This window comes from Gavia stellata, chromosome 2, assembly GCF_030936135.1.
Source record: "Gavia stellata isolate bGavSte3 chromosome 2, bGavSte3.hap2, whole genome shotgun sequence".
NCBI classification, from domain to species: Eukaryota; Metazoa; Chordata; class Aves; order Gaviiformes; family Gaviidae; genus Gavia; species Gavia stellata.
This window is the reverse complement of record NC_082595.1, coordinates 26577778-27022327: the sequence shown is the minus strand read 5'-3', so window position 1 is coordinate 27022327 and position 444550 is coordinate 26577778. Positions and strand designations below refer to the sequence as shown.

Here is a 444550-nt window from a genome sequence, read left to right as displayed (position 1 = left end):
AGCCCCAAACCAATCAGCCTGATTGATAATATTTTTCTTTCAAAGTGCACTTTTCCTGAAAGCAGTCTGTGTGTGCAACTGAATTGGATGCACATGCCCACAACCTTGAGCCTGAAAGACACTCCGGTAAAGCAAATGAGCTCTAACCTACTGGCTTAGGTTATTCCCTGTCTAATCTAGCACATCAAGAGACATTCCCAGCTGTCCAGAGGCTAATATACCCTACAGGGTGTCATAAAAGGAAGTGCGAAATATGACCTCAGGAATCTGTTATTCTTCACATATACTAAGCACTAGAAAACATGGTTTTTTCACTGTGTGAAAAGCAAGTCTCCTGTTGCTGACAAACCTATGTGAAAATCTGTACTCGTAATAATTTCTGGCAGGGATATAAATTACCAAGAATAGAGTTCGAAAATTTTGTGTTGATGGGAGTAACATTACTATTTGGGGAAGTGAAAAGATTATTTGCTGTTACAACTAACTTATGGAAAAAACTTCAAAAAATAAAGCTATTTTAATGGCACTGATCCAAATCCATGTTTGTATTTATGTAAACAATAGTCTTTTCCTCTTAACTTTGCTCCTAAGTGCAAGGATACAGTAGCATGTTTTCATTTGTAGCCTTCCTGTTCCCTTCAGTACCTACAGTATGTATATTACTATACTAAATGAAATAATAGATCATCTAACAAAGATCACTATGTGCAATACTGTATTTAGTGTTTCTATTTCAATTTTTTTAGAATGTTAATTTATATGAAAATAAAAGGAATAATAATGAAATAACTGCCTTCTCTCTTCACTGTCAGGCTATGCTGTAGTTTGCTAGCAACCATTTGCTCCCTAAGTACCACATTGCATTCAGGCTCCTGGGATCAAGGAAATACCTTTGTGAAGGGATTGGTGGAAACAGGGCTTCTCTTTCCTTGCCTTTTGGAAGCACAGTGACAGTAATTCCCAGTTATGTGGATATATTACCTTTTCCCCAGGTGGTGGTATCGAGGAGCTTCAGAGTCCTTTACCCAATCAGACCATGTATCACTCACTTCTCTGGCTTGTGCATGCCTTCCAGTAGTGCTTTTGGCTCAGGTTTGTAACCTGTTCCTACTAACACTGCCTATGTAACAGTCTTAAGAAATTGCTATTAGGACAAAACCAAATTGCTATTAGGGCAAAAACATGCATTAAAAAGTATTATCTGCATATTATAATGTCTTTTTATATATATATATATATGTATGTTTTATATCATTAAAGTGTTGTCCAGCAACCTTGTAGGACTGTCACATACATACATGCTACCCTTTTCACTGGATCTGCAGCACGGATGCTAAAAGTTACTTGCAAACCTCTCTCTCTGAAGAACAGTGTCAAAGGCTGACTGCAGCTGGTGGTACCATATGATGATCTTAAGATACAAGCTGCTACACACATTTTCCTCTTTCATTTTACTCAGGCCCAACCGATTTGGCTGAACATGCCTCTCTTTTATATAGCTTCTTTCCAGCCTGTTTTCAAACTTCCGTACAAAGTAAAGTAGCCCACTATGTGCAGGACCAAAGTTGACCCACAGTACTCCCAGCGTGGATTCCCAGCATGAGTTTCACCACTGCTCTTTTTTTAGGTGGCACACTCAGTTTTTTACAGAATTCTGGACTAATGTTCTTTTGTTTGTTTGTTTGGGTGTGTTTTAAAGGAGTCAAACACCCCATTGGTCCCCTCTCCCTTCGTTTACTGCAACATCAAGCATACTACACTTTGAGTTGGCTGTAGTCCTACAAGAGTTCTCACAGACAAAATTCTGAGCCTGTGTTGATCACCAACACCGCATATCACTCACCATTACTTAAACAAATGCAGCAGCTAAATAAGGACTTTCATACCTGAGCAGCAGATGTGACTTACTGAGAATAATAGTCTGGTTTTTTATTAGGAGCTAAGAAGATTCATGTTTTGCTTGCAAATTAAAGCCTTTCAGAAGCATGGTACTGTGTTACGTGTCATGACACAGTAGTGGTTAGCTTTTTTTGTAGCACCTTTCATCATGTCAAAGCACTTCCAAAACTTTGTTAAGTGTTAACCAACAGTGGCAGTGGGAATACAATTAGTGACATGTTCCACAGACCAATGTTTTTTCTTGCCCAATTTTTCAGTGATCAGCTTAAGAAGTTGGAAGCAGTTATTAATTTCATTGGCAGAAGATACAGCAAGTCTTTGCATTGCAATTATTTTGTTGCATACTCCAGGTTAATAAGCAAAGCCGAGTTTGTGCCAAGTCCGTTATATCAGTTACTTAAGTCACACCAATTTTAAACTGGTATGGACAGAATAAGTGAAAACTGATGGAGCTGAGTTTTTCTGAAGATAGTGTGAACAGGTCAGCAAAGGAAGGAGACAGAAAACCATGCCCCACACCATTCAGGTCTGCCACCCATCAAGCAAATGGGATTCACGTTTACAGAACAGGTTTTCCAAGCCATCCCCTCGCTTATGACAGACCCATCTGTACCTGTGCTGTACCTGACATTCATCCAACCTGCTTGTAAAGGCATCCAATGGTAAGTCCATTGCCTCAAAAAGATGGTGTCTTTCTGGAGATAAAGGGTCCCCGTTGAGTCAGCACTGTTTTCTCATTTACTCCCAGCTGCAGCTCAAATTTAAGCTCTTAGAAACTTCATTTGTTACTCATCCGAAATGGGGGCCTTGCCAACACGGCAGTTCCATGGTGGCAGAGCTTAACATTTACCTGTCACCTGTTACCTTCATCTGTCCTGCAACACCACTCTACTTTAAGAAATACTGGATCTATCTGACCGAAAGCTTTTTTCATCTGCCCCGAGAGACTTGCCTGGCTCTTGGATTGCTTCCACAAGGGGGAGTTTTTCGGATCACAGCATATGCCTCCGGTAAGGTGGTTCAGCAGTCGGGTGGCAAGAGGCTGGAGAGCTGGAGCCGGAGTCTAGGCTGTTCCACGAACAGTAGCGGTTCAGATGGGGGCTGGACAATCAAACTACCTGCAAAGCAGGAGAGTGGCTAAGAGACAGGTGGAAATGAGAGAGGGGCGTTGGAGGAGATGGCTGCCTGAGCTCCTTTTGAGCCAACTGACAGAGGCGTTTGCGAGTTCTGAGCAGAGGGCCCTGACCACGCTTAGGTAGCTAAAGCACAGCAAAAGAGTAATTCGCAAAACCAACAGCTACTAAAAAAAAGAAGAAAGTCCCCAAACCCATTAAATTGTTGAACTGTGCGAGGATTTGGGCAAGAGATGGGGCAGGGAAGAGAGCAAAGGGCTCCTGCAGGTGTCAGTTATAGTGCCATAAAGGACATAGCCCTCCCTTGCTAGCTGTGGTCTAGGTGCTCCTGCTTCTTTCAAGACCCATGGCAGGCATCTCTTCTGGTCACATAGAGGCTCATTCCTCAGTGTGAGAACTCCTTTTCCTCACTGAAGTTTTCCTTCAAAATTATTTTGCAGCTATCTTTTCTCTGGGTTGGAAAGAAAAAAATGAAAACCCAAAACACTGCCCTACCTTTGGAGAGACACACGGTGTACTCATTCAAGAGCTGATAGCAACCATTAAAGCTCATCTATATCTTAAGATACAATTCTTTTTTTTCCACTATGAGTAGTTTGGTGCCTGTTACATAAGGATCTAGCTATATTTTAAGCAAAACCACTTAGGTCAGGGTAATAGTTACTTCTCTTACCGCAAATGATGCCAGCAGTTCAGTCAGTGGTGAAACTTTGGTTGTCTTGTTGTCAGTTAACCAAAAAACCAGAATTTGTGCATGCAGAATCAACTCCAGAATCTATAATTAGTGCAATTTGGTTTTCCCTCTTGCCTTGCAGGTACTTTTCAGGGGCGGGGGGGGGACAAGGGAAGAAGTAGCTAGGTTTTCCCAAGCTGTCAGGGTGAGCCATCGTTTACCTCTATCTGGTAGGGTCAAAAGGAAGCCAGAGAATGTACTGATTAGAGAGCAGTTGGACACAAGGTGTTGAAGCAAAGCCTGTACACCTGGATGCCATATAACCCTAGAGTAGCTTTATTATTTAATCTATAATTTAATAGTAGACCTATAAAATAATTACATTATACTTAAAGCATTTCTTCATTTTTTGTTTTCATTTATAAAACAAGAATTAAATACAGTTTTAACCATTACAAGCTCAACTCAGTTTTTACATAAACACAGCTCCTGGAAGGAGCTTTAAGCTGCAGCATATTCATATTGCAAACTGGTGAAAAAACCCAGGCAGGGCATAGCTTAAAGATAAAGATTCTTGCACATTTTTCTTAACTGAAGTTACTAGGGTGCTTTTCTCTCTCTAGTCCAAAATGACTGACTTTCAGTTCATTGCTTCCAAGTGGAGACTCAGATCCCTGGAGTCTTAGCAGACTATAGCTATTGCCACCTTCCCCCCGCCCCCAACGCTTTCAAGCCTAGACTCAATGGTGCCCATTCGGTGGCTGGCACAACGCTGGCAGCGCAGCAGCAACAGCCTCTAAAGCAATCCCTGTGCGAGGAGTCTCCCTGTGCACTTCTGACATGCTGAAAGATCACAGCAGAAAAGCCATGGCAGTTCGCGTCACAGGGCTAACAGACCTGACCAACCTCATCCTGCCTGTGCCAATCCCCGTAAACCGCTTGGTGAGCTCTCGTGGAGCTCAGTCCTGAAAGCCTCTTAGAGCAGCCTGTCTCACACACTAGAGACCTGTGGCACTGAACGCCTGGCTGGTGAGAGCGCTAAACACATTAACCCCTTAAAGTGGCTGCACGTGAAGAGGGCTGGCAGGAAAGGGCTTCCACAGCAAGCTGGTTTCACTAGATGCAGATGCTGAGCTGTGAGACATGCATCAGGGAGTCGGCGTGTCATTTTTAATTTGTAAGCTTCAGACAACTGAGCACGCACGGGCTTTGGTTTGGGGGAAGGGGCTGGTTTGTTTTCAGACATAGGATTTTAATGCAGCTGGGACTAATACAGATCAGAATTGGAACAAACGGGATATACAGGACATGCTAAACTCCATCAGCTGAATAACAACATCATAGTATAATTTAAAATGAACTGCAAGTGTTCACTAACACTGATTATGTAGGACTCAAAATCTGAGTGGACCACCAGTACTGTGACAATTACAACTTACTCTCTCCCTACTCCTACATCTGTGGCCCATTCCAGCAGCACTGACTGATGGGTTTGTCCTTTAACACTAGCACATTAACATGGTTTCCAATCATGGGAGAGACACCACTCCCAAAACCTGATGACACTGATGCAGCTTTTGTATTCAGTCCAGCAATGACCAAATTTTATCCTTTGTGCAACAGTGCTTTTATATCTTAAGTGAAACATCGTTCCCTTAAGTGTTCTCAGCTTCTCTCCCACCATCCTCCCACCTTCCCCGGTCTGAGCAGGCATAAACATAAGGTCATAAATGGATGTTGTCCTTTTTGGAGTAAGAAACACACACATATCTAACACACAAAAACCTACCGAAAGCCTAGTTAAACCATGTCCATTTTAAGCCAGGCAGCTGACCTAGCAACCGAGTCTCTTACTCAACACATTTTAATCTTTGGCATATTCTGCCACAAGAAAAATATACATGGCTAGGTCTATAATACTTTAAACAGCTGTTTACTATAGCTAGGTTACAAAATAAACACTGCTGCAGGGACCACGTGTTCAATATACTCTAACCACAACAGCATCAGAACCCACCCTCAGTCTGCTCTGTGGTCATGGTGGCTGACCCAGCGCCTTGCCCTCTCCCCCTCGCTTCTTATCTGCCGTTCAGTCAAGAAGCCCAGAACCGTCTGTCATCGCACAATTAAAGTTGTCTTAAGGAGATGAGCCTCATCAGACAGTCTCACTTGCTTTTGGCATGCTACTCCTCGTTCGTGCTCCCTCATCTGCGTGCCCTAGTCCTGGGCAGCACCCCAGCACTTCCAGGTGGGAGCGGCAAGCTCCGGACCAAAGCACGGGGAAGGTGTTCTCGTCTTGTGGAGGGGACTGGAGTGTAGGGCAGAGGGCTTTACTCCACACAGTGGAAACATTTAATACTGGATTCAGCCAACTGGTCACTTAGATGATCAGTCCCAACTTCTGGGAGCCTGCTCCACTCCAGAAGATTCATCTGCCAGATATATTGGAAATACAATGAAATTTTATGGTGAAGTGCCTAACACAGCCCACTAAAAAGCTTTATTCCAGTAGGCAATTGACAAGGAGCCTTTCCTTGCTGGAGAGTTGCCTCCTGAAAGAAAACAAAACACACAAAAAAGGAAAAGAAGAAAAAAACCCAGCAAAATAGACAGTCTGCTCAGTGGGAGAGGCAGCAGTAAATCTGATGGGGGCAACACCAAGTAGTAGCTACACGCCTGCTCTCACAGTTTGCCTGAGTTGTTAAGATTCACAGACATGCACCGGCACTGCTTGACCTTCTGAATTTTCTTGAGTCGGAAAGGCGGGTCCAGCTCAGGGCACTCCAGCTGCACGGTCGAAGAGGTGACCTTGTGTGGCTTGCAGAAAGCACAGGACTGGAAGGATTCCTCCTCCTTCTTCACGTGCCGTGGTATGTAGAAGGAGTTGCACTGCCCATAGCAAAAGCGGTTGATGATGGTGCGGCTTATGCAGCCCTCCTCGCTGACAGTCTGCCGCAGGGGCTGCGTCTTGCACCAGTCGCTCTTGAGGTACTTCCTTTCGGTGACGACGAGGGCCTCCTGGCTGGAGGCCAGCACCTCCTTGTTCAGCTGCTGCCTCCGCTCCGAGTGGTTGCTGCTGCTGTCTTTGTAAGGGGAGGGAATGGCGCCTGCAGGACGGTTTTTCCTGGTGTCTGTTACTCGAACCAGCGCTGCCATCAGAAAAACGGACAAGGCAAATTTCCAAATCATCCTGCAATGGCAACACAAGTAGCTGTTAGGAGAGACACGTTTTCAAACCACAGAACTGTAATGGAGTTGAACTTTATGCATGCTTTTAGAAGATCTTACCGCCTTTGTAAGCCCACCACTTTTCCTAGGAGATTAGCTCTGCTCTAGGGTGATTATTTATCATGAAGAGGCCAGGCCCTGTGGAAAGTCACATCGCTCCCCCCACCCCGCCAAGCTCTCCGGCTGCTCGCTTTCCCCCATAGGGACACTGCTGCTTTGATCGCTGAAGCAGTGATTTTACAGAAGCTTCAGCCAGAAAGGTTTCCTCCTTCTCTGTGCAATCCTGGGCCAAACAGCTGGGCAAACTCCTGGCTAGGGAAGGCTCAGGAGACTCCTGCCAATACTGTGACAGCTGATTTGGGGATGGCAGGGGAGAGGGGAAGTGAATACCAGGTTACACAAGGTGAACTCCCATCCGCCTCTCCAGCTCCCGCGTCTCTGCCCAGCCTCGTTCCACACAGAAGTAGTGAGAGGTGTCCAAAAGCGTATTTTTATTATTTTAAATTGCTTCTGAAGTTTCTTGGGGCTTTTATGGCACTTACAAGCTTGCATTTGTTGTCTTTGTGGGAGGCCGAAAACTTGATGGATTTATTCTTGCAGTAAGAGGAAATGCTTAAACACAACTTTGAGGACTACATTGCTGCAACGCCTCTTAGGCAAATGGTTTAAGAAGGTTTGTAAACAGGAGAGAATTCAATATTTATTTTAGATGTTAAGGAATAGGGTAGAGCATAAGCCAGTTGTTAAGTTAAAATAGTCAGCCAGTTGGCAAAAATATTTTTTCCTACGGTTGTCTATTAGGATTTCTTGTTCTGTGGAGCATCTCTTACCAACTCTTGGATTTTCATCAACCACTTGTCCAATTCACTTTAGTAATGTGACTCGATGCACTTCCAGGATATCAGAGTAGACGTACTAAATTTCCTCATAAAGTCAATGCTCACCAGTGATCTGTCACAACTCATTTGACTGTTCCTTTCACGTCATTCTCCCTGGGAAGGGAGAACAGAGGCTCTCTAAGGTGCCAGAAGTGAGTGCAGCCTAGAAGTTTCCCATTCGGAGGCAAGGACGCTTCAAGTCTTTCTAAAAGTGCTCTGCTCACCTTTGTTCTTATCAGGCTGTATTTTTATAATAGTGTACAGATGAAAGACTCATCCACCTCTTCCCAGTAAAGCTTCAAATCCTTCCAAGTAACTTTTTTTTTTTTCCTTTAGAGTGATGCCAAGACAAAAAAATACCATCACACTGATAAATATAGATATGTCTAACACTATAGACACTTGAGATGGTGCATAGGTACCCCTAACATGAAAACATGCCATTTTTCATACAAAGACTCCAATAGATCAAAAAAGTGTTTGCGTCAAAGGTGCAAGAGAAGACAACAGCGATAACAACTACTTCTCACCTAACAAAGCAGACCTAACGTATTTAACCCCTATGGAGATAAAGAGAAGGAACTACTGTAGCAGACTAGATGAGATAACATCCCTTTAGCTGATTTTCTAAGTTTACGAGATCTCAGTGTCAGACTTTGACCAAATTTCTAAGGGGAGACGTTTGAAGCGCTGGAGGAAAGGAAAAGTGCTAATCCTATAGCTGTGAGCGGAGGATGTTCTGATGCAGAGTTAAATTTCACCAGATGATTGTGTGCTTGAAACAGAACCACCCTTAAATGGAAACCATCATTTCTAAAACCCAAATAAGCTCATTCATCTGCAACCATGCCAGCTGTCCACTGACACCCATTGTAGCCATGGGTACTTTAAATCAGTGGCCTATTTTCACAATGCTTAGCATTCAGCACACAAGTCCAGAAGTTTTGTCCAGAGTCTTTAAATGAAGCAAGACTAGACTTGGCTTTGCTCGCAGGTATTGTCGCCAAGACCATTGGATGTCAACCCACACAGCCAGGCCAAAACCTAATCAGGTAATTAGTTTCAGTTGAATATAGTGTTCCACGCTTCCTTTCAAACTGTTCTCATGTTATTCTGCACTGATGGCTGCATTTCAGTAGTAGATAAAACAACTGATCCCCACTGCTTTGTGTTTTATATAGAAAGGGGAGGAAAAAAAACAGGAGTTACAAGCCTACATCTTCTAGAAAAAGACAGAGGTGAGCTCTCCACAAGATGCCTTATGCCAACGCTCCTCAGGCATACTCCTCTACTCTTCTCTTGAAACGCAAGCCCACAAAGTAATTGTGATAACTCTACTGTCCTTCAGAGAGGAAGTTTGGTCCTTTTCAGCAGGGATATCACCTCTCCAGTCTCATTTCTCTGATCCTGGATGGGAAGAGCACGGTACAGGTCCAGAGGCACATCAGAAGGAGAGACGTGCTCTTTCCCCCACCCCTTCCTCTTTTCTTTGGGAAACCCTGTCTCACCGCACCCACCCTTTTTCATCACAAAATGCAAGATGAAACTGTTTCCCTTTCATGTCAAGGATGGGGTCAAGTAGAAATCCTGTGTAGGAACTCAGGAAAGCTGACAACTCAAAGTCTGCAATATAGAGAAATATTATAGTAACTTTCTAATTACTGAACTAGCTTTATGTAGGCATGGAGAGCCATTCAACAGAGTAAGTAGGATTTATTCAGTAAGTCGACGTTTATAACTAATAAAGCATTATTAATCAAAGCCACTATTGTAAGGTTATAAACCAAACGCTGCAGTACATGTTAACAAGTACTCTACAGACAGTAGGAATGCACCACCTATTTCTGTCATTGATGCTTATCAAACCTGGATCTTAAAATGTTTACATAATAGAATAATAACCTATTTTACACTAGCAGGTCAAATGTGCATCCTGTCAGATTGTGGAATTTCTAATCACAGGGTTGCCCCTTACTAGCCTGCAAATCACCCCTTTCTAAGCCCTGGCACACAAACCCCCTATTCAAGTAAGTAAGGGTGCAAACAAGGTCACCTGGTGCCAGCAACATGCCAGGGACTACATATATTTTCCGTACTCACTGAGAAACCTCAGTATTCTCAACGATCATTTTGGTAAACCCAGCCTGAAGGCAAAGCAACATGGTGAATGCTGTCTGTCTGCAGGCAGAGCGGGATGAGAAGAAACACAAAACGTACTGGAGAAGAATCTGGCTGCTGGCAAGAACAGGGCAGTTCTGTCCTACTTAGACGTCACAAAATTGAACAGCATCTGGCTGAGACCAAGCAAGTGAGAACTGCCTCAAGAGACCAACGCCTCTAAAACTTGCACAAATGCCAGCCTGGGCCCACCATTCCCGCTGCAGTGGGGCTCCCCATGGCAGAGCCAATGGAAGCTCCTGTGTGGCACTTTTCAGCTCCTTCAAGCGTTGTTGCCAGCTGCTGCCCGTCCCCCCCACCCCTTTTCTCCAGTGCATGAGCTGGTGCAGAAAATAACTTAACCTTAGACTAGACACCAAACAAGGCCTAGCTGCATTTACATTTCACATGCTAAGTTTTTATCTCTTTGAGATAAGGAAATCAGCATCATGTATGAGTTCATAAACTCATCGAACCCGTCATGCTGGAGCTGGGCTATCAGGTACCCAGGAGTGTAAAATATCCTTGGCCAAGGAAGCAAGAATGCCAAGATCCAGCTCTGTAATCCGGAGAGGTCAGGGCACTCAGCTGGGAGGGGAAGACCCAGGATCACTGTGTCTGCCCTTAGCTTTATTTCTTCTTTGTATCCAATTACTGCGTAACATAAAATATCTACCAAGGCAGGCTCCCTCTTGCATACCGACCTTCTGGCCCTATAACTCATGCATTCTTGAAAGCAATCCAGCTCCGGAGCGGGACAGGCAGTAGTATAACCCCCAAAATAGCCTACAGTTTTGTGGTTAGGGCACTTCTCTGGGAATTGGAGTATTGGATTTGACCTCAGAATTCCAGTGCATCATTTTTGGAGAAGTCCCCCAATGCAGAAGTGTGTGCTACGGTCTGAAAGACAGGGCAGGAGGTAACGGCAGTGCCCACCTGTGCTGGGTGACTGCTCCACCATTTCCTCTGGTTTTCAAAGGCATGACCAGTTTCTCAGCTCAGGATGCAGTTTCTGACTAGGAATTCCTGTTTCATAGATCAGCCTACTTGAGGGTTGCAGGTGGACAGAAAGAGAGAGGGATATAACTGGAAAATCGCTGTGACATTTTATGTTAGCTGCTCGGGAAATGAGCAGGTGTGAGACCCATTTGTTTGGTTTAGCATGCAACACCTACAAAGCACTCGGCATTATCAGCATTCCTGGAAGCATCCAACTCTCTGATACACATATGACACACAGTCACCTCCTCTTCACCAGGCCTTCCTGTGAGGGGTTCAGAAAAAAAGCCACAGCCAATGGTTTAAAAAAAAAACTCTGCAAAACCTGTCTTGCCATGGAGCTTGAGAGCCTACCTGTTTAGCTTAGTATCAGGGTGCATTCAGCCTGTAAATACACATGGAAGAAGATTTAGTACTATAAACCTATCCTACAGCCATCAAAAGCACCATAAGAGCCAATGACTGCGAGGATGATAAACAAATTCAGAGATACTTTACTTTTTGAAAAATTTGAATTTAATTAACAGCTGAAGAGTTTGCCTTGGAAAATGGTTTCTCTTCAACTACCAGAAAGAGGCAGGCATTATAGACTAGATTAAATCAGGTACAGTTCTGTGGCATGGTACATACACAGTCACATTTGACCACCTGCATCACTCTTTTCCAGTTTCCATCCTGCAAAATTCAGAGACATGAGAGCTCTCCTTTGGGATCTGCTATTCAGCTGACTATGGGAATCCCTGTTACCAAAAAGTGTTCTACTCCCCACTTACTTTCATATTAGATCTAGTCAAAAAAGAATCTGAATAAACCAGCCATATGTATATTAATGTAAGAACACGGTGTACATGGTCATTTCTCAGCATTTAAGATGGGACACAAGAAGTGTTCCTTGAAGACGAGCCAGGCAATAACTTTTCAAAGAACTAAAACTTGGCTTTAGCAACAGATGTGGGAAGCCAGGAAATATCAGATTCTCTACCCAAGAGCCAAAAATGCTATTTATTTAATTTATTAATGATTAGGCATGATTCTAATAGTACAGTGTTTGCATAAAGACTATACAGATCAGGCACCTTTGTGCAAGGGAGGCATTTGGTGCTAACTTCTCCCTTTTAAGTGTCCTTTGGAAACTGTTGCTCCTGTGTCTCAACAACATCAGCAATAACTGAACACTGTACTGTATCTTCTTTTGGCAGAGCCATGGGCCTCTTAGTAAATCATTCCATCATTAACAGATTCTCATTACTAAATTGCCAAGAGTGAGACCAGCCACAACAACAAAACATGTAGGAGGCAGGGGGGGCGGGGGGCACCAAACTTTAAAAAAACTTCAGAAGACTCAGTACTGCACTGGAATGTGTTTTTCAGATATTCAGATACAAAATCTTTGCATTTTAGCAGTAAAGAAGAGTTACCATGTACTAGGAATACTAAGCATCATTTTTTAAAACCACTGCACGCAACACCAAAGGGAATAATTGTTTAAAAAACAGTAATTAATGCCATTACAAGCAGAAGTTTTTCCATTCTTGCCCTCTAAGAACCTTCTATAGTGATTTGAGAGAAAGCTATTTCATTGCATCACAGCCCTAGCAGTAGGTGGTAGAGGGAGAAAACATTTCTTTCAGACAATAAACTCCTTGTAACCTCACAGGCTGGCTTCAATGGAGATCCTTACTCCTCTCCATCCTTTCCTCTCCATCCCACCAAGGAGATCCATCCTTCTCTCTCCTTTGCACCAACACCCCTCCTCCAGAGAGGCCCATGCAAGCCCATGGGGAATACCACAAAGCTTTGAAGGAAACAGGAAAGGTCTGCCTGCAGGCTGGACGCCTCAGGAACTGTATTGTCCTGTCCAGACTCTTGTTCTGTTTTTGAAAGGGGAAGGTGGCATTGGCTTTCACCAATGCCAGCCCACGTTCCTCAGCAGCGGACAGCATTTCCCCCGTAATGCCAGCACTTAGAGGTTTTCCTTGTGAAGACAGTTCCTGAAGACACTGAATTTAAAATATTGAAAAATAGAGTACATCATCAACAAAACCAAAGTACACAGAACAAAGAGACTGGTGGGGACAGCCTGTGCTAAGAAAAAACTAGCTGAAAGCAACTCAGAGGATGTTGCTTCCTACTCATTTCAGCTCTGACTATAAATTTTCTACAACCAAGAGCTTTATCTTGAATTTTCCCTGAAGAGGCTGGGAGTTTAGAAAAATTCCTCATCCTTGCACAAAAATATGAGGAATCAAGGACTCGACCAATTGCTCCTGCATATTAAGCGATGTGCAATGTGTCAGATATGCTATTTTTAGGACAGGAGCAATTATGAAGAAAACTTGAAGGTAAACTCACCCTTGGCACTAAACCTAACCAGCTCGAATGTTGGGTTTTTCCTTCACATTTTGTCCTCTATCTTTCTTATCCACCCCTTACTGCCTCCAGACATTCATGTTTATAACCATTGAATCACTCCTTCTTTCAGGAACTTCAGACAAGCTCATTTGAAACAGGTTTGAATGCAGCTGCTCACTTCATCAGAGTTAAGAGATCACATTACTCCAATGCTCCTCTTTGCACTGACATCCTGCCAGGAAGTATATTGATTTAGATATTCTATTACCGATCTATGGTATCAGGCTTTCCACAAGCTGAATCCTTCTTATCTTGCATAGCTTCTAAACCTATGCTTCACTTTATTTTTTTAAGTAGTATTAGTATTGGAGAAATTGAGAGAAGTTTCTCATTTTTCAAAGCCAGAACAAGGAGTTTGTGAGAAGAGTCATTGAAGATTTCATTAGCTGAGATATCAGTTTTTATCTATTATATCCAAGATATGAACTAGAGTTCCAGAAGACTGGACAGAGGGGAGGGGAGGGGAAAAAAAAAAGTGTTGGTGAAGCCAGCCCTGGTATTTTTCTTTGATACATTCACTAACGCTTATATCCATGGTAAATACCAATGCTTCCCAAAAACCGCATACACATATAATAAATGCAGTTAGTAAGGCAATCACTCAACTAGAAGAAAATAGTGAAGGAAACCATGCTCCAAGTTGTTTTTGTTTTTAAGGCTAAATGTTAGCCAGGTAATACAGTGGAGCAAGACACTATCAATCAACTTCATACTGCCCTGTATTTATCAGTAGCAAAGATTTGGTTCCACAACAGTGTCAACATTCATCATTTTAACACAGGAAAAGTAAAATAAAGAGGAGGAAGAAAAGCTGCAAGAAATGTAAAAGCTAAGTCATCCTACAGTAGCTCTGGTAATGCAGCAATGCTGTTTTTAGGGGCACGTGAATAGACAGAACTCAGATTGAATACTAACAGGTAACTGGACAAAGGCTTTTTGGAATATTGTTATGATTAAAACGGCTAAATTTTGCTGCAATTTCAGCTTCAGGAACTTGTGGTTTTAGAGCCAACCACAGACAAATGTCTGCCTGGTGAGCACATGTGAATTGTCCCAAGCAGAGTGAGATGTCCTACTCAGAAGTGTCTGGGTAGTCATCAGTACTGGCAGCACATGCAACACGGGAAAAAAGGGGGAGTGGGAGGAGGGAAAAACCCACAAAATAAAACCAGATTTCTGCTTGCCGTCCATGAGGTTGATTTTCTTTCTCCCAACCTGGTTTTGGAGAATGCTACAGTCAGAGGGTGGGAGGAATAAATGAAAGAAAACTCCCTGGATACAAGGAGAATAGGTTTTTGGAAAGGACTGAAAGTTAGTTCTCCTATGAATCTAAAAAATGTCTCTGCAAGAGTGAACCAGGTTGCAAAGATACTTGTTCTCCCTCTCAGTGTTCCTTAGCTTTTCAGCATGAGATAAAGAGCCCCAAATAGGCAAGTCAGTGCTGTTTGCACATGAACATTTTGTCCAGCAAGCAATAATAGCCTACATTTAACTTTATTCTTCTGTGCAGAAGGCAGCTGGTACACTCCCATTTGGCAGGGTTTCATTCAGGAGAAAACAGCAGACTTCTGCCCTTGGGAAACTAAAAACGAAATCAGAAGGGAAGCAGTGGCTTGAGCAAATGTCTTCATTTGTGACCATCCCTCAGCCTGTTGGAAAGGAGGACAGTCAACACAAGAATGGGGAAAGTTCAGCATTTAAATACAATAGCTCATTTCATTGCTTCCTCACTGGAGAATCAATACTACAAAAGACTATTTTGCAATGAGTAGTCTCCATTATATTTTTGTTGTTTGCATTACAACAGAACATAGAAATCTCATCCAAGACCAGTGCCTGACTAAGCAACACAACTTCAAATGTTTGTAGACTAACTTGGTGAGCAACATATGGTGGGACCAGAACTGAGCACAGAGGGGAAGTGAGTTACTGGAGGTCAGAAATTAACTGAGAATGGACAGTTTCCAATGTCTTTCAATTGCACCGCATGGCACCAATGCTCTTCTTTTTGCTGATCAATCCAGATTTTTTACCCTTAGGCAAGCTTTTCTTTAAAAACATTATACTTTTGTATATGAAAATGGTTCTGTATGAAAATTTCCAATATAGTTAGCTAAGTTTTGATAGAACAGAGATGGAGTTAGGAGCTTTATTGCTTTGTAGCTTCAAACAATGCACTACTTCCAGAGCACATGGCTCATTTTCTAGCTCACAAAAAGGGAGAAGGCCATTAGTCTTCAATATATGTGCATTACTGTACTTGCATCATTCCCAGAAGAGGGCATTTGGATGAGATCTGTTCTAGAAGAAAAGAGGCCTGTACATTAACGCATCACAAAAGTGCTCAAAATAATTTCTGCTTGCTTCTCTTAATGGTCAGAAAAATGCAATTACTTCTAAAAATCAATAGGTGGCATGTATATGAGAAACACTAGATTAATCAACAGAGAAGTAGCATTTAAATTTTCCAGATTTTCTGGTGGATTCAGATACTTGTATTCTTTCTGGCTCTCTATTCAAGAAGCTATCCTCAGTTACTACATTATGACTCTTAAGTAGTCATGTTCCTGTTTGAAAAATCTAAGATGTTATTTATTGTTTGGTGCTTATATTATGAATTTTTGTAAGCCAATATCCTACTTATAGAGCTGAAACACAGATGGTTCAAATAAGAATTGCTCTTATCTCAATATCCTACAGGCTAGCCTTTCTATTAGGTAGTATGCAACTTCCCATGCAGACAAAATTTCAGCTATGTATCCCACTATTTTCCAATGTGCCACCTGCAAGAATCATTGCAGCTACATTTTCATAAAGTTGTCCCAAAAATGGCATAGATTTATTGCTTCAAGGGTTTTTCATTTACATTTATCTCTGCTTAAATCTGACTGACAAAGCATCAGTCCTCCTGACTAAGACTTACAGAAGTTCCAGGGACAGACTGCAGACCTACGCTAATGAACAAATAAAACAAGCATTAAGCCAATTCAGCCTGTTAGTCACAACCAAGTCTATGCCACGCAAACATATAACCAAGCACCTTACCAGAATGATTAGTTTCACAGAAGAACATTTTTCTTCTCAGTGAGGCTAAATCTAGGGAATCCTCTCATCCTTTTTGCCTTTTCTTTGGTTAATAAGCAACATGCAACTGCACATCTGACAGTCCCTCACAATTACATTTTTTAATCCACTGACCAAATTTCAATCAAGTTGGACAGCAAGGCAGTTTTGAAACTCCTATTGCATTACACTAAGCATGTTTTCTCCTAGGGTATACACAAAGGCACGAGAAGTATTTCAGGGAAGGGGAAGGGAGGGGACAAGTCAAGGATACCACAGTTTGGTACCACAGGAGGCGTGAGTAGTAAAGAGGACGTTTAGGGTTACTGTGGTGGACTGGCACACCTCACACATCCATAGAAAGTCAGAGTTCATGAGCTCTAATGTTCACGTGTAATACAAGACACCTTGAAACAACAGTGGGTCACCTCAAAGTTTTTAATACATTTTCTTGCTCAGGGTGTAAGCTGGCCCAACAGCTAAGAAAAACTTATTTGCACTACGTGCAGACAGAAGCCAAGCAGTAACGAGTCACTGCTGCACATCATGCACAGTATTACCCTTGGGTTGATCCTGTAATATTTCGTATCTCCTTTTGTTCACAAACTTACTTGCAGAGTTACAAGATGTTTTCTTCTTTCCCTAAGAACACCAGGCTTCTGCTTGGCTTACTTTTGCTGTTACTTTTTGTGGATTAACTAATGGTCCATCAGAATTCCCATTTAATTACTTTTGTTTCAAATGTTTAACTCAGTTGTGGGCTTTGCTGTGAAAGGAAGCCTATTCACTCAAGATCTCTTAGGAGAAAATTCAGGTATGCAACTGAAATGCAAGTCAAACCTGTGAGAGCTGAGAAGCACAGCAACTGCATGCTCTGATGGTTGTTTGCATATGTGCATTTGCAAGCCTATAAACAAAGATGACATTTGGAGTTCAAAACCTTCAGAGTTAATGGCTTCTCGACTACCCTAGTACATTAATCAACAGATGTCTTGATGCAAGTTTAGTTTGGAACTATTCTGACCCTTATTTTCAAGCTGATTTGTAAGGTAACAAAAGGAATTTTCATTTATTTCACTACATGTCTATTGATATTTCCAAATTGACAGTAATGTTTATGACTGTCATAGTTGTCAGCTGGACCAAAATAAATCACAGAAGCTGATGCTCAACAACTGTCAAAAGTACAGAACTTACAAAGTGCTATAAAGTCAGGAATACAAATAAAATTGTAATTAGATATGCAATATCAACATAAACATTGCTAAATACCTAAAAATTTCAGTATCACTTTCTAGATACATTGGAAAATGTATAGCACACAGAATGAATGGACAAACTACAGTTTACTCACTATTATTGGCAGTGTGTGTCACTTCATTAAAAGATGAATTTTCAGTGAAATGCTGCAGGATGACCTGTACCACAGGAAATTTCACATCCAAATACTGGAAACTTACCCTGTCCCTCCCACTTCACACTGATGGCAACACGTGGCTGTCCCACATCTATGTTCTTGTGGCTTTGATTCATGCTCTGCTCAGTGATTCTCTCTCCGTCATTGCCCAAAGAATGTAAATATTTGTTCTGTCTGAATTCTGGTTTACAGACTTGGCCCATTATTGAATATGAAGGCTGTAATTCAATCACAGAAGGATCTGTTGCCATGCATAAACTCTGATTTTATGTTTTATGACTTAGGCTTTGCAGAGCCTACTCTTCCTACTCACCTCCCCCTCTCCTTGCCCATGACTGAATTATAGTTCTGTCTCTAATTGAAGCCTAGTATTATTCTATTTCTTTTCTGCTGAGAGGAAGACCAGAGCTATCATTCTGAATACACACCAAGCCACAGGAGCCTGGATGAGGTACTCTAATGACAGGTCCTCCTACACAGCACATTTGCAGTCTTTCTGCTAACTAATTTGATTTCCTTTGTCTAGACCAACATAATACAGCAAGTTATGCTCATTTAAAGGAGGATCGTTAGCCTTTCAGTTCACTCCAAATGAGGAAGAAAGAAGAGTCAATAGAGAGGAATCCGGGGGAGACTGACTTTGTCCTTGACTACACCATTGCTTATGTTTTCACTTGACCAAGACTTTGTCTCCAGGAGAACCCGAGACAGCACTATCATCAGAGGAGAGACTATAATCAAAATCAGATATCGTTGGTATGTGCATGGCAAGGCAGTGGCAGTTACACAGAAGGGTTCTGTCTACGATGCACTGCAGTCAGCAGCTTTCTTCCTGGCAATCACTTGGCATTTACTGTTCACAGCTCCTGACATCCTCAGAGGGCTGAACAAACATGTAATTAAAAACACACACAAGCTGGTTTCTTCAGACTCCCTTCATAGAACGAAAGGAGATTCAGTAGTGTGCCACTGGACTAGTAAATCAGAGGCAAAGCTAGTAATGGGAGTTAAAGAAGTAACTCCTCACTATTTGGAAGGCAAAACCTTCATTCAGCAGTTTTGACACTGATTGAAACTGTGGAGCTGAACAGAGTCTCAGAGCTGAGCTGTCAGTCAATTAGAGGACTTGGGAAATGGAGTGATGCGTGATAAACAGATGGAACCAACTTGGATTTGAAAGTTCAGCCTTTTGAGTCAGGTGGGCAGATCCAGTTTTAATACTCAGAAAGAAAAGTGACAAGGAATCACACATCATTTAGGTGGAGTGGAATGAGTCCACAAGTTTCTTAATAATGGCAGGGAAGATCTTCCCCTACGACAGAAGAAGAAGAAGAAGAAGGGAGGAAGGCTACAGAGGCAATCACCAACCTCTTCTGCTCACAGACCCACAGAAAAGTGCCAGAGCTCCCTTTCTGTAGGTAATTTCAGGATCCTTTCTAGCCTTGCAACCTCAGTTGCGTTTATCATTTCGCAGCGTCGAAGAGGGGAAGGATTCCAACTTTGGGACTTACTGTCTCAGGGATTTTTTTTTTTGTCTGATAGTGACTGGGGACCCTCTTTATGTAAACACAACCGGAAGATAAACAGCACCTAGAGGCTCTTTATTAACTTAATGTGACCTTGGTTTTTTACAGTGTTTGGCCAGAAGCCATTCATACTGTGTCACCACAGTTAAGGTTTGAATATTTTTCCATTTCTCACGCTTTCAAGCTCAGTAGAAGTAGAAATAAGTAAAAGGAAATCTACAGATTCTTCTCTTTGTCTCTTTCAGAAAGCTATTCTAAGAAAGGTCAGGGGGGTATCTCGGAAAGAGTTAGCCATATCTAGCTATAAATTTCAGTGTGAGATGGCAAGCCCCATTTCTCTTTCAGGTCTATTCAAGGCCTCTTCCCCAGCTCTAACTTAGGGAGCACTTCCTTGAATCTAGAGGAGAGAGATGACACTTCTGGTAATCTTTGATGACCTCATGTTACTACATAGAAGGACAAAGATACTGAGACTCCATTTCGTGTCAGTGCTTGATTAGATTGAGTGTAATTAATTGTCCGAGTGAAGTGGCCAAGACAGCTTCCCTATTGACATGACTACAATGTTAGACACTAGCTAACATTTCCGTATGTGACCAGTTAATGCAAGACTGATTGTGAAGAGGAGGAACAAGTGATCAGAAAGCTTGCTCAGTCAGGGTTTGGGTTATTTTTTTTTTCTCTTACTGCAAAGTAGTCAGAGAACCTGTTGTGCATTACAGTTTACACCATTTTACTAATCCTACCACTTAGTGCTGTTGCAAGCATTTATATACATCTTGCTGAAGCAGTAAGGGAGAACAATCAGCTGAAGGGTTTGGCAAACTACTTGTAATGGTTCCCCCAGCACCAACGCAGCTTTGTGTGAACCATTACAAGTAGTTTAAACTTGTATATACCACCCTATAAACCATGCAGTTGGCTCAGCAAACAAATGCCATCTGCACCACTTGTTAAGGCCCATCGCAGCTGATTAGACCAAATAAGATCATCCCAAGAAAAATGCTTTGATCCATAGGTTTGCTCTGGTTCCTAGTGAGTAATCATACACACAATTCACATACTCATTTATGAGTGATTTAAACCACAGGTACAATCAACATTATGCACCCATGAACATGTCTCTTTCTAGACTTTTTCCTGTATCTTGGCTACATGACTTTTTATAGAAGTTATGTGTAATATGGGATTAAGAGGACTGGAATCTCAAATAAGGCTAGATGGAAAATATTTTCTGACACTATGAGAATTAGACATACTGAATGCCTCATCTCCAAATTGGAGAAAAAATAAAGTCCTGACCATTGCCCTATGTTTTCACTTCAGATCAGCTGAACTATTAGATTCTGAATTCTTCTTTATTCTCTTTTTGAAGGAGAAGGTGAAGTGAGCAAAAACTGGTTTTAAGATACTTTCAGTGTAAAATTATTAAACCCTCAAAAGCGAAGAAGCCATTTCACAGGGTTAACATGAAACACCTTTTTGTCTTAGTCATGGGAAAGCCCTAAAAAATACACATAAATTGAACTAGGACCTTCAGGTGTTTTCAGTCTATCATGCTGATGTCTCTTCCTGCGAAAAAGCAACTTTGAAAAAAGAGGTTTGATCAACACTTCACCTCAAAACTTTTATCCCCACTGTGTGGAAAGACAAAAAAAAAGTTTCAACTCTGAACCCCTGGGGTCAGCTACCACAATTCGTGCAGCATGATGGTCCTCAATGGGTCAAGGATAACCAGAGACCCATGGGATTTTTTATGCTTGTATTTTCAAAGGAGGCTCAGTAAAGAATTTGGCTTAGCAAAACAAGGCTACGTTTCCTCTCTTCCTTTACTTAGTTTCAAACAACAGCTTCTGCTTTGAGTGATTATTTCAGCTTCCATAATTTTTCTCCAGCACAAAATTGTAGAGAAGCTCCAAACAGATCAGACCAGTCATTTGGGCAGCATAAGAACATGGGCGTCAAACACAAATGGAATAGGAATTAGGAAAAACACTACCAAAAATGCACCTAGAAGAGACAAAGCTACAAGTAGCTCACCTGTCTGAAAATCTGCTAACTTGGCAACGCCCATTTTTCTTAGAGGACCCTAAGAAGCTCCTAATTAGCACAAAGACTGAGGAATACTAACTGCCACTTGGCAAAAATCTGCTCATTAAAAACACAGGGCACATTTGTGGTTTTTTTTCTTCCTTCCTGCCCCCAAAATCAAACACTTGTTTTACAATATGAATGACATAAAAGGCTACAATTTCAAATCTACCTATTTGTTATAAGGCTGAAGGGGAGGACCTTTAAGCTTATCTAAAAAGAAAAAAAGGAATGAGAATTAAATCATTAAACTGTATGGTTTAAGCAGAATATGCAATGGCGCTGCAGACTTGAACAGGAAAGGAAGCAAGAGTCACATTTGAATTAATAGAAACAGACCTAAGAAGGCAAGCTGCTGAGTGGATTTACAGCATAACCGTACAGAAGACTTAAAGAGCTCATCTAGATACCATGGTTTTAACAAGGTCCTCTCTATGATTATTCTCCACTCCCCTCAAAAAAAATATTGTTTAAAGCTGCTTGCCAAATCCATGGCAAAGCATCTAACAGAAACCAGAGATGAGATTTAGAGACACTTTAGAAATAGGTGACAGGGACATACATGTCACTTGAATCAATGTGAGCAATCCAGAAAACTCCTGTTCCCACACCTACAAAGCCTCCAGTGTCATTTTGGACTGCGTTTATACACTGGTGCCTCTGTAGGGTGCCCAGACGTACAACTGGGTAGGTGGTAATGCCATCCGCTGCCATTCACACAGAGGCAGACAAAGCTTGGGACCACTCAGCAGCTCCCCGCTTTGTCACGTGTGTTTCACATACACCCAACCAACACCACTGAGTGGAAAATGAACAGCATTAACTACTACCATTCATCCAAAAATTTAGCCAATGGGGCACGCTACTTATCTTTCCCATAACCAGCTTAGCATCAAGATCTTCCCCATTTATGAACATAAGCTTAGAGTTTCAGTACCCACATGAGCTGGAGATAATTCCATTCGCATTCCCCACACTGCAGAAAAAAACCCTAAAAACTGCAGAAAAGGGTAGTGGGAAAACAGAAAGCACAAAGAGGCATTACCCATACTTTCTGTTAAAGCTGGGTTATTAGGTAGGGAATAACCATAAAATTCCTGGTCCTAAAGGGAATTGTAATACCATACCCAACATTATTTTTCTGTGATTAGGCTTTGTGATGTGGAAGGTGAGGTCCTGATTTAAGGCCCCTGAATTTTATCATCCTCCCCAACACATTAAGAAGGTAATTTGTTCTAGGTTTTTGAATCCAAACGAAAATAATCACAGAGCGAAAGAATTAAAACTTATGCCTTTTTCTCCCCATTTTACTTTCTGATAAGAATACTGCAGGATGTGGGTTCAAATATATATTCCAGTTACATATACTCACTGTAGAATAGTGCAATTCCACTTTCAGGTAAAGTATTGGCACGGAGAAAACCCTCTACCTGACCTTGAGAAATAACTAAAACAGCAATTAATGTCAGCTGGATATATTTCTAATTGCAACCCATGCCCCTCTGAGATAAAGCTTAAATCACCGCATGCTGTCACCCAGTCCAGCGTGCAGTTTGATTCATTTAAACTGTGAGCCATAGTCCCCCTGCTCCTGGCCCCCACCAGCACCACCTTTCATCCGCCCAGCACACAAGCGTGCGTGCACACTCTGACACACGCACACTCCTCAGCCACTCTGTGCCAGTACTAACAACCATGCAGCCACACAGTCAGCAAGACGAGTTTGCTGATCCAGCCGAAAAGGTATTTTTTTTGTTTGTCCAGCCGGCTTTCCAGCTGCCGGCAGGATCAGTAGCGCCGCTGGGGCCCCCGTGCCAGTGCTGGGCTGCTCTGCCCTGCCAGTGCCAGCCTACAGGCAGGCTGCCTTCAACCAGCTGAGAAGCCACACCCTGATACTCCTTCCAAACTGGGGCCTGGGAACGCTGTCACCCAACTTACCTGTTTCAGGGTGGAGGAAGCTAACGTAACTGGGAGGGTGTGGCTGATAAAGGTGGCGTTGACTGACAGAACTGCATGCTTTTGCTTCCTATATGAGACGCGTGGTCCTTATATCTAATTGGCTTGGTGTTAGGACTACAGTCTGTACCACAGCAGTGGGAGGAAACAAAATAATAATAATAATAATAGTAGTAATAATAATAATAATACGAAGAAGAAGAAGAAGAAGAAGAAGAAGAAGAAGAAGAATAGAATGTGATACGTAGTACCATTTCAGATGCCCAAGGGCATCCAAGATGTTTGTATAGGTTGGCACATCAAAGACAGACCCTATGGGAGATGCACACTCCTCCACAGTGGCCGCTGAAAGCCAGGTGAGAGATGTGGGGTATTCAAACAGGCACCAGGCACATCTGCGGAGGCAACCAACTCTCTGCCAGACCCTCGTTCTGCTCTAAAGACACAAGGACTCTATTTTTGCAAGTGTCTTACACATTACAGCTCTTACTTATGACTAGATTGCCAAAAGAGGCATGCACCATTTATCTCAAGTCCTCAATGGATATGGGGTACTTAAAAAGAGGATCTTTTATCTTATCTTGAAAATGTGCTCTGCAACTGTAGTGCAAAACTAAATATTAAACATGGAAAAAGAAGCATGAAAATGTACTCTAACTGCTGCATCCTACTGTCTGACTTTTGAGTGTCTTGCCTCGTAAGTGCAACGGTTTCTTCCACCAAGGCGTTGGGACTTTAAGTGATTAAACACAACCACTGGTTAGACTGTATAGGAATAATCTACGCGATACATAAAGCACGAATGCCTTCTGCTTCACTCTTTCTCTATTAGTCATATGCCCCCTTCGCCCTCCCTGCCCTAACACCTACCCTTGCTGGATTCTCCACACCTGATCCAGAATCTAGCACTGAAGATTGCGGCAAGGTGGTTCTTCTTCCTTTGTGTGAAGATGCTACGTACCCATGCAATTAATGCATTGCAAAATTAAGCAAACCTGAATTTAAGGACAAACAAACAAACAAGTAATGTGGTTTGGTGAAAGAAGTTGGAGGAAATAGCTTTCCGTTCTCTTTTCAGGTAACAGATAAGCCAAAAATGCACATGAGACAGAACCAATCTGCTGGTTTATAACCTCAAAAAAAAATCTATCAGAAGTTATAACACAATTTGAATGCAAATATTTGTCCAACCTCCCTTTCAGAACAGAGCGTCAGAACCGTAACAAAAGTTGGTCACTTGTTCTGGCTATTGAACTCACATGGATTTTTGCCCTCATTAGGCAAAAGCGTAAGTTGTGCATACACATGACAAGGTAAGAAATGGAATGATGCTAATACATGAACAAGAAAAACAGGAGACAAGTTTTCAGGAGCATTCATTCAGCAGAAGGCTGAAATAGCATCTGACCAGTCAGGGTCTAAAGTGAAGCCTTCAATACAAAGAGCACCAGCTTGTATCTCTGCCACCCAGTCAAAGGGTACAAACAGCACAGTGACTAGCCATGCAAAGGGCACAGGCTTACGCGCAGAACCTGTGCATTAAGCTTCTCCCTTGTTACTGAACAAAGGCATCTTCATTCTCCAAAAGCCCAGATGATTTTGAGTACCATGTGGGCTGATGTTCTCCAGTTAACTACAGCTGCATACATGTATAAATATAACATACTTAATGGTCAAGAGACAGGACTAAGTTCTCATACAGGTATGAGCTTACACCATTTGACTAATTAGGACTCTGATTAACAGTGGACAGCTTTAAACTAACACCATAGAAGTTAAGCAAACACTTAACTGGCTTCCTGTATTCAGGTCCAAAAGGCTGTTGAAGCTACCAGACCTTAGGAAAAAAGCGTGATAACGTACCCTGCACACCAGCAAGTCAAAAACATCAGGGAACACACCCTTGTAATTAAAATTAAGAGATGGAAATTGTATCAAGGTTGGAGCAGATGGCATTTAAACAGGGAAAGCTGTCTGCCATCTCAAATGTATAGCTCTTATTTTTAATCAACTGCCTCAAGTAATATTTATTCCTCTAAAAGGAAGCCTTAGGCTGTGTACTTCACTGACAGCTTTTTGTTAAGTCAGCTTCCATACACCCCCCTCCCCCATGTTGTATTGTTTCTATGTGCATTGATGTCTCTCACAATGGTCGTCACAGTAACCTGTCTGTCCCAACATGTCCCACAGTAGGACAAGAGACTCCTCAGCATCTGGAAATTTAAAAAAATCCAAAAGCAGAAGCTAACGCAACTTACAGGCAGATCTCAAAAAAACCCCAACCCATCAGATCTATGCCCACCACACTTTGTTAATCGTACGCTGAGAACATTAAGGACAAATCAAGGTTCTATTTTTGGACTTGAAAACATGGTTGCACAAACACAGAATGGAAAGCAGCAGCTTATGAGCCAGTTCTGGGCACCACACTTCAGGAAAGCCATGAAGGTTTCTAGAGGGGAGGCAAGGAAGAAAAAAAAGAACATTTATATACATAGAAACTATAACTCAATGTGGCAAGATTGCAGAAATCAGGGATCTTTAATACAAAGAAGCAAAGACCAGAGGAGTGATGTTAATAGCTTTCAAATGCATAAAAGGCTATTGCAAAGAGTGAAACAATATGTCTTTACTCTTCATGGATGCAAATGCAATAATGTCAGCAAATAAAATTTCAGACAATATTCCTATTAGCAAGCACCATGATACAGATATTGAGGCATTGGAATTGATTTGCCTAAGTTTGTAGACTCATCATCAGAATTATTAAGGAGAAAGTGATGCCAAAGGAAAAAAAAAATCACATCTACCGTGGACTACGTTAGATAAAATGGATCCTAATAAGCAGGAGATGAGCCAGGTGATTCCTCAAAGTCCCTTTAATTCCCTTTTAAGTAAATAGACATATATTTTATATAGAACAACTATTGTCCTCCAAAGAACCATCTTTTTAATAGTTTTTTGCCTAGTTTTCGGTCATCTCTCTTCTTTTCTTACCTTCCAAGGCTTTTAAGTTTTGTGCTACCTAGCACAGAAAGACATAACCATTCTTTTTGCAGTACAGCTGAAGGTATGCTTGCTATGGGGTCACTAAACCGCTACTCAAAGCCAGCCTTATGTTTAACAGGCTGCCATCTGCTCACTGTGAACCTATGAGGTTTATAACACAGATACTATCGGATACTTTCAGAATTGAAGAGTCAGTCTGATGTCCTTTGCTGTAGGCAGAATACATAACATTTGTTTAATGCTCCTCTGTTGGCAAAAGAGGCCAAGACTCAAGATTCTGCAGAATGTCTTGGGTTTTCCAAAATATAAGTTATTTAGAGGAAACATTGCCTAGATTATTTATTGAAGAAGATGAACGTCATTTATAAATCATTAGAAAATAAGTTAGGTTCCTAAAGCACATTTAAATACCCATAAAACACACACACACATCATTTTCCACATAAGGCTAATTTGGGCACGGTTTTAAACTGTCTTTGAGGCCCGATTTCAAGGTAGAGAAGTCAAAACTGCTAAATGAGCCAGTGTGGGTAGATGATATCATGCCAATACCGTGCCATATCATGCTTTTTCCTCCCAGACCCTTCGGATCCAGAGTGACAGACACATTGAACTAGAAGGCGGGTGACAGCGCTGCTGCACCCACCAGCCGATGGAGCAACCAAGGTCCACAACCAGCAACTGAATGGGGCAGCTGAGTGGCTTCTCATCCAGGGGCCTCAGGACAGCAGAACAGGCCCAGGAACAACCACATCCTCGAAGATCTGAGGTAAACTGCAGAGGTTTGCACAGACCAAAACATCTGTATTGTCCTCGTGACAGCAAACACCCAAATTCCTCTCTATTCGTAATACCTCTAATTAACAGGTGTGGAATAGTTTGTCAACGGCTGTCATCGCAAAGCTATGGTATTTGTCCTACAAGCACAGCAATACCCTGTGAAGATGTACCCACTGTCCAACCCTCCCTTTCCCACAAAGCGCAACAAATAAGTAAACAAAATTGCCCTCAAACAGAAGCTGAACACATGCTGGAATAAAATTCCAGTTTCGCATCTGCCTCTTTTATCCTCCCAAAATTGAGATAAGTTTTGAAATTTTATTTAGTTACTGTTGCTAATTCCCTAAAATTAGCCTACGGAGTAAACGCATCTCCTCAACATTTTCCCTATGAGGAACTGCTCCCCTACCTAGATATAGTCTAATATTTCTGATTACATTAAAGAGGTGGGCTGATATTGCAGTGTGTCATTTCCTAAAAGCCAGGAAAGAGTCATTCACCTAAGAGCAGCTTACAACACCAATTCTGGTTATTTGTTTACCCTTATTTACTCTTATTATTGTTTATGTACTGTTATTTAGTAACTATTATACAATTCCTATTAGTGCTGCTATGCCTGAGAGAAGCCAGTTGCTCTGGTATGTTTTTTAAATCAATGCAATATTTATACTCTCTTGTAACCCAATGCAAAGCAATGATCAACCAGATATGCATAAGTTCAGATTCTAATAAAAAGTACATCACTCATTGTCAAGGAATTACCATAGGATTGAAACAAAAGGAAAGTTTAAGACAGAATCCTGAAACAGATTAGTACAGCAGAGGAGGAGAAGAAGCTGCAAGGCTTCACGCACTAGGCAATACTGCAATGTTTTCTATCAACAAGAAGCCCCACACATCTTTTCACTGTGTCCAGTAAGCTCAGGGAGAAAAAAATAAGGAGGGAGGGAGGATTCTCTGCATATATGTATTTAAAAATTATTTCAGAGGATTTATCTGACAAATACTGACTTCATTAAAATTAATAGAAAAAAATAATATTTTAATTCAATGGAGCCAATAATTTTACTCTGTGGGAATATCAGTACAGAATCCTTGAGGCTTAAAACATACAGACATTCAGACCAGGCAAGGATCTATCTTCAGGTAGACTCACTGATATTTCACACAGTTCAGAGGGGGCAAAAAAGTACTGCCATTAAAAATACTTGATCAGTTTGAATTAATCAGAAAATGCTTACAGATGAATTATTAGGACAGTTGACAGATGAAAGAAACCAACCACACCAAAAATGTTTACCAGGAAGTAATTTAAAACAATAGATTAACAACATTTATGTTCTTGGAATATCTTGTCATTCCAATACAAATTATTTTTCATTTCTACTTATGACCATGCTGCTTCTTTAGTTATTTTGCATATTTTAAATTGTATTTTACTTTTAATTAATTAAACTTCATCTGGCTATAAAGGGAAAAAAAGGATGAGGAAAGAGAAAAGTCCACGGTCATCTGTTTTCTGCCTAGTGTAACACACCAAATAAATCTAGCCTAGTTAGTCCTAAACTAGGTCACAGGAGCCCTTGGTTTTACACGAGCACCAGTATCTGAACAGGTTCTATAAACTATGGCTCAAAAGATATGCCCCAAAAATGTCTGTAAGGCTGTAAGGCTGTAAGAGTTTCCCTCTTTTTAAAGTTGTCCAGGCCAGCAAAATTCTATAAGCCAACGATAACCTTAACTTTTCTGCTTTCTGCTTTTTCTTGCTTTTGTGATTTAGCAGAGCTGCCCAGTAGGCTCACATGGGACATCCAAGAATGGTTCAGTCTCCCATTACATGCCTTTCTAAGAAGTTTGAGCCTACAACTCAATTAAGTATCAACACACCACAGTTAATTAGCTCCTACTGTTCTGTTTTTTCACAACCTTAGGTATCAGGATCTAGTAAGAACTTAATGGAAGACCATTGTGGCTGAAACATTGAGGTAAGGGAAGAGGGAGAAAGAGCAATAATACAACTTTTTTCTGGGGGAAAATGTAAAGAAATGACGACTTTTTCATTGTATGACTGTCATATACTCTAAAGGAAGAAATATGGAAGTGTAATTGGAATCACCTCATACCCTGTTGATTTACACTCCTGGCTTGAACCAAATTAAAATCTTATTAAGGTTTACTTCAGAGATACCAGACCTTCTGAAGTCATCAGGTTCAGTTTCAGCCATGGTGACAAATAACTGTTTTTCTGAAGCTAGTGGTAACTTTCCCACAATGTGTGCATTAATTGTAGGCTTCATAACACAAGTGTCTTGTTTGGTACAGTTTCCTGGCTGGAAGGACCTAGTTTCTGCCAGTTGGCTGTACCAAGCAAATCATTTAAGCAAAGAAGGGCTGATCCTAATCTCTCCTCATGCAATGCTAATACAGTATCAATAAAGAATTCAGTATCTGTGTTGCTTTGTGTGCACAGCTCCCAACTGAACTTTGGACTTGTAAAATTGGTTGTTATACAGGACTTCCTCATCTTGAAGTAAAATCATGTTCAGTGATCCTCAAAAGTATCTGGAAATCCCAACGGCCTCTGAAAGGCTCACCAGCTCTGAACTGTGACATTCTGGCCACTGGCACCAGGGGCCATTCCCTATGTAAGGGTTTGACAGTGGATGGGAGGGGGTAAAATATGTCTAGCTGTACTTTGGATCTAATTACATCCTCTTATAGCTCCAAGGATTTTGTCACGTTTAGTTCCAGAGTGTAACCTAACCTATGCATTCAACCCTCGTAGTGATCCTCCCCAGCCTTCAGTTGCATCTTTTTCCTTACAGAGGGGAAAATCTCAGCAGATCCATCCAGAGATGGGACCATTAAGAAGCATTTTGCAGCATTTCTCAATCTTTATTCCACCTTTTTTCCCCAGCACTTCCGTGGGAGCATCCACTCATGAGAGGCAGGGTTTTGGAAACACTCATTTCTTCAGTATCATCTGAAGTTTACTAATTCCCCACCTCGGCACACTGATTTGTATAAACTGTAAGCCTAATCCCCAAACTCTCCCTATCGACAGCACAAAGAATGCAGGTGTCTGCCTCACCTATGGGAATTCTTGATGCGGTTCGCCTAATTTTTATGTTCTTGAATAGTCCTTATGGTGATGCCTCTACTGAATTATTTAGGTTGCTCAGTCCCACATTCAAGAGCAGCTGCTTTGGAAAATCAGGGCTTGCACTTCTGTAACACTTTGCAGCTTGGTTCACACAGCACTTCAATTTGTTTGGAAGCCACCTAGGCAGGTTACCACAAAACAGATTACCTTAGCTATTACTCTCCTGCTTCTCTACAAGGCTGATCAAGTCCAGACTCTGTCAGCTTAATCTAGCTTTGCAGCTTCACATACTGAGCAAGGACCCTGCAAAATTCTTAGTCTTTGTAATGCTGAGCAAAGGAAAGTCTAAGCACTCTAAGGTATAGATTTAAGGTGAACTGCCCAACACGAAACAAAAGGTTTGTGGCTGCATGTTCCCAAACTAGCACTCTAGACATTGTTATTTGTAGAATTCATTCGACCTTCATAATAGGCCAGTCTTCTGCATAGTGAAAATAGGTGGAAGGAAAGAAGGCAAGGGCTACTTTTACTGTCCACGTAACTGAACAGTGCCAGAGGGGCCAGATACATTTAGATTCTCCTTAAATTAGTCAGAGACCATGCTGAAATATCTAGAATAAAAGCAAAAGGCTCCTTTCATTAGCTTATGCATGTGTCAAGGTTTTATTGCAAGTCATATATATATGTGCAAGGTTGGGCTAACAGGCATATTTTAAGTAAAGGGTAAACTGATATGAGACGGTGACCCAGACAGAGTGGCAATGTCACAGCGGCTCTTGATTCGTGATTTCTTTTTTATGGGGCAAAATAACATAATCCTACGAGCAAAAACAGTGAAAGAAAAAATGGCTAAATACTTAACCTTTCTCTCCCCATACCCCCAGCACGTCCCAGAGAGCAGCCCAATAAACAGGAGCAAGCAAAAGCTACAAATGCACAACCCTTCTCTTTGCAGGCACATTGCTGTCTTAAGCGCAGATTCAAAAACATGCCAACATTTGTCTTTCTCCCTTTTTCCCTGTGCATTCCTTCCGCAGACCTCTAACTACAACTTTGTATCAGGGAAATAGTTGCATGCCACCAGATGATTTGAAGAGAGACTGCTGTCTCAACATAGCACGAAGATGACTAAATAGTGACAAAGTAAATCACCCCTCAAAGATAAGTCAATGGTGTATAAGTAATTTTATCTGTCAAGAGTTATCGTGCAATGAATACTTGCAAATGTTACACAACATAATATCTACTAGCAGTTAGATGCAAGTTCCCTCACATATGCTAACCAAGGAAGCCTATGGAGGAATAGATCCCATTTGACTTCTTGATGAAAAGCCTTAACAACAGCAAGTTGTATGTATAAACTCCTAGAAAAGGATTATATCCTACGAGATTGTTAGCTTACAGCTAGCTATCTTACAGTAACGATGCACTTTTAAAGTATTTCTTAGGAAATGCATTAAATTTCCATTTTAAAATATTTAAAAAAAACAGTGAATGAGTGAGAGGAATAGTTTATAATGAATAAACTAATCCTAAAGGTGCTTAAAGAAGCCAAAACACTTGTTGAACACCCCCTCCCAACTCTGAAGCCATAAACAGTTTGGAATTTAACTTGTAGTTAAAGCTGACAGACCACTGAAAAGCTTAACTCACTTTTTACTTCTGTCACCATTTGCATTTTTCTTTTTTTTCAGCTACATAAAAGCCTTAATCTGTTTGGATTTTCTTCTTGAATATACTTTTCAAGTTCTCATGTATATTTCTAGCATGGCATGATATCTGTCCTATAAACTCTGTGAAAACATAGCTTATGATGTTTAAAACATTCTATTTAATTAAAAGAAATTAAGAGTCCTCCTAAAATTTTGAAGCAGCAGTTGTATATTCTGAAATCCAGGCTGTAAGTATACATGCCTTAAATTTTCCTAACTTCTTGAATAAATAGATCCTCTGAGGTTTCCTGGATAAGATATATTTTCGATTACATAGGCTATCCAAAGAATGTTTTTGCCACTCTGCAATTAGAGCTGAAAGTGCATTTATCTTGCTATAAATAAGGTGACTCTTAAAGAATGAAGTTCAGAAGTGTTAATGTCAACTCTTTAATGGACATATCTTTGATAGGGCAACTCCATATCTCAAAGTACCTAGGCTAGTTTTACTCAAATTTGAAATTAATTCTGACTTTTATAATGTATGCAAGTCAGAAAAGCTGATGAAATAATTCCAGAACTAAATTATATGAGTTTTATCATAAAACCTCCATATTTACATAGCTGTTTTGAAAGTTACCATTTAAATATGACGTTAATTCAGAACTACCCCCAAAATCATACAGAGTGAAATGTATAACTGAAATGTTCCAGAACAATCTATGTATGGAATAATTCAGTTCATCAGAAGCAAATCCTCTCTCCCCTGCTTCACACCACTCTACGCTGCTTCGAAAGAGAAAAGTACAAGGGCAATTAGCTGTTATTGTCTCTTTCTTTTACTACAGTAAAAATATATTTTACAGCCATAGATGACCTTGTGCAAACCATAAACAAAAGCTTTGGATGTCCCAGGTTAGAAATGTTAAATAATGAAGAGAGCAGAGCAATACACAATGGCAGAAATTCCCACTATATAGAAGGCATGGTTAACAGTGCCTTTTTTTTAAAGTATAAAAATATTTTTGCATTGTCTTGAAGTAATACACTGTTCTGTTCCTCTGTGCAGGAATTAATTTAATCCAGTGTGTGCAAATCTGCATTGAATTCACATCCTGATAGGCTTTGCGGTAAAGCAAAACATCACAATTTTTTGCATCTGCACATAAGGTCATGGCTACCTCTTTTATATACTATTCGCATTTGCTTACATACACATCTATCACACTGTAATAAGCAGTTTGTAATACAAGCATTTTAGCCTTTAATACATTTTTTTTTAAAGTGTTCAATGACTGTAACAGTTTTTATAACCTGTCAAGCCACCCATAAGGTTCTGCTCAAACAATGACAGCATTATACAGTCACAGAATCACAGAATGGTTTGGGTTGGAAGGGACCTTTAAAGATCATCCAGTCCAAACCCTCTGCCAGGGGCAGGGACATCTTTCAATAGATCAGGTTGCTCAAAGCCCTGTCCAACCTGACCTTGAACACTTCCAGTGATGGGACATAGCTTCTCTGGGCAACCTGTTCCAGTGCCTCACCACCCCTATTAGCCCATGTCATTTTTCAGAAAATTTGGGAATGCTGGTCTTTGGGCTGTCTCTTAGATAGCAACCTTATTCAAAGATCTTCCACACTTAGCAACTGAGCCTGTCTATCTAGACTACTAAGGGCACCCAGTACTAACACGGTTTTCAAGACACCATGCAAGGAGTCTGCACCTAAGAACACTGTGAGCTAGAGGACATACAGTGTTTTGAACACTTACGTCAACATTTACAGCACAATTTCCCATAGATGTTGAGTGTACCATTTTAGACATGCCAGGTGTCACAAAGAAAGTCTGTAACAGAATTAAGACACAACCTAGCAGCTATCAGCAGAGCCAATAGCAAGATGATCCCTTCAGCACAAGTTTAGAACTATGCCCAGCTAAAGTGACACCATAGCCATAGCCATAGGCAGCATAACAAAGCAGGAATACTCAGTGGACCATTAATACTTTTAAGAGACTATTAGATTTTGCCACCTCAAAGAAATTGGTTGTGCAATGAAAGCAAAAGGCCGTCACAGAAGCTTTAGGAAAGGTTTACAATTAGCAAGCAGGCAGTACTTATTTAAAAACAAAACTGAAGCATGACTCTCACCCCAAAAATTCCACCAGCATTGCTATCAGACTAACTGCTATTTATATTAGCAGTTAGTATCATGCATCTAGAAGTTCAAAAGTTATAATGCATTTGATGCCCTAATTAAGGCATCAACCATAATCATGGTAAAATAAGCCAGTTTTCGAATGTGGTTAGCATTTTAAAGGAAAAATAAGTATCTTGGGGAAAAAAATCTCATTTGGGGCACTTCATAACCAAAGTCTCTTAAATTACAGTTCACTTTTATTGAAAAAATAAGCCTCTCTCTAACTAATACAAATCCAACCATTCATATTCTAATACGACAAAAAAACCCTGATTTTTTTATGAATTATTTTGTGTTGTCCTGTAAACAGTAAGGATAAATCTAAACCCATGATAAATACACTGAAAAATGCATTTCAATACTGTCAACAAAAACACCTAAATTTCAGCGTGGGGGAAAAAAAAAACCCAAGCAGCACTGCATTAGCACCTCAAGCTCCCTATATTTTACACATTCAGAAAAAGTAACAGCTTAAGTCAATCACGTTTGACTGCTATACAGTTATTTATATGAGTAAATGAAGCTGGCGTCCAAGTGGGGAGATGAACTGGCAACTTGCCGCAGCCTTGAGTTACAATTTGTATATAATGGAGCAAACGTCAAGTACTCCGATTGTAGCCTATCTATGTGGATGAAGCTAAGCAGAAGAGTTCAAATAGGCAACATTTTGTTTTAATTAATGATAAAGTAAGATAGAGATTTCTTCAACTTGTAGGTGAAGTTGCCCAGGACAGATCTGCAGAAGAACTCAGCTCCACCATGACCTGAACCCTGGACTGCCAGTGGAGTTAGATACACAACGGTCTCCCTTGAGACAGGAATCCCTTGGTATGGACTTTTCACCCATGTGTTTGCAGTTCCACTGTCTGAATGGACCAGCTAAAACCAAAGTGAAAATTCCCATCATTGTTGGCAGTCTCAGAGACTCCACAACATGCTGGACCGTATTATGGCCATGGTTACAATAGAGAGGCATGGACCATAATGAAAGGGTAACTCGGTTGGCTGGGAAAGGTCATTTCCAGTGATTCCACAGACCTTTAAAGATCATTTTGGGTGGGAGAGGAACGCCAAGAGAAATCAGATTATCTCTCCTGAGCACAAGTGTGTTGAAAAGGATGAAAAAGATTTCTTCAGATTTGAATATCTTGAAGCAGATTAACTGCTCACATTCACATCTTATATGAACAGGAGAAGAAATGGGTATTTTGGGGTGACTTCATTCCTACCAATTCCCAACACATGGTGGGAATAGTCCACTGGCCTTTTCTGGTGTTCAGAAGTACACAGTGAGTAGCTTCCCACTTTTGCAAGATATCTGCCATTTTGGAGGTGATAAAAACATTTGCGATAGTAGCTTCTGTATCGCATTGTGATTATGCATTCCCCTGTACTCTCAATATTTAAAAAAAAAAATTTCCTGCGTGCATTTCGTAGCAAAATTACTTCTTTCTATTTTACTGAGTTGTAAGCAGCTTTTGTGTCCATGTAAAAATGACCTCTTAACATGTACTTAGGAATGGAAAGTCGTCCCTGTGGCCTTTTCTTTCTCCAGAATTCACTCTCTAGTTGAAACATTGGCCAAGGCACAAATAAACAAACATTAGTAAATACGACACTTGACTGCCATTGCTTCTCAACAGTAGAGCCTGCCAATACCAGACATGGATCCAGAGATATTGCTGGGTTTGCCTCTTCCAGAATAACTTTTCCAAGGAGCTACACCCTCGTCTAGCTTGCTCAGATTCTGAAAATCACTGTTTATGACTGTGGCTATAATAGTTGACCTAACCAGAAGTGCCAGGAATCAAACCACAGACTTTGGAAAGCAACAGGATCCATAAGCTGCAGACTCCTTATTTTGAGAGTCTATGGTATGAGAGTCCCAATCCTAAGCCACATGAGGTGGCTATGCCAGGATAATAGTTCAGATTCCGCAAATCACATCCATATTGTTAAGTCTTTCAATGTCTGGCATAGTTTTAAATGGACAACAAATCTGTTTGTCGGATAAAGTCTGAACTGCTAAATAAATAGTGATAAATTTCCTAATACTACTGGGCAGAGTGTTCCTGCAAGTACAACGTGTGTTTATCAGTTTCCCACTGAGCTAGCGTTGACTTTCAAATTTCCTTTAATCCTATTATAGTAAACATAGTACAGCTCTCTGGCAAACAAGAGTAACATTCTTCCTGTAATATCATATCCTTCTTTTAAAGAAACCTTAGAGATGTCCAGAAAAGAACTAGGCTCAACTTGGAATGTCACAATAAACTTGTTTCCAAAGAAACTTAAGTTATATAAAATATTAGATTTTAAACTGAAAAAACCAAGACTTTTTATAAAGAGAAGATTGACAATTTCTGGTAGGCACTCAAAATAGTGTTCGCATGTATCGTACTTTTGAAGTCAGCTATTGAAACACCAACATAAAAATATTTTTCTAGTTGGAAGCAGTCTACCTGAGTTGAAGGATAAAGCAACTGGCCTTTTGGGTGTAGAATTCAGAAAATAGTAAACTGTAGCTTGTGAAGGAGCTTTTTCAGTGCTCCTTCAAGAAGAAAGAGCATCAAGTGCAGACGACTTAAAAAAAAGCGGATAAAGAAAACCAAATGGGTTTTATTATGGTATAATTTGTATTTAAAGCTTCTCTTCATTTGGGAGGAATTTATGGTAGACAAAGGTAGGATTTGTCTTACAGTTTGAAAAAAAGAGAACAAAAGAATAACCTAGATTGAACTGTTGAATAACTTCGTGTAAGTGACTGAAGGGACTTCGGGAACCTGAGAGCAAGACAGTTTCAGATGGCAGAAACTAGCTCAATTTCCACTGTGTGCGTTTGTCTCACTTGTTTAAGGGTTCCCATAGAAAAAGGGTCATTACATATAACAAAAATAGCATACAATGGTGCTATTTTCACATAATTTCTGTGATATTTGAATAAAACTATGAATTTTCCCAATAATCAGTTTATGTGACTTTTGAATCTTCAGCTTCAGATATCCACAAGAAGTCACAAGTTCTGGGCTATGACTTTACTTAGGGATCAGCTTCAGTAAGAAATAGAAATATTAAAGAGGCAGATCAAAAGTCTTTCCCTGCCTACACAGAATCCAAGGTACTTACAATTTGTTTCAGTTTGTAAGTATTCCCTCTTAAGAATATCTGTGCGAAAGCTGTTCTCACTGAAGTATCAGGCAAAGTTTCCATGGGCTTCATTAATGAAGAATATAGACCAAAGTCAACAAACATGCTTAGTATAAAGTCATTGTGTGTAGCAATCTGAAAGGTGTCAGCCAGAGAACAAATTAAATTGAAATACAAGCGATAGCCATCTCTCTCTTTATTAGGAGACTTTACTGGATGTATCCATTAAGTCATGCAACGTGTTCACATATTCCCCGTCTTCTCTGCCTGTCAACCTCCTCTTGTTCCTTGCAAAGGGCACTGAGCTCCAAATTATGTTGACGGAACAGGAACTGACAAATGAAAGATGGATCATAACAAAAAAAGATGCCTAGAGCAAGGATGTCTGACATCTGAGAGCTGGGATGTTTTCATTTTGGATAGAAGCTCTGACCCACTATTTACACCCCTATCCCAAGCTCTCCCACGTATTTTTAAATGACAACATTGCAGATGTTATCTGTATGGAGACTGGCCAGATTTATGGGCAGGATCCCGCTTAACTCTAAGCCAAGCTAGTGTTTTGGCCTCACTGGAAATGAGATTAGGTCTGAGATTTGCACCAGGAAAAAACCTGCGGTTTCATGCCAGAAATGGTCATGCAGAATTTTTACAATGCTGCTTATTTTTTCTGTTAGCACTACTGTAGAATATCAGGCTATTTAGCATTATCATCATAGCACTTAAGCAGAGTAAGAGGATAGACTAGACATGGCAGGAATCCACAACAAAACTGCACACAAGTGAAGAAGGGCAGCTTGTAGCACCAGCTCAATACAGTTTTCCAACTCTACCAAGTGTTTGTACAAGACAAGGTCAACAACGCATTCTGCATGAGTTGTACAAATGCTGTTTCCAAGTTTTAAGAGAAGTTAAAAATTCAGGCAACTTTTAAGATTTATTGCTGTTAAATCCACAGTCTGATGTTGTATTTGTGTATTGCCCATCACACTCAATAAAAACTGGTTCCAAAATGAAATTTGGAGGGTAAATAATACATTTTCCTTTCCCAGTATACTTTACTTCTCCCACTTCCTTAACACAAAATAGGCAGAAATGAAATCTTTGTGAGATTTCTTGTATTTGAATGTATCACAGTTTTAATTTCCTCGTAGTTTCATTACAAATTATGGTTTCTTAAAATACTCACTTCCTAAACAATAATGACTTCAAAACTGTCTGGAAGGAGAGATAAATTTACCTTTTTCTTTCTGTAAAGAAGCTTGTAGTAAAGACAGTAGCATGCATATTTCTATATACAACGTACGTTTACAGCATAACTAATTCTGTATGTCAGTGTAGTCTCTATGAAAAACTGACCTTAGTAAATCCCCCATAGTTTTATGACTAAACTAAAATATACCGCTATAACTCTCACAGATATTATGTAGACAGCAACAACAGAAAAAAATTACACAGAATCTCATAGATAAGCACGGTTATGCCCAGAAATGTGAAAAGTAGATGCTATAAGATGGCTTTTTGACAAAGACAGGTTACAACTGAAGTTGCCATGGTTGTATCACACCAGATATCGTAAGATAGATTGCCCTCTGTTCTAACATCAGATTCTTATGGTCTGTTTCCCTTTCTGAAACAGGCTTCAAAAATCTTCTTTAAAAAATGGTAATAAATGGCTTAATGCACTGAGAACAAGAAACACCATCATTTCAAGTGATATATCCATAATCTACACAACTCATGTTAAAATCTACACTTCATCCCACAGAGCGGCTATGCATTGGAATAAGGTTTGGAGTAGACAACCTCAAGCAATAGAAATACAGTCATCCAAGAAGGAAAAGCTCTCTTCTTTTTCAGTTCCTACTGTTCCGAATAGCACAACATTTTCTGTCATCCAGAAGCAGTCAGTGATCCAGAACAAGGAGGATCTTTGTGTCATTCATGCTATACACACGCAACTCTATGATTTCCATCATGATCCCGTGAAAATGTGTGTAAAACTGAAGAGTCGGTAAAAAGCCCAATTTTGCAGCAATGACGACCGTCTTCTGTTACTGAGTAAGAAGGATCTGATCCTAATTGCTCCAATAATATATTTTCTAGTTAGAAATGCTTTCATACAAAAGATAACCGTTTATAATTAACAGAATCGTTTTTCTATTTAAAAGCATTTTCCCCAAAGAAGCAAACTAAAGAAGAACACGAAACTGTAAAAAGCCAGCCAAATCACCAAATAACAGAGAATGGAAAAGTTTTCTGCTTTAGAGCGAAAATTGCAGAAAAAAGTGTTTTAACATGTTTTAATCAGAAGCTTCAAGTTTTAAGTGGCTGTTTCCAAACATCTCCCTGGGCATCGCACATTCCCACCTGCCTGGGGCAACTGGACTCCAGGACCACAGCATGTTTCCCATCATGTGCTGGGACCCAGGAACTGCCACCACAGATGGCACCTTCTCCAAAGTGATACTTCTGGGGCCTTGTGGGAAATGCAGTCAGCGACGATGCTACACCCAGGGAACACAGCGCAGCATTTCTAAACGTGTTTTTAAGTTTCAAGTCAACATTTCTCACCACTCCCAAATGCAATGAGGAACATAAACACAGCCTGGTGAACCTTTATACGCAGAAGGGCTACAGCCAGTGACAGGCAAACAACCATGAGGAAGCACCAGTTGTCCTTTCCTAAACGCAACTGCTGTGTTCACATTCAGCAGACAAGCACAAGGCTGCATTATCCAAAGATCCCACTCAAAAAGTAGTCCACTATCACATGCCAGACTATGAAAAAAAATACTTGCCATCTTCATTTAGAAATGAAGAGATCTCAGTGTGTGCATATACGAGTAGGGCAGACACAGTTTGTTGCAGGGTTGTGCTCTCCTGCTGAGCCTGGAGTTTCTTGGTAACACATGTGTGGGCAATGGTGCAAGAAGCAGGGACTAGCTCACACCCCTGGGAAAGATGGTTAGCATTGGCTTCAAACTACCCAGTGCATCAGTACTAGTCTGCTGCAAACGGACCAGGTCTATGTTACCAGCTAGCACAGCCCAACAGCAATGGACATACAGAGTAAAACATTTAAGCGCAGAAGACGCTATATGCATTTTATAGGGTCTTACTTCAGGATAGCTCTGGTCTGGTCCCACAGACTGAATTTCCAGCAATGACTCAAGCACATCTTCTTGTTTGGATTCATCCTAAAGGAATCCAGCTGGCCCACCATGAGGTATACGGAGGTGGACAGTAAGCGGGAACAACGGGAAGACTGGCATCAAAAGTACACTCCTAACATGAACCACAACACTAACATAAATGCACAACCACACCCACAAGCATCTGTGAGAGTGAAATGAAAGACCTTTTTGTGCTGCTCTTGAAGAGACTCTTCGGATGTCAGTAAATCTGCACAGTGACCTGAACTGCTCAATTCTTGCTCAGTGATGTGAACTGCTCATTGAAATAATTCTAACTCAAGCATCAGAAACTGGTAAATTCCAATTTACCAGCTCCAAATTGGAATTTACCAGTTTCTGATGTTTGAGTTAGAATTATTTCAATGTGAATTTAGTTGTAGTGTATAGAACTATGAAACTGAGCAGCTGGAATTTCCCAGTTACCAAATTTATCAAGCAAAAGCACAGCAGGACTGAACTATTTGTTACAAAAGAGGATGATCCGCATCTATGTGATTTACACTTTCGTAAGCATTGACAAATGGTGACTGAAACCAAGCATTTTCCAATTTATCAATATAATTCAGCTGGCAATTCAGATATTAATTCTTACCCTCACCTGATACTATGGAAAGAAACAAAAATCTCCAGAGTTTAAGTCTTCAACTTCTCATGCTTTTGTTCTATTCCACATTGAAAGTCATGTTTCATGACAGCACAGTCTATTTGAAAGATAAACAAAAAGCAAGTAGGTCAGCTAAACCAATCAGCTCAAAATCTCGGGTTAATGGCATTTATTTTTGTAGCACCCTTTCAGAGGTCTTACTGATGCTTTTCACTGACACATTTTTCACTTACTTATCATGCTGCAATGGAAGGCTGAGCAAACCTCTCTGCTATCAGATGCACCTCCTCCCCGTGCACAAGAGCTTTGCACGAACAGCGGGCTGCAAGAGAGGCGAGAAGGCAAAATTCTACCCGCTAGGTTTCTCACTCATCCTGCAACAGAGATTTTGGAAATTGGTCTGCTCTCTTCAGCTGCACAGGAATCACACACAAATGTTTAGAATTTAGGACTTCACTGCATGTCTTGGATGATGGCAGCTCATGAGGACCATGCAAGGAAAGTGAGAGAGGTCCCTTGCTCGGAGCCTGAATACTGAGACAGAACCCTCACGTCCTTGCTCTCAGTAATAAGCAGATGGCTGTTCCCTACTTCTATTCAATTATTTTCTTGGGCGTTTCTTTAAAATCTTAGGGTATTATTATTCTTCTTTAACTTTTGGAAAGAAATGAGGAAAGGCCGGCCTGAGAACTAAGCACCAAGTTTAGCAAGCGAAGCATCTGCATTAAAATAGATGAGGCATTCTAAGCAAATATTTCAGGCGGTGTGTACTTCTTGGAGTTCAAGCAACAAACTAATCCCCTAAGGGAACACAGTATCTGTATTGTATTGGCACCGGTGGGAAGACAAGACTCTGACGTGATGTTGATTTCTCCCTGGTTTAGCAAGAAATAGCCTTGAAGCGGCCTGATAACCAGCTTGCTAATTGGGGCTCTGCACAGACCTTGCTTGGTCTTGCACCTGCTGCTTCGTGATTCTTGGGAGGACTGTGGGATTCTTAACCTGGGGCTTTTCCTTCGGGAATCTCTGTCACGGTCATTTGTCAGGCTGAAGTTCACCTGATTCGGCTCATTGGGCTTTCATTCAGTTTCTTTCTCCTCTTTCGGAGAAAAAAAGAGGTTTAACTTGTTATGAGCTGTTAATTTTGTCCTCAAAAATCCACCGAAAGTTATACAACCACTTTCACAATAGCGTGCTAAAAATAAGAGCTGTTCAGCCAAATGCCACTGCAATTTTTTATAAGACCTGTGACTCCAATTCTGCAAGACCTGTGAAAGTGCAAATACTTCCTTAGCTGGAGCAGAAAGTCAAGCCGGAGCTCCTTGTGAGACAGACATGGGTTTGTATTATTAGAATCCTCATTTGCAAGGGAAAAACCCTGTATGGATACACATATATATATTTCCGACCCATGACTTAAAGTAAGGCTATGCGTTCTTGGAGCTGATCCCTCGTGGGGTTTCATAATCACAAACCATCATTAACCCAAAGCAAAGAAAGGAAGGTACAAAGGGGCACGGGTTTCAAGCACGAGATTTTTTTTTCCCTTTTTTTCACTTGGGCGGGAGCGTGGAGACGCGATGCGCGACGCTTCAAACCCAAAGGGATTTCGCCATTCAGGTAACTTCCGAGGGCGCTCGGAGGAAAGCACCGAGACCCAGACGCTGCCGGGAGCCGGCTCCGGCTGATTCAGTTCCGCGCCCCCGGAAACGCCCCACGGGCGGGCAGCGCGGGCGCGGGACGCGCTGCTCCCCGCGGAGACGTTGCGCTGCCGCCGCCAGCGCTCGCGCCGGCGGGGATCCCCGCGCGGGGACGGGCCGGGCGGGCGCCCGCGAGGGGTGCGGCGCGGCGGGGCTGCGGCGGGCGGAGGCGCTGCGGGGCGGCCCCGCGCTGTCACCGGCACCGCGCCCGCGGGCCCTGCGCGCCGCACCGCACCGCTGCCTCGCGAAAGGGCGGTAAGCGTAAGAGGGCAGGGGAGGAGGAGGAGGAGGAAGGCGGCAAGGCGGCCGCAAGAGCAGCGGTGCCGGACCAGGACGCCGGCCGGCCCCCGGCCGCCCCATACCTGCAGGGAGGCGGGGAAGGGTCTGCAGCGCGCTCCGTCCTGCCAGCTATAGATCCCAAGGGGTGATGCAGCGGGGTCGCGGTCGTCGCCCGGTCCTGCTGCTGCCGCTGCTGCCGCTGCTGCCGGTGGCGGTGGTGCGAAGCCCTCGCTGGTTGCAGATGCCCATAGGCGCTTAGTGGCGGAGAGCGGTGCGGGGAGAGAGCGAGGCGGCTTCGCCGGGTCCCGGCGGCGGAGGGGAGCTCGGCGCTGACTCCGCGCAGCCACTGCCCGGGGAGAGGATCAAGCCCCAGCTTTCGATTGGCTCCGGTGGCCAAACAGCTCACACCAGCCTGCCCGCCCGCCCGCCCGCCCGCCCGCTGCCTCCCCGCCCGCCTCCCCTCCGCCGCCCCACACGGTCGGCTGGCCTGCGGCTCCGCTCCTCCCTGCCAGCCTCCAGCCTCGCAACCTGGTGGGCAGATCTAACCCCCTTTCTTGCCCACCCACCCCCCCCCCCCGCCCCGCCGGCTTTTCCCTAAGACGACGTCCAGTCCCGAGCCTTTTGTTTATGCAGGGACATTCTCACCCTGGCTCTGACAAAACACGCTCCTTCCCTTCTTCGCATCTTCCTCCTTTGGCTGAAGGACCTGCAACTTTAAGCATTCATGACGTTTCGTGTCACGCTCAATATTCAGACACGTTTGTTCTCCCAACATTTTAAAAAATATCCCAGGCTGGTAAAATTAAAAGCATGCAGCACCTGATCACCTGAGGGCTGAATCTGAGGTAGGACAAAGCATTCTTTGCTGAGTTTAGTTTGCTTTTCTTACACTGTTTGGGTTCCTAGCCCTGTCCTGGTTAACTGCACGTCAAATCATGGCATGCACAGAAAATAAAATCAGGATGCTAAGCCTCCTCTTCCTGATTCTAGGGTTATTCAATCACAGCGGCTGTGACTGTCATTCCTTGGTGCATCTTTGATGTTGGTATTCTTTCCGTTCAGGATGACTTCAGTGGCCTCTGGAAAAGGATTCTCCCTCCTGCAGATGTGCTGTAGTCTTCAGTCAAATCTTAGACCTGTCTTCTGGGCAAAATGGCAATCCTTTGGCTTCAGTATGACCCTCTGTTTAAACAAGAATACAGTTGAACCAGATAAATAGGCCCTTTGGGTTTTCTCAGCACAGGAAGATGTTGTAATATTTCCAGTAAATATGTTGGCAAAATTGCTTATTAAAATTAGGGAGAACAAAATGATCAGTTATAACAGCTGCACTCTTAATTAATGCAATGACCTGCATTTAACTGATGCTGTTGAATTAAGTAGCATCTATGCCTGTTGGTACATCAGGTACCATTAAAAGTCACCATTTATCCAAATTTGGCAGACTGTAGCATTTGAAACAGAGAATGGAGCTGCAGAGATACCTTTGCATGACAGCAGCATGTACATTTTTAAATGGTAACCTCTATTACATTTTTAATTGATTCTGTATTTAATTTTTTTCCCCCCCACAAAATTGCATGCTATATTTCAATCTCTAGAAAGCATGCATACTTTTGTCTCTTTGGGGCATACAGGACTAGTTAAAAAAATGTTTTTGTTTATTTTTTTTTGTTCAAGCAAAAGTCAGAAAAATAAAAATAGAAATATTGAGAAATATATAAAACCAGACATATTTAGAAATATCCATACTTGGAGTATAATCCATCCCTCATTTTAAAAGCTTTATTAGCAAAAACATCACTCAGTGAATTCAGTGGAGCTACACCTCTGGAACACAAGAGTAACTAAAAAAATCCTGTTTCTTTTTCATTATATATTTTTCCTTCACATACTGCCTGTTTATTTTTCCCTGGAATGAATGAAATTACTAGCTGAGAGATCAAGCTATGTTTCTAGCCGTGGCCCAACAGGCACAGCAGCCACTGCACCTCCATCACCCCCCCACCCCGACACCTCTACAGCAGGCGTATTTCTTCCTGCACGCTCCTGATCCAAATGACCGGCTGATTGTCTTTCAGTATTTCCTAAGTCAGAAGGTGGTCCCTTCCTTCACCCTGACTTTTTCCTGGGAAGAATGCTTGCTCTTGCATCATACTCCATTTTCAAGCCCTTTTTTCAGCCTCCCATTTTTCTCCCTTGACAGAAGGATAGCTGTGTCAGCGGAAGGGGTATGGCCCTCCAGCTGAGTAGATGTTGAAGCAAACACCATGGCAGGCTGTTCCCTTAGGCCTCCTAGCTACTAGTTTTCAACCGTATTATCTTATTATAGCTACACAAATTTTATCTCCTGCTTTGTGTTATTTTGGGGAAAAGCTCTGAACTCACTACAGAAGTTTTCCTGTCATAAATTCTTTGTGCTTCTTAAAACCCAAGAACTTTCTGCAGTACAGATGACTTGGACTTCATAAGATTTTGTACTTCCAGAGCTGCTACTTCCCATTAGCCATTCTCAACATTGTGTTTGTTTCCTTCTGTGTTAGTTTGGATCCTTTATAGCGCTGATTACGTTTCCCTCTAGTCTTGTTCAATTTAATAGCTTTTAACCTGTCCGTTTTATTTATGTCTGCTTAAGTGCTTATTTAATCTTTTCCCTTATAACTATAATGACCTTCCACAGGTTACTATAATCCTAGAAGGTATGTGGGGAATTTGAAGATTTAAAAGTCGTTTGACTTCATAAATAATTTTTATTTTCTCATTACATGCTTTATTTTTAAAACAGGAATGTTACATTTTCTGTTTGAGCAATGTTTGGTTTTCACACATATTCCTTCTACATATCTAGTAGTTAAGGCCAACTGAGACATTTTGGATTCAAAAAACCTTCTTTTTTTTACAATTTGGTTAATGAGAATTGCAAAGAGTGTTGATCTGACATAGAAAATATATAGCATGTTTAGTCTTTGCTCTGATCTACAACCAGAATTTCATGCTATTAAAAATACTCCAGTTAGGTGTGCAGGTTTCGTTTTGATTTTTAAAGCTAAAATAGTTATATGCTGCAAATAGCAGTTACCTAGCAATATCAATATAAAGCACATTCATATTGATATTATTGCATCTTTCCTCCAGTGTGAGTGCCTGACTTCTGTTGTATGCTGTAAACTAACAGACTAACCTTTTAACATCTCCTGCCAATTACAAAGCCCATAATTCAGCAAGCTGTTGAAACATATACCTACTTTTAATCTACAGATTTCATGACTACATTCTATTTCTGATGTGGCCACACTTCAGGAATGACTGTAATCTGTGTCTTTTGTCTCACACTGAGACGAAACACAAACAACTGGTGCCCGCCTCCTTCACAGCGAGGACCATATCTTTGTCACTGCCATTACAGAAACTCTCTTCTGCCTTGCAGCCCTGAACACAGAGCGTGGCTTGATCTGTGAACACATCTGGCAGGAGTGCCTGGAGACCACGAAGGGCTGTAGCACAGCCCCAGAGCCAAAGGTGGCCTGAGAGGTGGTACAGTCCATCACATACCCCTACCTCATTCCTGTCCTGAGGCATGATCCACAGAGTTTGATAAGATGGAAAAGAAGAAACCTGAGAGCTCTGGTGATTCCATTATACAAATTTTCCTTGCTTGTAAATTGACATACCTACACTGAATGAACAAACTGATCATTTGCGTCAGGTTAGGCACATACCCTGCTCTCTCAGGCCCTGACTAAGCAGCCAAGCTCTGTAGCCAGGAGCTGGGCTCAATACTCTCCTGGGAGATCAGTGTTCCGAGAAACCTGACTGTCTGAGGGCTGGCATATGTTTCTGATCCAGGCATAAGGGGCAACCCCACAAACTGCTTTCACTGCCTTGCATCCCCTTTGGTTCTGTGTGGTTCCTGCCTCTTGACTAACCTGCCTTATCTCGTTCTAGTCCTAAGTCATCTTTATCCAAGACTTTTAGGACAAGCTCTTTGATTTCCTGACCTTGCTCTTGATTTGATCTTTGATTTGGGGTAGCCTTGATTTCTCTCTTTTCCTGAGCGTACTTTCTGTCTGGAGCCTTGGGCTGGTCTGTCCTTGGTGACCGACTCCTGGTCTTGAGTTTCCTCAGTCTCGGTGGCTGGACCCACCCCAGCTATAGTCACTTTGCGCAAATATTCCACTTGTGGCTCCTTAATAACTCCCGTTTAAAGCCACCTTGCTTGAATGGTAATTATAAAACATGATATCCCTCTGCTGACGCAGAGCGTTTGGCACATAGCTTATCTGCGCGATTATTCAGCCACCTATGGAAGAGGTCATAGTGGCAATATTGGGTCGTGGCTTAGGAGAAGCTGCAAGAATGCAGGAGAATGTTGCGTACCCTTAAGATTAAACACACTTGTCAAGATCTTCAAAGGCTCATACTGCTTTCAGAGACAATTAGGCAACTAAATACCTTTGGACATAGTGCACCTGTTTTTTAATTTGGAGTTCTTTCTAGCATTGTGGATTCAAGCCAGAAAAGCACTCTAAGCAGCGGTAATTTGGATCCTGTTTTTTCAGTACTTTATCTCTGCTATGAAGAACAACTCTAAAATATGTCTGTACCTGAGACAGGTCAACATCCCATCCTGGGACATGAGTAAATACTCATCCAAGTCCCAATAATGAACTTCATTAACATGGATAAAACTCTTCATGTCAAAAATGCCATCTTTGCATTTCACAGCAAACATGAATGAAACTTTCTCAGACTTGCCTGATTCTGACTTCAAATGTAAATTACTTTGTGTGCTCCTCAGAAGGAAAAGAAAGTGTTAGCACCTTTCTCTACCTTTATCTTCTTTCACTTCATTCCCAGTAAAATTTCATTTGAGACAAGCTCTATCCAGATGCCCTGAGCCCATTTGTATGCTCCAGGAACTTGGGCTTTAAGTATTTGAAAGTAGCGTCTCCTTTGTGTGTTTTCTTGGAGGAAATGATTGCTCCTCACACATCTACCTTTGAAAACTCTCCAGAAGGCTCACAAGTTCAGTTTCACAGATTAAAAAAGATGAGTCCACACAGGGCCTGAAATGAACTTCTCCTTCACTGAATTTTTTTTCCAGCCTGGGGATGATTCCTACTTAGTCTGGTGAAGGCTTAATAATACATGCTGCTATACTGGTTTTGAGGAGATTGTGGTAAGAAAAGAGGTAACTACTGAAAAAACAGAAAAAAGCAGAGGGAAGGAGGGTGTGAAATGTTAATGCTGTCATTCCTTTTTAAGACAGAATGGGTCTGTAGATATTCACTGGTCCTTTCTCAGGATGTGGTAGCCCAAAGCATGCTTCTCAACACTATTTTTAAAGCTGTGTTTGTTAAGTCATGAACCCTTTACAAAACCCTTGAATTCTCAAAAATATTTTGAGGAACCTGAGCCACCCAGAACCCTTTGAAAATTGCTCATCTAAAGTGAAAGCAGTGATCTTATATGCCAAAGCATTATACATGTCCAGGCCTATATCTTCTGTTTCATACACTCTGTTACATGGATCTGGATTTTTGCTTGGAACTTCTTTCAATGACAATTAAAAGAATAAACTATTGTTAAGCTATCTGAGGTTTGTCATTCCCCTTCTCTAAACTAACCTTAGACACTCCATTTTTACCCTGTTTTGATGATGCGTTAGTGGTTTTAGGGCAGATGATGGTGCCTAAATCCAAGATGAATTGAATGAATGAGGAGACCAGTTAACCTCCACTCGATCTCTGTTTTCTCTGGTTAGATTGAGAGACTACCTAGCCGAAGAAGAAAGATGAGCACCAGAGAGCAGAAGTCCATTTGGGATGAGTTCTCTTCCTTCTTCACTGTCATGAGGGGCTGTGGGGACATCTGGATCTCCAGGGAACGTCACTAAATAGGACCAGATAACCTCAAAATATTAGAGCCAGACCAGCTCTGTCATGTATGATTCACTTGCCATATAACAACTAATAAAGGCAATATGTGTGGAACCAGGAAGGCAGCCAATATAGCTTCTTCCAAGAACTGTGAGTAATTAACTGGGTCCCTGGTTAATTTCTTTCATGAAAATGTGTTGAGTGAGATTCTTACAAGTGGTGCTCTTTGTGTGACGTCTCCCTCTACTCCCAAACAGCACAAGTTCATGCAATTGGAAAGGAAGAAAAAGTAAAATACAAAGTTTCAAAATCTTGGGGGTATTTTTTCTACAGCTGCATCAGCTAACTTTTCCTTACTCCTCCTAAGTTCCTAATCTCCAGGTGGTTTTCCTCTCAAAACCTGGTCTATAACCCAGCCATAGATACCGTATCCCTGTATAACGTGATCCAGCTTCTTGCCTTAGCTCGAGGTGTTTCAAATCTCTGGTGTTTCAGAGGAAAAATTGTTCAAAACTTCCTTAGGATGAAAGAAGACTAATTAGTTGCAGCATGTCCCAAAGGAGAAAAAACTCACCCAAAGCACCATGTTGTCCTTGTTTGTGGACCTCACATCACAGCAGTTAAGGAGAAGAGGAAAAGACAATTCTCAGCCTGCTAAGTCACTGTTACATCTCTTGAGGAAAGCTCCAGCTCTTTTGCTCTGTGTATTTCAGGCTTTCCCCTATTACTGCTCTTGAGGCAGCCCATTGCTGTCCATGACTAAGACCATGTCTCCTTCGAACTTAACAAGTGTTTTCTTCCTCGCTACGACAGAGCGAGCAGGCTGTGGGAGATGTTTGAGTTGCCCAAAGCAAACAGAGCCCACCCCCGCCCCAAGCAGCAGAGGATGCTCCAAGCAAACAAATAAAATGATGGATGGTTCCTTCTGACAGCAGGGCAGATTTTAAGTGACAAGAATCTTGCCAGGGATACATTGAGGACAGAATGCATATGATAACAATTTAACATGTACTGTACACAAGGGAAAAGTATATTAATATCACATGGTGCAATTGAATTAGATATTTTAATTAAACCTAAATTTGTCTCACTGATAGTGACTGGCAGTGGATGTTTTGCGAAATACACAAGCATTTCACTGAAATCATTGGTTTAAACAAAAGGATGCTATCCTCTTTCAGTATTTCAAACATATTGTGAATATGTCAGCTAAGTGTTACGGAGAAATAATATTAAGCTGCTACTGAATGAGGTAATGATATGACAGAGCACAGAATATCCTGTAACATAGCATTTGCCACATATGACTGTCCCTGCAAGTCCTGTTCTTTAGGAAGCCTCGTAAAAACATAATGTCCAGTCTACAGTCCCTTATGTTATTTTCTTAAGATGCTTTTTTCATAACCCTAGGAAATAGAGATGGGATCAGGGACCAGGAAAACTGAATGACAACATTTGTATCACTATGAAAACATTAACAGGTATTGCATGAACTAGAAAGGGACTGAGATTTGGCCAAAACAAGTGGAATCTATGATTTGTTGGGAATCTAGGAATATTTCCACCTTTTTTAAAATGAAATGTACCAGTTTGAATAGCACCAGCTTGTTTTTATTGCGTAATTTGACTCTGTGGATTGAATTATTTTTGCCAAGTTTTGTCAATCTGCCTGGCCTGTTTTATACAATTTATGCACAGTTAATACATCATTCATCAACTCCATGTAAGTGATGGGATTTTTTTTCCTTCTCTCTGCTCCTAATGTCACATAATAATGTCTGCCCACTTCTGAATAAATTATCCAGCTAAACTTTGAGATATATATGTGTCTTAAGTAATATAGCATTTTGTTTCTTCATTGGTTCAGTTCCTTCTTTTTTTGTTATTAGTTAATAACAGATCTTTGTCAGCTGTGGGTGGATTCACTATAAAGAGCTTTCTGTCAAATAACAAAATTACCCCAAATACTGTGTGATATGCAATGAAAACGATGTATATATACTGAGAATATTTACACACAGTGAATTTAAGAAAAAAAGAAATAAAGAAATGAAGATTTGTCTTTTCCTCTTCTTGGAGAGGCTAGAAATTTCTTGAATTTGAGCTGGCTATTTGTACCCAAAGGTACAAATAGAAGGGTCAAACTGATAAGAGAGCAGAACTACCAAATAAGATGCATCTCAAGAGCAACTTTGGCATCTGAACAGCTCTGTCACAAATGATAGGAGCAAGGCGTGCCGTCTTCCCACTCTGGGCCAGGGGGCTGAGGGAGCCTGGTCAGTGGCCGCAGTTCTGCTGCCCCGACTTCTATGAGGACTGCTCGCTGCTCACCTCCCACCTCATGGGAGGCTGAGCTGGAACCCGAATTAATGCGTATCTCTGTCCATTCTCAAAAAGCAACTAACCTTTATGAATATTCAAGCAAATTATTTAGGGAGTTTCTTGGTGATGGACTGGGATTATTGCCAGAGTATTCAACATCCAAGGGTGGGGTGCTTCAGACAGCTATACCTAACAACTAGTAAATATTCAGTTTATAGATAATGAGATGTCTTAGTATTCACGTAAATGCATAGTGAATGCACAAGTCTAAGTGCATCAGTAAATCCATTTTGATATCAATAATGCGTAAAATATGCTATATATTTTAATTCATGTTAAATTATGCAGGGTCAAGAAGGGAATTGTCCATACAGACCACAAAGCAGTCAAGACAGTGCAGGAATGTTTATTATTTTAAAGGGTCTGCAGGTGTCATGAGTGCTTGAGACTACATTTGGAAAAGCATCATCCTTTCTCCAAGGGACATATTTGATTACAACCAGGTATTTATAAAACCTCCAGCTCCAAAGTACTTGAGGATCTTCAGCAAGTTAAAAATGACAGTACTGCTGTGGGTACTTATCTCTTGTTTCATGCCATGTTATATAGGATCTGAATAATCCAGTTTTCTCTATATGACAGTAAGCCTGGGTAGGAATAAGGAGGAATTTTCATGCTAAAGAAACAAGATTAGACTGCTAAAATCATGCTAGAAACAAGAAGGCAAGACCCCCTATAATTATCTTTCTTCAAGTCCTAGATCTGTATTTTCGTTGATCAACCTTATGAGTCTTCTTGTTGAGAAGGGGTGTGGGTGTGATAGACAGGTACACTTCATACTATTGGCTCCTATTAAGCCAACTTACATAATTAGAAAAAACCAGGCAAACTTCTGAATATATAAGCACATCTTCAGGTCTGCTTTCGACACCATCACTGTCTGCTTAGATGTTACATAAGAAGACAGGCTTAGTGCCATTCCCTCTAATCATTAGGAAATTCAGAAACAAGCTTCTGGGCCTAAGTGTTCAGAGATAAGGGTTAGGACTTCTGCAGCTCCTGAGGTGCTGCAGGTAACACACAGTGGCAATATTACTTCATGTAATGAAGCGCTATGTACATGAAGTACTATATACTTCATTCAGGGGCCCTGGCCATCTGCAGTGGAAAAATGCACTGCAGACGAGCAGAACTTCACAGTGTAGCTACAGCAAGGTGACTTGCACATGTGTCTCCTCATTCTCCCAAGTAATATACTTTTATAAATCGAGGGTCTGTTGAGTGGAATAACCTGGAACTGGAGTGGTCAGGATGGGATGAAAACATAAGGAAAAGTCTGAGAAAGCTCTGGTGACAGGATGATTTGACAGTTACAAAGTTACATTGAAAGAAGAGATGGAGCAGCAATAGGTAAAAGGGGCAGCATACCACCTAGAAACATGATGTGTAAAATAGAAGGGGCCATTGGAATTCTCTGATGTATCATGTCACTTTCCTCTGAATATTCATTGCACTGGTGCAAAGTACTCAGATAATATTTTTAGGACCTTAAATAATTTTGATTTTACTTATGCACTTTTTCATATTCTGGTTAAGTAATGAAGTTTTATTCAAGCAAACATCTGTGGATGCCACACTTCAATCTGAATGTGCAAGTATTTGCACTGGATGTGTTAGACTACCCATCCACTCGGGTAGCATAAAAAATACCGGGTAACCATTGTAATAAGAATATCAAATATAAAAAATATGAATGGTCTCAAGTATATTTGCAGTAAATTCTTTTAATGAAAATACTGCTGAATGGCTCTAAATACTGACCAAATCTGATGAGCTTATGATTTGCAAGTGGATATTGAATAAGTAGGGAAAGAAAAAGTCCTAGAGCAAATTGTTTTCTGTAGCTGTTTTTTGCAGCTTAACCTCTTCTCCAGTTCTTTGAACATATCTATAGGTTTGGTTCATAAGTCACATTTCTACTACCAAAAAAAAAAAAAAAAGGGGATGCAATATATTATTTTATCTATAAGAATCTAAGAACATAGTTTAAAATAACCCATTATCAGAATTTATCTAAAGCTTGGCTCGGGTTTTCCCTTGGGTATGAGACTATTGCACCAAGTTTTATGTGCATACTCAGAAAGAGAAGACATGAGGCATAAGGCTTGAAATGAAGTACCTTACTTTTCATTGATTTATTGCTTCCCAAGGGGAATCTGACGAATCTTGCTAATTTTGGTTTCAAATCCGTAGTTCTAGTTAAGCAGAGGATGATCTTTTTTACAAGAGAAACCAGTCTAGATTCAAAAGTTTGCAGTGAAGGAGAATCTAATAAGTCACTCCCTGCCTATGCAATTCTCATACCCCTTATTTCTAATCTGTATATTTCAAAATACAGCTTTCTGATACTGGATCTTGTTATGCCTTTGTCTGCTGGATTAAAGAGTTCTCAAAGCATTCCTGAAGCAGTTTCCTGAACGCTTTCCAATTTTTCAAAATCCTTTTGAAGGTGTGGATACTGGGGCTGGACACGCTATTCCAGCTGACAGTTGAGTTTCATTACCTTGAAATAAGGATTAACTGGGTAGTCAAAACTACATAACTTGGTGTAGTGACATTTCACCTTTGGTGACCTGGGTTTAAATTTGTGTTTGGTCAGCAATGGAAATTGTTTTGCTAATCTTATCCTAGCCCCTTCTGACGTTTTTCCGTATCAAAAAAGGATCGCTTTCATTGGCACAATTTTCATTCCCGACTAAGGACAGGCCTAGCGCTGGGATGGCTGAATAACAGGTTTGAATGGCAAGGACACACTGACAGAGCTGTATCTGTCCCGGGCGCACACCGTTGGCTCCCGTGCTCCCAGGCACAAACATGTTCTGAACAAATGCTGTGTGTACATGAACTGCAGCCGCACACTTTCCCCTGCTCTGACCTCAGGCACAGCCAGCACAGCCCCTAGCAGGATCCTTTCTCCCCTTTGCTTGGTGGTCCTGCCTGAACAACAGAGAAGGAAGCAATTTTCTTTACAGCCTTAGAATGAAATGATATTTCACAGCTGCAAAATTATATAAAGACTTGAGGCTTACAAGCTGAGCAACAGGAAGCAACCCAATTTTAAAACCACTTTTGCACTGTAGAATATTGCCAAGCAATATGCAATGAAGAGAGTGAGATGTTTCCAAATGCTTTTTCTTCAATAAGGTAAAAAACCTATGAGCACATACCAAGTATTTAGGCAGTGATGTCTTCCAGACTATGAAGAGATAGAAAGGTAGGTCAGGAAGGAGAGAGACACAAAGAAACCCTATCTTGAAATAAATGTAGTTGGTGCAAATTAGTATAATGTAGTGGTACCTATATGGGGGTTTAGATAGACTCATTGATATTTAAATACATATGCATTAGCATATGCATAGCTGTATTCCTGATACAGAGCTTTTTAATTGACATAAAAACATATTTCACTAGATGCTTAAGTTAAGACATAGCTGTTGGGATTCATCTGACCTGACTTTACCTTCTAAAAAACTAGTTATCTACTTTAAACTAGTCACCTAGGTCCCCTTTTATGACTGGCAGAGAGAGAAAAATATCTCTAGAGAGTTATTGATGCCATAGCCTTACACATGTCTTCAGAAGAAATGATTTGGCCTATGAAAATGCTGCTTTCTCTCCACTGAGTACCAAAAAAGCTAGAGAAGTCCTTTCTATTTGATGCCTAAGTTTTAGGAAACTGAAGTTAGGTAGTTGTGGTGGATCCCTCCACCCATGCAGATTAGAAATGTATATGGATATTAATGGCTACACTCCAAGTGTTTAATCAAAGCAACAAATAACCATCAGCTGCTTTGTAGCACATTTTTAATACAGTGGTGCCCAGTTTTGTGAAGAAAATAGGATGAGGAATTGTTAGAAGACATGTATGAGAGCCCTGAAAGAATATCTATGTTAATTGCAAGAGCTGTTGGTGTACCTGATGTTCATAAGATGTGGTACTCATACTCCATCAGGGATGTCAAGGAAGAGGGAGTTAATACAATCATAAATTTATTAGTGAAGGGTAAATGACCTTTTCATTTTTTTGTGTCAAAAAGTCCTGTAGCACATAGAATAGCCTAGCCAAACTCCTGTTTGGAAAGTTATGATATGCCAGCTCCATCTGGCTTACAGTTTCAGTAAGAAAAATAATTTGTTTGCTGAGGTGTTCATGCTCTTTGGTAGCAGAAGACATGTGTCTCACCTAAATAACCCTGTAAATTCTGTCATGGTACTCTTGAACTGAGCAAAATACATGAATTGTTAGTCAAAATCAGAGGTAATGGCAGGCCTGGGCAAGTTGCTTTGGCAGGATACTACCATGGAAGAGAGAGGGAGGAAAAAAACAGACCCTGCCTATGCTAGAGGTCTAACCTGGATGTTTCTACTGCTTTGCTGAAGAAAGAGCGGGGATGTGGGAAGCTGTCATGGTCCTGGGCTGGAAGCAGCCCAGTTGGGCTCAGTTTTCCCGTCCCCCTGGAAGCATCAGGAGCAGCAAGCCTGAACCGTTAATGCTTTCCCTTGGCTCCTTCTTCATCCCTCTTATGTTCCTGCCCACTCTTCCTCTCCTGTCTGTGACAGGAATGCCTGGATCTCATCCTGCTCCACTAGCCTTGGAGCAGCAAAAATCAGCTTTGCTTGCACAACTGAGATCTCACAAGCCATCTCTGGTCATTAAACCCTGACAGTCTTGAATTGTTCAGGCACCACATGGAGAGGTAAACATTTGACATGGGGAGCTCTATAGAAGAGGTTGAAATATTCTTGTATGCAGAAAAGTTTTTATTTCAAATTGATGCACTTTTCACCGGAATGGCAACTTCTTTGGCTGTCCAGATGACCTGTAATTTCCACTAGTCAGTTCTAAAACCTCAAACAAAATGGTGTTTTGAGTCAAAAGATCAATTAATATAAAATACATTTATAATTTTGTGTTTTGTTATAAATGGTAATTTCATTGCTTTCTAAAACAATAACAGAACATTTTAAGTAGATACATCATTCTGTTTCAAAGTTTCTATTTTTTCCCAAATCTGTTCAAAACTTCCTGGAGAAAACACAAGATTATTCTTCAAGCAGAAACATTCCTCAACAACATTTTCTTTTAAAAAGCTCTTGATGAGATGTATTTGGATTTCTGACCAGCTATTGCCTTAAATCATTTCATCACTGAGTACAGTAAAAAGGAGCCTCTCTTGGTGGAAAAGTAATAACATCCAAGCAGCCTGATCTGGAAGAGTATTAGTGGTAGCAGAGATCTGCAAAGCTTTCATTTCGTTAGCAGAAGATCTTCAAAGATTGTGAAGTAGAAATGTTTCCTGCTTCAGAAGGAGTAAAGGTAAAAAAAAACCTTATAATTCAGATTCAAGGAGGGGTATGAGTGAATTGCTTACTTTCTTGCCAAATAAGATGTAATAGGAGATAAGGGTTCTCAGGACTGGAATAGATACCAAGAGGGTGGTCAAACACTGGAACAGGCTCCCTAGAGAAGTGGTCAATGCCCCAAGCCTGTCAGTGTTTAAGAGGCATTTGGACAATGCCATTAACAACATGCTTTAACTTTTGGTCAGCCCTGAATTGATCAGGCAGTTGGACTAGATGATCTCTTCCAACTGAGGTATTCTATTCTGTTCTGCTCTGTTCTGTTCTATCCCATTCTATTCTGTTCAGTGAACTAAGCAAAACAGTACATAAAGCACCTTTGAACTTTGGTTCAGGGGGTTCAACAGTTTCATATATATGAAGAATTGTCACAATTACAAAAACGACAGTGTAATGAACTTTATATATGTATGCTCACCATTCAAAATGCACTGTACTTTTCAAAATTCTCATCTGTATGCAGTAGATTTTCAGAAGCCATAACTGTTACCTTATTGTCAGCTGCCATTTAAGGCAATAGTAAAAATCCCCTAGTTGGAAGCAGAACGAGGGCAATGCTGAGCACATCTGGGAATACCACCTGCGCTGTGACAACAGTGTAAGTGATAATTCGCCACACCCCAAAAGGAAGTATTTTGTGATTTCCCCATGTATTATTAGTATGTAATTAGTTGAGCAGAGGATGGGAGTTTAGGTGCCCACATGGACAAGTGCAAAGGCATGCTAACAGAGTGAAAGAGAAAGAGGGAAGATGGACTATCGATAAAATCTTTCAAGGATCTCGGCATCATCAGGTATTGATGATCTACCTTAGATGCCTAAAGATAGAACCTGTGTACCTGCACGGTCACAGCACAGGGGCTCTCTCCATAGTTTAGACTCCTTATTTACTAATTTGAGTAGGGTGCTGGAAGGCAAAGAAGGTAACCAGTCTTTTAAGAATTTGACTTCAGTTCTCCAATGTACAAACTGGAAAGTCCATGTGCAATGAATCCTTTGAGTGTACCCTAGTTACAAATCAGTGTGGCATACTAAAATAAACAGGGCTTTTTCACTCCATCTAGAGCCAGACAGGCTTGGTTTTCAGTTTAATAGACTTATTGAAGAAAAAAACTATATAGGAAATGGATGCATTTCCATCGCAAAACTAATTAAATCTACAGTTTTGGCTTTACTCCATCTAGTGGTAACCGGGCAGAAATTCTCCTCCCTGCTGTGCAGAAGCAACAACGTGCAAGCTATGTTTGAAAGTTCGTGTTGGATGTGCTTGGCATTGTTTGGGCATGGTTGTAGCCAGTGGAGCGCAGAAGTTGATGAATGGGCTTTGATGTGTTCACCACTGACACAACATGGTTCCTATTACACCACACCACCTTTGGTACGGGAGCCTGGTACGGGAATTATTAGAGAGAAGGCAGGAGGAGAAAGCGCCCAATGTGAATGTAAGCAACGGTCTGCTGAATGCGTGTAAACAAGGAGTGTTATGTTAGAAAGGTTTGAAAGAAATGCATTCGTAGCTTCTGCTAAAGATTTCTTAGGCAACAGAAATCTAACAGGGAAGGGACAGATTCATTCATAGTCAAATGTGTCCTAGAGTCCTCAGTCAAAAATCTTGGATCAAATCTTGTTTTCCTGGTGTGCTGGAAGCAGACTAGTTCTGTACAAAGCCTTCTAGGCATTCATGCAGCAGTCCTTGCTCTAAATTACTTTTTCTTTGATGCTTTACCTGAGCTTGCAACCCTTGAGTTTCCATGTGAGTTTCCAAATAGGACAGAAAGCTCAGAAAGGTAAGGCATATCTCTGGCTGCATCCAGGTCTGCACTCAGAAGCAAAGGATCCTCTCCCAGCATATCAGTTCTCACATTAACCTTCTTTAACACAGGGTTGGATTTTGTGTTGGATTTAGGTACACTAAATGGTCTTTGCAAAATGTATCCAAATCCAATACAAATGCAACACCTGAATTTTAGGAATGTTCAAATACCATTGTAATCTGTAAGCTTTAATTAAAGTTTAAAAATTGATTATATATGTGTGTGCATGCACACACACAGACACACATATATACACACTATGTATATTACTATCCGTATACATATACATAATGTAGTTGTTTCTTAGAGATCTTAGCAAAGGATCTGGGTGTCATTCTGCTGTATTTTGTATAATGGACAGTTACAAAGCAATCCTTCTGAGATTTTTGGATGAAGGCAAATATAGGAAGCCATTTTATATGACCCCTCTATTAATCAGGGTAAGAAAAAACTTCTAAATATAGTGAGATAATTCCTATAAAGCATCACTGAATCATGCCTCTGTTTTCATTCAAATCATATACTAATTAGTAAGTGATGATCTGGTTTAGAAGAAAGAACATATTGTTTTCGTACACTGTGCTTTGTGTACTGTTTGGGCTAAATTAAGACAAATAGCCAGGACAATATTTTGCTTTGATATCAGTAAATATTGGCATCAAGAAACCATTGCCCCATTATTTTTAATGGGAAGAATTCAGTCTAAACCTTTTTTTCATCAAGTTAAGGAGGTGATGTCATATGGTAAAGGCTGGATATTCAAAATAAATCACTAACAAGTCATTTTGGCTGAGCAGTATGTGTATCAGATATGCAATTGAACATGTCTGGAAGAAAATGCATTATTGTCATAAGACTTAGGAGTCAGAGCCTGATGAGTTTGTATATCTTGCAAACAGTTACACAAGTAACCAGACATTTCCTGCACGTCTCAACATTTTTCAGGGAATGTCCTAGACTTTATAGCAAATAACCTTGGATTACACACTTAGACCCTGATTCAGCACCCACTGCTGAGTGTTTCTCTCTCTTCCTGTAGAGCCCGGCACAACGTGCTTGTCAAATGCATGTTGTAAAATCCATTGCAACATCCAAAGTGAGTGACTGAGCACTATGCACTAGTGTGTTCCAGAGCTGCATTCCCGGTGACACAGCAGCAGCTAATAATTACAGGCCGCCTTCTGTACTTCCCTTGGTCTCTGATCCTGAGTGTCCCAAATGATTTAGAGCCCAGGGAGCTGGACCCGGCCATCACCCAGAGGCAGCTCCGGTCCCCCATAGCAAGTCATATATGTATAGGTGTCTGGTTATACTGGCTATAGGTGTCCGGCTATAGGTGTCCTGTTCCGAGGCAGATATCCTGGAGGATGAGTTAAGCTCCCCATGGGGAGCGTGTGGGAAATTTAAGTGCCTCATAGGCACTTAGGTGTGTGATATCCAAAGGTTCTGAGGGTAATTACGAAAGCTCCTGCTAATTTGATCTGCCGTAAATCCTAAAAGGCTTTATCAATGGGAGGTATCTAAAAATAAGCTCCTTACTCTTTCTCACACATGACCTATGATTTTTTCCCCTAATTTCACTACCTAGCCATATGAATTGACAGAAAACCGAGTATCAGTAGACAAATTAGACCTTTTCCTGATGACAACATAGCAGAGCTCCTTCCAGAAGAGGAGCTATGCCAGTATAAGCTTGGTTTATGTAAGACTCAATATTTGCAGTAGGGTTACTGTGGATCTACTCTGCAGAAAATCAGAGCAGATGTGTAGTGTCTGTGTGGAAATAGGAGCCTTCCTTTCTAATCGACCCTGCAGTGATACCTCAGGCATGGATGAGACCCCAGGCAGGGCATTTCTCATGCTATAAAGTCTGGAAATGGGTGAATATTTTCACAATCAAAGTGAGGCTGGGGTAAAAAATAAAAATAAAAAAAAAAAAGCTGGCATGTGTCCAGCAAGCTCTGGTTTTCATTTCACCTGAACTGTTTAGAATTTTTACAACTGAAAATTGCTTCTTTCCATCTGTGAAACATTTGCTTCTTGGAAAAGATGCACAAAGCCAAGACATGAAAGGCATTTGAAATAAATAAATAAACTAATGCATTCTTTGGAGAATCCATGCTGTTTCCCTACTGCTCCCCATTTTCTTATGAAGACCTCTCCACAGATGGAGGGCAGCCGCGGTCTCCTCAGCAGTAACGAGGGATGGAAAATAATTCCAGTAAGTAAATTACAGTAGCTCATATGTCTGCAGTCTTAATAAGTTCTGTTTCTAAAGCGTAGGCCACAAATGAGTTTAGTGAGGGGAGGGCATCTTTCACATATATGCATTCATGTTACAATTTCCAAAGAATAGCTTACCCAATATGATTAGCTGTGGATAGGACTGCCTGATATAAACATTTTGGGCAGGAATGGCATGGAGGATGTCAAGCGAGGCTGCAGCACCCACTTCAGGGACGATTCAGATCTGTGCTCCTGCTGACACTAAATTAGCTGAAGACTGAATATTTTACTATGGCTCGGTGGAGACAGAGATACAACAACACATTTCTCTGGTCTCTCTATCACAGAATCACAGAATCACTAAGGTTGGAAAAGACCTGTAAGATCATCAAGTCCAATAACCTATAGGTTAGGTCTATAACCTCCCAGAGTTTACAAGTACCCAGTAACATGAATAAAATTGCAATGGTGGCTTATAGTCAGATTCAGACCTCCCCCCCCTGCTCTATGACTGCTATCAGCATCCCTCTTCGAAAGGCATCACACAAAAACTTACCCAGAAACATTTCTGAACTGAAACTGTGTCAGGTAATTGAGGAATTTTCCGCTGCCCTTTGATCTGAAATGATTGCAGTAAAGCAGAGAGAAGGATCTGCAAGAAAGGACAGCAGTGAGGGCAGATACTCGCTGGGAAAGAATCGAAGCCTTTCCATTGACCTCGGCTGAACACTGCTGGCTCATGCCGGCTGCAAGCCTTACCCTAAATTTTTCTCCCTAGAAAGGAGTTACCAAGTGTCCTTCCACATGCTCTTGGTAGTGACAAAGATCAGTTGGTGACAGCTATAAAATTCTGCCTGCCCAGACATAGGGATCTGTGTGGACTAAGGGTTTTGCTGGATTTGGATTCAGAAAGCAAATGTTGCATTAGCAGGCAATAGAAAAAGTTCTTGAGCTGTCCTCTCTTAAAGTGATTAATTATTCAATGGGACTAAAGTGATTAATTATTTAATGCAACTTTCCTTAATTGTTTCTTAGCAGCTCTGAAATAGTGGAAGGAGTTATTTTGGAAAATTGTACACTGTTCTACTAACTGTCAGATACGTTGATTTGCAGCTAGATGGTGGCACCAGCCTCTATGGTCCACCAAATTGGAGACCGCATTTCCTTCATGATTTGTATTGCTGGAGCTACAGTTGGGTTGTATTTGAAGAATGCAGGAGAGGAGCCAGGTCTGGTAAGGACCCGAGGAATCCACTTCTTATTCACGTTGAAAGCTTGGCTGGTTATGAAGAGCACACAGAAGATTTGCTCCCTCCTCTGTAACTACTCTGGAAAACAGAAAGCTTTTGAAGGTCATACACTGCTGTTAAAATAGACTCAAGAGTAAATCTGTTGTTCTAAAATCTTTCCTCAGCTCGCGGGTATTTTGGATACATACACTATCATGCTTTGAGCAAAAAAAGAAGAGAAAAACCATAAAGGCCATGCATTTGATCCCAGGCCTGGCGAGGCGGTGTGCTGTAGATGAGTTTGCAAACTTCAGTTCTATCACTCTGCAATAGTCAGAGCTATCAGGCTCTCCTTAATGTGTTACACAAAGGGGCTGCAGCACACAAAGCCTGGAACACATCAGTTTACAGATCCCAAGAGGGTCCTGTGGAGTCTATTACTTTGATGAAGTGGTATTTAAAATTGCATTACCCAGCAGTTGTTTAACCCTCCAGATGTTGCCCCTGTGGAGTGTTTAATACGACGTGAAGTGCTGGTAGGCTAGGCCATAACCTCATGTCATCTTTTCAGCAGGTCACATCAGGTCTTACGATCTTCTACTAAATCAATACAGGATGACCTGACATAGTGATTTTCCTCCTTTGCTGTTCTTTTTTCCAATAGCGAGTAGAAGAACGGAAAGGAAAAAAAAAATTCCAAAAGAATAGGAGAAAGGCAAGAGATCTGAAAGCAAACAAACTCTAAGAAACTTTTGTTCAGCCAGGGTCGGCTTTTTTGCCGGTTTGCGCTCGCAGCCCAGATAAAGCAGCCTGGTGCTGCCATCTGCTGTTGCTCCTGCTTTCCACGTTGCCCACCTTTTTGAAGGCACCAGCAAGGAGCAACTAAAAAGAAATCAGCAAATAATTCTAAAGGGAAATAGGAAAAGAGCCTATAACAAAAAAGTCCTACTTAACCTATAATTTCTGGCAGCATTTTTGAATCTTTGTACAAGACACTAGTAGTAATTCCTGTGGTCACCAAAAAGATGAGGTATGACTGCGAGTTCAGTTAATTTTCTTTCCTTACGATCAAGACAACTTTTAGAAACATTTAGTCAGAAATCTCATATGACTTACAGGTCAAGGGCTTGATGCTCCACAGTGTTTTTCATGGTTTAGATATCTGGTGCCACAGGTATTTGTTTTACAGAGCTGGCTTCCAAAGTCAATTAAAACCAATGGACAGACTTGCTTTGATTAGCTCAGCGCGCTTGTTACATCAGCTCTGCAAAGAGGAAACTTTCTGTCTGTAAGGCTGGATGCTCTCTAAAGACTGTCTGGGGCTGCAGACTGGGCATCAGCAGCTTTTAAGAACGTGAACCAAATCCCTGCATTCACCAGAAGGAATTCAGTTGGCATGTGACTCGCCTCATCACCCACCGTTATCCTGCCTGGTACCTAGCTGGGCTGTGGCTCTGCCAGCATCTGCATTAAAACACAGTCCTGCCAGGTTTTCTGTTTTGGAGGGAGAGATGGAAATGAGGAGTGAACTTTTTTTTTGTTTCATTTTAGCACAAACAGATTTGAACTTTTATAAACTAAGGGCATTGACATACATGTTGAAAAACAAAAACATTTTATCATTATTACACAAAACTCTATTCTTCCCCCTCCACTTTTTTATTTTTGTGTGAAAACCTATTTGCACTTTTCAGCCAAATCTTTACCAAAGATTTCAACAGGGCCAAGATTTCAGCCCTTGTTGGCCAGTGTCAGCACAAATGTGATGGCTGTTACTATGATTACATCTATGAAGAACTGGTGCTTGGAGAAAATAACAGTTTACTGGCATCTCTTTTAGTTCAGTTTTTGAGATTCAAGTATCAAGGATGTAGACATGTATTGAACTCACTGTGCCAGCACAAATAATCTCTTGACACATGACTGCAGCCACAGAAATCAATGCCAGCATAGCTCTATCAAATTTGAAAGAATTGACCACTTCCTCTCACTGTTTGAAAACACTGCGTAGGAATGTAAAGCAGATACTACACCACGTGACAGCTCAGGAATGGATGTCCTCTTGACAAATGTGTTTTCCATCATCTGGCTTCACCTTCTGCTATTCTAATCAAGTCCTACGGAGTGAAATCTTCAGCTTGCAATTACTTCTAGCATCTCCTTGCCTGATACTATTAGGAGCAGTAAAGCAGCATTTAGTGTCACTGCAGGTTCTTTAGTGTAATCAGCAAAGCTGGAGCTTGGGATCTTAACCAGAGTTGTGCTGTAATTTCCAGCTCTGAGGAATGCTCCTTCTTACCTTTGCACGTCCATCTCCTCCACCACTTACCTCTTCCAAAAATGCAAGGCTTTGGGAGTCCTTTGGCAGCAAGAAGCATGGGCATCTTTGCATCCTTTCAGGATGAAGGAGCTAGACTCAAAAGAAGCATGTGTGTGCATGTGTGTGCATGTGTGTGCTTAAGTGAAAAGAATTAAGCAAGCTAAATGAGCAGACCTGTGCTTACAGAGTGACAGACCTCATGCTGCAGGTGTGGTTAGTGCCAGTGGGACAGAATGGGCTCCCATCCTGGGAACTGCCCAGTGTTGATGGGCAACCACCACTCCAGTTCTGAGACTGAAAACGCGCTGCCAAAGACTCAGTACACTCAGACCCAAGCTTAGAAATGCTACTAATACACTTACACCTCATTTTAGTCTCTCCCCACTCCTCACTTCCCTCCTGTTCTTCTTGTTGAGACGAAGTATCAACAGTTAATGTAGGCACTCGGTGTGATGCAACATGTAAAGTGAATTGACAATAATATAAATCTGAAATGCAGATACGTGGAGATATATTTAAAGAGAGAAAACTTCTTCAATATATTTGAGTTGCAACTGGTACATGAGTGCGTGGGGAAGAAATACTATTTTTAACTCATCTTACCAGACTCCCAGTCCTGGAGCCAGCTGTGCTGGCAACAGGACAGTAAATGTCCTGGGGCTGGAGGTTGTGCTCATGTCTCTTGGGACCACCCGGGAAATAAAAATCACTGTTATTGTGATGGTGAGGATGTAATTCGTGTTATTTGCTTGGTAACATTTACGTGTCCTTGATCAGTACTTTGCAGGGGAGAGAGGGCACACGTAGGGAGCAGGCAGTTGTAGGGTATATGGCAACTGTAGGCCAAATAAGCGTTCGCCTTTTCAGGCCAGGCATACTCCAATAGCCAAAGCAATCAGAAACAGGTGATCTGACCTTTTAAAATCAATAACATCATTGTCCCCATGTCTTCCGGGGGACAAAGAGTATAACAGATTTTGCTGGATCATATTGCACAGTTCAGTTTACCTTTTGGTATCAAGATCTTATTTAAATGGTGTATATATATATGTATCAATTAAAGAGAATTCAGTTATTACTTTACCAAACTTTGGTCTCATCTGACCTGGTAATTCCCATTCTAAGACCTGAATTTTTGGTATAATTCTTGTCAGATATCATTTTCTGAACATAAAAGCTTCAAAAAGTTTGAACTGCTATTGCCACTGTCCTGTATCCAATAGGAAAAATGTATTTTTACTGCACAGGAAAATGACTTGTTTCATGCTTCTCACATATTATCTTTATTAAACATTTGGACAGATATGCATTCATTTATTATATAAATAATCTATTGCTTCATAGATTGCAAATGCTGGTTGAAAATTCATGAGAGCAGCCTTTTCTGTGAACTTTCTGTATTTGTAAGTTCAGTCACTGCAATAAATCCTGAGACTATTGCCTGCTTAGCAACATTTTGCACTGTACCCCAATGGCTAAAACAGGGAAGCTGGGAGCTCTACATCTGAATATTTCAAAACCTCTGAACAGCTTGATTAGAGTTTGATTATCTTCTTAAATAATGCAAGTTGTTCTGAAGAGAACTTATAATCGCAATTATCTGATAGTCAAATCCTTGGTGGCTAACATACAAAACTCCACTACTGCTAATAGAGGTTTCATTCGAGCAAATCTTATTGCAGCATTTTGTAGTCGCTAGAAAAAAAGTGTTCTTTGTGCGTGCTGTAGTTCAGAGCTGTAAGGTCTTTGTGAATGGTTACTCTCAAAGCACTACAGAAGTTCCCCGGTTCAAGGTGGCTCCTGGCTCCTCGGAAAAATGAATGTGGGGTTCCAGCCTGGGAGGAGAGAAATAAGTGAAAAAGGAGCATCCTTGGGCTAGGCAGGATGGGTCTGCCTAGTGCAGCTCTGCAGCCAAGACCAGTCAGTGCTAAGCTGGTTCAGGAGAAGGAAGAAAGGTGAGTGCTGACCCCAGTAAACACAATGAGCATCCATGAATCCAAATTCTCGATCACAGTAAAAGTTCCTCCAGCCCTATTTGTCAGCGCAAAAGGATTTTCAGATTTTAAAACCAGGAGTCGCCATGTGGTCACCTAACCACATAATTTAGGACACAGAACATCCTTGAATTTGACCCAGTTCAAACTTGCGTACATCCTTTAGATTAAAAAAAACCAACAACATCTATTCTTGATGTAAAAATTACTAATGGTAGAAAAGCCACAATAACCTATTGCAATCCACGCCAGTAGCTAAGTATTTCCCTGGTGAAATGCATAGCCTTTTCCTCCTGCACATTTGTCCAGCTCCAGCCACCAGATCTTTTTATATCTTTATTTGCTAGATCAGAATAGCATTAGTCCTGAAGTAAATACTTACCGTCTGTAACCAGAACTCCTTTAACCTTTTCTTGATACACTTAAAAGACTGCATACCTACAGCTTCTACCAGAAGGTGCTTTCCAGTCTTTTGATTGCTCTCAGAGCTGTTGCCTGCACCCTCTTTGGTTTTCAGGCAGTCTTTAGGAGTGCCTGAAGCAAACACAGTGCTTCAGAGCTCAACACATGTGCGGAGGAAACAAGGCCTCCCTGCCAAAATGCCTCTTCCCAGGGGGCACATTAGTTTTTGACCAGTTTTACTCCTGGAGTTCATGTCCAGCTGATGCCCTAGATGCAACTTGGCGTGTCCTGTTTAAGCTCACTGCTCCCCAGCGGATGGTGCTCCCGACAGCACGCGTAGCCCCTATGCTGACTCTGTCTCTGACTTCACTTTTTCCCACTGGATAGATTATTATTGCTCAGTCACCTGCTATCAAAGGACCAAGCACTTCCAACTTTTTCTTCTAGAGTTCCTTTAATCCTCATTATATGTGATAACCCTAATCTTTGTAACATCTGCCAATGTTTTAAGTGATGATTTTATTCTCTCACCAGCCCTTAATGCTACCTCTGTTACTAATAGTAAAATTAGTACTGTATTTTTGCACTATCACTATCAGAAAGCAAGCTGCTCACTGCTGAACTGTTCAGCTGCAGAAATGTTAGCTAGTATCATCGTTATTCTGTGCCGCTTCATTTCCCTGAAGTCATACATTATTATTCACTTCATGTCTAAGACATTATATAGAGTTACTATGCTGCATTTTCAGCTCAGAGAGGTCTCTCTCAAGTGATGTAAGTAAGGTTGGCAAGTAGAAGTCATTTTCTCTGTTTCTATCATGCTTTTCAGGTGGGAGTGCCAAAGTTATTTATTAATTGATCAGCTCCATGCACTAATTGAAATAATATATTCTACATGTACTAATTGAAATAACATATTTTACTTAGGTGAAATGAAAGCCACAACAAAGATAAATAAAAGTTTCACAAGAATTTAGTGACAGGCCATGAAGATGACCCTGGGAGAACCAGGGAAACAACTTTCTGGTGCCTTGCTTTATTCATAAAGGCAAATTCGCTCTCTTTCTTTCTGAAACTGGTTCATACTTAATCTTGGCTCTACATGTCAACTCCACCTCTTTTCCCTCTTTCAAGTGCTGACCATCTTTTCATATGTTTGATAAGTCTCTATTAAACAATTCCCATTAGAGTGCCAAAAAAGACACATGTATCATGTTGGAAAAAATCTCATGGCTCTTCTTCCACATGGCATTTGCAAAAATAACCAGCTACAAATAAGCAGGGATGCATATTTTCCATGATTCATACTGCAGAACCCACCATAGACTGTGGGACTGTTGTACAGAATCTGAGCTTTCACTGAAAAAAACGTTACCAGGCGGTCTGATGGCGAGGGAAGCCTTCCCAAACAGGAACTGAACATGAATCAAGTCAGGATGACTCAGATTGTTTTTGTGATTCTACAGAGAGACAATCTGAGATAATAGTTGGGTTGTGTGAACTATTGCTATAATTTATTACAATAAAAATTCAAAATACAATGACTTATATTACTGTTGTGAGGTTTTGGTTTTTTTACTGTGTATACCAAGAACACTGTAATATTTCTAGCCCCTCCATGTGAATAAACATATAGAAAAATATTTATAAAATTTCTCTGTATGCTTTGTAGACAATATACAAAGTTCCATCCTAACAAACATAGCAACATCCATTTTGTAGGCTCAGTGAAGTACATTCTGAGAAGAAGACAGTACTGTCACAGCAGGACTGAGTTATGGAGGTAGGTAGCCAGTCTTAGGACACCAAGGCACTTTAATACAATTGTTACATGTTGAAGCTTGAAGCTTATGACAGAACAACATTCCCTTTCCAGATGGTGAAAAAAAGAAAGACTGGGAAAAATAAGCCCAAGCCTTTGCTTAAATATATATCTCTCTCTCTCTGATTTGTGCTGCTTTTGATACAAAGAAAGAAGGAAATAAACCCAGGCTATTTCTGTTTCACAAAATAGAATAACTGCCCAGGTGTTGTAGCTAGTGTAGTGTAGGCAGCACAAAGTATCAGTACAGCTAAAGGACATCTCTGATGTTTGTGTATTGTACAGGCAGGTTAAGTAAACGGTTTTATTTTAACCAACCAGATCCCATGACTCAAGGTGAGAAAAATTCTTCTTTAGTGCTGTACTCCATCCTTTGCCAGAAAGCTGTTCCCAATCAAAACTATATTTATCCATTATTTACCAGTTTAGTCAACAGAGGACAAGTTGTTCTGAAAATATTTGCTTAAATCAGCCAGCCAGGCAGCAAGAAGGGTAAGGAGAGGAAAGAAAAAACATAACAGAAACACGTCTAAAATTCCAGGGAAAACCTTCCTGTTGACTTTATCAGGATTTGGCCAAGATCTGCAGTCAACAGATGAGAATGATGGCTATTAAAATAAGGGGAAGAGACTAGAGACTCTAAAGAAGGAAGAGGCAGAGGCAGGAAAGTAGTGGGAACTTCCTAAATTCCTATTACAAAGGGCAAAATGGAGGTCCAGCTGCAAACAAGGAATGGAACAAAAACTGAGAAAGTAGAGTAAAAGATGTGCGACCATTGATTTTAATGGATAGAGATGTCAGGCATTGGCCTTGTCTGCAGATTTTCCTGAATGGGTGCTAGAGCCACAGGCTGGATTCACTATGGCCGGATATTGAAATAGCTGGAAAATTTGAAGAGATTATTCATGTCTGAAGATGATCACATCTGGGTAATAGTAAAGGGGAAGATTTATCTTTCATTTTAAATGAAGTTCAGTTTGAAAATGATTGGGGAATTTTTGTTACAAAATTATATTTTGGGTTCTCCCTCTGAGAGAATATTTTCGTTTGTAATTTTTACCCTGACAAAATGATTTCAGTAGAGCACAATGAGTGCAGTAGGTATGTATCAGTAATGACCATGAAAGGACAAACACTGCACAGCAAGCCTTATAGGATTCAGGAAGGACAGAGTCTAAGTTTAACCACAAAGAAATCTAAAAATGTTAAGAAATATATCTGAAATGAAGTGACTAGCAAATCCTCCAAAAATCAGTCCTTGCGGGTAGAGTAAATGCGGAAGGCATATTGTCTTCTTAATCCATAACAAACTGACACATCTTTTAGAGAACAAACTGCAATTCTTTCTAAACTACGAAGCCTTGAAGGGAGACCAGGCATGGATTTACCAGACAGGGAAAAGGTCCTCTAGCTGCTTTCCTCTTGCCCCAGCCAGACCTCCTTGCGCCGCGCCCTTGACTGTTTTTTAAATAAGAACATCCAAATATGTAGCTAGTAGAGAGATGGGTGAATGACCAATAGATGGGTAGATAAAGGCCGCTTAGTTTTTTTCTCCCACAGTTTTCTGGTTTGTGATGCAGTAGCTTTATTTTCCTTATCATGTCTCCCCACTGATGATCTGTCCTTCTTGAGTCAGCTTCCAGTGCAGTGAATGCTTTCCATTTTTAATTTACCATACATAGGTAATTATAACTTTCCCTGTGGACGCGGGCAAAGAGCTTGCAGTCTTGACAACCACATTATAAATGATGGAAGCACATGCTGTCAATGCTCCAGCTAGTAGAAGAACACGGGTCTCCAAACCTTTTTGGGGTTTACAACATAAGACAACCTTGTTACCCCAGTCTTACAGACATGAATCAGGACAGAGATGACTCATCACAATAAATATCTGTTACATGGCCCAGATCTAATTTTTCATGGCCACCCCTTCCCTGCAGCACATTCAGGTACCAGTGTCCTTGTGAGTTGCAGCATCCTCCTCACTTCTGAGTGTTTGCCCATGTCGTGGTGTGCCTCCTCCAAGGCCCCCACACAGCTACGAATGCCCTTCTCAGGCTCAGGCCCCTCCACGCACATGGGCACCATGGTCCAATTTTCCAGGTGAGCAGTGTATTGGTCTTTCCGCCCTCTATGTACATACGAAGGGGCTCTTTGAACAAAACCAAGGAATAATCTTGCCAGAAGTTCTCCAAATTCTTGGGGAATGCAACATGGAGACCCTGACTGACAAAAGCCATCTTCGATGATGGACAAACTGTCACAAAGTTGTCCCTTTTCCTAGCGTGGAACCGAATTTGCTAGCACGCTACACCATCACCTCCCAGGCAGTAAAAGACCCATATAGGATTGCACGAAAAGTCACATAAAGACCAAGGGGAAAGAGTGGTTGGTAGCAATTTCCCAAATAGTTACACTTCAAACCCATCAACCTGTAAGAGTCACAGTAGTGTTCAAAACTCCAGCAGCTCCCTCAATGTGATCAGATCTTCCTTTCTCCATCAGCAGCTGAGCCAGGTTTTGAGCCAGCAATGTTTCCACACAAAACAGTAGTAGTAACAGCAGTAGTAGGAGAAGAAATAATAATAATAATAATAATAATAATAATGATGATGATGATAATAATAATAATAATAATAATAATAATAATAATAATAATGCTTGCCCCTCCCCACCACTGCTGCACATGGAAGGCTTTGTAAAACAGTTTTCCAGCAGAGCTGTGCCAGTTGCACACACAGTGGGCAGATGCAGAGCGCATCTGTTTCAAAGGGCGTGCCATCAGCAGCCAAGGCACTGCCACATAAAATGCCAGTGTACGAAAAGGCACCAGAAGACTTGCTGTAGGATCCTGTGGGGTGGGAACATTGTCCCTCCTGTGACCAGAGACAGGACCGCCCAGCCTGCGCGACAGCAGTAAGCGACGTGCAGCCTCCATCCTACTGTTCCTGCTTGCTGCTCCATACACACTGTGCCACACAAGCGTGCTCATTCACCTCTACAAATATCAGGTAGCCACTGGCTAATATGGGCTCTTTTCTTTTCTTGATGATGAGTGTTTTTACGTTCCCAAAGAGGAATACAGTGTCCCACCGTACATTTTCAATTGTCTTGTCTGTTTCTATAAAGCTGGGAGGATGAACCAACAAAAATCACCTGGGATGATGAAGGGTTTTGATGAAGGTCTCCCAAAACCCAGCTTTGAACTGTTTATTAATGCCTAAACAGATGCCTATACAAGCCAGCTAGGAGCAAGCCAGAAGCAGGCATGTTTCCCTGCTCTGAGAGGTGTCCTCTCTCTCAGCTGAACGCAGCACTGCTCAGCAAGGACGCAGCACTGCTCAGCAAGGATGCAGCCCCAGATGCGGTGCTGGTGTGGATGGCAGCAGGGCATGGTCACGTTTCTTAGCCCCAGCTGCATCACGTGAGCTGAAGCCCAGCCGCCAGCTCAGCTCAGAGCTATCCTGCACCGTGACAGCCCTCCTCGCTGCCCTGGGAAGCCAGCGCTGCTCCAAGCTGCGGAAAAACCACGACCAGACCCCGTGTTTTCGATTTCTACTGCCTGCCCAGCCACATCATCAGACTGCCTCATTTCTGGCAAATGATGCAGACATCAGTGAACTCTCCAGATATTAAAAGACTGTCTTCAGCCTGCTATGCCACCTCTGAATGTGACCCCCCACCTAGACTGCAGCCCTTCAAGTTATCCTTCATTTGTTTGTTGGTGTGCTCCCTTAGATCTGCAGATCGCTTTGATTATTTGAACATCTGGAAGTTGTCACATGCTTTTTTTGACCGTGACCATCTGAAATATTACCCAGCAGGACTTGGGGAGAGACACAGTAAGGAAACAAAAACATCCTACTCATAAGAACATGTGGCAGGAATTATCAAATGACACCATCCCAAAGCGGAGTGCTATATATCCAAGCAAAGACAAACTTTCTATCCATCCCCTAAAGCCAGGACAATTGCTTTCCATAACATCCAGTCCGGACATAAAAAAAAAATTACATACAAATACTAATATATTTTTCATTAAACATTATGTTATGAAAGTTGCCTGTCTATTACTAATGGAAAAAAAAGCATTTCTTTCATCCTCTGAGTTTCAAAGCTGAAGAGTAGCTCCCCACGTACATGATTCTCCATAGAAAATCCTCCCCAAAATGGTTCAGCATCTGAGGTCATTAGGGTGCATACCCCTGGTTTGCCTGTTGTCCTCACAGACAGAGTCCAGGTTCTTTGGTAAAGCTGGAATAGGATATGCAAAAAAATGATATGGAAGAGGTTGAAATACAGAGTCAGAGTTTTTCAGCAATCCCATCACACGGACTAGGGGCTCTGGAGAAGAGGGGAAAGGCAGCCCAAAATCAATGCAAATGAAACCCATGTATTTGCAGCACCCACAAAATGTAATATAACTATGCAAGTGGAGCCCCATGAAATCCAAGCATAATTTTTAGATTTGGTTTCTCATTATCACCAGCATACAGACAGCAAGTGAAGTGTAGAGAGCCGTAAAGACTGTACCGTTGCAGTCTGGCAGTGGTTAACCAGTGATATTTTAGCCTTCAACAGGAGGTTCTCCCTAAACCCAGAACTAGACAGGTGTGCATTTCCTTCTGGCCAGCCTGTTTGCTTACAGACCATAGGACCGAAATCCCATTGCCCAGGATGCAATCAGGGGAACAACTGGGAGCAGTGCTCCCCTGCACGACTTGAAAGCCCACCTTCCCCGTGGGCAGCCTGCTGGAAGGAGGCTCTCTGCTGGCGTTTCCTCCCAGGGACGTGCCCAGGCTTCCCCAGGGAACTTGCAGTCAAATCTGTAGCAGTATTTCTTCCACCTCTCCTCAGCCTCCAAATGTCTCCAGAGTCAAATCGGACCTTGATGTACTTACTGGCTTTGATCCGTGGCTGCCATTGTTTCGTCTTCATTTGGGGCTACTTTTATATTCAGTGGCACTGCACTCTGATTTTTCATTGTTTAAATCAGTGCCCATAGCAACTGAAGTCAATTCAAGACAAACCAAATGCATCTTGATACAATCCCAACAACCTAGAAGGAATTCCTTGTAGTGCAGCGACATTGGTTCCTGGGAACCAACTTAACAGAGACACTTTCCTCTGGTGTAACCTAGCAAAAATATTCCATGTTCTTTTTATTGGGCTATGAAGAAAGGTGGGTTTTTTAATGACTACTGCCGTGCCTCTGTTTTAGCTGATGACCACGTGATCAGTAAAATACGCGTTGGTCTCATCAACTTTTAATGAGGGAATGCAGCTCGATATCAACCTCGGCACGTAGATGATCCCCTACTCACCACGTGCACTTAATTTCCAACTCCCGCGCTCCTGTTTACCTCAACCTGCATTTTCTCTTCGGGAACCCACTTTCACCAGGAAAAAGAGCTGCAAGGGGAAAGGGGAAGGACAGGGAGCGTGTGTGTGAGAAGGGGCAGGATCCGGCCTTCGGCTCGGGCAGCGCAAGGCGGGCGGCAGCCGCCTCCCAGCCCAGCGGCTGCAGCCCGGGGGCCCGGGCCCGTCCCCCCCCGCCACGGGGCGCGCAGCCGGGCGCTGCCCACTCGGGACAGGCGGGCTCCTGCCCTCCCTGGCGGAAACAACACCTTTGCGCCGTGTGGGCAGCGTGGGCGCCCGGCCGGGCGCGGTTCCTGCGCGCACCCACGAGGTGTCACTCCTGCCACGCCGCCCGCGCCGCGGGACCGCCGCGCCGCGCTCCGGGAACCGCCTCGGCCCCGGCCCCGGTCCCGGCCCCGGCCCCGGCCCCGGCCCTCCTCCCCGCCCGAGCTCCAGCAAGGGCAGCGCTCCCCACTCCCGACGGCTTGGGGCTCAGGCTTTAAAGGGCGTCTGTACTACACGCATCTGGCAGTTTTTTCGGTTGCTAATGTTGGAAGCAAAACTTGCAGTTGCTGCCCAGCGACTTTTAACATCACCGTAGCTGAGGGTTTAGAGGAGGAAAATAAAGTTGGATTTATTTGTTTCCTACGAGTATCGGTTCTCGGCGCATAAATCAGAAAGACTCAGCCAAGAAAAAAAAAATCAAATAGAAAGAAGGAGCATACGATCACTTCAGAACTATTGGGTGGGGGGGGAGGAAAAAACAAACTTTTGATCACACCGAACTAGTTTGCTTTACTATGGTAAAGAAAATTGGTTTGACTTGCTTCCTTTGTTTCTGATTTTATGCTCTATTTAGATTTCTCAAATAATGAGCTATAATGAATAACAAAAAAGTCCCATCCAGTAAATTTCTATAATGAATATTTTTCATATTCAGCATTACACAAGTCAAAGTAAGTAGTACCATTCAGACTACACATTTTTCCTTAGCTGAATTAAAATTTTGGCAGTATTGTACCAGATCAGCGCTGATACACTAGCCATGCTGGTGCTACCATGTCAGTACCAATAAAACAGAAAGTAAGAGTATCCAGGAGAGAGACCTGTTAAAAGAAGCCATTTCTGCACTACATGAAGGACCGATGCTGACTGCTGCAGACAGCTTTTCACTGGCAGAGCAAGAAGCAGGCAACTGCCGCTGCTGCTGCATGCACAAGACCACGAGGCCTCAGTAATGAGGAGTAATGAGCTCCGTCCTGGTGCAGGAGCTTTCAGGAACTGGAAAAGGATGCGGCAACATTAGACTTCTTCACCACGTTGGGCATGGAAAACCTTTTTCTTCTTTCTCGTCTTCTTTTTTTTGCACAATGCAATTGGGGCAGCACATTCAAAATCTTTATTCAAATGAAAAATAAAAGCAGCGGGCTCTATGTGGTTTGAAGGGTATGTAGATCAAAGTCCTCCTGTCTTCCCAATTCTCAGCCTTTTATCACCCAGTTCTGACCCCCAGGTCAGGCAGTGCCACCAAACACACTTGTGTCCTCTGGCCTCTCGCTCCTCTTCTGCTTACTCCTGATTCTTTGCTGGTCACAGCATTAAACATGCAGAGTAGGAGGTCGGCAGCCATCTGTGAGTGCTCTCAGGATACAGAAACTAAGTGATAGCCATAATGAGAGGTGGGTGGTGGGCCTTGATGTCACTATCCCAGCTGGTATTTTTATGCTCTTTTTTACTTTTATCACTCCTTCCTCTCTCTCTCTCTCTCTCCTATTCCTAGAGGTCTTCTGGCCTCCAAACCCTTGGTTTTTTCCTTCTCATTAAAAGACACAAGGTGATCAAAGCCACTCTCCCTAGTCTGTGCTGTTGGTGGAAAGAGGTCGCCTTCAAAAGCTTTCTAGAGACAAAGGCGCATTCCCAGCACATGGTGTTGTCTGGGGCAGGAGGAATGGCAGGAGGAGTCTAAACCATTTTTAAAAAAAAACCCAACCCCATCCTACTGTACCAAAAAGGTACCACAACTGACATCCAGCTAGTAAGCACAATCGTACCTGCTGAGCAAAGTGTAACTATGCTTTAAAGTCAGTCTTACAGGTTTCACATCTCTGATTTCAGTGGAAGTACACTGTGAGTTTGGGGCAGGAAGAAACAGTGGGAGATGCCAACAGAGGCACTGAAAGGTCAGCAGATGCTCAACACTCCTTGCAGATGGGAATCCTGAAATGCAGTTTTAACATGGCAATGGGATTTGAGCAGAGAGTAGAGGTCAATTTGTTTGTTGTTCCACTCAGCTCTGACTAACAGCAGAAGAAATAGCTAAAATTCAGATCTTCCATGGGCTTTTTGGGTTTTTATTTTTTGGTTTTTGGTTTTGTTATTTTTTCCCGGTAAAATATCTGAATGTCGGTAATACGCGAGTATACAGAAAAAGTAGGTGATATGGGTTTGTATGACAGGAATTGCACTGGAAAGAAGCCCTTTGGAACAAAATGAAACTCTGACATTTCATGTTCTCATTACAGGAAGAAAATAAAGACAGAAGTGCAAATCCCGCCCTGCACACAAACGCACCGGTGGGAGAGCAGCTGCAGTTACTCCCTCATGCCTGGGGTTTCCAACAGTGACAGAAGAGGATGAGGAAAACGATTGAGAAGGAAAGCAAGAGAAGAGAGATTAGGCAAGGCCTTGCTAGTCAGGGACCCAGCAAGGCTGCTGAAATACTTCAGGTGGGGTGAAGGAAGGAGAAATGGAGCAACCCAAACTGATTTAGGAATTACAAACTTAACTGTTCCCTAAAACTGACTTTCTGGAAACCAATTCCCTCATTCAGCATGATTTAATTGTCTGCACTGTATCTTCAGCAGTTTGCTGCTAGTGTCTCCTTCTAAAACACCAGAACACTTAAAATAAAGTCTGTCCATTGATGAAATTCCACATTTATGCCCCCTCCCCAAAAAACTTTATCTGTTTTAGGTACAACATGAGCTTCCATAGGCCCCTTCACTGGCTTCATTGGAGCTGCCTCCTAGACCAGTATGGATCAAGATTTAGAAATATTTCCTAGTCTTGGGCTTTAATCTTCCTTCCTGCCTCCCACAGACACTTTCTTTGACACAAGACAGAAATGCTCCGCATCGCTCTGTGGACCCCCTCACCTCGCTGTTACCATGAAAGAAACTCAAGCTCCCAATTTATTATGAATTGCAATGCCTGAAGTGAATGATATGAGTACCTGCCCTCTTCCTTCCCCCAGCCCCGGGGAACCAGGGGAGTCACACACCTTCCTTTTGCCTGTCTCCGTTCAATGCAGCGACATCTCCCCACCAGGAGAGGATGGATGTCGCTGCATGTAAGGGCACCCCTGCACAGGCACCCTCCTCCCAAGAACATCTCCCTAGGCCTCTCCTCCACCAGCCTGGAGCTCTGCTGGTGGTTCCTCAGCTGCCTCTCACCATCCCTGCCAGTGGTCTGCCTGGCCCCTGTAAGCCTGCCCTGATCACATATGGCATTTATAGGCTGTTTACCAACATTAGCCTGGGCATTGGGGCTACGTTTATTTGGGAGGGAAGAAAGGAAAGGTCAGATGCTCCGGGTCTCCATTCCTGTTTTGGCAGGTTCATGCTCCTGCACAGACATCCAGATGGGCCAGGGGGTCCCGGTGAGGTGCGGGAGCCTGACTTTACGGAGAGACTTGGAGAATACTTTAAACAAAGGTGGTAACATTACTAACAGCCACTCTGTGGCCTGTTGCCATACCATGGCATGCCAGACCAGCTTTTGAACCCATACCTTAGCCCCACTGCCAGTCAAAGTAAAGATTTTATGAAGAGAGGGGCTGATGCACAGAGGAGCTTAGGGAAGCACCTTAGGTGTTTAAAAATGCCATGTGGTTATGTCTGAATCCCCACCAACCTCTCAAAGAGAGGGGAGTTTGGGACAGCAGTGCCTGGAGGAGGAATGGAGAGCTGGTAGGAGCAGGGGGGGGGGGAAGGGGAAAGGCAGGCATCTGGGAACAGGACGGTTCCCTGAGATCAGGCCACAGTCAGAGGCAGATTCTGCATCTGCATCAGCCCCAGCCCTAGTGCTGGCCTGCCTTTCCTTTAATGCTCTCTTTTTTTTTTTTCCTTGTAATTTATTTCAATTCCAAGAAAGATAAAACAGAGGAGGTAAGCGTAAAGAGCATTAGTGGGCACCCTAGGAACATGCGGGAGGGATCAATGGAGCGAGGATCAGAGGAACAAAGGAAAAGAACCATAAAAGATGGAGAATCCTAAAAAAGACATTATTGAGGGGGAGTGGGAGGGAAGAAAGAGAGTCTAAAAGAAAAGACGAGTCGTATAAAGAACAGTGCATCAGAAGAGATGAACTCAAAAAAGGTCGTAGATTTCAGGTTATACATTCGTCTCAGCAAAAAGGTAGAAAAATAAGTTACATTAAATATGCCATTGCCACACATCTTTTTAAAAGGAAAGGGGGAAAGGAATAAAGAGGTGGATAGAAAAGGTATATGAATAACGAAATGCCTCATTTATGTGATACACATGCAGAAGAAGTAGCCAGAGGGAGGGCGGTAAATAGTATCTCTTTTGAAAGCTGACATCTGTGATGAATCTAATGGGAGATTTCAAAATCTAGTCAAATCAAAAAAAAAGAGGCAATGAAGGTGAATGCAGCAGAATATACTTGGGGAGTGAAGAAAAAGTACAATAAATATTGTGCAAATGCCACTAACAAGGTAACATTTACAGTCGTGTCTTAATATTTACTGTCCATGTCCACACTTGTAAATAAGGGCTATCATCTACCATTTGAGCAGGTTCTCAGAGTTTATTGTCATGGCAATTTCTCTTAACAATTTACAGATACACATCCCTTACGGCAAATCGTGATGATGGCACCCACTGTCATTCATGCGTTTGTGTTAAAGAATCAGGCCAGCAGATTCCTCACTGTCATCCACACGTAAAGATATCCACAGGTAAAATTGGACTACAAGTGTTTCACAGGTTAGAAACGAAAAAGAAAAGTGACCTTGGGAAAAGAGAAAGATGATCTGAAAAACGAGGGTGCTACTCAATGGACAACTGATGATGCCTCAATGACCCAAGAAGAGTCAGCTACACACAAAGGGGAACAAACATCTATGTTTTACTGCAAAGGACCTAGGCAGCACTGTGCCACATAAGCTGCACAGTTCAGTAGTGTCCATCTACTGCAAAAAGGGCAAGTTCTGTGTACAGACAGAAGTACAACAGTAATCCTCTTCCCTCGTCCTGTAAAACCTGAGTGGAAACCCTGCAGCCTGCTCTAGGTACTGTCCTCCAAGAAAGCTGTAACACCCCCTAGCCCGGAGGAGAGCAATGAAGTCACTCAGCACTTCAGAAAACACAAGTAAGAAAACCGAAGAAGGCTGTAATGTTGCAATGTCTATTTATGTATTTGAGCAGAAAGGCAGGGAACATTTTATTGTAGTGATTGTAGCAGCCTGGTCAAAAATAAAGGGATAAATTGAGGCAAAGAAGATTTAGTTTAGATATTAGGAAAAAAACTTCGTAGTGGCAGAGATAATGACTGTCTGGAGAGACTCTGAAGCCCTCAAGCCGATGTCTGTACAAACAAAACCCATTTATTTGTACACATGTCACTTGAGGACTCCACAGTCCGGAACAGCTCGAGGAGGGGGAGCTCAGCCTCAAAGAGATCGTCCTCTCTTCCACTCTGCCTCTTTGATATTGGGACTTCAGCGTATCTTCAACTCACAGGAGACAAAAGCATGAATCTGTTCAGCACAGTCAGATCAAAAGGCAGATTGGTATGATTCACAACCACTTAGTAACTTGCTTAAATAAATTGTGGACACAGAATATGTTCAAAGGAATTGTTGATAATTTCCCTTTAACATCTTGGGATTAAAACCTTATTTTATATAGGTCCCTATAGCTATTAACTTTCTTTAGCAAAATTCCTGTGTTGTATGCAACTAAGTTAATAAGTCCAGTGTTAGTTCTATGCACAACATCTCTAGCTAGAAGGGACATTAAAAATATGGTAATTTTAAAATTTAAATTCAAACAGCTGTTAATCACTTGGCATAAAGATAAATAATTGGAAGAGCACCAAATAAATCACTGGTCATTCTCAACTCCTCATTCCAGTTACTTAAAGAAAACAGCCTTCCTTCACTTTAGTTGTCTGCTTTGGCTTTTTTTTTTTTTTTTTAAATAAATAAACATCCTAAATGCATTCTATAGGTCTTGTTTTCTGGAACTGTTTTTTGCCCTCGTATTTGTTATTTCTTGGGGGACTATCTGATGTTTATGTCTCATGATTTCAAACAATATTAGGGGTGCAATCTGACAAAAGCAATTCTAGATATTCGGTATTAATTGCTTTCCAGCTGAAAAAATGTCACTGTTGGGTTTTAAAAGGAGAGCCACAGTTGATCTTGCCTGATTTTTTGGGTTTTAATTCCAACTCTGCACAGCTGTGGCCAAGTCTGGCAATCCACTAGCTGCATACAGCCTCTCTTGCTCTTGATTACTCAGTTCCCCAGTTCTCCTCCCTTGTTGGTTCTGTTCTGGTCACCACAAATAATTCCTATTTCTTACTACTGTATTCACCTTCAGCTCATTAATTTTTGGCCAGTCTCGACTACTGTTTCAGCTCAGCATTTTGCAATTTCTCTCATCACTGTTTAAGGCCTTTTTTTTCCCTATTCGGTTTTGTAGGATTGAAGGACAGTTTTTAATTGCACCTTACAGAAGAATAGGAGAATATTTTGTTGTTGTCAGGTAGGTTCCAGGGAAGCTCCCGTCTCTCCCACCGGCCATTTTCCTTCTGAGGCTGGTCTGAGAGCACAAAACCATCTCGAGGGTGCAGCAGCACCAGCAAACACTTCTTTCCCCTGTAGGCTTAAGAGCTGTTTTATGCACAAGGATGCTTGAGGAAAGAGACCGTCTGATGAATCCCAACTCTCAGATGGAAGTTCCCAGCTCCAAGTGGTTATTTTAATGAGTATTACAATTAATATCCCCCAATGGAGGGTGTTTTCAGCTTGCTGGGCACAGCCAGAGACAAGAAATGCAGTCCCTTCAGATTGGGTTTCTCTCTTTGCCTGTTTTTCCACAGCAGAGTCATGGCCTCACTGGAATTCCTAACGGGTATATCATTATGTAACCAAAGTCATATTTCAGCTGTATGGTGGTTGTACAAACATTCCTTAATCTGAGTTAATCTTAATTCTTGGAACCCTTTAAAAATCAGCTGGTTGTAGGATAGATTTTGTTTGGGCCAAATTCAGTGATGTGTAACAGTGGAGATGGATCACTTGAAACTAAGCTCAAATGAAACCTTAATACAGCTCCCTGACTACTTTGAAATCCTTATTAGCAATGCATATTTTTACTTTACAAACATTGTGTTAAATCCTGTGCAAATACAGGAAAAGACAGCCATTCAATAGACACTTCATATTTATTGAAAGGAAAGAACTAGAATAAGTACAAAATGGGTTGAGGAACACAAATGCTCCACATCTTTTCATCGGCCAGTTGGTGTTGCAAAGTGATTTGGGAAAAAAATATTTCTTAGGGTAAAGTTGCATGAAATACCTAATGCATGAATTTGAAACATTAGTTATTTGAAGGGAGTGATTCTTCAAAGAGACAGTGGTATCTAATTAGTTAACTCCTAAGGCAAAGCAGGCAATATACCAGCTGATGCAATTGGTGGCAGCAGGAGTTTGGAAATAAATACCTCTATTTGGCACTGAGAAGTGAAACAGAGCTCAAATTTCTGTGGATTGCTTGGCCCCAAGTTCATGCCTCAGAGCTCATATTTCTGTGGTAAAGGAAAATTAAATCTCAGAGTTTAAGATCTGGGGTTCATTCTGGCTATTTATTAAAATTCATCTGGCCTCCCTAGACTGTGAATATTTTGAGGTGACCTAGATGGAGCTCTTGATAAAATCAAGCTCTCATGGGGCATTTCCAGTGTTTTCTGATAAAAGCTTAATAGAACTGTGCTAACAAAAACTGAGACACTTTAAAGCAGTGATTATCATCCTAGCTAGAAACCAGAAGTGCAGTGGCGTGTGAAAACAAAGAACAAACAAAAACCCCAAACCTCCAGAAACCCCAGCTAAGCAAAACCTGAGGAACAGCCATTCGTGGTGATTTGTAATGCATTTTGTCCTGGGTTCATTCAGACTACCTCTTTAGAGATGCTGCAGTCACGGCTATGGCTGCACCAGGCTACTGACAGAGCCAGTGGAGAAGCGAGCACTCCCTGCAGAAGGCAGCTCAGCTCCCTTCTGCCCACAGCTGCTCTGTGCAGGAGCCCTGTCCCTAGCGGCAACAACTCAGGTAGGTATCCGATGTTAAATGAGATGACTCTAGCATTAATGTATTCAAATTTATTATCTGATTGTGTCTATGACTGTCCCACTTTGGGGGTTGGGGTGGGGAAGGTGTGCATTTTTACATTTGGTAGTCCCTTTGAAACAAGATTCCGGTTTCTCAATATCAGACCAAAGGCAGTATGACAGATGGTACTAGAGTTGGCTGTCCTGAGTCTATCCTGTGCATTGCTAAAAAGGCTTGTTTGTCCTATGCACCCTACGATGCCCTGGAGGTATCAGCATTTTGTCGCTTGACTTCGTTCCCATCATCACTTTTCTACTCAGAGATTCTGCCTACTATCCTCACGTCATCTCTCAGTCACAAGTGCTGTTTCTTAGGCCAAGCAGAGATTTCTGGTGCCAGATCAGTTTAGCTTCAGAAGCTCCATATCTGCTGTCTCATGGGCAACATCTACCTGCTCTCATAAACCTGTCAATAGGTCTCTGTGTGAGTAACCTCAGCAGTAGACATACAACAGCACACCTGAATAGAGCCCTTGAATTAAAATGACAGCCTCCTGTGTTACTACCCAGGGTTTGCTCTACCAAACAGTATACTTAGCACTCCCAAACCACAACCTTTTCAGCTGAAAATGTTGCATCGTATCACAAGTGACAGCAAGCAGAAAGAAATACTACCCTTCCTATTTAGCAAGTATACACCTGTGTTCTCAGCTAGCTTTCTTCACATCCGTTCCTAAGGAAATGCAGTTCAGTCGATCCAGTCTTGGGTAGCGACTGAATCGCTGTGCAGGCTGCACTATTACAGGACGGGTCTAGCTTAAAGAAAGGTTTGCTTATGTGATGATGAGCAAGCTGGAAAGGTCTCTGCTGCTAGCTTGATAAAAAGAAAATAAAAAGTAAATGATTATCAATAAAGTGTGTTTGATTAGGTGTCACTGAGAGAAAGAAAATGCCATTTCATGTCACTTTTTAGAAAGCACAAGGTGTGTAACTTTTGGGGATGATTTTGCTCTTGACTAATCTTCAGATTCAATATTAAAATCTCAAACTTCCCAAAGGAAAGAGATTCTGCATCTTTTAATGAAAGATAAAACAACAATATAAACATACACAAATTTACAGAGAAAGGATCAACTTTAATACATCTGGAGTAAAAGGTGTTCTTTTTTAAATATGGTATAAAAATAAATGCAAGAAACATTAACAGAGAATATACAGACAACAGACAAAGACACAGGCTTTCTTTCTCAATGTGAATACATCAGTGAAATGAAACCTTCTGTGCTAATTTATTGTGCAATAAATGTGATGCCATATGTATATTTATTAATATATGCATTTTTTACATTTCTTCCAGTTTTTGATTGACGTATTTTTTTAATAAACTGTGCCTAGCAGAAGCTTTTTTTTCACTGTACTTGAGCTTGCAGAAAATAAAAAGACACAGATCCAGCTTGATATGAAGGAGGAAGTGAGCAGACAGTTTTCGAAATGGAGGCATCGAAAGGCTAGAGAGTCCCTCGGAGTCTGTAATGCCTTAGTATACACAAAAGAAAACAAGTCAGGTCCTTGCTCATGCAACATCTTGTTCTACTGTCCTCTGAGTCAGGCAATCAGTGAGCTACAAAGTATGTATAATGATTTGAGTCTGCTTCCATGCTACAAGGTGATCCTTTTAGTAGGACTGCACTAGACTGGTTAACCTCTTTGATGTGAGCGATTTCCCCTGAGGAAAAGATAAAAACAAAAAACAAAAACAGAAAACAGAGGCATGATCACTGCAGACCTGTTCATCAGCAACCACTTAGTGTTGCCACATCACTGTCAAATAACTAGGGGCACCAACTGGAGTCTGTCAAATCTTAAACCACAGGAAGCCCTTACGCTTAAACACCTGCACTGCCAGCCAGCCAGATTGTTTCACAGAATAAGCCAGCAAATGTAAAGGCCATTATTGAATGAGATTGGTTTTGGCTGAGGAGAAACTAATGCTGAGGTTTTTGCTGTCAGTCATACCCAGAACTTCAAGAAGGCTACTGCAAGCGAGAGTGCCCTGTGCGACAGAGATGAATGTGCAAACTGCGGTACCTATGTCACAGAAGACAAAAAGCTACTTTAAAGTTAAGGTAAGAAAGTAACAGGCAGATTGCTTATAGGCAGGAAAGTAGCTTTTTCATGAATGCAGCTATCGGTTTGCTGAGACCATATTTACTATTTATAAGGAACATTGGTCAGGTATATTACATGTGACTGCATAACACTGCTTTGAAGGTGTTTGGACTTCCACACTGTTATTTTCCTCATCATTCCTCCTGTTGCAAGGATGCCGTTTCAGTTTTTTAGCAAGTTCTTTTAATAAGGTATAACGACTGTCCCACGAGAGTTAGGTCTACAGAGTGAAGAGGATGGTGTAGGGTATGTCACCATGGTATATTTCAGGCAGATTTGAGCTTTATCTGAGCCAGACAAAAGCCATGAAACCACATAACAGGAATTAGCTCTCCTAAGGCCACATAAAAGGAGTTCTCTCTCCTAGGGCCATCCTACCGTGGCTCTGATCCAACAGAGGCAGAGCTGGCACAGCAAGCTTACAACACTCCTCAAAATACCAGAGGCATACCCTGGTAATGTAACACAAAGAGATCATAAAACATTCAATAGAAAGTGGCTCTGTCTAACTCTCCAGTTAGATAGTTAATACTTACATTTATTGTATTGTTCATTTTAAGTGCACAACTCAGAAAAATCAAACTGATTTCAAGGAGACTACAGTAAGAAATACTGTAACTATGGAGAGATGCTACATTTTCTGCACTAAATGGTAAATGAACTTATTCTGCCATATCAATGAGTTAAGTCATCTGCTGTATTATAACTCAGTGGAATTACACAATTTAATATCTATTGTCATTATCAATTAAATTTACGCTCACAGGGATCTGCAAGTTGGTTTCGAGCATTTGCTCAAATGCAATATATCAGAGTGGACCTTCACAAAAGGAAGAATAACTATTTTATTCTTTGTGCTCTGAAATACAAGTTGAACAAATCAGGATTAATATTTCCCCTACAATACAATTTTGAAGGGAACTCGTGATCTGCAATGTTGGGTTAGACTGCTCATCCACCAGGTTCACCCTATCACCTGACAGTATTCATACTCGCTTCTTCAAAAGACGGCAAGTGTCCTTCCTGGCACGCTCTCTTCCCTGGGGGTAGCTTTAACTCTGCCATGTTCTACCTACATTAAATTCACAGCTCCTTGACACTTGTTAAGCCTTAAATTATGTTTTCTTCTGATGTAACAGGCAAGCTGTTATAGTAAGACATCTTTTCTTTTTAAATAGTCAGAAAAGTCTCAACAGCTATGTGGCACTGGAATACAATTTAAAACAGCATGTCCAAAATTAAGTGTTTTGTTAGACGATTCATGATTGTCAGCCTTGGACATAATCTAGGAAAATATTGAGCATACGCTTATCTTTGCCTTTGATGAAGTTATTTGTGCTTAATTTTACAGGTCTACACACCTGGCTGCTTTCTGTAAATACGTGTGAGTTCCCTTTAGTACTGAACAGCAGAAACCAGTTAATTAAAACAATTAAACCAGGAGCTCTCTATTAGTTATTAAAACAATTTGCTCAATACCACACTGGAAAGCCACGCAAGCTCTTGTTGTGGGATAAGAGCTGTGAAACAATTTTTTATTCTAATCTGCAACAATTGATTGTTTAGGAGTTGTAAATTCCCTGGAATTTACATAGGTGAACCATAACCAAATTCTAGCATCTCAGGAATGAATTGTGATATCACATAAACTAGGAAGTTTTGACCTAAAAGCAGGACAAAATCTAGTTGTTAGTTAGTTGATCTGACTTGTATAATCTCATTGTACATATTATTTGAATTTTCCCTTACAGACACAGTGAGCTGTCATGACAAAATTTTTCTGTATTCTACATCACTTGCTCCCTGGATATTGCTGGTCTTTGGATGCTTTTTCTCCTAAGCCCTACAGTGATCAGGACTTCTCTGGATGGTCCTCTCCTCCCCTCACCTCCCCTCCCTGCCTCAGAGAATATTACACTTCTTAAAGATATAAAGTCTTCATCTGAACAACAATAGTGTATGCTCTTTTTCCAGGTATTAGTAGTTCTAATTTAAGTTATAGCTGGAAAAGTGACAACTTAGAAGATACACCCTCCTTAAGAGATCTTCTTCCATGTTTATTCTGAATCATACTTAGTTTGCTGATTGGGAAAATAAGCTTTTACTACACAGAATCCATAGCAGCCTCAAATACAGAATTGCCCCACCTTCTTATTCAGATCTGCAGGGATTTATTATTTTCCAGTTTAGAGAATATTTCTTTCAAACTCTGTTCCAGAGCATACTTTTACTTTAGCTCTGTACAGTAGGGTTTCGTCATTATCACTTCTAGGAGATTTCCAGATTTACTCAATTTACAGACTGATGTAAGGATCATCCCTTGTGGGTCATAATTTAAGAGCTGAGCCCAGCTATTTCTTTCAAATACAATGTTAATAGCATTTCCATAAGTCAAATTTTGATTTGGGAAACTACATCTAACAGGCCAGTTTTGAGAGGTGTAGCATATGAGTCATCACACAAAGGAAAATATTTCCTGTGCTACTAAGATTAAAGAACAGTTGGAAAAAAAGTGGGAAGAAGTAGTTGATGTTTGTCCAAAGAATGAAAAGCAGACCTTTAATACTTTCAATATATTCTTGCCATCAACATTTAGAAGTATATGGCCAAATTCTAAACACGATTAGGATTTTCGGCTATATTGGTGCACTTCAGACATGTGAATTGAAACTATTTACTAATAATACAGAAGCCAAAATGAAACCCCCACACATACCTTGACAAGGGAGTCGGAGTGTGAGGAGGCAGCACAGCAGTTGGAGTGAGCAAATACATCTAAGAATACAAAATCAATTGGCCTCAGTGTTCATGTCCCTACCTTAGTGTATTAACTAACATAGAGTTGTCCTTCCAACTGTACTTTTAGAGAATTTAGGGGGAAAATTACAAAACCATGGGCAAATTTATGAGCTGCTAAATATAAATGTGCTGACTGACGTCTTTATGCAGTGTGACACTAACACCTCAAATAATCAGGCAAACAAGTCAGCAGCAACCTCAGTACATATGTGGCTTTTAAGAAATCAATAGGAAATTTATATAGGGGCCAGAGCTGACATGTATGGTAGAGGAAGATCAAGCCTTTTCCTTTTAGAAGACTAATTCTCTTCCTTTCTGCTAAGCAACCTCAATGGCTCCTTTTTCATGTTTCTTTATTGCCAGCGCAGATGCTACTCCCCAGGACCAATACTGGTAGAGCTAGAAATGAGAATTCCATGCATCTGACCAGGTGTAATAGAGAAACAGTGTGAACCCCACTGTGAGCAAAATGGGATGCAGAGAGAGAATCGACCCTCCTTGCTCTCACTGTTCCCCATCTGGTCATGTGTGACACACCTGCAGCACGCCGGCAACTCGGCCGGAATCGGCAGGGAAAGCTCCCAAGTGACATCGCAGTGCCGGTATATAAACAGCCCCCGACAGAGCACATCTGGAAAGGCACAGGAGCAGAAACAGTCAGTCCCTTGCCAAGAATAGGCAGCCCTTGCTCCTCTAGCACAGGGGAATTGCTTTAGCACCACTCAGGGGGTCAGGATTCTGCTTCAGTTTCCACAGCAGCACGGGACACTGCTCTCAGCCACCCGTGCAGGTGTATTTCTCTTTCAGACATGTGAGGAAGGGGAGGAGGTTAGCATTAACTGAATTTGGGGCACGAGTTGTCAGCACAGCTGCAGCGCTAAGTGGTTGCATGTGCAGGAAAATCCTTCTGCCTATCGCGGGGATTTGCATGCCTCTGTTCATTTCTCATTGGGGCCGTACCGTTTCCTGGAGTGGTCCGTAGATGGGAGGCAGCAGCTGAGTGACTGTGTTCCTATTCTGGCTCGCTCCAAATCAGGTGACACTCCCGATTTCTTTCTCCTTCCCCACTGATCATTACGTTTACTGATGAGCTGCTCTCATTTGTGATTAACCTACAAACTGTTGCCAGATGGGGTAGTTTGAAGCGGAATAACTATCTGAAGTGTGGGGTAACACATAAGATTTTCCAAGGCACCAATACACTAGACAAATATTTTTAGTATGTGTCCTAAGCCTGACCGCTCTCAGGTTTCTATACCTCTCTGCAGTTCTCATTCCTGCAAATAGCTTAAGACACAGGTAAATGTTTGTCAGCTGGGAAATGGCAGACACTGGCTTAAGACCTGAAATGGTACGCACTGGCTCTTCACTTAGAAGAACCCCTCAGCTCCGCTCTTCCATCACTGAGCACAACAAGCCATCTCTTTCCTGAAAAGGAAAAAGCCCTAATTTCTGCAACTATTTATTATTTTTATTATTGTTTTGTATTTGTCAAACAAGAAGCTTTGTGATTCTTTCTGGCTGCTATTTTTTTGTTTTAAGTTTTAGGAATAACCTGTAAGTAAATTTCAAAAGTATAATCGGGATTTCTTCCATGACTGTGCATTGAACATGAGATCCCACAGCTGATACTGCACTGAACCTCATTCATAATGCTATGCTCAAGAAAAACATAGCCCTTGGTGGGATTTCAGGGCTTGGTGTACTTCTGGTCTGGCACAGTAGAGCTATTGTGTACATAACAAGTTTTACCTGTTCATACAGAAAAATTTCTTGATGAACAATTTAAATTAATGTATTATCAATAAAAGGACAGATTTTAACATGGCAAGACCTTACACTGGTTTAAGCATCTAGAAAGTCTATCCCTCACTTATAAGAACTGAAGAAGTTATTTTTAAGAGTTTTAATTTCCCTCTCTAGACCATAATTTGCTATGTCATGTTAAGTGAGATTGGACTGAGCCACTGTGAAAATGTGCTGTGTTCAATGGTCTTCACACTTCTCGTCTCATGCATGAAATGGTGTAATGTTACTGGTTTGGAGGGGAAAAACATCAAAGGACACTGGTAAGTAAGTTCTTCCAGCTAAGTGGGAGAAGACAGCTGGAAAGGGTGTGGGTAATGTAAGAGATAATGGTTTTAAATTCAAGGGTTTTTAAATGGTGTCCAGTTTATGAAGTTATGAGTGAAGATAATTATCATCTGATGGCTCTCTGGTTTAGTATACGAACTGAGTGTGGTCTGTTTTGTTCTGACTGTGTTTCCAAAAAACATCACAAATTTGCAACAAGCACATTTTTTTTGCCTTCTCTACAATTGGGCAGCAACAGATAAAACTCCAACACTGACAGTGGTGCCTGAAACCATGCCACCAACAAGTGATGATGGAGTATCTCCCCCCAGGCAGCTCTGAGGAGAGAGACTGCACCTTCTTGCCCTGCTAACTTGGTTCCTGATGAGACAAAAAAATTTGCATGGGGTGGAAATGAAATTAGCCCACTCCACTGTAAATGAGATCCCTTCGTTTCAGGCTTCCAGACTGGTGATCACAGCTAAGCACAGCGCTGGCACTCACAAAGGTGTCTTGCTCAGACTACCAGCCTGCCACTGTCACAAACCCTACGTGCACATGAGAAATTAAAGACTAACGTCGTCCTTTAAGGACCTCTTTGTTTCCATCAACATTATCAGCGCATATTCACCTGTTTTTTTTCTCTGCAATGTAGATGGTAGTACTTGAAGTAGAGGAAGTTGGCCGATTTTTGTTTTGTTTTATTTTGTTTTTTTTAAATATGGATTTTTTTCCCCCATGTAAATTCCTCAAAAGAATTTCAATTTTTAAATGCCTCAGAAACAGCTGATTTCCCCCTCTCTACTACTGTGGCACGCAATGAGATCTTCCTGCTCCCCGACTTAGACCTTTAGCTTCCCTACTCACCATCTTGGGAAGCTGCAGGTGACTGGACCTTAATTATTCCCAAAGAGAAACCCGAGGGGCTGTGCTGGCCAAGGGGGAAGCTCAGAGCACACTGTCACCACCACCCCCCGTGCCTCCAAGTCAGAGCTCTGACACTTGTGGTTGCCAGCGTTATTTCAAGGCAATGCACTTACTCAGTGGCATCACTCCAGTAGTGCTGAAGTGTATGTGCACTGTATTTCCACACAATACCTGGGACAGTGAATAAGTGAGGCAAACCAAGAACAGCTGTGCTTACTAGTCAGAGGCAAACTATAAAGTGTTTAGTAATAAATATTACATATAGCAAATGCCAGTTTGCTATTACTTTATCTATATTGTACATGAATGCAGACCTGTTTCTAACACTATTCATATTGTCTGTTGTGGACTGCCAAAGGCATTAGCAATTTTGTGCTATAAAATCTACAGAGCAAGCTAAATAGCCAATGTTTTTAAGCTGAGCATTTAGGGCTTTCATAAAGTGCACCAACTTATTGAAAGTTTTCTGGAAAGAAAACTCTCCAATATCAAAGAAACACAGAGCTGAGCCTAGGGCTTTTTTGTGTGTATAGCTCCATTTTTATTTTGTCTCCATCAGACTAGAATAACGACTCAATATATTAGGTTATTTCCACTTAATTCAAGGAATAGTACAGAGGGATCGCCCTTACAAATATTCTAAACTTCGTAGTTTAACAAATGTTCCTATAGCAAGTAAAACCCACTTTCATTCATCACTGATCAGGAGCCTCTTGCAGTCTCCGTCTTAACAAATCAGGTTATGAATTACAAGGTCATCTTCTCAGGTTCAGTCCCTAGACACAACCAAGGTTACTGGGTTTTTTAAACACTTCAAATGGAAAAAACTGAGGTTTAATTTAGTTCAGTACAAACCCACTTCAATATATGAGAAAAAACCCAGTGAAAATTAGTCTAAATTTTCTAAACCATTAGAGGAGAAGAGAAACTGTAATTTTCATCTTACTAAATCATTCAGAGATGACAGCATTTATCCAGGCTGTAGAAGACCTGCTTCACACCTATTTTCTGTATTAATCAGAAGAACAGATCTATACCACAGTCCCTCACCTCACAGTTGAACAAGTTAATCAGTACACTGTAGGATGTTCTGAGAAACATTTCCCTCATCTCTGCTGGTTGGAACCACTGTACCAAGGTAGATAATTACATAATATAAAGTCATCATAACCGAGAACAAGAACGGAAGAACAAGGATGTCTGGTGGCAAGGGGTCCTGGGGCAGTGGGTAATGTGAATTCAGTCATCCTGGGGAAAAGGTTTGCACTTGAGCATCCTGACATTCTGTGGATTAATTTGAAGCCTCAGAGTTGCTGATCTAATAGAGAATATAGATCTAGCAGTGGCATGTTTTACTTTCATACCTGACCCGACTTGACAGACTCCACCCGGATTCACAGGTAGTAGTTTGAGGAAAAGCAAAACCACAGTTTTTATTTTATAGCTTGCTCTGTGAAAAAAGAATCGCCCTCTTGTACTGAAGAAGTACTAATGCTTCACATCCAGAAATCCTTATTCCCATTTCTAGCTCACAGCTGGTTTATTGGGCCTGCCTTGCATCTCTGGCATCCTGCTATTCTGGTACTTCTGCCCTGAGATTAGCACGACGAAAATCGGGCACGCCTGCAGGGCATAATGCTCCAGTGTTTGTGCACAGAACTGCTGGTTTATCAGTACCGCTGCTCCGACAGGGATTATCGGAGAGTCATTTTAGTGCCTCCCAGTCTGTCTTCACTTCCTTCATTTTTGTGCTGTGTTCTCCTCACATCTGTCTGCAGCTTGCTATTTCTCTCCTTATAGCCACCCATTTACATACTCTTTACCATAACCAGTTCCTGATCTGTGGGCTGTTTAAACTCCCATGAATGAACGTAGTTATTGCAGCTTGCCAGGCACTGTGACTGGGGAAAAGCCTGGCTCTCAGAGGTCCCAGATGTACTATACTACCCACTCTCTACACTCTCTTTTGTCAACATAGGCTCTTTTATTAACAGGGAACTTCCTACGGAATTATCATGTAATTATCATGTATAATGTTATCATGTACAATGTTGTTTTATAGATCAACCTGCTTAGACAACACACAAATCACACTGCAACATGCTATGGCAACACCACCATGCAAAATACAGGGGTTTTTGTTTCAAACATTGGGATAGTTTCCTTTGTGGCTGTTTATTTACTTTTTAGTGTCCTTTACTGACTTTGTCCCATTGAATCCAAATTTCTTCCTGATTACAGTGGATTCAAAGCATATTACAGGAAGCCTTTACCTATAAGAAAGTAGTTAAAGAATTACAGTTTTGTTTTAACGTGTGAGATAGTCCCACAGCCTCACAAAACTTTGTTCTTTCACTGTGTTTGTTTCTTTTTTTGATTACTAGAAACTCTATATATATATATATTAAATACTTGAGGAAATACTCTTGAGCCTCATTGTATGGGAGGCAGTTTCTGAGAACTGCTTCTCCTTCCCTAGAAACTAAAAAACAAAAACCATGATCTTTGCTCAAAGCTCTCATATTTTTCATTTCAACACACACAGATCCACTAACCAGGTCACAGAAAAAGCCACGGATGCACACGCACACACAGCAGCGTCACCTGCACAATTCAACAGACAATGCAGACAAACTTGAGTATAATCCAAGATCTTTCTACCTCTTTTCATAACAGGTTAGTGCTCGCCCTCAGTGTTGGTGTACAGTTTTTATGGCATGGGAAAATAGGGATGTTTCTGCCCTACAAAAATAAATGCGTTGAATGCTTTAGTTTGAACTTTCACAATGTTAAAAAAAAATCCAAAGAAACCGGATAAGCAAAAGAATCCCATATATCAGGAAATCAGTGGATCTTTTGGCAGGTGGCAAGAGAATGCCCACAGCAAATATACCAGCCTTCATTTTTTTACCTTGGTGAAATATCTTTTGAAAATTATATATTTAAAAAAAATAATCAGTTCTTGTAGTCCATTATCAAAATGAAATCCCAATCAAACCCTTGCGCATCATCAGCGTGAATTCTTTGGTCCTGAAGAAGCTGTGCTAGACATTAAGGAAGATGGGAAATTATTATTGTTTATTTTTCCCTGTGCCCAATTAAAAAAAAAAAAGGGACAAACTCTTTTTTAGTAAAATAAAAAGAAGACAGGAAGGAAATCCAATGTATTCAAACCGTGTCAGACTCAGTATTTTGGGAGGCACCAGAAAAAGGAACAACATCAAGCAGGTTTTCACAGATTCTTTACTACAATTTAGAAAAAGAAAAGAAAAAAAAAAAAAGAGTGAATAATTTCATGCTTCCTAATGCAAAAAGCATGGCTCCCAAAGGTCCATTCCTCTGTGTATGACTACTGAGGTCAGTGGGAAAGGGGCTAGGGAGGAGGGGTTGTAATGAAAGCACATGATAAAGATGTCATTCCTGGGAAAATTCACAAACTGTGATAAATACACTTTTAATTGTCAGGTTAGAGAAGCAAAAAGGGCAAGTAGGGATCGGTGAGGGGGAGGGGAGAAGGATGTCCCATCAGGTTTACTAGTCTTCCGAGGCAACAAACTTACCACATTGCGTGTGAATTTCTCAAAAGATGTTCGACGATCCAGTGTGTTTTCCAACTTAAATTTAAAATTAAAAAAAAAAAAGAAACAAAAGAAAAAGGAGGGGGAAAAGAAAAGCAAGAAAAAATGGAGTAGAAAAGAAGGATCGATGAAACAATGGACTGCAAAACAAAGTTTGTATAAATCAGGAAGCGAACACAGGTATGAAGCTGTAATGGGACTCTGCAAAACAGGGGATGGGCAAAGCAGGAATAGTATTCGACAAAAATCATTTTTCATGGGGATCAAACTGGTTTGATTTAAAAGAAAAACTGAAAATAAAAAGAAATAATGAAGTGCACATCTTGTGTTAATGAACTGACATTCACAAACTTAAGGACTTCACACGGACAGTTGTAGCTTTCTGGTATTTTCAACATCTCTCTCTATATTGGATCTTCAGAAATCAATGTTTGAACAAAAAACAAAATCACACAGTACTTTCATATAATTTTAGGTTGTCATTATAAACAATAGAATGCTATGGTGTTAATAACTACCTCATTCCGGTAACGATCGGGGCCCTGATTTTGCAGGCACAGGGCTCCCAGCTGATTCTAGGAGATCACTATTTAAAGACCACTAATAAAATTATTTATCATTATGGAAATCTGCATTGCACAAGCTGCCCCACATACTCCGGGCTGTGTCTATTCAGAACTTACTCCATAATCTGGACGTTTCTAAGCAAATATTACATACCAAGACATGAGCGTCTTTTTGCAGAAGTGTGACATGATCAGTCTTTCAAGTCAGATTCCTAGCCTACTCAAAAGTATTCATGTAATAATAGGGAAAGCAACAGAATTAGGAAGCCCCTATATTTATAGCTGAAATTAGAAGTTATTCATACAAATAAGGTTGTTTCTAAACACATTCTGTAGCTTTTATAGGTGGAATAAAGAGAACAACAATTATTACATAAGCAAACTTGCAAACATGAAAGACTATTCTTCTGGGATTTTATTTTATTTTTTTTAATGTATTTGTAAAGCACTTTGCAATTTAAGGTGCTTCATAACAGAGAAAACAGTACAACATGGGATGTAAAAATAAAAATAAGTTTTGCTAGATTAACTTATTGAAACATGCCCGCATGCAGGATATATACACATATATGTATATTGAACTCCTGTGTGTATGTGACCCTCCAAACACGCCAAGCTGGTCACCTACCAGATATCCAGTTGCACTGGCACAGGGGAGAGAAGACTGAGTATTGTTGCAAACATAACCACCGCTTTGCACAGTGGCAAGACAAAGGCAAGATGGACCAATACCTTTTTCTTGGCCTGTAGCAGCTCCTGGTAGGCACTGGATCGTATAAAACGAGGATAAGAATCACTTTTCATCAGTTTGTAAATGTGCTCCTGAAAGGGAAATAAGGAGCTGTTACTCCTATAAAAGAAGATATAAGTAAAACAGGAGGCAGTTGCATATGTTTTCGTTGTGGAATGTATACCAGCTAGCACTATTTTGAAGAGGAAGTCTTACAGGGTAGCAGGTCGCAGTTCTGAAGCTAAGGCAGAGTTGCTCTCTACTCTTAAAGCAGAAATCCCACCTATTTGTTATGTATAAAGAACACAACACTCTTCTTAAATTTATAGTCCCTATTTCCAATATGGAATTATTTTTCTAAGACTTTACAACTGAGTCCTAGCTTAAGGCCCAGTTTCAAACCTCCCTTACATTAGTCAGATTAGCTAAGTGACTAAATCAGGAGTTGTGGATCCTTCCTCATCAGATTTTCTGAACTAGTTTCTGGAGATGCTTTTCTGACTTCATAGGCTGGAAAAAGGTACTAGGTTTCTAATTCAGCACTACAAGGCCTTAAATTAGGGAGGATATCCCCTGGCTACTCTTGAAATATAAAAAGAAAAATACATATGGAAATGGAAAAACAGTTCCAGGCTAATCTAATTTCCAAGATATTTATTCTTCAGAGACATATGAAAATTTGGAAACCCTTATCCAGAAAACAAATGACACAGGCAGATTATAGAGGTTTTCTTTTTGGAGCATTCTCATGTCTATAAAATATGAAGACCTAAAAATCTATGATGCAAGACACTTTATAATTCTGGTTCTAGTTGTAATGGTAGGAAAGGGATTTGTAGAAAAAGAAATCACAGTAGGAAATACTCTGACAAAAAATATTTTTAAAAAATCCACTGAATTGTGTTAGCTATTTTTGTTTTATTTTTCACTCAAACCCTACCTTTTACTATAGGAAGCTTGTAGCACAGCAATCAGGAAACAGCAAAAAACTGTAAAGTAAATACTGTTTGTCAGCTTGGTACTGCATGAAATTAGTGAATAGGAAAAAAACCCCCACTTTGCTTGAAAATTATGGCAAGGTAAAATTAAAGCGGATTTTTAATTTTTGTTGTATTAGAAACTCTAGGGAATGATTCTAAGTGCCTTTCATTGTATTTCTCGCACTAAGCAGAGAAATTCTGGTGTATACTCAGAACTTAGGTTGGTTTATTTGGGGAGTTTTTATTCCACTCAGTTTCTATGAAAGCAGCCAATACAGCCAACAGAGAGCAGAAAGGACTCTGCTCCTGTTGTACATATCAATGGTGATGGGCAGAAAAATGTTATTTCTGTGCAAAACCCAACCCTGTACAAGCAAGAATAAATTAGGCTGTATTAGTATTGTTAATATACACATTAGTCAGGAATTAAGGCTGGATGTCATTTAGCACAATAGGTCTATTTTTACTTATGTATCGCTCTCCTTTGACATGGAGTTCTGTGGTGCCATCTTTCAAGTCCAGAAATGCTTTTCAAAACACTTTTAACCACAATTAAATGACTTGCCAACTGCCAGAATGACTTGTAAGTGGTCTCTTTCCCAACTGGCAAGCCATAAAGAGCTTGTTGCAGAGGCAGAGCCCTATTCCTGACAAAACTTCCACTTCAGGTGGGGCACTCTGTAAAGGTCCTACAGCTTCAAGTCAGAACACAGCAGGTACTGTCTGCCCCCTTTTCCCAGAGAAATGGAGGCCTCCAGGTTCAAGCTGTATGCTGATCTGGATCAAACAACCAGAGGTCTGACAGGAGGAAAAGTCCTGCTTGCATAAAGACTGAATACTCCATGTCTTTCATAAATGAAGGAAAAAAAAGAGAAGAGAGATCTGGAAGTAAAATGGTGTTGAAATTTTACACCTATTTTAAAAAAAAAAAAGGATACTGGCAAGGAATTTAATTGTCCTTTACTGACTCAAGTGCAAAGACATATTTTTTTAAATCTTTAATCTTGCTAGATTGTTTATTTGTGTAACTTATGCCTTTGCTATACACTGCATTCCTAAATCTCCAGGGGGTCAGCAGATGCAAGCAAAAACTGTACTTCAAAACAGTGGGTATGATATAGTCTCTAATGAAAACTTTATTCTTGCATCATAGGCTACTATTCTCATAACAGCAAAATGAAAAGGTGGTAGAATTATTCCCCCTTCTATTTAGGGCAGAGGCACTTCACAAAAAGTAGAAAGCCCTAATTCAATTCCCTTCTCTCCTTTGTGGGACTTGCAGCAGCATCTTCTGACTCCCAAGATGATGACCTAATAATCAAGCTGTAGGAAATCCTGCAGGGATATGATCTCAATCTCTCCTTTTGATACCATTTCACTTTGCATTAATAATTAAATTTTCATCACTGGGCTGCTGATGAAAAAGGGAGGATGGTACCGGTTCTACTACTTTTACTGTGAATCCAATTCTTTTCCAATGCTTTTCTCAGAAGTCTGCAAAGATGAAATATTAAGTCACATGAAGTGACTTTTTATTTAATGTAAAAGCACTTGTTTTTTCTTCTGAGGAAAACTGAGATTTGTATTTTACCATTTTGGTTTTTTAACTTTTACTTCCAATCTCAAAAATATAAGTATTTTCACAAATCTAGCTCCAGTCAAAAGTATCTTTTGATGATGGTATTCAAATTGTGACTAAATCAGGCCACCAAAAGCCAAATAAGACATCTACAGACTATTTCTTACTGCTGTAATACTGATTATTGAAGAGCAGATCTTTAGGATCTTTGCCCAATGTTCTGTAGATAGTAGTTTAATAAGGTATAGAATATACACCATCTGTGAAATATGATACTTCTGCACAAGCTGTTACAAAATGTTATTTCTCACATGGGTCATATTCTTTTCATGATGGGAACCTATGACTCCTACAAATGATAACAACACTTTTGGACATGCACTGAGAGAACAGACATTGAGCCTGTATCAAGGGAAGTCTTTCAGAGAGAGATCTTGAGAACTAGAAATCAATGTGTGCGCGGGGGAAGCTTTTCTCTGAATGTAACTGAATAAGAAAATTAAGAAAACAGGAACATGAAAATATAATTTTCACTGCACTATATGCTTTGCTCTATTTGAAGTCCACTTGAAGACTCTATACGAGGCACAGATGTTTCATGAAGAGTATTAGCAATTCATAGGCCTCATGAAAGAAAGAATGTTACACATTTGCATTGCCAAAATGGCATTTTAGGAAACAGAGTATTACCATTTAATTCCCAAATATATCTTATTTTTTGTATATAGATTTCACTAGCCAATATTCTATTTCAAATGTCCCTAAACAGGATTGCAGACTGACCTGAGCATCTTCAAATGTGTATCTTCCAGGGTCCTTTACATTCTGCGTGGTTTTGTCATAACTTTTTGAATCTAGATTGATAGCGCTGGGTGCACCTGGAGCAAGAAATTCTTGCCAGATTTCTTGGACGCGAGCAGGAACTTCACGGATAGGCCTCTTCTTCAGGTCTTCTACTGCTAACCAGAACCTATGGCATAATATAGCATCTTGACTTGCAATTCAGTATAATCGTTAATGAAGTGCTCACACTCTTCTTAGCTCTTAAAAAAATAATGAAGGAATTGAAGTTTTCATCTAAACCATGCCAAAACAAGAAAAATCTGTGATTTTATGTTGGGATCAGCATTCTGGTATACTGTCTCAGACAATCAAGCCACCTTAAAAAGCAATTATTACAAGCCTCTTCAGGAAACAGGTGGGAAATCCTTCATTACTCATGCATGGGTAACTTGCTTACTGGAAGGTTTCCATTTAACTGGAATTAAACTGAGATTTCATTTCACCTGAACCACAAGGGCTTATATTGCTTATAAACCTATTGCTTTTTGACATTCCTTCAAAAACTGATATGAACTTGTGTTCTTTTCATCTTCATGAATCTCTCTGAGTTGTGTTAAACTTTAAACTGTGTAACTGTAATTTTGTTACTATTACTCCACAAATAATGTATAAACTGGAAAAGCATTTGTTTTGCTGGCTGTACGTTAATTTCTTTCTTCAGCATTGCATTTCTATGCATATTTGTACTAAAATTACTGAATGGAAGTACCCATTCTCTCTTCTGCTGCTGAGCAAACCAACATCAGGCAGTCACATACCATGCAGGCCAGTTCAGTGTATCCTTCTCACTCAATCTGGAGCAGGATCACTAAAAAGGTCTTCTTGAGCACTTTGTGATCACAGCTAGCTAACTATAAGCTTTGAAAATCAGTTTTCATTTGCTACTATGATTGTTTTTATAATTATTTCTTCTATGGGTGTTCAGACTCTCTCACTGCACAAAATAATTCTAAATTCAACTAGGATCCCATGCTTAGATATGGTGCAGACCACTTAGTTCTCCCCCACCTCGCCCTGAGAGCTCAACTAAAGTTTGTTAAATATGCAATATATACCATCACAACTTTTCGTTATTGTTTTGACACTGTTGATCCTGTGAAACAAATAAGCTGAACCTTGAAGTAAGTTAACTGTGAAATAAGTTGGATTTTACAAGGCTGACAAATAATTTGGGTGCACCTTTAAAACGTGGTTGCACCCTGCTTACAGTGTGAAATCAAACTGAGCTCTCTCAGCTTAGTTAAACAAGGATGGGATAGGGGAGAGGAACAGTGTACTGTATTCAGACCCCCCCAAGAAAGCAAACCACCCTCAATCCAAATTCTAATACAGTTATTGCAACAACCCTTAAGAGAGGATAGTAAAGCACAGCAAAGAAAATCTTACAGTATTCCTCCTAAGACATTCTTCACTTTAGATGATTTACCTTCCAGGAAGCGATTAGTCCTTCATAGTCCTGTTTTGAAACTTCTTTGTAGCACAAATGGAAGAAGCCCGTGCTTATCACTCATAAGCCATGATGGTCAGCTTCACTCTACTGAGATGACTATTTTAGGTATTTCTGCACCCTTCGATTTCCATAGTATCTAAGCACAATCTTTCTGTCTATTGATCCCTTAAGATTCTCCAAGAGACAGAGAAGTAATATTGTCCCAGTTTTGCAAATATATTAATAATGTAATAATGTACAGTGGTTTCTCCAAGGTCACAAAGGGAGTCTGTACCAACAGAACTTCAGTTTCAAAAATTCTGGGTAGTATCACTTATCTCTATGAACTGCAATGTGAATTGAGCATAGATCTGCACAGAGCCTGGGGAGGCATCCTGAAAATCTGATGGCAATGCAGTAAGAATAGAGGCCTCATGACTCAAGTTTAAAAACTGCACAGCTCACAAACTCTAATTCAGTTCACTCTGTCAAATTTGGGCAACCTACTTTGGTTTCCTTGAGCTGCTTTCGATATTTGCATTTGAAAGTGTATATCCTGCAGTGCTATCCCCTTCAAATGCATCTTCTGGGACTGACAGATTACTCATGTGTATCGAAGTCAGGTAAGGAACAGAAAAATGAAAGGGAAGGATGTTCTTTGTAAACAGACATTTTCTCTCACCCTGCAGATATCCTAAGGATCTAGCTCAAAGCTGTCACATTTTTGTTTGTTCCATTATATCACTGCCAAACTTCTGGAAGTCACCACTAACATGCCTTAGGATGCTATTTTCTTTTGCAGGTAAACTGTTTCCATATAGTAGGTTATACACAATTATGGGGAAATAGATGGGAGATACATTTAACTTCTTTGAGGAAACATTCAGCTTCCAGCACAGAATAGGCAGGTTGTACAGACACATCCTTACAGGCTGAACACCAGCTCTTTGAGAGATTAATTTTATTTTACCCTTCTAACATTAGCATTCAAAAACCCTATTGAAAATGTGAGATGCTAAATATAGAAACTTCTTTAAAAGTGGGAAGGAAACGCTGATTTCTGCGGTATGTTATGTCTAGGGTGCCTACTTCACAGCCGACACACATTTTAACATTTTAATCTACTTACTGATCTTTCAAGAAAAAATGCCTGCCCTGCTCCCACAGAGAGTTAAAGTCAAATATGCAAAGTTAGGAAATGCCAAAAATAAGCCTGCCACCTCTTGCATTTTCAAAAATAACTTTTCCGAATATCCCATAGCAACCAATAGCACAGATGGAGCTGAAATGGTGTCTGCAAGACCTCAGCACAGGGCCTCAAATCAAAAGAGCTCCCTGTCCCCTTTTACAGCTCTCTGCCTCGTAAGCTGTGACCAGAGCAAGGGAAGAGCCCTTGCACACACGCAGTGTGCAACAGTAAATATGTGCAAGGGCAGGAGAGGGGAGAGGCGGAACCCAACTGCATTTTACGGACAATGATATACACAGACTTAGTGCTACTGCATGGGTAGAGCTCAGGCTCTCTGCCCTTGGATGAAACTCTATCTCCTGTTGGTGGAGGTTTGCTTTTGCCATGGAGACCCTTCTCTAGAAGATACTCAGTACTGTTTGAACACAGACCTGGGTGTAAACCTTGCTACTGTCTCTGTCCCAGCATTTGGGCTGCCACACGCGGGGTCACACGCCAGACGTATAGCTGAGTGAGAGTGTATAGCATATGATAGCCGTACATCCAGCCACATGACATGGTAAGACATATGTTGCAAAACATCTGGGGATTATGTCCTCCAGCTGGATTACTTTTAAAATGAGGATGGCCTTGCCAGATAAATAGCGCAGCTGCAACACAGCTTCTGTCCCGTTAACTGACCTAAATGTCCGATGCAGCCACCAGCAGATCCCAAACCAAGCTAATCACTTAAATTTAGCACGTAGGAACACAGAGGGAGAGAAAGGCTGCAGTAATTCTCCACAAAATGTGTGAGGTTTAGGCAGGTGTGGAGACGGTGAAGTGGGAATTATGTGGGCTTTGCACCCAGTGCATGTGCCACAGCAGGTGGGAGGACAGACCTTTCAGCGTTCTCAGCAAAAGCAAACAAAAACCTTAACAAACTCCATTGAGAAAATCAGCTGACACTTTTCTAGGGGCAGGAGACTACTCTCTGATTCCTAGAGTCCACCTTCTTGCCAAGTACAACTTCAGGCTCAAGACATAGTAGTGCTGAAGGTCCTCAATAAAATGACAGAGAAAACCATTAAATCTTGCAACTAGTTCCTTCTCATCTAATCTGCAGAAATGGCAACATTGCTGAGACTTGGAGTTTAAGCTTGAGTCTGAATGAGAAATAAAGCACAGGCAATTTCAGCCTTGAGGATTAAGTTTTGGTCAAGTTATTAGCACCCAAAACAGGGTCTCATAATCAAGAGTGTGAAGGATAAACATTACCAGGGTCCATACTATGTGGGAAAGTGTCATTACCAACACTTACTTCTGTTCAGACTTGCAGGACAGACATCAAGGACAGTTAATCAATCTGCATACTTTGTAACTTTTGGAACTTGAGGGCCAGGCTAACGAGGACGTGGACGAAAGTCCATCTGCGGGGCTGCCTAGGGCGAGACAGCCTGCCCCACGCATCACAACCACCTCTACCAAGGCAAAAAGGAGGGTGGTTGTTGTAGGTGATTCCCTCCTGAGGGGAACGGAGGGCCCAATATGCCGGCCTGACCCGACCCACAGGGAAGTCTGCTGCCTCCCTGGGGCCCGGGTGAGAGAGGTCACAAGGAAACTCCCCAGTCTGGTACGGCCCACCGATTACTACCCGCTGGTAGTTTTGCAGGTTGGCAGCGAGGAGATTGAGCAAAGAAGCGTGAAAGGGATGAAGAAGGACTTTAAGGCGCTGGGGAGACTGATTGACGGATCGGGTGCGCAGGTGGTGTTTTCTGCAATCCCTTCAGTGGCGGGGAGGAACACTGAAAGGAATAAGAAAGCAAACATGGTCAACGCGTGGCTCAGAGACTGGTGCCACCAGAGGAATTTTGGATTCTTTGACCATGGGGTGGTCTCCGTGGCACCGGGCCTGCTGAGTGCAGATGGTGTTCAGCTGCCCCCAAGGGGGAAAAGAATCCTTGCCCGTAAGTTGGCAAACCTCATCAGGAGGGCTTTAAACTAGACTCGAAGGGGGAAGGGGATGAAGCCAGGCTACCCAGAGGTGAGCCTAGGGGTGACGTGCCATTGTCGGGGGCAAGACCGATAGCCCAGCTCAAGTGCATCTACTCCAATGCACGCAGCATGGGCGGCAAACAGGAGGAGCTGGAAGCCATCGTGTGGCGGGGCAGCTATGACGTGGTCGCCATCACAGAAACATGGTGGGATGACTCGCATGGCTGGAGTGCTGCGATGGAGGGCTATAAGCTCTTCAGGAGGGATAGGCAAGGAAGGAGAGGCGGTGGGGTGGCTCTGTACGTCAAGGAGTGCTTTGATTGTATAGAGCTGGATGATTGTCACGATGGGGTTGAATGCTTATGGCCAAGGATGAGGGGGAAGGCCAACAAGGCAGATATCCTGCTGGGGGTCTGTTATAGACCACCCGACCAGGGCGTAGAAGCTGATGAAGCGTTCTACAAGCGACTGGCAGAAGTCTCACAGTCGCAAGCCCTTGCTCTTGTGGGGGACTTCAACTTACCGGATGTCTGCTGGAAGTACAACACAGCTAAGAGGAAACAGTCCCGGAGGTTCCTCGGGTGTGTGGAAGATAACTTCCTGACGCAGCTGGTAAGCGAGCCTACAAGGGAAGGTGCCCTGCTTGACCTGCTGTTTACGAACAGAGAGGGTCTGGTGGGAGAAGTGAAGGTCGGAGGCCGTCTTGGGCTTAGCGACCATGAAATGATAGAGTTTGCAATTTTTAGCCAAGTAAGGAGGCGGGTGAGCAATACCGCTACCATGGACTTGCGGAGGGCAGACTTTGCCCTGTTCAGGACACTGGTCGGGAGGGTCCCTTGGGAGACGGTCCTGAAGGGCAAAGGGGCCCAGGAAGGCTGGACCTTCTTCAAGAAGGAAATCTTGAAGGCGCAGGAGCAGGCAGTGCCCCTGTGCCGTAAGAAGAGCCGGCGGGGAAGACGGCCGGCCTGGCTGAACAAGGAGCTTATGCTGAGGCTCGGGGAAAAAAAGAGAACTTACCACCTCTGGAAAAAGGGGAAGGCAAGTGAAGAAGAATACAAGGACCTCGTTAGGTCACGCAGAGAGGGAATTAGGAAGGCGAAAGCCCAGCTAGAGCTCAACCTGGCCACGGTCGTGAGGGACAACAAAAAAAGCTTCTATAAATACATTAACAACAAAAAGGGGGCCAAGGAGGATCTCCATCCTCTACTGGATGCGGCGGGGAACATTGTCACGAAGGATGAGGAAAAGGCTGAGGTACTTAATGCCTTCTTCGCCTCAGTCTTTAACAGCCACACCAGGTATCCTCAGGGTATCCGTCCCCCTGAGCTGGATGACAGGGATGGAGAGCAAAATAGGCTCCCCATGATCCAGGAGGAAGCAGTTAACGACCTGCTATGCCACCTGGACACTCATAAGTCTATGGGGCCTGATGGCATCCACCCAAGGGTGCTGAGGGAGCTGGCGGAGGAGCTTGCCAAGCCGCTCTCCATCATTTATCAACAGTCCTGGTCAACGGGGGAGGTCCCGGATGACTGGAGGCTTGCCAACGTGACGCCCATCTACAAGAAGGGTCGGAAGGAGGATCCGGGGAACTACAGGCCTGTCAGCCTGACCTCGGTGCCGGGGAAGGTTATGGAGAGGCTCATCTTGAGGGCGCTCACGGGACACGTGCAGGATACCCAAGGGATCAGGCCAAGCCAGCACGGGTTCATGAAAGGCAGGTCCTGCTTGACCAACCTGATCTCCTTCTATGACCAGGTGACCCGCCTAGTGGATGAGGGGAAGGCTGTGGATGTTGTCTACCTGGACTTCAGCAAAGCCTTTGACACTGTTCCCCACAGTATTCTCCTAGAGAAGCTGGCGGCCCGTGGTTTAGACAGGTGCACTCTTTGCTGGGTAAAAAACTGGCTGGATGGCCGAGCCCAGAGAGTTGTAGTGAATGGGGTGAAATCCAGCTGGCGGCCGGTCACAAGCGGAGTCCCCCAGGGCTCAGTTTTGGGACCGGTCTTGTTTAATGTCTTCATTGATGATCTGGATGAGGGGATAGAGTGCACCCTCAGCAAGTTTGCAGACGACACCAAGTTGGGAGGGAGTGTTGATCTGCTCGAGGGTAGGAAGGCTCTGCAGAGGGATCTGGACAGGCTGGATCGATGGGCTGAGGCCAACCGGATGAAGTTCAATAAGGCCAAGTGCCGGGTTCTACACTTTGGCCACAACAACCCCAGGCAACGCTACAGGCTTGGGGATGAGTGGCTGGAAAGCTCCCCCGCAGAAAAGGACCTGGGGGTGTTGATCGACACCCGGCTGAATATGAGCCAGCAGTGTGCCCAGGTGGCCAAGAAGGCCAACGGCATCCTGGCTTGTATCAGAAATGGTGTGGCCAGCAGGAGCAGGGAGGTAATCATGCCTCTGTACTCGGCTCTGGTGAGGCCGCACCTCGACTACTGTGTTCAGTTTTGGGCCCCTCACTACAAGAAAGACATTGAGGTGCTGGAGCGTGTCCAGAGAAGGGCGACGAAGCTGGTGAGGGGTCTGGAACACAAGTCTTATGAGGAGCGGCTGAGGGAGCTGGGGTTGTTTAGCCTGGAGAAGAGGAGGCTGAGGGGAGACCTTATCGCTCTCTACAACTACCTGAAGGGGGGTTGCAGAGAGGTGGGTGTTGGTCTCTTCACCCAAGTGACTAGTGACAGGACTAGAGGAAATGGCCTCAAGTTGCGCCAGGGGAGGTTCCGGCTAGATATTAGGAAAAAGTTCTTTACCGAGAGAGTAGTGAAACATTGGAATAGGCTGCCCAGGGAGGTGGTAGAGTCACCCTCCCTGGAGGTATTCAAGGAGCGTGTGGATGTGGCATTGTGGGATGTAGCTTGATGGACATGGTGCTGTGTGGTGTTGGGTGGGTTGGTTTTTGGTGTGTTGTGCCTTGTTGTTGTTGTGTGGTGGTTGGCTTGCGTGGGTTGTTTGTGTGGTTTTTTTGTTTGTTTGTTTGTTTTGTTTTGTTTTTGTTTTTTTTGTTTTTGTTTTTTTTTTCTTTTTCAGGTTGGACTTGATGATCTTGCAGGTCTTTTCCAACCGTAGTGATTCTGTGATTCTGTGATTCTGTAACATGCAGAACTCTCCCCTCCACTATCAGTGAAGACAGAAATGTCTCGCATTTAAAGTAGTCAAGAGTGGCGATCAGTAATAAAGAGCAAAAAAGTGAAACAGGCTGGATTAAAATGAAAACTTAACCTCTTGCACCATTCTCCCTCTTCTCTAGTAAAAGCACTGTTATGGTGTTATTAAAAGAATAACCAGAACCCCTGAAGTAAGTTAGACATAAAATTAAGCACTATGACCAAAACAATTTGTAGACAACACTGCAAATTTTTAGTATTGTATACGTGGGGTTTTATTTATTTTTTCTACAGGATGTAATTGAGGCCTCTATCTCCAGTACAGGACATTTCTACAACAACTTAAATGGATGAGTCCAAAAACAACTCAAAAAATCTCAGCTTGCAGGGGGATGGTCAGAGAAAATTTATTGAGAGAAAACATGTAAATCTAGCTAACCCCTCAGTTCCTCTCTTCTTTTTCTGGACAACCAGAGCTCAAAGCCCCTTTTCCCTATTTACTCACACATTATGAAAGCTAATAAATGAGGATCAAAGGAAGGGGAAAGGGGTCCAGCAGCTTTTCCTTCTGTGCATCATGGAAGATGTCCTGTCGCCACTCGCCCTTCACTAACCTAGGAGGCTTTTGCAGTCTTAGCACTGCCTTGGAGATCACACCTACTGCAATACTGCATAATGACTTGGACAGGCTTTCAGATTGGCAGGCCTGAAACCATTTAGATCTTTACAGGCTGCAATTCCTACAAAACAACCGCTTGGGAGCAAACGTACGGTCAGCATATGAATATTAACTTCCCAAAGAATTCTGCAGCACTACAGACAAAGGAAGGATATGGAGAGGAATCGGGATTTTCTAGAGATGAAAGAAACTAGGTCTCTAGGTGCCACATCACAGTAAGATTCATTTCACTATCTCACTGTCTTTGAAAAGTCCTTTTTCAGTGCTCAGACAGCCTTGTGACCAAGCTCAGTAGTATTGGATCATGCTCAAACTTAAGTCTTGTGAATTTTAAACAATGGTCACCATTTTTGTAATAGGCAGTGGGAATTGTATAAATCTCTTATCCAAATCATATGCTACTTTAGCTATTTGTTCTGTGTACTGAGCAGCATGCAAAGTGATCCCTCCAAAAAATCTGCATGGTAACAAGAGATTACAAGTCATAGCCTGCGTTAGGTGAATGCAGAGTCCAACCCGGGTGTTAGCAAACTGCAATCACACTGTAATGAAGCTACCACACTGACAGAACTGCTCAGACACTTTTATCCCTTTGCTATGCTTTACAACACCCCTGAGACATACTATTAATCCCAATTTACTGGCAAAGAAAGAAAGCACAGAGATAACTGAGTAAGAAGGTGAAACCTGGTTGCATTCCCAATCGTTGCACAGTTCTTAAAATTAAGTCATGGCTCTTTTCCTCATCCCTGTTCTGTTTCTTAAGACAGGATCTACATCCACTAAGAATGAGATTCTCAGCCAGCTTAGACACTCTCAGTCCAAGTTAATGAAACAGTAACACTGGGACTTTTAGCTACAGAAGATAATCACACTCGAATAGAAACGGTGTATGTGGTAGACTTATCATTTCACATTTTTGGCATTTCTTTCACCGAAGCGAGGTACAAGACTTCTAATCAACTAACACTGAGTCTCTCTGTAGTGTCTTCAGTTCCCTGCTGCATCCTGTGTAGTGCGCTTGGTAGCCTGAATCCAGGGTCCCAGCTGTCTATCTCACTGTAGGTTTGATGGTGCTTGTTGTGAATTTAATCATGATTAGATCTGTTATAAAAACACCCCAGAAAAACAAATTGCCACAGTGGGGTTAACAGGTGAGCAAAGAAATTGGTGGTTTTTAAATTTAAGGTTTATTCAGCAGTAATGCTTGAAACCATCAAGCTTTTCATTTCTGTTACTGAGTTCTATAACATTTTGACTCCCATGCACAACAAGCTTTACAAATTCTTGCTTTCTAATCTGACTTTACTGTGTGAGCATAACGGTGGATTGAGAATTCATAAACATACTTCTGAGCTTGTGAGACAGTTTTCCTTCAGATAATCAACACGGAAAGCACCTTTTCAGGGCAAGTTTGATTCCCTTGCCTGATCCTTCCCGGGGACAGCCTTTAAGCTCATATTCACCTTTGCTCAGATATCATATTCCATAATGCCATTATAAGAATCGAGAGAGAGAGAGACAGAAGAGTAGATGGCATGTCAAGGAATCACCTCTGAACAAATTTCTCGAGGGAATTTTCCTGGATCAGTCACTTGCAGTTGCCTGTGGTTAGTGTTGTAAATAGGATTAGAAGAAAGAGCTAGGGATTATGCGGGTAACAGTCTAGTTGGCAAAGAGACAAACTAATCACAGAAAAGCATAGACACTGCAGCACACACTGGGCTGGATAGGTTCATGTTTAAACAGCTGCTCTGCATAAGGAATTACCAGGATGCTCTTTAAATAAAAGAATTACCTGTCCTCTTGGTATTATTCTGACTTTTAAAATTTCATTTTACCACTTGGATTTTTTGATAACAAAATATCTGTAGCTGTCACTAATGAAGTTATCAACATACGCATACAGGTCAGGCCATTTTTCCATGAGGAGAATGGCAAAAAAATCAGTTGGAAAATATCATAAGGTCTAGAGTATCTATTATACATTTCTGATGCAAAATTCAATGTTTGAATATGAACATGGTCAGCAACTTAGAGAAGTCCGTCTCCAATTATTCTGCTGACAAACTTAAATTAACAACAAGGAGGTCTGTGCAATTACTCAGTATTTATGAATCAACACCATAAAATGCCAAATGCCTCTTGTAAGATGCTACATAAATGTAATTCTAGTATGAATGGCTATGCTGCACCACTTCGGAGTGAGAACTGGCATAGAAAAAAAGTAGTTTAGGATTTTTCTGAGTTCTAGAATGTGTGCAAATAGGATTTTATACTTCTTATGCTATTGGTGAATGGGAAGTGATACAGATGACATCTGACAAGAAGGTGGAATAAAGAGAAAAATATGTTGTACATGCTTTTGTACTATGTACAGTTTGACTTATCTGTAGAAAGGCTGTTGTTAATCCCTCTGAAATAATTCTTACAGGAATATGACTTCCTTAGAACAGTGACAACAAAATATGCTATTAGCCAATGGATAGACTATCATTTTTTAAAATCAAATAATTGTTCTCCCCCACTTAGAAGTAATTCTGTGTATATACTTTAAAAAAAAATATTTAAGCTTCATACACTAGCAGCACCTTTACATTTTGAAAGTAGTGAGGAATTTGAGAGCTAGCTGTCACACTACTTCTGCTGTGTCAGATCCACAAGTACTAGAATCTTGGTGGAGATTTTCAAAAGACCAATGATCCCCAGAAACCTGACCAGCAGTGGAAGTCTCTGAATTTTACTTTTTAATCCCTTATTTATTTTTTAACAAATTTTCTTTTTTAATTTTACTGTTCTTATAATATTGGACTTAATAAAAAATACTGAACAGGCTTTGAATGGGTCAATGTTTTAAACCTGTTTAATAAAATGAGGTGAGAGAAAAGCTCTTATATGGGTAGTTTGACCAAAAGTTGGACATGAATGGGAAAATATGCTTCATGTGAGTCTCTGCTAACTATATCAATCTTTCCCTCAGCCTGAGTATGGGAGCAGGCAGCAATCTGCATAAATGGATTCTGAAAGGTAAAACACAGGAAAATTTTTGAAGGGGTCAAAAAATGAAAAGAAAGGTATCAGACAAAAAAAACCCCAAAACCAATGTATCTTACAAGCTATTAAAAAAGTCCCTCTCATTACCTTAAATTTTCTGAACTGAATTCTGACTCCAGGAATTTGAGAAACTGCTCTCTTCCCACAGGGTCTTTCAAAGCTTCATCCATGCCAAACCCCCATCGTTTCACCCTCTGCTGTCCTGGCTCTTTGCTACAGAAGAAAAAACAATAGAACTTACAATCAGCAATACTTCAGTATTCTAATACTCCATGTTCATAATTTAGACTAAGTCCTAAAGTTCAACCACAGAATTCTCACCTTCCAGATTGCTCATATCTGTGCAATGTTCACAGAGATGAGCAACCAGGCTGTTAGTACTTATGCAGGATGAAGGTAATACACATGCATTTACACAGAAGAATAAGGACTTCCAGCTAGGAAATGTTACCAGATTTTTAAAGTTGTCTTTTTTCCCCAACACTGGAACACTGGAAACTGGTTACTGTAACTTTTTACACAGATGTATTAACCCATAGCTCTTCCCATCTTACGAAACTGTAAAGCTGGAAAGACCAAAAGGATACTGCATTGCCCTTCTGCTTCAGTATTTTCCTGCAATACCTCTGTCTGAAATCTTCACGTTTCAAGAAAAGCCTGTTATACCCCCTTACTCCGAAAGAAGAAATAAAATTATATACCTTGCCTCCAGTTCCCAAAAAGTGGTGTCATCTGATATCCAAGGGTTTGAGGGATCAGGGGGTACAAGAAAAGGATCATATTCCAAATACTGCTCTGTATAAGCTAATAGACTAGAAAAACAAAAGCATCAAACATTGTCATGTCAGGAGGAGAGGAAACCTGATCAGGTTACCCCAGCTAACAAGTTACCTTGCATGAGCTGAACCATGGTAACCAGTGTGCACACACTCAGAAGTCAGCTACAAGCTCAGGCTAAAATAGGTTTGCTCAAGTGTTTTAAAAGTGGACCCCCGAAGAAGGAGCGGTGGCTCAGGTCTTATCAAGAGCTGAAATAAAATAAACTACAAACTTCTCTAATACTTCCACATAGCTTCTTTTAGGGCTCCTTTAGGCACTAATAAATTAAATCAAGCAATCTCTTCCATGCACATTTGCTTTCATAAAGGCACATGTTTTATAGCCCTATGTTTTTAATTATCATTCCTTTAAAGTCTGTTCTAAAACACTGCGTGCTATTCAGGTCATATTTATTGGCCCTACAGCTGCTGGGACTCCTTTTTTCCTCTTTTAAATACAGTTAATATTTTTATTATTTCCTAATCAAATGGCACTACTCCCAAGTTTATTGCTTTCCAAAAAAGCCCAATTTTTTTTCCAAATTTTTCAGTGTTCACGACTTGGTCTGACTCAGTTGAACACACTAAAAACTTTAGTTGTATTCTGGTAAATTACATCTTCCAGGCCCTTACTTCTGCTTTCCATGTTTCCTTTTGCCTCATAATTATTGAAAAAATATTGACAAGTGAGGACAAATATTCTTTCTTTTTATTCCTATTTATACTATATTTAGTCTGTATTCCATTTTTACTGTTCAGCAAATACAAATTCTTAACCTGTTCTCTTTATAAATATGTATTTATATGTGTTTCTATGTGGCTGCATACATACACATGTGTAAGTAGACACACATGCACAAACGTATCTGAGAGCATGAAGAACCATTTGCATTTGGCTTAATTTCCTTTACTTTTGCAGCTCAATTTTCTGCAATTTTCACTATCTCTGTATTTGATGTGTAAGCTAGGGCATTCCTTTTCTCTACTTCTTCTCTACCTAAGCTGTAGTTAGTCTTTCCGAGGGGCTTTTTGTTTTATTTGCTTTCTAGCCCCTTCCTGACAAATTTTGGTCTTATTTGGAGAAAGATCCTACTCGTGTTACATCCTCTCACCCGAAGTAAGCTCAGACTCACTTTGTTCAAGCATCATTCTCCTCGCCCAGCCAGCCCTGCCAATCAGTTCCCTTGCTTTGTCAGTGATTGCCCTTTTGAAATATCAAAACAGTAGCCCCAGACCTATTTCCATTTAGCCTCCCTGCCATTGCAAGGTGAAACTTCTGACCACTTGGTCAGAGGCTCTTTCAGTGACTCTTGGGTTTATCAGAAATGTATCGTGGAACATCCGGGCCATCGTTTATCAATAAAAGAACTTCATACCTCCCACTTCAAGGAAACTCTCAGCAGTTATTTCTATGACACCTGAGCTCCCTTGTCTCTCTTTCTTTGAAGCTATTTCATACTGACATTTTCCCAATAGTTAACAGTTTAATTGAAAAACAAGAAGATGTGACAATATACTTACCTCTCTGCAACTTTTGACATTTTTAATCTATGTCTGTCTAATTGCATTTGCCAGTGCTTAATCTGCAAGAAAGGAAGGCAAAAAGTGTTATGAGTAATTCATTGATTGACTCTATTTCCATAACTTTTTTATTAGGGCTGTAATTTAACCTTAATTTATCTTAGGGCACAGAAGAGAAATATATCTGAGTTAAAACAACATTTCACCAGTGGAGTTCTAAAATAAATGGAATTTTCCGTCAAAGAGAAAAGATCATACGGAGACAAAAAAAGGACCCAATATAACATTTTCCCTAAAGGTTCATCAACAGAAATCCAATTAGCCTTCTTTTTTCAGATTTTTGACGAGAACTACTAATTCTTCAGACTTTTACCTTCTCCCAATTCTAACAACTCAGGAAAGATTAGTGAAGCATTAACAGTAGATAAATGTGTGAACCCATACGTTCATACAGAGAGTGGTAAGTATACCCCCAAACCTCGAATCAGTATTGAAAGGAAGAGCAAGCTGTCTACTGCTAAAGGGGCTAATGGGTTTAGCTATGCAAAGAACCCACTAACTGGCCTGCTGCTAACTGCCTTTAACTGTTTAATGCAAGATACAAAAAATGTCAGGTTTTGTCTCATTATTTTTAATAGAAGTTACATACCTAAACCCATATATCCTGAAAGAAGGAAAAGTTTTACCAAACGTTTACTAGATCTGTTCTGAACATACTTCCCAGTTACGATAATTTTTGGTTTAATACCTACTTTCCTAGAAAGTTCATTTAAAAGTACATGTTTGTAGTTATTTTTCAAACCTCTTGGTGCAGTTCATCTTCTGTGGGTGGCTTAGTCTCTGGTACTGGTGTGTGGGTAGGGCTGTGACTTCGAATGTCGTTTTGTAAGCCATAGACAGACTACGCAAAAAATATGGAACAACGATAGCTGCTTTCAGACAATGCTTTCTACACATACCCATAGTAACTGTGATGTTTTAGAACATCAAGAAGTGTGCTCAAGAAGTTAGCCAAGATCATATATTTCTAAAGAAGCTGCAAATAAGCCATGCACTCAGATAAAACTGCGCTTCTATACCATGGTGTAAAATAAAGAGTCCCAAACCCCCACAATTTCATAATGCCATAGAACACAGGATCTACTTTTATTATGTCTCTCTATTAATAGCATACTAAACATGGGGGATGACACTGAAAGGCAGCTATTACTGTAAGTGGAGATGACCGGTAGGAAAAGAAGAAACACTATCCTGAAAGACAGACTATCACAATGGATTATTTGGATGACTCCCAGATTTGCAATTGCTGGTTGGTAAATTACGCTAATCTGCACCTTTCACTACCATAAATAAACTAAGCTAAAACTTTCTCTAAATTCACTTTCCTTTTTAAAACATATTTTTCCATGTGTTGACAGGAAAATATACCTCAAAGGACTACTTTAAGGTTGTAGTCAATCTTCATTATTATGATACAAAGGATTTGAAAGAAAGTATTGTTCCAATCCATCTATACATCCCTAGAGAATTTACACTGTTCATGTCTGGATACTAATTTAGATGACACTAATTTCCTCCACAATTTCTGATCATCCGTTTGGGGCATAACTGTAAACTAGAGACACTCTTTTCATTAAGACCAGCACAAGAAGAACTGCTGTTATAGTTTACATTGCATTTTTAATTTATTTTTGCTTAATTACTGACAGAAACATTTTAACATGCTGTAGTCAATCTACTACACAACATGAATAAAGCACGCAAAAATGAATTTTATTTTCATATTCTCTGTGTATTTGTCCAAAGCCTTTCTTATGTGATTGCATTTACTTAGTATTAGCAAACTTGTTAATACTAATTCACTTAAGAGCTTATGAAATAATAACATATGTTCAAGTATTTGTTCTTTGCAGCTCTAAGCAAAATTTTTTAAGAAACTATGGAATTTCATGCTATAAATTACCTGCACCACCTGCTTTTGGTATAATAACTGTACTTACCTTTCTTGTTTTATGTGGATTTCTCATTCTTGAAGATTTTTTTATATCCACTTCAGTAGTGTTTACACATCCAGGCTATTAAAAGAAAAAGAAAGGAAAGCATAAGGATAAAATCTGCAAAGGAACTCCATACTATTTTCATGGAGATACTCCTCCTCAGTTTGTAAGACTAAGAAAATAAATAACTAGAGGCATATGTAACTTGATGTCCTTCTGCAATAGTCCCTAAAACCTAAATAACATAGAGTCTAAGGAAGCATCTAAAGCACCATTTTGTCTGGCTTATTGTAAGAGAGATTCTTTTGCTATTCAGCCTTGTTTGCTGGACCCTACGATGGTTTTTAGGACAAGTTTTACTGTATATCTTTGTGCTGAAAGTACTGAATGCAATGTAGAGAGGAGCAGAAAATATCCAAATGCATATTATAAGACACACTTGCAGCACAGACAGGTACTAATTCAAATTAAATTGCTATTGGCAGTATTTGGGAATGTTGGAGTGAGACACTGAAGATCACATGCTTAGAGCTCATGACATCACGAATTTGAAATAAAACAAATTATCACGATAACAGAGACAAATCACATGTTTCTGCTTTGGTTTTGCCAAGGAAGCCATACAATGTGCATTCTAGCTATCCCTCTAAGAAGCATGGTTGACCTAATGAGACAAAATAAATAGAATTGTGCCATTGCCACCTCAGCTGTGAACCCCAGGCTCCCTTCAGGAGCATCTGATTTTGTGCCACTTATTTAAAGATTTTTTTTTTTTTTAAAGATTAAAAAAATGTGCCAAAATGGGATTTGTTTCTTCAGAAAAGAAAAAAAAAAAAAGAGGCTTCAGCAGCCTAACCAGAAGACTGACAGTCTAAACAGAATGACGCTCGACACATCTGATGTGGCCTTCAAAGATTCATTCTCACAACTCTGTAGCTTCCCAAAGGACAAAAGTCCTCTAGTTTCTCCTAATTCATCTTCCTTTGACACCTCCCTCTAAGCACGAACTCTCTGCAGAAATCTGTTCTTTACCTATTGCTGGAAACAAATAATAATAAGTGTTGTGCTCTTATGTGAGTTTTACCTATTGATTGTAGAAGGATTACATTTGCCACTAAGAGGGGGAGGTACAAAATCTGTTTTCTAGCAGGAGCAGATTTTTGGTGAAAGTAGGTTGTTCTTTTAAATGGGAGTAGCTAGATGGGGAATTTACTTGCCAGACAACCAAGCTGGACTTACTATCACACTAATGATAGAAGCTTTGTCTTTTTATCATAATGTAAAATGCTTGCTGTGGCTGTAAATCTTCACAGACAAAAATTTTAAACATTTCTTATATAGGCAGATCCAAGAAACAAATACATTTCATTAAACAGGCCAACAATACTTTGCCACTGGGAACTATTTTAAATAACAGACTGATTTTTTTCTCCAGTATAATTTTTAAATTAATAAACAAGGTTTTATTTTAAAGTAATACATTCATGTGTGTTTGATCATATTACATTTGCAGTATAAACAGTTCCTCATCACTAAGAATAAAAATAGGCACTTAGATAATATTCTCAAGACTGCATCTGACATGCCTCTTGAACTAGATTTGGGAAGGTATGCTTTGTGCTTGTGAACAAAAATGATAGTTTTTTAACTCAGAATAACTTGTAACTCTCGAAGACAATGACAGGTTGAAAAATAGAAAATTCTGCATGATGGTCAATTTAAAGGCAGAAAGCAATTTCACAGGGCAGTATACTGAGATATAAAGTTAAAAAGAAAATGCATCTATTTTAGGATTATGGCAGCAGCTGGCAGTGAAGAAGACATGGGCTTTTAACTGTATCTACAGTCCTTGAATACAGCCATTTGAATAGCAGGCTCACTTACATAAGGCACAAACTGTTGTTTGTTTAGTTTTCAGTTATGGTTTGTTAAAAGCACGTCCTCAAAATGGAGAGGGAAAAAAAAAAAGAAGGGGAAAAAAAAAGGGCATAAACCTCATCTGAAGCCTCTTATTTTGAAAGATTTCAAGTCCACCAGCAGTAAATTGGTATGAACAGATCTAGCACCTTGCCCAGGTAACTTAGACGCCAGAGCTGTGCAGATTGATGCGAGGGACACAACAAGAAATTCTGGGAGATTTTTAGGAATGAAACAAGGGCGAAGCTTTTGCTGGTTGGAAAGAGACCCAACCCCATACTGGTCTTCTACGGCATCTAGCGTATTCTTACTGACACCTCGCTGTTTGAAACCTCTCACGCTGAACTAAAGCTGCTGTGGCATACCTCAGCAGGGCCACCCAGGAGAGGCTGTGAGGGCAGAAATGGGACCAAGGTGTGACTGAAGGGAAGCCGATGGGAGAGCAGCAGCAGGCAGGTATAAGCCGGGAAGCGTCAGGAAGCTTCCGTGCAAGAGGGAAGGCAGCTAAAGGGTGTATCACTGCTCTGACCACCTGGGGTAACAATAAGAGTTTAAGACCTATCACTACCACTATACTACACCGTTCTCATAATTTGATTTAAACTTTATCTCTGGAAGTACCTAATGTAATGGGGGCCACAATTCACGTTTTCTTCTCAACGGAAGAATATTTATTAAAATGGTACTTAATATGAGATGGGATTTATTGGTTTTCTGGTGCTGCCACACTTCATCTGTTAATTTTTAGGAATAAATATCAAACATTTTTTCAACTAAAACAAACACTAAAGATTGCATTATTTGAACATTTTGCTAAAATAACTCAGAGTCTTTGTGGGAAAACCTTTGCTGGACAACATTTCATTTTATTCATATGCCCCCATTAACATAATAAGTATGTGTTTGGATACAATTACATCCAGCTGTGTTTTCTTTTTGTGTTGCTTTTTTAACTGGACTACCATAGTTCAAATAGTGAGATGCCTGTCAGAGTGCTCTGCTGCAAGATTCCCATTTAGTGTGTACTATATAATTTGCATACTAATACTGTAAATAGTTTTCAAACAGATTTCCTGGAAGACTTGAAACCTCTTCTATATGTATAAATAGAATGCTTATTTCTTTCAGGACTAATATTCTGTATGAAAACAGTTCTCCCTCCACACACACACAGGGAAGTCTTGTGACCTTGTTGAAATTATCATACAGCAAGATCATAACCAGGGTAGAATTTGTCTCTCATCTGTTTTTAAATAGCTGGCTGAAAAACTGTCATATATTCAAAGGAAACTTAGTTTCTTTTCATCAATCTGTTAGCATGCCCTTATCTCAAAGTACAAATGCCATTGTATTAATTTCCAGCAAAGGACATGTCAGTCCAGTCATCATAAATTCACTGATGAGATAAATGGATGCAGATAAATAATATAAAAAACCACATATAGAAGATTTTTTAATCCCTACTTCAATTATTGCATAATCACATTAGTATGAATTCCAAGCAGCACAACTTTCTACTGATGCTGTCTAGGAGGCTGCATAATAGGATTCTGCCAAGAAACACAGTGGAAGGAGAAGCCTCCTCTGCAAGGAGAAGAGATCCAATAACTCCAGGTCCAAGAACTTACATGCTTGGATCTGGCTACAGCCAACATTTGAAAACAACAACCACCTGAGAGTATGTTTAGTTAAAAAAAATCCACTTGATATTCACAATCTTTCCCTGATAACTGTGCCAACAGTGTATTAATTAATTAAGCCCTCATAATAATTCTAACAGTGAATTAATTTTTGACACCTGTAGCAACTCCTTGGAAGAATTCGTTGTTTACATCAAATGGGATGCTTTAGCCATGGTAGCCATTTCCATCCAAATAGTGCCGAATACCTAATATTTATAGTCTGTTTGCTGTACAGAGTTGCATACTCCAAGGGCCCTTTTTATTGCCTGGCCATATAGCCAAAATCAATTGCTATCAACACCTTTTTGTGTAAAAATCTCTTTGCTATGATGTACTTGTAATTCTAATAAGCATGAACTCCTCAACAGAAAGTAAATTAAAGTTTATAATTATGTCAGTTTAAGTTTTTTTTTAAAGAATATGGAAATTTAACTGTGAACCTACTTAAGCCAGAATAACCAGAAGTTTCCTTGTATCTGAAACAAATACACCCATATATGTGGGAGGGAATAAGCTCATGCATTGCAATAGGCTGGGAACTGTCTGTCCGTATTGCTGCTCTGTAGAAAATGATCTGAGGGAGAAGCTGAACATGAGTCAGCAGCATGTCCTTGCAGCAATGCAGACAAACCACATACCCAGCCGCATTAGCAATAGCATAGGCAGCAGGCAAAGGAAGTGGTTATTTCTTTCTACTCGGCATCACGAGGCTACATCTGGAATACCAACACTAGTTTTGGGGCCCACAAACAACACAAGAAATATATTCAAAATGGAAAAGTCCAGTGGAGGAACAGACTTTTTTCTGCTTGAAAAAGGGGAGAGCTAACTGTTGTCTTCTGCTGCCTACGGCGGGCTTGGAGAGCTAGACCTGTTCCAGAGGTGCACCATGAAAGGACAGGAGGCAGTAGTCAGAAACTGCAGTAAAGGAAATTCCAGTTAACTATAAAGAAATATTCTTCATAATAAAAGGAAGAAGTTGCTTAAGAGAGGCTGTGGAATCTCCATCCTTAGAGATTTTCAAAGCTTATTTAACCAAGGACCTGGACAATCTTATTCGACTTAGAAGTTAGCACTGCTTTGAGCAGGAGCTTGGACTAGAGGACCTCCAGAGGTCCCTCTCAGCCTACATTTCTGTGGTACAGCCTGTGATCTTCACAAACTGCAGGGACTGAATTTCAAATAATCCACCTTCCAGAACACTCCAACCAAGTATTCACGGCAGTGTGAAATTCATCACCCTGCCTTCCCCTCCCCACAACAGCAGAACGGAAAGACAAGACCAGTGTTTGCTTCCTGGCTGCTGCTTCTGGTCTCTGGCAGCCTGTGGTGTGTACTCAACCCATACAAACAAACCTAGTGATAATTTAAGGAAATGTAATTACACAGCCTCTTTCGCTAAAAACGCATAGGTGCTATTTAAAATAATTACCTCATTTCAATATGCATACCCATAAATTCAGGGTGCATTAAAGCAGTAAATATTTAGGCAGATTGATTCACATCCCTTACACAATTTCATTGCATTTCAGTGTCAATACACTATGAAATAGATCTTTTTATTTGTTTTGCAAGCATGGGCTAACTTGGTAAGTTTAATTCCAAAATACTAAATTTCATGATCTCCAGGCTTTCAAAGTTTAAACACTATAAATTTAAATCATGGACATGGATACAAACATGACAGATCTTGGCTTCCACTTGGAAAAGATAAAGTCAGACACACAAACATAAAGACAGGGCAGAGATTGAAAGCTGTCTTTTACATCATTTGTAATAGCAGATTATCACAAATATAGTAAGCTTAAAATTCGAAATTTCCTGAGTGTGGAATGTTAGCATTGCCTTCTGCAACAATCTATTCTGCTGTTTCTGTCATTGTTGCTATTTCTGCCATTTTTCTCAGAAAGGAGTCTTCTAACCCTCAGCAGTCACTATTCCTATCACTCACTTCTAAAGTAGGAAAAGGAAGCTAATTAGACAGTGAATGATAAGCAGAATACCAGAGTTCCTTTTTATTTGTAGGTTTTATATTCCAGCTTACTTGTGTAGCTATCTGAACTGTGTGTAGTTAAAAATCAAGGGGAGATTAAGGGCATGAATGGCTACAAAAAAAGAAATGAGGCAAAGAAAAAAACTCCGGTGGTACTCGGCTGAAAAAAAACAAAGGAGTTATTAGCTGGAGGAATACCCAGTTTGACTCTGGTTATGTGGGAAAGTTTATTTTCTCTCATATGAAGTCTAGCATCAAAGGAGACATTAAAATCCTATATTGAGTAAGTTGTCAGTAATGGCTAAAACTGAGGCTCTCACAGAGAAAAACACAGGCTTATACTCTCCTGCAATGCACCAATTTTTCTTTTCCCAGAGATGGAAGTTATTGGAGTGTGCAGAATCTGCTATGGCTTATAAGGAAAGGTTGAGGTTTAGGTATAGATTATTTATATATTTTGAGGTTTTACCTCATTTTACACGCTTCAGGGTCAATGAGTAAAAAGGCTTTGCAGTAGAAGAGCTGCAGTCTTAATGACATTGCTGGTGCAATAGAAAGTCTCAGAGAAACATTTCAAATGTGCTGAGTACAAGTGGTCAGCTCTTTTAACAAGATTTGGAAAAACAGCTGTTACCTTAAGGTCCAGTCAAAGGAGGGCTGCACATTTACACTGCTTTACAAATTTCAGAAAACTGTTTTCCTGGTGGTTATCTGATAGGACCTGAAAGCTGTTTAAAATGTAGCTCACTTTATAACTATTAAATCAGTCAACCTCAACTAAGTGATGAAAAAATAAACCCAGTAGCCGTAGTCGCCAGAACCTGCAAATATGTAGGCATGTGTATTGATACTGCTGCTAGGATCTCACTGCCCTCTGTTACACCACCCAAGGCAGTAAAGACAAACCAGTGATTACAAGGACTGGGCTACAGGAACTACTTCCTCTTGATTGGAAAAAAAGATTGTTACTTACAACTGAAGCACTTAATCATGGGTTTAATTTACAATCAGCTAGGTGTACCTAATCTGAAACATTCTTATGAACTTTATTAGCCTCTCCAAAAGTCTATGGCTTAATTACAATTTCCGTTCGGTTCAGCAGTTCTTTGAAAACAACTCTGAGAAATTAAGTGTGTAAGCATTGGGACTTCTCTTGACAACATCTCTAGACACAAGATCCCCAGTAAATTAGCAGATATCTGAAGAAAGAGGAAAAATATTATGATGAGTTTCATTACTGGGATACAAGTGATGGACTTTTTTTTTTTTTTAAATTTTGCAGATTATGCTCTATCACAAATGTAGCATAGCCCAATAATTACAAACTCTAAACTAAGCTGCGTGGGTATCCCAGCTGTAGGATCTAGCTACTTAATGAATATAGTCTTTGTTCCACAGCTGAAATTGATGACACCAGATAGTTTTTTCTTCCTGTATATGTAATGGCACTGTAAGTTTTACAAAAGTATCAAGAGACTATCATGTTACAGAAGGGACTAGCACCAACTTTTCTTCTCTGTGCTTGGATTTCCAAGAGTATGTATGTGTCTCATACACACTTTTTTTTTTCAATAGTATCATATTCCCTGCTTCTGCACAATTACTTTTAGCGCAATTCTCTCTCTGGAAATATGTCTTTTTGATTCAGGTGTGTGATTGACACACGAGCAGTGTGACTGGACTTTTGATACTTGCCGTTACATTACAGTGCTTTTATGGATGTCCCACTTGCATTATAGTTCTAATAAGAAGCAAACACAAAAAGAGAAATATTTGGATTACAGTCCATTATGGCAATTCGTACATAAATTGTAATAAGTATCTAAGTTTGATGATGACTTTATGTACAGCTTCTATCAAGTTTTCACCTCCCTAGAACTCCAGATAAAACTTCTCTAAAATTAGATCACAATTTTTCTAGTTTTTCCTATGGACTCTCTCTTCACTTAGAAATTAGCTCATCTGAGAAGTACAGCTATACCTTCCAATTAACACCTGTAAATCATATTTAATGATTAGGAAGCAAATCCCAAGATTATTCTCAGCATAAATTCTGTAGCAGCATGTTTCAGATTTCATTCCCAGATGCCTCATAAATTTGGCAGATAATCAGGAAAAAATTATTAAAACTTGCTTGTTCTACTAAAGCATTAGATATTTCCCCCCATTTCTTCAGTCTCTTCATTATGTATCTTGAAAGAGATGTGTTATGCTACTAAATACTATCTTTACGGAACACAAGAAAAGGCAAATAATGACAATGTATGGGTTCAGTGTGACACTGAAATAAGCCAATACAACTTGGAACTGGACTTGCATAGAATAGCCTCAAATTTGATTATATTCCTTAATATGAATCCATTTTTAAAACATTTGATACATCTGACAATATGCTGCAAATATCCCTGAAAATAGTGATCTACAGTCAAGTAATATTATGGAAACAAAGTAGTCATACACAGCTTAACTACTAAAGCCTGTCTGTATCAGCTGATAATGATGTACAACCTATTGGCTTTTAATTAAGTAAATATAGCTTTTCATTCATTCATTGAACTGGTATTTCAGGCCACAGAATTTCAATGTCATCTTATTGAACTGCTTCCTTCAAAGGAAAGGATTGTCTTAATTCATAAGAATTAATAAAAGCTTTGTTAGGATTAAGCATTCTCTTCTGTTGAAGGTTTTGGTAGAAAATCAGGCAGGCAGCATAGAATGAATTCAAATGTTCAATAAATGTCCTCATTAGCTAATTTTATTTTGACTCATTAAAGAATAGAGATAAATAATATAAAGTTCTGGACTTATTTATTAAAGTGAAATGAATGAGCAATAAACCAGGTTCTGTCATCCACTAGAAATATACTGATGCAGAAATAACAAATTCTTGATAAACTGCAGAGAAAGGCATAAGCATTTAAGCATAAAGTTAAACCCACTATATACAGCCCCATGTGAAGGACAGAAAACTTGCCATTTGGACCAATCAGTAAAATCAATCCATGCTTTATTCAAGGATTTATTTGAAGATCAGTGACTACTATCAAAATAGCAGTAGTTCCACTGTTGTTCTACAGTGGACTTAAACAAACATGGCAAGGAGTGCAATTAATGGATAAAAGTTTAAGTATGAGTTGTTTCTCTTGTTTGGACAAGACAAATGAGGTTCAAAGACCATCAGACAGAGGAGAGACATTTGATCAATTAGTTTGATCAAGCTTTAATTACGTTTGCAGCATGGGAAAACTCAGATGGTTTTCAAACTAACAGATGGGAAGTCTCACTTAGCACAAAACTTAGGATCACGTAAAGTTTCAAAAATTTTCAGCATCTTTCCAAAAAAAGGAACCTATGCTGTACCAGTTTCCTGTGTATACCTATTTGTCTTCTCAATCTAGAATTCAGATCTTTTCCCTGAGTAGTATCAGACACACAAGGAATTCCAGTGGCTGTGCAAACCAAGGACCTGCTTGGAACAGGAGAAAAAGAGATACAGAGAGATCTTCAAGAAATATAATACTAATAAATTAAACCATAAAATTAATCCATAGGAGATAGAGCGTCTTGAATCCTGACAGGGATTCTCACATACTTGCTTGTTTAAGGACAGATCTAGTGCAAAGCTGGGCTTTCACCTTAAGAGAATAGGATTTTATCATATTGTTTTAAGAAAAATTCTTTTAGTGGTCTGTGTGTCAGAGAAACACAAAATACGCAAAATGCATATGAAAAGGATGTTGAAATTTATTTTTTGAGATGTCATGTGAAACTAAACTAGAAATTGTACTAAAGAATACACTACTGCATGGACGTTATATGCCTAATTCTTTTTGAAAGTTAATTTAATTTCTAATTACTCTTAATTTAGTATTAATTTTCATTAAGGTTGTATTAATGTGATTTTTGTGTATGTGAAGATTCCAGTATTTGCAACACTGTTGCATAAGGAAACCTGTTAAATTTGTCTAGTTTGTTGCCTCTATGCTAAATACTCACAGTCATTACTGCTTTCTCCATTTTTTTCACCCCAAAACTGCTGTTTTATGGATTCCATACAGAAGAATTTAGGTTATTCACTTGAAAAGAAGTGACAACAGGAAAGTCTGACCACATGTCTCCGAAAATGTTGATGGCAAATATAGGTGACATCTAGAAATTTATTATCTGCCTTTTGACTTATGAGAAGATCCTTATGAGAAGTAGCAAATTTAATTCACACAGAAACAAAAATCAATGTACAAACATTGCACTTATTAAAAAAATTCCTTATCCTTACTACTTCAGCTTATTTTCCTAGTTGCTACCAGAACTGGGTCTTACTAAAAACCGTAACATCGTCTTATTTTTCTGTGTCTTTCCACCATCTCATCCATTAGCTATTTCACAATTTCTGACCTCTTCATAATCCTCAGTTTTAACTTGAGCACTTTCAGTTTGCTGCACTGTTGCAAGAAAACTGGCTTCTTTTTCCCCATCTGTCCCACCCTTACTCAAGTATCAGTCTAAATAACAATGCTAAATAATGTGAGTACAAATTCGTCCATAAAGGTCTTAGTTAGCAGGCTAGCTATAAGGTTTATAAATATCTGCCTCAAACAGATGAGAGAATGGTTTGTAAACATTATAACAGTTTTCTGAAAATAAAATATTGTACAAGGCTTTGTTTCATTACCAGAAGTGCAATTATCTGAGACTGCCAATTGCTGCTTTGGCTGCATTCCCTGTCTGCTGGAGAGGTAACTCCCTTGTAAGCATATACAGTGAAACAGGTACAAAAGAAGACGTGAAAATTTTGTGCGGATACATCACTAGAGAAGTTGGATGGCATGATTCAGATTCGTTTCCTGGAGATGTTTAAAAACTTTTTGAAAATATTACCATAAAGCAGACAGAAGCGTTCTCTGGCTAAACAAGAAACTGGCCCAGAAAAGCCTAAGATTTGTGGGACGCGAAGTGGGAAATGAAGGATTGCACCACCTTAGCCAAGTTAAATTAAATCTTTTGCTGAGTCTTTGAGGCTGATCTTGAAAGACAGGATGGAAAAGTCATTAAAAACATAAACGAGGAGAGGAGAGGAGAGGAAAGGACAAGGAAAAGGAAAAGGAAAAGGACAAGGAAAAGGAAAAGGAAAAGGAAAAGGAAAAGGAAAAGGAAAAGGAAAAGGAAACCTGGAACAAGTAACCACAAGTATCTGCTGCATGACCCTAGACGCCCGGTAATGTTACCTACTGGCTCAGATGCTGAGGGTCATGTTCAGACCTCATAAAATACAATTTTAAAATATAAACAGATAAAATGAGATTAATGGAGATAGAATCTCATTAAAAAAAACCTATATAGAGAAGCAAGAGGTGTGGGACATGCGACAAGGTTTAAAAAAATCTAGAGATTACTTTTTTCCTAGTTTGCTACTAGGAAACAATGACATGAAACCCCCAAATCCAGAAATCATACATATTTCTGTATTTTACATTATCATTGAATTATCTTAAACCCACACTTGCCCTTAACATTGCTGCTGTCTTTACCAGACATACCCACTCTGGATAAATTGTCTTACTGTATTAAATCACACAAATATTAGTTTTGGTTTTGGAGAAAATAAAAAGTTCTTTTCAACTTATTATAATTAAGGAGTATACAGATGACTTTCAGGAGAAAAGGATACTTCCCTCATTACCTTCTGAATTAATATGAATCTCATACCCAGCAGGCCTTTATTATGCATTTCATTTAAATTATATTAATGTGTAACTCAGGAAGAAAAGTGAATTGTTTGTTCAGCAAGACATCAGCTGTCCTTGCTCACTACCTAAAAGAGTTAATCTTACAGCAAGCCGCAGCTACTCTGTTCTGACTGTATTTGATGCGAGTTGGAGAATGTTTCAGGGGATTTACTGTTTTAGAACCTTCTTGTCCCTTTTTAACCAATGTAAGATGACGGGTTTTAAACAGAGATAATTCAGGAAAGCTATGAGTTCTTTTATAAAGACTTTAATCAGGAGCATGACATTTCTTTTCGAACAAGAGCAGCTTCTTAATTTCTTTTGCCTGGAAGGAACTGACTTCCCTGATTTAGTTTGACTTGTTACTGCTTTTTGACTAGTGCCCTGATCCTCCTAACCAATTTTCGCTCAGTTCCATAGTCTGTTATTGATAGAAGTTTCAAAATTATGAAAATTATACACTTTTTAGGCAGGTGGAAAGAAAAGGAAGTCTTTTAAGATATGTTTACTCTGCCATCAAAAAGGGAAATGCATCACAATGTCAATAATATTAATCTCAGACCTATGTTAGGTACTGGCTATACCTTAAAATAATGGCATGGACTTTAACCTGAGTCTGCTGCTCAGGATCTCAGAGGAGTTTATACAGCTCTCGCTGACACACATTTCTATGGTTTTACAGCGATTGGTATCTGAACTAGTAAGATTAAAAGTTTCTCAGGAATGTCTTTGCAGGCTGTAGTACCTACAGTTGAAGCTCAGTCATGCTCTTAGCTGCAAGCTAAGATCTTTCTACATAAAGCAGCAACTGGAATTTACAGAAATGACAGAGATTACACTCCACATTACACTAAAATACACAGCAAAATAAAAAATTACATACATAGTGAAACTGCAATTAAATAAATATTGGAATGGAAATTGACCAGTGAGATATCAAAGCTGTTCTCTTAAATGCCTCTCAAAAGAAAATTGAATAACAGGTGACTATTTGAAAAAAGTCCCCTCCAAATCCACTTTCTGTGGTTCATCTCCAAGCATCATCTCAGTCTGAAAACCTAGGAAAAAGTTGAGGGCATTAGCCAGCCAGCTGATCAAAAGTAACAGACATAATGACTTTCAAGCATTTGTCTGTCTCCCATACTATGGCATAAATCTTCTAGGGTGTCTGTAACCACCTGCAGGATCGACTTAGACTTGGGACCTATGAAATAAAGGTGCTTTTTGAGGCAAAAGCTCTTTACACATCAAACCTCGGTTCATTTCCTTTATTTTAAATTTATCAGTCACAGTGACATTTCTGACACCCAAATCATGCTCTTTTTCTGCAGCTACACTCTCCTAGTTTCACTGACATATAGCTGTTCTTTTTTCATGTCTCCCATTGCTGTAGTGCACTGCTGCACTGTCCTTTTGGACTGATGGCTCACTTCCCTCTTCTACCCTTTTCATCACCTTAAAGTATCTCTTTTTTGAAATAAAATGCAGATTTAATATTCATAGATTATATTCTATATGTAAAGGTTCTGTACCAGCACTGTGGCCAGGTAGGTAAGAAGTAAAGCAACTATGGATAAGGACACCTGCAAAAAACCCCTGGAAAATATTTATTTACTCACCTAAACAAAAAAAGCAACCAGTGAAATATTTAGTCCTCAAAATTCATTTTCCATAAAAAAAAATTAAATTGGGGTGGATTTTGAACAATATTGTCACTGCCCCTAGCCTCTGAATTTTTATCAAAAGATGAAAACCTGTACATAGAAATTATCATTAACCCCAGATTCTGATCCAAATGTTAGCTAATTTTTCCAAATTAGGTCTCCAGAGTTGCAGCAACATTTCTGTGAGTTTTTGATGGGTTTTTGGTGGGCTTGAAAAGCCATTAGAAATTGTAATTAGCTGTAGCATCACCTTCCTCTTTTCAGTCTGTTCCTCTTTTATTTTTTATTCTTTTTAATAGAAGCTTCTGGCTTTTACTGTGACAATATATTCAAAACAACGTTTTCAAAATGAGTATTTCATTAACTAGTGAGAGGAGCTGGTCAGCCAAAGTATCAACCTCTCCGTTCTTCTATTTATATCTCCTAAAGTCAGGAGCCTACATTGCTGACTGTAAGCCAGTCCTTTGCCTCTGATATTTCCTAGGTATGTCTACAGCCAGATTAAAAACATCTGCTGGACCAGGCCGATTTATCCACAGTTCAGCCAAAGCTCTTAATCAGATTCAATTTCCTCTTGTCCTGGTCCCTTTAATTCTGTCCTTATTGTCTGCCTGTATCTTAATTTGAAACTTCAACAATTCATCTTCTCTTCCAAACCTGGAAATAGCATTTCATTCCCAGATTCAAAACCCTTAGATCCATTTCTGCAGCTAATATAAAAGCTGTCTGCACCTTCAAAGTTCTCAGGTCCATAGAAACTTTCCGTGCGTACTTCATTATTATTATTATAATTACATTATACTATATATATAAAAAATACTATACATATATTATATTATACTATTCTAGTCCCATCAACATCAGATGGAAGATTGTTTTCTGTCCTCCTTCCTTATTTTATGCCAGTGACTAAACAATTATGTCCTAGCCTTCTTGTATCTAATGCCTGTGGTTTGAATCACAGAATCACAGAATCATTAAGGTTGGAAAAGACCTGTAAGATCATCAAGTCCAACCATCAACCCAACGCCACCATGCCCACTAAACCATGTCCCACAATGCCTCGTCCACACGTCCCTTGAACACCTCCAGTGATGGTGACTCCACCACCTCCCTGGGCAGCCTGTTCCAATGCTTCACCACTCTCTCAGTAAAGAACTTTTTCCTAATATCCAGCCTGAACCTCCCCTGGTGCAACCTGAGACCATTTCCTCTTGTTCTGTCGCTAGTCACTTGGGAGAAGAGACCAACACCCACCTCTCTGCCACCTCCTTTCAGGTAACTGTTGAGAGCGATAAGGTCTCCCCTCAGCCTCCTCTTCTCCAGACTGAACAACCCCAGTTCCCTCTACCTGACGTTCTAAAGCCTACCTAAAAATTCATTTCTGCTACTGCTCTTTCAATTCCACAGTCACAAATGCAAGCTGACCCTGTCCAATTTTATTTTTATTTGAAAAACTTTCTCAGGGTATTCACCTTTTCTACAGGTATCATCAATCTAACTTTACTTCCCCAAAACAATTAGTTTTAGTTAAGTATCTTTTCCCAGTGTCACTATCTATATGGAAGATATAGTCCATATTCAGTTTCATTGGTAATGATACCAAACTCTGTACACAGAAAATGAAAGCTTAATTCCAGGTAAGGGAAACAGATATAATTCTGTAGTAATGCAAAAAAGTGTGATTATTGAGTTCTCACAGTTTAATTGGAAGTCTTGACATTCTTTCTCAAAGTTTTAGCTCTTAAAGATAGTTAATTATGTAAGACCCTTCTTTTTTAATTTTGTTTCAGATGGAGTTTGACAAGCAACTCGGACAAATCTTGTTTAGACAGTGGATGACTCCCACAGCAAAAAGCCAACAATATCTAACCTTTATGTACATTAAAAATAGCTTGGAAATATGACCAGAGTGAAGTTGAAAGGCTTAGTGAGCAAAAAAGCAGATTAAAAAAAAAGATTTTTTTAAAAGTATTTTTAGCTATGCTGATAATTTTGGTGTGTGTGACTCATACCTTGGGAAACATTTGAGATGTCAAAGACAGGTATCTTCTGATTCAAGAAATCAGACACAACAAATCTGTTCACTGAAAACCCCAAACCGAGCATACACACATCTGCAGTCTTCAATAGTGGAATGATATAAACTGTGGATCCTGCAAAAAAGGGAGGCGGGCCCCAACCCCCGGCCCTACAGTCCTTTTACTTGTTCCCAGGCTACCCCAATGCTCCACAGAGGCTGACATTTATTAGTGGCCCTGCTCACAGGCAGAGCGGCCCCATCGGCACTCACCACCGGCCGGTGCACGTCCCAGAATGCTCGCTCCTGGCTGTCAAGAATCTTCCTCTCTATCTTGTCTCTCTTCTTGTCCACTCTGTCAATGTTATAGGATATTTAAAAGAAATCGTGCTAATGACAGTAATTTTAAACATAAGACGTGTCCAATCACTTTTCCCTCCCCTTCTCCATTCAAAAAGCATGCAAAACCAAAACTCCTCATCTTCAAAGGAACTTACTTTGCTTGTGCTTCAGCTTGCATAAAAATAAACTCCCATTTCCGAGCAAATGCTCGCTGTAGCCTGGCCAAACTCTCCTGAAAACACATCACAATTTTAGTGGGTTAGGTTGTAAGTTATTTACTATTTAACAGCTTTTAGCTTATGTTTCCCTCCTGCCCTCGCGCCCCCCAAGGTGTAATACCAGTCATGATATCTGTGCCAGTGTAAATGTACCTTACTTACCTGATAAAAAGTCTTGACACCAGATGGGATGGAATACTAGATCTATCTACTTTTGAATGCCCTGACTATTTTAGTTTTGAAACTCTGATGACACAGGTGGACGCAACCTTCAGCAGAACATGGGATTTCTGAAGCAGTTTTATATACTGGGTGCTGGCTGAGTAATTTTGTAATAACACAAAGAAACATTCTTGCTTTGAAAGTACCTAATACTGAAAGATAACAGCAGCACTTTACATACTGGATGATCCGCATGATAATTCCCTTCAGTCAACTATACAAATGGTTTGCATTTAACAATGTCGGCAGCCTATCAATTTATTTAAAATACAGTAATAAGAAACTATCAATATTTTGGTAGCATGGGAATCTTCCAAGACCTCCACAGCTATCCTTATTTTTAAAAAATGCAGACTATAGTTCTTCACTACTGTACAGGAAATGTATATATCCTACAGCCTAGTAATAATAATAACAACAACAGGAAGATTTGTAAAATCTTAGCAAAATTCTTTCCTCCACAGAATCACAGAATGATAGGGGTTGGAAGGGACCTCTGGAGATCATCTAGTCCAACCCCCCCGCCAGAGCAGGTTCACCTAGAGCAGATTGCACAGGAATGTGTCCAGGCGAGTTTTGAATATCTCCAGAGATGCTGAAACAGCTTCACCCTCTGTAACAGAGCTTTTCCAATCTCCCTCCAGCTTAAATGGCAGCAGTATGCAGACTCTTAACACGGTTCCTATCTTCCTCCAAAAAGACCCCAGTTACCTTCGTGCACTGCTTTTACTGAGACTAAATGAAAAATTGTCTGTAAACTTCCTAACAAAAAGTGTTGCTTTAACTGTATTTCTATTCATTGCAAATGTATCTCTATGACATACTTACTGAAAATAAACACTGCAGAGAGTGAAGAGGAGACTTTCTAGAGATCTTGTCAATACTAGCAAAGGCTCTCGTGGACCGCGTACTGGAGGTGAATTTTCTAAGGCATGTAAGTATAAAATTATGCATTCCCCACAGTGCAGTACACTGAAAAGCAAGCTTGTGCCAGAAGAAGCAATAAAGTGTGTCAGCATGGTGCTGCGGCTGGAGTATTTGGCATGTTGAGAAGCCTGGCTGACTATCCTGCTATCATGTCACAGTAGCACAGCTGGACAGCTTTCAGCGCAGAGCCACGGCTGTTCACGAATTTTATGTTGACATTTTCATGAAAAATTCAGGAACTTTTGGGGGGTTAGGGATGGAATTCGAGACATCTCTCTCCTTAGCGAGTGCCATCCTCATCAGCTAATCAAACGCCCTCTTTTTCCGGCTCTTCCAGGCCCTAATTATCTTACCTTGCCTGGGGCACAGCACAGCATTCGGGGAGTGGAAGTGCCTCTAGTCTGACCCTTTTTGCCTCTCATGTAACTGATGGGACAAGGGCTCAAGCGCCAGCATCACTTTAAAGAATGAGATTTATATTTCTACAGCTACCAAGTGCTTTTGAAAATGTTGCCAGAGATCCTTCATTCAAACCTTACATGGTGTAGAGTACAATTGCTTTCAAACACTCGTGGTGTATCTGGGATTTGTGAAGTTATTTCTGATCCTGGCATGATGATCTGAGCAGAGTAAGATTAGAGATGGACCAAAATCTCAACTTTTGCCCAGCTAGCCTTTACTACAGTCTCTCAAACAGCATTTATGACTACTGAGCACTGTCAGACCCACATGCTGGCAGAAGTGGATAACTAATAAATTTTCACACATAATGCCTATAGTTCTCATATTTAACATTATTTAACATGCTCACTAGGCCCAGCAGAGAGAGTACTTTTCCCCAGGTACTTACAGCTTCATAGTCTGCTAGCTCTAGCCTTGCTTTGTTTTGCATTGTCCGCTTGCAGAGGTAAACAGCTGGAACAGAATAAAATAACACAGAATTTGCTACTATCTCACAAACACAGCAGACCAGAAATCTAGAGGCTTCATCTCTATTTTACTGCTAGCTTTTTTTGTTTTGATTTCTCCCTCTATTCTAAAAAGCTTTAAATACGGATCAATGCTACCAGTATTCTAACTAAAATGATGGGTCAGATACAGAGATTCATTAAATAATTATAAAATCTGCTTTATGTAACAGACATCTTATACAAAATGCATGAGGTACTTGGGGTGAGGTTATTTAATGGCCAGGGAACTAGCACATTAAAGAAGAAATGTCAAAAACTGTGTGTGTATAATCATAATATGTAAGAGTTTTATCAGGAGCTGCTGCTATATTAGTCAAATAGGTTTTTAAGAACACGTATACATGGTTTTATTTATTTTTACTTTACATTTAGAAATCACAAAATTTGAGCCTAAGAAGATTTCAGCTAAAAATTAATTCCAGATAAAATTCAAGTCTCATACAGATTAGTTTGCTATAACCAATATTTAAAACAGAAAATAATGTGAGACCAAAAAAAATGAAAAAAGCGTATCATGTATTAGATATAATGAGAAAAAACATTCTTTCATTTATTGTCTAGATCCAAAATCCTTCAGCAGAGCTGTTCTGCCTCATTCAGGCAGAGCAGAATCTTAACTAATAAAATGGAATACTGACAGCTAAATACTGAAAGGACGCAGGGATGAAAATGAAAGTTAAGACTACATAAACAGCACAGTGGTTTGCATCACATTGCTTGATCCTGAATTCTTTATGCACTCCATTACCCTTGAATGAAGTACATTTCCAATAGACTTTATTTAGCAACAAATACTTCACATCAACTCTGAATACTGCACAGCTTCCCCCACCAGTAAGACAATGAGAGAAGCACAATTCCTTATTGTACAATATTTACCCACTTCATTACTTCAGATCACCTTCTCATGTGTGAGATGGAGGAATCTTTTGATCAGTGTAGGTAAGAAAACCTTAACTTATCTGTGGTCTCTAGGATCAGCAAAAAGAGCCCATATTTACTGGCTGTGGTTAGGAAAGTTCCTGCTTCGTGACTGCCAGCTTGTCCACTACAGGAACAAAGAGGAATAACTTCACACAGGAACCTAACTCTTGCAATCACTAGGAAGAAGGAAGTGCTAATCTTATATATAGCTTTGATTTTTAAGTTAGTCAAACCAATTATATTTTACAACTCCACAGAAACATTTATTTCTGACAAGTCACCTGCAAATGCATGCAAACCCACTCCAGCGGATGCTATTTCAGTGGAACTGATGACAAGCACTTCTAACAACTCCAGCTGCAGTTACAGGTGTTGCTTGATGTAAAATGGAGTTATATTTTAATGCAGTTTTTGTCTTTCCCCCCCCTCATTTTGTGTGTGCTATCTGGTCTATTTTCTTTCATACTTTTTCACTTTCCACTCCCATAAGAAGCCATAGTTTCTTTCTCTGTTCCCTGCACTCCCATGTCCCTTCTGGTTCCAAAGCAATTTCTGTGCCTAGAAAATCTACATCCATGTCACACACCAAGTATACCAGACAAACAGTTTCTATAGCTTCAGTTTCCATGCATTTTAATATTAGTATACACTTACACTACCGCATTGGCATGCATGCTGAAATGTCACAAAAAGATGAGGGGATGAGTTCTGGACCCTTAGTACTTAGCTTGCATCCACAAGCTAGATGCAGAGATTGTGAAAGAATACTGAGGAGAGAGATGGTCTTTGTCATTTAGCCCCTTTTACAGTGAAGCATTTTCCTCTCTTTTCCTTCAAAATCGGTTATTTTGTTGAACAAGAAAAAAAAGCCTTAAACCCCTTAAAAATATTAGCAATAAAATACACACTGAATAGAAATGTGTAGACAGTTCTGAGAATTCCAGGGGTCAAATTTTGTCTAGTCCAAGCAGTCTAATACCATTTGAACAGAAACAAAACAAGCTCCCTGTTCTCTGCACTTCATTAAGCCCTTGTAAAACACATTCTCACCATCCCTGTATAGGCACCTTTAGCACTTTATAGGCACTTTAGCTTAGCACTTCCTTGAGTCCCATTGTGGGTATATTTTGGGATCAGCATCTCCTGCTAACTCCAACAAAAATCATTGCTGCAGAGGTGGCTGGCTGTCCATCTTTCTGTCAGGATAGGTTTTAACAGGAAAGTATCTTCAGATCACAGAGTTCTCAACACTGGCAAAACCACCACCAGGTCACCAGGAGCAGGAGAGAGGAATTAGCTTGCTACACTATTAATCTAATACTGTGTCTAAGAAAACTCTTGTCTTCACTGTGTGACTGTACTGCAGTATCTTCCCTGCAGGGTTCTTTTAATGACCTTTTTTGCTCCAACTCCATAGCAAATAGTCCATATAAGAATGTTTTTCATTACGAGCATATCTTAGCCAAGACTCAAAAAATCATGTTCATCTCTCAGACCTTTTTTCTCTGGAATATCCAGGTCCCCTCCCTTTCAGGAGCCTAAAGGTTATAATACCTGCGGCTTGGATTCTTTATGTCAGAAATGTTTCTATGTGCCAGTGTGGATAAGGCAGAATATGCCCAAGAAAGATTTCGTTATTTGCGAAATACGACATCTACTAGTGTAGAAGAATATAGTCCTGAAGGACATTCCTACTCTTTGACTCAATTTACTGCCATTGCTATGTGCTAACAATTACAACTTTATTATAGCAGTACATGTTTGAGGATCTGTTTAAAAGTTACTTGTAGTCACACAAGAAGCTGGCAGCAGCTCAGGAACTTGAGTTCACCATTTCACACTCGTTAATTCTTTGGCTTGCCTCTAACAAAAATCACTAGCAAGCCTAAAAGCAAGAATAATGTGAAAATCACTGTCATTTTCAGCCAGAACATTTGAAGACACAGAGAAGTGAGGTTTTGTTCTTGCGACTTTTAGAGCAATGAGTTCTGAAATACGGATACTCCTGTCTTTCGCCGGTACCACTCCTTTTCTGCACCAAAACACGTGTGAAGTAACTGCATGTGTCCAGTACACCAAGGAGCTGTAACTGCCCTGAGCAGCGCATCCAGGGTCTTCACAGAGGCCCCATGCATCCAGGTGCTGTGCTTAAGCCCATCTGCTTTCCCTGGCTCCGGCTTGAGCTACATTTTAGATAGACCTCTAACCAGCCCTATAACTTACCAGTGCTGCCCTGGCTTCATGGCTTGACCTTGGACCTTCCTGGTCACTTGAGACTTTGTTGGTGAGGACATTGCTCCTGCCTGCGCTGTTGCCACCCTCAGTTCTTGCTTACCTTCCTTTGCAGAACTGCCCACTCTTGCTGCTCCCTGACAAGGGTGCCGAAAAATGCTTAACATATGGATGAATGATATGCAAGGAACAGGGTCTGATTAATAACCTCAATTTGCTAAATATGGACTGCCACATACACTCTTATTTTTAGAGCCAGTGTATTCTGATGGATTTTTGCAATCAACATAATTGCCTCCACTAAAGTGAATTATATATTAGATGCTATAGCTTGTGCTTTTAAGTGACTGATTATCATGAGAAAACAGATTTGCCAATAATTTTAAAGGCAATATTAACATGCAACATTTCATAATGAAAGATGGTCAGTGATGTTTATAAATGGACATTTGAACCACAAACCAGTACTAGAACACACTTTGGTACCTGTGCAATAAATACAGGCTACTCACTCTTGAAAATTCTGTTCAGGCGTTCACAAAATGTGAGCAACATGAGAGTTTAATGTGAGATTGCAAAGTGTTCTAGCAAGAGTTGCATGAAGAGGGTGTCTGGGTTTTCCCTCTTGCAAGTTTTTAAACTGTTACACCCAAAATAACCCATTTTCATGGTTAGCTACCTTTGTTTCCTATTCTTGACTGTTCACTTGTACTTGAGAGCTCCTAAGAAACCTCTGTAGATTTTTTTCTTTAAGTAAGATCGTAGTGATAATGACAGGTTTCATCCTAGAATCAAGAAACTGGACTGAGTACACATTATATTACACACACTTACTGAAAAAAAACAGAGCTTTCACCCAAAAGTTAAAGTGGGGAATTTAAGCTTGTTGCTAAACAGGGGCTAAATCTTCCCTCTCACCACAGCAGAGAAAAAGCCTCAGCTAATTTCAGTGGATGTACAACTGAGCCTCTGAAGACCACCTACACATCCACCACCATGTACACAAACTTGAACTCCTTACATACTTGTCCCAGTGCCAGTGGTGTTGCAGCTTGATTCCGCCCCAGATGGTGGGGTGTAACTTTCAGTGAGCATTCATTATCTCCTCTGAGGCCAGGTTTAATTTATACTCTCTTGAGTCAAAATTCTGGTTTCAGGGTCAGTGTGTACCTGCCTAGTCAGTATTTAAAGAGCAAAGAAAATCGAAAGTTCTGCAAGGTCTAAGGGTTTCAAAGTGCCCTGTGGGCAGACAGAAGGTCTCCCTCTGTATGCGAGTGCCTGCATCAGATGGAGAATTACAGGACGATCGGCACAGAACATGACTGCAGGATGGAGAAAATGAAATCAACTGTCTTATTTAAACATCAGGATTTCTAGGGCTATTTATACTATCTTTAGGTCACTTCTCTTTTACTCAATAAAAAAAATAATTTTTGCTCTTTGCAACAGCTATCAAGTTTCACTTCGTCTTAAAAAAAAGACGACAACTTCTAGGTGGACAAATGGGTCACCAGTCAGCCTCATGTATCTATAAAAGAACTACACTCTTTAGTAAATGCTAATAACATTAAGTTAGAAGGAAGACCATGATAGATTATGGGCACTAAATTGTCAAATGGTCAAGAACAACTTCTGAAACACTCCTCCCTTTTTACTCTTTGATCACACTATTTCTGTAACATTTAAGGAATGCAGTTTGATTATAGAATTAGATGGGTAGAGGACTTTCTTACATAAACCAAGGGCAAAAAACAAACCAAATTTCAAACTACTAGAGAGCTCAAGAATTAGAAAAAAGCAAATTCATCTTCAACACACAAAAGTCCCCAGATGACATTGGCCTGGGAAAGTCCTGCAGGGTGAAAAAAAGAGAGGTCACCCAAGCCACATAAACTATAGGATCAGATAAAGAATATCCTGTTGTCACATCTAATTTAAAATTGCATCCATTGAATTATTTCGTACTTCCTGATGTTATCATAATGCTTTCAATTTGCATTCCAGAATTTAACACCCTGCTTTGGCACCATAAAAAAAGCTTTATACCTCCTTTTAAGGCTCTCAGATTTATGCACTTGCTAAAAAGCTTCTAAAAGGAGGTGCAACAAATCCAAATACACTGATTTTGCACAGAAACCACTTAGGGCATGTGCAATCCAGGGCAAGGCTGAGGATGTCAGAAGACGGAGAGTATATTCTTCTGAACTGCAAAAGTCAGCTACAGGGATGGCGTCAGAAGGTGGCCATTACTTGACAAAGTGGGCAATTACTCAGTGCCCACTTGGCAAAGGGCTATCAGTGGCAAGACAGTGCATAACTACAGAAAAAAGCATTTGTTGTCATTGCTCACTTCATGGCCTGAAAGCTCTAATTTCCATATTGATAAGGAAACTGACAAACCTATTTCGTTTACTCAATATGGTAATTTGAAAGGAATTCTGAAAATTATGAGTTATGTTTATAAATCTCAGAACTTATTCTGATAAGAAATTTTATCTCTATTTATAGGGGACCTAGATAGAGATTATCAAAGCTTTTAAAGTGATGCTTTTAAAATAATGCTGCAGAAAACATGTACTTGGGTCAGTTACCTTTTCATATGCATGCATACAAATGTATTGGCTGAACACATTTTCCATGCTCCAAATATTATGGAAATAAGTTACACATTCATGGAAAGAAAAACTCAGGTTAAGTACAAAACTCTGAAGTGGTGAGCTGATTGGAAAGCATTTTCAGGAAATGCTTTCTGCTTACAGAGCCCTCGCTGCGATGGTTTGTCAATGTCAGAATTAGCAAGGATCAGAACAAAATTCAGGACGTGCTTGTTGAAGTAAGATTTTCTTTTCATCATTTATATGACAGAGACAGCTCCTAATGAGTGAATTATGTAGCTCTGCAGAGAAATATAATGGGATACAAATTCAGAGTGGAAAAAAATCTTGTAGGTCACCTCTTCCATCTTTCTGTTAATGCAAATCTCTTTCCTAAAGCTCATTTGATTCGGTTCTGTCCAGATTAAATTTCATGTGTAGCAAGCACTGGCCCCCGCCACATTTACTTGGGGGACTATTCTCCTTGATAGACTGTACTCCTCACTTAGTCCTGCCACCAATATCTTAGTCAATATATTCTGTAGATGTAGTTTCTCAAAGCAAAGACACTCACTTAAGGAGCCATAACCCAGTCTCAGCAGCAATTTAGTACATGAGTCTGGTGTAAAGAGTCTGTTTCTTACTACACCTAGAAATCCAGCAAATTTTGAGACACTTTGAGACAGGTCCTTAAAGGAGGCATCTCTATTAAGGACCTAAGAGGATTGCTCGCAGGAGTCATTGCTGACGTACTCTGGCTGACACTAGCTGTTGAAAAAATGGGAACTGGGCATCAACATTCAAGATTATAGAACTGCAGAGCTCTCCAGAAACTATTTACACTCTATTGGTAAATTTCTCCTCATTATCATGGCATAAATTTTAACAAATAAATTTTTATTCATATCTGACAATTTATATCGAAGAAAATGCTACTCTGCTACCAGTTTTGCCCTAAGCTACTGACTCATATTTATGGATTGATTTCCAGAGATGCTGAGCACATGCAGCTTTCCAGCAGAGTTCAGGTAAGCAATGGGCCTTAATATTTCTCAAACACAAATTGCTTACTAATAAGCTGATGCTAAGGGAATCCTGCCTGAGCGTTTGGGCAAAGAAAATATATAATGCATCCTCTGTACAGCTCTCCTTCTAGACACTTACTCCATGGAAAAGGGTGCAGCAAGATGAATGAGAGAGAAAATTCCTGAATTAATCAGATTTTCATAGAGGGATTTGAAGCTAGGCAAGCAAAATAAGTAGATAACAAACTCTAGAGAGAAAATTATATGAAATTTTCAATACGTGAAAAACATGATACATGATCACAGTTTACTCTTAAGCAATAAGAAGGTATCATTAGGAAGGAAGCTTTGTAAAGACAGACTTGTTAGCTGATTATCAAGAAAATTTAAAAAGGACAAACTTTTGCTTTCATAAAAATGCTGGAGACCAACAGCTATGGGACAACAACTTTCACATAGCAAAAGTAGATGGTTTCCTTATTTTACTGTAACTCAGACTGGATAACAGAGTCATGAATATTTACAGAACTGCCACAGAAGTTTACAGGCAGCACTTATCCAGACAGGGAGCTTACACTTTTAAAGGTAGCAATTAATTAAGGCTTTTTTTTTCCCTGTAAGTGCTCTAATTTCCTAGAAGATTGCCTTTACAGCACATTACTTTACCTGGAAGGCTACTAAAAACATGTACATTTTCAAAACTTGTCCTTCACTGCAGCAGAATTTAAGAATTTGCTTTGAATATATAAAAAAATGGTCTCATTTAGCATCATTTACAGATCACATGGTCATGTGCTCTTAAACTCATGTTGCAGTAAGAGTTATTTACTGTGTTCTCAGTAATCTAACAAGATTCTGCAATCCTCCATTTTTTACTCATTTGGGAGAAATGCACACACATAAAATTGCAAGGCTGAAGCAGCATCCTCTTGCAACTATATAGATGCAGTTGATTGTTGTCTTCTAGTATTAGTCCAAACCTCCTTAACACTATAAGCGATTGTGGCACTTTCAAAATTTTATTCCGTCTCTCCTTTGAACATATTTCTTTTTTCAATATGCAGTTAACTGTAAGAAAAGGTCAGTATGTCACTGACACTTTTGAGTCTAACCATCAACAAAAGCACACGAGAGAAAATGAGTAAAAGTTACTAATTCTTCTTCATATCTTATACGTCCGAAATTCTTATAAGCCTCTCATATTGTAACAGCTATGTTCATTTGTTTGCTGAGGCTTAGGCTTGAGCTTTTCAAACACAAAAATAATTGCTATTTCATTGTGAATGGAATTTTCCCCTAACCTTTCTTATTTCTTACTTATCCCATTCAAACAAGAGAACAGTAAGGAACTGAATGCCTCAAATTTGCAACAGCTGTGAGTCACTAAACCTCCAAGAGAACCTGATGGGTCCCATGAGAACTGAGGCCAAATGCATATGGAATAACAATTTCATATGTGGCATTATATTTTCCCTTTCTGAGATGCAATGGACTTAATAAGTCTCCATATTTAATTAATTCTTAATGACATGAACTGGTTTTAATCTACCAGAGAAAAATTCTGTCAGTTACAAAATTACATCTGTAAGAAAAGGGAAGATGATTACAGGTAGGTCGCATGCTCAGCCATTAGCTGCATTCATTTCCAGAGCCAGTTTTCTAAACTGAGATCCAATTCTATTTGTCACAAAACCAAATCATAATTCAGGAACATGACTTAACTCACAGGAAACGCAAAGTGATTTGAACTACACTGGCCTTAAATTATTATTATTGTTATTGTTATTATTATTAATGTGCATACTTCTTTTCATTTATAAAATCCCACTGAAACCCATGGGATTCTGCACAGAACATCATGTCCTGCATGGGTGGACTTCAAGACATACAGCATTAAAATGGGCATCTTCAACAGATGGAACCTAAGAACCTGCCTTTTTAAAAATTATTTGCAATTTGAAGCATCTCTCTTGAGATCTCTTATAGCATGATTTTAAAGAAAAAGGGAGGGATATTTTCAGCACTTTGTGAAAATTATCAGTTTCTTAGTAACCTCAGAATGATCAGATGGTCAATATTTTGATAGTTACAATCAAAACCATAGGTGACATGATTCCACTTTGACATACACTAAATAAATCCAAGCCCTTTTTTTGCCACCAAGACATAGCACTGCACTATAGCTTTATTATGGGAACAGGTCTGCAGTTTCTTGATATTTTGGAAGATTCTGTTTTCATGTCTTTTCTTCACATTTTCTTCAGATAAATGAATTTTTAATGAAAATATTTGATATTACAAGCTCACATGGAACAAGAAATTATATTTTAGAGAAGTTATTAACATATTATATGAAGATGTAAAGATTATTTGTTTCTGAGTTAGCTCTGGTAAAAACACATGCAGTTTCTCAATCTCATTTAACTTCTAGTTTAAGATTAATTATTTTCCTGGCAGTATGCTACATTCTGGACAGTAGCCCAGCTATGGGTGAGTAATGGTAAATGGTTGGGAGCAATTTTTAAATTAAAATAAAATTGTAGTGTGTTTTCAAAGACTTGTAAAATTAGCTCAATGCCAAAGAAAGTGGTTTGTTTTGTTAATAACTTTGATAAAGGAAGACTACAGAGAAAGCCTACTTCTTGCTGGCCGTGAGAGACTCCTAATGCCTGCCACAGTCATTAGTTTTAGGAGGTGCAGTTTCAAGCTTGTTCAGGACAAGTCCATGAAAATGGAAGCACTGCACAGCACCATAATATGTGACAAGTATGAAATGCATTAGGCATACCTGTAATAACCTAAATTCTATTCATTATATTTTCTAGGAAGTATCAGAACTACTGGGCAAATCTGCAGAACCTCTTTGGAGTGTATTCGAGGTGGAATTTATCCTTTAATATCCTCAAATTGTTTCAATCCTACTTTAGATTTATTTTGGATTCTTGAATATTATCTGTTTGATTTTTCTGTATTCCGCTGATGACCATTGTTTACAACAGTTATGTGATCCTTTTTGCAAGCAGCTGTATTCAGTTCTCCCCTTATCTGCCTTCTCCTTATATTCGTAGAAAGGTAGCAGAAAAAAACCCTCAGGCCACAAGGCAAATGCTAATTTCTGGGACTGGGAAGATGCTAACCTAATAAGAACACTATTGAAAAGTTGTCTTAAAAATTTTTTTCCCTGCTAATGCTCTAGCATTAGCCAACACTGGCAACATATGGCCACCTTAGGTAGATCTAGTGCCATGCTCTGACCCTGTTGCATAGGGGATCTGCGGGCAGGTTTCTTACAGGCTTGCACCTTTGGCTCATGAGTGGGAAGGAGCAATGAGATGGCAGGGTGGGACTTTCCCTTCCTTCACCCCTCTGCAACAGAAGAACTGAAATTCACCAACTGGAACGTAATTTACAGGTCTTCTATTTAAATCTCAAAAGCTCTCAAATGGGTACGTTTACTGTTCAACAAAGGCACCACCCTGCATGATGAAGAAACAGATGCCAAGTTTAATTCTGTATTTCTGGCATGCAAAAACTGGACAAATTATGTAAGAATTCTATTTACCAACTAAGGTATGTAATTCATTGCCCAAACCAGTGATCAGCTGTGACTAGAAAGTTAGCGTCTCCTAATTTACATTAAAGAATATTGATAGAAACTTTCTCAACCTGATCTCAAGTTCAGATGTGTTAAGCATATATTTATTTACTAAAATCCCCCTGGTAATGTAATACCCATTACAGCTGAACAACGCAATGTGTCTTAAAACCATAGTGAATTACTTTCTGATCTTTAACATATTAGGAGACTACATTGAAGTGCCCCTCTGAGGAAAGCAAATAACACTTTCAAGGAAAGGAAAAAACATTGTAACAAGTGGTAAATGAAGCATTTCTCCTTCAGCAACTGATTTCCTCATATGGAGTGGGTAATCACACAGGGGTGGTATGAGTTAGTCCTCCTTTATAGCTTTCAAATAACTATTTGCTGGACAACTTCAAACCTCAGTATTTTAAAGAAAGATGAATATTTTTCTCCTTCTATAGTATGAGGAAACTGTCACCGCTTTCAAACTCTACCTTGAAGGCACTCAGCTCTGCTGAGGGTCTCAGGTTGAAATTGTTTTATTTAGCAACGTATTTGAAATTAAACGTTGTCCGCTGCGGAAAAGAAGGAAGTGTCTATTGGAACCATCCATCCCCGCAGTCTTCAGCTCTCAAGGGCTGAGATTGAATCCATATTAAAGTGAACATGCATCTAAATTTCCAAAAAGCTGTAAATAGAGACTTTCAAAGTTTGAGTTTTTGAAAAGGTAAGCTATCATGTAAATGCTTAGTTACCTGAATAAGTGACCTGGTCTTCAGATGAGCTGAGTACTTACAGTCTAGATTAGAATGAACAGGAGACTGCTCATAGATAACCCATTTTCTTTAAAAATGAAGTCACTATTTGGTGTACAGAGGCACCAAATCTTGGTTATAATTTTTATGAGATTTTTTGTAATACTTTACTACCTATTATCTTCAGATTTTCCTGTCTAAGCACACATCAGTAATTACAATGTGTAATTTATTAATAAAACCCCAAGAAACAGGCAAACAAACAAGGTATTTTCTAATATAGCTCATATTAGAACCATATTAGTTTCTATAGTAAATAATTTTCCACACGGTATATATCAGAAATAAAAGATCTAAACTAGGCACATCTTTGGATCTGAATCTGAGAATAGCTATTGTACAACCATCAATAAAGCGTCTTCTGTTTCACTGAGACTTTGTCACTGTAAATAATGACACTTCCTTGAGCAAACAGAAGATGTAAATGGCAAGGTAGGTTTTGGTAAGTTTTGAGGCTTTTTTATTTTTTTCCTCAGATCAACTCCAAATCTGACTTTAAGAAACTTTCAATAAACTTTGAAAAAGGTAACAACACATTCATTTCAATATCAGCAATTCTAGCACAGGAATTACATGACATATAATTATGTTTTTAACAGTGGGATGATTAAACAAGACAGGCTGCAATGATGTGTTCATTCATATCATACATAATTTCCGAAAGAAATAGGAAAGATATCTACACTGACCATAGTCTGTGTTTTCCGGCTCCCAACAATTTGATGGCCAAAAATAGGGTGTCTATAGACAAAACAAAAAAAGTTAGGAACTCAAGTTAGACAATGCAAGAATTATACAGTCCTTGGATTGATATTGGTTTTCAGAGTCAATTTACATTTTTGGTAGATCTATTATATTGTTAACTCGACAGTTTTGAAACAGGCATCAAAACAGAAAATTACTTTAGTACGCTTGTTTATTGCACTAGTGTCAGAATGGCATTGAAAAAGAAGAACAAAATGTTCTTTTTATACATAAAGTTAAGGGAACAAAAAACACCAGGTTAGGTAGTGAGGCTGTCTTTTTCATCTTCCCTAGCAACATAACTCTCACATGTCCTGAAGAATCAGTTTTAGAAGGTGAAAAGAGAGAAGATATGTTGCGGTACATTCAGTTCTTGATTTTGGAGAGTTTTCATTAGTATATATTAATATTCACTACTCTTTCCTAGGAGACATTTGTTTAAAAATGCCACTAAACACAACCCTTTTTCACAAAGTTATCGCAGTTATTTTCATTTGTTGAAGTCTATTTTTTTTCTAGTTGTTTACCAATTGGGTTTTAAAACATGATTTTTTTTAATGGAAAGCCAATAAAAGTATCAATAACTAGCTCAAGACTATGCTTATTAAAACTGTAATAAATGTATTGTTAAAACAACTCACTTCTACCAAATAAAGAATGTAAGACCATATAGGCAGTTTTCATACAAATAACTTAATTTTTAAAACAGTAATTTTTTGTTAAAATGTAGAGGACTATAATATTTTATACATAACACATTCATATATATATACATACACACACATACAGAGGATTATATATTATTTGAACAGCTGAAATAATCTCATTAAATATGTGGACTGGTCTGAGTGCAGACACACGGGTGCTTCCTTAGGAAAAACTTCTGCTTTACTCTCTGTTTCTTATTGGTTTTTCCCAAAGATCTCCCAGCTGCAAAAATGGAAACCTCTCCTGCTGCCCACTTCCCTCAAAATTGTTTTAATGTTAATCTGGAAACCAACAGGGCTGAAGGATGACACATTCACACCTACTGTCAGGTTAAATATATATTGTGAAAAATCTCTCTCCATTGTAACAATGACCCATCAAATTTCACAGGAGTGATTTAGAACTTGCTATTTATCAAGCAACAGCAATGAGTTAAAGGGTAAAAAAGAAACTATCACAAGCTAACTTCAAAGGCTGAGACATGTTACTTGTAAGCTGTTTGGTGCTCAGTAATGGAGCAGCAATAAGTCATTCTCCTATCAATTATTCCTTCGCAGTGCCACTGAAATCAAAGTGACCAGTAAAAGCACAAATGGAATGAAGAGGAACCCCTAAACAATGAATGGCAGCACTCAGCACATCCTGGAGAAGGAAGAAGCTATAGAAGTAATTTGGCAATGACAATCACCTAAAGCATAAAGTCACCATCAGTTAAATATACAGTTTTCAAACTCGGGGAGGGAGAACAGTCCTTCCTTAGAGGCACAAAGTGTATCACAGGAGAGGCCCAAGAAGAAAAGCACAACTACCTTATTTTCCAGCTAACAGTAACTTTAACCTCGTTTACAGGTTCAAGCTGAGCTTCTGGAAAAAGTATGCAGTGAGGTTTACCAAATACATAGAAACCGAGGCAGCTCCTGAGCTGAAACTGGCTGGGGCTCAGATTTTATTTAGGGGGGAGTAGCAGTTGTGGTGAAGGATGGCTGGAGAAAGGTGCAGGGGAAGAACCCTTTCAGACGTAAAGAGACAGAGATTCTCCCAGTTGTGGGTATACTTGCTGCAAATTCCGTATTAAAACTCCCATACATACTTACAAATTACACACATACTTACAAATTACATATACTCCCACCCCAGCTGAGATTTAAAAAATAAATTCTGTCTTCTGATTTTGAGCCCATCCCATGAGGTCTTGAGCAAATCCCAAAATTGCTTTTGGCATTCATTTCACATCAGGATGCGAGGAAATACTATATATTCACAACTATATGTTTATCATGCAAGAGGAGGACTTAGTTGTTTTATACATAAATGAAAAGCTACCCCTGGCCAGCAAGAATACTGCAATAAATAGTTCTGAGAGGTTCTCAGAGAAATTATATCAATCAAGGACAAATCCGATGTTACTGTTTTCAATATTTAGTTAAAATAACACATTAAACTTTTATTGGGAATTGCACCCAATGGTGGTGGAGGGAGTGTGGGTGCTAAACAGAATATGGGAAAGGGGGCAGGATCTTCAATGTTGTGAAACATCACTTTAACTCCCTAGGAGGCAGAGGAGGCCAAGGCTTTTCCGAAGGAGGAAAAGGTGTGTCCCAATGACAGGACCTACTTCTAATGGAGGAACTCAGTTCAGACCAATGCTGAGAAGTGTGAAAATGCACCAAGGGCACTTTTTCCTTTCCAAGGCTGAGCGAAACTTTCGAGGGAACAGATAAAACAGATTTTGTTCCATTAGAGAATACCTGACCAAGACTTTGCATGTGTGTAGTACTTAGAGTGAAAGTGACTGCAGGATCAGACTGGTATTCTGCAAAGACGAGCCCAGCAGCATGAGGGCCAGCAAGCTGAGAGAACAGGCAGAGGAGGTCTCTCGGGAAAGTAAACCAAGGCACAAAGAGATGGAAGGGAGATGGCAGTTATTGAAAGAGATCATACTAAACGTCCAAGTACCTTTAGAGAGAAAGTGTAGTGACAGGCCAGTGTAACCACACTGGCAATCTCCAATCAACTAAACATGAAAAAGAGATCACGAAAAAAGCACAAATCAATGTGTATGCTACTAAGGATGAGTCTAAGCCTCCCTGCACCACCATGCCTCTGGAGATAAAAGCAGGAAAGATAAAACAGAACATGAGTTTTAATTAGCAAAGCACATAAAAAGTCATAATAAAAGGTTTCAATAATGTGTTATAAGGTAAGCCAAAAAGAAACCCCAGCAAAAGGCAAACATTACGATATGAGAAAGGGGTTCAAATAGCAGTTAGTACAGATAAGAACAGGAGATTATTAAAAGCCTTCCTTGTTTGAGTCTTCAGAAGGAGGGAGACTGTGGCCAGATAAAGGTCCTTCTGCCCAGGGAATGACATGCAGGCGTGAGCTCTCCTTGCTGATGCTCTGAACTGGGCAGGCACAAGCTGCCTCCGAACTGCAAGCCGTGACCCTGCCTGAGTGGTGCTCGGATGCGTTTAACGGGACCTGCTGAGAAGTACAGCTTATCAGCTCAAGCACTGCAACGTGGCCGGAGCTGGCCTCCGGCCAGCTGGCTCCCAGTGGGAACACAGTTCAAGTCTGCCTGCAATCAGCTCTGCGAACATGCCCAAAATTAATTTTGACATGCATATAGGACTACAGGGCAAAGTACAGGAAAAAAAACAGGAAGAGAAATATTTATATGAGGTCAGACAGTTCAGGTCAGAGGCCTGATGAAATTAAGCACAGAACGCTTAAGGAATTATGGTGTTTTCATGTGGGCAAACTGTGTTTCTTTGTAGAAAACAAAAAAGCCTCACCAAACTAAAGAACAACTCCTGGCTCCTCAGCACTGTGAGTTACATGCATGTGCAAATATTATGATGAAATTTTTGCTCTGGTACTTCTCTTTCTCTTCTATCTCTAACTCTCTATAGTATCTAGTATCCAACTGGCAAGAGTTATCAAAAGTATTGGATTATCCACATGATGTTTAAAGGGGTGCAAGTTACCTGAAGGGCAAGGTATACATGGAAAAAATATTCACTCAAATAACCTTTGAAACATGGGCAGTTATTTAAAGAAAAAAAATCACATAAGGCAGAGGAGTTTCAGAACACTACATCAAGGGAAAGATGTACCTTTTTCAGAAAAGGGGAAAAGCTGAAATTTTCTATATTCTAATCTTTCTAAATCTAGTGTCTAGATTGAACAGTTGTAATACATTATCTATTTCTGAATCCTTAAAAGCTAAAGGTTACTAATTTTTGGATTTTTCAAAAACATATTAGGTCACTGACAGTGTAAAGCCCCTACTAGATGAGAAATAAACAGTAGATGCCAGGTATTTTGACCAAGGCAAAGCCCTACATTACTTTTTTGCCAGCAAGTAAAGAATTATGGTATCACCATAAGATATGTGCTCAAAAGCAGCTACAGCTGCTGATAAAGTTGTTTTCAAAGAATAGATAAATATTATTCACTTTCAAAGCAGGAAATGGCTTTGGTAGGTGCAGAGACAAGGAAAACTCTCATAAAACCAGGCACAAAAAGTAGTGGTAAGGGACAGGATTAAGACTTAAACAGAAAGAACGTCCAAAAAAATCAAGAAAAATCTTTAAAAAACCCTAGACACTGATAATCAGAAATGTATAAAAAAATCAGTTTCTGAATAAAGGATTTTTGCAATGCTGTGATTATATGGAAAAAAAAATCCATCAACAATAAACTTGTGTGTAGTTAAAATGACCGATGTTTTCCCAAAGGTGTTTTTCACATTTTCTTGCCTAATTGTTTGGTATTAACAGTCATAAAGTTCTGGTCTTAATCTACCTCACCATGTGTCATGCACATTGGATAAACTGGAATACCCCTTGATAAACTGTAGCAATAAAAGTAAATCTCAAGCAATGTTACTCCTGGCTGAGAAAAGACCCAGGGAGAAACCTCATCACAAGGCTCCCACAATTCGGTTATTAGAATGATACATTAAGATTTTGGGGAAACGTGTATCAAGGCCCCCACATTCAGGCTGGCCCTCGAGTGCACCGGACAGCCCCTTGCCTCTCTCCGTTCTTCAGGGGCATGCTCTGAATGCATCCCCGCCACCCCAGGCTGCAGTCCTCCTCAGCCCCAGCACTTCATGGGCTCCTACCTGCGCAGAGATTTATTGTTCCAACCTCTGCAATCAGGCAAGTTAACATCGAGCTTGCACAAGGACTCAGACAGAAATCCCTGGAACCTTTGACTCCAAAAACCTGATTTTCCTACAAACGGAGTCTGTTTACTTTGTCCCTTAGATGTTACAGACCTCAAATAGTTTAATCACATAACACGTGACTATAATGTATTGGCTGAGTTTACATCTTTCCACTTCTGTTTCAAAAGTCTCCATGCAATTTCACAGTCCAGATATTTAATAATCCCTAAGAATAATTTGCTAGAGAGGTTATCCGTGAAGACTGGGGGAAGATTTGCCTTGTTCAACAAGGAAAGATTAGGAAGTAAGAAGAGTCTGATAAGAAGATCCCTGGTCTCACAGAATGAGGTCAGGAATGAGAATAGGAGGTGTGTACAAAGGAGAAAGTTGCCTGCTCTCATCTGATCTATTAAAAAACTCCCACAGCAATGCAAGGAGGCTTTGCCCACATAAATGACCTTCTCTATACCTGAACTATGCAAACAAAGCTTGGTTTAACTATTTGTTACAACTCACATATCCCGAGGACACTGTAGAAGAACTATAACATCCTTTGCAATATCACATATTCCTATAGCACAAACATTATACAATCTATGTGCCTTGTTTCATAATCTGGAAACCCTAGATAAGTGAAGATTTTCCCCAGGAGAGTTATGGACGTGGTGTAATGTGTTGTACCTGAACACTACCATTTTCAAAGAAAAGATTATAAAATATCAAGGGTTTTTTGTGAAATAAAGAAAACCTGAAGGAATTATCATACTTAAGAATTTTACTTTTCCTCAGAATGAAATGTGAAGCAGTTCATCAAGAACAAGTATTAAACAGGGAACAGTTGTCATTTTGCCATGACATCCCACTTATAGCCGGAAGGAAGGTGGGTGGTAGAATGGTTCGGGGAAAGTCAAGTACTGTTTATCAGCCCAGGCAGAAATAATGCTGCCAGTTTTTATCAGTACACTTTTAAGGCACTTTGTTTAATTGTATCTGTAATTTGAATAAGCAGCCAGTACAAGTCAGCAACTAGAGAAATAAGGCTTTCCTAGCACTGCACGTGCGATCGTAGAGCCATTTAAGCATTCAGAACAAAACAGGCTGTTACAAGGATCGTTATGCTATTGATGGAAAACTGGTTTTGCACATACAAACGCTTACTGGTTCTCTCGCATTATAGACTAACATTAGGTAAACCTAACCACAGAAATCTATAATCCTCCTGTTATTAAAGTCCTGTGAAACAAAATCCTGTAATATAGCACATATTTCGCACTAAACAAATTGGCAACAGTGGCTGCTATGCATTGTGAGCAATCCTGTGATAAAACATATAGATCTGCTTTGGCCCTAACATAAAATTAATCAATAATAATATCTGAGCTAATGAAACAGCCACTTGTAAAAATCAGTGTTGCCCATCAGCTTTTATAAAACATGATTAATTTCTATGCATTAAACTGTATTACTGAGGAGGGAAATCATTAAGCATCTTTCAGCTACCCCTTGTTGATGGTAATAAGAAAAGAATTGTTGTTTCTGAAGCTGCTCCACTCCATGAAATCTTTTAAAATCTAATTACTGGGATGGGGGAGGAATATTCAAATCACTCATAAACCTTCCTTTGCATATTACTGCTATTCTTCTCACAGGCACCAGGGAGTCTTTATAAACAGCAAAAATCAAGTCTTTGCTAAAAAATAATTATACACAATCTCAAATACCTTGCATGATGGATGGCAGAATTCATGGGCATTCAGTTTTACGTTCACTGCAGCTGACTCAAATGATCTCTTGGTAAAGGAAATGGGTAAGACCGCTGGTCTAGCACTGTCAAGCCCGTAGAGAAAGGATGCTGGCAAGTAGTGCTCCACGGTTAGCTCAGAATTATTAAAGAGGTTGAGGAAGTTGGAAACAACAAAGATTTTGGCTCTGTGACTCCTCTTTTCTAACCTGGAAAGGGGATGAGCATGTAAAGCAGTGGGGGGGAAAGTGTGTCTGAGTAGGGAGTTAAAAAAGAAAAAAGGGCACTGATAGGGCAGTCAGAAAGACACATGGATTTAAATCATTTTTCCCTGTTTGAAACCTAAACAGAACCTGTATATACTGAGCCTGAGCTGGAGAGACAATGAATTAGTCCTTGCACCTGCAGTTGCCAAAGAAAATCTGCCAAATGCTGGATAAGATAACCTGCTCCTTTTTTATTTCTAAAATCTGGCTTCCAATAAAATCCTTCCCTCAAGGCACAGTAGATGATCCAGCGAGGCTGTGGAGAGTGGCTGGAGAGCTGTGATGTTCAGCCACAGCCTCAGTATGCAGAATGGCCAGAGGCTGGCCAGGTCTGAGCCAAGAAGTAGCTAGCAAAGCAGGGCTGACTTAAAGAGATGCGGGAAGTAATGTAATTCCACCTGAGACACAAGGATCCACAACACTTCACGCTCTACACTACTCTGCAGCAAAGATATTCCAAGATCCTTACAGAGATCGCTATATATTTTTATCCCTAATTTAGGCACAGGAAAACAAGGCCAGAGAGGTCAAATGTGTTTGTCAGGAAAAGTGTTCCCAGTGGTAGAACAGGAGAAGACATCACAGGTGAAATCTTCATCTTGCCAAAATCCATCAGTTTTGCTGCTATCTTCTCCAAACTCATGCTTTCATAAGAAACTGTTCCCATTTTCACACTATTTCTCAGCTATTTATGCCTTCCGTCTTAAAAAGTTACAAAACAACAGCAGAACCTAAACTTCATCTCTGAAAGTTCATTTACGTTAAATCACGAATTAATGTCATCAAAAAATGGAAGTGTGATTATCGCTAGCCTCAACTATCCTAGGAGTTTCTTTTAAGACAAAAGATATTAGGAAACATTTTTCACTGGGAACATTGAGACACTTAGTATGCATGTCCAACTTGTAGAAGAAGTCAACATATCTTCCCCTGGGAGACTATTATAGAAGTTTACCAGCTGAGAGGGCAAGTCAGGCATTCCTCACCAGGACGGACATATTATCACTTATGTGGACACGGATGAAAAGTCTCAGTGAGTTATCCCCGGCCCCAAGAAGATCTGCTCTCTAAGGTGCACCTTGCTTTTCTTCTTTGGGTCCCTCATACCTATTTGCTCTCAGGTAGAGGAGGGTGGTTAGCAGGTATTTAGCTCCTTCTTTGGTCCCAGGCTTAAGTTACCGGGGAAAGGCAATGCAGCTGTTCAGGATGGTTCAGAAAGTATCACTATCCCTGAATTTTCTGCTTTGCCTTTTTAAGACTAATAAGAAACTTCCTCTCTGAGTAAGGCAATTAATATTTAGATCCATCCCCTTTGAATTCAATTGTTATCACAGAAAGTAACCTAATTACACCTGAGTAGGTCAAAGAATGATCCGGAATGATTTTATTTCTAAGGCCACATTATTTTAAAAAAAAGATATAAGTACTATTTTACAGCCCTCCTGACTGCAAGAGTAATAACTGAAAAAGTATAATTTTGCCTGTAAAAGGGCATTTGTACAAATGAAGCACAATCTTCACTGCTTTTAGCTATTTCTATACAACAGAAAGTTGTTTAAGACAAACTGGAAGTCATTTTACTGTCAGGAGGGAATGCGTCACCCTTTGGAAAACAAAAAATGAAGTGCATGGAGAACATTATTGTAGTGAGCCTGTTTTTTGTAGGTCAGGTCTTTGTATTGCAGACAGAGATTTCTCTGCAGGGATGGCTTCTGAACTTTTCAGTGCTGGCAGGTGCACAGCTTTCTCTTTCTATTAAAATATCCAGAAATTTGTGAAACCTGTCCAATACTCAGGGGGTCCTACTTCCAAAGCACCTGAACAACTATTCTAGTGCGAAATTCACACATCTGCATTCAAACTTTCCTCCCCATTAAGTAGTCTTCATCTTCCAACTTAACAGCTTCAGTAACAGATTTTATATTAGCCTTATTTTGGTGGGGAATGTGGAACCGTAATGTCATAAGTTTTGCTGTTACAACTCCAGTTAACAGTATGACACCACTATGAGTTTTTTCTCATGCTATACATTAACAGCTAAAATTGTATTGTTTTAACATTGTTAGCATAGGAATAGCAATGCAAAAGGTACCACAGAGCAGCAAACAACCAAAATACTGCAGATATATACTGAGCAATACTCAAGGCAATTATCTTATTTCATATGCATATGTCAAATAGGTGCCAAATCCTTAACTTATGTAAACAACTGATATAATTTTACAATCTAACCCTCACCGAAGCTTCATGTCCAAACATGTAGGCTGTAGACCTCTCTGAGGAAAGCCCATAGCAGGGTAGCTACAGTACTCTCAGTTGCTCACAGTGCAGCTAATTCTAATCTATACTTCCCTTCAGTCAAATTATCACGCTAGCAGAGGTGCTCGTTTCCCATATTTGAGACATCAGACCAGCAGCTGTGCAGAATTAAATGACCTGTACTCATATGAATAAGTCCCAGTCTCTGCAAAATGAAGTCCTCAGATATTTTGTCCTTCTGGCCGTTGCTTATGCAGAGACAAGCCAAGAACTGAAGCCTCAACCACTCCATGATTTCTTTCCACTTTTCACTTACCTCATAACCACATCAGTGCCTTTCCCTCAGCAGTAAGCCCCTTCACCCATGTGCCATCCCTCTCTTCTTTATACTAAACACTGAGGAGGATGAAGCACCATGAGAAGGAAACCTTTTCCTTCAGATCCTCTCTCCAGGATCAAAGGTAACTGTAGTTCTGGGGGAGGAGGCTTGGAGTGACTGCTCTTTGTATTACCCATACGCACATGTAATTTACTGTCCTGCTGAAGGACAGGTTTTTTGCACTGTATGACCCACAGGCTATACATATGAAAATATGATAATATTGTATGCGTGTATGCAATAATCATTCTCTTTCTTGACAGACTGTGCTGTACGTATTTAATTACAAGATTTTGGTTTAGACCAAATATTATGCACCTTTCTCTTTCTGTCCATAGAACTCAAGCCAAAATATTGATGAAAGTATTGTACAGCAATTAATCTAATACAATGTTTGAGACTACGACTGGTCTCCAATGTCTCACAGTTTTCTTCTGCATTTTAAAGACCACAATCTCAGTTTTATTTTATTCTTGATGGTTTCTTATTTAAATGATGTTTAAGACAAAGCTTAGACTTAAATATCTTGAAGACAATAGATTTTGTTCTACCAGATATTGTTTTTCTGTAAGTATTTCACACAGTTAGAACTAAGAGAGCAGGATTACCAGACTATGGTATTCATATCATCAATTTCATAGTGATAATCATCGTATCATTTCAAAGCAACAAATATCTAGGGAAGATCTTGGAGCAGCTGTTGGTGATACCTACCAGGAAGACCACTGAATAGGAACAGCAATGCAGAACACAACCACTATTGTCAAAGGTGGCACATGGCAAACAAAGTTAATTCCTTCTTTAGAATACAAAATCACATACTGTGCAATCATATTTGTTTCAAGTCAGTGGTGGTATTGCTCTGCAAACTTTTAGGCTACTATTCATTATTAGAAAAGCAACACTCCTGCTCTCCAAGCCCTTAGTTTGAAATCTAATATAATAAAATACAACTATGTTGGTATCTAAATAATATATGTGTAGGTATAGGTATACATACACATACATATACATCCTTCCATCTTGTTCTGAAGCATCTGCATGTTTGTTGTATGCAATGGGACTGACCGATCAATGTAGAAATGTGTCTGCACTTGTTTGAAGAATACACACTACTTCAGTACTACTCTGTAACCAATAAGGAAGCCCTCAGATAAGAAAGAATATAAATATTACCCTCCATTTTTTATCAGATTTCTGCTATAGGCTTAATAAGTAAAATACCTCCCCCTTTCCAAATTAAGACTATGTTAGGAATAAGAGTCAATAAGGTAATTTCATTTCCTTTACTATATTTCCAAAATACTAGATTAATTTATTTCATGAGAGAAACTTCCACACTTAGCATTATCACACTTTTTCCAGGGATCAAAATGGTGACTATCATCTTAACACTTTCCTGACTTAATTTCTAAATAAAACCTTTCTACCATTTTTTTAGTTTAAGGGCAATTGCCACCATTTACTAGGTTACATAAGAGACAAAGTATGGTTAAAATTTGCTATGAAACTTTGTGTAAAGCCTTTAATATGAGCCTGCATTTGTGCAAGTCAAGAACATATTGAAAAAACTTACCTGGAATCGATAAAAGGTGCCATCATCCTTTAGTGTTAGAACATGGTCTGAGATTGGAAAGAAATAGCCATGTGCTGCCATCAGTGTTCCCAAATGTAGAGCTTCCACTGTTTGAAGAACAAAAGAAAGATAAATTTAAAAAAATATAGAACTTCTTTTCAGCAGTTTAGTTTTCTTGTTTAGATTCACCTTATCTCCTGTAGATAAAACTTGACTCTCACTCAAAGTCCTGCCACCATGAAAGCACTGTCTTTTTCTATGTAATATAGTGATGCAACCAAAAAAACCCCTTTACTCTCCTTAACAAATGGCTATTAGATGTCCCATTTGTAGCTGCAGTTCCACTACTTACATCAGCATTAGCAGGTAGCTACTGCAATGTTCGCTCACTTGTTTTGAAGCTGAAAACAGCTATCAATTTTACCCTGATGTTGCAGCCTGCTCTTCCTCTTCAGAACGGTTTCAGATTACATGATGTTAAAATAGTTGATTCCAATTGCATGCTTTCTTCCTCACTAGCTTTATCAGAACTACGGTAAAGGATAGCGATTTCCTTAAAAGTTTCTCATTACTGGGAAAATAACAAAGGATCATAGAATCACAGAACGGTTGAGGTTGGAAGGGACCTCTGGAGGTCATCCGATCCAACCCCCCTGCTCAAGCAGGGCCACCTAGAGCAGGCTGCCCAGGACCATCTCCAGATGCCTTTTGAATATCTCCAAGGAGGGAGACTCCACAATCTCTCTGGGCAACCTGTGCCAGTGCTCAGTCACCCTCACAGTGAAAAAGTGTTTCCCAATGTTCAGAGGGAACCTCCTGTGTTTCAGTTTGTGCCCAACGACTCTGGTCCTGTCACTGGGCACCACTGAAAAGAGCCTGGCTCCGTCTTCTTTACACTCTCCCACCAGGTATTTATACACATAGATGATCTTCCACCTCAGCCTTCTCTTCTCCAGACTGAACAGCATCTTTTCTCACAGAAGAGATGCTCCAGGCCCTTAACCATCTTTGTGGCCCTCCGTTGGACCCTCTCCAGTGTGTGCATGTCTCTCTTGTAGTGAGCAGTCCAGAACTGGACACACAGAGGACGAATGAACAAAACCATAATATGTAACAGTCGGGTTTATATGTGCTCTTGTATTTTCAGTGAATCACTGTCCAGTACCAGTCTCTGAAGCCTCTCACTCAGTATTGTCATTATTTGGCTGACAAGAACATAATATTGTAGGAAGAGAACAGCATTAGTTAGAGTCATGCTCTTGTTGCAGTATCTAAGTCCTACTATCTTTTTACCATATTTCTTTACCAACCTTGTAACAAATCCAGTAGATATCCCTAAAACAGCTGCACAGCAATTTCTGCTGTAACATTAAAAATTTCCTGGCACAACCTGTTAATATCAGTCCACAACCAATGAAGCATCCTAATTTTAAAAGATGAGCCCTGGAAAAGAGTGCAAGGGTTTCCGAGATGCATGACAAAGCCACCAGTTACAGGAGCTGCTGCTAGAGAGGGCAACACTGCTGCAGGACAACATCAGGGATGAGAAAAGGAAAAAAGAACAATAAAAAGGCCATATTGCACACCTAGGGAGTAAGGGAAAGTTGGGAAAGGGGCAGAAGAAAAAGACAAAGAGAAGAAAGACAGGAACAGAGAGATCTGCCTAAAAAATGAGGGATATTTGATCTAAAATATGAATTCAGCATGAATCCAGAAAGTGTGCAGAATCAGTAAGGATGAATATTTGCACCATGGAAAACACGTTACACCACCACAACATACACAGATTCATATTCATCCTCTAAAAAGAGCTCATTTGTTCCAATTGCCTGTAATGTGGCTTTCATCAATGGCAAGCATAAATGTTGCAGCACGGATCTGTCTTGTCCTCCTTCTTTGAAATGTCACTGTTGCATCTGACCAGCAGACACAGCATCATCATGCAGAAAGAAATGCGAGTCCTGATATCTGTGTTCTTGCTAACAAACACGGAAAGAGGGATTCACTTATGCTTTGCCCATTATTATTTTGGATATGAGAAGGAAACACAGACTCATTTACTTACCCGTACTTCATCAGCATCCCAGAAAATTCACTCTTTCACCCTTTTGCTCACCTGGAGACATTCATTGGTATAGGAGATACAGGAGGTGGAGTGGGATATTTTTAAGCTAACCCAAAGCCAGCAAGCATGTGAAAGGAGCAAGAAAGGGGATCTGGCCAGTACTTAACTGAAAGCACATCACCCTACCAGTGTTTATTTGATAACCAATAAATCTTGTGATCTCTATGTTTAGCAAACAGGTTCCTGCCCCTCCAGCAGAGCCATTATCTAAGAAAATCCAACACACCCTCTCCAGCAGTGAGCTCTCTGGCCTGCTATAAAATGCCACAATCCTGTTAACAAGCCTTCTCCCAGTCGCAAGCCTACAAGAAGTCTCTCTCACAGAAGGCAGGAAGTTGCTTCGCTCCTTGTCTTGAGATGTCTGCAAATCCCCATCTGAACTTTATCCTAATTAATATAAGTCCATATATTGTTGTTATTCATTTATTTCAAACCACTAAATTCTATTAAACCTTGAATCAGAAATTTTGAGTCAACACTTTCTGTAGCGAGTCAGTTGCTGAGGTTCTTTTCATTTTGGTTCACTTCATCTACCTTTTAATTTTATTAAGCTTTTCTTTGTTCTTCACACTGAAACTTATTGTCAATCCCAAAAACTTGATTTTTGCGAGTATTATGTATCTTTGTGGAATGAGATAAAAACAAAGGAAGAAATGTGCTGACATTTTTTAGAAAAAGGATTTCTTAGATAAGGGTGACAGGGCTTGCCAGGGAGCTCTGATACCGACGAGAGAGCATGCTCTTCAGATTTAGCAGAAACTAAATAGGCTCCAGATTTGTTTCATGCTCTTCCTGGATTCTGAATTGTAATATTTTTCAAGAGTACAAGGAGCTCACATTATTCCCCTTTATCCAGCAATCTTTAGACCACATCTGGACTACTATGTCCAGTTGGGAATAACATGTCCACTCCAATACAGGAAAGACATCAACAAACTTGAGTGAGTACAGTGGAGTGTCACCAAGATGGTTGGCACTGGAGAACACACCCTGTAAGGAGAGGCTGGGGGAGCTGGGCTTGCTCAGACTGAAAAAGAGAAGGTTTTGGGGGTGCCTAGCAGCAACCTTCCAAGGCCTAAAAGGAGGTTACCAAATAAGGGAGCCAAGATCTTTCTGGAGTTGCATGGCAATTAAAATAATAATTAAAAAAAAATAGTCAATGGTAATAAATGAAACTAGGGATGGTTCTGACTTCAGCCAAGCAGCAGCAGAGGCTGCCCAGAGAGGCTGTGCAGTCTGCATCCTTGGAGGGTTTCAAGACCTGAAGGGATGAAGTCCTGGGCAACATGTTTGACCTTACAGCTGACCCTGCCTTGAGCAAGGGGTTAGACTAGAGTCCTCCTGAGGTCCCTCTCAACCTGAATTATATTACAACTCTGTGACTCTAGGTGGGTCAAGCAGAAGTGGAACAAGGAGCAGAAAAAAGGGATGGAGACAATTGGAGAAGAAATTATTTGAAAGCTCCTGCCAGAGCAGCCTATAATCCTGGCAAGGTTGCTTAACAGTAGGAGTTAAGAGCTTATATTTCTCTCACTGACCACTCAGTCATATACGCAATTATATAGTCACTACTAGTTCTTTATGCAAAAAATAGAAAGAGTGACCCAGACTTCTCCAGAAGCCAATTAAGGTTATTTAAGATCTGAATCATTCCCAATAGGTGCCTGTATCTCTTCTTCAGTTATGTATGGAGACTACAGTGGTTTTACTCTCACCTCAGGCAATCTCATTCAGCTAGGATGAATCTACACTAACTCAGTATTAAGGTATCTCTCTGTCCCTTTAGCCATTAAGAGTTAATAGGGACATACAAACTTGTCACATCTCTTCTTTATTCCTTGAGCCAATAGACAATTAATTTTCATTTTTTATGGCTATCAATCCAGCAACTTATTCCAGCACTGCATAAATATAAATGCACAAATATACCTTTTTAATATCAGCCTAAGATCCACTGTAGCTCATGCTTGGGAATGTGAGCAGTATCTGCTTTATTAAAAGAAAAAAAAAGAAAAGGAAAAAAACCACGCATGGTGTAAGAATAAATCCATTCACTTGAAAGTCTAAAATCTTCTCCATTGGTATCATCTAACAATGGGGCAACTGCATAACCAAAGCATTATCAATAATCTTTGCACAGAGATTGAATAACCTATAAATCAAATACAGCTCAAACAGGTGAACAACATCCACAAAATTGTAACCCTGCCTTACACCAGACTGGTAGGGGACTAATGCTGCTGCTCTCTGCACAGCAGCAGTAGAACTTCTGCACAGAAAGAAAAACTCAGCTCTCAGGAGGCTTCTAATCTCCAAGCAAGAAGTTGTCCAGTGTATTACAGACACAACAAAGGCAACGCTTTGATATACATCTCAGTTTGCTAAAATCAGGCTGAAAAATACTGTTAAGAAGCCATCAAAGTAGAACAGTAGGATTTAGGAAACAAGACCATGTGCTTGAAAAGAAAAATGCAGCCAGCAGCAAACTAGTTCTACATGCCTAAATAAATGCCTAGAAGTTCAATTCAGGCAGCTTCTGCATCTCCCAGCTATTCCTGCATGACAAGTTAGGGGATTTTCACTTAAAGAAGCACGTTTCATCTGGAAGAATGGCAGATGGAGATTAGGAACATCAAAAACTTCTATGAAGTGCATTAGTTAAGAAGAAAAAAGAAGCCTGAAAAAATACTTTCAAATATAAAGGTTCCTAGGTAGAAAGAGTAATGTTTATATGTATTCAGAATACAAAGCAAAAAAATACTGTTTTTTTAGATGGCAAGTGTACACAGATGCACACAGGAATGTGGTATCTACACAACTATTATTTCCCAGTCTTCAGCCACTCTGTGTAAAAATATGCAATGTAAACTGCATCCTCAGTTACACCCAGATAGCCTCACTGAGAAGGCATAACTCAAATTGCAGCCAACTGCTATACAATGAATAAAAACTGCAGCCAGAGACATCACGCAAAAAATCTGAGGGAGACAAAGCTCATGGAGGTGTAACTGGTAGAACAGAGTAAACTTCAGCTTCCTCTGTTCTTGACTGCTTGTCTTGGAGACATCAATTATCTGAACTGAGGTTCCAGGTATACTTCCTAGCATTAGATACTGCTGAAAAGTGGAACGGCATATGCAAGAAACAAATTTACCCAAATCACTGTTTTAATTTTTCATAGCTAAAAAAGGACAGTGTTGCAAGTTATAACAGCTAATGGAAAAGAAACACCTCAGGTGAAAGACAGAAATATGTCTTTATGCGCCTGTTGCATTTCAACAGGATAGGAAATATTTTATATAAATTCAAAATGTTGCTGTGCGTGTAGTTTTGATTCTTAATGTGTATGCTATTGCTGGGCTAAAAGATCAGAAAAAGCTTAAAATTTCATGGCTCGCTCTGCTGTTGAACTTTATTTAGCTGAGTGGGTGAAGTGAACAACACATGTACATAGATTGATTAGCAATCATTTTTGTGAGAAGTAATATTGCCCAGCCATCTGCTGTGCCATTACAAGGAGAGTGATCTTGATGGATTAAACGCTAGTCACTTTTAATATACTTTGTTATACAAGAGAGTCAGACATTTTCAATGCTTTGGGACAATGCAAAGCTGATGAAATCTAAAAATGAAAAATATACCCTGGCTGTTGAGTTTTCACTTTATTTTCTTTTTAAACATAGTGCCGTTTTCTCCTTACTGTAATAACTATTGTAAGGATTCATGATAGTTTGTTCATCTTAAATTGCAGGGTATGGTAGTATCTGTGGAACAAGCTGTTTCTTATGATAACATCCACAGGAGGGGATTAAAAAGGATGGATGTTCCTTGTTTTTCTTTGGAATAAACATGTTTCTGTGCTTTCAAACCCCTTAAAGGTTATGTTTTCAGTGATTAGTGTGGATTCCACTTTTCCTTATGCATCTCAGGGCTTCAGGTGATGTGGTCTCTATATTTATGTTTACTCTGGAGTCCATAAAACACTTTATAGTATCATACCATTATAGTTACAGTCTTACAACATCTAAAGTGGCTTGCAGTAATCTCTGAGGGACTGAGGAAAGGAAAATAGGGTGTTTCCCAGTTCTGCTCCACTTTAAAACAGCATTCTTCAGAGTCTGTTTTATGTTCTTTTGTACAGCTCAGTCCTGGAGAAAGATTTCCTGCAAGGAACGTGGCTTTGGGCATTTTGTGTCCTTAAGATTGCTGTATCATGTAAGTGACTGAAAAACCTAAACTTGCAAGTTTTTCATATACTTTTTGAGACAAAAATGTCAAACAAATGAAAACCTCCCTTTCCATCAGACAATAAAGTGTTTGTTATTCTGGGTGATTTGTCTAATCTAAAATCCATCACAGTACTGAAGTGCATTGTTAAGCCACATGGCTGCCTGGAAAAAGAATTAATGAGTCAGAACTTCACAAGCACACTTTCATTTTAAGTGTCGAATACCAAGACATTATCACTTACTCTCACCTCACTCCTGCTGTCATTTCATTGCCAGTGTGAACACAAGCTGCAAAGGATTAACTTTTAAGTTAACGGCATAAAATACAACCTGCTTCTCAAGCTCACACAAAGCGTAGGAGAGACTCCCTCTCTGGGCCTGACTGTGGCATTTAAAGAAGGGAAAATAAAACAACTCGAAAAGCTCTTGAACACCCACGTCACTATAAACCTCTCTCTTTTGTACCATCTGAAGGATCAAATTTGCAAAGGGAGCAGCATTCCGTGAGAGTCATTTCAGGGAGGGCAAAAGAGTCAGTGAAGGAAGAGGCACTATTTACCCAAACACAGTTAAAATGAGATTCATGCTTGATTCCAAGATACCCATCACAAACCAAGTTATTTGTCACCACAGCAGCTTACCTAAATAGTTAGGATTTTGCTTATGCTGTGTGCTAGACAGTGGCTGCTGATGCCATCAGCAGGCCAGAGGCATCGGTAGGAACATCGCTTAGCATGGAAGTGGGAAAACCTATCAGAGATGTGCCATGAATCTTCATTGGCCCAAGGAATGGTACCGTCCACCCTTACAGTCTGAGCTCATCTATAGCATAGGGCGTCACTTATACACATATCCCAAGTCTAGAGCCAATGATGTATACCTGAAATAATGACTACGTTCACAAAAACATCCAGCAAACCTGGGACAGACTACCAGTCTTGCCTTATGTGCACACAGGATGTGGGCGAATTGGGACTGACCTGAACGTCTGACATAACCCTGGAAAGATTTTATCCAGACAAGATCAACAGAAGTCAGGCTGGATATTAGGAAAAATTTCTTTACTGAGAGAGTGGTGAGACACTGGAACAGGCTGCCCAGGGAAGTGGTGGAGTCACCCTCACTGGAAGCGTTCAAGGAACGCGTGGACGAGGCATTGTGGGACATGGTTTAGTGGGCATGGTGGTGTTGGGTTGATGGTTGGACTTGATGATATTACAGGTCTTTTCCAACCATAGTGATTCTGTGATTCTATGAAGTCATGCCACCATGAAAGACTGAATGAAAGGGGAAGCTGACCTACAGTTTCTTGAAAGAAAAAAAAAAAACCAAAGCAAAAGACCTTTCTTCACTCACAGGAGAATTAAAAAGAGAAAAAGAAGAAAAAAGGAAGAAAGAAAGGACTTATCAAATGGGAGAAAAAAAGAAGTTAGTCCTTGAAAGAGAAGTTGCAACTCACTGCCAGCAATACACAAACCCTCCTCTTGAAAACTTTTCAAGTATTGTCTGTTAAATTTTTTATGTGATTGTTTCTCACTGGATTTCAGCTGATTCACACAGTAACTGTTGCTACCTCCTACTAAAGCTTGGCTTTCATTCTCTTAATAAAATTGTCTCTTGAAAGGCAGACCCCTGAGATCTCAAAATGTAATGACTTGAGGTGAGCACCATAGCTTTTGTGTTGACAAAAAAAAAAAAAAAGAGTTGCAGCTTGAGGTCTCATGAGGCAGACAAATGGGGAGTGAGGTGCTGGTATTGAGCAGTGCTATAATTTCACCTCTGAAATATTTGTTTGGTGTGTTTGTTTGGCATACTGGAAACATGCAGCTACATAGGGTGGAAGAAATCCATCCAAGCTGCAAGCACTGGGTAGACTTAACTACCAGGAAAAAAAGAACGTGGCACAATTTGGTCACTAGATAACTAGTTCGTTCAGCACGCGGTGATGAAAAGCGGACTGAATGTGTTTAAAATTGCCTTTAGTTTCCCTGTCATCTCTCTCCTCAATTTTTTAAAGTACCTACCAATATCACACCAGCAATCAGGCCTTCCAATTGTGGAATTTAGCTCTGCACCCACAAAGCCAAGTCAGCATTTATAAAACATTTCTTATAATTTCACTATTACTACTCTTGAATTTTTCTATTTGCAATTTTGCAGAAATCACAGAATTTTTGCTATTTTATTATGGATATCTCATCTCTTTAAATTGAAATGATAGAAGGGTGAAATCCAGACTCCTTTGAAGTATGGGTTTCCTGTTTTTCCCACTGGCACTTCCTCTGAAACTGCAACTTATTAGTTTGAGCTTTGATTCCCATGCTTCTTCAGGGCAAAATACAGAAAATCAAAACCTGTGTGTCTTGTCTTCCCTAATGACAGTCTGAACTTGTCTTCATAAGACGTTTCCTAACACTTCGCTCGTATGAAACTCTGTGCTAATATATAAAGTCATATGTGCACCCTTTTGAGCAAACCTGCTAAAGACAAAATAAAAAACATACTTACAAAAAAACCCATTACTGCAAATATGATACTTTTAAAAATTCTCTCAGATGAAATCTTGTTCCACAATTTCAAGCATCCATAGAAGACCCAAAATATTGGACATAGACTACTTCTACTCAGTAGTAGAATTATTATGCTGTTATTTCAGGTTTTCTTATATACTGCTTGCCAACTGCTGCTAGTACACCAGATCTCCCTACTTTCTTCTCCTCCAGTGGCTGGGTATGCAGATGTGTGATCAAATTGCTTGGCTGCAAACATTCGGTGGGGAACTATGTGATACATTCTCCACAGCACATGACACCCAAGAATTTGTGCAAGCGAGTGTCAGCCAGGAAATGTAATTTTACATCATGGTTCCCTCAGACATGGTGCCCCATACAACAGCATGCTTCCCTGGTCTCAGTACAGTGTCACTGCTTCTCCCTTTCTCTGTCACACTCAAGGCAAGGCACAGCCACCGGCCAACTCCCCTCTCGGTCAGCTGTGTTTGGACATCACAGGCACAGGAGCTGTTACAACAGCACACTCCAAGCATATGATCAACAGGCACTGCCACAGCCAGGTATATATCTGGGATGGGGTTTCAAAGGAGGAGACGCATGTTCAAGGCTTGGCAGATCCAGGGCATGTGAAAAACTGGTGTGGTTGATGCACCATTTGGATTTGTGGCCAGCAAATAGCAAGAGTGGGCACAGGCTTTTTCAGCGCACAAAGTATTTGTTCCTGAAGGAATACAGAAGATAATATTGTTGAATCAGAGGGATGTCAGCTAACGTGGAGTTTTTGAAGTTGGGTGAGGGTAAGCAATAGGTAGCACTAAACTCTTGCTATGATTACTGCTGGTTAAGATGAATCATGACACTTTTTTAGTCTCTAAGTCTGTTTTGATATCAATTGCTACTACATCAACCATTAATTTTGTATCAGTCATGCATTGCTATCATAATCACAGAACACCCACTTATGACCAGGCAGTTCAGATAATACAAAGAACATGCAGCAGCAACAGCAGCTAGAAAAATAGCTGCCTCTTTCACTGCACTCAATACAGTAAAGAAGAATACAATCTTCTTTGTAACAATTTTCATACCTCCAGCAAACTGAGAGCATAAAATGCTGAAGATAATGTATTTCTTTCAATGGAAAGAATGCTGTGCTTTTAAAGTCCAGCAGGAGTTAAGAAGCTTTATAAGTAAATCGGTGTCATTGAGACACACATCAGGGAAAAATACCATCAAGGCTCAGGCAAGGTAACTACAAAGAGTGGAGGTAGCTTTCCAGAGAGTAACATAGGAATGCGATTCCCCATGGGATCAGATACAGTTATCTGGGATGCATATATACAAAACCCCAGGCAGTTATTACAAACAGGATCACTTTTAGAGAGTGCTCTTCATCCATTATTTATAATTCATTTCTTTGACTGGCAAGTAAATATATTTCACTGTCCACATCAAAATGAAGGATGAGAGAGTAAACTGTCCAGATGTTGCCAAACTCCATTTTATGCCATCACATGTTCCTACTCTCATAACCACCACCACCCCCCACTCCAGTGCGCACTTCTTCCTGTTGCACAGGACTTACACAGGTTATTGTAGAGAACTGTCAGTTCAACTCTGCTATCAAAAATACAGAAATACTGACAGATACTAACTAGCAAAAATAGCTCAATGAAAACCCTTTCATAAGGGCTTTTTTTTTTCCACAAAAAGAGAAGAGGTCTCAGCGAATGACCTATTTCTTCTCTAGTGGCAGAATCTAAATGTAGAAGGAAGAGATAGCACTGATGACAACAGCAGCAGCAAAAAATATCAAAGGCTTTAAAATAAATTGATAAAATGAACAAAAGCATCTAGCTGGGTCAACATAATGGTCACTCTGTGTTTTAAGGCAAGTCAAATACTAAATTGCTGAACTGTTAGCCATAGTGTGCAATTTATCATTTAAATCACCCTCAGTGCTAAAGGAAAACAAGCTGGAAAATCTGTCTTCAGGTTTTAGAAAGACATCCAGGGGAAATCGGGGAAAAAAAGATGAATACAACAGATGCCCATAAAGACAACATGATAGGACCTACAATAATAAAGGGTACAATGAATGGAAATAAAGATAAATGTGACAGAAAAGGAAGATTCAGCACACCTTTTGTTGGTGGATGCAATGCCTCACAACTCTGTGAGTGTTCCTATGTGGAATTAGTGAACGCACAAGGTCATGAAAATCTGGTTAACATATTATCTTGGATTTCCAGGGGGCTCTTGGCATGATTCCCCCAAACGTTTTCTAAACGAATGAAAGAGATCTGGGATAGAAAGTAATGGAAAAAGCAATAGGTAGAAAGATGGGAATAAAGGTCAGGCACAGTAGATCAGTTGTCACACCAAAGGGGGGTAAACACTGCAGCTGTGTTTAGTAGGTCCTGAACTGTTCTCTATCATCCTAAATTATCTACAGAAGGGTGTGACTGATGATATAACAAAATTTTCTCCTATGGTGCAAGTCTCTTCCTAAGCATTTGTGACTGACCACTGCCAGAAACATCTCATGGTCCAGATGGTCTGACTACAGCTCTGTCTGTCTTATGTTCTTACTGACGTTGCTGTACCAAATACACTTAATTTCTAGTATTTTGCAGTATGCATTGGATATAAACTAATTTGCATTGCTACCTATGTTTTTTCTTGCTGTGCAGAAGTTATTTGCTTGCTAATTAAAAAAAACCCAAACAAACAACTAACCACTATTATGCTTAAATGCCCTTGGTGTGCAGAGTCTCTTTTAATATTAAATTTGAAATTGCAGTATATTTATTGGTTAATTGCTCTTCCTGGGCATAGTTTTGGCAGGTCAGAATATCTTTTAAAGGTACCATGCAGAAACTTAAACAGACCTTTTCACTCCTAATTTATTCTCAGTCATCCATCATTACTATGGTAAAAGTTATTGCGGATAGTTGAATTACCTCTGATTTATTTCTTGTAGGCATAAGTTTTCATCTGCTTCAGATAGTTCAGAGCAAATATTTGCAAAAGTTCAGTAACATGAACTTTAAACCCCTGGGAATTTACAGTTGAAACTCTCTAGATAGTTGTCTGTACATTTAACTTTATTACGCTGTTATAGTGGTGGTCACTATTACTAAAATTCATGTCAGGTTTAGCTGTAAAACTGTAAATCCCCATCCCTAATTTCCTCAAACCAGCCTACTTGAAAATATCCTCAAGTTAGGTGACAAATATATGAAGCTACCTCAAGAAAGAACAGTTTCCACTTACGTTATAAAGAAAAAAACAACCAATTGTTATTTCTCTGAAATACTTTAACCAAAACATTTAAACTTACTTTATCCCACAGTTACTATGATATGGTAGTTGCCTGTTATATTTCTGGTTTTTTATTTCATGCTAGTGATTATATTTGAAGCTGTAAATAATTCCACAATTTCAAGATGCAAATATTCCACATTTATAGTTCCTCGTAACCTTTCTAACAAGCTTTAAAGCTATTAAAAGGTTAAGTTTTCCAGTTTCTCTAAGGTATTACCTCAAAGTAGACAGTAATTAAGCAAACTTTCAAAAGTGTAATTACCTGTTATAATTTCTGCATGCCTAACTGAGCTGAATAGTCTTTTTATGTTTTTTTTTTTAATTAATTTGAGCTTCACCTTTAGTGAGAACAGTAATTTTTTAGCACCTACAAATATTAGACTCTATTGCCACTAGATATTTTGTACTTCGTGGATCCAAGTGTTCCGAAGCCAAATGAGGTCTTGCAGCTACAAAACCACAGTAGACAATGCTCTTGTCACCTATCCTGCCACACAAACAGTGAAAATCCTGAAAATTTGTGAAATTTGAGTAGGTGACTGAATGCAACCAGTGACATTAGAAGGAGAAACATTAGAGGGAGAACATCTGAATGGAGAAGAATATGTGAATTAGATCCAACCAGCAACCATAAGCAAATGAGAAACAGAGGATATTCTATGCAGTAAAATTGGGGAATGAACCATGGAGATGGAGATGGAGATGGAGAGGAGAGAATATTGAAAAATGAGAGCACGTCTAGGAAATATTAATCTGTCCAAGATGAAACAGCAAGCAATGCCCTTTGCATAGCAAACCAGAGCACCCAGCAGTTCAATTAATCTTCAGGCGTCACTATGCTCCTGTGTAAACAGCAGTATTTCTCTACACGTGCTATGGGAAAACTGAAAACCCTCTTAAGAACCATTAGTAACAAAATCAAAAGAAGGCCTTACATTAACCTTCCAGTCATCAAATACTACATACAACATGTAAATATCAAAACATTTTTGGTTACTTGATTATAAATAGTTGTAGCAGCTGTTGGCAAGATGAAATAGGATTTCAACTACTTTTATTCAATTAAGTTGTCCAGATTTAAAATCTCACTTCCACCTACTTGCACTTTCCACTACTATATAACACAGTTCTCTGGGAAACAAGGAAGCAGAAAGCTAATGAAGTCTCTAGACAATTATTTAGCTGCCTTTAATTAATTATGCCAGTATGAATTGGGAATTAGTAAATGTTCTTCATCTTAAACCTCCAAAACTTGGTATGATCCCAAAGATTCAGAAGGAGGCTGTCAAACAGTAAGACAAGCATAAAAATTCCTAGTAACTTTAGTAAAAAGGAGATCAAATTTTTTTTAGAAAAGTCATTATAATTTAATTTATGCAATTAACTAATGAACTTTATTTCTAGAAGTTATCAGAGTTCTCCCTAAGAGAGCATACCTTTTCTATGATTCTTCAGTTGTACTTTTGTCCTTAGCTAAGTAAATTAATATATTTTTTAGTGTTATTAACAAAGACAGTATGATAATAGCCTCTGACCATACTGAATAATCAAAAAGTGTCAGCTACTAGCGTGGAGAGTTTCAATGCCAGCAGAAAAGATGGGGAACAGATAACATTTTTTAATCAGCAGGATTTGGTATCCAAAGCCAGTTATTTTGAAAATCTGATGCATCAGTAGGAAGTTAATATTGGCCTTACATACATTCGCCTTACACTGAGATACTGGTTCCATTTTCCAAGCGGTAGCATCAAGGAAAAGAGATTGGTACAAGACCTGGAAGGAGATACCCAGTTTAGGAACACCAGTTCCTTAGAAGAACAACATGGAGAATTTTCAGTGAAAACTAAGGAACAAAAATTGCTCAATTTGGGATTTGATTCTAAAAACTGATTATAAAGCTTTCCAGACTTTATAAATCATTGGGGAGAAGCCAGCATCAGTTTTGAATAGCTCATCTTATATATAGCTTTATGATAAAGCTGTGTACTTCAAGGTAACTTCTTGGGTAAAGATTTCAATTGTGTCATTTAGATTTCTTATAGCCTAATTTCGTCTGTGACAGAAAGGATGAAATACATTCCTTCAATTGGTGCAACAGAGCATCTGAAGTTCTTTCCAATGAAATTACTTGAAATTAATGCTTACCAATTTTTCAGCTTCTTTTATCTGGAAATAGTAATAGTTTTAGCATTAACTTTTTGTCTGAATAGGCTTCTTTAGACTTATTTTTCTACTCAGTATTGTGTATTCTATTCAGTCTTTCTTTCTTACTCTTCACTCAATAAGATTCTATAAGACCTCAGTGAAACAAAGTCCATACTGCCTACTGAATTCTAAAGAAAATGCTGATCGTTGGTTTGTTTCAATTTTTAAAATCTAACTTGGTATCAGACACTTTTTATAAACCAGCTTTTGGATTTTAGCCTGAGATATAGCTTAAAGGCCATGTTACACCTAATCCTATTTTAAAAGGCATCAAGTTAAATCTTGTTTCTTTTGGAGTTAATGAGAAAACCTCCAGCCTTCTGCAGGGTTGGAATTTCACCTTTAATGATTAAAACAAAGGAGGAAGGAGTGGATGTCATGTGAAGGTATTACACTTACCACTGAAAAGAATTCTGAGTAGAATTTGGAGACTTTAATATTAAAGGCATGAATTATTTCTTATTGACTATAAATAGCTTTGAAGACATCACCATGGAATCAGGGCTAATATTAAGAAAAATGAAATTTAAAAACTCAGTTGAAGGTTTGTGTTTAACCAAAAGTAAGCGAACACCAACAGATTTCTGTTTATATAGGAAATGCATATGACACACAAGTTGTAGTCGAATCATAGAATGGTTTGGGTTGGAAGGGACCTTAAAGATCATCTAGTTCCAACCCTGATGCCATGGGCAAGGATACCTTCCACTAGATCAGGTTGCTCAAAGCCTAGTTAGAACCAAAAGAGATCTATTTTGATTTAGTATGCTATTGACAGTAGCAAACAGGTTAGTCACAAAAAGAGTGTTACAGAACACGTATATTTTTTCATACTAATAGCAGTAATATCATTTTATTCTTACTGTTATACAGCAAATTATGCTAGAAGGCAGCAGATTACATACTAGTGAACTTTACCCATTACTACAGTATGGACATTCATTTATAAATTAAACAGATACAATTCATTAGTACTTTATAGGTAATACAAAAGTTTATAAAATTACTTTAATGATAAATAGGATTAGGTATCTAGACTAGACCCATTTTGTACCTGGCTAATATAACCTATTATTTTGATAAACATCTTAAGATAATATCTGTCACTGTTTATTAAGAGGTTTCTAAAGGGATTTTCAGAGTTTACGATGTTGTATTATACATAAATCCTGCTACCTACAAGCACGGTGTATTAATTACTAGGATGAAGAAACATGAACTATTTTATATAGTATCTTGTAAAATAATGCCACCTTAAGGAACCAGGGAGGAGGAATTTTTAGATTTGCTTAGTATGATGAAGCAGGTTGTGACAGTTTGACCTATCTGTCCTTGTAAAGGAAGTTATTTGTTGCTGACACTATGGACTCTTTGCATCTCTACCAGTCACAAACTCCATTTCTCTTCTGCAAGTGTGAAAAACTGTTTTTAACCAGTTGCCACACTACTAAACATATCAGAAGAAATGACTGCTCCTTGAAAGGAAATTGGAAGCAAGCACTGATGTAGCCTGCCACATATCTGCAAGCAAGAGAATAGACTGGCCAGCCTAGGAACATGTTAATCACCTTCAAGAGTGACTACATGGAAATACTGTTTGGCTGCTCAAAGAGTATCAGCACATATGTAGAGTGGAAGCTCACTCCGGGTTGGCCCTGCTGCTCTCTGGGCTCTTGGGAAACACTCCTAAGACATGCAGTCTACACAGGGTAACAGATTATACCAAACTGCAAAAAGCTTCAGTGGAAAAACGTGAAATCCATTAAATCTGATTTATCCTGTCACAATTGAATTACAGGCAATACACCTCTGTTCACCATTTCCAAAATCTATCTAAAGGCTTTGAGCAAATAAAATAACCTCTGCATGTGAACATTTACCATTGCAGTCCTGAAACCTCAGCAGTGGCTAGAAGCCCACCGATTGCCACACACAGGTAAGCGTCACCCATGCTACACATAACTAAAGGAAAACTGACCCACACATTTTTATTTTGCTTGAGTATCACAACATTAATACTACTGGTACTAAAGCAGTGTCTGTAAATTTTGACATTTTCTATTCCCAAGTAGTATTTGAGTTTTACTTTCTTTCTGTTCATCTGAAATTAAAGTCATTATTCCATTTAAATGTTACAGGACCTGACAAGCTCAGATCAAATTCACCCAGTAGAAGAAAGTTAGAAAGTTGTTTACACTAGACTTGACAAAGGCTCATGAGGTTTGCCTCATTGAACAAAATGTGCCCAAGTTTCTGTTAGACATATAAAAAAAGTATCTTGGTGTTCCTAGTATGAGGGTTATGGTATGTGTGCTGGCAGTGTAAATTACTTTTATCAGCTTTTTTTTTTTTTTAGTTAAGCTGATAAATGGGATGTATTCTCCTCTTGCTGTATTTCCACAAGTTTTGATTAATACAAAGACTGCAAACATAAGCATGACCTTTCCATTCCCTTTTTTCTTCCTTTTCATTAGAGGCTCTTTTCTCCTTTAGCAAACTCTGGAAGAACCTCCCCCTTCGCTTGCAGCTGTCTGGTGCTGTCTCCCAAATGGCAATCGTGTAGAACATCTCATCTGGCTCCTGCTCTTTGCCGCTACCTTACTGCATATGCATGGGGAAAGGGGCAGAAATAACTGAGAGCTGACCAGTTTTTCAAGTATACTTTCACAAACTCAAATAAAAACCCTAATATTTTTCCTCTAACTCTTTAGAGCAAGTACTGTGTATTATCAAGGTCATTATTAATATAGCAGCTGCTGGAGAGAGATTTTATACAAAGCAAAGGAGGGAAAGGTGGAAGAAACACAAACAAATGCTGTGCTACTGAGTGCTCCCTTTTTATAGCACTGGATCAGTGACCACAGCTTACACAGTTGCTGGTAGGCATCTAGTTACAAATTAGCTGTATCAGTTAACTGAAAAGACTATTAATGGCAAGAACTGAAGTTGAAAAATCACAGGAGGGTGTCTATTTCAAGGTATGGTCTTGTTTTATAACTTACAAAGTTTGATTTAGTCATACATATTTGATTTTAGTGTAATTCTTGATGCCCAAAAGCAGTAGCAAACTCCTTCAACAGACTGCCAAAAAGAGCTGGACCAAAGCATTCTGAATGCAAAGGCTGCGCATTCTGGAGCTGGCTGCAGTACTGTGGCTCTGCTAGAGTAACCACCCAAGAATAAAGTGCCTTCAGCCAAATTCAATTGGCTTTGCAGATACGAGTAAATTAAATAAGCAACAGACAGGAGTAAAGGTACTGGTAAAGGAAGAAGGGGATAATGGCTTAACATACTGTCAACACTTAAAGGCTCTTTCTGAGCCACATAGATAGAAAATCTTCGTGGGCTAACTCAAGGATGAAATGCGTGTTTGTGAATAACACACATTTCATTATGAAAATACTTGAAAAATTACACTGGCTTCTCTCCTTAAAGAGACAACAGCGTGATTTACCATTAGCATGTTGGAACACTAGGGAATAGAGAAATCAAGTGTCTGCCCAAAGGGCATCAAAGAAATCAGTGCAAGAACCAAGTACAGAATTAGTCTCTTGGAAATTTCAGCTGACACCTTTAAATCAGCTCATTTACCCTTTTTGTTCTATTTTTTCCCCTAATGATTAAAAGGACTTCAGTCTCTAGTGTGGTCAGTCTGATACATTGCACAGCACTAATTATCACTTTAAAAAAGAAAAACACAATGTAGAAAAACAGAGTAGATTTTCCACATTAAGAGTAATTGGCACCATCAGTGAAGAGTCAGCACTTACCCTGTTACGGTCAATTCAACAAACACATGTCTAAGTGCCAAACCACAAGCCCTTACAATTCAGTGAACTCAGTTAATTGCTTCTTTTCGGGTAGAGATCAGGCTTATTTTTAGGACTGAATTAAACTTCCACATTAAAAATAACTTAAATAATTTCTGTTCCTCAAAATTTTACAGATGAGTTGTAGGCTGAAACACAAACATTTTTTAAGTACATATTGAAAAGCAAACAACACAATAGCAACTGTACATTGCGCACAGCTATTCTGGGCACAAGCTCTACTCTGCTCCACTGAAATAACTTCAAATCTGGTATAATTTAGCAGAATCCACCCATCATCTCCAATTTACTTTCTTGATCGAGATTTACTGCAGCAAGCCAAAATCTTTAAAATCTTCCACAGAAAATTATTTTCCATTTATGAAAAATGTGCAGGTTTTCTTTGACTGGCAATTTATACTTGTAACTATCTTTTACTTGAAATTGCTGTTTCCAGATAATAGCTTTACATTTACTAACACAGTGAAAGCAAATGTTGCTGCCAGACCTTCTGTTGCCTTTTGCTCTCCCACTATCCATAAAGCAGCCTTCTTCATTCCCACTTAAATGGTATTGGAGATGTATTCCCTATGCAAAACAAAGGAAAAAAATTGCACTACAAAATGTGAGGCTCTCTTCACAAGGAGCCACACAGAGAGGACAAGGGGCAATGGGTACAAGTTGCACGGGGAGAGGTTTCATCTTGATATAAGAAAGAAATTTTTTACAGTGAGAACAATCAACTACTGGAACAATCTCCCCAGGGATGTGGTGGAGTCCCCATCACTGGAGGTGGACAGGGTGCTAGGTAATCTCACCCAGGCTCCCTTTCCCAGGAAAGGTTGGACCAGATGATTTTTCGAGATCCCTTCCAACCTGGGCTGTTCTATGATTCTGTGAATCTAACTGTCTACTTACCCCTTAACTCACAATTTGCATGCCTTGCTCGCATAAGTGGTTCACAGCACTGGTAGATGAGATGTGCAAATAGCCCTTAAATTTTTCTGAACACAGTAGAATATACTCTTAAAATATGTGAACCAAGGTCTACTTTATGTTGCTCTCACAGCTATGTTGCTGATATCAGAATTAGACAGAGATGATAACTTTCAGTGCAAACACAGGCATTATTTATTTCTGCATCACAAAACTGTGTAGCTTCACAAGAGCTTTGTAACAGGACCCTATGGGCGAGTTTTGAAAGACAGCCATAGTAAAACCCTGACACACTGGTGAAAAGCGGATGGAAGATACTGGAAATCCAAATTACGGTGGCAACAGTTCACAGAAATTTAGGGCTTTCCCACAGGAAATTTTAGATTGTCTTGTCTAGAACTGGAACAAAAAGTCACACGCTTAAAAGATTTTACAAAACAGTATTTTCAGAAGTTTTGTCATGTGAACAGCTCTTGCTCTCCATCTGTCAGGTTCACTGCTATCTGGCAACTCTGAGCACTACCCAAAGGCAGCATTTAGGGTGATTGGCTTTCTGAAGATTTGCATCCAGTCAGCTCCAGATAGCTGACTTTGGACTAGGACCAACATGCATAAGACATTTTTGTCATTGTGGACAGTTTTTTCCACCCATGCAATCTGAGAGGATAAAACCCAGCTTAAATTAAATTACTGTGGTGTTCTGGTTATGTATGTTAGTAGTTTGTGTGCTTGTTTAATTTTAACTGGATATCAACATAGGGAACCACGTTTTCCATTTAGTTTAAGGTTTCTTCTATTCCAGATTTCACAACAACCAGATAATCTGAATGACAGCCTATCCCAATATTGCAGTTCTGGTTTGACAAATAAAGGTTAAGCTTCCATATCAAATAAACACAGAAAGGAAATCTTTCAGACTCTGATAAATATAGATAGGTGAGTGTTTTGTAGCTGACAACTGAGAACTACAATATCACACCTAGGTCTCTTGCAACCTCCACTTTATCTTCAAGAAGAAAACATATGACACTGTGTAAAGTTACATAAAACTGGAAGCAATTAGTGATCTCCTTCATGTAACGTATGGATAAGTTGTGAACTGGCTACTTCCAGATATTGAATTATGTATCTATAATAGTTCCTCATTATTCAAGTCACAATTTTAAACACAGTGATTTTACTTTTTACTGGAATTCCACAATGATCATACTTTCATTTTTAATATGACAGAAAAGCACATTTTTTAAATTAAAAAAATTAAAACAAAATAAAACATAAATTCCATTCCCAAAAGTCTGAAATGGAGAGAGGAAGAATAAGTATTTTTGATCATGCTCTAAAGAAGGAAGATTATCTTTCCCCTAACCAAAAGATAATAGGAATTTCCACAGAATATTTTATTTCTGCCGTTCAATGTTTTCTACTAGAAATTATTCCTTTCTGGAATATTTCAGATCATGTAACAAGATTCCTGTAAATCAGGGAAATAAATATCAGATACACACCAAACTGCGTTTCTTGCTGGCCGCAAAAGAATGCTGTGGCAGAGCTTGGAACCAAAGCTTTACTTCCACGTTCCAACCCTGCTGATCGAGCAATGAACTGTTGTTCCTCACCACACTGATTTTATTTACAGTTCATATTCCATTTAAGATGCTATAAAAGTGTCCAAACTTAAGGATAGAAATGCAGCTCTCAGTAACAGTACAAGAGCGTATTTTATTATTTCTATTTATTTTTTATATATTGAAAAATTCTGTTAAGAAAACAGCACGTGTTTATTGAACTATTTAGCATGACACTGAGTAAATTTCTCACAAAGTGGAACTTAAACTCATTTTATACTAATTAAAGCAGTTGTCATTTTCATTCTTAGCCCACATCTTGTTTCCTGGTACCTGCTCCAATAAAATGGATAAACAATATCCTCAGATTCTTAGCAGAGGTTTCTAAGGTTTGATGTTGTCTGTTTTGCTATTGAAATTATACTGGTCAAACACTGCCTGGTCACCCCCACTGCAACAGAAGACAAAGTCAGGTCCAATCATTTAAAAAGACAAACTAGAATTTTCAGACATGGAAAAAAGAGAAATTACCTGGGTCTTCTATAGATAAGTTCTTCGTTAACCATTGAACAATGTCTGAACCTAGGAACAAAACAACAGGCATTTTTAGATCAGTAAGCTTTCTCTTCCTATTCTTCAGTTCCCTAGGCCAATTAATAGTTCTACCATGTAAAAGAGATCTAAATTTTTTTTCAGTTTATTTAGAAAAAACTAGACCATTCTATATTTTTTAGTTTCTTTTTTTTAGTTTTATTTTAGCAAAGAAACGTACTGCTCACTTCTTTCTTTAGGCCAAGACATAAAATGTAATAGAAGTGCATTAAGGGTAAAATAATAGCCTGCATTTAAAAAATGGCATTACTGCAAAATTTACATAGAAACCCAAACATTTTATTAAGTTAATACTAAGCTTTCCCCACCTTCCAAATTTAGTTTACAAATGAAGCCCAGAACATGTAAATGCAACACACACTGTGATTATGCAATATATGCAGTATATGCTGCAGGCCATGCTGGAGGCTGGAGGCTTAAAAACCTCCTTGGGACTAATACATGGCATTATGAGCTTCTCTTAGGACCTGCAGTTTGGTTTCAACTTTGCCTTCTGATTTTATTAACTATCACTTCTGCTGTAGTGACTTTCAACCCATTCCGCTGGCTATCAGTAAAAGCATATTCAGTTACCTAAACATGTACTACTAATGTTTCAAACTCTGCCTCGTGGCTAAGCTCTTGACAGAATTCATTTTTCCCCTGGTGCTAAAGCTCTTTCCTTACCACTCCAGTCTCTCTTCTTCTGTATCCCTTCATTTACTGGCTACCCTTTTCCTTCTATTTAATTTCCTGTCCTTATTTTAAGTTCCCATGTTATTGCTCACCTCGTAACACCTTCGATACCAGATTCCCTGCTGTCTTTCGCATTGAGTATCCTTCCAACCCCACCTCCTAATTCCTAACCCCCTCTGCTCCTCTTGGCCATGCACTTCCTACGTGCCAAGTCACAAGCTGAAGTCAGTCTTGCTTTTCAGACTGAAAGCTACAGTTGGACTTCACCCACTGTGAGCGTGAATTACGAAATAAATTAAGAAGCCGTTCTGCAGACAAAAAGGCAAACACATTCACGATATAAACAACTTTAGTAACCAAACTGGCTAAGGGGAGAATATACTGAAACACAGAGAGGGGGGTTATGTGCATGTTCGCCATGTTTCATGACAGTGGCATCGTGCTTCCACTTCAGACAAGCAACGTAATATAGGGACATGTCACATAATACTTCCTTATAGAACCAATATTTAACTTGCTCATCCATTTCTCAGAGGACATAACAACATAATTATTTTATAAACCTTAAATTTAAAAAGATAATAAAAACCTACACAATCTACACAAATATAAAACAAGTCAAAACAATAAAATCTCACTGATAGACAATAATACATAACATTAGAATGTGAAGGATATTTCCCCCGTCACTCCTTAGATTCAGATTTCTTCCTGTACTTCCTGTAGTGCATAATTTCCTTTGGTCTTCTTAAGGCAATGAATATAATATTTTAAAAAAGCATTTCAGAGAAGAAAGAAAATGTATTTCTCCTTACTTTCTCAATATTATAGAATATAATTTTGTAGCTTTTATTTTATTACATTTAGTGAATTGCTTTGTCATGTATTTTACAAAGCCTAGTTGATTATATCATAACTTTTAATGTGTGTATGCATTACTAAATTGACTACACAGCAATGAAAACTGGGGAGATTTTACAACCATGTCCAGAGCACAGATTTTCATTACTATGTTACATGTCTAAATTTTGATAGATATTAAACTCCAGTGGCACCATTTCTCATAACATCTACAGGGAATTATTCCTTAAATGAGGCAATTTACCTTTGCATGCTGTTGGATGTATACAAAATGTTTTAGACAGATATTCCTACTTCAAAATATTCTATTTTTATGCATTTTTATAAATACAATTTCTGTCCTTTATTTATACATATGAACTTAATAAGACTGACACTGAAGGAAGAATTTTAGCTTAGTATAATATGAAACTTCATAGACTTCAATGACACAGTTCCAAGCCTAGCTATATTTTTATGTCAGCTGACTAGAGAAGTTAGTCAGCCCTAAATACTTTCCTAAATCCTCAAAGGCCAGAGACAAAACGTAATTAGAAAAACAACATGACATTTTTGAATACTGATTCTTAACTTTGGTTTCCTTCAAATCTCTCATGTAACATATGGGAAGAAATTTTCTATTCTTTTTATCTCACCTTCAAATACTTCTTTCCTCTTTACCTCTTTTGAAAACTTTCCTACAGTGACACACCATATTCCTCAGTCCTCAGCTTCTGGCATCATATTTGCATACGTGGTCTACACATCACAAGTTTTACCTCCATATGTTACACTGTCTTCTGGCTTATTATAAATAATAGTGGGCGATGGGATTCTTGACAATTGCATCATCCGATTCTGAAAGATCATTACCGCTCTATTCACATTTTACACTGAAGCCATTCCCCTAGTATCCAAAAGCCTGAACAGCAGTTTAAGCCAGCTATCACATTTGGACACTCTGATGATTCCAGCTGCATGACTTCAATGGCAAAAGCCCAGATGAATAAATATTAACATGAACACTCTCCTTCTAGTGTGAAGGCTATTCAAGTAAAACAAAGTTGCAAGTAATTTGTCGTATCACAAGTGAGAAATCTATCAGTTCATATTCCTTTGGGAGATCTTGTGGCCAACTCCAGTCCTGAAAAGAATAATAAAGGTATTATCTTGTATAGCTTGTTGTGTGTTTCTTTAGCCACTGCTTTCTTTCAGTCATTCCTGTGTCCTTTTCTAAGGTTTATTACTTACGCAAATGTGTTTCTAAAAGCAAAACCATTGCTATAATTTCTTATCTCAGGAAAAGAACAAGGCAGCAAAACAGGTGTATGCTTTACAGAAAAACAGTATTTCCTCTGAATCCTAGCTTTGAAAAGCTGGTGACCAGTAAATTCATGTCATTTTTCATACACCACACTTCACTTCTACCAGAATTATGATCCAAGAATTAAGGTGAAAAAGATTACAGACTTCATTATTTGTAAACAAGAACTAGCATTTAAAGGATAAAACCTTCAAACCTGAATCTGTCTTATTGCCAGGAATCTATCAAAAACACAAGCTAGTCAGATCATATAAATTTTATAGAAGCTACTACCTTGGTATTGGACTCTCCTGAAAAGGAAAACTTCGGCAATCCAAAATAGAAAATGTTTGCCGTGTCAGAAATATACTCAGGTTTTGTATACTGTTTAACGTGCCTGTCACTGGTAATGTGTGATAACAAAGCCCCAATAATAATATTTTCAAAGTAGATTCTCAAGCTAAGTTCTCCAAGTCTCCCTGCCTCACTTGCAGAAGTCAGCTAAAAGGCAAGCAGGCTATTAGATCTGTCAGGTGCAGAAGACTGAATTTAAACTGCCAGGTGAATTTTGAAATCCTGGAAGAACCCTCAATTGTCATGCCAATTTCTATAGCAAATAAAACTGGACAAGGCAAAGTGATTGTTTGCAATAATAAATTAAAGCTAGCACAAGCAGAAAACGTTCGAAAAGAGGTTATTTTTAGACTCAGAGCCTGAGACCCAACACTGAGATCCGTTGAATGCCAGCACCTATCCAGATAAAGGCAATAAAATTCACAAGATATTACTCAAGTCCAAAAATATGAGAGTCTTTCAATTTCTTTAAAGAAAGATGCAAAAATATGGCTACATTCATATACAAACAAAAAAGACTCAAGTGTGTTCTTCATAAAATGTACTTGCTGAAAACTCCACTAGTGATTAATTTTAAACGAAATGGTCCAAAAATAGCAGTTGCTGAAGCCATCAGAGCATCTTAAGAAAATATTTTTGAGGAAAGTGTGCTCTCTGAATTCTGCAATGCTGATTTCCAGGTCAAAGTCATAAAGGCCAGGGCAATGCTAAGTTTTACTTTCAAGAACAAAACTCTTATTTTAAACAAGTCTTTACAGAGTACATTTCAAAAAGGTGTTGATTCTGAACTATAGAAAATTTCATGGGAATTATATATTCATTTTTTGCTATGCGTAGATGCGATGATCTGATAACAAAAATATATGATAGTAGTTCTGCAAAAGAAAAATCAAAATTCGAAATGCTCTTTTTAAAAATTCAAAAACGTATTTAGCTGAAGAAGATTTTATTAATCGGAATCACAAATCATGAGACCACTGAGAAACTTAATGATTTCTTATTTCATAAGGAGACAGGTTCAATCTTGCAAAAAAATACTCTTTTACTACTAATATCTTGGTTTAGTAACTAAAATCTATTGCTTTTTTTACTTGTAGACCTCAGAGTATTTACAGATGATGAGGAGAGACAGGGACACAGGAAGCTCTCCTGTGTTACTGACACCAAGAGAGAGGGTTTTTGCTGTTGACAATCCAGCAGACACTTATTCCATCAAGACTTTTGCCATCTGAACTCTCAAAAGCGACATAACCATCGTGATGTTAGTCCTGCGCTGTGAAAGCCAGGAAACTGGGCCTGTTGGGTGGGTGCTTGTTTGCTGAAAGGCAGCAGCAGATCATCCAGGAGCTCCCTTGAGGGAGCCCCTTGGTCAGCTGGGTCACCTTCAGCGCTTCATCACCACATGGTCTTGAGGACCTGGAGAATTTTATGCAGGGCAACTCACAGTAGGGAAAACTTAATAAACATTACTCTAGAAAGTACCAGTTTTTAAATTTAAGACAACAAGACTGTTCTAAATCAGTAAGGAAAGAGCACTGCATTTCCATGGTTTCTTTTTTTTTTTTTTTTGCATTAGGAGAGGAGGGAATTGTGTCATTTTGACTTCTGTCTTCAACACCATTGCTTTGTCAAACTACTTCATGGCAATACATCAGGAAATTAAGTTTAGTTACTGATACTCACTTCAAAATTCTTGGTCATGAGTGTCTGAAAAAAATATAATGTGCAATTTCATTTCTCACCACTGATTCAGATATCGGAAACACAGAAACTGGATCAGATGAGATTGTAAAGGCCAGTAACCTACCAGGTTCTCAGCACTAGCTGTTTTCTCACAAAAATTGCTCTCTAATGGAGAGTTGGGCTCTGTGAGAAAGGGCTTTCACTGGTGAATGGGACAATATGATTTGCATTGTCCCAGAAGTTTTCACGGTCACAAACCATAGGACATGTTGTCACTTTGTTATAACAGCACAGATATTTTACAACTTCTTTTCTTTCTCTTAGGAGCATAGTTTGTGTATGAATTCTGCATGCATACATCTGAAAAAATCAAGTACCACATATTTCAGGGCAGAAAGACAGAGGGAAGAAAAGCAACGGCTATGTTATCTCTTGGTATACTTATGGAAAAACATATTTGGATCTATACCGGATTATTCAGCTTATTTTTTCCCTATGTCTATTCTAGCTGAGCAACGAGAAAGTTTGCATCACTCGATAGTGCTGTGCTCAAGAAAGGTGAAAGATAGAAGGGTGTGGGGACCCCACTCTGAGGCTGGGGTTGCAGTAGTGCTGAAGGAACAAGTAGTTATTTCCCCATAAATTATGGCTCTAGTCAGTACTAAACTGCACTGGATTTCAGTCTAACAGAAGATGTATTCAGAGGTGCCTTGATTGCCCAGTTCTTAGTTTCAGAAGTAAGCTGTTAACAAATGTTTAGATGGTAAAAAGGGGAGATAAGGGAAATGACACAAAGAAGCTGTGTAACTAAATTTGAATTTATTTCATACTAATTTAAATGCTTTCCACCTTGTATTTTTATTTAACAGTTTTCTCTTTCTTTCCTCTACTCTTTTGGATTAATGTAAGATAAAGTTCTAGGCCTAATCTGGTACAATTGTTTACCATGAGTGGCAACAGAGCTGCAACTGTGATAATTTGAATACATTGCTGATTGCACTTACATATTTAACCTACAAACCTTTACTATTTAAATGGGTTGACTTTTAAAAGAAAGACGTCAATGATCAAAGTGCAGTTTGATTAAGGAAATTTGCACTTGCTTTTTAAAATTATTGATTAAAATCAAATGCATAAACTTACTCTTTTGATTTAAAATTGGAGGTGGACCACACATTTGTTTGAGTGCCCTTACACCTCAAGGAAGCTTGTACCCAGTTGCAGATTTAAAAATTTCATCTGAATAATACTAACTGTACAGAGAATATGACATATTTTAATGAAACTACTCAAGCACAAAAGCAATTACAGTTTTCTAGTTTTAAAACAATGATGTAAGCTGCAATATACAGGTTTTTTTTCAAGTGAAGATGGAATTTGCAGAAATAAAACCCTCAAATGAATCATCCTACTGCTTTTGAGTTGAACCTTTTAATTCTATGTTGTAAGCAATCCTCAAAAATACTCAAGTCTGGAAGGGCAGAAAGGATCCGTACTTCTGGCTAGCATAAGCCTGTGAAGAACAATGTGTTGCTTGATATTGTTAAATTACTGAATCTCTGCTTCAGAGAAGAAAATTCATCGACTTTCATATTGTGAAAGAGCTAACACAGGATGTGAAAAATCTCTTCCACTTCCATACCTACGTGAAATCACTCAACAGTTCTGACCAACAAATGCCAGTAATGTTCTAGATGTTCTAATTCAACAAATTCTGCAGTCACACCCTATCTCATAACAAAGCTTCTGAACAGAAATCCAGATCATAAAGACTGAAACAGCAATTAATCATGGCTATGTATCTGTGCCCACTCTTTATCCTAAAAGTGCCAATCCACACAGGCCCCTGTCTTCTCCAGCAAAAGGAACTGCTGCTTAATTCCAGCAACATTTATCTCTAAAGCTTCTCAAAAGATATCCTCTACTTAGATCTCTTCAACAGCCACAAGTGACTGTTTGACAGATGACACTAGCTGTGCATAATTGGCAATATACCAGTAACCACAGATGGGACCCCTGTAATCCCAAGGCTGTTATAATAAGCACTAGAGTTTAGCATCTTGCTGAAGAGCATTGCTTCATGCTAAACATTTGCAAGACAAGAGGGATGCTGTTTAGAAAAACTAAGTGGTATGAAAAGCCAGCACAGCATTTCTATTCTAAAGGAATTTTTATGCTTTTCTTCAAAATTATGTAAAGCTACGTGATCTTGCTTGACTATAATAAAATATCAGTGTTCAGGTGACATAGATAAAGAAAAGTCTATTTTGTAAATTCCCCTGACAACAAAATCTCACAACTTCTTCTATGTAAAAAGTATTTGGGGGGGGAAAACCCCAGGAAATATAAGTAGAATTCTGAACACCACAAGGTCACCCTGAAGAAATTTCATTTATGAGAAATCTTCATCTCCAAATAGGCAAAAAAAAAAAACCCACTTCATTTTTAAATATTGTATGCACACTCCAAGAAAAACTTCTAAAGTCTGAGATGAGCAAGGAGCCCAGGAGGCTTATCAGTGAGACCTACTTGATTTCCTGTCCATCAGAAATCTTAAATAATGGTAAAAGAAGATTAGAAGTTAAGTGACTTCCAGTTTTCCTCATCTTTATGACCCATCCTTCTCCTCCTCTCAATCAATTCCCCTCTTCACCCTTCAAACGCATGCAAACACATTAGGGTACTATGAAGAGAGAAATAGCCAAGAATTCAGCAGCTCATTGTGTTCTCCTTTCCTCATTACCTTTGGGAAATCTCAAGCTAAATCACATCCTCCAAATAGTTTTGGATCCACCTCCAAGTGGAGAGCAGGAACCCTTCAAACACCAAGCATAACTGTGTCCATGCTCTTCCCGACACTAGTGTGTACTGTGTAAAATCAATAGGCCATGAAGCTATTCTGCAATATCAATGCCCCACCTTGTAGGTGAATGCCTGGCCACCAGCCTAAAGAACAATTTTTTCTGTCTCTCTCAGTGATGATGTAACTTCTTTATACAAAGAATGAGCAAATCCACGTGGAAGAGAACAGTCTCTACTGCTTGCTGCTGATATTCTCTAAAGCATGAGGCAACTTGGTCCAAATTTCCACTCAGGCACAAGCAGTTTCAAACATTTGAACCTGAGTGTCTCCACCTCAGTCTCTACGCATTCTGGTCGGGGCCCCTTTTAATTCCTTCTGCTGAAGCTGCAACACTTTTGTGTTAAATAAACAAAGTTTTGGAGATAACAGGAGAAAATAAATTATTAGCTACCCTGTAGGACACCCATGTGGGGAGCTGAGGACCTGGAGTCCCCTCCCTACTGCAGTGAAGGCTGGTTTATGGAAAGTAGAACAGCATCAGCAAGCGCATACTGGTGCAGCACACAGCAGCGTATGAATGCGAGAGCAGCCTCTCTCCAGAAAAGCCGAGAAGGAAATGGATATGTGACTCCTATCCCAAGTTTGTCCTCCAGTTCTTGAAATAACATGTAAAAGGGCAACAATAACATCACTGTTGCCTAACTATCTTGAACTCTCACTCTGATATTTCATCCAAGATTATTTCAGGAAAACTAACAACACATTTTTGAGGGACAAATTAGCTACTTACCGTAAATAGTTTATATGGCTGTCTTTTTAAGTCTACTAAATGTTTCACTGTATTTTGCTGACAACTTGGTATAGAAAACAGGTAGATTGATAAGCACAATTTTTTGGAGTTCACTGCTGAGGGAACACCACAAAATTTCACTGATTACCTCTTAAGTCCACCTTCTTAATGAGCAAGCAAGTTTCAGATTAACAGAAGAACAATTTATTGTTAGTTTCATAATGGAGGGCTCCTCAGGGGAAAGCATCACCAAGGCACAGGGGTTTTACCTTTATCCTATGTATTTGTATGCAATTACTGAAATGGAGCTTTTTTCAGTAATTCAGCTGTGGCTGAAATTTCTAAATGAAGGAATTTCAGAGGTCATTTGAATGGCTTCCTTTAGAGAAGTAAAAATAATAAGCCCATGCTAGGACTATACCGAGACCAGAGCTAAAGGGCTGCCAAGCAGAAAGGGTGTTGGGGTGGAGCCAGAGGGGAACAGACAACATTATTTCATGCCGTGTTTGTAGATAGGAGCAACCACTGTAAATAATTTTATACCCTTTCTTACCCATAGTAAGTGCCCATGCATAAATTGTAAAGTCATCTAATTTTATGATTTGCATAAATCTCAATTACTTTAGTTTATACCTGCTTAAAATATAAAACCAGATTATTTAATTTGGGATTTTTTTAAGAATGCATACAAATACACATTGTATCTAGCTGGAGATACTACTTACAGTCTTTCTGCAGATTTCACAATTACAATGTCTTGAAAAGAAAGCCAAGTTAGAAAAAAATATTTATCAAAGTAACAGTGGCACTATCCAAAGCAACCTTATTAACTTTCCGTAGCATTGTCATCACATACTGCAGCTTCTGCCCTCCTAGTTTTTACAAAATTGCTTATCACTATTAGTCAAATGTGTTCTTTCTCTCATACGCATATCAGTAAGTGTCTGCAAGTTGCACTTTGATAATCATTGCAACACATTAAAAACTGCCTGAAATTCTCTCTGCCACAATAAAGTTTTACTTTCTTATTTTTTTACATCAGCAGTTTGAAAATCGTGTGTAAAAACAAACAGTCTCCAAGTTCAACAAAAAGGCTTTGTGAAAGTCTTCATCGCACTATTGCTTCAAGCAATTCTGTATTTTTTTCATATTTCCACTTCAATATCTCTAAGAAATATGATATTTTCCTTCTGAAATGGTTCTTCTAATTCTTGCCATACTGCCCCCCAAAGACACCCACACACAGATGGCAATGGAAGGAAGTGAGGCAGCAATGTGATTTTTGCTAGGCACTTCACATTCATGGAGGGTTGTCACAGGGGAAAATCCTGAAGTCCTAATTCAGGGGTAACAGGAATAAATATGTAAATGATACATGATTTGACTCATGATTTTGACTCCAGGAAGAAAGTCAGTGGAGACAGTGTGCCTTACAGTTTTGACATTTGCCCAGCAACAATGTCAATGTGCTTCCTTCCTCACAAAGCATTCCTACACAATAATAGTTAATTTATACAGCTGGTTGGAAAATGGGTTTTTCCACCGTTGCTATTTCAAAAAGCTCTTTCAGTGACTCATGCTCTTACTGTTCTCTATGCTTAAGACTCTGAAAACTGATGTCCAAAAAAACCCTTTTGATCATCACAGATTTCCTGAATAACCCAAGCTATTTAATTTAGTTATTTTGACTAAAATACATCCTTCAGAAAGATTTAGTGATGCTAAGTACAACAGCATAATGTGATGCTCTGCAGAAACTCCTGATAAAAGTTGCAGGATTGGATATAAAGAACCCAGAAGTTCCCCAAGAATTTGCTCATTAGCCAGCCATTCTCACAGCTACAGAAATATCTCCAATGGGAAACTTCATCTCAATAAAAGAAATTGTGCAACGTGGCAGTTGCACAAAATGCTTATCTTCAGAGATACCACCCAGCATGGGGGCACAGGCTATAACAGAAAGCCCCAAAATCTGAATTTCATGACAAAATGCCAAGGAATTGCATAATAAAAATACTTTGTTTGGCCAAAGTAGTCATCTGGTGTTTTTTAGTGTTTTTATTTTTTAACACATAGGTCCCACTGTTCCATGGCCTCCAGCACAGACCAGCTATTTTTCAGCTAATAGCAATAAACACAAAATATAAGAAAGTTTACTGAAGCAGAGTAGAAACTTTCGTCCTTAATCCTAATATTCAAGTGTTACACCAGAAATGTCACTATGATCAGAACTTCGTTCAAGGCTTCTTTTTTTCTATTTGAAATATGAAATGTGTTAATATTCAATAGACCACAGAAAGTTCAAATGCATTTCTATTTTAGATTAAGCTGTGCTGGATGTTTTTGTGCTATTTCCTCCAGATCCATGATTATTTTAATACTGTTATGTCTCAGAGTTTACACTTCAAAGATCTGCTGCAGGGCTACATTTTCAAAAAGGAAAAGAAATGAAGTTATTCAAATTATAAGTACCTATACTTTGGAGCATTAGTCTGACTGAAAATCTAATCCCATTCAGCTTTTACCAAAATATGGGATTGTTTCAAGACTTTACTATGCTCAATTGCTTAGCATAATAAATATCACTTACATCATACCGCATGGAATGAACTGTGTAAGAAATAAAAAGAATCTTTGCTCCAACTTGATACTCCCACCAAAATCTGCATATTTTTCATTTGCAGTCTTTCATCACTATTCAGACATTATGAATTAATTTACTCTCAATGTCAATAATTGTGCTGCACAACTGTCTGAAGCAGGTATGACTGGGTCTGTTCTCAAAGCAATAAAAACCTCATGGTTCTTCTCATGGTAGTTGTTTACATATGCACCTCAAGCACTTTGTCACAATAAAGGCAAAATCTATTAGCTCTTGAGGATAATTCCCAAAGATTCATTGAAATGTAAGTTGTGCCGACAACTGAAATTCTCTAACATGATTTATCCATCAACAGAGATTTATAAAAAATTTAAATAGACATGAACTATCATTTTAATATGCAATCAACAGCTCTTGGGTTTAAAATAAACTTAATCATACCATCCATAATAAGTACTGTATTTCCATCTAAAATTGAAAATTGAAATATGGTATATGCTCATATATGTGAGTATATATGCCAGCCATTACATAAATTGTGCTCCCACCAATCACAGTAAACTTAGCAAACTGAGAAGTAAAACTTAGAGAAAATAAATCCCTCCACATTTTAGTTTACCAAGTTCACTCCTTTGCTGCTCTGTTTCCCCAGGGACATTCACATGAGCATTTGTGAACTATTAATTGCAGCCCTGTAGCTAGTATTGGCTTTTTTGTCTATAACATTTTTATAGGAATTCAAAAGCAGCCCTTCTCTTTTACAAGCAACTTGGTACCATATTAATCAAATGCATCTTAGAAGCAGAGTATTTTGCTTTCCATCAGTATCAGCTTTTGGCAATGATTGTAGAGCCATCACTAATGTCTCCATTTTAGGAATGTCTCTTGGAGCCTGGACAAAGTAACGACCTCTGCAAAAACCTCCTGTCTTCTCCTGTCACTACCCTCACATTCATTATGTCCAGAGCTACCATTTGCTACACTAATCCGCTGGCTCACGGGAAGCACTTGGAAGTTGTGAGAAAGCGGGAGAGCCATTTTCAGCCATCCATTATAAGGTACAAGAATAACAGAAAAGACATTATTCTGAACAATGCTGGACCACTAGCCCATGATGCAACCTTTGGTAGGTCACAGGGCTTGTATTTATCTCTACAGTAAAGATAATAGTTCCCCATACTGTGCTGTAGATTCTGGGGGCTAGAGAACAGAGAAGCGTTTTAAAAGGATCAACCTGTAGGTATTAGTGTAATATATAACACTACATGTCCTGGAGTCTGGATTCTATTCTTCATGTTATTTTACTGTACGTTTCAACGTTTTATTTAACTTGTATGAAAGAGCTGAGAACGGATGGTGTCTTCCTGTGAACACAGGATGGGGCTTTTATAACTTAGACTCGTGAGTACGGAAGCTCTTTGTGAGGATGAGGCTGTAGCTCATTATTTTTTTTCCTTTTTCACAAGATGCAGAGAAAAATTAAGTTCATACTGTTGCCTAGGAGGATGCAGTGACGTGAATACTACTTTTAGCACCTGTTGCGTCTTTGCTGTTTACATTGTCAGAGTACGAATAAATAGTAGCAAGATGTAAAAAGAATCTCGGTAAGGGAACACGTATACACAACCAGTCACGTACCTATCCAAACCAGTTCTAACCCTCTTCTTTCCAGCCTCTGTACACAACAATTTGTATTTTGGCCTCTCCATGTAATATTTTATCATCTGCACGTGCTATATGTAAAATTGTTGACTGCCACCATGTCTTCCTTAGCCACTGATTGCAGACTCAAGAATGGATGGTATACCCTCTCTTGGAAAAATAAAGGCAGGATCAGTAAAGAAACATACAGCAAATAGGTATCCAGTACCAGGACTGCTGTTTACTAGTGGAAGGAGAAAGCAGACACAGCTCCTCTGTTGAGGCCCTGGAGAGAATAAAGATCCGTCAGTCAGCTAAGGAGTTGTGCTGTCTAATTGCAATATGGTTCCAAGCTTGGGAGGGAGGGGGCAAGCAGAGATGTGGGAAAAATATGTTCTTGCTGAACCTTCTTACATCCTGAAAAGAGCTAAAATGAACTAATCAATAGATTAAAAAATAAAGCTAGCAGCCCTCTACTGCAACAGGAAATAAAAGACAACAAATCCCCCAAATTTAAAAATTCAAGTATTTTTCCATGAAATAATTATACTCTGTTCAATCTGGCAACAGCGATTTACACAATTCTCCTGGTACCCTACTCACAGATAAGAAACTGATGGAAAGCAGCACAGGGTACTTGCAAACAGCCTGATGATGGCAGTAGGCAGATCACTTCCCGTGGCTTGATAGCCTGGGAACAGCCACTCTTCTCTCCAAAATACAGGGGAAAGGGAGTAGTGGTAATATGACTGGTAAGAGTTTTTCTTGATGCAAAAGAGGATGGTTATAGCTCACCCAGGAGGGAAGACTTTAGTAGATTATCCCCTTCCAATTTCTGCTTCACTTTGCATGAGGCAGGTTTATACTTAGAAACTAAGTATACACGGCTGTTGTAGACCTCCTTTCTGTTACGCTAATTCTATTTGACCCTCCATAGAAATGAGCTCCTATTAAATACCAATAGACAAATAAATGCCTGCTATAGCACTGTTTTCAACAAATAATGTCCAATGGATGGGAATACAGGCTCCTGTTTACACATAACCTCCTTTTTTTCCTCATACCTGCCGTGTCACTGCTTTTACTGCTGCCAAACTGGCATTGTTGATCCCTTCCACAACTCAGCAGAGCACACTGCTGTGGGTGGCCTGGCATTCACAGCAACAATTTGCAACGGTATGAATCCTCCTCTGTAAAGTTTTTGGACTAGCATATGGTTCCACTCTTCTGCTTTGTGCCTCTTGAGAGCTCGCTAGCCTTTAGCAGCGGGTCCATCCTTAGCCTGCCTGACCCTGCTTGCATGGCGTGGTTTCCCTCGCTGTATGGCACCAGGAGATATGGTAATTTAAGGTCCAGCATTTCATCCATACACTCACAGGAGAGCAGCATCTCAGGGAAGCAGGATATTTTTTGCTAGCCACATTAACAGCTAGTAAAACATGCTGCTCAAACGAGAGATGACCAGTCAATTTGTCATGCAGCACACAAACACAGCAGCAATTTAAACCAGTCAGGAAGAGTCAGAAGACTTTGTTCATCTCAAATTCACTAGCTTTCATCTTTTATTGACTTTGCAAAGAGTATGTCTTTGACCGTCACTATTTCTGGAACACACACATTCCGCAATTTTAAGTAATTGCTGTTGAAATATATTTATATGCTACTGATTTTTCTTTCTACAAAGTGATTATTTATTAATTTAGGTGAGTATATTGAAAAAGATCTATAGATTCAACTTTAAAACTTTGATTTCCGTATTTCTTAATAGTAATGAGGCTCCCCTCCCATGTTATGCTTCTAGAAATGACTGTCACTCAAGGAAAGAAAGCAACAAGACTCCACCATTGTCAATACACCTTTAAATTTCAGTAATTTTTCCTTATCGCGTTTTTAAAATCACCATTTAGTTTGCCTTATGAGAGATGTATTTGCTAGTTAGTGTTTTCTTCTTTTTAGCAAGTGAACTAACAAAGATAGACAACTTCTTTATCAAACAAGAACATGTGTGTACTGAGAAAATAGAGGAAAATCACAGCTCTGAGCACAGGTTCTTAAGATGAAGCACCCACAAGTAACTCTTACTACATATAAAGCAAATACACACATGAAATCCTTTAGTGCTGCCTAAACTTGCTGCACTTCAATCTTAGTAAAGATGATGATCACCAAGCCAAGCATATCAGGGAAGGCAGAAGATCTGGCAGAGGCAGAAGCTACTCCACAGTTTGGCATTGCAGAGATCATTCAGTGATTTTACTATGGAAGCATCTTATACTAATTGCTATTCAAACACATTGGAACAGTGAGTTCCTCTGCTAAAGACCCTACAATCGGCATTTCTGATATGACAAGTAAACTGGATAATGAAGATTCTCCGTGTTGATCATATTCTGTGGTTGCTCAATATAGCCCCCAACTTCTCTGTTATTCTCTGAGCTTCCCCGGCCAAAAGCGCATCCTCAAAATGATGCTTCCCAAATCACAACAGAACTTGTGAGACACCAGAGTTTCTACCCTGCAGAAAATTCTGAGGCTCTCAAACTTAGTTTTGTTGTGAAGTGGAACCCCAGCAACAAACATCAAACCTTTGCACAAACTGAAAAATTCCAAAATATTTTCCTTTAATGCTATCAAAATGTTTAATTCACCAGGGGCAAAGCCTTTTTTTAGTGTAAAACAAACAGAATGTTTCATCTTCATCTTTCTGACTCATAAGACAGCTTCTAACAGAAGTATAATAATCAAACAATAAAACCAAAATGCAGTATTTCAGTACTTTCAGATAACAACGTCAAAAAAATTCTCATGAAACAGTGTGGCTGTGAAAACATTTCCCAGCAGAAAACTGATTCGCCACGTAAAGCATCAGAAAGGCTTTTAATGGATAATTCTTCTAAATTAAGTAGATGTAGAAGGCTTGAACAGAACTAAGATGGATGTGCTTCATTATGCTATGACGGTCTCATCTCTTTAACAAGACCAGAGGACAGTGCTGTAGGATCTGCTACACTGAGCACTCAGAGAAAGTCAATTGACAGTTTTAGACACAAGAGACAAAATAAAGAGAATAAAGGGCAATCTCATCTGCCTTTTTCTCTTAAGGTGTTACCTTGTCAATGATTCACTTTATCAGAATGAGTCAAAATTTTTATTGCACTGTATATCTTTTACAACATGATGCTTCCATTTTAGCCTATACTAAATTCAAAGATATTCTTATCGTGCAACATAAACACTACAACTACAGCAGTGTTAGCTCTGCTTAGCTCATATCATGCTTCTCTATTGATGATGAGTCATCTCTCCTCCTACCATGTAGTAAAGAAAACGGATGAGCCTTGAAAAGCTAACACTTTTTGAAATTTTATACAGCAAATACCATTTGGAAAATGTATTTGTAAAATCACAACTCTTGTAACCACTATATCGGTTTCCAGACAGTGAGTTATATACAGTGGGGTTAAAAACATTTGGGAACTCTCTAGAATTTAGTTTCTAAAAGATGTTGTCTTTGAAAATAAGAGTAAGATTGATCTTAGTATTTTGGCAGTTCTGACTCATATCTTTTTTAAGCTTTAATTTCAGGTATATTTTTCATTCTGGTGCTATGCTTAAAAGTAATTTCTATTTATTGAGTGTGAAATCAAAGAGAATATTATAAAAACATTCTCTGTCTTAGTTGCAATGGGAAAAGCCAAAGTAACTTCACTATAGTCACTAAAAATGTTTCAAATGTTTCAAATCAACACAGTTTCAGGAAGTGGTTGACAAAAATACTGAAATATGCCTCAAATTCTTCTCAACTATGACATATGCTGAGACTTACAGCAAACAAATTGTGAATCAAAGTTGCTTAAGAAACTTAAAGTCTATTTCTTTATTCTTTCTAAGATCAGTATGCATGCAAAATTGTACTGAAATCATAACCATCTAGAGGTATTTTACTTCAAACATAAAAAGAACTTCACTATACAGTACTGTACATCTTTATCCTTGATTGCACCTTTGCTACCCCTGACAGGTGAAATGGATATACATGGATAACAAGGCAATAACTCTTCATGTTGTTCAGGAAGATGTCCTGAACGTCTCTCAAGCAGCTTCCTGTGCTATGTGAACTGAAGCAGCTGTGCTCTGAAATGGACATCATCATGACTCTCACTGTCTATAAAGAAGCAGCATTCAGGCTGCTTTGACATGAAACACGTTTGCTTTACCAGAGGCATTAGAAATGTGATGATATTACCTCCCTTTATCAAAAAGACTTCCTTTGTTTGAGGTACAATTGATGCCTTCACAAGGAAACCTAGATGAATGCTTGTAACTGAAGTCATGTACGTAAAAACCAGGAGAACTATCTAGCAGCTGTGCTCCCTCCTCCCCGCATGCAGGGAAGCCAAGGGGGAAACGGGTCTCTGGGGCATCGGACAGGGAGTGTTGAAAACAAGTCAAAAAGAAAGAAAAGTGGGTATGTGCAAACAGGTAAGACCACAGGCTATTGAAGGACGTGCTATTTGAAGGACCTCCTGTTGTCTTGGTTTTGACTGATGCAGTCACCTGCTCCAAGCCTGATTACCTATACTTGGCACAAAGGATATGATTTGTCAGAAGAATGATCACTGATCAAAAAAGCCTTTCAGCAAGGGAAACGGGCAATGATACTCAATTTGTCCCAGAAGATGCACCGTTTAAAGCGAGTGTATCTCCTATCTAAGATATAAAACTTACAAAGTGCCCAGCAAAGAATTACAGAAAATGATCTATTTGATGTACAATTTGCACAACAGTATGTGAAAGAACTTTAGCAATGTTAACTCCCCTAGTACTACCCTGATGAAGACATGGTTCACTTTATAGCCATGGGAGTGGTGACCAGAGAGGCCAAACGGGTAGACTGCTGCCACAAAGAGAGAATGGCCAAGTCAATGATGAAAATCCAAGAGACTTAATTCCAAGCCCTGCTTATGAGCCCTAGGTTATGCTAATATGCCTTAGACAACACTAGAAAGACTGAAGGTGCTTTTCTTTTTCTTTTGTTTTTTGGTGCATTTACAAGACGAGTACTATATTCAAAACATTAAACAAATGTCATTAAAGAATGACAAGCGAATTTTCATGTCACTTCAAATGGGCAAGATTTCGTCTTAATAACTTACTGATTTTTAGAGTGCTGAACTAGCTATCGCAAGTACTTCTTTAATAATGAATCAGCCTCAGTCTATTTATAAAAGCCACGCAAGATACAGGAAACGTACAGATAAAGATCAGTGTATAACATGCTGAATTCAGGCAGGGCTTCTAAGCATAGCAGGCTTGTTCTTGATTTTATTTCATATGAAAACTCCTCATGTTATTTGCATTGGTGGCTGGGCATAAGATAAATGTTTTTTTGTTTTGGTGCATTTTTTTATTAATCTTAGAATTCTATTTGGTTTTAATCCACATTTTATCCTATGTCTTCCTTAAAGGAAAGATATTTTAAGATGCTTGTTATACTGTCCTCCTTTTAAATAGTAGCTTGAAAGTGTTTGCAAGTAAATTTGCCCATTCGCACTACAAAGCGTGAAGCAATGATATTTGTCATTACAGCCTATATATGATATCTTTTTTGCTAACTGCCATTATCTGCTAAGGCAACTTAAAAGACATTTTTCTTAACTATTGTTTACCTACCCTTCTAGAGTTAACACGTGTTGCAAATGAATATACAGTCATATTATTAGCACTCATTTAAAGTTCTGCTCTCCCATAACTCATTTTCTTCTTATAAATTTAGTACTTCGTTGTTAATAGGTACTGTCTTAAATGCTTCAGCTAAGTACTGCTTGTAGCTGCCTTGTGTAGCTAATTCTTTATTCTTTTCTCTATGCAGGTTGCCATTTTATTAACCACAATAAGACTCTCCAACGGTTTTGGTATTGCAAGATAACATTCTTCCTAGGTAACAATGCCCTTGAGCTATATATTATCTCATAGTAACACATGTTTTCTTGTGTCTTGCTGCTTAATTGTATCACTCTTTTTAAAATGTACATTTCTGGGTTTGTTTTCTTAAGGTAGCATTTTGAGTAGTAGTGTTTGACTTATTTTGATTCAAAACAGAGCCTGTGTTGACAAAATAGAACTGACTAGTTGGCGCCTACTAGTCCTCATTTTCTATATTCATTTTTAAAGACACTGATGTCAAATACTGTCCTAATCCATAAAATTTTGTTTCTGTGTGCAAAAGTTACCGTCGTTGCACTGTTTTGCTGGGTTTTTCTTTTTGTGATGTTATTTAAGCAGGTGAGGGGGAATAGAAACTGAATACTTGAGCAATGCAAAAAGCTTAACTTCAGGGTTTTGCTCTCTTTTTCTTGTGCTGTAACCATATATTACCCTAAGTATCTGCCAGATACAAAGGTCATGCAGAAAAATACAGCATGTGTATAATACTGATCACTCTTTCCTTGTACTTTAATTCCTACCACGTCCTTTCCATTTCTCAAAGTGCTAAATACACTCAGACTGCAGTATTATACAGAAACTGGTTTGCAAATAAAGGCTTATTTTGCAGTTACCTATGATCATTAAAGGACAATTTGTGCCCTTCGATGCTAGGCTTGACACTGTTAATAACCACCCTCAACTGGAAACTGTAAAGAACCTTGTAGATAAAGAGAAAACAACTGTGGAAACCCAAGGTGAACCCCCAGATCCTAGCGGGTGCACCCACATTCTGTTAGATTCCAGGCACAATTAACAAAGCCTCCAACACAGCCACAGAGGGAGTCTGTCTTTGATACAGGGGCACACAGTGCAGCGCCAGATGAGAGTAGTCTGGGGATCCCAAGCTCTGCCCTTCTGCAGCTCCACTAAGTACCCACTGCAGTGGCAGAAGGTGCAGGACTCCCATCTGCTCGAGCACAGCAGCAGCACAGGGCCTGACCCGATGACAGGGGTCGGTGGCTTTCTTCTTGGTTTTCTCTGACCTTGCTGGGTGCTCTCTCATTTGCAGTCAATTAATAGTTTCAGACTGTCTACCCATAATCATAAAAACTAGATTTGTTTTTAAGAGCTGCTGAGACACATACTTCATATATCAGTGCTGAGTATATATTTAGTGCAGTGATTTAGTTAGAGTCTGAGCAAAGAAAGATAGAGTTAAATCTGTATGGATTTTACTAAAGTTTTTCTTCCTGTAAAAGGTATTTATGTATTTTTTTGTGTATACAAATCTTTCAAATGAATCTATTCCTTCTGTTAGTATTGTAATTGCAGTGTTCATTTCACAGGAGAAAAATCAAGTATTGGAAATAGTAATGCCCAGTGAAAAAAAAAAGCACTTTTGATTTAAGGCAGAATTTGTTATTTAGGATTTCTCTGTTTCTGCCTCTTTCTTTCCAAGTCAATACTAATCACAGATGAAAAGCGTATTTTATTTTTTAAATTAGGTCAGCAAGAAGAACTTTTTCCCTCACAAAATAATAGAAAAGATAGTTCCAACAAGGTTTCCAGTACTGATCCAGATCTTTATTAGATCTGAGACACAGGGCTATAATCTCCTTTTTATTTGACATATATGTTGATTTGAGAAGTTTCAGCTGACTGAGGACATCTACTGCAAATATTACAGCTAATATATTCCAATTTTCTTTTTGCTACACATTGTTCCTGTTGATATGATTGCTGTAGCTAATGCAAAACTTAAGTACTCTTGCTTGTGATCTGTGCAGTCTCCCTTTTTCTTTCTCTTTGCTACTTTTTTGTAAATTAAATGTCCTGTTTGGATAGCTCATTATAAAAAACAGTATTTAAATTCAGTGATTCCCTTGCTAAACCACAAATGACATGTCAATTTTTAAAACAAATCATTATCCGTATCTGTACCTGGTGTCTCGTACAGAAGATCATAAACTATCATTCATTAAATGATATTTTATTTGCTCCTCTTCTTCCTAGCCTTCTACATCTCTCACTACATCTACCTGCACATCAGGAGTCCATTTTTGAGTACAGATAGTACAGACAGTTTCTATCTTGGCTTGACTAGTAATAAACTGAGCATAGAGACTCGGCAAATATTGATGGCTAAGTTTGATGGTGTGGACTGAATAGCCAGGCTCTAGAGGTGTGCCAGAAGAACATTCCACAAACACTGAATTATAGATTTTATCTCATCTTTTATAACAAAGGATCCAAGAATATTTGGTACAAAACCCTTAAACTGGGGGCCACATCTCAGAAGAACAATTATGATTTGATTTAAAATAGATGTATTATATATAGGACTAAACTGCTATTTCAGTCTCTCACTTCAATATTTATTTTGCTTTCTGTTCTGCTTTAAAAAAATAAAATTGGAAAGAAATTTCCATTTTCAAACATTTCAGCTATCAAGCAGTGACTTTGCTTTTCAGCTGAAATTAATTAGAATATTACATTTTAAAACACATGTACAAGTGTAAATGGATAACAGCATGCATGTGTTGGATTCTTTTCCAAAGCAATTTAAGGAGATATGTCATATTTACAATCTAGTAAGATTACCACAGAGAATAAAGACAATGTCTAGACACACACCTCATCCTGGATAGCCATAATTCAAATAGCCTAATTTAAAATATCAAAGCCCTTCAAAACTCACATCACTGAGAAGTTAAGACACACTTTACCTACAAAATTCTGCTTCTTCCACAAGAAGACATCACTCATTCCACATTAAATAATTTAGATTCTTTGAGGAAGGCTTTTCCTATTTTCTGATCCCTAAATGTATAATTACTGTTCCCAAATAATCCAAACAGAAACTGCTTCCAAAAACATGCAATGCCTTTGATCAAAAAGCGAATATCTTCAAGCAGTTTGGAGCCTTTAAAGTAGCACTGCCTGGTAATGTTTTTCCTTCTCGTCTTAAAAAGCTTTAATTCTGCCTTCCATCTTCACAACTCACTGCCTGTTCAGGAATCTCTTCCAATACTTTGCTGTAACTGAGAGCTCACAAGTCCCTTTCCCTTTCCTAAATTGTCAGTGGTCCTCTGTTTCTCAGTTGGGACTTTCCAGTTAGCATGGTAGCTTAAATTTATTACTCTGTCAATTTATCTTGGCTCTACTAAAATACATTTTCAAAAGGTATTTGATGTTCAGTTCTAGTATTTCTCTAAAAATGGTATACCTGTAGCCTGTTACAATAGCATGTGTTTCTTAGCTCATCAACTGCCCTGTAAGGCTTTCTTCTGCCTAACATGCAATTCCATTTTAATATAGCTGTCTCTGTATAAAGTTCTTCAGATGCTTTTTTAAATTTTACTTCTATTTTACATGCCGTCATTAATGATTAGAAATAACAGGCTTAAGCATCATCAAAAAGTGTCGTTATATCAGACTAAATCCAAAACCAATTAGGTGACTGGTTGGATTAAACATGGCACATCATCTCTCAGAATAAAAGGATGAGAGCTTTGCTAATTGAGACTAATTTACAGAACTCATTTAACCCATTGCAGAGGTAATTTATAAGCAGTGTCCTAAATCTCAGCTACGTCACATGAAATTAAATAATATATTAGACCATCCAACTCATCCATTACCTTCGTGCTGATCTGATAGAGACCAGGACAACCACTGCTGACTGGTACCTGCTAAGCAGTTCAGCAGCATACCACTGCTTGCTGAAGCTGTGCTCCCTGTCCCTTGCATGGCTGCCTGAAGGAGAAAAGAGCTATGACCAAAACACGGAGAAAGATGGATATCCCACTTGTTTTTTTTTGTTTTTTTTTTTTCTTTTTAAACATGAATAAATATATTTTTAAGACCTAGAGAAAAAAAGTGAGACAAGCTGCATTCTCCTATTTACTTTCAGCAACTGTCCTAGAAGAGTGAATTGCTACTATGACCAATTTTCCAAACATTTTCTGGAATAATAGACTCAATTAATGGCCTTTAAATGGTCCAGAGTTTGGGGACATCATGCCTGCCAGAAGTTTCCATGTAAGCATGACACAAAACGAAGATTAGCCTCCTAAGTCCTGCTTGAACAACGTGATGTTCTTTGTAACACGACGATATTTTCTATCTATGTCCAGTCCAGAGCAACCAACCCACAGCACAAGCAGAACACCTGGGGTCCATCTGCAAATGCTGACCATTGTAACTGTGTCTTTGTGGCTTGTTATTTTAGAACTTATGACAAATTGTTTAGATGATATATCAACAGTCTGAAAAGATGTAGGTAACATGCAAGGCCTAAGTATTTCTGTAAAACTGTATTTGACCCAAGGCACAGAAACAAAAGAGATGAGTCACTCCACCTCCACCTTTCATTAAGAGAGAATTCTGATTTGTTTTATTGAATGATGCCTTTATAAGTATGAAAGGACTTGATAAAATTGTTTAAAAACACCCACTTCTAGAATTCAGATAGTAGGAACACAAAAATACTACTACTCAGAAAACAAGTGAATAGACAACAAAGAAGTTCTTTTCTCTGAAGAGAAGAATTCAACTTGAAATGATTACTGATGAAAGCAATTAGAAAAATCAGGAGAGGATAAAGGGGTGGGAAGAAAAGCAGAAGGTGGAATTTATGTAAACAAACCATTAACAGGCAGGTTTGGCCCAGTGCCTTTTCTCTATTCATAACATACTCCCTGTTCTAGAATTAAAGTAGTTCAGGCAACTGCTGGGCATTTTATGATATACTTACTTTGTTTAAGATCTGCAAGCTTTTCCTTCCACAATGAGTAAGTCCAAAACTTACAAGAAGATAGTCTTGACAAAAAGATAAAGAGCCTACAGAGGTCTATAGGTCTAGAAAGTATTTCCACATTTTAGCTATCTCACAGTTGATTATAAAAGCTTAAAGGGCAAAAATTCTGGCATCAGACAAGTACATGGGGTGCTGATATCCATGAGACCCCCACATGCACATACTAATTTGGTATTTGGCTCTGAAGAGAAAGAAAAATACAACCTAATCATTAACCACCTTCTCCGTATTTTCCACAAGCCTGTAACATATTCAGAATCCAAGTTAGAAAGCTGCGCAGCAGTTTTAAATGGCTAACTCCCATGCAATGTGTGACAATTTAATGCAATATTAAAGCAAGATTTGCATGCATTGATGCCTAAATTGAGAGCCAAACAGGTATATTGAAATACCCAAAATGCATATACCTTGCTCGTGTTTGTATGTCAAAACTACATATATAGCTGTTGTAGTTCAAAAGGTTACAGACCATTCTGTAGGTCTGTAAAAATATATATATACTATTTTAAGAACAGCTTTTTTATTTTCAATGCACTTTGTTAAAATCATTCAAAAGGTAAATATTTCAGGAAGGGCTGAGGTGGTTGAATTGTCTGCTGCAAATACCCCAAGTCTGGTGTTTTCCATATGATACAATGGAACCAAATTCTCAGCAACAACTCAAACTCTTCATAGATGTTACATTAGTCTAAGAGTGAAACACTCATCAAGTACCCATCAGTCCCCACTTGTCTGCTCCTACACTCAAGCACTATCAGGCCTTATAATAAAGAGTATTATCCTACAAAATGTGTGTATGGGGAGGGAGGTTAATACTAATTTCCTTTTCCTCTTTTTTTTTTTTTTTCAATATTCTCAATGCTTTCCAATTAGTTTGACTCCACTGCCCAAGTCTGGCAATGTCTATGTCCTCCTCCTTACCAGTGAGAGAGGACCTTGTAAGCAATTTCTTTGTGCCATCTACCTGGATTCCTGAAGAGTCCTGGGTTTCTGCTCTGTTCCGGAGACACCAAACTCACCAGCCTGCACCTTCTGACTTCCCGGCACCTGCTGCAACAGCTCTGCCCATTTCCTACTGTGGTCTGCACCCTTGCTCCGTGGAGCAGTACAGGGAAGCAGCATGTACTCCCGTGATCTTCCCTAACAGGGGTAACAAATAAACCAAGAGCATCCCCACCAAGATCTTCCATCTCTATGGCAGAAAGAGACGGATGCTGTGTGGGCAGCCAAATGGCAAGGTGCACAGCAGGACGCTGGGCTTTGTGCCTTCTAAGCTGCCAACATCCTCTGGCCTCGGGGACTGATGAGTCTGCGGTGCTGGGATCATGGAAAACAGAGTAACTCCTGCCGGCTTACATGCTTGTTTTGTAACATGAAGGCTCACCCTCCAACTGCAGAGACTAGAAAGCAGATTTTTAAATAATAAACTCAATTTCTGACCTTTATTGTGAAGCTCAGGAGCAACCTGTAATAGACTCTGCCAAATGCGTGCAGCAGCGTAAGTATTTGAGCACTCTTATTTCCTGTTAACAAATTGTTCTTGATCCTATTATTCCATTTAAAATGATTTTGATAATTTGTGAAAATGAATTAGTATCTGTGGTCCATTTATTTGCATAGCGATAGATTGTCAATCACAGTAAGCTGCATGGAACTACCTTTACCTCCTGTGTGGGTGGCCTTCTATTTTAATGTACCTTACTTTTTGTCAGGAACACAGCTGGCAGGAAATTAATGTTAGAACTTCTTCAGGACTTTTTCAATGTCAAAGGGGTGGGCTTTTTGGAAAACCTGTTTGTTGCAGCTAAATTTTTTACAAAGTCTTAAGGGTCCCATTTTCAAAGTTTTCCAAAAAGAAACTTTCCATTTTTCATTCTGCTTGGAAATTTTTTATTTTATTTTTTTAAATTAAACCCTAACAGTTTTGATTCATAGAGAGCTGAGAATTTAGCTTCTTGTCCTAAGTCAGGAGGAAAATGTTTTTAGTATTTCAAATTCTTCTGGCATGGGGTATCTTGCCAGCTCTAGAAACAGCAAGAATCCTTAATAACTTTTTTGTTGTATTTCAGACAGCTAGCTCCCAACATGCAGTAACAACCAAGAAATGAAAACTCATATCTTGCTATTCTGCTTCTCTGACCATCACAAATACCCAGGATCCTTGACAAATAGAGATTTCATGCATGCAGATACACTACACAGATAAAATGGACTGCTCAGTCTGTGTCATGCTCAGTCTGTGTCATGATCAATCACTTCAATAAACACGTCCAAGGTGAAACAAACATTCAGATAGGCCCATACCAGGCAACTGCTCAGGAAAAAAGTTCCAGACAATCCAGATGCACACTAGCTCCTACTAAAGCAAAGTTAGACTGAGTGCAGCTTACTTGCAGTGAGGTGGCACCCCGCTAACGCAGAAAATTCTGATGTTATGGTGACATTTGTTATCATAAAGTCTACATATACTGTTTGATAATAGCACCATGCAAAACTGGTCTGTGGATAACTTCAGCAGGAACAGAAATACAAACAATTACAATTATTAGAATTTATTCCTTGCTGTCCTTTTGCAAAGACAAGTCTGCAGTCTTCTGATACAACTGCAATGACAAAGTCTTTTTCCTCATAGCTGGAACCAACAGAATTAGGACCTAAATCACAAGTCATCTTGTAAACCCTGCTAACTTGATTTCTTGCTTAAGGGGCATATTCTCCAGGGAATTATTTTAATGAGTTGGATTATTTTAATGGCTGGCCAACTATATTTATCTGGCTGTAAAAATGGTAGATTGAAATCTGCAAACACAACACCACTTTCTCTTTGCATGCAGTTCATTTAAATATTTCAAGTCACTTTAAACCAGCAGATTTAAAGACAATAAGATACAATTTCATGTACTAAAATGCTAAAACTGAAGCAGAAAGAAATTACATTGCTTGAAAAGTCACAAAATGAGTCAATGTTAGATGTCATTTAAGAGGAATAGGGGACTACTATCCCAGATGCATTTGTACCATCTTAAAAAGAAAAGCAAATGTATATGTTTACACTGTATTACACCCAGCAGGATACCTCTAAATAATAGATTATTTGTATTTGTACCAGCAATATTTACCACATATCTACGTTACTTCCTATACGCATGTAATATATAATCACCAGTCAACCAAAAACATGCCGCTAGACAACAGTGTACAATGCCACATAAATTAGAAAGTCGGATATTTTTCAACACATACTCCACAATGTAATTGTATTAATATCTACTGTGTCTATTTAGAAAACAATTACAGTACCTGCCTAACTGCAGCCTTATACACAGATATTCTCTGTAACCATTCTGTTCCATTCTAATTGACCGTATATTCAAGACCCAAACCTACTAACATATATTCCCAGCTTTAGGATTACATTACACTCATACAAAATCATACTTATAAATCCTAGGTACTATTGCAAAGTTTTGATTTTTGGCTAGGCAATGGATACTTTTCAGACTCAAGGGTTCTGACCTTAGAGGGTTTCTTTTGGGTTTCTTTTTTTTTTTGTCTTTACGTGGATGTTCATTTCTGGGATAGTTTCCAGAGACTATTTACCAAGCGTTATCATGAAACAGATTTCACATTGTGGTAAGACCACTACTAACACTCAACAAGGACTTCATGCTGGGACTTCATCTTCAGCTATACACTTCCTCTCCTCATTTTTAACATGAGCAGCAAATTTCCCTCCTGTCTCAGAAATCAGTGACAGCAAACATAGTAGCGACTCTTTCTTCTCAGAAAACACTTCTCTTCTGTGCACTTCAAATTGCTCTGTGAAAAAATTCCAGTGTGATTTAAACAAACAGCTTTGTTGTCATAGAAGTACCTCATAAACTGATGGAGTCAAGTAGTATACTTTGCTTGGCTTCCTAATTAAAACAATTACTTAAAATACAGGTGCCTGGAAAAATCTCACTGATCTTTATTTCACTAGTTCTAATCGTTGCTATGCAATATCAATAGTACTTCTTTCTAAGAGATTTCCAAGAGATAGCCAGGAAGAAAAACCATTTTCATAGAATATATTTCTGTATAGTCACTCTTCCTTAGACATATTCTAGTCTTGTCTTCCCACAAGGCTTTGATTATGCCCATAACAGATTTCTGGGAACCTATGTTATTAATCACTACTACAGATGCTGCTTATAACAGCTTAAAAGTTGTTTTTTTTTTTAAGCTGATATATTATGCACTGCCTCTATGGGCAGATATATATGGCATAAATATGCATGCTATGTATGTTTGTGTGTGTGTGTTGGAGGGGGGTTATTTTCCCTGTTTTCTGTAAGTACTACTCATTGTTGCTGATATAAAAACAGCATAACAAAACACAATTATTAACTCGTGTTAGGCCAGAAAAAAAATGGCAAACTACCTTAAGTGAAGCTGTGATAGATTGCAGAATTCCTGCTAATTTTAGGTTGATGTAAGACTGATTCACGGTTCCCTTTTCACCCCACATTTTCCATGAATGTTACATGTCCAGTGTCCACAGACTGGGTGTCAAGGGTGGCAAACTAGGTAAATTTTTGGCCATAGTGAAGGCAGTAGGTTTTCCCATACTCCTCTTAAAAGTACTCACACTTCAAAGGTGCAACCCCATTCCACTAAAAACACTGGCAAAATCTTACACGTGAGGAGGCTAGGAAGAAGGTGATATAGGAAAGGGAGGAAAGTATTTTCATGACAAAACAACATAGTAGGAAAAGTTAGGAACAAATTTGTATCTATGATCAACAAGCCCCAGCGCTATTTATCTGGAAACACACTGAGCTGTAAGGTCTTACACAGCATTTGGGAAACAGGGGATCATCTAATTCAAACTGTGCACTTCATGTGGACGAACAACAAATAAGACGAATGTTCCCAGCAATCTCCCATCTCACAACAAGAGAACAAGATTTTTTGCCCATCAATGCATGACTTCTAGACCTATTTCTTTTGCAAATGTCTGTGAAAACAAGCTTTTCATGTCTACTGATTTTAAGGGAACTGATATTTGTGATAACTGTTTTGCACATAGATTACTTTAAAAGACTTTTCAGTGGGTTTTCAGTATATTTCAGTTTCCATGAACAACTTTGTGAAATTGCCTCAGAATTTCTTCAATGTATTTTCTTCTTTTTACTAATGCTCCCAATGGCAATCATCACTGAATTGAAAGGTAAATGTATGGATACAAATTTTTGCTGTTTGGTTAGGAGGAAGCAATAACTTTTAAATGAGAATTTGTTGTTCTGTTTAAAATAACCAATGAAAATAATTTCACATTTTGAAAAGCTTTGAATTCTGACAGTGATATATTAGAGGCCTGATATTAACACATGCCTTAAAATGAAAATGGAGAGCATAATCATCTTGAAGCATTAAAGTTGTTGGAAACAGTTCTTCATTTCCTTCATTCACTTTTCATTTCAAGTGAATAAGAGCATTCAGCTCTTATTTGATCCCAGCCCACCACAGCTCATCACATGGCCATTCTGAGCTTCACAACTGCAATGCTGTCACTCAGCTGATTTTCCATAAAATAGAAAAGTTCTGTCAAGTTTTAAGCAGCTTAAGAGCACCCTTCTCTGGCCATAGTTACAATCCCAGGGATGTGGCCAAAACACACAGGCAAACAGAAAAAGGAGGTAAAGGTATTCAGACAGCACTCAAATATCCACTTTGGTTTTCTGAAAAGGTAAAGCATGCAAAGCACCACCCATTAATCAGTTAATTATATCGCTACTTTGAAATGACTGAATGTCCAATCTTATGGCGCCACTTAGTCAATCTCTTCGACTCATGACTCTAAAACTCATGAACATGGTATCAATAAATAAGAGCAGCAGCCTCCTCCTTAAAAATATCCACTCCCAAACAACCATGAGCATTTGAATGCAAATCAGTCACTGTGACAAAGTGATGAATGGAAACAACACACAAGAGAGATTGGTGTTTTAACTTCAAACCAACTATTCATTTGGGGATAGAGGATTATTAACTTTTTATTCTCAAAAGTTCTGCTTTGAAAAGTGAAACTGTAACGATGCCAAGTCCCTGCTCATATTTGCCCTTCTGAATGGGCACAGGAGAGGGAATAAGCCAGTTTCTGTCCTTTGTGTACTGACAGAGATCTTTTCATCAAAGAATTTTACTAAGACTGGAACCTCATCAAGGCAGTGAGCTTGCAGTTTTAACACTGAAGGCTCTGTTTGCAAATAAGAGGCTGATATGGCATAAAGAAACCAGCAGTGATTCTACTATTAAATTATACCTGTAGGAGAATGCAAGAAAAAGGGGATGAAGGAATGGAGAAAACAAGAAAGTAGGAACATGTCATCAACCCAGCACTGGAGACACTGAAGGGGGAAAAAAACACGGTCTGCAAAATCAGAGGCTTGGGAGATGGGAATCCTAGCTTCTCCCACATGGTTAATTTATTCTGGAAAAGATATCAAGAATGAAAATTCCCAAATCCTTGTATTTACCTATAATGCAACATTACTTTGCTTCAAAGGTACCAGATGATTGAGGTGCTATGCTTTTGTGGTTTTTTCTGTCAATCCAAGTAGTAGGGCTTTCTCTTTTATCTTGTATTTCAGGTAGGTAATCTCCAGTACTGAAGTGGATAAACCTATCAACTCATTTCACATGCAGCACTGAAAAGTCATCAGATACTAACGACTCATTACTCAGCTGGGAAAGATCAAAACTAATGACAGATGAAATGCTCTCTTTCTTATTATTAGTCCCCTGAGTCATCCAATTCCCACTGTACCGCTCCTTATTTTTTGCACCTGCGTCTATATAACAACCAATACTGTTGTGCAGGTAGCTTCTGTGACTCATTCCTTGGGCTCACCCACCTGTGATTTGTGGGTGAGATGAGCTACTATGACACTGCTTTCCTCTGAGGTCTCTCACTACATCTGACCAGGCTACTGAGACTGTCAGTCTGCTTTTCAGCAGGATTTTATGTTTAAACACATAAATTCTCTATTTTTACCAAGCATACTACTACTAGGGCTTAAATAAAGACTGGTAATTAATGATTATAGGAATACATATGCTATTCAAAGTGCAACATCTCATTATCTTAACAGTTTCCCAGGTAGAAGAGAAATAAGCATTTTCTGAGATCAGGAAAAATGAGGAATAAAAATGTCATATGATTGCAATAATCTTTCTAAAAAATGGGGAAATGCAATGTCTATATGGAAAGCGCACAATATCAGCTTCATATCTAGGAATAAGAAAAAACTAAAGACTTCACGTGGATTATATTTTCCTGGGAAAGGTAAATGAATCTTTTCACTTTCTCTTTAACTCAGAAGGAGGTGTTAAAAAAAACACCTTTCTACCGATCTCCTTCTCCTATTTTTGTTGGTTCAAGCTGTGACTGCTTTCCAAAATTATTGAGCCATGCATCAGAAACAGCCAGTAACAACTAGTATGAACATGCTTTCCTTGAATACTTTTTATTCTGCCTCTGCGTGTATTCTTTAACTGAACTTACATTTCTCATAGTTCTCGCCGCTCCTTCAATAAAAAGGCTAAACAGTGTCCCTCGTTCACCCTTACACACCACTCAATTGGCACATTCTCCACAGGTTTTATTCATCAACAAGCATATCCAAGTATTATACACTTTAAAGTCCTATAAAGCATCACACTGATATTCTGTAATGACCATAAGACGCCACTATATCACTACATCTGTCTTAATGAAATATCCACGTTATGATTAGCTTATCAAGCTTTCAGTACTAGTACTGACCAACCCCCATGCCCACCCCACAGAGACCCCCAAAACACACCCTCCACTATTGCAGCACTTTATCTGTAAACTCTGAATGATTCTTTCTGCTTGAAAGTGAACAGCAAAACTTTGGCATTTACTTGCTGTCTCTCCTTAGTAAAAATAAAAATGGTATTTTAGAGCTCCTTCTAATCCCTATGATTCATATGTCAGATTCCCTACATTCATCATTTCAAGCAAGTTTTTTTTATCCATTTCCAGGTCTAATGGTGAACCATGTTCCAGGCAAATTGCCTTCTTTTTATTCCTAATGCTCTAATCAGTGTTAGTAAAGAATGCACATGACAACCTTCATGCAATTATTATTGTTGACTGGAAAGATGTCTATATAAACTATCTTCTTCACTCCTCCAAAATATTTTAAAACCATGGAGACAACAACAGCAAACCCTTCTTTTGTTCATCAAAATGCCTAATCACATAGAAAGAGAAACTCTCCTGCCTAGTTTTTTCCTTGGAGCCTTTAAAGTTTCAAATCAAAGCCACAATGTATATATGATGAATAACATTATTATGACTACGCTGCAGGCATACGGGGGTCTTGCATTAATGCAGTCTAGTCAGTCATCAACCACTGTTTTAAACATGTGCCTTCCGAAAAATGAGTGCCCGACTGCGGTCATCAGCATTACCCATGGAAAGTGGCTTAGATCCATAGACAGGGATAACTAAAATTTTGGCATTAAACAGTCAAATTTCCCAAGAATGACATAGGAAACTACTTCAGTGTCATCTTCAAGCCCAGCTTTAGATGCCCAGTCGTGTAGCTATGCTTAAAGCTACTGAGAAAACTGACTCAATCCCTCTTTCAAGAAACTTCCAATTCACCTGACGTATAATCAGTTCAGAGGTAGTTCAGGCTCTGCAAGAGGATACACTTTTAGAACAATGCAATTTTTAAAACACAACCTGTAGTGCGATTTTCACACTCAAGATTATAATGTGAATGGGCATAAGCAGACTATATTGTTCTTAACAAAAATAGATTATTCCATTCTCAAAGACAGGAAGCTATTACCCGAACAATGATGGTTTACGCCATAGCGTTGCTTATATGTTTAAGCAATCAAGACTAAAGCAATACTACAATTTCCAGCAGAATTTCCTTTAACAGTGACCAGTGTAGGATCTAAAATTTAATCTAGCAAATCTGGTTTCAGCCATTAGTGTACTAGGGTACGTAGGCATATTAGTCTGTTTTTTGCAAAGCTACCCATGCAAATTAATCTATTTGTTTCATCCAGTCTGAGTCTACTTGCAAGTAAGATTGTGGGTGACAGCTTGAGGTGAACCATCACTACAAAGACCATCTGCTACAGCACATTGTATGTTCCCTCTGTTCAAAGACCTAATTGTACTTACCCTCACAAATACTAGCTGGATGAGGTAATTCAGCGAGACTCTGTAAAGGCTAGGGTCTTTCACAAAAATACCACTTTTGGATGAAATCGTAATAGGCATCCAGTATACTGCTACAGTGGCCCCAGAAGGCAGCGAGCTAGAGTCAGGATGAGTCAGTATAGAATTATGTGGAAAAAGCCACATGTAGTAGTTATTTGACTCAAATAATAAAAGAAAAAAGCTGGGCATGGAGACTAAATACCTGTTTTTGCAGCAGTGAATGATGCAGACCTTGGTGTAAAATACGCTTTGAGTGCAATGAAACCATTAGCTCATCAGACCCAACAAGCTACAGTACAGAATAATTCTGTGGTGTTTGATATTTATTCTTGCTTGTCATGACATATTAAAATACACTATAGATGTTCACCGATGCGCACAACAGGTTGCAGGTCTGCAGGCAGCACAAGGAAAAGTCAGAGTAGTCAGCTCCCAATGCTCTACGTCCACTCATTCTTTTATGCTGAATCCCATTTGGAATTAAACAAGGATGCATTTTTCCCTCTCCAATAATCGTTTATTTCTATGTCTAATAAGCCCCATCATTTCTGTTAAAGACTTTGTAATATACTAAGTTGTTCACCATAGTTATTTGCATAGAGAGATATAATTTTATATAGAGTTCTTTATCAAAAGAACTCAAATGAGTATCATTAACATCATTAATGCTAAAAAGCTAGGCAAAAATCTCTCAGCACTAAGGAATGAGGTATAGAACCAGGATAGGTGCTAACTGCTTTGGTTTTACCCCCTTGTTTTCAGAGATTTTTATCTTGGCATATACAATATATTGGAGCCCAGTCAAGGACTGGGGTTTTTTCACAATCCGTTTCACCTCCTGCTTGTAGGTGACTGGAATGCTATTATCCAAATTAATCTGCAATTCACCATCTCTAGTGAATTGACACCATAGATAAATTTGCTGCATAAAGTCAACCTGATACACTCCTAATATTTGGATACAAATATGAATAGTAATTAGCACACATCTATGGGTTTGTATTCTTTTTCATCAAATATCTTGCAAACTCATTTTAAGCATATTTTATTCAGGTAAAGACAACAAAATTATTTACTTTTGAAAGATTTCAAGAAAGAAACCGAACAAAAATGGTGTGTTTGAATTCAAGCAGCTTTCTCACAAAAATGAATGTACAAATATCAACATCAAGCAACTTATTTGCTCTCTGTGAATACATGAATTATACAACAATATAATTCATCATTTTTTCAAAATTTCTCAAGGTAAAATAATCTTTAACTTAGCATTATTTTTCTTTGTGTTTTTCTGAACTACAACAATGTGTACAGCCTATAGACAATTATCTGTATTTGAAATGTTTCTCTGTGTGGATATTTTACTTGTAAAAACATTTAAGGAATGACTCAGTAAATGAGATAATATAATCACATCATCCTATTTATTATAATCACAACATTCTATTAAAAGGTTAAATTCAGATACCATTCCCCAGGCTGATTTTGCTAATGTAGTCATCCTTAGTCAGTAATTCTGCATTAAAAATGACTGATCTTTCAACTCGTTTTTTTATTTGCTGTTTTAAGAAGCAATACTATGAAATAGAAGTAAACAAAAATAAAAATACCTCTCTTGCTTTTATAACAACATAATTATAATGCTAGCACATCATAAGACCTTATTCCTACAGACAATTTATGGACATCCTTAATTTTTACAAGTTGTTTAAAGGATTCTTACAGGACGTTTCTAACTGCTTGCAGAAACACGACTTAACTGTGTAGACCTACCATTTTGCTTCTCCCCACAAACAAACAATTGCAAAATTCCAGTTTTTATGGGACATAATCCTGGACAGATGGTTGGGTATAATACATGCTTTTATGCATAGACACAGAGAGAGAGAGAGATATGAGCATATAGACTTATATATGTATTTTTTAATTGGAGAGCATCTGCTCTTGATTTGACAATTTTCATATGGATGCTTTTGTGGGTAATAACAGTAATATAAGCTGTTATTATACACATTTTCATGATTATCATCATGATCCTTAGGCGACAACAATACTCCCATGTTTCCCAGCAATCAATAGTTTTGAGTTCAAGCGGACATTCGTTTGCTGCATATACACAAACTCCTAGCATATTAAAGGAAACCTGCTACTCTCAACACAAAGGTTTGAAGAGTTTGGATTCCATCCAGGATAGAGAACTGACAGGAAAGTAGATTAATTGAACTAAAAAGACAGTTGTGCTGTTTTGGTGGGTTTTTTAGTCATATGCAGCAAAAATTACTGCCCTGATATTTGAGGGAGAAAATCTGCAAAGGGAAAAAAAGTGAACTCTCCTATGCTTTTTCTTTTCCCCCGCAGCTGATAAAATTAATGCCTCAATACAAAAGTTGTTGTATCTGTGACTGCTATGTACTAATGTGTATATATATTCTAACACAACCTTAAAAAATATGATGTCTATTCCAGTAAAAAAAAAAAAAACATTATGGTAAACAATGTCTCCTGCTATACAAATAACCATAGTCTGTCTGATTTGAAATCCATAGCACACAAGGTAAGGCAGAGAATAACAATTAATATGGATCATTTAATAGGATGCCACGCTGTACTAACTTACAAAAGCCCATTCCTCAGAGGGTAGTTTTTGTACGAGTAGTTTCTAAAAATCATGAAGACATTTTGTTCACTCTTAAGACTCTTTCCTTCTTTGTGACAGAATTATTCACTAGCTAAAACATTCCAAAGGTCAAAAATTAAAGCATAGAATTCTTCTTGCTCTTCTGGACAGTACAAACTTCTATAAACACTTTCTATGTAAAGGTTACCTTTTCCATTACAAAAATTGCAACTATTTCCAGAGTATGGAAAAAGGAGGTTCAACCATGGCATCTATTTCAAAGGAACTCCATACTCACTGGTAGCACAAAAAGACACATTATCCACATATATAAATGCATAGATTGATATAAAATTATGTAAATAAATGAACAAATATATTATATTAGTTAATTAATAAAAGGACAGATTTTTGTGCATATGACAGTACTGACTTGGATTAGCTATAAAGTTTACAGCTGTCTTGAAAATCACCACAGACGTCTCAGTCTTAGCTTCTTGGGCACAGGCAACCAGCTACAAAAGCAGATCATAAATGTTGTAATAAATATCTACAGCCACAATTCAGTATCAGTTGCAGATCGCAGTGATGATTTTTCCCTTTGTGCTGCTGCTATGGTAGTTCTTATCTTCATGTACTGGCTTACACACTAAACTTATACTTGCCATGAAAAAAGGCTAAAAACCAGATCTGAAATGCAGAAACTCTCCAATAAAAATATTGCCATCTTCAGTTAATTGACTTTTTGTAGTAAATTAAGTATTCCCTTCACTTAATTTACAGGACAAAAACATCTCTGTATAAGTCCACTCCAATGTGAGAGAAACATCAAAATTTTTTATAATTAAAGTATTCAAAGGATAGTCAATGTCTCCTCCAGACCAGACGACTGCGATTTCCCCATAGCACTCAGTTAAAAGTGTTTTCCATTTGAGCATCCCCTTACATAACTTAGAGTGGAAACTTTAAATAGTAGGAAATTCACTTTGACTCTTACCAGAAAAGACACTGGGGATCTTGGAAAGAAAACTTTTGACTGTACGAATAGGAATCCCATTTTTCTCATCTTGCATGCGGGCTATGACGTCTTCCATCTGAACACAGAGAAAAAAAAATAAAAGAAAGAAAGAATAAAGAAATCCAGAATTATTTCCTAAAATAAATTCTCCAAGAAATCCTAGATCAATCTCTCAGAATGACAGGTCCACTCTTGCTATTTCTTTTTTAACTTATATTTTATAGTTTTATTGAACAGATTAAAAAACTGCAAGTAATTTATTTGTGGACAACAGTAAAAAAATGTATGTGCTCAAAGTCTCTTGAGAAAGAAATACCAACACAGAACAAAGAGATTTAGTTGAAGTAATTAAAAAACATTGCTGGATATAGAACTTCATGTTTTGATTGTATTACCAGTATTGTACCACATATAAAAGCAAAATAGACTCATACAGCCTTCTAGGGGACTGATACAGTTCTCAAAAAGGCTGTTCAAAACAAAAATAGAGCTTTTAAGTTCAAAGTAAAAATTCCTTATTTTCTTTTGAGAAAAGGGAAAAAAAATACAACATGATGTAATTTTGCATCCCTGGAGACAGCAGAGCCAAAAATGTAAGATTTTTGGTAGGTAATGCAGTGGGTATAAAAATCTTCAAAATCACTTTGCTGTATTTTGGTTTATATTTTTACATTAGCTCATTTTTTCCAACTTAATGTTTTAGGCTAAGTTGGCCCATACATTTTATAAATTATGCCCAAACCAAAGGTTCACTTTCATGTGAACTATGAAAAGCAAGCCCTTTTACTGGAAAATACAAAGAATGTTTAGACAGAGTCATCGGCTGACAATGCCAGTTTTTATTCTTGCACACTTCATAATTGAAGTTTATACATTAGATAAATTCCATCTTTATTTCTTTGAATATCCAACTTCTCAAAATATTCAATGATATTGTGATAAAATGAATTACAATGAATTACAACTATCCTTCCTTTTTCCTTAAATCACCAACAGACTCCATATGAAAAACTCTGTGTGACAGAGCATTTTATGTTATTTTATTAGTCAAATCTTAAAAAAAAATTCTATCTCACCTTTATCACCCCATTAGGTTCCCAAAGAATTCATTAAAAGTTTGTGGCTGGGTTGTCTTGAGAAATGAGACTAACAGACAAAATTCTATTATACGCCTTTTTTCCACAAAAGTCAGATGATCCAAATCAGCAAACAGAAAATCAGCATTAGTTGCAGCTGTGCATTAATTGGCCCAATGGGGGACTTGTATAGAGCCAGGAAAGGGAAAGGGAGCTGGGGTCAGCAGTGGTGTACATAGGAAAAAAGAACAAAAATCCTTACCAAAAATGAAAACAAAATCAATTAGTTTGACTGCTCATGAAAAACCTGTTTATACAGAGAGTGTCTGGAGGTCACATGCTCCATGTACTGATGGATCATACATTAACAACCCAAGGAACACTAATCCAGTGGTATAATCCAAAACAGAAAGTACACACAAGAAGTAGATATTGTTAGCAAGATGTGGAAGATGGAGTCTATTGCTCAGAATTAAGGAATGTACAAATGTAACAGAAGAAAAGAACAAATGTTTATTGTAATGACTTTCATCTGACATGGAATTTAAATATTTAAATACAAAAGGCTATTAATAATGTTCTGAATAAATTGTCAAGCAGACAAACTGTTGTCTATGAAATGGAATCTGTTGCTACATTTATTATCCCTATAATAAGTGAAGGCTTGTTTCAACCCCTTCTAAATTCAGTTGGTAAGCTGTCTTATTGAGCCTTTGAATGCATAAGAAGTCACACAAATTCAAGTGAATATCTTTGCTTTAAACAATAAAGTAAATTATAACCATAGGTGCATGGTCTTCTATGGAAATGAACACAAGTAAATTTAATGATAAATTCCATACATGCAGTGTAAGCTTAGAAGAATATTGCTAGAACTGCAGAGTGAATAATAATGTATGTTACACTGGGACAAAGTTTAGAAGACAATTCATACAGAAGGCAACATGATAAAGGTGTATTTGCATTATAATAAGGGTTACTACAAATGTAGGACACAATCCTGGAACATAATATTACAAGTAGTGATATGCAGTTACCTCTTCCTCAGTGTTTTCACCCTAGCCAGCTGAAAAGTCCTTGACTTAGTGTAAGCACTGCTCTGCAACAACTAAAACATCAGTGTGTTATCAACAATACTCTCATCCTAAATCCAAAACACAGTACCATACCAGCTACTAGGAAGAAAATTAACTCTATCCCAGTCGAAACCAGGACACTCAGGAATGCACACAAATGCAAACATTTAATGCCTAGTATTCCTAGTGCTGTCAGTAATCAGTCTTTTGAGGGTATATGGAATAAATTGCTAACTGACATTCACATATGCTTTTCTAAACTTGCCTCATGAACAAGATTTAATCTAAACTGTATACAACCTAACTCTGATAGGGACTGTAGCTCTGGGGGAGTTCTCTGGTTTTCATTAGCAAAGTGAGCTCTAGGATGTCTGCACTGCAAAATTACACCTTCCCCTGCACATCAAGCTCAGGTTATTGTTCCGTGTCAGGAACGAACACCCCCTGTGCAAAAGGCAGCTCACAGTCCAGACAGCATCATTGTCAACTGCCTGGTTAATTCAATGGACAAAGGTTACTGCATAAGTGAGTGGGAATGTTCTGAAACAAGATACAACACAACAGCAGAACCATAATTAGTTACAGTTGACCTGGGATTCCGTATGTTATCTGTTAGACTACAAAATTCTTATTTCTCTTATCCCTTTTTGTACAGAAATCTAAAAGGTCACTTGTGTTTTGTGGTCACCTTAAATCTTAAACATAAGAACTCAAGAAAATGAAGGGCAAATTTTAAAAGAAATGCTTCAATTAAAGATTCAAACCCGTCTAATCCAACATATGCAGGTGCACAGTTTAACTTTCAATATACGTAGTCCCTTTTTCTGTTTTAGCTGCTTTAAATTCAGCAAATGTATAGTCTCTTCCACTGAAAAACATCTCATTTAATCATATTTGGGAAGCAGCACTCAAGGCACTTCTCTGTCATTCATCAACAATGACCTAAGACAATGAAAATGGCAGAATAGTTTAATTAGAATGATAAAAGAAAATCTAATTTTGGTCAAGAAGTCTAATCTGGGAAGCACAAGCTGCTGCCTTATATAGTATTTTCCTTCCTGATGTATCATTGTTTGCTTCTGAGCCACCTGACCTGACACTCAAAAGTAAAATATAGGCTCCTTCACCTCAGAATTAGGCTTTCACAGTTCTTTTCTCATGTGCTTACCCGGCTAAACCTGACTGACTCTGATGATGCAATGGGATCTTTTTTAGCCCTAAGCCTCCTCAAAGAACTCAAAGAAAACAAATCCACAAACTGCCTCCTGATCACTCTGCAAATGAAGCTCAATGTTCTTGAGAAAAAGAAGCTGTACAAGCTCATCTTTTAGCTTTTCAGTCATCATTATACACAATTAACAGGGAAAGTGTAGCTAGAAGGAAGTTCACAGTGCAGCAAAGATCCTATGGGAGCATTTCTAAATAAATGTGTACTTCAGAAAAATGTGCCACTTGTTTACCAGTGAGGCAATTCTAACCCTGACAAAAACTCACTAACCTTCTAATGCATAGGCAACTCAGATCAAACTTACAATATTAATATTTAAAACTTCACTCGTCTCCTTGTGAAGATGATTTGCAGTCTTCATCTTGACATGTAAGGACTCTGTGAAATCTATTTCAAAGACTAACTCTGTGACAACAGTGACAATGCATCTCATATGAAGCAAAAAGAACGAAGATAGTGATACCCTGTAATAGAAAGGCTAAGGATACAGGAGCCATTGCCTAATAATGACCACCAACTCTGCTCCAAAGGCACTGGGAGCTAGGCTTGGAGACATGCATGACTTACCCCAAGGGCAGAACCCCTAGAGAATTAACAAGCCCACAAAGTCAGTAGTATCTGGCGAAGAGGAAGAGAGATTAAAATTTATCAAATGGGAATTGAAGGTGATGGTTCTCAGTTGTGTGTATTTCTAAAAGTCCATTGAAGAACTGTGCTTATTAGGCTTCTCTTCTTCTTTGATACAATCATAAGAGGTTTCTGCTATATGGGGTATGATTCATCTCTTCTATCTTTAATCATCAGTCACTACTCAAAGGTACCTGTCTTTCTCCTTTATTGACAATGGAAGTCTTGACAACAAACCAGGACTAGTGTCCTTTAGCTACTTACAGCTAGGTGAAATGAATACATCTCCTAGGAGCAGAATTTTTATGGTTCCTTAGATTTCAGTGCCATGTGGTTTGTGAAGACCCTGATCTTTAAATTTCTAAACCTAAATATGAATTTCATTACTAACCATCCACACATCTTGCAAAAATTATCCCCTTGCACCATAATTCAGCATCACTGCTTCTTAAGAAGTGGGGTTTTTTAAATAATTCAAAGACAACAAAAGTCGAAAGCTCAAAAAGTTTGTCAGTGCAGGACAAGAGTTTTTTCTTGCCTTTAAAGCAAGCCTAAATCAACTCCACATAAAGATGGTCACTAGATACAAGGATTCCAAGACTAGAAAAACAAAGCAATGATCTGGAACTAACTAAAGTTCAAGAGATAAATGGTAAAAGCTTGAAGCCTTGGCCTACTTACACATTTACAGATATCTCAATTTGATTTCTGTTACTAAAACAAATTTCAGTGGCAGGGAATTAAAAGTATACCCAGGAATACTAGAATGAAACTAAGCATAATTTTGTACTCAGTTATCGTACCTCAGAACAGGTGATTGCTCTTATGTTAATTTTGCTTTGTTAATTTTGCTAAAATCTTTCTTCTTCATTTTACCGAAATGCAGGGGTGGAATAACCCAGTGGAACTAACTACAAACCTCATCTAAACTTGTTAACAAAGTACAACAAATGACAATATGTAATAGTTTCTTACACTGCGCAGCACGTTTCCCTAGACATTTTTTCCCCTCCCTACTTAAACATGTTACAGAGTCCGAGGTCATTAGTGCAGCTGGCCAGCAGGTTGCAGGAGGCTTTCTTTAACCAGCCCCCTGTGCAGAGATGTACATGAAGCAACATGGGCTGAACAAAATCAGCCGGGTAGGAGAAAGCTGCAAGGTTCCTTACAAGGTAATGGCCATTTTTTCTGTTTTCCAACACATGCTAACTATACAGAATAGACAGATATATTCTTATCTTGCTAGTATTATACTGACAGTGAATTACCTGTAATTGCTCTTGCATTCAACGGTAGTCTTCTCTTGAAACTCCATTATACTATATATACTCTATCTCACACACTGCCAATTATACTACAAATTTTCTGTTGAGACCTCCATCAGCTAAAAAGCCTGCAATTGCAGGATGCAGAAAATTTGTAAGAAAGTATTTTGCTGTGGTTCACTAAGGCAAAAAATCATGAATGGCTAAACTACCCATCAGAGTTACACTTTAGGAGCCTCAGACTCTCTGTCTTCCCATGTGAGCTGCTCTTTGCCCGGACTACGCATGCCAACAATCACTGCAATATCCTTCTTTAATTGAATCATCACAGTGCCACATGAGAGCTGCCCAACTCAGTGAACCAGGGGGCTTCGTTCAGCTAGTCAAGCAGCATCGCAGAGAAGAAAAGAGCACAAAATACAGACGCTACAAATCCCAGGAGCACAGATACAGGCAAACTGATAAAATATTTCAGTGTTGCTCACCAAAATAAAGCAAATCATCTCAGGTCAGGAGTGCTGACAACTCTTTTTCTAAATCAAGTGTGTAGAAATGAGATGGTTTGACATCTCTGTATCAAAGATTTTAGCATTTTCCGTCTAATGCAGAATTGGGTTATTTCAACTCTTCATTCCTACTTGGGATGAAAACAAAGTTTAAAGCATACACAGGTCGAGAAAAGTACACTTAGATTTTTGACTAGAGTACAACGCTAAAAGATGGCTTAAAACATGCAAGATTAACCAAACTGTTAATGACAGTCACGCATGAACTATCTCAGCTTGCCGAAAAAAAAAGCAGTCAGTCAGGAATTCCTCCAAGTCAGCAATGTTGCTTCTCTGGCCTACCAATACAGGGAACTGCCCTAAGTACTCTCTGATGAACATTAAATTAGAGAATAACTTACTCGATGAAAAGAATAGAAGAATGACTGGTCTCATCCATTTCAGAACCTCTATTTGCCGAAGTAATTATTTGAGACCATAAAATCAAATGACAAATCAACACAAAAGTTTGCAATCGTATTAAATAGACGCAATGGAGACATTTTGAAGAGCCTAATTTACTACATATACCTATGACATTGACACCTCTGCCTCGTGTTCCTTTCCTTCTGCAGTATGAGTCACTAGTGTGAGCAAATAGTTCATACTTTGTCCTCAAACAGAATATTTGCAGAGAGCCAAAGATGTTCTGGCTTCGCATGTAGCACAAAACTCTGTATTGAAGCATTATCTGTCATCACTCTTATGTCTGCATTTGTAATTATCAATTTGTGAATTTCTAATTAAGATTCAAATTTATTTGCCCTATTTTTCCATACTGTGTCAGATACCGCAAATAGGTAATGTTCCAAATTGGTTGTACAACAAGGGTGGTACTATATATACTAGCAGCCTGTGCTTACGTTAAATGAGTGCAGGGCAAGCTTTTGTCATTTGTAAAGAATAATTTAGGCTATTTTGAATTTATTTGAAAATCGATGCCAGTTCTGTGCAATTATTATTGAGTCCTGAGTTTCTTCTAATTAGATGAACAGTCCCACTGGGCTTGTCCCTGCCATCAACACTGCATGTTCACCACTGAACTTGCATGAATACAAAACAAAACCAGCATTTCACTGAGAAAGCGCTTGTAGTTTATTACAAATCATAGGAGTAGTTCTTTTGCTTTTCATTCCTGAGCCTTGCCCAATTTAAGCAGTTATACTACATTCTGGATATCAATACCCAGAGAAGCAGAGATTCCTAGGGACAATGAATGAACATGCACTTACAGAGACACAGCTAGGCTACTATAAAAGAAGTAGTATCCACCTTTCAATAGTGCTGAACTATCTAACAATAAAGTTGATGAAAATAAATCCCTTCTTAGATATGTCATCTCAAAGGGGAAAAAAGCACAATCTTCATGTAAAGTTTACCGAAATTACACAGAATATGCAAAATCAGTTAAGTTATTGGCAGCTCCGATATTGATAACTACTGCATAGCAAAGATTTTTCTACAAAGTTACTTTACAGTGTTTTATTTGGAAGAGAGAGTATCTGAGGAAGAAATACAGTTTCAGAATTAAAAATGCTGGGAAAAAAAACAAATGGTCTGCTAAAACAAAATTTAGTTGACCTCTTCTTAATATTTTTTGGAAGAAGGATAACTAAAAAGCATACTTTGAACTCCTGTGATTAACCTGTAATCATGTGGCCTGATTGGAAGCTACAACTGTCAGTGATCCCTAGATAAAGAATGGATAAAGGTTAATCCCCATCACATAAAACTGTACAATATTGAATGGAAAATCTTGAAGATACCATATAGTACATTCTGTAGATAGTGATTTATGCCAATAAGTTATTCTCTTTTCTCCCGGGGACTGCTAATGTTGAGCTAGTGGTTTGATGCACCAACATGTCACACAATATGACTTTTTTTCTCTGCCTCATACACTGGGTAAACTGGAGATCTCCCAGTAACCTTCCATTTGTACCACCACTCTACAGTTTCACCAGATTTTTTTCTTTCTGTGCCTTCTTTGGATAAGTTGAACTGAAAACAATTAATACTGCATTTCACCAAGTGCTTCTTTATTCTAATTCACAAAAATAGTGCAAGTTAGCTTCTGTCAGTGTATTTTTTGAAGAATTCAGGATGTCAAAACTATGTCAACAAACCCGTAACACAGCATGGGCTATTACTTCCATTTCTTTCAATTAGGTTAATTTTTATCTCACCTAAGAGTCCTACATCTAAATATATAGCACATACGTCCAGTCCACTGCATGTATATGAATGCTATACGGCTGGACAGTGAACAGCAGACTGAAGTAGTTTCTAAAAAGCTACTCAACTGGTATTAGAGAAAAACCATATAACTTTGGGGGAATGTATCATACTGATTCAGCTTTGGAATCAAGAAAAGGTTACAGAAAACACTATGTGAACTATACAAAAAATCAGGTAGGTGGCAATCCCAGCTCCCTGGCCTTCATGAATATGCAATTTCAAACAACAAAAAACCTTATTAAGTAAGGACAAAGGTTGTATTTCTTAAATTAACCACCTGAAAAATAATTCAAATATTTTTTAAATTGTTTCATACTATTAATACTTCATAATTTATTTTTACTCTGGTCTTTCCAAGCCAAGAAGCATTTTCTATATTTTGGAAATGTCACAATCAGACACAGAAAATATAAAAATCTATGCGCTCATGCAAACATTACCACTTTAAATTAATGGATTTTGTGTTTAAATTCCAGATAGATTACAAAAAAAACATTTAAGTTTATTTATCTGTTTTTCTTGGAACTTAGAAATTATTCATTAGAATTAATTAGAAATACAACTTTCTCAAAGCTTGAGCGCTAGTGTTGCACAACCAAACCAGAGAAAGTTTATCCAAAGGAGTTAAAAAACACATCCAAATGGTGAAATTTCAAAACCACTGAAGTCAATGATAATTTTGGAAATTGTATCTCTGCTTTCAGTAAAATCATTATTTCCATCACAGGTGTGAAACATTGGTTAGAATGACAGAGGAAAAGGAAGCATCATTATGGGTACTTGAGAAGGAAACACAGCTTGATGAAAGAGGTCTTGTATATTAATAGAGGGATTTCTGTAAGAATATTTCATGCAGAATAAAATATAAATTTTTTAAAGGAGGTAAAACTATAAACAATATTTATTAATTTGTCCGGCCATGACTTGAGCTTCTAAACTGTGCTACACAAGACAGAAATTTTTCTTAGGCAAAATACATATTTTTAAAATATGGTCTTTCAAAGCCAAGATGTTTCCTAGGTTGTACTGATCGTTTGTGATATGATGGTCCTGACATAAAAAATGGGGTCTCCTGCATACTTCAGAAACAGACAAGCTCAACTGGAAACCCGACCTCTGAGTTCCCAAATGGACTTTTCAAAACAATATTACAAAAATGTTCAAAAGGTTTGGATTTTTTTCCAAGGAGGAACAAAAGCAAAATGTCAAAATTCAACAGAAAAAAAATAGAACAGATTCTGGTACCCTGATCAGTGTACAGGCTAAGATTTTAAAGAAGAAAACACAAGCACACATTTTTGTAGGGGATGCAAAACAAGGACTAAGTTAGCTTATACATAGCTAACTCAGATGCAAAAATGAAAGGTAGCTAATGGTTCATTTTGCCTTCACAAAAAACACTTACAAAAATATTAGCTATAGGATATAGCTGAGTCACAATATATTCATCTACCTAAAAAAGTGACATTCCTCAGGAGAATACTTACATTTACTCCAAAATATTGTCGTTTAATTCTAAAGTCCACAAAACCAGATGTTTTCTAAATTGGTACAGCTTTCTTACATCATTTGTTACTAATGGTTTTAAATCTAAATTTGTGTGGTTGGAATCTCTCTTCCTCACTTGTCAGATGACCCCAAACATTACAAAGCCACATCACAGCAGCAGATCATTTTAGAAGCAGCTATTGCCAAGCAAGGAGAAGACCTTTTAAAAAAAATGCAGTATCATCATTGTTCAAATGCTGAAGAGGGAAGAAGTAATTACAAGAAATGTTTAAAATTACATTGATAGAAATAACATTTCAGGGTAAACAATTATATGAAAATGGAATACGAATTTAGAAAATGAGCCTGTGTATACTTTGAAGTTCTCTAACCTGCTCTGGACAATAGCTGATGAGGAAGCTGACCAAAGCACAGGATTACTTCTCCATTCACAATGAAACTGCAAGGAGGAACACTTATAGAATCATAGAATAGTTTGTGTTGGAAGGGACCTCCAAAGATCACCTAGTCCAACTCCCCTGCAATGGGCAGGGACGTCTTCAACTAGATCAGGTTGCTCAGAGCCCCGTCCAACCTGAGCTTGAGTGTTCCCAGGGATGGGGCATCTAAAACCTCTCTGGGCAACCTGTTCCAATGTTTCATCAACGTATGGAGAAGATAAAGCCTAAGTAGTTTGGTGATTTCTGCATTGCTTTCTGCCCTGTGGTGGGGGAAGACTGAAGGAGGCAAGCTGGTCTTCTGCTAGTATTTAAGCATCTAGGGAACTGAGATACTGTATAAAAACTAAATTTCTAGCTCTCTTGGTCCTTTAAATTGTTCTGAGGCATTAAACTCCATTAAATACCGAAATACAACTGCTACCATCAAAACTGATTTTTACCAGTAAAGTTTAAATTATGCCCTTGTAAAAAGGTTGTTCTTAATAATTGTATTACAGTATGGTAGGCTCTCGGTATCAATTATATTTGTTAAAAAAATGGGCTGCTGATCTAATACAGTAATGTAGCATTATATGACAGATGGATTGGTTTCACAGTAGTCTGTTCACCCTCTGTTACACAACTTATTTGAAAACAAATATTTTATTTTACCTAATCTGAATAGAGAGAAACTAGACAATCATGGATATTCTGACTGTGTCAGTTCTTATAGCATGTCTAATTCACCCATTTTCACTTTAAGAACAATGTAAAAGAAAGGAAAACAAATTAATTACTGAAGTACTGATCTGCCAAGCGAACAATACAGAAAAAGAATGGATAAAGTCCACAGAAAATACAATCATGGTACATTCTATATGCAAAAAACATATCAGGAAGAGTACTGAAATAAATGAAACAGAGCATTTAAACCATTTTTCATATAAATTTAGCTACCAGCATTCCAGTAACACCAGTATGATTTCCCTCCTCATTAAAAATCTTATCATCATCTCCTTTGAGCCAGTAGAAGTTCCAGGCCTGTTCATCCTTTTATTATTTTTGAGAACATCACACACACACTAGTAATTTTCATGCTAAAAAGCAAACTTACCTCATATAGCTCTTGCTAGTAGGAATTCAGGAACTGTAGTGCAAACTATAGGTTTATGTAAGACAAGCAAAGCATACAAATATTAGCCTGCCCTTCAGTGACAAAATTAGGTGGTTTTCCATGTCAAGCAATATTTTTTCATCTCTCATTAACTATACAAATTAGTCAAGCTTCTCATCAGAACATGACAAAATATAAGGAAAACAGGTCATAGGTGTTCTTATTGAGCAAGGAGGAATAAAAAAGAAGTTCTATACACATTTTATGAAAAAAATATTGGCGGGAACCTATGTGGAAGGTAAAAGCTCTTTTTTTGCAATGGGTTTTACAGTTTTGAAATATATTTTAATTTGAATAGGAAAAAAACCCCAAAACGTGAGTATTTGCTATGAAATAAAATTATGAAAACAAATATTTCAGGTCAAACAACCTTCTGCATTTGAAAAAAGGAATTTCTGTCATCTATTACTGAAGAGTATAATTAAATAAAAGAGTAATTAAAACAACGAAAGGTATTTTGCAAAGAATGTAAAAATTGCCACCAGTTGATTTATAATTTCTCAACATTTCCAGAATTATTCCAGTACAGGATTCTAGCTATATCAGCCTGATTCTAAGATGAATTTAAAATCTTGTTCCTAAGACAGAGTAAATGTTTTTATGGTATTCACAAATTCCTGGCATTCTTCTAAAAATTGCTAAAATCATAGCAAAAGTAACTTGATTAACAGAATGTAGCCCATTGCTTCCTTTAGCAGTTATCTGGAAGAAGAGAGTCAGAAATTTGATACGGGTTTTTGATTCTACACAATGAATAGATGAAACAGGAATGAAAGTTCCTTGTTTAAAAATGAAAGCTAAGTTAGCGTAATCTTTTATCAAAGCAGGCTTTCCCAGGAGCTTTCTTAAAAGGAATGGCGCAGTAGCACCAGTCTGTCAAACTCCATCATACGTAGTTACATCATACACACACACACAGAGACTGTCTTCTTGGCTTCATCTCTTAAAATTAAAGTTACCTGATTTCCAGAAGCCCTGGCCTTCTCCATGCATTGAAAAAGGACCTGGTTTTTTCTCACTCCCACTCTACATTGCTGTATTTTCACAAGGAACCTCTACCATGTGTTGGTACAGGAGCAATTTGAAAGCCTTATTCATCAAAGTGCTTAAACAGTTGGGTAAACTTTAAGGCTGAAATTTTCTAAGAAAATTAAAGTAACTAAATATCTAGCTCACATTAAAAAACAGTGAACTGACATATCAAGAGACGGTGGGTGACATAGTGAAGAGTGTCTACGTTCCAGTGCTTTGTGAAATAGGAGCCCATTCCAATGTGACATTTCCTAGTTTATATTTTGGTTGGTTGCAGTATAATTAGCAAAAGTAGAACACATTTTGTGATATTTCCTTTCAATTGTATATAGCATTACATCAGCTCTAGCACTCTAGTCCACACACTGGACTTGTTCTGAAGGAATTAAGGAATTTAAAAACTGACTATCTCACTCAGTCCTATTTAATTTTTCTCTGTTTTTAAAAATGTGAATTTGTCTTATGAATTCATGTTATATTTTTACAGAAAATCCATCTATACTTTAATTTCCTTGGAGATGAAGAAAATAATTTCATTTTTAAAGGCTATTTTGTTATCAAAACCCTAGCTTTTGAATTCTGATGATTTAGACACTTTAAAGCAAATCAGGTCTGAATGTTCTGTACTTGTCCAATTTAGTCACAGTTTGACATTTACTGTATCTACATTTTATTTTCCTTTGCAGTCATATTCCTTTTGATTAGAAACTCTGTGTCTTTATTGTCAAGTCATGTTTGTGCCACAAAAGAAAGTAGGGCAGCACTCGTTAACAGATTTGGAATATGTGAACTCTGGAAATTGTGAACGATGGCTATAAAACCATTTGTTTAGTCTATCTGATCCACAATTAGGAAAGGAGATATTCTTTTGTTATAAACCAGTTTTGGTATTCACATATTATTTTTTATATATATATATACAATGAGATGAGAATAATATTAAAATCAGACACACTGTAATTTAGAACCAAAAACTGAAAATGGATTTGAGTGAATGAAAAATTTTAAAAAATCCAGGATTAAAGGCCACTGATTCATTTGTGCAATTATTTTTTTACTCTGGGAAAATTTAGGTAAAACACTGCATGAAAGAATTAAGTGAGAAATGGTATTTTTCAGCCAAATTTTATTTTCCCAGAAGGACAGACTCATTCTAGGTATTAGTTATGGTGGGCAGAATATATGACACAATGCACCATGGAAGTCATACAAAACTTTCTATCAGCCATAGGGTTGGACAAGACATCTCAACTCAATCTCAAATCTCTCAACTGATGTTAATTTGGTTAATTTGAAGAGTTGGAAGAGTCAGAATCTTTGTACTAGATCCAGCTGCATCAAACTGGTAGCTTGAAGGTGGGTCTTAGAAATGTTGGATCACAAGTTTCATAGAAAGTTTCTCTCAGAACAGAGAAGCTTGGTTGTAATAAAGTCATTTCTCCCTTGAAACATCCCAACTCTTTTTGAAGAGCATTTTTTCCATCACCAGTTTATGTGTTTTACCAATTTAAAGGATGGAAAGTAACAGGGTTTAACAACCAAAGCATTACTTCAGATAGTCCTGTATCTGTGCTAGAGAGCGTTTAGAAGGACCCACCTCACACTCCAAACATATTAGAGATTAATAATTGCTAGAAAAAACAGGATACTTACTGAAAAAAACGTATGTCCCTCTACAGAGGGATTACCCTGCAAGAGAGATCTACGCTAATAAATTAAAATATAATAAACAGAGGTAGTCTGCAAGCACCTACCCCTTCCAAGCAAAAAACACAGATTCCTACTTTTGGCTGAAAAGAGTAAATACATTACACAACTAGTCTTTACCCAGGCAAAATTAAGGGGCTGCAGATGACATGTACAAATACAGTAAACCATAACTCTGTTCTGAATAATTGTTTTAAACAAGGTGGGAGAAAAGTAAAATACCTAAACACATCAACAGTAATAAGATTTCTCTGGCCTTTGGAAAAAATCAGAGCAAGTTGCATTTAGCAGATGAATCACTTGACTAGAACTTCGGAATCCTTGGTTTTCTTCTCCATTTTGCCACCGACTGCCTTTGGCAAGTCCCTGTAACCTCCTATGGCTGAGAAATTCAAGACACAACTAAGGAAACCACCATTAACTAAACGACTTTCTAAATACTTTTGATGTGCTGGAGCATTGTAATGCTACATAAAATTAAAGCATTCAGATTTTCAACAGACTGGAGTTTCTTTCAGTTCCAGAAAGCTGCAGAGTCATGACATTTTTTTCCACCTTATGTCTTCTCAGAGGCATGAATCAACACCTATTGGAGTCAGTGAAGGCACTTCCTTTGATATTGTGGGAATAAATCCTAGTATCTCTAGGCACTGGGCTTCTAAATATTAACTAATTCGCGACTGTCACAGCATATCTCCTCTTTTCCTATCAAAAGCTGAACCATTTACAAAGTTCCACAAATTAAATTTAAGAGGTTGCAAGCCATTTACAAATCCACAACACTGAATCATTTCTGTATGGTCCTCCCTGACAACTAACAACATCTTGGATGTTAGATGTCTCAAATGCATTTAATATATTAAACGTGACTGATAAGTTAATTATTCTGAAGGAGCATGTTTAGAGACATATTTGTTTACTGCATGCCTCTTTGTTCCATCTTTATCTTATCACATCTTGTTGCACTACAACGTGTCTCAAGAAAAACATGAGGATGAACTCATACACTGAAGATCCATCTTCATTATCTTTTTATCTATTTTGAAACTTAAAAATGCAATCCCCTTCTGTGTGGATTTGCATTTTAGTTTATGGTCATCATATACACTCTTATCAGAATTTCTTTCTTGGTACATAATCCTACTTAAAGATAATTAGATAGAATCTTTGAGGTCCAATAATGAAAACTGCAGTTACAAAAATATTCACTGTCTCATAACATTTGGCAACACCTCCCCAAAGTCTACATCCATACTAGATTGGTCAGGTAACAGCATTGTATTCTCGAAACCTATTTTAAAATAAATCTTTATTTAAAGATTAAAGTTCCCCTTTGGACATGAGTTGTAAAAGTGGTATCTAGGGAAGTCTTCTAACATCAAGGACCTCTTTGTCAAAACTCCACATTTGATTGTTGTAACAAAAAATGACAAATTCTGACAAACACAGGCATTACCTTTCAATTATTTATTGCTCTGAAGTAGTTTCCACCATATACTGACCATGGTGCTTCTATTATTATCTCGAATATTTTATGTATCTGTTTTTATAGGAACTACTGTTGCAAGTTCAGAGTTAATATAAAAATATTCTGATCAAAGAGGCTGGAGACTCTGGAAATTCAGAGTAAATCCGCTGAAATTAGGCTGAGGACAGCAGTGACATCTAACCTAGTATAACTGGGTAAAAGTAACAAAACTATTAACTGGAATAATCTCTGAACACTATTTATCCAGCATAGGCAGTCATGGTATCAGGACATCCACAATCCACTCGGTTCAAGAAAATTGTCTTGAACTTACCAATACCTACTGTATACCTCTGGAGTCAAGCCTAATGTAAAATGAATTGAAGAGACTTTTACTCCAGGATGAAATCAGGTTCCATTTTGAGTTGGTTTTGCCCTTGGTAATGTTTGTAAACTCATTCAATACAATAGTTATTTGTATTATAGTTGAATATATATATGAATAGTTATTTCAAGCCAATATAGATATGAATATTTAGTTCAAGCCAATACAACACTAAGAAGTGAACTTAAACCTTGGCATGACTTTAGAAGTCAGTTTTAAAACATCATTGAAAGAGAAGTAAAAGATACGTGTTAAATTTTATTTAAAAGAGCAGACATGCTGCTTATTTGTCTTTCTACATTCATTAATCTTTATGGCATTCTTGGGTGACTATTCTGAAATTAATAGCAATATTAGCCAAAGTGAATCAATATCTTACTCAATTCACTGAATTTGGTACAATGTAACTAGAGGTCCATTTCTCAAATCAAATCTACCTCTTCAACAAGTAGCATTTGATAAACTACCTTTAAGGTCAATTGCAATGAACTGTAAATTATTTCTCTCTTGTGGGAAGTTTGCTTTTAACCCTTCCTGTACAACTGCCCAGTCTCTGCCCAAAAGAATGTGTTTACTACTGTTTACCAGTCCCACTTAGCACTAAATCATAGGTATGGGGGGATGGGTAGGTTTGGGACTACATGCTGGTTTCTAATTATTTTAAAGCTGGTCAAACATCTTGTACCAATAGCTTTGCTTACCTTATTTTATAGAAACAGCAGCACCATTTTTCACATATATATTCCTACAGTACTTCGACTTTGACATTCATTCCAAAGCAGCAGTCCATTCTCCATACCCAAGTAGTTGTGGACCTGTCTTGATGACGCTAATGAATGTATATCATCAGGGTTCATGAAGCACTGTGCTTTTTGGACCAGTATGAATAGGTCTTCTGCACAGACAGCATATTTGAAATTTTTGCCCCACAACAGTTCATGCTGAATTCTGCTATCTACATGCCATCAATTTTGTGCAAACTTTCCATATGGAACCAAATTGTGGCCCTACTTTCGCAGAATAGATCTTTATCCCAGTATTTTTATACAGTACAGATACATATATACATACACACACATGTACACAGACATGCATCTAAGTGTGATTTATATTCTGTATTATAAAAAAATCTTATAAAATTTGATGCAAAAGGTCTTGTTTAGGGATGTTGAAATATTGTTTTTAGACTTCTTATCAAACCATCTGCTTAACATTCTAGATTCTAAGTTATATTTATGAATTCATACAGTAATCACTGCACATTTAATTGTACCTTCCAAACAAAATACATGCTAGAAATGCCCAGACACAGAATGCTCATTAGAAAAAATTAGATCAATTTGCACCTTGTCCCAAAAGGGAGGCAGTGATGGTTTGATTTACTTTTCTTTGTTATGTCAGTTAGGCTTGCTATTCTGACAGAGCATCCCCACCATGTACCCTAAAGCGTCTGAAGGAGTTGTAACAACCAACTGGGAAGTGTGAATCAGAATTTGTTCAATAGCATACATAGCGAAATGAGTTACTACTACCAAGGAACTAGCAAGAATGACAGTTTTTAATCTCAGAATCCAGACTTTATTCTAGGGACCAAGTCATTCCAATGACTAAATATTCCAAATCAGATCATAAAACTGTAATTTCTAACCAAGAGCTTAAAATCAGCACATTGCATGTCCTTTGACAGCCCTCAAGAGCCACAGAAATTATAAAGTTAAACCGGGTGCCAACAGATAGAAGAACACGTGATAATTCCCACAGTTCGTTACTACCAAATATTATTGCCCTCAGTCCAGTAATCCTAGAATATTATTGCACCAAAACATCCCACTCATATCCACAGCAGGTTACTCTTCATACTGGTAAAGCAGAGCAATACTGTTAAATGCTAGCCAATACAACACTAACAAGTTAAATTCTAGTCAGTACAAAAGTGAACATCATCAGTGATATAATGCATAAAGAAAGAAAGTTCTGCCTTGAAAAGCCATCATGTTTTGTAGGTACAATCAGGTAAATACTTCAACTGACAAGATAAATTAATATTCAGTATTTAACAGCAGCGAGACTTTTTGCTTTACTGAACAGTTGTGATGCATATGGGCCGGCACTTTCATGTAGAAGGAGTGGGGGGAAAAAAAAGCAATAGTGAAATAGCTTAATGAAGCTCAGTAAATACATGGAAGATAAACATGCCTAAATAGGGACGCAGGCAAACTTAAAAATGACACAGAGATCACTGAAGCAGACAGAAGAATAGTTAACTTTTGCAGATGAACTGTGAATAGAAGGGAACGGATATTGAAATGAGAATATAATGTTAGAAATCACATTTGAAAAAAGCGACAGACCTTCCTTGAATTTATTTTTCCTTAAAAGCTGATCAGATCATAGAAGAAAATCTGAAAAACACTGACATTTCTCAAGAATTCTGACATTTTCATTCAGTACCATATTACTTTAAAAATAATGTTGAAGATTTCATGTGCATTATTGACATTAAAATAAAAATTAAGTGCATTTAAAGTTATATGATTTATGTAATTTCGTCTTACATTAAAACTACTATTCTTTGTTGTTTTGAGATTATATTTCCTGAAGGCATACTTCTAACATAACATTGAGAAATTTAATTATATTGAAAAATGGAATCTCTGTAGTAAAAAAAAAAATCTTTCCATCTTTTCCTGTTATTTGTCTGCAGCTTGATATATACTATTTTTTGCCTCAAAGCTTCTATTCTGTTCAGGGCATTACGACTAACTTCTAATAAACCCAAATCTAATGAACTGAGGTCCTCACAATTCCACACTGTGTAATAGTAGAGTGACAGTAGGTCTCAAAAATAATAAAAAAAACCCAAACAGATAGAGCCTTCTGTTCACTCGGTATTTCCTGCAGCATATCACAGACACATTCTCCAGCCTGTCCCTTGTGCTGCTGCGTATATGACTAGATAAACACTGCTCAGCCCTGTTTGCCTGGGTAAGTAGCCAGAAATTGCATGTTAAACATGCCAGCAATAGAATGTTGCCACCCATTGCAGCAGCAGCAGCCGCCAGAGAAGCATGTTGTGTGCACAGCATATAGGACTACACAGCATTGATACCAAATACATGGAAGTAAAACATCTAGACTGGATTCCTCTTGTTGGTGAATTGTTACTTTACCACTTGAGGTGAATTAAACACACATTTGTGCTTAAATATAAAAAGATTTAATGAACAATGCATTGGAACCAGTCCTATCACTGTAAGCAGTTCTGCAAGGAGTCTGCAAAGATGCGGCAGGAGCAGATTCCTTAGCCAGGTGTTCAGTTCATCCCCCAGCACCGGCTCTGTTTACCAGAAGTGGCCCCTGAGCGCTCCCATTCCAGGATCGATTGCTACAAGGCAATGATTGCTTCAGCATTTCTTATCTCATCAGGAAAGAAAACCACTCCCCCATAGGGAGTCCTTCTCCCACTGGCATCCCTGCTTCTAGCCAGTCTAACCTGTTCTGCAGTTGGGCCACCTTGCCCTCCGCACCACATCACTCCTTGCTCACAAATTACCACTGCTGAGAAGTTACAATGTGAATTTCTCCTTCAATCTTCAGTTTCAATTTAAGTTTAAAACTAAAGTCGGCGTTTCTGTTCCATTTCCTGAGGTATCCAATACACCTCCAAAAAGACATATTTTTTCCCTGAATTCACCACAGGAGAATGTGAGATTCTTCATGTAGCACATTATGTCTAGATAAGGGCCCAACATCTAAGCCAAAATGTTCTTCGTAGTCACATTTTTGAAATCCGTTAACACGGGGCTGAGCCCTCTCTTGCCTTACCCTGAAACCTGACGGAGGCTTCTGCACTGGGGCGGTTCTACCTCAGTCCCTCTGCAGTTCACATGTAGGCAACTGGGCCAGCACAGTACCCCAACAGCAACCTGCTTTTCCTGTGTTTTCTCTTGCATCCCTGCCAAGCGCATACATAAAGCAATGATTAGTTCTCAACCTCACTATTGCTCATCTAATGTCATCTCAGGAGTTGTCAAATCCCTGACTCCAGCACTAAAAATCAGATTAGTATAATTAATAGGTGCTTAATGTGAAGTTTACTTCAGAACTTCAGACATATAGCAAAGCTTATAGACTCAAAACATTCACAGTAGTTTTGTCACATTGACTACAAACCTAACAGCACTTAAAACATTCAACATCTCTAGATTTTTAAATTTAACTGCTAGAAGATAAATTAAAATCAACGCTAGCATTCCCTCTTCTGACTATACAGAAGACAGGAAGGATTAATATTTATGGCTAGAGAAGATGTAGTGAAGAAGAAGTGAAGGGTGGGCAAGAATGAGCAAAGTTACGGAATGGGGTCCATGCAGGAAGGGTTTAAACATCTGGACTGAAAAAGTCATAATAGAGATGACCAAATGGGGAGAAGACAGATGTGAAAGACACGGACAGGGCTTTGCTCTAGTGAAAGATGTCCATGGCACGGGGGTTGGACTAGATGATCTTTAAAGGTTCCTTCCAACCCAAACTGTTCTGTGATGCTACTGATCTTTGAAAGGCAGAAAAAGTCAATATGGGAGAATTAGTATTTCTCACGACACATGAACTAAGGATATAAAATTAAATTATATTAGGCAAAAGGCTTAAAACAAAGAAAGAAATGTATACATAAGTTGTGAGACACAGCTTCAATTTAGCTAAATAAAATTGATGGGTACTCGAGCTTCTGCAGCACATGGGAGACTTCTTAAAATTTAACTGAGCTCTACATTAGCTATACTGGGAGAAGAGCACAACATTCATCCCTCTTGCAAGAATCTCAGTCACAGTTTTTAAAGATGCATAAACAACACTATACTATTTTAAATGCATTATTCAAATTTAGGTCATGCTTCATCGTCCTTGTACCTTCAAAACTTCACTGCAAAAAGGTTGGCAGGGTGGGACTGTTTGCTTCTGAGAGTCTTGATAACCATTTAATGCCTCAGTTAGGATGTTGTGTGACAGTGGAGTGTTATATATGTTGTTTTCAGTTGTGTGTACAAAAGATACAGTTCATACATGAAGAAAGAAGAAAATGAGGTAGGAAAAAAATGAGGTAGTGGCTTTATGCTGAATTCAAATCATAATAAAGTGAATAAAAAAAAAATTTGAAACATTTTTTAAAGGAACCTACAGAGCTGCGCATGCTGACACAGAAGTGCACAGACACAAAACCGTGTTTTTAATATTTTTTTCCCAGAAGTTTGTCATATGTTCATCCTTTCCCCACCCCCATCAAAATCTCCAAGAACCAGATTATTGGGTGATCTTCAAAAGCCATTTTAAGTAACACTATTTAGTTTCAAAATGTATCATTTTATGTACATCTTTATCCAATAATTCAATTTTTAATTACTAAAATTGAAAAACTTTCTAAAATAACACATTTCATTTGCAAATCCACTGTTCATATTTTTTCCGGACATAGCAATATAATTATTTTAAGTTATTTCTGATAAAATGGGGGAAAATCATCTTTTCTTTAAACTAAGACCAGCGGGGGAGGGAAAGGATGAGCAATAGCCAAGAGAGGAAGTGGTGGACCAGGTTGGCAAGCAAAAGGTGTGGGGGTTTATTAGACACATGAGCCCTTGTAATCAACAGCACAGGACTGGAAGGAGCCCACCTCAAGCATATGCACGTAAGGATGTGCCTACAGGACAGCATTGTGGGGAAACCTCTCTTACCTTTCCTGGGAAATCAGCGTGACTTGGGTGCCTTTCTGAAGTGCCTGTACACCAACACATGCAGCAAGAGGAACAAGCAGGAGGAATCAGAGATCTCCTTGCAGTTGCAAGGCTACAGCTTACTGGGATGTTGGAGACCTGGTGAGATAGCTCACACAGCGGGAATACTGCCATGGGTGGATACAGCCTGTTTGGGAAGGACAGGCTGGAAGGAGAGGAGGAGATGTTGCCTATTAAGTGAGAGAGAGCCCTGGGAATGCGTGGAACAATACTCTGGATGGATGTGGAGCCAGTGGAGAACATATGGGTCAGGATTAGTGGGCAGACCAACGTAGGTGATGTTAAGGTGTGTCTGCTACAGACCATGTGATCCAGAAGCAGATGATGCTTTCTTCAGACAACTGGAAGAAGCCTCACATTCACAGGTGCTGGTCCTCATGGGGGCTTTAACTACCATGATATCTGCTGGAAGTCCAACACAGCAGGGCACAAAAAGTCCAGGAGGTTTCTGGGGTGCATTGATAGTAACTTCCTGAGAGAGGTGATTGACAAGCTGACAAGGGCAGGTGCCCTGTTGAATTCCACATGCTCTCAAGAAAAAACTGGTTGGGGGCAGCCTTGGCAGCAATAACCAAAAGCTGGTGGTGTTCATGGATGAACAAGGACCTCCTGGCAAAACTCAGGTGTAAAAAGGAAGCAAATAAGAGGTGGAAGCAGAGTCAGGTCACACAAGAACATGCATAGAGGGGCAGGGTTAGAAAGCCCAGCTGGAGTGAACCTGCTAAGGAACATGAAGGGCAACAAGGGTTTCTACAGGTGTATCAGAAGCAGAAGGAAGACAAGGAAAAATGTGAGCCTGCTGCTGATGGGGCAAGGGACTTGGTGGTAAAGGTCGTGGAAGAACCCAAGGTACTCAGTGCTTTCTTTGCCTCAGTTTTTACCAGAAAGGAATCCCAGAAAAAAAAAAAAAAGACTTTTTCTAATGTAAGGGTGATTGAACACTGGAACAGGTTGCTCAAGGAGCTTGTAAAGGCTCCAACCTTGGAGATACTCAAAACCTGACTGGACACAGTCCTGAGCAACCTGCTCTAGTTAAATCTATTATTTCATCACTGCTTTGAGCAGTGTGGTTGAATCAGATGATCTCCAGAGGTCTCTTCCTGACTCAAATGTTCTGTGATTTCACCAGGCATTTCATTAGACTACTACATAATAGTAATCCCACGGTTATCTGATGCACCAGCATGAAGATAGGTAAGTAGCCTGGGATTCAACGATACATCTAAAATTCCTAATTTACTGCTGCAATTTTTAGCTCACTTTTTTTTTGTTTTCACAAAATGACAAAGTCATTCAGTCCCAAAGACAACAAAGAACCACAACTGCCTTATTTATTATATTTTATAGGGAAGTAGAAAGATATTATATACAAACCAGCTTTGCCATTCAACCTTTTCTGGTGGTTCAGGAAGCTGAATGACACTCTTCCTTTTAAGCATCACATATAATACCCTTTCTTGCTAGCAGATACTTCTGAATGAAATATCTGTACACATCAAGGAATGGCAATAAAATGAGAGCTAAGGGATTAACAATGCCTGAATAGAAGCTTAGTATGCTCTGGATAAAAGCTTTTATGAAAGGTGGGCTCCAAATCCTGCAAAACGATGAGTGCCTTCATCTTTCATGGTCTCCCTGAGATGATAAAGGTGCTCAGCACTTAACTACTTGGTTTCCCTACTGACAAAATGAAGGCTTTCAAGCAACTAACAGGTGAAAGCTTCTCAGCAACTAATGAATGATTATCATTATCTTTTCATGCATAGAATGGAAAATTTATCCAGATTATTCTGTTAGTGTAATCAGCAAAAAAATACTTCATATACAAACATAAGGTATGTAGGTTTTTTGGACACTGTGCACAGACTTTTTAAAAATACTCATCTAATGAGTATTTTAAAATGTTTTGACTAAAATAGAAGGTCTTTCCAGTGGAAATATTATTTTTTCAGCCCAAATAAGCATCAAGAAACCAAAGCCAATATGAACCCAGACATAAACTATAGAAACTATGTAGTCTCAAAACTCAAGTATAATGACAAAATTTTAAAGAAAAAAAAAGAGCAGTATAATAAAAGGTCAACCTGTTTGAATGATAAAAAACAGCCAGATGATATCTGAAAAGATCTGTTGAGGCTGCTATTTTATTTCATGCATTGATGTCTTAGCTATAAAATGGGTTTCATCAGTGCATTGATACATTTATTTTTTACTGCTGGCTTTGTGCTCATCTATAACTGATCAGTTTGGATTTTTTCCTGAGAAAAACAGTTTCCCCAAGAAAAGAAAAAAATTCCCTTCCCCTCAGCCTCTTTGATTCAAAGCTGACTTATATTTAACTTCAAGTTTAATGCTGAAAAAGTGAGAGGACAACATACTAAAGGGACAGTATTCTGAGAAGCAGCATAATCTGTCAGTAAAGACACTCTCCACTACAGTTCTTGGGTCTAAGATACACTTTAACAATATTATTTAATTTTCATACGCTCTCTCATATATTTGCAAGGCAAACATAAGAATACCTGATCACCTCCTAACATGGACCTTCTCTTTCCTCACAGTAACCTTTTATGGAGAAATGATATCATGATTTTGCATATAGGCCACTAAAAAGAAAATGTAGCTATGCAAACTTATACATGCAAATACAAGCAGGCCCTGCCTGTGCTCTGCACTAACAAGAAGCCAAGTAGCCACATGAGCATGAAGGCAACAACCTGACATAGCCAGATTCACAGCTTTTTCAGCACATGATTAGGTCTGTGGTCGCTGCGTAGCCCACAGGCAGTGTGGGCACAAACTCACTCACATTCACCTACAAAGGACAATAAACCTATTAATGACTTGGTAATGGTCATGAAATAAATACAAAAAAGCAATAAATTTAATCCATGCTTCACAAGGATAGACTATAAGCCAGTCAGCCATCATTCCCTTCTTGTGCTGTCAATACTTGTGTCCATTATCTTACACTGTATGTTGAAGCAATCTGTAATTGTTGGGCCTAGGGCACACGGACCGCAAAGACTGAGACAATCAATTTAAATTCTAAAAAGTTCTGCCATAGATTAAAAGATACAGAATAAAATAAAATGTAGAAACCATCTCTGCTATTTACATTTTTCATCATTCTTTCACTCCTAACTAGACAAGAGGTATCTTCAACAACAGCCTCAATAGCTCAAGTGCCAAAAGGACATTTTTTTCATTTAATAATCCTTCTCCCAAGACATAAACACAAATGTTGCATAAAAAAAAAGATCTCCGTTTGGAAGTGATTCTAGCTGCCATCCCCATTTTCAGAAACAAAGAGCCCCAGACCATCAAACGTTCAGTAGTTTAATCAAGAGTAGGATCATGGACTTGTGGGCAAAGTTACAAAACTACAATACATTTATTTGTGAATTCTGGTTGCAGTGTTGCTGTGATTAAGCCCTTACAACCGCTTTTCAGGACTAATGAAGATCATTAGCTGTAATTAGCTGTAATGCGAATAAGTTGCTGACAGTGTAATAAGAAGTTCAGCTGCCCATGGCCATCATTCCTTTCCCATTCAAGCCATTCCATACCAAGCTGAAGACCAGGGCATTACAACAGAACATGTGAAATAAATGGCATATGAAGGATTTTCTCATTAAAGGGAAACTATTTTTTAGTTGACAATTTAGCAATATTTAGTCTGCTTTGTATTTCTGTTCCTCTTAAAGCCAACCCAGAACTTGATGGTATTATCCTTTGCTTATTCTTCATTTGCCTGTTTCTCATTTGATTTTTTGTTTGTTTGCTTGTTTATATCAACTCTTATCTGATATTCCGTGTTAAAACTCTATTTGTAAAACAGTATTTGAGGGACAAAAATATGCCCTTGAATATCTTGTTTGAAAACTACACAAGGAAGCTTTCTATGAACTCCACAGATATTATTTGTACTTTATTACTTTCTGTCCACTCTGTGAGACTTCCTTTACTGTCGTTTAAAGACACAAGATAGTGAAACTCTTCTCTGTACCTCCTTGAGTTACTGCTGCTCAAGTCTTCCACCATTTGTCCTGGCTTTGAATCTCCAAATTTTACTTTTTTTTTTCTGCATATATGGTAATACTTGCTTTTTATGCATATATTATGCTTGTAGGTTATCAGCTAAAAAGCTTATACCTGTTATTTTGAGGCTCAACCTTCAGCACATTAGGTAAGCTATACGAACAACTGACATTGTTAAATAACAATGTGAAGAATAAAATAAAACCACTAAGAAATGGTTTGCTTATAGTGCAGCACGTATTATCATGGACTTCATTTTTATTTCAGTCATAATAAAGTTATTCCCATGGCATTTAAGGGCTTATAAAATTCACGAATTCTTTTGTACTTGGAAATGTGGAAACAGAGACTCTCACCTAATGGTATGCAAATTTTTTTTGAATTTCATTTGGATTCATAAACAACTATTCAATCAATTAAGTGTAAGTGAACGAAGCAATACTTAAGAGTGATAGCAACAGAGGAATGATTGCTCACTTAGGAAGTTCCCAGAATCACAGAATGATAGGGGTTGGAAGGGACCTCTGGAGATCATCTAGTCCAACCCCCCTGCCAGAGCAGGTTCACCTACAGTAGATTCCACAGGAATGCATCCAGGTGAGTTTTGAATACCTCCACAGAAGGAGGCTCCACAACCTCTCTGGGCAGCTTGTTCCAGTGCTCTACCACCCTCAAAGTAAAGCAGTTCCTCCTCATGTTTAGATGCAACTTCCTATAACCAAGTTTGTGCCCGTTACCTCTCATCCTGTCACTGGGCACCACTGAAAAAAGACTGGCCCAATCCTCCTGGCACCCACCCCTTAAGTATTTATGAGCATTAATAAGATCCACCCCCCTCAGTCTTCTCTTCTCCAGACTAAAAAGACCCAAGTCCCTCAGCCTTTCCTCACAAGAAAGATGTCCCAGTCCCCTAATCATCTTCTTGTACCCTCTCCAGCATCTCCCTGTCCTTGAACTGAGGAGCCCAGAACTGGACACAGTACTCCAGATGCCGCCTCACCAGGGTGGAGTAGAGGGGGAGGAGAACCTCCCTCGACCTGCTTGCCACACTCTTCTTGATGCACCCCAGGATGCCATTGGCCTTCTTGGCCACAAAGGCACATTGCTGGCTCATGGTCATCCTGTTGTCCACCAGGACTCCCAGGTCCCTCTCCACAGAGCTGCTTTCTAGCAGGTCAGCCCCTAACCTGTACTGATGCGTGGCGTTATTCTGCCCCAGGTGCAGTACCCTACACTTGCCTTTGTTGAATTTCATAAGGTTCCTCTGCCCAACTCTCCAGCCTGTCCAGGTCATGCTGAATGACAGCACAGCCTGCCGGTGTGTCCGCCACTCCTCCCAGTTTTGTGTCATCAGCAAACTTGCTGAGAGCACACTCTACCCCTTCATCCAGGTCATTGATGAATACATTAAACAGGACTGGACCCAGTACCAACCCCTGGGAAACACCACTTGTTACAGACCTCCAGCTAGACTCTGTGCCACTAATCACAACCCTCGGAGCTCTATCTATCAGCCAGTTTTCAATCCACCCCACTGTCCGTCCGTCTAACCCACTCTTCCTAAGCTTGCCTATGAGGATGATGGGGGAGACGGTGTCGAAAGCCCTGCTGAATTCAAGGTAGACAACATCTGCTGCCCTCCCCTCATCTATCCATCCAGTCATGCCATCGTAGAAGGCTATCAGATTGGTCAGACATGGCTTCCCCTTGGTGAATCCATGTGGACTCACTTATGACAATGACCCGTCTTTTATTTTTTACTGAGGTGGTCTTGATGCGGGGCGTGGTCCGACTAGACCTCGACAACACCTCCAAGCTGAGAGAAGTACCATCCTCACCGTTGTCCAGTTCCCCTTGCAGAGCACTGTACCTGTTTTGCAACGGCACCTGGGAAGGTGAGGTAGTCACTGGGCAGACGCACCTGCAGCACCTGTTGCATCGGGCAGGAACATCTTCCCATTGCCTCCCATCCTGCAAGTCATCACATTCAGCCGGGCAGAGAGAGAACAGGGAGGTCTCTGTAGCAAGGGCTCTGTCTGCCCGCTGGGTTTCTACCATGGGAGGCAGGGTGCAACTCCAATCACCTATCTCCCTCCCGCACTCCCCGATGGCCCTCCACCTGCTTACTTCCTCCCTGAGCTCCATCACTAAGCGGAGGAGCTCCTCTACCTGCGCACACCTCCCACAGACGTGCTCACCACTGCCACCCAACAGCGGCAGGGCACACCCTGCAGCTCCACGCCCGGGTGGCAGCGGGCTCCCACGAGAGCTCCGCCTGGGAAGCTGCATCGGAGCTGGCGCACGCAGAGCTGAGGGATGCCACGGTCTTCTGCCGAGCGGACACCCCGGCTTCCTGCCCGAGCCGGCAGGCGGTCAGCGCCCTCCCGGCAGAACCGCCGCGCGCCGCCTGCTGTGGCGCGCCCTCTTCGCGCGCCCGGAGAGCCCGCCCCCGCCGCGGCGCTCCCCGGTGACGGTGACGGTGACGCCCCGGGTGACACCCACTCGCCGCGTGCTTGCCCCGCGGGGCTCGTTTAGACCTGCCGCCGGCGGTGCTGGCTCCGCCCACGCCGCGTCAGCAGCCCTCCCACCGGCTGCCGGTTCCGGCGCGGGCTCCCGCCTCTCCCGGCTTCGGGAAGCCCCGGAAAGAGCCCCTTGTCAGCCTTTTTCGCCTCGGTTCCCTTCCCAGGGCGGACTGACCCGCACTGGAGCTGGTCTCCTCAGCGACAGTTAAATGAGATGATCAATTCCTAACGCAATATCTAGCAATTCTTGCAAGTCTTTGATTTTGTGTTTCACAGCTATGGTGTATTAGATACATGCATAATTTCTTCTCTTGCCCAATGCAATTCAACCCTAATACCATTTAGATCTCATCTTCTTAATAGTGCCTATTCAAAAGTGTGCCACTATCTGTCTGAGCATCAACTTCGGCAATTTTTTTCTCTCTGTCCCTCTCTGCTTTTCCATCTCAGATATAAGCTACTCTCCTTTCAATCTCTATTACCCTATCTGCCTTCTAGCTGCCGGTATACATCCTTGAACCCAGCTAAGATCCCAGTGCTCTTGAGCCAAAGGAACAGCAAACACAACTCAGGTCTGCCATTCAGAATTCAGGTCATGACATTGCCAGGCTCCCACATAGTGAGCGTCTCCCATGTCATCGATTGCTCAAATGTAGATATAACTCACATCCTCAAATCAAGTACAATAATTTGTTTGTAAACTACACGTGAATATCTTCCAAGCAGCATCTTGGCAGTAATCTAGCAGTAGACAGATAGTCAAGCTGTATTCCAGCTCAGTCATTTATGATTTTGTAGTTGAGTTACATAGATTGATTTCTGCAGTTTCTTTTAGTGTCTGGAAAAAAAAAAATGCTATTATTGACAGATGATGAGCTAGCTAATGAACACTGTGGAGTCCTCACAATGCAGGATGTACTGCTTCAGAATGAGAGGGAAAAAAATATGCCTGATTAAAATAGCATAAAAACTTTGAGGGATTATGTTTATTTTTATTAGTGTAGGACTCTCTCCTAACTACAAAGAACTGTGAAAAACAGTGCCTGAGAGATGTGGGCAGGCCACATTAGTTGTGAAACTGGACTTCCGCTCAGCCTCAGAGAGAATTGCGCTGGCATAGCTGGGAGGACAAATTGTGGGGATAGGGAGTACATTAAACTAGTATTGGCGATGAATCTTCTCAGGAAACCATCATCTCAGTTCAGGCCTTGAGCTAGAAGTCTTCCATTTTCTTTGTGTTCATTCAGGCCTCTCTATAAATGCTTGAAGACATTATTGCCACTCACTTCTTCCACAACTGAACCATGCCACCAGCTTCTTCTACCCAAATTATTAAAGACACTAGCTTTAAAAGAAAGAGGAGCAGAGAAGAGAGGGAGAGGAAATGGCAAGTTGATACAGCTGGACAAAAAAATCATGCATTTAGTATCTTTCACAAAAACTGCAAATATATATTCAAAATATCTTCAGATAGTTTGTGCTCAATTACAGAAGGATCATCTCTCTTAATATGATGATATCAAAGGATTAAACAAGTAAGTGCATACGGTATTTTAAAGTCAGACTCACAAAGCCATTTAACAAATTTTACAATTTAATATTTTTCTATGCATGACATAATGCATAATCTCAGAGAAACCCATCCTTAAGATCAGAATGCAGTTACCAGGCAATGAGTTTTCATAAACTTGGATCTCAATGGAAATCTTAACTCTTATCTAGAGCTGAGAACCTGCTCTTTTTAATAATTTTCCATTTCCTGTTCCTTCCATTGAAAAAGGGTTTCTTTTTGTTTTTTTAAACTTCAGTTTTAATTTTGATTTTTTAAATTAATTCTACTGTATTTAAAACAAATTAGTAGATCCCAATATAAATATTAAATAATTTATCTGCTTTACAAACTCACAATATATATTTCCCTTAATCTAATTCAGAATTACAGAGATGGGAGAGAAGACTTTTATTTCAAGTTTAATTTTGGTTTGTAATGGTAAAATTGCATTAGGGAATTCTGAACTTTAATCAGTTACAATCACTTCATATGCCAATGGTCATTTGCAACTTTTTTGCAGCAACACAGAGTGTCTCCACAACAGAAGTGAAATACTGTGGCAAGACAAAAAGCTCTGTGAGTAATTCCACGTACTGAAAACCTGACTATTGCAAATTCTCTTTAATGATTTTTCCAAACAGACACCATCCAAATTTTAAGGAACCTGAACACTACCTCTTCTACTGCCAGATAGAGACGGACCCAGGATGCCCTGCCTTCCTCCCATTGTCTCACAAGGTGACTGCAGATACTCCAGAGCTTTAAAAGAAAAATAAGGTTGTCAATGTTGTGGCTGTAAGCATGATAAGTGCCATTGACACTGATGGAAAAAATGGTATTTCTCTTCTGACTTTATTCCAAGATTTCCAAACCATGAAAAATCACCGAGAAGCTGATTTGGCAAGTAGCTAAACTAAGAGGTGGAAACCTTCAGTGTGTAAGAATCAAAACAGCTACATAGTAGAGCTACTGCTGATGGAGACCATTTCTATTCTTTTATTATTTTATCTATTTAGAAGGTTTCCAAAAGCACATACTTTTTTCTCATGCCACCCTTTCTATACTGCTGGTGATTTTCACATCCTTATCTGTGCCAAATCAATCATTTTGATGATGCATGCACTAATACAGGGGCAGAAAGCTCAGCCAGTGACGATGGTCAGGAAAAACTGGTGGGGCAAAAATTTGCATTCCTATTCAACATTATGTCCTCAATACATAGACATTGTACAGAATGCTAGCATCTAATCCATTTAAACTATTGATTCTATCCAAGCTAGTTATTTTATGATAATAGGAGGATCCATCAGCAGAAATAAGACTAGAGGTATTATTTCACTTTCATTTGTTTGTAATTCTGAATTTTAATGGCTTTTCATTGCTTCTGTTTCTCTAACTCACCTAAAACACCCAGAACACATTTTTCTTCTATCTTAAGACTATCAGCTTTAATCTTCAATTTACTACCCGCAGGGAAAAATCTCAAAAGTAAAAGCAGATTCAGTGAGAGAGGGCTATATCTAGATATCAGTCCTTTCATAATCTACTAAAGAAAATCCAAAGCGTGGTGCCATTTGTAATTTGATGTATGATAAGCCTTTCAATGTCAAGCTCTCAAAAGAACAGGTGGTAATAGAGAACACTTTGCTATGGCTGTGAAAATAGAAACATACTAATACAACTGCTTCTTTGAATTCCCACAGCCACTACATTTACACGGTAGCAAGCATTTTACTAGTACACTTGCATTTTCTATGCAAACAAGACTGAAATAAATAAGAGTTTAGGCGGAGAGACAATGTGATAAAGAGACTTCCAATGTAAGCCAGTGGCAATACTGTGTCATGTGTCTATTCTTACAATTACATTTAAAAATTAACTGTTCTCATTTACATATACGTTCAGATTTATACGGACACCGTTTATTCGCCATAGCCAGAGTTTGGTTACATATATTATGTATGCATCGTTATATAGAGCATCAAAAAATAACTAAGGTATTTTATAATATCCATTATAATACCAATTGTAATTATATAACTGAAATATGGCAATATTTTTAGACCCAGTTTACCCATAAGAACTGAAACAGGAAGAGACTGTTTAGTTTCTATCAAAGAATATCATATTTTCAAAATCCAAGAAAATATAATTGTTTTACTTCAGTGTTAGTTAAAGTAAAAAACAGTACCTGTTTTAAAGATAGCATATGTAAGTATTTTTTTTTGGAGCCACATTATACACCCTGATTAAATCCTAAATCTTTGTACACAAGACCTTGAATTACTCCACACGGTCTTCACTTCCTATGCTCTGAATGAGCCAGGTTGCTGTGAGAAAAAGCATATGTGAGCTCTTAACATGCCCTGTAATGATACATATATTCATACTGCGTGCGCAACTTAGCAATGCCTTGACTTTTGAGATTTTCCTCTTATATAATTAATATTACTGTAGTCTATCACCATGCACAGAATTTCCTACATTTTTAAACATCAAGAAGCAAGGCAACAGGAATGTCAGTATGTTTAGTTCTTTGCTAAGCTATCAATGTGGTAGGAATTCTTGCTGCATTGAAATGACATATCTGAAGTCTTTGCTGTGACTAATTAGTAGAAAGACAAGGCACTCCCTTTCAAACTTCCCAAGATGTATATAAATCAAAGAGCAAAGGCAGAATCCTTAAAAGATTGCATGTTTATTTCTACAAGTCTAAGTACAAAAAGTTAGGAAAGCTTTCAGAATATTTTTAATAAACAATGATCTCTTTTCACTGGGTCTCTTAAAAGAGTATTCACAATCACTCTAGCTCTCTGAAAAATTTCAGGGGTTTATTATAAATTACCAAGCTACAATAGTGGTTCAAAGTAAAGTTACTTTAATAATAAAATAAAATTTTCCTGGCTCATTTTCAAAATAGCAATGAATTGCCCTACCATATGCAAATAGTAGCCACATCTTATTTGAAAGCAATCATGTTAAATTTAAGATCCAAAAGCAAAGAATTAGAAAAAGAAATGATAGCCATTAATAGTCCTGAAGGAGGGGAGGAGTGTGACACTCCAGTTATAGGCACCAATACTGACAATGTAAAGAAATTACATAGGTATTGCAGCACACAAGTGCTTTTCAACTTTTCCAAGGTTTTGGTGAACCCAGATTCAAGGGGAATAATTCATAACGCCTTTGCACTTACTGTTAAGCAGTAGAAACGCTATGCCTTTTTTTTTTTTTTTTTTTTAAAGTCTTTGACAGGAGAACAGGTGAACAAGTTACCTGCTGAAACTTTTGTTTAACAAAATTCGGTTTTTCTCGTCAACCTTTATTCATTTCTTCCAGACCCAGAGGTAATTCTTGAATTAAAACCAATGCTGTATGTATAAGAACCAGTTACATGGAAATGTTCATCTTCTAATTTCCCAAGCCCTCCTGGTCTTTCTCTCACTACCAGAAGCCCTTCAAGCCAAGACCTCAGTCCTGCTGCCCATCCATTTCAAAGTGGGCCACAGCTTTCTACTTGAGTCTAATCTTAAGTTCTATGAAATTACAATGTACACCACTTCAGTAAATTATAAAGTTTAAGATGTTGTAGTTTGGCTGACAGATAGAAGAGTCATCAGTCTGTCAAATAAGAGAGCAAAACCAGTAGGTATGAAAATCTCTTTTTTCAAGGCTTTCAGAGGTCATGTAATCAGTGGGATAAGAATTTTAAAAAGAAGTGGCATTTTGGTAGAAAAATTAATTCACCTTTTATAAAGCTTCTTCAAGCTCAAGAAACAATTACTTGGCACTGTAGCCATGCATGTGTTAAAAACTGCTGACCAGAGTAGATGGCGAGGCTAAACTCAGCCAAGGCTGTGGAGGGTGTTTCAAAGCCCAGCACTGCACACCGGCCTTCGCTAACAGCCAGAGACGCAGGCCCTCGCCGAGCAGCAGCGGTACCCACGCTTTCCTCATCCTGCCCCTGTTTTAACTCCGAAACATTTCTGTGTTTCGGTATCGCTCAGCTAAAACATGTGCAGTGCGAAGCCTGAGGGAAACCTCATCAGGTGCAGCGAACGCAGCCAAAGTGAAGAGCGCAGGTACCTCACCTTCGGCTGGCAACACCGCCGTTCCCAGCCTGTCATTTGTTGCCGTGACAGAAACGGCCGATTCCTTTTTCAGTGCTGGTTTTTTAGAAGAATCACCGAATACAGTATGAGCTGATATTTTAGCTGCTGTAAGAATAGCTCTGCTTTGGGTGTCCGTGCCCAGGTGCCGGTGGGGGGAGCTGCAGGGCGGGCCCTGTGAGGAGAGGCCGGGGCTGCCCCGTGCCGGGCACAGCCGGTTCCAGCCGGTTCCAGCCGGCTCCAGCGGCCCCACCGCAGGGCACGGCTGAGGCCGGCAGCCCTGGGTTGGTACCTCAGGAAAGGGTATTTCAGAAAGGGCAAAAAATGCCAGGAGAGCAAAGAGGAATGAGGAAAGAAAGTGTGAGGAACAGGCCTGCGAACACCCAGGCCAGGCCAGGCCAAGGCGGGAGGAGGTTCCCCAGGCGCCGGGGCAGGGATTCCCCACCAGCCGCAGCGGGCCCCAGACGAGCAGGTGGATATTGCTGCGTATTTACACTGCTTGAAATGAAAAAAAACCGAGCTCCATTAAAAGGAAAATAGTACCAGTTTGGGGGCACTTCAGTGGTCTTGAAATTACTTAATTAATGTTATTATATTATTGCTAATCCATCTAAAACTGTCAGAGAAGAAGAAAAGGTATTGTCTTTAAGAGGATGAAGGATACCTCACATGCACAACTATTTATGTTTCTAATTGTGCCACTTCCGGTGATAAATGGTTACTTTGTTCATCTCACAGATTTGTTGGTGACGCGGGATAAAAACAAGTGCTTATATCAAAACTCGAAAGAGGGATTCACAGCAAACAAACCCTGATCTCCAGCCCCTTCTCTTTCCCTTGCGCGAGGGAACGGTCTGGAAAACCATTCACGTCCACACGAAGTATTTCTCTCCAAAGACAGGCCTCAGCAGCAGAGCACCACATTTGAAAAACCTTCCTCCTCCAGGCGTCTGATTTCCTTTTTTATGGTCAAATGGTTCCTCCAGAGTGGCTTTTTATAAACTCAGACTGAGCCAGTGTTTAGTCAGAGGTCAGAGCAGAGCAGTACCTGATCTACACAAGAAAGAAGCACTGATATTTAACTGAATCAGAAATTTCACTTTGACTTTTGAAAAACATACATGAAGGCATTTTGATTTAACGTGACTTGCATACTAATTCCATCATCTCAGTGACAAACCAAAGATGATGTCATCTGGAGTAATCTGAGCATTGTGACAAATCTTTAGATATTTATACTATTTTCTATTGTTTTGCCTCTACAGTTTCTTCACTACTTCGAACCCACGCCAATTAAGCTAATTTAGAATATCATTATGTTTTTGATACAAGATTATCTTAGAGAATTCAAAATGAAATATTTAAAAGACATAATAAGTTTGCATTTATATCAGTAGTTCAAGGTGGGGGTGGTGTTACCAGTGATTTAATCACTGTTTGATTTGTCTATGAAAATCATCACAGATTCAAGGGCTGGTATGTAACAAATGCACCCAGAGGTTGCTTCACTAGAATACAACAATTGCTGTGCTTACAACAAAAAGTATTAGTGGCAGATTTTGTGCTGAAGATGAGGTCGTTGAGGAAGGAAAGCCTTTGTCATGGTTTAGTTCCTTTAAATGGGTTATCTCAAGGATTCCTATCTAATTCAGTATACACATGCTTTTGATATTTATAATGTTTCCCCAGAGTTTTACAGCACCTTTCAGCCAGTCATATGAACTGCATGTATGTGCGTCGACTGCGTAAGTGTGTACTGTGCAGGCAGATGATGCAGTATTAAGCAAGGTGTTCTGCCAAAGTTTGGAATGGTGGTATTATTCATGAAAGTTAAACTTGTATATAGTTTATGCTTGTCACCCAAAATAAGCACAGAAACTGCTTTTAAAAATCTCAAAATGCATGACTGAGAACACCAGCAACACGCAATGCTTTTCTGCCGTAGTTATGTTACTGTTTTTAAGCTCTACAAAGTAGCAGATACTGTGTTTTTCTTATTATCTTACGTGTAGGTATACTTTAAGCTTAACACATGTACTCTATATGTGGTCCATTAACAAGAAACTATGCATGAAACACTGCAACACTACAGACTTTATTTTAAGGTAGATACAAAAGTGATAGAAACGGAAAAGACCATATTGGAAGTTCCTTTTTAAATCCTACTGAGAACTTGATTTTCTTATCTTAATATTCCAATGACATTCATCCCTATCATGGAAAAAAAAAAAGCCTTCTTCAGCAAATGTTCTCTTTGTGAATTATTATTAAATGTCACTTATCAAAACACATTTCAAACAAATAAATGACATCTAATTTCTTCCAGATTATACTGCCGTTTTACATATGAGATTGTAAGTTGTCCAATTTGTTTTTCAATTTCTTTGGAAGATTTCTAAAATACAAATAATGAACATATAAAAATGTCTTAGGCTATGCTAAGCATAAAGATAAACTGAATAGTACAAAATTATAATAGAGCTGTGATTTCTTTCATAAACAAGGCATTTATTATTATTTGGTTTTCATCTACTTATGATTATTATATCATACAATTGTATATATTATCATTGCATATATATGAAAAAATGGTAAACAATAACATAAATTGTCATTGAATCATTAAAAAAACCAGAAAAAGCCAAAATGAGGGTTGCCAGCACAGCACTGCCTAGCTGCCCTAATGCTCTCCCTTTCAGACACTAACATGACAGAGTACTATTTTTGCATCTCCTCAAAAGATGAAAGACAAAACAGTGAGGCATAGCTGACAACTCCATAGGTTTTTTGAAGCTTACTGCTCTACTGCTTTTGGCAGTACTGAGTTCTTGTCCAACACTCTCTGGTTATCTAGAAGTTTGGGCTGAACACCATTTTTCAACAATGAATTTCAGAGAGCTTTTCAAAACAGTCAAAATAGTCTTTTAAATTCAAAAGGCATCTTCAACTTTTCAGAAGTTTGGACAACACAATCATAAATGGAGAGATTGCATTAATCAAAATGAAATAACATTAGTGTGTTATTAGAATGGAATAGATTTTTGATGGGAAAAGCTATGGTACAACTCTACTTTTACAAACTATAGTACATATACATAAACCTAACGATGACTACATTTCTACTGCTTCTTTTTTTGCGGTTATTAAACAAAATCTGCAATACTCTTAGATATGGTTATACCCTTCTGTGAGTCCTAGACAAGACAAAAGTCTGGGCTACAGAAAAAGCAAATATCAAAAGCTTGTGTATACTGAAAGAAGTCTATGCAATCTTGCACGCAAATCTAGCACATTTCAACACCTCCAAAAAGTTTCTTGAAGCTTTTAGGTATAAATCTAATAGCTCAATTTTTCATATCTACTATAAACTATGAAATACAAAATGCATTAGGGAGAAAAAAATTCAGCTTGGTTTCCTTACCTTTATCATTTCAGTTGAAATGCTTACACATATCAGGCTATCTCACTCTTAGTCATTTACTAGACAACTTTATTTGTGGTCATTTGCTCAAAGAAAACCCAAATGAAAGCTCAACAAAAATTACACAAAATATAAAGAACTCTGTGTGGATTTGGCATCTCCCATCACCAAAGAACAAACAACTGCTCTCAGTAAGGTTGCTCTCTTACAGACATCAGAAAAGCCACACTGCCAGCTTCCACTGGCTACCGATCATTATTTAGTGTCGGTCACTTCAGATTAGGTAGTGGAATCGGTGGAGTAGAAGGCAATCTCCCTCTTCTCTCACTGCACAGAAAGGGAGGAGGCGATGAGAAACTTTGTAGCTGACCTGCTTAAAGCAGATCTGTTCAGAGTACAGAAACATGGCAAGAGCTCTGTGCGTAAGAGCTCTTAGATATTTTGCCTGTGGTTAAACAGGTGACTTCTGCTGCCACAGTTAGAAATGCACCCAAAGCACTTAACCTAACACTTACCTGCATGCTTTTGCCAAAGCAGAAATGACATGAGACAGGAGATACACAGGCAGCTGCTACTGAGTGTTGCCTTCATTAAAGACAGAGGGGAGTTGTCTGTTTGCCATTGTAAACAAAAACTTGGAGACCTACTTAATTAAGAGGTTTTTTAACTGGTACTAGAGCATTAAAAGTATGATGGCATATGCAATGACTTACCTTTGATATACAAAAGGATGTATGGTCTGATGGGGCTATAAAGCCATAAAAACTTGCAATGTGTATCGAGTGGGTAATTACAATGTATTACAGTTCAGTGTCATACAAAGACATTCACCGGGTCCAGTTGTTTCATCACCAAATCCTTTAAGATACTTGTAAGGTCAGGCTTGGAGACTACTGTGATTCTGTAGCAGTAATGCAAATGTAATGTTTAATCATTACAATGAAATTACCTTGATATGGAGTGTCATATATAACCATGTGCAGTTTACTATTTGTACTTTGAGACATCAGCATGTTTGAGGCAGAATTTTGGGTGTTGTTTTCTAGCTGAAATCCACGATAGCTACCACAACAAGGTGTGTTGTATGAAGTGACAAACTGCTAATACATTCTGCCTATCAAAATGATCATTTTCATCAGTGCATAGGTATCAAGAAATCGGGATACAAAGGCTGAAGCTTCCTTCACATAATTATGTAGAACTACTTACAGCTAAGAAAAAGCAGCTGTTATAAGTGGACAAAATGTTTTATATTTTCAGACAGTATTCTTCTGGAGCTATCAAAAAACATGAAAATACATTTTAGAATTCACTATGATCTTCTTAAGTTGAACATAAAATAATTTTACTATATTTTATTCACTTACAATTACCCTGAAAATAAGATTTGTTTCCGCTGACCTTTTTCTTTTCCCCTCCCTTTTGTTTCTGCAAGGAGAACAAAATATGGATTCCTTCTGTTTACACACAGGAATGATGCAAGAGGAATAAACAAAGTTTAGAAATGTGCTCATAACATATAAACTAGAGCCCCCTACATTGTCTTGTAATATTTTCCCTTTGTCAGACTCATACTATGGTTTGGAATTTTTTTACTGAAATGAGGTATCATTAGCCCTTATCAACAAAATGAGTGTTGCAGACAGGAATTGATATTTGGGTCTAAGGTTGTCTCATGTATAAATTGGGGAAAAATTGTGTGGTTCCTTTGGAAGCAAGCAGAAGAGGCTCAGGATTCTAGATTCTCCGGTCCACTAAGGACAAACAGCTCCCATGTGAAGAGGATTTGGTGAGATAAGCACTGCAAAAGCACTGCCTCAGAGCAGTCCAAGCTGCTGTTGACTCCACAGCCCACTGACAGAGAGGTTCACAAGCTATTTCTTTCATTATACTCTTCCTTGTGAGCAATGAGAATAACCACCACAGGTAGCAAAAGCCCTAGAAGCAGCTGTAGTCAATATGGGGGTCAAGAGGTGCCACCACCTAGTTACACTTTTGCCCATGCTCCTCATCCCAAATATGAGGAGTCCCTGCACAAAAAACAAGTGCAGCTCCCCTAGTTCTGCTGGAAAAAATTTTTTCAGAAAGCCTACATATCACAACAGTACAATAACTGTAAACAACAGAGCAATACTGACTTGAATCTGCAGGTAGCCAGAGCAGTGCTTCTAAGAAGGTGGACTACTCACCCAGCTCACATTAATCACTGTCCTCATGAATCTGATTATCACCTTTCTCAAGGATACATAAAAGTTCACCATTTTTACTCCAGGAGTATCACTCTACTGCAATAATCCGAGTAGCATTTTGTTTTCCTTTCCCCCCACCTGACAGAACCTGCTCTTGCTCTTCTCTTTTTCATAAAAAACAAACCACATTCCCTGCAGTCTTTGCAGATCACCTTTATGGGGTGAAGACAAGGGGTTGCTGAAGCTTTCTACAAACACCTGCCCTAGCACAGTGCAGCTAGGAAGTTGGATCTGACTGATTACATAGCAATATCCAAACAGAGATCACAGCAGAATCCTCCCCTCTATTAAACGAACAAATGAAAAACTCAAAAATAAGCCAGGAAAACTTTACATTCAAGAACATTTTGAAACAGGAGAAGTATCTGGTATGTCTTGGAGGGGTTATGAGGCATAGGAATAAATAGCACAGGATAATGAAGAAGAGGGTATCTTGAAAAAGGCGTTTCAAACAACATGGAACACCTCATAAACTTGCTATACTCTACCAAGTGGCTCGTGAATTTTAACAGCTGCAGACTCCTAATGGAAGCGATGTAAATTAGAAAAATAATTACAATAGGATAGAAATGACACAAGATTCAGGTAACACATCCATCGTTCAGTCTCATTAAAAAGTTCTCTCTGCTACACTTTGGCCTTTACTTACAAGCTGTTCTAGGCAACAAGACAATGAAGGAAAAAGCAACAATCAAGGACAGGGCAGGGGGGTGGGGCTTAGAAAATACTAATCTGAGAGAAACTTAATGGCCTGAAAATAAATTCCCTGAATTACCTGCCTTTTTCTCTTCAGTAGCAGTTCAGTAATATAAACAAACAGTATGTTTAAATCAGAAAAAAAAGGTACATAGATCTCTAATTCAACTGATCATTTTACTTACAAAGAAAGGAAATATTATTCCCTCACCAACTCTTTTTGGCTTTTTTTTTTTTGTCACACCATGAAAGAATACAATGAAGTTTTCAGATACTAGCACCCATGGTCATTTTAAGGAAAATTATAGTACAATATAACTAACAGGAATTACAGTTAGATGAACAGTTTTAAAAGCAAAGACAATATACTCCTCTTTTGAAAGTACTAATTAATTAGCCGTGGTCAAAAGCTGGGTAACTCTTAAGAGCTGAAGTTAGGCATTTTTTAAAGAAAATAAAAATTCACAAAACACCCAAACAGCTGCACACATTTAACACATGTCAGCAAAGAAAGTGAAAGATTACATTATAAATAAACTCATACACAGTATTCTGATCAAACAGGAGTCAGGCAACTGAACAGTTGTCGTGGTTTAACCCTAGCCCGCATCTAAGCATCACACAGGCGCTCACTCACTCCCTGCCCCCCCCAGTGGGATGGGGGAGAGAATCGGAAAAAAGGTAAAACTCATGGGTTGAGATAAAGACAATTTAACAGGACAGAAAAGGAAGATAATAATAACATACAAAAATAACAATATACAAAATAAGTGATGCACAATGCAATTGCTCACCACCCGCTGACCGATGGCCAGACAGTTCCCGAGCAGCGGCCCTGCCCCCCCAGCCAACTCTCCCCAGTTTGTTTTGTTTTTTGTTTAGCATGATGTCATATGGTATGGAATATCCCTTTGGCCAGTTTGGGTCAGCTGTCCTGGCTGTGTCCCCTCCCAGCCTGTTGTATATGAGAAGCTAAAAAGTCCTTGACTTAGTGTAAGCACTGCTCTGCAACAACTAGAACATCAGTGTGTTATCAACATTATTCTCATCCTAAATCCAAAACACAGTACTATACCAGCTACTAGGAAGAAAAGTAACTCTATCCCAGCTGAAACCAGGACAACAGTCCATCATCTTGACACCAGACATATCTTTTTTCTGCTTCCTTTGGAGAAAGTACTATTTCTTGCCAGTTACATATTCATAAGATTTTCTTTTATACTTTAAAGTGTGAAGACTTCCATTATTTTATTTATAAGCTTTCACTAGAAAGTATTTCTAAAAACCTGCAACACTTGCATAATACTAGTTTCCCAAGGACTTTATATTAACCAAGAATTTTGTGAAATAACATGTAGGTAGTAAAGCAAACTACCAATTTAAAGAGAAAGTCTTAAATAACATCTGTGATTAACCCAATACTCTGGACCTAATTCACAGAAAGCACTTAGTAACTTTAGTAAGATTTTTACTTACATAAGCAGCACTTTTCAGAGGTAAGATTTCTGCTCCATGAGCTGTCAGTCTGAATCAGGTTAGATATGGTATGGGGACTATGAAACACAAGGTTGGGCTTAAGGTAAAGAACATAAGTCCAAAATAAAATAATGTTACTGCTGTTATGCTAACTGATGTATCACCTCAGGGATGGTATAACAATAAGCTAAGGCCCTGCAAATCACCTGTCCTCCTCCTCCAAAAGAGATTTGCAAAGAAGTGTGGAAACAGATTCTTCCTATGCCAATTCCTACTTGACTTCTAGTAAATTTCTAGAGCATCCTCAAATACCTTCACTTGGTTGTTGCTCACTTGTATGATGATACAGAATCAGCATCACTGAGATCGGAAGGCACCTCTGGAGATCATCTAGTCCAACACTAAATTGCAATTGAATGCAAACAGCTCAGAGAACTGCAAAACCTCAGTGGTCTACTCAGTAATTTTAGGGCACTTGCAAGTAGTAGCAATACAAATTCTGTGGTGTTGTCTAAAACTAATAGCCTAAATCCTTATGTTATTCCTGCAAGTGTTTTCATTATTATCTACCAGAGCATCATGAACTTACAGTTAAAACTGTTACATTTCTGTGGAAAAGTCTAAAATATTTTATAACCAGCAAATAGTTTTACTTGGTTTAAATAATAGTTGCTTTTAATTAGAGGGAGAAATATGTGTACAACACATTATTTAAGTTTTTACCATTTTCACTGATGAAAGAAAAACCTAATTGAACAATGGTAAACATTCTAAAAATACACAGCAGAGTGAAAAATATGTTTACTGATGAACACTAAGCAACAAAACATTAAGCAGATGTTAATGAAAGGGAGGTAGTTTTGGTTTCATGCCTGTAGGAGCTGGTGCTCTGAAAAAAAATCACACTTTTACTTAAACAAATATTTTTTACTTGTTGCACAGCAATTTATCATAGAAAGAATACTTTTTTTTTCCAAACTCACTTCAAACTTCAAAATTATATTAAGTGTTGACATAGCTGGTATTTATTTTCTCTTCTCTCCACATCCAATGCCCAGAACCTGTCCAGAACCAATGCACTGGTTCTATATAATAAAGGTAATGAAAATCATGCCACTAACATTTTTATATATTGCTATTTCCCTGCTGTTGAAGGGCCTGAAGATCTTTAGCCATCTCAATGATAGCTCAGTCTTGCTGCTGTTCCACTTGAAGACTCTGGGAACGTTACCACAGGAATTTAACTAGAGAAAAATGACATCAAGTATAAAGTTTGTAAAATGTCAGTTAGGAAGTACTCCTTGAGGCAGGCAAGCTGGAATTTACTTCAGGAAAGCACAGGGAGGAAAAAATATATGCATTCATTCATTTACCTCCCAGTTCTGCAAATATTTCACATAAAAGAAATCCAGTTGATTAAGAAAATTTAGTGCATACAAAATGCTGCTAATTTATCTGTTGTTTCCTTTTTTCTACACATTTAATAAAGATTCCTGGTTTCTTTTCTTGCAATTTGTTTGAGACTCTGCAACTCTCTGTTGCTTTGGTGATTACACAAATTTTCTTTTCAATCTGTTGAAGCCTAAAGGAAAAAAGCATTGATTGACTATGAAAAGCACACTGATACTGTATCCTCAGAAAGATTTTAAAAACTTAAATTTCATTTCCTATGAGATGTAGAGCTTATATAAATTTGCAGGGTATATTCCACAAGTAAAACCAGCAGTAACTAGTAACTGCTATGATGCTGATCTTTGTATAGCATTTCAGCGAACTTAAACTCCTTCAACACTTGCAGTCTGACAACATGCATGAAAACTGTTTGGGTATTGCTGTGCTTACAGAAGTCTTCAGAAATAAACTTTCATTTCTTTCTTTTTCTTTCCCCTGAAGTATAATGTTCTTTCTAGAATGCTATTGTTTCACCTTACCTTAATTAAACAAAATTTCCAGAATGGAACCTGTCTACAAAGAGCCACAGTCAGGAACTAGATTGTGGCAGTGTGGGGAACAAAAGCCAGTTGCACTCAATCACCTTTATGTTTTCATTACACTTACCTGAACTTTTAATGTCTAATGATAGCTATTGACTTGGAAAATACATTTCTTGCTTGTCAAGAGCTGCAAATCTGCTGTATTTAGTGTTTTTGAGAACATAGTATCCACCATTGTGGATATGCACCTCTTCCTGTTCTTGTCCAAGCCTTTCATTTCTGCTTCAACAGCAATCCCAGCAAAAAGAAAATAATTGGACATATACCGGTGCCAACTTGTATGATGTGGAGATTAATACTTTTTCAAATACTTTGAGTGATACTTACTGTTTCTAGTTAAATGATTAAATATACTACTCAAGAAAGCCTGTGATATGACATTCTTTCCCAATTAGCATTTCTTCTTGTAGAAATACTAGTCATTAGATAATCTAGTTTTCAAAATGTATTTAGAATAAAGACTACAAAATTATGAACACATTCTGTTTAGAAAAACTCAGTGCATATGTCGAACTGAACTGCCTAGGTGAGACAGAATTACAGAACCATGGCAGTTTTGAGATAGTACCCGAGAGAAAAACGCAGAATGATGCAGCATCGAAGGAAGAGGTGTTACAGATGATAAATAAGGACTGGATGAACACAGGCAAAACACAGCATAAAAAGCTAAAGATGATGCTGGGAAGCTGAGTATCCAAATGTTAACTGAGCATTAAACAAGTACTTCCAAACAAGCACTCATTTTGAAATTTATTAAATGGGGAACAAGATCTATCACCGCTAACCAGCCAGATGAATGAAGCAACACCTTGCTGTGAATGCAGGACCACGATATAAAATATTTTGAAACTTGGAGACAAAAGGGTTTGTTCATGTGAAGCATTTGAGGAACTTGTACTGCGAAAGGTAAATAAAGAAAGAAATAGCCATAGTGAAAATGACAGGCAGAATAAAGAAAGCATTTGAAAGGTATGAGTGGGACTAGCTTGCACTTTCCCAAAACAGAGGGGAAAGTATTTCAATAACTGAAATAATTTGGCAAAGTCTGGATTAATGCTGCATGGCTGGTGAGGATAAGTAACAAAAGAAATATTGTGCAAGAAGACATGGCCAGATTCACTCATACTCTGAACTGAAGATGTTTGTATTTATCAGCCTGAGGTCTCCAGCAGCTAAGAAAATTAAGAAAAAAAAAATGTTTAGGAGAAAATCTGTTTGCTAGTTAAGCTTGCAGCTGAATATGTAGGTTAGACAAACAGATTTCGTTTGGACAGAGATGATTTAGTTTGAAACAGAAAAACAGATTATCAATTTGGCATAGTAACTGTAGCTAAAGTTGTATCACAAATAAAATTATTCTATGACTTTATCACTGAATAAGAGGATCAAGAACGGAGGCCTATAGCTCTGCAGACAGACAGTGATGAAGTAAGGAAGATCATATAAAGGAAGAAGGATGAGTCATGGGAGCTAAATAACAGCAATTATTACAAAGACCACAGCTTAATTTTTGAAGTGAATGCTGGCTTTAGAGCCCAAGGTATGTCCCAGTTCTGCACTTTGGCCAGTGGGAAACCATTAGAGACTTTACTGGTAGCAGAGACCAGAATGCTATTTCAAAGTCCAAGGGAAAGCAGTGGAGGAACTGCTTTAGACTGCTACTGTCTATTAGCTTTGACAGCAAGGGAGAGAGGTTACAGCTGGTTTCCAAAAGACATCAAGTTTATGAAATTAATACCATGTATTTGACAGTTTTGTGCCCTTTCATCCAGCCTTAGTAGTTTCGAGATCCCAGGGCCAATTTCAGCCCATTCTACCTAATGGTAAAGTTCCTAAACATTAAATTCCTGCAAACTTTAGGAGAACCACCAGGTAAAGGAAGAGACTCATTTGAGAAAAAGGCATAGCTTAGCTATTATTCATTCCCTGGGCTGGCCACTCAGTACTCATAAAGCTCCAGACAGTAAAGAAAATCAATAAGATTAATATATGGAGATGATACTGTTGTATAAGGCTGGAGGATGACAGTTCCTACAGTTTTTTTCTCTGGCTCCCAAGTTTGAACAGAATGTGTTAATAAACATATGTACTCTAGGAAATCACACAAGTTCAGTCCCTTACAGCTGATAAGAACAAACTAAACAGAATTGTTCCTTTTGCTTGGGCAAAGGGAAGATCAGAAAAGTCTGAGCTTAAAATTAGTACCAAAAAAAAATCTACAAAGAGAAGCCAATAAAATAAATACTATTCTTAAAGTATCTTTTAGTCAAAATGCCAGGATGGTCATTTATTAAATCTTGAACGCTGTAATAATTTTTAAAATAGAAGCAACTCATACTGTTTAGCTTTTACCTAAAATACAAGTACATGTAAATGAGATAGAGCTGTTTTTTCAGAATTTACTGGCACCACAATCAAATGTAAATGCTAACTATACTAGAGTTTGAAGATATCTGGATTGAGGACTTTAATTGGACACATTGCAAGACTAAGGAACTTGATGCACAATCAAATCATGAAGCCCAGCTATTTTTAAAATATCTGGTGCAGGCCTCTAATAAATGTGTATATGCAGCAAAATACTGATACAACTTTTTTTTTTTTTTTAATGAAACCTATTATGAAGTACTGCATCAATCCTTTGCCACAAGACAGCTGAGGTCCACCACTGCCCATTAAAAGAAACTGATTAGCATGAAGTCAGAAGCCATATTAAGGATAGAGCAGGCAGTAAAGGCAGCAGAATGAGAGTGGGCTAGAGAAGGAAGGCTGACAAGCAGCTTGCCTGACAACAGGAACAGCAACAAATCTGGCAGACAGTTGCGCAGCAGGGGCCTATGTGGAAGCCATGTGAATGGGTACAAAAAGGTGAACTCTCACCGGGACAGCTGCTGGCTGCATATGGTCAGCTCCAGAAGAGATTAAAACCAGAAAAGGTTAAAACCTGAGTATCCCTGCCATTAAAGTGCATGAATCTATACTCTCACACTAGATTGCTCTTGGGAACTGAAATGGTACCTGTTCCATTTATACCTCTAAGCTTTTAAGTTCAGAAACAATGGCTGAGATGGCATTCATTTTTCCTAGTACCAGTGAAGGAATTCTCTTGCACATTCAAGAAATATCTGTGCCTCTGTGAACTTGCCACAAGCCAAAATAGAAGGAATCTAGTGTAGTGAGATAAAGAAACTCAAATTCCATTTTTCAGAGAATTCCATTTGCTTAGACTATGACTCAGACTTTCAAAATCGTTTTTAAAGGAAGCAAGCAAAAGGGACTTCAATGCTGGAAAAATAAAATAAATCAATCTATTCCAAACTGTTTGGAAACCACGTATTGTTTCTGAATGGTTCTGGTGGTATTCTCATCTCATATTATATATGCATACTTCTGTCCTACGTCTTAAGAACATGAGCTCAACTAAACATACATTTGACGAAAAGCATTTCCTAAGAACTCATCCTAACCTTAATCTGTCACAATAAACAAGACTCCACCTTACTACTTCTTGCTCATCATTAAAATACAGACTATATATATTTTAGGCTCTACTAAAGAATAATTTGAGGATATTAAAAGAAAAAATTACTATAAAAGATAGATTTATATTTTTGGCTCTTTCTGAGATACTCTTAAGATACTCTGAGTATCTTAACCACTGACATCATTGAGAATATACACGTGAATTACAGCTCTTATTCTGAGAGTTAAAACCGTAATGTAATCCTTACAAGAGTCCTGAATAAAACAGGATTGAGATGTGGCAGTAAATTATACACATACATACACACATTATACGCAGATAATTCCAAACAATATAATATAGTCAAAGCATAAAAAAGTTACTGTTTGAAAAGAGAAGAACTAGAAAAGCAACCAAAATGCTTATTGGAACTCAACTAGTGCCCAATAAACACAGTTCTGTTTTTTTGAGATAATACTGCTTATAAGATTAGTAAAAAAGGCTCATTTAATATCACAAAGTCTTTGTGGATATCAATAGTTGATTCAATATTGCACACCATTCAAATTTTGGGGGATATCCTCTTTCTGTGCTCAGTTGTTTTCTTACCAAAATTTTAAGTATTATTGTTGACTCCCAATGGGAATAGCATGTCTAGCTTTTCTACAGAATTGACTACCTAAATGAACAGGAAAAAAAAAGCTCGATGATCTTAAGAGTCTTTTCCAACATTCTATGATTTTCAAGTACTTTTTGATGTAACTGCAAGCATGAATAAACACATCTATAAACTATAATTAAATTTATGAGAATTTTTTGAAAAAGTTGACTGTAGCATGCACAGTTATATAATCATGGATCACCTGAATATTCAGATGGAAAATGTCAGTATAGACTAATATTGTATTTTCCAAACTGGTGCTTGATATTGAAAAAATACTTGTAACGCATTATGAAAAGTAACTACTCATAAAGACCTTTCTTATATCCTACAGTTTTTTAAGATTTAAGTAATCCACACTAGTATTGCATTTCTATGGCAAAATAGGCAGCACTTTTTAGGAAAAGCTGCAGTAACTCACTGCAACCAGATACAGTCCATGTCTTTGTTAACTAATGCACATGTCAAAAAAACTGTTAAAGCAATGAATAAGTAAAGCACATTTAAATTTGTATGAGTCATAGCATCTTTGGTTTGCTGCCATAAAACTGGGTTTCATAAATCCACATCTGTGAAGATTCTTCCAACATGTGAGCACAGCTGTCCCTCAGACCCAACTTTCTCCACATTTTCTGATCATCCTTTCGTCTGTTTGGCAAAATCAAGCTTACAATTAGTATTGTACAAGTTATTCTGTCACATAGCTAGCATCTTATTCCTCCACTAAACATCCATTAGGAAAGTTGAGTATTCGTGTGCAAATTATACTCCCTTTCAAACACAATCTTTTGGGATTATGTTATCTAATAAATTCCTTATATTCAACACATGAGGTATTAAATTACCTAAAGAATAAATGAGTTTAATTTATCAATGTCCAACTCTTCTACAGCACCTACTTCAAAAGCAGTTTTACGTATCAATGTATGTGGCTCTATTAATACAAACTCTACTGAAGTAGTTCACATACTTTCTAAACCTATCCTGAACAGTTTATTTTTGTTTTCCTCATTACAATCGGGAAGATGAAGGTAATTCTTGAAGTCCACTGTATTATCTAATTTAACTCTCTTTTCTATTGATGAATTGCCATAAACTATTTACTTGCTCATTGTACAAACACCAGTTTGAAAATGAATTCCAGCCTAGAATTTGCTATATATTTTGAGCATTCTTCTCCCTGCCACATGATTTGTGACCTAACAAAGTTTTATTTCCAGGTTTTAGTTAGTCCTTAATAAATCTTAGACAGGGATGTAAGATTTGCAAGCTATATACTCAGGCACCTGACATGCAATTCTCACCACCTGGCTTCTATTTTTAAGTATTCTGAACCTACAGTCACAGCACAGCCTCCAGCTCATTAGAGACACCTACACAGCAAGCAGTTCTTCAATATCGACAAATTTTAACAATTAACACAGGCAGTCATACTAAGTCCAGCAAAACAACACTGCTACTAAAAAGCAGGGGAAATGTTTCCACAGTTCTTATATTCCAACATCTCCAACCACATTAAACAACTGGTTTAGAATTTTTTTACCAAATCATTTAAAATACATTTTATTTTTTATTTCCTCTTACATGCTTTAGGCCTTAGACATGACTGGTGGTATAAAAACAGATGACTAGAAGGCTTTTCAGCAAGTTCAGAAGGACGCAAAATTCTTGGTTTTCCTGGTCACCATACGTGCATTTACATTTAATTCCAATGAGAATGAATGACAACCTCCTGCTCATTGGTGGCTTTGCAAACCTAAGAGCGGAAATAAAGTTTGGAAAGTCAATGACTTTTCCTTTCATAGAGTCTCCTATTTAGAGGCATAAGTTATCAATAAATAGAAAGCTAGAAATTGAAAGACTGGAAAGATCTACCAAAACAAAGTTAGAAGACTTGATACTTTAAACTTAGTTTGAAGGACCAGCATGCTTGTTTACACCACTTAGGCTTCTAGGCTATTCTGCAAGCACGTGTTTAGGAGATCTTGTTAAGGGTCAACTATTTATTTTTTGCTATATCCATGCAGTATGATGAGGGGTGTCAAGACTTGGATCGTGAGGACTGGGTCACTGCACCACTGCACTAGCTCGAGTCTAGAATATGAGTTTTATTCAAGCTGAAAACACGTGCCTATGGACTTAAAACAGATTGAAGGTCTCCTTGGAGTAATACACCAGACTGAACCACCTAGGCAGACAATGACATACTATACTAACATGCTATACCTTGAAAGGACAAGTCAGGGGTTGGCTATAGATGACATAGGGCAAGATGGAACACGTGGCAGTGACAAGGCCACACTTGATATGCTCACCCTGCCCATCTTCTCATGGGCATGTTCTTCAGCTTATGTTAAGGACTTGTTTCACAACCCCTAAAGCTCTCCAAGCCTGAGTACGGGTTGGCATTCAAATAATAGTTTAGTAATAGCCTATATGAATCAACTGTATTTTTGAAGCAATCCGTGAAGTAGAGAACAATTTTAACACATGATCAAGCATGCTTACTACTGAGATTTTTACATGGGGCATTTTCCCCACTACAAACATAGACCAAGGCATTTTAACACTTTTCTTTCTTAGTTCTAAGAACATGATTTTCCTCCTATATAATGCGTCACGAACCATGTCACTGCCACTGAAACTTTGTATTTCCTGCATGAAAATACACATTATTTCAAATCCTGTCTATAAAATAGTTATTTCCATTGCTATTCCTTTCCCATAAAACCAGTATTTGTCATTCGGCTGCCACTTATGGAATTCTAAAATAAAATATGCACCTATCACAGAATCACAGAATGATAGGGGTTGGAAGGGACCTCTGGAGATCATCTAGTCCAACCCCCCTGCCAGAGCAGGTTCACCTACAGTAGATTCCACAGGAATGCATCCAGGTGAGTTTTGAATACCTCCACAGAAGGAGGCTCCACAACCTCTCTGGGCAGCTTGTTCCAGTGCTCTACGACCCTCAAAGTAAAGAAGTTCCTCCTCATGTTTAGATGCAACTTCCTATAACCAAGTTTGTGCCTGCTACCTCGTGTCTTCTTACTGGGCACCACTGAAAAAAGACTGGCCCCATCCTCCTGGCACCCACCCCTTAAGTATTTATGAGCATTAATAAGATCCACCCCCCTCAGTCTTCTCTTCTCCAGACTAAAAAGACCCAAGTCCCTCACAAGAAAGATGTCCCAGTCCCCTAATCATCTAGCCCTTTGCTGTACCCTCTCCAGCAGCTCCCTGTCCCTGAACTGGGGAGCCCAGAACTGGACACAGTACTCCAGATGCTGCCTCACCAGGGCAGAGTAGAGGGGGAGGAGAACCTCCCTCGACCTGCTTGCCACACTCTTCTTGATGCACCCCAGGATGCCATTGGCCTTCTTGGCCACAAAGGCACATTGCTGGCTCACAGTCATCCTGTTGTCCACCAGGACGCCCAGGTCCCTCTCCACAGACCTGCTTTCTAGCAGGTCAGCCCCTAACCTGTACTGATGCGTGGGGTTATTCTGCCCCAGGTGCAGTACCCTACACTTGCCTTTGTTGAATTTCATAAGGTTCCTCTGCCCAACTCTCCAGCCTGTCCAGGTCACGCTGAACGGCAGCACAGCCTTCCGGTGTGTCCGCCACTCCTCCCAGTTTTGTGTCATCAGCAAACTTGCTGAGGGCACACTCTACCCCTTCATCCAGGTCATTGATGAATACATTGATCAGGACTGGACCCAGTACCAACCCCTGGGAAACACCACTTGTTACAGACCTCCAGCTAGACTCTGTGCCACTAATCACAACCCTCGGAGCTCTATCTATCAGCCAGTTTTCAATCCACCCCACTGTCCGTCCGTCTAACTCACACTTCCTAAGCTTGCCTATGAGGATGATGGGGGAGACGGTGTCAAAAGCCCTGCTGAATTCAAGGTAGACAACATCCGCTGCCCTCCCCTCATCTATCCATCCAGTCATGCCATCGTAGAAGGCTATCAGATTGGTCAGACATGGCTCCCCCTTGGTGAATCCATGTGGACTACTTCTGATAGATAAGCTTCTTTTCCTCCAGATGCTTTGAGATGATGCCCAGAACAAACTGTTCCATCATCTTTCCAGGGATGGAGGTGAGGCTGACTGGCCTGTAGTTTCCTGGGTCTTCCTTCTTGCCCTTCTTGAAGACTGGAGTGACATCGTCTTTCCTCCAGTCCTCAGGCACTTCACCTGTTCTCCAGGACCTTTCAAAGACGACGGAGAGTGGCCCAGCAATGACTTCTGCCAGATCCCTCAGCGCTTGTGGGTGCATCCCATCAGGACCCATGGACTTGTACATGTCCAGTTTACTTAATTGGTCTCTAACTTGATCCTCCTCAACCAAGGGAAAGTCTTCCTTCCTCCAGACTTTCTCCATTACCTCCAAAGTCCGGAACTCCTGAGGGCTGGCCAGAGCAGTAAAGACTGAAGCAAAGGTGGCATTCAGTAACTCCGCCTTCTCTGCATCATCTGTCACTATGGCACCTGTCTCATTCAACAGCAGGCTCACATTTTCTCTAATTTTCCTTTTGCCTCTGATGTACTTGAAGAAACCCTTCCTGCTGACCTTGACATCCCTTGCCAGGTTTAATTCCAAGGAGGCCTTGGCTTTCCTCGTTTCATCCCTGCATACTCTGACAGCATTCTTGTCATCTTCCCAAGTGGTCGGTCCCTTTTTCCACGTACTGTAAACTTCCTTCTTCCACTTGAGCTTTTTCAGAAGCTCCCTGCTCAGCCATGCAGGTCTCCTGCTTCCCTTGCCTGATCTCTTGCTCTTAGGGATACACTGAGCCTGAGCCTGGAGGAAGAGGGACTTGAATACCACCCAGTTCTCTTGAGCCCCCCCTACCCTCTAGAGCCCTAACCCATGGGATTTCTCCAAGCAGTTCCTTGAGGAGATCAAAGTTAGCCCTCCTGAAGTCCAAGGTTGCAATCCTATTTGTCATTTTGGGCATACTGCACACGATCCTAAACTCTATCTTATCATGATTGCTACAGCCAAGGCTGCCCCCAACCTCAATGTCCTCCACCAGTCCCTCTTTTTTTGTCAGTACTAGGTCCAGTAGTACACCTCTCCTTGTTGGCTCCTCCACCACCTGAGTCAATAAGTTATCATCAATACACTAAAAAGTTATGATAAAAGTTATCATATAGACACTATGATATACTACAGTTTTACGTTAATAAAGGAAATGTACAAGTATTTCTCTACTCTTAATCTCTGTTAACTTGGAAAGTTCTTCAAGCAAAGCAACGAATAAAATCTTCCTGAATCTAATGTGTAAAATTTGGTAGGGGTTTGGGGTTTTGGTTTGGTTTGGAGAAAGGAGAAAAACCCAAGAGAAGGTATTGGAGTAGATGACAGCTTATTCTGAATTTCTTTCTCATTCTAAACTAAGTAAGAGATGCGTTCTAGGAAAATGGGTACAGTGCATTTTTATTTTAATACCAGCACTCTAGAAATTAAACTTTTAACGCTATCTTTATAGTTAAGTTTGTTTATATTTAAGTTTGTTTCCACACTAAACAGCCCAAGGAAATGAAAAAGTTACTATTTCTTATCTGGGACCAAGAGAAAGTCAAGACTTATCCCAGGGGAAAGATTACTGCTTCGAATACACACTTTGACAGCACAGTCTGAACCTTTCTGAGATAAGGGAACAAAACTGCAGAGGATAATCATGTTTTAGATTAACCATCGATTTATCTCAAGGTATAACGATTTAGACCCTATAATAGATGACACTTGAACAGGCAGAATGTCAGAGTCCCCATCACCTGCTAGTCTCAGTTTTAGGATGTGTTTCAGAGTTAGATATCTTAATGACTATAGAATCTATGTTATCAAAACCATGAACAGATGTTGCTACCCATATACTCACAAAACGAACATCCAGAAAGGGAACCAACTATAAACTCAAGAATTACACTTGTTAACCTACATGCATGACTCTCTAAATTGGTTCAGGCTTTGTCTCTAAATACAGTTCCACATCCTGAGGAGTGTGAAAGGCTTTTCCCCCCATCTTCTGGATGTCACAATGTACTTAGATAAACAAATAGCAATTATTTATTAATGATTTGACTGCTGATTACTTCAGAAAAACATCTGATTTGGGGACTGAAGCGGCAGCACTGTTCAGGACAAAAATTGAGTAGGCAGTCTTATAACAACTACTTTATTTTGAGCTTTATAGTATTGGTACTATGGCCTCATAATTGTATAGGGCCACTTAGAAGACAGAATTATCATCACTATCGATCTGCCCTATATATTTCTTCTTACTTCAGTGAAACATAACTGCTGTATTGCACAGGGAGTTAAATAATTCCAGAGAGAGTCAAAACAAATTACTGAATCTAAATCCGTAATGTATCATTACAAGATTTTGAGCCATTCCACTACATCTCACAAATCTCCAGTTTGAGTGAAGAACGTCAGTCAAACCAGCTGCTCCTGAGCTACAAGCCAAGGGGCAAACACTTCACTGCTCTGACTCTGCACCTGACCATTGTTTAACTCCGTGTACTCACTTCCACATGACGAAGAACATAGGAACTCTTGTCTGCAGAAACACAGGTCAGAATGAGGAAGCTAAATATATTTGGAGAAGTTAAATATATTTCAGTCAGCAGGACTGATTAATTCATCTAGGGCATTTAAAGAGTCAGCTAAAGCAATGTCTTTGACACTTCAAGGAAGGCTGATGAAATCCCAAAGGATTTGTGAAATGCAAACATAATACTTTCCTTTAAAGTCAGAGAGAGCAACACATAGATAGAGTTACAGGCTACATAGTCAGATTTTGGCATGCAGGAAAATACTGGGCAATGTTAAACAACTTTAGAGGTACATACAAGATGATGTTCAGTATGTTTTTTTGAGAACCCTCCCAAAATAATCAAAACAATCCATGTTTCCTCATTTCCTTTTATATGAGGTGATGCAACAAAAAAGGGGGAAATAATAGATACCAGGCTTAGGAAAGTTTTTGATGTTGCTCATACAACTGTGCTTTGATTTTCAGAGAGTAACAGTTTAGGAATGAACTAGGTATAAAAATAAGAAGAAGAGTTAGGAAAGAATAGTTAAGCATTCGAACAAGAGTGTTGAGACAGTCTGAAAAGCCTCTCTGAGAGGAAGGTTTTAGTAACAAAATGTATCAGAGCTGGCCTAAGATTATATTTAACCTTGCTTCCACACTTTGGGAAGGACTAGGGGATCTTCTGAAGTCCCTTTTCATTCCTATTTCTATGACACCATAGTATCTCATAAACAAGTAGGGAAATCAGGATAAATTACTGAAGGAAAGATATGTAATGATGCTAAACATTCAAGAAAGAGTTATTCCTTGACGAGCTGGATGTTTGCCTGGGATCTTCCTGCAGAGGACTCTACTATATTAGCTAATGTTATTTTCAGTATTTAACGGATGACGGAGAAAACATAGATGCATAAGATTTGCAGATGATTTGAAACTCAGAGCAAGCCCTTCAAAGATCAGAATTAAAACTCCAGTATACCAAGATAATTTAAAAAAAAAAATCTAAAATCAATCACACTGAATCCAATGATGATGTAAGCAAAGTGCTACACTTTTCAAAGGGAAAAATACCCTCAAAACATGTAAATACAGAATGCAGAAAAGAAAGGTTTAAAAACAGAAAGTCATTCCAATCAACCATTCATATGTCATTTCAGATTTCCTGGCAACAAGGTGAAAGAAACAATCTAAACAAAATTCTGCATCGTTTCCAAAGAAACTGTCTCAAACAAAAAAGCAGTCACTCTTGCCACTGTAGTCATCAGATGCCATCTGCCCGTGGCAAAAAATCTGGAAGAAAAAGAAGTCTGATACCATCTCTGGTTGGTAACTTAACAATTGTATTACTTGAATGAATCCAAATTTTCAAACTGCATCGAGATGTTCTTGCAAAACTATTTTCATGAAGTCATGTAGCATTAGCACCATTAGGTCATTATTCCTCTCATTTGGCCACTGAAGTTGCCTCTTATCAGGTTTATTATCAGTAAATACTGATATTTAGTCTCGGAACATTATACACTTGGAATCCTCAACTGAAAGAGCAATTTTACAATTTCTGGGAAGCAATTGGTATGGTTTCCAAATTCATTAATGTTCTAAATGACGCTGAAAATGCTAAAGTACTAAATATAACTTTCACTTGGAACATACTGAAATGGTACAGAAGCATTCAAGGTAATCTCTGAGAGAATATAAGATTTCGCTACATCAGTGTCTTGAATAGTTTTTAAAGACATGTAATCTTCTATATCTTCTATAAAAATTCCTCCATAAAATTGCAGAGGATTTCTTTTTGTCCATATCCTGTTCTGGATCAGTACAAGACTTTCACAGTTTCATAACTTCCCAGGGAAAATGGAGGTGTCTGAGGGAAAGGAATTTCAGTTCACCCAAGACAGCCCTGTTAAACTTCAGCAGTTAATGAAGGAATCAATAAAAGATATTTCGTCCACTTCATGAGGGAACACTTTGGAGTATAGGTGAAGGGGATAAAACAGAAGGAAGGGATCAGTGTCAAACATTTCCTACCAAGAATACGAACACAGATGAACTAATATATTACTCATTCTTTCAATTAATTAAACATATGGATAAAATAAGTTCCATAATCCAAGCCTTTTTATTTTTAGTAGTTAGCAAAGAACATATAAAACACAGATTTTTTTTTTCCCCCTAAACCAAAACTGTTTGGCATTAATCCAGTAAAGCATATAAACATATTCCTAAACGTTTTTTTTTAATTTCTTAACACGTACATCATCATTCATAATCCTACCAATAGCCCCACTGTCTTCAACTAGGTTAACTCCTGTTTAAATACACACATCAAGCCTCAAAGATCATATTCAGTTTTTTGGACTCCATGCTTTCTATGGACACTCAATATGATAAAGCAAAATGCATCAGTCATAGGCCAGATATACAACTTCTGTTTATCATATTCAAATTCACATAGCTTACAAACAGTATTCAAGGGGCTTGATGATCAAAAAGTCACTGAAGCTGTCAGCAGGTGTTTTCATGGACCATGGTGGGCTTTGCTAAGTTCCATTACATTTCAAAATGTGTGTACAATTCAAAGTCCACAGATGAGAAAAAAATATGGTTGATTTTGTTTTAATGTACACACTTTGAATTTAATATTGTCTGAGAAGAACTTAGGATCTTGGATAAACACCCCTTCATATTTCCCACTTAATGTAAGAAGGAATGCCAAAAAACCCCATGAATGTGTGGAATTCAAACATTACATATGCAATATATTAATCTACGCCTAATGTACACAAATCTCTCATCCAAGTCAACCTGAAAGTCACTGACATTATTTCAGAAAATATCTCTCATAATCTTTTCATTGAGGGGCTGCAAGAACAGACTGAAAATTGGTTGAAGAAGGAATGTGAAAATTAAAATATGATAAAGGACAGCAAAATCCAAGAAAACAGCCTACCTTAAATAGCCAAGAAAATTTAAAAAACTATGTCCACAAATCTGTAACAGTCCCAGTTGTGTTTTCTATTACAGACAGTGCTGTAGTGTCAAACCCAAAAGAAGAAACAAAGTTAAATGCACAACTTGTAGACATGTAAGCATAGCATAGGGCATAAAGACAAAGACGGTCGTCAAAAGCTGTGTTGAATCACCAGTATTTCAGATGCTGAAGCACACAGGCATTTGAGGTATGCTAGGATCCCATGTAATGTTTTAAAATACTATTTTGAGAAGATATAAATTTAAGGAAGCTTCTTAAATTTGGTCCACTTCTAATTTACTTCTTTCTAATGTGAGCTAGGTTCCTGTGACACACCTGTTCTTTCAAGAAAACATAGATGCAGATTAAGGTATGAGTTATCCCTGGTAAATAAGGCAGTCTTAGTAAGTGTGCTGGTACAATTTGTGTTAATGATGCTAGTTTTCAAAGCAACAAGGCGTAATAGCCAGTTAAATAACAGTTCACAATATTTTGCACACGTTAACTATACCAGCATTTCATTTATTAATAACAACTGAAAAACTGTCTACTTTACTAAGCACTACATTTTGCCCTTCTTGTCAATATCTCACCTGTGCTTTAAATGTTATACAAATATTTTTTTAAAAAAACCCCAAACAAACAGTTTCAACTGAAGGAGGTCTATTCATGATTTACATTATTTTAATTTGTCATTCAGGGTAACTATTCATAACTGACTCTAAACAAGGATCAAACTACTACATTTTTAGAAACACAGTAAAACCCATATATTTGCAAAAAAAGTCAACTACAGATATAATGTTAAAAGCTCAATAGGTACTCAATTTTATCTGACACTGATAGGTAAATTTAAAGACTTGCTCTCTAATTACTGTAAATACTGAATGCACTAGCATCTGTGTATAAAAAGGAATGATTATACTTTAAGAAAGCATGCCAACATACTATGAAAATTGCAAAGAGGAAGTGTGGCTATACTCTTACTAACAAGTTTTATTGCCAATCGCTGCATCGACTTGCAGTCGTACTGCAAATGACGAATTGTTTCACTGCATTTGCTAGAAGTATTCTGAAATGAGCAGGTCCAAATTTGGAGACAGAGTAAGTGATTAAATGTCCATACCCCAAATGGGCAAACTATCACCTTTCCATTCATGGCTTGCTGATGCTTAGCACAACAGGTTGGTTTGTTTGTTTATTTAAAAAGGACAAAGAACACCAAATTCATTCTTTTCCAAACTCAAATTTATTGTACCAAGAATTAAACTTGATCTCAATATCACCATTAAAACCAAGCCAAAGTATTCTGGGTTCATGTTTCCTTGGACACTAACGTGCTACCACAAAATATAACAGGATTACAGTATATAGGAAATGTGACAAATGTTTGTCCAACCTGCAGTTGCTGTTGTAGGCAACCTCTAGGATGCAACCTTCAGAGGATTCCCAAAGGAAAAAACCAGCATCTTCTTCTGTCATGTACAGCACAACAGTGCAGATTCTGACTGAGGTTTACAGGTGTTGTCGCAATACAAGCAACCATGAGTTTTAATTCTAAGCAGTGTACATGGGAATATAAAGCCTATGAAGGAGGAGGGAAGGAAGGAGAGAGTGCCAGGACAAGCCCAGATGAAGCAAAAGGAATGCACAATTTTAAGTAAATATTAAATAAATTTCAATTCTTTTGAATGGCATCAGCAGTCACAATGGATTCAGTGGGATCAGACTATTTATAATACCAGTAACATCTGAACTTCAGTTAGATGGACTAAGAATAAAGTCAGCTTCTAATCATAGTCTCAAAACTAAATGGGAACACATGATGATCTGTGGAATTTAACTATGCCAGTAAAGTTTCCTCAAGAAGTTCCTCTGAAAACCACGTAAAATAATGCACACTTCTTAAACTGATATAGTCCTATATCAGTTAATGATAAAACACCTTAGTAAACTAAAGAGGAAAAAAAATACCCAAAATGGACTAAAATCTTCAAGGATGAGTATATTGAAGCCACAACTGATTTTACGTCATTACATCACCATCTCAAAAAATCTGGTGTAATTTCCAAAAGAAATGTTTTGATTTTAAATCAGATGCTTAGTCTGGGCTCGGGGCGGGGGGGGGGAGTGGGGGTGGGGGTTGGGGGGGGGTGGGGCGAGGGGGTGGCAGAGGGCAGAGAATGAAAGGAAAGAAAGAAAAAAAAAAGCTGTAGAATTTGTTGTAGTATAAAATATCCAGAAGAACCTGTAAACAGTAGGAAAAACCATTGAGAGTACCTCATATTAAGTGCACAGAACTGTCTAAAATTCTGGCTGCATTCTACTTTCTTGAATTCTGTTCCGTATTTTTTGAATGTCACAGTCCATCTAGCCTGCCAGTTAGTCCTCAGGACAAAAATCTTGCAACGCAGCTGTGACAAACAGGGCTTACTTAAGGTAAGGAGCCTCAGCAGGCAAAAACATTAATTAGCAAATCAACTTTTTTTTTTTCCCCTCACATTAAAGTTGCCAAAAGCAAGAGAAGGCATCTGCTTATACTTATTAAAAATAACCTCTCCTGCCAGTGATTGAAATACAAGTTTAAATTGCAAATAATAGAAAAATGGAGAAACTACCCTATTTGCAAATGACAACCTGCAGAGTAGATGAGATTTGCAAAAATATTTATTGCAGCAAACACTGGTTTAATGCAATATCATTCTGTTTAATATATCTCTTTTCTGCATTTCAAGATGCTGCATGTTTTCTTACATAAAGAACTAGCAAAAATCTTCCCAATCTTACTCTCTCTTACATATTTCACCATTGCATTCTCTTATGCACAGTATCTTATCCAGGCATTGGCAATAATAAGAGCAACCTAAATAGTGACACAAGTTTTTAAAAAGGCGCTTTTTTTATCCCCTTATGAAACATGATGCAGGCATAAAGAATTATTTTTAAGGGAGAGGACATTCACGGATATTTAGCAAAACTGCCCACTGCTTATTTTTTGCTGCTTTGTTATGTAAGAACCCAGCCAAAATGACATATTCCATCACTGAATATCATGTTTCAGAAACTCTACATGAAATGCGTATGGAAAATGGTAGATAAAATACACCTCCAGTCCTGCTCAACGCAATTGTGTTCACCAAATTCTAACAGCAGGCTCCTCATTTGCTCCGGGATGCCTGATTCCAGGTCCACTGCAGTTCACAGGAACCTGTCCAACTGATTTCATTAAGCTCTGAATCAGTTGCATCTTGAAAAACTGCTTGGAATATATTTTAATATTAAATTGATTCATATTGGAATTTCTATCAAATTATGAATACTTAGGAAATAGTAGTTTAAATTCCTACCTGTAAGGGAGTAAACATTGGGTGAAATATCGCAGTTTCATCTCTGAACTCACAAGCAACACCTTCTGATAAGTTGTTCTGTTGCTAGCATTACTCTTTTTGAATCTTCTCCACTTCTTCCTCATCGGTTTTGACAAGAGAAGGGCAGAAACATGCATGGTATTCAGAATGCTGACAACCCACAGATTTCTGCAAGAGCGCACCGGTGTTCCGCTTTGACTCTCCATTCCCTTCCTAATGACTCTTAACATTTTATTTCCTTTTTTGACTGCTATTTAACATTAAGTTGATGTTTCCATGACTATATCTGTAATGACAGATTGATATTTGTCCATGTTACACGGTAGCTCATTATTGTGTGGCAAGGACCAACTCAGAAGTCATTATTTAATATACAAAGTAAAGGAAGAAAAAAATCCTAATATTTATCTACTCAAATTTCGCCTGCCATTTTGTTGCCCATTCAGTGTCTTAAGGTACCTCTGCCATTCTTCACAGTCATCCATAGCACTGTTCCCCATAATAAATTGCAGTTATCAGCAAACCTTCTGTGTCATTACGCTATCCCTTTTCCCAGGTCACTTAAAAATACATGGAATAGTTCACATGCCAGACCAAACCTGTGTAGACTTCTTTCCCTCAGTTACAAAACCAAAGAATTTACTACCACCCTCAGTTTTTGTCTTATTATTAAATTTTATAAACTAATTATTTATCAAAGGGAAGGTGTTCCCATTTAGATCTTGGCTGCCTTGTTGTCATAAAAGCCTCTGATGAGAAATGTTGTCTATAGGTGGTGTTGGGATGTCCAAGTACAGCACATCATTCAGGTCACCCTCATCAACAAGGTGTGACAAGTCCTTCTAAGAACTCCATAAGGACTGTTATGCAAGACTTGCTTCCACAAAAGCCATGGTGGCTATTCCCAAGTATATCTACCGTATCTGTATCATATTTATCCACTTGTTCACAAAGTCTAAAGTAATTTCTACTACTTTATGCAGCACAAGCTTGCAGTTCTTTAGTTTTCACATCAAATCCTTTCTAAAAATTGGCATCGTATTTGCCATCTTCTAATCCTAGGTACCAAGACAATTTTAAGTGAAAAGTTACACATCACCAATACTAATATAGCTATGTCCCCCTTGAAATCCCGTAGCACTCCTGGGTGAACACCATCTGTTCCAAGTAGTTTCTTACCAAGATAGTAGGTGCTCTCCAGACATACTGAAAGTCTCCTCCTGTTCCATACTTTGATGCAGTATAGCAGTCAGATACAACTAAACATTTCAAAATAGCAATTCAATAAACTGCATGAATCAAATTCACTTACTGTATGTTATTGTTATTGTCCAGCGTTTGACATCACCAGCATAAATTACCTGACTGCCTTGTGATGCCAGAAACCCCACTGAAACATTGGGTAAAAGCAGAATTTATGAGGAACTCAATGGTTTTTTTATATCAAGTAAAAATAACAGTCATGAGGTCCACTGAGCTACAGAAATGCAAAAAATCACACTTGCGTTATTTCATTAGAAATACGCAGAATCTAAATACACTGCTTATAGCAAGCACCTAGGAATTGGGGTTCTTAAATTTTCGTCTACAAAATGAAAGATCCTCCTGAGCCAGACAGTTGAGCACAGGAAAATAAATAACAAGCGTCAGCTAACAGTAACCCATATTTGCATATTTAAGATTCTCAGATGATCTCATAATATTATTTTGGCCTTTTATATAACAGCAGCAAAATGGAAAATGCAGACAGTGCTTTGAAGACTTTCTTTGCTAGCTTTTCTCCACCCACAAATACACACAGACAAGCACACACATTTTGACTGCTAGTTAGTGTGCATGGGTAGAAAAATTTCTAGGAGAAATGCTAGATCTCTGCCCCATTCTGCCCCATAATAATGTGAGCTTGACTGAAGAATGAAACCCAAATGTCTCTGTTACCTGAACTACCATGTTTCATCGATTTTTCATTATGAAAGCCAGTTTTTTACTTTCCAGCAAGTGGAACTGCCATAGTACACAATGCTATTGCTTCAAGGTCCATGTTCATTATGCTACAACATTTATTATCAGTCTCAAGGTAATACTGAGTGCTTTCAGAAAACTTGTTGGCCCATCATGAAAACTGTAGCTGCTTTGTAAGACATAATAATCATATTAGATATGTAATAACAGGTATTGTCAGAGTGATAGAAGTGAATCAAAAATAGAAACTCAACATTTTTTCCCTAGAATTGTCTATTTATTTCTGCTAAAACTTTTTTATTCAGATTTATGAGGTTCTTCAGGTATATGAATTTGCTTCCTAGCATTTCGTATTTTAATAACATATATTAATCAGATACTATTGTTTTATTAGGGGGAGTTTTTCAAAGGACAAAAGGTAGTCAGGCATGAAATTGATATTCACGAGTACTTTATTCTCGTTTTGTTTCTGAAAATTCACATCTCTGTTCCAATTTTTTAGGGTATCTTTGTGAAAAATTCTTGTACAATTCCAGAAATAGTGTTTTATGTTGTAACTATGAAATTCAGAAGTTCTCTGGCATACTGAAAAACACATTAATTTAAAAGAGTACTTTCTTAAACCTATTGTCTTCTGCAGAAGAATGGGGACATAGGAGTGAGTCTCCTCCTGCCAGAAGACTTCTTCCAACACATTCTGGGCTCTGCAAAATTCTCATCAAATACAAAAGGTTGTATGTGAAATAAAGAAGTCTGTATATGTAGGGCATATATGCCAAGCAGACTGTTCGTGTCTTGGGATATTCAAAACTGAAGTTTGTGGGTTGTGGAAAAGTGTGCCAGGTGTGTCCAACGGAGGACACCAGCACCCTAGGTTTGCCAGATACTGGAAAGAAAGTGATGCCAGAATTTGTCACGCAGCTGGCAGTCTAGAAGTCCTAGGAGCCTCAGCTTGCAATCAGGTATGCTAGGGAAGTCTATTAAGGGTTTTGGCACCCTACTGCAGAGCTGTGACTCAAAACCTCAGACAGGAACCCTTGGCTGCTGTCTTGATAATGTCACTGAGCAACTGTAGCACACAGGGGGAATGCTAAAATTTAGAAACATTACATTTCAGTGTTTCTAGGAAAGAGAAGCATCTCTGGCTAGAAAGTAATTTAAAATAGTATTAGCTATTTAAGACCAAAGCCCACCAAAAATAATGAATAACACAGAATTTCTTATGGATGAAAAACCCTACAATTTTGACATCTGTACTCACCTCTTCTATTCAGGAATGAGAGACCTCCATTTTCACACAGGCACCGAAAAAAATCATTCCACTATCAGAAGCTGATGACCCGGTTAGATACAGATTGGGCCCAGAAGGTCTGTAACCTAAACTCTTTGAACTGCTCTTGCCGAGTAGTAGAAACTGTGCTGCAAATGATACAGCTCCAGTCTAGGTTTTAGGTACCGTTCTAAGCAATATGGACTATGAATGGTGGAAGGAGGGAGCGGTAACAAAAGAAGTCAGTAACAATATTTACCAAACAAAAGTTTTAGAAAACATCTACCAGGCTTCATGTTTTAAAGACAGATTTCAAACATATGCAACACTCCTTTTAGATGTCCATTCTATGTGTTCCCTACTCGTTTGACAGTCCTTTCTGTCAGCCTCCCTTCATTTCATTTCAAGGCAGAAACTCAGAAACCCAATCAGGTTTACCTTATATAAGATTTAATTTCTGAAAAGATCTTGTCCTATGTTTTCTGACATTTCATTAGATCAGATAGTCATTCACATATCAGAAGAAAGAAGCAAAAGGAGCCACAAGACTCCAAAAGGAGTCTTTCCATTTTCCCCCCAAAAGGCAGCCACAACATCTAAAATAGTTACAATCAATTGAGCAGTTGTGCGTTAAGATAAGCCTGTGTTCAGGGAAAAGAACACATACTAAATATACCTTTTAATTACCTATAAGTTGCTTCCAAACTTTCCTAAAATAAGTCATGCTGGTTTTGTAGCAAAGGCAGAGCTCTGAAATGCTTTTCTTTCTGGAAAAACGCATTATCTTGCCAGAACAAATGGTAAGTAAACACTGTTTTCTTACTGCCTAATCTAGCTGACAGTGGGACAACCTTTTATATCCTAATTACCTCAGCGTGATTTAAACCAGCACAAACCAGTTCTAAGTAGCGGAAGCATTTTTAGACAGCTGAGAGAAACCTCCCATGAAGGTAGATTAATACCTGGGAGAAGTTAACGTGTAGAAGTTAAAACAAATTACATCTGTTCTCCACCAAAACCCCCTCACAACAGAAGGCTTTTTGCCTTTCTCATTTTCTTCAAATATGATATATCTGAAAGACAGCAGATCTATTACAGAAAACAACCAACCCCCAAAAGGATAGTTAAAAACCACCACATATTATGGCCTCCCAGAGCAGCATTTTCCATCTAATCCATTAACACCCACCAACATCTCTTCGAAAGTTTCACCTTGCAGAGAGGCAGAGCTCAGAGAGCCATCCTGGATGATGACGTTGTATGGAAGAGTAGGGGGGAGGACACAGCTATTACTCAGGGGAAGCAGAGAGAAGATGAAGCTTTGCAATTGAGAAAAATATTCCCATTGCTCAATGAAAGAGTGTTTTGTAAGTGCAAAACTGTCTAAGCCTACATAATTTTTAAATGCATCAGTTCTTAATATTTCAATCTGATGGAAAACTTAGAACTTGAGTAAACTTTTACTCAAGCAACTATAGCTAAGACACACACAAACACACAGACAGCTTCCATTAAATCAAGTACAAGATAAACTGACAGTAAATTTTAGAACTGTAGAATCATAGAACAGCCCAGGTTAGAAAGGACTTTGAAAGATCATCTGGTCCAACCTTTTGTGGCAAAGGGAGCCTTAATGAGATTATCTAACTCTCTGTCCAGGTGCACCTTGAAAACCTCCGGTGATGGGGACTCTACCATGTCCCTGGGGACGTTGTTCCAGTGAATGACTGATCTCACTGTAAAGAATTTATTTCTTCTATCAGGATGAAAATTGGCTTTGCCAAGACAATTCACAGTTGCAGTTGCCCAAAGATACCTTACAGTGGGGTAAAGAAAAAGAAATACCAAAAAATACAAAGACAACAGATAATCAAATGCTCACAGAATCTTCCTGTCCAGTAACAGCACCCATCACAAAAAGTTACAAAAATATATTGAATAAAGAACCTTTTGTAATTGTTACTTCAATAATTTACTAAATCCATTTAGAGTTATTCATAGTTTTTACTCTTTTTCAAAGTGATACTAGATAAAGTTTCCTTAACAGATATGCTTAAAATTTCAATATTGCCGGAAAGGAAAACCTTATTTTTCACAGAAATCTTCTTAAGTATGGTTATAAAAGGTATAGCTTCACATCTGGAGGTTATTCATACTTTTGTAATTCCAAGAACTGTCCTCAAGTAGGCTAGGGACTTGAAAAATATTTCTATTTTTTTGAAGAATAACATACCATTACTAACATAAATATAATAACATTACGTAAAATCTGAAAATAAATTACATTCAGCTACAAAATACAACTTAGTATTATTTGTTAGTTGGAAATTTGTAGGAGCAAAACTGGAACAGTACATTAGGATGCCAAGAATCTGACCTTCAATGCCTCCAGTGAATCGATAACTGTAGAGAGCCTGTTCCATGTGATATGTACCATACCCAAGACTTGACTTAAATATCTGGACTGAAGTGCTACTTGGTGGCATTTCCAAACAGGATGACTAGCTTCCCTGTGAACTCCTCTACATTAGCGTGTCAGTTCAGATGACGAACCCACTTCCAAGGCAAGTTTTCCACTTAACTGTGCTTTTGTTCACATTATGGAGCAGTCGCAGAGGACACCAGCTGGATTCTCTTCACATTAAGGTAAACCAGAAAATATGCTCCTAAGCATTAATGGCACCATGGGACCAGACAAGAGGTAGGCTGAAATAATGCCCCTAAAACGTATATGATGTGGACCACACCAACTAGTTTATTCCACAGATCTGCTCCCATTGACCCCTACTACCCTGTGTGGAGATCTTGAGTCACTCAAAGCTTTTATTGTCCCTGGCTGAGAGAAGCATTTTCTCTCATGGAATCAAGTTTCAGCTGCACTCCACGTGCACTCCTGCAGGGAACCCCAGGGGGTGCTCCCATGGGACCAGTACTGCCTACCCTAGAAAATAAACCTTCCCAGACGGTCCAAGTCCTTCTCCAGATAGTATCCATGTAGTAACCAACCTAAAAGCAACTCATAGGACAAAATTCATGCACAAAAAACTGCAAGGATTTACTCACACAGTGATCTGACAGTCAGTGTTTAATGCCACAGAAGGAAAATAAAAGCTATTATAAATAAATAAATACTGTTAGGAGAATAGATGACTATCAAGACAGCACTGCAATATGGCCTAGCTGTTTCAAGTAAACAGCAGAAGATATGTCCAGCTTTTACTGGCAGTTTAAGAATCTTGAGGCTTCCTACTGATACAATAATAAGAATAATAGTGTTTAGACTAAACCTATTAGTTATGAAAAAGTGGTATCATTGCTACCTGGAATGTTAGTTAAATATGACTGCCTTAGAAAAATGTCTCAACTCTCCTCCCATGATAATGCTGCTATTTAGCTTTATAAAACCAACACAACAGGAATAAACAAGGTGGTACAATTTTTGAGTGTAGGCAAGCTCAAAGGACAATGAAGGATGAATGTGACCCAGAAAATTTCATTAACAAACAAGTTATCAGAAGGCAGAATTTTACTTCATCTAGTCATTCAAAAATAAATTCTTTTGTCACATGCCAAAAGAGTAAGATTGTGGTTTAAAGTACTGAAGATGGCTGTTCCTGTCAGGTGACATAGAATGCACGTGAGTTAATAACGCATTTCTTTCTTCTCCTCTACCTCATTTAGATATTCTTCCACAATATATGTGGCATTATTGAGAAAGAATGTGCTACAGGTGTTCAGAATCTCAGAAAGAATATTTTTTGTTTCTGATCCTTCATAACACAAAGTGTATTTTGAATTTAAAAAAAAATGGATAATTTTATTTTTCCAGTCACCAGAAGTTCCCCAAAGCCCATGATGCCACTCTGCAAATGACACCATGTCATCCGATACAACGACAAGTTAGAAATAGAGTAAGTATAGCATGAGTAGACAGGGTGCCCATTATCTGCAGTTTTCAGAGTATAACCGCGTTTCCCTCAGTAGCATTTTAGATTTCATTTCTCCATAATCAAACAACAGACGCTTATACCTCAAAACCCTTAAAAAAACCCTTGTCAAGCAATTCTCATACCTTGCTTTGCAATCTCACAAAACAAACTGCCCAGAAGCAGCTTTGTTTCCCTGAGGACTTCCAGCTATAAAACAAACTACATTTGAGATTTAGTTTCATCTTTATTCCATATTATGGAAAATCTCCAAGGATATTAAAAATTTCTTAGAAATAAGGGTAAAAGAATTCTATTCTTCAGGTATGAAATTCCACCAGCTTTTATAAAAGCTCGATGCTTATCTGTACAGCTTATGCTAACAATCATAAGTTAATGAGGGCTGACAGAAATCACAGAATCATTAAGGTTGGAAAAGACCTGTGAGATCATCAGGTCCAACCATCAACCCAACACCACCATGCCCACTAAACCATGTCCCGCAATGCCTCGTCCTCACCTTCATTGAACACCTCCAGTGAGGGTGACTCCACCACCTCCCTGGGCAGCCTATTCCAATGCTTCACCACTCTCTCAGTAAAGAAATTTTTCCTAATATCCAGCCTGAACCTCCCCTGACGCAACTTGAGGCCATTTTCTCTTGTCCTATCACTAGTCACTTGGGAGAAGAGACCAACACCCACCCCTCTAGAAACCCCTTTCAAGTAGTTGTAGAGAGCAATAAGGTCTCCCCTCAGCCTCCTCTTCTCCAGACTGAACAACCCCAGTTCCCTCAGCTGCTCCTCATAAGACTTGTGCTCCAGATCCCTCACCAGCTTCGTCATCCTTCTCTGGACATGCTCCAGCACCTCAATGTCCTTCTTGTAGTGAGGGGCCCAAAACTGAACACAGTATTTGAGGTGTGGCCTCACCAGCACCGAGTACAGGGGCACGATCACCTCCCTACTCCTGCTGGCCACACCATTTCTGATACAGGCCAGGATGCCATTGGCCTTCTTGGCCACCTGGGCACACTGCTGGCTCATATTCAGCCGGCTGTCGATCAACACCCCCGGGTCCTTTTCTGCAGGGGAGCTTTCCAGCCACTCGTCCCCAAGCCTGTAGCGTTGCATGGGGTTGTTGTGACCCAAGTGCAGGACCCGGTACTTGGCCTTGTTGAACCTCATACAGTTGGCCTTGGCCCATCGATCCAGCCTGTCCAGATCCCTCTGCAGAGCCTTCCACCCCTTGAGCAGATCAACACTCCCACCCAGCCTGGTGTCATCTGCAAGCTTGCTGAGGGAGCACTCAATCCATAATCTTCCCCGGCACCGAGGTCAGGCTGACAGGCCTGTAGCTCCCCAGATCCTCCTTCTGGCCCTTCTTGTAGATGGGTGTCATGTTGGCAAGCCTCCAGTCATCCGGGACCTCCCCTGTTAACCAGGACTATTGATAAATGATGGAGAGTGGCTTGGCAAGCTCTTCCACCATCCCCTTTTAGTACCCTTGGGTGGATCTCATCAGGCCCCATAGACTTGTGAGTGTCCAGGTGGCATAGCAGGTCGTTAACTGCTTCCTCCTGGATCAATGGGAGTTTATTTTGCTCTCCATCCTTGTCTTCCAGCTTAGGGAGCTGAATAACCTGAGGATACGTGGCCTGGCTATTAAAAACTGAGGCAAAGAAGTCTTTAAGTACCTCAGCCTTTTTCTCATCCTTGGTGACAATGTTCCCCCCACCCCCGCATCCAGTAAAAAAACGTCACTGACAGGGAGTCACCAGAAGCAAAAGTGTTCCCTTGGCATCCTGCCACTAGCCAAACATTTATTTTTAATATTTTTTCCATTTCATAAGAAAATGGATTGAACAGCTGAAAAATGCATTCTTCTACACATCTGAATTCTTTTTATGAGACACAGCCCACAGAAAAAAGTAAGTGGCATGATGTAGTTAAGCACTACAGCAGCGGGAGACAGGATAGCTAATAAGAACTTGAGGTGTGGGTCAGTGTCAGCTCACCTTGCACTTGTCAGCAAGCAATTCTATGGCTCTGCAGGCTGCTCTGATACTTTTTAGTTAGGAAAATGTTTTGATGCTGCAATGCATAATGAATATGCCAGCCATATTTCTACTTTCATAAAAATACACCTTTAATGCAGGATTTTAAACAGATATATTGATAATGACGCTTTTACTAGAAAAGCTGCCTTTTTTCTTAAGGTACCTTCTCTGAAGAAGGAAAACTAAGCACGAATCCAAATGAAATTTCACTTGACAAGAAAAAATAAGAATATGGTAGACTACTGCTACACAGTTAGTATCATCTCCCGGATGCAAACCTAGGCAAACTTCCTATCTCACACATCTCCGTGCAACCATCAGAGACTGAAGGAAACAAGCTATACAGATTTTCTTCACCAGTTATAAGCTACCTGTAACAAAAGCTCCAATGGAAACTAGAAAATACAAATCCTTTAAAATTTTTCTTACGTAGCAGTATTAAACTGACCCTTCTGGCAAACTGTTCCTCAATTAAAGCATGAGATATTAAGAAACACAAAGGGAAACATTGATTTGAGAAGCTGTAAGAACTGCATAGCATGCAGTTTCGTACGGTTCATACATGTGTAGTAGTACAAAAGCCTCAACTCTTGCATAAGATTCATCGATTGGTGCATAAAAAAATCCTCTCCATTCAACTGGTGTAAATTGCATTACTTAAAGTTAACAGACCATGGCTTAAAGCCTTTAGAATGCCACTATGCACAAATTAAAATTTGCTGCCTCACATTTGGTTGTTCAGGATTTAACCAATGCTACAGTTCAGGTTATCTTTGTAACAACCAGGCACAGAACACAGTGTTTTTCCCTGTGAAGTGGCATAGAAAGCAGTAAGGTAGCATGCAGAAACAGTGCACAGGGCCTTTCAGGTATTATCCTACCCTGAAAATAGTCTTTTTTTATACATGATGTCGGGTTTCACATCTTAACCTGAGTTTCACTGACCTCACAGACCTTTTCTCTACATTGCAGACGGATGTTCCAACCCCTTGGTTGGAACCTTGCCGAAGCTTGGACAAGTTGTGCTCATTTACATTTCATTTCTCAAAACCACCAGTAGAGTTTATTTTCACCATCTGTGCAGTTCCACATACCTTTAAATGACAGAGCTTGTGAAGTACGGTATTGTGGCATTCCTCAAAAGCAGGAAAGGTGGCATACCAGATCCTGTTAGGTTATGATAAAAAAGACTATACAGCTGACAACAACAGCAATGCACTTTTTAAAAGTTCACACCATCTGATAGGATATAAAAAGCTCCATTCTGGATTTGGTTTGTGTTTTATTAGATAAAATCTAGTCTTCAACCTCTGGGCTAAAATTCAGTTGGAAAATGGGATTTTCATTAAGAGTGAAATTACCCTCTTCTTTCCAAAGTCAATACCAGCTTAAAATTCTTCAGTCTGTATTTCTGTCACATTATTTAATTTTATTATCATTCCACACGTCTGTAAAAAAAAAAAAAAAGACAATATTTTCAGCTGTCAAATGAAGAAAAATCTGTCCTTTCCATCATCAGCCTTGAGCTATTTTAGCAGCCCATTAACACTTTGAGGACTATCATTTAACTTTCTTCAGTTCTTTAACAACACCTCTAGAAACCTGAGACAGCACATCCTTCACTCCTTTGCAAAACTGCCATCTAGACTGTGGTGCTCAAGCAGCTTTGTTCACTCCCTTTTTTCCAACGTTTTCTGTATTTCTGATACCATGTAACTAAAGACTGAGGCACGTGGTTTATTTCATTCTGTTAACAAACTCTGTGAAAGACTTGCTCAGGAAGTTACAGATTCTCAAAGCTTTGAAATACATCTCTCTCATATGAAAAACACTTCAGTCTGATAGTGGATTTATTCTCTGGCTCCTCATGTCAGGCTTTATTGCACAGTCTCTTGTCTCCAAGAAGTTCAGGTCCAGCAACAGGACAAGACAGGGTTTAGGCTGGACTTGGGAAATGCAGTGGGAGTTAAAAGACTACAAAGCTTTTGGCCCCCGTTATGGGGGCTGCTTGAAGAAATACACTTTTCTGGGTTTTCCTGACATCTGAAAAGACTTCATCAGGCAATGCAGATATCGGCCTGCGAGCTAAGCCTTCTGAGCTCTCTTTTTAGCCCACCAGTCTTCTCTAGGGTGTGATTCCCCTATTCTAAAGAGAACATCCATTTGGCTGGAAAAGAGCAAATCCCACAAAGTACCTGTTTATCTTCACTGACCGTAAAGAGAATCTGAGGGGACTAGATCAACTGCATGTCTATAGTAATTCGAGAAGAGTCCCAGCCCTGGTCTGTAGCATTCTAGCAAATCTGGGATAATTCTGGCCACTGAGTGCAGTCCAGATGCTGGATTCACCAAGTATATATAGTGGGTGGGTCCCCAAAAAACTGTTTTTACATCATGTGTACTCTACAGCAGATCCATCTGCATGTCTGTCTAGGTTTCCTCAGGCACAAGTACAGTAGTCCTAAATGTATAATTCTGGAACATACTACGTACTCAAAAGAACATCTTGTTTGAATCAGGGCTTCACATAGCCTTCTTTGGGCCAAGGGAGATGGGACACTAGACATGAAGATAGAAACAAGAAGAATCATGTACCTCGTCCTCTTCATTCACACTAAAAGACCCCAGCTCCTATTTAAGTTTACATGCAAATCCCAGCACTTACACATGCAATAAGATCAAACAGAAAACCAGACTGTTGCTGCTAGAGCTAGATCAAGAATTTTCCTGTCTCATGAAGAAAGAGACAAGATTTCCAACATACTTTCAGTCCTAAAATGGGAGGAAAACCACTTCATATTTCTGTTATGCAGAAATCTAAAAGCATTTTGGAAAAAGTGTAAAATATTTTGGGTTTACCTAGATCATCGTTAAAGTTCAAAGCCAAATTAAATCATTGTAAACTAGACTTTTAGTTGTGCTGGATTATTCAACAGTTTTGAACTACTTGAATGAGCTGAAATGAAACAATGTTTCCTGTCATAATTTATGTTTGATGATTAAAAATTTCCATAGAAAAATGAATCTCAAAACACGACAACCAATTCCAAAGGCCAGCGATGCACTCAAAGCTACTTTAGATTTCAGTTACAGTATCTACTCCTTTGTATGGCAGAGGCCCGAATTCACCATTATCTTGATGTGAGAAGATACAGAAGGATTCCTGCTCCCATCCCTTATCATGTGCTTCCCTCCATGACAGCGAGCCTCTATCAGTTGAGGTACACTTAGGTCTTCATTTGTGAGACTGAGAAGATGGCAGCGTAGAAATAGAGGAAGAAAGTTATGCTCTAACCTGGTAAAAGATCACTGAACAAATCGATATATGACAATTAATATGAAATTGAAAACAAATATTCACAAGAGACGGTGGCTGCATGACAAAACAGTAGATCATAGAGAAAGATTATCTTCAAGGCATTTTATTCCTCACTGCACCCCAATCATGCCTTAAAAAACAAAAAAAAGGGATGTGATATGTTCCTTATTGAAAAGAGTGGTTTTCCCCCTGTGTTTCCAAATACTCCGCTCTTAAAGAATAACTCACATTCCCCTGAATGCCTGGAAATCTGCAAGTCTGACACTGAGATGGGTACATTAGACTGGCAAAAGTTTGCATGCACTGCATCAAATTAATAAAACCAGAGGATTTACGGTGGGGACATGAGAAAACTGAAGATCTGAGAGAGGTGCTTTGTTTCGCAAAAATATAATCAGGGAAAACCAAAGCTTGAGAACTTCATTTGAAACAAAGCAAATGCATTTCAGGTCTCTTTAAATTCGGAAGTGACCCTACTACCCACCATTAGAACTGCTTTTAGTTGGTAAGGAAATACAAATAGACCAAGGCAGAGCAAATAATCTGTGAAAGGTACATTTAAAGGAGTGGTCTTTTAGCCTTTCAAATCTTTTTCTGAAAACCGTGTCTGCTATCTGTATTAAGGTACAGGACTGCTTTGGTTTTAGCAATAAATATGTTACATCATCTTACATAAGCAGAAAGCAAAAACTGATTAACTTCTGTTATGATTTAAGTGCCACTGGACACATACAAAACTGAGGAAGGTGCCAAGTGTTAACTGCACCCCTCTAGCTTCTCTCTAAACTGACAATTCATGAAGAAGCTTATAAAGACAAATTGGAAGAAGGGTTCCAATGTCAGATTAAAAATGTAGGAAAGCATTTAAAGCTTTAAAATTAGGAGAGTGACAAAAAGCCAGAGAAAAAGAAAGAAGCAGAGAACGGAATTAAAGAGCTGGAGGAGCAGTGGAAGCAGCTGGGTGAAGGGGTGGGAAAAGAAGAATCAGTGTTGAAGAGTGAAGTCATGAAAGTATGGGGGAAGGTGTGGGAAAGAAGTGAGCAAGAACCTGAAGGGAGGAGAAAAATAAGGGAGGAAGGAGACAGCATACATTTTAAACTATACATTTGAAGAAGCTTTGCGTTTTTACCATCTGGCAGCATATGCAGTTTATTATGAAGTGCTGGAATGTGTTTTGTGGTGCGGGGAGAACTGTTTCATGAGCTCATCTGAGCTAGATACCTAACGTAGTTACCTTCTGAGAAGTGGGAGAGGGCCCAGTGATGACTCGGATGATCATGTCTAATCCCACCATCAGAAAAATTAAAAATGGGTTCAAACCAAAGCCAAATACTCATGGTGATGCAAACCTCCCTGCTCAGCTAAACCCCTCAAAGTGACATAGCAAATACTCCTATGTCTAAATAATGCGTAACACTAGTATCTAGGCCAACTAACATTTTCCAGGAAACATGTTATCTGTTAGTCAGCATAGTGTTGCATGGAGTGTACTAAGCCTGAAGTAAAATGACTGATTCTATCACTATTTCAGGGACAATTTCATCCAATAAGTCTTCTACTTTTAAGTTCCCAATGTTGTTAAAGATAAAACTTAAAAAAAAAAAAAATCCCTATTCTTACGACTCAATTCTAGCTGTCTCTTTACAGACAAGTACACCTGGCAGTGATATTTGGGAGCAGAAGCTGGCAGTCCCTACTACGTCTCAATTAAAACTGAGCATACTTCACAGGTCTGCAAGGCCAGTTCCATTATCAAACTTGAATTCATGTTTCTATTTACTCTGACTCACCAACACCTACATACACAACATGCATTTCTAGTCCTAGTGGAAAGAATACAGTGTTTTCTGCTCAGGGTGCTTGAAGCCAAATCATGGAACAAACCATTCTGATGAATAGACACCTGTTTCAAAGATTCCTCCCTGCTTACAGGCATTAATCTGTTATTGAAAATATACCATGTTATTTAATCAAAGGCATAAGAACAGTTTGACACAGGTAAAGTTATGCTAAAATTATGTTAAGATTCCCGATTATCTGTCATGCCGTATGCAGCCTTCACTTATCTGACTTAATGAAATACAGTTACAAACATTATGAGAAGCAGGGCATAACAGAGGTAGAGTTCATCTTGTACAACTAGACTTCCATGGTTACACCTGTAGGTAGGGACAGGACAGCTGAAAAAATTTGTATAAAAACTATAGAGGGAAAAAGAGACGGTTTGTTATCTATCAAAACATGCTAAAAGAAATATGCATACTTTCCTGAAGAATGCATTCCAAACTTTTTATAAAAAGAGTATAGGTATAATTAGTAAACTACCAGAATTTAATAGCAAACCATACTAAAGCCTGTACGTTTTTTTAAATTCTGCAGCTGCAGATTTGGCCACACAATCTCTGTGGAAAATCAAGATTCTGTAGCATAAAAAAAAATATGATTCTAGTGTAGCTTTTTGGTAGGAAACGAAACCCTAAAAACATAAACCGCAATTAAGCTGTTGAAATCATTTTTGCCTGAATTTGCAGAAAGCCTGACATAATAGCTCTGAGTTATGAATTCTGCAGTTTAATTTCAGCATCACCATTAACTAACTCATGGTTAATCAAATATGCTTTTCAGACAAACCAATCTGTCTCCTACATCTTCTTGCATAGAATAAGCCTCAGTTATTTCTAACTCTAAGCCATTATGAAGATTTGCCTTGGAAAACTTTATCAGCAGGAAGGACATGACATCACACTATTCATTTTCATATTCAAAACTTTGAGTACAGAACTCAATTTCACATTTTACTCTGAAATCAATGAAAAAAACTCCAGCTGCAGAACTTACTGTCTTCCAGGGAATACATAAGACTTAGTTCTCAGTATTCAACACAGCATGTTCTCACAATGTATATTTTTTCAGATATGTATAATTTTTAAAAAGCTTCTTGTTTCCCAACTGCAATTCAAAATTTTCACAACAACTATAAAAAACATGCTATAATCCCTGACAAACTGGTGCCAGCAGCCACTTAGCAGTCTTGGCCAAATTCAGAAGAGCCTTACATACCCACTGCAATCTCAGTATGATTGCAGAACAAATATAACTTTGACTCTAAATCACATTGGAGCTGGTGTTAAAAATTATTGGAGAACTAAGGCAAACCTGGCAGGAACTGGACGTTTGTACTCATTGCAAATCACTTTGAATTTAATCTTCAAACAAACATAAGCCTGATTTTGAGTTACAGTTTAAAGTGATATGGCCATTATTCTCCATGGCTCTCAAGGTAGATGTACACCATGTTTGTTCAAATGTCTCAGTGATGTCAAAAAGCAAAGTAGTGTCTAAAAGGAATTTAAAAAAAAAATATCCAGAAAGCAGAACATATGCTTTAAATTCAGCTCTACATTAACAGGAACATTCATACCTCTCTATTTACTTGGCTGTTGGTATAGAGGATAAATCTAAAGCAAAAAAATCTCAGTCTCTGGATCTCATGCCAACCAGAACTGTGGGAACACAGAGATGCCAGTTTGTGTTCTTCTAAGGATTCTAGGGATTTAGGGACAAATTCTGCATACCTTACGCATGCAAGCTCTCTCAAAACTGAAGGAGAGTTCCACTGAAAAAAACGGTTAAGATAAAGAACATAGGATTTAGTCATGTAGTTCCTAATGCCTTCAACAAGTATAAAGACTAGAGGTCTCTTCAACTATATAGTCATGATCCCTTCCTTTAAAAAGGATTTTGTTAACAGCTGCTGTAAGTAGACAACCTGTAGATACCAGAAAATCTAGACTGAAGTTACAAATGGGCTAGACACAATATGAAGTTCACATATCCAGGAACATGGAAGCTTAGAGCCAGATTAATTCCTGAGCTAGTTCTACTGATTTTTCTGGAAGTCCAAAGTTACCCGATTTTGCACTCTGCAGAGTAAGATTCTACAGCATCTAATGAACTAAGGTGGACCTCTAAGGGGCTCTAGGCTTTGACTTCTTGAACACAAACCTGAGTTCACACATTTTTTGACAAAATTAATTTGCTGTAGTATCAAATTATGGACAAACAACTCTCTTATCTTTGACAAGAGATGGAACTTTACTTTCCCTTGAGAAACAGAGAGCAGCTACATGGATATACCATTCACTTATATATTATGACAGAAACACTGCTTCTAAGTGGTGGCAAGGTTTGATCATAGAAGATGTGTCAAAGCCAACTACACAATTTTGGGGTGGAGTGATGGTGAGATTTGGGTTAGCAGCATTTTCAAAGATTTGGTTACCATAGGGTAACCAAATAAAGAAGCTTAGCTATTAGCAGAATGTGTTGATAACCAAAAGTAACAATCTGACTTCAGATGTCATTATGATGAAAATCCAGAAACAGTTCTAGAAGAAGCCTGAAGCAGGTTCAAATGTTCTGAAAAGCTTCACCTAATTAACAACAAAATTGAAAGCCACAGTGAATTCCCAGTGATTTGCATCCTTGTTATCAAGGCCTTATCCCATTTATATTGGGAATTTAAAGGATTCTGCCACTTAAGGGAGAATAATGTTGACTGCCTGCAAAGAGAGACAGGGAAGAGAGAAAGAATGGAGGAAGCAATCAAAAGAGTATCATGGTATACTTAGACTGTTTGTCTCCAGATCTGTGTTGAGGCAGAGACAACACAGCTCTGGAGATACACAGAACAGCTCTACCTTTGTAATGCAACTTCCACTTATCAGTAAATTAGAAAAAAATTTAATTAAGATACCAAAAAATATCACCTCAGAGCCAGAGATGAGAATATTAAACCATTTCTTATATATTTGAATATTATATATTAGGACAAGGGAAACAAGGAGGGAGAAGAGGGAAAAGACTGAATATAGGCCATGTGTCGTGGTTCAAGTTGGGATCAATGAAGCCCATGCACTACTACGCACTAACAAATCTTTGTGAAGGAGTTTGGATGTTTATAACCTCTGTGACTTATTACTAATATAAAAAGCAATACAAAATTGTAGAAGTATGACTCTCTCTACTCCCCCTTTCCTTGCTAACAGGAGCAGCGGTTATCAGCAGTCAGGAGGAAGCAGGGTATTAAGCGTGTTGGATCCAACTGAATGAGCTTAGTCCCAGGTGTCCCTGGAGGTCCTTCACGCTCAGGTGTTCCCAAAAGCAGAGTTATGCTGCTTCTCCTTTGGGGTGCTGTGGATAAGTTTTAGGAGGTGGACAGCATCTTCCAGATTGTTTGATCTTTACTGGTTGGTGGACTGCTCTGCGCTGTCACTTGAGCAAGTTGCCCTCAGCAAATATTCTTGTATAAATGTAATTCTGTTATTTCTGCCAGTTATGGGAGGGACCTGCTGCTGGTGGTATTAATAACAATTGCCTAATTGTGCTTATCTAACCAAAGGTACTTACCTAAAGAGTGGAAGTCTTGTTTCTGACAATGCGCTATAACAAGCGAAATAAAAATCCTTGGAAACCTAATACAACCTAACAATAAAATCTCCAGATTTTTCACATGTTGCATTTCATATAATTTTAACTTTATTCAATTAGAACAAAGAATGTCAGAATAAAAAAGCACATCCAGTTTAGACTGAAAAGTCACTAGGGCCACAGATACTAAATCAATTTTAGTTTCTTCTCTACTACTTCGGAGATATTTCATTTTTTTACCCATGATCACAGATGAAAGTAAGTACTTTTATAAATGCAGCAACTAAAGAATGTCCCCACGATTAGTACAACTCTCTTTTCCACTCTACAACAAAGCAAGACTGAACCACGTGATAACAGTAGCATAATTTAGGTCAGATTCTTGATTCAGATCACTACAGATGAGAAAAACAGTGGATGTCAGCCACCTTTTATTCTCCTCAAAGTAGATGTATTACAGGACAATTTAAACCCTTCTGTGATTCAGGACAGATTTAAGGATCCTCTTCATTTTGCCAATCACAGTACACAATTGAGACACTTGCAGTAGCCATCACACACTGAGAACTGTGATCACCCATTCCTTTTCCAGTCATATCCGTCATTCGGAGAATATGCAAGAAGCACAGCCTTGTTTATAGCAGGGTTCTTCCTCACCAGAAAAAACTGCCCAACAACCTAGTTTTTACACAGAGAAATTGAGGGAAATATGTTTACACCAGAATTAGCACTTACTTGCAAAGACAAGTGTGCTTTTTCCCACATCTCACCTGATCAGCTACTTAAAGTCAAGACTCAAAGCTTATTGCAGACAATGTAAAATTGCTTGAGGTAGGAAAATTATTAGACCTACAAATCACTGTTAGAGTCCTGCTTAAAATGAATTAAAGAATTCAATTCTTCTGAATGCAGGAAGACACACACACGCGCGCAAATGATCATTTCTTAGCCCACTTGTTCAGCTGCAACACTCTATTATTCTTCTGCATCAACTCCTCTATCTCCAGCTGTCTCGTCTTCTTTAATCTTTGACTCTTTCATTGATACACAAAATTTTCGCTAAACAAAATACACCCCAGGGACAAGGAGCAGGAAAAAGGAAGGAGGGGTGGTATTTTATGTGTATTGTTTTGAGGCTCCACTTGATTTAGCTTTCTGGTTGATTCAGAAATTTAACCATTTCATATACTTACCTCCAGTAAGTAGATGGTTGTTATGCCCATTACGTCTAATCTGACACATAACATTTCTTTCCATGGAAGGCAAATACAAGGAATATGTGAGACTGCTCCATGAAGCTAACAATGTCAGTGGGGAATGACCAAGACCATGGCCTAGGAGTCTAACAACCTAAGTGATATAGTTTTATTTTTTCAGGGTGATAGTCATTTCCATTCCATTACTAATTTTACTCCAAGGCAATGTTCATGCACTTTACTCTGAAAGTTCATTTAATTGTTTTATAAACAGCAAAGATCAATTCTTTCACAGCCATTAAATATTTTACTTTCTAATAACCACTACTACTCCTCAGTTCCATTCTCTGCTGAAATAACAAGGATAATAAAAATACTTACAGGGAAATTATCTAGATCTGAAGTTTCTTCTGCTCCTACTGATTTTCCTGTAATAAGAAATCCCTATCTGCAAAGCCAAAACAAGCTGCAGGAAACTACAGGTTGCATACCTTTAGGAAAAAATCAGTTGCGTGCAGAGAGGAAGATGCTAAAAAGTGTTTATGACAAGGTGAAATACATGAAGACTTACATAAGAATTTTTTTAATCAATTAAACTATAAAGCAAACAGAACTACATGATTACGTTCGTTCTCAAGCACGAATACAATTGTATATAGGAAGCTGCAATTTGTTGCCCCCAGCTAAGCACAAATACATTCTCAATCTTAAATACACACTGAAACATAATTAGATTTTATAGTCAGGCTTGATTAAAGTTAAAGCTTTGTTCATAACAGAAACTGTAACTGGGTCATCTATAGCTTAGGCAAGAGTTTAATCACAGCTTCTCTCTGCTTTTAGGATAAAAAGTAGGATTTTCTGGAATGGATCACTTTAGCTTTTTCTGGTATCATCATCATATTCTGAAGAGTTTGTAATTTTTCTTACCCTCAACATACCACTATACATGATAAGCATGGAAATCCGTATTTCAGAAAAGAAACTCATTTCTACTTCCATGGTACTATTCAAGAAAGTCTCATCCTTTTCCTTTCCTTTTTCCATCTCTTCCAAGAAAATGGGGGGTTTTGGCATTTTGTGAAACGTTACTGAAACTGCAAGTCACCTTTTTTCCTCATGTCTGTTCTTAGTGTGTAAAAATGCTTCACAGACATTGAGAGCTGTTAAAAAAATTCTGGTTTGATATGGAGTTTCATAATGTTGCATGCTCTGGATAAGGTCAGATGTCTGTCTCTTTAATCAGTTACTTCCTATGTAGGCTGTCGTATGTAACCTCAGGACAAATTGGCCTTACGTTGTTACTCAGACATAATGACTGCAGAAGAGTAGCATAGAATTTTTGGCCACTGTGAGGTTTGTACACTGCAAGCTTACTCTGAATTGATTAATGATGAGAAGGACACGATGTGTCCAAAACCTTAAACAAACAGAAGCCATCTATGTCCATTAACTAATGGATTACAGAGGAAGAAGAAATACTTGTCTCAGGACAAGGCTGAACAGTGCTGAGATTATTCGGTAAAATATTTAGTATTTAGCCTATTTGCTCTGGCATGCTGTGGCTTCGTTCCAATCTTCTGTCTCATAAAGCTGCTCTGCCTTACAGCATTCAAGGATATGTAATTCTCAAAGATCGACAGAAACGGCTGCCTTTGAAGTCAGCCAAATTCAGCTAAAAAGGTTTTATGAGAATGCTGATGCAAGTTGCCCTTTTGAATGTATGAAGTCTTCTAATTTTCAACACACAAAATGCAAGCTTATTTCAATAAAGAACATATTTCATTAGCATTCAGTGACTTGAACTGAACTATATAGGACTCCAAAACATATGGCTTGAACTATGTAAGCTACAAATGAAAAAAATCCTGCTTAGTAAACTACCACCAACAAATTTCTCCAACAATTACTATCATCATCTTGATTGTATTTTCAGTAAGGTATAGCAGGAAACTTTAGAGTTCATTGAAATTTGCAAGATTATTTGATTACATAAAAAGGATGCTAGCTGTGCCCTGACCAAAGGAATATATTCTTCCCAGAAACATCTTTTTTGTTGTAACTATATACCAGCAGCACTGGACTTTTTACAGTCTAAAACTCTGCAGTGGTCTCATTTACCTAATTACATAATTATTGTGAAGTATGCATGACTCTCTTAGGAATATTTTCTTTTTAAAATCAGGTTTAAAAATCATTAGAGAACATGTATATATTAAAATACTTCTTCATAAAAGCATGTCTCGCCGTGTAAAGGTATTTAAAATGCTAAATCTATGCACCTGGTCAAAATTTTCTAGTTAGTTTTAAAGTCTATTTTGCAATCAGTTTTTTTTAAATTTACTAAGGATTGTAAAATCTCTCTCTTATATTCTTTTCTTCCAACAGCAATCGAGAAAAGCACAGTCTCCTCTAAAGTCAATCTGAATTGACAGCCTAGCTTCAGAGGCATGCCCCTGCATTTCCAAGCTGGACATGTGCAAACGAAAAGTTTTTAGGAGACAATGGCCACCTCCTAGTTCCATAGAGCTTCCCACATTCAAGACACAGAAGTTAAGCCTGCATCTCTTTGGTTCCCTGCAGGAACAGTAAAAAACATTTGCTATCCCATCATCAAGTTGTCCAAAAGCCTGCCACACATAACACCTGAAAACAGGAGACTGTTTCACCAGTAGCACACCTATTTCCTGTAGTAGAATTTTTATTTTGGAGCCCATTTCAGCATGGCTAAAAAAATCTTTTAATCTGCACAGCAAGTAGAACACACTTTGAAATCTTTGTCAAAAGCACATAGAACACATACTAGAAGCAAAACAAAAAACTTATGAAAAGTGAGGGGTTTGTTATTATTACTGCATATGGGACTCAAACTTTATAATTGGCTGAACTGAAAGAAAATCAAAAGGGGTAGACAGTATCTTTAAGGGCAGGAAGGGTGAAGAGTGACCCTAAATATTACCACACCGTGTTTTAGGCTCCTTGCCAAGTCAAGTTCTGCATAAGTAGAACAACCAAAAGGATCTATAATTCACAAGTTTTCAGGAACTTTTTAGATGTCAGATTTTTTTGTCACAGTGTAAAACCTGACAAGTCAGACTAGAAGCTTCCTTAATATTAAGGTAAACTAACTTCCAGGATGGCTCCCACTTCAACCCTAGTTGGGGTTCTAGCCTAACTGGTCTGCTGTCAATGGCAAAATGGCTTCAGCTTTGAAATCCTTCCTTTTTCCCACTTCTCTACTGCCCCTACAGGGAAAAAAGAAAAAGAAAAAAGGAGTAATAGAACCCTGAGTAGCAATATAGACATTCATTTACAAAATGAAAACAAAACCCACTTATTAGGCTTAAAAAAAAATATATATATATAGGGAGGTGTGGGCAGACACTGAGATAAAAGCTATGGAAAAAACACTATCAGAAGATTCCTGAGCAGCTAGTCAGGAGGGAAACGTCAGATTTCACCATAATTCTGCTCAGGACAATACGAACCCTAGGTGCCAATCTCAGCATGCATCTTCTATCATGTATTGAGCACTGTTTCCAAGAGATTTAATGACAGTGATAATGAATTTTGAAAATACTACCCATAAGCAGGCCAATAAAGCCAGTAGTACTTGAAAACAGACAGAGAAAGCAGATGCCAAAAGGCAAGAGTTTTTGAAGTCTGCAAGTTTACAGAAACAGTTATTTGCATGCTGCATTTACTCCTGAGTGTCTGTTTTTATATGAACTTCTGCTTCAACTACCTAGGCTAGAGAAACTCTGTCCAAGACTAACAATAGACCACTGCCAAGACCTGAGGACTGAGGATATGACCTCTTCGGTATAGCATTACCCTACCTCATATGTTCTTCCATTCCCAGCCAAAACCAGGTATCAAAGTAGCTTCCACCAAATGCACCACATCCTACCAAGACTCTTCTGGATTTCCCCTTTCTGTTTTAGGTATAGTATACTGACAGATTTCACAGGAAAATAGTTTAAATATCTATATATCCATAACAAAAATAGGGGGTATAATTAGAGGTTCATCAAGGCTTTTGTAAGTAGGCATCTGTATTTGCTATGCAATCCGTAGTTTTCTGAGTAAGTAGCTTGATTATCAAAACTGATAAAGCATCATACTATATTTACTTCATTCAGCAATTCATTACTTCATAAATAAGTACTTGTGAATTTAAATATATTAAGACTTTTTTTTTGTGTAAAGGTATGTCAGCTTTCTACTATGTCTCATTACTTCTACATAACATAGAATTTCTCAAACTGTAACAGCTTATATACAAGTTTAACAAACATCAGGTACTCCTTAATTCAGTAAAAGGCAGTATGACTTGCTTTTTTTCAAACTTAATAGAGATATTATTGAAACTCTGAGCTTGCTGTGTCATTTTATGGCATAACAGGTCATCATACAAGGAAGCTTCCTTGTGGCAATCAAAGCGCTGAAATTTTTCAAGGCACATATAGTTTGCTCCATCTCCCTTTGAGGAAGTAGTTTGTACATACAGCTTTTCCACATTAGTAGAAAAAAAAAGTTTATGGATGCATTTATTTTTCACTTGCACTTTCCATTCAGCCCTGTGGATATACTGCTGTTTGTTGCAAGTGATTTCACAGGCAAATGCATTTTTAAGATTCAAATACTGCTTCAAAGTCTCCAATTAAATCTGTACGTACTCGATTTGTATTTTAATAGTTCTGTTTTACATAGTATAACACAGATCTAAGAATACAATTAGTATTGTTTTTCTGCCAGCATAAAGTCGTGTAATGCTTGATTTTGGGTATGCCAAGGTCAAATGACATTATTTTTGTTAGAACAAACATTCATAACTAGCTATCTTGATATCCAGTGTGCATGCAGTGTTGTCACTGGTCACATTTATTTCCAGTAGCATATAAAACGCACTAACAACTTGATCCTGTTCTTCAGAGCACGGTATGTGTTACTCCACACTCTGCAAAGTTAACCACACTGCCAGTCACAGCCAGATTTTAAACAGATTCAGAGGCATACCGTACATCGTGGATATCTGAAATTGCTTTTTCCTTTTCTTGAATACATGACTATTTAAGGTGTGGCAACTGAATGGGGAACAAAGATGGGCAGGCAATGAGGAAAAAGAATAAAAAAATCTCAAATCTTTATGGACAAGCACAGGAAGTAAGAAAGCCCAAACCATTTCAGGAACTTGACTATATGCCATGTAATTTCCCAAAGCTATTTGGATTACGTTATTTTTTAAAATTTTTTTTTTTTTTTAGAATTCAACAAAACCAGGAGATACGTGTCATATGTACTTTGGGTTTCAGTTTTAAGTCAAAATTGAATTTCAAATCATCCCAATGTAATACTTGTAATTAAAATTCAAGAAAAAGTCAGTTGGCTTTTAAAGTTGATTTTTATTCCAAGGCTTGTGGAATAGCTAAAATTTTCCTTTGTTCAAAGAAAGGACTGATTAAGGGATAAATAAAACAGATAGATGTGATCTACATTTATTTGCTCTAGTCTAATATCACAGCAAGAAATAAAGAATATGACCTTTATTTTTATTTTGTACATCCGTACAAAAAGGGCCTATAAACCACTTAAACCAGGGAAAATGAAGTATCTGGTGTTAACTCACATTTTAGTGCAATGAAGAACATTAACACTCGCTTTGGCCAGGGCAACATGGGCTTTGAAGCTACTTGGAAAGAAGGTAGATCGATACCCTTAATCAGCTGCTGAGTGAATCTGATATTCTCCATAGCTCAAGCAGCATCACACTATGGACACTTCTTGACCAGTGCTGCACTGCTTCTAAACTTGTGGACTCCATCCTTATAGATGGAATTTCTATAGGAACTATAGGAACAGAGAATTGCTCGCTGATCAGCGACCTGTCCCGTCTGAGTGATGCAATCGGAATGAACAATGCTGCCCCAGTATGAGGGGAGAACAGGAAAAGCTTCTGGTTACAGGAAACAGATTAAAATAGCTCAGCTTTCTTCCCTGTTCTGGTGTAGATATCAACAAACTATTTCGATGTATGTACCTGCCATATCTACCATATGACATGTATTGCTTCATATCCACAATACAAAGAAAGATGCCCACTTCACAGACACACTGCAAGGGTAAATCGATTACTGAGTGGAGACCTCAAAAAGTGAAGAATGTCAAAGAAAAGGCAAATAAATGTTAATTGTTAGGGACCACACAAACCTTGTAACTTGTACAGTAGTTCTTCAAATCTATCATTTCATTTCATCATGAACTTTCAATGGCTGCTGTTGTTGTTGTTGAGGAAAACATACCCAACCCTTTCAGCTAGTTATGTTCCCTTCAGCCAGTTATGTTCCGTTCAGCCTATATACAAAACCACTCCTGGAAGTCAAGTGAATGTGGCAATGCTTGGGCTTCTCCTTAGCTAGTAGGTCTCAGGATACAAGGTCAGAAGTCCTACAGTACTTTCAAAAGCAATGTTAGATTCTTTTAAAAATTAGTATAGCATTCATATTTTTTAAAAAGCTGTTTTCCCAAAGAGCTCAGCTTTATTTTTTAAGCAAAGTCACAAAATGACATTGCACTTAATCATTTCATGGTGAGAAACACCAAACTGAGGTTTCGTTCCTATACAGTAGCAAATAACATCCTGCAAGGGTTAAACAACTTAGCCAAGACCCTATACTAGACAGCTTGGGCCTTTCTTTCTCCTCTGTTACATTGTTAGCTGTGCCAGTCCTAACAGATCCTCTGGTTTCTAGCACAGAAATGCATAACAAACTGCTTTTTGGGCGGGCTATAAAAATGCTGACAAACTTGACCACTTTCAATGACTTTTCTGTAAATCTCCTCACTGGAGTGCTTTGCATGTAAATTCCAGCAGCAGCAGCAGTTGTTGCCATAGCAACAGAGTTATTTAGGAAATAATTTAAAGTGAGTACCACATCATATTCAGTCTCTCATGACAGAAAGAGTTGGCAGGAGGATGGCAAGTGGAAGAAGAGATACAATGTCTATAACTTTTAACTGACAAATGAGTTTGTATGTTTCCCATCTATTTAGCAATACATGGAAATCTGTATAAATCAATACTTACCTTTGGATAGTGCTTTGGCACTTTTATTGTATTTTGCATGTTATAAAATTAACCAATACTCATGAACAACTTCACAGCTACAACTTCATGAGGTTCTAGTCAGCCCATTTTTCCAGCCTGTCGAGGTCCCTCTGGAAGGCAGCATGACCTTCTGGTGTATCAGCCACTCATCCCAGTTTTGCGTCATCAGCAAACTTGCTGAGGTTACACTCTGCCCCATCATTCAGATCATTAACGAAGATGTTAAACAGGATTGGACTCTGTAACAATCCCTGCAGCACACCACTAGTTACTGGCCTCCAACTAGACTTTGTACCACTGATCACCACCCTCTGGTCCCAGCCATTCAGTCAGTATTCAGTCCACCTCACTGTCTTCTCATCCAGCTCATACTTCATCAGCTTCTCTACAAGGATCTTACGGGAGACAGTGTCAAAGCCTTACTGAAGTCAAGGTAGACAATATCCACTGCTCTCCCCTAGTCTAGGAAGCCAGTCTTTTCGTTATAGAAGTTTATCAAGTTGGACAAGCATGACTTTCCCTTGGTGAATCCATGCTGACTACTCCTGATGACCTTCTTGTCTCTCGTGTGCCTGGAAATGCTTCCAAGTATTAGTTATTCTATCACTTTCCCAGGGTTCAAGGCAAGGTTGACATGCCTGTAGTCCTCTGGGTCCTCCTTGTCCTTTTTGAAAATGGCAGTGACATTTGCTTTCCTGCAGTTCTTGGGCATTTCTCCCAATCACTATGATCATTCAAAGATAATCGAATGGCCTCACAATGACATCAGCCAGCTCCCTCAGCACTTGTAGGCGTATCCCATCAGGGCCCATGGACTTATGTATGTCCAGTTTGCTGGAACTTGATCCTCTTTCACCAAGGGTACGTTTTCCTTGCTCCGGATCTCCACTCCTGCCTCTGGGGCCTGGGATTCCTGAAGACCAGTCTTGCTAGGAAAGACTGAGGCAAAGAAGGAATCTGTGACTGCAAGTTTAAACAGTGTCTCTGTGTTCCTCCCAGGTTACCTGTCCCTGCTTCCACCTTCTGTATGCTTTCTTTTTGTGTTTGAATTTTGATATGAGCTCCTTGTTCATCCATGTAGGCCTCCTGGCATTTTTTTCTTTACTTCCTACTCATTGAGATGGACTGCTCAAGTGCTTGGAGAAGGTGATCCTTGCATATTAACCAGCTTTCTTGGGCCCCTCTTCTCTCCAGGACCTTACAGCATGGGACTCTTACCAAGCAGATCTTTGAAGTCAGAACGCCAAAGTCTGCTCTCCTGAAGTCCAGCACTGTGACATTGCTTTTTGCCCTGCTCCCTCCTCTCAGGATCCTGAACTCCACCATTTCATAGTCACTGCAGCCAAGGCTGCCTTGGATCTTCACATTCTCAATGAGCCCCTCCTTGTTTGTGAATATGAGGTCCAGTAGAGCACTTCACTTCATTGGCTTATCTATCATTTAGGTCAGGAAGTTGTCAGCTGTTAAGATTCTCATTCATTCATACATTCCTTTCAAGAAGCTTACATGACTGCACAGACCCTAGCTTCCAAAGGGGGGAAAGAGGGGAGAATTGTTTAATTCCTTAACAAGCCTCCTAGCTTGTTAACTAACAGCGGGAGAATAAAACTAAATACCTTTCTAAAGGAAATATGAAAATCAGGGTCAAATCAAAAACATGATAGAAAACAAAAAGGCCAAACTACATCATATTTATATAAACAAATAATATCTGTGTGATGTACAAATCCATGTGACTTGCCACTGAATGCAGAACAGACACACAAAGATTTCTACCTTTATCATCTTCAAAGACAAAACATTTGTGGAGACCAAGCTAAGTATTGTGATCATCACTGGAGACAAGAGGAAAACTTTGTGGTTTTTTCTTAAGAGAAAAACTTCTGTGTGAAGTGAGCACTTTTTCAACTAGCTGCAAGGCCCATTAAGCTCAAGGAGGCTGTACAGGTTGGAACCAAATCCCATCAGAAGGATCTGACTAAAATCTGTCTAGATTCCACAGCAAGCTTCCATCATAGAGAGGTTCCACACACACACCCCACCCCCACCCCCCCTAACATAAAATATAGCCTCATTCTTACTGGAAAAGAGAGTTATAGTAACATCAAGAAATTTTAACAGTTTCTCACATGCAATGTCAGTTACAGCATACCATAATTCTAAAATCTTCCTTATTTGCTACACTGATATGAGCTGAATTTCCATATGCATTCCTTCATTGCTTTTATTCCATCACCTGTACTTCACATAGATAATGAGTAACAGAAGTTGTTCCTAAAGACGGTTATGGCAGCTACGTCTGTGCAAGTCAGTAGAGACTCATTTGCCTGCTTATCATCATGTACTCTGTCAAAGATATTCTGCATTTCTTTCAAGGTGTGATTGTTTGCAGTAACAACAACAACATAAGTGTTCTTCTCAAATCTGTTATTACATCACTCAGCCTTTTATATTTATTTTTAAAAGTAATATTTGTGTATGTACACAAGACTCCAAAACCAGCCATATCAGTGTTTGCTCACCTGCTGTAGCACTAGTATGAACTGATACTACTGAAAAATATCCAATTGTCTAGGATAGTCTTGAAAATAGTCTCCTGAGCTAGCTAAAAACACAGTGAAAAAGCTAGCCACATTTCTTATCTTTCCACCTATACCACCTTCACAGGCTGGTACAAGTAATGAACTGTATAAACTCATTTTTAAAAATACTGTGTAAGCCTAAACTATCTTTCAAGACAAAGTTCTATTATTTTAAATACTGCAGAGTACCACTTACACAGCTGTAAATCAGTACAAACTATTTGTATCAGTTCTGTCATACACTGAGGGACTGCACACAAAAAAATCTTAAATCTACATCATGCTCTGAAAGGATGCATGCATTATACACCTCTATTTCTGGTTGCTCATCCATCATTCTATAAAAGTTGTGCCCTCAACTTGTGAAAAATCAGTTCATAATAAAGAGGTATTACTGTATATATTCAGGGACTAGGATGGGCAGCTGATACACAATATGAATATCATAGTGCGTAATAAGGACTCTCTACCTCGCAGACATGGGCTGTTCATGTGTAATATCATGCAGGCTAGTTTCCCATAATTCTGTCCCTATCTGTGCCCGAATGATACAGCTCTCATGCAGACCTTTTTCTGAATGATATTTTAACTAAAAACTACACTGCAATGCTTTTGAGCATATATTACTAGACATTACTAAAACAAGGTAAACACACTGGAAATTTCTGGCACTGGTGACTATTGCTGGTGACTATTCCATACTGACTCAAACTTTTCAGAGATTCACTGTCTCTACAAGAGTAATTGCCAATGGACACTGACACTGGACACGTGCATTTGGGGTAACTTTAACTTAACTTCTTCTGTTGGTCTAATACACTTTCCTATAAATCCCTGCCCTCACTTAAAAGAAAAAAAAAACTATTTTCCCATCAATTAGTTGCACTCCTGTTCAAAAGAATATTCTCCAAGTAATGCTGTCAAAATTTGCTGTTATATACTAGTATCAAAGATGAAGGGGAATTTTTTTCTTCACATCATGAGGCATCATTGTCTTCTGAGACATAGAACTCAATTCTACTACTAAAACTGTAAACTATTTGATTGACCACAGACTGCAATACAGGCTGTGTCCATTTTTACTGCTTACTACAGCTTTAAAGTATTTTTTCCCTGTTTGTACCATTAGAAGCTACGAAGCGAAGGAGCGCATTTAACTTGTTACTAGACCAGGACACCATGGTTTTTTGTTATTTTACATTGACATTTTCCAGTATTTTCTTTTTTCCACTAGAGCAGGTAAACTGTCTTTGGCATACTAGCCTTGTTTTGTTTGGAATATGCAAGTAGACAAAGGAAAAAAGAAGGAAACACTTTCTACAAATGAACAGATGTTTCAGATTAATTTGCTTCAGCTATGTTTGTGTACCTTTCCTGTATTCAGATGTCTTCAGAAAGTAATTTAGTTTTGCTGTCAAGAAATAAATGCAGAAGTTTCTTCTCAGGTTCCACCAACTACACTTTCATCTACATTACATTCCTAGTCTCTAGATGTGCCACAAAAATTCAAATATCACATAATTTAAGAGTACAGAACATGTTTAGTGATAACATCAACTCTAACAAGAAGGCTAGTGATTCATTATTATTTTCTTCTACAGTTCATATTCTTCAAAAAATTTCAGCTTCTGGTTAGAACTTCCATCACTAGTCTGATTCAATATTCAATATCAGTAATCTCCCTCCTCTGCCACCGCCAATTTTCCATATGAACTTCTGGCAAATAACTAGAATTAGGGGATAAGTTTTATTATAATTACAGATCAAACTTCTACTTTAACTGCTGAAAGGCACTGTATACAAACCTGAACCAAAGCATCACAGTTTCATACTTCTAGGTTAATCCATCTGCAAAATCGGAACACTTCCAACAAAGCATTACCACATGTCATTAGTGAATGGCCTCTGCCAGTATGGACGGGACAAAGAGAATCGATAGGAAAGGAAAAAGCAAACACAAAAAAGATGAAAACACTTGAAAGGAGGCAACAGAAACATCAAATCAAAAAGCAATTGGTTAGGAAAAAAAAGAGAGAGACCAGTAGACACATTTAGATTCAAGGACCAATTTTAACCTCAAGATATACACAGACATTAACTGTACAGTAAGGCTGTTGCTGTGTTTAACTAATTATTTTTTTTTAAAGGTACAAACATAATATTATGCTAAAACTTTAGACTGGATGATATCTGCGATAAGCTATTCAGCCACCAACCCAGGACAAACATTTGTACAAGGGACAATAAGTCATTTCCCATTCACCTCAAAGGAGACTATGGAGGCACACAAAACTTGCCCTGTCAGCTAGGATCCAGATGAGTAGGTGGATATTAAAATTTGTCAAGCTGGAGTTAGTTGCGCAGCAGCCTTGTTCACTCAAAAAAAATCGCAAGGGTGACCAACAGTAGGAGGTAGATAGGTACCACTTCATCCAAAGTGTGAGGCACAATGGCCAGTGACAAGTGCACAACCATCTCACCAGCTAAAGCTGATTATCACTAGCCTTTAAAACAATGCTAGAATCCACCATAGATTGGGACCTCTTGGTCCCTGTCTCAAGTGCCATTTGCAGGTGCATACAGCCCCAGACAGGGAAAAGTGAGGACTGTTAGGAAATATTTATTTCTGTTTAAGTTAAAAAAAAAAAAAATATATATATATATATATAAAAGAAGAAAAAATAGGATGTTGTACCGGCAAAGCTACCAAGTAGTCATTCTGAAACAAAAGGAACCTTCTCTACCTTGGGTAACCTAGATCTTAGAATTTCACAGGAGAGTGTAGTTTTGTTTGACTGCTTTAATCCAAAGCTCCAAGAGACTATTATGGCAGTCTAATCTGACTTTATGCATAACATAGTACAGAAGAACCTTCTCTAATTAATTCTGCAGCAAGCTTAAGACTTCTAGTTGGGTTGGCAAGGAAAAAACAAGCCTCCTGCATCCACTCTGTCTTCACAAACCCTTCTCTCCCACAAAGAATCTAACCTTTCTACATACATCAGCACTGGTATGACCCCTTTCACTGTACAATAGGAAGGAACCCAAAATACCCAAGAGTTCCCCCTTTGGGGAAGGTAAGCAACATACTTTTCTTTAGTACTTTCAGATCCTAGTTAAAGCATTGGTTTACAGGCTTCCATACTGAAGTCAGTGTTTTAATTGTTTTCACTAAACAGAGTAACTCCATACCTATTATACTTTTTTTTCCTCTCAAAAGAGCAAGGCATGTTCTAGTTAAACAGAATGGTATCAACGGCACCTTGCCAAGGTATCTACCCTAACATGAGCAGAGATAACAAAGACCACTCCACAGTTACCTAGATCAGTTAAGTCATGTGCCACTGTGAATGTGCATTCAGAGAAGAAATTGTTCAGGAGTATTTAGGTCACAAATCCTTTCCATCACTGGCATCTGGTATTAGAATTGTGGGCATCTGCCATTTAATGTCTGTTCTAAAAGTAGAAACAGCTTATCCTTAATAAGTATTTAGTATACTGCACATGACTTGTCCAAGAGATTAAATTTCAGAGTTGTTTATAGAATCTGGGGATCTTTTTAATTCAATGCTCCATGGCATATCTATATTAATTCAGAACATTAGTTTCTGTCTTACCAGCTAATAAGAGAGTTCATCATCAACTTAGAACTGTGACAGTACCCCCCAAAGTGAAGGTACTATGGTGATGGGAGAACTCCAAAAGCAAAAACTTCACCACATACAAAGCTTGGACTTAAAAAGTGTCTATTATGGGGTGTTGTGCAAGGCACAGTCCCATTACTGGATAAAGGGAAAGCACAGGTGGTGTTGCCAAGCAAAGTGCTTTACCATCACATCCACACAGCCTCCCCAAGTAGAGCACAGATTAAGAAGTGACCGGCACACCTTACACCTGACTTTCACAGATCGTCCCATCAGCAATGCTGGAAGCTAACTCATCAGAAGCACTGTGAGAGCACAGCAGCCTCGTACTTCTTTGTACAAAACAGGGAATATAGCAGAAAGTTTCTCAGCCTATGAAATAGTTGGCATTAATTTTCCCAAAGATTCTTTCACCAATATAAAACACCAGGGGAATAAACCAACCAAGATTTGTCAGCATTTTAGTTCAAAGTAGAGAATGTGCCAAAAGAAAAATTACACAGATGATCTGCATGCTGTGCTGCAGCACTCTTTAAAGTATATTCCACAGGATGTGTACCAGGAACAGTTCCATCAGCTGGAGCAGACGTAAATGGGCTCCACAAGCCAAAGACAATCATGAGACATTCTGCAAGAAAATATTAACTAATCAAATAGACAATAAATTAATGTTTGCCTTCCCTAAGAGAAGATAGATTATGACTTTCAGAAGACTTATCTACAGAATAGGTTAGTTTTATAAGAAAGTAACCAGCCACAGTTTTTCCTATCATCTTAGCATGTTTTGGATGTAGTATATATTTGGAGAGAGAGTGTGTGGGAGGTCTGCTAGTTCAAATTTCTTGACAACAGCTTAATTTTTTACAAAAGAAGTAGTCCTATACTAGTAGTCTTTTGTTATGACAGTGGACAAGTAATTATTGTGGAGCTCTGAAAGACTTTTTCTTGTGTCACACAGGAACTGGTGATGAAAGAGTTAGTAAAAGAAGCTGCTATTAATTTTCCACTAGTTTATACGAACCTAACTGTGTTGGTTCAAAATGAACTTAGACTGGCTGGAGCTTCTCACTTCACTAAGCAGACAAGACCATTACACCTATTTGTTAGAACACCAGATTTGCAAAGCACAGATGCTTAACCAGTCACTTCATCCACTCTCATGAATAACCAGAAAAAGGAAGCTGTTGAACAGAACTGGTTTCAGATTAATTTAAGCAAAGTTAAGCAGGGAAAGAAAGAGTAATTAAAGTCGCACTAATAGCAGTCCATGTTTGCAATAACGTTATAATTCACAATTATGTGGAAACACACATACACACATAAACTCTTCAATAATAATAAAATTAGGCTTTTCACGTGAGATTTAGATTTGAATTTACAGACATGTTTTGAAGAGGAATATAGTATCAGTACAACACAAGGGGATCCATACTAGTCTTTCAAATTAATCATCCTAGTATTGCAAAATTGATAGCTCCTTTTCCTTCAGTTTTACATCATAGATATATTCTAAATGGAAATATTATCATTTTTATGTATTTAGCTATTCCAACACAGTAGTTTCTAAAAATTTTAGAGTGTAATAAGAGAGCAGAATGGTAAACATACCATGTTACCTCCACTTTGCTGCTAGGGATGCAAGACACAGACTATTAAGACTTCCCCAAGCTTAAATAGGAAGACCCTGCAGAATAAGCAATTATCCCTAAATATCTCATAGTTTGGGCTAATAATATACCTTTCTACTTTACACAACAATGGCTTTTCTTAGAGGTCCTTGCTAGAAATAAAACATGTTTTATAAAATCAGTATTAAACACACAGGTTTTTCTATCTGAATTAAATTGATAAATTTAATTTCATTTATTGCAGGTTAACATATTGCATTTGCCTGCAAATAGAATTCCAACACACTGATTGAATAAACACATGTGATGTGCTGAAGTATCGAAAAGTTGAAATGTTGTGAAGAAAAGCAATTCTAAAACTCCTCATATTATACAGATCTCAGATTTTAAACAAAAGTCAATGTTACCAAGCCAAACATTTCAACAAAGGAGCCTCATACAAATCTGTTCACACCACTTCTCTTGATTTTCTATTTCTACAGTTCTTAACTCCTCTCATGATTCTCCCTGGCTGCTCACAAACATGGAAGAACTGGTGGCAAATGCAGCTGGCCTGATTTAGTGTTGGCAAGAGTAATTTTGAGCTGGAGACTGGACTGTATGTTCTCCAGAGGTGTTGGGGTTTTTTTTCTCCAAACAGTATTTTCATGATCCTATGATCACAAGCAGAACTGCTGAAATGCAAAGTCTGTCATTTGTAGAAAACAGCAAACATCAATCTTGTGATAAAAAGTTTCGGAACTCTTAAGACAAATTAAGCAAGACTAAGATACTCAGTGAAGCCTTGCTTGTTCATCTAGTTGTTTTATTGCTTTTCAGAATAATGTCACTGAACATCCCAGTGAACATCAGTAAGAGTAATTCTCAACCTATTGGAAATATGATACCATGGAGCACCAACATAAACACCACTGCAAGCCACAGCCCTTTCCTTTATCCAGAAAGGGTTGGTCTTCTATTTCATAAAGCTGTACTGAAAAAGTCACATTGCCTTTTTCTACACAAACAGTAACTTTGGTATTTTAAATATAAATGTGGGCTCTCATCTCAAGACTAAAGAACCTTTCCAGTGTAATGTTTTCTTTATTTCTAGTGCATCTCCTCTTGTTTCTCCTCTTCAAAATAGTCTCCAAACAGGTTTCAACAACAAAAGGAAACAGGTGGAGAGGACTGTGGAAATTTTTAACATCTTCCACCCCTGTATTACTTTATTGATGTCAATTGGCACATTTCAAACGATACAGTTGCAATCAACCATCTGTACATCCTATCATCTCACAGCATTCCTATCAAGTCACTTTGTGGCTGCAGCCATTTTCACATTTTAAGAAGGTGACCTGTTTCTCAGTTCTGCATATGCATGCAAGGAGAGCATACACTCCTGATGAAAAGCTATTTCCAAGAGCTTTAGAGTACATTATTGTTTACCAGCTGATTTAGAAGAACCCCACTCACATACTGAGAAATTCAGACATAAGGCTTCTTTACTGAACAGAGCTTACCTATTTGGAATATGGCAAGACAGAGCAAGATGAAAAAAAAGCAGGAAAATGAAGCACAGGGAAGAAGGATAAGGCAACAACAAAAGTATTATGCTTTGGATGATAAGACACCCTAAGACCTCAGAGGTCTTACAGGCCTTACATTTCACAAGAAGATGATTAGAAGACAAAAATTTAGTCACTTACCAGAAACTTACCAGTAGCTTTTACTAACAAAACATTTTCAGTACACAAAAACTGGAGTTGTAAGTTAGGGCCTGCAAATTAAATCATCTAATTAAAAAGCATTTTATCTTCCTCTTGCCCGCTGGTGCAATACAGACGGGTTTGCTGAAGAACTCTTTCCAAGTTTGCAAAATGATACCACAGTCCTCCAGCAATGTACCCCCTACCTCACATAGATATCAAAAGCCCTCCATTTCCATTATTTTTTAGCTGCTTTGGAGGAAATCATTCAGATTTGCCATGTTGAATAATGGCTGGATGAGTGAACAAAGTGTAAATCAGTTTGACAAGTTACCATGAAACAGAAAAACAAACATTTGAAGAAATGATGTTATGAGTGAGAGAATGCTACAGATGAAGCTGCACAACACTGAAAAGTACATGAGAACTACTATACAGTAAATCAAAGGCTGAGGGTATCTTCCACATAAGCCCTCTGAAATTTGAATGCAAAGGTAAAGCACCATAAAGAGACTTCTAATTTCAGAAGGGCCTGGGTTTTAACCTCTTTTTGACATGCCACAAAATAGACCACACAGTAAGAGCCCACAAACCTAGAAAACTTAGCCATTCTCCCATATCCCCAAAACAGTACCCAAAAAGAATTCTCAGAATTATTTGCTGCTTAAAAAAAAAAAAAAAACAAAAAAACCCACAACCAGAAAACTACCCAGACATGTTTTCAGAAACAGAGGATAAAAACTGTTTATTGTCCCTCTAAATATAAAGCTCATGTCTTCAAATGTATGTCTTTATCTTCAGCTAGATTTTAATTGTGTACCTCACAGACTTTTATAAAAATCAATGATAAAACTATCATCTGGATAATCTTCCTGCTGTGTGTTTAAATGACTTGAAAAGTACTCTGTGTCCTTGGAATAAATTGACTCAAATACAAGAGTACAAGATGCAAGATAAGATGAGAGATCAATAGAGTAATGTGCAGGTAAGCAAGTGAGCCAATAGATACTTATCAGTGGTAAAGCAGGTAGTTAAATCCAAATACAACAGAGCCTAAGATCAGTATACTGACAAATTAGAATGGTATCAACCACTAATTTAATGTCAATGAGTACACCTGCAAGAAAGTCATCAAACAACAAATGCTGCCAAATGCAAAGCAGCATTAATGAAAATCACTAATCAACAAAATTGGTTTCATAACCAATAAATAAAGAACAATTTTATTAAAATTCTTTTAAAAAAATCAATTTGAAAATACTGATTCAGAATAAAATTTGTATTGTCTAGTTTACAAAACACAGACAATTAATAGCTGGAAAACATAGGAAGAGATTTTATTATAGTTAGGCAGTTGCATGATGGACCCTCCAGGGAGAAACAAACAAACAGACTGCCACCCCCCCAAAAAAAACCAAAAAACCAAACAAACAAAAAAACCAAAACAACAAAAAAACCCCTTGAAGTCATGAACAGCTTTGTATTTTCTTAGACCAAAACAAAAAAATCTGCCTCTGGTGCCCTCAATTTCACCACCTCCTTGAGTGCTGAAATAATTTCCAAAGGAAACTAAATTAATCTCCAAATCCACACCCTTAGCTGCTATACCCACCAGCTTAAGACCTGCATTCTTCAACTAGAAAACCTTGCCCTGTGTGTTTTGCTCCTAAGCCTAAGATTCTGCAGTGCAAGAGGAGGTATAAAACCAGATGATGCTAAAAGTGAACTCAGCAGCATGGTAAATTGCATCTGCTAGCTGTTGTATCAAAGACAAGTTAAATACAGTTTGCCTTCATTGAACTACAGGAAGGTTCTACATATACATAGCCATGTAGTCCTACTAATGAATGGATCTGCCTTACCATCTTAAATGCTCTGCAACACTCTGAAGTTCGTCTCCTGCTAAGACTTCGAGAACCAGCCTTTTTTAAAAAACAAACAAACAAAATCAAACAAACAAAATAAAAAAAACCCAAAACCAACAACAACAAAAACCGAGCAAAAAAACCCCCACCACCTTCAGATGTCTTCACAGAATACTACAATGGTTTAGATTGGAAGGGACCTTTAAAGATCATCTAACTTACTCTGACTTATACAATATTATTCATATTTGTCAAACTTCAGACAGTCATGGCTATGCAGTCAGAAGAATGTTTTACTATTTTCTACTAACTGTAGTTCAGAATACTCCTTATATGTATAGCACCAAAACATTTTCTAGCAGTTTTAAGACGTGATCACTGTACCAGGATCTTGTGCTTTTGAGCTGCCATTATTTAAATATAAAGTTTTTTATTTTATTCTGCAACTGGGATACTCTTCAATAGTAGATCTCTTTCAAGCGTACACTGGCCTGTGTATTTACAGTGATCATTCACTTACAGAATTACACTTGTTCTGACAAGTACCTACAGGTAATATTTACAACATTTCAAGGCTTGTGATGACCAAGAATTGAAATGGTGATTACAAATGGTTATACAGATTCATATGAGAAAGAATATAATTTTGAAACTTAAGAGCCTCCCAAACAGAACAACAGTCAAGATCTTTATGGCGACTGCAAATAAGAATAACAATTTGATCCCTCAAATCTGCGTAATAAAAGCCAAAGCTTTTTTGGTAATTTATTTCCCTAAACATGTTCTTCTCCAGCAAGATAATTTCACATAATAAAATAATATGATAATATTGCCAAATCAAGTTTTTTCATGCTGTTTGACATGCTCTAGCCTGCACATGGAAATCCATCAATTCATCCACCAGATTAGTGCTTGCAAAAAACACATCATTTTTTGAGGACATCTGCACTGATGAGAACCACATTGGAGAATGTATTTCAAAGAAGAATCAAGGATGTACAGCTTATTTTTCAATCACCCACATAGCACCTTTAAAATAAAAACATTAAAAAAAAAATGTACTAAAGTAATAGAAACCATTTCAAAACTTCGTGTAATATTGCAACTCATTTTTAAAACTGGAATTCAAACTTCTTCAAAAGTGAAAGAAAACAAACCCACCTCCTTTGAAGAAGTATGGCTGAAGTTAGTCATAAAATAATGTCTCAAACATTCTCCTTATCTTTGTGTTTATTAAAAAAACAAAGTCTCCTTCCTTTCAAAAAGACTCCAAAAAAGACAAAATTCAGAAACTGCAAATTCCATTTGAGGAACAGTGAATGGAAATAGATCTGGGACATTACCACACCACTTTTAAGCTGTAAGATCCAACAGTACTCTGTAGAAAAAATCAATTTGTCAGGCTGTGAGATAAAAAAGCATTTTCTCTTGTCTTCTTAGTGACACACAGACAATCAAAGACTCTTCATCTGAACTGAAAAGTCTGGTGAGCACTTCAAGATATGAGAAAATACGGATAGCCAAAACAGGCCCTTGTAGATTATTATTAAAATAAGCTGAGAGAGTTTTTCTTGTTTAGAATTTCCATTTCTATTGCCTAAAAGTAACAAACAGAAGTCATTGGTTGCAGTAGTTAAGAAGATATTTGGTTTCAACAGAGCTTCTATAAATATCATTTGCAATTGTTAGCTGATTTACTGAGTTGTAGCTTTCACAGCAATATTGCTTGATTAATAAATATATATATATATTTGCACTCCCACAATGGAATTGGAATTCTTAGCCATTTTTAAAAATAGTCAGTGATGACAGACTGCACTTGGAAACACATGAAAAGTTAAGTGCAAATAAACTGCCTTTCAGGTATATCACAATCAAGAGCATCCACATTGTCACCTGAGATGCTCCAAATATTCAGGGCATCAACAACCGTAATTTTCAGGGTCTCTGATTAATACTGTAAATGTCATTAATCCAAGAGGATGTTCAAATTATGTCCAAAATCATTCTTCTGCTGCTTTTTATTTAATAAGGTCTTTCGCCTGCATTCATTTAAGATGACTGCAAAGTTCAAACTGCTGCAAAGTCAGGCATCAGTTATAAGACTTGAGTGGAAGACAGGGGTAATAATCACTTGTTTGCTAAAGGTCATGTTTTTTAATGGGGCCTCTTAGATTACACTCACCAACAGTCTCAGTCCATACAAGTGACTATTTTTGGCTAACGGCCACGGACAGAATTTCTTCTTCAGCAGTTTTGACCTGTTATATTTACCTCTGTTTTACTGGTATGTTGTGGTCCACAGATTGTAGTCTATGTAAGATTTATAAGACAAATCTTGTGGCTCTCTCATTACTTTAGAAAAGGCAAAAATGAGAAGCTTTGAATAAAGACCTTCGTATCTACAACCAGATTAATTCGTCTTTTACCCTGAAAACTGTTATAAGGTAATTTCGGTAACATATCAGCAAAATTATCAGCAAGTAATTACCAAAACATTATATCTGTATGTATCTGTAGATACACAGATTTTCTAATGTATCATTGTTTTTGTACAAGGGGATGTTGAGGATGTGCTGATAAAATATGACTTATGTTAAAGAAGCTTAAAGGCTGTTGAAGAAAGATAAGGGTCTGTAACAGAAGCCCCCAAAAGTTCAAGCAGAGATGGTAGCAGAGACTTTTGACAGTACTGGCACAGGATGATACCTGGGCTTCTGGGCTAAAAATAGAAATCATATATCATCAAACTCCTGGTAAAGGAATGCAACCTTAGGAACTGGGTAAAACATACCATATATAGTAAAACTTGGATATAAAATGGAAATTGGGGAGCAACGAAGAAAGAGCACGCAAGACAACTGTGTTAGCAAACACAAAACAATAAATTCAAGCAGATCCAAGAGCAACGAGGGAGAAATACTCAATATCAACATCATACTATTTCTATCAGGATGAGACGTAATCCTTCACCATCCTTCTAGAAGGTAACTTAGTGCTATTGACCCTAGGACCCTAAGAAGTCCAGAAAAGTTGAGCCTAACAACCAGAGAAAGAAACAGATACTAAACAGCTTGTGTATATCAGTTTTAACTATACTAATATTCGGAATTATCCCTAATTATCTGATTTTTGCTATAGATGTGAGTGTCTATCTGTGTAGTGTATTCTAACTGGATGACTAACAACTCTGATTAGATTGCTAATACTTTAATTAGGCAAAGAGAAAAATCTTTGCTCTGCATATAAGGTGCATTTCTTTAGTCCACATAAACTGCATGGGGTGTTTAGTTTGGTTCCTTCCTCAGGGAACTTGGCTAAAATTTCAATGCAATCAAATTATGCTAATAAAAAGGTTTTATTAGATTTCCATACTGAACTGAAGAAGTGAAAATTGAACTAAAGTTGCAAAAATAAATGCATGATGGCTTATAAAAAGTTTTTGTGATTGCAGAAGGAAAAGCTTCGTCAGACTCAAATTGTAATTTGTCATATGCCTCTCTTGAACACAGCCAGAAACAGCACAAACCCCAACATAGCATCAGACTAAAATCATGCACTGTCTAGGACCATAACTCAACCTCATTAGCAGACAGCAATATTCTAACAAAACAATTTAAAGTGATATCAATTCTAGTGTTACGACTCCAGAGTTGCCATTTATAAATGAAAAAACTCGGAGAGGTAAAGCTTCTGAGAGGTAGAGATATTTTGGACAAATAAATTGGTTTAGTATCATGGATTTTAGAAGTGACACACTAAGGTGCTTCTAATGTTACTTAATAAAAGATTATGAAAAGTGGAAAAGAAACTAGACACTAATCCAAAGTGTGGGAAATATTTTATATCATTAGCAAAGCTAATCATTCCAGAGCACACAGTTGTGTTAGTAGAAGAGGTAAATGAAGACAGAGTTCCAAAAAGAAATGCTGTACATTTTTAAGAGGTGACACATGGGAGTTGCTAGTTCAAAAGTAATACTTGTCAGAAATTTGAATCTATTTGAATCTCTTCAACAAAATATGACATGAAAAAATGTCCTAGCTAAGTAATAATGGTTATTAAATGCCCAAACCTGCTGATGCAGTTTTATAGAGAACATGTACTTTTAAAGAGCATAGTCTTTCCTCTACATGATTCTCTCCCCTTGCTCAAAGGCAAAACACTTCTGTGTATGGATGTAAGAAGTAATAATAAAAGAGAGGACCACACTGATAAAGCAAGAAACTGTTTAAGCTGGGTGGCAAAACTTAGTCATAGCTAGAATACCTGCTGCAGACATGCGTACACATGCACACACACAGTTTGGTGAATTACAACCTGCTGGTCATGGCACAGATACCAATAATATCAGCCTTATTAAAAAAAACCGAAAAAATAAAAAGCAAAACACATGACTGCCAAGCAAAAGAAACAAATAAGCCAGTTGTTTTACAGGTCTACTCATGTTTCACAGGAATACTGTGTATGAAGCTGCATAGGTTCATTCAAATCATCGCTATTCATATTAAACTCACACTATCCATATGAATGCAGATTGAAAGACTAGATTTTCTACTTCAGCATAGCGAATGTTAGGATATATTGCTGAGAGGTACAATTACAATATCTGTTTACAAAAATTAGAGCTTGGGGAAAATATAGTGTGGATTAATGTCCCTTTAGTCACACTTGCCACAATACTTATTCAGTGTTCTGACTAGTTTTAAATTGCTGGAAAGCAAAATCTCACAAACATGGCTCCCACACACCACTTTAGTTACAGATATCCTCTGCTCTTTTAGTGGCACAAAAAAACCCCTATGTTTGGATTCCATGGAATTACATATTATTTCGAACATAGCATTTATAGGCATTACAGAAGTGAGATTAGGCTGCCGTGGTTAGAAAGCACAAAATGACATTCCGCCAATAAAAGTCAGCACTTCTATTATTCTTGCTTGTTTCAGCACATGAGTTTCTCCTAGACAATTCACAGGAAATGGAAGGGAAAATAACTAAATCATTGGAAAAATTGTTACAGATGCCATCTGGGCTTCACAGATGGGCCTGTACTGTAGGTCATGTACATCTCCTTTCCCTCTGTCATGCATGACTCACTGAAGAATTCGAAGCAGGTAAAGAAACAGAAGCAATGACTCTAGATAGTATCAGTATCAGCACATCATGTAGAGATTTAGGCACTGTATCTCCACTTAACACTCCACTGGGAGTCAGACAAAGTTCTCCAGACTGAAGAAACCTCACTCAAAAGGGATACAAAATCTGTTAGTCAGAAAGTCAAAGGTTAGATCTGTAATGAATCACAGTGGAATTGTGAAAAACAACTGGAAAAAAGGTGTATTGGAAAAATAAGGCAATATTTGTTACTGCAATACTGCCATTACTATACTATATACGGTCCAGAAATATAATTAATGTTATCCTAAGTGTATCTTCATAATCCATCTGAATTATCTCCAAATTACAAAGGGGAAACAGAGGCACAAAATTACTACCACTTTGTCAAACAGAACAGGAGAACTGTGATTCATATCCATGTTCCCACTGCCCAATTTTCTAAATGCAATACTTGATTTTAGATACTCTCCTTGCTTTTAAGTAAACCGCATTCTGGTAATATTACAAGAATTCTCCAGCCATGAGGAATTTACAGTTTTTACAGCACTGCACAAATGAAGTTTCTGCTGTTGCAATCTTACTACTCAGAGAAGTGGGGAGGGGTTGTTTAAGATAAATGCTGTTTCACATATTATTTAAAATAATGCCTACCTCTTACTTATCTGTATCCTAAGGAGTCAAGCACAAAGTGCCTGTATACCTTTCAGCTTGCTTGATATGGAGTGATTTATTCAAAACCATTCAGCAGCACAACCTAGACCTAACCTTCCTTCTCTCACAGTCAAAGTCTCCCTCTGCATGATCGCATTCAGTCTTAAAGGGAGGCTATCAGCAGAGATCTGACAGATTAGAAGAGTGATGTAACAGACTATTCATCACAAATCATCCTAACATTAGCAAAAAGTATGCCTACTGTTGCATTTCAGTATAACATGCTATCTGCCACTGCTTTTCCACTGTGTTCTAATGCAGATTATATCCTCAAGACACCATCCATCTCTTCCTTCAGGAAAAAGGTGTTACGCTGGCTAATGACTATTATCTCATTTATTCTTGCTTGTCAGAAGTAATTCACTGCATTAATAGTTAATGTTACTATTGATATGTCAATTATGAAAACTTATTTAGCTTGGAGAAGGGCAATTCATTCAAAAGTCATCATTACATTTACTTGCTTTGAAGGGGAAATGGAAAATATAAACAAAACATAATGTTTCATCTAATTCTTTCTACAATATAGCCTACTTCAGTGGAAAAAAGCTGGAATTCACACCTATAGCACGCTGCCACCAGCACACCACTGAGTAAGAACTTCTGTAGCATTTCACTGACACAGCAACCATGTGGTACTACTTTTCAAGGAATTAACCTTCATAACCCAAGTAAGAACACCAGTTACTCTGCACTTAGGGCCACATAAATAAAGTACAATTTCACTTCTACAAGGTAAATAGGAAAGAACTTAACTTCCTTTTTTTAAAAAAAAAAAAAAGCTGAGAGGGGCATTTTCCCCCTCAACTGCATCTACTACGTGCTTCAAATGTTCAAGAAAGTACCCACCCCAAGGATAGCTAACAATGCAATAACACAGCACTCTGGACGTTTCTAGTAACACTCTGAAGTCTAACTGGCTAATACATAAGCATGCAAGTAGTCTGTCTAGTAAGTACCATTAAAGATAGCTTGCAAAAAGAATAAGACAAAAATATTTAAATGTAACCAACAATATGGCTAAAACTTAAATTGATGCTAATGTATTCATGTCAAATGTGGACTACTCAGCTAAAGTCCATTTACCATGTCTATATGGATTATATGAAAAGGTCAAAAGGGTGGGATAAGGGAGAAAAGTGAGAACATGCAGAAACAGATTTCCTCTTGCTAAGGCCTGTCAAGATAACAAAGAAGAAAAACATTGACATTTGGACCAAATCATATGAACAACTGAATTTGTAGCAAGCTTCACTTCCATTTTGGTCTTCCTCAAATACTATTCTGAAGGTAATGCAAAGACCATTCCATGCATTGAGGGAAAAAATGGAAATTACCTAGTCTCAGCCTCTGCTGACTAGCCTCCCCAAATCACTTCACCACCTCTTTTTTTATATTTACGTTGTAAATTTTATGCATAGAAATCATCTTTTCAATTTGCCAACAGAACACTAAGCCCAGCAGCCTCCTTTGTGTAACACGAGTGCAGGCAACAAACAGCAGTGTTTAGGCTGGCTGATGAACACATGATGACAGTAGAGGCTTCCCACCCTGGAAACTGCAGAACGAGCATCAATAAATTAAAACCACCGTCAAAAGACTTGATCAACAATTTGACCAGGACACCAACATCAACATCTAGCATGGAAGACACTGTTTACGAGACCAGCATTCATTCCTTCCTCAAGAGAATCCCTCTCAGCATCCCTGGGGGATGTTTGTTCACTACCCGTGGGGGAGAGCACCACTTAGTGCATCTCCAGCACCCTTTCCAGAGGCACCCGCACAATCCTGGTGCTCTCGTTCAACCCTGCTTACCTTGCCGTATTCACCAGACAGAATCACAGAATCACTAAGGTTGGAAAAGGCCTGTAAGACAGAGCATGGGTGCTATGGCTCACACGAAGACAAACATATTGCAAGTGACAGAATGATATGATGCTAAGTATTTGTCTTTCAGTGCCTCACATGCAGCGTTTTGTCCTTGAACCTACTCCGTGTCCTTTAATATTGCCGGGAGTGACCAAGAATAAACTCTATAAAATTACCAACTTAAAGAAACTATTTCACAGGACCAAAGGGTAGAATTCGTGTTTCATGGGGAAGAAAGAAGTGTAGTTCTTCAATACATTTTGGGAAAAAAGGAAGGAAGGAAAAAAAAAAAAAAAAAGGATGGCAGTAAAAGTCCTGTGCTAACACCCTTCCAGACAACATAAACTGATACCTCAGCATCTCTGTTTGTCTTCATTTAGATAACAGACATCAGTGAGTTGGAAGGAAAGGTAGAACCTTCAGAGGCAATCCATGTTTACATGCTTATACCTGTACAATATATCTTATTTTCCATATTTTAAAGTGAGAGCTCCTAAACGTTGGAATACAGTTCTAGAAAGGATTGTCAGGTCCAGTGTCCTGAAATCAAAGTTAGGCCTCAATTTTTAAATGGAAAGAAACGTAAACCAAAAGAATCTGAAAGACAATAGCATTGGCTATGGCCTGCCTGACCAGCTATGTACCAAAGTTTCTGTTAAAAGGTTACTGGCATGACAGCTACAGATCCATCAACACAGATAAATAATAAACAGAACATGTTCACACACTTTTCTTCTGAATGTACCTCAAAACAAGATACAAACACTACCTCCATATAAGAACAAGACAATGTGTTTAGTAAACAGCCAAACATGAACTTCAACGTCCAAAAGCAATGCTATAGAAGCAGAGTTGATAGTAAAGAGAAAGCAAGGTCAGAACTATTTTTTTCCAGTATAAATGAACCTAAATGCTTCAGGTCACAACTGCCTGTAGAACAGAACAGTTGTTTAAACTTTGAAAAGATTTTCCTATAGCAGAGATGCTATTCTCGTACTACAGGTTTTTAAGAAATGAGCACAGATAAAACACTATATCATTTATCCCTGTTTTAAACAAGCCAAAGGTACTTCTCCTCTCTCTTGGAAACCAAACCAATGCATTAACTTTACCGGGCATTAGTATGGCTCTTCTACACTGATGGACACTGGTGTTCCCTCCAGACCACAGGAGCCAGAATCTAAATATTTCATTCAGGTAATGTGATGATTCCACAGAGTAATAGACATGATTTATGAAGAGGTACGAAAAACCTTTAGCTCCTAGTGACTTGAATGAGATTTGTCGTTGCTTAGTAACTCTTAAAAAAACCTGAGACATTTGAAAGCTAGTAATACTGTGAGCAGCTGGGTAGAACTCTTGTTGTTTATAGTATTCTAATTGTCTAAAATTGCATTCCTATGACCGTAGTACTTTACCATCTAAAGTAGTACTTTGATAAATTTAAGGTACTCTGTACAAAGTAAACAGTTGATCTTCACAGAATTTCACTAAGATGAGTATAATTATACTGCAGACCACCTGTTTTACAGATGACACAGCTAAAATAAACTACTCAAGCCATACAGAAATCTTAGTATAGACCTGTATGTTAGCATTATTCATACACTAAGTTTTCCATTTGCTACTAAGAAGCCATCCTGTTTTACAATTTTGAACTACTTTTTCAGATCACGCTTATATGCCTGCAGCACTAAACGTGCCAATGTCAGGGGTTTTGTGGTACAGCCATGAAATATTCTATATTTTCTCCTCCATACAGAAAAAAGTGCACAACATAAAGAGAACTCTTATCATAAAATACGTGGCTCAAGTTTGTGTAATTTTGAGGGTTTATTATTAAGCTTTGTCATTCTTCTTGTTGATATTGATTCCATATGGCTCCTGCTGACATCAAGAGATGCCATGAATCTACATCTGAAGGCAGAATCTAGCTCACAGAAGATTAATACAGACTCTTATAGTCTGTAGTTCAGAGAAGTGTAGGTGTTAAGAAGCATTAAAATCTTTCTTTCAAAAGGCATTCAGTAAACTGCTTATTCATCCTGATACAAAAGTAGATCAGAAAAACCGTGGTTTTCCACCAGAATTTAGGGTGCTTCTAGATAACAGCTATTCTAAATACTTCAGTGCACTTCATTTTTACAACGTGGAAGACAAAGTACAATAGTGTTACATCATATACATGAGATATTGTGAAAAACTATTAGATATTTAAATGCCCTCTAATACAACCTTTTGTTCTTGTTTATTCAATTATGATCAATTATGAATCAATAATCAGATTACAATAAAAGTGGGCCTGGCTGGCATAATATTCCTTCCAAAATAAACTCTATGGGGGCTGTACATATATTTTCTTTTTTTTTTTACTGTGGATTGCTATTTAATCACCAACGAAGAACGGTCACAAAAGCATAATGGCCACAAAGGCGGCATGCCAGTAAGAGTCCTGACCCCACAGACTCTACCATGAAAGCAGACCCATCCCACTATCACTGCTTGTCCCACAGCAGCAAGACTGCACTGCTGAGGGGATATTTATAACTGCCAATCCGTTTGCTACATTAGACTACTGAAATACTGTAAGTGCATATGCATGTACATACACGTACATTCACATTATACAACCATCTACACCATCAAGAATGACTGGAACAGAAAAAAAAAATCCTTTGGTGTTATAGGGAGCAATCTTCACTTTCAGCTAGATAATCCTTGTACATCTGAACTGCATTGTGAAGAGATCCTCTGTGTTTACTATCTCTTCCTCTGTGGCACAATCCGTCCACCCTAGAACTTCGCACTGTGTTAGTCAAACAGGATTCCACACAGGTCAAAGGAAGAAGAAAGCAAACACATAACTCCAGCAGAAGCGATGCAGAAGAGTTAATACAGCTTCAAAATTCCCATTTTGCCCCGTTTCGGTAAAAACGGTACAAGAATGCCGAGAGAAAGAAATTATCCATCACAGTGAAATCATCAATCCGGATGGTCCTCGGGGTCTATTCGGCTCTTGCTTAAGGTTTTTCAGAATTAAACCCGCACATCTTAGAGACTTCCCCAAAAGGACTTCTCATTTGAATGACACTGTGGATCTAATACACTTCAAATTTCATTTAATGGCTATCAAAGATGTCCTCAATTGAGTATAAGTAGCACAATTATAAAAATCTTGAAAAATAGGTATCTTCATTGGAAAAATATGGATAAAACATACATTACGGTGTCATCTCTCCGGTCCCTATTAATCAGCAATAAAATTTTAGCCAGAAGTATATTTGAAGGAAGAGCAGGTAACAACAGTAAGAAAATGCAAGAGTGATGTCTCTGGCTTTTGATGCCCTGATCACCTTCACAGAAAAAACAGCTTCTCTGAAACTCAGCCCATAAAGCTGTCTTCTCAGAGCTACACAGAGCATTACAAACAAATTGAGAGAGATCCATAGCAGCATCTGACAAAGGAAGCTTTCAAACATAGATATACACACACGAGCACAAAACAGACCCCAAATTTTAGGAGGCTAAATAATCCAAATGCCATGCTCCCATCCCTGTCAATTAAGATGTCTGTATGTCACCTAGTAAAAGCTTTACTGACAGTTACAATGGCTTTATGAGATGCTCCTATACCTGTTCCTACAGCTTCCTTTCTTGGCCAGCCTGCTTGCCTGCACTAACCCCAGGCAGTTCTCACTCTCCAGGTGAAGCTACAGTTCCCAACTCTGCTTCTCAGACAGTTCAGCTCCAAGAACTAATGTCCCCTGTGTGTTCCCAGCCAACCTCATCCCTGCTATATCTATTCCAGTTACTCTTACAACCAACATGTACTTTAATAACTAACTCAACCTTTTTACTTCCAACTTTCTTTTATAGACTGAAAATCAAAATTCTCAGCTGATCCCTTTGCCATGGAAAATTGTACATGTACTTTGTCTTCACTGCACCATCGTCTCAAAGTTTCATTTGAAGATGTTTTTGTAAAGTGGTCAATCTCCTTCTCCTACTAATCCCACTCTCAAAGTTTTCTTCCCTTATTCATTTTTGTAAGGTTCATATTACCACTATTAATATCCAGACTTTTCTTGCATTGATCAAAGTCAACAAAAGGTATCCTCCTGCATTTCCAATGTCTTCCCCCACTACTGCAACCTGTTTCCATTAAAGAAAAAAAAAAAAAGAAATAACAGAAGCCATTCTGCGTAGTATTTTGCAAGCTCAGCCCTAATGTTTCCCTCTTCTGTAGAAAATAGTTTTCTCTGTTTTACCAAAAAATGGATTTTTAGCTTTTCCACTGCTCTGACATGTCACTGGCATGCCTCAGTTTACCCATCTGTAACACAGAGAATAATTATATGCATCTCTTTTGTAAAAGCTTTATTTTTTTAGATATATAGTTGAAAACCAGCTATTGTTCACACTCTATTATTATGTGTCTGCAGTCTTTACCTTTCCCCAACACTTTGTCTGAAAACTTATAGCATGCAAAAAACAATTAAACATATTCTGCTGGTGACTTTATTCTGTTCTTTCTAGGCTTGACCTGGGATTTACATTTGTAAGTAGACTTCATAAGCCCAATTTCTTCTCTTTTAGCAGCTTTTACAGACTGATTTGGAGAAGCTGGTGTAGTGCTTCCTATACTGAAAATTAGAACTATGCTTCAATTGGTTTGTGATTCCTGAATTGGGGAAATAGCCACATTTTAACAAGTTGCATTTACATGCAAGTATTTTAACGTGGCCTCATTATAGTTCATATCAGCTTTGGTGGGAATCTGTCAAATGTTATCATATGATAGATGTTACTATAAAAATTCCTGCAGTCCACAAAGAATGTTTTAAGTCTGAAGAAAACAAAACTCGAAACTCCGAAACAAACAATTTCTGACTCCGTATTACACGTCACTATCAATAGCATCATTGTTTCCATAGCTACAAATGTAGACTGAAAAAAGAAGCAGAGAAACTGAAAATGACAATGCACAATCAAAACAGGCACATACAGTTTTCAAACAGCACATGTGGGACGGAGAAAGGTAACATGGTGGCACAGAATTCTGTGGGGTTTTTGCATTTGACAGTAAAGCCAGTGATCTGAGCACATTAAGCTCAGAACAGTAAGCAGCAGTAAACCTCTCACTGCAATATCACTTGATACATTTCTACACACAGCAGGAATCACCAAAGCAAATATACAGGGCAGGTGCCCCTCTCACAGATCTAGCCACCTGTAGACTCAGATAGACATATTTTTAATCAGGTTTCCTTGACAGTTTCAGTGGTTCAGTATAGTTGTGAAGACAATCAAATCTTTTATACTGTTCTTATCACAAATGATGCCAAAACATACATACTATACCTAGTACTACCAATAACAATTCCAGGAAAGGATACAGCATCAAAGCGAATCACTGCGCAAGGGGTAAATGCAAAACATGAGGGTGAGAGAGTACAGGGAAACATGCAGTCTCACCACATAAAAGGCACTCCACAGCATCTAGCACCCATTCTGTCCTTCAGCATTAAGTTCCTGCCCTCTAAATACTACCTGCGTAATAGCTTACTTCACTATCAACCAACTACTCTGGAACTATGACAACATCCTAAAAACATTCATACTGGATAGAGAGGTAAATTCTGTTTTTCCTACAGGTGGAATTCCTGAGGTTCACAAATGTGGACCTTTTGCCATAACAAAGACCAGCATCCAAGACCTCTAACAGTACCACTCCTCTTCTCAGAAGAAGAAACTACATAATGAAGAGGTATACTGTAATTTAATTAAAAAAAAAAACACCACACAAAAACACAAAAAATCCCACTTATCTCTAGTACCTTAGAGTACCCTGGCATTTGCAATGTAGTAACAAACTCGGTAGTTTACACTGGGAGAAAGATGCCTCCATAGGTTGTGATGATATATTCAGAAATGCATAGTATCAGACTAATTCTTCCCTTATCAAAGTGAGTGACAGCACTTCGAAAAATCCCACCTACCATGTCCTTCCTTAGTCTCACAGGCTCTAAGAATACAGTTATCTGCGATATCATTTTCTTCCAACAATCTTTTTTAAGGGAGCAGTTGATAAAAGCCGCATGAGAACACAGTATTATCTGCACACTATGCTGGAAGTCATCTCTGGTACAAGCAGAGGAGAGGAGAATGGTTATTAGAAGATCATGGTCACTATTTCCTCAAATGTTGTCACTGCATGGCTATTGCTCCTTTACAACAACATTTGCTAAGTATCACACTTTGGAGGCATAGTTTCTATGAAGAATATCAGATCACGGTAAACTAAGAAGTAGCTTGAGATTACAAATTCAGCCCTTGCTATACGTGAGTACCGATATACATGACTTTCAACAATTGTCACAGGAACAGAATAAACACCTCATTACCTTCATTACAACATTGAAAGCCCCAACTGTTAGTCATTCTCATCAGCTTTGGCAAAAGCTATTTTAATGCTTGGGGCAGTAAGGAAGGTAGAGAATCAAAGTCCCAGTCACAAGAATATTACTATTCAGACAAGGCTAATCTTATTGCTACAAAATAAAGCTATCATCTCTCAAATGAAGCTAGTTCAGACAGCAATAGAACAACCATTAAACTTACAAATTACAACTCTTAATCCTTGCAGCATATGTTTGACTAAAAATGTAAGCAAAGCACAGACCAGAAAGATAAACTTTTAGCAGGATCAGCAGTAGGTCTAAAATGGAAGTTCCTCAAAAACAACTCTTATTCTTTTAATTATTGGTGCCATGCATGAGATGAAAAAAAAGGCAGATCAGGCTCCAAAACTTAGAAAAGCTGCACAATATGGGCCTTATATTACCTCTCAAGTTTCTTCTTTAAGACCTGGCTTGCAGCAGTAAGTTAGTGTTGCTGAAATCCAAGATGATGAGCAACTTGTGATGTTAAAATACTATGGATTCTAGTCTCTTATCTCTTTTAATTGCTGACTGGAATGGACTCTGTTAGAGAGGAAGTAAAAGCAGGGGGTTTACATTTTTCATGTTTGCCTCAGGCTGCTAGCAGAAAAATTCAGGACTTTTTCTAAGGTATGTCAGTACCAATGACATGTCACATGTCATTACTTTATAATTACGCTGATAGCCAAAAAGAATAATGCAGCTGACATTCTATTAAACTAAAAAGTATTCCCCAAGGCATAAAAACTCTGACAGAAGCATCTTAAAAGGCACTGTAAAAATGATATAAGGAACTATTTATCTGTGCTGCTGTCTTTTCCATCACATATTCAAATAAGAGATTCTTAGTTATGTATGCATTGAATATTTAATTATCCTATGCTGATTTTAAAAAACTATTTCATATCTGAAAGCCAAATGCAATGAAACCCTTCTTTGACTTTGAATACAAGTTACTATGAGAATAACAGGCTATCTATGCTCTATATTACAATTTGATAATCCATCTTTCTTCAACACTTTTAAAAAGTAACATCACAAACCAAATACTTTTAAAAAAGTAAAAAACCAGACTTTTTTGTCAAGAGTTTGAAATTTACTTAAAGTACAATAATGATTCTATAATGATTCAAACCTTAAATACTGAATTTGTAAACACCAGAACTTCATTCTGTACAGAATTTTCTGTAAAATGCTCCTGACAGAATCAGGATTCAAGAAACCCCAAGCTGTAACTCCATATAGTTTAGAACATACTTAGTTCAGATTGTGTCTTAAAGTTAGACAGACTAGCAGAATTAACAGATTACAAAATTGTGGTTTATATCCAAAGTAATGGTCTTCGCTCAGCATGGCCAAATTTTAGTTCTTCGTTAACACAAGTAGTAAGAGATGTCCCATCTATTCCTTGCAGGTACACATATCACAAAGTGTGTGCTATTTCTTGTGTTGATGTTGTATAAACTACTGGAAGAAAGCATTTCTGCATTTGTGGATTTCAGCAATGTTATTCAAAATATTCCTTCTGAACACAGCCAATAGCCCATTTACATTTTTTTCTAGCAACTATTAATAATTTTCCACTTGGCCAAAAAAAAAAAAGTCCTTCATGAAGCTGGCAGATCTAGTTCTTTGTTCACTCTGCACAGTGCTTTCATTTCCAACACAATGACAGACAGAGAAGTACTGTGTTTTCAAATGTATTACAAGGAATCCTATGATTTAGTTGTTGCTATTAAAGAATTATTTTCAGCGATGATATACTCTGAAGTTAAATGACTTCCACCTAACTATCTTCCTCTTAAGTTCCTGGCACAGAATTTATAACACATTTGATTACAGCAATATCATACTGAAGAAAAAGGCAGGTGACTTTTTAAAAAGTTATCTGTTATTTTGTTGCCTGTTCCTTGAATACTGCCAAAGGAAGGACTACTTAGTTTTCTCTCTGTACTCTAACACCAGTATGCACAGTCTTAAATGATCTTTTGATTCACCATGCTACAAAAACAAGTTGACATGTACAAAAATAAATATGGCAGGTAATGCTGTAGAAGGTCAGCATTCTTCAGAAGTTTAATGCTCAATGCATCGTTTGCACTTTAGCGACAAGGGAAGGACCACTGCTACACTGGAAGACACAAACTGGTATCATCCCTTTTAGCACTGATTTACAGAGAACTGAAGAGGTGTTCGATGCTTTGATTTGCTGAGCATATACCTGAGGTTTTGTGTCCTATCCCCGCACCTCATTTTCAGACCCTGCATCACCAGGATTCTCGTCACTTGCCTCGGCAGTTCCATTTCAATCTTCAGGCTGCTCAGGGGCAGTGTTAAATTTTGGCATGAGGTCACACTAAATATAATGGGTTACAAGCTTGACCAGTTCCTCAGACAAAGTCACGACAGGAGAAGAGAAACAGCTTCTCTGTGTTCCCCCTCCATGTACTAAATAAGCTAAGGAAAGACTTCTTTCTCAGCATGGAAGTACATGACAAATGTGCAAAGATTCTGTTTAGAAAGATCAAAAGCCTATAAAGAACAATATAAGCTTTGGTATATTGCTTTTAATATATGCAGCATATTTTCACATATAAATTTATGCATACAATTGCATTCTGAATCACACTTGTGGTGTTAATGGCAAGGTAACCCCGTATTTTTCTAGATGTGCATTCTTACATAGATGGATAACTAAGGTTAAGTTCATAAATTCATTCACTTATGTAAAAAGAGTCTAATTTTTCAAAATAGGAAGGGAAAAAAAAGCATGCATCAGACTTCAATTTGAGACATTTGAGAAATTTTTTAATTTCTGGGAAAAGAACACTTACAGTTACCGACGATACCTCAGTTCACCTCAAACTAAACTGAGTATATATCAGATGCTTTCTATTACAGTTAACTTGCAAAAAGAAAATTCAATGCCTCTAATAAATTAAAAAAATTTTTTATTTTCCACCTGATAAAAACAACCACAAAGAAGTTAGTAAGCACTGTGTTCTAGGAATAAACAAGTAGTTGCATAATTATGCTGTCACAAACTGAAATACAAAGTCATTTTTCTCCATTATTATTAGAATTTATTTTGTTATTCTTGTTTGATAAATGCAATTAAGGCTGTATAAAAAAATAAATGTATAAACGCCTCTCAAAATCCCCAAGCATTTACTGTCACTTAAATGAAAGCACAGAGGCTAAATAAGCCCCACTACTGGAGTTCAATGTCTGGAAATTTGTGTATTGATGCTATTAGAATAACTACATTAGAAATCCTTCCCAGAGAGAATCCCTGGAGTGTATGTGTTTGGTTTTTTTAAGTTGTGGCGATTGCAGATAAGTAATATCTTTAATCAGTTTTTCCTCTCCTATGAAATAAGTTAATGGTTCTGACTTCCATGCACTCTGAAAATCTTTGCCCAGAGACAGTAATACAAAATAATGTATTATACAGTTAATATTTAGCTTTAAAATATACTAATTCATTTTACAAATAGATTTTACAAGTGAACACTTGAACTCAAAACATGTTCCAGTCTGGCACATCACCACCATCACATAGCATATGTATCAATGCATAAAGTGAATGAAATACATCAAGTATTTCAAATCGAACACCAACTGTTTCTGAACATGATGTAAAGTTGACACGTGTGTGTATTTTACCATTTAAAACAACAGATCCAGTCATTTCCCAAAACAGGAGTCACTAGTAGTACCTGGGATATAGATCTACTTTGCACATGCCATTTAAACTGCATTAGGCAGCACAAATGTCAACAGACACAAAACATTCCAAATTAGTGGCAGGTGAGCATATTCTGAAATCAGACTGCTCCATTCAACACAAAGCACAGCAGCAGCATCTATTCATGAAATTGGAGAGAAACAGCAAAACTAATGGCCTCACTTGCTAGGCAAAAGAGTCCAGGACTTCACCATTTCCTGAAGTCCCTTCTTCAGCTTTTGAAAAACACAAAGGCTTACCTTTCTGTACACCAGCATGTTTGGGGATTCATCAGCCACCCCGTTGCTGCTTTGCCCATAATTATTTCCTTGTGCCATGTCCCACAAATTTGATCCGCTTTTGAACGTTGCGCTGTAAAAGGTAAAAGTGGTTTCACTAAGACATGGCCTCAGGTCTCCTTCCTTCCCTGATGATCAATGGAGCTGACTTTCTACCAACATGTTATCAGAATCAGCGTGTGCTCTTATTCCAACAGATATTTACATTGGAGCAAAGCTGCTAATTCACCATTTACTGTCATTACTCTCCTTTGCCTGTAAATAATGAATGTAATACGTTAATCTAATTTAGATGTTAATGAATTGTGACTCCGAACAACTCCCTGACATACCACTAACCACCATACCATGCAGATGCCTCCTCACAAAGCACTCCTTCCTCCCCTGCACAGGCTTCACCAAGGGATACTCCGCACCTTCCAGATCACAGGTTTGGAAGGACTGACTCGGCCCACCACTCTGTATTCAGCAGTGCCCCCTCCTTACGGCTCAGGCCATAGCAACTTTCACAACCCTCAAATGCACAAAAAGCAAACCAGACGCTTTAAACTTCTCTTTAATTCATGAGCACGTGTGTGCTCTTACACATGTGCCAGGGGAGGGAAGCAGGTGACAGGGGGGGAAGGAAGAAACAAGCTAGAAAACCTTTCCGGTTGCTTTCACCTACTTTCGTCGTACTTCACTGAAAAACACCGGCTCCGCCGCCAGCCCCGTCTCCTCTCCGCCCTCCCCCCGGTCACACGGGAGCTGCACTAAAGCAAGAGCTCAGATCATGCCGTAGCTTCGGCTTTGCACGCAGGTGTAAGAATGTGCTCCATCTACAGACCACACCGGCGGTTGTGGAGAGCCCGGAGGGCTGAGCTCTACTCCAAACACTTACCTCCAAAGCCCTTCCCTGCCCCCCAGACCTCTCGCGTGCGGGCTTCACTGCACCTCGTCCACAGCACCGGCTCGCCCTGCCCTGCTCCCCCAGTGCCCTTCCATGGGTGCGCGCCTCTCGGCAGCAAATGGCCGGGAGAACCGGCTCGCCCGGCGGGGAGCCCGGCGCGGCGCGCAGCCCGGCACGGCGCCCGCGGTTTCAGCACCGCGGACAGCGGCGGCGGCGGCGCCGCCCGGGGCGGCTGACGGCGGCGCCCCACCGGCCTCCCCGCAGGCGGCCCGGGGCGGGGGCGCGGAGCGCGGCTCCCCGCCCGGCGCGTTTACCTCCTGGGCCAAGGTCACTGCGCGGTGGCCGCGGCTCCTCGCCTCCTCCCGCTGCTCGTGGGGCGCCCCGCGCGGTCGGTGTCAGCCGGCAGCGGGCGGAGGGACGCGGTGATCGCTCATCACACACACGCACGCACGCACTGCGGGCGGAGGCGCTGCTGGTGCCGCCGCCGCCGCCGAGGCTGCGGCTCTCCCCTGCTCTGCCGGAGCGGCGGCAGCTCAGCTCCCTCCCCGCAATGGAGCGGCCGTCACGTGGGGGACGGGCACGTCAAAGGTGCTGCTGCTGCCGCTGCTGCTGCTGCCGCTCCGCCACACAGCAGCCCTCCTCCTCCTCGGCGCTCTCGGCTCGCTCACCGAAAACAGCGGCCAAGAAACTGCAGCTGCCAGCAGATCTGGCAGCAGCCCCCGTAAATGAGATTAGGCAGCACTGGAGGGCTGGGCAGGAAGAGAATGTGGGCTAATGGGATAGGGAAGGAAGAGAGGGAGTTGGTGGTGAAAGACACTGGTGGGGAAAGTGTGTCGCCGCCTTCTTACTCCTTTACCGACAGCAACAGGGAATCTGCCTGTTCCTCTGCCTTATGCTGGACACTTCATGTATTTTTTTCAGTGAGAACTAGGGAGAGCTTGTGTCGTGTTGGCACTGCAGACCTCTCCGAGCAGTGGAACGGAGAGAGCACAGAGCGAGTCTGTTCCAGCCAAATAGGAAGGAGCCCTGAGGGCACCTCAGGACACCTTCAGGGCTGTTATGCTATGTCCCAGGCAACTACCTAATTTGTGAAGGCCTGGGATTGGCCATGATAAAAGAAAAAGATCAGGCCTTTAAGTCTTACTTCCTCATGACAGATAGACAAGAATGCTTTGATTTTCCAAAAGGGTTGAAACACCCAGAACTCAACATCCACAAAACCACAAGATACTTAAATGGTTAAGCTTTGGGATATTCCCATTTGAAAGTGTCTTTTCTGGAAACAATAACTCTTATTACAAGGATGATCTCGCAAAAGAAGTCATCATCCACTGTGCACTGCACATTGTGCAGTGTGCACTGGTAAATCAAGCACAGAGGCTTCCACAGATACTGCGTCATCTCCACTCTTACTTTTTCTACCTTTCCCACATCTCAGAGAGACTCAAATCAACACTAGCCTGGTAGAAGTCTGCTATTATGAACTACTTTTAACTACTCTTCCAAACTTTGCCTTCAGATCCTTTAACAGAGAATGTGACAAATTAGCTAAGGCAACAATAGGGAGTCACAGTGGCCACAACAAAATAAAGGAGAAAGGACTGGGATGATCTGGACTTCCTGCAGAGCTGAGGAAAGGAAGATACAGGTTTGATAATGGTCCTAGAATGAACACCAGAGTAAAGAAAGATGATCTCCATCATGAATAGGAAAGTTCTTCAGAGAGAGAAGTAGTAAAAGGTGAAATGACACAACATAGAGTAAGAATCAACCACTCAGTTCAATGAGATATATTGACAGCAAAGGAAAGGAGCTCTGTAGCAGACAGACACTGCATGTCTTGACTTTTACAGAGGAGAATAATTTAGGATGTCACAAGGAAAAGGCAATGTGTAAACAAATGGTGTGGACAAGAGAGAAATCTGGAGTTTTGAGATGGAGAGAGATCAACACAAGTGAAAGAATTCAACAGCAGAAGAGGAAAGTGAAGAAGTATCAATTGTGAATATAGTAGGCAGAGAAAATGATGAAAACTAAAGAACAAACAGACAACTGAGAAAAGACTTGTTTCCCATTGAAACTCACTTGCTGCACAGCAGCGTCTTGATGAGGCTAAGCAATGAACTCTGTATGAAAATATTAATCTTCCAACAGACCCCGTGATTCAATCCAGTCCACTGTTGAGAAACAGATACCAGCAATAAAGATCTCAGTCCAATTTCCCTAGCTTTCACACATACATCCTAAATGAGCAGCATGCAGTGTTCAGATCTCACAGATTTGACTATATAAGACTGACAGGTGCACTGGAAGTTAAGGGAAATGCCTCCCAAGTTCTGTTAAGAACATGGTGACACCCTTGTGACTGTATGACATTAAAATAAACTCAAAATCTTATTTATCATACTGGTGTTTAAATTTCTTTGAGAGTAAAAAAGGCAAATGCACAAAATATGCTTTAAATGCAATTTTACCCTAAAAAAGGAATAGGAGGAAAATCATTAAAAATATTGATAATACACATATTCCTTCCATTTGTTCTGCCAGCCAACACTTAACATGGTAATTTTGTTAAAGGGCATAACAATCAAACATTAGCAAGTTTCCAATAGTCATACTTTTTTTTCTTACTCTGCCTCATCTTGTGGAAAAAAAAAAAAAAAAAAGAAAATGAAACTCACTTGTACTGCAATTCTTGGACTACATACGTGAAGTTGTTTACAAGATGACTCCAATCTACCTAATAGCTACTATAAGCTATTCATCAAATGGATTTTGGCAGGGGTTGTGTGTCTTTGAAAAACTCCCTAAAGCTGACTAATTTAGGCAGCAACATTTCCAAGCTTTTATTTTCTGAGAATCTCTTCAAAACTACAAACTGAGTTAGATTTTGGCTATACTGCCTCCAGTCTTGCGTTTGCTTAATTTTGCTTTAACCATTCTGATTAATTTCATAAATAAAGTAAAATACAAAATGCTTTATTAGTTAGGCAAGGTTTATATATTTTCTTTGGAAAAAAAAACAAATTTCATTATCATAAATTAAGTTCTAAAGCAAGTATGTAGACAGAGCAATGACTTAGACCTACTGAAGCCAGACCAGGTATCCTCAGGGTATTCAGCTCCCTGAGCTGGAAGACAAGGATGGAGAGTAACATAAACTCCCCATAATCCAGGAGGAAGCAGTTAACAACCTGCTATGCCACCTGGACACTCACAAGTCTATGGGGCCTGATGGCATCCACCCAAGGGTGCTGAGGGAGCTGGCGGAGGAGCTTGCCAAGCCACTCTCCATCATTTATCAACAGTCCTGGTTAACAGGAGAGGTCCCAGATGACTGGAGGCTTGCCAACATGATGCCCATCTACAAGAAGGGCCAGAAGGAGGATCCGGGGAACTACAGGCCTGTCAGCCTGACCTCGGTGCCGGGGAAGATTATGGAGAGGTTCATCTTGAGGGCGCTCATGGGACACATGCAGGACAACCAAGGGATCAGGCCCAGCCAGCACGGGTTCATAAAGGGCAGGTCCTGCTTGACCAGCCTGATCTCCTTCTATGACCAGGTGACCGCCTAGTGGATGAGGGAGAGGCTGTCAATGTTGTCTACCTGGACTTTAGTAAAGCCTTCGACACTGCCTCCCACAGTATTCTCCTGGAGAAGCAGGCAGCTCGTGGCTTAGATGGGTGCAATCTTTGCTGGGTAAAAAACTGGCTGGATGGCTGAGCTCAGAGAGTCGTGGTGAACGGACTCAAATCCAGTTGGTGGCCGGTCACAAGCGGAGTCCCCCAGGGCTCAGTTTTGGGACTGGTCTTGTTTAATATCTTTATCGATGATCTGGATGAGGGGATTGAGTGCGCCCTCAGCAAGTTTGCAGATGACACCAAGCTGGGTGGGAGTGTTGATCTGCTCGAGGGTAGGAAGGCTCTGCAGAGGGATCTGGACAGGCTGGATCGATGGGCCAAGGCCAATTGTATGAGGTTCAACAAGGCCAAGTCCTGCACTTGGGTCACAACAACCCCAGGCAATGCTACAGGCTTGGGGACGAGTGGCTGGAAAGCTGCCCCGCAGAAAAGGACCTGGGGGTGCTGGTCAACAGCCAGCTGAATATGAGCCAGCAGTGTGCCCAGGTGGCCAAGAAGGCCAATGGCATCCTGGCCTGTATCAGAAATAGTGTGGCCAGCAGGACTAGGGAGGTGATGGTGCCCCTGTACTCGGCACTGGTGAGGCCACACCTCGAATACTGCGTTCAGTTTTGGGCCCCTCACTACAAGAAGGACATTGAGGTGCTGGAGCGTGTCCAGAGAAGGGCGACGAAGCTGGTGAGGGGCCTGGAGCACAAGTCTTATGAGGAGCAGCTGAGGGAACTGGGGTTGTTCAGTCTGCAGAAGAGTAGGCTGAGGGGAGACCTCATCGCTCTCTACAATTACCTGAAAGGGGGTTGCAGAGAGGTGGGTGTTGGTCTCTTCTCCCAAGTGACTAGCGACAGGACAAGAGGAAATGGCCTCAAGTTGTGCCAGGGGAGGTTCAGGCTGGATATTAGGAAAAATTTCTTTCCTGAGAGAGTGGTGAAGCATTGGAACAGGCTGCCCAGGGAAGTGGTGGAGTCACCCTCACTGGAGGTATTCAAGGAATGTTTGGACGTGGCATTGTGGGACATGGTTTAGTGGGCATGGTGGTGTTGGGTTGATGGTTGGACTTGATGATCTCACAGGTCTTTTCTAACCTTAGTGATTACGTGATTCTGTGAAGTCCATAGGTGTTTGTCCAGAAACATCAAAAGGAACTATATTTCACACACACAGTCTTTAACCGTGTCCTCAAAACCAGAGGAATAACTCAAACATCTCAGTGATGTGTCTTGTAACTACAGACTTGCTATGCTGAAGCACACCAAAAATTCTTCCACTTCACCAGCATGTCCATTATCAAAATGAAATAGAAGCTGTAAACCCTGAAATGGTTAAACAGAAGAGAAGACCAGAAACAATCCAACAGAATTTCCTTTTTGTCACCATTTTGTGGTGAAAGAGACACTGGGCTGGACCACTTCCATAAATATAAGTAAAAAGAGAAGAATTTCTTTTAAGAATACATAACTGGATAATCTCATTCTAATGCAGTGAGATGTGTTTGTTCAATAGCCTGTAAAAGGCTTTAATTTATAAATTACTTACACATCTTTCCCATGTTGAAAGTCATCACTTATCTCATACACAACCAGCATTAGCATCCCCAGAAAACATGGTCTGCCAGAAGAGGAATGGCCTGTTTCAAAATGCAAGGCAAAACTACTCATTAATAAAACAAAGATGATGGGAAAGGCTGCCAAGGGGCAGCTTTATCTAACAAGGCAATAAAGTACACATGATATAGCAAGGTAGTGACTACATTTTCTGTGCTTAGTTTGCATTGTCAATACAACTCAAGTATTCCAATAACATCATATCCACATGGTACACATAACACACAGGCATTTAAGTCAAAATATTATGTCAGGATGTATATGTCAATCTATCTGGATGTGAAAGAGATCAGGAATTTTGTTGTCTGTCCTGCTGACCAATGCTGTAGCATTATGTCAGTATGCTGCCTATATCCATCAATTTATCTCCTGTCTTATGCCTAGACTGAATGCAAACGCTTAGCACAGCACGATCTTGTTCCATGACCAAGTCTTTAAAATATTACAGCTTTATAAACAATCACATTCAAATTTATTTTAATAACACAAACATTCTAGTTAACTAGGCTCTCAACACTGACATGAGTTAATACTGTGCTACCTTAAAGTACAAAACCCATATTTTTTTCCACTAGCCTGGTTGAGCACAGAGATGGTCCATCTATTTTAATTGAACTGATATATCTGTGACCCTACAGAACCACAAGTGTTTCAGTGTCAGGCTCTGAACTGGTAGCTAGTGATTCCAGGCCCAATCCTTGGCCTTTCTGATGAGATTTGAACATCTGCTCCTTCAGGAGTGAATTGCAATCAATCTATTTAATGTAGGTCTTCAAATGTCATTTAGATGATCACAAGTTACAGTATATATTTGCTACAACTGTACCCAGGACTGACTTACAAACTTCACCGCTTACCTTCATGGCACTTTTTTTAAGTCCTAGGCATTTGGTTTCCAACCCTATTGAAAATTTTATTACTTTTGTTAATTTATGATGCTGAAGATCAAAGCTATTTGTACTCTGTTAATTAGGCAAGAGTTAAAAAACAACAAAAAGAGGATTCTTAAAACAGAAAAGAAGAAGGTAACAAAAAAGCAATCTAGATTTAACAAGAAAACACTCTGAACTGATAGAACAGCAACAAAAAAAAAGCTAGTCATGGACAGACATGATTTCACAGGAATGGAAAATTATTAGAAATAAAGGAATCCCACATTTCCATAATCTTTTTTTTAAAGTATGAGATATTTATATACACACCCCCCCCATACAGATCACACAGTACACTTTGCATATATTTAAAACTTTAATGCGACTGATCTCACACCCTACTGAAAATGTCGATTATTACTGTCATAGAAAATCCACAGCTACAAAGAATTTGATATCAATATGGTGCTCCACCACAGCTATCCATGGAAATTCAACAGCTTCTACAAAGCAGAGCAACCTCAAGTACTTGTACTGCAGTCTTGACAATTAAGCAAGTTCTAATTCTATCCAAAAGAGGGCAGTCTTTCTCAGTCAAAGAGAAAGAAATTACATGAGCTATCTGATGCACAAGTAGTATGGATCAACATTAATTTTCTTTCCACACAAAGAATTACCACAACCAGCTATACACCCTTATTTCCTCAAAAAGTGAGAGCATTTACGGACGTAAGACATATTACACTGTATTCCTTAAAAACTGTCTGGAAGACTCAAGATTAATTACTCCTGATCTTACATCTAAGTTACCAACTAGAGAAATGAAGGAAGCATGTAGGAGCAGAACTAATCTCCAGAAAAAAAGATGGGGTTTTGAGTCGAATTTGGATCTCATCATACTAACATCCTTGACTCAAGCAAAGTTCTGAATCCTGGTCTCCCAACTCCCAAAACAGCTCTTGGGGAGGCTTTTCCATTTTGTGTAAAAACATTATTGACACACAACGAACCTAGAGTTTGGGGAATGGGAGACTTGGTCTCTGCTTCAGATAAAATAAGGGTGTATTGCACTCAGCATCTCTTATTACTTGGTGTTTATGACACTCTCCTGAGAGGCAAAGATGAGAGATTCAAAGGTTAATATTCACATCTTCAGATGCTAGGTACCTCACATAGGAGTGTCCAACTACTGAGCAACTTTATATGAAGTAGGGAAAGAAAACACAGTGACCGTGGTTTTGTAAATTTAGCTACAATTCTTTTAGCCCAAGCTATTAGCTTAATTTAACCTGACAGTAGTTTCAGGTTAAAAAAACAAAACCCAAACAAACAAAAAATCTCCCATAGTATTTTGGGGGTTTTTTGTGGCTAAAACAACTAAAACTCCAACAAACCAAGTAACTGGCCCTTCCCCTTTATTCCTCAAGAAAATCTCTCAGGCCTGATTCACAGGACTGCATTTGCTCAGATCAAAATAGAATAAGCCACTTATTAAGGATTAATTAGGAATAAGTTACTGATTTAGAATCCTTTGGCATGAAAGGACTAAAGAAGGGAAGACTCAGAAGCCCTATAAAGGGAGGGGGAAAAGTGTACTATGTATGGGAATGCCATGGTTACAGACCAGAACAGATTAATTGTTGAAAGACATCATCACAGAATTAACAGGAGACATCAAGAAGTAGCTGGAGGAATAACACGTGTGGCAAAGAATTGAGCTGATAAATAAAAATAATGCAGCAGAAGAAAACAAGGGGAAAACAAGGAAAAAAGAAGACATGGTAGAAAGCACAGAATGAGACAAAGGACTTGGTCACGCTTAGCAGGGGGTGGTTCTTGCAAGCAGTTGAAATGGTTTTTGGGGAAGTGGCAGATGTGTTTAAGAAGTTCATAAGGACAAATAAGGGAGAAACTGAGAAATTTTGAAAAGTAAAAATTGTCCCTTAGTGTATCTGATCTCTTCCTGTTTACACAAAGACAGAATTTCTGGAAGCTTTTGACAAATAGGTGAATGCCAAAAATACTGAGTACATGCTGAATTTTGTAGGTTTTTGTCAGTTGTCACAGGTGTTTTCTCTTATTAAAGAAGAATTTTTCTTCAACATACCTTTTTAAGTGCAATCTAAGTTTACACATACCACAAAAATAATAAAAACTGTGGCAGCTATCAAGTCAGGAAATAGCTTCAAACGGTAGCACCACACCATCACAGGTAGCCTCCAAGTGCCCAACTCAGCTATGCAAGCTACTACTGAAATTCCCCGCTTTGCTCAGTCCTTCCAGCAGTCAGGGTTGATGTGACTTAACCTCATTAATTCACTGAGCTGAATGCACTGGAGAAAAAGAGAGCTCAGCAGTTTAACAGGCTTCGTTCATCATTTTTCTTTCCTTCCCCCACCTTTTGTTTTGAAGTTCCCTCTATCATTCACAAATTCCCTGCCTCACATCCATGGATAATCTAATCAAAGAGCTTTTTTCCCCCCAAGGTCGCTTTGTTTTTCTAAAGGTTTAAATCAGACAGAATCAATTCGCTGATTGTGCATCACAGACTGAACCAATCTACATCCATTTATATCCAAGTACACACAATAAATATAGTTATTCCCTCACAGAAATAAATGGAGTTTTCATTCTTTTAGAACTCTACATAGCATTCAGACTGAAAGGAAGGCTTTTTTTTTAAATTAAATTCTCCAGAAACTCAAGGGATTAAAAATTACAAAAAGCAAATAAACAGGTATCTATGCTGGCTAAAGATTCCCATTTAAAAAAAAAAAAAGGTAACAGAACCATAAACTAGGGGTGTGGGGTTTTTTCAAACCACAGTATAAACTCAAGTCTTTCCCAGAACTCACACCTTATCAGAAAGATTCTCCCTTCAGACTACACAGTTATTAGCAGACATTCAACTTTTATACAATTTCTCAAATATTAAAGGAAACCCTTAAATCTCCAAAGTGCAGATGTACAGTTCAAAACAATTGGCTGAGAAAGAAAATTATATTTATGAAAAAAACACAACTTGGCTGTATTCTCTCTAAAATCATAACAAGAGGTTAGGAAGAAGCATTTGAACGACAATAAATCTGGATGTTCAAAGTAGTCAGCCAGAACAGTTTAGACAGTTAAGAAAAGTCTTAAAAAAGCTTTGATATCGTAAAACTTGCCTCAGCTTCCACTATTTGGGAGTCAGTGAGTAAAATACACTTCTTTACTTAAACTGTACTATACTATCAAACCATTTTGCAAGCAAGGAAAACTTAGTAACCCTGACCTAGAGCTCATAGCCTGAAATAGCCAGGCAGTAAGGTGAAACAAGAAGGAAGAAATTAAAGACAGACAGACATGTAGGAAAAGAAATCTATTTTGTGTACTCTCTTTCCAAAATGTCAGATCTTTGTTACTGTGCACAGTACCATTCTCTAGTTAATGTAACAAACTGCTAAACACAAGGATACATGCAGTTGGCTTTGTCACTAGCTTCTGCCCTGTACTAGAAGGAGACAGTGAAGCCTGAGAAGGTTATCTGACAGAAAAAATGCTTAGCATGAAAAAACTGTTTTCCCCCTAACATAGCAATGGTTTAAACCTTATTAGGTTTAGAGAAGAGAGACAGAAAGGAGAAGTAAAATAAACTGGGACTAAAGAAAGCAGAGCTTTGCTGTGTCTACATAGGGAAATAAAATTTTATGCAAGGGAATCAGACATTCAGCATAAGATTTGCAGAATGTAAAGTCTTGTCTTGTAGGGGAGGAGAGAAAGATACTTAGTAATGGGCCTTTGCATAACAGAAGAAAGAGATGGAGACAAGTGAATAAAGAGGTCATGATAGTCAAGGCAGGAAGGTAGCATGAATACATCCAGATTGAAAAATGTTCCACAGTGGGGGAGGATAGTACTACTTATTTAATAAGGAAGCAGACTGAAATCAGACTCCGCAATCTCAATGACTGTATGCCAGATAAAACTTGTGCAGCTGCCAACGGTGAAGGAAGAGGACAGACTAGGATGAGAGGGAGGGAGCAGGGAGGATAATTCAGAAAGCAAGGACTTATCCCATTTTCTCTGCAAATTGGTTAGATTATCAGGATAAAATTAAGGAAAGGAAAACTAAATCCAAGGATATACAAGAAAAAAAAATCTGAGCCCTATAGAAAAGAATGCACTTGGCTTTTCACATCAACGAAGAAAAGAGAATGAAGGTAAGGTTCAGGGAGTCATAGGCAACCAAAATTCTTGGGGACTGGACAAAAAAAGCAAAGAGCATTACAGGTACAGAGCAAAAAGAGTCCACTCTGACTGGGCAAGGACAACCAGTCTTTAAAATTAATTGGTACCATCTACTACCTGACTACTAATAATGACAGAACAAGTGCTGAGCAAGTTTCAGACAGGGAGAGCATGGCTTTGTATCTAGGAATAAGTTTAGCTAGTAAGGAACAAGGCTGGTTGCAAAATATGAAAAACTAATTTATTAGTCTAAGCCACAATAGTTCTCAGGGATTTCTCTAAAGGCACAAAAAACCACAATAGGGACTGCAAAAAACTATCTAAATGGCTTTTATGTGGCAGAGGGATCTAAAATTTACAGTCATGAACTCGTAGCAATGTTCATAGTTTCTTCCACACTCTCTCTCTCCTATGCAAGACTTGCTCATCTGATAGTGCTACAGGATGCTAATGCAAAGGTTATCTAACTTGTGTGTTTGGCCTCATGGTACAACTTGTTCTACATTCGTGACTGTGGCTACCTAATATATGCAATAGATAATTTTATGTCATTATAATGCAGTTATATCTAGCACACATTCATCAGACAAAGTGGTTTCGTATTGGCCCAGACTGTTTCGTGTTGGACTAAAAGCTCACCTAGCGAAAAAGCAGCAATCAAGACAGTTCCTTTGGTGTGCAGCAGATGTTCAGAAGTAACCAATAGTTAGGCCCACAGATTCAGCCACAGCTCTTCTCAGTTGATTACATTTTTCATTTCTGAGTTTCTATAGATTATTTCTATGGCCATATTACCATTTCAGTTCTCATAAGTCAACGTATTTTTCATTCTCCTAAAACATCGCCAATCTTTGCAAACACGTTGAGAGGAAGGACCTTGAAATATGGAACCAACCCTGCAATCTACACTGATAATACCTTGCAAAGTAACAATCACTTTCACAGCAAGATTCATCAGGCACGAGACTTACATCCAGGAAGCAAACAGCAGATATGGAATTGTAGGTATACATACCTGCTTAACCACTTTTTTAGCCAACTAAATGTCACATTAGTTTGGCGAAGCAATGTTCCAGTATATTGTTGCTAATGTTAAAAATGCCTACATTGCTTTGCCAGTCACAATACAGCTTCCAATTACTTGTCCTTCCCAGCCTCACCCCTGAGGGTACACACAATAGCCCAATAATTTGTATGCAGGCACCTGTGACAATGGAAGGCCAGCATCCATTAATTAGGGCAGGAAGAGGATAAAGTCATGCACTTGAACTGATGATAGGCAATTTAACAGCAACATGAAAATGTTTCAATTCTAAACATTACCAGGTAATAATGCTGTCATCACAGGATAGTAGTGCTGCATCCACAATAGTCCTCTTCACTACGGCCTCTCTCCATTTCACTACCCAGCACTTGGGCAATGCCACCTTGATAACCTCTCCATGCCAGCCATTCTGAGGGAAATGAACAGGACAGAAGTCACGTTTCCTCATCCTTGCACACAATGCCAATTCCTCCTTCCTGCAGTCTGCAGAAAAGCAAAGAATTGCCACTCAGTAGTGCAGTCTGTGGGTGCAGAGAGGAGACTGCTTTGAGGCAATGATTCCACATGTCAAAGCAGCCAAACTTACGCTGCAGTATTCATTCTGGGGCAAAAATCCTCTAAAAGTAAGTCCTACAGCTCCAGAGAAATGAGATACAGTCAGCAGCAAAAGCTTAGTAAAGTAACAGAGAGGCCCACCTCACAGGCCCTTCCTTCCTCCTCAAACCACCACTGTCCTACATCCTAAAAGTGAGAATGCTGTCACAGTATTTACTGATATCCAATATTCATAGCTTCATCCATCAGCATGAGGAAGTGAGGAGTTTTGCTATTTCAACATACTATCTTTTCTGCAATATTCCAAGATCCTTTTTTGCCCAGCTCTCTTGCCAAAAAGACGTTATTAATTTATTTTCATAGTGGAAGTCAAGTAGCTCTAAAATATCTCTAAACCAGCCTTACAGAAACCATTTCCAGAAAAAAATAGCACCGTAATTAAGAGTCTTCAAAAGTTCCAATAGGCCATTTAAAAGGTGCTATCTCTTCCCTTTAAAAAGAATCACTTAAACAAATGCAACACTATTGTGTGAGCCCAATAAAGCACCCCTACCAACAACAAAACCTGAGCACATGGTAAAGTCCGACTGGCTTCACTTAATGTTGATAAAGTATTTTTGCAGATTTTCTTGGAACAATATCTATAACATTACAATTAAATATGTGAAGCAGCAAAAAAGGGAATGGAAAAAGGAACTTTCTGCAGCATCACAAGTGGGACATAATGCATGTTTAATTTTTTTTCAGATCTTTAACTTTTTAAAATTGTGTTTAATTAAAAGAAACATATTTACATTACTTTCATGCAGGTTAATGTTGCTCTAGTCACCAAATGCTTTGTGTTTTGTAATTAATATCGGTTTTAACTGTACTGCTTTAGTATTTCACCTATGTAAATTAAATCAGATGACTTGGGAAAAAAAAAAATCAAGCATCTCCACCATTCACTTGTTAAGCAAACACAATTTATTGCATCCATCTTTAGGCACCAATCTTACATGGTTCTTATTATCTATATCAGTGTAATGTAATAAAAGTGTTTCGGTGCAGGGTCTTGTTTGGCTGTGTCTTGTTGTAAACAAAGTTGTTCACTTTCTGGAATTTCCAGAGGCCATGGCAAAAACACCTCTTTCAGGAAGGCAAAATGGGAAAGAATTCCCTTCTATTTGTCCTGCTGTACTGCAACTAAGTTCTATCCAGCACAAACAGATAAACAATAGTATCTTCCTGATACATTTCTCAAAGAGATGGGGAAAAAATTTAAAGTAGTCATGATTATCAAAGAAACACCTCCATCACAGAGCCTTGGAGGGCTCTAACTTCTAGTCATGATGCTGGCAGCATGAGTCAGTTCTGGGTTGCCAAGAAACTACCCTCTTCCTTTCCTGTGTTGTTTTCCCTCTTTAGGAACACATTGGCTTCAGAAAGCGAGACACTAACTGACCTGGAACACTTGTTTCTTGTGTAGTGAATTCAAAGTCCAACCTGCTCACTGGGGCCTGAATTTCACCCTTCAGCTACAGTGTTCCACGCTGAGACACAAACAAACCTTTCCTTCCTCTGTCTAGTTTTCCTTCTCTCCATCCTGCACTTTTTTTTTTTTAAAATACTTTACATACAGGCATACTAAGTTAACTGAAAGAGAAATATTACAAAGAAAGGGGTGTAGTAAAACTTCATCTTTCCAGTAGTTTTGGGGTTTTTTTATTACTATAGCTCATACAGGGAGGAGGGCTGAGAGAGAAGCAAAAAGGATAAAATAAGGACATTTATGTCCATGACAATCTGTCACTTTTTTTCCGTCCTCTCTCCAAACTTGTCCTGGATCACATACCATAAGCAATGCATAACATGTCTAACCACTATGTTTTCAATTACCTTTGTAGGCAGTGAAAAAAAGAAAGCTAGACAAGTAGCCTCTTTCTTTGCCAAAGATATGAATATATCTGAAAGAAAAAGTTACCTTTAAAAGATACAAGCATTCTGCTTGGTTTTAGTTATATCTCCACAGATAAAAATATACTGCTTTTGAATAATGAGAAATTGAAGTGCTGGTCAACCAACTTGATAAATTTTTTTGTTTTGAGAAATGTAAGAATCACTTATCTCATATTGTCCTATTTGGTTTTATGAAAGATAAAAGTTCCCTATCAAGTTCTGTTCTCCAAAGCTCACTGTTCATATTTATTACATTCAATGCTTATAGCATAATGGGTGCTGCTATATGGCCAAGCTGTTCAAAGTTAGACAGCTAATTGTAAATAGAGACTACACTAATATTCGGGGGGGGGGGGGGGGGGGGGGGGGGGGGCAATCTGGTTTTACTGTTCAAGGTATAAATGTATACATTAATTCAACTTTCTCCAGAAATAAAAGTAAGTAAAAAATAGTTAACAAGCACATTATCCCAAAGGACAGAAGAAATTAAATGTTTGTGTCCTTAAGTATGCCTGTACAGAAGATCCAAATTCTAATTGCTCAGTAATTTGCTAGGGGTGTGGAGGGGTAGGAAGTGCATCGGCATGGAGCAGTGGAAATTAATTACTATAGAGAAAACAGCCCAAAATATTGAGTGTAATTCAGTCTGAGCAGGTCTGGGATTAGGGCAGGGAAATCATAGAATCATAAAACGGTTTGGGTCGGAAGGGACCTTAAAGATCATCTAGTTCCAACCCCCCTGCCATGGACAGGGACACCTCCCACTAGACCAAGTTGCTCAAAGCCGCATCCAACCTGGCCTTGAACACTTCCAGGGCTGGGGCATCCACAACTTCTCTGGGCAACCTGTTCCAGTGCCTCACCACCCTCATGGTGAAGAATTTCTTCCTAATATCTAATCTAAATCTATGATCGAGTCTACCATCACACCTGTATTCATAGATTTGCCAGTACACATACAAAAGAACTTTGCAAATTAAAAACATGTGAGAAGAAATAATAAAGCTTTACCAATATCCCACATAATATAACAAATAAATAAAAAGCTTTCTAAATAATTTTGCCCCAATCTAGATGAAGATGAAAAATTTGGAGTTCTATTATTTCCTGCCTTATATTTTGTCTTCATTTAAATTGGGACAAAACATCAGGAAAAGTGCATTCAAATATTGGTAGTGTATCCCATAGCTGCTAATTCAAAGTTAACTGGGAACTTTGTCCAAGGTGGGGCCCTCTGCCGAACCAGCTGACTCTCCAGGCCACCCAGCCAGGCAGGAGCTCAGGAGCGCTCAGAGCATCGGCACAGGGCTCCAAGCAAGGCACACCTTCCTAAAGTGCAGAAGAATCCAGCAACCTTTCTCAGGACAGCCACAGCTTCCCGACTTGTACAGCGGGACACCAGAGAAGTGAGGCCAGGCCTGTTAATTCCAGAGCTTTCAAAATCCCATCTTCATGGCAAAGACCTTAGAAATCACAGCTCCCCTGAGGTACACTAAGGAAAAGGGGCTTTGGTTTCCTGACTCTGAGGAATCCCATCTGACAAGACTTCTTTGATATCTTGTCCCAGCGGCATCCTAAGAACCCAAGGAGCTTGTTTCTGACACATAACACAACAGAGACGTTTAATACGAATACAGGAGATAGCTATGGGAGAGAAAAGTGTAATAACCCTGGGTCACAAATGGGAGCCAAGACAGACTTAGTATTTTACTTGATGACTAGCACTAAGACAGACACTCTGGCACAAGGAGAAAAATAAGACTGAGAAACTTGCAGGTATGAAGCAAGCAGATGAAGGATTAGAGACAAAATTAGGACCACAAATTTAAAGGAGAGAGACAGTATTAATAAACCTTTCTGGCCCCTAGTAAGTCAAATACAGTTAGATCAAAAACAGAATAAAAGGACATATAACAGGATTTTATTGCCAAAGAGGGAGATGAGGACACAGTAAGAGAAAGATAAAACAGCTTTAGCATGCAGAAAGGCATTTCTCTCTGGAGACATTCATCTTTCAAAAAAGCTAGGTGTGGTATTCCTAGGATCACAGAAGTATGTTTTGCATGACGGAAAGAAAATAGAAAGAAGGGCTTGTAAAAGACCCAAATACAGGAAAACATGAGCAATTTCAAACAGAAGATGTATTATTTCTGAAGCAAAAAATTGCATTTGCTTTGTATTTTGAGACATGTAGCATGTAAGACAAGGGCTTGCACACATTCCACAAACTATGCAGACCTCGATTTTCTGTAGACTGTCAGGAAAATGCTATTTCTAAAGGAAAATAGTATTAGCTTTTAATAAAATCAGTGTTCAATACAAACCCTATCATAGGATTATTGAGCACTGTTCCAGTAAGAGGAGAGTGTTTAGGAAAAGGATGCTTGATATTTTAATCTAACAATGCTCTTCATTTAATTTTGGACTTCAAATAAGATTGAAAAGTAGATCCTGATGCTCTAACTAAATTCAAGTCCAGATAATTAGTACACTTTGTGGGGAAAACCAGAACTCTAAGGAATAAGTTATTTTCTGTTACTTCTGAACACTAATCAGCACTTGAATATCAGTGCTAGGTGAAGGTGTTTTTATATATACAGCTGCTTTTCAAGTTATCTCAGCAACTTCAGGCAAAATTTCCACTGACTTCCCTGAGTTATATGAGTTCAAAAGCTACAGACAACACTCCATTCTCTATTTACAGACTATTTAGCTTTTTTAAAAAATAAAAATAAAATTTAAAAAATTTAAATAAGACAGACTGTTTCAAGATCATTATTTTTCTGGGAGAACTCAAACTTTAATCACATTTGTTTCCTACAGCATTTGGATACTGCTACAGACTCAAGATACCAGCCATCTCCTCTAGAGCACCCACTTCTGCTGAGACTTCAAATGCTGAAAATTATTCCAGTTTTTGTCACACCCGCATCCTTTAAGAGCTCAGTCCTATCACCAAGTCCTTGTCTTAACTGCATTTCTATGGGAAATCAAAGAGGCTACTCTCCATTCACTTACTCTGAGGAAGTGTGGCACAACAGTTTGCATCCATATGGCTAACCTGTCCTCCCTCAAAACAAGGGGGGCTTCTTCCCTACTGCCTATTGGAAATGGTCACTAGCCCATGCTATCCATCTGAAGGCATTGTCAGAAAGAGCAATGATTGTCTCAGGTCAAAAATCACACCAGGAAACGCACCGAGTATGAAATCACTGGACAGTGCTGAAACACAACCTGTAGCCCTGCTAAGTTTCCTAACACAGATGTAGTCTTAAGGCCTAAACTGGTTATTGCTTCATCCCCCACCCCATTCCACTTAGTGCACAAGAATAAATACAACCATTTCACATGGGTTGTCTGAACAACTGACTTGTGGTCCTGTAAGCAAGGTTTTTTGAAAAAGACTGTGCTCTCAACTTTTTCCAAGCTCTCCCTAAGAGTTATATCATATCTTGTGATGTAGCAGTACAAAAGTAACAAGGTTTAAGATAACAGCTTCTTTATTCATTACGGTTACTGTGAATATTCTACTTAGAATTATTTTCAGACTATCATATTAAAGATGCATTAAAGATGTGCGACTCCTTCCCACTCCTTTAAAAAAAGATGGGGGAGAAATAAGCTGAACTAGAACAGTTTGTGAAAATAACACATCTAGTACTGAAAAATCACAAAGGCAAGAGCTACACACTTAAAATAGCCTTTTTTAGTTTAGTACAGATACTTAGTTCCAAATTTAAGCAGGTATCCCTCCTACCGATTGTATGGCAAGTGCTGTCATGTTGAGAAGTCCTTGGCTCTCTAGAAGTGTACGTGCTCAATGTCTTGTAAAAATAGCTCTTGGGTGTTCTTGCTGTAAGAATTATTTGTTTCAGACTGTAATTTCTCCTTTCCATGAACCCAGAGCCAGTTCTGTTTTGGTTAAATTCTAATGTGTTAGCAAACCTCCCGACTTCTACAGCATGATGGAATTGTACTGACAAGATTCACTTGCCAAGGTAAAACACGCAATGCTAAGGGAATGAATAAGCAAGCATACAAAAGGAGGGTAATATCATCTATTAAAGCTGTCTAACACTTCTCTTAAAAGCATTGAAGTTGCATAGAACTGTACCAAAAACTGTTGGGCTAAATTTATTCCCACAAAAGATGTTGGTCCTAGACTGAATTTTTCTAAAGTCTTCACCAAGATGATGAAGGCTGCCGTGATCAGGCATTTCCCTGCATTTGCTGTTTTGGACTGTTACGAGCCAAGGTGGAGGCCAAAGATCCGACATTTTGAACTACTATCTGTTTTGGAAAAGGAAATGGTATATTTCATATGAAAGTGCCACAAGAGATAGTGAGAAACAGATTTGGATGAAAAGCAAAGAAGGGCTTTCCTCATGGAAAGGCCAACTCAAAAACACAAGGGAGTTTTAAGGGGAAAGAGATACTAGAACTCTCTGGTCCTAACAAAAGGATGTGAACTGAGAATCCAAGGCAGTAGACACTGGAACAGGGAAAGAAGCTAGAAGGAAAGCGAGAGCTGGTGTGTAGGCAGAGAAACAGATTGTACACGCATCTGAAGGAGGACAGATACTGTTTTACACTGCTGAGTAATCCCAGAGTCACTTGTCCACAGAGGTACCTTTCTCAGCTGTACAATCGATTTAGGCATATGGATAAAATACAACAAGTGGAAGAACAAGGAAGAACAAGGGTGACTTTCTACATGCTTGGACTGTCTGGATTAAAAAGCAAAGTCTTCAACCTGTTGCAGACTCCTACAAGCCCTTCTAGTGTACTTTGGTGGAGGACAGTATCTCACATTTCCCAGTGAGCTCTCAGCTCACAAACTGAAGAGGCTGGGAGAGAAAAAAGAAAAAAAAAAGTAATTTAAGAAAATAAACAGAACTATTTATCTGAAGAAGAAATAGTTTCTTCCTGGAAACAAAAGATAAAGTCTAAAGGCTGTCTTCCCTCTCTGAACAGGAAAAGCAGTTTTATTATATACCATATATCACTGAAGTAAAAATTAAAGACTCACAAAAGTCTCAGAGTTTCTTATATGGACAATCAAAACATACCAGATAGACCTCACTATTCAAAAGTTTTGGCTAGGATCTAATACCAAATGATTTACTGGTTAGGGATTCTTCATGTGTCTTCTACATGTAGTCAGAACCAGCCACATTAAAAAAAAAAAAAAACACCAAGCAAAAAAAAAAATGGTGCGTTGGGAGCATGGGGGAGAAAGTATGGGGTTTTCTGTGTGGATTGGCAGTTTGAACTAGAACAGTGCAAACTTTATTAGTACCCACAACGACATTTTTTTCCCCTCTTAAGTACAAGCCCTAAATACAGCAACTTCAGTGAGTAAAACTTTGTAATAGGACCTAATAGTATACTAATCTTGTGTTAAGATCTTTTCCCCCCTCCTTTGGACCCTTCATTTTGACTTATTATAAAGGAGTAAATTTAGCTTACATCATTAGCTCATAGGCTGAACTGCTGAACACTGTCAGTCCCCTGGTAATGGTTCTGTGGTAAAGCCAACACACAATTGCTACAGCCTTCCTCCTACTGCTCCTGAACAAAATTCTTTACATATCTCCCTCATTCTACCTGGGATCTTCTATGGAAGTTAGGGTTGTCTTTTTTTTTTTTTTTTTTAATTACTTTCAGCTAAGATCACAGGTCACAGCTAAGATCTAATTCACGAAGTAGCATTCCTGAGTTCAGTAAGATTTATTACTAAAAAATATCCACAACAGGTCATATTTAAGAGGTCCAGTTTAATAAGTGTAATGTGAAGAAAGTCTTAAAGCTGACTAAGAACAGAGGAACCACATTAATGACTGGAATGCTAGAAATACTTGAAAACATCATGGAAGAGAAGACCCTCGTAGGAAATCCGTACTTTCTTTCAGCAGGTTATTTGATTGCAGGTATTTCTACCCAGTTCTAATATAACAGTATCTATAAAAATGGTTTAAATTAAGTAGGAAAGACAGGTGATAGACAACTATCATCTTAAAGTTTGTGGGACAGAATTGTCAGTGCCGTGCCCTGCAAGACCCAAGGAAGGAATTTTTCACACCTAATGATTCACTGCCATAATATATGAAACACAAAGAAACTAAACATTTCTCTCATCTACCTTTTTCTGTCAATCACATTTTGGTGGACTCACCTGCTCCAGCTCTCTGGAAGTACCTACTTCTTTCCATTAATTATAGAGGGAAGCTAGAGAGCTAGCTTAGGCTAGACATCTAACTTTTAGACAGGAAACATTCTGTAAGGTAAACCCAGGCCACTTTCATCCAGTTCTATACTGCGTAAGTATTTCTAAGCCCTTCCTAAAGCAGTAATGTGCCAAAAGCCACTCAGTTCTCAAATCTTCACAAGGTCAGATAGTACAGTTCTGCACTATTGACTTCAATTTCACTACAGACTGTCTACACACCCAAAAACTTGATATCCTGCATTATGTTGTTCTAAGAAGAAAATAGAAACATTGTTGTGGTGAATCATATTTTGTGATGATGAACCAAAGATGATGAACCAAAGACTGGTTTTAGCATTTCTTCACCTATACAGATTTAAACTTTTAAAAGTTTTCTGCAAAGGTTGAAAGAATGAAGGCTTAAGTTTACATGAGAACAGAGTCAAGTAATTAATGAAATTCAATACTTCATAAAATTATTTGTTACAAATTAACCTCTAAAAGCTAGCAAATCAACCCTGTAAGACATTTGAGTTAACCCTTTCCCAGCCATATTTCCCGCTCTATTGCTATTAATCTTTAACTCAGTATCACCTTCAAATAGATTAGTCTAGGCCTTTTGGGAACAGAAGTTGGAGACAATTTTCAATGACATTCAAATCAAACTGACTCTCACACGGAATTGTTAATGCTGACCCAAAGTCTTTTTATGCTAACTGTAAAAAAAAAAAAAAAAAAAAAGACTTCCAACATTATTATTTTTTTTTAATCTTCTCTCCAATAGTTTTCATTGAACCAATTTAAACTATCAACTGCCTGACAAGTTTAACTAGATTTCCTTCAATTTTATACGCCTCTGTCTTTAACAAAAAAGCCCTACGGAAAAACTGAGTAATTCATGTCGTAAGTGTTCGTTGGACTTTCAGAGAATTACAATAGCAACATCACCACATATGCCAACATGAAATCAAAGATATATTATGACGTACATGGAATAGTTTAAAAAAAAAATAAATCAATGCAATCAGAAATCTTTGGGAAGATTGATAATCAAGATTTTGCCTCACATTGTTGCTCACATTTGTCTCCTAGATATTAATCCTTTTTCCCCTTCCCCTACATACAACAAAATATTTACCTTTGGAAAATAAAGAACCCTTCAGAGCACGCTTATTGAGTGTGCTTTTGTCGTACAACAGAGGAGCATGCTCCACTGTATAAGTAAATATTATCTCAAAGTAAACACCTCACACAAATGTACTGACTGTATTTCACTTCTGCTTTATTATTTGTTCTGAACATGGACGCACATTTGCTGCCTCCTCTACAAGGATTACACTGCAATCAAGGCCAGACTTAGCACTTACCATCCCCAGCCTGCCACTAGCCTTCCTCATTTCTCATATCCAAAAAATCAAAAGTGGACAAGAATGCTATAGTGAGCAAATGTATCCCGTGCAAAACCCACTCTACATTAACATATCTGGCTTAATTTATATTAAAAACCCTTTGTATTTCAAGAAACAGTTCAGAACTGAAATGTTTACTGGACTTAACATTTTACAGGAAATGGCTTATTCTGTCACCTCTCCGTTGCTTTTTGGTAATCCCCAAAGCAGCATCCTGAAGATCAAGTGAGCACACAAATACTGATCTGTTCCTGAGGTTATTATAGATGCTTCTGCAAGCATGTTCCCAATTCCGTACATAGTGTGATGGTTTTCTTAAATAACCTGACAAATTCATATGGTGTCTTATCCTCTTGGTACCACTGTCGCTAGCATGAAACATACACCTGCAAAATACTTGACTTCACCACTGCCACCTGCAGGTAGATCTTTTCAGCAGCTCTCTCTACTACCCACCTCTCTCACAGAATAGTTTAGGTTGGAAAAGACCTTTGAGATCATCAAGTCCAACTGTAAACCTAACACTGACAAGTCCAACTGTAAACCTAACACTGACAAGTCCACCACTAAACCATGTCCCTAAGCACCCCATCCACACATCTTTTGAATACCTCCAGGGATGGTGACTCCACCACCTCCCTGGGCAGCCTCTTCCAATGTCTGACAACCCTTTCAGTGAAGAAGTTTTTCCTAATATCCAGTTTAAACCTCCCCTAACACAACTTGCAGTCATTTCCTCTTGTCCTAGCGCTTGTCACTTGGGAGAAGAGACCAACACCCACCCCTCTAGAAACCCCTTTCAGGTAACTGTCGAGAGCAATGAGGTCTCCCCTCAGCTTCCTTTTCTCCAGGCTAAACAACCCCAGTTCCCTCAGCTGCTCCTCATAAGACTTCTGCTCCAGACCCCTCACCAGCTTCGTCACCCTTCTCTGGACACGCTCCAGCACCTCAATGTCCTTCTCATAGTGAGGGGCCCAAAACTGAACACAGTATTCGAGGTGCGGCCTCACCAGCGCCGAGCACAGGGGCACCATCACCTCCCTACTCCTGCTGGCCACACTATTTCTGAGACAGGCCAGGATGCTGTTGGCCTTCTTGGCCACCTGGGCACACTGCTGGCTCATATTCAGCCGGCTGTCAATCAACACCCCCAGGTCCTTTTCCGCGGGGCAGCTTTCCAGCCACTCGTCCCCAAGCCTGTAGCGTTGCATGTGGTTGTTGTGACCCAAGTGCAGGACCCGGCACTTGGCCTTGTTGAACCTCATACAATTGGCCTCAGCCCATCGATCCAGCCTGTCCAGATCCCTCTGCAGAGCCTTCCGACCCTCGAGCAGATCAACACTCCCACCCAACTTGGTGTCGTCTGCGAACTTGCTGAGGGAGCACTCAATCCCCTGGTCTATATCATTGATAAAGATATTAAACAAGACCGGCCCCAAAACTGAGCCCTGGGGGACTCTGCTTGTGACCGGCCACCAACTGGATTTTGCTCCATTCACGACGACTTTCTGAGCTCAGCCGTCCAGCCAGTTTTTTACCCAGCAAAGAGTGCACCTGTCTAAGCCACGTTCGTTTGTAAGTTGTTAGAATTGGAGAAACAGTACACAGCAAATGTTAATATTTGCCTATAAATTAAAACCAACAACCTTGATTAGAATTATCTATTAAAACTTTCACTAGTTTATGTGAAAAATTGCTTAGTTTTCTTTTTTAAAACCATTCACACAGAAATGCATGATGCCCCTGTAATTATTATGTCACATGACAAGCTAGAACCATGGCAAGTTTGAGAGGTGTAAGGAGAAACAGATGAAATATTTTAGACTTAGACTTAAAGATTACTTCCTATCCTGCATTTTTTAAGTTCTTAAGAATTCTCTGAGGGGTCAGGTGGATAGGCTAATTTATTTCAATCAGAAAATACACACAAAGTTTTGCCTTCATAGGACATCAAAGGATATGTGGAACTCAAATCTCAACATGGTATCTCTTTCCACTTGAAATACTCCTATTTCATGGAAGATTGAACTTTCAAATTCAGAGGAACATCCAAAGGGTCACCAAATAAACGAATCTTTCTGGTGTTGATGATGCTAAGGGAGTAGTGTAGCAATATCCCCTCAGCAAGTTCTGCTCAGTTTTTTCCTATGCAATTCTATGGATAGCCTGGCTCTCAGAGAGGAAGACTGTCTTTATACATCAACAGCAACCAAAGCAGCCAGCAACTCAACAAACACAACACAAAACCAGAAAAAATGTTCTTGATTTCTCTGGACATTTGATATAAAGAACTGCTGCATCTTTTAAAGATACTAATGATTTTAACAGAAATTAAAACCTGACAGAGCAGTCCTCCTGAAGAAGCCCACAGGTTCACTGATGCAGAAGTTTCACTTTTCAACTGCCTCTGTTTTATATTAGCTAAAAATTACTACACCAAGATTTATACTGGAAGTAGAAAATTTTTCTTTTTCTTCTAATTCTCAGGAAATACAGAGTTACCCCAGAAAGCACTTAAATAGTAAGACTCATTATAAGTAATTTATGCATTTTGCAGAAGCTTGACACATAGTTCAACACAATGTTAATTTTGCACAGTTCCAGTCTGGGTTGTTCAAGGAACTCTGAAGATTTTTATCATCCTTAAATAGCATGGCTCCTTGGTAAGTATCAAGTGCTGACTGACTTGTTATTTCTACAGAAATAATTATCTTGCAGTTTGTACAAATACAAAGCAGTCTAAACATGGAAAACTACTGTTACTTTTCCTTGCATCAATATTTCAACCTAACATACACCTTACCCAGGGGATATTTTTGTGCTGTATTTTGTTTTTTGCACAATCAACTCTTCGAAAGATCATTCAAAGACATATCAGATACAGCTGTCCTCTTGCTCTCAAAAGGCAGCCTTTCCTAATCTTCTACTATACACAAAGCAGGATCTACTCTGACACATGATAATCATTGGTTCAATCTTTACTAACACATATGAAAAGTTTATGTCAGCAGACTCAAATACTGGCAACAACCTGTCAAACTCAGCAATGTGGCAGTCAGCAAGGACAAATACTGAAATTCAACAGTAACCAGAATGAAGAAAGCTAAACAGTACTGACACAAGTGACATGCCTGTTGCCAGTTACACTGCAGACAGAAAACACTACATATGAATAGCCCCAAGTCTACAAACATGGCTTGCCTGAATTCTCTACCATGGGTTTACTTTCCTATGACAGGAATTTTACCATTGAAACACTGAGCAGTCGTACCAATGGAGTCTGCCTTGAACTTTTGATCCAGGTGCAGCAGACCTGCAGAGCACAAGGGGCCAGACAGCATCCTTGAGCGTATGTGGGAAGGAGAGCATACACCAGCACGCCAAATGGGGAAAACTGACAGATTGGTGGCACAGCTGTCACTCTGAACCAACAGTGAATTAATAAGCTCTGAAGGCTGAGTTAAAAGACACATGTACATAAGGTTGGGGGATAGTATAATCCTATATAACAAGGAGGTGAGAGAAGTAGGGACAGAACTACTGAGCCCAGACCTCATCGCTCTCTACGGTTACCTCAAAGGGGTTTGTAGAGAGGTGGGTGTTGGTGTCTTCTCCCAAGCGACTACAACAGGACAAGAGGAAATGGCCTCAAGTTGCGCCAGGGGAGGTTCAGGCTGGATATTAGGAAAAATTTCTTTCCTGAGAGAGTGGTGAGGCACTGGAATAATCTGCCCAGGGAGGTGGTGGAGTCACCCTCACTGGAGGTGTTCAAGGAACATGTGGACGAAGCATTGTGGGACATGGTTTAATGGGCATAGTGGTGTTAGTTGATGGTTGGACTTGATGATCTTACAGGTCTTTTCCAACTTTAGTGATTCTGTGAACTGTAACTGCTAAAGACAGCACCAAAGACAGTATGGACTTTGCTACCAGGTAATTATAGTCTGCAGAATTGTTAACACAGCAAGAGGCAGAGCTCAAACAGAAAGTGTGCATAAGCAACTAATCCAGCCAAGTAACTGTGAGAATTCAATGAAAAGCAGCTAAATAAATATTTAGGAGATAGAAAACACTAGTCACTGGAAAAAAAAGTGAATTCCACAGACAGCTATTGAAGGATACATCCTTTACAGCTAAGTCTCTAGGACAGTCTCTCTTTAGCTTACAGTTCTGTAGTACCAAGTACAATAGCATCTTAGCCACTATGCACAATAGAAGAGGATACCGCAAAAGGAATAAGGTAGAATTATTACTCAGGGACACTTTTCAAGGTGATGTCCCTGACAAGCTATTGAAAAAAAAGGTATTTATAAGACCATGCCATCCCTAGAAAACAGAGAGGGGGAGGAAGTTTAACAGCAATAGTAATACACCATTTAATTTCAAAAGAGATTTAGCCAGTTATTTAACCAGTTTTAAATCATTCATGAGATAAGACAGGTTAGCCCTTTAGTGATTAAGGCCAAAAGCACCACAGGTAGCTAAAAGAATGTTTCATTCCCTTTTCAGAGGGAGTATTTGAAGTTTTATGCAAGAGAGAACAACCGGTTTTTGCAAAAGTTTTGGAGGACACAGAAACCCAGATAATCTTCATTCACATTTTTCCCCACACACTGTCTACCTGGCTAGCAGTACCAACCATTATCCAGAATACTCTTTGGTGAGCAAAGCTAACATATGATTTATTTTTTCAACCCAGATTTTTACTACTTAGGTAAACAGAGCTTAGACACACTCGGAAGTAAAGTGCAAAACCAGCTTTGGGAAGACCAGAGGATTAACCATGTCTCTACAGACTAGAGCTCCGTAACAGCTGCTCCTCTCTCCTACAGGCTGTTCCTTCTTTCCAGGCAAGGGAGAGGTAGGAAACCCCACCTGCACCTTCTCCTAGACAACCCCATTCAAGAACAGAAAACTGAACTACAAAGAGCTATTCCCTCTTTGTTTTCACCACTCCCGTGGGAGAAGTCCTACATTCTACACACGCACACAAACTTACTTGCTTGCTGTAGCTCCTCACAAACAACAGCACTGCAGCCCTTCCAGCACAGTTAGCCCTAGCACCTGGGCACTGCCTTTTCTAACAGCTGCTTCTAATCAGCTGCACAGCCACAGCTGGGAAAATAGTTAGGCTACATCATATTACCATGGGGTAAAAGGAAGCCCCATAATAATCCAAAAGCCATCTACTTTTATTTATATTTATTGTCCAGTACAGAGCTTGCAGGCCTGAATTTCTCGTAATATAACACTTCAGTCTTTTTTTTCTGTGAACAGCTTCCCAAGGCATTATGTCAGCACAAAATAAGTAGGTGCTAGGACAAGAACCTCTCAAAGAGATTTCCCCAATGAAAGCTAAAATCATTCAACGGGGAAGTAGGTTCTCCCTTGGACCCTCACACCCACTCTGAACTATACCCTATCTTCCGTTTGTTTTCACTGTGACCAGATCAAAATAAAATGCCATCAAGAAGAAAGAAGGGACAACTTTAAGAGACTTTTTTTTTTTTTTACTATTTTCAATGTTTGTACCTGATATTGAAAGTAAGTGCAACAATGTCATCAGGATTATTGACAGAAGAAACATTAAGATGTTTACTGTTGAGAAGGAAAGGCAGCTTTTCATAAGGTTTTTCTTGGTTTCACAATGTAAAAGAAATTAAGATACTAACTTCTCTGATCCATCGATTTGTTTTGACCATGAAAACAAAAGCAGGAGACCACATCATTGATTTTATTAAGTAATTTTAGAAATCTCTTAGTGCTACATAAAATAACATAACTGCTCTACCTGCAAGAGGGACTTAGAACTCATCTACTGGAAAAAAAGCACCATCACATCCTTGGAAATCCATCTGATGCCCAAAAGTGTAAAAAACAAAGAGGGTCAGGATAGTCCCTACTGTTCATCTCAGCCAACTCCACGAGATTTAGTTCGAGACTACATCCATAAGTAGAGTTACTCGTTATTACCTCAGTGAGTAACTGCAAACAAGAACAAAGCCACAGAATAGCAAAGCCTGGTATGTAACAACTCTGTATAGCACGTCTGGACCACTGGAAGGGGCAATTTCTGACCACAAGACTTAGGAGTGATGCTCAGGGTAACATTCATTCCTTGGTGTCTTGAATTGTTGCTGCAGTCCTTCGTCTTGCAGGAGCAATAACAGCATTTCTATTAGAGTCAGTCACCTTTCTCCCAAAAGTTGCAGAAGCATTTGAAAGCTCTACTCCTCTGGCAAGTCTCCAGACAGAATTCCCAACAATTACTCAATATAATCGCACAAACAGCTTTTTTTTTTTTTTTAAACTAAGCCAAAAAAAAAAAAAACCCATCAAAAAACCACAGTGGTTTGGATCAAATCATCAATTAAGAGCTGGCTTTCCCCCCCGTTATTGTTCTTCTTCCTCCAGAGTTTACAAAACTATGCTGCACAGTACCTCCAGGAATGAAGAAGACATCCTCAAACACCCAAGTGGCTGGAAACGGAGCTGTGGCAGGTTACAGCCCATTGCTAGACATTAAAGGACTCATTAATCAGAACTGTTTCCTTCAGCACAGTTAAGTACATAAAACCTGGGTTTGTCTTCCCACCTCTACTGCAGTAGCATAATATTGAACAATATTCAGAGATTAAATTCCCACCAACTTTACAAAAATAGGCATTCAAGTAAAATAGAATTTCCCTACTACAGGAGAAACAGCAGCACAAACAGTATCTTAACTAGAAAATGAAGTCCAGGGAAGGCGATGCGAAAGACTAAGAAGCTATGGCTGCTTCTTCCTCAGGAAAAGGTTTGATCAAACCTCTTATGTTCTTGGATCCCGTGGAACCCAACTGTCACCTAAGCTAGAAGAGGACAAGTTTCCACAGTTTAGCCACCCATGGAAGTGGTTTGTGTTCCAGTGCCAGCTTGTATTGTTCAAAGGGAGGATGATAAACTTCTGGCCTCAACCACAGCTCCTGTAACTTGTGAGTTACAGCCCAGAATTCTGCACTTAAAAAACTTATTACTTCAGCCACTGAGCCAAAGTAATTCAGACCTATTTCTAAACAAATTATTGATGATTACCTCTTGTCCCTTTTCATGTCTATGCCCCATCTATTCTGAAAGTAACATTAGGAAATAAAGAAGCTCAGTAGCAGAGGTCAGTGTGATTTTCTTTCTGTACTTGATGTCTACCTGTTAATCTAAACAACAAGACCAGAGGTTCAGGATATGGTTTTATGTCTCATTCAGGTATCTCAATATGATCTCAGGAACTGGGTATTAGTGGAGGTCTCACTGATGGTGGTGGTCTAACTTAGGCTCAGAAGATAGATTTCCCTCGCCCCTGCCTTGCTAACTACAGGCTGTCCTTTATATTTGATAAAAGGAGAATTGTGTGAGAAGACTGAAACAAATACATTCCAAGTTTTGTCTCTTTTCCTCCTCCCAAGAACTGGAAAACATTTAATTAAGTAGTTATAAAAGAAAAATACACAAAATGTTCCCCTTAATCACTTAAAAATCAAGTATTGTGACTGAACACTGTTTAGGACAATTATGGCTAGCTGCACTGACGGGTAATGGCTCTTGAGCCAAGGACAACTCAGATGCTGACATGCAAAATCGGATCTCCTCACTTATATAAATAAATCACAAATGCTAGTGCTTGAACAGAGGATGGATCCTATACATTGCACATTCTCAAGCTCCACTACCCCACATTTCAGACAAAAAGAAAGGTATCTAAAGTGATTAAAAAATGTGGACATGCAGAAAGACACAGCTATTACTCCTTAAGTATGCTTATCATATGTATATGTAACAATTTTTTACATATATGTAGTAAATATATATTATGTATAGTTTTAGTACATAAATATGTATATACACGTCTATAAAATCCACTAACAGAGTCTTCACCAGTTCTCAATACCTATTACTTCACTTACACCTTCAAAAACTGGCATGAAATTATGCCTAATATAATTAGATTTAGCCTTTTACAGGTGCTAGAAACTCACACTCTCTGGGTGTGTCGCTGGGCTCTGCACAATGGTCAGAACTGGCAGTCCTGTGCCAGGAACCCTCCATCTTGCAACAATCTCCTAAGCCCATGATTTGTCGTTTGGCTCCAGTTTCTCTCCTTCCTGGGCTCTCATCAGTTCTCTCTATGCGTTATTTTTTTTTAGCAGAAGTAAATAGACAAAAAAAAGCAGAGGAAATTCAACTCATTTCTTTGTTGTACACTCCCACTTCTGGAATCCTAATCCACCAGGCTGCCTGCCCCATTAGCTAGTGCTATAGCATGCTACGGCATTTAAAGTCAGACAGTGAGAGAGTTGGGCATTGCCCAACTTAGAAGCAGGTAACTCCTTTTTACCATATCACACTTCAGATACACCACTGCCTTAAATCAAAACAGGCCATATTTTTTGGAATCTCTCCCTAGGCCAGTATCATACTTTAGTGGACTTGCTGACTAACCTGCCACATGTGTTTTCTAAGCCATAGTCTTTTTTCCAAAACACTAATTTTTGACAGGTTTCCCTACAGACTAATTTTTATCCAGTACTTATTTTCCCTGAAGGGTTAGCATTTTACCTAGTATACTGACATACAATCAGCATAACCACTGTGACCAGAACTCTGCAAACACCACTTAAAGCATATTGTACAAAACCACAATGTGGTAAAAAAAAAAATTCCTTTACAATTCATATCACATTCCCTGAATAGCCACATTTTTAGCATAATGTGTGAATAAGGGTATAGATTTATCAAGCAGTGTTAAGTAAACACATTAACAGAAAAAGCTTAAGGGAATAGTGGTGGCCTTATATTTATAATAGTGATTTTCTTCTGTGACAAGTTCTAATGTGTTTTTAATCTTACTTTTTCAAAACCTCCTGTATTATTCATTCCAGTATTAAAGCAGAAATGAACACTTCATTACATAATCTTAACCATACTTCCCTTTTGCCAATAATATCTGAAGTTCAACACACTACAAATATTTGAAAGGCATCAATCATATTTGCAAAAACAATTTATTTTATCAAGTCCAAAATATCTACGTGTTAGTCACTTTCACTATCAGATTTCATGTGCTGGAAGAAACAGATGGTTCTAATCACCTTATCAAAAATTTACTGTCAGTTTATAAACATATTAAGCAGGAGTATTTCCCATGTAAGGAAACATTCAAGAAAATTAAAAGGGAACTCTAATAAATTACAGCACAGCATTCTTCCCTTTCAGAAGTCTGAAGACCATGTACCAGCTATTGACCAAGATCTTCCTTCCTACATATCTTAAATACTCAGCCTTCCTACCACCTTTTACACATATAGTCTTATGTCACAGTACACATACAATAAGACAATTTATTAAAAAAAATATTAGTCCTTATGATCAAATTTTATCTCCTAACTCAACAAAATCTCACAGTATAGCTAACCATTAACAATTAGGTAACTGCAGAAGAGACTTGTATGAGAAGTGCCTCACCCCGAGATCTCAGTAGAATGAGCTAAAATATGGTATGTGAAAGGATCCTCCAACTGCCTTCCTCCTATGAAGCCTCTTACCTTTTTTCCATAACTTTTCAGTTATTTCAGCTCATTTAGCCTCCTAAGCCACCTGAATCTTAGTAAGGCTCTCACCACTGCAACCCAACACTTGTTCTCTCTTTCCTTGCACTGCTACCAACTACCATGTCTCCCTTATGTTACTTCAAAGCACTACTAGCAGAATCATGTTCCAATTCATTGTCAACTTCTTCACACCCTTTCATTAGCCTCCTTATTCTCCTCCAAGTTCTCAAGTGTAATCTGTTAGTCCCTCCAATATTTAGTCGTACTGTATCCATCAGATCTAGTTTTTAACCGTATGTTCATCTTTGTTCATCAATGAAAGCAGCCTCAGCTTATCCCTCCTCAAAACTAACCTTCTACCATAGCATGGATAAAACCCCTGAAAGGCAAGTACACAACCAGCTGTGATGACTGTTCCTGACTGACCATGAACCAGCTTGTCACTCTCTTCCTCACTCACCAGCTGTCACTCTTGTTGTAACTTGATTTTCAGATGGTAAAAAATTCCATTAGGCCGTAGGCCCCAGTTTCATTGTCCTCCCACCGCTACTGCTGCTGTGTAAATCTTAATGACAGAGCATGTGAGGTAGTTTCTGGAATATATGTCCTGGTGCTGCTGAAGTAGTCTCTATTGCAGAAGATGAAGATGTGAGAAGTTAACATTTGAGATCAGGCTTATCATCCCCCATCATGCGTATGCAACAGAAGCACATATAGATGTGACCCCAGTTTATAAAATATCTGATGGTACCATCTTTGAGCCTGTATAAACCAAATGCATGGTAGGTAATGGAAAAAAACCTGTTGATACACATGTGCGTACATATGTGTATATATGCATTCCTATTTAGTTAATAGTTTATGCACGGTTATGGCTGAGTCCACACTTTTCTTCGTGCGGTTTGTATCTTCATGTGCACTGGAATCAATCAGCTTCAGTCCCAGCAGTTCTATTAGTTTTTACCTCCTAGCATTTTCTAAGAGTGGCTCCTGGTGGCTTGTATAAATAAAAGCAGCATTTTGCAGGAACAACAGATTTATAGCTTCAATAAGACTGCCCTCCTTCCTGCATTAAAGTCTACAGTACATGAGAAATCAGGTTAAGCAAGCTGGTATCAAATCTGAAGCCAAACACATTTTTGAGCCAAACTTTAATTCTCTGAAGAGCTTCAAGCTTATTTTTAGATGTTAAATTATTGATAAGGAAAATCAATTATTTTTCCAGCTCAGGCAACGTCATACAGTCACAGCATATACAACAATAGGTAAGGTAGCTTTTCTGTTTTATTCACTTCACAACCCTTTAGAATTAAATTACCCACCTTTTTCTCTCTAGAATCCAGATAAACAGTCACTATGGACAGCTTCACAACTTCTGTCAATTTCAGATGGGAATAAAAGACTTGTCTGAAAACAGACTGTCAGAAACAAACAAAAAACATTTGAGACACATGCAAACTTCTAAGTTTATTTATTAAACTAGTATTATTTAACCAATATCATTAAACTTGAACACTTCAGCAAATAAACTGCAATGCATTCTGTTCTGATAATAAACAGTTTCCTCAAAGGATATGAAATAATAAAACATATTCCATCCAAAGAAGCAACAGAAGAATCACAAACTGTCCTGGGAGAAAATGGGCAGACGGCAAGAATATTTCTTTGTGAGCAATAACCTTCCTGAAACAAAAAAATTTATGAGTATCTACATGCATACTTTTGCTTAGATTTGTAATTCCACAGAATATGAAGTGATTTCAGTCCCAGCAATTTTATTGTTTCTGTATCCTAGCATTTCCAGAGGGTATCTTGGGCACAACAAAGGATGAGCAGATGTAACCTTCTGTAAAAGTATCCCAACCATTATAGTACAAGATATATAAAAGAAAGGAGATAAAATGATGTTACCAATCTTCCCTGTCCTAAAGCAGAACAGCAGTAGCAAGTAATATTTTATGAAGGAGCAACAACCATCCTCATGCCCTACCCCAAAAATAACCTAACCATCAGTTTTAGGACTTAATAATGTCATATGGTGAGTTAATGGAGAAGTCTCTTGAGCTTTCCTGTTGAGGATGTCCAGTTTAGTATACAATATGTAAATATCTGGTGACCTATACAGACAGAGGAAAAACTGATTCTCCAGGTTAGTTATTTACTATGCCTCTCCCATTGGACACCTCAGCCTATACACCATTGCATTACTATGCAAAGTAAAACATTCTTAACAGATAAAAATGAATAGCTGTGTACACACAAACAGAAATATCTTTTGTCCCCTGAATAGCCCACCAGTTAGGACGCCCTCCAAGACTTCTGTGCCAAATGCTCCCAGTTCTCTGGTGAGTGTCCCCAGAACAGAGAAAAAGCAGATCCTTTTCTGTGAGCGATGTGAGCCAGCAACACTGCAGCTCCCAAAATGTTCCCGAATGAACCATTCAGCAAAAAGAATGCAGTTGCAATTAACTACTAAACAAGCAAATGAACATTTTTTGAGGAATAAAGTGTCTCTAAAAAAAAACCCTACTCAGTTCTAATATGAAACCCATAATACTGGTAAGTAATAAACACCTGTTTTTCGATCAGCGACAATTCAAATGTGAGACACAATCTATAGCTAATATCCAGACAGGAAAACTATTTGAAAAACATACAAAAAACCCTCAAAATACCGTGGAGTTAATTTCTTTGTTGTAAATACCTATTTCTAAGCTCTGATTTTCATGGTAATGTTTCTGATCTCAATAAATGAAAAATTTACTGTGGAAGGAAGCTTACCTAAGTGCTTTTGAAAGAGCTTCTACGTCTAGGCAAAACACAGCCATTTACAGAAGGTAAATAGCAGATGTTATTTTTCCTTCCTCTTACTTAACTACTATTGCGTATGTTGCTTCTCTGCCCAAAGAGCCTTACAGATTTGCACTACACGCTGCTCCCTGCCCTTGAGAGGGTGCAGCAGCAGCGGTGTGGGTGGCAAGGCCCCGCAGTTCTTCCCACACCCCTTGGCAAAGGTGCCCGTCCTCTAGCAAGGCCCTCAGCCAGCGCTGCGGGGCCGCGCTTACTGCAGCAGGGCGCCGCAGTCCATCGGAATAAATACAAACCACAGCAACAACGCCCGAACCCAAAGGCGGGAAGGGCACACAGCTCCACACGCCTCCCCCTTTCCGCAGGTGCTTTACCCCGGCCGAGCCCGGGCGCGCAGGGGCGGCGAGGGGCGGCGAGGGGCGGCGCGGTGGCACTCCCGCCGCTCACATCCCGAGGCCTCAAGTGGCGGAGGACACTCGGAGGCGCAGCCCTCGCCAGCGGAAGGCTCTGAGGCGAACGCCCGCGGCGGAGAGGACCCAACCCCCACTCCTCAAGCAGTCATGCGCGCTGAAACCACAGCGGCAACGTCCCTCCGCCCCGGCCAGGGCAACGGCTTCAGCACCCACACCACGCACGCGCCGCCGCCCAACAGCAACGGCCGCCGCGGCCGCGCACATGCGCGATGCTGCCTTTGCCCCACGCACACAGGCGGAAGCAAGGAGCAAGCTTGGGCACCCGCTTGTGCCCCCCGCGACCCACGACCCCTCCCCGCCGTGCGGCGCGCGCGGGAGCTGCGCGTGCGCCCCCCCCCCCCCCCCCCCCGCGCCCACCGGCGCCGGTTGAGAGCCCTCCGGCGGCGGGCGGGCTCTGCGGGGGGATGGCGGTGGGGCGGCCGGGAGTGGGCGCGGCGCTGCTGGCGGCGCTGCTGGCGAGGTTGGGCCTGGTGCTGTACGGCCTGCACCAGGACGGGACCATGCGGGTGCGGTACACCGACGTCGACTACCGCGTCTTCACCGACGCGGCGCGGCTGGTAACCGAGGGGCGCTCGCCCTACCGGCGGGCCACCTACCGCTACACCCCGCTCCTGGCCTGGCTCCTGACGCCCAACGTCTACCTCGCCGAGGTCTTCGGGAAGCTGCTCTTTGTGGCGGGGGACCTGGCAGCTGCTGTCGTCGCCTACTGGGCTCTGCGGCGCCGAGGGGCTGCCGCCGGCCAAGCCTGCGGGTGCTGTGCCGCTGCCTGGCTCTTCAACCCTCTGCCCATGGCTGTCTCCAGCCGGGGCAACGCGGAGGCCCTGGTCGTGCTGCTGGTGCTCGCCACCCTGTACTTCATGGAGGGTGGGAGTGTGGGGAAGGCTGCAGTCTGCTATGGGCTGGCTGTGCACATGAAAATATACCCACTCACCTATGCGCTGCCCATTGCGCTCCACCTGCAGAGCAAACGGTGCGGCAGGGAAGGGACAGTGGGTATAGGGTGTGACAAAAAAACAAAGTTTACCTTTGTAGGGTACCTCTGGCAGCTTTTTGTAAAGATGCTGAACCGCGATGTGCTGCTTTTTGGAATGGTTTCTGGATCGGTGCTGGCTGCCTTGACTGTTGCATTTTATCACCTCTATGGCTGGGAGTTTTTGGAGCATGCCTACCTCTACCACCTGACCAGGAGGGATATCCGTCATAACTTCTCTCCCTATTTCTACATGTTGTACTTAACTGCAGAGAGCAAATGGGGCTTTGCCCTTGGGCTCGCAGCATTCCTGCCGCAGCTGCTTTTGCTCCTGGTTGTGTCCGTAGCATTTTACAGAGACCTTGCCTTCTGTTGTTTCCTACACACCGCTATTTTTGTGAGTTTTAACAAAGTATGCACATCCCAGTACTTTGTCTGGTATCTCTGCCTTTTGCCCCTCATAATGCCAAGTGTTAAGATGTCCTGGTGTCGTGGTGTGCTGCTTCTCTTTCTGTGGTTTGTTGGACAAGGCCTGTGGCTCACTCCTGCATACTTTCTGGAGTTCAAAGGATGTAACACTTTTTTACTTATATGGTTGGCAGGCTTGCTTTTCCTTTTTATTAATAGCCTCATAATTGTTCAGATTATTTCACATTATCAAAAAGATGCACAAGTTGCAAAAAAAATCAAACAGCGGTAATAAACAGGCCAAAATCCAGAAATGGCACTACTGTCTTTAACAAGGCTTTTCATACCACCAGCACTTTGTTGGATAGAAATGCGTGTGCATTGTACTGAAGTATGTTGTATGTAAATGATAGTTTGTCGGGGCCATGAGGGCACTGATTGGCCTTAATTGCCCTGAGCAGCCCCAGTCCTACCCTGAGCAGTGTCTGCAGATGTATCTGTCTCCCACGTGGACCTTGAAACTGCATTGTAACCACCTCCACTGTCTCCAGCCCTTACTCCTGCTGCTCCTGATGGGACTCCCTGGAAGGACCCTGGACCAGTTCATCACTTGACACGTTTGGGGCTATGATGGACCAGCATCTCGCTCCACCTGCTGTCTCCAGACACAGTGTGACTGTCCCCTGGCCAGTGAGGGTATGGCCTGTGCCAGGGCCACCCTCAGCCCCCGCTCATACCCCTGCGTGGAGCAGGCCCAATCTTCTTACTCCCTGACATCCTTTTTCTCAATGTTACTTTACTCTGTCGTGTCCTTGTTGAGGACTGTGGCCTCTGTCTAGAAGAACATAGAAGATTATAAAGGGATGTTGGATTTTGACAGTCTTGTACATTCCAGTAAGTGGGTGGGGTGTTTTGCAAGGGTTAAGTTAATGAATAAATGTAAGACAATCACTTAATATGTACATTGGCATTTATTTTTTCTTTTCACAGTAATATTTTAGCTATACAGTGTTTGCGTCCTGTACCTGGTCTTCAGTGAAGTAGGAAAAAAGTGATTATTTCACAGAAGTCATTAACTCCTTGAAACTTAATTTATTTTAGAATTCAGATATGCCCACTTGTTCAGATACTTATTTTTGCCTTTTCAGAGCTGTTTGAATTTTTGAACAGATTTATTCCTCTTACCATGGAAGAATATTTTTCCAAATACCTGTTTTGGATCACAGAGGTGTATAAAGCAAAAATATTTCTGTTCCTTGCTGCCACGATCTAAAAAAGACCACTGTTTTAAACTGCAGTTAATTGACAGTTATTGTGGATGTTAACCGTAGCAAACGCAAAGAGTCAAAGTACAGCTAGAATGGCATCTATCCCAAAAACACTAGAGTTTATACCAAAAAGAAATTGGAAATGTAGTTTCTCAGTAGTTCGATATCTCTGCTATTAAAAATAAATGAAAAAGAAGGTGAAAGGAGTTGAGGAAGTGGAACAGTTGCCAGAAGAAAAGGAAAGTTTCAAAATAAGAAGCTCTACAACCTGTCAAAACAAGGTATTTATTCCCAGATGAGACATGAGAAGATGTAGAATTGAGTGTCAGGTAGTAGAGAGAGGAGTTCAGAGCCATTTCGGAGTCAATACCCTCCTCAAGAACATCCTATAAGAGGTCTGGTATACACAGCCCTTGACAGGAGATGGAAACTGGCAATGTATTTTTTAATAAAAACTTGAGTTTAAATAGGCATATGCCAAATTTTAGAGTTTTCATACTTGCCTCAGCTTTTAGTTACCCTATAGGAAAGTGAAACCCTTAGTGTGTAATGTGGAGCAGAGCTTCAAGTCAAAATAACTTCAACCCCTTGGTGGCATTCCCAGTGTTGTCAGTGGGAAAGGATGTGGCCAAGCAGGTTTGCCTTCCAGGTTCATCCTTGCCATGCTGCCTCTTGCTACATCTTCCACAAGAGGTTTATCAGTCAAAAGACTGGTGGCATAAGCCGCATGCACACACAGTTTTATATTAATCACCAAAACATTTTTGTGTGCTATTGAGTGTTTGAAGAGAAAGTGTCCCATGTGGTTTTATTTTCTGAGGAAGAATTTGACATGCCCAGTTAGTGTTTCACCAGAAGACTGAAAAGGCTCTTCTGTGCTGATACCTCTATTCACCCCATCCCAACGTGCAGGTGATAGCTCGTTTTCCCTTGCAGCTGATCTTCTTAGAACGGTTACACATTTTTCTGTTGCAAATAGCATGTTTTCTTCCCCCAAAGCAATGTTTCGTGTCTCTTTAGCAGACTTAATTTTGCTGTTCCCAGACCTTTCTGCTCCCCTATTTTTTCTTTCCTGTTGGCAAAGAAAGCAAGTGAAAGCCAAAAGGCATTTCCAGCTTCAAAAACCTTTCCAAAAAAACCCGGCATTTTGAGTTACTGTGTTCATGAGAGAATTGTAATGATGTGTTTTAGGTAAGAAGTAATTTCCTTATGACAAGTACATTCTCGATTCATTAATAGCTAAATCATTTTGAGGCCTTCAGAGGGCAAGTTCTGCAGCAAGAGGGAGTGAAGAGTACCTTCCCTTTGCAGGTCAATACCAGCCCTTCAGTGATGATTTGAGAGTCCTGCATAAATAAGTTATAAAAAGGCTTTTATACAAACTTAGATTTACAGTCATCAATTTAATAATCCAGTATGAGTCCCGCTTTTTACAGTTGTTGTTTTGTAAGTAAGCTAGTCACCCAAATGTGTTTGGGATTTAGAAATAATTCAGTGACTCATAAAACGCTGGATGGGAGAAATGAGCTGAAAGAGGTGAACAGGAGAGAGATTGGAGCGTTTCAATCTTGTAAATCGCTTTAGATAGTTAAATGGAATGGAATAACTATTCACTGATAAAAAGCATTAAATCAAAATAACTGTAGCTGAGTGCAGAACAAGTTATAATTCATGAACAAGTCATAGTGATTAATTATAATGCCCTTAAAATTTATCAAATTCATTTCCTGTGGAACATTTATTTCTTTTGATGGTGTTCAAATTCTTTTGCTTAATAATTTTATGTCCATTTATCTTCTGGTAATTAGGAACTGAAGTGTCTGAATGCTAGCTTTCATTCCCTAGCATGGGTTGCAAAATTGTAATGCTGTCTATTTTTTTTAAAAAATGGTTGAAGTGCCCAATGAAATCTGTCTCATTTGCACAAATTTCTCACATTGCACTGAAACCAGCCTTGAAATGCAAAATGCAAGATGTGAAAGATGAAGTGAAAAGAAGAAAAGAAATATCAAGACAAATAACATTTTTGCCTTCCTTTTTACACTGTAGCCTATAGTCCAAAGGCTCATGGCTGGATTCACAGGTTGACTTTAGTCAAAGCTTCAGCATTTAACAATGCTTTGCTGTAAAATCTATAAATGGAATTGCTCAAATAACAAGGTAAACAGAAATATAATAATAAACATTTCATTCTGTTTTAGTATGAGCATGCTAAATTACCATCTCTGACACAATAACCATGTACTTGGTCCTTATTAAGTAACTGCCCTGTCTGTGTTACTAGCATTGTATTGACTCCTGTAATAGTAAAGGCAGCAATTATGTGCCCTAAACTGAGCTCACCAGTTTTCTTTTTCAAAGAAACCTTGAAGCTTTTATATTTAACAGCAAGGGGAAACTCCAACATTTTTCCTAAGCTTTTATAGAGAAAGCAGATGTTAAAAGACAGTAAATTATGAGCAGATATTTTTTTTAACTGAGAAGAATGGGGCATCTATTTTAAAAGTGCTGCAGAAATGCATAGTGAACACATGGAACTCAAAAAGTATTCTTCATATATTTCCCAAAGACAGCTGCAGAATGCATATCCTAATGATAGCAGCATTATGGAATAGGATTATCCTGAATTTAGGACTAACCCTTTACTCAGACTGAAATGCAACCACTCATGCAACTTTCTTGCTTCAGGGAGTATTTATGTGCACCATATGCACAAACCTAAACATTTACCTGCACATACAGAAGCAAAAAGAAAAGTCCTAGTCAAGACACCTTTGAATAACATGCTTTTTTGGAGCTGCCCTCTGTAAAACAGATTCCTTAAATGTTTCTTATATTCAACACTCAAAATCTCTGGTGACTCTAAAACTTGAATCACAAAAGCTTATTCAGCAGGGATCTTGAGTTGTATAGACACATTCAAGAACCAACTAACTCTGACTATATTTGAAGGTGCACATTCTAGCAGTATCCTGATGTTCTTCATCACAACAATCTGCACTGGTCACAGTATTTGTGTAGGAGCCTTGCTTCAGTCCTTATGCATGATAAATGAGTTCAGAGATGGACATTTTGTATTAGTAAAAGTATCAGAAAGTTAAAAATGTCTCTTGATGAAGCAGTACCATTGTGGTTTTTCTTTTTAAATCATGTTACTTTTCTGTAAGGACCTTAATAAATCCATGCAATAAATCCATGCAATCCATGCATTTTTAATAACTTTTAAGTCTCTTTTTCATTGGACACTGTCCAATATATACAAAGAAGACCAAAATTTGTCATTTTTTAACGGTGTAAGTCAATAATATCTTGTTTCAGCAGAATTCGTCATGACTCTCCTTTCTGGCACGTGCTGAGGCAGACATGGGCTTCTGCAGAAACCAGGGGTTGCTTATTGGAGGCAATCTTATTTAATGCATAGATAAAGCTTTAGCTTCAGCCTCTTCTTATTCTTAGAGCTTAACTCTGAGCCTTTAACATTCTCTTCAGATAAAACATTTCATAATTTGCGCATAAAGAAATGACACATAAGAGATCCTCACTATTTCCTGTGGAAATTGGTGGGGAAGCAAGCTAGAACATTTGTGGAAGAAATATCTACAGGAAATGTCTGTATCTGATTATATATGAAGACAGAATTTCAGCCTTGGAAATCAGCTGAAATGCAGGCAAATGGAGCAGTAAGTCCATACTGTGAAATCTACATTATTTATATGAAAGGTATTCTACCAAATGGGCTTTCCCTTTTTAGAGGAGGAAAATGGGATCTTAATAGCAATTGTCAGGCTGAATGAACATAGCTTTGCTTCCTTCACGTTATCATAAGGGGGTCTATAGGATGTTACATCCTACAGTAGCACTTGTGGAGTTGTACAGGTTTGACTTGTATAAGCTGTTAATATTGTTAGTGGAGCAAGAGACTATTAATGAGCAGTCACTCTGAAACTGCTTTTTGAAGGTTAACTCAAGTAAAAACTGATTTCTGCTTCACAAGTCAGCAGCTGTGTTAATAGAGATGGTACAGTTTTGACAGTAATTTTCCAAGGAGAGCTGCACTCTGTGGCCCATATGCTTCCATTCTGTGCAAAAGAACATTAATTCAAATCCCCTGGTGCTCTGACAGTCAGCATTTTTTTAATCTATCCCATGTCCCTCCCACTGATCCAGTAGATTGAATTAGCCAGGAAGCAGGCTTAGAAAATGAAGTGGAAGACAAAGTATGATTATCCTTCCTTTATTTTCCACACCGTATAGTGTGAATATGGTGAATAGTTAAGAAGATGATTACCTTTTGGAACACAGTCCCATTTGAGCTAGGTGTTAGAGTACTTTGTTAATATAAGGTATTTACCCAAATGCACCTGAAGGAAAATTGACTGAATGGGCCACACGGACTTTTGTCAAATGATAGTAAAGCTACCGACAGTTTATGTCAGCTTCAATATCAGCACTATTTTGCCATATCTTTCTGTTATAACAACAATATAACAACTAAAAAGTTAACAAAAAATAGCAATACTTGTAAATTCTAGTTTCAAGCTTCTCTTACTCAAAGAGTTTGGAGGACACACATAGCCATAAACTCACTAAAGGAGAATAAATGCTGTATCACACAGCATTAATAATTCATTAATAATTACTTCTTTCACACAGCTGACATATTCCTGAAGAAAGTAGCACATTTTTTATAGACAGTCTGGAAATTCACATGAGTAACAAGTACTTCTCCACCTTAAAACTGTCAGATGTATTTGAAAATAGATTTTAATTACCATTAGCACTTCCAAGTTTAGTGCTGGCAACAGCCAGCTTGTTAGTTCCAGCAGTACAGGAACTGAAGTCATGACCAATTTTCCTTCATGCTCTAATAGACTGGTTGATTAAGTATAAGAAAGTTTGTTGCTGGAAGTGAACCAAATGTCATTTGTTCGCTGGAAAGAAATACTACATGGCTAGGGCCAAAATTTACATGTGCAGGATGGAGCAAAGCGATCAAGAAACAAGGGCAAAAGTGAGGCCCTGGAGACCTTGACTATTGTCTTACCTCTGCCACTTATTTATCATTAAAAAGTGACTTCAGATTGCTGTACTGTTTGCCTCTGCCAATTTTGATTGCTTGATCCATTTAAATGACAACTTATTCAAGCCAAGATGTGTCTCCTAATCCATTCCTGTAACACGCTGCCAGGAAGTGATTGCAGTCTTGTTTGTAACAGTTAAGAGCCTGATTGTTAGTAAACCCTAAACACTTAACTAAAGACATTTTGATTAAAAAAATATTCAAAATCCTTTTTTTTTTTTTTTTCATATATTGAAAACTTTTCTGTGGGATATGCTAGGTTCTTAGGTGCATTCCAGCATTGCATTTGTATGAGAGGGTGGACTGCTGAAGCTAATGAAGGTCTGGAAGCAGATTAACAGCACTCATGGTAAAAAGCTTGACAATTAAGAAAAATAATTTAGAAAAATTATAGTGTCATTGATACCACAAGGAAATAAGATTTTATTATTAGTGGTCTGCTTAGATTGTATTGGAAGTTCACATTGAAAATGTTTTAGGGAGATGAAACCACAGACAGCTCTGCAGCTGGTATAAATAGTTACTGTTGCCTCAGATGTGAGAGATAACGGCTGAAGAACTGTTTCTGTGTATTCATAAAATATCCTATATATTATGATGTTATCCAAGAAAAAGTTACTAGTTGTGCGGCACTATGAAGGCAAACTATAATTCTGTGTTCGGATACAGGGGAAACAATGAATTCTTTCACCTTGGTCTTTCTCCAAAGCTTTCATTAAAAGATGCACACACTACCAAAATGAAATCCAGACCAGATGTGCTGTGCCAGAAGCAGTTACAGGGAGCTCTAAATTTGCCTCAGCCTTCTAAGCTTCTTGAACAATTGCATGCTCAGTGCTGGAGGCTGTAGGTGGTGGGAAAGCACAGATGCAAACTTCCCCGTAGCATGCCCAGAATAGATTTTTCTATGATTCTTAAGGCACCCAGATGTTGCCTTGATCTATACTATAATAGCTATATATATCTCCTCATATATCTATACATATCTTAAAGATACATATATATCCTATATAACTATATATATATCTCCTCATCTGTAATAGTACAGCAGGGACTTCATGCCCACCCTGACTGGATAAGCGTCTGTTAGGGATATAAGAAGAGGCCCCTTCTAGGTTACAGGGCCACGTCAGGCCCCTTTACCAGGATGTATCAACAACCAGAGAGTGGAGGGATAGATTTGCCTTTTAGTGAAATGTATGATGATGGCCACTGAAGTGTTACTTTATAATGTGGAATTCCAATTGCTTTAGAGCAGTGGAGGCAGGCATGACTGTATATGCAAAATGAGAAGCATGCAAATAAATGTGACTCAGAGCAAAGTAATTTTCATTATATTTATTTAATATATAAAGTGAGGTATAGAAAGGTTAGAAAGTCTGGAATTGTCAGTTGAGAAAACTGATGTGAAGACTGAACAATGGTTGACACTTCAGTAAGAAGTAACTTTGACACCAGCCCCAGTTCCCTTGTTACGTATGTTCAGAGGAAAAGCTCACACATAATCTTACATCGCTGAAGGCTTGAGGTTTTTGGATTGAACTCCCTCTGGAAGGAAGGGATAAAATCCTCAACTCTCCCCTAAAAAGAAGTGGGCCTTTGCAGATTCCTTAGTAACGGAAACGGTGAACAAATGCTCTCCTAATTTTGGAGACAGAGGACACTGAGGGTGCTAAGTTACATGGCTATGAAAACAACTGGACAAATACATAGAAGAAAAATTTGTCAAGGGCTATTAAATACAAAAAGCATCTTCTCTGGTCCTGGGAATTCGCCAAGCTGAAAATCATGGTGAACTAGGGAAGTATTTCTGGGGAAATCCCTCCTCTGTTTGTCTAGTTTTCCTTGCATCTGTTCCTGGCCACATTTGGAGAAGGATACTGGTCCGATCCACAATGGCTGTTCCTAGGTTGTATGTCAGATAACATCTCAGTTCTGGGCCTGTTCATCTGCTTGCTCTTTTTTTCTGGAACAGATGCTACCAGATTGTGCCAGTAAACCACAACTGTGACTTGTTTCGTTGGCATTTCACAGATGACAGTTAGCAGCTGGTGACAGATTGATAGGTGAGAAGGGGAGAAAAGAGAAATCAAAGCCGACAAAACATACCTGTATGATCAAAGATAGGTGTTTTTAGCTGGCTAGGCAATTAAAAACCAGGTAGATTCAGACAGCTTATTAGGCCAGGTTAATTCAAGCATACCAAGCACCTGGAGCTTGGCTGCCTTCTCTCCCAAAAGTAAACCACAGCTTTCTTATGGGACTTCACATGTTCTCAACAAGGTGGGGGAAAGAAAGAGTGGGGGAAAAAACAGATAAATTGGCACAACTCCAGTCACCTGCACTGATAATGACTTGTGTTGTTTCAAAATAAAACAAAAATCCAGCCCTTTGCTGAAACTGTCTTTACTAAAGTCTTCTGTTTTAATAATAGTTTACCTTTAGTTCTGGAATGATAGGTACTGCTGTTTATGATGATTAACTTAGTCCGTAGGTAAGAAAAAATAGTGATGGCTGCAGAAAACAAGAGTGATCTTTTATCAGAAAATAAACCCTTTCTACAGACTACTGCAGTTGACACGGCACAAGGTTAGAGTTTGGCGGATTTTGTATCTAAAACACTATTTAAGTAAGTAAAGAGGAATGGGCAACATTCCAGGCATAGCCAGTGATGAGTGGCCTGGACTGACCCATGCTGAGAAATTATTTTATCTCAGAAATTCAAGCCAGGATGGTGGAGCTGCTGTGGTGGAGAGGCTGGAGGTCTCATCACACCTGGGCTCGTGGCAGCTGTCTTTGGTAGGTCCAGGCTCCTCAGCGAGACATTTCCTCCAGGCGTCGTGCACGTGCCTCGTTGCGCTCCTTCCCTCTGCCTACCCCTGGCATGGCACCTGCCGCCTTGGAGGGAAAGCAGCAGTCAAATTTTGGCCTGCCTCTCCCTGTCGCTTCCCTGTCAGAGCAGCCAAGCATGCCATTGAAAGGTGACTTTGGACAAAAGGAATTCCCCTGTGTTTCCAGTGTTTTAAATGTAAGGGTTAAAAGAAAGTTGACTACACGTGGCATAGGTCAGAACTGCTCATATATTGCAGGGCACTTGTGTGACTGCAGCCACTAAGGCAATTCTTTACCAGTGATACAATTCCTTTGTAAGTCAAGTCCTTTACCAGTGATACAACTCTGTTGTATCCTGTCCTGTGCAGGTAGACGTATAGATTTCTTGCATCCGATGGCTCCATGTAGTTGTGGTCCTGAGGTCTTCGAACCTGGAAGTTATTGTTAATCCAGTGTGAACAATTGCCCTGTATTACTCTGTCATTCGTTGGTTCTGATTTTGCAATGGTGCCCTGAGAATTCAAAGAAGGCAAAAGCTATTGAAAGCTTCCTTGCAATCTGGAATAGATTAGTGTTGGAGAAGTTTCTGCTTTTGTCTAAACCAGATTCGTCCATTTAATTATTCTCATACTAGCACATTTTCTAGCATTTCCTTGCAGGCAGGCTAGCCCTGACAGCATATGGGTGCCACGCTTGACTCTTTCATCACAACAGGAGCAGAGTTCGTTCTGCACTTCTGAGAGCCGCCTCGTCCCAGGTCCTGTGTGAGCAGGTTAGAAGCCCAGCAAGAGACATCAAAGGTAAACACTGTGGCTCACAAGATGTTTGAAAATGCCTTCTTTAAAGCCACTAGTCGTCAGTGACATTTGCTGCACTTTCTCTCTTCACTTCACAGTCGTGTACTTTTGGCTTTGATTATGCCTGTGCAGAAAGAGAAGAAAACTTTTGTTACAGAGGCATTACAGACAATTTACAGTACCATATAAAAATATATTTTTGTTGCAATTCATCAAGGCTAACACCATATTAATTTAGCAGTCTGGAAAAATTACAAGTAATTTGATCCTTAGTGTTGATTAGTAGCTGACATTCTGTCTAAAATTAATCCTCACGATGATAAACGAAGTCTCAGCTGGGGACTTAGCTGCTTGAAATTTGAGCTTTATTTGGACCTAAATTAAAGTGTATTTGCAAAAACTGGGAAATTAATACAATTACATCTTCTTGTCAAGCCAAGGTGTTAGAAGTAATTCAGGTGCTTTGACTGCAGGCCAAATCGGAACACTGTTTACAAAGGAATCTTGCTGCATTAGTCACTGAACATGCATAGTGTTCAGCAACTTAAAGGTCAAATATATTCATGAGAACATGTAATCTCATGTATGTTTGGGAAATGAATATGAAGAAAGTATCTGATAGAGAAAAGAGGATCAGAATATTGAAAACAAAATCCCATGGCTCACATTTAGGTGGGCAATGAGGATGTTATTCTGAAGCCAGATTTCTGCAAAGCAGTTTCAAGAACACTCATGAAAACCAAAGGATATACTTCAGCCTTGAGAATTTAAATAGGTACTACGCTGCCATATGGCAAAGCTGCTTTCAAAGCAAATGCAGGGTTTTTGCTCTTCTGAGAGATCAGAGGGCAAAAAGGTTGGTATCTAGAAGCTGTCACACCTAGATCATCAGTAACAGTCAGTTGTATGGGACAGAAAGTAATTTTTATCTGATAGTTCTTCAGTAGTTTATATAAAATACAAATAATGTGTGCATTTATTTCCCAAACAAACAGAAAAATATATAGTAAGATCCTTGTGACAAATTGTACTTGTTCTTGTGCAGTATTGGCAAGTCAAGAGCTGATGCACCAGAAATGTGAATTATCCCTTTTCACAAGAAATGATCCTTCCATCTTCAGGGACTTACCAGTAACCTGTGTGTATTGCGCAAACCTTCCCAAGACGTAGGAAAACCCAGACTCTAGCATTGCGGACCAAATGCCTTCCAAAAGCATTACAGCTACTTAAATACCTTTTATGTTGCTAGAGCAGGTGAAGAAGAACTGATAGCAACATAGGATATCACCCAAACCAGATGATAAATGCTGTATTTGTCATGTGTCTCCTAACAAAGGCTCCAGAACAAGCTCCCACAGAAATGCCACGACAAGATGTGCCCAGATGTGAGTCAAGTTGTTGAAGCATGTCTCCATTTGTGTTTTAGTTCAGAGCAGTAGTGAAGTGAGTTCCCCCGGCTGTCCCCACTTACCGTGTGTTGGTTCGCATTGCAGTGTGCTGTTGTTATACAGAATCTGAATTTCTTTTGGATGAAGACCTGCTCCAGATGGCACCTAATGAACACCAAGGCCTCGTGGGAATAGGAGGCTCTGAACCAGCGGATGAATGCACTGCCATGAATTTTTATGTTGTTTTTGGATCATGCATGTACCAGTACAGTGGTCTTCAAACAGGTTGAGCTATCTTGCTATAACTTTAAATCCTCCTTGTGCTATGTAAAGGCATCTGCACCTTCACACTTGCTGTCAGCTACCAGACCTCAACTCTCTGAGAATGGCTCTTGTTTCTTCCACTGAGGCAACCCCTCGTAGGCATCTTCCCATCTTTCTGCCCCGCTGCCATCCCTGTGCTAATGAACTCTTTTGAAGGGCTTCTCTCACCCTCTTCTCTTTCACTGTCCCCCTCTTTCCCGCTGCTGCCTTTCCTCTTGGTGATGGCAGTCTCTTCAGCTTCCCTTCGGACACCTTCTACCCACACACAAACTGTAGTAATGCAGCACAGGGGGGCAAAACAAAACCTACTCTGCAGTAACCCCCCGCAACGTGCTTGGGGCCTCAGCTCCAACTGCTCCAGCCTGCTTATCTGTTCATATTACACTGTGCTCGGTGCTAATGGTGGTGCAGCCTGAAGTGACTGAAAACGCTTCATTTTTTGAAAAATATTTGGGTATATATTCCATTTAATTGAACAACAAATATACATTAACATTTCAGCGTTTGAAACACAAGCTTTCCAAGCCCTATGGAAATCAATGCAGGTACAGAAGGGTAATTAAGGGCAGAATTTGGCAAATACATTGGAGCTTTTTCAGGATGTTTTTGCTGTGCGTCAGTGTGGCAGGGAGTTTCCTTTCTCCCAGTAGCAGAGAGTACGGCATTTCAAGTCTAGACCAAAGGCAACTGAGTGAGTCAAAGAAACTCCTACGGTTACATTTTGACAACTTTGTGTTTCCAGATGAAAATCTATTGCTGCAAGAATTAAGCAGAAAATAAGGCAGGGTCTCTAGATTTTAATCAATTTAAAAAAAGAAAAAATGACATCAATAGTAGACACAGTCATTCTGAAAACCATCAGTCCAAAATCTCAATTCATTTTTCCTTCTTGAAACAAAATATGTTTACTGAGGTTTCCTTTTCAGTTTTAGATTAGGCTTTCTGGGTTTGGCCATTTGACATGAGAAAAAATTTTGCAAGGAAAAAAAAAGAAAAACATCAAACATAGAAAAGCAAACAATCTTCTCAGTCTTCTTTTTCTGGAGTAAAACAAAAACATCTGATCCAATCTGCTTCTGACAATCTTAGCTGCTAACTTTCCTTTAATTTAATTTAATTTAATTTCATTTAATTTCATTCCTCTCCTTCACAGAGCTACATCTTATTCACATCTTGGAGAAGTTTCAGGGCTTCCTATTTGGGTGTCCTACTTAAAACCCGTACAGACAGTAAATAGTTTCTCACAAGAACTGGGGATGGAGCAATTTTATATTAGTTCCTAGCTCACCTTTGTGATTGCCATGGTACAGTAGTCATGTCAGTGCTCGTGTTGCCAGTTGGCCACATAACTACAAAAGCTAACAAGAGTTAGAGGTTCCCATCTGAAAAAGCACACTTAATACATTGTTATTGCCAGAATAAATTTGATTACAAGTATTAGAATTACAACTAACCAGAATACAGAGAAAAAAACCCACCCTGTGATATGGCAAACCCAACACTTGTGCCTTTTACTCAGCATCCATGTAGAAAGAGAAATGTTAATCAAGTGCCTCTGAGGAAGAGTTTTACCAGTTCCTCATTTTCCCCGTTATTCTTACTTCACCCACTACAATGTATCCTTAGTCATCCTAAAAAGTGCTCATCTTTTCATTTTTGTTGTGTTCCCCATTATTTCCTGTAATTCTATTTTCTAATCGTCTATTTATGAATTTAATCAAACACATAAATAGTTACTGTAGATAATGCAGTTGAACTGCATTAAAAAACTGCAGGAAATGATAATAGCATTGTAATGCATCAGAGTGGAAAGGCATTCACTGCTGTTCTGTATCACTGCTTTTCTGAAAACATACTTATTATCCAAAAGTACATCTTAAAATATCATATCCAATTATTATATATGGGTTTATGTCACATTGGCAATTAATCTGTTGACATCTTTAAATTCAACCTTGCACTCAGACTAAGCTCTGCATCTAAATTAACCATCTCTAGGCCTCTCAGCAGCCATTCTGCTTCCTTTAATTCAGATTACTTTATTGCGAAACTTCAATATCACCTACAGAATTTTATCCAAGAATTGTTCAATACTCTGAATTGTGGCTAAAAGGTATAATACTTGTAAAAAATGTTTTTCTGGCCTTACAAAGCTATTTAATACACTGCATTTAAACGTCATCTAAATATTTTCTGTATTTACCATATATTCACTTGATGAAAGCCTCATATTCTAGTCTTTTGACATAGATATTCTTTAGAAAGTACCAATAGTGTTCAACATTGTGTTATGTGGGTCAGGCACAAATGAAGAGTACAAGGTCACATCATGAGAGGGATAACACTTGCTGGAGCTGTAGGACAGAGCAACGGTTGTGGCCACTTATTCCGTAATGTTATGACCTTTGTCAGTGTTGTTCAACCTTTCCAGCAGATGATATAAGTACATTTACACCATCACTCCCTGTGAACCTGCTTTTCTGAAGAGGCCTGTCTGGCCAAAGGGGCATACTTTGAGACGCTCTGTCCTGCTGGGTCCAGTTCCACTGGTTTCAAAGGTTTTGGAGCCTGTATTAAAGGCTATCTTGCTAGATGTTTCACCTATGACACTATTGTCCAGGCAATCATGCAAAATACCCTTTTCTGCAGGTAAATTTGCTTGAAGGAGACCTACAGGATGCCTGAATTGCTGAGATCAAAAGTCTGTCTAAAGTGTGTCCAGGGAAGGATGCATGACTCTGCTAAGACGGAGGAACGTGGTATGGCCATAGCGCAGCCTGACACTGGTATGGTCCCAGGGGAGGCAGTGCCAACCCGAATCAGGGTAAAGAGGCATGAAGATGCAGTCATCATCTGTATGTGCAATGTTTGCTTTGTTAGTGACACTGACAGGGCTACTATGGCTTGATGGACTGACGGCAGTATCTATAATTCCCTGGGGTGCAGACTGTGAGGCAAGAACCCCAAACAGCTGTACATAAAGTCATCCATGGACAGTTGGGAAGCTATGTCAAATAAGTCTACAGCTGAGCTCGGTTATACATGGTGCAAGTGGTTATTCTCATGCAGAAATTTGGGATACTCTATCTGTTCTCCTAGGCAGGAAGAATAATCTGGTGCCACCAGAATAACGCTGGTCTGTATTTCTGCCTTCATCTAAGTAAATGTGCTGGAGATCTCCTGGATCTGTGCGGTCCCAATGTGGCATGCTGCTAGCAGAGCCTGCTGTGGGAGAATGCGAGGAGACGTGTAACTGGGGAGCCCCAGTGCCCCCAGGTGAGATGTGCTGCCTCAGCACTGGGAACAAACATTGGCCACAGGCTCTGGTGTTCTAGAAATACCTGACTGAGCAAGCGCTAGCCTGAACGCTAGCACAAAACCCGTAGGAATCGCTGTCACTTGTGGGTGGATAGATGTGGGATAGGGAGGAGAGTGCACTTAAATAAAGCCTTGTCTCTGGCCTGTCACCGTGCACAGGAATAGGGTGTGAAACCAGACTACTTCTTAGACTCAGCTGTGGCGAGGGGATTATACCCCTGTCATCTCCAATTCATCTGCTTGGAAAGGAGTCAGGTCCAGCTGTGGACAAGATCTCTGCCTGTAGAACAAAGTCCAAGTTCACAAATTTCTAAGTGGCCATTTTCTCTGCTTGCATTCAAGGCTGCTCTGCAGAGAATGAGCATACAGTGCATTAAGACAAATAGCTGACATCTGTAACAGTGCAAGGCAACTGAGCCAAGCTGAGCAACTTCATAGCCTTTTCAACACTATTCTCTGAAAAACTCAAACCTCTTCTTCAATACAGAAAAAAAAAAAAATCAGCTTTCCTTGATGGGAAAAGCAAAAGTTTTGAGCAAAGAGTTCTTTTTAATTAGCTAAAGATCATTTCAAACTACAGCCCAATCGGCCCGTTACATGAGGATGATATCTGTCTGTGAATGACCAAACTACATGTGTGCAGGACTGTTGTCCCTGTTAGATAACAGTGTAGTCCTGCCCAGAACGTCCCTGCTGCAGAAGGTCCTTAGAGGATATAAATCTATTTCACAAGCTGGCTATGGGCTCTATTCTTTTATTTCAGAAAAAAATGGCCATGTTTCTAGTGCTGTTTAAACCAGAAGCTTTTTACTTTCTCGCCACGTCCCCCATATGATTCTCAAGACATTACTTACATGATATAAATATAAAACCTCCATCTATAGAACCTTAAAACTCCCTGGAGGAAGTTAGCAAATATCTACCTCCTTCTTCAAATTTCAGTGCTACCTAATTTCTGCCTTTTTAAAAATAAATAAATACAAAAATATATCTGTTGGAAAACACTAGTTACTATACATTCTTTCAAGCCCCTTCATACTCCGGTCTAGCTTTTGGACTATGCCTGAAATATGAAATTAGCTTTAGCTGATATGTTTTAAGTAGCTGGCATCTACCTCTTCTTTTTTTTAATTGTTTTTAATATGCATAAAAATACAAAAACATATTTTTTAATAATTAAAAACATTAATTTACTGTGTTTGAGAGCTTTCTGTAAAAGGTTGTTCTTCCTTGATGGTCTCCCTAAAAGTAAGCAGCATGGCTGTACAGAGAAGAACTATTCTTCAAAACATATTCAGCCACATACTGACAATATTCTAGGAAATGGATCCCCCTAAAATATGCCAGAGCTTCCCAAACATTTAATGCTCTCCCAGAAATCAAAGGCTCAGGCGTCCTCACAGCCTCTCTGGGCATGCTTCTGTCAAGGCAGCAAAGTTCAGGTGCTGCTGCAACTCCCATGGCTTAGTCTTTACACCTGCACTAAGGGATATTTATTTCTCCATTTCCCACTTAGAGCAAAGCAGGAGGCAGCAGAAAGCTACCTGCAACAGGCTCAGCCTCCCATTCACCTGGAGGAGCTGAAACCCTGCGAGCGGGCAGGGCAAGCAATGCATGATGCAACCGCAACATTCCTCTGTCTGGAAAAATAGATGGTGTTGGTGTCTGTTGGGGCAAAGGTGAAGCTGTCAGCTCAGCTGGGACCTGAAAAGTCACGAAACCTACAAATCTGCTGAGCATCACTGGCAGCTATTTTAGCTGCACAGGCCGACTAGAGAAGTGGGAGTTATTTATAACAGAGCCCAGTGTATATTGCATGACGCTGACCACAGTGACTCATGCAGCCCTGGAGGTTTCTCACCTGCAGCCCGGGAGCCTGGGAAGACTCCAAAACTCCCTTACATTTGTACCAACGTGGGGGCCACGTCTGTGCTAAATATTCAGAAAACACAATATTGCTTTTCCCTAAATTTTGACCTTTGTCCCTCAAATATTGATTTTTTCAGGGTGACCACCAAATACTATCTCTTTCTTCAGAAGAAATAACAGGGGTAAGACTGCTGAGTGACTGACTGTCTTTCCTGTCTCTGTCCAATTAAAATCTCATTTGCGGTACTGTTATTACTAGATTTTTGTTTTCGTTTTATGTAGGTTTTTGGGGTATTAGAGTGTTCAAGTAAAATGTTAGAAGATAAATCTGAAGCATACCTTTCAGCAAACAGTACAGGTGCATTATTCATTCAAATTTAACAAATTAGACAGTGACATGACAATCTTTTACAGAAATTAAATATATGGGCAAGAGTGTCTGTAAATTAGCAGCCATTCATCCTTAATCTTCAGTGCACTGTGCAATGTTCTGCATAAAATTAGAAGACTTCTCTTTCAGAGAGATCCAACCATTTGATTTACTTTATAAAATCGTTTCAAGGAGACAAAATTTGCAATGCTTTACTATACATTTTGATTCAATCGAGGGAAAAAGCATTATTTTCGGAGTATGTAGTATCTATTTCATGTACATATATTGCTCTGGTTGGGTCTGGCAAAAAAAGATCTCTATAAATCAACAATAAAAGAGTGACATTTAGGAACTGCAAATCTGAAAGAGAAATATGTTGCTGTTCTATTAAGGAGCTATACTAGCTGCCAACTACTGCAAAAACTGGAGGGTTGCCACTCCACACGCTTAGTGTCATACAAGCATTGAAACAACTTATATTGCTGTTAGAAAGATCATTGAAAGTGTCTGTTCTGTCTGTATTTAACTGTGTACAAGACCACCAAGACCTGAGGCAACAATGAAACCACACTAATCCCTTAAGACCCTTTAGAAATACAAAACAGATATCAAAGATAAAAACTGAAAGGAATGAACAAATCATATAGGTGAAAGTCACCCAAATAAATTGGGAAGTCCAGTCCTGAACCAAACGGCAAAATTTCCATAATGAAGAGACTGATCGAGTCTTTACAAGCCCCTGCTTTCATCTGGCATGGTAATAATTCTCCTTTTCAGGTAGCTGTGCATTCAAACTATAAAAGATACTCATGGCTTTGTCATGAGGTAGTAGTTTTCTCAATGTGAGTGGTATCCTTTGAGCATTTGGTAAATATCTGATTCATGTTTATCATATTGGGCATCTCCTTTATGTGATGGACATGGAAAAACTGTACTCCACAATTAAATAGATGGCTATGTAGAGCAAAATTAAACAGACAGCAAAATAATCTATAGCTCTGTCTCACTGCTCTCCCCCTCCCATTTTCTGTTCCCCACAGTGCTTGAGAAAATGACTCAAAGCCGAATATTTCTTTGGGCTTTGCTGCTGATCAGACTGTTCCTATCTAAGGAATCCAAACCTTGCAGCTGCTGTTGGTGCCATCCCTTCGTTTGCTCTCTTGGCAATCTGCTCTGCCTTGTAACATCCCGTGGAAGAAAGAAGGAAGGAAAAGAGGGATTACTCATGACTCTGGGCTAGAAAAGCAATAGCAATCAAGAAGTGCTTTTGCGTGATCAATCTATTAGACACTTCTGTTAGCAAATTTCACTTGATTGAAAGTCTGCTTGGGTCGGGTCTTCTCCTAGCCAGTCTTGTGAAACTCTTCTGAGGACAAAAAGGGTGCAGAGATGTGATTTTGGTCAGAGAGGAGCCCTTTCTTTCTTGACTGTGAGTGGTTTTTAATACCTCCCTCAGTCCTTATCCTACTGAACCATGCTTTGAAAAATAAGTTTGCATTGAGTTTACACAGATCTCTTGTTCATCAAACTTTCATTCTCACTAGCATTGGCCAGAGCGTGATTATTCTGTTTCATGACAAATGCAGAGATTTTGGTCCTAGAGTGAAACCAAAAGAAAATACTTGTCTCAAGATATGTGTGGAGTACTGTGGGGGAGCGGGAAGAAAGACGAGATAGTGAGAGTGATCATTAGTGCTATCTGAGGATATTCATCAACGTTGAAACCAGAGAATTCTCTTGGATATCAGATTCAGAATTAAAAAAATAACTTAGCTCTTGCATATGGGAGGGAAAAAGGGGACGGGGACATGCCTGCTCTCACCATGGGAAATTGATTGCATACTGTCTCCTCCTAATCCTAGCCTCACACTAACCGCTCTGAGACCCATCAGTCTCCTGCTCTCCCCAGTGAAATCTTCTCCTCAGAAGATTTTGCTGAAAAGCTCCCTATCATTTCTAGTTGTTCCGGATGTAATATCTTCCATGCCATATCCTGATCTGGCACTGGCATGGATGTTGCCAGGTCATTTCTTTGTCATCAGAGGAACACAGACAGTCTTATAAAATCTCAAGCCAATATCATATTGGCAATTTTTAGCTCTGCTATATAAGAAAAGCACCGAGGAGTTGGTGCTGTCACTTCTGTCAGATTCATGCATGGTCACCTGTTTAACAACTTTATTTTTACCTACCCAGGGAATCACATGAAATCATGATGAAATAATTCTTTCTCCCTCTCTTTCTGTTACTTAGAGGCAAGAGCTCTGTGCTGCAACAGATGTACGAGCAGGAGAGGAAAGAGGGAAAGAGAGGACGGGTGTGTGCCAAAGGACACAGCCTCATGGGCACTGCTCTATACAGTACTTCTTCTCATTCTTGGCTGTCCAGGTGCCCTTCCCCTTCCCAACGCTGGATGCAGATCTGCCTGAATGAAGTTCATTTTTAGAGGAACGATGCCCAATTTCTACTTTCATGGAGGCTGCCATGGCTCTGTTTGGTACTCTGGCAATATAAAGGGCCCTTGAAGTGTGTGTGAATGTAAATGACACCCTTTAAGGCCCCTTTACACTGTGTAAAAGGGCTTGTGTGTAAATTAGAATCAGACGTAACTGTTTTCAAATACAGTATAACCTGCAGTAATGGAAAGTGAAAACTCCTTCCACTGATTTTTATTGCCTAGATTCAGAGTAGTGGAAAAATGGATGATGAAAGTGAGGGTTTTATGTTTCTTTAACACTTAATAATTTACAGAAAGATGTGCTTAGTGCGATTCAAGGAAGCTTCTTGCTGATAATACTTCAGGCTACCTATCTTTGTGTCCTCCAGACCATCGTTTTATTAATGTGAGGTCAACACCTAATCGAGACTCTCTGCTATAGGCACAAATTCTGCGCAAAATGAAAGTGCTTCCCTTCCAGGATGAGAAGATAAGCTGGAAAGCGCCCCAGAGGAGGATCCTGACCTGTGTAGCTTCTGCCACATGAACTCAGGACTCTCTCTCCGCCCCCAGCAGCAGCAGTGCTTCCTCAGGCATCCCCAGAATAACAGCCTAGCACAAGCTGCCTGTTCTTCTTAGGAGTAGCTGCAACTCCCCAGCAGTGTGTCCTCAGCATCTTTCCCCTGGCTGGGATGTTCAGCAGCGGGATACTGCAGCCTCTATGGCATTTCCAAGCAGGTTTGTCTGTGTGCTGACCCTGCTAATGTTTTTGTGGATGCCTCCAGCATGGTGCTGCTCCCCAGCGGGGAGGGGCTGTCCTCAGCCTTGTTCCTGGGGCCTCACTCATTTATGAGCCCATGATTTTAGGAACATCTCTTACAAAAGAGACTCTTTTCAAAACCCAGCCATTTTCTTTTGTGCATTTTTGCTATGAAACTTTCTACTGTGGTGCATGGACACTTGTTGCTGTCATTGCTGTGTTCCTCCTGTGTATGTTCTTCCTCAGAGTAGCTTTCCACTGAGGTATTTTCAGAAAATTGTCTGAGTTGTTAGTCTGACTCTGTTCCAGTTCAGTGATAAATCTTATCATATACTTTCTGGGACAGAAAGATACTTTACTAAAATATATCTCTAGAAGACTTCTTTTTATCCATGTCAAGTAGCTGTGGGTAGCATTTACCTTGTCCCCAGTTCAAAGACAACTAGCCGCTCTCAGCTTTTTAGTTTAGCTGTTTCACTTGGGTTCAGATGGATTCTACCTTTACTTCCTCAGAGTTCACTTTTTAATGTCCTCTTCCAGTATTCTGGTGTTACTAGCTTTGTGCACGGAAATAAAATTCCAAATAAAATTAATCTGGGTTCTAGCCAATGCTTTTTCAGAGCAATCTGAAAACTCCCCTTCTTCAGATTTTCTTCTAAAACCTTTCTGTGTCTTTGCCAAATTAGCTTGCCTTGCAATGTCTTTACAGGCTTTATCTGTCACTAAGTTCTTCTGCTTATACGGTTCAGCAGCTCTGACCTCAAAATGCTGTACTTGACTTCAGATCTGTAAGCTCTATGTACAAAGCAAACAGTCAAACATATAGCACCTTCCCTGGTAAACTAAATAGCTGTACAAACTGGAAATGGTTTTACACCTACACAGTTAAACTGTATGGTTTTTAGCTCACCCCATATCCTCGACAGAACTAGGTTTGAGGCAAACATTTGGAAGCAGTGTGGTAATTCAGGAGATTTAAAATCCCATTTCCCAAGTACATCCAAGTCCCACCATCTCCTCTAATTCCTAAGTTGCTTTTGAGAACTGGCTTGAAGTCTCCCAAGCCATCTGTTGGGCATCTCCACTGGATCCCAATCTGCATCGCTGTCTAGAGATCCCAAGCTGCTTCAGAGGCTGTGGGGGAAAAAAGCTTATACACTGTGGTCTTCTATCTTGGCTGATGTAGGAGGCCAGATGCAGGTAGGCCCTGTTTGAAAGTAAACAGCCTTTTTGGGCCAACAGAACTAGAGATGTCTATCCATGGGAAAAGCAGCTCTCCTTTCCTCTTCCAGACCTTCATAATTTCACTGGTCATATTAGCAATAGTCTATGCAAGTTTTTTATTCCTTCAATTTAATTGCTGAAATACATACTTACTTCAAAAGGAGATTCATGAGATCATTGCCTTTTTATTTACCTCATAGAATGGATCCCAAGGTATTTTGTTACATAGTGAAATAAAGCTTTTTGTTTGGCTGACTCCCACTTTTCAGCCATGGTATCTTGAGGGGTGTACTCTTTTAATCAAGGATGACAGGCATCCCACAGAATTATCTAATTAATTTATGATTTTCTTTGAACAAGTAATTTTTGTTGATTGATCTCCATTGGTACCCACTGTCATCTGGTGTAACTTAGGTAGTTGCCACTTTTTTATTGTACTTGCCATGAAAACATTCTCATTTGGCTACTTTCCCAGTCACAGAAAGGAAGTTGTATATAGGAAGGTACATGTGAATTTTCTAGTTTGCCCCAGGAGAAAACAACATCTCCCTCCTGCCACCATCCTGTTTTTTAAATTCTATACTGTTTTCCACCTAAATGACTGCAGTGAGTTCAGGACAGTACACCTAATCCAAAATCAAACATTATTTTGTCTACTAATACATCTACTCACATGTTTCCTCACAGAATAAGGTTAGCTTGCTCCCACTGATCCTAGTTATTTTATTTTGCTGATCCTTCCACCTGAATGAATATTCTGCCTGGCATTTTGATTCCCTGACACTGAATCAGGAGAGAAAGGGGGAGGAAGGATTAAGGGAGGAGGAGACAGATTTTCAGCTGCAGTGCTGTTCTCGAAGAGAGCAGTAAGTAACCCTCCTGACTTGGGTGCTGGGTAGCTTTCATGTCTGCTGGTTCAGGGGGTCCAGAACAGCTGAATTTAGAGAGAAATCTGGGGGTGTTTCTGAATGACATTGGCTTTCTACATGGTCCTGCCCTTCTGTCAGGCCAGGAGTGGGGAGAGCAGTGGTTCTGTGCCAGAGCTGCAAGGCACCCTAAATTAGATGCTAAATGAGGGAGAAGGTGGCTGGTGATGCCAGCGCTTCACATGCTGCACTGGAGGAGTCACTGTCTAGAAGAGCCCAGTCTCTGCACAAGTGACATCCTGGAAGGTTACACTGGGAGCCTGGCATCATGTTAGCTCTTGGACACAGGGAAGCTCTTTCTTCTTGAAGGTTAATCCCAAATTTCCTTCCTCCAGGGCTAGAACTTAAAGTAAACTCATATATGCATAAATTTATCAGGCTGCTGAAGAAGATGCAAGAATGGAAAATCAATGGCAGTGTGTGCTTCAGCCCTCTTCTTGAGCTTTTCCATCTTCCTTGCTCCAAGGTGGTCCTCTGACCCACTGGCTGTGGCTAGAGAGTGTGGTGGCAGCTGGCCAGAAGGGCAGGCAGGGGGTGAGCACTGGTGGACCCACCTGCACAGGTACAGGCTTACTATAACCATGTCATTTTAAATACACAGTGATGGACACAAATCTTAGACTGAGAGTATTTATTCAGTTACATCCTCTTCTTGCCCCTATGAAACAATACAATGCAATTTATTATGTAGCCTGAAAGCAAGACACTGAAGTCCTGCTCTCAGAAGACAAATACTGCAAAACTGCACAATTCACTTGATTATACAAAACAAAGGGCATCGTTACTGTCAGATCTAGCCCCAGTGCAATGTTTAATATGTTTACTAGTGATAAAGTGTTATTTAACACACTACAAATAACGGAGCGGTCAGCGAGCAGGAATTATAGGGCATAAGAAAAACATGAACTAGACCTCCTCAGCATTTTAGAAATGCATGTTGCAGTATGTCAGCTGGGTTTTGTTATCCCCACCCCATCATGAAGTGAAGTCTTCCTCTTCCTCTCCATGATATCTCTAGGAGCAGCCCTCTGCCTGTGAAAGACTTCACTTCCCTGTCAGGTGAAGGACATTGCTGAAGGAAACCAGCAGACCCTGAACTATGCTTACGGCTTAGCCCCTTAGTTGGAAATGCTTTTATGTCTTTGACATTTGCCTGCATTTCTACTCTGAACAAGAATAAAAGTAACTGGACAAGAAAGGATGGTCAGCATTCAAGCCACATGTTCATGCAAGCAAGGCTGTGACTAAATATATTTCCCTGAGGAATTATTGTTCATGAGCCAAAATGATGAGTACAACAGAGTGTTTGATACAATACAACCTTTGCAAAGAGCACCCTAGCTGAGCTGTATGGAAGAACAAGCAGATATCTAGCAAGAAAGCAAAACTGTGATCTATATGATTTTGATATGCAAAGTTATTCATTATCCTGACAGTCATAGTTTAATATTCCTCTAGTTTAATTCTGTTAGCCTAACCAGTGAATAGGTGGCTCACACCCCCAAATAAGCTGGACGCACAGCTCTCTTCAAGCTCTTACCCATACTGATGGCATTTTCAGCCTCTACTTTGTACAGAGCAGGATTTGTTTTTCTGCACTGTAAGTTAGCATTTGAGATCTTTGACATGAATCACAAATACGGAAGCAGTTAGCCTGTTAATTAAAATGAGAGAAAGTCACCATTCCCTTTGTGATCTAACTTCTTTCTTAATACGGTGAAACTAACCACTGGTCAAGTACTGACATGAATCCCCTATCCAAATAAACGCAACACATGGGGGAGTGGAGAGGAGAAGGAGAAAGGAGGTAAGGAGAAAAAGGTTGTAACAAACTTACAGTTTTGAAGCAATTTATGCTTTAGCTCTCTCATGGTATGCTTTGTCTTTGAAGTAGATGCTTTCTGTATGCTCAGACTAACAGGCACCTGCCTCAGGCTTCTGCCTGCATGGGCGTTCAGCTCTGTCACCTCCATCAAAAGACTTTCTCGTTAGTTTGTTGATCCCCTGTTGGCTCAGGTTCTGACCACACAGCTGTCAGTGAGGGAGATGCAGACATCTCCTAAGAGCTTTTAGGAGTTTAATGCTGTTTTGATCTAAAGAACACGTGTATGTTACCAGAAGCAGTGATTAGCATTTTCAGGATCCAAAACATGAATTCTTACATAAAATATCTAATATAGTACATTAACTCAACAGATACAACTCCTTAACTAAGGCCCATGTTCTACACCAGCAGTTTTCCTTTGTTTTCTGTGTGTGTACCTGTGTTTTTCCTTTCGTTTTGCACATACACACACATTCGGATGCACATACTCCCTAATATTTACCATCCACTTTGAAACTGAGCCATATCAAAGCCTAAAGAACTTTTGAATAGTATGGCTAGCCAGATCAGTGCACATTAGAGCATTTTGTGGACTATTCTGAGCTCTCAGCATGGAAACACTCCTTCAGCGTGCTACTAGTATCACCTTTGCTAAGAAAATGAGGATTTTATGAATGATATGCAGGTAACATATGCCCCTAGAAGGTATTTAATATTATGTGGTTTCACAGTTAATAAACTCCTAGTACAACTTGGCTACAATATGCAGCTGATCACAATACAGCAAAAATCAAAGATTTCTGCAAAACTAGACAATTTTAATCTCCTGTTGGGAATATGATTATGCCTTTTCAATATGCTAATCTGACTCACACAAAGTTAAACTTGCCAAAGGCTTTTAACAAGCTTTTTTAGTCATTTAGAAATATGCCTTGCTAGTTCTGCTTAGGTAATGCAAAAACAACCAATACAGGTTCATTAAAGCTTTTACTTGAAAGGTATTTTTTGCAGTTTTTTTTAAACAATTTTCTAAAACTGAAACAGTATTGGAAGTATTATCCACTGCCTGAATAGAAGTTTGGGGAACAAATCTTGCTTAACCTTATGCATCCCCTAACTGTTCATATCTCTGTCTGATATTTTCTATCCTAAATCTGCCCATCTGAGTCAGAATTTTCCCTTAAAAATCACATTGCTTTATTTTTTTTCTTATGTCCTCTATTGTGTGGATGCTCTCCTGCCAATGAATGTTTTGTTCTATTATTTTCTCTTTTCCTGCCTTTCTGTGGCCAGTTTTCCCTTTTCTCATTCCCATTTACTATTATGGAGATAGATATATATATATACACAGATAGATATATATATATATATATCTCCTACACAGCGCCATAATTAGTTATGAGGTGGGAAAAGCAGGGTTTCGTATGAAAGGGAAGTGGGGAAGCAGAGAGATCTGCTTTTATTGTCTCTTTCCGTTTCTCTTCCAATTTCTACTCAAAAAAATGGTGCCAGAAAAATCCCAATAGCAGATTAGTCTATTGAAAAAGAGGTTTGGCAGTCAGCCTGCACAATCATTTGTTAGTTGTCAAGATGGAAAATACATCTTTGGAGGATCTGAGTGAAGTCTTCCAGCAATGACCCAGCACTGAAGGAAGTCTGATCCTTCTCCTCCTTTGAAATCCACAAGCAAGATCATTACAGTGTTTGCCATAATTTTTTAATTTCTTTTTCACCCATCTTCTGATTCTCTAGCTTTCACACTTGCCTTTTTCTCTGACCTCTGCTTCTCTCCTTTGATCATTATCCTCAAACCAGTCTTTTTCAAGACTCTTTCATTTCTCAATGTCTACTGAAGCAAATTCCCTCTCCTCTTACTGCCTGCTGAAAGTCACTTTCCCACTTTCCCACTTAGCTTGGGCTATGCCAGGGGACGGTGTTGTAGATATAAACCCCACTGGATGTCTGTATTGGAGCAACAAGAGTTGCCTACTGAGAAACAGATTTCTTAATGGTTCCATTGGAAATGTGACTGGCCTCTCTGCAGCAAGTGTCCAGGATATACAAACAAGGTCACAGCCTTTTGTAAAACCAGTAAGGAAGTTTGGGATCAGATGCTTGGATTTAAAAAGGGAACCTTTTGATATTATGTACAAAAAGCATGTGTCCCACTGGGGAAAGCATGCAGCATGTCCAGCTGTGGCAGTGAGCAGAATTCCTGGTATTGCTAGATTTCGAAGGCTACATTTGAAGTTGCGTATTGCTTTCTCTTATTTCCTGTGAATTCCAATTGGATGTGCATTACTGCAGAGATTATATCTATGAGGCAACCTCCATCAAAAACAAGCAGAACCAGCAGCTTGTATATATGTCACTCTCTTACCTGGCATTACAAGGACAAGTGGTTTTAATTTTACTGTGGTTATTTAGCACAGCAGGGATTACAAAATGGTGTTTGAATCACAGTGCTGCTATGAAATAAGCTTTCTGTTTCTGGAGTCCAAATCAACTTTTCTTGATGTAATTACAAAGAGGGACAGACGTCCCAGATTAAGCACACAGTGTCTAATAGATGTAACATTTTAATATAACAATGAACATTTCTCTTGGGTTGCAGGACTGTACATCAGTTTATGGTGCTATCATTGATATACACTTTGGGGTGCATTAATCATAATTAAAAACATTCCAAAGGATAGTTTTGCTCAACTTCTGTCATTTCCCAACAACCATCCCAGTGCACCAAACAGCTATGGCCTTAGAGAGTGCTTATCTTAAACACAAGAAGGGATCAGTTACACTATGCAGATTGCAAACGGTTGTACCTCATAAATATGGGTATACCACATACTTTTCTTTTCTGTAAAATGGAGAATGTGCACTCCAGCCCTCTTTGTTTATGCACTAATGCTCAGCAAAGCCTTTGAAAGCTGACTGAAGCAAGGAGACACGCAGGAGCTGAGTCTTTCACGGGTATCAGCCCTCAACCAGCTCCCAAAGGGTGCACCGAAGGGTGCAAAGGAGAGAGTGTACCCACAAGCGCTGAGTTATGCTATGCTTGTCTGTGGTACAAACCAGAATAAGCTGACGGCTGCTGGATCAGGACCCCTCAGCTCTCTCCATGTCTGGGAGTCCTCCAACCACTAAAAAGAAGCAGCAGATATTTTAGGGCAACATGCATCCGCAGTTAAAGTGGCCATGCCTGCATGGCTAGGGAGGGTACTATGGGAGCTGTGGGGGCAACTGGTGTAGGACCAGGAATGCTCTGAGCATGGGGTTGAAAACCATGCTTTCCAGCACTAGCTTGGACATATATTTTGCTCTCCAGCTTTAGACAAGCAAGCTGACCTTGCTGGCTCAGTATCTGTGCTGCCCTCTTTCCCAGGCGATAATGAGAATTGTCTCTTTGTAAAGAACTTGAGAGAGTTACAGTGCCCCATAAGTGTCATGGCCTGAATTCCTGGTTACATCCAGGCCCTTTTTCAATGCTTCAAGGTCCCTTTATGCAGCCAATGATAGAAAGGTCCTTTATCTAAGTAACAGTTGGTCCCCACGTATCTGGGACACTCTGTTGTATCACTGACACCTGTTATTGGAAACTATCATCATCGGGGATTCGGCTGTCTTCTAACGCAAGCGTCCCTCACCTCTCTGTGTTGGTGTGGCCCAATTACCAAATGTGGTCTCTTCCCACTGACGTCTTCTCTGAGAGAAATACAGTAGCACAATCCATCTTCAAAGTCAAAGCCTATTAAATGAAAACGTCTCAAGCTCCCAATCATGGGCTTAAAAACATTCAGCTCAGAGTGTCCATTGCCACCTCCTACTGTAAAAGCAGCATCATTTTTTTCCCAGTGACTAGATTTGCTGCCATGGTTACAGCTTCACACAGAGTAGGGTCACCTTCCCTTTCAAGAAAAATCAATGAAAGATTTCATTTTCACTAGCTCCGTTATTCCCCATGCCAGTCACTTTTTACACCAGTTTTTATTGCTTTAATGTTCCATTCTCCGAAATGAAGAAGTAAACGTGATGTCAACAAACAGTGGGACGGAGATGAGGGAAGCAGCTGTCAGGCTGATAAATAGATACAAGCACTGATTTATTAAATGGTTCTGCACATTAATGAAACCTTAAAGCAACATTTCCCATTCTTTTCCTTTTCCTTGCACTTGTAAGCTTGCAGCTATCATGGAGTTTAGTATTTCTAAGAGGAGGAGCTTTTTTGACAATTAAACTGGAAGTTTTTATGCTAACACAAACCTTTCAAAACCTGTCACTGAAATCTACCTCTCATGTCCTTGACAGCTCTGTGCCTCCCACCACACTTAATTACAGAGGACAAATGTGCAAGCCCAAAACCTCTCTATCTTTTTCTAGCTCTTTTTACTGAAACATGTTTTCCTAACACACCAAGATTTCCCACAAATGTGACCATAAAACCAGTTTTTGTAGAACTTTCCTCTGATTCAGAGGAAAGAAGGGGACAAAGTGTGGAGGTGAATGAGAAGCCACGCTTTAAAGCATGTTTGCAAATGCTGTTAAACTGAGGATGGCATTAGGGACTTCTGATGCCCTCAGGACAATGCTAGCTTTCTTTCACCTAAGAATTCATTAATGAAGTAGCATCCTTTCACTACAGTCTCAGGTGGGTTTGTGTTACCTCAGCCACACAAAATGACAAAATGAGTTAGGACCTGATTGCAATAAGCTTAGTGACTCTATTCTCAAGGTGACATTTCTGAGTAAACCTTTGTATCATCAAGGCAGTCACCAACTGATGCACAAATGCTGCAGAGGAGGTTGCTACCCTGGGATAGGCTGCAAGGCATTCAACATTTTGGAAAACCTGTCTGTTTTTAAGCATGTATCACATGGAAGGTGCCACACAGGCACTAACAGGCTCTTTCTGCAGCAGAGCAGAGAGAGTATGTCCCCGACATCAGCAGCACTGTTCTGGGTCGAGGCAAAAGCAGATCTGGAGAATGGCAAAACTGCTTGTAGGCAATGAAATGCCTGTGGACCTGGTGCCTATTTTGCCTCGCCGAAGTCCTGGAAAGCCACCGAGAGCATGTGCCACTTGCTGCCAAATGGTAATGTAGGATGGAAGGTATTGAAGGGGACAGGGGAAGGAGAGGAAAAGGAAGAGGTGGAGAAGGAGAAAGAGAGGGAACCCAAGACCTATCATCAGTTGCTGTTGACTCACCTCCTCCTGATCGCCCAGCAGTGGCAGGAGAGGCAAAGTGTTCTCTTCACACCCTTCTCCCAGCTCTGGATCCTATCTCTGTCCCTTCTGCAGCATTTGCTTCTCACAACATGAGCAATCAGGTCTCTGCTTACAATACTTCATGCTTAGGATTTCAAAATTTGGTTTTAGCCATGCTGCTGAGCACCACCGAGGTAGATCAGTGAGGAAAATTCACTCTGCAGGCCAGTTCAATTCATGACATCTCTGATGCAGCTGACAGCAAAATGCTACCTGTGAAGGCTTTATAACATCTCTCCACTGACAGCTGCTAGCCCATTCGTCTTGGTTTAGCTGCTACATCTGCTTGACAGAAAAGAGTTGAGGGAATACCACTCTACCATGGATTTAAAACATTAAAAAGTGGAAAAAACACAGTTTCTTAATACTGTAACCCCAAGTGAGGCAGCGCTTTCTCCCCACAGGATACTTTCACAGCTGGGAGTGAAGAAACAGGTTAAACTTCCAGCTGTTTTGTCACTGAAACTGAAGGGTGCATTCCCTGAACTAAATGCTGGTATCTTCATTAGTTATTTGTAGCTGAAGAAGACCCTATAGAGCACAATGCAGAGTGACTGTAGGTTGACATTAAGATGAAAAAGAACATATCATTCCCTCAGACTTGAAGAATCAGATGTTTTGATTGATCTTCCAGCAGACATTTTTTAAACGCTGGGCTCCACACTGATGTGTCTAAAGAATTATATCAGGTATGAGCCTGCCTCAATTTTTACCTCTGCAAACTCTGTATTCCACCTGAAAGAATATGTTCTCATATCTACAAGCTGAACTCCCAGCATAAGCCCAGAAAGCAAATACGGTTTTAAAGACAAGGTGTTTCATTATGGCTTTTGCAGGTAGCAAGAGGCAATCAAGACTGTAAAAAGTTATTTAAGTTTTCTGACTGAAGACACTCTTCACTTATTATATTCATTTTCAGCTTAAACCTTCCATTCTTTGTCTCTGCCCAAGGGAACTATGGTTTGAGAGTAAAGCCTTTCCTGAGATTTTGCAATTTGAGAAAGAAAACCAGGACAGCATAAACCACTGCTAGTGCCAAAGCATTGACATGGATGTAAATGCATGGAGGTACTGGAATGAGCTGGGAGCATTGCACCCAAAAGCTAAAAACCAAACATGGATCTTTTCTTGTGTATTACAAACAGCATATGCCAGGAAACTGTTGCCATTGCTAGTCACAGGCCACACACTTTATAGTGTGTTTGCACGGCCTCACAACTGAGGATTGTCAGGCTTGCTCTGTCTAAAGTTGTCTTGACCTGCATGCAGCTTTGTTTTCACTTGTTTCACTTGGATTTTTCCAATTACCAGATCACTGTGGTTAATATTTTATTTCCTTTTGCTTTTCTTTGTATAGCATAACCAAAGTTTTCATATTGATAGTAGTTACAAGTAAAAAGGAACATTTTATGTAGAGTAAGATATTTATGATGCTAACATAATGATGCGGCATAGAGAAATACAGGTCCAATATGACAGGAGAGGACTTGAGCAATGGTAACACCAGATGCAGCGTAGAGGAGTGCAGGCATGGGATCAGAAGAGAAAGGACACAGGCTGGCACTGGAGACCCTGCAGCTAGAAGCAACTCACCAGTACTCACTTAAAGAAATGCAGACCTGGAACTGGTCAAAATTTGATGTACGTGCAACAAAGAGATCTGCTTCAGATCTCAGATGCTGCAGGCTCTATCATGCAAATGTATTACTTTGTTCACAGGCAACCCCATGGGCCCAAGATGCCTGTGCACAAAACTGCTGGGTTCTTGATTGGGGGAAAAAAAAACCAAGACAAATTTTGCTAGGTTCATTCCTGTCTAAGGAGTGCGACCATGAAAGGAAAGGAAAGGCCCATGTGCAGAGCCAGAAGCTAACACGAAGCACTGGTAGCTTATCTTTTCCTTGTGGGTGAATTACACATGCGCTGAGGATGCTTAGAGACCCAGACAGATGGACACCTGTTGACACTTGCAGTTTTTCTCGTGTCTCCTGTGTCATCATAGTCTGGCACCAATTTAGCATTTCTAAATGAGATTGGTGCATCAAAATTAGGCCTGGGGTTGCCCTGTGGCCATATCTGCTCAGTGCTAGAGGGTACAGGAAAGAAAGTGCAGCCCTACTTCTCCTTAGTGTTAATGCAAAATGCTACAAGCATGAGTCTGAGCTTGCTGTTACAGATGGCTTTGAGGAGTTAATCTTAGTTGAATTTGTTCTACTGAGAGGGTCACAGACAGCCCACAGTATTTCATATAGCTGTCTCTCACTCGGTTTCATTGTTATTGTGTTTAAAGCCTCAAAATACATGTGTTTCTTTGTCTGTGCAGTAGTTTTTCTGCCCCTGAATTCCAGTGCTCCTTTGTGATATCCAAGCATCCTTAAGCATTAATATGAAACTCATACTAACTACTTCTCAGTGCTCATGCAAACTAAAGGGAGTAGGAGAAGTGAAGCTCCGATTCAGTGGCTCGATATACCATAAGGTCCTGATTTACCTCCCAATTACCGCTAACAGAAAATGGCAGCTGCTGGGAATGAAAAGCCCATGGACCTTGACAGTATACACACAATGCTGTTTATAGACAACAGCTACATAATAGCTGACCTTGAGGAACTCTGCTGGGTCTGTAGCTTAGCTTCTCTCCTAATGCTTCCTGTAAACAACAGCAGCTGTCAAATCCAATGCAAAGACAGGGAGGAGGAATGGTATAACTTCATTTAAAAAAAATCCATAGATAGTCAAGGCAATTTAATCTGTTAAACAATTGTGTTTAACTCTGAAGAGCACTGCCTACACCCATCTCCCACTGACTTTAACCTCTTCTGTGGTGAGCAAGCACTGCTGATATCAACCAACTGACCTGTGAAAGGTGTTCCCCTCTGACTCAGCAAACTCAAGTGTAACAACTAATTGTCATTCAGCCCATGTTAAGTAGAGTTTCTTATTTATTTTTGATACTGTTTTCAGGGTTTTCTGAGTGACATCTCTGGCAAATCAGCAGCTAAAACACAGCTTCTGCATATCGTCAACAAACGAGCTACACTATCAGCAGCTATCCTATTTTCAGAAGATAGCCTGAGGGAGAAGACAGCTATTTCTATGGGTATCAGATTCCTGCCAGATTCTTTAAGCTTCCTCTGCTCTCACCTCCTGTGCAGCTCACTGCCATAGACCTGCCTCCCCAATTCCTGGGTAGCAATTTTATTGCCGTGTCCCTTCTGCCCTGCCATAGCTATGGCTCTGATGCTTCACAATTCAGTGCTAACCAGTGGCCTTGCCCAGGCCAAAACCTTTTTTACAGCTACAAACAGATTTTGGTCTCTCATCCAAGTGCTTACAACACATTGTTTCAAGTTATACTTATTCTCCTGCTTAACTGCATGCTTGCTTATCCACCCTGCATGGACTGAAGCACTGCTCCTAGCATTGCCAACAAGGAATTCCATGATGGATTCACGTCCATGAACATGAAATAGTATTTTATTACCCAAGGTCAATCCTAGGCCATCTGAACAGTCTCTGTGGGGATCTTTCTTGTCCATTTGGAGCTATGATTCCATGTGCCAAAATCTCCTTCAGCTAGATTTCTTGCATAATGCATGAGAGTGCTAATACTGTTCCTTTCCATATGAGACATCATGGTTTGTAATGTAAGCTGTTAAATACTTAGGGTCAATATCAACCAGGATGGGCACAATATGAAAACAAAACAAAAAGTTCATCCCTAAAGAACTTACACTTGTTCTCTTGCTAATAATTTTCCAAATCTTACTGCTGTTAGGGGTGCAGTGTAATACCGAGAGCCAAGTGTGAGAGTGACTGTAGGGAAATCTGACAGAAGTCTGATGAAGTCTGACTAAGACAACAAGCTGGGAAGGCACTCAACCCCTGTGCTCTGTTTTCACAAAATTAAGGGAATGTCTGTCTCCAAGACAGACAAAGCTAGCTCTTATCTGTTCAGCATTTTAAAGGTTTGAACTTCTGATAATGACTTATTTTGTGCTGCACTACGGAAAAAGATAGCCACGATGTCTACCAGTATCCCCTGAGACTAAGTAATTAGCTGATAAAAAGAAATGTCTAGCATTGCTGTTACTGCTAACAAACAACTGTATTTGAAAGGGATTCTTATATCAAACCAGTAGTTGATCAAGCCATGGAAAAATGTCTGCTAAATCATTATGCCTTGTGTTCTTCATGTTTGCTGGGACAGTAGGAATAAAAACATATTTTAGGATATTTTATCCGTATTATGGTCGTAACATTGTTGCTCATTCTAGCAACAGCCACTGAAAGGCAGTGACCCGGTAAATTTATAGTTAGCATTTTGTGACCTTTATTTCAACGGCCTTTTAAAATTAAGATTAAAAAAATAATTAGACACTGGAATTAAATTTAACTTTCAAATGTTCTTGAATCCCAAAATAGCTGCTAAGGAAAGCAGTGTTGAAGTTTGGGATTGCAAGTTATTTAATGAAAGACAATTACTTTCACCATCAGAAAAATCACCCTGCTGTGGCTCTCTGTGCAGGAACTGCTTTCTTCTCCTTCCTTGTTAGCAAAAGTAAATGTATCTTCTTGCCTGTCAAGAAAAGTGGTTCAAATCTCCGTTGGAGGGGTTGTCTTTTCAAGAATAGGAGAGTTCACAGAGCACTAAACTACAGGAAAATGTTCCTTCTGCTGCCACAGACTTTACTGTGGGGCCTGTCTTCAGCTTGGTAACTTGTATGAGATATAGTACTGTCCCACTGTAGAGAAATGCGAGGGTAATTTGGGGTGATCAAGCAGTACAGTGATGGAGGACCCATATGGAGATACCCGCTATTTCAGGATGCAAAGTAGATTCTACTGGAGAAGCTTTATGTTGGAGTCCCTTTTGCCTTGTATCTCTTGCAGTTAGTTTCCCCAGAATGCTAAATGCATTCAAATCCCTGCAATCTTGATTTGGCAGCATTTCGCATCTCCTTTCCACTGGTTGCCAACAAACTGATAAAAACAAGTTGAAAACTATTTTAGATTCAGAACACTGCCACAAGTATGAAGGCACAAACAGCATTAGACTTGAAAGATTCTCAGGAACAGTAAATTTGTCAATTGACGGTGCTTCACTCCTTGTGGAGAAGTCAAAATTGTCTTTTTCAGCCTAATGATCTGTTCCTAAGGAAAGCTATTTTGGTTAGAACATAGTTTTCAGGAGTAATATCCTCAACAGTTTCCCTCCATCTCTTCTGCTACTTTTATAGTAGCATTAACTATCTCTGGTTGAAGCCCATAATACTTCAGCAGCTGCTCACTTTGAAATGACAAAAAACCCTACAGACTTGGGATGGCATAAACATGTTTAAAGACTTCTTATTTATAGAAAAGAATGAAAGACCTTTGTTTCTCTCATTCTTCCCAAGTAGTGCTAGCCAAAAATATTTCAATGCAATGCTTTTCAGTCAGAAAACACTATTCCAAGGAAATTACGCTGTCTAGTGGAATTGCGTTCATTAGTGTCAAACTCATATGAGAATTAGCAATGATCATGATACACACACAGAGTACAGTCCAGACAGCAGCTTGCCTCAAACAGCCAGCCACCTGACATAATCGTAAAAAATTGGGCCAGATCATGCATCTGGATAAAGCATTATGACATCTGACAGCCTGGATGCTAAGTGATTAGCTGCCAGGGAACTAAGCTGTCCAGGTAAAGTTCTTAGTATTCTGCTCAAGAAAAGAAAGACAGAAAGAAAGACAGAAAGAAAGACAGAAAGAAAGAAAGAAAGAAAGAAAGAAAGAAAGAAGGAAGGAAGGAAAGAAGGAAAGAAGGAAAGAAGGAAAGAAAGAAGGAAAGAAAGAGAGAAAGAGAGAAAGAAAGAGAGAAAGAGAGAAAGAGAGAAAGAGAGAAAGAAAGAGAAAGAAAGAAAGAGAGAAAGAAAGAAAGAGAGAAAGAGAGAAAGAAAGAGAGAAAGAGAGAAAGAGAGAAAGAGAGAAAGAGAGAAAAAAAGACAGAGAGAAAGAGAGAAAGAGAAAGAGCGAAAGAGAGAAAGAAAGAAAGAGAGAAAGAGAGAAAGAGAGAAAGAGAGAAAGAGAGAAAGAAAGAAAGAAAGAGAGAGAAAGAGAGAGAAAGAGAGAGAGAAAGAGAGAGAAAGAGAGAGAAAGAGAGAGAGGGGAAGGAAAGAGGAGCCCTCAACAAAACTAATTTACAAAGTGAAGTGACAGAGCCATTTTGTTGAAGAGCCAAGAGGGGGAAGATTCAAGCCCACATTCAGATGCCCATATTTGGGCATATAAAATTTGGATGCTTGGGTATGAACTAAATGTATAGGTTTCCATGTAGTCGGTAGAGATCTAAGTCTCCATACTTTTGCACCCATGTAGGTGCCTATTGCCACCTGAGATGCCCTAGGGTATTCAAGACAGCCACAGGTGGCTGATAAATTTGATATAGGACCAACAGGTGACCTGCACCCTTGTGGAGCAGCATCTCAAGGCCATGCAGTTGTGATGAGCAGGCATCACTGTCAATACAGTTTTCAGCTGATACAGGCAGTGGAATCCACAGAACTTGGCATTTAATCAAACACATGTATCTGCTTCAAGATAAGCTGAATAACTCTCTAGACTCCAATAACAAGGCAGAAAAGAGTAGAGGCCAGCCAAAAGCAGTTCATAATTTTATCCTGCAGTACCTCTGGTATAATGAGAAGATAAAAATGGAGGAAAATGTAGTATGAATGTTGTCTACATCTATACTGCCTATATCTACCCATTTGTCTGGAAGAGACCAGAGAAGAGTCTATAGAGATCACTGCAAAACCTGAACTCGGTGCTTGGTCACTGCATTTTGGACAGTCATGCTACATGCATTATACTTTCTGTACCATCTTTCTGAAGTATGTTGCAGAATATGCCTTTGAATCCCAGCTGTGACGGCCAGGGCCTATCCTGTAGAGAGGGTGACCCATTTACTTGGCAAAAGTCATGAGCTTCTCTTTCTGCAACTTCAGAGAAAGCTCTGAAACCTGGTAACAACCACAATCAGCAGGACCCTGGCTCTCTAGTCTTTGGTTGTGCTGTACCACAGAGATCACATTTGCAACTGAGGAATCAGCAGTTCATTGTGCTGATATTATGGTGGATGCAATTTTAGAGAGGATTAGGTTGGTCTTGTTTTTTGTTTTAAGAATGACATTATAGAGACAAAGTAAGCCAATACTTCTGTTAATTATGTTGCTACTTTACAAGAATACTGTGTAGGTGGTCAATACCTGAGTCTCCAGGTCAGAACTGTGTCACCAGAGCTTTGCAGCTTCTTGCTGGCAGTGCCCTGGGCAACAATGGATTGAGTAAAATCATTGTCTGTACCACACAGTTTTGCCTGAACAACAGGGCCTGAACACTCAAATCAGGGAGTGCAACCAACTGTTTCTATCTATCTAGCAGATCTGTCTGAAAAATATTGCTGTTATTTTCAGGACTTCCAGACATGCAGTGGAAAAGAGCATCATTATGGACTCATGGGAGCCTCCAACACAAGAGACTTACCTTGTGTGGCCATATCTTTTCCAAGGCCATTTACAGTAGCAATGAGATAACTGAACTACAAAGACATACACGGATGAGGGAAAAAATAGAGCCAAAACCTAACTAAAGTATTAGCATGGAGTTTTACAGGAGTGTGAAATTGCTGCGAAAGGTTTCCATGTTTACACAGCAAATTGAAGTACAGTCCAAGGAGCATGTACTATATTGAAACCATTAGGGATGTGGAAAAAAGTTTACCCTGCCTTTATGTATTATTATTTTTAACTGGGACAGAAAGTGGCCCAGTGGAGAAGGGGAAGCAGGAAAAGAATGTGCTTCACCGGGTCGGAAGGCACTAGCAAGAACAGTTTGCAGCAGTAATATCGCTTCCTGGCCTCCCCATCCCACTGGTATTTTCTCCACCCCCAGCATATTTTTCAGACCTTTGATGTATATTCTTCAGCTTGAGAAAATGTTAACAATCCTTGCCCTTAATTTTAAGCCAGTTAGATTTGGGAAAATGTCACTGGGAAAGATGCTATAGGTTAGTAAGTCTCATTATGACTTGACTAAAATTTAGCCACATTTGAGAACTTTGGACTGAAAATACAACCTGCTAGGGAAAAACTAGCAGGTTTTAAAATTAAAGCGTGCTCCTTTCTCCTTTAGAAGGGAAAAATGCAATGAGGAGATAACTCTCCAATATTGTCTAAACTGGGGTGTAGAAGAGCCAGAGGAGACCTATTTCAGAAAGGATATAAAGACAACTTTAGGAGGACTGGGGAAGAACAAGGATAAGCCAGAAAATATAGGAAAACTATTGCTAGGCAACACAATTTTACAGTTGACTAAAGCAACTAATGTTGGGACCTGTGAAAGAACAGCAGCTGTCCTTGGACTCACACTGACACCAAGAAAGACGCTGTGAGCCTCTGTCATAACACAGAAAATCCTGCATATCACAGATACATCCTTGCTTATAGATGCTAAATGGGTCCAAAATCAAGCGAAAAGTGTCACAAACACTAGGAAATGGACTGACATGGTTTGGTGAAAATTACTTGGTTTGTTCTTCAGACTTGTACTGTTCTGAAGTGAGTGGAGTTCCTAATTTGGTGGCACATTTACTTATGAAGAAAGCAAAATAACTACCTTAACTGAACAGGGAATATCTGACCGTAAGAGGTAGGATGTTCACTTGAAAGTAGTGTGACACTGTAGCATAGAACATCTCTTGAAGCTCTATTTGCAACTAAAAATCCCTTAGAATAGGTCTATGTCTTCCAGTTGAGTCTGCATATAATACAAATGGAACAGCTTTAGCTTCCCAAGAGGAATTGTCAGTCTGACATAATCACAATTCAGCATGTGTCTACTGCCAACATTTGAGGCAATGCCAGACACAGTCACCTCAGAAGACTGGCAAAGAAAAACCAGGAGAGCAGCTTTCTGGTTTGGGGGAAGTCTAGCAATGGTGGGAAACAGTATAATTAAAACTAGAAACAGCAAGAAATAAAATTCTGTTAAGACCATCTCTTCTCTGTGCATGTTACATTAGGCTGTCCCTGGCGGTAAGTCTTCTTTCCCATGAAAGTAACTCAATTCTCCTTTCCTCCGTCACAGCAGGATGCTGCTCCCATCTGCACAGAGCACTCTATACCCAGATATGACGCTTGGACAGTTTGTACTTTTGTGAGATCTGCTGCATTTTATACAAATTAAGCATTGTCCTTGGTACTCTGGAACAGGATGGACCTCTTTTCCTATCTTGTCTCATTTGTAGAGAAAGCACTAAGCATGAAATTGTCACCTCTAGGAAGGACAAACAGTTTAAAAGATGAACTTCTGCAAAATGTAACAAAGCCTGAAGAAAACTAAAATCTGCAAACATTCATGCAAGCTCACTATTAAAAAAAACCCAAAAAAAACAAAAAAACAAAAACACAAACCACACAACAAACCAAGAACACAAAAAAAAAAGTCGAACTCCATCAATAAAAATACAATAGTCATGTTTGGCTTGATAACCCAACGGCTCCCTCTGCAGGGTGACACCTTATTTAGATAAAAAATGGTCTTGCTATGTAATTGATGCACATCGCAGGCTGTTTCCAATGAAAGTTGACATATTCTTAGGACCGATGAATCCCTTGGATAGGGATACAACCATGTATTATGTGCAGAATAAATGTATGGATATATTAGATTTAAAGTACATGCCAATGGTGTCTCACTTTACATCATTCTCTTAAAAATTTCTGTAGGTATCAGTTCAGTCCCTTTCCCCACTGCCAAGTTGACGCTATCTTTACAAACCTCCTTGCAATAAGGTAGAGATCTCAAGATATTGTTCTTCCCTCTTTACTCACCAGAATCCACACATCTGAGCCTTTCTGTTAGAAAAGAACACACTCTTGATGAAAGAATGTTATAACTCATTGAAAAACAGAAAAAATAGGAACATGGAAGGGCCTTCACTCAGAAAAAGCAATGCTTTGTTAGTCTAAAAATTCAATTTCAAAGAAGAATAAATGCCTAGATAAAGAAGGGAAGACATGGTTACCAAATTTTCCTGTATTTGACATTTTAGACATAATTTCTGTTGTTGTTCATTATCTTTCTGAGAAAGACATGATCATTATATGCCTCTTTGTAGTGTTTCAAGGACCATTTATTAGGAGATGATGTTCAAAAGGTAAGGCTTGGGATGTACTGTTCCTGGGAAATGTTCTGTCTGCTTCAGGCAGCAACACGTCTATTTCTAATCACTGATTTCTCATTTCACCTTGGAAATTGGCAGTGTATGATCTCCCAAATTTCTTTTAAAAGCTGAGTGTCTTTTACAACAATACCCTGATCTGGATATATAAAATGTAGTTAGAGAAAACTCAAAGTAAATTTGATTATTATTCTATAACACATTATTGCAGCAATAGGTACCAATAAGCTATTTCAATACAGTTATCGAAGCAAATGCTCCCCACTGTCAGTACATTTCATAGCAATTCTCTGGAAACCAGACACACTATTAACTTTAATAGAAGTAGCTTCAGGGCAGGAGAGAGACAGCTATATCTAAGCTTTTACTTAAAATTTTAAATATATCTAATATTCATGAGTTGGACTATTTTGTGTAGCCATAAATAGCTATGTTACTTGAACTCTTTATTTACTGAGCATCTCTAGATGCTATTATATACTCTTAAACATCCTAAGTGTGTACTAATGATATGGCTACCATCATCTCCTCACACTTGAAAGAACATCAGGCATTATTCTAGTATTTCTGAAAAGAAAAGAATGTCTTCCTACACCTACACCTTTTTTTTCCCCTCTCCTGTCCTACTATCCCCTCATTTAGAAGCTTTCAGGCAACTGAAAAACCGAAAACCATACATAGTTCTGTGATTTCTGAAGTTTCATTGTTTTCTGATAGGTTCAAAGAAAACACTTATTTTACAACTATCTCTACAAAGCCACAAGTCATGATTAATAGAAGCCATCATGTGAAATGGAGGTGTAGACTGGTACTGTGTGATGTACATAGATGCTGCACTAACACTATCTACCCAAAATATCTTTTAAGCTCAGTGCTGAAAGAGGGTTCAGAAGTGGACAAAAATCCTATTCTGTCTTTTACCTCTAGGAGAATAATTAGAATTCATGTTCAACAGCCCATCAAGCATACTTTAAGCTCTCCGCATATCCAACTGGCAGACATGTTACTGAAAGGGTGCTAAAATAAATGTGTATTTGGCATAAGGAAAGAAAATATTGCCCAATTGTGTAAGTGCCTCTTTCTGAAGGCTTCAGCATGCCTTAGAAAAGAGTAATTGCAGATGGAATTTGCACAGACACTATTCAAGATATCAGCCATGGCCCATCCCATGTACTCAGTACACACCTCACACCAGCACAGCAAACCAAATGAAAGGCACAATGTATTGAGGGCATATTGATATAAGTCAATTAGATAAACCATGAAGACAATGGGATAAGTGAAGGGTATTTTCTCATTTCTGTCTCAGATCCACCCATCATAGAAAAAAAATTCCCATTTTAATTACACCTGGAAGCTCATTAATGTAATAGAAATTCATTTAATACAAATAAAGAACACTGTGGCAGAAATCCTATTAAGTAAGGTTCAGTTTTGGGACTGGTCTTGTTTAATGTATTTATCTGAGCAGAGCTCAGGCTCCTTTGAGAAGTAACAGGTGGAATTTTACCTTCACTTGGAGAAAGTTTCAGCAAGGCAAAAAATGGATTTAGAAGCACTTTAATATGCTGCTCCAGCACCATGCCTACACAATCTATAAAACCAGCCTCCTATCTGGCTGCATTCTCCGGAAAATGCAAAGACATAAGTTCCTCAAATTATCACTGTGACAGGCCAGATTTCCTATTATTTACAGATCTCTAATTCCCATAATTATTCAAAGACAGACGTATATGCAATATAAACAAAATATAATAGACATGAAATGTCTATTTCCCCCCCCCCCATATGCGGGGGAAATAAGTAATGAAAACAGGTTTTCAGGAGGCCAGGCTCACTCATCTCTCAGCAGGCGCTGGGCTGAGGAAGCCACAAGAGGGAGCACAGATACTGTTCAAAATGCAGCGAAACGAGAGGCGTAAGAGCCCGGTCCAGGCAGTGTTTGATGCCAAGTCTGTTGCTAATAACCTGCATTGTAATCTGTACTGAAAACCAATTTAATTTCCTCTTCAGCTTTAATGCATTGAAAGTAATTCTTCAATACTAATCTGGTAAGGGGAGGAGAGAGAGAAAGGCATTAATAATGTTCAGCTTGAGCTGGATAAATGAAATGCAGAGCCAGGTCAGAGCAGTGGGCAAAGTGGCCTTGGGTGTCAGACAAGTGGGACAAAAAGGCTGCAGCACTTGCCTGTGGCAGCAGAAAGGCAGATCAGCTGTGCACTTCTCCCTCCTGCTTTCCATCCTGCTTTCGGTGCCACCGAGGGAGGGATGGGGGCATGTGCAAGTACCAGTCCAACTCAAAAGGGGTACCTACTGCCTACTTTTAATTAGCAACAGGAATAGGCACCCCCACCCGCTGGGAATGTTCCAGCCTCACCCCCCTCCTCCTCTTTGCTTTATGAAAGACAAAAAATAAGGCCCCTTAACTGTGGTGAAATAGACTGACAAAAGAAATACCTGACAACAGATATTTTCAAACTGAGATGTTTATATGTGGGTCAAATATGACCTTGTGAAATCTTCCACCATCATAGTCAGATTTTTCTCATCTCTTACCTCTGAATATTATGCAGTCAAATTCCATTCTTGAGCTGAAGGTTGTTTATATCAGCCAAGGATAAATGTATTCTTAGAGGCTGTTCTTTCTGGATGGTTTAGCACAGTATAGTGCTTAAATATCCATTTCACTTAGGTGTTGCAGTATTCTAGCAGGAAACAGCAGCAGGATACTGCTGTTATGCAAAGGACAGGAGCACAAAGGATAATGCTTGTGAATACTGATCTCCTGACTGATGTAATCATTGTGATTTAAAAAAAAAGGTCTTAGTAGTATAAGACCCAACACTTTGGCATGAAGTCAGATACATTCAGCATAAATCTAGCTGCTTCTGGGAGCTGAAAAAGGAAGACGGTCACAAGGCTGCGGAGCCAATCTGCACCACACATCCCACAGTTTCTTGCCTCCATGGGATCCAGGGCAGCAGCAGAAGCCCTTGCACTGGCAGGTTGGTGGACACAGCTTCATTCATGACTGCCTCAAAATACAGGGTGAAAGGGGATCCTTTCCCCAGCCTGAAGGAGATGCAGAAATGCCTCTCAACAGAGTCCTGATGCACCAGCTGCTGGAAGGCAATTTAACTGACGTTCCTGCATTTGCAGGTTACAAATGGCATTCTAGCTAAATCATCATATGTATTTTTCCAGTAAGGCATGAAATCAATGAAACATCATTAGATGAGAGAAATTAATTGGCTCTGAGGCTATCATGGTACTCACCACACCCGCCGCTTCCCTTTGCATAACAGGATCATGAAAGTTCTTACCAACTAGTTTATTTAAAATCTTCATAAATAATGTACCCTTCTCATTTCTACTTACCCTTTTGCCCTTCACACTTTCTCTTTCTTCTCTTTCTTAGTCTGCATTTCTGTTAGTTTAGGAACAACTAATGGTCCAAATGTTAATGCTAACCATCTTCCTCTTCCATTCCCTGTAATGGGAGAGAATGGTCCCGCATAAGTCTTTGCATCTCCACTGTAATAAACTAGCCAGTTGTGACATCCCCCGAATAGACTGAAGACAGATTTGAAATTTAAAAAAAAAAAAAATAACAAATCTGTAAATAACCTTGTGATACTCAAAGACTGACTGTTACAATACTTAAATTCTGTAGCAGGCTGTGAATTTTGCATCAGTGCTGCAGTTACCCACAGAAAACAATTAAGTTTAAAAGATGAGCAAATAGGACTGCAGTGTGCTAACTTCACATGGCCACACTTACAAAGCTAGTAACACTTTACAGGCTATAAGAACAAGTTACCTCAAACAGTTCATGAAATTTATCATTTTAGGCCACCAATTTACACAAAGTTGCCAAGATAACAAATTTACAACAATTTTTAGTGTTTAGTTTTCATATATTGTTACATAATTGTTAGTGTGCTATGTATATTGTAGTGGTAAATATGTTGCACATCAATTATTAAAAAATCATATACTGTTATTGTTAATTACTTAGATTTTACCTTCATAAATCTGAACAGTGGAGAGTTTCTCTTTACAGACCCTATACTTGTTCTTTAAAAAAGGTCAGCTGGAATCCTGAAATGCTATTGTTTTCTCAGGGCCTAATGCTACCCTTCAAGCTGTATCCAACAAGTGGCAATACCAAACCATCTCCTTCTCAGTGGGGAAAAAAATATTTCACCAAGAACACACTGATGTAAATAAGGTACATTTAATCACTCATTGAAGACTTAATATACAGAAAACACTAAAATGCCAAACATTTTGTTAAAAGGACGTAATCATTACATGGAATGCTAATGTACATCTTTCTCCCTTTGTAAATATAAATGTGCATAGATGCAGTGATCACTGGCTGAACACGTAGTTCTGGACATTGCAATGAACATGCTTTAGTAAGGGCAGATCTTTGACATGGTAAGACAACTTATCTGTGCATTTGTAGCAAAACAAAAATAACAAATATGAAAGAAACAAAGACAAGTATTTATCATCTGTTTTCTCTCAGATTATATGATTTAATCTAGAAACCAAAGTGGGCTCTGGATGCACTTTTTAAACATGACACAGTTTACCAGTGCTAAAGCTCTAGAGGGGTGCACATATAAGGAATTTGCCTCTTCAAAAGCACAGGCACAAGCACAAACTCAGTCACTTGTTCTGAGTTGAGGTCACTCCCTACTCCCAGGAACTAGCTGAAAGCGTCTACATTTAGACCCTGATTTTTTCTATTTATTTTTAAAGTTTTATTCTTGACTGCAGGACCAATGGCTACAGTGCCAACAGTTACTCAGCACATTCCCGTTACACTTCTCAGAAGATCTGTCCCCAGAGGAAGCAAGTAGTTTCTTAACTGCTTTTCTTACAGCTTTCACAGAGATGCAAGAGCTGCGTGTTGCAGACCCACATTGCCCATTTAGCAGACTGAGGCAGAGAAATTACATTGGTGCAATGGATGTGGTAGCCGCCATAATCGAAAATGAGTTCTTTAACTTACTTATCCAATTCTGACAGGAAGCTGTGTCTGGGGCAGAATCCTGTTGCCATTTCGTACCAGCAACACTTACAAAGGTGAAGGGGAAAAAAAATAAAAATCTCTATCATCTGTTCTGTTTACTGAGCTCCAAGTAGGACAATCATTACCCACACTGCAACTTAGGCAAAAGTTACCCTGCGCTTCTCTAACCGTTACTTTCACCAGATTGCCAGAGCAGGTTCAGGATTAATGTAGGATGACGCTCCTGGTCCATGTACAGAATAAATGGAAAGAAGATAAAGCAGCATAAAGTATATATCATAACAAAAAAAAAATTCCAATTCTCCATTTTCACTGGCCTTTTTTCATTGGTGCTTTGATTTGCATGATTTTCTTCACTATGTAGCTCAAGGGTCCTACCAGGTAGCACCGAGAGAATGCTCGGTACACGGGGACAGCTTTGTGGAGGCTTCTGGTTTAACCATAACCCCAGTCATTGTCGACATCACTTTTCCCACCCCTCACCCTGCAAAGCACCCATTCAGACCAACTAAACTGCAGCCAACTTCAAACATTCCTCCTTCTTCCCTGATAACTCTGTGTGCTGGGAATGCTGGCAGTTCAGGGATCACAGGATAACTGAAGCTGGAAGGAACCTCAGGAAATCTCTAATCTGACTCGTTCCACTGCTTGGCTGTCCTCAGGGTGAAAAAGCTTTTCCTTATATCCCATCCAAATGTCTCTTGTTTCAGTTCATGCTTGTTGTCTATGATCCTTCCACTATGAATCACCCTGAAGAGCCCTGCTTCACTGAGCAACAGGACCCCATGTCCTTTTCTGCAGGGCTGCATCCGAGGCAGCCAGGGCCCAGCCTGCTGTACTGCAGCATCGTTCTACCTTCCCAAATGCAGGACTTTGCATTTGCCCTTGTTGAACTTTGTAACATTTCTGTCAGCGTATTCCTCCAGCCTGACCAAGTTCTCCTGAATGGCAATCCTACAATATGCTTTAAGAAAATTCGGAGTAAAGACATCCATCAGCAATTTTGGCACAGGTGCAGAGATTTCAGTACTGTGACCAAAACTAAACTGCCTGCAGAGCTTAAGATGCAGAATCCCTTCAGTATTTCACAGCTTAAGAATGTGGTTTCCTTTGGCAGCCCACAGACACCACCGCTGAAACTGGTCTCCAATCTAAACAGTCTACTGGCTGAAGTCCATCGCATTCTCATGTCTCTTTAACTCATCCCTATAGTGGCTTTACTTGGATGACATTTACTTTTGTCCCATCGTGTTTACTGTTGTCATCTATTTTCTGAGTGTCATCACTGGTGATAATAAAAATGATAGAGGAAGAGCTGAAAGTCACTTTCTTCTTTGGCCTGTCCCCTGCTTTCTGAGACATAACTATTGGTCGTATTGGTTTGTCATTCCCTGTTGCTGGTGTCTCTTTCACAGTCCTCTGGAGTCTCATCAGGCGAAAGCACAGGAGTTGCAAAAGGCATCGTCGAAACTGCAAGTCAGAATAAATAGAATGAAGTTACAACTTCCTAAGTGTTCACTTCCTAAGTGTTCACTATCGTGTACGATCCAGTGAAGACAGCAGTACAGTAAATGACTCAAAGTAACAGATTTCTGCATATCTCCACCTTGTTCCAAGTCAGTTTCAGTGCTGTAACAAACATGGTGGCTTTTTAGTGGGTACTTTTTTCTCTACGCCAAAGAGCTGAACAGGATCAGCTAGCCAGTAGAGGGCACTGAAATGCAATTTAACGTTTTACCAGCAGCAAGATCTGCAATTGACAGTCTGCAAAGAACAAGAGGTCTAGGCTCCAAAGTGTGCTATAGGTATTGTTCCTGTATTCAAAAATCACACATATGATCCAGCGGGGGAAGAATAGTCTCAGAAGCACTTCACAGGAGGATGCAGAGGGAAGGAACAAGGGCAGGAAGGGGATACAAAGTGATGTTTTCTTCCTTTTAAAATTCCAGACCCTGAAGTTACTTAACAAAAGCATTGAGTATCACAGATGTAAAATGAAATTTCAATGGTTGGTAACACAGAACTAAAATGTTCCCATTAAATATGGAAGGAATAGAAGTCTTTCAGCTAACTAGAAGCCACTTATGATACAGGAAGTCTGTCCTGCCTTGTGACTAAATAATGCGAGGTATTCAGTGAAAGCTCGCATCAGTATATAGAATGATAATTCCAGTAGTAGCGCTGTTTTAAATGCTCCAATTATGGTCTCCCCTTCACAAAGCAAAGCATTCAGGTGTGGGGGTTAAAGGGTGCACTTGTTCAGTAGCTCCATGGCTGCACACACCTAAAGTTCAAATATGATCCTTTGGGGAAATTCTCTGGTTTTACAAGAAATAAATGGGCAGCTTCCTCTTCTTTAATAACTCATAACAAGACATGCTTGGAATGTATGAAGAGGACTTAAAAAAACAAAACCAAACCAAAAAACCCCACAACAACAAATGGGGTGGGGGAGGGAAACAACCCACCTTTTCTCTGAGAAGGGAGTAGGACCATCTTTCTCAACAGCCTTCTATTTAGCTGTGTTAAGGATTATTCTGTATTACCCTGCATAGCCAGTGACATTGTTTTTCTAACTGTTATGCAAGAAGCTCTCTGACATGCCAGTTCGGAACAAGGTTTTGTTACAGGAAATTAATCCTCCTCTGACACAGGGGAGGCAATAGGTCCTGTTGGGAAGGGTACCTGGAAAGTTACAAAATGACAGAGAAAGACAATCTGGTGCAAGAGAATGGTCATGTGGAGGCCTTGACGATTTCAGAGATAATGTGGTACCTCTAGGTAGCACGGAAGTGAAAAGGCATAAGCACGTTAGAACAGGTCAGATAGAAGGGTATTATAGAGAAGGATTCCTTCTGATGGCAAAATAACACAGAAGATAAGCAAAAATATTATCAGTTTGGTTTTAATCTGGCATTAGAGATGAATGAGAAGTACTTCACAATGCATCTCCAATAAGTGTGTTCAGCTGATTCGTTCTTATCCTGGCTATGACTTTACTAGCATTGTGCCTGGTACCAGTTTGATTTGCTTCTGGGTATCAGAATGTACAAAATCTTTTTCAGATAAACTACTCAGCCTGACATCTAGGTACAGAGTCAGTGCCACTGGATTAAAAAAATCACCCTGTTGAAAATTACTCTTTTTGAACATTATTGTTGTTAGCTCCCCATATCCAGGCCAGCTTTCATATCATGTAGCTGCGTAACCTTGGATCAGCCTGCTGTGAAATGAGCTGTGGGGGAAGAACTGCAAGATGCCACATTGGGGTCCTCCTGCCTTCACTCAGGAACAGCATTTAAGCTCACCCTTGCCCTCTATCCTGGCCTGAGCTGCTCTGCAGCTTTTGCCTGGATGCCCACCTGGCTGATTGGCCCCACTGACTTTGCTGCCTTGTTCTACAGGCTGGCCCAGGGTGCTGATGGCAATTGCAAACCAGTGTAGGAAATCACAGAGAATTCCATCTTATAATAAGCTAAAAGGAAATGAAAACCCAGGGAAGTCCTTCTAGCAATCGTTCATGGTTTTTTACCCTTTGTCAAGTGATTCTATTAAACTCCACATATCTTTAACTCTATACAACCTTGGTTTCAGAAGTTTACAATGTGCATGTTACACTTCCAGTTAGTGTTCTGGGTTATAGTGAAGCTATTTTAATGTCTAAATAAATTCACCAATACTGCTTAACTGCATTCAGTGGTTATCTTCACAGTACTGATGATTTACAGAAAGATGTATAGTTTTCTAGTTTCCACGTATTTGACATGCCACTGATAACTCCAAATACTTCCATTCTCTCTTTGCTCTGTAAAGCACTGAAATAAGCTAGTTACCACCATTAAATCATCAGTCTACTTTTCATAATGAAGACTACAAAAGCAGACAAAAATAAAAACTTGTTTCTCACAGATAAGTATGTCTTCTTAACAGTATATAATTTGTCTCCAAAAAACATTTCACTGTCATCCACATGAGATTCTGGCTTTGAATACAACAAAGCTCTGAGAAATGTTACTGTTGTAATATTTGAAATACTATGCTGAGTTGTTCAATCCTTGTGTTGCCATAATGGAAAAGTCAGAGGCAAGTTTTTTCTTCCTAAAAAGCAGATACCAGATATTCTGAATTTTCTCTGATGGAGTTCTGTTGTGGTAAGGGAATGATTCAGATGAGGTTTTCTAGTTGTAATCCATTTCATGGATAAACTGTCAAAACTAGACACTTAAATTTTGACACTCCTTCCCCTCCCTTTCATGTGAGTACTCATGTATGAATTCAGACATTTAAAATCCAATTTCTGATAAGATAGTACTTTAAGCACCATGAGGGATTTTAATTCTACTAGATCTTTACTATTTATCCTAGCTGCTCAAATTTTTTAAAAAATCTAACCTTTACAGATTAAAGTAAATCAGATCTAAATTCCACAACTGTGGTAGTGGCTACTAATTGATCAAAGAGGAAAATCTTTAATGTACCTACCTTTCTACTCATAAAGATATAAATGACTGGATTATAAGCAGTGCTTGACTTGGCAAAGAAAGATGGGATGATAGCTACTGTTGGAGTTACAAGGTTGCTATAGCCATATGTTACCAGGAGGGAGACCACTGCATAGGGCATCCAACAAATAAGGAACGTGGAGATCATTAAGAAACACATTTTAGCCACCTTCTTTTCATATTTTAGAAGTTTGACCACTTGAACAGTCTGGAAATCTTCCACACAATGAAGCTGTAGAAGAAAGAGATAAAATGGTAAAGTAAAATAGCTCTATATTTTACTTGAAACGGAATAGTTCCACATTTATTTATAAATAAACTAATTTGCTAATTTATTTTTAGGCACAGACACTATACACATTATCTTGTGAACCACAATTCTTCTGGAAGTTTACAGAATCACAGAATCACTAAGGTTGGAAAAGACCTGTAAGATCATCAAGTCCAACCATCAACTAACACCACCATGCCCATTAAACCATGTCCCACAATGCCTCGTCCACACGTTCCTTGAACGCTTCCAGTGAGGGTGACTCCACCACCTCCCTCCGCAGCTTATTTCAGTGTTTCACCACTCTCTCAGGAAAGAAATTTTTCCCAATATCCAGCCTAAACCTCCCCTGGTGCAACTTGAGGCCATTTCCTCTTGTCCTGTCGCTAGTCACTTGGGACAAGAGACCAACACCCACCTCTTTGCAACCCCCTTTCAGGAAATTTCAGAGAGCAATAAGGTCTCCCCTCAGCCTCCTCTTCTCCAGGCTGAACAACCCCAGTTCCCTCAGCCACTCCTCATAAGACTTGTGCTCCAGACCCCTCACCAGCTTCATCGCCCTTCTCTGGACACGCTCCAGCACCTCAATGTCCTTCTTGTAGTGAGGGGCCCAAAACTGAACACAGTAGTCGAGGTGCGGCCTCACCAGTGCCGAGTACAGGGGCACCAGCCACTCCTGCTGGCCACGCTGTTTCTGATACAGGCCAGGATGCCCTTGGTCTTCTTGGCCACCTGGGCACACTGCTGGCTCATATTCAGCCGGCTGTCAATCAACACCCCCAGGTCCTCTTCCATCAGGGAGCTTTCCAGCCACTCTTCCCCAAGCCTGTAGCATTGCATGGGGTTGTTGTGACCCAAGTGCAGGACCCGGCACTTGGCCTTGTTGAACCTCATGCAGGAATGTCATGCTTCCCAGACTTTTATTGTGTATATTAAGTGTAAAAATATAATCTGAGGAAAAATAGAATAGCAAATCTACTGGAAAACAGCAAATCCAGTGATGTAACAAAACATGCTGCATTTATGATAAGTATTTTAGAAAACTAGCTTGCCCTCAACCACTGGCATAAGCAAGTTCAGTTTACATTTAGTGGTCCTTTGTCTGACTAGTTAGACAATCGTGTAGATTTGTGTCATCTACAATGTTTAGAAGGAAGAAAAGTTCATAAATAGATTTCTCTGTACTGCTCTGCCACTTAGTTTGTTACCCTAAAATTATGAAATCTCTATTTAAAGCAGAATACTAGGCAGCAAGTCCCAGTGTTATCTGACTGAGTCATAAAATGAGGAAAAGATGGGACATGTACGTGAGCGTTCGCTCTAACAGTTATGAATTGTGCTAATACTGGTGACGACAAACTTGAATGGGTCCAGACTAATTACCTGCAGAATATGAAACATAAACACTTTCTGACACTAAAGATCTGGACTGAATTAAAATGGGTTGCCTTAACATGGAAAACTGTTTTAACAGGGCTTAATCTCCACTTTGAAGAGTTATCTTCTCTTCACTTGAAGGTTATCTTCTCAAGAGTGGTAGGGAGGAGAGAGAGTTCTTTCAGCAGGAGAACTGCAGAGTTTTCTTTTCCCCCTTTTTCAAGGGAGGATCTGATGTGGATTAGTGAGCATGAGCAGTTCCCTAACCTGCCTCCCAGTAAAACTACACAAAAAACAGACCTCGGTAGCTCTAGGTTGGTTCTCCTCTAACCCTACATCCTTTCTAGTGGTGTTTGACACAGATGAACATTAAACATTTGAAAGTTGGAATAGGAAGTGAGAGTGCAAATTTAGGCTCTGATCCAAGCTTAATATACAGCATCAACATTTTTCACTGAAAATATTACATTAAGAGAAGTCTTACTTGAATTAACTTACCATTCTTACTGCATATAGAATATGGCCATAGCAATAGGCCATAATCCCAACAGGTGCTACCAGACAGCCAAGGAAAAAAAGGAGCACAAAGGAGGTATCATTGGGGTCTTTTGACTTCCAGTCCACTGAGCAACCTAATCCATGAATTTCCAGTGTGTATCTGTTCCAGCCCAAAAGAGGTGCTCCAGTCCAGGCTAATGAGTAAAGCCAGATGTATGTGATAGCTCGCCAAGACCAAGAGAAGTCAATCACTTTTGCATGGACTACTCGAATGTAGCGTTCATAGGCAAGAACAGTGAGAGTCATAATTGAAACAATTCCTGTAAGAAAAATAAAGAAAAATCAATTAAATCACTCATAAACATTCCAAACTGGACTGAAGTCCTCTTGATAAATGTTTCCTTTGCTAGCAGGTTAACTCAAAATTAGCTAGCTCATATTATGAATCTAACACCAATAAGCTTTTTGGGTGACACCCCATTACTCACTAACTCAAACAGTATCACTAACTTCAGAACTACTCAGAGTAGGGTGCTGGCATCTGACCCATAATGTACAATGGCCAAGAAGTAGGACAAGGCAAAAAGAGACGAATGACAGAATCACTAAGGTTCGAAAAGACCTGTAAGATCATCAAGTCCAACCATCAACTAACACCACCATGCCCATTAAACTATGTCCCATAATGCCTCGTCCACACGTTCCTTGAACGCTTCCAGTGAGGGTGACTCCACCACTTCCCTGGGCAGCCTGTTCCAGTGTTTCACCACTCTCTCAGGAAAGAAATTTGTCCTAATATCCAGCCTGAACCTCCCCTGGCACAACTTGAGGCCATTTCCTCTTGTCCTGTCACTCGTCTCTTGGGAGAAGAGGCCAACACCCACCTCTCTGCAACCCCCTTTCAGGTAGTTGCAGAGAGCAATGAGGTCTCCCCTCAGCCTCCTCTTCTCCAGACTGAACAACCCCAGTTCCCTCAGCTGCTCCTCACAAGACTTGTACTCCAGACCCCTCACCAGCTTTGCCGCCCTTCTCTGGACACACTCCAGCACATAGCTAATAGTTCTTCCTAAGCATTACTTCATTAAGTGAGAGATCATGCTCCAAGGATTTTTGTTTGTTGGCAATTGTGGGATTTGGGGGGTGTTGGGTTTTTTGGGTTTTGTGTTGTTCCTTTTTAAGGAAAAAGCTGTCACATAAAAATGCGATAATCAGCAATAACAAAATCTGTTGGAGCCTAGGGAATTCAGACTTGAGACTGCAGTCAAAGAAAGCCTTCAACAACTGAAAGCATAAATATGCACCTTTAATGTGAATAAAATGACTAGGAGAATTCCAACGTCTTTCAAGATTTCCTGGAAGTCTTTGCATTCAAAAGAACAACCAGGAAAGCAAAGTGTTACGTTGCTGAATGAGTCCCATCTGGAAGACATTGGGTTATTTCGAGTGTCCTTTCCTATCTTGCTGCTATCATAAAAATATCAGTCTTCATTTCAATAATTTGTGCACTCTCTTCCTTTTCTGTCCACCTCAGCCCCACTACACAAGCTCATATATGCAGCCTCTTAAACAACAAAAGGGTGTATTTCACAGCACTCTGTGAGATTATACAAATATTGTGTCTAAATTTGTGTACATTTTATCTAATACAAAGCACAAGTATTTTGTCACGTATAAGCACAGCATTTCATTTTTTTCATGTACATTCATATTTGTCATAACATGGTTTATATAGCTGTGTGAAGGTTAAACATGCAGATTTCACTGCCAAAGAGAGAATAACCCATTATATCCAGTAAAAATCTTCAAAGGTTATCACAGATATCTGATCTCACTTTGAAAAATAGATAAGCATTTAAGGAAGACAAATTAACAATAGCACACTCAAGCACCAGAAACATGGATTTTAGGAAGACAACTAAGAATAACAAAATCTAGAGCAAGACACAGCCTCTGTGTCAAGGCATTCAACAGCAAAACCAGCGTATTATTAACCCAGTATCTCAGAGCAGTATATGCTTTAAGATATCTAAGAAAGTTACTTTATCCTGCAAGTATTAGAGGATCCCCTTTTTACAGGTAATGAGTTTAGAAAGCTTTCTTGATTAACTTAAAGGATTCCCCACTCTAAAGGAAAATGTTGCACATTCTTGTCATGGCTCTCTTCAAAATGAAACAATGAATTTTTTTTTTTTTTTTTAATATCTACATGTTTTGCCAGTGTTATCTTTAAACCTTCATCACAAAGAGAAGTAGATATTGCTGGGCATGCAGAAGGCAAGGCATGCTGCTTTCACAGTTAAGTTTTGTATAGTTTTGTGGGGTTTTTATCTTGTATGAGTCATTGCTATAGAATTTCGTTTTCATGGCTTGAAAGAGAAATTAGACTAGCAAATGTGGATTAGAGTGTTTCCAAAAGACTTAAGGTTTGGTAGGTTGGTTGTTTGTTTTTTTAATTAAGTTGATAGGAAGTCCATGCCCTTTTTCAGGGCCTAACATGCTGAAAATGCATTGAAGAATGTAAATCTAAGCAAGATCTTCGCAGGAATTAGAAAATAATCACAGAATTATATAGGTACTATTCTACACTTATACTAGTCAGGCAAATAACTTTATACAATCAAATGCAGTCTACTTCCTGAACACAAGGTAAGACAAGAAGTTCCCCTCCCATTTCTCTGTGCCCAAAGATTAGGAATTACAAAATTTTACTTCATGGTTATTAAAATCATCCACAGACATGTTTATGGAGGAAAATTCACATCACTCAACTGTAAGCTCAGTTTGCTTACCTTCCTTCTCCCTACAATGGTATTCAATTACTATTGTCCCTGTGTACTCCTAGTATTTCCCCATCGATTTTTATGTATCAGTACTGAATTCTGACCACAACAAAGTAATCAAAAGCACACACACTTGGTTGAAAGTACAGGTGTTCAGAAGCAATAATTTACTGAGTCCCTGACATTCTCAAGAAAGTCATTGGAAACTCAGTATCTCTAAAAATTCATACTTACACATAGATCTTTAAACAGATTTGATCAAGCCCCTTTCAGTCTGAAACTAGTGCTCTTTAAAGCGATAATTGAGTTTTCTACCTGAACTGTAAAAGGAACCTTGGTTAGCCCATTGGGCAGTGGGTAGTGAAATGCAAATCCCTGTTCTGTTGGTATTCAAGAAATGTCTGGTAGCATGCAGGCAGGAGGCAAGAAATGCAGGTCACAGCATATTACAGTAAATTCCTCTTTGATGCAGGATCTCTACAAAGTCATAGCTGTAAGAGTAGAGGTTGAAGTAGTTAACCATCAAAATAGAAATTGGAAACAAAATGCCTTCCCAGGATAAGACAAAATGTAGGGAATTTTGTCCAAAAAAAGCCCCTCATGTGCTGTGGAGCTATGGCTGCCTGTTTATTTGTGGTAGATGACATGCAGAAATACCTGTAAGGACAGGAATACTGAGATCTGCCCTAAGGAGATGAGTTTTAAAATGTGTATTAGAAAGATAAAGTCCATAACTAGGGGAAAAGCACATTAATTCTGGTGAAGGGTGCTGCAGATAACACTGTTTAAGAGTCATTTGGGTTTTGTCGTTCTTGTTACTTCTACAGTGGGCTACATGACAGAGGAATTCATAAGAAAACAAAATTTCAGTGTGTTCAACAGGTAGAAGCTATCTTGCGAGTGTGCATCGCATCTAAGTAAACCTGTTTTTAAATGGGTACATAAGCACCTTTTAATTCTCAGATGAGGGATTACCAAAAAACTACGAATGAGAGGAATTGAACTACAGGCAGCATCTCTCAGCATTTGGACATTGCGAGTGGAACAGAAATAGCCAGAGGAACAACTTCCAAGTAGTGTCAACAGCATTTCAGAAGCTATTTAACTTACAGGAGTCTCTAAGATTGCACTGCTTCTTTTGGTCTCTCCTCAAAAAAAAAGTATGAACAGAAGGTATATGAAATACTACTATACTCCCATAGAATGCAAATAGATTTGTTAGAGTTGTAAATTTGATTGTCCATCTTTTTAATACAGAAATTCTATAGAGTAACTCTCATGACTTAAGTTAAACACCCATTACTCCATAAGAGTCTAGTAGTTGGTCTTTTTTAGAACTGTTTCCATACACTTGACATTAATCCCAGGCCTTGGGAACAAAAAACCAGGTTGATGCAAACACAGACCCACCGTCAGTGAAGGAAGAGTTGGTATGTGAACTATTAGAAGAGCATGACCCCTACAAATCAATGGGCCCTGACAATATCCACCCGAAGGTGTTAAGAGAGCTGGCTGACATTGTTGTTAGGCCGCTCTCCATAATCTTTGAGAAACCATGGAGATTGGGGGACATCCCAGAAGACTGGAAGACGACTAATGGCACCCCCAACTACAAAAAGGGCTTAAAGGAGGATCCAGGAAATTACAGGCCCATCAGTCTTACTTCAGTCCCTGGGAAAGTTATGGAACGAGTCCTCCTGGGGGCTATCACAAGTCAAATGAAGCACGTGATTGGGAAAAGCCAGCACGGATTCACCAAGGGCAAGTTGTGCTTGACAAACCTGATCTCCTTCTATGACAAAGTAACCTGCTCAGTTCATGTGGGGCGAGCAGTAGGTATTGTCTACCTGGATTTCTCCAAGGCTTTTGTTACAGTTTCCCACAGCCTCCTCCTAGAGAAACTGATGTGTTATGGTTTAGTGATCTGTGCGGTGGGTGAGGAACTGGCTGACAGGCTGCACCCAGAGGGTGGTGGCAAATAGCTGCTTTTCAAACAGGCAACCTGTGACAAGTGGGGTCCCCCAGGGATTGATATTGGGCCCAACGCTGTTTAATGTCTTCATAAGTGATCTGAACGATGGGATTGAGTGTACCCTGATGAAGTTTGCTGATGTTACCAAACTAGGCGGGGAATTGGATACTTCGGGAGGGAGAGCCACCCTGCAGGAAGACCTGGACAGGCTGGAAGAGTGGGCTAACAAAAACCTTATGAAGTTCAAAAAGGACAGATGTAAACTCTTGCACCTCAGAAAATATAATCCAGGAGTGCAGCACAGGCTGGGATCTACCTGGCTGGGGAGCAGCTCTGTGGAAAGGGGCCTGGGGGTTCTGGTGGACAAGCAGCTCAGTATGAGTGAACAGGGTACTGCTGCAGCAAAGCAAGCCAACAGGATGCTGGGTTGCATAAACAAGGGCACCACCAGCAGAGATAAAGAAGTCATCATCCCACCCTACTCAGCGCTTGTCGGGCTACACCTGAAATTCTGTGTTCAGTTTTGGTCCCCGCTATGCAAAAAAGATGCAGACAGGCTGGAGAGGGTCCAGAGAAGGGCCGCAAAGATGATCAAAGGACTGGGAAGCCTGTCATATGAGGAAAGGCTGAGAGAACTGGGTTTTGTCCAGCTTTGAGAAAAGAAAGCCTAGGGGAGACCTTATCACCATGTTCCAGTATTTAAAGGGTGGCTACAAAGAAGGTGGAGACTCCCTTTTTACAAGGAGTCACATGGAAAAGGCAAGTGGTAATGGGTACAACTGATGATCTTAAAGGTCTTTTCCAACCTAGATGATTCTGTGATTCTATGATTCTAAGTTACTCCCAGGGATATTCCAATTAGACACAAAAGGAAAATTTTTCACAATGAGAACAATCAGCCATTGGAATAATCTCCCCGAGGAAGTGGTGGATTCCCCAACATTGGACACTTAAGATTCAGCTGGACACGGTGCTGGGCCATCTTGTCTAGACCGTGCTTTTGCCAAGAAAGGTTGAACCAGATGATCCTTGAGGTCCCTTCCAACCTGGTATTCTATGATTCTATTAATATCTTCATTAGTGTGCTGTATGATTTGATGCCTTTTTTTGAAAAAGAAATAAAGCTTGCAAAAATCTGTACAAGATAAAACTTGTTATTTTGATTTTACTGTGTAAAGTCTGTGTAATTTGAAGGTTAAGCCTGTGATTTCAAAGTGTCAATTGTTATTACCACAAGTTGCTTAAGCCCTCAAAATACAAGCAGCTGCACAACTCCTGGTTATACCACAAACCGAGGAGCTCTTGCTTTTGGTAGAAATAATGACTGTAATTCTTGACAACAGTTTTCCAGCTTGTAAAAGTTTCAACTATTTCTTTTATTCCTAAATCTAAAGTGTAAAAAAATTGTCAAAAGGTAGAATCTTCAAAACTGTCAAAATTACTTAGGAGCTTATGTTCCACTAAAAGTCAGTGGATCATAAGGTGCAGTTTTGCACTGGGGGGCGGGGGACGTCCTTGTTTATTAACAGGACTTCAGTACAGGCAAGGGCAAGACTAGAACAGAAAACAATTGAAATTCCCCCCCCCGCCTTATGCATCTTTTCCGTTCTGCATCAATATGCAACCAAAGCACATTTGATATTTCTAACAAAACCTTTGGGAAGGCAGCAGCACAGATTAGCTCATGTAATTAGAATAGCCTCCTGGACAGACCATTAAAGCATGAATTGACTTTCATATCTGTGACTGATCTGCAGCGACAACTGGAAACCTTATATGTTATTTGAGTTTCCCAATTACTGGGAATTTCAGCTATTCTGTGTGCGCACTTTGTGGCAACAAATTCCATTATTAAGCTGCAAAGCCATAAAAGCAGAAAATGCCCAAGCATCTCCTACAACTCTAAGTAGCAAGAGCTGGAATATGCCTGCCACCTCCACATGTAATGATATGAACTAATAATACTCAAAGTGGCAAAAATCCTGAAAAAGTCTGTTCAAACTCAACGTGCCACAGTCAGTGTGCAACATGCATTTTGTCAGTCTGCAGGTTTTTTCCATATGTCAAGTTTTTTCCACTGTCAAGTTCTGAACAAATTTCTACACAAGACAAAATAAAAAAAAATTAATGAGTTACTTATATATTATTTGGGTAATTACCTGTACCTCTGCTGCACTGATCCCAATGATGGAAAATTTCTTCTCAAATGAGGACATAATAATTAAATGACAAGTGCAGAAGGCAAGAGTTTATACATTTTGGTAGGTGAAATTAATTCACTTGGAGATCAGCTCTGATGTCAAGGGATGGTTTCAAGCAGCATTTATGACATATTCAACACCCTAGAGAGTACTGCTGGAACTTTACAGCTCTTGGTTATCACAGAATCACAGAATCAAAGAATCACTAAGGTTGGAAAAGACCTGTAAGATCATCAAGTCCAACCATCAGGCAACACCACCATGCCCATTAAACCATGTCTCAGAATGCCTCATCCACACATTCCTTGAACACCTCCAGTGAGGGTGACTCCACCACTTCCCTGGGCAGCCTGTTCCAATGCTTCACCACTCTCTCAGGAAAGAAATTTTTCCTAATATCCAGCCTGAACCTCCCCTGGTGCAACTTGAGGCCATTTCCTCTTGTCCTGTCGCTAGTCACTTGGGAGAAGAGACCAACACCCACCTCTCTGCAACCTCCTTTCAGGAAAGAAAGCAATAAGGTCTCCCCTCAGCCTCCTCTTCTCCAGGCTGAACAACCCCAGTTCCCTCAGCCGCTCCTCATAAGACTTGTGCTCCAGACCCCTCACCAGCTTCGTCGCCCTTCTCTGGACACACTCCAGCACCTCAACATCCTTCTTGTAGTGAGGGGCCCAAAACTGAACACAGTATTTGAGGTGCGGCCTCACCAGCGCCGAGTACAGGGGCACGATCACCTCCCTACTCCTGCTGGCCACACTATTTCTGATACAGGCCAGGATGCCCTTGGCCTTCTTGGCCACCTGGGCACACTGCTGGCTCATCTTCAGCCGGCTGTTGACCAACACCCCCAGGTCCTTTTCTGCTGGGCAGCTTTCCAGCCACTCATCCCCAAGCCTGTAGAATTTATGGGGCTGTTGCAACCAAAGTGCAGGACCCAGCACTTGGCCTTGTTGAACCTCATATAATTGGCCTCAGCCCATCGATCCAGCCTGTCCAGATCCCTCTGCAGAGCCTTCCTACCCTCGAGCAGATCAACAAATGATTAACAAATGAAAGAGTTGCATTTCCTTTTGAGATTTTGTCAGTTACTTTTTTTCCCATCGTAATCTAGGATTTTATTAAATCTGCTCTATTAACCTATTAATGCAAATAAAAAAATAGCCAACAAATACGACATCTAAAGATGCAGCTACAGAGTAATTGTTAAATCTACATATAATTCATAGCTTTAATGACATACACCAGAGCTTTTCACATGACCTATCTAGATGCATAGTTCAAAGGGTTCAGTAAGAAGCTGTTCATTTTGAAGTGGCCCACAAACGGATTTAAGGGCTCATTTCTTAAAGAGCCTGCTTCTAATAAATTCCTGCCCCTAGCAGATGTATTTGCAGAGGTCCTGAAGTCAGTCTTTAATCAGACTTTCCATCTTCAAAGAAAATAAGTTTCTGAATCAATAATAACTATCAAATAAACTTGCAATGTACATGCTTATCAGTTTGCCCTTGAAGCCAAAGGTGTTACATCAAAATTATTTCTATAAAAGCTAATCCTCTAGATTGATGTATTTTGTTCCATAAGATAACTAGTGGATAAGGGTAAAAGGAGTTTCAGATACACAGTTAAAGCTTGAAACAAATACATAAAAATTCACCTTTGCATCATAGTTTCGTTAGAGGTAGTGCATATTTGCTTATTGTCCAGATTTTTCCCAGCGAATATCAATGAAGCTATAGAGAACGCTGAGTGAAGTTTATTGTGGTTCACTGCAAGGAGTTCACAAGTGAATCCTGAAGCCTTCATTCAAGCAAAATTCATATTAAACATTAATGGAGCCTCTGTACATAAGGACTTCATCCATTATTCACTTTGGATTTTAACCCAAAGTTTTCAGAATTATTTCATTCTGAAGATCTTCCTTTTCTGTATTAGGCTTCACTTCAAGCTCTTTCAATCATCTTTCCACTGTTAGTGGTTTCTTCTTTTAAAACATTGTTTTATCTTAAAGTTTATCTTGCATCCTAACAGGTCACTCTTTATGGCCAGTTCACAGTTCCATATCTTTGCCCAATATTAACACTAAATGCTTATGTCAGAAAGGATGGAGGGAATGGTTAGATGATCACAGTTAAGTGGCTTAAATGCAGGATTGTGTACAAAGCAATCAAAAGCACTGGTCATTTGTGGTTCTGAAAAACCTATTAAATTCATCTCAGTAAGACGTACATCTGAAATATGATGCGTTTGGTGGATCTGATGGGATATCTATGCTGAGCATTAAAAATTCACTGCTTTTTCTGTGGTCATTAAGCCTTCTTGGCATAACCTCTATTTAAAAACAATTAGATATACCATACACCTATAGTGACCTTGATTTTCAAAAACTATGCAAGCCTCCATAATGATCATAATTTAGTTTGGATGACAGATTCATATTTAAATTAGAGGAAAATATGGTCTTACTTGCTACACCCTTCTTTTGCCTACTAATTGAACTTCTAGGCAAATTTGAGCAGTAGTGGTACGGTATTAATTTCTCTACTTCCAGTCATAGTTGCATATTTAGATCAAAAATTACAAAGAAACTTGAAAGTTTGCTTCTGTAAAAAAAAAAAAATGAAAAATTCATGATGCTAACCTGAGTTAGCTAATTCAGGTTAAAACAGAAGTAAAAGAAAAAAAATGTTTTAATTTGTATTAGCAACTGGAATTCCACACTACAGACAAGTGTTGAAAACAACTTACTAACAAGAGTGAAAAATATAACCTTCTTGTTATGGATTTCATGGAGCAAAACACAGATTTATCCTCCACCCCTAGTATGGATTAATTCTTAACATTGATTTCTCCATCTTGACTCTAGCTGCGATGTCAAGCTTCAAAACAATCCCAGAACTTTAACACTAAAGAACAGGTGTAAGTGTTCTTTAACTACTCACATGCAAAATAAAGCACAGAGGCTGCTGAGCATGTACCTGGCGACACTGTGGTAACTATCCCTAGTATTGATGGTATCATTCTATGAAATTAAGCAATTTATGAGACTCCATATCCAGTGAGGTTGAGGCTCTCTGAGGCAGGGGAGGAAGGGGAAGGTGGTGGTTGTGTGTTGTCCTCAATGTTATCTCATGATGAATGGTTGCATGCATCTGACATTTAGCTTTATCCTGGCTAAGTCAGCAGACTTCAGGGTCTCTTTCATATGTGACACTCTGTATGGATCATGCAAGGCTAGGTCCTGGGTATTTCACATGATAAGCAGATGGAATATCCTTCAGGTATGTAACATGTCTGGCCTGATTCCACAATCCCCCCATAGCGCTGAGCAGGCACTTTCCGAGTGGAGCCATACCCTTATGCAGCAGTAGGAGCTGACTCCCAAAATGTATCTGATATGGCAGGAATAAAAAAAAAAAAAAGGAACCCTACATATAGTGTTACCTAGAGTAGACACACACACACAAAAAATCTCCTATAAGTAGAATATTTTTCACTCTCTCAAAGATTCTCTTAAGTCTGTTTTCAGAGCCAACCCTGCCATATTTCCCCACTTACACACATAAGCCTGTCTCATCCTCTATATTCCTCCATCTTTGGCATTTCTTTTTCAGTCCTGCTGCCTATGAACACATTCTTTCATATCACATGTTTTGGTGGGAGAGGATGGGAATACATGGCAGTAGCAAGTACAACTACTGGTTTTCTTCTTTTCATGCTCAGAAATCAAATTGAAAGGCAGAACTGTGACCATAAAGGATCTCAAGTCACAGCTACCATTAAAGAAGTGAGAAGACAGCCCATTCGTCCAGGGATAATAAATCTTGAAGCATCTAATACATATGTCAGTTGAGATATGTCAGTACTGCTACATGCCACTTTCTGGTGCCAGTCCTTTCAACAAATTGTCTTATTACCACCCCTGTGAAGCACCCATGAATCTTTTGTTTCAAGCCATTATCAATTAAAGAGAAAGACTCCATCTTCTCTCCCCTACCCCCCAATGCATTGATTTTGAGTCTGTTTTGGTTGTCTGGTAAACAGCAGGTAACAATGCCCATTGTAACCACAGAATATAACAGTGTTACTTGAGTTAATTCAAGTCTTGGCAGAGATTTGCCAAGAGCTCACAGATGCAAGGCTTCTTGTGCTGTACCCACAGAAATGCAGTGCTTTGCATAATGCCATACACTTTGGTGGCAGTTCTCACCAGGAAGAACCTTACCGTTTCTAGCCCACTACATATTCACAATATGCACGCTCTTGCACTGCTTCCAACTATCTCATATGTTTTATGCATGTGGATGGCTCCATTTTCCATGTACCATTCAGTTTTTGTGGCCTAGTGCAGAGGAAAGCACTGAATTTTACTTCCCCCTCCCCCAGCAGGTTTTCTGGAAATGATTTAGGTTTCATTCTGAATTGCGTATTTTAATATGATGAAATGTGTGTTGATTAAAAAAAAAGTCTGTTACAGAAAGCCATTAAGGTTATTGTTTGGATATTAGCTCCTGAAACGAGAACCTGTACTTTTTTTTTCGAGCAAGGGAGAGGTAAATATGGGAATTCATTACTTTGACTCTTAGCAAAAATATGCATTTCAAAACAATTTTTAGTTTTTACCTGAAACAAATTTTTTTATGCTTAAGGCTTCTTGAGATCTATGTATTTTGACTCAAGACTAAGGCCCAAGATTCTGAGAGCTGATTTACTGTACTAGCAAATCAGTCTTCCTGATTCTTTCTGAAAGATTTGACTGCTCAGTGTTTACAGATAATGCTTGTCTGATCTATAGATTTTCATCTCAGGAGAATACTCCTATCTGTAAGTACTGATTATAAACATAAACACTCTGTGTTTAGGAACTACAGATGCTAGTTTTAGCTCTGATTTAAGCCTGAGCAATTACCCTAGCATCAATGGGGTCATTCCCATTTACGCTGCATCGGTCAAATGTAGCAAAAGAAAAGCATCTTCTTGTTTAAGCCACTAGCATGCAATTTCTATGTTGCAACCCTTCCTCTTCTCCAGTAGCCAGCCACTCAGAATCAGGGAGGAATGATAACCTTTTTCTTGCTGTTTGGGGTTTTTTTGAAAGAAAATTCTCATTTTTGCCATTTTTTATTGTTTTCCTACTGAAATACTGCATTTGGTGTAGATTCGATTATGTCTCATATGTGATAATTATTTATTCTGTACTCTGGGATTTTCCAGGAGTCATATTAGTCTGTATATATCATTAAAATACTTAAGCTGCACAGTGTAGGTCATCATGGAGAAGACTGAGAATTACATCTGAGTTGCCGTGCATTGTCCCATGTGATGTGTGTATTCTGACTTTATAATCCTTAATTAGAACAAAAATATTACAAGGCCTTCAGAACAGAAGTGTTAGTTTCAACTAGTTCTAAACAACCGCAATTGCTTCTGCCCTCTCCATGCAATATACAACTTCCTTGCATGGCTTGTCATACTGCCCTTGAAAGCATAGCTTGTAATTGGGACAGAGGGGGTATCAGATATGTATTCCTGAAGACCCAGCATCTTTACAGAGCAACTATAGCATAATGTAGCAACTGAGATTCAACTCTGAGACAGACCATGACTTCTGTCAAAGGACATTATTTTCTACATCAGTTAATCCTTGACCTACATCCAAGTGCTGAATTTCTATTTTGCATACCTAATAAGAGGGGAAAGTCACTCTTCTGCAATCCCTCCTCACCTCCTTCACATTTGAAAAGCTAGACAGCAGCAATTTAGTAGAAGCAACTTCTTGTCCATGGCAAGACAAGGTGCTATGGCACTCTGTAGTTTTGTATTACAAAATATACAGCCAGTCTATCTGAATTCAGCAATTAGGTGTTACAATATGTTTTAGGCAACAGCTATATCACTTCTAATTTTTCAACAAATCTTAGCATCCGCAGTTAAATCTAGGTAGATGAAAATCACTTCTCCTAGACACAATAGACTTCAAATATATTTTATATACACCTTTCCTATAAAACTACAGTGGAATTCATCACCTCTTCCATATTCTACCCTGCAAGTGATTAATTCACTTTAAAAAAAAACTGCTAAAGCTGAAAGCATGCTGATTAAGTCTCCAGCTGTCTGTAACATAAGATACTAAAACTGTCTGCCGAGTAACCATAGAAAACGCTTTTAGTGAGATTAAATCAGTGCATATAACATACATTGGTAATGCAAGAGGGTGGCACAGGGCACCATTCTTTCAGTGTGCAGAGAAGAGCCTTAGATGAAGCAGCTAACAATTACATACAGATAAATGTTTTTGCTTTGTTTTAAAATAGGCTGTAACTGAAGCCAGGTCCACAGGACAGTCTCTGACAATTAATCCTTACTTCAGTATTATGTGTGTGTGTAAGAATGGGGAGGGGAGAAATCAGCTTGCCTTAAAACAAATAAATAAAATAACCGCAGCTGTACACGCTGCAGCTTTGCACAGGAAAGTACAGTCTGTAAAACTGCTTACAAGTTTTCCCATCCTCCAGTTCACATTACTGGAAGAAAGTATACACCTGGATCTCAACATTTACTTGGTAGCTCATCAAGATCTAGCTGCTGAATACCAATGGTGACTTGTCCAGAAGGGTCATAATACTTCCAATTAATTTGACATTAGGAGCTAGCAGTGTTTATTTACTCTTACAAGAACAGCTTACAGTTCGGAAGGACAGAGGTCTCTAATCACACTTCAGTAACACTAGCCTTTCAATCACAAACAATTAAGGTTTAATAATATAAAGCCTACCCCAGAGTACACCCTTACTATGCAAGCTTTGTCAAGAGACTGCCTCAGATACATGATTTTGGTGCATGACCATTCCTGTTATCAACCAGTTTTTCCACTCCTTTCTTCCCTTGTTCAATTAAACATATCAGAAACTGTTAGAAGAACACTACTGGCACATGGTGTAGTTGCCATTACTTGTAGCTGAAATGATTTATGCTTGAGAGGTACATATGTATGTTCCACATGATCAGACTATCTTACTTCTGAATCCTCAGGGCCTATTCCTACATACAGAAGGCATTAAAACAGACATCCACTGCCTGTGGATTGTCAGGATACAAACTTCTCTTGCACGTATCAAGTTCTGCAACAGCCACTGTAATTTTTAAAAATCATGTTTGCCTGTTTGTGACAAGTCTGAGGATGCAGATAAAGTTTATCATGCCCTGAGCTAGTATTCCACAATTAAACAAGTTACTGCTTCAGGTAAGAGGGTATCCATGTCTGTTAATGAAGACATTTGGGTATGTTTAGCTGCCAGGTGTCTTTAGCAATTATACCCAAAACCCTATGCTCTCAGTGATAGACAGCAAGGTATGAGTTGTGTTACTAAAGCAGATAAAGAGATTACACAGATCTCTACTATTTGCAGCTTGGTTGACTACAGACAGGGGAAAGAGTTACAAGCTTTTACATAAGGAGAGGGTGGCAGACTCAGTGGGACCAGCACAGAGTTGACTGCATACCTCCATGGAAAGGTGACCCTCATGGTTTAAATAATTGAAAGTAGCTACCATATTCCACCAAGGTACATCACCTGTTAAAAATAAATACTGGAACTCAGTATAACTAAGTTAAATGGGGATTACTGTCTAAGACAGACAACCACGTCATCGAAGCTTAGACTAAGACTTGTCAGTTAGTAATCTGATCTATGCCATTTTCCCCACACTAGTATATGGAGTGCTAAGAATGGCTTTGTAATAGCAAAGAGAAGCTCTTTCCATGGCCTCTGTTGTGAAGACATATGTACCTAAACCATATCTTGATTTCAGAATCTAATGAGTAAAAGAAAATTGGGATTGTTACTTGTGTGACAAGGACTGATGTTCAGTAGTCAAAATGATCAGTTTTGTACTGTAGCAAGCAGATCTCTGCACATTTTAAAGGCTCAATGAAAGTTCCAGAAAAAAATAGCCAGCAGTAGCACAAACAGCAAGTTCCGAGCTGTACAACACAACACAAGAAGCAGATATTACTACATGGGCTTGCCTAATGATAAAGTTACGATAATGCAGAAGTAGACTATTGCAAGGAACACAAAAAATAGCCATTTATTCCTAGACAGACAATCTGTAGTTCTGTTGCCACCTTCTCAACTGAAAAGTTTCAGAACGTGAACATCTGCTTACAGTCTGTTCTGGATCTCACATACCTCCAAACTGCTAGACTGGCTGGTAAAATGAGAAGCACTTTTACAAAGTAAATTTTCAGATTTTCCAATCCAAAATCCATAGGAGAAGTGTAGAGAGAGTCCTCTTCGTTGTTGTGGGGGGGAAAAAAGTTGTCAACATTATGTAACAAAGATTTCTGAAAATGTAGATGCTACCAGTTTATTTTAAGCACACATTCCACCTATGTATTGAAATCATATTGACATTCTTAAGAGTAACACAGAAATACCTTGATCTTGGCTTTCAAAATAGTATGAGAAAAAACCTTATAAGAACACATATGACAATTTAAAATAAAGCTGCATGATCATGATCTTCAAAGTGATTCCTGATTATTAACTACAGCAATTGGAAAGAATCCAATTTTTAAAACTTACTGAGAATTAACTCAGAATTTAAAGTGAAAATCATATTTTTTAAAAAAGCAGCTTTAATCACATGTTCCAAGCTTGTTTTCCATCAGAGGAACCTCTCACTTATAGGTCAAACACAGAAGACAGTTTACACCAAGTATTGGGGCTTAGGGGCTGTTCTTCCAAGAAAAAAAATTACATAAGGATTCTCTTATTTGAACTTAAGATTGAACAGCCTTTGGACCTGAAGGGCTGGTATAAAAAGCTCACATAGCAATGTCCAAGTTCGTACTCAAGAATGTAATTGCATAGCTGTAAATAAACAGGTTTTGGTCATCTAATGTAAAATGAGCTGGACTGAGTCCAATCCCAGCACATATCCACAGGAGTAAAGTAACCTCACAGCATCTGTTATGATTTAATAGACTCCATATGCATGGTATCAGAACTACCACCACTTTATTCTAGAAATGTCTTTACTAGGTCACTCTGGTTTACTGAGCAATTGAAACTGCAAAGCTGTAACTACTCTGCTTCGTTACTGAGAACTTCACTTTTAAAAGTTGCCAATTTTGTATGTCTTGTGATCAATGAATGTAATTTTTATTCCCAAAAGTTCCTCAGGGGATGGGGTGGGGGGGGGTGGGGGGGGGGAGGAGTGTTATTCTTTAAGAAGCACTGCTAGGTAATACATATACAAGAATTCATTACATTAACTTCCCCACCACCACCCCCATCACGGAAATAGCTGAGTTGGGCTTTTATATACAAGAGAAGTGTATTTATAAATATAATACCTAGTTACTCTGAATGAAATCTTCAATCAGTATCTTCACGACCACCAGAAAAAAAAAAAGAAACAAAACCCTTCAAATTACTGCTCTCTTCATAGACATATTACAAAATGAAAATAGAAGCTGTGGTGGCAATAGTCCAGATGGCAAACAGTGTGATGCTACCTGCAGGGCATAATTTTTTTTTCCTCTCAGTATTGACATGCCCCTGCTATTCTACTCAGTTAGGTGAGGAACCACTTATCTTCACAAACAGAAAAGAACAATCTATTTCCATCTGAGAATATAAAAACAATACCATGTACAAAACCAAAGCTTAGGATTACACATACCTTTATTAGGTTAGTATCAAATTAAAATAGCCAAGTTAAATATTTTCTATTACTTTATGTGGCAGCTGAACAAAGTAAATTCAGGCATCAGATATTCCTGAACATTAAGTTGTGCATTTACTCTCCACTTCCATGTGACAGACTACACACATGACCACACTTTTCTAATACATCATAAAAAAATTCTTCCCACTGAAACACACTATGGAAGAGGAAGATAATGTGATCAAGCACAGGGAGATGTAATTTTGCAAACCAGTGATGCTAGCTTGACTACTCTGTAGATAAGGCACATGACTTTGCTTACATTTATTTAATAAATTTGTTCCCAAAGAAAGGGATGCAGGAAAGCATCAACACTGAAAATATTTATAGCGACAAATTATGTAGCACACCCCAAAATAAATAGAAATTAGAAGATCCTGTGTGGTCAAGCAATTTGCTTGCCAATTTATACCTCATTGTTTCTATTTGTTCTATCTTTGGAAGATGGTAAGAGATTATTATAGTTTGATTTTTAACATTACCCCTACTATGCATCTTATTTTTTTGACCCTATATGGAAAATGCCTTCATAAAAAAATAGTAAGTATAATATACTAAGGGATAAAGATAGGAACAGAACTATACTTCCCTTCTCCTGTCTAAGCTTAATGTTCAGCTGCCTGGCAGAATCTGGTTGGCAGACACTCGAGTTTCTCAAATACTTGAACTGCCTGAGTGATGTAGACAGCCTTATGTTAACTAGGTTCTCTAGTACTTCCCCTGCTAACACTAGCAAACAAATGTCTGAGAGCTGTGCACCACAGAAATCATCCAATACCAAACCTTGCACACATGGCTAACTACACCCTGCATCCACCACAGCTTCCAAGACATAAGATTCTTGCTGCACCATGCAGCAGCGGTCAAAGCAATCATGAGCAACCATGCACCTTTGTCCCAGCAGCCCACCGAAGGCAGACTATAGTGCCATGTGAAACAAAGATTATGCAGGAAAGCTACAAAGCTTATTAAAGACTTGAATTTGCCTTATTAAAGCCAATTTTCAGTGCATACACATTGCACGGGTGCACTGTGATCCACCTCTAATTTATACACCTCTGCCAGAAGAAAGGATGCAACATGAGCTTTAGATTTGGTTACTGATTAGCCAAACACTTACTTTCACTATTAGAAACACAATGCTGTTCTTTTGCAGCATCCTTTATCAGTAAAAACAAAGCCATATTCCGTTTAACAGACTGCACGTACATAGCTGGACTGCAACCTATTCTTCTGCAGACTTCTGTAAAGGGTGTGTATGAATTTCAGGAAAGAAAACAGTAAAGAGCTTACAGGTTTTGAAAATGGAAATAGCGGAAGTACTCCTTTCTGCAGTGCTGAAAACCTCTTTTCATGGGAATCAGTGGTTTCCCAAAAATCAACTGTTATGACTGAAAGATAGTATTTGAATTTCACATATGGACAAAGAAATTCAAGGCAGTGCCACACGCTCTATGGACGGACAAGTCCGGACACCGGGGAGGCTGCACCCCTTGGGGGCTGGGGAGCACTGCCACAGGACGCAGCCAGGTTTCCATCTGTTACACCGAGGCGGGACAACGCTGACCCTACAACCAGAGTCGTAGGTGCTCCTTACCCACAGATCGCAGCGTTTCCTCATATAAAATACAGTCTTTTACGCTCATGAAGTCAGCGCAACACTCGGTCTGTTCGTAGACCCCCTTTAACAATGCTGCTGTCTTTTCCCCTAAGTTTCCCGTCCCACCGGCAAGGGCGGGAGGCCGAGAAAGATTCCTGACGAATTTACTGTTTGCTCCGGATCGTTGTCCTCAGCGCTGTTGACTTTCTTACCGAAACTCTGCCGCGCGGCGCCGCCGGGAGGGGGACCCCCAAGGCCGGCGAGCCGCCGCACCGCCCCACGCCCGCCCGCCGGGTCCCGGCTGCCCCGGCAGGGAGAGCGCCTCCTCCCGCCCTGCCGGGGCGGCGCTAACCGAAACGGGACGAAGGGCTGATCAAGAGAAGAAACTCTTGGGACGAAGCTGTGAGGGACGCGGCGGTCGCTTGGGGGAGGGGAGGAGGTGACGGTCGGGGACAGCTGGGGAGGGGGGACAGGGCGCGGGACCCCCGGGGAAAGCAGGCGAGGAGAGCGAGGGCAGCCGAGGGGAGGGACCCGGCGGGACAGGAGGCGACCGTGGCCCCATCACCCACCGAAGAGGCTGTTGCTGAAGCCGTCCCAGACGCAGCCGGCGGCGTCCCACACCCAGCGGCTCCTCAGGCAGGACATGAAGGTAAGGCTGACGCCGAAGACGGACACCAGCAGGTCGCTGAGGCTGATGTTGACGAGGAAGAGGTTCGTGGGCGTGCGGAGCCGCTTGAATTTGTAGTAGAGCACCAGCACCAGCAAGTTGTTGCACAAGCCCATCACGCCGATGGTGGCGACAAGCAGCGCCAGCAGCTCGTAAGTGCCGGCGCTGAAGAGGGGCCGCTCGCCCGGCACCTCCTGCTCCGCTGCCGCCGGCTCCGTGCGGCTTGTCGTGCCCGTGCTGTTCCCCGAGTGCATGGCTCATGGCTCGCCGCTCATAGCCCGCCGCGGCCCGGCCGGAGCAGGGCTAAGCCTCTCCGTCGGCTCCTAGCCCCATCACAGACGGCGAATGAGGGCAGGAGGAGGAGGAGCCCCCTCCGCCTTCCCGCCCACGGAGGGCGCGCCCTCGGGTGGCTTCGCCCTTGCCCGCCCTAGGGTGGGCCCTGCCCCTGCCGGGCGGTCAGGGCGCTGCTCCCGGCGGCAGAAACCCTGTAAGCGCCTTCTTACCGCCAGCATAGCTCCTTCTCAACAAATACCTCACCTCGCCCTCTCGCTTGCTGCGCTGAGCAGCCTGGTCATGATTGGGAGGCGGCTGTCTCCTCCTCTTCATTAAAATCCTCCGTGCGCTTTGGCTCGGTCTGGCCGCCTTCAGCAGCACTTCCCTCTGGGGAGCCGCATTCGGGCAGATCGCCTCAGCGTCCTGCTCGGGGATGAGGTAAAAGCTGCTGAACAGATATTTAGACTTCTTCTCCAGAGATCCTGCCAATGAAAACTCCTGTTACGGTGATAGTTCCTTCTCAGGTGCTTCCCCACAGTGGTCCGAGCTCACTCTAGTAGTTGCATTGTCACAAAGCGACCGGCAGCATCGTGGCCCAGGCAAACTTGTGGTACAAGTGAACATCTTGTTGTCAGCCACGGAGCAAGTAAGATACCAAAGTTCACACTATGAAGTCACCTATTTTTATACCTTTGTCTCCAGTGCGTTTTGTGAAAACAGAACAGGAATGCCAAAGCTGCCAGTGGACACCGCCAGCTGGTTTTAGTCACGGTGTTGTACTGACCCCCAGCTGTGCTAGGGTAGCTGTATTGTCTCCCCACCCAACCTGTCCCTTAATGTACCACAGTGATTTTTGCTCAGCAGCGCTTTGGGCCTAAAATACCTTGCCAGACCAAACATCACTCTTCCTCACAGGAAGACCTCTAGTTTGTTTGCTTTACTAGCTGACCCACATATGTGCTGATCTGTGACAGCCTTCACAAAGGCCCAAATAAAACTTTCAGTTTAGAGGTATCCTTAGTTTAGATGAAGAAAAAAAAAAAAAATATGTCAGCTGTGGAAGCAACAGAATTTTCATGGAAATCTGTCTTGGAAAACAATACCTGGGTTTTTTTCCCTCTCTTATACACATAGTGGTATTGAAAGGGCTAGACTGAGGGTGTGATTCGTTGCGGACTGAGACTGAAAACATGGGTAGTTGAGGTAGGTTTGATGTCTTTCAAAACACATGTCTATATATAAATTATGGGCTTGTCACGGCAATTTTATATGACAAAATACTGCTGTAACAGAAGGGTTAGGAACAGAGAAAGTAATGGGTCAGAAAAATAAAACACTGATTAAAGTAACTATTCTTATCAATGTTAACTTTATTTACAATCTATGTTTTCAAATCCATCAAATATGATTTAATCGATAACTGAAACCTACTTTAAAAAGCTAGTTCAGACTGTTTCTTCATCACCGGTCTTCTGTTTTTTTCTCATTACAAAGGTGGCAGGAGCAGCAGCCTTACTCAAATAAATTGTATTTTTCTCCCTAAAAGCTGGATTAATAGAGCACATGACCTTCCAAAATTTCCAGTAACAGACCACTAGTACTTCAGCATGGGCTTTAGGGAAGGCATAATTTTCTAGCTTTCCTTATCTGTAAAAGATATTTACCTGTGTATGACAGACCATGTGCAAAAATATTATGTCAATACACAGTCATGGGTTGGTTTAGGACCAGTTGCTGCATGGTGAAAGTCAATACAACAATACAACATAGCTGGGCCAAATTAATGGTGCATCTCACTGAGAAGAAGACATCTCTATCTTCTCCCTTTAAAGGAAAATCTTTAATTGTGTACCTTTTTTATCCCTGCAAAATGAAAGGAGTGAAAGGCTGATAAGGAGGAACAGGGCAGAAATGTAATTTAGTGAGTAGTAGATGTTAGACAACATACTGTCCATTAACAGATTCCATTATATACTCATGGTTTCTAAGTAGTTTTTCACTGCAGCACCTATCAAAAATACTCCCTCTAGATGTCTTTTGAATTTCTAGAAAATCAGAGAAAGAGAACCCATAAATTACATTTTACTCATATCTCAGAACTCCTGGTCTGGGATTTTTCATAGCAAAATTATATATATATATATATATATATATATATACACATATATATAAAAATATGCAGTCTCTTCAGTGCTTGATTTGATAGTGGTCACATTATTAATACTGTCAAATTGCTAACATTATTCAAGTGATCTCAAATACTTCATAAGCAGAGTTTCATTTGTCTTCCATGCAGTATCACTATTCATATGAGGCAATGCAGTGTTATTGTATCATCAGATCAAAGGAAAAGCTGGAAACAGAACCCCGACTCCTAATTCTAGTACAGCACCTGTTTTACCTAACACAGACTGGAGCCAATGCAGCTATGGTTTTGATAATCTATTTAATACATTAGCCAATCCTTTTCTAACTCTTCATGCAATTAAAAAGCTGAAACATCGAAGAAACCCAGACATCTGCTTTGCAATGCTTCGTGTTTGCACTATTTTTTATTTGGACCAGACCCTGCTCATTAAACATGCATGCATATTAATGGAAATGCTGCAAAAAGGATCTTGCCTTTACTTTTACAGTTGCATGAAAGGAGAAACCACAACCCAGTATTTGCATTTCTGGAAGTGTATGTTTGTGGCTTACTGGAAGTGCATCTCAACTCAAAATATTAAATATATATGTAGCTGAGCTCATGGGATTAAAACAGTAGAACAAGAAGCTGGAATACAAGGTCGCAGTCCTGTATGGTAAAAACAGCCCTTGAAACTCCCTAGGACTTCCTAGATCACTTCTGCAACAGTCCTTTTTATGTGTTGTCCATTATGCACAATTTACATGGGATGGAAGAACGCATTGGCTGTAAATTTGCAGGTGGCCAACATGTATGTGTGTGTAGATGTATGTTTACATATGTATAAGAAAAACCTTAAAAGCCAGCTATGGAAATAATAATTCACAACTGGAAAGTCTGCAGATGTCTGGGAATGTCTTCAAAGGTTCCCTGCCTTTGCTGTATTTAGTAGTTTGAAATGTTTCAGGACATTAGAGTATCAAGTGCCACTCACATGTTAGAACTGAGGAATCTGAAGCAGAGTAAATAAAGTGCCAAAGTCTCTGCTACTCTCTAACCTTGTGTAGAAATACAAACCACAAACCATAACTCCCAGTTCTAACTATACCATCAAAACTGTCAGGGCTTTTGCAGTGAGAACGCTCTGGGGTGGAAGAAGAGTGTTTTAAGGCATTTAAGAGACCTATTTCATTTCCCATTTGTTCATTCACTTATATGTTGCTTTCACTCATTTTCGCTTTTCTTTCTTCTTTATTTTCTGCTAGTATGCCTTTCAAGTCACAGGCTCTTTCCCATCTTTCCTGACAAGCAGAGAGTGAGCAGAAAAGCAAATAGAAGCTTTTGTCCGTACTCAATACATTTGTTTCAGGAATCAGATGATGCTGGGGTTTTGCTGCCTGTTTTGAATGTTGTAAAACTCAGTATTTCAAAGGGCATGGTACAATGGTACATAGCCAGCCTGCAGTCCTCTGAAAGAAAAAAAAAAACCCAAAACCCCAAAAAACTCTGGCTACCTGGCCATCTTTTTAATTTGGATTTTTACAGCCTGGCATTTGTTTTCTTACATGTTCTTTTTATTATTCTTTAGCCTCAAAGGCAGATGAAAGCCACGTGATTATTCACTGTATCTATATATAGCTGCAGTGTGTATCTATAGAGCAAGGGAGAGTTTACGGACAGAAGAAACCTTTCCTCTTTTCCCAACCACTTGGCATTAAAACAGAGATTTTAATATAGATCTATATCTGTTGATAATGCAATATGTAAGAAAAAAAATGCACAAGTCTAATGGCAAAAGTTCAAAATTAGGGCTTGATCTTGCAGAATTTGTAATCCTAACTATATAATCTAGTTCATATTGGGATGTGAACTTTAGATCATAAAGCAGGTGAAATGGAGAAGTTGCAAGAATCTGAGAATATTCTGGACTGAGAAAAGTGTTAGGCTCAAACATGGTTCACTGAAGCAAGCACAATTGTTTGCAGCAGGGAGGGGACACAAATGGACAATCCTGGGAGGTGACAAGGTGCTGTCAGAACATCTGTGCTGTAGCCCTACTAGCTGCAGGTGTGATTCACCTAAATAACGTATTTAAAAGTTAAACACCTAAGACCAGTAAGACGAATCACTCTCTGAAAGTGTTTATTATTATTGACTGGCATATGAGGTGACTTGACTATTAACTTTTAGACAACTAACCTCACTACGTTAGGTGAGATGAACTTCATCTTGGCTATACAAACCTGTGTGGGACTGTGGTACATGCTCAGGTGGCAGATGCATATTGATGCCTCTATGGCACTTGTTTCTTGCTAAGAAGATTAAAACAAGTGGTGATATATACTTGTACCTGCTGACATCATACCTCCCTTGAATATATAAACACAGTTCTTAGGGCAGCTTGAACCCTAAATGCTAACATTGTAAAGCCAATGTAAGGCCAGTAACACCAGGTTACTGGTGGTAGAAATTCAAGCAGTTGCATTGCTCATGTTAGAAAGTTAGGTAGCGTATCTTGAAACACCACTTTCCCTGAAGAACTAGCTATTTCATGCAGAGACACCTTAATGCTTTTTTTTTTTAATTAAATTTGTTTAATTCTAAATTGTTGTCTTCCCTTTATGTTTCAAAACTGGTGTTCAGCTGATTTTCTCAAGTGTGTGTGAAGACTATGGTCTTTATCTGGTTTTTTTTGAAGAAGTGATTTTGATATTCTTGAAACATGCCTGATTGATGTCAATCCTTTAGATAACCACAAAACCCATAAAATATAATTTCTCCTTTCCTTTCAACTACAGAATCTCCACCAAGCAGAGATTCCATGCACAGGAATTCAACAAAGCCTTGACCAATGAGTCTGTCATCAGCCTTGGGTGAAGTAATAGAAAAGCTGGTCTGGAGGTCAATAGCTAAAGAACAATACAAAGAAATTGATCAATATGGTCTAGTGAAAAGTGAGTTTAACAAATAGAGTGAAATTCATTATTGGACTAGAGTACCAATTTCTTTATTATGGTATAGCACAGCAACATGACATCAGCATTCTTTAAAGACATTGAAAAGCTGAAAAATGTGGAAAAGAATCAGAAACATTATTTTGAGGCCTAAAGGAATGCGTTGCAGTAGGAGGCAGAGAGTTCAATTTGCTTTAATTAACAAGAGAAAAAAATTGAGAAGTAATTCAGGTACAAGGGTTCCTAGTAGGAGAATATACTAACTATTACGCTAAATCAGTGAAGACGTTCCAACAACTGCTGAATGGAAGCTGAAGCCATGCAAATTCAATTAGGAGGCTTAAATTTTAAAAATGTAAGCAATTAACCTTTGGAACAAACATGATGGATTCTCCATCTTTTACTGTCTGCAGATTAAAACTTGATACCTTTTTGCAAGTTATGCTTTAGAACAAAGTTGTTGGGCTCATTATAGTGATAAATGGCTGATATTTAATGATCTGTAACATAGAGGAGGTGAAAGTAGATGATCTCAAGGTCTCTTCTGGATTTAAACTTTATGAATTCATGATGCCTCTTAAATTTGGGAGCAAGGACACTAGTTAGGGTCAAAGGGGATATTTTGGCTTGCCTGTTCTGGTCGAATTTTCTCATCCAAAACTTAATAAACTACTTAATAAATCAGTAACATCTGCATTGGTATAAAAACAAATATAATCTAGGATTATGTAAGTTACCTTGGTGAGGGGAATAAAAAGAGGGATAACAACTTTTCTCATGATTTCTTCATGAGCTCCATTTTTTTTGAATGGCAGAAGATACCAGCCTCTACGTATCACTGATGTGCTTCTCTGAAGTACTTTAGAATTTTGTTGATCACAGAAATACATGATTGTGTTGCTGAATGTGAATTGATGACTTCACTAACTGTAAGATCAGTGAAAAAATGTAAATGCATGTTTGCTTAAGCATAGATAATGCCATGAAGAGTTTTGTTCACCTTCAATTACAGATCAGTTATATCTATTATGCTAATAATATTCATGTAAATGTGCAGCATACATGGGAGTAGCATGATAAACGAAAAGGTGCCAGAATTTAACGTCAGCATAGTGTAGTGATACAAAAGGAACCACAGGTATCTCACACATAAAATGTGGACATTAACTTATAAGGATTAGTAATACTTTAAAGGAACTAATTCAGGGTTGGGATGTTGTTCCAGTTTTACAGGTAGATTTTAGCAACCTGAGAACATTACCAAGAAAAAAGAAATGCCTCACATGGCAGTGTCAATAAATGGTAAGCCTTTACAATTTGCAAAATGTTATCAAACATAAGAGATCAGTTTCAGTAAAGGGTTGTAGGAACTGAAAGTTAATCATCTGAGGTGTAGCATAGAATCCAGAACCCTGAGCAAGATTACTAGCTTCCATATGCAGAGAATCTGTGATCATAACATGATCCAAAATAATTAACATATTAATTAATGATACCTGTATCTTTTTTTTTTTTAAACTGTGACTGTTTAGTCAATAGAAGACTACTAATGATCACAGGTGCAAATCTTAAAACTCCTTTATCAAGCACCTTTTTTTTTTTTAGGAAAATGCTTCCTCCTCAAAATTCTCTGGACTGAACCATTCTTTGAAGAGAGCTTTTTACATCATTCCTTTCCAAAGAATGAATGAAGCTTGATTCTTTAGAATATTCCCACAAGAACTGGTACTTGCCCTTTCTTCAATAGTCATTGTGTTACTCATTCAGGGGATAGTTTTAGATTTAATTTTCTTTCAGCTAGAGGAAAAATAAATTCACTTTTCCACCACTCCAGTAGGATACCCTAGGGTTCCACTATTCAATAAAGAATTTAAGATGTGGTGGGATAGAAAGACAACACAGATATAACACAAGGACTGATGCTCTTGGAGGGTAAAAATTATGTCTGATCTCAAGACATTGCATAGCATATCAAACAATTTTGATTAGTCAGTGAGCTCTCTGGGCTGCCACTTTAAAAAAAAAAGTGGTAGCTGCAATTTTGCTTTCTAAATAGCCCCATCCTGCTTTTGTTTAAGTATGCCCCGAGAACAAAAACCAGAAAGGTCCTTGGGGTACTTTGGTATAGGAGTATTCTGACTTCAAGATCCTGACTGAACTTAGGTTCAAGTTGAATGCAGACCCTTTTCAAAACAGTAACTGTTTAAGACATATAGCTGAGCTTTGGCCAGGCACATGTTAAGAGCCAACACTTAATCTCTGGGCTCATTAGTTGTATGTTAAGAGAAAGAAAGAGTAAATTGATTGGAAGTTAAGACAGACAAGTAAAGGGTTTGAACGGCTGTAAGAGCTTAAGGAAGCGGCAGCTGGATGGCTGAAAATAACTAAAACTCTACCACTCCATCATTGAATTTCTTGCAATCTTAGTCATAATGATATATTCAATTAAACAGCTGCTTCTGCAGGGTAATTGGGTTTCTAGGTTGGAAGTTCTAGTTCACAGAGTAGGGATTTTAAATACAATAAAGAGGACAAGACATATATTCAAGAAATGGAGAGATTTACTAAGGAAGCAAACATTGAAAGTTACTCCCAAGAATTAACTGTCAAAAACTGCTTTTCTAATTCTTTTCAGATTGAATTGGATGTCTTTGCCCTCTTTGTACTACATGAATAAATGATTCATAACTTAACATCCCTGGTAAAATGCTCTTATTGCTACTGTAAAACCAGGCATCCCCACCTCAATTGAGATCCCTGGCTGAGCCTTGCAGCAGTAGCACATGCTAGAATATCATCAGGCTGGTCTCAGTTCTCGTCACAGAGCAAATATAAATGGAGAACTGGCTCTGTCATTCTTCACCAAATGATGTGTGGATCCAGACAAATCCACAATTGCAGCTGTTCCTAAT

General features: G+C 39.3%; 4 protein-coding genes across 11 annotated transcripts; 1 reads left to right on the top strand and 3 right to left on the bottom strand.

Annotated features, from left to right (window-relative positions):
- Positions 1 to 6387: 6387 nt before the first annotated feature.
- GREM2 (gremlin 2, DAN family BMP antagonist) lies at positions 6388 to 9071 on the bottom strand. Its single transcript, XM_009812415.2, has 2 exons — positions 9025 to 9071; positions 6388 to 6895 (listed from the first exon to the last, which is right to left on the bottom strand). The coding sequence occupies exon 2, from the start codon at positions 6892 to 6894 to the stop codon at positions 6388 to 6390; it is 507 nt and encodes a 168-aa protein (XP_009810717.1). The 5' UTR covers position 6895; positions 9025 to 9071.
- Positions 9072 to 65989: 56918 nt separating this feature from the next.
- RGS7 (regulator of G protein signaling 7) lies at positions 65990 to 329149 on the bottom strand. 8 transcript variants are annotated; one of them, XM_059835868.1, is made up of 17 exons: positions 329054 to 329131; positions 212598 to 212694; positions 176215 to 176265; positions 154975 to 155081; positions 143817 to 143868; positions 131834 to 131898; positions 129772 to 129848; positions 129548 to 129629; positions 114276 to 114350; positions 113078 to 113176; positions 112276 to 112337; positions 110638 to 110748; positions 110024 to 110149; positions 98439 to 98625; positions 95099 to 95188; positions 93783 to 93836; positions 83632 to 83790 (listed from the first exon to the last, which is right to left on the bottom strand). In XM_059835868.1, exons 1-17 carry the CDS (start codon positions 329129 to 329131, stop codon positions 83632 to 83634), a joined length of 1572 nt encoding a protein of 523 aa, XP_059691851.1. The 8 variants fall into 8 exon arrangements, with proteins under 8 accessions (XP_059691859.1, XP_059691851.1, XP_059691852.1 ...); XM_059835869.1 differs by lacking the exon at positions 83632 to 83790 and adding an exon at positions 92890 to 92964; XM_059835876.1 differs by lacking the exons at positions 83632 to 83790; positions 93783 to 93836 and adding an exon at positions 65990 to 66151 and having other exon boundaries at positions 329054 to 329149.
- A 35601-nt stretch (positions 329150 to 364750) lies between these two features.
- Positions 364751 to 366047, top strand: PIGM (phosphatidylinositol glycan anchor biosynthesis class M). The gene has a single exon (XM_059835652.1). The coding sequence runs from the start codon at positions 364751 to 364753 to the stop codon at positions 366014 to 366016; it is 1266 nt and encodes a 421-aa protein (XP_059691635.1). The 3' UTR covers positions 366017 to 366047.
- A 45528-nt stretch (positions 366048 to 411575) lies between these two features.
- On the bottom strand, positions 411576 to 436537 carry OPN3 (opsin 3). Its single transcript, XM_059835546.1, has 4 exons — positions 436186 to 436537; positions 417329 to 417648; positions 415163 to 415414; positions 411576 to 412150 (listed from the first exon to the last, which is right to left on the bottom strand). Exons 1-4 carry the CDS (start codon positions 436535 to 436537, stop codon positions 411887 to 411889), a joined length of 1188 nt encoding a protein of 395 aa, XP_059691529.1. The 3' UTR covers positions 411576 to 411886.
- Positions 436538 to 444550: the final 8013 nt, after the last annotated feature.

What these genes read in the sequence shown, in the direction of transcription:
- GREM2 (XM_009812415.2), bottom strand. Translation starts at nt 6,894, where the DNA reads ATGATTTGGAAATTTGCCTTGTCCGTTTTTCTGATGGCAGCGCTGGTT.
- RGS7 (XM_059835868.1), bottom strand. Translation starts at nt 329,131, where the DNA reads ATGGCACAAGGAAATAATTATGGGCAAAGCAGCAACGGGGTGGCTGAT. An exon ending in ATCCACATAAAACAAGAAAG is followed by an intron (nt 113,177 to 114,275) that starts GTAAGTACAGTT and finishes TTTTTTGCGTAG; the next exon opens with TCTGTCTATGGCTTACAAAA. An exon ending in TTCAGTTCAGAAAATTTAAG is followed by an intron (nt 98,626 to 110,023) that starts GTAATGAGAGGG and finishes ATTATGCCATAG; the next exon opens with GTTCTGGTTAGCAGTAGAAG.
- PIGM (XM_059835652.1), top strand. Translation starts at nt 364,751, where the DNA reads ATGGCGGTGGGGCGGCCGGGAGTGGGCGCGGCGCTGCTGGCGGCGCTG.
- OPN3 (XM_059835546.1), bottom strand. Translation starts at nt 436,537, where the DNA reads ATGCACTCGGGGAACAGCACGGGCACGACAAGCCGCACGGAGCCGGCG. An exon ending in TTCTATATGCAGTAAGAATG is followed by an intron (nt 415,415 to 417,328) that starts GTAAGTTAATTC and finishes TTTCTTCTACAG; the next exon opens with CTTCATTGTGTGGAAGATTT. An exon ending in ATATCTTTATGAGTAGAAAG is followed by an intron (nt 412,151 to 415,162) that starts GTAGGTACATTA and finishes TCTGACTTGCAG; the next exon opens with TTTCGACGATGCCTTTTGCA.